The following is a 510,663-nucleotide window of genomic DNA, read 5'->3' as shown; positions in this document are numbered from 1 at the left end:
GCCAGTGCCCGTTCCAGAGCCGGGGGCAGAGCCAGTGCCCGTTCCAGAGCCGGGGGCAGAGCCAGTGCCCGTTCCAGAAACGGAGGCAGAGCCAAGGCCCGTTCCAGAGCCGGAGGCAGAGCCAATGCCCGTTCCAGAGCCGGAGGCAGAGCGAGTGCCCGTTCCAGAGCTGGAGCCAATGTCTGTTCCAGAGTCGGTGCCTGTTCCAGCGCCAGAGCCAGTGTTTGTTTCTGTGTTTGTTCTTGTGACTGTTACAGTTCTTGTGGCTGTTCCTGAGCCGATGTCTGTTCCTGAGGCGGTGTCTGCTGTTCCTGAGCCGGTGTCTGCTGTTCCTGAGGCGGTGTCTGCTGTTCCTGAGCCAGTATCTCCTGTTCCTGAGGCGGTGTCTGCTGTTCCTGAGGCGGTGTCTGCTGTTCCTGTGGCGGTGTCTGCTGTTCCTGAGGCGGTGTCTGCTGTTCCTGAGCCGGTGTCTGCTGTTCCTGAGCCGGTGTCTGCTGTTCCTTAGCCGGTGTCTGCTGTTCCCTGGCCGGTGTCTGCTGTTCCCTGGCCGCCCGAGGGGTCTTCACCGCCCTGGCCGCCCGAGGGGTCTTCACCGCCCTGGCAGCCCGAGGGGTCTTCACCGCCCTGGCCGCCCGATGGACTCTGTGTTTCGCCCTGGCCGCCCGATGGACTCTGTGTTTCGCCCTGGCTGCCCGATGGATTCTGTGTTTCGCCCTGGCCGCCCGATGGATTCTGTGTTTCTCCCTGGCCGCCCGATAGACTCTCTGTTTTGCCCTGGTCTGTCCCTCCCGTCCCGCCCTGGTCTGTCCCTCCCGTCCCGCCCTGGTCTGTCCCTCCCGTCCCGCCCTGGTCTGTCCCTCCCGTCCTGCCCTGGTCTGTCCCTCCCGTCCCGTCCCGGTCTGTCCCTCCCGTCCCGCGTCCCTCCCGTCCCGCCCTGGTCTGTCCCTCCCGTCCCGCCCTGGTCTGTCCCTCCCGTCCCGCCCTGGTCTGTCCCTCCCGTCCCGCCCTGGTCTGTCCCTCCCGTCCCGCCCTGGTCAGTCCCTCCCGTCCCGCCCTGGTGTTTCCTTCCGCTCCCGCCCCGGTTTTATGGAGCGTCTGGTAGTCGCTCCGTAGGGAGGGGGTAGTGTCACATGTCTGTCCTGTCTTGATTATGCACATGAGTGTTTTGTTATGTTGGGCCAGGTGCTCTTGTTATTGTCTGGTCCCTCCCCCTTGTTATCTGATTAGTGGTTTATTTGTCGCACCTGTTATCCTCATTACCCGCCTTGTTTGCCTTCCTATTTAGTCTAACTGTGTTTGCTGTCCTGTGCTCGTTCGTTGTATTTGTTACGTGTATTCGTCGTGTTGAGTTCTGTTCCTGCCCTGCCTTGTTTGTTCTGGATTTAGGTTGTACGTTGTAGTTTTCTTTTGTTTATTTTATGTTTTGGTCTTTATTAAATACTTCTACTCTGCACTTGAATCCACGGATTTATTCCACACCACGCACCGTGACAGAACTAACGAGCCATTATGTGGATTCAGCGGAGCGAACTTTTGTCCTGCAGAAAGGGAGAATGGGATTTCTCTTTTAAAATATTTCTCCCTGTGCGCTCAAAGGAATGAGGAGAGGAGGGCAGCAGAGTCTTCTCCACTGGTTTCTTCAGGAAGAAAATCATCGTCACTGGATCCGTCCAGTGTTGGTACTCCGTCGATGGTTTTAGCCAGCCCTGAGTCTGCGAATATCCGTCAAAAGGGACGGAGGATGAGGAGGAGGAGGAGACCTGCGCCTGTCCATTCGGAGACTGTTCACGTCATGTCTGCCAAGCGAGAGACTGTTCATGTCACGTGTGCCCAGCGAGAGACTGTTCACGTCACGTCTGCACAGCGAGAGACTGTTCACGTCCCGTCTGCCCAGTCAGAGACTGTTCACGTAAAGTCTGCCCAGTCAGAGACTGTTCACGTCCCGTCTGCCCAGTCAGACTCTGTTCACGTCCTGTCTGCCCAGTCAGAGACTGTTCACGTCCCGTCTGCCCAGTCAGACACTGTTCTCGTCCCGTTTGCCCAGTCAGAGACTGTTCACGTTCCGTCTGCCCAGTCAGAGACTGTTCACGTTCCGTCTGCCCAGTCAGAGACTGTTCACGTTCCACCTGCCCGTCAGAGACTGTTCACGTTCCGTCTGCCCAGTCAGAGACTCTTCACGTTCCGTCTGCCTTCATGGACCTGGACTATCTGGAGCGTCTGACTCGGATCCTGGACATGCCTGTGTCTGCTGTTCCAGAGCCGGAGCCAGTGTCTCCTGTTCCAGAGCCGGAGCCAGTGTCTGCTGTTCCAGAGCCGGAGGTAGAGCCAATGCCCGTTCCAGAGCTGGAGGCAGAGCCAATGCCCGTTCCAGAGCCGGAGGCAGAGCCAATGCCCGTTCCAGAGCCGGAGGCAGGGCCAATGCCCGTTCCAGAGCCGGAGGCAGGGCCAATGCCAGTTCCAGAGCCGGAGGCAGAGCCAGTGCCCGTTCCAGAACCGGAGGCAGAGCCAGTACCCGTTCCAGAGACGGAGGCAGAGCCAGTGCCGTCTGCCTTCATGGACCTGGACTATCTGGAGCGTCTGGCTCGGATCCTGGGCATTCCCGTGTTTGCTGTTCCAGAGCCGGAGCCATTATCTCCTGTTCCAGGGCCGGAGCCAGTGTCTGTTCCAGGGTCGGAGCCAGTGTCTGTTCCAGGGCCGGAGCCAGTGTCTGTTGCAGGGCTGGAGCCAGTTTCTGTTCCAGGGCCGGAGCCAGTGTCTGTTCCAGAGCCGGAGCCAGTGTCTGCTGTTCCAGAGCCGGAGGCAGAGCCAGTGCCCGTTCATGAGCCGGGGGCAGAGCCAGTGCCCGTTCCAGAGCCGGGGGCAGAGCCAGTGCCCGTTCCAGAGCTGGGGGCAGAGCCAGTGCCCGTTCCAGAGCCGGGTGCAGAGCCAGTGCCCGTTCCAGAGCCGGAGGCAGAGCCAAGGCCCGTTCCAGAGCCGGAGGCAGAGCCAATGCCCGTTCCAGAGCTGGAGGCAGAGCGAGTGCCCGTTTCAGAGCTGGAGGCAGAGCCAAGGCCCGTTCCAGAGCCGGAGGCAGAGTGAGTGCCCGTTCCAGAGCTGGAGGCAGAGCCGGTGTCTGCTGTTCCTGAGCCGGTGTCTGCTGTTCCTGAGCCGGTGTCTGCTGTTCCTGAGCCGGTGTCTGCTGTTCCTGAGCCGGTGTCTGCTGTTCCTGAGCCGGTGTCTGCTGTTCCTGAGGCGGTGTCTGCTGTTCCCTGGCCGGTGTCTGCTGTTCCCTGGCCGCCCGAGGGGTCTTCACCGCCCTGGCCGCCCGAGAGGTCTTCACCGCCCTGGCCGCCCGAGGGGTCTTTACCGCCCTGGCCGCCCGATGGACTCTGTGTTTCGCCCTGGCCGCCCGATGGACTCTGTGTTTCGCCCTGGCCGCCCGATGGATTCTGTGTTTCGCCCTGGTCGCCCGATGGATTCTGTGTTTCGCCCTGGCCGCCCGATGGATTCTGTGTTTCGCCCTGGCCGCCCGATAGACTCTCTGTTTTGCCCTGGTCTGTCCCTCCCGTCCCGCCCTGGTCTGTCCCTCCCGTCCCGCCCGTCCCGCCCTGGTCTGTCCCTCCCGGTCTGTCCCTCCTGTCCCGCCCTGGTCTGACCCTCCCGTCCCGCCCTGGTCTGTCCCTCCCGTCCCGCCCTGGTCCCTCCCGTCCCGCCCTGGTCTGTCCCTCCCGTCCCGCCCTGGTCTGTCCCTCCCGTCCCGCCCTGGTCTGTCCCTCCCGTCCCGCCCTGGTCAGTTCCTCCCGTCCCGCCCTGGTCAGTCCTTCCCGTCCCGCCCTGGTGTTTCCTTCCGCTCCCACCCCGGTTTTATGGAGCGTCTGGTAGTCGCTCCGTAGGGAGGGGGTAGTGTCACATGTCTGTCCTGTCTTGATTATGCACATGAGTGTTTTGTTATGTTGGGCCATGTGCTCTTGTTATTGTCTGGTCCCTCCCCCTTGTTATTTGCCTTCCTATTTAGTCTTGCTGTGTTTGCTGTCCTGTGCTCGTTCGTTGTATTTGTTACGTGTATTCATCGTGTTGAGTTCTGTTCCTGCCCTGCCTTGTTTGTTCTGGATTTAGTTTGTACGTTGTAGTTTTCTTTTGTTTATTTTATGTTTTGGTCTTTATTAAATACTTCTACTCTGCACTTGAATCCACGGATTTATTCCACACCACGCATCGTGACAGCAACATTACAATGCAATATGTAAAATGGCAATGCATTTCTGTATTTGAATTTAAATTTTCCATTACATTTGGTGCAAAATCAAAATGAATAATCAATTATATGATTTACATTTGCCATTTAAAATGTAAATTGAATACATATTTTAACATATTTTAATGCTTTATTAGATTTCAGAATTAGAAACACGCATCCAAACTTTAATTGAGGATAGTAGGTGTGCTAGAGCTTTAGATTCTACTTTGGATGCGCCTAGCATAGTGAACTCTTTACATGATTCGGTCCCGGCTGAATTATTGCCTGTGCAGCCAGGCAGATGGGTGACAGTGAGGGATCGCTCTAGTCACGGATCCAAAAACCACTCTTCAGTTCCGATTACCACAACAAATCGATTTGCCCCACTCAGTGAAACACCCACTGAGAATTCTGTTGATTGTGCCCTGGTAATTGGCGATTCTATTACACGGAACGTGAAAATAGGGACACCAGCCAACATAGTCACATGTTTGCCGGGAGCCAGAGCGCCTGACATCAAAGCAAATTTAAAAGTGCTGGCTAATGCTAATCGTAAATTCTCTAAGATTCTTATTCACGTCGGCACTAATGATGTTCGACTCCGCCAGTCGGAGATCACCAAAATTAATAATAAAGAGGTGTTTGAACTCGCAAGTACGATGTCAGGCACTGTAATTTGCTCTGGCCCCCTTCCTGTTCGAAGGAGTGATGAGATAGTTAGCAGATTGCCTGTCTAAGTGGTGTCCGCAAAATAATATAGAATTCATAGACAATTGGAAAAGTTTTTGGGGCAAACCTGACCTGTTGAAAAGAGATGGTATTCATCCCTCCTGGGATGGTGCTGCTCTTCTCTCTAGTAATTTGGCTCATAGTCTTAGAGACAAAACATGACAATCTGGGGCTCAGGTCAGGAAGCAGACAAACTGGCTAAACCGACCGTTTGCTAGCGGCCTCGCGTCACCAAGGTCAGATAAATCCCATCACATAGAGGCTCTTTCACCTAGATATAATCATATAGAGACTGTGTCTGTTCCCCGAATTTGGAAATCCAAAAAACGTCCAAACCGATCTAAGGTTAAAAATGTAATTGATATTCAACAAATAAAAAATAGATATAATGACAGATGAGCAAACGATAAAGCTTGGGTTGTTGAATATTCGATCCCTTACTTCAAAAGCACTCATAGTTAATGATATGATTTCAGATTATAACCTAGATGTGCTGTGTATGACAGAAACCTGGCTAAAACCAGACGATTACATTACTTTAAATGAGTCCACCCCTCATGATTACTGTTATAAACATGAACCTCGCCTGAAAGGCAAAGGGGGAGGTGTTGCTGTAATTTATAGTAATATTTTCAAAACCACTAAAAAATCTAGTTTAAAATATATTTATTTTGAAGTGTTGGTGCTTAATGTAAAAATATATAATGTAAACGATAAATCAAGTTTGAGAATTCTGCTGGCAACTGTCTACAGGCCACCAGGGCACCATCGAGATTTTATCAAAGAATTTGCTGACTTTCTATCAGAATTAGTATTGACTGCAGATAAAGTCCTAATTGTTGGTGATTTTAATATACATGTAGATAATGGAAAAGATGCAATGGGATTGGCATATAAAGACATTCTTAACACTATTGGAGTTAGACAACACGTGTCAGGACCTACTCATTGTCGTAATCATACTCTAGATCTAATATTATCACATGGAATCAATGTTGATGCTGTTGAAATTCTGCAGCAGAGCGACGACATCTCAGATCATTATCTAGTCTCATGTAAATTAGATTTAGCCAAGGCTGCAAAACCAACTCCGTGTTACAAGTATGTTAGACCTATCACTTCTGCCACTAAAGATTGCTTTATCAATAATCTTCCTAATCAGTTTCATCGTCTCAGCATCCCAGATAGCTCAGAAGAACTTGATATTGCAACAGAAACTTTTAAATCTCTCCTTTCCAGCACTTTAGATACAGTTGCTCCGTTGCGCTTAAAGAAGATTAAAGAAAATAGTCCAACACCGTGGTACAACGAGCACACCCGGGCCCTTAAGAGAGCAGCCAGAAAAATGGAGCGCAACTGGAAGAAAACAAAACTAGAGGTATTTCGGATTTCATGGAAGGAGAGCTCGATTGCTTACAGAGAGGCTTTAAAAGCTGCTAGATCTGCTTATTTTTCAACCCTATTAAAAGAAAATAAACATAATCCAAGGTATTTATTTGAAAAAGTGGCTACACTAACGAAAAAGAAAGCTTCAAGCCCAGAAGTTTCCAAGAAACACAGCAGTAATGACTTTATGAACTTCTTCACTTATAAGATTGATAATATTAGGGACAAAATTATAACTATGCAACCGTCTACTACAGCATCACATCAGGGAGTGCATTATAGTCTCCCCGAGGTAAAATTTGATTCATTTGTTGCCATAGGAGAGGAAGAATTTTGCAAACTCGTTAATTCATCTAAATCGACAACATGTATGTTAGACCCTATACCGACTAAACTACTGAAAGAGATGCTTCCAGAAGTCATAGATCCTCTTCTTAGCATCATTAATTCATCTTTGTCTCTAGGATACGTACCAAAAACCTTTAAGCTGGCTATGATTAAACCGCTTGTTAAAAAAACGCAACTTGATCCTACAGAATTAGTCAATTACAGGCCGATCTTGAATCTACCTTTTCTGTCAAAGATACTAGAAAAGGCAGTATCCTCACAACTGTGTTCCTTTCTTAAAAGAAATGGTATCTGCGAGGATTTCCAGTTAGGATTTAGACCGCACCATAGCACTGACACAGCTCTCATTAGAGTCACAAATGATTTGCTCTTATCATCCGATCGTGGTTGTATCTCTCTATTAGTGTTACTTGATCTTAGTGCTGCATTTGACACCATTGACCACAACATTCTCTTAAATAGACTAGAAAACTATGTTGGCATTAGTGGAATTGCATTAGCATGGTTTAAATCATATTTATCTGACCGATATCAGTTTGTAGCAGTAAATGAAGAGATGTCTTATCGATCACAAGTTCAGTATGGCGTACCACAAGGCTCAGTACTAGGCCCGTTGCTGTTCACTCTGTACATGCTACCTTTAGGAGATATCATTAGGAAACATGGAATTAGCTTTCACTGTTATGCTGATGATACTCAGCTCTATATTTCTTCCAAACCTAACGAAACTCACAAATTCACAAAATTATCAGAATGCATAGTTGATATCAAAAATTGGATGACTAGTAATTTCCTACTACTAAATTCTGAAAAAACAGAGATTCTAATTATTGGACAAAAAAACTTCCACACGTAATAACTTAGAATACCGTCTAACACTTGATGGCTGCTCTGTTAAGTCTTCGTCGTCAGTTAGGAACCTGGGTGTGCTCTTTGATACCAATCTTTCATTTGAAAGTCACGTGTCTAGTGTCTGTAAAACCGCATTTTTCCATCTTAAAATTATATCTAAATTACGTCATATGCTCTCATTGACAAATGCGGAACAACTAGTTCATGCGTTCATGACATCAAGGCTAGATTATTGTAATGCTCTACTGGGTGGTTGCCCTGCACGCTTAATAAACAAACTACAGCTAGTTCAAAACGCAGCCGCTAGAGTTCTTACCAGAACCAGGAAGTACGACCATATTAGCCCGGTTCTGTCAACACTGCATTGGCTCCCTATTAAACATCGTATACATTTTAAAATATTGCTGATTACTTACAAAGCACTAAATGGTTTAGCTCCCCAGTACTTGAGCGAGCTCTTAACGCATTATAGTCCTTCACGTCTATTGCGATCTCAAAACTCCGGCCAGTTGATAATACCTAGAATATCTAAATCGACTGCTGGCGGTAGATCCTTTTCCTATTTAGCACCAAAACTTTGGAACAATCTTCCTAACATTGTCCGGGAAGCAGACACAGTCTGTCAGTTCAAAGCTAGACTAAAAACACATCTCTTTGACCTAGCATTCACATAACACTCTATAGACTTCTATAATTCAATATTAGGCTGCTTAGATTAGGTCAGCCGGAACTGGGAACACTTCCCTCAAATCCTGATGTACTCGTTACATCATAAGAAGAATGGCACCTACGGTAATTTTAGTGTCTTTGTTTATCCCGAGGTTTTCCCGCAGCCTGCTGGATCCAGGCCGTTTCCAGATCTGACGAAGGACTTTCGCCTGGACCTGATGACAATGCAGTGCTGAAGTGCCAACTAGCCTCTCCCTATGGAGGATCCCTATACCACTCTACAGATAAAGCGTTGTGGAATTTTTCGGTTCGCGTACCTACCCAAAGTGATAAGATAAAATAAAAATTCTGCATCAAAATTTATAGACAAGTAGTTTGTTTAAGCATGGTTTGTAAGGAATTAAGGAAGGAATTGTAAGGAATTGTAAGGAATTGTAAGGAATTTGTAAGGAATTACAAACCTGCGCACATATATTCAAACGCACATAACTATAGAATCAATTCTTAATGCGCATGTGAACGCCATCAGCCTCTATCACAGGTTCACGTTTAAAGTTTGTTTAGAGAGAACGGTGTCGTCTTAGCGGCCCCTAATTTAATAACAAATGATCATTTAGACGGAAGTGAATCAATCAAAACTAACTTTAGCTGGAAAAAAAAATTTTCAAGAGCCACTATAAAACCAAACCAATCTCTGTTACCTTAAATTATATGTGTATCTCTGTAAAGCTGCTTTGAAACAATCTACATTGTTAAAAGCGCTATATAAATGAGGATGACTTGACTTGACTTTATAAGTTGCAAAATTAAAATGTATTACAGAAACTGTAGCAAAATTGATCGTTTTGATTATTTTTCTTAATTGCATTTACACTCACAGTTAAGAGACTTGCGTGAATGAATGTAGCAAAATTCAATGTGCAAATTGAAAATGCATTCCGAGCCGATCACGTCCCCGCCCCCTCCCGCCCCGTCAATCACTGCATCAAGGCGGGGTTTAGCAACAGGTAAACATAGGCATTATATGTTACATATTTTGAGTTGTTGGAAGGGAACATGGTGGCGGCAGAGCTGATACGAGCGTTAAATTTACTGGTAGATGTAGGGGAGCGTGAACAGAGAAATTGTAGTGTTTCCGAAGATTATTACGCGTCTGCAGGTGATAGAACAAGTGTGTTGTTGGAACGTCTGTGATAATTTTCTGCCTTGTCAGGCGTCAACACCCATTTGGTGTGAACATTATGCAGCGCTGTTGTTGTCTGATGCCGAAGATGGCCGCTAGGGTGGGCAAGATGGCTGCCAGGGTGCAGCCACATGGTTTGGCAGGTCCTGTTTGTTTGCAACAAAAGTACATCAAAAACCCTTGTATTTTGATGTTTGTCTGGTCTTCTCCTGTCCTTTTACCTCCTCTTGAGTTTAACATGTCCTAGGAAAATGGATAACTTAACTCTCTATCCAGCAAAGAGGAGTCAACATCCTTTGTATGCAAGAATTGGATTGTGGGCATGCTAGACCGCCCCCAGGTAAACTTGATCAAACAGCATCTAGATCATTCCCTGGGGTTGTGAATCTTTTGCTGATACTACTTCTGGCTGGTGATGTTGAGCAAAATCCTGGTCCTGTTTTAAGTCCTGTGACACAACTACAGCTTTTTTCTTGGCTAACACCACCTCTGCTACCTGAGCTACAGCAGCTCTTTGTGCTAACACCACCACAGCTACCTGGATTACAGCTGCTCCCTGGGTTAATACCACCTCTGCTACCTGGGTTACAGCAGATACCTGGGCTAATACCTTCTCTTCTACCTGGGTTGCAGCAGCTACCTGGGCTAATACCACCATTGCTACCTGGGTTACAGCAGTTCCCTGGGCAAATTCAACCTCTGCTACCTGGGTCACAGCAGCTACCTGGGCTGATACCATCACTGCTACCTGGACTACAGCAGTTCTCTGGGCTAATACAACCTCGGCTACCTGGGTTACAGCGCCCACCTGGGCTAATACCATCACTGCTACCTGGTTTTCAGCAGCTACCTGGGCTAATACCATCACTGCTACCTGGTTTTCAGCAGCTACCTGGGCTAATACCACCACTACAGGATTGTGTTACAACTAAGTCCAGTATGTCTCCACAACGCATCATATCCATGCGCACACAAAGGAACCCGGTATTTAAAAAACATAGATCATGTAAGTTATTTCAGACTCTTAATCAAGCCAGGACTATATGGGATCCACAGTTTAAAAATAAAGGGCTCTTAGGTGGCCATCTGAATATAAGCAGTATGGCGCCTAAGAGGGAACAATTAGAGCATCTTCTCATTAACTCAAATGTGGATTTCTTAGGACTTTCAGAAACTTGGCTTCAACCCTCTTCCCCACAAGCAATGGTATCATTACAGGGCTACACTGTCTTTAGAAAGGATGGGCATCAAGAGAAGGGAGGGGTTATAATGTGTATGAAGGACTCTTTAAAATGTACACAAATAATTTGGCATATCAATTGAATGTGTTGGAGTTAAAGCGTCACTTTCAACAGAAATGTAATTTACTATTCTATGTCTTTATCGTCCGCCGTCAGCAAAAGTAGATTTTTATGATCAATTTAAAGCACTTCTGGGTTGTTGTTAATAATGAGGTTATTCTAATGGGAGACTTAAATGTAAATTGGGACATCAAACGTGACAGAAAGAAACTGAAAGAAATTACAGATAATTTTGGATTAACACAAATGATCAGTGATCCCACTAGAATAACAAATCATTATAAAACTTTGATAGACCTGGGGCCTGTTTCAGAAAGGAGGTTAAGTGAAAACTCTGAGTATGTTAACCCTGAAATGAGGGAAACTCTGGGTTTTCTGTTTCAGAATGGGAGGTAAGTCAAACCTGAGAAAGCAGGGTAAGTCAAGCCCGTTTCTGAAAGAGAGGTAACTTATACTCAGAGTCAGTTACCATGGTAACTTACTCTGTGAACCTAACCTGGTCGGGAGCAGGTTTACTTCTGTAAACCCAGTTTATTTCGGTCTCCTCCCCTTTTTTAAAGAGGAAGCGGTGTTTAAACACCTCATTAATTTTTTCTGTACATTTATTCATTGCTGTTTTTTTCCCCAATTTTTTTAATAAGATGAAGTCTATATAACTTCTTAACTGGCAACTGAAAATACAGTAGATTAGAGTTACATCATGTAGCTATAAACAAATTCTACAGAATTAAACTGTGGCATTCACTGAAAATCACTGAACTGTGTTCATCTGTGCACCAGAAGTTGATGAACCTTCCTCCTACTGCTCTTCCACACTCTGGGGACGAGGGAGAGATAAGAATATCCGTTTATACTTAGATATAAACTTAGTTTCTATAGGCTACTCCAGATAAATAATGTGAAGAAATGTGAATGTGTAGATTGTTTGATGTGTAGAAACATAATATTAACATTTACTCTGTAGGCCTCTCTGTGGCAGCAGAAACTGTTTCTTAATCCCCCATCGTCCTGTGAAGATGAGCATTTGGTTGAGCACATTTTATAATACTGTTTGTCATAATTTCTGGTGTATTGAGTAGGCTACTTACAAATGTCTGGGGTTCTGTTGGGACAGGAGGCTCCAAAAGACAGATATTACCATCAGAATCTGTTGGGAGCAACAAAAAACCCAACCCAAAGTAAAATATATGGAAATATCAAAAACAGCCTATATAAAAAATAACACATATTGTTATTATCACTATCACATACACCTCTTACATTTTATGAAGGCACTTCAATCTTCGGGAGTGACTGGCTCTGATGAAGTCCCTCCAGGAATTCCCTCAGCCATTGGCCTTCCAGGCTTCAGGCTCAGGGCCATCTCCATATCCTCTGCATCTCCATCTCCATCTCCATCTCCTCTGCATCTGCATCTGCATCTGCATCTCCATCTCCTCTGCATCTGCATCTGCATCTCCATCTCCATCTCCTCTGCATCTGCATCTCCATCTCCTCTGCATCTCCATCTCCTCTGCATCTGCATCTCCATCTCCTCTGCATCTCCATCTCCATCTCATCTGCATCTCCATCTCCTCGGCATCTCCATCTGCATCTCCTCTACATCTCCATCTCCATCTCCTCTGCATCTGCATCTGCATCTGCATCTTCATCTCCTCTGCATCTGCATCTGCATCTGCATCTGCATCTCCATCTCCATCTCCTCTGCATCTGCATCTCCATCTCCACTGCATCTCCATCTCCTCTGCATCTCCATCTCCATCTCCATCTCCTTTGCATCTCCATCTCCATCTCCATCTCCTCTGCATCTGCATCTGCATCACCATCTCCTCTGCATCTGCATCTCCATCTCCATCTCCTCTGCATCTCCATCTCCATCTCCTCTGCATCTCCATCTCCTCTGCATCTCCATCTCCATCTGCATCTGCATCTCCATCTCCATCTCCTCTGCATCTGCATCTCCATCTCCATCTCCAACTCCTCTGCATCTCCATCTCCATCTCCTCTGCATCTCCATCTCCTCTGCATCTCCATCTCCATCTCCTCTGCATCTGCATCTCCATCTCCTCTGCATATGCATCTCCATCTCCATCTCCTCTGCATCTCCATCTCCATCTCCATCTCCTCTGCATCTGCATCTCCATCTCCATCTCCTTTGCATCTCCATCTCCATCTCCTCTGCATCTGCATCTCCATCTGCATATCCATCTCCATCTCCTCTGCATCCGCATCTCCATCTCCTCTGCATCTGCATCTCCATCTCCTCTGCATCTCCATCTCCATCTCCTCTGCATCTGCATCTGCATCTGCATCTCCATCTCCTCTGCATCTGCATCTCCATCTCCATCTCCTCTGCATCTCCATCTCCATCTCCTCTGCATCTCCATCTCCATCTCCTCTGCATCTCCATCTCCTCTGCATCTCCATCTCCATCTCCTCTGCATCTGCATCTGCATCCGCATCTCCATCTCCATCTCCATCTCCATCTCCATCTCCATCTCCTCTGCATCTGCATCTCCATCTCCATCTCCTCTGCATCTCCATCTCCATCTCCTCTGCATCTGCATCTCCATCTCCATCTCCATCTCCTCTGCATCTCCATCTCCATCTCCTCTGCATCTCCATCTCCTCTGCATATGCATCTCCATCTCCATCTCCTCTCCATCTCCATCTCCATCTCCTTTGCATCTCCATCTCCTCTGCATCTCCATCTCCTCTGCATATGCATCTCCATCTCCATCTCCTCTGCATCTGCATCTCCATCTCCATCTCCTTTGCATCTCCATCTCCATCTCCTCTGCATCTGCATCTCCATCTGCATATCCATCTCCATCTCCTCTGCATCTCCATCTCCATCTCCATCTCCTCTGCATCTCCATCTCCATCTCCATCTCCATCTCCTCTGCATCTCCATCTCCATCTCCTCTGCATCTCCATCTCCATCTCCTCTGCATCTCCTTCTCCTCTGCATCTCCATCTCCCCTGCATCTCCATCTCCTCTGCATCTCCATCTCCAACTCATCTGCATCTCCATCTCCATCTCCTCTGCATCTCCATCTCCTCTGCATCTCCATCTCCATCTCCTCTGCATCTCCATCTCCATCTCCTCTGCATCTGCATCTGCATCTCCATCTCCTCTGCATCTCCATCTCCTCTGCGTCTCCATCTCCTCTGCATCTCCATCTCCTCTGCATCTGCATCTCCTCTCCATCTCCTCTCCATCTCCATCTCCTCTGCATCTCCATCTCCAACTCATCTGCATCTCCATCTCCATCTCCTCTGCATCTCCATCTCCTCTGCATCTCCATCTCCATCTCCATCTCCTCTGCATCTCCATCTCCTCTGCATCTGCATCTGCATCTCCATCTCCTCTGCATCTCCATCTCCTCTGCGTCTCCATCTCCTCTGCATCTCCATCTCCTCTGCATCTGCATCTCCTCTGCATCTCCTCTCCATCTCCATCTCCTCTGCATCTTCATCTTCATCTCCATCTTTGCGAGCCTCTTCCTTCTTTCTGTTGGCTGAGTAGAAGTCAAATGAGAATGAACATTTAATTGTGTTAATTAGACCTATGTCAAAAATGCTGCTGCACTGCAAGACACTGGATGCTATTTAGTTATTTAATATGTCAAATGTTTGTAAAGTCAGGTAGCCTACATCCATGATATTCTCAAGCCTTACCTGACTGAATTATGTTTTTATATTTCATTTTTTCAGCTGCTATTTTCTTTTAATGCCTGCAGGATTGCACCTACATGAAAATTAAAATTAGGTTGAATAACATACTGTTCTTCCAGTTTCACCTCTGATATTATAACAGTTGGGTAAGTTACTCTAAAATAGTTATTAATTACTAACTACAAATGACATCTTCAACAGTGTAATTAGATTAATGTAATAATTACTATCTCTAGAAAGTATTGGTCTACTTATTACTAATTACTTTATAAATCCCATATCAACCTCAACCACTTGAACAATACAAAAAGAGACAATAAACTGCACTTTTAATGCTTTCAAATTAACAATATACAATTGCATGAATTATTCTTGAATTGACCAAAGTGTGTAGAGAGAGAAGGTTACATTAAAAATATACCTTTAAAATTTTTTATGTTAAATCCATTGTTGTTTTGTACAGAATTGTTCTATAGTCTATGCAGTATTTAATGCAATGACATCCTATTTTACTTTATATTACAGAAGAATTAAGAGTAATCCCTTTAATTAAATTACAGTATCTAGATTACTTGGTAATTACACCCAACACTGTATAACAGTAGCCTAATTAACTTACGCATTGACTCAAGCAACTATTTTCTCCCAAACTAACTCTCTCGATCGCCGCTGCTGCCCTGTTGCTTAAAAAGAAAATGTTTGAAAATGTTGAATGAAAAGAAAATGTTTGCGTACTGCTGATGAGAAATATGCAGACCTCTTTTTGTCTGGTGCTGTTACCATGGTGACTCATAATATCTGCGCTCCATTGATAATGGCTTTTTATAGTTGTGGTGCACGCGCTTAACTCCGAGTCAGTCAACTTAGAGTTGATTGAACTTACTCATTTCAGCTGTTCTGAAACCGAAAACTCAGAGTTTCCCATCTCAGGGTCAGTCAACTCAGAGTTCAAGTTTTAACTCAGAGTTGGTTGAACCTCCTTATTGAAACGGGCCCCTGGTGTTCTCTAACAAACCAGATAGAATAATAAAAACATACAATTTCTTGACTGGCTTGTCTGACCACAATGCCATATTCTTTTCTAGAAAGCTGACTAAAAAACGATTGAGAAGTGTCAGTAAAAACATTAATGTAAAACAAGCGTTTATTCCAAAGAGCCAAGAACAATGTTTAATTGCAGCTCTAAATACTTTTGATTGGTCTAGTATAGTATTATGTGATGACACTAATCAATGTTGTGATTTAATATTCTCTTCTATTAAAAGGGTTCTGTCTCAGTTTCAGAAAGTGGGTCATTTAAAGAAACGAGTTTATTCCTTGCCTTGGATCAATAGTGAATGTAAACAGCTTATGACACTCAGAGATAAATTACTAAAAAAATCATTACAATTTGGATTAACTACTGATCGATTACATTTTGTATCCGCAAGAAATTAAGTCACACAAACTTTGAGAATGGCAAAAGATAATTTCTTCATGTCTTTAATTAATTGTGCCAAAGGAAATTGCAAATTGATTTGGGAAAATATTAACAAACTCATTGGTAAAAGTAATCATATTGCTGATAAAGACTTTGAACTCAAATTTGCTAATGAATTGGTATCAGAGGCTCTAAACCTAGCAACTAAATTAAATGATTACTTTCAAAATACCATTGATGAGATCGCTCAATTGTTTTCTAGCTCTTGTGACTCTCAACAAAATATTGTCCACACTGACCCTTATATGGATGCCGTAACTCTAAATTCTAAGTTTAATATTCAAATAATTACAGAAAATGAACTTGATAACATAATCTCTAAATTGAAAAATTCAAAAGCAAGGGATGTGTTTGGATTTGATACCAATCTTTTGAAGCTTTTAAAATCTTGTATTTTGGTGCCTGTGACCCATTTTATTAATTTGTCAATCACGCAGGCAGTCATCCCCTTGAGTTGGAAGGTTGCAAATGTCATACCAATATATAAATCGGGTGATAAATTAGACCCTGCTAATTATCGACCTATTAGCATACTATCTTTTCTAAGATAGCAGAGAAATGGGTCGCCAACTCTATCATTGTACAGCTTAATGATTCCAATCCGGGTCTGCACTCTATGCAATTTGGATTTCGATCTCTTCACTCGACTGAAACGGCTGTTTGTGTTTTTGTCGAGAAGGTGAAGTTTTATTTAAAAAAAAAATTGTATGTTGCTGCTGTTTTTGTTGATTTTAACCGTGCGTTTGATACTGTGAATCACTTTAAGCTCTTGTCTAGACTGTTAACATTTGGCTTTAGTAATCAAACAGTTAAATGGATACAGTCTTATTTATCGGATATAAAACAATGTGTGCAAATAAAGAATTGTAAGTCACCCTATCTTCAATATACACAGGGTGTCCCACAGGGATCAATCTTAGGACCTCTGCTATTTTCACTGTATGTGAATAATTTGCCTAATGTGTGCAAAAATGTCGACACGATTATGTATATGCTGATGATACGGTAATTTTTACACATGCCAAAAGTGCTGATGATGCAGCCCATCAGCTTTCATTTGCTTTAAATGATTTGCAAAAATGGCTGATTGATTCATGCTTGTGTCTTAATGTTAAAAAGACTGTATCAATGTTTTTAGTAAACCTAAAACAACTGTGGCCACAGTAAAAGTTTGCTTGGGTGGACAAGAATTAATTAATGTTGAGGAATTTAGGTATCTGGCAGTACTGATAGACTCGAAATTATCTTTCAAAAAACATGTCAAAAAAATTGTGAAAACTGTAAATGTTAATTTACGGAACTTTAAACAGATTCGTACATCATTATCGGATACAGCAGCGATAACGTTCTTGCACTCTATGATACTGGCTCATATTGAGTACTGTATCACAAGTTGGTCTTATACGAGTCATGCTGCTATTGGGCTAATTGAAGTATGCTACAAAAGAGCATTGAAAATATTAGATAAGAAACCTTCGTCATATCATCATTGTAATATTCTAGATAAGTTTTAAAATGTTGCGAATTTCAAATTATTTAAATCAGCCTGTCTAATCTATAATGTTATACATGGTCTGGCGCCTCCACCATTGAGTGATTTTATTAAACAAAAGTCTATCAGTGCTGTCGGGTCTCGAGTGACTAGAGCCACTATGAGAGGTGACTGTGACTTGGCGTTTAGGCGGACCACCTTTTCACAGAATGCTCTATCATATCAGGGGGTGAGCTCCTGGAATAGTATTCCTCAGTCAGTGAGGGAAAGCACAAGTTTTCCTATTTTTAGGAGTTGTTTAAAAGTATGGTTGAGGGGCACACAAATATGTGAGCATGTTTAGTAATCATTAGTTATATATCAGATGTAAAATAGAGTTAGTGTTTTATAGAATTATTAGTGTGATATGGGTTGTGTAATAGGAGTTGGTATAGCATGGGTTGTGTAAAAGGGGTCAGTGTAATATGGCTTGTCCTAATATGTTGTGATCACTGTTACTGTCCTTGCTTCTCTGTATATAGCCTGTGCATAGTGTGTCTGTATGTATTTATGTGTAACATACCTACTTAGGGGTCTGTAGATGGAAATTAGCCTATGGATATAATCTGGCATATTTACATTTGTGAAAAATGTCCATTAATATGTATTGTCCCTTTTGTCTTTTTTCTACAAATAAAATATAAATAAAAATAAAATAAAAAAATGCTGGACTGTCTTAATGATGGTTTCGTTTTGTATTAAATATTCTCATTGTCTGATACACATATGCTTATCTTTATTCTTATTACTATTAACTATAATTACCCAATAATGTTGGAGATCCTACAGTTTTTCCTTACAAATGCATACTCCTATTACTCTGAGATCGCAGCATATGACGGGTCAAATTAATAACTACCGAAAAATGTGATCGCTCTTTATTTCTGCATAACTGACTGTAATGTTCAATAAAGTGACTCATGTGATGTATGACCATCTCCCATTTATATTGTATTAAGCATATTGATTAAATATTGATAAATATATAGCTAGCCTATACAGTATAGGGTCACGGAATCTGACGGGTCAAATTCATACCGAAATAGCCTATTTTGGAGGTAGGGGCTGGTGACGCAATCAGCTGTAATTAAATGTCTAATATCATAAAAACTGAAGCAGCACAAACAAAACTTTAACCGGCACAAACCAACACAAACGAACAAGCCTATTTTATTTGGAGCATGTGGGTGTCAGCACAGAAGGAAACAAACTGGTAAAGTTTGAAAACAGGATTTATTGACACAAGATGTGTAATAAACAGATGAGCTGGTGAATGGTTGACGAAGTAAGTTGTAGACGGGAAGGACTGAGTCTTAGGTGATTGAAACACTGAAAGAGTTCAATCAAATGTGCCATATTGTGCCGAGGCTTCGAAACAATCCGACACCCGTCTCCACGGTGACCCCTAGTGGTCAGAACAGTGTAAATGCAACAAAATCCCAGGCCAAACATGCATAAAAACACTGAAAGATGCATTTTTTACTGAAAGTAAAATCTTTCAAATGCAATTATCTAATCATCTAATAAGATTATCATGTGTAAACGTGTTATTTTATCAATTGTCAGGGTTAGGGTTATCAACTGTAGTCCAATCAGCAGCAACATGTACATAAAGCACACGGTATTAAAGTGAACTCGCACAATGGGTTCAAGGAAAGTAATTTACAAATGTGTTCGATACGCAACAACTGAGGATATATTAAAAGACATGTTTGTCGTAAGTTTTATTGTAAAAATATAGGATATCAACATAATGTTGGCATTTGGTATAGCAATAAACAATGGTAATTAAGTGCTTTTCCTAAAAATGAGAAAGAAAATGCAGGGTATTAAAACAGTATGAACTACAAATAAAGTCAGTATGTGAGGATAAATAGATGTGTTTTAGTCTGAATTAGGTAAGATGTGTGCTTCATTTCAGTTTCAGCAATCCCTTCACTCGATTGGGATGTTCTCTTGTGTTCTGGGCGGAAAGTGCAGTAACTGTAGACATCGGGCATATTTTGTAGTATTAAACATATATATATATCAGCCTCCGAAAATTCTTCACAAAGAACACTGTAGCAATGTTCAGGGAAGAAGGAGGCGGGAACCGGCGAACATTTAACCAACTTTATTTAAAATAAAATAAACAAACTAAAATACCGCCAGCAGCCCCTCGCGGACGACTGCTGGCTTACTCAAAATAAACATAACGGCCAGCAGCCCCTCGCGGACGACTGCTGGCTAAAATAAAACACAAATACAAAAACACAACTAAAATCAGGCCTGTTCCTCTCTCGATCATCAACGTCGTCGCTCCTCCTTTATGCTTCCGCTCCTCCGTGAGAGATGCGAGACCGGTGTGCTTCACAGGTGTTGCTCATTATCAATCGCACCACCGGCCTCGCGCCATTCTCTCACGTCCCTCGGCCGTCCTGTTCGCCACATACCCCCATCGCCCCTCACAGGCCGGGGGGTACCCACGAGCCTGTGCCTACTCCCCCCCCCGGCGGCGGCGATCCCTGGGGGGTATGGACCGACAAGCCGAGGGAAATGGAGACGGAAGCATGAGGAGCGACAGATCGAGAGAGGGGAGAGAGGAAAAAAAAAAAATGGTCCGGTTCCCACAACGCGCTGCCATCTGGTCCCCCACCAGCTGGGCGATCTCCTCCGCGGTGCCTGGCGGTGACGCTGGATGGCCCTCGGTGGACGGTTCAACGCTCCTCCGCCGCCCGGTGGACGGCGACGGCTCCTCGGGTGCCTTGGGCAGACGGTAGGAGTCCCCCGCTCCCTGCACCTCCCCTTCTCTGGTGGACGGCAGCAGGCTCCGGCCCACGGCGAGCGGCGGCGACTCCTCCTCTCCCTCCCGGATGGCAGCCGCCCCTCCAATACACAGGCGGCCGGCAGCGAGCTCGACCGTCCAACCGGCAACTCTCTCCAGCGCACCGCCTCGAGCGTCCATGGCCGCGAGTCCCCCGCTCCCTGCTCCTCCCCTTCTGGCGGATGGCAGCAGGCTCCGGCCCACGGCGAGCGGCGGCGACTCGCGCACCATGCTCGATGACACCGCGGATTCCCCACAGCGGCGAGGACTCTCTGACAGCGCGTTCCTCCCTCTTCCCGGGTTTCGGCACCAGTGTAGCAATGTTCAGGGAAGAAGGAGGCGGGAACCGGCGAACATTTAACCAACTTTATTTAAAATAAAATAAACAAACCAAAATACCGCCAGCAGCCCCTCGCGGACGACTGCTGGCTTACTCAAAATAAACCTAACGGCCAGCAGCCCCTTGCCGACGACTGCTGGCTAAAATAAAACACAAATACAAAAACACAACTAAAATCAGGCCTGTTCATCTCTCGATCATCAACGTCGTCGCTCCTCCTTTATGCTTCCGCTCCTCCGTGAGAGATGCGAGACCGGTGTGCTTCACAGGTGTTGCTCATTATCAATCGCACCACCGGCCTCGCGCCATTCTCTCACGTCCCTCGGCCGTCCTGTTCGCCACAAACACAAAGAATGGCCTTCTCAGCTGCCATAGTTGAAACTCTTGCATCATCAGAACAGTGTGTTCAACGCATCAACGTTTCTGTTTAAAAAACGTTGTGCAACATTTTGTCGAGGCTGAACGCAGCCCAGGTAAAACCTACAGACACTTGTTCAGTGGTTCTCAGTGACCCCTCATGATTCATGGGTTGACAGATCATCACTCCCAACAGTGAACCATTGAATTTTTTTTTTTTTTTTTTTTTTACCATTGAAATTTCTAAGTGTTTCGAAACAGTTATGACGTAACGAAGCCTCGATTACTGAAATCCCGTGACACTGGCAGTATGTAACACGCTTCGAAACATTGATTCGGAACAAAAGATTCGTAAAGGCTTCGAAGCTTCATGAAGCAGTGTTTTCTAATTGCCATCACTAGTAAAAAAATAAGATCGTGTAACTTTACTCACCATATCACACAAATAAATAGGGTAGCGTTTCCCAAAAGCATCATAGGCCTAAGTATATACCGGTATATGTGTGCGTGTGTGTGTGTGTGTGTGTGTGTGTGTGTGTGTGCCTATATCTATATTATAGGCTAGTGTGGTTTTGGTGGGATTAGGATATAGTGTTAAAACAAGGCCCTTAAAAATATAGTACAGTGATACAAAAATACAGTGGCAAAACTGAACAAGGAGAAGAAAAATATAATTAAAAGTTAATAGAAACAATATACAAAGTTATGTTATAGGACTTTTTTTTCTATGAAAAAATTGATTAAATGTAAACCATTTTGTAATTATTGTTATTAATAAATATTCATTTATTTAATTGAACATGAAACTACATTCAATAGTTATACAAATTCAACAAAACTCCTTGAAAGTAGGGCTTGTTTTATATATTGCATACTGTTACTTATACGTATGCTGCTATATGCACTGTACAATCCTTCTGCTGCAGGGAAACTGTCCTGTAGAGCTTAGCTCCAACCCCAGTTTAACACACTTGAACCAGCAAATCAAGGTCTTACTAGAAACTTCCAGGAAGGTGTGTGGAGGCAGGTGTGTGGAGGCAGGTGTGTGGAGGCAGGTGTATGGAGGCAGGTGTGTGGAGGCAGGTGTGTGGAGGCAGGTGTGTGGCGGCAACTGTGTGGAGGCAGGTGTGTGGAGGCAGGTGTGTAGAGGCAGGTGTGTGGCGGCAGGTGTGTGGAGGCAGGTGTGTGGCGGCAACTGTGTGGAGGCAGGTGTGTGGAGGCAGGTGTGTGGAGGCAGGTATGTGGCGGCAGGTGTGTGGAGGCAGGTGTGTGGAGGCAGGTGTGTGGAGGCAGGTGTGTGGAAGCAGGTGGAGGCAGGTGTGTGGAGGCAGGTGGAGGCAGGTGTGTGGAGGCAGGTGTGTAGAGGCAGGTGTGTGGAGGCAGGTGTATGGAGACAGGTGTATGGAGGTGTGTGGAGGCAGGTGTATGGAGGCAGGTGTATGGAGGTGTATGGAGGTGTATGGAGGCAGGTGTATGGAGGTGTGTGGTGGAAGGTGTATGGAGGCAGGTGTATGGAGGTGTGTGGAGGCAGGTGTGTGGAGGCAGGTGTATGGAGGTGTGTGGTGGAAGGTGTATGGAGGCAGGTGTATGGAGGTGTGTGGAGGCAGGTGTGTGGAGGCAGGTGTATGGAGGTGTGTGGAGGCAGGTGTATGGAGGTGTGTGGAGGTAAGTGTATGGAGGCGGGTGTATGGAGGTGTGTGGAGGCAGGTTGGACCTAAACTCTGCAGGACAGTGGCCCTCCAGGAGCAACTTTGGACACCCCTGCACTAGAGCAGTGGTTCTCAAAGTGGGGTCCGGGGTCCAGTCAGACCGGGGTCCGGGGTCCAGTCAGACCATCGGGGAAATTCTTGGCAGAGCGCTCCTGCTCTCTCTGTTTCTCTCCCCCACAAACGCGCGCGCATATCCAGAGAGAACAGTGAATCCGCGAATATACAGTAGCCTAGCCTAGTTGTAAAATCAAAGTCAAGAGGCTAGGTTTAAAATTTTCAGTTCTTTTTTTTTATCCGTCAGTTTATTTGAACTGTTTTAAATTAATATTGTTTAAGACGTTTAGTAGCTTGCCTATGTCATTTGTAATGGATGCCCGTTTCCGCCACTGAATACAAAAAAGAAAAGAAAAGGTAATTGTGACTTTAAAGTCAGAATTGTGAGATTAAAAAGTCTTTCATCTCTTTGATAGGCGGCATAGGCCTGCATGAGTAAAAATGTAATAGCCTTTTGCCTTTACACAAGAGCGTCATCTCCAGAGCTGCTATGAGTCACTTTGAGAACGTTTCAGCATTTAATTTGATACAAAAATAGGGGCGGTTCTAGGGTCAGTGAATATTCGGGGATTTAGCCCAAACTAAAATTGGGTATTTTTATTTAAATTAATGAATTGATTATAAAAGTGATTTAAGGGAATAAAGAAAAAGATAGGTTTATTGTATTAGTGAAATAATTACAGTTGTAAAATATTAAATCTTTATCTACTTACATTTTATCAGGCGTTCGTTCATGCTAACATGCTTCTGTGAACGGTGAGCCCCGCATTCTTTAATCATTTTGACATTGATGCGCTAGACCGCTGAACTTTTTGTCATCCAACAAACAGAGCGGTGCGTAAATGAGTAGCATTAGAGCAGAGCAGCATCAAGAATATCAAATACATTGCAGTGAATCTCTTATTTGCATCTTAAGGTTATTGCCAATTATAATGGCAGGTTTGCGAAAAGTGTAGAACTCGGTGAGCTCGCGCAAAACACATCTTCAGCACGCGCTTGTTTAAACACCTCTGATTGGCCGATGCGTTCAACAGACATGTCTGTAATTGGCTACAATGCTCAACGCTGCAAAAGCACGTTGTAAGTACCTTTAATGCAAAGGGAAAAATATAAACTGTAATATGCACTTTTCATGATTAGGTAATCACGGCAGCTGTAATCTTATTCACATTTGTTTTTCTGATTAATTGTTTTGCTCTATGAGAAAGACAAGGTAGCAAAATCTTTTATTCACTACAACCCACCAAAATAAAAGTTTGGTTTAACTTAATTACTAAGATGTGTTCTGCAACAGTGTTAATTCTGTTATGATTTGTTGATTGTTCTGCCATTGATATAAGGTGCAATTAGTTCATTCATTTAAAGCTGATGCACATAAAGTCACATTACATAATTTAAATGTTATTTTAAATGGAAGGTTCACCCAAAAAATTAAAAGTGTGTCACCATTTGCTCACCCTCAAGTTGTTCCAACCCTGAATGAGTTTCTTTCTCCTGCTGAACACAAAAGAAGATATTTTGAAGAATGTGGGTAACCAAACAGTTTCTGGTACTGTTTAAAAAAAACATATGTAAGTCAATGGGGTCCATCAACTGTTTGGTTACTGACATTCTTCAAAATATCTTCTTTTGTGTTCAGCAGGAGAAAGAAACTCATTCAGGTTTGGAACAATTTGAGGGTGAGTAAATGATGACAGAATTTTAATTTTGGGTGAACTATTATTTTAATGTAAAATATTAATATTTTAATTTTAATCTAGGGAATTTTAATGTTTGGTTTTATTAGAACAAGCCTGTGCTTGCTGTCTTGCTGTTGATTTTAAGAAAACTTTTAAGATAAATTACTTAGTGTAAATGCTTTTAAGTCCAAATGCAATTTGAATAAAAGACCCACTGTTTACAAGTATATAAATGGTATTAACATGATTTAAACTGACATGTGTTTCTGTTCTATAAAACAGGTCTTAAGTTTTTAGGGTGAAAAAGATTACAATGCAATTCATTCCAATGGCATTTAAGAGTACAAATAGTTTTAAGCATTTTAATCACAGACAGTTATTGTTATGAGAGGGGGTCCTTGGAAAATTTTCTCCGCTCTAAGGGGTCCCTGGTCCCAAAAAGTTTGAGAACCCCTGCACTAGAGTAATAAAATAATAAAACATTTTTTGCTAATTCTGATGCTCTATACTTCCTTCTCTTTGCAGATCCTTGGCATTGTCATCCCCATTTATATTCCCTGTGTATCACTTTTGCTATTTTACTTTATATTATTTTTGTTTTGCTGTGTTCATTGTTCTCTTACTCTTACTCTAGTCCTCCATCTATCTCACATATTTTTTGTTGTTGTTTACTTTATAACTCAAATGCTCTTTTAAGAGCCATTCCCCCCTGCAAAAATGCACACAGCTGTGTTAAGCAAGGGGGAGTGTGTGAGCAGTATTAGGACTTCAGTTACCACATAAAAAATTGTTTTCTATCCTATCCTAATCAATCTATCCATCTATCTCTGTCTGCCAACTATCTCTACCTATCTGTCATATCTATCCTTCTATCTGTGTCTGATAAACTGTATTGCCTTCAAAACTTTCAGCTTGAAAACTACTTTGATTTTCAAACTGAAAACCTTCAAACTTTAAGCTTTTAAAACTATTTAAAACTTTTAGGATAGGTTTTCTCAAGCCAATTTAAAGTTTGTCTTGACAATTTTTTTTTAGCTAGTTTATGTTGTTCATAAACAAAGTAAGTCTCTTAGGTACTTTACAGACAAAGCCAATAACACTCAAGCATATCTTGTCTAACATTTTCCTATGTTTAAAATGTATAAAAAATAAATTTCTTGTATGACTCTGTACTATGTTAATGCCTTTCTTCAAAATGAATCAATATTGTTTGTTCTGTATTTTATCTAAATTAGGTGTTGTGAACTGGAGTGCATTTTCCAGACAATATAGGGAAGAGTTCCGGGTGCCGTACTCGATGACTCTGTGCTTGCACTGCACTGATATACACAAGGACCGCCCACTGGGTGTGTAGGTGATGGCGGAAGAGGAGTTCTGCGTGGATTTTGTTCCGAGAAGGAGGTTGAGGGCTATTGCTCAGTTGATTGTTTTTTTCAGTGATGGAGGGGAATTTCAGGCTGAGTAGATTGTGTGTGTAAGTGTACGTGTGTGTAAGTGTACGTGTGTGTGAGTGTACGTGTGTGTGAGTGAGTGTGTGTGAGTGTGTGTAAGTGAGTGTGTGTGAGTGAGTGTACGTGAGTGTGTGTGTGAGTGTACGTAAATGTGTGTGAGTGTACGTGAGTGTGTGTGAGTACGTGAGTGTACGTGTGTGTGAGTGTACGTGTGTGTGAGTGCACGTAAGTGTGTGTGAGTGCACGTGTGTGTGTGAGTGCACGTGTGTGTGAGTGTGTGAGTGTGCGTGAGTGTATGTGAGTGTGTGTGAGTACGTGAGTGTACGTATGTGTGAGTGCACGTAAGTGTGTGTGAGTGTGCGTGAGTGTACGTGAGTGTACGTAAGTGTATGTGAGTGTGCGTGAGTGTGTGTGAGTGTACATACGTGTGTGTGTGTGAATGTACGTACATGTGTGCGAATGTACGTGAGTGTGCGTGAGTGTGTGTGAGTGTACATACGTGTGTGTGTGTGTGAATGTACGTACATGTGTGCGAATGTACGTGAGTGTACGTGAGTGTGTGTGAGTGTACATACGTGTGTGTGAGTGTACGTACGTGTGTGTGAGTGTACGTGTGTGTGTGTATGTGTGCGTGCGTACGTGTGTGTGTGTGTGTACGTACGTGTACGTGTGTGTGTGTGTGCAAGTACGTGTGAGTGTGTGTACGTACTTGCGTACGTGTACGTTTACGTACTTGCGTACGTACGTGTGTGTATGTGTCGTGATTATCTATATGTCTGCATATCTCTTTACACAATTATTCTTGTTTTGAAATAAAAGTTATCACTGATATGAGTTTGCTTTTTTGAGTTTGCATGCATTATATGGGATACAGAGATTGACCATGTACTTTATGTAGTTGGTTTAACTTCAAACTACTTTATTGGCATAAATGTTTTATAATAGCCTATATAATGCACAAAAATAAACAAGAACTATTACAGAGGAATGAATAAAATAAGAAATATATAAGGTGCAATTAATGTTTACAGTAATTTTGTAATTTACACAGTGAAGTGCAACAGAATCTGAAAAACTTTTAAAATACTACACAAATATTACACATTATACTCTGTAATTCCTTATAAGTTTACCTTAGATCAGACAGTTAAAACTATAGATATGCTCTACTCGTTTTTGCTTCTTTCGTTATTACTTTAGAGTTTTTTTTTAATACACCATTATCATTTTATCAAAGTATTATTTCAAATTTGCGCGATATAGCGCATGAGTTTTAAAGACCGCATTGTTTTCAACCGCATTTCCTGTTTACAGTGGCGTCGACGTCATTACTGGCCACTAACCAATGAGAAGCGTTATGGGCGGGGCTGCACCTGATATGCAGGCTGCAGCCAGGTGTACTTGTTTCAGACTGTCATATCACTAGTTTATATCGCCATCTAGTTGTGGTATCAAAGACGGCTAAGTGGAGTTATTTTTTAGCATTTGTAATATTTCTTGAATAAATATTCATTAAATTTGTTTTATTTTAAGACCACACTCCATGAAGCCACATTACAATGTGAAAAAAGAATTTCCTATATGTTTAAACATATTATTATTTATATAATAAAAAAAACTAGATTCCTGGAGGAAGGAGCCCGCGCTGTCATCTCGGTGGACAAACTGTATGTAAATGGGCACCTACATCGAGACCAGAACACTACCCCTTGGCTCTACTGAAATCAGATATGGATTCTATTCTTATTCTGTTTACATGAGAGAAATATGTTAATCTGACTCACTGGTTTACAGTAATACATAAGATCTGCTAATTGATCGTGATATTTATTCACAATAGTACTGTCAGTCTCTAGTTTGTCATTAACCATTTTCTAATGGTTTCTGTATTTTTTCCTTTTTCTATTTTCTTTTCTTGTACTATTTTCTTTTTATTTCTGCACACTATTCCCCGCTCTCACTCCCCAGGACACTTCATTAAGAATATACACATAGAAAAATATTGGTATTTGTATAAGATCCATACATATAGACATATTACACAGATAGAGTCACATAAATGTAAAGATACACACACAATTGAGCTTCTTTGGGCATCATTTGATTTTTTCAGGGTACCGATGTCGATAACAAATTTAGTGAAAGCCTATTTTGGAGATTTGCAATTTAGTTTCTCAACTCCAGAATTCAGCACTACATGGCAATGCTTACAGGTTTGAATAATGGCAGGATGCACCATTTCTCCACTGGCTTTTACCATGGCAATAGAAGTAATCATTAGGGCATCAAAATGGGTAGTAGGAGGAGAGCGCTTGGCTTCTGGGATGCGACTACCACCAATCAGAGCATACATGGATGACATGACAACCATGACTACAACAGTAGCCTGCACTAATCGGTTATTGGGGAAGTTAACAGATAATATTGAATGGGCACGAATGCAATTTAAGCCCTCTAAATCAAGGAGCATTTCAATAATTAAAGGCAAGGTAGTAGATAAAACATTCTTCATTATTGGTGAGGCAATACCAACAGTTTCTCAGAAGCCAGTGAAGAGTCTTGGGAGATGGTACGATGGGGATCTAAAGGACACAGTTCGAGTGGGAGAAGTTAAACGACAAGCAGTGGAAGGGTTGAAGAGCATAAACAGCTGTGCTCTACCAGGCAAACTGAAACTCTGGTGCTTTCAGTTTGGTCTACTGCCAAGGTTGCTGTGGCCACTGACTGTGTACGAGGTTTCTTGGACAACAGTGGATAAGCTGGAAGCGTTAATAAGTTCATACATCAGGAAATGGTTGGGAGTTCCACGCTGCCTCAGCAGAGTGGGACTTTATAGTAAAGGAGTATTGCAGCTGCCAGTCTCTGCTTTAACCGAGGAGTTTAAGTGTGCCAAGGTCAGACTGGAAATGACTTTAGCAGAATCACGCAACAGATGTGTAAGGGAGGCAGCCCCTGTGGTAAAAACTGGTAGAAAGTGGTCAGCAAAGAAATCTGTAGTAGAGGCAAAGGCTGGCCTTTGAATTGAGGATATCGTGGGACAGGTACAGCATGGAAGAGGGGGTTTTGGGCTGAGTTTAGCTCCTCCTAAATGGCACAAGGCAGGCCCAGCTCAAAGGAGGAAGCTGGTAGTCAACGAGGTGCGAAAGCAGGAGGAGAGGATGAGATGTATAAAGGCCATTTCCCAGGCCAAGCAGGGAGAGTGGATGAGATGGGAGAGTGTGGAACAACGAAAAATGGGCTGGCAAGACCTTTGGTCAATGGAAGAGAGTAGGATCAGTTTCCTTATTAGGTCAACATATGATGTTCTCCCATCACCGCAGAACCTAAACCTCTGGGTAGGAGAGGATCCCTCTTGTCCTTTGTGTTCATCACCTGCCACATTAAGGCACATTTTGACAGGATGTAAGGTGGCTCTTAGCCAGGGTTGGTTTACTCGGCGCCATGACCAAGTGTTGCGATGTTTGGCTTTAGCATTGGAAGGCAAGCGTAGTATGACCAATAAGTTGCTGCCTGTTCTAGCAAAACATTACACGCAGAAGACAATATTCCTCCGCCCAGGCGAGCAACCACCAAGAAAAGGTGCTAACACCAATTCTCGCCCAGGACAACTGGAAGCTGCTAGGGACTGGAGGATGCTGGCTGATCTTGATCAACGGCTTATTTTTCCAACTGAGATTGCCACCACTAACCTACGACCAGATATTGTTTTGTGGTCTGCATCAGCACGCATTGTTCAACTGATAGAGTTACTGTAAATACGTCAGTTGATATCATCTCTACAGTGCAGTTTCCGCACATTTTTTCTTCCAGTAATAATTCTAAACAGAGAGGTGTTGCTATTTTGATAACAGTTTTTTTTATTCGCTTTGGTACTATTTTCACAAGTAAGGTGTACATTTTCAAATCTCTTAGTACAAAAATCCAAACTGATCACACTTGTAACGCAGCTAGTCATTCTTTCAAAACATGATCCCATGTTTTCATTACAGTTATACACTTTTCAGTCCACATAATCATTGTTTCAAACACAAGGTTATTGTAATATGTAATGAGAACGTTTGGTTTAATCACAGAAACACAACAGTATGATCTTCTTTCAATTTAGTAAATTTAACAATCAGTTCCTTCAACAGCAAACAATGCAAGACACATGTTTCAAATCTCCCTTGTTGCTGAAATAATTACAGTATTACAGGCTACAGTTGCCACATTAGAAAATACACAAGCATTACCTAACATATGTAATTGAATCCATAATGTTTGTAATAGTATCTGCAGTGAGTTATCAAAATGATGAAGCATGACACAGCCATGATGTTCTGTGCTAGAACAGAGTCTGCTGGCAATATAGTAAATGATTTCACTCTATGCCATTTGACTGAATCTATACTGTAGTGGACCTTTATAGATGAAGGTTGTGTTACAGTAATGTGGCAGTCTCGACCATGGTGTGTATGCCATACATACTGTAATGTAAAATGCTATATTTGATGCCATCTGTCTCCCTTCTACTTATGCATCTCTAATCAATCTGATGTTTTACAGTCATTGACCGTTTCCTCTCCCTTATACTCTACTGTATTATACTTTACAGTGTTTCCACAAATGGCAAATTTCTCTGTATCTCTCTCACACACACACAGACAGACACACACACACACACACACATGCGTGTGCGCACACTTTGAACATAGTAGTGGTTATTATCTATAAATCATAAATCATTATCATATCGAAAATTGCAAACAAGTTCTATAGAAACTGTATATATAGACTCAATATCTATAGAAATCTATAGGTGTACCAAATGATTAATTGATTAACCTTTAAGATCAGTTGGATTAAATAATAGACAAATGTATTACAACCCCAAATCAGAAAAAGTTGGGACTTTTGTAAAATGCAATAAAATCAAGAATCTGTGATTTGTTCATTCTATTTAACCTTTTATTAACGGACAAAAGTACAAATAAATGTTTTCCAATGTTTTCACTGACCAACATAATTGTATTTTGTAAATATGAACAAATTTTGATTTTGATGGCTGCAACACACCCCAAAAAAGTTGGGACAGAGACATGTTTACCACTGTGTTGCTTCACCTTTCCTTGTAATTACACTTTTTAATCATTTGGGAGTTGAGGATACTAATTGTTGGAGTTTTGCTAGTGGAATATTTGCCCAATCTTGTCTGATACAAGACAGCCACTCAACAGTCTGTGGTCATCGTTGCCTGATTCTCCTTTTCATGATGGGTCATACATTATCCATAAGAGACATATCTGGACTGCAGTAAACAGGCAGGCACATCCCTTCTATGGTGCAGAGTGTCTAGAAACCACTCAGTTTTAGCATGTGCAGAATGAGGCCTGGCATTGTCTTGCTTCCCAGGAAAGATGTAATCTTGATGGCAGTTTATGTCTCTGTACAATCCAAATACATGCCTCCATGTCAATGGTATCTTCACAATAATGCAAGTTACCCATACCGTTTGCAATGATGCACCTCAATACCAGCACAGATGTTTGCTTTTGCACCTGTCGCTGGTGAAAGTCTGGTTGGTCCCTTTCATCTTTGGGACTGAGAACTCGATGTCCATTTTCTCCCAAAAACAAGCTGAAACATGGACTCATCTGACCACATCACACATTTCCACTGTCTTCTAGACCATCTGAGATGAGCTCAGGCCCAGAGAACTCGGCGGCATCTCCACATAGAACTGATGTAAAGCTTTCTCCTTGCGTAACAGAGATTCAAGTGGCATTTCTTGATGCAGAGTCAGACTGTGTTCAGTGAAAACGTTTTTCCAAATTACTCCTGAGCACATGTGGCTGTATTTAACGGATTAGCATGATGGTATCTTGTGCAATGCCATCTGAGGGCTCAAAGGTCACGCACATTGAACAGAGGTCTACTGCCTTGCCCTACACAGACTGAGATTTCTCTGGATTCCCTGAATCTTGTGACAATATTATGTATGGAAGATGATGAAAGGCATAAATGCTTTGCAATCTTGCATTGAGAAATGTGATTTTTTAATTGTTTGACAATTCTCTCATGATATTTGGCACAAAGTGATGAGCCATGACCCATCTTTGCTTACAGTTTTTTTTATTCGCTTTGGTACTATTTTCACAAGTAAGGTGTACATTTTCAAAACTCTTAGTACAAAAATCAAAACTGATCACACTTGTAACGCAGCTAGTCATTCTTTCAAAACCTGATATAATGCTTTTAGTCAGTTGCACATGTTTTCAGTCCACATAATCATTGTTTCAAACACAAGATTATTGTAATATGTAATGAGAACATTTGGTTTAATCACCGAAACACAACAGTATGATCTTCTTTCAGTTTAGTACTTTTAACAATCAGTTCATCCAACAGCAAACAATGCAAGATACATATTTCAAATCGGCCTTAGAAGTGCTAAAATTAATATGCTACAGTACTATAAAAGACAGATTACACAGTTTTCACATTAGGCAATACACTTACATTACCCAACATTTACATAATCTGTAATTTCCAAAATATCCATCCTATGTGTATATCAAGTGAAGGATCAATGAAGACATCCTCTACAATCATTTGAGCAAATTAGTTTTTATTTTTCAGATATAATTGTAACATAGGTATACTTTCTATAATGAAATGTAACGTAATGAGAACAAAACATAACATTTAGTGCACACATTACATTATTTTGGATCAAGCCTGTCTTGAGCATTTGGCAATAGATTCTCGTCCACATCACAATGAATGTTATCATTGTTCATGCACCTTGGGAAAAACCTTTTGGCGTGACGAATCCATGCTTGACATTGGTCTACACTGATGTCATCACATGCTTCATCCATGGCCTGAAGGAGGGTGGCACGCTCAAGGGGTCGGCGATCATAGACCTTCCACCTCCATGCTGAAAAAAATTCCTCAATAGGGTTGAGGAAAGGAGAGTATGGAGGCAGGTAGAGGGTCATGAATCGGGGATGGGCCTGAAACCATGCTTGAACTACCTCTGCATGGTGGAACCTGACATTGTCCCACACAATTACATAGGTGACCCTTTCACCTTGACAGGCCGGCTCAATTTCATTGAGAAACTCAATAAGATGTGCAGCATTATAGGAGCCAAGTAATGGCCTACGTCCTACGACACCATCTTCAGAGATAGCTGCGCACATGGAGATGTTTCCTCCACGTTGTCCAGGCACTTGGACTGTGGCCCGTTGGCCGATGATGTTCCGTCCACGGCGACGAGTTTTGGCCAGGTTAAAGCCCGCTTCATCAACAAAAATGTACTTGTGATGGTTCACATCAGCGTCAAGCACCATAACCCTCTAAAAAATATATTTTGGTTAGTTCTTTTTACAGTGTTGTTCCATATACATATGACATAAGTGATGCATCAAATAGTAACAGTAATACAATATATAGTGCTGTACCTGAACATACTCAGCCCTTAGTTGTTTCACCCGGTCATTGTTTCTCTCAAAAGGCACCAGGTAAATTTGTTTCATTGATACCTGGTGGCTCTTCAAAAGGCGGCCTACTGTTGGTAGGCTGATGGATGCCACATTGGCAAAGGTGTCATTGTTCTCCTCAATTGCCTGCTTTATTTCTGACAGCCGTATATCATTCCTGGCCCTCACCATTTCCACCACTGCCAACTCTTGCTGATCGGTCAGCACACGGCCGCGGCCACCACTATGGGGTTTTCTGTCAATTCCAAGCATAGAACAGAGTATACTGTCAATAAATCATACTGTACCAATACTGTAACATGTCTGATGAATTTACATGCATTACAATTTACTGTAAATGTAATACTGTAGTATACGTCCTCCACACTTACCGGTTTTCTTGGCGAAAAGTTCGGATGATAGAATTGACAGTTGATCTTTTTAGATTTGGATCAACTAATCTGGCAGCCTCTGCCATAGTAAGGCCTCGGTTCACCACATGATCAACGATGATGGCCCGGACGTCATTAGAGACAACAGTTCTGCCTCCCTCTCTCTGATGACCAACCCTTTGACGGGCTCCATGCCCACCTCTCTCACCTCTCTGACCTCTCTGCCCACCTCTCTCACCTCTCTGACCTCTTTGCCCACCTCTCTCACCTCTCTGACCTCTTTGCCCACCTCTCTCACCTCTCTGACCTCTTTGCCCACCTCTCTCACCTCTCTGACCTCTTTGCCCACCTCTCTCACCTCTCTGACCTCTTTGCCCACCTGTCTCACCTCTCTGCCCACCTCTCTGACCTCTCTGACCTCTCTGACCACCTCTCTGACGGATTCCTTGTCCACGAGCTCTTCCAATTCCTTGCGGTCTATCCTGCTCCATGTTGAAAGAAATTGCTAGTGTTTACACCCCCACTTTTATATACTGTAGTGACCAATTGTGGTTACCACGGTGTGAAATCAATTAGCAATAACGAGTATTCATCATGTGTGGTTACACGTAATTTATATGTTTGTACAAACACACATTTTATTTCTGTAGTTCTCAAAATCCATATACTGTATATTGCTGAAATGAAAATCTATAGGTGTACCAAATGATTCATTGATTAACCATTAAGATCAGTTGGATTAAATAATAGACAAATGTATTAAACTGAACAAAAAGAGATGCAAATCAAAAGTTTGATAATAAGAGCTTTATGACAGGCAGTTACTGTGAATGAAACAGTTATGTAGATGAAACACTTATTTTGTGTTGTGAAAAGGATACTTTGTGATTTTGTGAATTGTACTAACACAATTGAAAACATGATAAAATGTTTGAAAAAAGTGCACTTTTGATGATCTGTTGTGATATTAGCACTAAGAGTTTTGAAAATGCACACCTTACTTGTGAAAATAGTACCAAAGCGAATAAAAAAAACTGTAAAAAGACTGAGAAGCACTTTTACACCCAAACATGATACCCTCAACTATTACCAATTCACCTGCTCATTGTGGACGGTTTCAAAATAGTTTGATGATCTAATTTGGATAATCTTTTCACTTTTATTTGGTCTCTGTCCCAACTTTTTTGAGGTGTGTTGCAGCCATCAAAATCAAAATTTATTCATATTTACAAAATGCAATTATTTTGGTCAGTGAAAACATTGGAAAACTTTTCTTTGTACTTTTGTCAGTTAATAAAAGGTTAAATAGAATGAACAAATCACAGATTCTTGATTTTATTGCATTTTACAAAATGTCCCAACTTTTTCTGATTTGGGGTTGTAAACTGAACAAGAAGAGATGCAAATCAAAAGTTTGATAATAAGAGCTTTATGAAAGGCAGTTACTGTGAATGAAACAATGATGTAGATGAAAAACGTCCCGGGTTACGTATGTAACCCTAGTTCCCCGAAGGGACGGACGCTGCGTGAAATCGCAGTGGGAACGCCCTCAGCGTGACGCGTCTGAAGCATGAATGAAATCAGTCAATGGAGAGAATGAGCGTACGGCGAGTGACGTCATCGACCAGGAAGCTATAAATATCCCCTGAGTACACAACACGCCAGCTTAAAAGTTACTGAAGCAGCGACCCAAGGGGATGCCGAGAGTATGGCAGGACACGCAGCGTCCGTCCCTTCGGGGAACTAGGGTTACAAACGTAATCCGGGACGTTCCCCTTCAGGGACTACCGCTGCGTGAAATCGCAGTGGGAACGCAATACCCACATCCCCATACGACCAAATCCCCGTCGTGTGTCATTAGGAGACACAAACCGACGAGAGAACCTGAGCCCCGGGAGTGGAGCTAAGATCGAGGGAATAAAATCTAACGAAAGTGTGCGGTGAGGACCAGCCTGCCGCATCACAAACGTCCTGAAGAGAAGCTCCTGAAAGAAGAGCTGTAGAAGCAGCCATACTCCGGGTGGAATGAGCCCTTACAGCCAAAGTGAATGCTGATGGGCCGAACCATAAGCAAGTGGGATGGCCTCGACCACCCACTTGCTCATCCTTTTTCTAGATGCAGGACACCCTTTCTTAGGTGACCCAAACAGACGAACATTTGTTCCGATCTCCTCCACAGGGCAGCTCTGTGGACGTAAGCATCAAAACCCAAACTGGGCACAGCAAATTAATTTTCTCCTGGTCTGACGTCAGAAAAGGCGGAGGACAGAAAACCTGCAGAACTATAGGTCTAACTGAAACAGTTGGAACCTTAGGAACATAACCTGGTCTCGGAAAGAGAAAGGCCTTAACCAACCAGGAGCAAATTCCAGGCACGAGGGAGCCACCGAAAGTGCTTGAATATCTCCAATTCTTTTTAGAGATGAGATAGCGAGAAGAAGGATAGTCTTTAGAGTAAGAAACTTTTCCGAAACTTCCTCGATGGGCTCGAAAGGAGCAAGGGAGAGACCTTCTAAGATCCCAAGCTGGTACCCTTGTGCGAACTGCAGGCCTCAGCCTCAAGGTGACACGAAGAAAGCGAGACATAAGCGGGTGTTTCCCGAGGGAACCTCCACTTGAAGGGGTGTGGTAAGCAGCTAAGGCCGCCACATACACCTTCAGTGTGGAGTGGGATAACCCTGTGGAGAGACGGTCCTGCAGGAAATCCAGGACTGTACCAACCGGGCAGTTAACTGGGTCCTGCTGGCGCTCTCCACACCAAGAGGTGAAAAGTTTCCACCTCGCGGCATATAACTTCCTCGTGGAGGGAGCTCTGGATCGGAGGAAGGTCTCAACGACCTCAGCCGAGAGACCAGAATCTATGAGCTGGGCCCCCTCAGAGGCCAAGCCCACAGCCTCCATAGCTCTAGACGGGGGTGAAAGATCGACCCACTCGCCTGAGAGAGCAGATCTCTCCTGATCGGTATCTCTAGGGGAGAGCCGTTGAGGAGAGACACTAGGTCCGCAAACCATACCCGGGCCGACCAGAACGGGGCTATTAGCAGGAGACTGAGCCGTCCCGGCGAACCCTCTCCAGAACTCCTGGGAGCAGAGCGATCGGGGGAAAAGCGTACAAGCGTGAGCTGGATGGCTCAACCCCAGCGGGGCTGGATGGCTGAGAGAGAACCACAGCGGGCAGTGTGATGTTTCTCGAGAAGCAAATAGGTCTACCTCGGCAAGACCGAAATGTTTCCATAGGAGTTCCACCACCTCGGGGTGAAGACTCCATTCCCCGGGCCTCGGCCCCTGTCTTAACAGGATGTCTGCCCCCTGATTTAAATACCCCGGGAGATAAAAGCTCTCAGAGAAAGAATTTTCCCCTGGGACCATAGAAGGATCTGACGTGCCAGTTTGTAAAGCGGGCGAGAACGCAAACCCCCCTGATGGTTGATATAAGAAACCACCGATGTGTTGTCTGTCTGGACAAGAACATGGTGGCCCCTTAGGTCTGGGAGGAAGTGTTTCAGAGCCTGAATCACCGCCAACATCTCTAGGCAGTTTAAGTGCCACAGACGATGATGGTCCTCCCACAGACCCTGAGCCCACCCGTGAGAGAGGCATCTGTCATTAGCATAACGCGACGACAAGGAGCTCCTAACACAGGGCCTTGGGACAGAAACCAAGGATCTTTCCACATGATCAGGGCGTGATGACACCGTCGCAAACTCACAATCATGCGAAGCGGATTTCCCCTCGGGGAGAATCCCTTGGTCCTGAGCCACCACTGTAACAGTCTCATGTGCAAGAGGCCAAGAGGTATCACGTTGGACGCAGCTGCCATGAGACCTAGCAGTCTCTGGAACTGTTTTACAGTGGATGACTGGCCTAGCTTGACCTGATCTACTGCAGCGAGAATCAAAGCAATACGAGCAGGTGACAATCGTGCCTGCATCGTCGTTGAATCCCACACTACACCTAGAAAAGTGGTTCTCTGTAATGGAGAAAGAACACTCTTTTTGGCGTTGAGCCTCAGCCCCAGTCACTTGATATGAGCAAGAACGACATCTCGGTGCCGAACCGCCTGTTGTTCCGATTGAGCTAGAATCAAGCAATCGTCTATATAGTACAGAAAGCGGATGCCCTGTAACCTCAGCGGGGCTATAGCAGCATCCGTACACTTCGTGAATGTTCGGGGTGACAGTGCTAGGCCGAACGGAAGAATCCGATATTGGTACGCTTCGCCCCCGAAAGCGAACCTCAGGAACTTCCTGTGTTGAGGGAGGATAGATACATGGAAGTAAACGTCCTTTAGATCTATCATGACAAACCAGTCCTCGGATCTGATTTGAACATCCCCAGTGACAGACACAGCGCCCTGTAACGTACTGGCAGGGAACAGCTGGTCTGGGCACTCCACAACCCTCCTCGGAGGGGGCGAGCGTCCCTCGGGAAATCGCTCGCCAAGTCTCTCTACGCCCTGTGAAGGCAGGGTTAGTAGAGCAGACCACTGAGGGCATCGGAAAAGACAGGGCACCGTGTTCTTGTGCAGTGAACTCAGGTCTTTCACGATAGGGACCACCCTCAGAACCCTGACGTTCAGCACGTCAGGATTTTTTTTTTTTTTCGATGAAGTAGTATCCTAACTCCTTGCTGGGTGGGGGACCCATTCCGCCAGGAACTCTACTAAGGGAACCAGCCTCTCGAGGCTGGCCTCCGGATGAACATCCCGAGTGACAGACACAGCGCCCTGTAACATACTGGCAGGAAACAGCTGGTCTGAGCACTCCACAACCCTCCTTGGAGGGGGCGAGCGTCCCTCGGGAAATCGCTCGCCGAGTCTCTCTACGCCCTGTATAGGCAGGGTTAGTAGAACAGACCCCTGAGGGCATCGAGAAAGACAGGGCACCGTGTTTTTGTGCGGTGAACTCAAGTTTTTCCCGATGGGGACCACCCTCAGAGTCCTGACGTTCAGCCCGTCAGGACTTTTTCGACGCGGCCTTTCTGGCGACAATGACTGTCCTCAGATCAGTCCTGCCCCGAGAAGGCCGCGCCGGAGAGCACCCCGCCTCGTCCCTCCAGTTTCTCTGCAGGGGGGCACGAGACGTGACACTCCGCTTCTGCTGTGCTCTTTTTGAAGACGAACTCGACGAAAGACTTTGCTCTGGTTGAACATTCTGCGTGACAGACACAGTGCCCTGTAACGGCGCACCGGCAGGGAACGACTGGTCTGAACAGACTAGAACCCTCCTTAGAGGCGGCGAGCGTCCCTCGGGAAAGCACTCGCCAGACCCTTCTACGCCCTGTTTCGGCAGGGTTAGTAGGACGGGCCCCTGAGGGCGCCGGGAGAGACAGGGCACCCTTAAGGGAGGTGAACGCAAGTCTCTCTCGGCGGGGACCCCCCTCAGATTTCCTTTGAGCAGGTCGGCCTGAAAAGCCTGCATAAAAGTCATCGTATGCAGACATGCAGCCGCCTCCCGAGCCACCGAGTAAGCCTTCCCCACCAGCACAGAGGTATATATATTTATTTATTTATTTATTTTTTGGTGGAAGAGCCGGTGCTTTAAGTGAAGACGATGAAGTAGGAGAGAGATAGCTCGCAAGCGTCTCCTCCGCCTACAGTATCGTCACATAACCAGCAGATTTAGCACCAACAATGTTACCATAAGCATTGGACTGATTTGTGTAAATTCTGCTTGAAACCGGTCTAACCCAGGTCTTTGAAAACTCAACATGAAGATCTGGGAAGAACGGTAAGCACCGGCTAGAAGGTTGAGGTCGTGCAGACAGAAATCTATCATCTAGATTGCTTTTAATTCTAGAAACCTGTCTATCAGCTGGCCACTCGATACTGTTATTTTTTTTTTTTTTTTAGCTTTTCAACAGCCCGAGATAATACATCCATCAAACCTTCTTCATTTGCAGTATAATGTGATAAACTAGTTTTCTCTGATAATAAACTTTCGAGATCCAGCTCCTCAGAACTGGAAAATCTCAATTCAACATCATCATGTGCCTCCACCCGGGCAGAAGTAACCGCCGCAGCGCGTGCTTCCAGAGCCGGGTGAGAGGCACTAGATCTCGTCGGAGATAGCTGAGATAGGGCGGAGCCCGTCTCAACGTCGCCAGCGAGATCCATCTGCGAGCCCCAAGACAAGCGCCGCCGCTCTGCCTCAACAGAAGCGGGACCCGAGCCTCGGGGAGCTCGCAGCAAATCACTCTCCTCGAAGAGCGATCGCCGCGAGCGCAGAGTTCTCAAGGGAAAACGCTCGCAATGCTGACAATCGACTCCCTCGAGAGCCGACTGGGCATTGCTGCACTCCCAAACAAGCCACACTTAGCTCGTGTGAATCCCCACCCGTGATGTGCCCAGTACAGGGGGGAACACACTTCTTATACTGCTCGCTCATATTGGTTTTTTTATATAAAATATATATAGTGAAAACTCCTGACAAAACAGACAAACACAATCGACAGATTCAGACACACACAGAGCTGCTGAAGTAACTAAAAGCTGGCGTGTTGTGTACTCAGGGGATATTTATAGCTTCCTGGTCGATGACGTCACTCGCCGTACGCTCATTCTCTCCATTGACTGATTTCATTCATGCTTCAGACGCGTCACGCTGAGGGCGTTCCCACTGCGATTTCACGCAGCGGTAGTCCCTGAAGGGGAACTTATTTTGTGTTGTGAAAAGGATACTTTGTGATTTTGTGAATTGTACTAACACAAATGAAAACATGATGAAATGTTTGAAATAAGTGCATTTTTGATGATCTGTTGTGATATTAGCACTAAGAGTTTTGAAAATGTACATCTTACTTGTGAAATTGGTACCAAAGCAAATAAAAAAAACTGTAATAGAAAGGTCAAATTTACAGTATTCAACATCCAGATCCTGAAGGGAGATTTATAGTAGTTAATTTATCAGTTCAGAATATGAAACTGTGTTTAGCGCACTTATATGGTCCAAATGTTGATGACCCTTCCTTTTTTCATTCCTCCTTCACCTCACTGTCTGAGTATACAGATAGCGTATTGATTACTGGAGGGGACTTCCACATGGTAATGGACCCCACAGTTGACAGGCTTAGTAATGCAGGTAACTATCGAAACTGGCAATCTGTTAATACAGTTAAACAATACATGGAGGACCTGGGACTATGTGACGTCTGGCGTTCTTACCGCCCCAATCTTAAAGAATATACTATTTTTTCTTCAGTTCATCATTCATACTCTAGATTAGATTACTTCCTAGTTAGCAACTCTTTAGTGAGTGAGTTATGTGATAATCAAATTCACCCGATTACCGTGAGTGACCATGCCCCAGTTTCTCTCAACCTGAGGAATAAATCAATTACCTTAATAATTGAGTTATCTCAAAAGAGAATGGTCCAACTATTTAGAAAACAATGACACACCAGGAGTCTCAGCAGGTATCCTATGGGAAGCAGGGAAGGCAGTGATGAGAGGGAAAATAATTTCTTTTGCATCATATAAAAAAAAGAATTAGAATTAAGAATTAAATCACTAGAGGACATCTACAATACATCACTGGAAGAACAGACGCTTAAGCAAATAAGGAAAGCTAAACTTGAATTAAATGAAATAATCAATAAGAAAACACAGTTTATTGTACAATGGTTACACTTGGAGCAGTTCGAACATAGCAACAAATCTGGAAAATTTTTAGCTAACCAATTAAAAACTAACAAAGAAAAATCAACAATTAATTCAGTTAAAGACTCAGCAGGTAATATCATACATGAGCCCAATGCAATAAATGACAATTTTAGAAACTTCTATAGAACTCTATATTCATCCCAACTAGATCCATCAGATAGCGAAATTCTTGGACAACATAAACCTTCCAAAATTAAATTAAGAACAAGTCATGGCCTTAGATTCTCCCCTTACAGTGGCAGAGCTACATGAAGCCCTTAAACATATGTCTTGCAATAAAGCTCCCGGACCAGATGGCTTCGCAATAGAATTTTATAAAGAATTTTGGACAATTCTGGCACCAACTTTTTTCAAAATGGTCACACAAATTAAAGAAGAAAACTACTTAACATCAACCATGAACTCTGCAAACATTATCGTACTGTTAAAAACAGGCAAAGATCCCACATTACCATCTAGCTATCGCCCCATATTATTGATAAATGTTGACCTTAAAATAATCTGTAAAACCTTTGCAGGAAGGTTAGAGAAAATAGCTCTTATAATTCACCCTTATCAAACGGGTTTTATAAAAGGCAGACATTCCTCTACAAATATGCGTAGATGTATTAATTTAATAGATTATTCAAACATTAATAATTTAGAAACAATAATAGTATCTCTGGATGCGGAAAAAGCCTTTGACAGAGTTAATTGGAAATTTCTATTAGCTACTTTAAGGAAATTCGGCTTTGGACCAACCTTTGCTAACTGGATTAAGATCTTATATAAATCCCCTAATGCAAGAGTTAGGACAAATGATCAAACCTCTCCTAGCTTCAATCTGAAGAGAGGCACTAGGCAGGGATGCCCTCTTTCCCCATCGATTTTTGCCATCTTTATAGAACCTTTAGCAATGGCAATCAGGCAAAATCAGTATATTAAAGGTGTTTGGTCCTTAAAGATTGAACATAAGATAAGCCTTTATGCCGACGACGTTCTATTATTCCTTCAGAACTCACGTACATCTTTCTCTGAAACAATCTCATTAATCAATAAGTTTTCATCTTTTTCCAAATATTCTATTAACTGGTCAAAGAGCACAGTTCTACCAATCAACTGTAGGTTTCAAGGGCCATCCAGTATAGCATTACAATCAGGTAATATAAGATATCTTGGCATAAACATCTCTTCCAGATTGTCAGATTTATTAAAGTTAAATCACACTCAACTACTGAAGACCATAGAAGACGATCTTGCTCGGTGGAAATCTTTACCCATCTCACTCATGGGTAGAGTTGCCACCATAAAAATGATGATCTTGCCTAAAATCAATTACTTGTTTTCTATGGTTCCTACGAAACCTCCCTATACGTGGTTTAGATTACTAGAATCACACATTTCTCAATTTCTTTGGAAGAATAAACCCTCTCGAATCAGTCTGAAAACTCTACAGAAAACTAAAGACAGGGGTGGACTAGACTTCCCTAATTTCCATCACTACTTCTTAGCAAATAAGTTACAGTATATCTCTAAATGGCTTAAACCTAGTGCCTTAGATGAAACATGGATGGATATAGAGCAAGCACTATGCGAAAACATGGAAATTTCTAATCTACTGTATTTTAGCTCAAATACTAAGTCTCATAAGTGCTTTAAGAGCATTAACATCAGCACTTGTCTGACAGCCTGGTGGGAATTTCATAAAAAAAACAGACTCTTCAATGATTCCATGTAGGCTCACCCCTATATTGAATAATCCTGATATTACACTAAACAAAAATATGATTAATTTTAGTCAAGTCAAGTCAAGTTATCCTCATTTATATAGCGCTTTTAACAATGTAGATTGTTTCAAAGCAGCTTTACAGAGATAAACATATAATTTAAGGTAACAGAGATTGGTTTGGTTTTATAGTGGTTCTTGAAAAATGTTTTTCCAGCTAAAGTTAGTTTTGATTGATTCACTTCTGTCTAAATGATCATTTGTTATTAAATTAGTGCCGCTAAGACGACACCGTTCTCTCTAAACAGACTTTAAACGTGAACCTGTGATAGACGCTGATGGCGTTCACATGCGCATTAAGAATTGATTCTATAGTTATGTGCGTTTGAATATATGTGCGCAGGTTTGTAATTCCTTACAAACCATGCCTAAACAAACTACTTGTCTTGTCTATAAATTTTGATGCAGAATTTTGTCTTGTCTATAAATTTTGATGCAGAATTTTATTTTATCTTATCACTTTGGGTAGGTACGTGAACCGAAAAATTCCACAACGCTTTATCTGTAGAATGGTATAGGGATCCTCCATAGGGAGAGGCTAGTTGGCACTTCGGCACTGCATTGTCATCAGGTCCAGGCGAAAGTCCTTTGTCAGATCTGGAAACGGCCTGGATCCGGCAGGCTGCGGGAAAACCTCGGGATAAACAAAGACACTAAAATTAGCATAGATGCCATTCTTCTTATGATGTAACAAGTACATCAGGATTTAAGGGAAGTTTTCCCAGTTCCGGCCGACCTAATCTAAGCAGCCTAATATTGAATTATAGAAGTCTATAGAGTGTTATTGAATGCTAGGTCAAAGAGATGTGTTTTTAGTCTAGCTTTGAACTGACAGACTGTGTCTGCTTCCCGGACAATGTTAGATTTAGATATTCTAGGTATTATCAACTGGCCAGAACTTTGAGATCGCAATAGACGTGAAGGACTGTAATGTGTTAAGAGCTCGCTCAAGTACTGGGGAGCTAAACCATTTAGTGCTTTGTAAGTAATCAACAATATTTTAAAATGTATACGATGTTTAATAGGGAGCCAATGCAGTGTTGACAGAACCGGGCTAATATGGTCGTACTTCCTGGTTCTGGTAAGAACTCTAGCGGCTGCGTTTTGAACTAGCTGTAGTTTGTTTATTAAGCGTGCAGGGCAACCACCCAGTAGAGCATTACAATAATCTAGCCTTGATGTCATGAACATATGAACTAGTTGTTCCGCATTTGTCAATGAGAGCATATGACGTAATTTAGATATATTTTTACGTAAGATGGAAAAATGGAAAAACAAAGGAATTAAACATTTAGAGCATTTAATCCATAAATGTAACTTTTTACCATTTCAAATAATCACCTCACAATTTGGGATAAGTAATAACAGATATCTAGAATATCAACAACTCAAATATCAACAACTCAAATCAGTAATAAGTCAAAAATTCCCTCATAAGCAAATAAACCTGGAACTCCCACCTAGTGTTACAGAATTCAGGAGCCTTGGTACTCCAAAGCTACTATCGAAAATATATAGAGTCATTTCCAAAATAGACGATACAATCTCATTACCAATTGCAAAATGGGAGTCGGATCTATCACTGAATCCCACCAATCAGTTTTGGTCAGAAATAATATTAAACAACTTTAATATGACTGACAGTTTAAATCTACAATTCATACAATACAAAATCCTCCATAGAACTTATTACACAGGACAAAGGATGTTCAAGATGGGTTTTAATCAATCAAATATTTGCACGCAGTGCACAAGTAATACAGCAGACGATTACATGCATGCCTTGTGGCTTTGTACACCAGTCCAACGATTCTGGACTAAGGTTTGTGAGGACTTATCAATATGGCTTAAGTGTAATATACCTACTTGCCCAAAACTATGTATATTAGGGGATTTAAATGATATCAATATGGAGATCGACAAAGCACACATGGTCCTCACCACACTATCTGTTGCAAAGAAAACTATCCTTTTGAATTGGAAAACTAAAAATAATCTTAGTATTAAAGCTATGGTATACGATTTCAAAGATTTTTCATTATTAATATCCTTGTTTAGATGCTGGTTATGGTTATATAGTACAATCCTAACAATATGAAAAGAAAAAAGAATGAAAAAAATCCATTAACTCTATTGGCTGTACAGCCGCAGAGAAGTTGACCAATGTAAGCTGTCCGGCCGGACAGCTTACATTGGTCAACTGCTCTCATCCAATTACCAGCTCCACTTGAAACTCCGCCTGGCGCTCGCGTCTCCACCACACCCGCCCCCCTCCTGCGACATGAAATTACACGCGTAAGCAGCTGACAGTCTATGGTAGTTAGCTAAGTACCATATCAGCAATGGATAAAAAAAAAGACAGCAGCAAGCGTCCCCTGCTTGCCCCTACAGTAAAGTTAGGACGAAAGAGAAAGTCATTAGAGGAACGAGCAGAGATAAAAAAAATGTGAAGAACGCCAAACTTTGAGTAGGATAAATATAGGGTCCACCATTGACCGTTGGAGGAAGCTTCAGGAAGATCTGGGACTGAAGACCGACGCTTACACGGCTGACTTTTTGTTAAGCAGGTAAACATTTATTTATTTCTGGCATCCAAAAACCAGCCCACAGTTTGTTGAATTGTCAGATGGCCTGCTGTCAGCCCAAGCCAGATCATAGTCTGTGGACCAGTCTGGCATCCAACAAACAGCCTAAGTCAATTCATAATCTGTAGACCAGTCTGTTATCCAACAACTAGCCCAAGTCAGCTCACATTCTGTGGACCAGTCTGGCATCCAACAACCAGCCCAAGTCAGCACACAACTTATGGACCTGTCTGGCATTCAACAACCAGCCCAAACCAGCTCACAGTCTGTGGACCAGTCGGGCATTCAACAACCAGGCTAAGCCAGTTCACAATCTGTGGACTGGTCTGGCATCTAACAACTAGCCCAAGTAGGCTCATAATCTGTGGACTAATCCGACATCCAACAACCAGTCCAAGCCAGCTCACAATCTGTGGACCAGTCTCGCATCCAACAACCAACCTAAGTTAGCTCACGGTCTGTGGACCAGTCCTGCATTCAACAACCAGCCCATGACAGTTCACAATTGGTAGACCCGTCTGGCATCTAATAACCAGCCTAAGTTAGCTCACAGCCTGTGGACCAGTTTGGCATCCAATAACCATCTCAAGCCAGCTCACAGTCTGTGGACTAGTCTGGCATCCAACAACCAGCCCAAGTCAGCTCATAACCTGTAGACCAGTCTGGTATCCAATAAACAGCTCAAGTCAGCTCACAGTCTGTGGACCAGTCTGGCATCCAACAACCAGCCTAAATCAGCTCACAATTTGTGGACCAGCCTGGCATCCAACAGCCAGCGAAAGTCAGCTCATAGCTTGCGGACCAGTCTGGAATCCAACAACCAGCCCAAGCCAGCTCGCAACCTGTGGACCAGTCTGGCATTCAACAACCAGCTCAAGCCAGCTCACAGTATGTGGATCAGTCTGGCATCCAACAACCAGCCTAAGACAGCTCACAATCTGTGGACTAGTTCGGCATCCAACAACTAGCCCAAGTCAGCTCACAATCGGTGAACCAATCCGGCATTCAACAACCAGTACAAGCGAGCTCACAATCTGTGGACCAGTCTGGCATCTAACAACCAGGCCAAATCAGCGTATGGGTCTGTGGACCTGTCTAGCATTCAACAACCAGCCTAAGTCAGTTCACAATCTGTGGACTAGTCTGGCATCCAACAACCAGCCCAAGTCAGCTCGAGGTCTGTGGACCAGTCTGGCATTTAACAACCCGCTTATGCCAGCTCATAATCGGCAGACCAGTCTAGTATCCAACAACCAGCCCAAGTCAGCTCATAATCTGTGGTCCAGTCTGGCATCCAACAACTAGCCCAACCCAGCTTACAAGCTGTTGACCAGTCTGGCATTCAACAACCAGCTTAAGCCAGCTCACAGTTTGTGGACCAGATCTCAGTGGTCTGCGTTTAGCACAAACCTGTTACTAGTCTGTGGACAAGTCTAGTGACCTGCAGTCAGCATAAACCAGCTCCCAGTCTGTGTCCCAGCCCAGCAGTTTGCAGTCAGCACATTCCCGTTACCAGTCTGTGGACCAGCCCAGTGATCTGCAGTCAGCACAAACTTGTTACTAGTCTGTGTCCCGGCGTATCAGTCTGCAACTAACACAAGCCCGTCACCAGCCTGTAGAACAGTCGAGCAGCCTGCAGTCAGCATAATCCAGTTACCAGTCTGTGTTCCGGCCCAGCAGTCTGCAGTCAGCACAACCCCGTTATCAGTCTGTGGTCTAACCCAGTGGTCTACAGTTAGCACAAGCCTGTTATCAGTCTATGTCTAGGCAATCCCGATTCCAGGTCATGTTTAAGCCAGAGCAGCTGTTATGTGTATCAATTTGTGTATGGTACTTTAACTCCCCATGCCCTTATAAGGATCTAGGATCTTACCAAAACATGGTGAAAGGTTATGGTAGGACAACAGTTAAAGGTACTGATTATAAATGTAACCCGAATATAACATATTGTGTATGTACTTAAAAAAAGATATAACAGTTTCTGTAATATAAAAAATAAAACTATATGTTAAAACATTTAAATAAAATATACTTTCAGTACCCACTTAACATAATCCAATAACATAAAAAGCAAACATTCAAATCGCACAGTCTTGAAAGTCAACTTTTATTGTTTAACTGTGTTGAAAATTACAGTAACAATGGCAAACAGTTCCTACAGTATATCACACCTTTGATGCAAACATGAGGTCTATTGTGGAAAAAGTGATACAAATATATTTGATACATTGCACAACACATCTAGTGACATTTTCCCTTTAAATTGTATTTATTTTTTGCAATCATGTACTTATACAGTCAAGAATCATTATTTTTCAATACACCCATAAGCACACTTTCAATTTTTATAAATAAATGCACACGTTTCTGTCATTGAAAAACAACATATACCGTACTTGAAAATGATATCTCAATTTCTTCTCATTTGGCTTTGTTAGTGCGCACAAGTGCAGAATGAAAAAAAAACGTAGTGTGAACAAACAGCGAGCTATATTCTTACATTTTGTGGAGTGTGGTTTGAGTGTTGTGAGTCCTATAAATAAGTTATTGTTGAGTATCTGCAAATACAAAAACACAAGTGACAGAAAAATATGTATTGTTGCCCTATATTATTGAAATATTTGGCCTGTCTTCCCTGTATATCTTCCCTGTAACATGCCACAGTTTCCTTCAGAAACAATTCAACTCACAACAAAGTGAATAAATTAGTTGAAACCTGAGAAATTCATCAAAAAAAAAAAAAAAACCTAGTTCAATGTTTGAACACAAGAGCAAAAGTGAAAATCTGAATGTACAGCAACACAGAAAGGCAACAGCTCTCTGCTGGATCTTCAAGCACATTCACATCCATTCCAGAGATTAAGGCAACTGTGTATGAATACATCCCAGAACAAACAAAAATATCTCATACAATCTGTGATATAACTCCCCAACCACAGTGTATTTCTTGTCATTTACACTCGAAAACAATGCAATGCAATTTAACCAAATGCCCAGATAACATGCTCCATCCTATTTAAATTACCATTCTTTGAATTATAATTTAAATTAAAACCAACAATTACTCTGTACATGCCTAAGGAGGATCAGCCCTCTGTTTCAAATATTTTAAAATGATTTCCCTTTTTCAGAGAAGAGTCAACAAGAAGAAGAGATAGATCACTTGTCTTTAGCTTTGTTGTCAAGCTGGAAAAGCTCCAGGATTTCAAGCATCGCCTGTTTAATGTTACTTCCAAAGCGGTGAGAATCCTAAAAATAATAAGGAAAAGTGAAAGAGATTAATATATTATCACGATTAATCGCCCCTAACATAAAAGTTTGTTTATATAATATATAGGTGTATGTACAGTATGTATACTGTATGTACTGTATATATATATATATATATATACATATATATATATATATATATTATATAAACGCAAACTTTTACATAATATATGAAACAAACTTTTATGTTAGATGTGATTAATCGATTTGACAGCACTAATTATATTACAAATTATTAATGATTATATATATATGATTATATACTGTATTGTTATATTTGAGATAGAATAAAGTAAACTCACAGTCTCTGGGCTAGAGTATTTGCTGGATATGTGGAAGTTGATGAGGTCTTCTCCAAGAATAATGTATGATACACCATAACCATCATCAGCAACCTAAACAAAACATATTGGTCACATACTGCTAAAAGGAAATAAATGAAAATATGTAATAAACACTTTTTTCTTTATAAACCCTGAAAACATATTATTAAGTTCCGTAAAAGAGTCAAAAGCCTAAAATGCTGCCTAATATATATATATATATATATATATATATATATTACTGTTCAAAATGTTGGAGTCAGTAAGTTTTCTTAAAAATGAAATTAACAGTTTTATTCACCAAGTATGCATTAAATTGATCAAAAGTAACAGAAAAGACATTTTCACAAAAAAATTTAGCAGCACAAAATTTTAATAGATATTCAAATAGAAAACATTTCTTTTGAATTATAATAATATTTCAGAATATTACTGTTTTTACTGTATTTTGGATCAAATAAATGCAGCCTTGGTGGGCAGAAGAGGAATAAATGACATATACTAAAACGGAAAACAGATATGTTAAATTGTAATTACATTTCTCAATATTACTTTTTTTACTGTACTTTTGATCAAATTAATAAAAATTTGAGCAATCATACCAAAATCCTACCAACCCCAAAATTTTAAACAGTGATGTATACCAACAGTTGCATCATATCCAGGTAGGACACTTTGAACTTAAGCATGTCCCGATTTTGCCAAGTTCCTGGGTCAACATATTTTGTTGATTCTGGAACAACATTCCTGTCCGAAATTTTAGTCCTAACCATATCCATCCATAATCAGAGGGAAATAACAGCTGAATAACACTGATGTAGAAGCCCCTAACCTTGGTTTTAAGCCCGAACTTGACAAACCGTAACCTTGTCCCTCAAATCTGATTGGTTGATTGGAATGTTGTTCCAGGATGAACAAAGATGTTGATCCAGGAACATGTTCCACTTGGTGAAATCAGGTTCTGCTTGAACTTACAGGTCCAAATCCACCTCCGCTGGTGACATATTCTGGATGCCTCTTTAAATCAAACAGATCGACCTGTTGGAGAGGAGTCTGACTGGTGGACAACCTCCAGGGCTCGGACAACACCTGGAACAAACCCAACCCGTCACAAACTATACAGCTTTCAAAACTGAAACGTTTTTAAAAAAATCTATGAATTAGTAGGGGTGGAACGGTACACAAAAATAGAACGAAAAAGTACAAGTACATCCCATGTTTAAGACAACTTGGATGGTGCACTTATTCGACAGAAGCTCACTCTGTATACTTTGTTAAATTTATTTTTTATTTGAGATGGGTTTATTTTAGATATAAACGATATTGTTGATATTAAAACGGAAATGAAAATGCTTGTTAAGAATACGTGTATTTGCACCCCTATGAAATTGCACTTTGTTTAGTGACAGGTCTCAAACCTCTTTGAGGAAAGCTGAATCTTCACCGAGGTACTTGGACACTAAGTAGAGGCAGAAAAGATGGCGGTCGATGCCTTTTCCTGTCATGGCCAGTCTATATAAATCCTGGTGCTTTTCTGCTGCTGCTTTCAGCAGCTTCAACTTCTCTTCTCTCTGAGTAAATAAAAAAAACATGTTGAAATTAGCAAACACATTCACACTGAAACTAGCTAGCCATTTAAATCAACCCCACCGTTGTTTTTTCATTCATCATGGCTCGGACGAAATCGCAGGTCTGAGAGGTGCAGGAGCGCACGGTCTCAGTACGGCCCTCTCTGAACAGACGAGTCATGGATGCTTCGTACGTCAGGCAGAACTTGCCTTTATCCTGCAGGAGGAAAAATTTAACGTATTATATAGAAATCTGATGAGGAATCCAAAAAGATCTAAAGAATCTCATGGCGTGTTCACTCTTGTAATTCTCTTGGATCTTTTGGTCCGGACCAAAAACGTAAATGATACAATTCGTCCTGAGAACTCGTGAAGAGCTTATAAAATGTGTAAAGGAGACAAAACAGCGGTAGGAATTCCTTGGTCACACATAAACGAAGATCTGCTGCGAGGAGACGCACTTCCAACGCCTGTACCGAAGTGTGATGGACAACATTACTCCTATGATGAGAAAAAACAGGTATGCTTGAGCATTCAGTCCTTTTTAGGGTCGCATCTTGTCACACCACGTCCTATTTTTGGTTTGTTTACATGTTTTTGGTCCATGTTGCTTTCGTATTTCATTTGAACCTCACCGCACCAGAGTTAGTTTGAAAGTGGACCAGGGTTCGGATGGCAGCGTTCACACTTATTCAAATGAACCGCACTAACAGAGCAATCGCACCAGAGTTCATTTTATTTAGGGATGCGCCGATATGAAAATTTTGCCCAATACCGATAACCGATAATTATTTATATTTGAAAGCCGATAACCAATATGTTGGCCAATATATAAATCCGAATTTTTATATAATTTTGTAGAGCCTGATTACAAAACCAATAATTTTATGAAGCCAATATTGAGACTTAACTGTTTCACTTGAATTTTTTGAAGTGATTCCAATCATATTTGAAGCAATTCAAAACCATCTTGGCGAACAGTGTGCATCTGGAGCGTCTCAGCTGAAGGAAATAATCCATTATTTATCAGCTTTAATATATCAGCCAAATTCTCTTATCGGGCCGATAACAATAACATTAAAAATGAACATATATCAGCCGATACCGATATTGAGAGCGGTATATTGTGTATTCCAACCTGAGTTGCGTTTCCCGTATAATGACGTAACTCACTGCTTCACTGCCATAGTACGATGCATTGTGGAAGAAATCAACTAGCTAGTCACGACTGTTTCCTGAAACTGTATTGTCGCCAAATGGTCGTTCAACCACGTTGGTTTATGACATCGAGCACGTGGTGGAGTAATAACTCTTTTAATGAATCTGTTTGAGATCGAATCAATGCAACACTTTTGCTGTAAATTACGGACATTGCAATATTTCAAATTTTTCTCAATTGTTTTGATTTATTTCCAGATTCAATCATAGGCTTGTTCTTACGTACTAGAGCACGTTCCCACATGCACATTTTTCAAAAATGAAAAAAACTCTTTAAATCTCTTGACAAACTAAAAGATGTAAATTACATTTGTATGTATTCTAAATAAAAGATATAGATTGTACTGAAAGTCAGCTTGCTTATTTGGCTCAAGATAAGAATTTATTGAGTCCACATGTCATGAAAACAAGATACTATGACTCGTTAGACTACACTGATGTAAGACTGGAAAACTAGTTGAGGAACGAAATTAACATATTGAACTCCCCCCCGTGCACTATCGAGACGAAGGCCTTACCTCCCTCATCCTAATATACATTTCTCCCCCTCATTCTTCAGAGATTACCCAAACTCACCCAAGAATCTAAATGGTTTAATGTGAATGATTATCATTGAGTATTATACATGTTTAGTATCATTCGAAATGTCTCAGTGCGACTGGTACAAATGTCTCATTTCTAAATAAGTAAAACAAAAGGTAATAAAGTTCTTAAGAGTTTAGAAATATCTTTTACACAGAAGGGGGTGTCTTCCACGCAAATTGCCCTCTGCTCTCAGAAGGTGTAACAGTGTCCCACTGTTAGCAAATGGTTACCCCCAGTAAGCCTGGGACAGCAAGGTAAATTTCCTCTGTGAACACATATTTACATTTGAAATGAGGTCTGTCTAAAATAATGAAATGCAACGAGAGCTCATGATCTTTTTCTGTATCTGAGATCAGCCCGTGAGGTCGAGGTCGACTCTCTCGGCCTCACGCACTTCTAAAGTCGGGTAAACATTTTCCTCTTTGTTCTAGAGCATTTGATGTTTTGCATTGATTATCTTTGAATCGATTATGAAATTGTAATGATACATTTACCTGACATATTAAATTGTTATATTTGATTATTCTAATTGAATTTGACATTATTTTGATTCAAGAGTTTAAAAAGAATAGTAAAACATTCGCTCACATTTAATGATGCACAGATATCATTAAAACCTTTTCATGTATGGAGTCAGATGAAATAACGAGTAAATACATATGACAAAATGTATTGCATTTAACCAAAAATACTTTGCCGCGAGAAAAGACAGTAACACGCAGAGACCCTCAGTGCTGGTCGGATGCCGGACTTTGGGCCGATCGAAGCACGATTTTACACTGATAACGACAGAACTTGCGACCATAGTTGGCGAACGATGCTTTTGGGAAACGCACCCCTGCCAAGTGTGAACACACCCTCAGAGAATCTCACTTACTCTGAAGTGTGCCAGCTGGAGGGCGATCTGAATAAAGCCATCAGGGCTTGTCTTGCATTTCTTGATCAGGCCCTTGCCAAAGTCGCTGAAGGGGAATATGTGCATGTCCACGTCATCTGCCAGAGTTTGGGCCACTTTCAGAGACCTGTCGATCACTGTCTGGCACTGTGAAGGAAAGAGGTATTTCTATATTAAACTATGAATAGCAAGTAGAGCATGTCTAAAGTGCACAATAAACATCTTAACTGACCTCCTCTGGGATGTCCCACTGCAGTCTCTGGGGTCCCGGGAGGTTGGGGTGGGGGTTTCCTTTGCAGTGTCCATCCTCACTATAGCCCAGTCGCACTGGATCCGATGACAAGACATGCTACCACACACATACACGCAAAATATTTATAAACATTACATTACATGCACTAATGTTCAAACGTTTGGGTTCAGTAAGATTTTTTGGGGAAAGAAATGTATACTTTGTGTGAATGTGTAATACTTTTATTCAACAGGGATGCATTAAATTGATCAAAAGCAACAGTAAAGACATTTATAATGTTACAAAAGATTTCTATTTCAAATAAATACTGTTCTTGAGAAATGTTCTATTCATCAAAGAACCCTGAAAAAAAATCTAACACTTCATATATCTCAATATTTCAATGAATTGATTTCTTCACCTCCCACAAATGGCCAATGACGGGAGCATCGGCCCAGGAGTGTTCTGCATTCAATCCCATAGTGCCGTTCTTGAACACAATAAGGTTGAAAGACTTATCGAACCATCTGGAGAAAAAAGAACACACAATGAAGTGAAATAATAATTAAAACACTATTGTGTTTGGGGTTGGTAAGCTTTTTTATTTTTTTAAAAGAAGTCTCTTCTGCTGACTAAGCCTGCATTTATTTGATCAAAATACAGATAAACAGCAATATTGTGAAAATATTATAATATACAATAAACTTAATATTTCCTTAATATATTTTAAAATGTAATTTATTCCTGTGATCAAAGCTAAATCTTCAGCATCATTGCTCCAGTCTTCAGTGTCACATGATCATTCAGAAATCATTATAATATGCTGATTTACTGCTATTATTATCAATACGGAAAACAGTTGTGCTGCTTCATATTTTTGTGGAAATCGTGATTTCTTTAGGAATATTTGATAAACAGAAAGTTCAAAAGAACAGCATTTATTTAAAAATACAAATCTTTTGTAACATTATAAATGTGTTCACTGTCACTTTTGATTAATTAAATCCCTTTGCTGAATAAAAGTGTTAATTTCTTTCAAAATAAAATATCTTACTGACCCCAAACTTTTGAACAGTGTACATTAAATTAAAAATGAAATTATTTCTTGAAAGAAACATATTTTATTTTGAAATAAGTGTTTTTTATAATCTAATTGAATTATAATCAAGAGAGCTCTTAGTCACCTATCATAACACTTTCCATGGAGCAGAGATTTGCCGTAGCTGTCCAGCGATTGGACCGGATTGTCCGGCTCAAAGCGCTGTTCGCTGTCATCCAGAGTAACAAAGAAAGCGGCCTTCTCCACAGCATCCAGAGACAGCTTGTTCTTCCCACGACTGAAGAACTGTGTGCGGGCTTTGGCCCAGGGATCTCTGGGTAATGGGGAACAAAAGCATAGATATAATCACTTGGCTCATTGCATTGTTCTTTAAGTAGCTTTGATCACATTTCATTGAACAGAAAGAGAGGAAATACAGTTTCCTGAATGAAAGCTGAGATTTGTAGATTTAGCAGCCGCAGAAAGTTCTCTTTCCTTAATTAAAGAAGCTGTATTATGCCCTTTTACAAAGTCTTGATGTTGTTTTTTGGGGTCTTCTAGAAAAGGTTTGAATGTTCAAAAAACACTTTGACATTGTTGCAGTGTAACCGGTCCTACTCAAACCAGTCCGAGAGGGACTCGAACCAGGGTCTTCTGCACGCTAACAAGGTGCATATAAAGACCGCAACCGTCAATGTCAGTTGCTAGCGCACCTCTTGAGGCCAGGGGAGTGAGGCTGACACGCACAACTCTTACTGGCCTACATCCGTTACAGCATCACCTCTCATCCTTGTCTGTCAGTGATGCTCTGTTTACTTCCTGTCTCTACGAAGCCCATTCTTCCGTAAAGTCAAGTCACCTTCATTTATATATATTACAATATATATCGTTTCAAAGCAGCTTTACAGTGATAATAAGAAATTAAAGTAACAGAGGTTCCCTTTCGTTGTCACTCCGAGTTACGTCGGATGACGACGAATGGGGTTTCGCTTAGAAAGCCTATCAACTTCGAGTATTACAAAACGAGCCAATGGCAAAGAAATGCCATGGGTCTGCGGAATTTGCATGGCGTAACTCCGCCCCACCTCGTGGGTATAAAAGGAGGAAGCCGGCAGCAAGCAGATATGTTTTCGCTTCGGAGCCAAGTGTATTCTTCTCTCCACAAGCCATCTCTGAATTGTCAGCTTTACAAACGAGTACCTCGAGTGTTGGTGTGACGGCGATCTACGGCGAGAGCGTGCTTCCTGCTGATCTGTTGCAGTGGTCTGCCAGTCGGTGCGTTTCTCCCCGGGTGCTTCAACACTTGAGTTTTCTCTCACTAAAAGAGCTTACACGTGGCACGTCTTTTTAAAGATGTCTCGCCCGTGTACTTCTGGTTGCGGCAGATTGGTATCGGACTCTGATGGGCACGAGCGTTGCATAGTATGTTTGGGCATTGATCATGCTAGAGCAGCGCTCGTGGATGACTCATGTTCTCTCTGTGGGAACATGACCATCGCGTCATTACGGTCGAGACTCCGTGAACTCGCAAGAGTGAGAGTCCCCTCATCCACCCCCCGTCCTGCGGCTGGTGGCCAGGGTGATCTGAGGGTTACGGTCTGGAACAAGGCGCCGACTATGTGTCCGCGACCCCAGCCCCCCTCTTCAATGACGGTGCCCGCTAGTGAACTGCTGATTCCCGCGGGTCTACCCTCTGGTGGCCCGCGGGCTTCAGTTGAAGCTACAGAGGAAGATGCCATGTCTGTTGCAGCATCACTAGGCGGGTTTGACTCTTCTGGAAGTGAGGGCTCGTCACAGCTGCCACCTTCCGGTGTGCATACGGCTGTGCTCGAGTCTGATCCGGAGATGACGGCCATGCTTTCCCGGGCAGCCGCGAGCATCGGACTTGAGTGGAGGCCTCCACCCTGTCCTGAGCGCTCGCGGCTGGACGATTGGTTTTTGGGTAAGGCCGCCGACCCTCGTCCTCGGCAAACCCCAATACCTTTCTTCCCGGATGTGCATGATGAGATCTCGAAGTCCTGGAAGACCCCCCTGTCTTCTCGGGACCGCTCGCTGGTCTCATCCGCCTTTCCTCCCCTCGATGAGGCAGCTGCCCGTGGGTACACTGGGCTTCCCCCGGTTGAACGCTCTGTTGCCATGCAACTATGTCCGCAGAGTGCTTCTTCTCGGGGCGAGCCTAAGCACCCATCCAAAGCCTGTAGATTTTCGTCGACCCTGGTGGCGAAGTCTTACAGAGCGGCGGGACAGGCGGCTGCTTCACTGCATGCTATGGCCACTCTGCAGGTCTACCAGGCCCAGATGCTCAGAGACATGCACGAGGGTAGGACAAACCCAGGGCTCTTTGATGAGCTGCGCGCCGCGACCGACCTTGCTCTCCGGGCGACGAAGGTTACCGCGCGCTCCCTGGGTTTGGTGATGTCCACAGCTGTGGTCCAGGAGCGACATCTGTGGCTGAACCTGGCTGACATGCGGGACGCTGAGCGGACCCGTCTGCTTAACGCCCCCTTGTCCCAGGCCGGCCTCTTCGGCGGTGCAGTTGAAGACTTTGCCCAACAGTTTTCAACTGCCCAGAAACAGACCGAGGCCATCAAACACATTCTGCCCCGCCGGCCCGCTGCTGCCTCCACCTTGCCGGCCGGGCAGACGCCTCGACCTGTTTCCCGCCGAGGGCGCCCTCCTGCGGCTCCCGCCCCTCCCGCCCGGACCACGCAGCAGCCTCCACCCAGGGCCGGTCGCGGAGGAAGCCATAAGAAGGCGCCACAGCCCTCTCCTGCCCCGCCCCCCGCTAAACGCCGGGCCAAGCGGCGCTCCTGAGACGGGCTGCTCAGGGATGATGATTGTTTCTCAGGAGGTGGTAGCAGGACCACTCCTTCCCCCGGTGGAGGGCCGGGGGAGAATCTTTTGTTCTCCACTCCCCGCTGCTCACCCACGGGTGGGCAGCACCCTAATGTGGTTAAAGACAGAAACAATCCCCTCTTCCCTGAGCTCACAGAGTTCTCGGGCGACACAGAGCGCCGCCCACAAGCCGTGCTCTCCTCGCCCCCCTCTGTCCCAGAGGCGGTTGACACGGCGTGCCGTCCACGGACCGCTTCGCCCCTGTCCCCCTCTGTCGCCAGACCCCTGGCAGAGCAGGCCCCCGCGGGACGACCAGCCTGGTCCTCCCCTGGCCCCCTCTGCCAGGGTGCGGTTGCTAACTGTGTCCCCTCTCCGGGCCGCTATGCCGTCCATATCTGGGCCAGTTACTCCGCCTCGCTGCCCCTCCGGGGGGACGCCTGTGGCCCGCATGATCCCGTTGGTTCAGTTCCTGGGAGCCTGGCTAGAGCTTCCCCGTCTGTCCCACTGGATCGCGCGTACCGTCAGGCTCGGCTATGCGATTCAGTTCGCATGGTCTCCTCCCCGCTTCAGGGGAGTCCGCTCCACTTTGGTCGGTGGCAATGCCCCTATCATGAGAGCAGAGATTGCCACCCTGCTGGCGAAGGGTGCAATCGAGACTGTCCCTCCAGCCGAGATGAGGTCCGGCTTCTACAGCCCCTACTTCATTGTCCCCAAGAAAACCGGTGGGTTACGGCCAATCCTGGACTTGCGCGTGCTGAACCGCTCCCTTCATCGGATGCCGTTCAAGATGCTCACCGCCAAACGCGTTTTCGAATGCATACGGCCCCAGGATTGGTTTGCAGCGATCGACCTGAAGGACGCCTACTTTCATGTCTCCATTCTTCCTCGACACAGACCGTTCCTCCGGTTTGCTTTCGAGGGGCAGGCATACCAGTACGCGGTTCTCCCTTTCGGGCTAGCCCTGTCTCCTCGCATCTTCACGAAGGTCGTCGAGGCGGCCCTTGTTCCCCTTCGAGAGCAAGGGGTTCGCATCCTGAGTTATATCGACGACTGGTTGATTCTAGCTCACTCTCGAGATCAGGTTTGCGAACACAGGGACCTAGTGCTCCGGCACCTAGCCCGTCTGGGCCTTCGGGTCAACTGGGAGAAGAGCAAACTTTGCCCCGTGCAGAGGATCTCTTTTCTCGGTATTGACATCGACTCGGTCGCCATGTCCGCGCAGCTTACGAGCGAGCGCGCGCAGTCACTGCTGACTTGCCTAAGACAATTCGAGGGCAAGAGTGCGGTTCCACTGAAACTTTTTCAGAGGCTCCTGGGGCATATGGCATCTGCAGCCGCGGTCACGCCGCTCGGATTGCTTCATATGAGACCGCTTCAGCTTTGGCTTCGCGACCGAGTCCCGAGGTGGGCATGGCAACACGGCACGTTCCGAGTACCAGTTACTCCGACCTGCCGTCAGTTCTTCACCCCGTGGTCGAACCTCGATTTTCTCAGGGCCGGTGTCCCCCTGGCTCGAGCTTCCCGGCATGTTGTTGTCTCAACAGATGCCTCCACCACGGGCTGGGGCGCCATGTGCAATGGACATGCTGCTGCGGGCTCCTGGACAGGACCCCAGCGGCTGTGGCATGTCAATTGCCTCGAGTTGTTGGCAGTACGCCTTGCCCTGCACCGCTTCCGGGCGTTGCTCAGGGGTCAACACGTACTAGTCCGCTCAGACAATACCGCCACTGTAGCGTACATCAACCATCAAGGTGGTCTACGCTCCCGCCGTATGTCACAACTCGCTCGCCACCTCCTCCTATGGAGTCAGAAGCATCTGAGGTCGCTTCGAGCCATCTTCATTCCCGGAGCGCTGAACTGTGCAGCCGACGAGCTCTCACGGCTTCAGCCCCTCCCTGGAGAATGGCGACTCCATCCCCAGTCGGTTCAGCTGATTTGGGACCAGTTCGGGGACGCGCAGATAGATCTGTTTGCCTCTCACGACTCGACCCACTGCGCCCAGTTCTATTCCCTGACCGAGGGCACGCTCGGCACGGATGCTCTGGCGCACAGCTGGCCGCAGGGCCGCAAGTATGCGTTTCCCCCAGTGAGCCTTCTTGCGCACACTTTGCGCAAGGTCAGGGAGGACGAGGAGCAGGTCATTCTGGTTGCCCCTTACTGGCCCAACCGGACCTGGTTCCCCGAACTAGTACTCCTCGCGACAGCACCTCCCTGGCCGATCCCTCTGAGGAAGAACCTTCTTTCTCAGGGACGGGGCACCCTATGGCACCCTCGTCCCGATCTTTGGAACCTCCACGTGTGGCTCCTGGATGGGACGAGGCAGGTTTGAGTACCCTACCACCAGCGGTGGTGGCGACCATCACTTCCGCTAGAGCGTCGTCCACGAGACACGTCTATGCGTTGAAGTGGAACCTCTTCGTCAACTGGTGCTCTTCTCACCGAGAAGACCCCCGGAGATGCTCGATCAGTGTTTTGCTTTCCTTCCTTCAACAGGGGCTGGAGCGAAGGCTGTCTCCCTCCACCCTGAAGGTCTATGTTGCCGCCATTGCCGCACATCATGACCTCGTCGAAGGTAAGTCGGTAGGGAAGCACGACCTGATCATCAGGTTCCTGAGAGGAGCGAGGAGACTAAATCCTCCTCGTCCTCCTCTCGTTCCCTCTTGGGACCTCTCAGTGGTTCTAACTGCCCTGAAGAGTGCTCCCTTTGAGCCCCTGCAATCAGTTGAGCTTAAGTTCCTGTCGATGAAGACAGCGCTTCTGGTTGCACTGGCCTCCATCAAGAGGGTTGGGGACCTGCACGCATTCTCCGTTGACGAAGCGTGCCTGGAATTTGGGCCGGCTTACTCTCACGTGATCCTGAGACCCCGGCCTGGATATGTGCCCAAGGTTCCTACCACTCCCTTCCGGGACCAGGTGGTGAACCTGCAAGCGCTGCCCTCGGAGGAGGCAGACCCAGCCTTGGCACTGCTCTGTCCAGTACGCGCTCTCCGCGCCTATGTAGACAGAACGCAGTGTTTCAGGACCTCAGACCAGCTCTTTGTCTGTTATGGTGGGAAGCTGAAGGGAAAGGCTCTCTCCAAGCAAAGGTTGTCTCACTGGATAGTGGACACCATTGCCTTGGCTTACCAGCAGCAAGGTCGACCGTGCCCCCTTGGTGTGACTGCCCACTCCACCCGGAGTGTGGCGTCCTCTTGGGCTCTAGCGCATGGCGCCACGCTAACAGACATCTGCAGAGCTGCAGGCTGGGCGACACCTAACACATTCGCCAGATTCTATAATCTCCGAGTGGAGCCTGTGTCCTCTCGTGTACTCGCTTCAACCAGCTAGTACCGGACCCGCTCAGGTGTCTTCGCTTGCTCGCCATTCCACTCCACGGACTGGATACGTGCGATATTTTTCTCAGGTGAGCTTCTCCGAAAGCCCTGAGCTCCTCCAGCACTCCTGACGTCGGCGCCAGTGTCTATTGCCTGTGCGTCGGCTAGGTGCCTCCCGTGTGCATGGTCCCTCCTCTGAGCGACCCCCACATGTGTATTTCCACTGTAAGCCTCTCTGAGCGTGTGTCTTTCCCTTGGCAAGCCACCTTGCCACCCCTGGGGTTGAAATATTCCACCTGCGGCTGGACACCCCAGTGTTTCCCATATGCTTCCTTCGGGTCATATGTGTATTCTCTAAGTCCCCCCCCTCCGGGCTGGCATTAATTGCATACTTCCCCTAGCTTGGGATATGCTTCCCAGTGTACCTTGGTATTCCTGTGTTATATGGAGTCCTTTGTCCAGGCTGACAGGGATCTCGATTTACGCAGGGCACTGGAAGACAGCTGAGAAGGTGGCGTGATTAGACTGGTAACCCCATTCGTCGTCATCCGACGTAACTCGGAGTGACAACGAAAGGGAACGTCTACGGTTACGTATGTAACCCTCGTTCCCTGAGTAGGGAACGGAGACGTTACGTCTGCCTGCCACTTTCCGCTGTACCGCGGGGATCGCCTGAGCTCAGTCTTGGCTCCTCAGCGAAGAAACATATCTGCTTGCTGCCGGCTTCCTCCTTTTATACCCACGAGGTGGGGCGGAGTTACGCCATGCAAATTCCGCAGACCCATGGCATTTCTTTGCCATTGGCTCGTTTTGTAATACTCGAAGTTGATAGGCTTTCTAAGCGAAACCCCATTCGTCGTCATCCGACGTAACGTCTCCGTTCCCTACTCAGGGAACGAGGGTTACATACGTAACCGTAGACGTTTTTTTGGCTTTACAGCAGCTCTAGAATAAAGTTATTATCCAGCTAAAGTTAGTTTTGATAGATTCACTTGTAAAGTGCAATGAGCTCGGATTGGTCAGCTGGTGTATTGTGTGTAATTCAGGAGTTTTGAAGCCATCAGCTGATTGGTTGAATTCTACAGAATTTCTGCGAGATGTGTTTGTCGCGTTCTTTGATGGTCTGTCTGGAAAGAAAGATGTTGTGAAGCCAAACCCCCTCATGGAAGCAGAACGCCATCATGCTTACAACTGTGACAATGAGCACTTATCAGGATCAAGTAAACGCTGGATTTTCAAAAGTAAGTAAAGTTCATGGCATAGACTCTTTAAAATGCACCCATGATTTTTACACACCAGTCTGTTATTTTAGGAACATCGACGTTACATTTTCACACCCCTAAACAAGAACTGTGTTTGTTTCTGCTGTCAAGTCTGTAGATCTGTCAATGCGAGACAAAGGAATCACACTGTCAGTCCAAATCCTAAATCTAAAATGATTGATGTCCACATTGTGTATCACAACTGTTCAGATCCGATTTGTGTCCTATGCCGCTCTTTCGTTTTTAAGAATATCTGCATTGGTAGGTCACATAAACTACGCAAAATCCAATCAGAACGATCAGACTGAAACGGATTACCAGAAATAAAATGTGAACAGGATTTCTAACCACATATGGATCTAGCTCGAAACGGATTTGTAAAAATCACATTTTATGTGATTTGTTTACCGTTCAGACTTGCTAAATCAGAAGGGATTCCAATTGGATATGCACAAAAATCGGATTTAGACTGACAGAGTGAACATAGCTTAACACACTACTAACGCAACTCAACCTGGCCCCGCCCCTTTTTCTTGCATGATTTGGACAGGAATTATTTAAATGAAGAATGTTGTGATGTGTACGTTCCCAGAAGAAAACTCAACACTACAATCAAGGAGTTTCAGGGAGTTCAGAAACTGTGACACTGATATAGAGAATAGCTCCCTTTGGAGTGACTGTGTAACTTTGCAGACCATTTTCATGCTCCAACAGCAACATTACACACTAGAGAAAGTTGAAAGTGTAAAAAAGCATAATAGGTCCTCTTTAATGCAATCTCATTGATCATTTAAAATCTCTCTTGTTTTATAATTTTGCCAGGCTGCCAAAAGTTAAAATATTCTAAAAAATTAAATAAAATATATATTTTTTAAACGCCACCTGTCGCCCGCAGTCAAAGCGGCCAGCATCTCCTCTCCTGGCTGAGGCTCGGACTTGTCCATCAAGATCCTTTCCATCTGCTGCTCAATTTCTCGAGGCAACAGCAACCGTCCGTCGTAAAACATCCACACCTTGTAAAAGCGGCCCTTGTGGAACACGGCGATGTGTTTGCTCTCATTCACATGCTGAAGGACGTCTGATGAAGGATATGGACATGAAGGATGGAGGTGTACAAAAGTAACATTATTCTGTGACTCATTCAACAATTATTTGTGCATTTGAAATTGTGTCATATTTAGGCTGTATTTGTTATGGGTTAAATGATTTATGGTGGTGAAAACAATGATGAGAAAAGCAGGTGGAAAAAAGGCAAAGTACAGCAAAGGCCAAACGCTTGTTTTCTACACTGAACACATACACATTAAGACACGTATCACATGACTACTAACCAAATATAGAAATATGAAATATTGATTTGAGTGAAAAAAGATTTATGTAAGAAATCGGCTGCATGTGACAACAGTCAATTATACAGTTTAGCAGTCACGATGCAAAAATATTTGAATTAGGAAAAAAACGGAATAAAGCTTTTCCATGTAATAAAGAGCTTTTCCATGTAATAAAAATTATATTTTATTATATTATACACAATATATAATTATAATTTTAAATGATATATTTTTATGTAGTACAAGTTTGATGATACTTGATTATACTACATACAAATTATAAATGTTATGTAGTACTATGAAATAATTCATAGTAATAAATTAATAATAGTTTATTTAGTATTATTATTATTATGTGATCTGATGGAGGATATACATATGACATTTATTATTATTTGAATGTCTGCATTAACACTAAATGGACTCTGAATTATAGTTATTCTAAATTATTTATCTATATATATATATTTTAGTTTAGTAATAATTTATTATTAGATTTTAATAGTAATAATTAGCTACTAAATTTCATAGATTTCACACATTATATTTTATTATATTACATTACTATTATATTAATTTTCTAAATAATACAGTAGATCATAAGTGATCTGATGATAAATGATTATGTAAGTATATTAGTTACTAAACTATAATCAATTCAGCATTTAAAACCACTCACATGCTTGTGTCCCTCTTGAGTTTATGTTATAAATTAGTGGCAATAAAAATAACATATCTTTCACTGGATCCACTGCATGACGGGTGTAAAAACATGCTATTTCCTGTTCCTCATTCATCTTGGTTAATTATTAAATCACACAATAGTTTATCAAGTAATGAAAAACGTTAAGCACACAAAACAAATTCCGCGCCATCTGCTTCTTAACATCAGCTATATGGAGTTCAGTGTTTAAAGCAAACCCAAATCACAGTGTTGTGAACCAAACCGAATAGCGCATGCATTTTAGGCCCACAGCAGTCACTCACTAGCATCTAAAAAGCGGATTGATTGTCAAATAAAGGCGCCTGAAGCAGGCGAGAGGGAAGCTCTACCTCCTTCTACACCTGGAACTCGACTGGTGTTGAACATACGCTCGTACTGAGACGAGCACATGGGGATTGTGTTTAGAGCCATGAGCTGTGAAGCAGAAGGGAAGGTCAAACACTAACAGGAGGAACAAGGAAAAAACCCACAATACCACTATGGAAGCCTGGAGGGGAAAACAGAGTAATGGAAAACTGGAAACAAAAAGAAAAAAGTTTGAGGAGTGAAGTGAAGGATCATCAGGAGGAATGAATTCAACATGTTGACTTAGCCTCCAGATAACGGCACAGTACTGGCTACAGTCATACTATTAATAAGCAAATCATATCGTCTAAGAACAATTTCAAAACCTATATATTGTTCAGGCTGATAAAATGTATGATATATGCTATTTTAAGATTATTTGTTAGTGGTCACATGATATGTGTTTTCCAATGGTCCAGGCCAATTTTTACGGTGACTGATTGACAAAATAAATAAAAAAAAGTTTAAAGATTGCAAAATAAAAATTTCGTAAAATGCTGAAATTAAGACAACACTACCAATTAAAAATGTTTTATACAATATTATGGCTGTTACCTAACAAGATATTAATTGAATTATTTTATATATATATATATATATATATATATATATATATATATATATATATATATATATATATATACTGTGCCCTCCACTAATAATTGCACCCTTGGTAAATGTGAGCAAAGACGGCTGTAAAAATAAATCTCCATTGTTTATCCTTTTGATCTTTCATTCAAAAACTTAGTCAGATTCTATGATCAGATGAAACTAAAAAAAGAGCTTTTTGGCAGCAAACCCATCAGATGGGTTTGGTGCACACAGGGATAAAAAGTACGCCATGCCCATGGTTAAATATACTGCTGGATCTTTAATGTTGTGGGCCTATTTTTTTGCTGGAGGTCCTGGACTTCTTATTCAGATACATGTATTATGGATTCTAGCAAATACTAATAGATAGAAAAATCAAAACCCCTGTGGCCTCTGCTAGAAATCTTATAATGGGCCATGGTTGGATCTTACATCAGGACAACAATCTAAAACAAACATCAAAATCAACACAAAAATGTGTCACTGAGCACAAAATGAAGCTTCAGCCATGACCATCCCAGTCCCCAGACCTGAACCCTATAGAAAATGAGTTGAGTGAACTGAAGAAAAGAAGCACCAACATGGATCTGGGAATTTGAAGGATCTTGAGAGATTCTGTATGAAGGAATGGTCTCTGATCTCCTGTCAGGTGTTCTCCAAACTCATCAGGCATAATAAGAGAAAACCGATATCTTGGAAAAGGGACGTTGCAATAATTAGGTGCCAATAATTGTGGCCAATGTTAACTAGAGAAAAAACAAATATCAAAAGGATAAACGATGCAGATTTATTTCCAAAGCCCCCTTTGATCATATTTAACACGATTGCCAATAATTCTGGAGTTGACTGTATATATATATATATATATATATATATATATATATATATATATATATATATATTCAGAAAATAACATAAAATAATGACTTAGTACAGGTCCTTCTCAAAAAATTAGCATATTGTGATAAAGTTCATTATTTTCCATAATGTAATGATAAAAATTAAACTTTCATATATTTTAGAATCATTGCAAACCAACTGAAATATTTCAGGTCTTTTATTCTTTTAATACTGATGATTTTGGCATACAGCTCATGAAAACCCCAAATTCCTATCTAAAAAAATTAGCATATTATGAAAAGGGTCTCTAAACGAGCTATTAACCTAATCATCTGAATCAAGTAATTAACTCTAAACACCTGCAAAAGATTCATGAGGCTTTTAAAAACTCCCAGCCTGTTTCATTACTCAAAACCGCAATCATGGGTAAGACTGCCGACCTGACTGCTGTCCAGAAGGCCATCATTGACACCCTCAAGCAAGAGGGTAATTCCAGACCTTGGGGGACCTGTGGATGCAGGGGACTGAGTCTGGAGTAGAAACATCCAGAGCCACCGTGCACAGGCGTGTGCAGGAAATGGGCTACAGGTGCCGCATTCCCCAGGTCAAGCCACTTTTGAACCAGAAACAGCGGCAGAAGCGCCTGACCTGGGCTACAGAGAAGCAGCACTGGACTGTTGCTCAGTGGTCCAAAGTACTATTTTTCGGATGAAAGCAAATTTTGCATGTCATTCGGAAATCAAGGTGCCAGAGTCTGGAAGAAGACTGGGGAGAAGGAAATTCCAAAATGCCTGAAGTCCAGTGTCAAGTACCCACAGTCAGTGATGGTCTGGGGTGCCATGTCAGCTGCTGGTGTTGGTCCACTGTGTTTTATCAAGGGCAGGGTCAATGCAGCTAGCTATCAGGAGATTTTAGAGCACTTCATGCTTCCATCTGCTGAAAAGCTTTATGGAGATGAAGATTTCATTTTTCAGCACGACCTGGCACCTGCTCACAGTGCCAAAACCACTGGTAAATGGTTTACTGACCATGGTATTACTGTCCTCAATTGGCCTGCCAACTCTCCTGACCTGAACCGCATAGAGAATCTGTGGGATATTGTGAAGAGAAAGCTGAGAGACGCAAGACCCAACACTCTGGATGAGCTTAAGGCCGCTATCGAAGCATCCTGGGCCTCCATAACACCTCGCAGTGCCACAGGCTGATTGCCTCCATGCCGCACCGCATTGAAGCAGTCATTTCTGCAAAAGGATTCCCGACCAAGTATTGAGTGCATAACTGAACATAATTATTTGAAGGTTGACTTTTTTTTGTATTAAAAACACTTCTTTTATTGGTCGAATGAAATATGCTAATTTTTTGAGATAGGAATTTTGGGTTTTCATGAGCTGTATGCCAAAATCATCAGTATTAAAACAATAAAAGACCTGAAATATTTCAGTTGGTGTGCAACAAATCTAAAATATATGAAAGTTTAATTTTTATCATTACATTATGGAAAATAATGAACTTTATCACAATATGCTAATTTTTTGAGAAGGACCTGTATTATTTGAAATTGAATTATAATTGCAAAATGTATATAAAGAAATTGCATAAAATATAAAAATAATATATAATTTATAATATAAATAACAAATAATAATATAATATAAAATAATATATTTGTATTTATCATAATAGTTTATTATAACAAATTATAAATAATTATATTATAAAATAATATAAAAAATATGTTGAAAGAAATGGTACCAACATGCAAATAAAGAAAGTCATACAGGTTACGAATGATATGAGGGTGCACTGGACCACTGTTAGTCAATACGCACCACTATTCTAGTGTCTACTGTGCTGTTGTCCTGAGGCTGAGTCTGCATGTTGCTGGAGCTGAGCTTTGGGTCGTGCCGGACGAGCCCCTCCTCTTACCTGTCTCGAGCCCGGGAATGCGGGACGAGTTAAACATCCGCTCCCACTGTGCCGAGCAAAGCGGCACTCGATTCTCCAGCAAGTATAACTGTGCATGTGGTGTGTGAGTACACATAGCAAACGCAGCAACGTCCGGGTGTGAGGAACAAAACAGAAGATTGTTTATGAGGGGGGCTATTTCATAGTCATGCAGAAAGTGTAGAGAGGGTTAGAGAGAGAGAGAGAGAGAGAGAGAGAATGAGAGAGAGAGAGAGAGAGAGAGAGAGAAGGAGGGAGAGAGAGAGAGAGAGGGAGGGAGAGAGAAGGGAGAGAGAGAGAGAGAGAGAGAGAGAAGGGAGAGAGAGAGAGAGAGAGAGAGAGAGAGAGAGAGAGAGAGAGAGGGAGAGAGAGAGCGAGAGAGAGAGGGAGAGAGAGGCATGGTATGACATGACAAACAGCCTTTTTCCACATGGGTCTACTGATTTGGTCATTATACAGTACAAATGAAAACAAAACAAAATCAACAGTCACCAACATGCACTAAAACAATTTTGACATGAAGTAGGAGAGGCAAAAACAGTCTTATAAAACAATATATAGCACGACTGCAAATGTGATATTGATTTTACTCCGTTTGAATGAATCAAATTAAAGAATGACTCACTGGTTTACTTATTTAGACATTTACTGCCACCTATTGGCAGTTTTAGTTATTTATTTAGAGTATCATTTCATTTTTTTTTCATTTTTCCATATTAATTTAAAAAAAAAACATAATTCTTTCACCATTTACTCACCTTCATGGTCGTTGTAACCTAAACGTTTTTGTAATAAAACCTACGTTGAATCAAATAAAAATATTTTTTTGTAATGTCTTTTTGACTCTCATTTAACACAATAATGACTTTAAATTATCTTTTGGGGGTAATTTCTCAGCCAAATTTGATGTGTGTTTAATATGTGATTAATTAGGTTAATTCATTTTACAATATTACTGTTTTAAAGTATTTTTACCAAATAAACGCAGCCTTGGCAAGCATCAGAGATAAAAAAAAAACGAACAAACCCCAAACTTTTGAATGGTATCATCATTTCCTTCTGTGAAGTCAAAGACCTCGTGATCATTAAAGCTCAATTTAAAGAAGAAGCTAATGTTTCATCTGAAGTTCTGAGTAGTGCTTTACAGCCACTGACCCATACATTACCCTGACCCATGAAAAACATTAACAGTCCCAGAGAATGTACTATACTTCAGGGAATAGATCACCCAAAAGAGGCACTTTTAAAAAGACCAAAACCTTGCCCATTATTACTGATCAGTAAAACCAAATGTAAAACCTTTACATTCATACCAGAATAATGTGAATAAGATTTTTAAGCTTTTTGGATCTGTTTCACACAGAAAGCAATTGTATGACTTAAATAAATGTATGTTATAAAATGTAATTGTATGACTTGATAAATACATAAGTCATGAGTCATATTGACTAGTTTCATGGTGATTTTTTTTGTTATTTATGGACTATGAGTTGTATGGAAAACAGCGGCTTGGACATTCGACAAAATATCTGTGTTCCACAGAATAAAGAAAATCATGCAGGTGAAAATATAGTGAAATGTTTTACTTTTAGGGCAACTATTTCTTTAAATCTAAAATCTATTATGTAGGCACACCAAGGAAGTAAAAGAATCGCAGAGTCCACACCACAAATATAACAATAACGGCACAGAGTATACTATATTGTTGGAATTACTTTCAAAACAATGTTTTCTAGTTCATGAACGATACAAATAATGATAGCCAATTCTGCTTTAAAGAGCTTGAGCATTTAAAGCGGCAGATGACATAACTGCAGCACAGTTATTATAAACAGAACAATGTTGTGAGTTGGTGTGGACATTATCGTTATAGTCATCTTTATAGTTATCCTTCTTGGTGTGAACGGGGTTTTAAAGTTGATATTCTTCAAGCAGACACTTGTCTTTTTGAAAAATTGTGTGGTTTCCTATATCAGTGGTAAAACTGAGCCATTATCCTTGAACAGAACGATGGTAAAAAAATGATGTATTGATTTACTTTAAAATAGACAAATATGCTTGTTTAAGACTCTTTTGTGGACTCACTGGTTTGATCTGCGCTCTGTCCAGTTTTCTTCTGTACATCATGAGTGCGTGGATGGAATTACCAGCACGGGCCGCTTGGATGGAAGTCGGGATCACATAGAGGAAGTCCTGAAAAAGACAGAGAAAGTGACATTCACTCTGAGATGTTGCCATTGAACAGTGTTATGAATTACAATTATGAATGTATTACAGGAACAATCTCCCTTGAGCAACTTTTAAATTAGTTACAATCAACTTTCCAGTCACCATCTCTAAGCCTTAATCGCTACACTACACAAATTGGTGCCGTGACCCGGATGTTAGATTTTAAAACAGTTTGTGCTACAAGCTAATTTTTTTAATTCTTTCATATTTTAATGGATTATTCTTGAGTTTCATCATCTTGAATATGTTTTTGACTACTTGGCTATTTTATTTATTTCTAACAAAAAACAAATTAACCATTTGATACCAGCCTTACCATTGCATAGTAGTTGCTGTTGACCATGATTGGTCCTCGACCTCTGAGATAAATATACTCTTCCCACCAGTCACTGACCTGAGAGGATGAAGGTAGAACCAAATCTCAAATAAAGGTGCATTAAGGTTCATAATTTAAGAAGCTTCATGCTATTTTGAAAGAAAGATGTACTTGAAATACACTGATGAGCCAGAACATTATGACCAGTCACAGCAGGTGAAGTGAATATCATTGATCAATCTACCTAACAAGGCCACATATTAATGTCTGGGTAGATTAGATGGTAAGCAAACAATCAGTTATTGTAATCAACGTGTTAGATGCAAGAGAAATGGGCAGGAATAAAGATCTGAGCGATTTCGACAAGGGCCAAATTATGGCAAGGTGACTGTGTCAATTTTAATGATGGTTATGGGAGGAATGTGTCACAACAGACAGTGCATCGCACTCTAAATCTCAATCTAATTGAGCATCTGTGAGATGTGCTGGACCAACAAGTTCAATCCATGCAACCTACAGGACTTGAAGGATCTGCTGCTAACCTCTTAGTGCCAGAAACCACAGGATACCTTCAGGGGTCTCGCAGAGTCCATGCAATGCCAGGACCAACTGGCATATTAGACAGGCGGCCATATTGTTGTGGCTCATCATTTTAGGTTTAGGCATTTTTATAAACACATATAATAAGACTGCACATTTTTTGAATTGTTCCACAAATCCCTCAAGAAGAGTACCTTTGAATAATAGGCGCAGTGTGAACTTACGTAATTGGATGTCCACCAGGATTTGAGCTTCAAGTACCACTGCAGTTTGGGGCCCAAGTTCTTCTCAAAGTCCTTTGCTAACCCCTCCATACGTTTGTACTGTTCATCGTCCATCAGAGGACGAGCTGACTCAAGATACTGAAAAAAAATATATAGGTGTGAAGAAGTGAGGGTTCTTTAAAAAAATTGTTGAAATGGTTGAATTTTCAAATGGTTGTCACATTTGATCTATTAATGAATAAGATCATTTTAAGACACAACGAAAATGCTTGACTTACCCTTCTGACAGTGTCTTTTACAGGAGGCACTGGCAACCGCGGCAGTGAACTCTGGAAGCTGTAGAGCATTGGCTTTTGCCCAGAAAATAACTTCACCAATACCTGAGGTGATAATATTGAGTCACGAGTCAGACATGAGACAAGCATGAATACTTTCCAATGATAAAATCAGAAATATTCCAGTGATATCAGAAGAGCAATGACACAATGACTTGAAGAACACTTCTAAAGAAATATGCCATTACTGGAACAGTGCTGAAATTATGTTATAAAACAAATGCATTAAGACTTTGGACTCTAGCTGAATATACATTGGAACATTTTTACAAAGCTGGGTTGAAGTGTTAAACGATCGGGTCATATGAGTCATATGCAGTACAAAAATGGCTATTTTGTTAGGTAAATTATTCTTTTAAGTGAAATTCTCCATCAGGGGCCACACTCACCATCCAAATCTTTGTTTTCAGGGATAAAGATCCATGGCGATTGAACATCCAGCCATGCCAGGACAGCAAGGACTTAAGGATGTTCCTCATAACGAAAGTCACAGTAATCCACAATCCTGTTCCAACCAGCACACCACCAACAATACGCTGCCCTTCTTCTGTTACGTACTTACTGCAGGCAAACACAGCTATTAGGTGAGAAATAATCAGCAATGCCCTGTAATGCTATGCTAAAAATTACCATAGTTTCCACAAATATACTGAAGTTGCTGAAAAATGCTGCAGTAGTTTGGTTTTGCTTCCAGTACACTACTGTAAAATCATAATAAATACTGGATGTCATTTCATGACAGTGGTAGTAAATACAGTTAATATATTTGATTAAAATAATACTTTAATAAGAATTTCAGAGACATGGGATTGTTTGTTGTGTGACTGCTCATAAAGTAAGTGGGCAGACTGCGCATGATACAGTAATAAAAACTGTTCAGGTAGTTACTTGTATAACATTGTAATCTGTTTTGAAGATAATCGATTAAAAAAAACTACAAACAGAAACATTTGATGCTTGAACTTTTCATTAGCAATGGATCTTGAAAGTCTCCTGCTCTCAAGGTCATTAGTGCATTTCACTGCACATTACATGAATCATGGTCTATTAACCTTTCATGCTTTACAAAATGTTACCGTTGTAACCACAATATCTCCCAAAACAATAAAACACAACAAAAAAGTACTACAAAGCAAACAATCAAATGTTTGCATATGACTTTGAATGTCTGACAGATACAGTTATTATCAAAATTATTCTACCCCCATTGCAAATCAGGTTTATTGGCAAAATTTACAGACTTTCAGCTGGTTGCAATGAACAAATCAAACACAAAATAACTGAAATAGCTCAACACAACAAATGTTTCAAATGGTTTCCCCAAATTGAACTGAAAATTCAACTTTTAATGACTTCTGCAGTCTCAAAATGATTCACCCCCCCTGAATAGAATCCCTCACAACAGCACAAATCTGCAGAACAGGTGTTGTCTCAAGCACTCCTGATGCAACCAATCAAGGGCTTCATTAGTTGCACCAGGTGTGCTTGAGCTAGAACACATGAAATATCTGAACTTGCTCGGTTTGTTAAGTGCCACGATGAGGAAATGGGCTAAGATTCTCAGAAACGCTGCCAGAAGCTCGTGTCTGGTTATACATCTCGTTTGAAGCAGGTCATAACAACAGGTAGGATGTTCTACTAAGTACTAAAGATGCTTGCCATGAAGGGATTGAATCATTCTGAGACTGCAGAAGTCATTAAAAGTTGCATTTTCAGTTGAATTTGTGGAAACCACTAAAACATTTGTTGTGTTGAGCTATTTCAATTACTTTTGTTTGATTTGTTCATTGTGAACTTCTGAAAGTCTGTAAATTTTGCCAATAAAGCTGATTTGCAATGAGGTTGAATAATTTTGATTACAACTGTATATTTTCTCCCAATAACAAATTCCAAATACATTGTTAATAACTACAGAATAACAGATGACCGTTTATCAGTGGGTTACCTGATTGGTAGGTGTGTCGATAGTTTAGTGAATATCCCGAGGGAGGGGTCTATTTTTGCATATTTGGTGGTGGACATATAACCCACCAGAACAACCAGGAGCCCTGAAGGACTTCCTGGATAGACCCCAGTCATGACACCATTCTACAGAAACACAGAATAATGAAATATTACAAATGTAATATATTATAATATAATATAATATAATATAATATAATATAATATAATATAATATAATATAATATAATATAATATAATATAATATAATATAATATAATAGGTCCAAACACAATACTAGTCTCAGCTTACATGGACAATTATCATATACAGTATATCACAGTTCTAATACTACTTTAAAAAAACACAAACTATCCTCAAAAAATCAATTAAACTTTGAATTTTTCAAAGTGACATTCCGAGAGCTGATTAGATAGCACTTTTCGTGTACATTAACTCTTTAATCAATTCCAAAAGAAAGTCAGCTGTGAGGTCACCTTGAACCTGATGAACCTCTTCTTCCAGGAGTGAAGGCCTGACAGGTAGACCTGACGCAAGGCCTCGTGGCACAGATGCAGGTCGATGCCATCAGGAGTGACGGTGAACTGGAAGGCCACCGCCTGATGTGCTTCTGCCATGCTGACTGCACACTGTCACTTCCTCACTGAGTCAAAGAGCCTTTATAGACAAGAGACATAAATAAAGTTTTATTGGAGAGATTAGCTAAATGACTCACAGTTCATAAGAATTAACTGAAACTTTATAAATCATTATTATTAATGTGAAAAAAACAACTGCTCCATTGAACAATGATGGTATCAGATGGTAATATCAAAGACTTTAGATATACAAAGATGGTGAACTCATATTACTATGAATGGGAGAACCTACAACGCACAATATGGCGGAATAAGCCCCGCCTTCTACATAAAAGAGCCAATCGCTGATTGGTAAAGTCATTGTGCCAGTTTAAATCATGATTTAGAAATTAAATTTGTTGACAGTTGTTGTCAGACTTCATTGGTGATTTCAAATATGATATTTAATAGTAAGCTTGAACAGCTTTGTAGAACTTGATGTTTCCCCTTTCAAAGAGATAAGAGCTTGCATGACTGATTGCTGTCCGAGAGGCGTTTCAAAGATGGCCGCTGAGTTAAATGACTAGCCTCAAATGGACTTTGGTGTTTAAAAAATTGCTTCTATAGTGCATTTTTTTATCTAATACAAACATTGAGTTTTTCACTAATTCAGTAGAATTAAAAAATATATCATTATTATAGAAGGCACATGAACCAACATTGTAACATTATGTACCATAAAGCCACCTAATGTGAATTTCACAATATGTTGCTGTAATAAAACATTAGTTGTAATCTAATCACATTTGTATTACCGTTCAATGTGACCTCAAGCATTTAACTCCAGGACATAGAGCGGATTACAGAATTGGCTTACAGTTCATGACCTCTTTCACAAGTGTTTGTATTGTAAACATCACTCTGATGTAAATAAAGATGCAGGGATGTTTGACTTTTTGGAAGAAACATCATAAAATGAAAGATTAATGGGGTTATGAATTGAGAAATAGAATTGACCTTGATCTTTTGGGTGAGAGGCCTTTGTACCATTAAAAGATCCTGCAAATTTCATAGCTTAAAATGTCCTCCTCATTATAAACAAAGTATTTATGTAATCAAGCTCCAAGCTCGTTTTGATATTGGGTGACTCGCACACAAATATACATTTGCAAACCACAAGACATTGATGAACAGTTACATCATCACACCATAGGCCCCACCCACTGCCATTCAGTCACTTAAAGGGATAGTTCACCCAAAAATGAAAATGATCTCATAATTTACTAACCCTTAAGCCATCCTATGTGTATATGACTTTATTCTTTCCGCTAAACACAATCGGAGTTATATTAAAAAAATATCCTGGCTCTTGGGAGTGAATAGAGTTTTTGAAGCCCCAAAAAACGCATCGCTTCGCTTCAGAAGGCCTTTGATAAAAATAATGTTTTATTTTTTTGGGAACATCTATGGTGACAATCCTCCCTGGCAAAACAGGTTGTTATTACAAAACTTTAGAGAAGAAATTGAGGATTTCTGACAAATATACTATAGTGCCCAGTTGATTTTAGGTGGATTTGAACGATTGGAACACCCTTTTTTTGGATTGTTTTCCTTTTTTGGATTGTTTTCTTTTTGTATTTGTAGACAGTCCCAATACACTCATATATTTAATCTAAATTCAGATGAATGGAGGCACAGAAATCCTGATAACATAATATAATAATAAAGATATAATAAGATAATAAACATAGATCCTTACAATCTAGAACTGACTGTGTTGGTTAACTTCTGAGGAACTTGAAAATAAAATTCAGGAGAAAAACATTGTGCTTTCTTATCTTCAGTGACCATAAAATTATCCATTTAGTTATCAGTCTTGAAGATACAAGAACTCGAGGAAAGAAACAGAGTAAATTATATACATTTTAATTATAACCCATTAATTAATATAATTCTAAAGAAATTGAACTAAAATTGAACTGAAATATGGCTAAAGAGAGAAGCTAAAAAATATTTTAAAGCCTTAAATCTATTATTTACATATAATTTGTATTCTTTGAAACTCTGTGTACTTTTTTATAGACATTTATAGAATTTCTTGCTGCTTTCTCAATTCAATTCAAATGTTATGCTTTTTGTTTATCATAATATTTGATTTGATGTAATTGATATGTTATTGGCCTTGTATGTTCATTGTGTATGTTCAAAAATAACATTGGCTTTACCAATTATGTGAATTTTGGACGGGTCTATCTGTTTTTCCAACCAATGGCAGACAGGACTGTTTAAATATTGAATAAAACAATAATGAATATATCAAAAGTTCCATCTCATATAATGCCCATAAACTAATAAACTGTTCAGCAAAGTTATTTAAATGTGTATTGTAATGTACACATATTAATATAATAATAATAATAAATCAATATTATACATTATATATCACAGTGTTAAAGCGCAAATACACAGACTTTCTTGCTCAATCAATCACCACTCAAACCTGTCTTATCAACGGGTCATAAATCCAATAGTATTTCCATAAGGTCATTGTTAATTGTTTATAACAGAGATACTATCATCATATAACGCGAATCTAATAAAGAATACCATGAAGGTCATATTTTGTCAAGAGGGTGCTATGTTATGTATTAGCAAGTCATATGCAGTCCCCCAGCAGCGGTGATCACGTGATGCACTGGTGCAGATGGAAACTAGGGGAAAGGTCACGCGCGCGGTATGTTGATGGTACATGCTTCTGAACGCCATTATGGGTCACACACAGAGTATGATTTAATACGTTTGCATTATATATTCTGCCACAACGGGTACCGAGTTAGTACAACAGAAAGAGGAACTATGGCTATTTAAATATTTGTATATCTATTTTCTTAGTTCCTGCTCTATGATCGGACTATTCAATTAAAGGGACACTAAAATGTGAAAATGCATCAATTACTCAAACAAATCTTATTTCAAAACCCATATGACTTTGTATCTTCTGTCGGACACAAAATTGCATATTAGGCAGGATTTAGGGACTTTCCTTCCCTTCCATTCAATCTATTTCGCTTACAGTGAAAGTAAATGGTTTGTGTTCCTGGGTTTAGATCATGAGGGTGAGTAAATAATCATAGTATTTAAAATTTTGAATGAACTGTTCCTTATTAATAGGAATGACATGGGCTATGTGTTATTAATATATCTAGCCTACATTAAAAATTAGGCTGCGCGCAAAGATTTGTAGTTGTTCACACTTCACATTAGTAGGCTAAACTTATTTGTCCCAAAATCGAAATTATGAAGCAAGAGGAGCTATCGTCATCACGTTGACAAGTTCCGCTGATTATATTGTAATCAACAACAACAACAAAATCTAACGAATTCCAACGCAACAGTGGTTAACGCGCTTTGGCGAGATGCCCACACACACACACACACACACACACACACCCGGGCACACTGACCTCGTGCAACACTCACCAGGTGCTCTTGGGTGTCAGAATGTCAACACACATGCATCTATAAACAAGAAAACTAATCGCACACCATAAATGACACCCATGTATGCTTTATTCAAAGAAAAACTGTGTTGCTGTCCGGTATCACCTTGTGTTTTAAGTAGCACGTCAGTGTCATCATGCCGTAGAGGACAAGAATACACCAGTGCGCTGGTGCACTTTCACCTACTTAGCTCCACATTCAATCTCATGCTGCTGCTTAAATATATAGAGTTGATTTATTCGGGATTCTTACCTCTACGTCCTTTCCTGAAATATGGACGATGTGGATTACTGTTTCACTGTAGGAGACGCGCTGTTTTGCCGCCGCTTGCTTTTAGTGTAAGTATGTGAATGAATGTAATAAGGGTAATTTAGCAAACACGCCCCTCCACGTGACGTCACGCTGTGTAGAGCGCGGCCCGATGCGCGCGCGACTAGTGCACAAGCGACGCCCTGGAAGATGTAAATGTGACATCAAAGGATTCAACTCCTTGAATCAACCCCCTTCAACTTCTTGAATCAACCCCCTCTTCAACCCCCTACATATGTACAGGGATACGTAGACATTAGCAAAAAGAAATAGCAAACAGCCTGTCCCCATGGTAACGAAATCACTAGAGAAGCCAATTAACAGCATAGTTCAGGTGGGAGTGCACATTTGATGTTTACTGTACCTTCTTTTAGGAAGAAGGATATATATATATATATATCCTTATATATCCGCTATCCTATATATATATATATAGGCCTATATATAGATAGCGATGTATCCAATGTATAAGGATGACTTCGATTTCCCTTCCGAAAAATAAGTTTATTCAAGTGTGCTATTATAGGCTACTTCTTTACCCTAAAAATAAGATAGTATACTTTCAGTCTACTTTTAATAGCCTACTTCACAGACAAATACTTTATGTACTTTTTAAAAATATAGCCTACTTAAAATTGCACTTAAGTACACTGACAGAATTTTCCGTCTATCCATGTTTTCACTAATATACGCATTGTTGGGAAGGTTATTTCGAAATGTAATAGGTTACAGATTACAAGTTATTAAAATGTAATAAGGGTCATTCCGTGTCAAATCCACCAAATTTCTGAAACTTCCCAAGCTCAAATTTTGGATTTTGTTCAGATTTTCATGCGCTTCCATGTCCAATTGCCTTCCCAACAATGCGTATAATAGTGAAAAAGTGTCTGCTATCAGACTCGTTGAAGTGCAGTTTCTGTTCATGTGTGCTATGTGTGTTAACCACCCTACATACAGTTAGGGTGACTTAAAATGTGATATTGTCCGCACATCTCTTGCGTTTCGTTTGGTCACACACCACAAGGTGTCACTGACAAGGTTTCAGAACGGTGCTCACGGGTGCAAGTTGCTTTTCATCGGGACAGCGGCTTTGTCTGACACCCACTTCAGGTCTTGGAGTCTCTATTAATGATCTGATGACCAGAATCAAGTGTGTTTGAGGGAAACACCAAAACTCCAGAAACAAAACACTTTCACAAAACATAAAATAATTATTACATATGACCAATATTGCAAAGTCATCAATCACATTTAACATCTGGAAAATAAAATCTTTCTCTAATTCTTTAATAAAAGATTTTCTTTATAGAATTAAATAATAAATAGGTCAATGTTAAAACATTTATTTTAGTTTGTTTCAATTTAAAGATTGCAATGTCAATTTTAATTTTCCCCCTTGAACTTCTTAGACCAAATCTTCCATCTTTTTTTATATGTATCAATTATGAATAATTACATGTTGCCTGCAAAACCATGTTTTTCATGGTTTTGAAATTAAATATGAAATGTAAACTATTCAATTTTACACAAGTTGAAGGTAGTGTATAACATCATGTCTGATAACTTTTTTTAACTTGACAGTAGATCTCTGTGAAGCTCTGACAGGAATCTCTGCGGCTGTTCAGAGGAACTAATCAACTTTCAAATTATTTACAAAAGTACAATTATTTATTTTCACATCCTTCTGAAAGCAATAGCGTCATGCTAATGTTGCTGCTTCAAGCAAGAGGCAAAAGCGGATGATGGAGAGACCAGCCGACACACAGCTGAACAGATGACACTTATACATAAATAATATAAATATAATGTTATGTTATGTTCACTTAAAGACAATGTACAAGTATATACTTGCAGTATAAAATTAGAGTATACTTCAAAGTGTACTTTCATAAACTATAAAAATATGCTACAAGTATTTGACTAGTAAATTATCAGTAGCTATACGTTCACTTGCAGTACAAACTAAAAACTTAGTTGTAAACTACTTGTGAACTCAAAGTTTACTACTATAACACGAGAATAATTTATAGGCTACAATAAAAGTGGGCAAATAGTCCCAAGTATTGAAAACTACACTTACACGTATACTTCTAGTACATTGATAGTATACTTACTACATACAGTATACTTAAAATATATTTGAACTTTACTAAAGTAGCCTACTGCCTACTGAATACAATTAACTTGAAGTATATTTATTTTTTATAAGGGTTGACTTAAGTACACTTACCGCTTTACATGACTGCACACACTAATCATTCAGTTAGCATTTTAAATGCACATATCATGAAATACAAGCTAAATAGTTTATGAACTGCAAGTTCATTAGAAACAAGCATTATCTTGCAGATCTGAGAACTGTTACATTTTCAGGACGCAGAATTATAAATTAATAGTTGCTGGTCCTGCACAACAGGGCATTGCACTCTCTTATCTATAAAGTATTATATTATGCATTTGTAGGGCATTGATAAAGCATTATTTTGTAGTTATTACTTAATACGAAATAAAATAGTATTCGATACGAGTACGCTACACGGTACACACACTGCAACATGCGCTCTTCTGACGAACTGAGACAGTCGCAACCAATAAGGTTTCGGAATACAGAGGCGCTCCTCTGATTGGCCAGTGCACGTGACAAATAACAGCCAGTCGTCCAATGAGAGTTGAGGATGGTGCGACGTGCCATCGCACTTCTCCGTCTGCTAAAAGCGTGAGGACAGTCTGGAGCGTAACGTGGGGTAAGTCAAAGAATTTTTTTTTTAATCGCGAATAGAGCTGAAGCCCCGTGGTGTGGAAATAGTCTGTGTGGTTTTAAAGAGCTATAACGACTTCATCCCAAGACTTTATAAGGTTTGAAACTGAAGTGTTGAGAGATATGCATGCTGCACATGTGGGACATTTAACTGCCATTAACACATGCATGACAGCACAGTGACAGCAACTAGCAACTAGACATGCCGCTCCTCTGGTGCGTTGCTCAGACCTCTTCTTTTACCAAAGTTTTTCTTTAGGTTGTTTTCTAAAAAAAAAATTCTAACAAATAGACAGTTTACTTGAAATTGATACAATATAATTATCAGTTTATCGTAAGGAAAGAAAAATACACTTTAGGTGCTTTTAATAACTCATACGATATGTCTTTCTGTGATGTACACTTCGTGTTATGATTGACAGCTATGATTAACTGATCCACTTGTTTTGCAAACCACCCATATCATAATCATCCTCATCACCTACGTTAGTAATTCAAGCCATTCTTTTGTTAGTCATAATTTTACGTGATTACGGCATCTTACAAATACAGAAACAGAAAGGACATGTTACATTATTATTAATACTAATACTATTTTTACACCCACTGTAAACGTTTCTCTTTGAGCTTTGGTATGGGGTGTCTGAAATGCAACTTTATGCACAACTTCCAGCCTGCATGATATGTTTTTAAAGGTGAATTGTGTAATATTTCTGAGGATCTATTGACAGAAATGCAACATAAGAGCCATAACTATGTTTTCAGTGGTGTATTGACCTTGCATAATGAACCGTTATGTTTTTATTACCTTAGAATGATACATTTATATCTCCATAACCGCGGTACCCCCTTCTGTGGAGGTCGACATATTGTGTCGTCATGTTTCTACCGTAGCCGACAGCGAATAAACAGCGCTACAGAGTGTGTTTCGTCACTACCTTGAAAAAGAAGTTTTCAGTGGTGTATAAAGACTTTACTTAATGAACCGTTATATTTGTATTACCTTAGAATTGGCAGTTTCTATTAGGGCTGAACGATTATGGAAAATAATCTAATTGCGATTTTTTTTTTTTTAACCAATATTGCGATTGCGATTTAATATGCGATTACTTTTTAAGTTCTTTACCTTCTGTATTAGTCGACAAAGACAAGCAATAAATCATTGTACAGTAGGGATGGGAATCTTTAGGCAGCTCATGATCCGATCAAATTTTTTTCTTATTAATTAATCTTAATAACACTTCAAATATGTATTTAATTACATGTGTAAATATACATACTTAAAAAAAATATATATATATATATATATATATATATATTTAATTATAACACATTTAATTAAACCAATTACATGTTAAGAATTTTAAATAGGCTATGAACTAATATAGCTTCAAAATATAAGAGCTAGTAAATAAAGAGGAACAAAAAAAAAAAACATTACAAGCAATAAACAAAGAGTGCTTTCAGTATTTAAAAGTAGGCTGTCTGAACGTTTTCCATTCAAGAGCTGGAGTGATTTCCCCCCTATACGATAAGCTGCATTCACAATAATGCACATATCTCTTTTGAAATTGTAAATTTGGTTTGTCTTGTTGGTTTAAGATATAACTGACCGTGTTTAATTTCGCGTCATAAAAGCATTTTGAGATGCAAGTACATTTAACCAATGAGTCGCTCACAGCCGCATGCACGAGCACTCTTCACAACGTGCGCGTAAGTATTTTAAAATGAAAGCAGCTTTCTCAGTGATTTTTATATTTTTAATATATAAGCCAACTGCATTCCAAAAGACATAAATAATGCCTTTGTGGAGCATTTGTAAGGAAAATTCCGGCGGCCAAGACCGGGCACTGCAAGAGTAACATCAAAGCGGCAAAACCTGTGCAATGAAGCCCGCGACTGTCCTTGTAATTCGCGATATTATCGCAAATGCAATTAATCGTTCAGCCCTAGTTTCTATCTACATTCACCGCGGATCCCGTTACATTGAAATGCGCCGACATGTTTCTACAGTAGCCCTAAACGGACAAACGCTTTTCGTTACAGTGTTGCTCTTCGTGCAAGGAAGCAAGCTTAGTTCAACAAATAAAACACTGACACAATGATGAACAAGTAACAATAATATTTGCAATAACATATAGTTTTACTGAATAATTAAGTAAACATAATTTCTTAATTTATCCTTGTAAAGAAACCTCATTGCTGAACTGGCTACTCTCTGCTGTCTCAGACGACGACATGTTTTCCTGTCGGCCACCATATCTTTTGTTGGTTTCAATTCGTAAACTCACCAATAAATGCCACTAAAAATCCCACACTGCACCTTTAAAGGGATTGTTCACCCAAAAATTTAAATCCTGTCATTATTTACTCAACCTCATGTCGTTCCAAACTTCGGAACACAAATGAAGATATTTTTAATGAAATCTTAGCGATTGACAGCTAATAGCTAACTACCAACAACTAGCCTACCAACAATTAATAACTACCACCTAGAGATCGGAAAACTAATTTTCTGAAGAGACTCGATCGATTTATATGATGAACAGATTGAATTCAGGCTTTTATTCCCATAAACATTAATCAGCGAACATAAACAGAAGCTCAACCGAACCTGTATAACACACAAGAATGAACCTCATTAGTTCTTTCTGATGCTCAAACGTTGTGCGTAACATGAGAATGAACCTCATTGGTTCTTGCACGTCAAGCTAACTTCCTTGAGCCTCTGTTTACCACAACTGATTTGTGCGATGATGAATGTTTATATGTGAATAAAAGCCTAAATTCAATCTGTTGCTCATATAAAGCGATCGAGCCTCTTCAAAAAAATTTAGACTAAACCGCTCAGTTCATATTGGATTAGTTTTACGATCTCTTTATTAACTTTTTGAAGCATTAAAGTGGTAGTTGCGGTGACTGTCTATGGAGGAACAGAAAGCTCTCAGATTTCATCAAAAAGATCTTCAATTGTGTTTCGAAGATGAAAGAAAGTCTTACAGGTTTGGAAGGACATGAGATGTGAGAGGGTAAGAAATTAATGACAGAATTGTCATGTTTGGGTGTACTAGGCTATCCCTTTAAGATACTAGAGACGCTAGTAACTTCATATACCTGTTTGCTGCTCATCCATGGCTGTTTTTTTTATCTGCCTTTTTAATACAATTAATTTGTTTGACAGAAACTTCCCTTAGGGATAGTTCACCCAAAAAGTTAAATTCTGTCATTATTTTCTCATCCTCAAGTTGTTCCAAACCTGTATTAATTTCTGATGGACAAAAGAGAAGATATTTTGAAGAATATGTTGATGGACCCCATTGACTTCCATAGTATGGAATTTCGATGTGTTCATCAGAAGAAAGAAATGAATACAGGTTTGAAACAATTTGAGGGTGAGTAAATAATGACAGAATTTAACTTTTTGGGTGAAATATCCCTTTAATGAATGAGCCTTTAACTAGCCGAGTTCTTCTGTGCTCCAAATCACTCACAACTCTTTTGATAGTTTGATATTCTCTATTCAGTTATCACAAAATAGGCTATTGCACCATTTCATGCTTTTATCTTCAGAATGATCTTTCTTCTTACATATTGCATGAGAACTGTGACTTGCTTAATAATTTGTACAACCTTTTTAAGTAGTTTTTCCATTTACCTAAGTAGACCTTGCAAACTGCTCAACAAACCTCTCTGAGATTGATGCCCGTTATCCAGAATATATGAGGAATAAAACAAACAAATACTTTCTTTGAAAAACTAACATCTGAATGTTTATTGTACTGAAATCCTACTGATGTCACTTGCATAATAATTTGGAACACAGTATATGCCTTTTCGATGTGAGCATGTCACTTACTTGTCTTTATTTTTTTATAAATAGCTGAGGAGTGAAAATGGATAGAAAAAATGAAAAGAGTGAAGCCAAAGGTAGGTTTGTAGTGTTGTGTGTGTGTACAATTATAAAATATTAATTTATATAACCCGCATTGCATATCATGTTTATTGGCAACATTTACAGACTTTCAGCTGTTTGCAATGAACAAATCAAAAGAAATTGAAATTGCACAACAAATTTTTAGAGTGGTTTCCCCAAATTCAACTGAAAATTCAACTTTTAATGACTTCTGCAGTCTCAGAATTATACACCCCCCCCCCCCCCCCTGAACAGAATCCCTCACAACAGCACAATCTGCAGAACAGGTGTTGTCTCAAGCACTCCTGATGCAACCAATCAAGGGCTTCATTAGTTGCACCAGGTGTGCTTGAGCTAGAACACATGAAAAATCTGAACTGGCTCGGTTTGTTGAGTGTCATGTTTGACTGCATGTTAGAAATATGTTTACCGGTAAGTAAAAAAAATCGTCCAAAAAATTAAGAGAAGATACATTCGCTCTTCACGAACAAAGAAACAGGATACAAAAAGATAGCGAAGGATCTCAACGCTCCTATAGACACCGTTAGAAAAACCCTTGAGTTACTGCTAAAGACCTGCAGCAAGACTCAATGGCAAGGTTTCAGCTCGCACAGTATAGGTACATACTAAACGCATGCGATTTCTATGCCAGTACTCCAAGACATACACCAGTACTGACTCAAAAGCACAAGAAAAGTGCTCAAAATCATTTAAATAAGCCACCGAAGTTTGGGTATTCCGTTCTGTGGAGTGATGAAACAAAACTGAAACTTTTCAGCTCTATGGATCAGTGGTATGTCTGGATGAAGAAGAATGAAGCATATGCTGAAAAGAACACTGTCTACAGTTACGCATATGGTGCTCGATGATGCACTGGGGCGGCTTTACATCCTCTGGCACTTGAAACCTGCAGCGTGTGGATGGCAAGATGGAGTCATCGAAGTATCAGGAAATCCTAAAAGAAAACATCATGCCTTCAGTGAGGAAGCTGAAGCTTGGGCATCATTGGACCTTCCAACAGAACAATTATCCCAATCATACCTCAAATTCCACCAAGGCTTGGTTGCAGAAGAAGTCCTGGAAGATTTCTACAGTCGCATCACAGTCAGTCACCTGACTTGAACACCATAGAAAATCTCTGGTGGGATTTGAAGAAGGCGGTAGCAGCACGCAAACTCAAGAACATTACTGATCTGGAGGCCATTGCTCCTCTCGTTTGCAGCAGGTCATAACAGCAAAAGGATGTTCTGCTTAGTACTAAAGATGCTTTCCATGAAGGGGTTGAATAATTTTGAGACTGCCGAAGTCATTAAAAGTTGAATTTTCAGTCGAATTTAGAGACACTTTTTTTATCATTGCGAACGGCTGAAAGTCTATAAATCTTGCCAATTAACCTGATTTTCAATCGGGGTTGAATAATTTCGATTACAACTGTGTGTGTATATATATATATACACAGTTGTAATCGAAATTATTCAACCCCCACGAACGTACTATATATCTCGTTTAATGAATTTTCTTTCTTTCTGGGAAACATAAAAATGCATTTCCAAAACTAGGATCATTTTATTTTTATGTTTCCCAGAGATAAGCATATTTTTCATTAAATGCTAAGTTTTCTTTACCAAAAAAGTTATAAGAATTTACAATAATTTATTACCTTTTTTTAAGCAGTAATACCCTGAAATTATACAGCCATCTCCATGACCGCTGTACATTTCAGATAATTGCTTTCCTTTTTTTCGAGGGAAAGCAGGAAATAAACCTTCTCAATCCGACAAACCAGAGGACGTATTACAAGTAGAAAGGTATGAAGCAATTTTTATCCTCATCATTTTAGAAAGCAAAGATGATAAATAAAATCACAGATTTCTATTTGGTGGCTCAAATTCTGTATTTGATAAACCTAACATTTTGTTAAATTTCTTTTGTACAATATCTGGAAAGTTTACTAAACTTGTGTTTTGAAAACATCTATAAAGTTTCATAATCCTTTTTCATTTATTAGGTTCTGTAATGTTGTTTTAGTAAATGTCTGAATTTTTATAAACTTGTTTCATAAGTCTTGTGTTTTGTAAATATCTGTCATAAACTTCTTTCATTTTAGTTCTGTTACTTGTTGTTTTAGTAAACATCTGTAAAGTTTCGTAAACTTGTTTCATAGGCCCTGTTCACACCTGGTATTAAGATGTGTTTTCGTCGATCGGATCACAAGTTGACGACGCTAAATACTGATGTAAAGGGGGTCTAAAATGTTTCAAGCTTTTTAACTTTTAACCACTTCCAGACGTACACTTCAAGGTCAGAAGTTTTAGATCGGTAAGATTTTTAATGTTTTTAAAAGAAGTCTCTTCTGCTCACCAAGGCTGCATTTATTTAATCAAAGATAAACAAAAAAAAGTAATATTGTGAAATATTAGGACAATTTAAAATGACTGTTTTCTATTATAATCTATTTCAAAATGTAGTTTATTCCTCCGATGAAAGCTGAATTTTGAACATCATTACTCCAGTCTTCAGTGTCACATGATCCTTCAGAAATCATTCTAATATGATGATTTTATGCTCAAAAAACATTCATTATTATTTTCAATGTTGAAAACAGTTGTGTACCATTTTTTTAAAAATTCTTTGAATAGAAAAAACAGCATTTATTTAAAAAATAATCTTTTCTAACATTATAAATGTCTTTACTGTAACTTTTGATCAATTTAACTCATCCTTGATGAATAAAAGTATTTTATAATTTCTTTCCCCGAAAAATAAAATACAAATTCTTACTGACCCCAAACTTTAGAACGGTAGTGTTTAATGTTACAAAAGCTTTCCATTTCTGATAAATGTTGTTCTTTTGAACTTTCTAATCATCAAAGAATCCTGTAAAATGTAAAAAACTGTTTTCAACATTGATAATAATCATAAATGTTTCTTGAGCATTAAATCATCATATTAGAATAATTTCTGAAGGATCATGTGACACTGAAGACTGGAGTAATGATACTGAAATTCAGCTTTGATCACAGGAATAAATTTGACTTTACTATATTTTCACATAGAAAACGGCTGGTTTAAATTGTAATAATATTTCACAATATTACTTTTTTTGTGTATTTTTAATCAAATAATTGCATCCTTGGTGAGCAGAAGAGACTTCTTTTAAAAATATAAAACTTTAGACCGGTAGTGTAGTCGAAAACGCATTTGACCCGATTGCTTTCGTAGTGTAAACGTTCATGTGGTCGAATGTGTTCGAACAGCCACAAAAGACGCCTACTCTCCACTACTGACCCAATGCGTAAACATTATGGGAAGCGCTAGCCAGACGGGATTTAAACTTAACAAAGACGAAAAACGTATCTGTCAAATTTAGCTAACTTGTGTTTTGTAAACATAAAGTGTCATAAACTTGATTTTCATCTGTTCTTCAAGTTCTTTAACTTGTTTTAGTAAATGTCTGTAAAGTTTCTCAAACTTTTGATAATGATGTGTAAAACTGTTGCCTAACTTTTGGCTATCCAGAATACCGAATTTCAACCTCCTGCCCAAGACCGTAAAGAGAAGAGTGTATGCCCTAAAGCGGCTCCAGCTCCAGAGTGCAAACATAGAGGCGAAGTTCTACGAAGAGGTCCATGAGCTTGAGAGGAAGTATGCTGGGCTTTACCAGCCTCTGTTTGACAAGGTATGCAAATGAATCTCTGTAGTACCAGTATCTGTTTAAACACGCTCGGTGTAAGTTAGGTTGGAGCTGGTTTGTAGTCAATCATTTTATCCCTTAAAACTCATCTTTGATCACCAAAATGTCATATTTAAATTAGTGCTGTCAGTTAAACACGTTATTAACGGCTTTAACGCAAACCCATTTTAACAATTTTGTCAATTTTTTTATCGCGAGATTAACGCTCTTTTCGGCCTAGCAAACTTTGTCATTTTTTTCACATGCTGTTGCAACAACTAGTAACGTTAGAAAAACTACAACATCACACCGGATAGCTAGACCGGAAACAAAACAACAGGCACGGCGCACACACTTGTTCGGGCTTGCGCAGCGGTGTTGTGCCGAATTTCGACCCCCTGCCAAATTATTACCCCCCTCGTTGAAGTCAGTACCTTATTGCCTAAACCCCACCCCTAATCCTAACCCCTCCCCCACAACTAATCCTAAACCTGCCAATGCTAGGGGGGTGTTAATTTGGCGGGGGTCGAAATTTGTTACAACAAGTGCGTTGCGGGACTAGATTTGATGGCCGAGTGCGAGCGCGGGCGGTAATGCACTCACTCTGTGTGTGTGGGTACGGGAGGGTAAAACGATTCGCGGGACTCCCGCAAACTACAAATAACTATGAATAAAACATAAATACATTTGTATTCATATGTTGCAGAAAAGCAACAAGAACAACTAAAACAAAATAGAAACGATTTACAGGCCAGAGTTTCATTTTATAACATGTTTGCAGCGTTGAGCGATGTAGCCAATCACAGATATATGTGTTGATTTCTTAAACGCGAAGGCCAATCAGATGCATTTAAAATAGACTCCCCTCACCGCTCAAAACTGACTTTTTGTTCAGTGCTGAATTCTGTATGCTGGCAAATCCTCTAATTATAACAAACAAAGTGTATATATTATGAAAGATGCATTGTGCAGTCAGCTTCATTGATAATAACAGATGTGTGAGATTGCGATGAACTGATGTCAGCTTTTTAGGAATTATTAAGGGAGAGCACTTTGTGCGCATTCTGTCATGCCAAACCATGCACGCAGTAGCTGCTTGCTTTTATGTTATAACAGTGGTTTGTGTGTTAATGCTTTAATAACAAATAATTTATCAGGAGCATTTATGCTGATGCGTATGCTGGCGACACGTAGGCGAAAGTATTTCGAGGTAGCCTACAAAAAAAAAGTCTATTTGCGGGACAAAAATGTTGCGGGCGGGAGAAAGTAACATAGAAAGTAGTTGAGAAGGTCAGTTATAACGACCCACGTATTAAAAAAATGGTCGGGTTTAAATGGGGCTCGGGCTCATAATTACAGTTAATGTGTCGGGAAGGGTCAGGCTTGATTTTTTGGGCCCGATCTAAGCTCTACAATGGATGACTTCAGACAGAAGCACATGGATACCCCAGCTAAGAACAAACTTACTGCCGATCCACTTTTCCATGATGATAAGAGCATTGAAATTAGAAAAAGAAGATCTAGAATTTAGAATAGACATATAGAATAGATAAAAATGTGCGATTAATCGCGAGTTAACTATGGCATTAATGCGATTAATCGCGATTAAATATTTTAATCGTTTGACAGTACTGATTTAAATGTTTTTTCCTTGATTCAAAAATTATTCATGCTTTAAAATAGCTTGTATGTAACTTTCTGAGACTGTCTTTAATTCATTGCAGTTTTAAAGATAAAATACTAAGTAATGTTGTTGAATTATTCATTTGTAGATGGTTTGTCTTAAAGCATATTAAAAACATCACATAGATATATAAACAACATTGTGTATGGTCACAATATGAGTGTTTAAGTCAACAAATAGCCGACTGGTCTCATTCAAGCATGGCCATTTCCTTGGCTGGTGATGAGCTAATATTTCAACTTTTACCACGATGCATTTACAGGGAAGCCAGCCTTCCTGTTACAGGCCTGTCCAAAAAAATATTTTCAAGACCAACATGAAACAGAATTATAAAAATGTTCTTTGGACAGGCAAATATGCTTCAGTTTTGTCTTACTTGTTTGTGAATTGATTGCTATAAGTGTTGTGCCCTTGAAATGATGTTGTCACATAACACAATGCTTCTGTATTCAGAGACGGGAGATTGTGACTGGTGCTGTTGAACCCACAGATGAGGAATGCGAATGGCAAAGTGACAAGGAGGAAGAGGAGCTTGCTGTAAGTTAATACCTGTGAGAATCCTGAAACCACATCATGTCAATTGCAGATACACATTTTCTTGGCAAACGTTTCTATGGAAGCCCTGAGCTATTGAACTTCTCATTTAGAGATGTTGTGCTAATAGTCGATTTTATAAACCGATGTACACCCACAGGCAGATTTGCAGAAAAAAGCTGCTCTGGAGGAGAAGCAGGCAGATTCAGCCAGCGCAGTCGATCCGAAAGGAATCCCGGAGTTCTGGCTCTCCATCTTTAAACATGTGGATATGCTTGGAGAAATGCTGCAGGTGAACTTTCACATTACTTCTGCTTAATGTTTTCACCAAAGCTTTCGCAGGTGACATGGTTATATTGCATTCAGATTAACATTCGGACCTGTTTGAGGTTAATGAGTTACGGTTGATTGGTGTGAAAAATATTTTCTAAATTGGTTTTTAATGTGAATTTTAAATATAATTTAACAGTAATTTGGTGAAATAATAAAACATTCATTTATGCGCTGATATACTCACTGCAAAGTTTTTTGTTTTGTTTTCTTTGGCGGAACTGTTAGCAAACATCGACGCCAACGACACCCACACTGTTGAGAGCGACGGTTAGATTCATTTGTAAATATGAGCTGTGCGCTTTCCTTTCAATAACAAAATAAACACGCAACAAAAATGAGAGCGGTGAGAAAACAGCTGTTAAGAAAGCATCTGATCATAACTATGTAGATATGTTTGCACAAGCTCTGCAATTCGGCACTCCAGTAAAGTCACGTCACGTTTATTTATGCACCACTTTATACAAAAGCTTGCTTTAAATCAAGCAACTTTACAGTATTAAACATGAAAAAGCAGTGTCAGTGTCGCTTTCAGTTAGAATTACATCTTTATTTTCTACTTTAAAGTGACTTCATGTTCATGTTTTCACTCGTGGTCGTCTGACCTTGAGGGATTGAACAGAAGCACTAAACCAAAGAAGATTTCCATGTCAAAAAGGCGGAGCCTCAGAGCCACACCTACTTCACCACTGACCAATGGTAGTTTGCTCTGGCAAGCTAGTCCGAACTCCTGAAACGGACACCAAACAAACCAAGTTTTGGCCTGATTTTGTTTGAAATGACGTCACACCAGTTATTTATTCGATTTTTCTTTAAGTATGTTGGGGCCCTTAAGAGTGAATTTGCCACAGTTTAGGGCTTTTGTTATGCACAACATGAACTACTGGCCAATAATACTAATATTATCATTACACATTTTATCATAATAATAATAATAATACATATTTTAACTGTAGGGTCACTGTGGCCAGATTTTGTAGCTAGAGCTATACATTTTATAACAGATAAACATTGCATTTTATTGGAAATTTGTTTTTGTTTGTTTAAGTAAGCTCACTTAAGGACTTGTTTAGTTAGATTTTACCAGACGAAGTATTAGAATTTGTATAATATGTGCATTTAAAATATCTTGTGTAATTTTAAACTACTCCTATTTTTAGTTTAGTTTTTATTTTGTATTTACGCAACTCTTGTGTAACTTGTAACTTTGTTCTTGCCATGAAAATAGCCTCAGCTGCTGACATGTCATTAAAATGTCTAGTACTATTACTACAATAAGGGCATTGCACAAATCAGTGATGACTGCTTTGAACCTTTGCATAAAGGGTTGATGCGGTTGACACAGGATGTGGTTTTTGTGACAGGAAGCCCTTAGAGGATATGCAAGTTTGTATCGGTAAATGCACAATTCGCATGTAATCTGATTATGTTGTCATTTAATGTATAATGTTCTTGATTTCATTTAAATAATCAAGTGATCAGTAAGACTGTACAGAGTCTGTATCCTCAGAGTTCTGTCGTTTTTTTGCGTATTCTCTCAGCCATGTTTCTTCCATTCCACACAGTGATTTCCGAAGTTGAATCCATGCCGGCTTAGTCTAACCCTCCCGGGATCCTTTTTTGTTTCCTGTAGGAGCATGATGAGCCAATCCTGAAACACTTGCAGGACATCACTGTGAAATTTTCTGAGCCTGGACAGCCAATGGTTTGTCAAACCAGCTAAACTAGCCTCTTCTTACTTCTGAACAAATATATACAGGTATCAATTTTAATATTGTTCAATTGTTTGCCAAAAAACAGAGTTTCACGTTAGAGTTTCACTTCGAGCCCAACAGCTTCTTCAGTAACTCGGTCCTCACTAAAGTCTACAAGATGAAATCCGAGCCGGACGCTGCAGATCCATTCTCTTTCGAGGGGCCGGAGATCGTGGACTGTGAAGGGTAAGATGGAGAACTAGTTAGTGGTGCTTTCTATTAGAAATCCTAACCAAAATTCTTTAAGTATATACCCTACCAATCAAAGGTTTGAAATTAAGGTTTTTTATTAAAGAAATCTCTTGTGCTCACCAAGGCTGCATTTATTTGATCAAAATACAGTAAAACAATAATATTGTGCACTAAAGTTGTGTAGGCACGTTCTTCTTCTTCCGCTCTGGAAGTCTATGGCAGCCCATAAAACCGCTTATGGGAAAGTTGTAAAATTTGCCACACAGTTAGAGGACAGTCTGAACTGTCACCATAGCAAATTTATAGTCTCTAATCAAACCCTCTAGCGCCACCAACTGTTCAAATGTGTACTCATGTTTATGCTAATAACTTTTATACTGTAAGGGCTAGAAACCTCAAGACGATTTGATCCTTGACTGCTTCAGGTCCTGTGTGTAATGTGCTTGGCTCGAACCTTCCATACACTTGAAATGTATTGATCAGTTTTCACCACAACAGAAAGAGCTGCGTCCAACTCTGCGGTTTTAGTCGACCTGCAGATATAATGTATTCATACATGCTTTCGCGAATAGCTGCACACACAGGTAGGGTGACCAGATAAGATTGGCTGAAATTCGTGATGACGGGGGGAGGGGGGTACTATGGATACTTGACGTCATGAAGAATTCAGAAAAACCTACTTTTTCAAATCTCCCCTAGGCTGTTCCTCTGATATTCACGAAAATGTTACCAGATCATCTTCAGACCATGCCAACAAGTTATGGAATTCAAATTGATTTGTCAAACCATTCTTACGCACGAATTAATTCAACTAAGAGCACGTCAAAATGCCACTGTACATCACTGTATGTACTTTTTTTAAACACAAAAAATCGGAATTATTCCAAACTTTTCAGCGGTAGAGTAGAATTGATTTTGCATGAATGACACATCAATTTGTGGCTTGTTTGGGAGAGAATTACAATTTTTCACTTGGCATTTACATTTAATTCCGTTCTTTACATAAATCTGGACTACCAGTGTTTCTAAATGACATATTTTTCAAATTTTTTTTAGTTGTAAGATTGACTGGCAAAAAGGCAAAGATGTGACTGTCAAAATTGTTAAAAAGAAGCAGAAACACAGAGGAAGGGGGACCATTCGGACGGTCTCCAAAGAGATTCCACAAGATTCATTCTTCAACTTCTTCAACCCAGTTAAAGGTATGTTACACATTAACAATAAATTAGTAGATTTTGATACATTTTGGTTGATACATTTTAGTAGTTGTTTTTTTCCGTTTGAGGAATAGAGAATTGCCATTAACGGTACAACAAAAGATTAAGCCTCATCTTAGTTCCAGAAACAACCTAAACAGATCTCATAGTTTAGCATTACGAGAGTGAGTAATTTGGTCTTGTTGGTATGATTTAATTAGACCGAAATCTTGGGATTAAGATAATTGAGAGTATTTTCAAATGGATTTGCATCTTTTCTTGTTTAATGGCGTTTCATGAAAAGGCTCTTGAAATATACTTATGATCTATATCAGGTAGTGAATTGGTTTGGTTTATTGAATTGGTTTGTTGATTTTTCAAAATATGATTGGATGATCATAAGATTTTACAGTCCATTTTAGGGTTGCATCTTGTGACCTCACTTCCTGTTTATGGGTAGCTTAGATGTCTTTGGTCCATGTTGCGTTCATATTTCAGTGGAACCGCACCAGAGTTCGTTTGGAAGTGGTCCGAGACTCTATGAAAAGGTGCGTCTCGATCCGATTGTTTGGTGGAAGCATTCACACTAACAGAGCAATCGCACCAGAGTTAGTTTTAATCAAACCAAATTTGCCAAGTGTGAAAACACCCCCTAAGTGTTTGAGGTCTTAATGATCGGAGGATCATGATGATTGAGGACCGGAGGTGCGGCGCTTCGTGTGACATTACCATGAAACCAGACTTCATACACACCAATGGAAAATATTTACTCTAAATCGTTCCCTATCCCCTATATAGTGCACAACGTGCCATTGATCATGTAGAAAATTGTAAATGTGTGAACAAGGGACCGATTTTAGCCGCAGCTTCAGCATCTATGTATAATGTAAGGGGCGGGACTCTTCAGATTCTAGAGAGCATTTGATTGGACAGACCACCTGATGAGAAGCTGAATTGCAGAGTGATGTCATCAAAATCGCTGATCCATGTTGGCGGAAGTGAGAGACTGAGTTTTAATGCCTATATTTTCTAAATAAGAATTTTGTCATTGTTTTGAATCTGATGGATACCTTATAGATATCAGTAAGGCTAACATATTCATACTAAAAGCCAAAAAAACTTCAATTTTGGTTTCATGGGGTTAGAATTTCAAATTCTATTTTTGATGGCATACACATTAATTAGATGTACTTTTTAGAGGCTCTGGACAGCAGGGGGCATCACACAATTATGTTTGGCTAAATTGGTGGACCATCCACTGGTTGGCAAATGTTTCCATATGTTTGAACTATTTTGTATGTAATACAAACTTCCTCCAGATGGCGCTTGACAACTCAGCTTGTGCATCTTCATCAGTGGTCTGGACAAAAATACACCTCAATCAAATTTTTGGCCCCACTTTTTATTAGGTGTCTTGAACTACTCTGTACTAACCTTTAGATTAATAATTTGATACAGTGCACTTGTGTACATATATGTTTTTACATTGTGCGTATATTCAAGATATACCGTAGTATTAAGATATACCCTAACATAGTTACAGCTATAATTAATTTCTGTAATGACATCTTTAATTACACTGTTGACCTTCTTTTATACCTTAACTCACCCTTAAACCTACCCATACCACCAAACCTGTCCCTGACCTTACCCGTATCACACCTTAATGGCAGTGTTTGCTATTAAATGAACACAATAACTACATTGTCCTTTTTTTTACATAGTACATAGTAGTTAAAGACACCCAATTTAAAACAAACAAACAATTTGACCAAATTTTTACGTTTATAATTTGAAAATAACAGTTAAAGCAGGAATATTATTATTGACAAGTCAGAATACCTGATTAATTAGGGCCAACAACATCAGAATAATAATAATAATCAGGGTTTGAATTAACTTTCACTCACCAGCCAAGTTGGCCAGTCAAGTTACCAGCCATTGAGAACTTCTACTAGCCAAAACATATTATGATAAATAAACCAGATAATCAAAGTCACAAATTAGATTTAAGTTTATGTATTATTAAATCTGTGTTGCTTTCAGCTTTATGACAGTCAGTCACTGTTAGTGCATAGAATAATAAAATAAAATAAAAACAAAAATCTCTGTGACTTCTCTAATAATTGCCATGAGTTGCTAAAGACGCTTTGGCGCTTTATGCCCAAAAAAGTGTTGTTAATGAGTATGAATTAAAGTATTTGATAAAACAGCACAAAGCATATTTTTTCAAGCCACAAAAACAAACTTGTTACAGAAAAATACACAATACACATTACACAATACATATATGTGTCCTGTTTTAATGGAAAACTATGTGAGTGACGCTGTGGTCCGTCATGATTTTGAAATCATTAATATCAAGTTAATTAACATATAATCAATATCTTAATTTGTGTTCTGAAGATGAACAAAGGTTTTATGGGATTGAAATGACATGAGAGGGTGAGTAATTAATGATACAACTTTCATTTTTGGGTGACCTAACCCTTTAATAAAATAAGGGGTCAGTGACCTGCGATTGACTGATTTTAGAAAGTGTGCGGTCAAGGAAAACTCTTTTCCGTCAGCCTGTAAAAGTCATTCTCTAAAAAAAATATTTATATAAATGTAGGCCTAAATTTAAGATGTATATATTTGAACTGCATATGAAAATTGGATTACACCGGTTTAACAAACAAAAGTGATGCATATTTGTCAGCAATAAAAAAAAAAGCAATATTTCTCATGTCTCACACATTTTAATTAACTGAATATCGATTCTTCCACAGCTAGCAATATATGAACCATGTTCATACTTTATTATGAATAATAACAGCTCTATTATATTCTTAGCCATTTTAATAAATGCATTTCGGAAATGCTTTTAAACAATATAATTTTTGAGTGCAGAAATCGTACCTGTTTCTAACCTGTTTTACTTATGTATCACTGACAGTCAAATTTAGGGCAAAATGTCTGTGAAGGTTGTCCATAATACAAAGGAAAGCAGTCACTACTACAGGGCTTTTGTTTGTTTGAGGAGATTCTTCAGCTTTTAATAGCCAAACAGTCAAAAAGCCTTTCATCCCAGCCAAGGAATGTCAGTTGAATTTGTATCTTTAACCGCCATGACATTGTAGTGTTTCCTTCACCTCGAGCATCCTTCCAAAAATGCTTGAATGCTTTAGATTTTTAAGCGCGATGTTTCCCGTCAACCGCGACAGGTGAAGAATGCCGCCCGTCCTGCACACAGACTGTGGGAAAGTGACACGGTTACAGTCGATAACCGCGGCACCGGATGTGTGTGGTTTATCTGTTACTGAGGTGATTTCCTCAACATACCTATCTTAGGAGTGGCATTTACACTGAAATGGCTGTAACTGAATGATGTAATGCTTTCTGTGTTTCAAGTCATATGGAGCGCTTTATATAATACAGATTGTTTCGAGGCAGCTTTACAGTGATAACAGGAAAATGATGCATTTCGGCTGTTGAAGTCCGTTCAGCGTTGATTCAGCTCCGTTTTACAATTATTAAATTAATTCATTTAATCTATTAAGCAGTTCTGCAAAAAATGATGTCATCATCCAGATCAGTTCAGTTCTAGTTCAAAAGCATCAGTACAGTCAGATCAATAATATTGTTGAATATTAATTGTCCCCCGATGAAGTGAGTCTGAAGTGAAAGAGAGAAGTCTCCTTCAGGCCTGACTTTGATCGGGACCTTTTCAAAGTATGACTCGTGGCTGTATAGCTGAATCTCACAAAACCTGTCAAAACCTCACAAAAACATGTCTTGGTCATATTTCACTCTAAAACTGAAAGAAAACGAAGCCTGCTTTGGGACTGTTTTACATTGTTGCCTTATTTTCATGACAAATAACCATTTTCTTATTAACAATAATAAGCAATTTTTGCATTCTGGTATGAATGAAAATTGAAAATACATTTATATAAAATGGATTAGTACATCATGGTAGTACTGTACTGTTTTAATAAAAAAAAAATATATATATATATATTATATAATTACACAGATTAGTCTCCAATGCTCTCCAAAGGTGCATTTATTTAATCAAAAATACAATAAAAACTGTAATATTGTAAAATATAATTGCAATTTACACCCGTTTTCTATTTGAATATATTGTAAAATGTAATTTTATTCCTGAGATCATAGCAAAAATTTTACCATTACCTCCAGTCTTCAGTGTCACATGATTCGTCAGAAATCATTTTAATATGCTGATTTGATGCTCAGTTGTGTACAAATTTTTTTCAGGATTCTTTTATTAATAGAAATAATAAAGAAAACGGCATTTATCCGAAACAGAAAGCTTTTGTAACATAAATGTCTTTGTCGCTTTTGATCTATTGGATTGAGATCTGGTGACTGTGGCGTCCGTTTCAGTTAAGTGAACTCACTGTCATGTTCAAGAAACCAGTTTGAGTTATTTGAGCTTTTTGAAAAGGGGCGTTATCCTGCTGGAAGTAGCCATCAGAAGATGTACACTGGTTATAAAGGGATGGAGATGGTCAGCAACAGTACTCAGGTAGGCTGTGGCGTTTAAAATGATGCTCGATTGGTACCAAAGTGTGCCTAGAAAATATCCCACCATTACACCAGCATCAGCCTGAACCGTTGATATAAGACAGGATGGATCCATGCTTCCATGTTGTTTACGCAAAAATCACACTACAATCTGAATGTCACAACAGAAATTGAACGTTGTCAGAACAGGGAACGTTTTTCCAATCTTCTATTGTCTAATTTTGATGAGCCGTGTGAATTGCAGGCTCAGTTTTCTGCAGTTTTTGCTGACAGGAGCGAAGACAGTGCGTCTTCTGCTTCAAGATTTCGACATGTTGTGCGTTCAGAGATGCTCTTCGGCAGACCTCACGACTTGTAACGACTGGTTATTTGAGTTACTGTTATCTTTCTATCAGCTGGACCAGTCTGGTCATTTTCCTCTGACCTCGGGCTTAAACAATGTATTTTCTCCCACAGAACTGCAGATCACTGGATATTTATTTCGGACCATTCTCTGTAAACCCTAGAGATGGTTGTGTGTGAAAATCCCAGTAGATCAGCAGTTTCTGAAATACTAAGACCGTCCCGTCTGGCACCAACAACCATGCCACGCCCAGGCACTTAAATCACCTTTCTTCCCCATTATGATGCTCAGTTTGAACTTCAGTAGATTGTCTTGATCATGTCGGCTGACATTTGCATTAACAAGCAGTTGAACAGGTGTACCTGTGTGTATATGTATGTGTATGTGTGTGTGTGTGTCTGTGTATATATATATATATATATATATATATATATATGTGTGTATAACTGGGTATATATGTGTATATATGTATATGTGTGTGTGTATTTACACTGCCGTTCAAAACTTTGGGGTCGGTAAGATTTTTAATGTTTTTAAAAGGAGTCTCTTCTGCTCACCAAGGCTGCATTTATTTGGTTAAAAATACAAAACAAACCCAGTAATATTGTGAAATATTATTTCAATTTAAAACAGCTGTTTTCTATGTGAATATATAGTAAAGTTTAATATATTCCTGTGATCAAAGCTGAATTTTCAGCATCATTATTCCGGTCTTCAGTGTCACATGATCTTTCAGAAATCATTCTAATGGGGTCAGTAAGAATTTATATTTTATTTTTTGGGGGAAATAGATAAAATAAATCAATACTTTTATTCATCAAGGAGGAATTAAATTGATCAAAAGTGACAGTAAATACATTTATAATGTTACAAAACATTCTATTTAAAATAAATGCTGTTGTTTTAAACTTTCTGTTCATCAAAGAATCCTAAAAATAATGTAAATAACTGTTTTCAACTTTGATAATGAGTAATGTTTCTTGAGCATCAAATCATCATAATTTTAGTGATTTCTGAAGGATCATGTGACACTGAAGACCGGAATAATGATGCTGAAAATTCAGCTTTGATCACAGGAATATATTACACTTTACTATATATACACATAGAAAACAGCTGTTTTACATTGAAATAATATTTCACAATATTACTGGGTTTGTTTTGTATTTTTAACCAAATAAATGCAGCCTTGGTGAGCAGAAGAAACGTATTTTAAAAACTTTAAAAATCTTACCGACCCCAAACTTTTGAACACCAGAGTATATATGATCAAAAATACCATAAAATGTATTATGAAATATTATCACAATTTAAATAATCTGTTTACCATTTCTACTCCTGTTCTAGTATTAATACTTTTTTCCTTTCTTTTCTAGCGGCACCTGATGGAATGGTGAGTGAGACTTCCTTGCGTTCTCAGTGTTTTGTTGTGTTTGTAAACATGTGAATCATTGCATATTCAGTACACATCTTTTAGCTGCCTACACAAACACATAATGTAGCGCAAGTTTAGAAAACACGTCACGAACAGGAAACATTGAACGAGTTCTGGCGTCAGTTACGGTCAACTCTTCATATTGTAACGTACGTGAAGCTGCTTAAACACAAGTACAGTCATTCCACAATGATTTGTTAGTTAGCTTCTCTAAACTTAAGCATGTCACACACTGAACACATTTCATTAAAACGAAATAAAGAGATGCTGTTTTCAATCCTGTTATTGTTAAAAGTAAAAGAAACCTTTAAGTTTAAGTCACAAAAAGAAAGAAAAAAGTGTGTTATCTGCTCACTGTGCATGTGTTTGTGTCCAGGATGAAGACTTGGACTTCACTCTAGCTGCAGATTTTGAGACCGGGCACTTCTTCCGGGAGAGGGTCATTCCCAGAGCCGTGCTTTATTTCACAGGAGAGGCCTTAGAAGACGACGATAGTGTACGTCTACTCTGTTGGCTAATAATCGTGTGAAAAATGGGAATGATTATAGTAAAAATTAAAAATGCTGTATATCTTGATGTAAGTGTTTGCTCTGCTTTGGCTTAGAGGTTTATATAGTATTTCATTTTATTGGGATTTCTTTTAGAACTTTATTTTTGGCTTGGGTCCTGGGACTGGTCACCTTTTTAGTTTTATTCAGTTGATTTTGATCATTTTTAATCACAAATAAATAAACTTCAATGGCAATATTGAATTAAATATTCTTTTGATTTATAATATTTCTGTAATTCCATACTGTTTTGCAGTTTGAAGAGGAGGATCTTGAAGAGGGAGAGGAGGAGGTGAGAATCATTTGATTTACAGCCATATTTATTTTTGGGCAATTCAAAATTAAAAAGCAAAATGTTATTGTCATTCAGGACCTGGATGAGGAAGGTGAAGAAGAGGATGAGGGAGATTGTGACCCCACGGTGAGAATTTAAATCCTCTGTTTCCCAATTTATTTTTTTGCAATTGATTTAATTTGAGCAATGTAATTTGGGGTGAGATTTCGGTAGACCACTTAATATTTTAATGTTTTAATCAATTTCTGCAAGTTCTGCTAGGATATTAGGTTGTTTGAAATGGAATACTGGAAAATTAGCACATACTGTATGCTGCCATACTGTGTGTGTGTGTGTGTGTGTGTGTGTGTGTGTGTGTGTGTGTGTGTGTGTGTGTGTGTGTGTGTGTGTGTGTGTGTGTGTGTGTGTGTGTGTGTGTTCAGAAGCAACACCGGTTACATCACTTGCCCACCGCGGCACCGTCAATTTGATATATATATATTTTTATAGAGAACAGACACTATTAAACTGAACGCGTCTGCTTAATAAATCGAGAGTCGCAGCAGGAGTCAGGTTTCATTCATCATGAGAGTGAGCTGACTAACAAGGTGACTGCAGAATATTTGGTTTCAAAGCGAAATGTAAAAGCGCCTATTTAAGCGAGTTTGTCATTGCACTGTTTTGTTGTTGTGTTTTTCATTAAGAATAATAGGCTAATGAACTAACCATTCAAGCAATCCGCCCTGTATTGGCACTGATTTGAAAACGAAACTAAAATGTGCACGGCCACACGGCGCGGAGCGAGCAGAACAGAGCGAGCATTTTCAGTTCATTCCTATGGAAAAACGCAATGGAAAATATTCTCACCGTCACATCCCTAATATAAATAAATAAAAGTGGTTACACTTTACAATAAGGTTCATTAGTTAACATTAGTTAATGTATTAACTAACATGAACTAACCATGGGCAATACATTTGTTATTGTATTTGCTAATGTTAGTTCACAGTGGATCGACTAATTTGAACAAGATTTTAGTAACAAGATTTTTTAACAAGTATTAGTAAATGTCGAAATTAACATTAACAAAGATTAATAAATGCGGTATAAGTGCAGTTCATTATTAGTGCATGCTAACTAATGTTGAAAACTAATGAGCCTTATTATAATTTTTTACCATATATATATATATATATATATATATATATATATATATATACAGGTCCTTCTCAAAAAATTAGCATATTGTGATAATGTTCATTATTTTCCATAATGTAATGATAAAAATTAAACTTTCATATATTTTAGATTCATTGCACACCAACTGAAATATTCAGGTCTTTTATTGTTTTAATAATGATGATTTTGGCAAACAGCTCATGAAAACCCAAAAATTCCTATCTAAAAAAATTAGCATATTTCATCCGACCAATAAAAGAGGTGTTTTTAATACAAAAAAAAGTCAACCTTCAAATAATTATGTTCAGTTATGCACTCAATACTTGGTCGGGAATCCTTTTGCAGAAATGACTGCTTCAATGCGGCGTGGCATGGAGGCAATCAGCCTGTGGCACTGCTGAGGTGTTATGGAGGCCCAGGATGCTTCGATAGCGGCCTTAAGCTCATCCAGAGTGTTGGGTCTTGCGTCTCTCAACTTTCTCTTCACAATATCCCACAGATTCTCTATGGGGTTCAGGTCAGGAGAGTTGGCAGACCAATTGAGTACAGTAATACCATGGTCAGTAAACCATTTACCAGTGGTTTTGGGACTGTGAGCAGGTGCCAGGTCGTGCTGAAAAATGAAATCTTCATCTCCATAAAGCTTTTCAGCAGATGGAAGCATGAAGTGCTCCAAAATCTCCTGATAGCTAGCTGCATTGACCCTGCCCTTGATAAAACACAGTGGACCAACACCAGCAGCTGACATGGCACCCCAGACCATCACTGACTGTGGGTACTTGACACTGGACTTCAGGCATTTTGCTATTTCCTTCTCCCCAGTCTTCCTCCAGATCTGCCACCTTGATTTCCAAATGACAAGCAAAATTTGCTTTCATCCGAAAAAAGTACTTTGGACCACTGAGCAACAGTCCAGTGCTGCTTCTCTGTAGCCCAGGTCAGGCGCTTCTGCCGCTGTTTCTGGTTCAAAAGTGGCTTGACCTGGGGAATGCGGCACCTGTAGCCCATTTCCTGCACACGCCTGTGCACGGTGGCTCTGGATGTTTCTACTCCAGACTCAGTCCCCTGCATCCACAGGTCCCCCAAGGTCTGGAATCGGTCCTTCTCCACAATCTTCCTCAGGGTCCGGTCACCTCTTCTCGTTGTGCAGCGTTTTTTGCCAGACTTTTTCCTTCCCACAGACTTCCCACTGAGGTGCCTTGATACAGCACTCTGGGAACAGCCTATTTGTTCAGAAATTTCTTTCTGTGTCTTACCCTCTTGCTTGAGGATGTCAATGATGGCCTTCTGGACAGCAGTCAGGTCGGCAGTCTTACCCATGATTGCGGTTTTGAGTAATGAAACAGGCTGGGAGTTTTTAAAAGCCTCATGAATCTTTTGCAGGTGTTTAGAGTTAATTAGTTGATTCAGATGATTAGGTTAATAGTTCGTTTAGAGACCCTTTTCATGATATGCTAATTTTTTGAGATAGGAATTTTGGGTTTTCATGAGCTGTATGCCAAAATCATTAGTTTTAAAACAATAAAAGACCTGAAATATTTCAGTTGGTGTGCAATGAATCTAAAATATATGAAAGTTTAATTTGTATCATTACATTATGGAAAATAATGAACTTTATCACAATATGCTAATTTTTTGAGAGGGACCTGTATATTTATGGTTTGTATGTATATGTATATGTGTGTGTGTGTATGTCTATATATATATATATATATATATATATATATATATATATGAGAAACGTTATAAAATATGCAGCCAAAAACATAGTATGCTACACATGACTTACTGTTTATATGTGAAATCCAGATTTGAATGCAGAAATGTCTCAACTTTTAGCAATTTGAGAAATTTGCATTGTAGGATACATCGTAGTAGTGTTCTGTTCCAAACATAGCTGTCTCTGAATACTTAAATATGAAATCTATTGCTGATCTGTGTTTGATTGAAGTGGTCCGAATTGAAAGCATTAACTTATGGTGCTCATAATCAGTCGCATGCCTGACGTGTAAACCTGTGTGTGTGTTTGTTCCTCCACTTTCCTTTTACAGGCATAATTTATTTCTCACTTCATGCATTTCTAGGTAAGAGACACCAGAAGGGATGTGGTTCTCTTTCCTATCAATCTTTCCCATCTTCCCTTTATTTTTATTCTAGTCTCTCTCCTTTGCTTTCACTCTTATGTCACTTTCACATGAGAGGGTTGTGTGTGGATCAAAGGTTAACTGACTGTTAAGTTTGGTTTGAAAACAGCAATCTGGAATCCGGTTCATGTGAACCGCTGTCTGTAGCTGAGTAACTATGTTACTACTAGTAATTATGTACAATTACATGTGTCTTTGCTAATTTAAAATAGTAATACAAATAAATGTTATTTTCCTTTCATAAAACTTTCTGCCGTACAGATATCAGGTTTTGTTGATGTTAGACAATGATCAATAATTTTTAGTAAAGATGTGCAGCACAACTACTTTCACTAACGTTTAAATAGAAATTTTGTCACAGACTAGTCTAACAAAGATCAAAAAGCAGTCAAAAAACGGCCTGAATATGAATATCTATTTGAAGCAGCCTACTTAAATTTATGAATCAAACCATCAAATTTCATAATGAGTTCCGCAGAAAAATAGGTCATATATAGTCGATGTCGGGTGGAAACCTTGTATCTCCAAAAACACAACTTTTCGAAACATGGGAAAAACACTTTTTGTAATAGTTAAACACTGTTTTCAAACTTGATCTTGTGGCTTTATATGGTCAAACACTTGCATGTGTCATCATATTATTAACATTTTACCAAAATCAAGCTCAAATGGAGTTACAACCAGCGAACTTTGTAGAATATCGAACATGCATTTTTTGTCCATCATCAGAACGAGTAACAGAGGCAGTAAGTGCATCGCATTACGCTTTCATCAACTTCAAGGTTATAAAGTTTATTGTACCTATGTGGCTGCTAAGTTTTTCTGTTATTTGACCAAAATCTCATGTTATTAAAGATGAAGTTCTATGCACAGGCTATTTAAGACAGTACTGGCTATCACTCGACGACACATGCTAGACTAAGATACTCTTCTCCTCTCCTTAAACACATACAACATCAGCCTTTATAGTATAGAAACACTGTACTTATTCAAAGAACCAGTCCTTTATTTGCCCTTGCTTTTCAAACAAGCAAAAACGGTCCAAACTGTACAGCACTGTGTCGGTAACAATATTATAATATATAACAATATATAAACAATATTCCTCACATAAAAAAAAGTCCACACACCAAGTTAGCTTTGTTCTTTAAAACGGCAACTTCTTGTGCATCCGGGTTTGAACACACATTTCGTGTATGAAAAGAAGCTGTACACAAAAACGGTACCAAAAGCTTGATGTATACCGACAGCTATACAATATTTAAGGGTATTCTGTTCGTTAGGATTCCCCTTTAAATCGGTATATAACAAGTGCATACAAGATCAGAGGTAAAATTAAATGATTTTGTTTTATGCTCCAGATTGATTAGCAATAGAAACACAGTTTACTCGAATAGTCTCGCACATCCCTACTTTATAGTTGTACTTTGAAAGTATTTCGCACAATTTCTCTGTAAACGTAAGTTTAAAAGCAGATCAGACAGAGGGACAGGACAATCAAACTTGGAATTGGACAAACAAAAGTGTGAAAATGACATTTGTGAAGTTTTTCTTAAATTGAAGACTAAACTTCTCAATTCTAAATTAACCTTAAAAGTGAAGTACATAATTTTTTCACAGTAAAATACTTGGCATGACATATTAACCTCTGGCTTAATAGACTGGTGCAGGTATGACATCAGAACCTGGAAGACTAAATCACTGCTGGTTCCTCTGTGATTTTCCTTTGGGGTTTTATAATAGGTTTTTTCGATTTGCACTATATTGCCTGAAGTTTTGGGACGTCTGCATTTACATGCACATGAACTTTAATGACATCCTATTCTTAATCCCTAGGGTTTAATATGGAGTTGGCCCACCCTTTTCAGCTGTAACAGCTTCAACTCTTCAGGGAAGGCTTTTCACAAGGTTGAGGGAACGTTTATGGGAATTTTCGACCATTCTTCTAGAAGTGCATTTGTGAGGTCAGGCATGATGTTGGACAAGAAGGCTTGGCTCGCAGTCTCCGCTCTTATTCATCCCAAACGTGTTCTATCGGGTTGAGTTCTGGACTCTGTGCAGGCCAGTCAAGTTCCTCCACACCAAACTCATCATCCATGTCTTTATGGACCTTGTTTTGTGCACTGGTGCGCAGTCATGCTGAAACAGGATCATCCCCAATCTATTCCCACAAAGTTGAAATTGTCCAAAATATCTTGGTATGCTGAAGCATCAAGAGTTCCTTTCACTGGAACTAAGAGGCCAAGCCCAACCCCTGAAAAACAACCCCACACCATAATCCCCCCTCCACCAAACTTTACACTTGGCACAATGTATTCAGGAAAGTCCCATTCTCCTGGCAACCGGCAAACCCAGACTCGTCCATCGGATTGCCAGACAGAGAAGCGTGATTCATCTCCAGAGAACACGTCTCCACTGCTCTAGAGTCCAGTGACGGTGGCTTTACACCACTGATTTATACCAGACAGAGAAGCGTGATGTTCTGTTCATGCGCTAATCTGAAGGCCACACAAAGTTTGGAGGTCTGTAGCTATTGACTGCAGAAAGTTGGCAACTTCTGCGCACCTCAGCATGTGCTGACCCCGCTCTGTGATTTTACGTGGCCTACCACTTCTTGACTGAGTTGCTGTTGTTCCCAATTGCTTCCACTTTGTTATAATACCACTAACAGTTGACCGTGGAATATTTAGTATTGAGGAAATTTCATGAATGGACTTATTGCACTGGCGGCAACAGTACCACTCTTGAATTCACTGAGCTCCTGAGAGCGACCCGTTCTTTCACAAATGTTTGTAGAAGCAGTCAGCATGCCTAGGTGCTTGATTTTATACAACTGTGACCATGGAAGTGATTGGAACACTTAAATAATCATTTGGAGGGGTGTCCCAATACTTTAGGCAGTATAGTGTGTGTAATATAAAGCCTGTGGTGAACATAACTTGACTATACTTTGACGTTTTGTTCTACAACGTAAATAACACACATCCATAGCGAAAACACGAATTTTGAAGCAGTTATGTTCATTTTTGTAAACGTACGTTTTTAATAAGTAACTAAATAAGACAGCTTGGGGTGTGAGTGCGTGTAATTTACGCTGTTGAACAAAACGTCAGTGTATTAAGTTATGTTTACCACAGGCTTTATTTTACTCATAAATGGATAAAAACCCATTTTCAAACCCCATAGAAAAACCTCAAAGGAATCAGCGGCGAATTAGACTTTCAGGTTCTGACATCATACCTGAGCTAGTCTATAGCATGATTTGGGGGCGGGACTAACCAATGACAGACAGGGGTGGTGCCAAAACCTTTTTTGGAAACAATATTTCTGCAATTGTTTGATTCAACTTACTGGTGCAGAAATTTCATACTTCACCTTTACAAAACCAAGCATGTATTATGAATAAATTAAACTATTGAAATACTTCCTGTTCCCCAGTGCCTGAATTAATACTCTTAATCTTTTATCTCCGTCTTGTTCTTCCAGAAAGACCCTCCTCCTGCGGAGTGCAAACAGCAGTAAGACTCGTGAATGGACAGCCACGGCACAACTCGGCTGTCTGTCAGACAATTCGACGATGTGGATGCAGGCCTAATTTCCTCGTGGACTCGCCACACTAATGCAATAGGAAACCAAACACTGTTTAGGAAATGCATGTTTGTTTATTTCTCTACTGTGTACTTTTACAGAAATGACCTCAGTGTTCTCATTCATAAGTTCCAAAATTTAGCCCACAAAATGCGCAATGTATTAAAGAAGTACTACGTTTTTCTTTTGACTAAGAAACTTTTTCTATATTTGCAAAATGTTTGCCTAGAGCTGGTGTCTGAGGTGTAGCAAAGATGCCATGTGTTTTGAATTCCTAACGTCCATTTGCAACCTTAGCCATTTTTGCAACATTGCTGGTTTATGGACACTCCCCAGATGATATAAACTCCAAGGCATCGTCCAGTGTAGCATCACTCAGGGGTGTTTTTGCCAACAAAATGAGCCTGCTGTCTTCTGGAATTTGAATCCGATAACGCTGTTACAATGTAGTTTATTAAAGTGTTTTGATGTGAATCGTCCTGCTCATCGGTTGCTGGACGATGTGGTTTGAGGTTATAGAATTCTTATGATTAGTCTCCAGGGTTGGGCGTCATCGAATTCCCAATCCTTGCGTGACGTAACGCATATCCATGCCATGCACGTTGGCATGGGATTTCAACCATATTTTCTTTCGCCATGTGGTTGTGTGTCGAGTTGCTTGCATTCATGCACAGAATTGCATCAGTTACAGTATTGAGAATGTTAACATGCAGATCTTAAAGCTATTGCAGGTTTACCTTGCGTTTGAACTGTGTGAAAGCCATAGCCTTATCTGGAACAACTTTGGTTTGAAATGCATTGTTTCCATTTTGTACAAAATAGACAAAAATTCTATTAAATGGTGTGCGACGTGATGCCGCAAAGTCTTGGCCTTTTTCTTAAAAGATTATCAACACTTTGACAACCGCCTACTGTACAACACCTCAGGTTCATGGCTCCAGGTTTTGCATACAGGCAAACTGTTCATATTTCCTTCAGGAAAAGATGTTCTGGTTCTACATGATGTAACATACTTTCTACACCTCATTAAGCTCATTTTACACCATACACTACCAGTCAAAAGTTTTGGATCAGTAAGATTTCTATTGTTTTTAAAAAAGTCTCTTCTGCTCACCAAGGCTGCTTTTATTTGATTAAAAATACAAAAAAAATAATAAGATTGTGAAATATTTCAATTTAAAACAGCTGTTTTCTATGTGAATATATAGTAAAGTGTAGTTTATTCCTGTGATCAAAGCTGAATTATTACTCCAGTCTTCAGTGTCACATAATTATTCAGAAATCTATCAAAAATAAATCAATACTTTTATTCATCAAACATGAATTAAATTGATCAAAAGTTGCAGTAAAGTATGTTACAAAATATTATATTTAAAATAAATGCTGCTCTCTTGAACTTTCTATTCTTCAAAGAGCCCTGAAAAAATGTGCACAACTGTTTTCAACATTGATAATAATAATGAATGTTTTTTTAGCATCAGAGTAGCATATTAGAATGATATCTGAAGGATCATGTGACTCTGAAGACTGGAGTAATGATGCTGAAAATTCAGCTTTGGCATCAAGAATAAATTACATTTTAAAATATATTCAAATGGAAAACAGTTATTTTAAATTGTCATAATATTTAATAATATTATATTACTATTTAAACATTTTTTTAAATCAAATAAATGGAGCCTTGTTGAGCAGAAGAGACCTCTTTTAAAAACATTAAAAATCACACCGATCCAAAACTTTTGACTGTAGTGTATGTTGTCCTGTTTAAGAGAGTTTGAATGCTTGAAATATCCATTGAGGGCTATAATTACAATGTGAGCGCAATTAGGTGGAGATTATTGGGAAGCTGATCCCCCACTGAACCACATTCCATAAACTGTCAGCTATGTGTGGAATCTCAACACTGACAGCTCTAGTGCAGCGCTCATGAACTACTTCACCAATGTGAGGCGGCTTTGTGTCAAATACTTCCTGGCATTCTCCTAGTACTTTCTCAAGTGTGTAATCCGCTGGTTTAGATTCCATAAAGCGGGATCGGTTCTGTGCGGTATCATTCCCACTTTCGCACCTCATGCCCTGCTTTCTTTCGGCAGTTCTTAAGTTATCTTAAAACATTGTTATACTTCAGAGTGGAATGAGCAGCATTGGTCTCCATTTTTCACTGCTTTTTTTATCATCATGGCATGATTGGAATGACACAATTGTCATTTTTCAGTAAAAAAAATTCTCACGGTGTGTTATGCAAATATCGGCATGTCTGATTAAAAATGCACTAAAAATCAAAAAAATTAATGGTGCTTAAATGTATACAAATTAAATTATGTAAATCACTTTTGATGAAGAGTCAAGTCTTTTTAGGAGGCTACAAGCTGTTCCATGTACGGGTGGTCCACCCTCATGGTGGCGGCCATGTTGGGATCACATGACCAGCTGAATACTACTTTATTTTTAAAAGTCTTTAAAACTGTTATTTGTAAAAAAAACTTTTGATAGGTGTCAGTATAAAGTCTAAGACCACATCATGGGGGTAATGATATTTAATTGTTGTGTGGAGAAATATTTTGTGATTTTTGATGCATACGAACAACGAAAGCATATTTTATGGGTTGTTTGGGCTTAAATTAAAGGAAGTAGTAGTTTGCACTACACTAAGTTGACTTTTTCTCCCTTTTTATATCCATAAATGTATTATAACATACCAAACAACATCATATAAAGACCGAACAAAGAATCTGTTATCCAGTTTGCTCTGTTGACTTGGAGAAAGTTCAAACACCCCCATAGTTTTAAATGTCACATTCATGGCTTCGTCTCCCTCCCATTACACACATGTAAACACTCTTTCTTTCTCACCCTCCTAATTTTATCAAATTATAATGTCACTTTCACTGTACTGGAACTGTCCACTAAATAGGGTACAATTTAGGGTAAATATAAATAAAATATAATATAAAAATATAAATAAATAAAATAGGGTACTTAAATAGAATATAATATGTAAAATAATGTGATGTAATATTTCAGTACAAGGAGGTGCCTTCAGAAACTGGCGTTTATCCTATAAGTATAACATAACATTAATATATACATAATAAGTATAATATTTACATATTATTGCTGCCACTTTACATGATGTGTGCATTTTTTTGTAATAATTGTTTATCCAAATTTTTACTTCCTATGTGTCAACATTTTATGGAATGATACATTTTTAATAAGGTGGAAAATTATGCGGTAACTGGGTTGAATTTAATGCTGTTTCATGCTGTGATCATAAATACAAATGTTTATACAAATTATGTTATTTTCTGGGTGTTAGTTTTACAGAATCATGGGGAAAATGGTGCAGTAACAGATTGTAACACACTGTTATATTATTGTTGCCACTTTACATGCCATGTAAATTTTATGTTAGATTATTGTTCATCTAAATGATGTTTCTTTCTTCCTAGGTGTCGAATTTTTGTGGAATTATCTATTTTTAATAAGTGGAAATTAGACAGTAACCTGGGTTTAATTCAATACTGTTATATGATAAAGCCACTTCTCATCCTGGGTTTTAATATGTTACTTTCTGGATGTCTCAGTTTTATAGAATTAGTGTGAAAAAAATCATGCGGTAACAGTGTTGATTTTAACATTGTTATATTATTGTTGACACTTTTAGATGCAGTTCATTTTATGTAAGAAAATTGTTTATCCAAATTATGAAACTTCCTGGGTGTCACAATTTTACAGAATCATGCAGTAACAGGGTTGAGTTTTAAAATGGTTATGTGAAACTTTTTCATACTATGTTAGTTTTATGTTAATGATCTAACATTTAATACTTAACTCTAAACTGATTTGTGTTTTTTATTGCTTTAATGTAATGGAACTCCAAATTTGTACCTTATTCATGAAAAGTGGAATCCCTTGTTATCCCACAACGCCTTGTGTTTGTCTGAGTTTTATGTGTTTGTCCTCAGTGGATTAGCACCACTTAACACCACACATTCAAGAGCTTCAAGTTTGAAGTCCTAAATCCTTCCTTCATGTCACACTTTACAAGAACCCCTACGTTTCTTCCCCAGCTGCCCCCTGTAGTGATACTGCCTTTGCCTTATGGCTGCCCGGTTTGCTGGACCAGAGCCACTGAACCCCTTGTGTGAGGTCCTGTAATGTCCCACAGCGGAAACAACCGTCACTAAGCGCTTAACAGAGAGATTTTTTGTCTGTCTCGGATGGGAGACGCTAAATAAGTGCTTTATTGCGGCATCTAGATGTCTGATAATGCAAGCAGGCGCCATAACTCAAGCTGCACTTATAATTAACGGGAAATGACTGCAATACAAAACACAATGAAGTGCTATTAAGTATATATACCAGTCATTCAGTTTGTCTCCATCTGGTAGTTTACGTAAATCTTTATCCCAGCGTATTACCGCACACAGCTGCCGCGGATGACGCTGCTTTATCTCTGTTGACAGATGCCGTCACTGGGTATAAAAATACATTACTACTGTGTACAGTATGCTCCCGCAGATCTAAACACTACAAACATCCGTCTGATGCCACATTAATGCACAGGCTTACCTGGGTTTAAGCCCAGGGCCCCGGGCTCAGGGACCCATGGTGTTTGACATATTCAAATTGATTAATAGAATATATATTGTGTTGACTATAGAGGCAGTTTCAGGCTGTTTTTTTGTCCGTACAGAGAATTTCAACGTAGAGATGATAATAACCATTATTATTTATAGTTGTATTGATTAAGTCAAAAGGTTTTCTGTAACTGTTCAGTTCTACAAGTATGGGACACACACACACACACACAAACACACACTCACGTTGTATTTTTGTGTTTTCATGTTTTATGGGGACTTTCCATAGACATAATGATTTTTATACTGTACAAACTGTATATTCTATCACCTTACACTAACCCGACCCCTAAACCTACCCATCACACAAAACTTTCTGCATTTTTACATTTTCAAAAAACATCACTTAGTATGATTTATTAGCTGTTTTCCTCATGGGGACCAAAAAATGTCCCCACAAGGACAAGGATTTCGGATATTGGCATGCTTGTGGGGGCATGTGGGGACACACACACACTCAAAAGTCTTCAGAGTAAAAAGACCAGAAAAGTTATATAGAGATCCAACAAAATCACCCCAATTATTCTAGAAGGATAGTATTCTAGTGAAAACACCTGCATTTTTAATTTCACAATTTATATTGCAGAAAAACTAAGTACTGTATCTCAATGCTATGTGTTCGCTATAACTTTATGGGCAAAAACAGTTGAACCATTCTGCAAAATATGTATTTTGTGTTCTGCAGAAGAAGAAGAAAACCAAAGGTTTGGAATGACATGCTGCTGAGTAAATGATGACCGAACTCATTTGAATTAATCAATCTTATGTATATATTTTTCTTTTTGTTTTTTTGTTGTTTTTTTTGTTTGTTTATGGATTAGAAAGACATCATTAATTAGACTTACATAATAAACTAAACAGACCTGTACAGCTAATCTCAGATATACATGTTGAGTCAGTCGGTGATGTTAGCTTATTCATGAAAATGTCAGGGCTTATTATATGCTTATATTGAAACAATAGTTAAGTAGTTCTATTACTTGCTTGTCCTGCTCTGTATACAAAGCAGACAACAATACAATACGAGGAACAGGCCTTCTAAGCTTTATGAATTAAGGGTTTACCCTCACTAGTTCACAAGTCACTCCTACCTGGGAATAAAATAAAATTAGAAAAACACCATCAGCCATGAGATCTTTTTACTAATCAGTGTTTCTTTAACCATTCTGCAATGTCATTTCTGTTCCCTATGTATGCTAAATATGCGAAGCTTGTTTGATTGTAAAAAAGTAAAACAGAAAGATGACGTTTCCACAAGATAAAAAGGCACAGATATGCCACTTCATAAACATAATATGCAGTCAGTGTGAATTGTGTTATTATAACTGCCAGGTACAACTAATCTAATGGTCTTTTTTAATGCTAATGATCATTCCCTAATTTTATGCATGGTAGCCTATATTATAGTAACATTTTGTGCAGTATAAATAGTCATTTTGAGCAAGTCATTGAATCACTGATCCTTTTTTTTAATACCAGAAATAGTGTTATACATCATAAACGTTTTCCTCACATGTTTTGTTTTCTCCATTTTGTCATTGCTCAGCATAACTTTTAAGGACATTATGATTCATTCCAGTAGCCTAACTTTAATTGTGAATCCATTCACCAAAAAGATTTGTTCACGGATTTGTTCAGTAACTCTTTATTCATGTTAAATCGCACTGGCCTGTAGATGGCGATGAGTCTTTTTGAGCGATTCATTGAATCACTGAACGCAATCGGAACGCGTCGTTCACCAAATAAGTGTTCTTATTCCTTTTTTAAAAACACCCAAATAGTGTTTAAAGTTTAAAGTGATTTTTTGAAAATTAACTTTCATGTAGTTTGTAACATAGTTTTAAGTGAATGAAAACATCCTGCAAAGTTTTAATTCTGAAAGTGCACCGTTTATAAAGTTATTTCTTTCAAAAGTAAGAGTTGACTCTGAATCAATGAAATGAATCGTTTTTCAGACAAGTCATAAGCCGTTTCGTTGTGACCTCTGCCCGCCCACTTATTGTGCGCGCAGACTCCAGGGAAAACTTGAACCTCAAACACTGCAGCTGAGTCCTGTGGATACTTTATAGCATCATGTTGAGAAGACGCTGTGCTCTACATACAATGTGAAGGTAACGCCAGTTTTTTTCACTGCCCAAGGACGAGCATGTGAAGAATCAGTGGTTAAAATTAAATTCAAGATTTGTTTTAATAATAATAATTATTATTATTATTTGTCACATTTATATAGCGCTTTTCTGGGTACTCAGAGCGCTTCACATATGGAAGGGGGAATCTCCTTATCCACCACCAATGTGCAGCTCCACCTGGATGATGCGACGGCAGCCATATTGCGCCAGAACGCCCAACACACACCAGCTTACTGGTGGAGAGGAGACAGAGTGATGAAGCCATTCATGACAGGCGGATGATTAGGAGGCCATGATGGACAGAGGCCAAGGGGCAAATTTGGCCAGGATGCCGGGGTTACACCCCTACTCTTTCAAAGGACATCCTGAGATTTTTAATGACCACAGAGAGTCAGGACCTCGGTTTAACGTCTCATCCGAAGCCCGGTGCTCTTTGACCGTATAGTGTCCCCGACTATACTGCGGCGTTAGGACCGACACTGGCCACAGAGTGAGCGCCCCCTGCTGGCCTCACTAACACCTCTTCCAGCAGCAACATAGTTTTCTCAGGAGGTCTCCCATCCAGGTACTGACCAGGCTCAGCCCTGCTTAGCTTCAGTGGGCAACCAGTCTTGGGCTACAGGGTGATATGGCTGCTTTTACCAATGTTTATGTTACATCAGTCATTCAAACTAGAGCTCGGCTTAGGTATACACTGTTATTGATACAGTTTCCACATGTTCACCGCAATAAATTTTAAAAATACTCTGTAAATAAATTAGTACAAGTAAAATAATTGGTTTGTTGATGGACATGCACTTGTTAATGCTGATGGTTAGGAATTACAGTTGCAACATCTCATAACGTTCCTCAAACTGAGTAGTGTATCACTGAGAAACGTCCTGCTCGAGTCGTCCTTGCGACGGAGGTTCGGGTTGAATAACTAGTTCTACCAATGTTTCATCATCGGACGTGGTGTGGTAATTGATGTGGTAAAATCTACGCCTTTGTTCGCAACTGTGTTTAGTTCACGGTGTAGGAAGCCGTTTTTGTTTTTCAACACGCGCGCTGTACGTGGTAGACCAGTCAAAATAGACTGAGTTGTCTGGCCAATCAGAGCAGAGTAGCTCGCGGAAAGGAGGGATTTCGATAGATTGATTCATCTGACGAGTCGTTTGAGAATCATTGTTGTCAACATAAATCAACATAAATGTTTTTTCCTTCATACAGACGACAACATTGTCAAAACGATCCTCGTTCACAAGAATCCATGAGAACAGTTAAAAACACTGTATTATTCATCCCAGGCCAGTAGTTGGTGATGTCACTTTGTAGAGAACACTGCGCGCATGACGTCACCGTTTTCTCAAATTCACACCTATGTAGTTTACACAGAGATGATAACGGTATTGTTTTCTAAAACTTAAACTTCCAAAAATGCCTCCCAGAATGCCACAGTAATGATGAACGCATAAAAAGTTTTTCGTTTTCAGGTGAAACCGGTGTGTTGTAAACAGCGACTAAATACGGAAGTGGCTCGAAGATCTGTGGGCCTCTAGTCAGTTGACGTAGTGTGATTGCGTAGAGCTACGTCACACATAGGCTCACTATTGGCCGACGCTGGTCATGTGTGTGATGAGAGTGACGTATAACAACAGAGGCTTACCCTATTTTACTAGTGAACTGACTCGAGGCCCACAGAGAAGGAAATGAATAGTTGAAATAAAGTCGTTATTTTTGTTTGTTTTTTAGCACAAAAAGTATTCTCGTCGTTTGATAAATTTAGGATTGAGCCACTGTAGTCACTTGGACTATTTTAATGATGTCTTTAATAACTTTTCGGGGAACATGTGTCAATCCCTTTAGAAGCCTATGGACTAGTGTGGAGGAGTGATCCAGCTCTCAGATTTCATCAAAAATATCTAAATTCGTGTTCCGAAGATGAACGAAGGTCTTACGGGGTTGGAACAACATGAGGGTGTGTAAATACTGACAGAATTTTCATTTTTGGGTGAACTATCCCTTCAATTATACTTTTAAGTATATCTCAATCAAAAGATTGAGGCAAATATACTTAGACCTTTCTGTCAGTGTAAGTCAAGTATACTTAAGTGCAATTTTAAGTAGGCCATATTTCTGAGAAATACGTAAAGTATATTTTCTGAGAAGTAAATAAAAAGTAGACTGAAATTATACTTATTTTTAGTTCAAAAGAAGTATAATAATAGCACACTTGAATACATTTCTTTTTCGTAAGAGCTGACAGTGTTTATCAACCCCCCAAAAAAGACATCAATAATTGTGTCAATAACTAACAATGATTTTCAATGGAGTTCTTAAATAATTTAAAATATGAAAATGTCTCACATGCTGATCTAAACAAACGACATGTCCACTGTCGTTCACTCAGTTAGTAGATCCCTGTTCAGAACGAGATCCCTCATTCATTCAGTTCCTTCTCAAACCAGTGGTTCATTTAATAAAGATCTTACCAAAGATGTACAGATTTGTCAAAAGTGCAATTATCATTTATTCAGGCATTTTCCTGGATTGATATAGTCCCAGTGGTTTGTCTATGGTGAATTAGGTTTATATTAAAAGCTATCAGGCTTTGTTAAGGCACTTGGCTTCCTGACCCACATGTGTCAGCACTTCTCATCCCTGTGCATTGTTCCACAATAGTTTCTCATGCCTCTCCTGGACGTTTGCGCCATTTGTTCTTTTTCCCACGATATGGCAGCACTTGCTCTGGCTTATCTGAACAATGCTTCAAATAACTACTGGGACTCATCGCTGTGCGTTCTGGCCAAGAGTGCTACATAAGTTTATGAGTGAGGAAAGAGCTGAAGCTTTTTTTTCCCGTGAGAGATCAAGCTTGGAGATCAAGCTGCCAAAAATAGGTCTCCCAAACAATTGTAGAGGAGAGCTCTTGAGAGAGATAGGAGTTTGACAGGCGAGGAATCCTGCCGGAGAAGCGTCAGGTAACAGCTGCAGTGTTTTTGTGGCTCTGGCCTTTCACTGGTTTCATCATAAATAATGCCATCTCATAACGGTGTCCAATCCATTCAGCTTGGTTTCACTGGCATATTTTCCTCATTTTGGTTCTGCTAGGACAATTACTGCAATGATACTGCAGTACAGTGATGTATAAAATGTAATGATATATTTTGATATACAAAGGTGATTTGTCCTGATTTGAAGAACACCTTTTTGTGTTGGACTGAATTCTACACTATATTTTTGCAACAACAAGTGTCAAATATTCTGGAAACATCTGATGAAATTTATAAACATTTTATATTAAATTATTATATCACCTTCGCCAAGAGCATCGTTAATTTGTATTTTTGCACATTTAATAATTACAATATTGTATCCCTTGATTTTGGATCTTGCCTTTTGACTTTGTTTATATTAGCCTGAAAGGTTTTTAAAGATCTGTATTTATTAATATTTTGAATTAGCTTTTATTTGTATATATTCAGGTTTTTTTTCAGTTTAATATTGCTGTGCTTTTGTCTTTATATATATATATATATATATATATATATATATATATATATATATATTTTTTTTTAGCTTGAATTAATATTTATTTTAATTTTAGTCATTTTATTTACAACTTATTGTATTCCTGTTATTTGCCAAGTTTTTAAGTTTAAGTTTCAACTTTTTCAAGTTTTCAGATTTATTCAATTAACAGAAACCATTTTAAGTTTTCAGATATATTGAACAAACAGCACTGGACCAAAATGCATCTATTATTTATATGACATTTAATGTATATGTTTATTAATATGATGGATACAAATACATATTTCACTAAATATTAAATTATTTAAATATTTACAATTGTATTTTTTTATATTTAATTAATTTACATTATATTAAATTGACTAAAATATTTTAATTCTACTTATATCACATTGAAAATATAAAAATATGTTTATTTCTATTTCTCTCAAATATTGTTCACAAATCTGTCTAAATCTGTGTTAGTGAGCACTTCTCCTTTGCCGAGATAATCCATCCACCTCACAGGTGTGGCATATCAAGATGCTGATTAGACAGCATGATTATTGCACAGGTGTGCCTTAGGCTGGCCACAATAAAAGGCCACTCTAAAATGTGCAGTTTTATCACATAGCACAACGCCACAGATTTATCACAGCATCTTGATATGCCACACCTGTGAGGTGGATGGATTATCTTGGCAAAGAAGGACTTTGTGAAAAATATTTGAGAGAAATAGGCCTTTTGTGTGCATAGAAAAAGTTTTAGATCTTTTAGTTCAGCTCATGAAAAATGGGGGCAAAAACAAAAGTGTTACTTTATAATTTTGTTCAGTAAAGTATTATGGAGATATGCATATTGTGTCTGAGGCAAATTCTTGACTCAGAGCAACAACAACAAAAAGGTCACAAGAGCTTTGAGGTTTTTAAAATATATATAATTATTGACAAAAGCGTATCCACAAATAATGTTGAGTCAGAATTGTTTAAAAATGAATACGTGTCAATTTGACCCCCTTTATGCATTCTAGGGTTAAACTAGATTATTTTTTTACACTATACACAGTGACATACTTATTCAACAGTGGCTTGATTTATTGAATTAGAGCAACTTAAGAAGCTTTTGTGAAGTGAAGGTGGAGACTGATTACAGTATGAATCACATCATTGTGGTTATTCATAAACCGGACAGCCATGAACTTGAACAGACTTGATTGGTTAAACCAGATTAAAATCCAAATCAGTCAGTCTATGAGGCAACAAACTATAGTCCCTCTTTCATTTCTCTGGAAATTAATCAAAGAGGTGAAATGTGTTTCTTCTTCTAAACCAGTCTAAACTTCCTTTCTGAGATCCTAACCATCATCCCACTTATGTCCCAAAACCTTGATATGACTTCCCACAGATAATGAGGTCACTGCCTGGAATCAAAACACACCCACTGGAAACCATATTGGGTTCTAGAGGACAAAATGCCTTTCTTGGAATATGAGGTTAGACAATAAACCAGAACAAAAATGCAGCCGCTAGCCGCACGTTTTCCTCTGATCTTGTTATAATGGATCATACAAGAATATGATCAGATCCGAACGCGACCTATGGCCAGAGCTGGAATGAGGTGTGTAAAATCCCAGAACTCCTTGTTTGGCAGGAGTCCTCCCTCTGTTATCAGTGTGAGTCATCCGACAGACATGACACACACACACACACACATACACACCCTGGCAGTTTCCATAAAACATCCCACTTGGAGGAAATGAAAGGAGAGGGTAAGATGGTTCATCAAAGCATGCTTGATAGCACTGTCAGTCTATTAAGATTGGATTTTGGAACTGCTGATTTCAAAGATGAAATATAGCGCAAATGACTTAATATGGCATAAACACACTTCATCGAAATGAACAGTCACACTTTATATTACTTCATTAATAAGTTAGTCAACTCCTATATTTGAGGAATAGTTGTAAAATTACATAATGCATCTTACTAACCCTTAAAACCCTTATTATACAAACTATGCTCATATTATCCATATTTATAACCATCATGATATGCATCTATCCATAGTTATCTGTAGTTATGATTAAAAGACTTTACTATTTTAGAAAACTGAAATAACAAAAAATGGAAATATGCGAATCATGTATATTAAAATTATTTATATTAAATGTATTTGCCAGAAGTTTTTTGAAATGATAATTTTAGAGGTAATTTTCTCTTATTTATAATGCATATATCATATAGGCATACACGGATGATCCAAAATATTATGACCAATCACAAGTGAAGCGAATAGTGGAATATATATATTACAATATATATGCAATTTCGTCTTATATTTGACTTCTTTGTTTAAATTCTATCTCTGCAGTCTGGACCAACTTCATGAGGTGCATGCTGGGATACCTTTACAGTAATTAGGACTGCAGGGGTTCCTATGTACATTAGCCTATGCTGGACACTTGTTGGCTTTAAAGAATAAAAAAATAAAGTGATAAAATAAAGTAAAATTAAATAAAAATATGTATTATAATATTGAAAATAATTACCATAGAATTTCATTATTCATGATTCATTATTTAATCAAATATAATTGTTTATTATAATATTTAAAAATATATATTGACGTTTGATTCGTTTTGATTGATATAATAAGTTTGATTCAGATTCTACAGATATGGTTTTAATGGTCTCGTTGAGTTCTGACATGTTGAGTCCCCTGTCGCCCACGCGCTTTCATTGATACTCGAGCAACAGTTGACGTGACGTCATGTCATGTGGGCCGGGCTGCGGAGGCTTAAAAAAGGTCCCGTTCCCCCCCTCAAACCTACACAAGTCTGTCTGGATCTTACGCACGCATGAAGAAGCACACAGTCGGCCGGAGACTTCAGCGGAGATTATACGAAGCTCTTGGACATTCGTATTCTTGTCTTTTCGTCCATAACCCAAAGATCACTCAAAACGCCACCGAAATGACGGGCTCTGAGATCTCCCACGTCCTGAAGGAAGGCGAGCTGGAAAAGAGGAGCGATAATCTCCTCCAGTTCTGGAAGAGGAAGACGTGCGTTCTCACCACGGACAGCCTGAACATCTACACCGATAACCAGAAGAAGAACAGGAGCAAAGAGCTCAAGCTGCAGTCCATTAAGAAGGTGGACTGTGTGGAGCGCACTGGGAAGTTCGTCTACTTCACGATTGTGACTACAGACAATAAGGAGATTGACTTTAGGTGCTCGGGCGAGGAGAACTGCTGGAATGCCGTGATCACAATGGCTCTGATTGACTTTCAGAACAGAAAAGCCATTCAGGACTTTAAAACACGCCAGGAATCGGAGAACCCTTCTCTGGGACAGCAAGAGAGATGCGAGGCTAGAGCACCGTGAGATGTGGCCAATCCAACACATACATGGTGAGAAAGAAATGATGTTTATCTATGTATTTGTCTTAAAAATAAAGGTTCCAAAATTGGGGTTTCGCAGCAATGCCATTAAAGAACCTTTTTTGGTTATTTAGAACCTTTCAGTAAACAGTTCTTAACAGAACCATTTTTTTTTACTATCTAAAAAACCTTATTCTAAATAAACTTTTGTGGAATGGAAAGTTTCCATGGATGTTAAAGTTCCTTCATAATGCCAATAAAGAACCTTTATTTTTCAATTGTCTGACGTTAGTAGTCTATAATTGAGTTGGACAATTATTTGATCTGAATACAAGCTATCAATTGAATAGAGGCTTTATAGTTCAGTGATGTTGTGGTTTATATACAGTATTTAGGAAAACTTATTCTCCCCTTTGTTTCGTTTAGAGATACAGCAAACTGAATCTTGAAGTTTGGACCAAAGCATGTCTGAAAGGAGCCCATGTTCTCAGAATAAGGACTGTGGTTGAGCTGGTCTGTGAAGGTCTTCGGAAGAGTAAACCTGCAATGATTTCAACAAGAAAAACCCTCAAAAACCCTCAAGACTGAATCCTTGGACTTTCTTAACCGCCTCGATAAGGCTCTGGATATGTACGTGTAAATGCATCTTATTTATTTTTCCAAAGGAATGCTGCGAATACCAATGTTGTATTAAGTTATTTCATGATGTATTTATTTAAATAAATTTGCATAAAACTGAGCTTGTATTTGGACTTCATTTATAATTAATTTAAAATTGTATTTGTAGTTCTATTAGTTTGGTATTAGCCAACATGCAATAAAATAATTATGGTCACACTTTAAATTAGGTGTCTTTATTATACTTCAAAAAAATAAGTACAATGTAAAAACATTTATGTACATAATAAGCACTGTATCAAATGATTAATTTAAATGTTAGTACTATGTACTAACATTTAAAATAATAATTTGATACACATTTAGTTGAATGTACTTAATTTTATTTACCTCAGCTCGATTAAATTGAGTTGATTTGAGCATAACACATTTAGTAATCTCACCCTTGTTTAATGTTACTTCTAGTTAAAGACGCTTAATATAAAATGGGACTGCATGTATTACAACATAGTGTCGACCCAGATCCGGCCCACATCTGGAAGGTGTTGAATCCACATGTACCAGATGTGGGCCGGATCTGGGCCGACACTATGTACTACATTGCTAAAATCAAAAGTTACATCTGTTAATATTATTCAATGGACCTAAACTAGTAGTATTTTTCATTAACTAACTAACAAATTGACCTTATTGTAAAGTTTTATCATAACTCATTTATAATTTTCCATATCATAATGTGGTTGTGCACTAGTTTTGTAGTAGAGCACCATCATTTTAAAATGAATACGGCATTTTATCATTTACATGTTTTCAGAAGTTATTTTGTGGCTTTTGTCAGAAAACCAGGCGTTTCTTGAGGGAGTGGAAAGTCCCTTGTAGTGGAAGTGACTTGTTCATTCAGAAATGTGGCGTCAGTGATCATGCGTCAGACAAATAGCTCAATAGACCTACAGCATAGCAACACGCTTATGTTGTGCGCCGCACCCACTGAGAACTCCAAAAATTGTATAACATTTTACTTAAAAAATGTGTAAAAAAAAAGACAAAAGCCAATCCCTGTAATGCTTTATTGAGGCAATAACCTTCACATTTGCCCTTCTGAACAGGTGTAGGCGTATAGATTAGATTATAAAACGAGTGATCCACCCAAAGTACAATAAACTCTGCCGCCTTATCAAGCTAAGATCCAATAAGTCATGTAATGACAGGAAACCGCATGTTATCATTGCATGTTATAAATGTGTGTCAGTTCTTCAGTCAGCATTAAAACTCCTATACAAAGAAGGCAAAATGATATTTTCATAGTTTTTAGTTTGATATAATGCATTGAGGTGTCAGAATCGGTTTGGTTAAACAGACTCTGCTGTATCTGGTCCTTTGTTGAAGTTGAAGTGTCAGTGAGCAAGTGAGAAAGCCAAGCTCTCGGTGGTATTACGCAGCTTTACAGATTATTGAGCGCTCGGCTTTGAAGTTGTTTATGGATCAAAGGGACACACTGATCTAAGGAGCAGCATCCAGTCAAGAAATATGTCTCGCTCATTTGGCCCCTCAGCTATGGGCTCCTGACGGGCTCCTGAAGGCGTCGGTTCACTTTGTATTCTCTTCCGAGGGCCTGGAGGTCTGGATGTGTCCGGATATGGATGAAGACATTTATAACTCACTACCATAAACCCAGCATATGACAATGCTATTTAAAGTTCCCTATCATCTTATTGAGTTTTATTGTTTATGAGTCATTAAAAAAAAGAGATTTATACTCGGATTTCTTTCTCAGTCTTTTTGTTTCAAACAGCCAATAAATTGTGTTACTAAATCAGAATTGGGATTACTTAAAGGACTTGTTTTTATTATTAAATGTTTTATGCTGCTTTTTATGAAATAAATTCACATATTTCAGATAAGGATACATAACTTATAAACAAGGCCTATGTCACAATTACATTCACGATAGAGCTTGACCTCATGTCCATTATTGAATTTTTAATTTAGGGCACATATTTTCATTTCAATGTTTTATGTTTTTTGTTTTTTGTCATGTCATAAAACAAAACTGGATACATTTTGGGGTTATTTTTTATTATTATAAGCATTTCATGTAGCATAGGAAGTGTATTTATTAAAAAAGAATATTCAGGACACAATTTTTCATTTTTTATTATTTGTTAATTTATTTATTTATTTAGTTTAATAAAATAAAAAATGACACATTTTTCAGTTAAATGATTTTTATTAAGCATTTCATTTAGCATATTTTAGTCAAATTAGGAGTTGTATGAAGCATTTTATTACCTGTATTTAATAAAACATTTAGGACACAAATTTTCCTTTAAATGTTTTTATTATTTATCAAGCGCTTTTGTGATCTATTTATTAAAAATTTTGGGGAATTTTTTTCTTATTAATGTTTTCATTAATATTATTATTAAAAAAATATTCGGTACACAATTGTTTTTATTTACGTATTTTAAAAATACATTTATAAAACAATATTTTTATGAAATAATTAATTATGTGTTTATTTAATAAAACGCATTTAGGAAACAAATTTGAATTTCAATGTTTTTATTATTTCATGTTAATGTTTCAATAATTGTTATATTATTCTATTAAGATTGTTTTAATTATTAATTTTCATTTACATGTGTTTTTTTATTAATTTATTAAGCATTTAGTTTAATAAAGCAAAATTGGACAATTTCTTCTATTAAATATTTCTATTTCATTTAGCATATATTAGGAAAATTAGGATACAATTCTTATTCTTAAAGTATTTAATTATGTGTATCTATTAAAACATCTATGACTCACATTTCAATATATATATATATATATATATATATATATATATATATATATATATATATATATATATATATATATATATATATATGTGTGTATATATAAGCATTTTATTGAGTGAATTTAATAATAAAACATTTATAAATTATTAATTTATAAATTATAAATTATTAAATTATTAAGATTTTAATTAAGATTATTTAAATAAAAAACAGGACACAATTCCTTGAAATGGTTATATATAAATGTAATCCTTCTTGTAAGAGCTTCTGGTTGTATTGGTTTACACAGACACAATACAATCAACAGTATTTACTTTCTGTGTCTCAAACAAACACTAAAGTAGTGAGAGCCCATCACACTTCACAGTCATGCAGGAGGAACCGGAGAGTGTTGTATACTTAGGGCTGGGTTTACAACAGAACGTGTCTTTCGCCCCATATCTAAAAGATAAGCTGCACCCACAAAGTCACTTGTTTGATCTTAAAATTGACATACCTTTATGAATCACTAATGCCTTATGTATCATTTCTCTATAAACAAAAAGATGCACAGTCATTGCATAGTGCTCAATCATGTGACTGATTCTTGAGACAACTTTAACTGCCATTACTTTTGATGCCACCATTTTCACTTTCAACTTTTTCATTTCATTTGAACTTCCACTTATGTTTTACAAAATTATTATTCATTATCTTTATTCTATAGTTTAGACTTATACTCATATTCACTATTAAATTACAAAATAAAATAACAAAATAAAGTCCCAGAATGTTCTGAGAATATCAATAAATTGAGCACAAACACCTAGGGTAACAAAGAAAAATAATTAGTACTTTTTCCATTGACGAGCCCACTTGTATGACATCTTAATATGCGTGTCTGAATATCATATTTGATCTTTTTTTGGAATTTGCCCTCACAGTGAGGTAAGCCATCACCTGAGTCATACCTCACATTTTTTACCTGTGACCGCACAACGTAAAAAAAGAGCCAATCATTGACCCTGTGAAAGGACAGACTCCTAAAATGGCATTCAAATGTGCTGACAAATGGAGTCATTCATCTATTGTGGTTGTGAAATGTGTGTGTGTATAGAGGTATTTAGTTATAATGCACCATATCTGTTTTTTAAAGCAGCACCTCGATTCTATGTGGGCATACATATACATATAACCTGAATGTTTGGCTTCAGGCATTTGAAACATTTAAAGACACTCAGACTTTGACAAAGACTTTGACAAGTTCCTTCCTCTGAGATCAAATTTCAAAATCAGGTTTTAAAAAAAGCACAAAGTTAAATCAGTTGAAATGAAAGAATGGGATTCCTAAAGTCTTATATATACATAAATATCTATATAAAAGATTGTTACATATGACACATATATGTCACACCCTAACTGACTAAATAAAACACACAAATTCACAAATCCGATTTTATATTGAATTGTAAACCACAATTGTTCAAAAGTATCCAGATCCTTTAGGGTGACTCTATCCTGTCTGAAAATTTGGTCATTTTTAATAACGTCTGTTAGAAAACTACATAATAATGAATCATATTCTGCAGCTGTCTAGAAAGCCACAGAGAGAGAATGAAAGTAAAGCAAAATCTCTCTCTGAGGTGAAGTTAAATACATTTGTACTTTCACAGCCTATAGCTCAAGATTCCTGAGAAACGCATTAGAAACTCTGGGTGGAAAGTCCCTGGCACAAGCTTTTTTTTACCTCTTATTACTCATTCACATCTCCACCTACGGCCCGGTGTCCTGCTTTCTTTAAATTAAGTAATGCAAACCTTAAACGGGTCACCTTAAGGTGTTACCTAGTAACGGAAAACCTCTTATCAATTGCTTGGGACATAATAACACAAATAATCATGGTTAACATTTGATAACTGAGTCTTGTTCTCCCAGAAAACAATGCAATGATATTTGTGGAAAACGAGTCGGTTGTGCAGAGATTTGGTTATGTATTAGTTATTACCTGGGGCAGTAATTGTCTATTTCACACACTAATTCACATGTGGACTCACCCACACGCAGCCAGAAAGAAAGCCACGATCTCATTTCCTCTTCCGACACTTTGTCCTGTTACGAGGTTGGGAATTTGGTGCACCTGTGCGAGGAACAGCTGCGCCTTTTCTTTTGAATCCGTGATTTATGTTGCCAGTGTTTAACTTGGGCTCGGCAGGGCTGTAACAGGGAAAGCGTAGGAGGAATTTGCACATTAGGGGTCCAGCCGCAGAGGATGTGCTCCATTGTGTCCGTGATACAATAGCCCGTCTATTTATCTCTATTCTTTGACAGGATGGATCGAAAACGAATGAAGATATGGGCAGGTTGTTCAATTGAATTGAATCCTGGATCTGTAAATCAATATATATGATCTCAAGATCTATTAAATAGACAGACGTTTAGGATTATACGAGTATAGATGTCTCTTTTCCACATGGCTATCTGTGAAACTCCCCAAAGAGACTATAATGGGATTTTTGGCGAAGTTCGTTTGCTACAATCACTGTAGTTTGTAGACAATGCAATTCCTCCTATGGGAGAGTTTTTCAAGACCAGACTGTTATTTGATATACGAGTCTGCATGGGAAAGAGAAAAGGTATCCTTCCCATGGTCAATACTATAATCCAACCCGGAAAAATCAAGCATTTAAAAGTTCATATTCCACCCAGATTTAATGGAATCCAGGACATACACCAACACAATTGGAAGGCCTTTCTTTGGTGCACCTTAACGTGACTGAAAGGAATGAGAAAATAAAAAAAAAACTCTTGAGTATAGACACCACTGTCTGTATGGGCCTTAAGACCACATGACCTGCCCCGACAGTGTATACAGATATTCTGAATGTTCCGATCCAGTCTGACTTCTGACCTGTAATGCTGCCTGAATCATAATCATACACTGTTTATTTGTTGGCCAGAGGAGAACTGACCCCCCAAACGAGCCTGGTTTCTCCCAAGGTGTTTTCTCCATTCTGTCACTGATGGAGTTTTGGTTCCTTGCCACTGTCGCCTTTGGCTTGCTAGTGGGGGACATTTAATATTCAACAATATTATTGATCTGCCTGCATATGAGAACTGATCTGAGCTGGACAATGACATCACTGTTTTCTCCAGAGCGGCTATATATATAAATTAACTAAATTAAAGGGATGGTTCACCCAAAAATGAAAATTAGCCCATGATTTACTCACCCTGAAGTCATCCTAGTTGTATAGACCTTATGTAGCCCCGCCCACTTGACCCTTTTCCGGTCAAACACGAATGTCTTTCAACTTCCGCCTCTAACGCCACAGAAAGAGGAAGTGTAGACAGCGCTACAAAACAAAGCCAATTTGTCAGTAAAAGGGCAAGTAAACTAGCCTAGTCCCACAAGACTCTCGTACATTTCATTTGTACATTGAGTCTGGCACCGCTCCATTGACAAGCATTAACTTCCTTGTAGGCGGGTACTCTATTGAAGTCTAAACTATTGGATCTGCCCAGAGTCTTTCTGGATCTGCCATAACCAATCGCTAATGCTTGGTCGTGACGTATGTCATGTTAAACCCCGTGGGGAGGAGGGCCACAACATCATGGCCACCAACAAAACTAAGCAAAGATTGTTCTTGCTTTAACTTCTTGATATTCGGCAGCGTTGCCACAACGGACCGAATGGCTTCGCTCGCATCTTGTACTGTTCAGTTGTACTGAACTACAAATCAAAATAACGCACGACATCAACGTCATCGTTCTCAGCCACTCCCTCTGTTTGTTGATTGGCCCGGTAAAAAAATTGACAGGAGAAAACCAAAGACTACAGCACAATCCCAGACGTAGTACTGAAGGAAAATGAAAATTGAAAGTACGTAGGAGGGCGGAGCCAGGCTACAAGTAAACTTTCGTTATACATTATTTCGTTAGTTTGCGGTAATTGGCTGACTAATAATAATCAATTAGGGAGCACTATTTCTGTGCTGCGGCGGTCGGATGGTGTAAATGTATTGCATCCTTCAAGGATCGCAACCAGCAACTGGGAGGATGACATATGAAAGTGGCCAGAAATAATGTACGGGGATATATTCAATTATTTTGTGCTGTCCCTTGAAGTAGATGGTGCCGTTATGAAAAACTACAAGAGCACTGAAGCCTACCAGTACCTTCACAGTGCTAAAGTGGGTCGTGTGTTTCTTCACCAAGTATGTCTGAAAGACCTGGTATTTTTGAAGGCTGATGTTTAGCCTACTCAGTCCAGCAATCCAGCGCACTCGGCCTGGGTACTGGTGACAAACCTGGAGCAGCAGAGACAGCAGGGTGTTCTTGCATCGCTGGCCTGGGTCATCTCACCAAGTCATGTAGCCATGCAGCTTCAATTTTATGGAAGGTGAGGAAGTAGGATGTTACATTATCAAATAATTTTTCATAGTATACACTTATGTTTTTTATGTATCTAGCCAGAAAATATTATATTTTATATATATATATATATATATATATATATATATATATATATATATATATATATATATATATATATATATATATATATATATATATAAAGCTGTATTTGTGTGCAGCTTTTCAAGTTCATACCATTAGTATATCAGTACGTTCATATTAATAGAATAAAATGTAGCCTTATGGGTAATGTGGATTATACTAACATTTTATTTGCGAATCACAGAACTGGAGAATTGTGGCGAATCTGTAAGTATCTAGTCAAATCTCATTTTGGAGATTTGACTAGAGTCAAGGTTAGCTACAAATCTTGTCTACACCAAAGCATGATACATTCAGTATATTTTACTCAAATCTTACAAGTTTAAAAAATCAGCTCTTGTACTCATACAGCATAATCTGTAATATTTAATAATATCTACGTTTGTCACTTCACAATTTCTCCAGACATACAGTAATGGGCTGTATTTGTCACAGTAAGTCTAATCATATAACTTGGATCCAAAGTAAGTTTATTAGTATATTCATATATTATGCATTTTTTTTCTTAAATATGTAGATTTGCTGTATAGTATATTGATCCAATTGCTCCATTGTTGCTTGAAATAAATATCTTTATATATTTAATATTCTGACTGTAATTGTCTCTGTGTTTAGGTCGGTGTTTAATGCTGTGTCCCAGGGACTGACTGGTATAGCGTGCACTGATGAGCAATGCTACTGGGATGCTGGAACCCAGAGGAACCTTGCCCCAAAGCGGTTAGTGGACATCAGTTCTGCACACCATAGAGACACTGACCAATTTCAGCACATAGAAACAAGGTCACAATGACCTGCCTCCCACCCCTGCATTTCATTCCCATGTAAAGCTGAGGGAGAGCTTGAGCCACCTGAAGCTGCCTGTAGGAAGCCTGCTTTACAAATGTCGTAATGCTCAACCAAACGAAAAGCAATCCCAGCCAGATTTCCTCCCACACGGGATACCCGATGTTCCAGCCACCAGGCAGAATTGTTTGTTATTTTACAATACCTTCATTGTGCTTGACCTGACCAAATCTGCATCACTGAAGCGCATCACCAATGAGAAGAGTTCCTCACATATATGGCATGAAGCTCGTAAAATTCACATCACTGCTAGCCAAGAGGGTTCCAGTCAGAGCCAGTCCTGAGAAGTTCCTTAATGAGCATCTCTACGCAAGAGTGAAAGTGAGCTCAAAGCTTGCTACTCTGTCATTCACAGGGGCACTGTGGTCAGCACAGAAGAGCCATGGCTGTCGGCAAGCCCTGATGGAGTGTTGAACACTGAAGAACTGTTAAGGATCAAATGTCCAGTCTTGGGAAAATCTTTTGAATCTCTGGAAGACCTCTTCAGCAGCAAGACCTCAGATGTGAAGATAGTGGATGGGGAACTTCAACGACATGGTTATTACGTGCGGGTGCAGCTGGGCATGTTCTGTACTGGACTGTTTTTTTAATACCTTTTTAATGTTTGAATTTGAGCACTTTAAATGGATAGTTTCCCCAAAATTAAAACTTGTCATCAAGTTTTTCCAAACCTGTATGAGTTTCCTTCTTCTGCTGAACACAAAAAAATATCTTTTAAAGGGGTGGTAAAACACGATTTCACTTTTCTAACTTTAGTTAGTGTGAAATGTTGCTGTTTGAGCATAAACAACATCCGCAAAGTTACAGCGCTCAAAGTTAAAAGCAAACGGAGATATTTGCTTTTAAAGAAAACAATTTCTTAGGACTACAGCAAACAGCCGGTTTTGGACTACACGACATTCCTCCAGGGTTGCTGACATCAGTAACCTCAATAAACCCCTCCTCCGATAATACGAAATAAGGGGGGCGAGGCCATTTTACATTGCATTGGAGAAGAGTTATTGTGGTATAGGAGTGTGGTTGCGCCGCAATGGCGTTCGTAACGCTGTTATTTTCATCCGGATTGCAGGTCCACTTTGTTCAGCCTTCCTAGGGTTGCGGGAGTTAGGGAGTTAGGGAGTTAGGGATCAATGGTTAATTTTTACCCAAATCTCGCTCTCTGCTGCACATTTTACGGAGGAAAGCTTCCACAATCTTCGCGAGTTCAATGCAGGATTCACACAACGGCTTGTCCTGAAAGATGGAGCAGTTCCAACTTTAAGAACAGAAGCTGTTGTTTACAGGCCACAACCTGTAAGTATGATTTATTTTTTGTCGATGTGTTTTCCTGTAATAGTTCGTATTGTTAATTGTACGTTGTAGCAAGGAAGTAAACAAATGACAACTGTTGCGGCAAATTGTCCGCTGTCACGCCTCTCGTTACACAGAAATGAACGCCAGGAGAAGCTGGTTTCAATCAGCGTGGCACGCGCCTTGAGTTTAAAATAGTGCTTGCTGCTCATTTCATTGTGTACTGTGAGCAGCGTGGGCGCAGTGGAAACGTTGGGTCAAAGACTTTGTTTTTAAACTGTACGGGATTGCTTTGCATCTGAAGAGACTGCCGGTAAGAGGAAATTCGTCCCCGTGTTGCGCAATCTATGCACTAACACCTGCGTGTGGTGGCTTCATGTAAATGTGCATGTGATGGACTTGGGTTACCGAATTGTTTATAAGTGTTATTGTTATTTGTGATTAAGTTAGTGTTTAAATGCTGAGTCTAAACGTGCAGTAGTGGCAACGGTAATTTAAAAAAAGGTCTATTAAGAAATTCATATAGTCAATCTGTTTAAGTTAATTCTGTCTAAAATTCACTGTCTTAAAATATGCAATTTATTTGTTAAAATATTTATTATGGTAAAGAGAGTTCAATTCTCTTTTACTGATAATGCAAATCTGGTGAAAAAAGCTATTTCTTTTGAGGCTTATTTGCTATGGTGTAAAATAGTAATAGGAAATGGTATTGTGCTAATACTTACCAGATTAAACCAGAATAAACAGTGTGTGTACAGTGTGAAATTTTGGTGATTAAATGTATGTTTATTGCTATTTACTTGAGATTTGTTGTAAATATTTACACTGGTTTGTTGTGGTTTTAAAGGTTTTTCACCTACTGAAATTCTGCAATATATTGAGAGAAGGCAAATTACGTCTCATTCTTGTGAGTGGAATCCAGTGTTCAATTCAGAAGTAAGAAGCCCCTTTCAAGTGGGGGACCCGTGGCTCAAAACACTTGACAACAATGCTGTTTGGCTCTGCGAACCAGCTTGTTAAATGTTCATTCATACTTAACGTTATCCGACAAACAACATAGCGTTACAAACTTTTTGAAACAAAGCGAACTTGGAATTAGAGTAAATTATTCTTTGATTAGAGCTTTTATGTATTGTTTATCGCTTGTTTATCTACAAGCATGCTAAACATGGTTCTGCGTTTAAACATTGGCTTTACTACAGTAGCCAAAACAGTGTTCATTTGGGTTAATAGTTCTGTCGACAGATATTTGGCTACAATCGTTCTAAAAATAGATGCCATACAGTCAGAAACGATCACTATAGATCCCCTCTTTACTCAAAAAAATTCCTTTGAGGACTGTAGTATAATTTGTTAGAACGATTATATGAAATTCCTGTTTATGAAGCTTATTTTTTTGTAATACTATAATAATTACTACAATTAAATAACAGCGTATCTAAAAGGTAATGAGACAACAAAAAACAAACCTTTCTGAAACGTCATTTAACAGCCGTTCTTGAACAGGTTCTGCTCGATCATCTTCACTAACATTCTCTGGGTCCGATTCGAGCTCAAATTGGTATGGTTTTTTTTGACGCCATCGTTTATAATACACCAAAGCACAAACTAGGCTACCGGTAAAGGTACGGGGCGTGACGTTTCTGGAAAGCGTGCACTAGTCGGTTAGCGAATCACAACACACTGGGCCAGCTAACCAATCTGAGCCCATTGCGTAGTTTTGAGGGACTGGCTTCATAGAACCCGGAAACCATCAGACTGTTTTTACAAGGAGGGACAGAGCAGTGTAGAATAAAGGTAAAATATATGAAAAATAATTCAATTTTTAAAAAACGAAGCATGAACACATGTTACAGTGCACCCCACAAACACAATCAAGCCTTTTAAAAAATGTGTTTTACCACCCCTTTAAAGAAAGTTGATAACCAGACAGTGGATGGACCTCATTGACTTCCATAGTAGGAAAAAAAAATACTATGGAAGTCAATGGCGACTGTCAACTGTCTGTTTATCAACTTTCTTTAAAATATCTTCTTTTGTGTTCAGCAGAAGAAAGAAACTTATACAGGTTTGGAACAACTTGAGGGTGAGTAAATGACAATTTTCATTTTTGGGTGAACTGTCCCTTTAAATAGCTAGTTCTATTTTTAAAAAGCCATTTTATTGTGTATGTTGTTTAAATTGGTATATATTATAAACTTTGTTACAATTGAACATTAAATTGTACATTTCTTGTTAAGCCTATGTAAAAAACACAAGTAAACCCTTCCAAAGGCATTATCTAATTTAGTATTCTCAGCAAAACTGACTGCTTTGTTGACAACGTCAATCTATCTCAATCAGCATCTTTATGGATAATGTCACTTCGCAGGTTACACAGGGCAGCACAAAGTCTCAGAATTGTATCCATTTTTTGGAGTAAGATTGATTGGCACAACTTGTGATATAATTTGGAAGTGCTTTAGTCTGCTTAATATCCGCTCCACGTGGACTTGCACATTAGCAATCCTCCTTGTGCTGGTGGTGTCTTCTTCAGAAAGCTGTGCCCTCCTTTTAGTAAAGGTAGGTATTATGAGCTTCACCTTTCTTTCAGACAGTAGATCACGGATGGTGAAGCCTCGGTCAGCCATGACCTCATCTCCTGGCCACAGGTACTCCAGGAACCCTGAGTTGCATGTAATGAATTTGTCACTACATCTACCTCCATAAACTGGGGAGATGAACATTATTAGGCCACAGGGTGCAACTGCCACTATAGGTACTTGATAGGGTTCTGGGCATAGTAATGGAAAGCCGGAAGTTATTTTAGTCGATAAAGTTTTTAAGTTTTTTTCTTACAAGAACGCATCGCTTTGCTTCAGAAAGCCTTTATTAACCCCCCAGAGCCGTTTTGAGCACTTTTATCATGGATGGATGCACTTTGATGGACTTCCAAAGACATACACCCATTCACTCCCATTATAAAGCTTGGAAGAGCCAGGCCATTTTCTTAATATAACTCTAGTATTCGTCTGTATTCGTCTGAAATAATAATGTCATATACACCTAGGATGGCTTCAGGGTGAGCAAATCATGGGATAATTTTCATTTTTGGGTGAACTATCCCTTTAATAACTTTTTTAAAACAAAAATTAACCATCACTGAACTTACTTAAGCTGGACTATGACGCTATTTTCTTCTAGATCTGCTGTACAGGCGAAACAAACTCTTGCATTATTTTCCTGTTATCACTGTAAAGCTACTTTGAAACAATCTGTATTGTAAAAAGTGCCATATAAATAAAGATGACGACTTGAATACTGTCAAATTTTAAGTTCAAACACAAAATCACTCACTTATTTGCTCCTCATGTAGACAGACATGTTCTCACAACTCTAACTCAAAGATGAAAGAGTCTGCGCGTGCAAAACAGGTAGGTTACAGCTATAACTGAAAAGCATATAATTATAGTACTTGCAATCTAAATAATGTTCTACACAAATTCCACTTACCTATGTCTAGTGCAACATAGGCCCTCAAGCTCAACTGTCCTACAGTGGAGTTTAAATCCAACCCTTTCCTGAAGACCTTGACTGAATCCAGAATCTCCCCCTATATGAGGAGACAGACATGTAGTGGTGTCCGAAACTATAGTGGGTGTTACTGAGTACACTTAATCAATCCCACATTGCACTGCAATAACGAGTGTACAACCGATGTTCGCTCACTCCTTTTCATTCACAACTTCAAGTGAACAGTATTAGTTGACTAATGTAGGGAGTTAGGTATAACTTACTTAAAGGGTTAGTTCACCCACAAATGAAAATTCTGTCAGTATTTACTTACCCTCATGTTGTTCCAATCCCGTAAGACCTTCGTTCATCTTCAGAACATGAATTAAGATATTTTTGATGAAATCTGAGAGCTGGATCACTCCTCCATACTAGTCCATAGGCTTCTTCAGGGATTGAAACTTGCCAGCCCCGAAAAGTCATTATAGACATTGTTAAATTACTCCAAGTGACTACAGTGGCTCAATCTTAAGTTTATCAAACGACGAGAATACTTTTTAAGATAAACTTAAGATTGAGCAACTGTAGTCACTTGGACTATTTTAGCGATGTCTTTAATTACTTTTCGGGGAACAAGTTTCAATCCCTGAAGAAGCCTATGGAGGAGTATGGAGGAGTGATCCAGCTCTCAGATTTCATCAAAAATATCTTAATTCGTGTTCCGAAGATGAACGAAGGTCTTACAGGGTTGGAACAACATGAGGGTGAGTCAAAACTGACAGAATTTTCATTTTTGGGTGAACTAACCCTTTAAGCTGTAGCCTCTTGACTATGTAGCCTATTTTCTTCTAGAAACAAACTTTGTTGCATTATTTTCCTGTTATCTCTGTGAAGCTCCGTCCACTAGAGATGCGCGGTTGGAGGTTATAGCCGCGGACTCCGCGTATAAACCGTGGATCGGACGGATGACGTGACGAAAAAAAAAAATTCAATTAAATTCGGACGGGTTGCGGGCGGTTTCTAGTCTTGTGGCTGTCATCAGCAGCGCCTTGTATCAGCGGATGGCGGGCGGGAAAATTGGTCAAAAACGTTGGCGCATCTCTACCGTCCACACTAGCGACATCATTTACATTTATTCATTTAGCTGACGCTTTTATCCAAAGCAACTTACAATTGTTATATGTCAGAGGTCGCACACCTCTGGAGCAATTAGGGGTTAAGTGTCTTGCTCAGGGACACATTGTTGTCTCACAGTGGATTCGAACCCGGGTCTCTCACACCAAAGGCATGTGTCTTATCCACTGCGCCATCACCAACCCATCATAAAATTCATCATGCTGTTCTTCTGGCAGGATGATTTTATTTAGCAAAAATATCTCACCATTCACTGATGCAAAATGCAACTGCTCTCATGTTTTGCCGCAGGACAACAATTGCAAGTCAATTTTCTGTCATCTTTGCAGGACTCTTCAGGACTATGAAGAGTGTGCAAAGTAACATATATTTAGTAACAGTGTGAAAGTGAGTAGCTCATAACAGGCACAATAGCGGTATAAACATACATACCTATTGGTTAAATATGCAACACATGACTAAACATGCATCATCGTTTTCAAATACCTTAATTTTCACAGTCCACACTACAACTCGATAACACCGTTTTCAAATTGATCTACTTGGTTATGTTTTAAATATAAATCCTTTCACAGGTCAAAAAAACGCCGTCTCAGTGTGGACGGAAGGCCAAAACGGAGAGAAACATATGCGTTTTCATACAAAACCGTATTAGTGTGGACAAGGCCAGAGTAACCCAGAGAAACCCAGTGGATTCATTTTAGGAGGGTATAGTGTTGTCTTAAATGGAACAATTAACATTATATGCTGCAGAGATGCATTGACCATTTCCAGAAATTATAAATATTAAAATTGGGTATAAAAATAGCTAATCCTAATTTTAACCTAGAGTCACTAGACCACAGAGCTGGTTGTTAGAGAGAGATGCATTTGATTCCCTTGATTTTCTGCCTTTTTTCTCTACTAAACTGATGTTACTGGATTTAAAAAAAAAAAATAAAGACTGCGGGCTAATAAAGACCGCAGCCGCTAAGGTGCCTCTTGATGCCAATGGAGTGAGGTTTACACACGCTCTTACTGGCCTAAGTTACACAAGGATGCTAAAAACTGCAGCTTTTAGAGTCTGTCACTAGTGTTCCTCTTGGGGCCAGTGGAGTGAGGTTTTATCTCCACAGATCTTGTCTGGCCTCCTTTACTTTCACACCCATCTGGCTCACAGAATCAGTGCAAGAATCAGTTTCTGCTCCAACTAGCAACTGCCAGCATGCTAAAGACCACGCATCATTCTCTCACATCATTCGCTAGTACACCTCTTTAGGCCAGGGAAGTAATGTTTTACCTGCTTACCAGCTGGCCTCCGTTACATATACTTCAAGAATATACTCAAAGTGCACTTTCATCAAAATATATGTTGACAGATATGCCAATAGCGGTTCTAGAGGAGTCAACCATCTGGATGCTACGTTTGGATATTTCACCAGAGGCATGCATGATCTATTTGCTGACATGTTGACTCAAGTTGATCAATTCAAATCCTCAACCTCATTCGAAAGACAGTGTTAATAAGCCAAGAGAAGCATGGAGAGGATCCAGGAGAGGGTTGGGGATCAACTTCAACAGGCTGGGCAATGTCAGGGTCAGTCTTGCCTTTCTAACACCTCTCTGCTGCCATCCGCTCAGGTCTCAAGTCTTGGTAAAAGCATAAGATTGTATTACAAACACATCCAAGCTCAGTTCACCATCCCTGCCCCCAGCACATACATTTTTTGTACATACTACACCCCCACAGCTGTGCCCGAGACGGCAGAGTCTTGTTTATCGTGCCCAATGCAGCTGTCCATGACGGCAACTGTCAGCGGAGGATTAAACAGAAGACAAGAAGTAGCAGGGAGGAAAAAATGTGACGGAAGCAAGATAAAAGGGTGAATCTAGTTCCTCTCAATAAATAAATAAATAAAAAATCCCCATAATCATACAGGACATTACAGAGAGTGGAAAGGATCAGAAAGTACCATCAGCCAGGACTTGAACTTGGGTGGTTCAAAGGACATCCACACTTTGGGTGAGTTTGCTGTCCACAAGGCTATCAGCTTTGGCAGAAAAAGGTCTGAGATTGTGGCCAAAGGACAGAGGTTAGCATATCCAGTAATCTCAGTGGCAGCATTCAAGGAACAGTAGACAAAAAAACCCCGGATAACCAATAACATCTACCAAGATTCTGAAGTGCACATCCAGAGATGTTTCCCATGAAGCCATGGTAGAGGAGTTATTAAATCCATAAATGACAGTGAAGAGTGACAATTGTAAGTCTCATGACAATGTCAACATGGTGGATGTAGTATGTCTGCAAAGCAAATTCATCAAATCCAGCACAATATGTGAATTTGTGCTGAGTACTTGCTGATTTTTGCTTATGAAACCACATCATTTTTAGTCAATTACATGAGCCATAAATATCATGTGACTAATCACTCTGGCACTTCAGGAAAATTACATCATGACAACTGGCTTGATTGCCTAATGGCCCAACAAAAACACAGTCAGAACAGTCAGAACTACTATCCTGAGCTGGACCAACTATAATGCCATTTCGTGCTTAGGGCATCACGTTATTATATTCGTTATATATCACCTTATGATATATTTCTGTATTATGTTGTATAACCTCATTTCACTTGAATGTTGAGTTCACAGGCCTGTCCTGACATGCTGCATCTTTGGATACACTCAATCATACCTCTGTCCCACAACATTATATTTCCTGGTGCAGTGGGTTTAAAGCTAGGCTGTCAACAAAAGGGTTGAAGGTTCTTGCGAGATGCAATCCTTGAGCTCTCACCACTGTGCCCTTGTGTAGGCACTCAGGTTACTCCAGTTGGATTGTCCCTAAATAAGTGTGTTGTAAGTTGCTTTGAGTAAAAGTGTCTAGATGATAACTTCCTCCATTATACGATGGGATTTGGTTTTTCTGTTGGTATGCAAAGTGAAGTTTGCACATTTCAAACACAACTTTTCAATGTATACATTTTATTAGCTCATGCTTTCCCTGGGAATCAAACCCACAAACTTAGTGTTGCTAGCACCACATGCTACTGTTTGAGAAACAGGAACATGCTGAATGGGTTCCAGCCAGAACATTTTTAGCAGTCCTGATATATGGAGGCAGTATAATTACAGAAGCTTGTGGTAATATCCTTTTTGAGGTAGATTCAAGAATCTGAACATTATCAAGTGAAAGAGATGCCAGCAGACCTTTAGATCTGCTCTTTCAATGGTCACTTCTTTGAAGACTGGGGCATGTCCTTGGACTATGTAGAATACCTACGAGAGTAGTAACAGTGTTGAATTTCGTCCATTTGTAAATGATCCTGTCAACTTATCAAGGGCCAAGTGCTTAGAAACCCTTTCAAGTCCTCCACGGCTTCTTCTGAGGTCCTTTGATATCTCTTTCAGTATGGCACATTGCACCTGAATAGGCATCTATTTCAAATAGGTAATTTAATTGCATGCTTTTTTTCTATATATGACAGACCACTGTTATTTTAGTAACTGAGATAGTATATACTATATTTTATTAGTAGGTTGAATTAGTTTTTATTTTTATAATTTCTGTTTTCATTTTCATTTTCGCAATTGTTTTGTTTTGTTTTCTATTTTTTTAACATATTTAAATAAAATATTTAATTAAATAGTTCTAATATCAGTTTTAGTTATTTTAGTACATCAAGTTAAACTCAATGAAAATGAGAAATGTTTCCTTCGAAACTAGTTAAGATAAAATAAGTTATTAGCCTTATTTTATTTCAGTTAAAGTTTATTTTCATTTAAGTAACACATTTTTTTTTACCGTTCATTTACACGACAACGTTGTATGTAGGCTCTTTGAAACTTTCGAAAACGGGTTTCAAAGTGCAAGTTTTTGAAAACGATACAGTTATTGTCTCCATGTAAACTGCAAAAATGCACATTTCCAAAAACGGTGACATCATGCACATGCGTATTACGTGTTCAGTCTACAGGCTCGTAGTGTTTTCTATTCAAAGTGAGATCGCCATCTACTGGCCTGGCATGAATAATCAGCGTAATTTTCGTGGATCCGTGTGAACGTGGATAATTTTTTTTTACAATGGTGTCATCTGTACGAGAAAAATGCGAAGGAAAAACGTTTCTGCTTTTAGTACATCATTGTCATGTAAATGCACCCTTATTTTATTTATAATGTAACTACAACATATTTTAAATAGATTACAACACTCCAAGGTATCCCGTATCTTCTTCAATAAGATGTACTATTATCATAATTAATAAGACTACTTGAATTTTTATGATCCATGCATTCGCAAATCCTTCAAAAACACCACAAATGTTTTCTCAGAACTCTGTCGAAATGTGATTCACAACAATTGTTGAAACACACTTTCTTTCAAAATCCTTTTCAAGTACTTGTCAAAACAAACTGTCCTTTTACGTTGTGGGTGTGCTAATATGACTGTGTATCTTAGCACGAGCATGTATTTTTCCTTGCAGGCATTCACAGCAAGTCGCTTTGCAAGTCATTTGTTCTGCAACAAGACCTGACAAGCTCAATTCAGTCAGTCATGACCCACCCTTCTAATGGAGGATCAATTTTTCTTTCAGAACAGGTCACAGCAATCTGCCATGACGCCCTACCCGTGGTGTCATGGCAGAAGAAAACAAATGGGGCTCTGTTTATTATAACCGCTCATCTCATCTTCCGTTACTTTGAAAAATGGGCAGCTGACAAATTGGTTTCCAACATATTGCAATGAATTTGATTTTGAGGAACGCTGATAAATAAATATAATATATAAATAAATAAATAAATAAATACAAATGTATGCATGTATGTTTTGGGTACACCAAAATTTAACAAAGCTAACTCCAGTCCCCAATCCCAACTGAGCAAAGCAGACATTCCATTTCTGATCACTAATTTGATAAGAAAATGGATTTAATTCAAGATATACCTGTAAATACCATGAAAATATTCTTGCTTCTTAAGTAAATTTGTGTTGTTTTAAAAGTGTTTAGATTTTTGTACTAAAAAAAGACTAAAAAAATATTGATTGAGAAATACTGATTACTAAAAATATCCGCCATCTTCATCATGTTTGCCATGACATATTTATTTGTAGAGAAATGTATTTAGAGTTTACAAGGGGAAAACATTTGTTGTATTATAAGTTACAGGAACTATGTTACAGGTAGTATTTATTAATGACACTACCTACTTAGATACATATAATCAACTTTTGTCGTAAAATCAAAGTTTCATTTGAGGTACACTCAAATAATCAGAAAAAAATCAAAAAAAAATCAGAATGGACAATGTAATGTAAATTATGAACTCTGCCTTGCATTCTTTATTATACAACAGTTAGTTGTGGTCCTTGAATTTGATTGGTTAAGCGATGTTCCACGACTTTTAATATAATGGTTAGGCCTATTTCATTCCAGATTTTCAAGGTCATTTTGACAAACACAAAAGAATATACTTCTGTTTAACATGCAAATTTAATGTGCTAGTGTTGGTTGTTTATTATCTCAGTGTTGATTTAGTATTAATCCAGCATTGTATGTACTCAATTCTGTGTTGGTTTAATGTTGATTGAATCGGCATTGTTTCACTGTTGACTTATCATTGATTAAGCTTTGATTCAGTATTTATATTGTTGGTTTAATGGTGATTCAGTGTTTCCCTGAACATAAGCACAGATAATAAAACATATAATACCTGTGTAACATTGCACAAACAGCAAACTTTAATACTTAGGGATGTATCAATCCTAAATATGAAAATAGTAATAATGTTTTTCTTATGCCTAATTATACTACACGGAAACTACAGTATTGCTTATTCTACACTGTGGTTAACTGCGTCCTCCCTCAAAACATATTTTTTTTACTGCTCCTTTAGACTGAAATGAATGTGTCTGAAATTGTGATTCATAGCAGAGCTGAGCATGTCTGTCTGCAAACGATCTCTGCTTTGACCTATAGTGAACATGTCGAGGCATGACTCTGATGCCTCCCTGTGCTCTGTAATCTGAGATGGCTCAGGGGAAGCACAGGAGTGGTAATTACTGGGCAAACATCCGCAAGAACAACACAAACTTTGTCCTCCCAACACACCTAAGTCTACCATTAGTAGCCTGCCCTCTCACCTTATTAGCCATGGATGTGGTACAGTACATAAAAAAATAGTTGTAAAGTCTTGTAGTTTTTATAAAACTCTATTAAGCGGAAGACAAATACTGGTGAGAAATGGGGGAAATTACAAAATCAGCTTTAAACTCTCACATCACTTGCATAAGCACCATGACTCAACGTGTCAAAACGTGCAGTAACTGCTACAGTAGGTCACTACTCCAACAATGTAGTGGATTCTTTTATCGAGAGCAACTAACAGTGTGATTATTAAAAGTGCAGTTTAGTGATTCAATAGTTAGTTGTCCAACAATTAAGTAGTCCATGTTATATCAATGTTGTAGTCTGACTGAAATCCTAATGGCTGTTTGTTTTTTGCGAAGTTGAATCATCTATCCATCGTCCGAACCGCTCGTCCTGGGTTTTTGGTCACAGGGAGCTGGAACCCATACGAGCATCTTGGGAAAACACCATGGACAGATGGCCAATCCATCCCTCATGAAAGATACTCACCTATGTATGGACAATTCACCCATCTAGCATGTCTTCGGATTTAGACCAAACTAGAGAAAACCCACTGCAAGATGGGGAGAACATACAAACTCCACACAGAAAGGCCTCCTGCACCAGCCACAACTCAAACTGGGGACATTCTTGCTGTAAGGCAGCGATGCTACTCATTAAACCACTGAGCTGGACTAAGGCATCTAGTTAATTGTAACTTTATCCCGCATAAATGCACACCAGGCTTGTGCAAAATTCAGAATTTCAGAATTGGCCTCCATTCAATTCATGAATTGGAATTTGAATTGAATTGACTTCGCCCCACAGGAAGTTGAATTTGAATTTGAATTGGAATGACAGGAAGTGGAATTAAATTCATGGCAATTCAAAGAAATTCTACAGTCACACATAGGGTGACCACCATCAAACAAACCAAATGTGGGACGATGTGGGACATGTTACCAACACTAAAACATAACCTGAAACTATTATATAATGTCCATTTAACTTAATAAAAACATTTGTATTCTGCATTTCAGCTGATAAAAATACTTTGTTATTTAGTCCCTTCCAGACAACACAATTACATCACAATGTAACATAACATGTCTTTATTTTACTTGCCATTTAAATTCAACATCACTGAGCAAGGCAGCAGGCATCATGCAGATCACTATTTTTGAAACAGTTCTGACTAAGTCCAACTAAAATCCAACAAAATAAATAATGAACAAATAAAATATAAAACAACATGAAATTAGTTTATTGACAGCCTTATATATTAAGAATATATTACACCAAACACTTTCATATTTTTAGAAAGGATGTGAATTAAAACAACTACAGCAGGCAATACATTGATAAATTCTGTTAAATTAAAATTTTAATTAACGAATTATCCATTTGTTTTCTGACAGGGAACACATGGAACGAATCACCGCTCAACATTTTGATAGACAACCTACCAGTGACCGTGTTTACTCCTTTCTTTTCAACAATTGGATATGATTTTAAAAACAGCTGTTGTATTTGTAGGCTACTTCTGACGAAGCGCTGTTAAATATAGGCCTAGGTGAAAAACTGCAGCACAAAAAGAATAAATAAAATGCTTTCTTAAAAAGGCAAAAGAACGCATGCACATTTTCTTAATATGATCATTAAAAACAAACAGACTGATAAAAATGCGGGACATTTTCTCAATATGCGACGTGGGGGACAAGGGGTGAAAATGCTGTGCGGTACAACACAAAGTGTGACGGGTGCTCACCCTACTCACACAACAGAAAGAATGTTGAATCTCACATACATTCAGTGTTAGGAAGGTTACTTTGGAAATATAATTGCTTACTGTTATAAGTTACCCATAATAAATGTGGTTTGGATTATTTTATTTGGATTACTTTATCAATGTAAATCAATTTCCTTTTAATTTGATTAGTAACTAATTAAATTACACATTTTACCTCAGTAATACAACTAAATACAATTACATTCCTTTTGTAATTCAATAACATAATTTCATTACAGTTAACTCACTCCTCAACCCTGCATACATTCTGTTCTAATATATATATATATATATATATATATATATATATATATATATATATATATATATATATATATATATATATATATAAACAAATGTCCACCTAAATTTTTTTTTCTTCTAAAGGTTTACTAAAGTAATTCTGGGAGTCATGTTCTATCATGTTCTGAGTCATGTTCTATCATGTTCCACAAAATTACAATTACAACAAATCAAACTTAATTATTTGTTCTGTGACTAGAGCTTTTAACATTGATTGCTGGGGGAAAATATTTCCTGTTAATGTTATCTGTACAAGTAGTTCAAACTAATATAATTTATAGAATATGTAATGCAATCACATCTGACATATACTGTAAAGCTTCATTGTTAAACACTTCACTTAAAATATCTATATGAATTTCTTAGAATTTGTTTTGAATTGCAATTCTGCTTCCTTTAATTCAAATTCGAATTGTAATTCTAGATCCTGTTTTTGACATCAATTCAAATTCAAGAATTTGCACACTACACTACAGTGCCTTGGCTTTTTGAATTTCTTAAGACTGACTAGTTGTCCAGAAAACTGAAAAGTTATTTTTGAAATGATGTAGTTTGGAAAAACATTTCAAAGACACAAATGACTCAAACCATGTGGAAAATCAGGCAGGAGCCTTCTAGTTACCAGACTTACATGACACTATGCTACACTACCTTTTCATAGCATTTACCAAAGCTATCAACACTAAATAATGTCTTACTGACTGTCACAAGCAAGTCCCTTCACCAACTATCTTTGGATGAGACACTGTGTAGTTAATGTGTACATGCATAGAAACATGAAGAAGACAACACAGACCACCTTGTGGAAAGTAGCATTCCAGAGAAACAAATCTCCAAATGTATGACTACACTGGGCACATTACAGCTGAACAAAGACGCTTTGCAGGCCTTGGAGGCACGCCAAAAGCATCCAGAAACCGCTAACAAAGAAAGGTGTGACAGTAAGAACCCAAGAGGACCACCATCCCTCAGAGGGTCTAGACTTACATCCTGTAAGTACTGTCTGAACACCCACACCCGCTCTACAGTAAGTCATGTATGGTTTGCTTTCACCTAAAAGCATCTATTGAGGTTTGACCATTTGATAGACATATTGTCCTCAGGCATCAAATCTTATGTTCATGTTTTGTAGTCCCAGAAAACACATTACACAGCTGCAGGAGGATGGAATTCTTTTGTGCAGAGTCCAACACACGTGACCTAATTAGGCCCTGCCTTTACAAAGCGTTTCCGCCTTCCCCCGCATGTATCCAAGCACAAAGGTCCAGTGTATTCGCCCACTCGCAGATATGTAGCCTGTAGGCCTTGGCACTGTTGCAACTACTGTTGTCCCTCCTGCACTTGTCCATCAGTGTGATGGGTTGACAGCTCGATGAACTGAATGATCACCATGTAGACAATAAACAAACAGTTACCATGTAAACATTTATCAATTTACTCAATACAGTAAATTATCTTTATGTGTTTCTTTATTGGATACAGCATAAACTTGATTTTCACAAGGTTAAAGGCTCAGGGGAGGAGGAATTAACCGGCGAACGTCCAATGTAAAGTTTTAATTATAAAATAAAACAAAATGAAAGTAAAGCAGCTGCCCATCACGGACGACTGCCCCACACACATAAACAAAAACAACTTAAAGTCCAGGCTTGGTCCTGAGGGTTGTTTCATAAAAGCCGCTTAGAAAAGTGGGGATTAAAGTCCAAAACCTGACTTGAATGAGCCGAGCTAAACATCCGCGCTTAAATTGGTTCCATAACAGTAAGTTGAGGATCATGTGATCTTACTAATTTGCGTCAGGTTTAAATAGTCTAGATAATTGCGCGTGCACGCCATTGTTTAAAAGTCCTGAGAAGTCGAGCATGGGTCAATCGATTTACTGTGGGCTACCATGGCAACAATAGGAAAAGATAGAACAGCGATGTTCACAGCAACGGAACAGCGTTTGCTATTGGAAACATATGAAGAATTTAAAGATGTCATCACCAAAAAAGGCAATACAGCGGCAATAAATAAAGCAAGAGAGAAAGGTTGGCAGGAAATTGCTGATCGTCTCAATACGTAAGTAGCGGTGTAAACTATTTAAAATACTTTATCAACATTGAATGTGTGTCACAATACATTGCAAAGTTTGTGTGAATAACAGGGCTGCCAACTTTTGAGTTTAGCTTGGCGTGAGACTACTCCAACGGGGGGGGGGGGGGGGGGGGGGTGGACAAGGTCTCTCGTTCGCTTACCTCTGCCGTGCGCGCGGTTTGGAGCACAATATCTTTACTCTAGATTACGGGATATTTAACTAATTTGAGATAAACTCATCTTTCAGGCATTTTACCTACCGGGTTGACACTTAAGCGTGAGAAATCGGGGGTGTGGCGTGAGAGCGTGAGAATTGGGTCAATTGCGTGTGTCTCACGCTCAATGCGTGAGAGTTGGCAGCCCTGGAATAACAGTAACGTTAATTGCTTTCACGCAGCAGCAACTTAAGTGAAGGAAAAAGAACCTGGCAGCAGATGAAAATAAAATATAAAAATATAGTTCAGAATGGTAAGTAAATCTAATGGTATGTACATATGTAATCAATGCCAGCTTGAAGTTACAACTATTCAGGTTGTTTTTTTATTATTATTTTTAATTGCAGCGACCAAAAAGAAGACTGAGGTTGCTGGCACTGGGGGAGGGCCACCACCAGCCAGCTTCATTCCTGCAGAGGAGCTGGCTTTGGAAATTAATAAAGGGAGGCCCGTCCTTGAGGGAATAGAGGGGGGGGGCATCACCTAAAATCATATCACATAGTATAAGGAGTGAGTATATAAAAGGTGTGTGTGTGTGTGTTTTATTGTCATTATTCCTTCCTGACTAACTGATTTCCTCCTTCCTTAGGCATTGTAAGCCTAAGTACATCATAGCAGTAATGTCATGTAGAGGTACTTGTGCTACTGTAATGGTGCATTTTGGTACAAAAATATATATTTTTTTCTATCAAGATTCTGTATGCTTTATGGATCCACCAGACATCATGTTGCCTGTGAGTATGAGACCTTTTAAATCAGTCATGTAAGCTAATGAGTTTAACTGAGTTTAATCAGTGGTCACAGGGAGAAGGCCCATCAGTTGAGGAGGATAAGGAGACTGTGTCTGTATGTTCAAGGAGGCCTGAGGTACTCACAGGTTCCATGCTATACTGTATTGAATATTAAAAAGTGTACTTGTGTGATAAAATGATCATAATCTGATTTCAGGATGCTGACACTGTTCTAGAGCCCTCTCAGTCTGGGACCACATGTGACAAAGTGAGTATTAAGAAATGAAAACAATGTGACAAGAGTATTCAATGAAATAACTTAAATCTATGTTGCTACAGAACCCAGAAAACATAAAAGGAGTGTATAAACGCTACGTCCTTATACAAATGGAAGCGATTGATATCGACATCCAGTATAAAAAACTGAAGATGAGGAAGTTGGAGCTGGAAATTCAACAGCTACAGAAAAATGCAAGTAGAACTACCATTTAAAAAAAACAAAAAACAAAAAAAAAACATTACCTTTTTGATCACTTCCCACAACATTTATTTGTTTGTTTTCACCCCTAACAGGCAGATTCACTCTGAATAAAGACAAATTACATTAAATACTTTGACTTCTGTGTGTTTGTTCAACTAAGGAGAAAGTTGAGGGGCCAGTGGAAAATTTTAAAGGCTACACATGGTTTAGACCATATAAAGCAAAATAATTATTTGCATATGTGTTTCATATAAGTCTGCCTGTATCGTTTTCTTCCAATACTGCTTCATTGCCCCAGTCTTCCTCTTGAACCATCATTGGTTGCCTCTCTCTCCTCAGACAGATGTGCAATGTTATGGAGCACTACACAAGCAACTACAATGTCACATGCCCTAGGTGGAGTCCCTCTGAGGTGCTTCAGGCACTGAAACCTTGACTTTATCAGCCCAAATGCCATCTCAATACGACCTCTTGTGTGTGCATGGGCAATGTTGTAGCGGTGCTGTGCCTCTGTCAGGGGCTCCTGATAGGGAGTCAAGAGGTAAGGCAGGCATGGGTATCCCTTGTCTCCCAGCAAAACTCCTGAGAATTCTCCTGCATAGACAGAATGAATGAATATATATAGATATATAATGTAGTTTTTTATTCTTCTTTTTTTTAGGACTTTTTGCGATTAAGTGATTACTAGCATACCTCTTTCTAGTTGCTGGTAGAGAGATGAGGCTCCAAAGATTCTGGAGTCATGCACAGAGCCTGGCCATTTGGCCTCTACATTTGTGATGATGCAATCTGCATCACTTATCATCTAAAATAAATTAAACCTGTAGGTCACTACATTTTAATTGCAATGAACTAAACACTGGTGCTCAGCTTAGTACAGAACACTCAGTGCTAGAGCATAGCCTTCAATATCAACTCAGTGGGATCATACCTGTACATTAATGCTGTGTACTGATTTCCTATTCACAAAGTCCGCTTCATGTGGACCAGACGGACACTTAATACACACATGGGTGCAGTCCAATGCACCGATAACATTTGGGAAACCTAGGAAAATTATTTGTTTGTTTTAAATATGTCCCATGTAAAATCAACAGTCAATAAATATTTCCATGTTTTATAGATATTTGAACTTCATAGCTATTCCATGAAAGGCATGTTTAATGGTACGAATAGCTTTGTTGCCAGGGAATGTGATGAACACATTGAGTAGTCTTTTTAAAGAAAGGTACACAGTTAGTGCAGAGCGGCAAACTGATGCTTTGTTGATATTCTCTGCATCTCCAACTGTGTACAAAAATGTTCCACTGGCAAAAAAGCGAAACGCAATGCACAGTCTGTGGGACTGTGAGCGCTCTCATTAACCAAACTCACCAATTAAACACACAAGTTTTGAACATTTCTTAGTGTATTTATACCTTATAATTTCTTACATTTATTAGTAAAGTACATTTCCGTCTTTATTTTTTTTATTTTTTTTTTTTTTTATTAATAATGGTTAAGTAAAATAAAATGACATCGAAATACCAGCAGGTGATTATAAATGGTATGCTCGTTAAGCCTGTACTCAGACTTAGCCTGACAGTTAGCCTGCCCCGGACCAGGTTAATTTGCCAGCATAAGTTGCCGGGGTAACTAAGTTTGAACTTTTTTAAGTTTGATTTATGAAACCGAATCTACCAAAAATAAGCCTGACTAACCGAAATAAGCCTGGCTTATACTCTAATCTTGGTTTATGGAAAACCCTCTGGTCTTCTACTCCTCCTTTATTTAGCTCCTCGGTGAGACTCAAGACTGGTGTGGTCCACAGGTGACACTCATTAGCACTTGTTGCTTGCCACATACCCTTATCGCCCCTTGCAGGCCGGGGCGGTACCCACCCCACTGAGGTTGCAGCACCTGGGGGTAAGGACAGATGAGGCGAGAAAAGACGGAAGGATGAGAGACAGAAACGAGAGAGGAAAAAAATCTTGGTCCAGTTCCCAAAACACACTGCCGCTCGGTCCTCAACCAGCTGGACGAAAGTCTTCTGACGGTGGCACTGGATGCCCCAGCTGGACTGCCTTAGTCTCCCCCTGTCCCCTGAAGGCCGGTGACGGCTCGTCCTAGTCGGTGTTTCCAATGTTTAAAGTTCAGGGAAAAAGGAGGTGGGAAACGGCGAATGTTCAAGAAACTTTCATCCAAAAAAAAACAACAAAATGAAAGTAAAGCGGCAGCTCCTCACGACTGCCGCATATAAACATGATAAAACAACATAAAATAGTGTAACCGTTTCCCAAGGCCAAGGGTCAATAACCACATTCCGGGGGAGCCGACACCTAAGAGACCAATCAGGCGAGGCAACAGATAATATAAAATCTCTTTTTATTTATAAACAATAGCACTTAAAACACTATCAGATTGACTCCGGGCTCTTTACTTCACTCCAGGATGTCCCGCATAGGCCTCCGACGAGGGGAACTCTGGCCAGCAGGCGGTCAAGAGGGTCTGTGACGGCTGACAGTGAAAGGTAAGAAGCAGAGAATGGGTTTTTGGCTCGTAACGTTGGCACAGCCGTGCACTCCATTTCCTTGAAGGATGGCGGAGACAAAACACCGCCTCGGAGGACCAGATCTCTCCCGTCCACCGCAGGACAACATATTCGTAACAGTATCAAGCTTTCTCAGCTCCTCAAACAGTAACAGATCGAACGCAGCAGCCAGCAGTCTCTCCTTCAGAGCAATGGTTCACAAGGTCTCTCAGCTCGTAGAGCGGCAGCAGATCGAACGCAGCAGTCAGCAGACTCTCCTTCGGAGTAATGGTTCACAGGATCTCTCAGCTCGTAGAGCGGCAGAAAATCGAACGAAGCAGTCAGCAGACTTTCGGCTCTTTCTCAGGACAGACAGTGAGGGTGCAGCAGTCAGCAGACTCCCGGCTCCTTCTTAGGACAGACGGTGAGGGCGCAACAGTCAGCAGACTCTCCTTCAGAGTAATGGTTCACAGGATCTCTCAGCTCGTAGAGCGGCAGCAGATCGAACGCAACAGTCAGCAGACTCTCCTTCAGAGTAATGGTTCACAGGATCTCTCAGCTCGTAGAGCGGCAGCAGATCGGACGCAGCAGTCAGCAGACTCTCCTTCGGAGCAATGGTTCACAGGGTCTCTCAGCTCGTAGAGCGGCAGCAGATCGAACGCAGCAGTCAGCAGACTCTCCTTCGGAATAATGGTTCACAGGATCTCTCAGCTCGTAGAGCGGCAGCAGATCGAACGCAGCAGTCAGCAGACTCTCCTTCAGAGCAATGGTTCACAGGATCTCTCAGCTCGCAGAGCGGCAGCAGATCGGACGCAGCAGTCAGCAGACTCTCCTTCGGAGCAATGGTTCACAGGATCTCTCAGCTCGTAGAGCGGCAGCAGATTGGACGCAGCAGTCAGCAGACTCTCCTTCGGAGCAATGGTTCACAGGATCTCTCAGCTCGTAGAGCGGCAGCAGATCGCAGCAGTCAGCAGACTCTCCTTCGGAGCAATGGTTCACAGGATCTCTCAGCTCGTAGAGCGGCAGCAGATTGGATGCAGCAGTCAGCAGACTCTCCTTTGGAGCAGTGGTTCACAGGGTCTCTCAGCTCGTAGAGCGGCAGCAGATCAGACACAGCAGTCAGCAGACTTTCTATGCACACGGAATACAATCGTGAGTATGAAATCCAACAGCTACTAACCGGCTCTTTCTCCTCTCAGGACAGCCGGTGAGGGCGCAGCAGTCAGCTGACTCTCGGCTCTTCCTCCTCCCAGGACAGACGGTGAGGTCGCAGCAGTCTCTCTCAGCTCGTAGAGCGGCAGCAGATCAAACACAGCAGTAAGCAGGAAAAAGGGATTGTAAGACCAGGTGAGGTGGTTGGGCTTTTTCTGTTCTTTTAGAATGGATGACCACAAAGTAATATCCCATAAACTTAATTACGGTTCTTCTCACCCGCACACGAGGCCGAGCTTCTCCTTTCTCCAATATAACATCAGGTGGTTGGGCCCCTTGACACAACTTTACAATCAACGGATCAGATTAGATTTTTGATACTCCACTGGTTCTGCTTCCCCAAACAAAGATCATAGAATGATGGTAATGATTTGGTCTCCCACACTCGTGCATGCATCAATACTATAACTCTTTACATGTGCTCACTTCACACTTTCAGACACTGCAATGCCACATCACCTCTCATGAACAACAGGCCTTCACTCCATCTTTGCAGGGTCAGACAATCCATCGATGGCTTTCTACACGGGGGTATCAGGTTTCAAGAGCAATCCTAAAAGCCCAGTTCCTTCCTTGGTCTCTAAGACTCACAACGAGAGAGACAACACATGGGGTGCTTCTCATTTCTTATTTGTGCATCCTCGTTTCCTTTCCTCGCTTCCTTTCCTAGCGCCTCAGCTCCTCCCCCTGTAGGTTGTGAGGGAAGGACGCAAGGAAAGAAAGTGAGGACGGAGGAATCGAATGAAAGTTTTTTATATACATTGGAATACTTGATCACTCGAGCGTCACTTCATAGCGTCATCAGCAGAGCTCAACGGATCTGCCCTTATGTTGTTGAAGTTTGTTTATTTAAGAAATGCATAATGAATAATAATAAAACAAGATACCCTGTTGAAATATGTGAGATGTGTAGTTTATATAAACAGCAAGGGTAACGTATAAATTCAAATTATTGTGACCAATGTGAAGGGGGAGGAGAATGTATACGTGCGTCACGTTTAGTCAATAAAACACTTCCGCATAGGATACACCTGTGTATCCTCGCTCAGGACTCCTCTGAAAGCCTCCTCAATCCTCGATCCTTGTCTCCTCGCGGTGCAATTAGAGAATTGAGATGTCCTTCAAGATGGCTGTGCTTGATTGGTTTCCGGGTCATAGGATGGAGGACAGAGGAGCGAGGAGACGAGGAGGGATATTGAGAAGCACCCATGGTCCCAGCCAGCGCAAATCAGTATTTAGAATGTTCTTGGTAAATCTTCATAACATCCCCTTTCGTATGTTGATGCAAAAAAGTGTACTTAACATCTCTCCTTGGTGACAGCATGGATCTTCAGCGCTGCCCTTAATCACTCTGTTCTCTCAGTTACACATGTTGGGCACTCACCCGTCTTCAATGTGTAAACATCCCCACACTTGTATGCACTGCGGTTGCTGCTTTGTGCTGTCTGCTGTCAAGAACGCCAAGGGAACCCAACGTGGAAAACCCAAACACCAAACAAAACTCAAACCGTTATCTCTTCGAACTACGCCTTATATGTACCTCTTCCCGCATGTGCTCACCGATAACGGCCTGATTAGTGTCCACAGCTGGCGCTCGTCAACACTGGCGGCCATGACATGCCACCGGAACCGTCCCGGTGTTACACCGGAAGCTGCTCCCCCGTGCAACAAGTTCCTGTTTTAAGGTTCCTATTTGTCTCACCCGGTGACAAAAGTCTAGGCCTGGTCCTATCTCATCTATCTCATCTCGCTCCGTTCCCACGGCTCTCTGCCCCGCCCTGCTTGCCACATTGATGTTGCAATAACCTAAAACCAAGCAATCCTGATTGTGATGTTGTACTAAAATAGAACTTGTCTCCTCACCTACAGCTTTATTTGACGTTGTATTGCTTAAAAAGTATCAATCACTGAAGTATATCACTGACTCATATGCTCCCCAAATAACCACACCCAACTTCTGCCTGGAGGCTTTTTCTACATTCAGTTTCCATGAACATTTTACCTACATAGGTAGGTTGAGGAAGTAGTTCTCTTTTTTTTTTTAACCAGATAAGACAGCAGACCGCAAATAATGCACTTTTATTCCACAGGCCTGCATTTACTCAGGGAAGTGAAGGAAGGAAGGGGGTTTTCAGACACTACACACTCTTACCATGTCACAACAAGCCCTAGCACTGCCTGCTGTGACAACAAAAAGAAAACTCCAACCGCATAGTCCTTTGAACCAGAAAATGAACTTGAACTTTTTGCCCAAATCTTATGCACAAAACTCACCATCCCAAAGCAAGGGTTTGTGGGTAGTTCACGTGAATGCTAGGGTGTTTTGGTTGTTGCAAGGGCAGCTGCTAAGCTGTTATTAAGATTATGTGTGTTATTAGCATGTTACTAAGATGTTCTGAGTTTTGTACTATGTTGTAGTTTTTACTATGTTGTAGGTGAAAAATGATATGTGAGACAAGTAGCATGTTCGAATTTATGGTAAAGTTTAACAGTTGGCGAAAACTACCCAAATGACTGACTTACTACTTCCGGTGAGATTCTGACGTACACTTCCATTGGAGACTTTACTACGCATGAGGCCATGGGAGAGAAGCTGAATGGCAGTAAAGTGACACTGATGCTGGTAGGTCACAAGATAATGACAACATGCCAAATGTAGTACGTCCCGATGTCATTTATAATACACACATTCATATTAGATAGAATATGCTTTTCAATTAATGCAAAGTTTATTCCTCATCAAATGAAGTATCTAGTCAAAGAAGATGCGATTTTGGATGACCTTTTGTGATTTTTGTGATTGCTACTGCTAGCATGTTGCTAATGTGTTTTGACTGGTTGTTAGCATGTTGCTAATGTGTTTTGACTGGTTGTTAGCATGTTGCTGAAGTGTTTTGAGTGTCCACATTTAACCGCTCCAGACACATTGATGCATCTGCCATCTTAGAACGGTCTACATTTCAGATGCTGTTGTAACTCACATTTAAAATAAATTAGTTTTCCAAGATGGCACAACATTAAGCAGCCTCTGACTGTAAAAACCACAGATTTTAGATTCTTGAAGTGGGACGAGAATGTGTGGGTTTCTTTTTTTTATGTATTAATATTACAGGCTTTTAAACTACAGTAACTTTTTAATGTCGTGTTAGCTAATGCTGTCATCTTGTTGTATTGTGTTAGTTAGCTAAATCATCTGCTGAAGTCTATTGCAGATATAGATAATCATCCATGCATATAACAAGGTAGCAGACGCACAGTCAACTTGCTGTTGGCGGACCGGCTTTGACAGTCCCAAAACTTAACAATCTTTCTAAAACTAATCTAAATGCTTTACTTATTGTGAATGTTTCAAAGAAGACAAAGCAACATGTTGAAATGTAAAACTTTACTGTGGTGCTGTAATTGCAACAATCATAAACAAACAGTGAGCCATTCATTTCATTCAGGGAAGATAACTGTACTGTGAGTGCTGTGTAAAAAAAGGAAAAGTCAAATGAAAAATTATTTTTAAATTTCAATGGTTTGAACTATGGCTCAAGAGCACAAGCATCATTCAAGCACAAATTTCCTATATGAATCCTGCATTGGAAGCTTTGTACTTTGACCTTAACAGTTCCCCACTAAGGGGTCAATTTACAACACAATAAAAACCTTGAGTAGAGAAAGCAGTATGATGCTCTACTGGACTTGCTCCCAGAAAACCTGAATGAATGTGTTCTTAAAAACAGTATGATTACATATAAAACAAATCAAGTCAAATGATCAAATAAATACATTCTCAATTTCAAATGTTTCAAACAAATATATACACTTTCGATTCCCCAGTCACGCCTTCACTATCGAACATATCACACTTCATCGGAGCAACATCAATGAACTGGAACTTCCAAGAAGGCCTCACGTGTCTCTATTGGGACTGACCTAGCTAATGCCAAACAAACAGTCATGAATATGCATGTCTTAGGGTGTGTGTTCACACTTGGAATGTTTGGCTCGATTAAAACGAACCCTGGTGCGATTGCTCTGTTAGTGCGGTTCATTTGAATAAGTGTGAACGCTCCCATCCAAACCCTGGTGCACCAAACAAGCGGACTGAGACCACTGAAAAGAAAGGTCTTGGTTCCAAACAAACTTTGGTGTGGTTCGACTAGTCTGTATTGCGTTCATCTTTTAAAAACATGTAAACGAACCAAAAACAGGAAAATGCGACCTTAAAAAGGACAGAAAGCTCAAGCATATGCCAACCAATTAGGTTGTATCCCTATACCTTTAGGCTCGGTGTCAAAATGCCAATCTGAACACTAGTCCGGACCAAGGGAACCGAACTACAAGTGTGAACACACCCTCAGTCTTATGGATGATTGTTCGTTCTGTTACCATAGTGCTACCGTCAATTCTTCATCTAAATCTACACTACGCATTTGGTGTCGGAGCATTGTTTTCCATTGTGTAGTGTACAATCAAGTTTGTAAACATGTACTCTTCTTTGTATTGTTCTATACAGAAACACTGTTTTGGTAAAATAATAAAATGAGCTAATTTGTGTGGTTGAAAGCATAAGAAATTGCACTGGCGGACTTCACTGACTTTTCTTTTGTTAGTTTTTTTCCCATTTTTGGCATCAGTATTAAGGCCCGGTGTATAAATGGAAGAGGAGTTTGTCGGTAACACACACAGAAAAAAACCCATTCAACTGCATTCAAATGTGACACAAATAGATGACGAATATTGCCAAGAAATAGTGCGTAGGGAAGAGGGAACACATCAATTAACAAGAGTGGCAGTAGAGTATTTTACATCCACTCTTAAATGATTATCTGTCATATGAATTAAAACAAGAGTCTCTTTCTCTCTAATTGAAGTGCTTAGTGCTTGATGGTGGGCTACGGTTGGTAGCAACATCACGGTGGGGCATTCAAGGGGCTGTGTGACGGTGATAGTTTGGCTGTGTTTATTGCTAGGCAACGATTGCTAGGCGATGGGCGCTAGGTGACGGCATCTCAAGTGAAGACGTAGTTGATGAGTAGCTGAAAGAGCAACAGCATGCAGAGGATGAGACAGTGGCGTCCACTCAAGGACTTGCTCTCCTCTTCCGTCTTGTGTCGCGCTATCTGACGACCCAATGCACTCAGGTTTCTGAAGAAACAGGGATCAGTGTTAGAAATATACAGTACAGCACTGAATACAGTTTTTCAAAGGGTGTACTTGCCTCTGTATGTCTTGCTGTGTTTTCTGTATAGCTGCTACTGAGGCTTCTATGAGAGCGATGTCTTTCACTTCTTTAGTACATCTTCCACACTGGCTCAAAAAGCCTGATGAAGTCAAGATGAGACACATAAAACAATCTGAAGTCTTCAATTCTTTTTTCAAGCATTGCATTTTATTTGATAATAAATAGATATTTTTAAATAAATATAAATGTTTGCTTTATTATAAATATTTTTTTTAGTTTTTTTTTTAAACATTTTTTTTTATAATAAATTATTTGTTTTATATATTTTTTGTTTCATATTTATTTTTGTTTAATTTAATTACATATTCATAATTAAATATTTTTTATTTCTATATTTTTTAATAGTAAATATGTTTGTTTTATAATAATTTTTTTAAATAATTTATCTAATTATAATAATTGATTTATTTAGTTTTTTGTTTTGTAGTATTTATATATATATATATACACATATATTTTAATAGTACACAAAATAATAGTTTTATTTTAGAATATATTCTTTTATTTTATAATACTTTTTCATTTCATTATAAAAAAACATTTTATTTTTTATATTAATTTTGTTAATTTTATTTTGTAATAAAAATACATATATTTAGATAAATATTTTATATTTAAATAGAAAAAAATAATCTTTTTCCATTTTATTTTAATTTGATCTTGTATAAATCACTTAAATATAAAAGCGTTCTCAAGCTGTTTGGATTTAATCAGTTCTTTGTTTTACTTCATGTTCTTTTTCTTGTTTTTGTTTTTTGTTTGTTTCAAATAGTGTATAAATATTTTATTACATTTTATACAGGCATTTAAAAGTAGCATCCAAATTATATTTGTAAGTGCAACTAGTTTACTCTAATATACAGCAAAATAAGTCAATATTAGTCCTTTGTAATCCAATCAAATTTGGAAGTTGGAACTATATAGATATATTTGAAGTCTTTGTAATAGTCAATAGTCAGACTCACAAACGATTTGAATTGCCGCAAGAACCGTTTATTCTTAACTATCAGAATACAAACACCTCTGTTTGCTTATGGTGTGTGTAAGTCTGACGGGACGATGACTTGCCTTCGTTGTCGGATGACTCGTGGTTGGGTTCAGGTGTGGTGCTGCTGCTCTCGGTGTTCTGACTGCAGCTGGACGGCTGGCTGCTAGACTTCCTGTGTTTGCCTTTCACCCGCAACTGCAAACACACACACACACACACACACACACACCCTGAAGGGCCATCGGCTCACCTAAAGGAGCCCAGGAAGAATCCTTCTTCAGAAAACACTTGGGACTAACTCTCCTGTGTGACTCACCTTCTTCTGTCCAGCCCAGTTCTGGCTGTAGGAGAAACTGTTGCGTTGACGCTGGGATTTCTCTTTCGTCTGGATGATGCCTTCCTTCTCAAACTGTACCAGGCAGCGCTCCGGATCCCACGGCTTAGTGCTGAGAAAGTAATCGTAATGAGGAGATTATTAATTATGGAAATTCTGCCAAATTTGGGGATTTGTAACCAATGGAAATTAGGGTATCAATTCATTTAGCTTTAAATCCGATTATTTTTCTGTAGCGTTCACATTAATAAGTGGCTCATTGTGAACATACTCGGCATATTTGTAGTGCCACTCATTAGTGTCAGTATTGAGAGTGAAGAGACGCGGGTTCCAGGGTTTCTCGCTTCTCTCTCTGGCTTCCTGTCGCTGAGCTTCTTCCAGAACAAACTTCTCCTGGGTCGCACTGTTCTGGTCTTTATCGATGATCGCTCGGGTCACGTGCTGCCACAGCCTGCAGGGAAACACACCAGCCGTTTTACACTAGAAGCTTAATGTCTTATAAAAGCCATTATTGTTTAGTCACAATACATTTTTCACAGCGCTTTGATGTTGCATAACATAAACCAGAAATTTTAGGTTATTTTGATTAACACATATTCTTTTGTGATTTAGAGATCAAGATTCAGATCTAGGAACTGATTTGTAGTTTTTATCAACGGGTCAAGGTTTGGATGGTTAACATGAACCGTTAGCTTCTGATACAGTAACTACACCATCTGGGTAAAAAAAAAAAAAGCATTTTTCTCCATTGGCAGCCATGTAAATGACAACATTCTTGAAATTTCATTTCATTACTGTACATGTTTTACCTGAGCTTGAGTTTGTGGAAGGATATTAAAGTGAAACCGATTAATTGCTTTTATTTCTTAAGAAAAATCATAGAAACATAAAAATAATGCCTATTTATTTTTTAATAAATGTATAAATCATCATTTATTTCTATAAATTAAAAATGAACAAAAATAATTAAAATAAATCTATAAAAAACAATGGTGACACTTTATTTTAGTCCTTGGTACACGTTGCTTGTTACATGTAGTTACTGTAGTTATAACTATAAATTATGCATAATTACATGCTAATTAACTAACAAGTAGTCAATTATCATTACACAGTACTTAAATTACACTTTAACATGGATACCTTAAAATAAAGTTTAACCAAAACAATATATACACACAAAAAATGTACACGCACACACATATATATACATGTACACACACACATATATATATATATTAAAATAAACAAAAATATTTTATATAATATATTATAATATATAATTATTTATAATAATAGTAATTTTTTTGTATACAAATGATAATTATTAATATAAATTAATATACAAACAAAAAATTAAAAATAAATCAGCTTATACAATTGAGAAATATATAGTAAATTACAAATAAAATAGCATATAGACAATCCATTTTGCAGCACTTTCTTTCCCTCTTGTCTTTGTTTCTGAATGTGTTTGTGTACCTCTGAGACTCGAACGCCTCCTGCTGGTCCATCTGCACCACCTGTCTCTTCAGCCTCTGTCTGCGTATGTCCGGCCCGGGGTTCCACAGCACCTCCTGCTGGCCCGACTTCTTCTCCGTCAGGTGCACTTTACCATCCTGGGGGAAGATGTGGATTTAAACACGCATGTGAGATCATGTGCTGGCAGACATTGTGAGAAGTAATGGTGTAGCCTGTGCTCCTAAATTTTTGCCTAAATTTCACCGTAGGGATCAATAAAGTTCTGTCTTATCTTCTCTTATCTTTGAAGAGACACCTGGTGGATTACGTTAGCCACAATCCTTTCAATGCACATAGAGGATCTGGGTGTTTTTTATTGTACAGTTTTGTTCAATCAAGCTTTCCATCTTCCTGTAAGCTACTGATGAAAAAGGCCAAAAATATTTAATATTTAAAGGGGTCATGACATGATAAATCAAATTTGCCTTGGATCTATTTACATATAAGGGATGTTTGTACCATTTAAACATCCAGGAAGTTTCATAACTTAAAACGTTTATTTAATCAAGCTCCGAAAACGTCTCGTTTTGATATTGCAGGATTTGTGATGTCACACAGGCAAATACATTTGCACGACTGCCTCAAGAGCAAGACATTGACGAATAGTAGGGATGCTCCGATTGATCGGACGCTGATCATGATCGGCCGATATTGGCTAAAAATAGATTGATCGGCGAACCCCAAAAGCGCGATCAAAAAAGCCGATCACGTGACGTAAATTACTCGCGCGACTTTTTCCCACCCTGCATGCGTGGCGCACGGGCACACAACAGCAGAGTGGCGCTCTCCCAACGGATTGAAGCGCGCGTCCGAGTGAAGACCGTGCACCGCACGAGCCACAACAGAACGCGGTATCTGCGCCACTGATCGATGCGGCAACGAGCACTTTGATCACATGATAAAAAAAAAAAACATTTCAGCGCTAGATCGCCTCTTATTCAACAAATGAACAAAATGAATGCTCTGAGTTAACTGGAGATGTTTTTATTTATTTGTATTGGTACATTCGTGCCGCGAGATGTTTCAAAAGTGGTGGTGGTATTTTATTTTTTTTGATCTGACGTAGTTGGTTCCTCAACTACATCAGATTCAGACTATTTTATTTAATGCCATGTCAGCATTCAAAGCTATTTTCATGGCAAAAATTCAATTATAAAAATACAAATTTCATATAAATACAATAAAACAAAACAAAACAAGAAGTAATTTTATACAATATATATTTTTAAATGAACATATGATAAAAAATCCAAAACCTTATCAGGCATAATGTCATTAAATATGTCCTTTAATGAAGTAACTTCATAAAAGAGCATTCTGCTCAACTACATCAGACGTCCATAATAATAACAGAAAAAAAACTTGCCATAGTTTTGTCCTTTTATCAGTAGCCAGTTTTGGTGTAACAAGATGTACATTTCGTTGCCAATTAGTAAATGTAGTGGGTGTTTTAAAAGGCTACAATTTCCAAACATGCCTAAGTGTAATTTGATCCCCTCCCATTAGGCTGATCTGATGTGTGTTGGTCTGCCTGACCCCTCTTTGTTTGGAATAATTTAATGTTACTCTGCCTTATTTGGGAAAGCTGGCCTACAGTAGCCTTAAGACATCTCATTTTCTAAATAAGATTAAATAAACACATTTCGACAAATGGTGCAAACCCTGCTAGATTATAGATAAAAGATTCCCATTCCCCTGCTATTCTGTGATCGGCAGTGATCGGCAATCGGCAGATCATGATTTTGGTGATCGGTAATCGGCGATTGGCCCCAAAAATGCTGATCGGAGCATCTCTAACGAATAGTCACATCATGACATCATAGGCCCCGCCCACTGGCGTTCAGTTACTTAACGGCTGACATTTGCCTACACTGGATGTGAGCAAAAGTGAAAAAGAATCCATTGTAAATCACTGATGATGTCTACACTGGATACAGGATACAGATGAGTGTTCAGTTTGTGACACTCAACACGCTTGAGTCTGTCGACAATAGGACAAATGCAAGAATGGAAGAGGAATTAGAAGAGAAAGAACGTTCGCTTTGACACGTCCAGTTTCAACAGCTCATACAGACTTAGAAGGATCCCCGAATCCTATGCTGGAAACATAGTAATTTATTTTAACGGTGCCCTGGATCGTGTCCGAGGATTATATGCTTTGTAAACAAGGCACAGTTTAATGGAGAGATAGCAAAGAAGCTTTTGTTGAAAGATGAAGATCCAACTGTATTGGATCTCACAGCAGCGGCATCACAAACCGTAAGTGATTTGATAATGCTTTGTCTTAACATTTTAAGTGAACCTCAGGGAACATAAAAAAAAATAAATGCCATGCCATGAACCCTTTAAAATTCATTATTAAATTATAAAAAAAAAACAAATTGAGGAAATGTTGGTGATGTGGACTTTACTTTCATGTATCCAAAAATTCTCCTACCCAGTGGCCATCTACTGTAGCCAGAACGTCTTCCCCCACGCGTATCTTTCCAGAAATCTGGTTAACGTTGCAAGAGCTGCCAAGAAAAGGCTGGGACAGAGAGAAAGACAACAGTTGTAAGATTATGATTAAAAAAATAAATGAAGTGTCATTGGTGAGGTTTGGAACTCCAGAATACCTTCAATCTGAATTCAAGTTCAGTATAACATTGTGTTTTTTCACACTCAATTGTGATTTTCCCACCAAGCTCCAAAGTCATTGTACCATACAGAATACCTGTAAGAAATTCACAGTTTCTGTTTATTAATGTTTCATGAAAACATTAACAGCTTTCTCATTCTTTAGTCACCTCAATATTATTCCAAAAAATAACTCACCATTATTTTATTCCAAAACCATATTATAATATTTGATTAAATAATGATACAATTATTATTATCATTATTATTTTAGCTACGATTACAAAAAAATTAAAATAAATAAATAAATAAATATATATTTATATTAATTATTTATGGGTGTACTATTCCTTTAAGCCATAATTCAAAATTCAGCATGGTTTAATTATGAAATTTAGATTCAGATTGAAGTCCATCACCTTTACAGTGAGCGTATGGCATTGTGATGATGTACTCTTCATCTCGGGGCAAAAACAAGAGCCTGGCCTTTCCATCTAGTATCGCAGACAGTGAGTTCCCTTTAAGAAATGACACTGAGGTTATAACCAGTATCAAACAAGAGAAGCACAAAGGTTGTGCGTTGAAATCTCTGTATATCTGTATTTGAACTTCAGCATGAAATTTACATACCATAAAATTTGGATTTGGCCAGAATGCTTCCACTAATGCAGAATCCATCTTTCTTATTGCTGATGTAGAAGGCTGAAACAGGAGGGTGATGGGAAACCTGAAAGTACAGAAGTGAACTCCTTATCAGATGAGCTTATCGGTTTCCATAGCAAACAGAGATTGTAGTCATGTTTACAATATATGCACAGCAAGACAAATGTCCTAGCAACACTGTTCATTACATTAAGATTCACTAGAAAGTATCCAAATACTTGTTTTAATATCAGTATATTGTTTTAAAATGCCACTTGGATTGATACTGCATTTAGAGGGTTAGTTCACCCAAATATGAAAATTATGTCATTGATTACTCGTCCTCACGTCATTCCAAACCCGTAAGACTTCCGTTCATCTTTGGAACACAAGTGAATATTTTTTAATGAAATCTGAACGATTTCTGTCCCTCCATTGACAGTTCGCGCAACTACCATTTTGACGCTTTCAAAAAGTTCATATAAAGATCATAAAACAAATCCATATGAATTGAGTGGTTTAGTCCAAATTTTCTGAAGAGACTCGATCACTTTATATGTTGAACACATAAAAGGAAGCTCAATAACGCTTGCTTGACGTGCGAGAACCAATTAGATTAATTCTCGTGTTACGCAGCACGTTTGAGCTTCAGCAAGAACCAATGAGGTTCATTCTCGTGTTGGGCAGTACGATTGAGCATCAGCAAGAACCAATGAGGTTCATTCTCGTGTTACGCAGTACGTTTGAGCTTCAGCAAGAACCAATGAGGTTCATTCTCGTGTTGGGCAGTACGATTGAGCTTCAGCAAGAACCAATGAGGTTCATTCTCGTGTTACGCAGTACGTTTGAGCTTCAGCAAGAACCAATGAGGTTCATTCTCGTGTTGGGCAGTACGATTGAGCTTCAGCAAGAACCAATGAGGTTCATTCTCGTGTTACGCAGTACGTTTGAGCTTCAGCAAGAACCAATGAGGTTCATTCTCGTGTTACGCAGTACGATTGAGCTTCAGCAAGAACCAATGAGGTTCATTCTCGTGTTACGCAGTACGATTGAGCTTCTGAAAGAACCAATGGGGTTTGTTCTCGCACGTTAAACAAGTATATTTCCAATAAAACTTACTTGACAAAAAAAAACAAGTACATTTGAGCTTCTGTTTATGTTCGCTGACCAATGTTATTATGTGAATAAAGCTTAAATTCAATTTTTTTATCATATAAAGCGATCGAGTCTCTTCAGAAAATTTGGACTAAACTGCTCGATTCATATGGATTAGTTTTACGATCTCTTTATGAACTTTTTGAAGACTCAAAGTGGTAGTTGCATAGCTGTCAATAGAGGGACAGAAAGCTCCCAGATTTCATTAAAAATCTCTTAATTTGTGTTCTGAAGATGAACAAAAGTCTTACATTTTTGGAACAACATGAGGGCAAGGCAACATAATTGATGACAATTTTGGGTAAACAAACCCTTTAATGCACTGCCAAATATTTAAGTGTGACAGTCCAAACACAAACCACATAATTCTAGAGTGTCACCTGCTCTGCTATGTAAAATGTGCAGCTGTCTGTTTGTGGATGCAGCCAACAGCATCGAAACATTTCTCCTAGAATAGGGTTGTATGGTTTCTTCAGACCCTGAAAGACATACAAATGAACACCCGTAAGACTTAAAAAAAATTTAGCAAGGGCGCATTAAATTGACAGTAGGGACAATTATAATGTAACAAAGGTTTTCTATTTATAAAAAAAAGCATCAAGGTTTCCACAATAATATTAAGCAATGATTCAGCATTGATAATAATACAAATGTTTCTTGAGCAGCAAATTAGGATATTCAAATGATTTCTGAAGGATCATGTGACACTGAAGACTTGAGTAATGATGCAATGAATTATAAGTTACTATATTTTCCATCAAATTAATGCATCCTTAGTGAGCATAAGGCACTTTTTTCAAAAAACATATTTCAAATATTACCGACCGCAAACTTTTGAACGATATTTAGTTTTTTTCATCCAGCTATTTTTATGAGATATCCCAAAATGTGCATAAAATTCCATGTATGGAAGCCTGGTTACTGTGAACTGGTTTTTGATACTCAAATCTCAATCCAAAAACTAGCACTTCACCCAACTTGCCTTTGGTTTCTTGTAGAAGCCTGACAGATACCAGCGCAAGACCTGCTTCATCCTGCAGTATGGGCTCTCTTCCGTCACAGCCCTAAAACAAATATATATATGATGATTATCTCTTCTCCAACAAACCCCATGAAACTTGAAAATGAAATTGTTTTAGAAAACATGAAAATGTTTTATTAAAATGTAGCTGGCTGTTGTAGTGATGCTAATGAGGTGCTTACTGTGACAGCAGGTCAGCATGGTAATAGTAATCTGACAGCTTGTCCAGAAACGAACGCGGTTCCAGGATAAACGTTGGCAAAACCACTTTAGACAGGTCCATCCCTGGCCTCAGCTGTTTCAGGAGAGTCCAAATTAAACCCTTATTCTCATCTGACACTGTCTCGACCTGGGACGCCTCACCAGCCTGTGATATATATATATACACCTTGAATGCCATTTAAGTCATTTTGGATAAAAGCATCTGCTAAAAGCAAAATTGTAAAATGTTAATACAACTGTTAAAAAAAGATACCCATTGTTATCAGTAGTGGTTTTTGCTATATTTCAGCCGTTTCACTGAAAATGGGCCTCGCAACAAAAGATGAAAAATGCCACCAAATTTGATAAAAAGCCCTCAAAATTCAAGGTATGGGACAAAAAATGTCCCCGTATGAGTTCTTGATTTTAATATTTATAAGCAATAGGCTACCACACAAGGAAGAGTGCTGTTTTCCCGATTATAACTACGACTACAAACACGAACAATATTGATTTTGTTACAACAGTTCAATAAACAAGAGATTAATACTACGTGAACAATTAACCAATTAAAAAGGTATTTATACCTGTATGACATTACGCTGTAGCCACATTGGACCACATCAGCTGCGGGTGCCATCCTCTGGTCAGACGTGGGAATTTATTTGGCGCACGACTCTCACAGAGCATTATAAGTATTCTCTAGCTGTTGTTGAGGGTACATCGGTTGTACGCTCATCATTGCGGTGCATTGTGGGATTGAATGAGTGCACGCAATAACGTCCACTATGGTTTCAGACACCACTACAAATGGTTATTCCCTGAAATAATGCCCTATTTAAAGGTATTTTTAAGCTGAAAAATGTACTTTTAAGGGCAAATTTGAATTGGTTAACATACAATTTCTCTTTGTTTTGTCAAAAAACACAATCACTGCATAACCGAAACACAATTATCTTTGTTTGGCCTGAAAGAACTGCTTTGTCTAACCAGCACAGAGACTGTGATAAAGCCATATTAAGTTATCACCTCTCCCATCTCTTCATGGGCTTCTTCAACGAATGCTGTTGCCTGGAGGCACACGTCATCCGATTGGTCCATATCGCTTTCTTCAGTCAATCTGCCTCCATTTTCATTGGCTGCATTGTCTGAGTCTTCATGCGTCTCTCTCTCCGATTTGTCCGAGTTGGCGTCGTTCTCCATATGGTTTTCCAACATGGAGTCATTCAACCTTTAAAAAACACAAACAATTGACCATGTGAAATTTGTTTCGGTTGCAATTTGTATATTTTTATTTTGTATTTATTTTTAAACGCACTCTTTCATTTGTTCTTTTAATAATAATTGTCTATTCTGCTTCAGCCTTTGAAATTGATTTGTTATGTTCAGGTTCAAAGCCTGTCGAGATCAGTTGCCAAAGCAACAAGTCACATGACGATTATCTTCATGAGTTATTTGAAGGACAGGGCTGTCACCATGGTCACAAGAGGTTCATTATATGAGCTTAAATAAAAAATTCCTGTTTTGTCCCATTTAATGCTTCAGGCAAAACATCTCTATGGAGAAATATGAGGCATCTGACTAGTAAAAAGGTCTAACATTAGTAATCTGACCATTAGCAAAACGCATGACATAAAACAATCTCTTTGTGTACACCACACACAGAGATAAGAGAAAAACCAGCATATGTCCTGCGTCGCTGGCTGTCAGCAGGCTAGCAAGCCAAACAAGAAATGTGTCCTTACCTTGCTAAGGATATTTTATTCCTGAAACTCCAAAGATTGGTAAATCAAAAATACCAAACACAGAAACGGTCTCAGTTTACAGTCAAAACACAGAGATTCCCCACTATAGTTCCAGTTTCGACTGGTGTTTGCATAGGAAAGCTCCGCAGTAACGTGTTTTCCAAAGCTGTTTTTCCAGCCTCACAGCTTCTCTGATGCGTGTATGTGCTTGTACGAGTGTGTTTGTCTGTGCTGATGGTGGTGTTGAGTTTACATTCTCCTCATCTCTTCCTGCTCCTGTGCCTTTCACGTAAACCTTTAGGGCACAGTTGATTGGACGAGAGCTTCAAAGTGGCCAGAAAGAGGCAGGGTTTGGAATAAATGATTGCCAGCTCAAGCATGTCACTGGCAAACAATGTCTACTATTTCTCTCCCTCTCAGGTATGCAAACACTATTTAATTTAAACACACTTTGAATCTTATTTGATTATTTTGTGGAGAATGTAAATTAATTATTAATGTTTGGTGATATCTCATGTCATGGTTATAAGCTTGTGTTTCAGCTACTTATTTTGAATGATAGCATTATAGGATTTAAAATATTTGTATTTAAATTTAATGAATAAAGGTGTAAAAATAATATAATGAATAATAAAATTGTGTGTAGTGGAAATCAATCAATCTAATTTATAACACATACACATTTTTATATGATCACATCATTACTAATGATGTTTGCTATACCAGACAGACTTACCAACTGCATAGCAACACGCTAAAAACCAAATCAAAACCAGATCAGAAAACCAACAAACAAAAAACATCTTGGGTTACGACTGTAATCCTTACGACACTTAGGGAACGTCAGGAAAGCGTCCGAAGCACGTGTGACACTCATCCAATCATGATTGGTGCTGCATTATGACATCACTTGACGGAGTACACAGAAGCTACAAAGGGAAGCCGGAACATAAGTGTTAGCTTCTAATAGGTCGAAACAAGTCGTTCTCAGGCATTCAGGAGGTGTGGCAGAGGGACACAGTGTCTCGTCACCGTCGTACCGTTACCGTCATAACCTGAGACGTTCCCTTTCGAGGGAACTCATGCTGCGAAGACAACACTTTGGGGAATGAAATACCCACTGCGCCACAATGACTAGTGCCTGTCCTGGTGTGAAGCTTTTCTGGCACAACTCAGGATGCAAGGACTTGAGAACCCGCCGTGGAGGGCAGATCCAGGCTGTATACTTATTAAAGTGTGTGGGAAAGCCAAGCCAGCAGTTACAGACCTCTTGAAGGGAAACCCCTGATAGCAGAGCTTTGGAGGATGCCAGTTCTCTAGTCGACTTGGCTCTTATAAGGAGAGGCGAAGGCAGACTGCACGACTCATACACTGAAATAAATAGTCTACACAATCCACCTGCTAATGGTATGCTTAGAGGCAGGGGAACCCTTCTTAAGTGACCCATTACAAACAAGCAGCTGGTCCTTCCTCTAGCACGAGGACCTACGTACATGGGCCTCCAAGGCCTAGACAGGGCATATTAGATGTAGCTTTTCCTGATCAGCAGACACATGTGGTGGAGAATGAAAAGCCTGCAAGATAACAGACCGTGACACATTAGATGGCACCTTGGGCACGTAACCTGGCCTAGGGTGGAGAATGGCCTTTACTCTTCCAGGAGCGAACTCGAGATGGAGCAACAGATAGTGCCTGCAGGTCCCAAACTCTCTTGAGGACCATAATAGCAAGCAGGAAGCCGACTTTGAAAGAGAGAAACTTTTCCGACACCTCATCAGTAGATTCTAAGGGTGCCAGGGATAACCCTTCAAGAACCACTGCCAGGTCCAAAACAGGAACCCTGGGGCCTCATGTACAAAGACTTGCGTTGAATTCATACTAAAACATTGCGTACGGACAAAGCTGTAAATGTGCGTACGCACAAAAAAAATCAGATGTATGAATCTCTGCGTACGAAGGATCCCACGCATATTCTCTTTGTACATCCCAATTAACGTAAAAATGAGCGCACATGCACGAGCACAACACCCCACCCAGTCTCCTCCCTTAATTAAATACATTTAAATATGGTAATGAGTCCACTTTGGCAAAAGAAAGGAGTAAGAAAATGGCTAAAGCAAGCGGCAAGAAGTGAAACTTTACAGAAAGTGAATCGGAGGTGCTACTATCGGAGGTAGAAACGAGAAAAAAAAAATATTTGGAACTTTAATTGTCCTCCGGAATTAATAACAAAAGGAAAAATATGAGTGGGAGAGTTTGGCTGATGCCGTCAATGCGGTGGGATCTGAAAGTCGCACTGTAAATGGACTTAAAAAGAAATGGTCTGATATAAAGGTGGACATTAAATGGAGAACTGCTGCGCACCGACAAAGTGTGGGCAGAACAGGCAGTGGTAAAGGGGTCGATGAACTTACACCCTTTGAGCAGAGAGTTGCCTCAATTATGGGGGACACCTTACTCTCTGGAGTAGTATCTGCTGCTGTGGGAGACTCGGATTTACTACAGGACTGCCACGAAGGTAACCAATATTATCTGCACATTTATTGAATGGAAATGTTTCCGATTCACATATGCAAATTCTTCTTCAGATGGCGCCTTTATAGCAATGTGTGTGCAGTCGATCGCTCCGATTACATTAGGAAAACCGGCTATCGCTGCAAATTGCGTTTTAATGTTTGGCTGGTCAACTGCATCATATGGGAACCTTATACCTGGTAGGCATGCGGATGATCCCGACCCATACCGCTGGCATTGAGCGGCTCAAAGACGACTGGCTTATTCCTGAGCGGTCTGCCAGTTCCCTTTGGAAAGAACCAGTTGCCAGGAAAGCAAGTGTTGTCAGCACCTGCAAGGGAACGGGTATTGCGTGGCTCCTCGCTGTCTCTCTCTTTAGATTCGGACCCAACTCAGCACAGAGCTCCAAGAGTATAGCCCTTGGAAATCTGAAACGGCTGATAAGCCAGTCATCATCCTGGGCCAGAAAATCATTGTGGTCCCTAAAAACTCGTTCTCTTCGGATTCTGCCATTAGCAATGTCCTCTAATAAGGCCAAAGCTGCCATTGCCATAGACTAAGGGTTGTATCAATTTGCATATGCTTTTATATGTTCTTACTTAATTGCATAATTGATAGAATATTCCCATAAGGCTCGTGTGACAATATATGTAAATTATTTTATAAATTGCAAATTAATAGCAATGCTTCCCACAGGTGGTAGTGCGATAGACTTGTAGAACAATTCGCTGTGTAATGTTTGCAACTTAACTTCATTGCCTATAAGAGTCGCCAACGGACAAAAACTATGAGAAATGTACGTACGCCAGACATGAAATTGGCGTGGAGGAACGCACATTCTCACGTTAATTTCACTTTTAGTACATCCGATTGTACGCAAGATTGATACATGAGGCCCCTGGTGTGGACGACATGCTTACTACTTTTCTTTCTTATTACTTTGTGTAAAGATAAAGGATGGAGCAATATTTGTTTTACAAACGTTTATGTTACATCAGTCATCCAAGTTAGTGCTGGGCTAATCTATGCACCATTATTGATACAGTTCCCATTAGATATGGATATTCAATTAGAAATATACACATCTGTTTGTTGATGGACATACACTTGATAATGCTGATGGTGAGGAATTACAGTTGTAACATCTCATAATGTACAACAAAATGATTAGTCTATTACTGAGAAACGTCTTGCTCAAGTCGTCCTTGTGATGGAGGTTCAGGTTCAATAACTAGTTATTCCAATGTTTCATCATCGGACTCGTGCTCCGATTGATATGGTAAAACCGACGTCATCGTTACTGTCTTTACAGAGGGTACAATCACTGAACTTTAGGAAGCCTCCTGAGCTGAAGTTCAGTTATGGTAAAGGGCGTTTAGCTTCCAAAACACGAGCTGTATGCGGTAGACCAATCAAAACAGACTGGGCCATCTTGCTAATCAGAGCACAGTAGGTTCGCGGAAAGGAGGGATTAAGAGAGACTAATTCATCCGTTGAGTCGTTTGAGAATAACTAAAAAATGTGGGTGATGTGCAATGTATATTATGAGAAAAAAAATACCTTAGATGCATGTAAACCTATTGTAGGAGACCTCCAAAACAAAATTTTTACGCAACTTTTCTTACTCTTTTACTGTGTGTGTGTGTTTGAAATGTCATCTTAATATGTTCATAAGGCCACCAAGAGTGTATGATTTTTGCGTATGACAGGGGAATCATGGCGCCATCTGTGTCTGACGTGTTTAATTCGCTCACTTGACATGAATGTAATTTTATCTCTATTAGTGTTATGCGTCTTAAACGCATAGTTTATGCATGCGACAGTAAGATACAGTTGGGAAGAACTTTTGGATATCACCTGTTGGACTGTGACTTTCTATTACGTCTGGATCCAACCAACACCAGCCGGCAAGACACGGCAGCACCGGCTTCACGTAAGTGTCGTAGCCGATGATCAGTGCATCCAAGGTGAAGACGAGGTAGGAGAGGAGGGCTACATGCTACCCCTGCTACCTAGTTTGTTCCTAGCTAATGTCTGCTCACTCGAAAATAAGATGAACGAGCTGAGAACGAGAATTACAACCCAGTGTGAGATAAGGGAGTGTTGTGCTCTTACTGTCACGGAAACCTGGCTCTCGGACAAAGTGTCAGACTCGGCTCTCTTGCTCCACACACAAACCATTTGCTGCAGAGACCGCACATCGGCCTCTGGGAAGACCAGAGGAGGCGGTGTCTGTGTGTATGTTAACAACAGGTGGTGTGAGGATGTGAGCAATGTTCCCTCTAATATTTTTTTCTTGCTGAGCAAAACTTTTTTCTATTGGGCGGACATATTTCGCCACCTGAGCAAAAATATTCTTTATACCTGACCTTTACAGCATACGTAGAAACACAATGGTTTCAACATTCAGTCTTAACTTAACTTGAATGTGGCATTTCTATTTTATTTGACCCTTGATGTAACTTATTGGTATTAAAATCATATTTTTGAAAAACAAGCAGTTAATTAAGAAGTCACTAAATGAAGCACATTTTAGGTTACCTGATATTTTTTTCACAGTGCTGTTAACTGTACAGTCTTTACCAAGAAATCGTATGAAAGATAATTTACAAAATCTTCTGCAGGACAGTTCAATTCTTTACAATAATAGAATATCGTATTAAAGAAAAGTAAGCTGTTACACTGAGATGGTTTGGGAAAAACAAAGTGTTAGTACCGAATTGTACGGTCAATTAATTGTGTACAGGAAGCATTAAACCATCAAAATTAAATGATTGTTTATTTCTTATGAATTTCCAATATTTTCTTTAGCAGGGGGTTTCAAAGTTTTTAATGGCAATGAGCCCGTGAGATTCTTTATTTAGGCTTATAATATAATAAAATATAGGCCTAATATAATATAATATTAAAACAATTAATTGAAGTATTTGAAGTGATATAATATATCAGTTTAAATGCTTCAATTTGTTTACATATTATATTATTATAATATATAACAAACTGAAGCATTTAAATAGATCGAATGGCTAAATATTGTAAAGAAAAGTGAATATGTGAACTCTTTTATAGTAAGAGACTAGAACGGTAACAATTACACACCCACCCGCGTGCAAATTCAAAATAGGCTATCATTATAGGCTATCATTAGTTTAAATCTGTGTCCATCAACAGTTATTTCTACCACTTTAATCAAACCACTCTTCTTTAACACATTATGATGTGATTTTATTTCACATGTCTGCGTTTCTCGTTGCCTCTCGTATTGAGCTATTTGGTCCGCACGCAAGACTCACTGCCAATCACACGTGCTCACATCATTCTCTTTCTATGAAACCTGTAAACTGCATTCACCAGTTTTCACTCTATAGAGGTTGACTAGAGCCCTGAAATTATTTCTCACTTAAACTACAATAAAATGGATTTCCCCACACATTTCGCGTCAGTCCTCTCCGTGGCATTTTAATCTTTTCTGCGCGGCCGTGGCTTCAGACGTGCGCGGCCTCAGCATCAGAATTGTGTGGCCGCGCAAGCGCGCAGCTTAGAGGGAACATAGGATGTGAATGTTATTGGAAAGCATTGTTCTGTGGATATTTCATTTTTAATGGTAAAGTGCAGACCCTTTTATTTACCAACGGAGTTCAGCGCTGTGTTTCTGCTGGCTGTTGGCATTCCGCTGGATGCCGATCGCATGACCGCACTGGGGATTCTACACGACGTCATCAGCAGGCAGGAGACTATATACCCAGATGCTGTGTTCATTGTGTCTGGTGATTTTAACCATTGCGACCTCAGGAATGTTCTCCTTATGTACCATCAGAATGTGTGTATTCCGACAAGGGAGAATAACATTCTTGACCAAGTGTACAGCAATGTGAAAAATGCTTTAGGCTGTGCCCCGGTCCCACTTTGGACAGTCAGATCACATCTCAGTGTTTCTCTATCCAGCCTACAGACAACTCCTCCAGTACGTAAAACTGTTAAAGTGTGGAATGAAGAACCAGAGTTATTACTTCAGGACTGCTTTGAGAGTACAAATTGGGATGTGTTTAAAAAATTGCTGCTCTAAGAGGGGATGCCAATGTGGACTTGGAGTATGCTGCAGCTGTAACTGGTTACATCAGCACATGCACGGAGAAGACCATTCCCACAAAAATCTGTAAGATCTATCCCAATGACAATCCTTGGATCAACTGCAAGGTGCCATGTTACGTGCTCGCTTCACCGCATTCGCCTCAGATGACATTGAGGAATATAAAAAGGCCAGGTACAATCTACGAAAATCAATCAGAAAGGCCAAGAGACATTACAGTTTAAAGCTGGAGGGATATTACACCACAGCAGATTCCCGGCGCATGTGGCAAGGCTTACAGCACATCACGGCGTACCGGCAGAAGAGCCATGATTAACAATGCTACACTCCCAGATAAGCTTTAAGAGTTCTATGCTCGATTTGAGGCTCTAAACATCAGCCATCAGCCTAGGATTCTGGACTTAGAGGGCACATCGGACATTCCACTCACCATTGTTGGAACTGGTTGATGTGTTTATAGTCCCTCGCTCAGGCCTTGGTGCCTACCTGCTTTTAGGCCACCAGAATTGTCCACCACCACCCCTCCCAAAGAAAAAAAAAAACTGCGACCTGCCAGAATGATTATTGTCCAGTTGCACTTACACCAATGGTATAAAGTGTTTTGAAAGTATAAGAAAATCACATTAGGGGTGTGACGAGACACTTATCTCACGAGATAAGACACGAGATTGGGTTCACGAGAACGAGACAAGATTTTTTTCAGAAATCCTCAATGACAAAATTCATGACTGGAAAAATTTTCTCCAGTTGCATTTTGAAATGTTTTAACATTTAACTAATAATCTTCTAATCCATGTCATTTTAGGTCTACTTAATGAGTATGAATTATTAAATGCCTTGAAAGAAAACAATATGCAATATTTTACTTTTACTTTTAAATTCGTGATCGCGTAGCCTAGAAATCTAGACGCACCCTAGCGGTAGCAAAATGTATTTTGCAGCCAGTGTTGTGTAGCAACGTTGGCTTTGGAGCTGGAAAAACAAACTCTAGTCAGGCCAATCACATTGTGTATAGAGTTGGCGGGCTTAACATAATGACGGCATAGTTGTGACGGTTCCGCATGAATTCCCTGCTACTTGAAAACAAAGAAGATGACCACTGCTGCTCGCGAACAGCGGTCTTTTGAATCGGCTTTGGCCGTGACTTTGGAGGACTTGGAGTTAAGCTTTTCTTCGAGAAAAGAACAGCACTTGGAGTTAAGCTTTTCTTCGAGAAAAGAACAGCACTTAAGTCATTCTTAAAAAAGGAAGATGTGTTCGGAGTTTTGCCGACCAGATACGGCAAAAGTTTAATATATCAACTAGCTCTGCTAGTGGGAAAACGCATGGGACTCACTCAGCCACAACCGTTCGTTGCTCTGTTTGATTGTAGTATTTGATTGAAAAAGTCACTACTCATGGTGTTTATGGCTAGCTTCTAGCTTTCTGCGGCTTCTCTTTCAAGGTAGTGACGAAACGCGCTCTGTAACGCTGTTTGTTCGCTGTCTGCTATGGTAGAAACATGACGTCACAATATTTCGACGTTCATAGAAGGGGATTCCCGCGCCTTTGTAGATATAAATGCCTCATTCTAAGGTAATAAAAACATTACGGCTTATTAAGCAAGTTCTTTATACACCACTGAACACATAGTTATGGATGTCATATTGCATTTCTATTAATAGATACTCAAAATATTTACACATTGCACCTTTAATTTGCATATCGCCAAAATCGGTCCACTGAAGATTCTGTTAATACTGCTATCCACACAGCCCTCACACATTTGGAGGGTAAGAATACATGTGTGAGAATTCTATTTATTGATTACACCTCAGCATTTAACACCGTCATACGACTATGGCTCTCCAAAAAGCTCCTTACCCTCGGACTGACACCCTCCCTCTGTAACTGTAACTAAACTTCCTGACATACAAGCCGCAGTCAGTCAGAGAAGGAAACTGGACATCAGGCATCCGAACTGTGAGCACAGGGATCCCCCAAGGCTATGTCCTGAGTCCGCTGCTGTCAAACCAATACCAGGATTATAAAGTTTGCGGATGATACTACAGTCATCGGACTGATCACTGATGGAGAGGAAACATCATAGAGAGGTGGCAGGACTGAAGAAGAGAGGTGGCAGGACTATTGGCCTGGGGTCAAGAAAATAATCTCTCTTTAAATGTACAAAAGACCAAGGAGATTATTATTGATCATAGGAGGAGGAGGGAGGAGTAGCATACCCTAATTTACATTGGTGAGACAGAGACATAAATTCCTCAGAACCTACATCAGCGGGGATCTCACCTGGTCTCACAACACCCAGCAGCGACTGTACTCCTTAAGAAGGTTGAGGAAGTTTGGCATGGCAAGCGAAATCCTCAGCAACTTTTACAGATGTGTGAAAGTGTGATCACCAGTTCAATTACAGTGTGGTATGGAAGCTACACTTTTCAGGATAGGAAAGCACTCCAGCATGTGATAACAGCACAGTTCATATGTGGAGTAGCCTTCCTATAACGTCAGGATACTTACAGCAGGTCATCAGGAGGGCCCACAAAATCATCAGGGACATCCACATCCACAACACAATCTCTTCACACTGCTGCCGTCTGGGAGACGGTACATGAGTGTGAAATCAAGAACAAAAGACTCAAACAGTTATTATCCACAAGCCATTAGACTCCTGAACAACACATGAAACACCATCTCCCCATTCTCTTACTGACTGTTATCTGTAATCTAAAATTTAATCGAATCGAGGATTTGGGAGAATCGTGACACCCCTATTCAAAAGTATCACGATTCTCGGAAATAAAAAACGTCACGATTCCTAAATGTATTAGTATTGATAATTCTATGAATGACCACGTTCCAGATTTGTAAGAGACGTATTTCATGTTGGTGTGTGCAACGCACGCTTCCAGTGCCTCCCAATGGATGTCGGTGTTTTTTCTCCTCACGCACGCAGCAAAGTAACTGCAGCTGTCATGAGAAACACAACGAGATGACTGCATGTGCGAGCACAAGTGTTACTGTGGCCGCCGGTCAGTAGCGGAGTGACAATCGGGAGAGTCGGGACTTTCCCGGTGGGCCGGTAGTGTTTAGAGGCCGCGAGGGCCGGTCTGATAGTTAAACATCTGAGGTCTAAGGTGTTTTTGGGGTCCTTGAGATGTTTTGACATGCCATGACATTTGTGCATTTTTCAGTTGCTTATAAACATATTAATTGCAACGGTGTAATTACACTCTATTTAGCACAAACAGGGCTACCATAATATGTGAGCAAGATGTATGTACATGTTTGTATTTTTGAGAGAATATTGTTTATGCATGGTAATTGAAAAAACTGAAACTTAAAGTGTCTGAAATAAGGCCACAAAACACATACTAAATACGTGTCCACAAGACTTTTGACTAATGGGTGTTGTTGCCTAGAATTTTTGCTTCAAAATGATCTGAAAATCATCCTGCCTAATCATTTACACAAAACAATACATTGATTCAAATTTTATAAGGCACCTTTTGTTTGGAAAGGCAATATGCGTGGAGGTGTGTTCACACCTGAGAAGACAAAGGCCGGATAATGAGCCGCATAATCGAGCTGCATATTAATTAGCCTTTCACACAGCTGTGTCACTGGGTACCAAAGAATGCGACATCAGACAAAAGAAATATATATATATATATATATATATATATATATATATATATTACAATTAGAAATTGTAACCAATTACAAATAGGTTACAATTACAACAACAATTTTAACAATATTTCAAGTGTATTTTTTCTTTGTAAAAAGTATACATTTTATCATACGTATTAAAAAAGTTAAGGATTCATTGGTTTGAATATTGAAACAAACACTAAATAACATCTTAGTTGATAATTCAATATACCTACTTTATTTTTGACAAAACATCCCATGCTATAGTATATTTAACATATGAGCAGAAATTGGCCAACAAAAGCCTATTTAATTTGACAGTAGTCTTTTTTTACAGTCAAAATAATCTATCCAAAACTAATCACGAAATCTTGTCTAAACATTCATATTTTAGTCTGTAACATATCGTGTTTATGATATTATATTAGCATGTTAATTTGCAGTTTGTTGCTTATACAGACATTTTATTTCAACATATTTCAGTCTATTTTTACTCATCTTAGTAAGCTATAGCAATATAGTTTGGATGTGTTCATGTACATGTTTACTAATGTAGGTGCGAGAGTGAATGAACGGCACAGAGACGCGCTGTATAACTGTAGTAAACAACGCACGTGCATCTGTGCTGTTCATTCATCATTTAGTCTACACACATACATGCAATTCATATTTAAACAGTCTTTTTGTGGTTTACAGACCTCGCAATTAGAACAAAGCACTTAAGAATAAATGACTTACTACATCAGCTGGATCCGTTGCTCCTCGAAATGAAACTACCAGCACTTCTAGTACATTTTCCAGGGTTATTAGATACTATTATTCCTCACAGCGTAGGGATACGCTGTGTACACAGCGGTAGTAAGATACTTACTAAACTTGATCTGTTTTATAATCCAGCTGGTGGGCGTTGGCATGTTTGAATGGCTTGGCTTAGATCATTTGCGTTTGAATACCGCACGCTCTCCGTGGGCGTGGCACAATAATGCGTAATTGGGTATAATGAGCTGGAAAGAAAAAAGAGTGACATCTCTCTCTTTTCATACAGATTACATAAACTGAGAATATTTGTTTTTTTACATAAATTATTTAAGTTTATTACATTTAAAAGAAGAGAGTTCAAGCTTCATTATGGAAAAACACTTGTGCCTGTATGACAAGTATTCGCGGAATTAGTTAATTTTCGGTTTTAACTTCACTGACAGAGAAAAGGCAAAACTAGCATCATGTTTATTTTTCTTTATTTGACTAAAAGCACAATACTTTGTTTATATTGTGAGTATACACAAAAAAATACACACTTAACAGGATCGAATGATGTATAAAACTAACACATAAGATTAAAATCAACAGAGTATTTTGAGTCTCTTTTGCACTGATATGAAAAAAAGCGAGACTATCGCAGACCTCAGAGGGTTATACAATGCAAGTTCTTAGCAGCACCCCATCCGGCGGCCTGGTGTGTGGCCACTGCCCTCTGGTCAAACTGTGCAGAGTAGAGAGTCTCCGCAACGAATAGAGAGTCTCCCCAACGGCGATAGATAGAAGCGCGTGTCGAAGTGAAGACGGTGCGCGAGCCGCAAAAGACACTGTAACCATGCAACTGATAGCAGCGAAAAAAAGCGCTCAGCTTGATCTAAAAAAAACAACAGATTTTAGCGCTTTATCTCTTATTTAATAGCGAACTAAATGAATGCTCTGCTAGTTAACTGGAGATGTTTTATTTATTTTTGTATTAGGTGTACAACTTTCCCCCCAACATTTGCATAAAGTTAATAATTTGCAAGCTGCTAAAATAAAGCAAAACATCAGCTAAAATGATCTATAGGCTATATGATTATAATCAGAGCATGCTGCGCATGTTTGTCAGTGATTTATTTATAAAAGGTTATTACAGCAAGAGCACAGACCTACGCAAAGGAGGTGTATTTGTGAAACGCCTTGTAAGAAATGTGACATTTCTTATTGTGACAACACTAATAATATATATATATATATATATTATAGAATAACAAAAACTCACCCAAAAATTGCAGCTATTCTCCAAAAATCTGAACAATTTATACTTTCATGTAATTTAATTGCAGTGTATGAACAGTTTCGTGGCAAACTTACTTTTCATTAAACATAGTTAAAGCAAATAGTTTTGGTGCCAGAAACTGTTTGCAAATACCTGCACACACAATTCATACCTTTAAGTCATAGAGTCACATCATACCTGATGTAAACAATTTCGTACCAAAAGTGAGAATTTGTCATAAGCATCGTAATTAGAACGCCCACATCTGAGGCAGTAAGTGCATCGCATTACGTTTTCATCAACTTACAGGTTATAAAGTTTATTGTAACTATTTGAGTGCTATGTTTTTTCTGTATTTTGACCAAAATATCATGTTATAAAAGATGACATGCAACACACAGGCTATTTAAGACAGTACTGGCTTTGACTCGACGACAAATAAAATAAAATAAAAACCCTGTACATATTATATAACTTGTTTCAATTGAGTCCAATATAAATTAAAGCAAATAGTTTAGGTGGCAGAAATTGATTGCAAATAATTCATACATTGATTTCACAGTTGATGCAATTAGCTTTTGTGCCAAAAAAGTGTAATTTACTTGCACTGTACATAATATGAATAGTTTTGGAGCCAAAAATGATCTTTGAATATTAAATTCTTTTATGTCACTTTTCAAGTGACATGCTGAAAACATTATGGTGATGTAGAGAGTTCAGACTCACTGCAGGAGGTCCTGGTCTGTGAGAGCCGAGCACTGCAGCAGCTGCAATATGTGTGAGGATTCGGAGGAGCTGCTCAGATCTCCATCCTTGCAGCTCTTCGCCGTCATCTTCGACAAGCTGGAGCAGCTGAGAGTCAATTCCAGAGCGTCCATCCAACAGCGTCCTGGAGCAAACGACATTAGGCTGTAGCCCTCAGGTGAACTCCATATTGAGAAGGCAGTTTTACAGACGATAAATGCCTATGCTCACCGTCAGATTCAGATGCTGCCCTGAAGATCAGGTAATTACTAGGCAAGGGTTGTGTGATGGAACCAACGGATTCTCCTTTAGGACCCTACAAAAAAAAAAACACAGACAGCAATCAATCTCAACAATAAGGTCAAGAAAACATGTTCTTGAAGATGTTTTTGTCTAACCTTCATGGCCCATATGGACTTATCCAGCGGATGGTAGAGTTTAAAGCAGAATCCGTCCTTCTTTGAGGGTCTTTCGATGAGTTTGCAGGCGTTGAGAAGAATCGTTCCCACCCAGTGATCCAAACCGGGCGTCTTGTATATCAGGAGAATGCCAGGCTTCAGGATGCACCATAATTTCGTCCAGCTCTTCAATGTTCCCCGAATCTGATACATCCAAGAACCACATCTTAAAGCTGTTGCGAAATGATTCATTGTTAGAATGAAAACCAATTAGGTTTACAAACCTTTAGCCAGTTGGACATAATAACCACACTTGGATCCTTTAGTGCACTGAACAGTTCATTGGCGACCCTCTTCTTTTCCTGTCGGTAGTTCTTTTTCTGAACCTACAATATAAAAGGTTAAGGTTTAATGCATTGCTCAAACATCAGCTAGGGGGCGTAAGTGGGCGGAAAGACATGTAAAATGTCTAAAAACCTTGTTGAACACTAGAGTGCACCATATACACAATACAAAAGGGCAACAAACCAACAAAAGATATACAGCAGCTCCAAGCAGAAATGAGAGGAATCTAATTTTGAGCTACTATTAAGAAACAGGTAAGAAGTGTTTTTTTCTAAAATGTTTTAGTAATTAATAAAAAGTTTTGCTTTGTTTTCTATGAAATCTCTGTTGAACAATTTATCTGTAGATTCTTATAGACCTGATAGAGCTTTGGTATTTTGTGTGGTTGATTTTTATAGCGTTGCATTTAACACTTCATATTGTTAATTGTGTATACAAAACTTTTGAATTTGGCTTTATTTTTATATTTTCAGCTTTCATTTCAGTTTTGGTAGTAATATATTGTGTACTCTCTTCATTAGTTTTTCATTAGTTTTTTATTTAGCTTTAATTTAATTAATTTATTTTTATTTCAGTTTTAGTAATTTTAGTACTTAAATTTTGTTGCCATGCAAAATTATTTAACCTTTTCATCAAATACTTATAATGTATTTTATTTCAAGTAACAAAAATGGGTTTAATATATAGTTAACAATAACAACAGTGGACGAGTGGCTTATTAGATTTTTAAAGGATTCACCAAAAATATAAAATATTTTCATAAGGACGTTCAGAAAGGTCCTTATTTGAGGCAAATGTTTTCCTAGCGAGTTGTTTCTGTGAATTTTGAATTCTCTAGCTCAAACTGGGAAGTTAAGCTGGTGTTTTGAATATTTAATCGCTAGTTGTTAGCAACCATACATCCGTCCCAAAATGACACAAAATGCCCTAATCCTAGCCACATGCAAAGTTTGGTGCGATAACATTTGTAGCTGTTCAAACTTCAAAGTGAAAAGATGAAAAACAGGCCAGATGAAAAGCTGGATTCAATATTTTAATAAATAGCCTATTGTAGTATTTCCTCTGCTCATAGAGGAAGTGCCTATACGCAGATTATCTGCCGTCCTCCTGTTGACACCGCAACCAAGCTGCTGTTTTGAGAAACAGGGTCAGGAACTCAGCCTTGAGTGGGAAACACATCATACCTTCAGCGATTCTTTCCTTGCCAGCTTCTCCGTGGGCGAGGAAGACTCCTTCTCCAAACCAATAAACATTTTGGATTCCGACTGAGGCAAGGAAGAGATTGCAAAACAGATAATCCCATAAAACTTCATTTAAAATTCATGTAAAGTCCACATGAGATCAACATTTACCCTGTTTGCTTTCTTAATACATGTTCCTGAGCTTAATATGAACAATTCACCACTGCAGTTTTCCACAAAAAAAGTAGTCATTTTTCTCCACCTATAAAGTGACTTGAAAACATTTGACATTTTTTCCTCATTAATTATCCTTACATTACGGAAACAAAACGGGTTGCGAACGCCGTTTTTAATGCTCATTTTTCCACCATAATAATCATATTAAGTAAGTATAATCATTTAGATATTGTAATGCAAATGAAGCAACTTCCAGCTACAACTCTTTCACAGAAACTGCAAAAGGAGCCAGGCTAAATGCAGCAGGTCTGTTTGGTCAGCTGTGGGTGTCAGTTGAACCAAAATATGGAGAAGACAGCTTCCCTCTTAGGCTCAAATTAGCCTGTAAACCAGATGATTGAGTGTGGAGTCCAGAATAACACCAGTAATGTTATTTCACAGTTTTATATTCAGGGGTGTTACAAAAAATAAAACAATGCAAATATTACAAAATGTGACATTAAAAAGAGTATATAAATCACAAGTTTTTTTAAAAATAACACTGTCCCAACAGCGACACGAGCATGTAAAGTTGTAGCGGGAGTCCTTGTCTCTCTTGCCTCCCCTGACCCTATTGAGTTTTAACAGACCCCCTAAAGCAGTGGGTTTGGTGGGAGGTAACTGAGAATAAATGAGGGAAAGTCACATTAGAGGAGGCAATGGCTGTGCCCGAAATCGCCCCATATATCCTTAAATGTGCGGCAGGCAATTTCAGAGAGGCTAGCAATAGCAAGTTAGATTTCAAAGCATGCGAACCCACCCTTCCTTCAGAGTAGAGTCTGAAAAGCATCACGAGAGATGGTGTTAAATTACCTCATGTCTCACACCACATAACATTACAATAATAATGAACGTAATCAACTTACAGAGCTCTTACTTGTCCCACCTGACTGCTGCTGATTCATTTCACACTGATAGTGTTGACATAGGACCGCAAATCCGAGTCTGAGGACGTAAACCGCTCCGGATAGAACGTCACAGGTTTCCATCTCTTAATTATGGTTACGACATGGGGTGAACGGAGCAGCTCATTTTATAGTTCCTCCTGAACTAAAACAAGACGGCTGCTGTTTGTTTGTGGCACTCGGTGACTGACGTGTCTCCAACAATGCATAGCCTTACAGAACGAACTGATGACGTGTGATGTCTGCGCGAGCAGGTGCGCGGAGGTTTGCAATAGGTTGACGGGCAGGTAGGACATCCTATCATTGAATTCAGACCGAATGCAATGATTGGATGAACATTTTTTGGTCCTGAGACTTCCACAGAAAATAAGATATATGTTCATGTTTTAATATTTAGACTACTTCTATTATTGATTGCTATCAGGACGTTTCAACCAGTATAACAAGAAGTGTTTATGAAACAAATTGCCTACCCTACCTTTAAATTGGTCACTATTTTAGGGAACAGACATTATTAGTGGTGTCCAAAACGTTATCGAGTGCACTGATTCAGTCCAATAATTCACCGCAATGAGCGTACAATTAGTGTATATTCAATGACTAAAATACAGAATAAAGTCCTGTCTGACCAGAAGGCGGCGTCTCCAACCATTTATTTTGCAAACCATTGGTCCAATGTGGCTACATCATTAAATAAATGACAAAATATGCCAACTAAGTGGCAGCCCTACCAGGGAACTCAGTGTCCGAATTCACGCACTCGTTTTCATTCACTTCTTCAAGTGGACTATATTAGTTGAGTAATGTAGGGAATAGTGAATGAAGGAAGAGAGGGTGATTTCATACACAGCTAATGCCTCCATCACGCTATGATTGGTTTGTCTCTTGTTTTTGTGTGCATTTGTGAATCGGTCTGAATGAAAAAAATTATGGCATTAATGGGAAGAATATTTAAAAAGTAAGTAAACAACTCACCCACTTAGATATCACAGCTTTATGACATGTGAAAATCAAACTTAAAATGCTCTTAAAACATGATTTGTGAAAGATTGTTTAGTGAGCAATCAGCTTGGTAAAATCTTCATGTCTGTAACCAGTGTTTACATAGTTTGATAACTGATGATCCAGAAATAAGTTGACTATTAAAAGAATAGCTGGACATGAGTTCACAAATAAAATATATATTTTTAAATTATTACTGTCCTTAGTCATTTTTTTAATAAATGTAAAAATACAAAATAGAAGTGTATTTATTTTCTTTTCTTCTTCTTTTGATGTAACAATGTTTATTTTACCAGGAAAATGTGGCAACAAAGTGTAACTGGGACATTTGATATATCAAAAAAAACAAAAAACTTTGCCTCCTCATTTCAGCACATCACTGCACCATTATATATAAATAGTAAGTAATCAAAATATTATCAGAATATCCAAGTAATAGTTACAGTAGTTGCAGTTGAAATGCTAAATGCTTTTTTTTCAGGCGAATACAAATGGCGATGCATTTGTGTTATAGTTCAACGTCTCACATAGGTGAATGAATGACAGGCTTTTACTCTTTCCATTAAAACCACATGATGCAGACGAATGCGTTTTATATGTGCCCATTTTAGTTCTGATTTACTAAAAGCTTTTACTGCATGTAAAACGGTTTGAGCGAAATTAATAAGGAAGATTGTAATTGGTTGAGTTTTGACATGCATTAATTGCAGGTCATTTCGCTTCGCATTAGCAGAGGTCTATTGAATCCTTTAATCTTTTATTTAGCAGCATTCAGAAATAAACTCTAGTTAAAAGGTTAACTAGTAAGCGGGTTGAAATAACAGATATGTTATGGAAATCCTCTTTCTTCCAGCAAGTACAGTTAATTTTCTTTCCCATCTGCATTATTTTGCCGTCATATTCAATTGCAGGCAGTCAACAAAAAGATTAACGCACCGCGCTGCTGGGTGACCGGGCCGGGCTGACCTCGTCCCTCGGTAAGGGCAAACCGTTCCGCTCCGTTTCATTACCTGGAGAACACACGCATGCACACACACGCACGCACACACCCACACCAGCAAACAAACACCACATTAATATCAAGGGCAATCAATTATAAATCACCAGGACTATGAATAAACATGTAAATAACATTTTAGCAGTATATCAGGGGATATCAAAACATAGTCAGCTCAGTTAAATATTCAATGAAATAAAACATTTTACACTTTCTTTTTGTAGTACATGTCCCTTATTGTGCAGTTGTTTGTAGCATGTAGCTGTGTGGTTTCTATGATATTCTAAGTGTTTGTCAGGGCATTGCTATGGTGTTCCGAGTGGTTGCCAGGGATGGTTTGTAGCTAGGTTGTTCCCGAGCCGTTCTGACACTACCATAGGCTTCCATAGGAATTGAGGAATGCGGAATTAAAGGTTGTTTGGAGCAATAGCTCCAAACAATCAATAGTTCCAGCACTGAACCCCATTCATTTCAGTGAGCATATTTTGAGATTGTAATTCGTTGAATAATTAGTTGAAGCGCGTTACAGTTAGATAGTTAGACTAATCCAATTAGATAACGAGCACTGCAACAGCTACTAACCAGATGTTATCTGTCATATTTTAACAGTTTTTAGTCCCTCTGAGATCTTTCTCTCCAAGTAGGAGGTTGAAGGAGTTTCTATGGAGCCCATTCAAGGAATAACGTATAGCGCCTGGTCCGTTTAAAGGTGCCATGTGTAAGAATTGAGGTAAAAGTATCCAAAAAAATGAGCTACACGCATCAAAAGAATGAGAAGAAATAAGGGTGATGATGTCATTAAAAAAAATGACAAGTTATAGTGCTGCAGAGATATCAACCTGAATTAGCATGCTAAATTACTAGACACGCCCCGACAGGTGTCATAATACCAGTTTTGGCAATGGGAGGCGGTATGCGGGCAACATAACCACCAGCCAAACTGCAATACACGAATAACTCGCATGGCTTGTGGGCGTACTTGAACCTGATGTCAATCGTGTGGAAAGTACAGCCCACTACTGCATTTCAGTTCAGGGAAGAGAACGGAAGAATGCCTGAAGCCCTTGGCAAGAGACCCTTACCACCACCACCACAACCACCCGCTGCAGGGGGAAAAAACGCGCTCGGAATCACAAATAAAATCGGATAAAAAAAGCAGCAGAACCAGAATAAACATTGTCACTGCTTTCCATCGCTGAAGACAACTAATGGACATGAAAGAAATGAGGTTCGACTCCGAACTTGCAACATTTCTTTTGGATTGGTAAGTAAGATGCTGTTAGTAGTTCGCTAGAAGTTTGTTTTATATGTTTGTTTAGTTTTTTCTGGAAGTTATAACATAGAAATGTATCGAAGGCTGTTCGATAAAAGTGCTAATGTTAGCGATGGCTAACCATATCTGTTAGTGTTTGATAGTTAGCTCTACCCACAGATCCGATCCGGTTTTCATCGGTTATCTACCAGAGCCCGCCTCTACCAAGCTGATGATAAAATGTAACATTAGCTAAGAGGCTGAAATGTCTTGGATGATAATGAACCCCAAATGGACGCACAAAACGTAACGGAAAACATTGCAAGGTGTAATGAGACCGAATGTGTTTTGGTGACTAATGATAACTTAGCTAGAAGAGGTATTGCTAATGAAAATCAAACTTGATATATGCTGCTAAATTAGCATCAGGCGGGCAGCATACGTAACACTCTAAATAGATGTTGTCCCTAGTTTCACTTGTATATGTGCAGCTAAGAATACTTCATAATTGTTAACTAAACTACAACTACATCAGTTTTGACTATGTTAGGTAAAGTGATGGTGAAGTTATGCAGTGGCGATCGACTGGCCAGCTGATTTTGGGATCTGAGAGGCATAACATTTGTACCTGCTGTGTTGAACTGTGTAATTTTTTTTTTAGGTATGAAGGACCACTGTCACCCACTCCCATGAAAAAACGGCCAGTACTGACAGATCTCATTCTAACGAGCATCGGATCAAGTGATTCTGATAAGTGAGTGTGCCTGACTTGTTTCAGACTATGGGGCGGAGCATAGAGACTATGCCGTTTCTCGTTTATTACTCTAGAGTAGACCAACTCACTTTCTGGAGGTATACTGCCCCCATCTGGTATGGAAAGTGGAGTATGAATTGATTTTTTGGCGGACATTACACAAGGCACCTTTAAGGGCATGCCCGAAGCCCATCGTAGCCTATAGGCTACTTGTTCATGTTTTGCTCCATCTAGGATCGATCGCACAGAAAGCCTCCATGATCCTATGATTTACTCACCCTGAAGTCATCCTAGGTGTTTATGTCATTCTTCTTTCAGACGAATACAACTGGAGTTATATAAAAAAATGTCTCTTCCAAGCTTTATAATGGGAGTGAATGGGTACCATTTTTTGAAGTCCATACAAGTTCATCCATCCATCATAAAAGTGTTTTTTATTTATATCTTTGCTCTATTGTATTTGTTTGTGCTATTCCTTGTATTTTGATTTGTTATGTTCTTTACTTTAATTTGACAGTAGTCCATTTTTTTTCCTGAACACAGCACATACTGAACCGTACCAAAACCGTGACCCTAAAACTGTGATACAAACCGAACAGCGAGTGATTTTTAACTGTTAAATCCCTAATTTGTAGCATGTCATGCGATTCCTATAGTGTTTTAGGTGGTTGCCAGGGCATTGCATTGTGGAATATTAAGGAAGCTAAATGCACTATGAATGAGGTTTTGTGACGAAAAACCATACTGCTCTTGAATTCTTTAACACAACTGTTTACCATAACCGTGAGCTCATGCATGTCTCTTGTGCTCAAAGGATGTAATGCTTCCACACATTTAAAGGGTTAGTTTAAATGAAAATGATGTCATTAATGACTCCCCCTCATGTCGCTCCAAGCCCATAAGACCTCCGTTCATCTTCAGAACACAGTTTAAGATATTTTAGATTTAGTCCGAGAGCTTTCTGTCCCTCCATTGAAAATGTATGTACGGTATACTGTCCTTGTCCAGAAAGGAAATAAAGACATCATCAAAGTAGTCCATGTGACATCAGTGGGTTAGTTAGAATGTTTTGAAGCACCGGAAATACATTTTGGTCCAAAAATAACAAAAACTACGACTTTATTCAGCATTGTATTGTCTTCCGGTTCTGTTGGGGATCCGCGTTCACGAGTCCGCAGTGACGCTGATGACGTAAGACGCTGCTGACGTGTATCTGGTGCGTCCGTGTTTTCGGGTTCAAATAAATATGGCTGGGCAAAAAAATGCAAGTCTTCCTCTGTGTGGAAATCCTTAGACATGTTTGTGAAGATTGTTTTGTTTACAGCGTGCGTCTCCCTCAGACTGTAAACGAAGCTCGGGCGCACCAGACACACGTCAGCAGCGTCTTACGTCAGCGGCGTCACTGAACGCGGATCCACAACAGAACCGGAAGACAATACAATGCTGAATAAAGTCGTAGTTTTTGTTATTTTTGGACCAAAATGTATTTCCGGTGCTTCAAAACATTCTAACTAACCCACTGATGTCACATGGACTACCTTGATGATGTATTTATTTCCTTTCTGGACAAGAACAGTATACCGTACATACATTTTCAATGGAGGGACAGAAAGCTCTCGGACTAAATCTAAAATATCTTAAACTGTGTTCTGAAGATGAACGGAGGTCTTATGGGCTTGGAGCGACATGAGGGGGAGTCATTAATGACATCATTTTCATTTTTGGGTGAACTAACCCTTTAAGAATAGAATGGATACCTGGGCTGAGTGGGTACAGTTCATGGTCTCCTCCATAGGACAGGTTGCGGGTCAGTACACGCGGGTCGATCTGGGGAGGTGACGTGGCTGTGGGACAGAGAGAGAACCGTCTGCGGAACAAGTTCTCCTCCTTCATTGCGTCAGCCAGTCTGTCCACCTGCAGGACAAAGGAGGATTATCATTATAGTGTGTAGCAGCATAATGCACCGAAATACTAATGGATCATCACACACATACACACAAATTAATGTTAATGCTGCAGTGTTATGCAGCCCTTTTACTTAACAGAGGTAAAATATAATCAGCAAAGCAAAGCAAAGTGGGAGTGTGTGAGCAAATGTATGTGTCTGGATGAAACCGTTCCAGAAAGCTTATGCAACACAAAAATGGATGGAGAAGAGGAGCAGAGAGAATCTAAATACTTTAAGACGAAGTCTGTAAATGTGAGTTTGCAAATTTAACTGATTCTAGTGAGGAGAGTGCCATCTACAAGAAAATAATGGCAAGAAAACACAACTTTCTAATGAGTTGTCCAAGCAAATTACTCTTTATTCATGTAAAGAATCATAAAAAAAAACCTCAAAGTAACGAGTTTGAATCAATCCTTCGTAAAAAAACGTACTGAATCTATATTGAATCTCATAAACCTAACCCCATCCATCCATCCATGCGTGTATATAGATTTCAAAATCAACCACAACCAATTGCACAATGTTTTTTTTGTCATGTAAAGGCCACATTAGTGATAGGAGCCTATAGGCAGGTTCGCAACGCACGTACATTCTGCTCATTACACACTCAGGGACGCACAGCAGCACACAAACATGCCAAATATTACAAATAAAAGGATTAAATGTAAAAGATTATTATTGTGTAAGTAAAGGTATGGTGAATCCAGTTTGTCCTGTCAATGGTCTGTTTCCGCTTTAACCTCGCGCACGAGCAAAAGTGGATTCGGACACGCCCTAAGTGCACTTGCGCTGTGCTCTTTAGACCATGTGCTTAGCCCATTAAAATAGGCCACTAGAAACTTACATACCGTACCTTTAAATATTCACTAAATCACTACATTACCCACATGCATTCTTTAGATAATTAGGTTTGAAATCTAGGGCTGCGAAATGAAAGGTTTAAGGTTACATAAGATGACACTAATCAAAGTAGCAAGTCTAAACAGCACGGGCTTTTAGTTGCAGAGCATCTGAATCAAGTTCCCAGCGTCATTCCTTCTCATGTAAAGGAGCTAAAAATAGTATTTTTGCTGCAGTGTGGGTCTGACAGGGGGGTGTGGGAGCTGCCGTCTGTAAGGTGCACAGTTACAAACCCCGCTCTACCTCTCTTTCTCTCACTAGTGCTCTGCAGGGTAATGAACCCCACCCTGCATGTGGCCAGGCAGCCAGATGAACCAATCACAGCTCAGGGCAGGACGGGATGGTTTAAACTGGCTGTGGATCTGGCTGTGGTTCAGTTTTACTCTGTTTAAGACTATGAGCGGCAGAGAGACGAAAACACATCCTGAATAGACTAAAAAAATAGAACACCTGCAAAAAGAATGTACAAAAAGCCCTTTTATATACATGAACATGACAAAAGAGATCTCTTTAAAAGGTGAGGTGTGCAATCTTTTTACAATATTAAAGGAACAGTTCACTCAAAAATGAAAATCGTTTACTCGTCTCATATTCGTTTGACTTTCTTTCCTCCGTAGAACACAAGACAATAACATAAAATAGAAATGAATGACGACCAAGGCTGTCAAAAAAGGACAAAACAATCACAAAAAACATTCAGAATGGCTCCAAGTCGTATAGGGGTCAATGATGTTATTTTTGTACAATCTAATAATTTATTAAAATATACATTAAAAAAATGCAATTCACATATACTGTACAATGACTTAAGTGCAAAAGCTTCGATAATGAGCATGTTTTTAGATTTGGTGTTAAAATTAATTTTGATATTTTGCGGGGCATAAAGTGATAATTGTCCTTATTCCATAATAAAAAATGTTTTTTATAATAAATGTAATTTATTAAAAGAAACCTGGCACAATCTTGGGGGGGAACAAAGGACGTTTTTTTCTTTCTTGACTTCCGTGTGTCAAAGTCAAGAAGTCTCAAAATGTCAGATGATTTCACCTTTTAGGACAGTTAAGGCATGGTGAGATTATAGAAAATAATGATTAAAAGGCACAATATGTATTTTTTCGCCGCTAGAGGTAGTCTATTCAAAACAAAGGCATAGCTTGATGACACCTAGATTAAACGCACAATCATGGGAGTTGTTGTCTTCACCTCACAGCAGGTAAAAAAAGAATCTGATGAGACTCGGACAGAAATAATATTCTTGGATGAGATTATTAACGTTACTATAGTATGAAGCTGGAGCGATTGCTAATGAGAAGAGCTTTATTAAGAGTTTATTACACCGCTTCCGCTTCCGGTCAAGCGTATGTGGGGTAATGCTGCGCTCTTTTGTAATTTACATTTCTCTGTTGAAAATTATGTTATTACGTTACTAAGCTAGATCGATATAAGAATATCATATTAATAAATGCTGGATGGCTTTTGTTCCTAAACAAACAAAAGCTAGGATTGCATGCAATTGCATGCAATTAATTTTGCTAAAAAATTAATTTTTTAATTTGCTAAAAAATTAAAGCTAATGTTGCTAAATTGCATGCAATTAATTTTAAAACATATTGTATGACGGAGAAAATGATGCATTACTGTTACTAAAAATAAACATGTTACTAAAAATAAACATGTTATGTTAGGCACTTGACAAAATAGTGTGTTCTTTGGATTTAAACATTTTTGGAAACATCTAGGATAATGTAAGTACACAAAGCCAAAAAATACATAACACTATTCTAGTGGGTTTTGGATATTTGAATCCAAATATCTTACATATTGTGCCTTTAAGACTATTCATTTGAATGTTACACCACATTTTTCATTCAGTCAATCAATGTAGACTTTTCCTGAAAATGGTATATAAGTTTAAACCAACTTGCCTACAAAAAGGACAGGATTGTAATGTTAAATGAAAATGTCTTTGAGAGACAAAGACCTGGCTGATAGGCCAAAGGGCAATTCATGGTCTTATTAGGTGTTACAAAAGCTCATTTATTGATATGACAATTCCTACAGCGAAACGGACACGGCTAATAATGATTGTAATTCTAAATTTAACAAACTGCCACATTTAATTTTAGATTTAGGCGAACAAGTGCAGATCTAGTGGTGGTTTGCAATAAAAGTGCCGGGAAAATAATACGCTGCCATCATTCATACATAAACAGCCTAAAGTTTTACAGACGAGCCATTCATTTCTTGTGACATTCTTGGAGTCACTCTACATTTACAGAGAAAAACTGCAAAAAGGCTCATTGTGTGCGCGCCTGATTTGTGCAAACAGCCATTGTTTAGAGGTTTCCATTCCTAGCTGGCAGTCACCATAATTTGATGAGGGCTTTGACCCTGCATACCTTGCACTATGATCCACTCTAGCAATCTTTAAACTGAGATGAGTATATGAATGGTAAAAATCTGAACTGAACAACGAGAGCGATGCCAAGCCACCGTCAGCCCAGCCTACCGAGCGTCCGTCCTCCTGTGACCCGGCAACTTTTGGTTTAAGGTCTGGCACTCCACAGCAGCTTCAAAACACTCCCTACTGAGACGTCACAAGAAAACAACCCTTTATCCTGGCAGCTGACATCTTTAATCGCTTATGAACAAAGCCAGCAAAGAGACTAAATCCCGAGAGAGGCTGACACAGCTAGCGCTATGACAACTCAATGGATCTCAGTGTAAAAGTACCAGAGTGAAGTTAGACAACACTTTTGCCTAATACACTTTTTAGCTCAGATTCTTATCGCAATGTTCCTTTGCATAAAAACGCAAATGTGTGTACCAGTATGTAGTATCTATGTCTTGGCCTGTATAAAAGGTGTTTGAACTGGTTTTGAGGATGATAATCTTGCTGAGAATTCGTCTTTAGGGAGCATCATATGCTTAGCGTTAATGAAAGGTTGTGTGTAAAGGCCCTTATATAGAGATGGTTTGGTCATTTGGTCATTTGTTTTATGCAAATGACTAACCTTGAGCTTGCATTTGCTCATTTATGCTCCAAATTCATTAACATTAAAACGAGTTTTAGAACAAATTCATGTGCGTACGCATTTGTTGTGAATTCAGGCGGAACAATTTTCGTGAGAAGTTCTCCTGTGTGTGTAACCACACAATTATTAAGTGTATGATTAAAAATCTAGGCAAAAATAAATCAAAGCATGTGTTCAACACAGTTTCACTAAATGAGAATAAAATATTTAGGGCCAGATTTACTAAAAAGGGCAAATTAGCATGAGAGCGCAATTCCAAAAAAGCTCAGATGGGAGTGGAAAGCTACTGACGTCCCGCAAAGTAAAGAACACAGACGCAGTCAGATAATTTCATTATGACCAACGCAATCTACCAGGAGCAGCGCAAATTATCGTCTGGTTTAAAGGGTTAGTTCACCCAAAAATGAAAATTAAGTCATTAATTACTCACCCCCATGCTGTACCAACCCCGTAAGACCTTCGTTCATCTTCGAAACACAAATGAAGATATTTTTGATTAAATCTGAGAGGTGGATCACTGCTACATAGGCTGCCAGAGGGAATGAAACTTGACGGCCCAAAAAGTCATTAAAGAACATGTTTAAATATTCCATATGCCTACAGTGGCTCAACTATAAGTTTATCAAGCGACGAGAATACTTTTTTTCCGAAAAAAAAAAACATAAATAACGACTTTATTCGACTATTCCTTTTCTTCCTTGTGGGCCTGAGACGAGAGTTCAAGAGATTTCCACGACGCATGCGCGAGAACTGAACAAGAAGTATTAGAAGAAGAACGTCCTCTTCTCAGTTCTAGCGCATGCGTCGTGGAAATCTCTTGAACTCTCGTCTCAGGCCCACAAGGAAGAAAAGGAATAGTCGAATAAAGTCGTTATTTCTGGGGGTTTTTTCGGGAAAAAAGTAGTCTCGTCGCTTGATAAACTTATAGTTGAGCCACTGTAGGCACATGGAATATTTAAACATGTTCTTTAATGACTTTCTGGGCTGTCAAGTTTCATTCCCTCTGGCAGCCTATGTAGCAGTGATCCACCTCTCAGATTTAATCAAAAATATCTTCATTTGTGTTTCGAAGATGAACGAAGGTCTTACGGGGTTGGTACAGCATGGGGTGAGTAATTAATGACTTAATTTTCATTTTTGGGTGAACTAACCCTTTAAGACAAGCTTTTTAGGTGTGTTAAATAATGGCTCAAATACCAGTAAATTGACTAGTTGTAAATCCCCTATCCAGGCCTTTGTGCCACACACAAAGACATTTACGAAGTTTACATTTAACATTAGAAACAAGCTATTAGTAAAAAAGGGTCCTTAAGATATTTATTTATTTATATGCACCAACAAAAATGTGTTTTAATAAACAGCCATGCTTATCTTTATATGCATTTTACTAAAACATAAAATAACTATTTCTGAGTGATGACACAAATTAATTGCTGGTTTATTTCAATGAATTGAAACGCAATTATAAAGAACTCATTTACGGACACTCCGACAGATCAGTATCGGCCGATAATTACATTTTATGAGTCGATCGGTAGTAACTTAAGTTGGTCTATCTCACAAATTTTGATGACGTGAAAGTGTGATTTTTTTCCCCCAAACCAGTTCAGCGGAAATTCCACCCTGCATCGAATTTAATTGGTTAAGGTCACAGTGACGGGTTGGTTTAGGGATCAGTGTTTGGTGTAGACAATCAGTACAGTGATTTACATGACCAATGAAATCTTTAGAATCGGCTGCAGGGTGGGATTTACACGGAACTGGTTTTGGGGGGGGGGGTCACGTGAAATAAACCGTAAAAAGTCGCTGCCATCATGCCATATACCAACGAGCATGTAAACCAGGGGTGTCAAACTCAGTTCTTGGAGGGCCACAACCCTGCAGAGTTTAGCTTCAACCCTAATTAAACACACCTGATCCAGCTAATCAAGGTCTTCAGGATTACTGGAAACTTCCAGGCAGGTGTTTTTGGAGCTGGTTGGAGATAAACTCTGCAGGACAGTGGCCCTCCAGGAACTGAGTCTGAAACCCCTGATGTAAACAGTAGGCCTATACAGATTGGTTAACCATAGTACATCGCACATCTTTATTTAGAGCAGGTTGTCTCGATTCAAATGTCGTTATATCACGCCATTGAGATCACGAAGCAGTGTTTTCCAATGAAAGTTCAAGACCAATCAGACACTCTCTTACAGCTGGAGTGTGCTTGAATTGGATCGATCGCTCAGAATGACAAGTCTTGATTTACCGTGCGCCGTAAAGTAGGAGCGCACAGATGAAACGGCACGGGAAGATCATCACTCATCAACCAGGATCTTATTAATTGTTACTTATAATATGTAATTATATATATGTCAATGCTTAAGTGGCGTTTACACATGTAATTATTTCTTACGTTAAGTAAAACATTCCCTTGTTTGGAGATTTTTTTTTACTTTAGAGAAAAAAGGCTACCATGGTTTCAAAACGCCGTAACTTTTGATTTCTTTCAGATATCAATGCAAAATTTGGTCCAGATGCAGTTGACATGATTGTGAACAAGCTTAAACTTGGTTTTATGACCTGTCATATACACTTACTAATAGACATCATGTCAAGCACAAATATTAACAAAATAAATTAATAAATTGCATCAGCTTTTCTGGAGTTTTCTTAGCAGTGTTGTTACCTTCATGCATAATCAAAATCCATTTTCTTCGTAATTTGAGACCATGTACTTGATAACTTCCTTTGGCTTCAGGGTGTTAGGGGTTAAGCAAACTCATTTTAACCCCATGCTTTCGCCCATCCAATATCCATTAGCTTTGTGACGTGATCCTGTTTGACAACTGAGTGAACGTCTGTCTGTGGATCACTGGACCGCCCAGTGTACAGATGGACTTCACGCCTGCTGGGTTCAGATAATCTCCACCCTTACTGGGCTTTTAATCCAACTCCTAGCACTGGATTTAAGGCCTGGCCAAATGACCCATTTACTACTGTTGGCACCACAGCAGCAGACAGAGCATGGCATATCCCACGACACAAGGTCTCTGACATATATCGTGACCTCATTTTCACAAGCCGAAGCTTCCACTGAAGTGGAAAAAAACACACAGGACTGAATGAATCAAAGAATGGAGACTTTGAAATGTACAAATGGATTCAGTTAAATGGTGAATGGATTGACAAAGTCAACATGTAATCAAACTGATCCAATTCATATCCTCAATACACGTTCCTGGCCTTATTGTGCATGATTAATCGATGCACATAATAATAAAAAAAGTCTTGATGATCTTTTATCAAAATGTAATAGCTTGTTTTACCTCTTAACTTACTTTTAAGATGACTTTTCTACCTATTTTTGTTTCCCAATATCATGAATTATTATGCTTTTGGGGAGTCACACCAAATTCAATTTTACAACCTTATCCAACTTGACCTGTTATGAAAAATATCTGATATTTTGAGAGATTTTTTTGTCCTTGACACACAGTCATGTGAGTCTACAGTGGTCCTCTCTATGACATCCAGTGGTGGATGAATACACTAAAATACACTATAAATACTCCTTTTCAATTTTACTTGATTTTTTAATATACGCATTATTAAGAGTAAGAAGTACTGAATGCACTGAAAACATTATTTTATCAATTTTATATACTCCATTCTACAATTGTAACAATACTATAGAAAGGAGATTAGGTTTAAACCTATAGGTGTGGGAGCTTTATTCAAAGAGTGCAGGACAACTGGGCAAACAGGATACAGTCTTTAGAATAGCTCAAGTTTAACAGGAGATTCTCAAAAAGTCAACTCCGCATTCATTCATAATACCCGTCAAGGTCATTTCAGGAACCAGTGGGTGAAGACAAACCAAAACTCATGACAGGTAAGTATTTACTGGCAAGCATCACATTTCTTCAGAAGCAGGGATAAAGGTAGAAGATCTCAAATAAGGAATGAACCTCAAACAGAAATGCATACTTGTATTATTTTTGATGTTTTTTTTGTTTGTTTTTTAATAACTAAATCAAAAATGGCATCAATATACTAACTAATATAACATCCAATTAATTCCTGATTTTTTCGGTAATTGAACATCCTGTCCTTCAAATTACCATTGACTTCAATTTGGTCAAAAATAACATTGCCTTTTTGTTTGGTTAGCATGAGCGTAAACTATTCCAAACAACCAGGGCAAGGTGTTGGGTTTCTTGCAACAAGTTAAGAAAACGGAGTGTCTATTTACACCCAATGCAAAGAGGCCGACTTGTTGGCAGAGGCTATTTACATTAACCCCGCCCACCACTGTCTGAACCAGACAAAATGACAAAAAACCCCGCTGGTAACAGGATCAATAGTGTGGAGAGTAAGGCTGGTTACGTCAGCTGTTGACTCAACTGACCCGAGTTCGAATCAGTCTTTTTCCGAACTCATTCTTTTCCCTTTTCCCATTGCATATCAGCTTGGAGAGGAGTTTACTTAGAATAAAAATTCTGAAATATTCAAAAATATTCAAAAAGTGGAAACAAGTGCCTAATTGGTATTTAAAGGGCATCTTGCAGGTAAAAAAAAAAAAATCTAAATTAATAACCTTGTATGAAAAGGTAATGCAGGATTTAAAATGTTTTAAAACGACATAAGGGCACCAACTTAGTAGATAAGGTGAGCGTTTCTTTGACTGCTCGTAAAAAACGTGTTTTTTTCAGCATCGAGTCATTTTACGTCACGAGATGGAGTTGTGTGTGTGCTCTGCAGCTCAGTGCAGAGTAGGTTGATATTCAGTAAGAGCGGTTCTGAGTCAGTGTTTTCGGTAGTTTTTGTATTTTAATGTATCATTAATACATTATTAATACATTAATGCATCATGGTAAATTATTGTGTTTGTGGAGGTTGCAAAAACTCCTGCCTGTCAGGACATCGAGTCCACAGGTTTCCTAACAAAAAAAAAGGATGATGCTATCTATCTTTCGTGCCTGGGTAGCGTTCACTTTAGATCGGAGGATTATCATCCCGGCAATATTATGATGGAGTTCAACATGGGATGCCGAAGCAAGAACTGCCTCGCATTTCTTACACATGCATCTATGGAACAAAAACGTGTATCAGGAATAAAAATATCTCTCTGTCTCTCGATGAGAAACCGCTAAATTTAACGTTAGTTTGGACGGATATTAATGAGCATGACATACGCCTGATCAGCTACACATTTCCATGTTATACAATTTAAATAAGACAACATCTCTATTGCAAATGCAAACCCCTCCATCAATGCAACTTCATTGCCAAAGAGCTGCATGTACACACAAATCGGATCTGAACAGTTGCTATTAACTGATATACAATGGTAATAATCTTTACAATACTGTGAGCACAGTGTATATCGTTACCGAACGTGTATATATCTATAAGCTAACACTGGTCTCTCACCAAGACACCTGCCCTGTTCTCCACTGGTTCTCCTCACACACCTCAGTGTGCCTCCTCTGACCGTTGTTCTGTCTAACATTAATCCTGGCCTGTCGCTGCTCTCTCGGCAGCATACCAGAAGGGTGGCGATGGCGCAGTGGATAAGACGAATGCCTTTGGTGTGAGAGACCCAGGTTCGAATCCACTGTGAGACACCAATGTGTCCCTGAGCAAGATACTTAACCCCTAGTTGCTCAAGAGGCGTGCGACCTCTGAAATATAGCAATTGTAAGTCGCTTTGGATAAAAGCTTCAGCTAAATGAATAAATGTAACAGGCTCATAATTGTATGGCTGTGGTCCGTCATACGAGTAAGTATCAACAATTTCCTCAGCGTCCGAAATGTCATTGCGATCCATTGTTTTCATGTTGTTTGAATAGACCGCTCTCCCGCCCGTTACGTCACGCCATTTTCAGATGCGGAAGTAAAATTATCTCACAAAAACGACTCCAGAAGCCAATGTAGCATATTTATATGTATATTTTAAAGAAAATCTAGTTCCTACATTATTTTTCTATACATTGACTTGTTGGGTCCTCTAACCTGCAAGATGCCCTTTAATAGTGGGAATAGTGTTTAACAGGTCGGGTTAGGTTAGGTGTAGGGGTGGGGTATCTGTATTAAGTATAAATAGCATCTAACAACTATTTACACTTAGTGCAAAGAAAATACTGCTATTTGCATTTAGTGTAAAAAAACCTCTTTGTTGCTATTAGTGCAAATAGCAACTGCCTTAAAACAAATGTAAAAAAAATCCTAACCCATCATGATTTTAAACTGGTTAAACCGGCTTAAGACATACACCTGAAGGCGATACCTTCACATTAGCGTTGTTAAGTCTAAGTGAAGTTTGAACCTAAAGGTTCTCAAAGGATCTAACTGGAGATCAGGGTGGTATTTTTGGACCCTCACATGGGAAAACTCTAAAAACATTGGCTTCCCACCAAGTCTCTTTAAATAGACTGACAGCATGGCCCCTGCACTCTCAGCTCCATTAATTATGTGTTCTGCCTCGTGGGCGGCCATGACCAATAACAAGTTCACTCAGAACTAGCTTGTACCTTCATCCTGGGGGCTGACAGTGCTCACTCTGACTTTCTTGTCTGAGAAGCAGCAGTTACGTTCCCTGAGAGGCTTGATCAGGTGCTATTCAGGGACACAGTCACTAAAGGGACTGAGCAAATGTTGTTCTTGAAGGCCAGGGTAACCCCTGAATGCCACAGAAATATATTCTTAAAGGGATAGTTTACCCAAAAACTCACACTCAAGTTGTTCCAAACCTGTATGGTCAGATCAATCTTCAGATCAAGATCAATTTCAAATCTTTCTTCTGCTAAACACAAAACAAGATCTTTTGAAGAATGTAACCAAACAGTTAATGAGGCCCATTGGCTTCAATAGTATTTTTTTTTTTTTCATACTATGGAAGTCAATGGCCGGGGTTCATCAAAATATTCTTCAAAATGTCTTCTTTTGTGTTCAGCAGAAGAAATAAATGCATACAGGTTTGAAACATCTTGAGGGTGAGTAAATGATGACTGAAATTTTATTTCTGGGTGAACTATCCCTTTAAGAGTCCTGGAAACAAAGCCAGGTTTTAAAATTATTAAACACTTAAATTAATTATTAATTACTCGGCTTCATGTTGTTTCAAACCAGTAGCCTATGATTCTTTTTTTTTTTTGTTAACCCCTCCGATTTGATTTTCGAGTTTGTTAAAGTCTAAATACTGAATGAATCATTCAGGCTGGTTCTGTAAACCAGATCAAACGATTCATTGAACAGAACTGACTCAAAAGAATGAGACATCACAACTACTCAAGATTTTCAGTGAATAACGACTTAAATTTCTGTTTTTTCTCACACAGCTTCAGAAGACTAGAAATATAGTCATATGAACTACTTTTATGATACTATTTATGTCTTTTTTGAAGCTTGAAAGCTCCAGTCCCGATTCATTATAACTGCATGGACCAGTACATTCCTCAACATTTCTCTTTTTGTGATCCACAGAATGAAGTTTAGGGAAACAGTTTTGGATTGATATGAGGGAGAGTAAATGATGGCAAAATGCTCATTTTTGGGTGAACTATTCTTTTGAGAGTTTGAGAAAAAACAAACAACACAAGCTCTACAGTCTATATTGAATGCGGGTTCTGAAACTAGGACTATTGTGTCCACTAGAGAGGTAGAGCTTTAGTCTATTCGTTTTATTTATTCATTGGCGTGTTATGCATTAGAGCTCAGCTAATGGTGCCATGCTTGTACCTCAGCACTATTTTGAGCAGGTTGTGTCTTTCCATCATAACCCTATCACATCACACACTCCACTGAACACAGACTTTAATGTGTCTTATGTAGGTCAAAGCAAATGAAAGAGAACTAAAGATCTCACTCCCTCTTCCACCACCCCACATAGCCTAAATTCTGAGTTTTTTGAGGTTTCCGAAATTAAACCTCGTTTCTAATCCTTCCCGTTTACATTCCAATCAGCACTAATTGCAATCAAGGACAGTGCTAAACAATCAACATCTTATTACAAACGCCAGGATTATGGAGCCGAATACCCTTCAAATATCCAGTCCAATTCAGAGTGTTTTAGGGTACGTTTACACACCAACAATGTACCAAATACAGAAAAGTTATTCCTTCGCGTTTTTCGCGTTTGGATGACAACATTGTCAAAATGATTACGGTTCACATGAATTTGTGAAAACAACTAAAAACGTAGTATTATTCATGCCAGGCCAGTAGATGGCAATGCCACTTTGTAAAGAAACACTTCCTGCCTATAGACTGAGCATGTAATATGAATGCGCATGATGTCACCATTTTCACAAATTCGGGAATTTGTTGTGTACACGGAGAAGATAAATGGTATCGTTTTCAAAAAGTTGCACTTTGAAACCAGTTTTCAAAAGTTTGTGTTTTCAGACCCCCAAATTCAGTTGTTGTGTAACACACACTGCACATTTAAACATTTATAACAGCATAAATAAAAGATAAAACTACTACTTGCATGTTTTATAAATACTTACATACTACATTTAAATAACATATGACTCTTTCACATTAATATGACTTTTTTTATATTACAGTAATGAGAATTGTGCCTAATCGTTATCAAATAAAGTAATGAAACGATGCCTCAAACAATGTTAATAATAAAATAAAATAAAATCCTATTTCTTTCTTTTGGTTTTGGGATGAAATATGGCCTGGACATACGCATGCACATTTAGTACTGACACCAAATTCCAGATTTTCTTAGAGAAAAAGAACAGTCTTTTGCTGCATTAGATTAAAATGAAAATGTCACATGTTAAAGTGCTGATAGAATAATAGAGCAAATACTAGCTCAACTGTAGAAGCAGAGTTTGGATTACCTAAAATGTGATGATTTATAATCTGAACTGAAAGAGGACAAATGCTAATGGATGTGATCACTGATGGCTATCTTTAACATGATGGAAAAAGCATCAAGATTTTGACCTTTAGTGGCCTTTTCCCAGAGAGGCATATGTCTATTTCTGTCCTGATGTCCTCAGAGGTTATTGACTGAATAATGGTCAATAGAAAACCAGCTCTGGACTGCAATTAACACATAGTCATTTGGTTTCAGAGAATGCTAATGTAGCTTGAAGTGTTGATAGAACCAAATGCATGTATTGTGGGCGAACACTCAATTAAAACGCGAAAGGAGGAGGAATTATAAACTCTACACATTTAATAATCTACTCTAGTCATCATTGCGTGGTTTGACATTGTTTGAACCTGATCCAAACTCCCTTAAGGTCAAACGGATAGTTGCAGTCAGGGGTTTAATGATCTAACCAATGAGTTGCATCAGTCATTGTTGGCTTGAAAACTCAGAAGAAAGTTAGAAGCCAGAACTGCTTGATAGCAAAAATGCTGATAATGACATGGGGGTATTTTCCCCCACATTTCCTACTATAAAAACACATCACTAAAGTACAGTCATTAGAGTATTACAAATTGATAGTTCGCCTCAATAATAGCACACTATACCATTAACCGAGTCAACTCTGTAAAGGCCATCATTAACCAAGTCAACCCTGTAGAGGCCTTTTGGTGAGCTGCTAGTTATAAGGATTCAATTCGAGATTTTTACAATGCAGTTTGCTTAACAAATTGTCTAAGAATATCATTTGGGAAATCTGGGACATTAAAAAAGACCTTCATTAGGCTTGCTGTTATAGTCTGTGTTACGCAGTGTTCAGCCGCACACTGATTACATCACTGGTGGCACCTCCATTTAAAAATATTTATTTAAGTTAGAGAACAGACACTACAATTAAAAACTGAATGCGTCTGTGGAATTCAGGGTAAGCTGAACGAGAGTTGCAGCACAGATCAGTAGCAGGAGTCAGATTTCATTTATCATAAGAGTGAGGCGAGCTGACTGACAAGATGATGGCAGAATATTTGGTTTTAAAGCGAAATATAAAAGTGCCTATTTGGCAATATTCTGGATCTTAACTCTGTGCTACTGAGAAACCTGCAAACATTAATGAGTCTTATCAATAAGAGGTGCGTTTTACTATTTTGTTGTGTTTTTTCTTAAGAATAATAATGAACCCACCATTGCCGCCCCAAATTGCTGCTATTTCGTGGATTAACCAGTGGGAAAATTTCCTTACATAACACCCATAATACTTGTGTCATTACAAACCTGACTGGTTACATTTGCAGAAGACAGAAGAAAATATTTTAAACAATGTTCACAAAAATGTCCATACAATAAAAATACTTTAATTGCGTGGACATTTTTCAAATTATATTTTTGGGTGTGTGTTCCACAGAAGAAAGTCAAACAGGGTGAGTAAATGATCACCCATAAAATTCAGAAGGCAATAGCCCTGTCTACTAACCTAGCACACAGTTATTCTAAGTCTTTTAAAGTCAACTGCATGAAACCTTGACCATGTACTATAAAACTTTGTAAACATAACACAAATCACGCTTGCTCGGTCAATGATTAGCTGCCCCATTTACAAACCAGACCAAACAACCAAAACATACAGTCTCGGTTGACAGTAAATCCTGGAGGAATCGCTTTGGTGGAACCTGGATTCAAAATGTGTTCAAGTTTTAACTACGCTTGGATTGATTCAGCTTATTCATTGTTCCCGAAATTGTCTCCCCTTCTGAATTCCTTAAAAATGTGCTCACGAGCAAACAATAGCAGCAAAAAACGATTGGTGCGGTAAGCTTCATTTTTAAATGTGTCTAGATAAAATAATCTGCAGAGAAAATCAGAAGCATTCCTCATTCCTGTGAGCCTTATAAAAACACTGAGGGGAAATGCAGCTGCCGGCCCCCTCTTATTCCTCTGATAGACTGAAATTGCGTCTGGTGATATTTTCTCACTCAGCGAGCTCGAAAGCAGAATTGACCTCATGTCTCTCTGCAACTTTAAAAAAACAGTTTCCTGCTGCATAAACGCGAATGTGAAACTTGAGGGCAACTGACTTAAGAACAGAATTCATTTTATTCTCTTGGGGAGAGAGGCGTTTCTTACTTTTGTTGAAGTAGTTATTTCGCTATGAACCCAACTAAATATCACCATACTAGGCTTGTTGCAATAGTCTGTGTTACACGGTGTTCAGCAGCACAACGGTTACAGATTTCATTTATCACGAGACAAGATTGAGACGAGCTGACTGACAAGACCGATTTGGTTTCAAAGCTAAATGTAAAAGTGCCTATTTGGCAATATTTTGGATTTCAAACTTATGCTAATAAGGAACCTTTAAACATTAATGAGGCAATCTGTAAACTTTGCTTGATGAAGGTAGCATCCGGAAGTAACAAGTCGATTAACCGGTGGGAAAATCCTCACCGTCACATCCCTACACCGTACCTATAGAGACTTAAAAGGATTCCAGATTGATCTTGCAGAAAAACATTTTAAAATTACACAAAAGTAAATTTCTCTACTGCCGTATGTGACTTATACAACGACTTTCATGGGAGTTAAAAAGATTTCCGACTTTTTAAAGGAATTTTAAGCATCTGCTTTTTTTGCTTTTTTTTTTACTGAAAATGTAAAAATAATTGTCTATGTAACAATTCAAATTGGAATTTTAATGTCACATTTGGCTAAATGTTAGTTGTCTAAAATTGTTTTAAAAGAAAGCACTAAAATGATTTTGGGATATATATCTAAATCTATAATAGTTATTAATAAATGACACTACTTGCCATGTTTTATCAAAACTGACCACAATGGAAATCGCCAGAGCAGCGTACTGTTGCTATAGATAATATAGGTAAAAATACAGGTAAAGTTTCAGAATTAATCAAATAAATTCATTATGTTGTGTACGTGTATTACTAATGTTTTATTTTTTTTATATATTTTTCTATTTTCCACGTTCTGACATTATTTTATTAACCAAATTCTCAATGAATACATTTCAATTTGAATGCCATCATTTATGCCGACTTTAAGAAAAAACTTCACAGAGAGTGGATGATTTTCGTTACTCTATTACAATTTTTTTTTTATTAAATTAAATTTGATTTGCATTATAATAATGGCAATGACATTTTTGCATTAGAGTAATTAAAATTCACAGCAAATGTGATTAATTGTCCTAAAACTGGTTTAATTTTCTCATGCACAATATACAATTGCATCAAAATGATCTAAAGACCATTAGAACACACTTTTTATCTGGAATCATATAACAACTCAATATAATCAACCTAGTTCTTCAGGGTTCTTTGCTTTAATTTTTAATAGACAGACAAAAAAAAAGATATATTTAATAATATCAAATGTAAACAATTAGTTTGATTTTACTACAACAACAAAGTAGATAAAACTGAAACTTTGTAGACTATAGTTTAAGCCAGGTTGCCCATAACCGCAATAAGCGTTCTCTGCTGAAAAGATGGTTTGCGGGAAAGCACAGCTGACCTCTCCCTGTACATCAACTCCCCATGGGCCGTTACTATACTGCAGAGGTGCGCCCCTGGCCTGTTTGTTTATCCTCTTCGTTGGTTGCCAAGGTAAACATAAGCGGGAAGGGCTGATGAGCACAGAGGTGTGTGAAATCCGTCCCTCGCCCCCCTGCATGTGTTCAATGCCATATGAGATCCCTGTATGGAGTACCATTACTGTCAAAGAAAAGACTTTGGCTATAAGAGCTTTTTCCTTTCGTCCTCCTCACAATTCACCTCTTGTATGTTTATATTGTCTTTCTTCTCTAAGTGTTCTTCCGACATAAGGAGAGAACAGACTTGTTTACTCTTCATGAAGCACAGTCAGGCGTTAAGTACAGAATTGATTGGAGTGTTTATGTACCTTGGATGGAACATCTAGTGGGGCCAATTACAGCTCAGGACAGCCCAATCTCTGAGGAAGCGTTCTCCGCCACTGCACAGAGATCTGCGTTTCCAGATGGCATAATATGAAGGGAACGCTGTGATCCATTTAGTTTCTTTGAATCTGTGACCAATTTTGGATTACGTTCAGGCTCAATGTTCATTTTTTTGAAATATTTTTGACTAGGTTGTGTTTATAGACAACTAAAGCTTAAAGGCCAATTGAAGTGCCTTGAAACACGCAGCATTATTCAGTGTGTTGATGTAACTTCCACTGAAACAGGAAGATAGGGTGGAACATATCAAGCAACTTCTCCCCTTTTTTAAACTGCCAATAGCATTTTGTTTTTATCATAGCTCTCCCATACTAAAAGACATATTTAAATTTGGATATCATAAGGACTTTAATTCTGCTATCTAGCTAGCATGAAACACTAGCATGAAGCGTTTGTGTTAACATAATTACTTGCGTAAAACATGTTATGGGCATAAATGAATCCGGTGTGTTACAGAGAGACATTAAATATGCAGAGTGGGAGAACTGAGAACCACTGGTCTAGCGCATGAATTTTATGAGCTTAATATGTAATCCAACATCGACTTCTGATATCCCCTCCCTCTCTGCTACGTGCGGAAAGCTGCGACTGTTAAGTGCATTAAGTGTCTAGCATTCCACACATGTTTCCCCCCTCCCACTCCCACTAAGTGGGATATCCAGGTATTTGAAGTGCACTTTTTCTGGAATTTTCAGTGTGAACACACTACTCGCACTACTACATTATGTAAAAGAATGGTGCATAAGTTACGCATATTGAAACACACCTACAGCTTAAAAGGGGTGGTTGATTGCGATTTCACTTTTTTCATTTTAAATAGTGTGTAATGTTGCTGTTGGTGCATGAACAGTATCTGCAAAGTTGCTGTGCTGAAAGTTCAATGCAAGCAGAGGTATCGTCTTTTAAAAATCAGGAAGTTTAATGCCTACAAAAACGACTCGAATGGGACTACAACGAGATACTCCCGGGTTTTATACGTAACTAACCCATAATGAACCCTCCCTCGGGAATAGGGCTGAACGATTAATTGCATTTGCGATAATATCGCGATATGATGAAATGCGATTTTGTAACCGCAAAAGCTGCGATTACACTGGTCATGTGACACACGAGAGAAAAGCAGTCTGCAGATCAAGCATCAACTTGGCACGCTACAGATTAGGGGTGGGGAAAAAATCGATTCTTAGATGCATCGCGATGCGGACGTGGACGATTCTGAATCGATTCACAAATGTCAAAAATCGATTTTCAAAAAAAAAAAAAAATTTTTTTTTTAGATATATAGCCTATTTATAATGACGTAATATTGACGGAACGCAAAAGACGGAACTCTGAAGCGCGGAAGTGCAGTGCCCGGACCGTCTGTCTGTGGCGTGCGCACATAACAGAGACGCGATGGCTGAGCTCGAAATCCAAACACCTACCTCGTTAAAAGCTGACGTGTGGAAATATTTTGGCTTCTATGAAGTTGAAGGGGGAAAGGAGCTGGACAAGAGCCACACTAGTTGTAAGCTTTGTAGAATAAAACTAAAATATTTCGGCAACACGACAAATATGAGAAGCCATATGACACGTTTCCACCCAGAGGAGGAAAAACACTCGGCTGTACCAGAGCCGTTTCTCTCTATGGCTCTGGGCTGTACCGGTGTTCAGACGATTTCTGCTGCGTTGTCGAAAAATGCTACCCAAACGCGAATCGATCACAGATAATGTTGATTCATTCTCTATTGTTTCCATAATGGTGTAAATCTCACAATATTATAACATTGTTATTTCATTTTAATCAGGGTAAGTGTATGGGGAGCATATTTTGATATTTTAAATGAACTAGCAATTATCACATTTGATATAACAAGTAAAAATGATATTATTATATGAAATAAAATTATAATAAAATTCGAAGTTAAGAGTACAGTATAATGTACTGTTTTTATTTTTAAAACGGTGTGAAAAGTAAAAATGATCATCAAAAATTCATCTTTGACCTGTCAAAGTTTCCTACAAGTCTCCACAGCAAGGATGCATAGATTTATGGGCGTGGTAAGCAGAAGAAAAATGAGTCTGCACATGCACCAGTAAGTAGCACATCTCGTAGCATGGGTAGCATGAATCGTCAGAACACCTGTTGTTGTTATATTATTAATTTACTACAAGTATGCTGCTAGTTCAGGCACACATTTATTTTCCTGTTGGTTCTTTGCAATGTTAATAAAATATATTGTATGTTAATTCTTTATGGGTCATTACTTTGTACTTTTAAAGCAAAGTATTTATATTCACACACACACAAAAGATTCAGATAATCGATAATCGCTTTTGAATCGAATCGCAGGCCTCTGAATCGGAATCGAATCGTGAGGTGCCTAGAGATTCCCACCCCTACTACACATAGGTCTGGCATACAGGAAAGAACAGTTTATTTTCTTATGTATGTGATATTGTGTTATTTATTCTCTCTCCAACAATTCTAGATCGATTCAGAGAATTTCAGAATCGAGTCTGAGCTTAGTTTTTAAACACAGATGGGTGATGACTCTGCGCGTGCTTTAGAAACAACCGTATTCTGCTTGCTTCTAATCTCTCTCTCTCTCTCCCACTCTCTCTCACTCTCTCTCTCTCTCTCTCTCACACACATACACACACACACACAAACACAACACCGCTCGAACCTTCCGAAAAATAAGCTTTCATAAAGTTCGTGGTTTAAGCGAATTACAAGGACAGTCGCGGGTTTCATTGCACAGGTTTTGCCGCTTTGATGTTACTCTTGCAGTGCGCGGTCTTGGCCGCCGGAATTTTCCTTACAAATGCTCCACAAAGGCATTATTTATGTCTTTTGGAATGCAGTTGGCTTATATATTAAAAATATGAAAATCACTGAGAAAGCTGCTTTCATTTTAAAATACGCGCGCTTTGTGAAGAGTGCTCGTGCATGCGGCTGTGAGCGACTCATTGGTTAAATGTACTTGCATCTCAAAATGCTTTTGACGCGAAATTAATGTAAACACGGTCAGTTATATCTTAACCCAACAGGACAAACCAAATTTACAATTTCAAAAGAGATATGTGCATTATTGTGAATGCAGCTTATCGTATAGGGGGGAAATCACTCCAGCTCTTGAATGGAAAACGTTCAGACAGCCTACTTTTAAATACTGAAAGCACTCTTGGTTTATTGCTTGTAATGTTTTTTTTTTTGTTCCTCTTTATTTACTAGCTTTTATATTTTGAAGCTATATTAGTTTATAGCCCATTTAAAATTCTTAACATGTAATTGGTTTAATTAAATGTGTTTATATATATATATATTTAAAGTATGTATATTTACACATGGAATTATGTACATATTTTAAGTGTTATTAAGATTAATTAATAAGAAAAAATATAGATCGGATCATGAGCTGCCTAAAGATTCCCATCCCTACTGTACAATGATTTATTGCTTGTCTTTGTCGACTAATACAGAAGGTAAAGAACTTAAAGTAATTGCATATTAAATCGCAATCGCAATATTGGTTAAAAAAAAAATCGCAATTAGATTATTTTCCATAATCGTTCAGCCCTACTCGGGAATATGCAAAAAAGAGGGCATGGCCATATTTCTGCGGCTTTGTCGAAGAGGAAGAGTTATAGTAGAGAGCTGTAGCCATGCCGTCGAAAGTGTGTTATTTTCAGCCAGCTGTCAGGTCTTCTGTGTTCGGGCTTCCTACGGACTCTGTAGTTCGTCAACAATGGCTACAATTTATGTTTGATTATGTTCCACAAAATTACAATCGTAATTTAGCTCTCTGTGCTGCGCATTTTACGGAAGACAGCTTCCAGAATCTCCACGAATTCAATGCCGGATTCAACAACAAACTGTTACTAAAGCATGAAGCAGTTCCAACTTTAAAACCAGAGGCAGCAGTTGTTGGGGCACAACCAGTAAGTAAGACTTAATAATTTTAAATGTATTTGCATGTATAATTTTAGACGTAATGTTTTAGTTTTTATCAAGGACGTAAACAAATGCCAGCGCTGGCTTCAGTAGCCATTAGTTTTGCTATTTTGTGTGTCTATAGCCCCTTTCACACAGAGATTCCGGAGAATACACGGATAAAGTGACCCGGGATTTGACCTGGGTTAGTTTGATTTTGGTTCATTCACACTGCCAGTGGTTTTCCTGAATCAGAGAGTGCGTTCACACACAACACGTAAAAATCCCATAAAGACACATGACATCGATGTGACATGTAATGACTCAGCAGCGTCTACAGTTTGCTTATGAGCTGCGATTTCTCTCTGGAGAAACCACTCGTGCATTTTCTTCTCTGATTCGATCGTAAACTAGTGCATTACGTACCGTTTCACTAGCCTGCTTTCACTTCACTTCAGCGTCATCATTACGACACGGCATTGGTTACGGCTTTTTTTCACACAGCGCGCGTTCCGGGACTGATCCCGGCAATGTTACTAGGTCCCCAACCCGGGATCAATCCCGGCATCAATCCCGGGTCGTGTTTGCGTTCACACAGAAGGCGTTCTGGCAATTTCCTGGGATCAACGCGCTGTGTGAAAGGGGCTTATGACAAACACGTATAAACATTTTGGACCTGAATTTGTAATTATGTACTAATTTTGTACATAATTACATAATTCTAATGTATTTTCCATGTATACTTTATGATGTAATTTTTCGCTTTGATCAAGAATGTAAACCAATGCCAACGCTGTCTGTTTATAGTAGCCAGTTAGTTCTTTGCTATTTTGTGTGTATAAGACAAACGTGTATAAAGTTTAAAAAATTATATGTAATAGCAACAGCAAACTTCAGCTGCTGTTATCAGATGTTTTCACGTTCTGTTGGCATTTTAACACAGTTGCCACATACACAGTTGCCTACAACGAGTAAACTAAGTTTTGTGAATAGATAAACGGTTGTTCATTATATCGATAAAAGAATAACTTTAAAAAAACGGTATTACTCAGTCATTTATTCAGTTATATTGAATATTTAATCAGGAGAAAACCGTATCTCAAAAGCTAACAAGCAGCAGTAGCATTTTCAAATAACAGCGTATCGAAATTCTTATATAATAGTAGAATAGAATAATAATAATACAAAAATTTACCATTCAGAAACATTTTGTAAGAGCCGTGTTTGGGGAGGTTCTGCTTGACTCTCTTCATTGCCGCTTTCTAGGTCTGATTCTGGCTCAAGCTGATACGCAGTATTGACACCATTATTTACATTTGACCGGACCACATGCAGCTTTCGCCCGTAAAGGTAATGGGCGTGATGTTTCCGGACTACGTGCGCTACGCAGTTTAGCCAATTACAACACACCGGCCCAACTAACCAATCTGAGCCCATTGCTTGTTTCTGAGGGAGTGGTTTCATAGAATCAGGAAGTCAACCGGTCGTTCAAATGACAGAGGAGAAAGCGGCTTACAACAAAGGTGAAATTTCTGAAAAATAAGGCTTTAAAAAAAACAAAAAAAAACACGAAGACATGTTATATTGCACCCCATAAACACAATCATGGAAAGAAAAAAAAGCAGTAAACCACCCCTTTAAAACAGATGCACACACGACAAGCTGCTGTTAGCAAGAAAGACATGCTGCTTCTGTACAATATAATGTACATAAATGACCTGTAGCAGATCAATACAGGTGGAGCTGGGGAAGATGGAGGGTTTTTGAAAGCTCGCTGCACTACGTAGACAAATGGTTCCCAAGTATTTGAAGGTTGAGCGCACAAACTCATTGGCTACGGATACAGCAGGAACCAATCAGCTGTGCCCTGTAGAGAATGATGAGATTTCAAGCAGGTCAAGTTAAGGACCTATTAGTTTGTGCTATCTAGAGTTTCATGACAGAAATTTGTATTTGTGGGCATAAGTGTTAATGGACTAATGGTTAACGCACATGCTACAAAAGTACCTGTAGTATTTATTGGGTTTAATTTTCCCATTTCACAAGCTAAATTAACCCCTACACATTGTGATCTATGTGACTAGGTTCTATGTGCAGATATAGACCCTAAATGGCTAGCTAGCATGAAGCGTTATGTTTACTTGTGTAAAATATGCCGTGGGCGTACAATAAGAGTTATCTTAATGGATAATGGACTAGAGGTTAAAGCACATGTTAAATGTTATTATTGTAATAATAATTTATTAGGTCTAATTTAGCAATTTCACTTAAATTAACTTCCAGTCTTTGTAGTTATTGTGTCTAGGTTGTGCATGCAGATACAGAAGCTAAAACTAACATTGAAACATTTGTTTACATACTGACATAAATTATGTTGTGGAAATTACTGTAATGGACTAACAGGTAGCAGACACACTCTGAAATGCTGAGTTGCGGAGCTCATGGGTGGTAATGTATGATATTGAATTGGGCTTTTTCTATATTCTGTTTTCTTTTCCAGTTCCATCATTACCTGTTCTTTTTCCACTATATCTAAAATGTCCTAAATAGTTTCCCCATTTTTCTCGGCTCTTTGCTGTGTCATTCTGTAACAAGCCTCCCGTGAGTGTGTGCAGAATAGCACACACTCTTTTAACAGTCACACTGCAGTCTCAGAGGAGGAAAAGTAGGGCAGGATGTCTTCCACTGCTCCAAACACTGAACGTCAGGGCTGGGAGAACTTGAACAGCAGCCTGGAGCATCTGATGCCATATACACTTTATGAGGGAGGAAGAGAGAGATAATCTAGAAACTTCCTCTGTAATCATGGCTTTATAAATCAGGTTAAATAGATAAATGGACAATGAAAATATACAGGCAAGAGAAAAGAAACCCTCAGGCCAGACCATTGTTATTGGCAATGGCAACACTGTGCTAAATGATTTAGGGTGACTGCTAGATGACGACAAATGTAGCATGAACAATAACCTATTATGAGCAGATTTATTACATTTTGAGAGACATAAAACATTTACTATGGGGTACACAACACGTGTATCCATAGTATTTACTATAATCATGCACCAAGGGGCCAAGGTTTGACTAGTTAGCATTAGCAGTTAGCACCTGCTAGCACCGTTCTAGGCCCAAAAAGTATATTTCTCCATTGTCAATCATTTCTGTGCATAAGCAAAGATGGCAGATTCAAATCTCATAATTCTGGGGCTTAAAATGCATTGTAAAATTCAAATCAAACCATGGTTTGTAAATGAAGGAAAAGAAGGAAGTTTGGGTTTGTGTACGCACGTACACTTAGCTGTGCAAACATGCCATGAGCTACTTTACTCAATGGAAGACAAATACAGCATGACGGATATTAAACTCCTAAAGCCAGAGATTAGCAACTAAAGCTCACAACATAGAAGTGTTTATTACATTGTGCTTCTTTACAAATGCCTTTCTGAAAAGCACATATATAAAACATTGCAAAAATCAGCCAACCGCCCCCGGACAGATGAAAACAGCTGCTGCACTTTCTTTTTTTTAATATATCATGCTGGTATTGAGCTGAATTTGTTCTGAAAGGAAGCTGGAAAGATGAAAAGATGCGCCATATCAACAGATTTAGTAAGAGATGAATGAAGGATGACAGAGGCAGTAAACTATTATGTTTGGATTCTAAGTGTGGGAGAAAGTCGTATTCACATCTGCCCACTTAAAATGCATAAAACAGTAGGGTGACCTTTTGCTTCTTCAAAAACATTCCAGAGTAATGCAACATCTAGAGTAATGCACATTCAATATGAATATAAAACAGGCTATTTATTGTGACCATATGTTTGGATGCTAGACAGTAGATGACTATATAGCCTCAAGTAGTGTACTTCCCGTGGCCTGTAAATATTGGATCACTGATACACTTTGTAAATTATTGGTATAAGAGACTGACACATATTTAAACAAAAACATTCTCCATTATCCATTGCCAAGCAATACTCTTTGTATTTGCCTAACAAAGCAGACAGTGCGATCTTCACATATTGGATTAGGTGGAAGGTATTAAGCAGGATGCTTTTAAGGAAATAAGGCCGGCAGTTCCACAACAAACATCTTCACAGATCTTCAAACACCACTTGGATGTTGTCAAACACCGGAAAAGGAACCGAAAGGACATTCTATTACGCTACAATAACAGCACAAGAGTCCAAACTAAGCTAAACCTTGAGAGAGCCTTTTAGCATTAGCATTTTCCTAACATTTAAAAACTTTGAAGTAGGGATGCACAACATCAGCACTTGTTACCTTGTCAATAAGATAACCTGGTGATGCATCTGCGATATCTCACATGTGCGCAAGGAGTGCGAGAGTGCGACAATGCTTCACACGTGAGTAACACTGGGTTTGAGTGTCATTGAGTGTTCATTGCAACTAACTCTTGTTTGCATTTACTCTCGTGTATGTTCATTTTTTGTGTTTCCTTGACGTTCGTTCATCATCTTTTTTTTTTCGTGAAGCAATATTTTGTTGCGCTTCTGCTTTGATAAATAGACATCCACTCTGAATGCAAAAGTGTGTAACGAAGGTCAGCTAGCGAGAGTCGTGCAGGTTGAAGACTGATAGAGAATGCAGTGTTTACTGTTTAGCGTCCTTGTTAGTGCACTCGCCCTTCACATGCCAGCGATCGGGATTCGGACCGAATCAGAGCAGGGCGGTTAGGATTGGTGGGTGAACTTTGGAGGCGGAGAAATGAAGAGAGGGGTGTGTTTGTTTTGGGTTGATTTCAAATATCAACAATGTTCAGCAACGACTTTGATAAACAACATACTGCACCTTTAAAGAGTGCAAAAAATTTCTCGATTACAGGATAACAGGCGCACTACAAATGTTTAGCGAAGTTTTGTTCATGCATCAACAGTAGCACATACTAAAAGATTTTAGATTTAAAAATCCATATCATTACGATTAAAACTGTGAAATTAATATTGTTAATCCAGAGCTAGTATCCACACACGTGAAATGTTTAAATGTTGTAGCCTATCCAAGTTCTGTGCATGGAATAGACGCCGAACACGCCATCGGAGAACTGCTAATTAAATGTCTGTTACAGCCACTGATTTCAGCCCTCTAAAACCACTTTGGATCCACACCGAAAAAGCTCTTTCGTCCGGAAATTTTCAGTAGCTGAAATTTCGGTGCATCCCTATAGTATATTGCTTTAAGTTAACAAAACTTGGGACAAAAAATTTAAATTGAATGGATTTAAAATTTAGTCTTTGAAAAAAACAGATAAAATTACTGATGACTCATCCTGTACTCATGGGTGTGTCCAAATTTTTGTCCATCGCATGCTCTCTAGAATAACATTGTTCCTTACCTTTACACCACCTGACATTATGGTGCACCGCAGTACCAAAAGTCTCACTCGATAATACGAAATATACATACGGTGCATCTGTCACTATATTGGTCAAAAAATTTGTTCACATGCGCCAACTGTCAATACCTGATTGGCACACCAAGATTTTTGACCATAAATTTACATAACCCTGATGGGCCTGATCAGGGCTACGTCTCTCAAAAACATTTTAAGCCAAAGTAGATCAAAGACACCATTGGTGCAAATGGCTTATGATGCTTTTAGGGAACTCAGCCCATTTCAGCAGAAAAACTAGCTTTCAAAGTCACCACAAAATCAAATTGGACAATTAAAAAAAAAATGAATATTGCAGTTTTTTTAATAAATGATTTAACCATGCACATTATGCACTTTAATTCATGGGCGCTTGTAATTTTTAATCAAAGCAACATCTCTTCTCTTCTTTGATGACGCGTTTACTGGCACGACGGGACAACTTGTCACTCACATGAGATCCACCAATAGCAAACCACAATCATCCAATCAATTCCTGATGGACAAAATCAAGTCCCGCTAGGGCTGGATGATTAATCGAAAAATAATCGAAACCGAAATTCAGAGCCTATAACCGACGTAATTTTACCATGTCGGTTATTTCGGTTTTTTAATCCTATTAATATTTCTGCCCACTGTGTTTTAATGTACTTTCCCTTTAAAACATATTACCGCGTGTGTATTCACGTAACTCCGCCCCGTCCAGTCTGCGACATTGAAGCAACATGAGCCCCTTTCACACAGCGCGTTGATCCCGGGAAATTGCCAGAACAAACACCTTCTGTGTGAACGCAAACACGACCCGAGATTGATGCCAGGTTGGGGACATAGTATTAGTAACATTGGCGTGTTCAGTCCCGGAACGCACGCTGTGTGAACCAAAGCCATAATCAATGCCGTGTCGTAATGATGGCGCTAAGCCGGGATCGTTCGCCAGCGTGAAGCGGTTCGTAATGCGCTAGTTTATGATCGAATCAGAGAAAAAAAATGCACAAGCGTGGTTTCTCGAGAGAAATCGCAGCTCATAAGCAAACTACGGACACCGCTGGGACATGTCACGTGTCTTTGCGGGTTGTGTGTGTCTGTGTGAACGCACTCTCTTGATTCCGGAAATCACTGGCAGTGTGAATGAACCAAAGTCAAACGAACCCGAGTCAAATTCCGGGCCACTTTATCCGTGTATTTTCCGTAATCTCTGTGTGAAAGGGAACTCAAACACTGAGTCAACTCAGCAACTGGAGCCGCTTGTACCAAAGAAACACGCGAAAAAAGAGAGAGACTGACAAACGCCCAGCATCACGTCCCTCCGCGCCACAAAGCAGGTTTCGATAACACAAGCATTTACAAATGCTACACAGTATGAAAAGGATTAGTTTTTTTAGTTTTATACAAGTTATATTTTACTTTTAAGATGGCAATATTTACAATAATTAATTTTGTTTACAAAAATAACTATTTTCTACATTTTTAGGAAACTTTCTTTTGACATTAAAGCTTAATTACTTTTTTATAAGACGTTTTTATTTCAAGCATTGTATGCTTTGTTTGATTCAATTGTTTGAAATATTTAATAAGTAAGCATTAAAAGCTATCTGTGCGTTTCCTTATTTTAGAATCACAAAGATAGGATTATGCATTCTTTCATAAAAAAGTAACCGTGAACATATTTACAGTATAAGCCTTGCCAGTGACACATGAGAATCGTTCAATAATCGTAATTGAGGTAGTAACCTGTTCGATTAATCGCGATTATGATTTTAGCCAAAATCGTCCAGCCCTAAGTCCCGCCCTAATTTATTTTTTCTTATTCGAGAAACCGTTACACTTGGATATACAGGTCCCTCTCAAAAAATTTGCATATTGTGATAAAGTTCATTATTTTCTATAATGTAATGATAAAAATTAAACTTTCATATATTTTAAATTCATTGCACACCAACTGAAATATTTCAGGTCTTTTATTGTTTTAATACTGATGATTTTGGCATACAGCTCATGAAAACCCAAAATTCCTATATCAAAAAATTAGCATATCATGAAAAGGGTCTCTAAACGAGCTATTAACCTAATCATCTGAATCAACTAATTAACTCTAAACACCTGCAAAAGATTCATGAGGCTTTTAAAAACTCCCAGCCTGTTTCATTACTCAAAACCGCAATCATGGGTAAGACTGCCGACCTGACTGCTGTCCAGAAGGCCATCATTGACACCCTCAAGCCAGAGGGTAAGACACAGAAAGAAATTTCTGAACAAATAGGCTGTTCCCAGAGTGCTGTATCAAGGCACCTCAGTGGGAAGTCTGTGGGAAGGAAAAAGTGTGGCAAAAAACGCTGCACAACGAGAAGAGGTGACCGGACCCTGAGGAAGATTGTGGAGAAGGACCGATTCCAGACCTTGGGGGACCTGCGGAAGCAGTGGACTGAGTCTGGAGTAGAAACATCCAGAGCCACCGTTCACAGGCGTGTGCAGGAAATCGGCTACAGGTGCCGCATTCCCCAGGTCAAGCCACTTTTGAACCAGAAACAGCGGCAGAAGCGCCTGACCTGGGCTACAGAGAAGCAGCACTGGACTGTTGCTCAGTGGTCCAAAGTACTTTTTTCGGATGAAAGCAAATTTTGCATGTCATTCGGAAATCAAGGTGCCAGAGTCTGGAAGAAGACTGGGGAGAAGGAAATGCCAAAATGCCTGAAGTCCAGTGTCAAGTACCCAATTGTGCTCAATTGGCCTGCCAACTCTCCTGACCTGAACCCCATAGATAATCTGTGGGATATTGTGAAGAGAAAGTTGAGAGACGCAAGACCCAACACTCTGGATGAGCTTAAGGGCGCTATCGAAGCATCCTGGGCCTCCATAACACCTCAGGAGTGCCACAGGCTGATTGCCTCCATGCCACGCCGCATTGAAGCAGTCATTTCTGCAAAAGGATTCCCGACCAAGTATTGAGTGCATAACTGAACATAATTATTTGAAGATTGACTTTTTTAGTATTAAAAACACTTCTTTTATTGGTCGGATGAAATATGCTTTTTTTTTTAGATAGGAATTTTGGGTTTTCATGAGCTGTATGCCAAAATCATCAGTATTAAAACAATAAAAGACCTGAAAAATTTCAGTTGGTGTGCAATGAATCTAAAATATATGAAAGTTTAATTTTTATCATTACATTATGGAAAATAATGAACTTTATCACAATATGCTAATTTTTTGAGAAGGACCTGTACAACATCACAAAAGGGAAAAAAAGAAGATCGCAACTACCGTTTCATGCAGACTAATTAATAAGTGGATAATGCAAAGTTTTCTTTGCACGTGATGTTAAAACATAGTAACACACCTTCTGTAACCTGAAAAATAAAAATAAGCATCTAGTAATTGTTATCAGCCTTAATTTCTACATCAGTGCATCCCTTAATGCAACAGCAATGGTTTATATACGGTTAACAACATTTAAAAAAAATCATAGCCCACTCACATGTAAATGCACTTCTAGAAACAACTTGGCCATATTTCAAGGTTTCAAGCATGAGCCAAGCATGAGTAATCAGCAGTTGCTATTGGACCGAGGTACTTGTGGATGAGAGGCTAAATATGAAGAGTTTGGCAATACAGGAATGTAGCAGCTCCAAGCAAATTAACACAGAGCTCTGTTAAAAATGTTGCCATGATGCTAAAACAAAAGCGACAATCTTGTAACCTAAAAGTCAATCTGAAACAGCATTTCCAAACCTTTTTATCTTCACAACATGACATATTTCCAAGGGAAACAGGATATATTCAACAAAGAAACCATGTAGGTTGGGACTTTTTTTATTTATTATTTAAATTTGGTTTTGTTCGTTTCATCCACCATGAATTGAAGTGTTCATGGAGTACACAATTTAACTGCCATTGGTCGAAAAAACAAATAGCCGCCCCACCCCAAACTGACGCTATTGGCTGAGCCAATGTTGCACTCCAAAACACAAAGAAATGTTTTAGTACTACAAAGCCACAGTGTTTACTTTTTTTAAGGAGAATCGACTTTAAGTTTTAGTCTGTGCATATTAAGTTGTTGTTTTTTTTCTTTTTCTTTTTTTCTGTTAAAATACATCAACAGCTCTATCGCATTAGTTATCAGAAACCATTGTAAATAGCTCAGCTGAAAATACAGGAAGTGCAGGCTGGCCAGTCAATGACCCCTAAAAAAAGAACTCAGCTGTCTGGGATTCTCACAAATAGCGATCAGCGAGAAAATCGACACAGTTGGAACAGGAGGGTACGAATAAATTAAAAAAGAACAAACATGGGCTAGTAGGGCAGCTTGATTCTTGGTTTGCTCTCCCCTGCAATGTGCTGTATCTTATCTATTGATATATTTATCCAAATGAAAGAGAAACATCCGCAAACTCATATTAGGTGGTCGCCACACTATTTACACCCCACTGCTAGGGGGAATGGAATGATTTTGGCTGATGTCAGCAGGTTCATGGAAAAATGATGTATTAGAAACACACTTCTAAGGTGCAAAAAGAGTGATGCTATAAAAATAATATTCATATAATACATTTAATATAATGTTGTCAACAATAATATTAAGAATATAATCAATATACCATAATATAATAGTTTTGATTCATCATTTATTATTTTTCCCATTATTCTTTATTTATTGTTATTAAACTGATAGATGCTAGATGGTCAGTAAAGCATTCACCCTTCAGTAGTGAATTGTATTGCTTGATTATTCTTTTTCATTTAAAAATCTATTAAATATAATTGTATTATATAATATAAAATAATATTAAATATGTATAAATTGCCAAAATATTAAATGTAATTATATATGAAACTATCTCCTTTAAAAGCGCCTTGCTTTCAAAAAAGGCGCAGTATAAACAACTTTTAATACTATTACTGTTGCTGTTATTTTTAAAAGTTAAAATGTCTTAAATTGTTATTATCAATTTGAAGATTGTTAAACAATATTGATATTAAAATGCAATGTAATACAAAAACACATTATTTAGAATTCCATACTTTGGATGTCTGTCAGCAGTGTGGGTTTTTGCCAATAGGATTCTGTTCAATAATGTCTAAATAAGGGAGGGGACGGATGGACAATAGGCGACTTTATATGAAATAAAACAAACACTGCACAGAAGAAAAATATAACGGAATAATTCAGCACTGTAACGTTTAAAAGGATTCGAGCTGGTTAGGGATGGATGGATGGATGCCGGAGAGGACATCAATAATCATAGTCACATCCAAATGCAAATAATAAGTGATGCTCGTTTGTGGTTATTTATGCTAAACAGCCCATCATTCCATCATGATTCAAAGCATCAGCTGTAATACAGTCATGTTAGGTTATCATATTATAGCATATTTATCTTACCTCTGTTGCAGTCACAACTTCACCTCTCGAAGATAGAAACGTGGCAGGAGACCTAGTCGTATCCGAATGACTTCATCTCGGATCGAGAACAGGTCGGTTTGGGTTTGATTGGGTTCCTAACACTTCAACAACCGTCAATTATGTAGGCTATTAAATGGACTGGAACTGTGAGACGCTCGCGTTTGTCCCGAAACAAAGTAACGCTCGCGCCGTATGCCGTCTCAAAATGTGGAAAGGCCGCTCGAAACGCTGATTTCCAAACGCGATACAGTTGGAAGTTGAAAGTTAACCGCGCACACCTGCATCCTCAAGAGATATAGTACGGTGGAGAGATAAAATAGCGGTCCATAGTGTGCCATAACCGCTGGCGTACAGCTGTATTGTGGGAGCGCGGACGGAAGGAAATGCCTTTGGAGGAAAGGAGGCGCTTAACCAGCCAGAGTGCTGGATTTAACCTCATGAAGCCTGACGTCATTCACATTCGTGTTCTGTTTCACTTAATTGTTTAAGAGTTTTTAAGAAAAGCATATTCAGATCTGTCCATACAGATGTCCATACTCTGTCCATACAACTGTTCTATTGAGGTTGAGTCTATTAAACATTTTACCATGGCTCTTTTAGTCATAATATATAAAAGCATAAACTTAAGAAATTAAACATCAACAAATAAATAAAAAATAGGCATGAAAATACACCAAATTTTATAAGATTTTTGTTTTACAAAACAGTAAAGATGGGATGCAAAAGGATGCATGTTTCATTACTTTAATAAATTATTGCATGCATTTGACATTCAGACAACTTTATTTTGAATGATTACGGTATTGTGTTTTACGGTATTATGTATAGAGAAATATTTGGAATTGCAAGAAGCTTCATGGACAATATTTATGTATAACAATACAATATTTATGATTTTTCATTAAAAATCTATTAATTCATTTTCTCCTTTGTTTTGTTTTTTATTTAAACAGTAAAGTAAACATGGAGTATGGATACAATTTTACCTAATCTGATAAACTGAACAACTGTTATGAAGAGAGTTTAGGATGGATAGATTTTTTTTCTGGAACTAAATCAGTGGTTGATTTATCAGCATTAATACTCATTCACTGTAATTTGATATGAATTAACTCAAAAGGTATCAATATTTCTAGCATAATAATGCATAATTCAGGAAGTCAACAGGAAATGGTCAAGCTGAGTTTCCTGGTGACTGTAAAACCCACTGTGAACAAATGTCTGTTTGATATTTCTGAAAACCTTATTCATATGTGTAATGACAGGAAAAGTGCTTGGCTGCCCTCTAGTGACGGGCAATGAATATGCAAGAAACATGCACACAGCACTTTGTTAAAGGACCAAACATGTCAGTGATGTCTATGTGTAAAGAGATGTTTATTTAAAGTGCTCGAAAGGTGATAACAGTCTCAGTAAAATAAAAAAAAATAAAAACCATCCAAATCTATACAAAAGTCACAGAAAAAATGGCAAACAAAAAACAATAAAGATAAGAAATAAAGTTATAAATATATACACGCAAACTTCAATAATTAGTAAAGAAGTAAAGAAGGTAGTAAAGAATTTCTCACGGCACCACAACTGCATGCTCGCCTTGCCAGGTCAACCGACAACCTAACATTTGTTTTGGGCTCGTTATATATATATATTGTATACACACACACTATAAAATAAATATACAAAAATAGTCAAAAAATAAACAGAACAATAACTTAAAGGGTAACTAAACGCTAAAACAGTTAATGATCTGTAAGACTGGGGCTTTATTAATACTGTTCATTGATTCAAGTAAATTGTTTGACATTTGGATATAAAGTGTTTTAATTCTACAATATATGGTGTAAAAACGTCTGAGTGCTGCCCTCATCAGGTTGAACGGTGGCTACTGCAGTTGAATTTTCCTATTGGATGTTGTGGTACTGTGTGACGTAAGTAGGCACCAGCTCATCATGCCCTTGCCTACAGAGAGACGCGGGTCTCAACTCCACGTGCAGCTCGCGGGGGGTGGATGGCTGGTCTCTGGACGTGGAGTGGGGCTGACGTCAGGCCGATGGTGAACGGGGAATCGTTGTTCACCAGCACCCACTCCTCGAATGTGGCGAAATCCTTCTTTGCTGCTGGAAGGTGTGCCATAGATCACTTGCTCAGGCTGGTGGTGGTAAAGTGCACAGAGCGAGCTCTATCTTCCAGCGGACGGTCTCACTGCTCCAGGCACAGGAGATGGACAGCAGGCAGGTCCATGGAAGGAAAAAAACAACAACAAAAAGACCGGGGGAAGAAAAATGCAGCAAAACTTAATTGTTTGGTCCTAACGAGCTAATTAATAAGACAACAGGTGAACGGAATAATTAATCAATCAAGGGAACAAACTGGCACACACTAGGAAACTGGGTCACAGTGAAAACTAAGGGGACTTTCACACTGGCAGTTTAGTTCGGAACGGGGCACGGTTCGCATGAGAAATCGCTAATGTGAACGCTGTCATGGAACCCAGGTGCGCACTGGGGTATCGAACTCGAGACTGCCTGGAGGAGATGGTCTGAGTTCGGTTGCTCCCGAACCGTGATGCGATTCGCGTGTACAGGTCCTTCTCAAAAAATTAGCATATTGTGATAAAGTTAATTATTTTCCATAATGTAATGATAAAAATTAAACTTTCATATATTTTAGATTCATTGCACACCAACTGAAATATTTCAGGTCTTTTATTGTTTTAATACTGATGATTTTGGCATACAGCTCATGAAAACCCAAAATTCCTGTCTCAAAAAATTAGCATATCATGAAAAGGGTCTCTAAACGAGCTATTAACCTAATCATCTGAATCAACTAATTAATTATAAACACCTGCAAAAGATTCCTGAGGCTTTTAAAAACTCCCAGCCTGTTTCATTACTCAAAACCGCAATCATGGGTAAGACTGCCGACCTGACTGCTGTCCAGAAGGCCATCATTGACACCCTCAAGCAAGAGAGTAAGACACAGAAAGAAATTTCTGAATAAATAGGCTGTTCCCAGAGTGCTGTATCAAGGCACCTCAGTGGGAAGTCTGTGGGAAGGAAACAGTGTGGCAAAAAACGCTGCACAACGAGAAGAGGTGACCGGACCCTGAGGAAGATTGTGGAGAAGGACCGATTCCAGACCTTGGGGGACCTGTGGATGCAGGGGACTGAGTCTGGAGTAGAAACATCCAGAGCCACCGTGCACAGGCGTGTGCAGGAAATGGGCTACAGGTGCCGCATTCCCCAGGTCAAGCCACTTTTGAACCAGAAACAGCGGCAGAAGAACCTGACCTGGGCTACAGAGAAGCAGCACTGGACTGTTGCTCAGTGGTCCAAAGTACTTTTTTCGGATGAAAGCAAATTTTGCATGTCATTCGGAAATCAAGGTGCCAGAGTCTGGAGGAAGACTGGGGAGAAGGAAATGCCAAAATGCCTGAAGTCCAGTGTCAAGTACCCACAGTCAGTGATGGTCTGGGGTGCCATGTCAGCTGCTGGTGTTGGTCCACTGTGTTTTATCAAGGGCAGGGTCAATGCAGCTAGCTATCAGGAGATTTTGGAGCACTTCATGCTTCCATCTGCTGAAAAGCTTTATGGAGATGAAGATTTCATTTTTCAGCACGACCTGGCACCTGCTCACAGTGCCAAAACCACTGGTAAATGGTTTACTCACCATGGTATTACTGTGCTCAATTGGCCTGCCAACTCTCCTGACCTGAACCCCATAGAGAATCTGTGGGATATTGTGAAGAGAAAGTTGAGAGACGCAAGACCCAACACTCTGGATGAGCTTAAGGCCGCTATCGAAGCATCCTGGGCCTCCATAACACCTCAGCAGTGCCACAGGCTGATTGCCTCCATGCCACGCCGCATTGAAGCAGTCATTTCTGCAAAAGGATTCCCGACCAAGTATTGAGTGCATAACTGAACATAATTATTTGAAGGTTGACTTTTTTTGTATTAAAAACACTTCTTTTATTGGTCGGATGAAATATGCTAATTTTTTGAGACAGGAATTATGGGTTTTCATGAGCTGTATGCCAAAATCATCAGTATTAAAACAATAAAAGACCTGAAATATTTCAGTTGGTGTGCAATGAATCTAAAATATATGAAAGTTAAATTTTTATCATTACATTATGGAAAATAATGAACTTTATCACAATATGCTAATTTTTTGAGAAGGACCTGTATGTGAAAACAACATGGACTCGGATGCGCACTTGTTCAGGAAGTAAAGTATCCTGCGCATGCGTTTTAGCCGATTATGATGTATTTAGTTAAATAAAACACACGTAAGGGATGAAAATTTACCCTGGATACGAGGAAGAGTGAGTCTGCAGTGAATTCGCGCATAGTGCGTGCAATCAGGGCAACAAAGCAATGGAAATCCACTGTCTCCTCAAAAGAGTCCATTTGCAAGCAGCGGAAAGATAGACTATGTGAAACACACACACACACACAGTTAACCTGGGTTGTTTACTCAGCTATGAATAATAGCACCAAATTAATAAAGAAACACAATATATTGACCCACGTCGTGTTTTCTATCATGCGCCGTGCACGTTTGCAATTACGTAAGATGCACGCAAATGCACCAGAGTTCGATAGAATCAAGTTGAGTGTGAAACCAGACCAACGCTGCGGGGGGCGCCGGGAACAATCGCGCCCGGGCTCGGACCGCAGCAAACGAGCCCAGTGTAAAAGCCCCCTAAATCAAACAGAACATAACCGTTTCAGTGAGCTTTTGCTCAAGGTGGAGCTGACTGCTGTCACCAGCGCTAAATGTTACTCTTATTGTGATAATGAGTGCTATTCCGTTCCCTCAATCCAAACAGGAAGTTTTATGACTATTTTAAACAGGCCCTTTTTTTCTTTCTTTTTTTAACTTGTGGTAATATCAGTATTGGCTAATTTAGATAGTTGCCAATATGGAACCCATGGACATACCCATGTAGGGCCCCTACCTCAAGCCCATATCATATCACTCACACTCCACAAATGTATTACATTATATTATATATCTTATGTGAAATGGCAGGAAGAGTGCTTGGAATAAAGAGAAAAATGTTCTGCCAATTTTTTTTTTTTTAAATGTAAATGCAAGAAAAATGCAAAGAGCACTTCCATTCATTCCATCCAAGAATTTCCATTCACTTCCATCCAAAGAATCAATTCCATTCAATAATCACAGTACTTTTGATATTTTTAAAAATGCATTTATTTGTTATTTATTTTTTCTGGTCATTGTTTTCAGCATGTATCCGAATCATTATCTATTATCATTAGATAAAACCAAAAATAGGAAAAGGCACTTCCTATGTGCAAGGCTTCATAAATAACGTCATACACACAAATATGTTAAGGATATAAAAGCAAGAAACAAATGAAATAGTTTTTCTTGAAGGGACCAGTGGGAAATGTAAGTGGGCAAGAGATTCTAGTGCAACTATTGTTCAAAAACAAATACAAATGTTAAATAAAAATATTGCAAGTGTTGATAATAGAAAGGTATAAACAGTAAAAATGGATTAAACAATGCTTTCGAAAATATATTTAAGTAATATCACACAAGTAAGAGTGCGGGTATAAGTTTAATAACATTACAGTTGCGGGTGTAATCACTTTTCAACAAAGTGCAGTAGATAGATAGAGCATAATATAATATATAGTTACTTACATTTCAGACATAATTTGGATAGTTTGTATAGCTGTACTTCTATACTAAATATTAGCACTCTAGGAATGCTGCTGTCTAATCAAATTAGAAGTCTTAAACTACAGTAACTGTATAAAAACAAAACACAATGTAAAGTACAAATCTCAAGCAAATGCTCATATCAAACATAGCAGATTGAACTTTGTGCACACAGCTAAACCCTTAAAAAACATAATAATAATAATAATATCAAAAATGTCATATTTTCTTACTTTCTAAATATGTCTATAACAGCACAAACGCATTCACATTTTTTTGTGAACATTGTCAGGTTGGGAGTGCATCTAGTGGGGAAAAAGAAAAATCATTTTGTTACCGCTTTAAATGGTTATATGATGTAATATACTGTATATTGTACATTGAAGAGGTACACATTTAATAAAAAATGGGATCTCACAGATGCCTCTATGAGCAGATACAATCATGTCAGCTAAAATGTACAGGGGTTTGCAGGAAATATATCATGTAAAATTATTCAAAATAATCCTTTTGGACATGTCACAGTAAAAAAATAAAGATCTCTTAATTGAAATATAAATACAATTACTTGCACATTATTTGCTGTTTACTTCAAAATGAACATAGAACATGTTGCATTCTTTCCAGTGTAATCTCTTAAATATATTTCTTAAATTTTACCCAAAATTTTGGGGTATTGTGCAAGAAAATAAATTACAACTGAACTACTGTAAATGTAAAGTGTGAATTTCATTATTTTTAAAGCAAATTTAAAAATGCTCTTTTAAATATGCACCGAGGGCCATCTTTAGGCCGTACACAGTTACAGTTTTAAATATTTTACATTCTGATAGATATTTAGTGCTTCGTTGTTCTGGTAAATTAAGTCCACGTTGGTTCCGGTTCTTGATCGAATGATGTCATGCGCACACTGGTGGAGGTAAACATACTGCTCCTGTTGTAGAAAAACAGAAAGAAATAAAAAACATAGAATAGTTTAAAAGTATAAGTCTAATTTACTATAATTGAGAGTTTCTTTGTGGAAGTCAAATTCTATCAGCTCCAATTTTTACACTAATATATTCTGGGTGCAGTTAAGGTCAATCAACAACATTTGTTGCAAAATGTTCATTACTGGAGACATATCCTTACCCGATTTACCATTGTCATCTACATCTGTGTCACTTTTAGAAAATTATAAGCTTTGCATATCTGCTTTCAAATCCTCTAAAAACTGGCCACATATACTTCATTGTAAGTGCCTTACTGTTGCATCCATTTTTTAGTTTTTTCAAAGGAAAGAAGTCAGTTGAGGTTAAAATTATTTTGGTTTTGATAAACATTATGCCACAAATGTTGTTGACTGAGCTTTGAATTTTCCTCTACGGTCCTTTACCTCAGTCTGGACCATTAGAGCCCTGTGCATGCGCATATCATTAACAATTCCGTAGATGTCCACCGTGCTTTCTCTTTCAATCTGGAAAATCAGCTGGTCAATGGCAATGAAGGTCCCTGTTCTTCCCACACCAGCACTGAAAAATTCCGAAGGTCATATAATGAGATGAGGGTTTAATCAAACGAATGGCAAATTTTATTATTGATGTTCGCATTGCAATATAAATTCACGAATGTTTTGTTTATAGGAATCTCATTTACCTGCAATGCACCACAGTTGGAGAGTGGCGTGAGTACTGGTCCATGTGTTCCCTCACCAGGTGTCTGAAATCAATGAGGACTTCAGTGGTCTCTGGGACTCCGTGATCCGGCCACGCTGTGAAGTGGAACTGGCGTACGTAGCGAGTTTCTGCTGTTTTCACCTACAGTGATCAATCATATTATTGTGAATATTACTAATTTAAAAACAACAACAACAACAAAATTCACTCCTGTATGCTACTGAAAGTGGAAATGGAGATATCAGATTTCTTCACATTTTTGATTCTGAAGTCTCTTATGGTCCAGCTGTCCAGTGATATATCTGAGGTGGTCGTCACTGAGATGTTATGATAAAGATTAGTCTCAGATGGCCAGTACTTCTCACATTTCACCTGGAGAAAATGACACGGATTGCTGGTTTGCTTTACTCTGCATATACATTTTGACCACTCTTCAATGTGACTAATAATATTTCAATATTACATTTTTGAACTCACCCGTCCCTGCTCGTTACATCTGGTCAGCATCACTACGGTGTAGACGTTCTTTTCCCAGATCATTCTCCAGTATTCATTTACTGTGACGGGCAACGGACCCTGAGCAGCTATAAACTCTTTTCTTGAATTGTAGCCCTGACCAAAAATAAATCAATAAATATGATTAGCGAAAAATCTATATATATACACAACATATCGAGAAGTCATGTGACCTGCTGACAATTCCCTTTTGTATATCTACTCACTGGAATGTAGTTGGCATTGATGTAGTCATCAAACGGGTTGCCACACATTGATAATCTCACTCTTGAACAATCATCTGAAGAAGGAAAAAAAGATCCAATTAGTTTCCGTCAGTATTTATGTATTAAGAACTAATAATGATGCATCTGATTTAGTATAAATTCACACGGTATCTGTATATCTGTCATTTTCTGTTAAATTCCAAGGGCTCTTATTTTGATATATTTTTTTCATGTGATTTCCTGCGGTTTCTGATTGTTATCACCTGTGTCTAGTTTAGTTAAAGGAATAGTACACTTAAAATGAAAATTCTGTCATCATTTACTCATCCACAAGTTGTTTCAAACCCGTATGAATTTCTTTATTCTGCTGAACACAAAACAAGATATTTGAAGAATGTCGAATACCGTGACAGTTGATGTACCCAACTGACTTCCATAGTAGGAAAAAAATATGGTAACCCTTCCTTTTACAGTCCTGTTCCCCATGTACATACTATGTACTTATTATAGTAATTACAAAAACTGGTAATAACGAGGTACTAACCCTGAACCTACCCCTACACCTAACCTTAACCTATGTACTTACCTTATATTACCCAGTACTTTCTCAGGTAAGTACGCTGTAAGTACACGTAAGTTAATGTACAGTAAAAGGAAGTGTTTCCAAAAATACTATGGAAGTCAATGGGGTCCATCAACTGCCTGGTTACCGACATTCTTCAAAATATCTTGTTTTGTGTTCTTCTTTTGTGTTCCTTGCATACAATTAGATTCAAACATTAATTACTCAATCAAGAATCTGTAACAGTGGCAAACATCAACTGTTCACTTCTTTCTGAGACTTTTAGGAGTGGGAAAATTTGAGATTCATGATACTAAAATAAAGCTACATTTGCACCGCAGTTGAATGTGGGCCAAATATTTTCGAATGAAATTGAAATGTCTAAAACAAAACACTGAACGTTCAATTTTCAAATGAAATCTGAGCCACGTCCATATATGGAAATGAACTGAAAATGTGTCTGCTTTTCTGCAATGTGACATCCGTGTGAATAGTCCAGGTGCAATTCATGTAATTTTATAGTCATCTGATTTTTTCAAAATTCCTCATAATTCTGCACTATTGGAATTATTTGCAATAATGGAAATCTGCACAAAAAACAAGAATGAGATGCTTTCTGGTGGTATTTTCATTGTGCATTCCACAAAATTTCACCAGCTTTTAATACAATATGCAATAGTCAGTCAGACAGTCTACTCACAAGGTAAAACATTTGTGTAACGATTCTTTGCCTTGTTTTCAATAGACAGGGCGGCGTTCTTTGACTGCGCAGTTCCAACAGTTTTCAACTCCTGCAACAACACAGCATTTCTTTAAACCTAGACTTTGAAAACTCTATTATAATTCATAAATGAATCTATATGACAAGTCATCGAGCACAAATGTTTGATAATATATATACATATATATATTTGTTTATGTGTTTATATGTGTTTCCCATGTGTACCTCATACTCTTCAGCAAAACCACAGTTGGAATCTGCATGTTTCCGCTTAAAATACTCTTCATAATCTTCTATTCTTAAACCACTATTACTGTGTATGATAAAACAAAGAAATCATTGAGGACGAAAACCTACAAAAATTTAAAGAATAATTTTTTTCAACTTTAAAATTAATTACAAGTATGTGGGTTAATAATAAAAAGTTACTTCTATTTTATCTCTGGAAATAGAAAGTAAACAAATAATTCAGTTACACTTTTAAGTTTTGTCAAATAAATATTAATCTATAAAATATATAAAACAAAGTTACCTAATGTTGTGTACAGGGATGTCAGGGCATTTTTTTTTGGTTTGTCTGGAACAGAGAGTAATAGAGAAATGTTAATAAAATGAATCTGGATGGAGCTCTGTCCAATCTTCATTTCTCTGATGATACTGGTAACTCACCTTCTTAAATAGAAGAAGACAATGAGAGTGATAATCAAGAGAATACAGATCATTCCAAAAACTATGCCAACAATCTGACCAGCATCCAGACTGGATCCAGATCCAGATCCGGGATCTTGCTCTTTCTCATGATCTGGAAAAAAATAAATAAAAATGTTTCCAAAAAAGATATTGCAGTTTTAATGCCACTAATATTATTGTAACTGGTTCCATATAATTTCTGGGTCAGAGAGGAGTTCACTTTGTAATGTGTTTAAAAATGTAAAAGAAGAAAGCCATTATTGATTATATTAACATTATCAGATCATTTAATGATACTAGGTGACACGCTAGTATATACTAAGATGTAAATAGTTCAACCTTAAAAAAACATTATGTATTTTATTTATTTTGAAGTATGTTACATTGATAGTTAAAACACTATTCTAATGTTTAGTCTGTGAAGGAGCTTTGGATGATGATCAGATGTGTTCAAAGAGGAAGAGGACAGATATTTTAAAATTCTACATACTGGTCAATTGTGAGATGCAGAAAGGTTTTGATCCTGAAGCAGTGACACAAAATGTGTAATTGACTCCCGGTTTCAGATTAGTGATGTTATAGAAAGTGTTATTAGTATCTATTGAAGATTCCCTGTTCGCTGGACTCCATGTAACAGTAAAGACAGATGTATATCCAATTGGTTCATCCCATTTCAAAAACACAGATGATGTTGTTATTTCAGTCGCTGTGAGATTATACTTGGAGCGACTGGTGTTTCTGGGTGTTTCTCGCTCATATCTGCTTCGAGGTCTTGATTGTCGCATTTCTTTGTGGTTTAGAATCCAGTATTCCTGTAATTCTTTTGTCTTTTATGAATTTAATAAAGAACTCTGTCTCGCATTTTGTCCAAACATACCGTCCCTTCTACATTAAGTGACCTGTAAATGCGCAAAAGCAGTTTCCATTGAAGTTTTGCGAAATATTTCTTTTTCGAATTTTCCTTGAAAAACCACATGCGAGCGTAAAAACATTTTTGCGATAAATGGGAGTTTTTGCGAAATTGATGTGTTTCCATTGGTCGTATTTCAATTCGCAATTTCAATTTGCGCAATTTTAAGGGTAATGGAAACGCAGATAGTGAGAGTAAAATGTCGTTGTACAGTTTTCTGTCTAAAAGGGTAAATATGAGATGGTGTCAAGGCTGATGTCTCAGAAGAATGCTCACTAGCAGATTATGATACTAAAACCTTAATCTATGCGAATAAAATACAACCAAGAACATTTGTGAGACAGGATTCTCACATTCAAACAGGTAAACTACAACTAAGATGTCCTGACAGAAATCATTGATTATACTATCACTATCCGAACAGTTGATGCAACTAGTTGACATGCTTGGATACTGAGATGCAAATCAGCTTGCCTTAAATCACATTATCTATTGTTCTTATTTTGATGGAGGTTACATTGAAAGTCAAACTATCACTGAAATAATTACTCTAAAACAGGAGCCTTGTATGGAGATTTGGACATAGGAATAGCTCTAGTGCTTTCACAAATCAGCAGTGATGCAGAATATGTAACTGACTCCAGAAGTCCGATCAGACTGGTTGAACACAAAGTTTCTCAGGAGAAAGCAAAACATTTGCACGAGAGCGTGAAAGCATTGAAATATATTTTTGTCCCCTTTAAAGGCTCAATAGAATCCTAATTGTAGTTAAGATTTATTTAAAGGAAAGGCATCAGTCAATAATATGAATATACAACTAAATCAGATCCAAATCAGGAAACATGTAAGTAAAAACATATTAGTATATTTTGATGTAACCACTGTTTGTATGTCATAATTGTCTATATATATTAATTAAATCTCGTAGGTGCTGCTGTTTGACAATTATCATTATAAAACTTCATTAGTAATAAAAAAAGAATAAAATATAGCCTAGCTATATGTCAGTTGTCCATGAACAATACTCACTTGTAGAAGTTGTTTCAGTAGGTGTTTGAGAGTTAGTTGAAGAAATGGCATATGTTCATACAATTAACTTTTGTAGTACAATCCATGTTTTATTGTTAAAATAAAAACTTGTATTATATTACATTATAAACATTTTAACCGGTAGCTGCTGATGTTTGATACTCAGGATGTGATTTGAAATACTGAGGTATCTATTACTTCAAACAGTAAAAAAGAAGAACTTTCTAAGGAGGTTTTAAGACAACTCTACATGAATATTACTTTAGCATGAGCATATCAACTACTGATATATTTGTCGTATTAACATGTTTACTCAAATGTCTATAAATAAAAATACTCACCTTTAGTTGTTGATGTTTGAGAAGAGATTGTAGTGGCAGTGGTTGCTGGAATATTTTGATATAGAAATAAATATAAATACAGTTTTATTGAGCAATTATACATGTCATGCTTACAAGGATATATATATATATATATATATATATATATATATATATATATATATATATATATTGGCATTCTGTAATTCTGTATTACAATAATTACTATTAAAAGAACATGACAAACAGTGAATAATTTAGTTAAAACTGTTTGCTTTTACAATGACTTCTCCTTTGTTATTCCTGTTTCATGTTCCCTTTCGAGGGAACTCAAACTGCGTCAAATGACACTTTGGGGGAACGCCCCTCAGCCTCTGAAGCATGAATGAAACTAAGCCAATCCTGATTGGTGTTGCCTCATGACGTAACGTGTGACGGCACAAGCGGAAGCTACAAAACGACGCCGGCACACAACACAACAGAGTTAGCTTTCTGTTCTTCAGCAAGCGCTTTCTGTCTTTGTACGTCTTATTTGGTTTTGTCTGTCAGTTACGCAAGCATTATATATAAATGGCGAGTGCAAATTTCAGACGGTGTGTGTGTCCCCACGAAGCGTGCCGCACAAGCCCTGAAAAGTGAAGCCAAAGCGTCTCGATCGCCCGGTCCTAGTCCGGTAATAAACCCCGCCTCCCCATGTTATTCAACAGGACGTGAGACCAAATAAACAATTAAATTACACTTCACATATCTTTTTTCCAAAGATAGTTTCGGTCATTTACTGTAGTTTTTAACACGCTGATGTAATTTCAAGTGTTTGTTTTTAAAATAAGTTTGTTTTTAGTTAGTTATTTGATGCTATAAAAACGACGCTGTGGCTTACATGATTGACAGCTGTGATTGACAGGTTCTCTGAGCGAAGTAGTCACTGAAGCAACAACAAGTTTTTCTCGAAATCTTTGGAGGACTGAGGAGATTGGAGCTTTAAATGTGCTTTAAAAGGCGTGCCCTTGCGCTTGATTCGGCGAGAGTGAGGGCGGGACGTTGATTTCGTGGCTTTACTTCCTGCTCACTACTGCGCATGTCTGGTCCCGAAATCGCAACTGCGCAGACTCAAGTCCCAAGATGTCAGCGCCATATCGGGACAATGGCGGCTTCACTTCTTGCCAATGGAAGAGAGCGAAGGGGCGTCATCCATCTTTTTTTACAGTCTATGGTCCCCACCCGTGATGTAACGATTGTGCGTGCATTGTTTAGGAGTGCAGCACGGATTGTGAGGCTCTATCAATCCGTGTGCTGCGCTCCCGCCTGGCCATTTTCAAAGAGGATGGTCAGACTCGAAAGCTCATGAGACTGCTGAGGCATGTTCTCAGGATTCCCGTGCCAGTTCCGATGTTCTCCCACCTTGCGCAGAAGCCTGCTCTGCGGCTTCTTCCTAACGAGGGGAGAAGCCGATGCTCGAGCTGTCTGCTTCCAGCGGATCGATCTAAATATCGATAGTATCGATGCCAACACTGGAATTGGTATCAGATCGATACAATTGTAATTTAATCGATATTTTAATTTAAATATCTCTCCTCTACGTTCACTATACTTTGCTCGTGTCTTCTACCTCTACAATCCTGAGCAAACGCTGCTTTCACATCCATTTGCTCCTCCTCCCCCTCCTGCTGCTCTGCTGTGATTCGTTGTTGTGTCGTCACGTGACTCACTGTCTGACACAACGCGGTCAGGTCATATCGCGTCTTCAGCATTAGTTAGTGTGATTGCTCAAGAATAAGACATTACGAAGCTGAGAGCAACCTGACTAACTTTAATTCTGACATTTAGACCTGGGCTATATTCACTTATCCCGTGCGCCCCCCTCTAACATTAGATTACACTTGTGCAAATGTGGAAAGTCGTGAACCAACACTTAAAATTATTTAGGCCTACAGCCTAAAGGTGTGCTAATATAATGTCTATTGTCTAGCATGGCAAACACCTATATTGAGCTGTTGTCTAAGATAACAACTGGCTCGTCCATATGTTTGCATATAGGCTATCATGCATTCCAGATTGCTTCCATCTAGTCAAACATGTCCATCATTACCGCATTTATTGATAAGTTAGAAAATAAACATGAATGTTGTTGAGCAATCACACACATTTTGTTGTCAAAATGTAGAACTAGTATAGATCATATTCAGACATTCAAATAATATATACAGCCCATTGAAACGTGTCATCTATAAATATAGTATTTTTTGCTCATATGACCTGCTATATTTAGGCTACATTATTGACATAAATTATAAGAGACATTTTATTACTTCTCCTAGGTGTTTCCCAAAGAGCTGTGGATATTACTCTGAAGCTTACCAAAATGATCGCAAAGGACTTGCAACCTGTCTCTATAGTTGAGGATGAGGGTTTTAGGGGTTTTGTTCATACCCTCGATCCTCGCTACAAGATTCCAAGTAGGAAAAGTTTAACGGTGGGGAACATACCAGCATTGTATGAAGAGTGCCGCTTAAAAGTGAAAAAATCTCTGGATGGTACAAACAGTGCTGTAATTACAACAGACATGTAGACATCAAGAACCACAGAGGCTTACTTAACTGTCTCATGCCATATTATTGATGAAAACTGGCAAATGCAAGCATATGTCTTGGAGACCTATAGTTTTTCAGGACAACACACTGCTGACAACATTTGTTCAGAATTGAAAAGAATCACAGATGAATGGGGTATATCAGACAAAGTTCAGGCTGTAATCACAGATAATAATGCCAATATGGTTGCTGCTGTGCACAGAGCAGGGTGGAAACATTATCCATGCTTTGCACACACCTTAAATTTAGTGGTGAAAGACTCCATTAAGGCTCTCCCTGGTCTTCTGGACATCCAACACAGATGTAGTGCTATAGTAACCTTCTTTCACCACAGCACAAGAGCAGCAGAGAGGCTCAAAGAAATTCAAGAACAACAGAATTTTCCAGAGTATAAACTGATTCAATCAGTGGAAATGAGGTGGAATTCAGTGTTCAACATGTTTGAGAGACTGCATGAGCAGAAGGATGTGGTGACCACTGCGCTCTGTCTGCTTGGAAAGAGCTCCCTGTGCCTAAGCGAGGAAGATTGGTCATTGATAAGTCTCTCCATTGATGCCCTGAGACCATTTGAGGAAATCACCAGAGAAATATCATCTGAAAAACATGTTTCAGTGTCAAAGGTGATTCGCCTGGTATCACTCCTTTTGAAATCAGCTGCATCTAATGAACGCCAGGGTAACACACTAGCTGCTGAGCTGTCAGCACAATGTCAGCGTCGTTTCAGAGGTATTGAAACCTGTTATGGTCTTGCAGTCAGCACCTACCTGGACATAAGATTTAAAAACTTTGGGTTCCGCGATATGGCAAATGTTGAACCTGTGAAAGCGCGACTCATTACTGAAATGCAGTTGATCAACCAGACCTCGGCCCCATCAATGTCAGCCCCTCCTGAACCAAGCTCAAGCTCTGCCACCAGCTCTGCCTCATCAATGGCTCTTGCGACTATGTCATGCCCCCCTGCAGGGGCTGCTGCAAAAGGTGGGATATGGATGGACTTTGATTCTCTAGTACTGGCTTCCCAGCAGCCTCGCACAACTGGGACAGATTCCCTAATTGAAATGCGCCGCTACACAGAAGAGAAGCCAGTTCCAAAGGATCAAGAACCACTTCTTTGGTGGTAAAAGAATGAGGCAACATTCCCCTAACTCAGCAAGCTAGCAATGAAACACCTGGCAGTCATTGCCACATCAGTTCCATCAGAAATTATCTTCTCCAAGGCAGGACAGCTAGTGAGCGATAGAAGAAGTGCCATTAAAGGGAAAAATGTAAATATGTTGTTGTTTCTCAATAAAAACCTCTGACTTCAACAGGGGACAGGGCCCAGAAGGGGGGCTCAGGGAATGTAATTGAACAGGTTGTTCTTAGTTTGTTCTTCAGTAATAATTATGTGCACTTTATTTCACTTAATTTGCTTTTAAAACCAGAAAAAAGGTTTCTTTATATTGTTTATTTTTTTTTAAAGGCTGTAAAGCATTCATTCTACAGTGCCTAATAACTAATAATTGTGTGCACTTCAATACATTAATAAAAAAATATTGCCTAAAGAATTGATCATTCATTCACCTCAGAAATAATGACATACTGCTCTCCCCTACACAAAACTTTTTTTTTTAAGTAAAAAGTATCGTATCTGTCATGATTCGGCCTTCTTGTCCTTGATTTCCCCTAGTCTTGAGGCTGGATCATGACAGACCCATGTTTTGTATGCAAGCACATGGCCTTTTGTTTGGGCCATGTGCTTGTGTTGTCTCGTTACGTTACCCCGCCCCCTTGTTACCCTCGTCTTGTCATTATTGTCTAGTCAGTTTCACCTGTTCTTGTCATTAGTGTCTTGCTATATCATCCCCCTGTGTTTGCTGTCCTTTGTCGGTTCATTGTGATTTCTACCTGTGTTTTAACTTACCTGTGAGTACCTTGTGAGAGTTTTTTTCTGGTGAATTACTGATCCTGTTTCTGTTGTTAGTTTAGGGTCTAGTTTGTCAGTCCTAGTCTAGTCTAGTCTAGTCTTGTCATTTCTTTTGCTGTTCATGTTTTGCCCCCTTGTGGGTTTTGTTTTTCTCTGTTTTCTGTTTATAATAAACTTTGTGTCACTGCATCCTGTCTGCGCCTGGGTTTACCTTCCACCGTCATAACAGAATGAACCGACCAAGACTGAACCCAGCAGACAGAATGTCCTCCCAGCTCAAGCGACAGTCGGAGGTCCGTGAACAATGCTGGTTGTCGGCTCCCACCAACAGTAAGAGGGGTGAGCTTCCTTTCCCTCCCCAGGGTGAGTGGATCCTGAGAGACTACGCCTGACTGTGGGATCGTTTTTCTCGGGAGGAGCTGCAGGTTTTTTCCACGAGACCTACATCTACCGCGCTGCCTGTTATCTGGGAGGGTCGTGTCCTAGCTGTCGTTGCGCAAGGGAACCATGCCCACTCCACTTCGACTCCCGAGGCGTCATCTGCACCCGCAAGTCTCTGTGGTAAATGAGGGAGACGGTTTTCATGGGACTCTGCTTTGGAGTCCTCTTTGACTGAGCCTACCCAACCTGGGATGTCCTTCCCTGCACCTGTTACGGTCCCTGCTGAGCTTCCCCCACTGGTTACAAGTCCGGATATGGCCTCTGCCCCACGACCCAGAAGAAAGAAGAGGAGGGGTTCCCCCTGTCCTCCGTCGCTGTCTTCCCCAGGGCCCGTGTAGACTCCCCAACCCTTTGCAGCAGAGAGCGTTGTTCCGGAGTCTTCTACAGTGAAAGCTGTTCCTGAGTCTGCCGCCGTAAGCACTGTTTCTGAACCTGCCACAGAGAAAGCTATTCTGAAGTCTGCTGCTGAGAGAGCTGTTCCTGAGCCTGCAGCAGTGAAGGCTGTTCCCGAGTCTGCTGCCGTTAGTGCTGTCTCTGAGCGGCCGACGCAGCTGCAGAAGCACTCCTCCGGTCTGTATCAGCTCGTCAAGAGATGCCTTTCGTCGTTGCTGGTAAAACTTTGTCTGACTATCTGTCTTGTCTAGTCAACATTCTTGAGATTCCTGTCATGTCCTCAAGTCCTGTGCCCACAGCTGAGGAGAGCGCTGTTTCCAAGTCTCCCGCGGAGAGCGCTGTTTCCAAGTCTCCCGCGGAGAGCGCTGTTTCCAAGTCTCCCGCGGAGAGCGCTGTTTCCAAGTCTCCCGCGGAGAGCGCTGTTTCCAAGTCTCCCGCGGAGAGCGCTGTTTCCAAGTCTCCCGCGGAGAGCGCTGTTTCCAAGTCTCCCGCGGAGAGCGCTGTTTCCAAGTCTCCCGCGGAGAGCGCTGTTTCCAAGTCTCCCGCGGAGAGCGCTGTTTCCAAGTCTCCCGCGGAGAGCGCTGTTTCCAAGTCTCCCGCGGAGAGCGCTGTTTCGAGACCTGCTACAGAGAACTTTGTTTCTGAGTCGGCGATGGAGAGTGCTTGCTCCGGTTCTGCTTTGGAGAGCGAGGGCTCCGGTTCTGCTTTGGAGAGCGAGGGCTCCGGTTCTGCTTTGGAGAGCGAGGGCTCCGGTTCTGCTTTGGAGAGCGAGGGCTCCGGTTCTGCTTTGGAGAGCGAGGGCTCCGGTTCTGCTTTGGAGAGCGAGGGCTCCGGTTCTGCTTTGGAGAGCGAGGGCTCCGGTTCTGCTTTGGAGAGCGAGGGCTCCGGTTCTGCTTTGGAGAGCGAGGGCTCTGGTTCTGCTTTGGAGAGCGAGGGCTCCGGTTCTGCTTTGGAGAGCGAGGGCTCCGGTTCTGCTTTGGAGAGCGAGGGCTCCGGTTCTGCCTCGGAGAGCTGTCATGATTCAGCCTTCTTGTCTTTGATTTCCCCTAGTCTTGAGGCTGGATCATGACAGACCCATGTTTTGTGTGCAAGCACATGGCCTTTTGTTTGGTCCATGTGCTTGTGTTGTCTCGTTATGTTACCCCGCCCCCTTGTTACCCTCGTCTTGTCATTATTGTCTAGTCAGCTTCACCTGTTCTTGTCATTAGTGTCTACCTATATCATCCCCTTGTGTTTGCTGTCCTTTGTCGGTTCATTGTGATTTTTACCTGTGTGTTAACTTACCTGTGAGTACCTTGAGTTTTGTCCGGTGAATTACTGATCCTGTTGTTAGTTTAGGGTCTAGTTTGTCAGTCCTAGTCTAGTCATTTCTTTTGCTGTTCATGTTATTGCCCCCTCTTGGGTTTTGTTTTCTCTGTTTTCTGTTTATAATAAACTTTTGTGTCACTGCATCCTCTCTGCGCCTGGGTTCACCTTCCACCGTCATAACGGTATCAGTATCGGCAATACTGACCCTATATGTATTTGGTATCGGATCGATACCAAATTTTGCAGTATCGCCCACCACTACTTCCGAGGAAGTAGACGTGCTCAGCATCGAGGGCGGGGATTTCGGGGATGACTCGCCACCCCATGTCCCCGCATATGAGAAGCTGATAGAGGTTGTTTCTCGTGCAGTGGCCAATTTAAATCTTAGTTGGCCACATGAGAGGCAGGAAGCGCAGGTTAAAAGCAAGTTGGATGAGCGCTTCCTGCAGCACAGAGAACAACCTCGCCACCGGGGTTTGCCGTTCTTTCCCGATTTACACAATGACCTAGTGTCAGTAATCCTCATAACTCCACCCCTCTATCTTGACTAAAAATGAAAGCGTAAGTTCTACCAGAAAGACTCCATTGCACGTCACTAATTTATAATTCCACACTACCAATCACAGCTCGACATTGAATATAAAAGACTGATCCTACCGTTCCATGTTGTTGCCCGCAGGTGTCGTAGCAAAGTTTTCGATGCCAATTACGCTTCCATTCAGTTCGCAGAAACAGCGCGGCGTTCACTTACTCGCGTTTCGATACCAAACATAACACAAGTCACATCGTCGATTTTGATCTCCGCAACTTTCGCGATGCGCGAGTGCGACACACTTGTGTAAGAAACAGCTTGCGCTCCTCATCTGCTCACTCACCATTGTGAGAGACGAGACTTCAATCTTAAAGGAGCAGTACCTATTAAGGCTAACTTATTCAACTCATTTTACGCCCTTCTCTGAATTTGTTATTGTTTCGGTGATGCATTTATGGAGATGTTTTTTCAATAACTTCCCGAGCGCCGGAAAGATCTCGACTTATACCTAGATGATTGCAGACTTCAACTAATAAAAGGGGGCACACTATTTGATCTCAGCTCGTTTTCTGTAAATATAACACTGTAAATATAATATCTCTTATTCAATCATAAATCAACAGCAATTAATAGTTCAAATATATTTAAAAAAAAAAATATATATTATGTCTTCAATGCTTGAAGTTCGTGCGTCGTAACTTTGCAGATGTTGTTTGTGCTTTAACAGCAACATTTCAGAAAGTGAAATCCATTTAACCCCCTTTATTACTTCCCATCCTAAATGTTTTTTTCTCTTCCTATATACATATTCAGATTGTAGCCATGTTTTAACAGCGTGCATGATCATGCATCCAAGAAAAAGCGTTTTCTAACCGTGTTTTACAGGTTTATGCGATCAGGGGAATTCGCATACGTTTCAAAACATTTTAATTTGGCTCGTGGCTTGTCTATTTCCGATTTACGTCTTTCTCCCACCTTTTAAATGTATTTAAGTTTTCGAAAACCGATTCTTCTGGAGTCTCTGGCGTTATTACTATATCTAAAGTCTATAATTCGTATTGCCCTTATACCTCTATGGTCATATCTCAAAGCATGATCACACTTCAATACTCCCCCTTTTTTCATATAACAGAATGGTCTTCCAATGACAAAGCACTGGTTTTGAACGCATGTAGTTCCTCCTTAATTCTCCGGTCCTTCTCCACATATATACACTGGGCATTCCTTTCGTTCGGAGCCACAACAACAGTAGCTGTATGCGGCGTTCCCGACTCCCCTATCCAAATGCTCGGCAGATGGTCGTCCACAGCATACAAGACCTACATCAGATCCGACACGTATGTTCTACTAAATGCTCAACAAGCCCTCTCAACCGACATTCGAGGCAAAAATTTTCGCTAGCTACTGGTGGTGGTTAACAATCCATACATCTATCATACGTCTGCTTTTCGCTGCTAATCTGTTTAGTTACACGCAGTCAATCGCAGCTTTCTTTATTTCGTTCTTTACCATCAACTCATCCCATAATTGTTTAATGAAGAATAGCTTTGAAAATACCATAATAACAACGCTCCAAGGTTATTCGTATCCTTGCTTGCTATGTCTATTGTGACTTTCGTTTTTGATTGCTGCAATATTTTTAAGCCTATCACAGCTTCTGAAATTCTACGATTACTGCTATTTTATGACCAATCTTGGGCTATTTCATTAATGTTATCGAAGCTTTCGACTTGATTTCGTTCTCGACGCATGAATTCTGCCTATTGAGGCATAACTTGTGTGAGCTTTCACGATTGTAATCCAAAGCCAAATAAATCATGGCCGATCGCGGGCTTCGTTCATAAATGCATATCGTAGCTTTCCTGGTTGAATCATCTTAACGTTTTATCTCAGCCTATCGCGGCTCCTCGGAAAAGTCTCCCTGGCTTCAGCCTTTATCATAATAAATTTAAGGTCAATCATGGACCTATTTTACGAATACTGGTATCGTTTCATGGCTAAACGTAGCCTATTACATTAATGCAATCAAAGCTTTCGACTAATCTCAGTTCTGATGCATGAACTCAGCCAATCGAGGCATCAGCCTATCTAGGCTTCACTATTAAACAAGCTTTCATGATTGTGCTCTAAGCCAAATATTTCATGGTCGATCGCGGCCTTTGTTCATAAACGCATATCGTAGCTTTCCTGATTGTAACCATCCAATGTCATATCTCTGCCAATCGTGGCTCCTCTGAAAAGTTCAGCTTTTTATCATTATACATGTAAGGTCAATCACGGACCTATTTTACGATCACTGGTAATGTTTCATTGCTAAACGAAGCCTATTACATTAATTCTATCGAAGCCTTCGACTAATCTCAGTTCTGATGCATGAACTCGGCCATATCGAGGCATGGGCCTATCGAGGCATCGCTATCGAACAAGCTTTCATGATTGGAACCCTAATGACAAATATTTAATGGCCGATCGCTGCCTTTGTTCATAAATGTATATCGTAGCTTTCCTGATTGCATTCATCTAATGTCATATCTCTGCCTATCGTGGCTCCTCTGAAAAGTCGCCCTGTCTTCAGCTTTTTATCATTATATATGTAACGTCAATCATGGACCTATTTTACGATCACTGGTAATGTTTCATTGTTAAACGAAGCCTATTACATTAATGATATCGAAGCCTTCGACTAATCTCAGTTCTGATGCATGAACTCGGCCCTATTGAGGCATCGGCCTATTGAGGCATCGGCCTATCGAGTATGGAAGCTTATGTGTAGCAATATTCAATCTGAAATGCAATATGCAAAATGATAATGCAATATGTAAAATGGCAATGCATTTCTGTATTTAAATTTACATTTTTCATTACATTTGTGCAACGTTTGGTGCAAAATGAAAATGAAAATTCAATTATATAATTTACATTTGCCATTTCATACATATGTTTTAATATGTAAATTGAATACATATTTTAACGCTTTATAAGTTGCAAAATTAAAATGAAAATGTATTAAAGAAATTATTAGATCTGTTTAAAATGTTCAAGCAAAAACTGTAGCAAAATGATCATTTAAATGTTATTTTTCTTAATTGCATTTACACTCACAGTTAAGACACTTGCGATTGCATTTTCATTAAATGTCCCGCAATGAATGTAGCAAAATTCAATGTGCAAATTGAAAATGCATTCCGAGCCGATCACGCCTTTCGAAGGGAACTCAACAATACGTCAACGACGCTATGGGGAACGATATACCAACGCCGCCATGCTAAGGGGAGTGCATGCCAAGTGGCAGTGACAACTGTCAGAACCAGCAACTTCAAATGAAACGCTAGAACCACTCACCCTCAGGTCACACTGGGCTGTCAGTGACAGCATTCCCTACGGTCATAGCCCAAGCTACAGCCTCACAGAAAAACCTTCATAAACATGGTTAAATGAAAGGTCTACCTGGGCCGGCTCCGGGCCTGGAACCTCAGCTTCCAATTAGAAGGGGTCCCTTCTAGGAAATGTGGCTAGGGAACCCAAGGGAACCCCCGCCAGTCACTATTCAGGGGAACGTACTCACCCCGAAATGCCACCAGGACGGCCTGACCTGGCGCCAGTACATAGACACTTAGTCTGGCCAAATCCTGTCTGTCTGAAGACAGAGCCTCTGGACAAATGCCTTAAGTAAGGCATCCAACCCGAGGGACTGCGAAGCTGGCAGTGAACCACTCGGCCCGGATCTCAGAGACGGGATATCCCGGAGAGTATGACTCAGCATAGTGCTTTCCGACCCTTGCTAGCGAGGGGAGTTTCTCTACTCGATCCACGGATCAACCCAGTGTCTGTGTTTCAAAACACTGAGGAGGCCTGTGAAGGCCTAAGGGCTGATCTAACTGGGAGGCCTCACGAGAGGCCTACGACCGTCTGACCAGACTCAGGCAGCCGCATGCTCATAGAGACCCTCGTGAGGGGAGCACAAGGTCTGCCTGGTAGGCAAACCAGGCTGTAGGCAGAAAAAGGTTCCGGGAGGGAACCTTTAGCAGAGAATGAACACTTTAGCGAGCCAGGGCACAAGCTCGCCTTCAGCAGCTGCCTATTAAGGCTAGCTGAAACTGATAGCAAGAGACCACTAGCTTCATAAACCCAGCACCACTAGGGAGCGTTACAGGGAGGCCCGGAGAGGCCTACTACCTGATCCCTTAGGGAGGCACGTGAGGCCTACTACCTGATAACCACAGTACGTGGGAACTCACCTTCAGGGAGGCCCGGTGAGGCCTGCTACCTTACAACCACGGTATGTGGGGAGCTCACCTTCAGGGAGGCCTGGTGAGGCCTACCACCTGGTCACCACTATCTGTGGGAACTCACTGGTAGCTTTGAGCCCTGAGTCCGGGTGAAAGTATAAGGTGGCCTGCTAAGGCCAGCCAGCTGGGGACTCGCCTATCAGGGAGGCCTGGTCGGGCCTACTAGCTAATAGCAAGTCATATTCTGCCATAAGGTATGTCCCACAATGTTGGGACTCACCTCCGAGGAGGCCTGTTTAAGGCCTACTACCCATCAGTGAGTCAACTGCCCGAACCACCAAGGCCAACCACGTAAAGTGAGCTGGCCTACAGTGCCCTCTGGGGGGCTGTCCAATCAAGGAGGCCTGCTGAGGCCTACTACCTAATGGCGCAGCCTTCGTTGGCAGAAAAAACTGTTTACACAGCGCCTACAGCATCCTGGTGCCTAATCACATTGCCCATGGCAGTGTACTCCGCAAGAAAGCTAGTACCCTTAAAACAAGGGGAGTACAACATACGCCACTCTGCCTCAACGGAGGCCCCAGTTAGTCAGGGGCCTACCATCTATGCATGGGCGTCAGCTCAGGGCAATGCTCTGGCTTCAGGGGAGCGTACTTCGACCAAAGAAGAAGTGAAGCTTACTTCATACTCGACCCGAGCCATAGTGGTGCGAGGTGGGATAAAACAGAACTGGGAGTGAAGTGCTCAGACCTACCCTGTATCACAGGGGAATACTCACACCTCACCCTGAGGTTATCAGGGTGCGGGCCTGCCAGCGGCTCTAGGGGTGACAGAAATGTATCTGTGCCCAACCTAGGGGAGTGGGGCTTGAATGAAAGCCAACCACCTACAACCTAGCGCTCGAGCAGTAGCTCAGCGAGGTGAGTGAAGCCTAAACTGGCGGCCTAAATCCATAGGCCAGTTCTGCATGGCAGGGTCGGGCAGGAAACCCAGTCTTCTTCGTGAAGCGAAAGACGGCCTAACCCTGCTCAATAAAGACATATATACCACGGAGGCCTGTTTGAGGCCTACCATGTCCTTACAAACCATCCTCAGCACCACGCTGCATTACTCTAGTCACCCCAGAATGCAGAGAAGGGGGCGGGCCTTGGCCTAACGACTCCCACGGGAGGAGGCTGTTTATACAGGGATGCTAGAAACCAACATTCACACAGTGAAGGGTCAGAGGAAGAAATGCTAAAATTTTTAGCAGAGCGCCTCTAATATCCCTGGCACAGCCTAGGCCAGCTACAGAGGCGGCCCTGGTGAGGGCCAGCCTGCAAGCATAGATCAATCTGAGGGCTCGGAGGAGCCACAGCCTTACTAAAGAATATAGTCTGTATTATTCCATACAAAGGGCTGCAGAATCGCTCAGCCTAATGAAACCCAAACAGAGCTCAAGGGGCGAAATACTCAGGAAGAAGTCAACGGACCCGTGGGCCGGACATAAGATCTATCTGAAGCTCTAGCGTCAGTCAACACTCTAAGTAAAAAATTCTAAGAGAGAGACCAACTACTCTACCCTGAGGTGGCTAACAGCCCGAAGGCTAACATAGTTATCGTTCTGGCCACCTAACGTGGGCACTTCAGGGCCCTAATGATCCAGGAAACTTCTCTTACCTTATAACCTTGACATGACCCCATAGCTCTATACAGGGAACGAGGTCTGTAGAGAGATACATCTCGGAATTTTAATTCACAAAAAATTACTCTTAAAAGACCAGTCAGCTCACCTGCGGCGTGCGGAGTGAAGACTCGCCAGATAGTTCTTTATGACCCTGGGGTCCACCACTTTACATGCCTGAAAGAGGCGTTTCTACTAGCCAAGCCTAGGCGGGCCATTGGAACATCGTTCTTATCATAGGCCCAGCCCCAGGCCTGATGTAATGAACGTCTGGGGAGTCAGAAGAGAGGAGAGGGCTGGATTTCTTTTTAATGAAGCCCTCCGGGGAGATTATCCATCAGCGACACTGTGTGCGCTTGTGCTGGATAACCTCCCTCAGATCCCTCTTCTCGCGGGAGTCACGCCTCTTCTGCGCCCTGTTCCTCCACAGAGGGGGCGCACGAGAGGCGACACTGGCTCCCTGGCCCTGTCTACGGTCCTCGGACCGTGAAGGGCCAGGCCCTCCCGCCTGCCTGGGTGTGGAACCGGATCTCAGCGGTATGCAGGATCCTGCAGCAGGTCGGCCTGATATGCCTGCAGCACCGCCATAGTGTGCAGGGAAGCACCAGCCTGAACCGCTGTCGTGTATGCTCTGCCATTCAAACGTGCTGTTGACTTTAGCGGTTTGGATGGCAGGGTTGGAGCTCTCAGTGTCGACGCCTGCCCAGACACGAGATAGTTCGCAAACGACTCGTCAAATGGGCGGCATCGACACATACCCATGCTCTGCGATCCCCTCAACATCAGCGAAATTAACCCGCTGATGTCGGTGAATACGGGCAGAGTATGGGCTCTTCCATGCCCTCTCGATCTCCGTGTGAAGATCAGGAAGGAATGGAAGGCTCACCTGAGCTGGTGTGTATGGCAGGGGAGAAACCGATCGCCAAGCCTACCGCGAGCGGTCTCTTCTCTAGCGCGTCGCCATGGCAGCTACAGCCTGTTGGCGGCGCGCTCCACAACATCCACCAGGTCTGCATACACGGGGCAGGGTGGCTGAGAGGGTTCAGGATCTACCTGATTATAAACCTCCTCAGCCATCTCCTGCTCGTCCTGAAGAGCAGCAACTGCAGGAAACCATTGGTGCCTGCAGTTCGCCCTCGTCAGCCGTCGAATCATTTGAGAGGTTTACAGGACTCTCAAGATGACCGATGAGCTCTATCTGGAAGCCCATGATGCAAGTCGCCGCTCTGCCTCGGCACGAGCGGAACCACGCGGACCAGACGTTGAACCCCCTTCACTCGAGAAGAGGGCCAGACGAGAGCGGAGCGTTTTAAGAGAAAAACGCTTCTCAGTTCACACAGAGGATTCCCTCGAGAACCTCTCGTGCGCGCTCTTCTCCCAGGCAGGAAAAAACACACTCGTGTGCTGTACATTTCATTTTCTTACCGTTTCATTGAGTAGCGTTTTCAAACAGACAGTCCCTGAAGACGATGAGATGATTTGTCATGTTTGCAAGGCGCCCCTTTATACTTCCAGGTCGCACGTTAATCATTCATGCTAATGATTCACGGGCTGTCGCCGGTCAATATGATTGACGTGATTTGATAGTGATTTCAGACACCTGTCACGCCTGAGGCGTTCCCCCCATAGCGTCGTTGACGTATTGTTGAGTTCCCTTCGAAAGGGAACGTGGCGGCGGCAGACCTGATACGAGCGTACATTTACTGGCAGATGAAGAGGATCGTGAACAGAGAAATTGTAGTGTTTCCGAAGATTATTATGCGGCGTCTGCAGGTGATAGAACCAGTGCGTTGTTGGACCGTCTGGGAGAATGAGAACAAAACTTTTTGTTGGAAGAACAAAACTTTAACCGGCACAAACGAACGAGACTATTTTATTTGGAGGATGTGGGTGGCTGGGTGAACTCAGAATTACCTATAAATATTCTTTAAATATCTATTAAATATCTAAAAAATTGAAGCAGCACAAACAATAAAGCAAAGTAACAGCACAAATGAAGTAAAAACGATTGAGCCTATTTTGCCGACGTTTTGCATTGGGTGGGGGCGGGGCCAACTTCATGCAGTGATTGACAAGAGCGGGAGGGAGAGAGGGGGCGGGGCGGGGGCGTGATCGGCTCGGAATGCATTTTCAATTTGCACATTGAATTTTGCTACATTCATTGCGGGACATTTAATGAAAATGCAATCGCAAGTGTCTTAACTGTGAGTGTAAATGCAATTAAGAAAAATAACATTTAAATGATCATTTTGCTACAGTTTTTGCTTGAACATTTTAAACAGATCTAATAATTTCTTTAATACATTTTTATTTTAATTTTGCAACTTATAAAGCGTTAAAATATGTATTCAATTTACATATAAAAACATATGTATGAAATGGCAAATGTAAATTATATAGTTGAATTATCATTTTCATTTTGCACCAAACGTTGCACAAATGTAATGGAAAATGTAAATTTAAATACAGAAATGCATTGCCATTTTACATATTGCATTGTCATTTTACATATTGCATTATCATTTTGCATATTGCATTTCAAATTGAATATTGCTACACATAAGCTTCCATAATCGAGGCATCGCTATCGAACAAGCTTTCACGATTGGAACCCTAATGACAAATATTTCATCGCCGATCAGGGCCTTTGTTCATAAATGCATATCCTAGCTTTCCTGGTTGTAATCATCTTAATGTCATATCTCTGCCTATCATGGCTCCCTGGCTTCAGCCTTTATCATTATAAATATAAAGTCAATCATGGACCTATTTTTCGATTACTGGTATTGTTTCATGGCTAAACGTAGCCTATTACCAGTGTTGTGCAAGTTACTTCCAAACGGTAATACATTATATATTACTTGTTACTGTTATTTAAAAGTAATTCATTACCTTACAATATTACTGTCTCAGAATTGTAATGCGTTACATTACTCCTGTATTACTTTTGAGTTACTTTCACCAAAATAACTATACAGAAGTAGAACGTAACATTCAAAAATGACTAAAGCTGTAACGATATGCGATATGAAACTGAAATCGCGACACTCAGATCCACGAACCTGCAGAATGGCGACACACCCCTTCCAACTCACAGCGTTATCCATACGTCCAGATCCAATGTTACCACATCTTTAAATTACTATTAGTATTATTTGAAGTTAACTTAACATTATAAAATATGTAGACCTACACCACAAAACTAGTTGAGGATAAATTATTTAAAATTTGGGAATTCCAGCGTTATGGACATGACATTTGCAGACTTGCAGTCAAAACTTATATAATTATATAAATTCTCAGAAAATGCATTAATACCAAAATATTGAAACGTCTGTTTATCCATAGGCTCCTCCCAGAAAGGAGTCCAGACATTAGAAAAATATCAGTCTACACATGTGTTTTATATTTAATATTAGGGAAATCGACAGTCATGTGTGACAAAAAAAAATCTTTAACTTTTAGGAGGGAATGTTTTTTTTTGTTGTAATTCTGTGAATTACACTGCGCAAATCTAATGAAGAAGGGTTGGCTCTCCACAGAACATAAAATATTCATTTTATTTTATTTTTCGTGTTCGCATTTATGAGGAAAAATACAATGTTACAGACGTGACAGTTCTCCGTTACGGACGCGACCGCTCTGAAGCGGCATTAAAAGACTGCTTTAAAACTTTCACAGACACCTTACACAGAAGACACGAATTAAGCCTTTCTTTAAAGTGAATTTCGTATTGTATTAATTGTACGGACCTGAAAAATATATCTATATTGAAATGTCTACTTGTAAACAGAACAATTCAAAACGAAAGAAAACAGACTGCTCTCTGCTTATGAAATGAAATTTGCATTTCTCTCTGGTGCATTCACTAGCCTACTGCGAAGATCGCGAGTCAGCATCGTCAACTTCATCTTGACTTTATTAATAAACAATCAACATGACTCCTTGCTATATTTGACATATTCATAATCATTGCTTTTGCCAGTTCTTTGTGACAGCTTTTAGGTGCTTTATCGGCAGCGCCGCCGCCCTTACATGAACGTGTCACCACCGCATCAAAAACATGATTGCGTGATGAAAACATGAAAAATACCACATAAACATAGCCTAACTGTTTAGAAAGAAAACACAGAACGAATAGCCTAATGCGCATACGTCCATCTCGCGAATGTAGTCTTCTTCATGCCATCTTCACCATTAGCCGCTTTTCCTCTGGCCAGCGTGAGCACAGAGGCCGAAATCATACCTCACGGCACTCCTGTAAAAAATAAATCGCTATACAAATATATCAGACGCTGCCATTTAGTCTTTATTTACAAACTTGTGCACCACACGCGGCTATTGACTGACCACGAACAGGTAATTTAGCCTACTTGCATCTTTCATTCGTTAATGTCTGGCGGTCTTGCTGTTTTTTTTTTTTTGTTTGTTTTACAATTAAAACTAAAAGTCTGTTGTAACGCAAGCCTTACTGAACATGTAGCCTACCGAGTAAAATATTACTGAAAATTGATTAGTAATGCCTTACACTACTGTGTTACAGCAAAACGTAATATGTTACTGTAATGCATTACTTTTGTAACGCGTTACTCCCAACACTGCCTATTACATTAATGCTATCGAAGCTTTCGACTAATCTCGATTCTGATGCATGAACTCAGCCTACCGAGGCATCACTATTGAACAAGCTTTCATGATTGTACTCTAAGCCAAATTTTTTTTTCATGGCCGATCGCAGCCTTCGTTCATAAACTCAAATCGTAGCTTTCCCGATTGTAATCATCTCAATGTCTTATCTCTGCCTCTCGTGCCTCCTCGGAAAAGTCGACCTGGCAACTGCCCTCATCATTTATAAATACTGTATATGGTCAATCACGGACCTATTTTACAATCACTGTGATCGTTTCATGGTTATACGTAGCCTAGGCCTATTACAATTATGCTATCGAGCTTTCAACTAATCTCGGTTCCGATACATGAACTCAGCCTACCGAGACTTCACAATTGACCGAGCTTTCATGACCGTACGCTAAAGCCAAATATTTTGCGCATATCGTAGCTTCCCTGATAGCAGTTATGCCAATGTGTCATCTCTGCCATTTGTGGCTCCTCGGGAAGTCGCCTGGCGACAGCCTCATTATTTATAAATGTAAGGTCATTACGGACCTATTTTTTTTAAAAAAAGACTAGGGCTGGTGCATAGCCTATGCTATTTAACTTTGGTTTTATTTATTTTCTCCCTATATTCATACCCAGAATGTATGCATCTTAAAATCTTAGCCGATCGAGGCTTCATTTAAAATCTCCATCTCAAGTTTTGTGGGCAGACGTGGCATCTGTTCATATTCAGAAGATAAGAAGCTCAGCTCACAGAGTGACATTCCCTATTTCGATCTTTTAAGGCTTCCAATCAATTATCTTCATCTCAGTATATCTCGTAGGTTTAATCTTTCACATACAGTACCTCACCTTAAGATAAGCAATAAAGAAGTTGTCTAATTGTCTTCCCTATTTTATTAATTCTTCTGCATGCCTTTCAGAATCCTCATAGGTATGTACGGAATTCATCAGTAAATTCTTCGCTAGCTACTGGTGGTTAATGATTCATTTCATACGTTCGTTTTTCGCTGCTCTTTTAAGTTACATATGCAGTTAATCTCGGCTAGCCAGATATATTTCATTCTTCACTATTAACTCAGCCCTTAGCTGATTATTATAGATTAGCTTTGATGGGAAATACTATATAATGCTCAAAGTTATTCATATCCCTGTTTGCTATGTCTATCGTGATGGTCATTCACGATAGCTGCAATATGGCTAAGCCTATCGCGGCTTCCGAAACTCTACGTTCACTAGCATTTAAGGCTATCGTGGTCTTTTCAATAATGCTTATCACATTAATCTCGGTTCTGACGCATGAACTAAGCCTATCGAGGCATCAGCATGAACTTAGCCTATCGAGGCATCAGCATGAACTTAGCCTATCGAGGCGTCAGCCCATCGAGGCACCAGCCCATCGAGGCATTAGCCAATCGTGGCTTATTTCATAAACACATATTACATTTAATCTCGGTTCTGACGTATGGACTAAGCCTATCGAGGCATCAGCCTATCGAGGGATTAGCCTACCGTGGCCTTAGACAATCGTGTCTTATTTCATAAACGCATATTACATTCAATCTCGGTTCTGTCGCATGAACTAAGCCTATCGAGGCATCAGCCTATCGAGGCTTAATGTACAGTTTTAATGATTACTTTAAAGCCTACTATCATGGGCAGCCGAGGCTTTCGTATGTATGTACAGGTCCTTCTCAAAAAATTAGCATATTGTGATAAAGTTCATTATTTTCCATAATGTAATGATACAAATTAAACTTTCATATATTTTAGATTCATTGCACACCAACTGAAATATTTCAGGTCTTTTATTGTTTTAATACTGATGATTTTGGCATACAGCTCATGAAACCCCAAAATTCCTGTCTCAAAAAATTAGCATATCATGAAAAGGGTCTCTAAACGAGCTATTAACCTAATCATCTGAATCAACTAATTAACTCTAAACACCTGCAAAAGATTCCTGAGGCTTTTAAAAACTCCCAGCCTGTTTCATTACTCAAAACCGCAATCATGGGTAAGACTGCCGACCTGACTGCTGTCCAGAAGGCCATCATTGACACCCTCAAGCAAGAGGGTAAGACACAGAAAGAAATTTCTGAACAAATAGGCTGTTCCCAGAGTGCTGTATCAAGGCACCTCAGTGGAGAGTCTGTGGGAAGGAAAAAGTGTGGCAAAAAACGCTGCACAACGAGAAGAGGTGACCGGACCCTGAGGAAGATTGTGGAGAAGGACCGATTCCAGACCTTGGGGGACCTGCGGAAGCAGTGGACTGAGTCTGGAGTGGAAACATCCAGAGCCACCGTGCACAGGCGTGTGCAGGAAATGGGCTACAGGTGCCGCATTCCCCAGGTCAAGCCACTTTTGAACCAGAAACAGCGGCAGAAGCGCCTGACCTGGTCTACAGAGAAGCAGCACTGGACTGTTGCTCAGTTTTGCATGTCATTCGGAAATGTCAGTCAGGAGGAAGACTGGGGAGAAGGAAATGCCAAAATGCCTGAAGTCCTGTGTCAAGTACCCACAGTCAGTGATGGTCTGGGGTGCCATGTCAGCTGCTGGTGTTGGTCCACTGTGTTTTATCAAGGGCAGGGTCCATGCAGCTAGCTATCAGGAGATTTTGGAGCACTTCATGCTTCCATCTGCTGAAAAGCTTTATGGAGATGAAGATTTCATTTTTCAGCACGACCTGGCACCTGCTCACAGTGCCAAAACCACTGGTAAATGGTTTACTGACCATGGCATTACTGTGCTCAATTGGCCTGCCAACTCTCCTGACCTGAACCCCATAGAGAATCTGTGGGATATTGTGAAGAGAAAGTTGAGAGACGCAAGACCCAACACTCTGGATGAGCTTAAGGCCGCTATCCAAGCATCCTGGGCCTCCATAACACCTCAGCAGTGCCACAGGCTGATTGCCTCCATGCCACGCCGCATTGAAGCAGTCATTTCTGCAAAAGGATTCCCGACCAAGTATTGAGTGCATAACTGAACATAATTATTTGAAGGCTGACTTTTTTTTTTGTATTAAAAAACACTTATTTTTTTGGTCGGATGAAATATGCTAATTTTTTGAGACAGGAATTTTGTGTTTTCATGAGCTGTATGCCAAAATCATCAGTATTAAAACAATAAAAGACCTGAAATATTTCAGTTGGTGTGCAATGAATCTAAAATATATGAAAGTTTAATTTTTATCATTACATTATGGAAAATAATGAACTTTATCACAATATGCTAATTTTTTGAGAAGGACCTGTATCTTAACAACTCAGCCTATCAAGGCTTCGTTAAAATTCCCATTTCAAGTTTTGCGGCCAGACGCGGCTTCGTCCACGTTTAAAAATAAGCTCTGCCCATATAGAGTGACATTCCTACTCTCGATCTTGCTGAAGTCTCTTATAAGTTATCTTATCTCAGAACATATCGTAGTTTTAATCTTTTATACTTAGTACCTGACTTTAAGATAAGCAATTAAAATTCGTCTTATTGTCTTCCCTATTTATTAATCCTACTGTATGCTTTCAGAATCCTCATAGGTATGTATGGAATTCGTCACATTTTCCTCACTTTTTGGGGGTAGGCTCCGCCCCTGCCTCTAACATCAGGCAGGACCTATAAGCTAACCTTCAGACCCTGACGGAGGACAAGGCCTACGCCAAAGAACTCAGAGACGGAGCTTGTCGAGCATCTACCTTTATTTTTGTCTGTAAACTCCTTTCACAAAATAAATTCTTTTTTCGAGAATCCTTCTGAGTCTTTATGGTAGAACTGAGGTTCTGCAGCAGCGCAGACAGCAGCTGAACGAATTCGTTATGAGGATTAACAGTTTGAGGATCCAACAAGATTTAGTCACAAGGTATTTTTAATAACTTTCATTGTCTAAATATTTGTAAAACAGACAGATGTAAAGGGTGACCAAGAGAAAATAAAAATCTGGTTTAAATAAGTACAGCGTTTTCTTTAAGCAAGAAGCTCTATATTAAGCATCTGTAACAGTAGCAAACATCAACTGTTCAATTCTTTCTGAGATTTTTAGGAATGGGAAATTCTGAGATTCATGATACTAAAATAAATTTACATTTTCACTGCAGTTGAATGTGGGCCCAATATGTTTGAATGAAATTTAAATGACTAAAACAAAACACTGAACCTTCAATTATATGTCCACGTCCATATATGGAAATGAACTGAAAATGTATCTGCTTTTCGGAAATGTGACTACCGTCTGAATAGTCCATGTGCAATTCATGTAATTTTATATTTATCTGATTTTTTTTTCTCAACTCAAAATTCCTCATAATTCTGCAATATTGGAATTATTTGCAATAATGGAAATTGCACAAAAACAGAGACTTGCTTTCTAATGGTTTTTTCAGTGTGCATTCCACAAAATTATATGCGAAAAAAATACAACCATGAACATCTGTGAGACAGGCTTCTCACATTCAAACAGGTAAACTACAACTAAGATGTCCTAACAAAAATCATTGATTATACTATCACTATCAGAACAGTTGAAGAAATTAATTGACATGCTTGTATACTGAGATGCAAATCAGCTTGCCTTAAATCACATTATCTATTGTTCTTATTTTGATGGAGATTACATTGAAAGTCAAACTATTATTGAAATAATTATTTTGAAACAGGAGCCTTGTATGGAGATTTGGACATAGGAATAGCTCTAGTGCTTTCACAAATCAGCAGTGATGCAGAATATGTAACTGCCTCGAGAAGTCCACTCAGTGTTGTGACAGGAAGTGTTACTGGTTCCCTTTCAGTCGAGAACGTCAGACGTAGTCGACGTCGACTGAATAGGGATCATTCTTAGGGAGCCTGTCTTCTTCGTACTTCTATTTAATCAAGCCAATTCAACATTGGCGTGCGCGATTAAGCACTCCGCCCCGCAGCGCGGGTATAAACACGAAAGTGGACGCACGCACCAGTTGCCTTTCGCTACGGAGCTGATCGGATGTCTCTGAAGAGTACTATTGTTTAAACAAGAGTGTTGGTGTTCATGCGGGAAGACCTCCCAGTGTTGGTGTTTTCAGTGTGAGTGCAGCGGTGATCGCGAGCTTCTCAAGCTCTCAACTGCTGTTTTAACAGCATCACATTTCTATTTGTTTGTGTGTGTTTGACAGTTGGTTAGAGGGCGAGAAGTGAGTGATTCACGGTTTCAGTTCACTGATTCAGTGTTGCCGCGGTCATTCCCTGTGTGCTCCGGCACTGATGACGGTCCCTTTTCCTAAAAGAGCAACACGGGTGCATTTGCGTCTTAAAAGAGAAAAAGAAAAAAAAAAGATGTCATTCCACTCGTGTGTTTCTGGATGCATTCGTTCCCTATGTCTCTGAAACGGTCACAATTGTTGCATTACGTGTTTGGGTAACCATTCCCTGTGGGCTCCTCACTCCTCCCTTCCACCATAGCCGTTGGAGTCCCCCGTGGAGTGTGCTGGTTCTCAGCCCGCCACCCCCCTCACGGGCATGAGCGTCGCAGCGTGCGACCCTAGTGGTCCAGGAGCGCTAATGTTGACTCAGCCTGGTTGAGGTGGTGGATGCGGACAAGGTTCCTGGACTCCCCAATTTCCCAGATTGGGTTGTTCGGCGACGCGGTGGAGAGCTGCGCCCAGCAGCTCTCCGCCGCACCCGGGCGCAGACGGAGGCCACCCAACACTTCCGAAGGCGTCCCCTGCCTCTGCCTCCGTTTCTGCGGGGCACACTCAGCAGCCTCCACCCAGGCCCCGGCGTAGAGCCAGCAGCAGGCAGGCCGCCCGGTCTGTCTCAGGCACTGCCAAGCCAGGGAGCAAGTGTCAGACATAGTGTCCCTGAGACAGGCCACCCAGGGATGGGGGGATGAACTCTTCAGATGTTTACTGTTCCGCCACTGGCTCCCCTGAGTCCAGTGGTACCCGATTTGTCAAGAGAGCAAATTCCTCCGTCCCTGGGTCCCAAGAAGGTGAGGCCGGTGGTGTGCGACCCTGTAGGAAAGCCTTGCACCCCTCAGCCCCCTCTTGTTTACCAGCCGGCAGCATGGTGCATTCGAGGACCCGGTCATCCGCCTTCTCATGCATCTACTGTTGCCCCGTGGAGACAGGTAAGTGTTGCACCACACACCCAGACCCCGCTTCGGGCCACCCCCGGGCCTTCCGAGCCGGGTCCCTGTCCTCCACCTCGCTGCCTCACCTCTGGTACGTCTATAGTCTTCTGGGCCGGGTTCGTAGAAGTGGAAACAGCTTCCCAACCAGTCCGGACCAGACTGTGACCATCAGACTCGGCTATGCGATTCCTAATCGCTCGGTGCCCCCTTAAGTTCATTGATAATCATCACACTAGGTGTTGAGCAGATATGCTCCTGAAAGCTCAGTGATATTCATCTAGCCTCTACCTATGGAGGATCCCTATACCACTCTACAGATAAAGCGTTGTGGAATTTTTCGGTTCGCGTACCTACCCAAAGTGATAAGATAAAATAAAATTCTGCATCAAAATTTATAGACAAGACAAGTAGTTTGTTTAGGCATGGTTTGTAAGGAATTACAAACCTACGCAAATATATTCAAACGCACATAACTATAGAATCAATTCTTAATGCACATGAGAACGCCATCAGCGTCTATCACAGGTTCACGTTTAAAGTCTGTTTAGAGAGAACGGTGTCGTCTTAGCAGCCCCTAATTTAATAACAAATGATCATTTAGACGGAAGTGAATCAATCAAAACTAACTTTAGCTGGAAATTTTTTTTTTCAAGAACCACTATAAAACCAAACCAATCTCTGTTACCTTAAATTATATGTTTATCTCCTTAAAGCTGCTTTGAAACAATCTACATTGTTAAAAACGCTATATAAATGAGGATGACTTGACTTGACACCTAGTGTTGAGCAGTGCTCCTGTCTTGTGCGCGCGCATGCCGCTGTACTACTGACGAAGGACGCAATTTAGCAACTCTCCAGCCAATGTGAAGGCCAGTTTATGTCTGTTTATGAGTGTGTGTCTGGTCGGTGCTATATAGAAGTTAGAAAGGGTCCCACTGAAAGAATTTTCAGAGGCTCCTGGGGCATATGGCAGACGCAGCCGCACGGTTTCCTCCATTTGAAGACCACTTCAGCACTGTCTTAAGGTCGAGTCCAGAGGTGACCGTGGCAGAGCGGCATGCCCGGAGTGACAACAGATCGCCCTGCCCCTTGTTGGCCCAACCAGACCTAGTTCCCCTCGACAGCACTTCCTGACATTCCACTGAATTCATTCTCAGGCATGATGGCACCCACGTTCAGACCCCTGGAGAGTTCCAGGCTGGTCCTAAAAAATGGACGCGAGGTTCAGGTGGCTACTGCAGGACAATGTGGTAGTCACCATCACTTCTGCGAGAGCACCCCCTAAGGGGAAGTGTTGCTTACGCCTATTAGAAGTGGAACCTATTCGTTGAGTGAGTCTTCTCTCCGTGAGGAGATCCTGAAGGCGTTCGGTTATTTAAGTGCTCTCTTTCCTGCAAGATGGGTTGGAGTAGGGCTGTCTCCTCCACCCTCAAAATGATGTTGCCTCTATATTTTCTTTGACGCACATCATGATGCAGTAGCATGGGAAGCACGTCCTGACTGTCTCCTCCACCCTCAAAATGATGTTGCATCTGTATTTTCTTTGACGCACATCATGATGCAGTAGCATGGGAAGCACGTCCTGACCTTCAGGTTCCTGAGGAAGCAAGGGAATCCACAATGCCACCCACTTTATCCTCTTAGGCCTCATCTCTGGTGCTACTGCACTCCATAGACAGTGCTACTCTGGTGCTACTGCCCTGGCTTTCTCTGTCCGTCCGCTTCATTGCGGTTATACGTGCACAGAACGCAAGCCTTAGGACCTCAGACCAGCTCTTGTCTGTTTAGAAAATCAGCAGAAAGGGAAGGCTGTTTCCAAGCGAGGTTGGCCCACTGAATGGTGGCTGCCTTCATCTTGGTGAAAATCCCGAGATGCACGTGTCGACTTTGGTTGTGAGCTTCTCTTAAGTGAGTGTATGCTCTCACCTAGGCGTTGACACAGAGTGCTTTGCTAACAGATATACTTTAGAGTTGGGGGCTGGGTGACACCCATTGTCGAACCGCTGCTTCCCGTAGGCTCCCTTCTCATTCCCAAGCCAGTTTCACCGTGAGCCCAGTTCGAAGTGTCAGCTTGCGGCGCCATTTCCCTCCTATGGACTGGATATGTGCGCAATTTTTGCTCCAGTAGAGTTCCTTCTTAACAGAACACTGTTGAGTTCCTCCACACCCTCCGGCAACGGACGCGGCGGAGCGTCTGAAGCCAGGGCTACCACTCGTAACCATTGTGGAACCTGTGTTAGGCTGGGTCCATATGTTGCGATCCATACGGTGATCCCATATGTGTATTCTTCCACGGTACGGCTCCCTGCGGCGAGCTCGTGTCTTCCCTCGGCAGCCTGCTCTGCCGTCACTGTCCGGTTGAGTCTCCCCCCTGCCATAGGCTGGAGCCACCCCAGTGACATTCCATATGTTGTACTGCCCGGTCTTTCGCCCAGTTCGTATGTGTATTTTCCACATGTTACCTCCCTTCGGGCAAGATGTGGCTTACGCAGTGTCCCTTTCTTTCATGTACAGAGATCGCTTTCCCAGTGGTCCTGTAGGAACAACAGTGACTTCCCTGGCCTAAAGCCCAGTCCCTTCTCTGCCTTAAATTGCGGGGGGATCAGGAGGCTTCTGTCTAGGCACTGGAATGTGGCAGCACTAGTGGCGTTCTCAATAAATCCCCATTCAGTTGTCGTCGACTACTTCTCTACTGAAAGGGAACGTCCTGGTTGCGTATGCCTCCTTCAGGGAACGGAGGACGTAGTCCCATTGTCACTAATGCTGGACCACCGCTGACTCCGGGGGCCATTCGCTCCTCACCAAAAAAAGCAACTGGTGCGTGCCTCTACTTCCTTGTTTATACCCGCGCTGCGGGGCGGAGCGTGTAATCACGCAGGTCAATGTTGAATTGGCTTGATTAAATAGTAGTACGAAGAAGACAGGCTCCCTAAGTGTGATCCCTATTCAGTCAACGTCGACACGTCCTTGCATTCAACTAAATCAGATCCAAATCAGGAAACATGTAAGTAAAAACATATTAGTATATTTTGATGTAACCACTGGTTGTATGTCATAATTGTCTATCTATATTAATTAAATCTCGTAGGTGCTGCTGTTTGACAATTATCATTATAAAACTTCATTAGTAATAAAAAAAAGAATAAAATATAGGTATATGTGTTTACACATTTGTCCATGAACAATACTCACTTGCAGAAGTTGTTTCAGTAGGTGTTTGAGAGTTAGTTGAAGAAATGGTTGTAGTGACAGGGGATGCTGTGACATATGGACATATAATGAAATAAAAAGACAAATATTTACGAAATAGTACTTGCAAGATAACAATGGCATATGTTCATACAATTAACTTTTGTAGTACAATCCATGTTTTATTGTTAAAAGAAAAACTTGTATTATATTACATTATAAACATTTTAACTGGTAGGTGCTGATGGTTGATACTCAGGAAGTGACATGAAATAAGAACAATTATTATTACAATTTTCTTAATATTTGTTGACATGTTAACAAAGACCTTTTTGCATTCAATGAAATTCTGTATTTCAAAAATTATTATTACACAAATATATAAAAAGGGCATAAAATAGTACACATTTTTTATTTGAGCTGCTGATGGTTGATATTCAGGATGTGATTTGAAATACTGAGGTACCTATTACTTCAAACAGTAAAAAAGAAGAACTTTCTAAGGTGGTTTTAAGACAACTCTACATGAATATTACTTGAGCATATCAACTACTGATATATTTTTCTTATTAACATGCTTACTCAAATGTCTATGAATAAAAATACTCACTTGTGGTTGTTGATGTTTGAGAAGAGATTGTAGTGGCAGTGGTTGCTGGAATATTTTGATATAGAAATAAATATAAATACAGTTTTATCGAGCAATACATGTCATGCTTACAAAGATATATATATATATATATATATATATATATATATATATATATTTAAATACAATGGCATTCTGTATTACAATAATTACTATTAAAAGAACATGACAAACAGTAAATAATTTAGTTAAAACTGTTTGCTTTTCCAATTACGTATTCCTGTTTTCTGTTTTCCCTGTGTCTAGTTTGTTCCCTTGGTTATGTTTTGTGTTAACTTTCTCTTTATCCTGTGTGCTTTTAAGGATTCTGTTTGGTTCAGTTCATTGTCCTGTATTGTCTATGCTTGAAGCCTAGCTGTTAGATTTCTCCATCCAAATATTTAGCCAATGAAAGTTATTAAAAATAGCTTGTGACTAAATCTTGTTGGATCCTCAAACTGTCAGTAATCCTCATTACTCCACCCCTCTATCTTGACTAAAACTGAAGTTCTGCAGCAGCGCAGACAGCAGCTGAACGAATTCGTTACTCAAGTTTGAGGATCCAACAAGATTTAGTCACAAGCTATTTTTAATAACTTCCATTGGCTAAATATTTGTAAAACAGACAGACCAAGAGAACCAAGAGAAAAGAAAAATCTGGTTTAAATAAGTACAGCGTTTTCTTTACGCAAGAAACACTATGTCTATAAAGGCTCATATTTGATTTGAGTTCGGAGATATGTGGGGCCGGAGAGAGAGGGCTAGCATTTGCAATAGTTGTAGCCAAAAGCCTACACTTAAGTAGACTGCACAGAAGCATTTCATCTCTTATAAAATTAGATTTTGTCCATATGTATTTTACAACAGGAAAAACTGTGCGCCCATATAGCTACAACAAACTTTTTAACTGTTTGATGAAAATGTAAGGAGATTCTGCCATTTAATGATAGACAAAATGCACATTTGCACACATTCACTGGTCAAAAACCCCATAACTCTAGTTTGACACAAAGCAACTGTGTGATCCTCGTCACCTAGGTAAAATGTATTTCTAAGAAATGTTTTTTTTTATTTTTAATTTTTTTTTATGATTGTTGATACACCTAATTTATTAACATTTAATCAAATTATGGTCAAATGGTTAATTCATCACCCGGTCATCACCCGGGTGTTCGTAGCGCGTGTGAGACCTGAGGAGCACACGTTGCTGTCTGTGATTAAACTAAACTCATTTCAGCTTTGCCAATTTAAACATTCAAGAGATGCAAAAGAGAACTCGCGCGAAGAAGATTTGTGTGAGAGTGTGAGCCTAATATGCCTGCTGTCACTTTAAGACATAATGCACAAATTCAGTTCCCTGACTGCACGCATGCGTTGTCTTTCTCAAACGTATAAGTTCACTTAAGGCATAACAGACTATGTCTGCTATAGGATACTCATAAAGACGGACATGTTGACATCATTTATGTGTGAATTTGTCCATTCCAGCACAAGACTTGAAAGAGAACTCAATATTTGCGCGCTGTCTGAGACGTGTACGCACTTTGGATGAGTGCCACAGTAAGTTAGACTATTTGTTCTTATTTTTTGACAGTAGACCTTTTTTCCCTTAACATAGCACATACCGAACCATGAAAAAAAACGAACCATGAGCTATTTGAACGATGCACCCCTAATATATATATATATATATATATATATATATATATATATATATATATATACAGTATATATTATACATAAAAGGGGGAAGGGGGGGCCCTTTTTCAGTTTCAGCACAAGGCCCTCAAAAGGTCTGTGCACAGCCCTGCCTCCTTTACCCAGGATGATCGCTCCTTTGGGGACAACATCAGTGAGTCCCAAGACCTGGCGTATCAGACCCATTACCCTGACCGCTCACTGATCACCCTTTTTCTGACTGGACTTAATGACATGTTAAAACAACTATTCCCCCTTGACAAAACAATTTAAATTATGCCGATTAATTGCCAGTTTTAAGGCTTTGACTATGATGCTGATTAATTGCTTGATTTAGGGCTTTGCAATACAATTTTTGTGTTCTGCATTCATTAAATAATTGCAGAGGTGGACAAAGTACACAACTTATTTACTTGAGTGAAAGTACAGATACTACTGGTCAAATATTACTTTGTTACAAGTAAAAGTAGTATAGACCGATTCTTACTTAAGTAAAAGTACAGAAGTACTTGTTTTTAAAAGTACTTGAGTATCAAAAGTACAAAGTACATGTCAATGCATTGTTATATTATTGTTGCATTATTACAGGAACTTATGCCTCTGAAGCAACCTAGTGAATACACACTGACCAGTTTGTAGTTTTGTAGTGTGGAGCTTTTAGAATGTCACAAAACCTATAGAAATTAAACAACTGAATTTATAAAAAAGACAGCCATAATCATCTTCATTTTTTATTTATTTAACACTCCTACCAACCCAACAAAAGAAGTACACATCTATGTGTACCCATTCATGTACATTTGAATCAAGTGGTCTGTAAAAAATAAATAAAACCTAGCTATACAACCATAACTGTATAACTGGCCAACAGCAATACTGCTTTAACAAACAGCACAACATAAATGCTTATTTGCCATGAAAACAAAACTTTCAAACCATTACTCGTGACAACGATACTGTCTCTCACAGATCCCTAGTAAAGACAAATCATACTAATAGTTAAACTTCACGACACGTGAGCCGACAGGAGTGATTACCGATAGACTTGTCTCTCAACCGCAAAAAAAACAAACAATCATGTTTTAGAGATGGAAAAAATCATGCCCTGACAAGCATTACTACTTTCTACTCAAGGACGTTGACAGTAATGTAGTGGAGTAAAAAGTACGATATTTATCTTTCAAAAGTAGTGAAGTTCAAGTAAAAAGTTTCCCGAAAGAATAATACTCAAGTAAAGTACAGATACTCAAATAGTGTACTTAAGTACAGTACACAAGTAAATGTACTTCGTTACTGTCCACCTCTGAATAATTGTGATTAATTTAATAAATAAATTGGCAAACAAGACACACATGGAAACAAATCAAAACACTAATCGACAAGAAAAACTACAAAGGACTACAAAACATGGCGCAAAACAGGAAATAACAAAGTCCACACGAGACAGGAATCATGACAAATAAAAAAATAACTAATCACTATACAATATCTTATATAAGATATTATAAGATCATATAAGAGTTTTATTTCTGTCTTGACAAATTTTTTAATGTTTGGCATGGTAATGCATTATGTGCCAAAGGTTCCAACCTCTCCCTAAAGGTGGGGCCAGGTGGTGAGCCTGCAAGCGCTGCCCAGAGGAGGCAGACCCAGCCCTGGCTTTCTCTGTCCGTCCGCTTCATTGCGGTTATACTTGCACAGAATGCAAGCCATAGGACCTCAGACCAGCTCTTGTCTGTTTAGGAAATCAGCAGAAAGGGAAGGCTGTTTCCAAGCGAGGTTGGCCCACTGAATGGTGGCTGCCTTTATCTTGGTGAAAATCCCAAGATGCACGTGTCCACTTTGGTGGTGAGCTTCTCTTAAGTGAGTGTGTGCTTCCGCCTAGGCGTTGACACAGAGTGCTTCGCAAACAGATATTCTAGAGTTGGGGGCTGGGCGACACCCATAGTCGAACCGCTGCTTCCCTTAGGCTCCCTTCTCATGAAGCCAGTTTCACCGTGAGCCCAGTTCGAAGTGTCGGCTTGCTGCTTCATTCCCCTCCTATGGACTGGATACGTGCGAAATTCTTGCTCCAGTAGAGTTCCCTCTTAACCCAACACTGTTGAGTTCCTCCACACCCTCCGGCTACAGACGCGGCGGAGCATCCGAAGCCAGGCCTACCACTCGTAAGCATTGTGGAACCTGTGTTAGGCTGGGTCCATATGTTGCGGTCCATACGGTGATCCCATATGTGTATTCTTCCATGGTGTTCTTCCACAACAGTGACTTCCCAGGCCTGAAGTAGGGAACGGAGGACGTAGTCCCCTTGTCACTACTGCTGGACCATTGCTGGCTCCGGGGGCCAAAAAAGTAACTGTTGCGTGCCTCTACTTTTGGTTTATACACGCGCTGTGGGGTGGAGCCTGTAATCACGCACGTCAATGTTGAATCGGCTTGATTAAATAGAATTATGAAGAAGACAGGCTCCCTAAGCGTGATCTCTATTCAGTCGACGTCGACTACGTCCATGCATTCGCAACAGGGACGTTTCTTTGCATTTCCAATTGTATAATCATCAGTCCAATGAAGTTTAAAAAAAAGATCTATTTACAACTGGTTCGTGCCATGTCAGAAACACAGATGATGTTGTGATTTCAAACACTACCAGATTCCTGATCAAATTTGTACGGAGCCCCTAAAGCAGGCGTGTCAAACTCAGTTCCTGGAGGCCTGAGCGAACGCAAAGGTTCTCAGGGGAATGAAAAACTTTTGCGCGAGCGCGTGAAAGCATTGACAATTTTTTTCCCCCTTTAAGGGCTCAATAGAATTCTAAACATATTGTAGATAAGATTTATTTTAAGGAAAGGTATCAGTCAATAAAATGAATATCCAACTAAATCAGATCCAAATCAGCAAACATGTAAGTAAAAACATATTAGCATATTCTGATGTAACCACTGGTTGTATGTCATAATTGTCTATCTATATTAATTAAATATTGTAGGTGCTGCTGTTTTACAATATTCATTATAAAACTTCATTAGTAATAAAAAAAAAATATAGCTATATGTGTTTACACATTTGTCTATGAACAATACTCACTTGTAGAAGTTGTTTCAGTAGGTGTTTGAGAGTTATTTGAAGAAATGGTTGTAGTGACAGGGGATGCTGTGATATATGGACATATAATGAAATAAAAAGACAAACATTAATGAAATAGTACTTGCAAGATAACAATGGCATGTTCATACAATTAACTTCTGTAGTACAATCCATGTTTTATTGTTAAAAGAAAAACTTGTATTATATTACATTATAAACATTTTAACTTGTAGGTGCTGAGGTTTGATACTCAGGAAATGACATGAAATAAGAACAATTATTATTAAAATTTTCTTAATATTTGTTGACAAGTTAAGAAAGACCGTTTTGTATTCAATGAAATTATGTATTTCAAAAATTATTATTACACAGATATATAATATAGGCATAAAACAGCACACATTTTTTTTATTTTTGCTGCTGCTGGTTGATATTCAGGATGTGATTTGAAATACTGAGGTACCTATTACTTCAAACAGTAAAAAAGAAGAACTTTCTAAGGAGGTTTTAAGACAACTCTACATGAATATTACTTGAGCATATCAACTACTGATATATTTTTCCTATTAACATGTTTACTCAAATGTCTATGAATAAAAATACTCACTTGTGGTTGTTGATGTTTGAGAAGAGATTGTAGTGGCAGTGGTTGCTGGAATATTTTGATATAGAAATAAATATAAATACAGTTTTATTGAGCTATACATGTCATGCTTACAAGGATATATATATATATATATATATATATATATATATATATATATATATATATATATATATATATATATATATATATATATATTTAAATACAATGGCATTCTGTAATTCTGTATTACAATAATTACTATTAAAAGAACATGACAAACAGTAAATAATTTAGTTAAAACTGTTTGCTTTTCCAATGACTTATTCCTGTTTCCTGTTTTCCCTGTGACTAGTTTGTTCCCTTCCTTATGTTTTGTGTTCACCCGTGTCTTTTTAACTTTCTCTTTATCCTGTGTGCTTTAAAGGATTCTGTTTGGTTCAGTTCATTGTCCTGTATTGTCTATGCTTGAAGCCTAGCTGTTAGATTTCTCCATCCAAATATTTAGCCAATGAAAGTTATTAAAAATAGCTTGTGACTAAATCTTGTTCGATCCTCAAACTGTCAGTAATCCTCATAACTCCACCCCTCTATCTTGACTAAAACTGAAGTTCTGCAGCAGCGCAGACAGCAGCTGAACGAATTTGTTACTCAAGTTTGAGGATCCAACAAGATTTAGTCACAAGCTATTTTTAATAACTTCCATTGGCTAAATATTTGTAAAACAGACAGACAGGTGACCAAGAGAAAATAAAAATCTGGTTTAAAAAGTACAGTATATTGTGGCGAGCAGGACGAGGCCGGGGGACGTGAGAGACCGGCGCGAGGCCTGTGGCGTGAGTGTTAATGAATGGCACCTGTGAGACGCACCAGTCTCGCGTCTCTCACGGAGGAGCGGAAGCCTAAAAGGAGGCGCGACGACGTTGAAGATCGAGAGAGGAACAGGCCTGATTTTATGTAGTATTTTATTTCTGTTTTGGGTAATTTTTTGGGCTGAACCCTTTTTCAGTTTCAGCACATGCCCCTCAAAAGGTCTGTTCACAGCCCTGCCTCCTCACCCAGGATGATCGCTCCTTTGTGTAGGGCTGGGAAACAATTCCAAAAAGAATAGATTCCACGATTCCGAGGCGTTGGAAATTGAAATCGAAAATCCAAAGGTTGGAATTGATTCCATTAAGGGGAATCGGCTCCTCTTTAAGATTTTTTTTAACACAAAACCACGGCCTGTAGCCGATTTCATTTGTCAACACAATCACGTCACCTGTAAAGAAATAAAGTTAAGACTAAATAAATGGATCCAGTCGTGACAGAGTATGGTTTAGGGTAGAATGATTATTTCAGCATTGTGTAGGCAATCAGCACAATGACAGACCCAGTGAAATCTTTTCATTGTCGTCAGTTTGCTGTGCGGGGTTTGATCTTACTCGTTGTAGTTTAGGACAAGAAGAATAAATGTCATTTATTAAATCAATCGTTTTATGATACTGGATTTAATATGTGTACGACAAATAAATAAAAATCTATCTATCCACATACATAAGTGTATGTATACGTGTGTGTGTGTGTGTGTGTGTAGGTAGGTATGTATGTAAATATAATCTACCGCATATATGTATATGGTGAACATATTCCTAGTCTTTACACTGTGCTTAATGTCTACACCTGACGCAGGAAGCACGACGTGACTAATCCCTGAAGTAAATGCCTTGTTCTATTTATGACCAAGCAGCACTCGCAATACGTCTAATAGGAAGGACAAATTAATTTGCAACGGTCGCTTTGTCACAACCGGTGTTGAAAGTTTCTCACTGTGTGGCACGGTAAGACGCGAGAATGTTAGTCATGGTGTTGGTATTTAAAAAAAATAAATAAAAAAAAATCAAAAAAAAAAACATAGAAAAATCTAAAACAGCGAGGAATCGATTCTTTCGATTCCAGAAACAGAAATCGGAATCGATTTCAAAAAGTGAGAGTCCCTAGACCTGGCGTATCAGACAAATTGTCAAACAAGACACACATAGAAACAATCAAAAAACTAATCAACAAGAAAAACTAAAAAAAGGACTACAAAACATGGCGCAAAACAGGAAATAACATAAAAGTCCACACAGGAATCATTACAAATATAAATTACTAATCACTATAGAATAACTTACGGTATATAATATATTATAAGATAATATAAGAATTATATTTCTGTCATGACAGGTTTCGGAATGTTTGACATGGTAATGGGTATGGCGCGAGGAAACAAGGTTCCCTTTCAAGGGAACTCGAGCTGCGTCAAACGCTGTGGGAACCCCCCTGCGTTGTGCGTCATGAAGCACGTATGGAATCAGCCCAATGGAGAGATGGAACGTCATAGGCGGGTGACGTCATCGACCAGGAAACTATAAAGCACCCCATAAACACAAGCGCAACAGCTTTCTGTGCCTTCAGTCGCGCTCAGAGATGCTCACAAGTCTCTGAGCTAGAGTCCAAGTCAAGTCTCAAGTCTTTGAGCTAGAGTCCAAGTCAAGTCTCAAGTCTTTGAGCTAGAGTCCAAGTCAAGTCTCAAGTTTTTGAGCTAGAGTCCAAGTCAAGTCTCAAGTCTCTTGTGGTTATAATAAGTGTTACATCACGTACAGCGACCCATCCAGGCTGCTTAGAACACTGCATAGCTATAAGGAATTCAAAGCATGTAATATGTTATTATGACTCCTTTATCTATTAGCATACAGTATCAGTTTTGATTTTGGTATATAATCAGTGTAAACAGTCTATTGCAACATGACAAAAACACCAAGAATGCTTTACTTTTAAGTTAATATCTGTATTTTGCCATTTAGCTTGGACATACAGTACAGGACAGACCAAAAATTGAGGTTCTGAAGAAAAAGGACTCCCTTGTCTGTCGCTGAATTATAATGAAAGGCCTTAGTTCCTATTGTGCTGGCTCTGTGGGGCCATAAGACCAAATATAGAAAATGGTATACCTCACAGCACTAAAACTTACAAAGTCCTATTAAGTGCAAAACATCACAGTGTAGCTAAATGCAAAACACTATTGCAATCAAATGATGTGAGATATAGGCTAGGCTACTATCCACAAACATTTTATGATCACACTTCCTTATGATAGAGTTTGATTTCTGATTGTTCGGTCCACGGGGGTCTTACATGCTGTCTTACATGCGTTTCATGGGGCACACACGCTAGCACACACACGCAAAGTCTCTCGCTCTCTCCCTCTCTGCCATGCGCGCAAAATACAGTTTGGAGCGCAGTATGTGCAAGCTCTTGTTCGCTCGCTCTAGATTCCGGGAGATTTGAACTAATTTGCGGGCATCTGGGAGCCGCTTATAGAGGCCAAAGTATAATTCATAGTAATGTGAATAAGAATTAATGTTAAACAGGTAAATAATTTCATTTAGAAGTTCATGTAACGGTTAAAATTTTTAAATAATACTTAAAAGGTTAAAAGCATACTATAATTCATGTGCTTGTAGATTTGGTAAAAACAGTGTACTGCCTCTTTAAGAACAGGCCAACTCCGACTACATTACGTTGATTCTTATTATGTGACTCAGATATTGAGAGCTGTGGAAGCGAACGGTTTTCTTACCTGCTAACTGTTAACTTATAGCTATTTCCATTAAGAATCTTTTATTTTATTAGCAATCAAAGTAATTGTATTATTCAGCTCACATTTTCTTTTGTAAATCGGAAACCAAGGAATAAAAACCGGAGATTTTCATCTTTTATTTCAACAACGTTTCTGAAGTGGATTTATTGAACTGTGTAGCTGAGCTTACAATGGACACTGCAAATGGAACTAATTGCTTGGAATAATGTTAGATATTTATTAGTGTAAGCCATTGCACTTCTCAATATTTCAAACCTTTACACCGCTATCAATATGCGGGAGACTCGGGATGTCTGCAAAGCTTACGATGAATGGCACAGCAGCGGCCGGTGCAGTCGACATGTTTGTTTGTTGTCCTCTCATGTGTGGCCGTGCGGAGCCAATGCGTAGTATGTGTTACGTAGGCAGGTTATAAGTAACGGAGGGAGGGGAATAACAGCGAGCTCATCAGACGTTTCCTAAAAATAAACATTGTTCACGAGTCCCGCAGCTCGAGTCCGATTCGAGTCTAAAGTCTTTCGAGGACAAGTCTCAAGTCGAGTCTGAAGTCACTGTGTGTGCGACTTAAGTCGCACTCGAGTCCGAGTCTCAAACTCGAGTCCCCATCTCTGGTCGCGATATATGTGAATCAGTCCCTGTGTGAATATTGTCTGTCTTTACATACTCTGCACCACACAAACAATTTATATATATATATATATATATATATATATTAAGAGAGATATGGCGAACGAACAGCAGTTTAGGAAGTGTGTCCCTGCCTGCTCGCGTTATTTTACGAGTGGGGATACACACGTTTTTTGTGTTGTTTGTTTGGGAGTGCAGCATGCCCAGTCAGCTCTCGAGGGAGCTGATTGTGAGCATTGCGAGCGTCTGCCATTAAGGACGCTCCGCTCCCGCCGGGCGCTCTTCGAGGAGAGCGGTTCGATGCGCGCTCCCCGCGGTTCGGGTCCCGCTCTTACCGAAGCAGAGCGACGACGTGTATCGTGGGGATCCCAGATGGATCTCTCAGCGGGGTTGGAGACGGGCTCTGCCTTATCTCTCCCTTCACCTGTGAGATCCAGTGCCTCAGTCCCGTGTTCGGAAGCACGCGCTGCGGTTTCTTCCGCTCGGGCTGAGGCACCAGTTATAAATGAGGGAGATCACTTACATCACTTACACTCCCGAAAGTGATGAGCTAGTGGAGGTATTAACAAGAGCTGTAGAAAAACTCAGCATTGTATTACCAGTGACTAGACAGGAGTCTGTTTCTAAATCAAAATTAGATGAGAGATTTTTGCCGTCACGAATGCAACCTCCACGCAGGTGCTTGCCGTTTTTTCCCGATCTCCACACTGAGGTGTCGAAATCATGGAAAAAACCGGTGTCATATAGAGTGTTTAGTCCCCAGACTTCAACATATTCTAATATTGTGGGGGCAAAATCATATGGTTATTCGGCTATGCCTCGCGTGGAAGAGACGCTTGCGAGTTTTCTCTCCCTCGAGGCTGCGTCATCTGTTAAAGCACCGGCATTACCCACCAAGCCTCTTAGAAATATTTTGGTTTTTATGGGTAAAGCGTATTCGGCGGCGGGTCAGGCTGCGTCATGTCTGCATACTATGTCTATTATGCAGGCATACCAGGCTGACCTGCTGAGGGACGTGAGTGAGAGTGAGGTGGTCAGTGCTGACGTGGTTCGCGAACTGCATCAGGCTGCTGATTTATCCCTGCGCGCAACCAGAGAGTCGGCCAAGCTAGTGGGTCGATCTATGGCAGCTCTGGTGGCCGCAGAAAGACATCTGTGGTTAAATCAGACAAATATAAAAGAAAAAGAAAAAGCTTTCCTTTTTGACACTCCTCTCTCCCCACTGGGTTTATTTGGCGATGCTGTAAATTCTGTCATCGATAAATTCCAGGAGAAGGAAAAGCAAACAACAGCTTTTAAGAAATTTCTCCCTTTAAAAATTCATGTCCCTGGGGCTGCTGGGCGGGAGCAGCCCCGGCCGTCTGCGAGCTCATCATATAGGGCGCTGAAGCAGAGTGTCGTGTCTCGTGCTCCCCCTGCTGGACAGTGGGCTCAGCCGCGGCACTCTCAGCCGAAATCTCCCAGTAATAGAACTGATCTGAGGACAGTTATATTAGCTAAGAAGGCTTCGGCTAAGAAGAAGTCCTGGCGCCACGGCGCGCAGGACACTGAGGGTGGTCCCCACCGAGGCGGAAAGGTGTTCACCTCTTTCTGCGGTGCCCATTCTTCCTCGGTGCCCTCAGGGGCCCGTTATGCCAACCCCGCCTTCATGCCGGGGCGCAGACGGTCCCAGCGAGCGATTTTCCGAGGGACGCTCGCTCCCTCTAAGGAGGGTTTCAGAGCGGTTAGACCAGTTGTTCCCTGCCGGTGTGCCGTTACAGGGCGCTGCGTTTGCTGCTCAAGTTACACCAGAGGCCAGTCTCGAGAGACTGGTACCCTTAGTAGAATTTCTGGCAGAGTGGAAAAGCCTTCCAAAAATATCTCATTGGGTCCTGCAGACAATAGAAAGGGATTATGCTATCCAATTCAGGTGTCCTCCACCAAGATTCAGAGGGGTTCTGCCTACAGTGGTGGGCCCCGAGCAGGCTCTGGTTATGGAACAAGAGGTGAAAGCACTCCTTCAAAAGGAGGCTATAGAACGGGTTCCTCCTCCCAGTGTGGAGTCAGGCTATTACAGCCGATATTTCATCGTTCCAAAATAGGATGGGGGGTTGCGTCCAATTTTAGACCTGCGCCTATTGAATCGCTCGGTAGGGAAGCCAAAATTCAAGATGCTCACTATCAAGCAGATCGTGTCACAAATCAGATCCGAGGACTGGTCTGTCACGATAGATCTAAGGGATGCGTACTTCCACATTTCAATCCTTCCACAACACAGGAAGTTCCTGAGGTTCGCCTTCGGGGGCGAGGTGTACCACCACAGGGTTCTTCCGTTTGGCCTAGCTTTATCTCCCCGCACTTTCACGAAATGCATGGACGCAGCACTAGTGCCCCTGAGGCTTCAGGGTGTTCGTGTCCTGAATTACATCAACGATTGGTTGATTTTAGCTCAGACAGAGCAGATGGCGGTTCGAAATTGAGATGTCGTTCTCGTTCATATCAGGAAGTTGGGGTTGAGGCTGAACGCAAAGAAAAGTGTATTATCTCCTCAGAAGACCACTTTTCTGGGTGTCGTTTGTGTTTCGGTTTCGATGCAGGTGCGTCTCGCTCCGACCCGCATCGTTTCGATTCTCTCAGCTGTGAAACAAGTAAAGCTAGGCCAGCTACTTACTGTAAAACAGTTTTAGAGACTGTCGGGTCTGATGGCAGCAGCGTCCGACGTTATACCTTGCGGCCTGTTGTACATGAGATCGCTACAGTGGTGGCTCAGGACCAAGGGATTCTCCCCGAGGTAAAATCCGCTCCGCACGGTCAAAGTCACGCGGCGCTGCCTTCGTGCTCTGGTCATGTGGAAACAAACTTGGTTCCTATTCAAAGGGCCTGTGTTGGGGGCTCTTTGTCGTCGCGTAACGCTAACGACGGATGCTTCCCTCACAGGGTGGGGGGCGGTCACGAGTGGTCGTCCAGCCCAAGGGCTGTCGCAGGAGCATCATCTATCACGGCTTATAAATTGTCTAGAGATGTTGGCAGTGTTCCAGGCTCTGAAACACTTCCTAGCAGACCTGAGAGGTCATCATGTGTTAGTTCAGTCAGACAACACGTCGGTGGTCTCTTATATAAATCATCAGGGGGGCCTGCGGTTTCGCCGGGTTTACAAGTTGGCCCGTCAGATCCTCCTGTGGTCCCAAGGGAGGTACTATTTCTGAGAGCAATGTATCTTCCTGGATGTATTTAAATTATTGTATTTGATGTATTAAATATATGTATTTGAATGTGGTTGCAGACTCCCTGTCGAGACAGGGGCCGAGGCCGGGGGATTGGAGACTCCATCCCGAGGTGCTGGAGCTCCTTTGGTTGAGTTTCGGTCACGCCGAGGTGGACCTATTCGCTTCCAAGGAGACCACGCATTGTCATCTGTGGTTTTCCATCAGCCATCCAGCCCCTCTGGGGTTGGACGCTATGGTGCAGCCGTGGCAGAGGTCACGTCTGTTCGCCTTTCCCCCGATTGCTCTGCTACCTGGAGTTCTGGAGAGGGTTCGCCGGGACGGGGTCAGCCTACTATTAGTAGCCCCGTTCTGGCCGGTCCGAGTATGGTTTGCGGACCTGATTTCTGTCCTGGACGGCTCTCCCTTGGAGCTCCCGGTCAGGAGGGATCTACTCTCTCAGGCAGGCAGCATGATATTTCACCCCCGCCCAGTGTTGTGGGCTTGGCCTCTGAGGGGGCCTAGCTCATGAACTCTGGTCTTTCAACCAAGGTTGTTGAGACCATTCTTCACTCCAGAGCTCCATCCACGAGGAAGCTTTATGCCTTGAAGTGGAAACTCTTCACTTCTTGGTGTGGAGAGCACCTGCAGGACCCAGTTAACTGCCCAGTGGGTGCAGTGCTGGAATTCCTGCAGGAGCGCTTCTCCACAGGGCTATCCCCCTCCACACTAAAGGTGTATGTGGCGGCACTGGCTGCTTACCACGTCCCTTTCAGTGGAGTTTCTCTTGGGAGACACCCGCTTATAACTCGTTTCCTTCGTGGCACACTGAGGCTGAGGCCAGCAGTTCGTTCGAGGGTGCCGGCCTGGGATCTGGCCATATTATTAGAAGGTCTTTCCCTAGCTCCTCTTGAACCTATCGAAGAAGTTCCTGAGAAGTTTCTCACGTTTAAGACTATCTTTCTTCTTGCTATCTCCTCACTAAAGAGAATCGGAGATTTGCAGGCTCTGTCGGTTTCACCCTCGTGCCTGGAATTTTCGCCTGGCATGGTTAAGGCTTTTCTGCATCCTAGACCCGGTTACGTTCCCAAGGTCCCTACTAATGTTGTTAGACCTACAGTTCTGCAGGCCTTTTGTCCTCCTCCATTTCTGTCATCTGACCAGGAGAAACTTAATTTACTCTGCCCTGTTAGGGCGGTAGACGCCTACGTCCACAGAACTGCCCAGTGGAGGAAGTCAGAACAACTATTTGTGTGCTTTGGGCCACCCAAGAAGGGGTGTCCCGCGTCTAAACAGAGAATGAGCAAGTGGGTGGTCGAGGTTATCTCTCTTGCCTATGAGTCGGCTGGTCAGCCTTCACCTTTGGCTGTACGAGCCCACTCTACCAGGAGTATGGCAGCTTCTAAAGCCTTACTGTCAGGAGTTTCCCTCAGTGACGTTTGTGATGCGGCTGGATGGTCTTCACCGCATACTTTCATTAAGTTCTACGACCTTGACTTAAGTTCTACCCCTGGGGCACAGGTGCTCTCGTCCTCTGTGCGCTAGTTCTCACATGGTGGTCAGTTGGTCCTATGGCGAGGTGGGTATTAGCGTTCCCACAGCGTTTGACGCAGCTCGAGTTCCCTTGAAAGAGAACGTCTCGGTTACGTATGTAACCCTAGTTCCCTGATAGGGAACGAGACGCTGCGTCATTCCACCACACTCCCGGCATTCCCGCTAGCGCTTCCTTCAGGCCTATCAGAAGCTGTTGCGCTTGTGTTTATGGGGTGCTTTATAGTTTCCTGGTCGATGACGTCACCCGCCTATGACGTTCCATCTCTCCATTGGGCTGATTCCATACGTGCTTCATGATGCACAACGCAGGGGCGTTCCCACAGCGTTTGACGCAGCATCTCGTTCCCTATCAGGGAACTAGGGTTACATACGTAACCGAGACGTTTCTTCCACATGACTAAGGCACGTAGGCATCACCGCGTGACCTTGATCATGTGAAATGGATTTCTGGAGAAAATTCCCTTGGTTCTGAGCCAGCACTGCAGGGGTTTCATGTACAGGAGGCCAAAAGTTATTATGTTGCCATGTCTCTGAAACTGTTTCACAGTGAGTGACTGTCCTAGTTTTACCCCATTTACGGCTCAGCGAATCGATGCTATATGAGAAGGGGACAGTTGTGCCTGCATTGTTGTCAAATCCCCAACCACACCTAGAAAAGTGGTCCTCTGAGATGGAAGGAGCACACTCTTTTTGGCGTTGAGTCTCAGCCCCAACCGACATCTTGATGCCGAACTGCCATCTGCTCGGACTAAGCTAAAATCAACGTTGTCGATATAATTCAACACGTGGATTCCCTGGAGTCTCAGTAGAGCCAGAGCTGCATCCACGCATTTCGTGAAACTGCGGGGTGAAAAACCTAGGCTGAAGGGAAGAACACAATATTGGAAGACTTCGCCCCCGAAAGTGAAACTCAGGAACTTCCTGTGATGAGGATGGATGGCTACATGGAAGTACGCGTCCTTCAAGTTTATCGTGACAAACCAGTCCTCGGACTGAATCTGTGACACAATCTGAGTGTAAGCATCTTGAACTTGAGTTTCTGAACCCTGTGGTTTAGTTGGCGCAGGTCTAGAATAGGACGCAATTCTCCATCCTTCTTTGGAGCAATGAAGTAATGGCTGTAAAACCCTGACTCCCTCCTGGGAGGAACCTTTTTTATAGCCTCCTTTCGTAGAAGAGTCTAAACCAGTAGGGAATAACCGAACTGACTGTTCTACCCTCCTCGTAGGATCGTTGGGGTATGCTGACATGCTGACAACGGTGCCCTGAAGCGGCGAACCGGCAGGGAACAACCAAACTGGCAGCACTACGGCCCTCCTCGGAGGGTCGCCCCCTAGAAGGCACCGAGGAGAAACGGGCACCATGTAATGAGGTGGGAACTGTTTCTCCCTAGAGGGGACTGTCCTCAGAAGTCTGACGGCCTCGGCGTCAGCACTTCTTCTTGGTCAAAGCCTTCTTGGAGATAATGACAGTCCTCAGATCTTGTCTATCTTTAGATGGTTTCGAGTGCAACCGCTACCCAGACCCCCCTGAATGTGGAAGAGCTCTAGTGGCGACGCTTGCTTTTGCTGCACTCTGTGGGGACCATAGAGCGGTGAGGAAGAAACTTTTGAAAATGCCACAGCTTTTTTCTTCGCCTCTTGAAACCTCTTGACAACCGTATTGACAGAGTCGCCAAAGATGCCAGAAGGCGAGAGTGGAGCTTCCATAAGGACAGATCTATCTTTATCCTTCATATTAGACATATTCAACCACAGATGTCTCTCCGTGGCCACCAGGGCTGCCATAGACCGGCCAACTGATTTAGCCGTCTCTTTGGTGGCCCGAAGAGACAGATCTGTAGCGCGACACAATTCTCGAATCGGTCCGCGCTTACTTACTCACTTCAATCAAGGTACCTTAGCAGGTAAGCCTGATATACTTGCAATATAGACACAGAGTGCAAGCATGCTGCAACCTGACTTGCTGCCAAATACGCTTTACCCACCAGCTTTGATGTAGCTTTGAGAGGCTTGGGGGTGTAATGTTGGGGATTTTAGTGATGATGCAGACTCAGGAGAGAGATAGCTCGGAAGTGTCTCAAGGCAGAGGCATCGTCATATAACCATGTTGTTTCAACCCGTATAAATTACTATAATTAGATGTTTGTGTGGTGAAAACAAGATATGAGACCAGTTTCTTCCATGATTCCTCCACTGAGGTGCGGAGATCGGGAAAAAATGGCAGTCCCCAGTGAGGAGGCTTTGATCTGGATGGCAAAAAAACTTTCATCCAGCAGGCTTTTTTTTCGAACCTCCTGTTTCTCGGCTGGCCGATCAATGTCTAATTTAGCTACAACACGAGTAACAACCTCCAATACCTCCTCATAAGCAGGGGTATGAGGTGGCAAATCCTCAAAATTCCCTGCATCAATGCTTACAATATCAAGATCCTCAGAACTGGATAATTGTAACACTGGTACCTCGCCCCAGGGAGACAAGGCACTGGATCTGGCAGATAAAGGCAGAGATAGGGCTGGGCCCATCTCAAACCAGATATCAGATTCATTTGCGAACCGAAGCGTCCTCCTCGAAGAACGCCCAGCAGGAGCGGAGTGTCCTCATGGACAGCTTATCGCAATGCTCACAGTCAGCCCCCTCGAGAACTGACTGGGCATGCTCCACTCCCAAACAAGCCACACACAGTTCACGTTTGTCCCTACCCATAAGGAAACGAGGGCAAGAAACAGCACACTGCTTAAACTGCTGCTTGTTCGCCATATTATATATATAGTGATTGTGCAAAGACAAAATAACACCAAATAGACAGAGACAGTATCACAGAGAGCACTTGCTGAAGACACAGAAGCTAGCGCGGTCTGTTTCTGGGTATGCTTTATAGTTTCCTGGTCTGTGACGTCACCTGCCTATGACGTCTCGTCACATCATTGGACTGATTCTTCACATGCTTCATGACGCAATCACTCAGGGCCGTTCCCACAACATCTCGATGCAGCTTGAGTTCCCTTGAAAGGGAACAGGTAAGTCACGTATAAGTGGTATTCAATTTCATTCAGAAATTATACTGATGAATAAATACTATAATGTTGGCCCACTACAAACATAGCTATACGCTATTTTGGTTTCCCTCACTCCACAACAAATCCTTTAAATTTAACAGTACTAAGAACAGAACAAAAAATGGAAAAACATAAGTAATAAACAAGCCAAAACGAAATAATTTAAAGCGAAACTGAAAGTAACCAGTGTTGGGCTCAAGTAGCCTAACTCTCTAATTCGAATCCAAATGTTTCCATATTTGCGATGTATTTGGATGCTAAACTATTATTTATCATATGCTTTGTACTTCACTTCACTCACATTCCAATATCGACAGAAAAATAATCCTCTTTATATGCCCAAAAATGTGCGTGGAAACCCCACAGTGGAGCTGTGCTCCACAATTGTTAATTGACTATTTTATTTTGATAATGAACAGGCTTCGAATTTAAAGTTTGCAATGCTGGAATATGTTATAGGAAACGCGATAGGATACATAAAAACATACTCCATCATTTTGGTAATTCAGATAAGAGTAGGACATCGAAACTGCAAATTGTTAACTTTTTTTTTGTGTACACTCACAATAAAACAAGATTGTGCTTTTGTAAAATAAAGAAAACAAAAAGGATGTGCTTTTTGTCGTCTCGGTTTCCTTTCTGTCAACTTGTTTGTGAAGCACTGCGCCTCACAAAAATGAATCAAACTCAGCAGGATCCGGTCGCACAGTTTTTCTTTCGTTTTGTTAATCTGCTAATTATTTAATTCAAATATATTTTGTGTATATATTCCTTTTATATAGGGCTATAGACTATGTTTTTATTAAAACATTTTTTTTTGTTGTGATGTAACTCCATTTTCCTTAAATCATCTTGACGACCCATTTTTTAAGTGGGGTTTGAAAATTATTGGGTTACTTTACACGTAGTAAGAGCTTTTAGAATAATACAAAACCTATAGAAATGAAACAACTGAATTGACAAAAAGGACAGCCATAAAAATCTTCCTAACACTCCAACCACCCCCACAATAAAATTAAATTCTCCCACAATTCTGAAGGCCAGCTAAACAAAACAACATGTAATTTACTAGTGTTTCTGACAAAATAGTAATTGCTGTAGTCTATTTAAAAGTGTTTAACTGATTTGAATGAATTATTACGTTTTACTGATTCACTAACTCGCATATAAATACTCCAATTGTTTCATTACTGGATGAATCAGTAGCTTTAAATGAATCTCTTGAATGAATGATTCAATGACAAATATTTTTTTTAAACAGTTACTTGTTGCCATCTGGTGATGTAACAATGTAATTGCTCCAATAATTTTTGTCAAGTAAAAGTTCAACATTTAAACATATTTTGATCGTTGACATCAGTATATGCAAACTGTAAACTTTTATCCCAGTATTGCTGTGATAATTTTAATATTTTTAATGTCAAAACAGATCAGCACAAAACGATTATGCACATCGCAGGAGCAGAATGATGTGCTTAAGCCGCCTTTCCACTGCAAAAGACATTCGCATACGGGTGTTGCATTTCGCCTCCTAGAGGCAGTCGCACGGAACTTTGAAATTGGTAGTTAAGCAACTGTACCTTGGCTTATTCAGCATGGTAAAATAATTATAATGAATGTAATGAATGTATGAATATATCCACACAAAACAAATTACCATCAATAGATCTAATATAAGAATATAGTAAATTGTATAGAGCTAATCAACATAAATATTGATTTAATAATTATTTCTGCCATAATTATTAATAACTGCCATTTTACAGAAATAGTGTTTACAGAATAACATTGAATTGTTAAAATAATAGTAATTCTAGCTTTGCGCTCATAGTTGTGATTAGAATACCACATCAGATCTGGTCGGCCGGAAATCAGTTTGCGGCAGAAAATAAAATAAATTCAACGCATTCGAAGCCCAAGTCGGATTCAAAATTGCCACATATGGATATTATCGGAACTTTACACTTAGTTCCCGCCAACAGCTGTCCTTTTTCGTGTGCAGTGGAAAGGCGACTTTAAGCAACATGGAGTCACAGAAGGGGCGCGTAAGATGGCGCTGTGAGCACAGGTGTTGAGACAGCGCCCATCAACAAAGTTGATTTTAAGCAATAAAACAGACTTTTTGATTTTAGTCTGCGCCTTATTTGGATGTTATGTGCTATTCGGGCGTTACGGTTTGTTTACGTTTGAGAAAACTTCAACTGATAAGAAAAGGAAGAATTATGCGACGAAGAACAAGAAAGAAATTGTTGTTGACACGGAAGCATCGTCAGACATTTCTGCTTCTGCCTTCAACGTCCTTGTTGAAAGCTGTCACGATTGCTATGATCCTGGTCAGAAAATGGAATTTTCGGTGATGTCAGAAGTAGATTTCCCCTCGCTCCCTGATACTCCTGTGAAGCCTCCCTCAAAGAAAGGCCGAGGTGAGTCTGCTGACGACATTATTACTAAACTTTCTGAGCTCATCAAAACACGGTCTGATAGGCTGGAGTCGATGGTTACGGTCAACACTTGTCACATTGCCGGATTGACAGAAAAGCTGAACTGTGTGATGATGTGAATGAGGTGAAGACCAAGTTTCCCAAGTCGAGTCGGCACTGTTGAAAAAGGACAATCGGATCGGTGCATAATTGGAGTCACGCATCACTGAATTGGAGCAGTATTCCAGACGTTGGAATTTGAAATTACACGGCGTGTCAGAAAATATTGATGAGAAAAGTGTTAGGAAAGAAGTGGTTGGTATTTGTCAGAAATTACTATCAGAACACGTTGACCGTCTTCCGGATGTGATCGACACTGTGCATCGTGTTGGTCTGAAGAAAATTAATTCTGGCCGCATTGTAATCATCCAGTTCTCTTCGCGTCTACACAGAGCAGCAGTATGGGCGGCAGCCAAAAACTCTGCTTATCTACGGGAAAACGGTCTGCGTTTCAGAGAGGATCTTTGCAAGGCCGACAGAGATAGTAGAATGAAGTTGTGGTCATTAGTCGATGAGGCACGGAAAGCAGGAAAGTTTGCCTACTATGTAGCTGGTCGGGCCTTCGTGGTGAAAAAATAGATCTTTCCGCCAGGCTGAATTCTCTTGACTTTGAGATAAGGTATTCTGTTTATATGTTTGCTAAAAAAAAAAAAAAAAAGCTTTTCCTTTTCATCACCGCTAATTTTTTCCTTTACCTCGAGTTGAATTTAATACTGGTAATTTTTTGCAAAAGGTCATCTTTGACCAGGACCATATTTTCATTATGTCAAGAGTCGATAGCTAATGTTCATATTTTGTCCGGTTATACCTACGAAACGTCCTCGGGTTACGACTGTAACCCTTGTTCCCTGAGAAAGGGGAACGCCCTTAGCGTTACGCATCTGAAGTGTGAATGAAACTAATCCAATACTGATTGGTGTTGCATCATGACGTAACATCTGACGGCATACATGGAAGCTACAAAGGCACGCCGGCACACAACAGAGTTAGCTCATGCGATGAAGCAAGTCGCTCCCAGGCAGGGGAAGGCGTGGCGAAGGGACACACTTCTTGTTCCCTTTCTCAGGGAACAAGGGTTACAGTCGTAACCCGAGGACGTTCCTTTTCGAGGGAACTCGGACTGCGTCGAATGACACTTTGGGGAAACAAGTCCCCACTATGCCACAACGCGCCCTGCCTGTCCTAGTGTGAAGCTGCTCACAGGCACACTTAGGACGAGAGCAAGAGAGTGCCAGGCGTAGACGGGATGTCCAGACTGTAAAACCTAATAAAGGTGTTGGGGGTGGCCCATCCTGCTGCCTCGCAGACCTCTTTGATTGGGGCCCCCCGAGAGGGGGCTCTAGAGGACGCCATGCCTGTGGTTGAATGAGCCCTCACGGCCAAAGGTGAAGGCAGATTGCTCACCTGGTAGGCCAAGGAAATAGCACGGACAATCCAGTTGCTGATGATCTGTTTGGAGGCGGGAAGACCCTTCTTGGGCGACCCAAAACACACCAGCAACTGGTCTGACTTCCGCCATGAAGAGGACCTCTGAATGTAAATTTTTAGAGCTCTGACAGGGCAGAGCAGATGAACTCTCTCCTCATCCGCCGTCACGTGAGGTGGAGGATGAAAAGCCTGCAGAACCGTAGGCCATGCAGCATTAAATGGCACCTTAGGCAAATAGCCCGGCCTAGGATGTAGGATTGGCTTTAATGTCGCCTGGAGCAAACTCCAGGCACCCGTTAGATATAGAGAGCGCCTGGAGATCTCCTACCCTCCTCAGAGAAGTAATGGCCAACAGAAATACCACCTTCAGGGAAAGGTTCTTGGCCTCAGCCGACTCCAGTGGTTCGAAGGGGGCCTCGGCCAGCCCTTCGAGAACCACTGCCAGGTCCCATGTGGGAACCCTGGTACGGGCCGCAGGTCTCATCCTCCAAGCCCCACGGAGGAAACCTACGACCAACTGCTGTCTCCCAAGAGGCCCATCACACAGAGGAGCGTGGAAAGACGCAATGGCAGCCACGTACACCTTGAGTGTGGACGGGGTAAGACCAGCTGAAAAGCGATCTTGGAGGAACTCCAGAACTGAAGCCACTGGATCCACCTCACGCTCTCTACACCAATTGGTAAAGACATTCCACTTTAAGCCGTACAATTTCCTCGTGGAGGGAGCTCTAGAGCTTAGTAAGGTCTCCACTACACCAGCTGATAGGCTGGCCTCTAGGTACTATAGGTACAGCTTCCATAGCTCGGGTTGAGGGTGAAATATTGAGCCCTCTGCCTGTGTCAGCAGGTCCCTCCTGAGGGGAATCTCCCACGGAGGGCCGTCTAGGAGCGATACAATGTCTGAGAACCATACTCGGGCCGCCCACAACGGGGCTACCAGCAGTAGACTGATCCCGTCGCGACGGACCCTCTCTAAAACTCCCGGGAGCAGAGCGATCGGGGGAAATGCATACAGACGGAGCCTCGGCCACGTCTGCACCATGGCATCCAACCCCAGCGGGGCTGGATGAGTGAGGGAAAACCACAGTGGAAAGTGGGTTGTCTCTCGAGACGCGAATAGGTCCACTTCCACTGGGCCAAACCTCTGAGATATTGACTCCACCACCTCGGGGTGGAGTCTCCATTCCTCGGGCCTCAGCCCCTGTCTCGACAGGATGTCTGCTCCCTGATTTTGACTCCCTGGGATGTATGTTGCTCTTATAGATAACAGTTTCCCCTGGGACCACAGGAGGATTTGATGCGCTAGACTGCATAGAGGGCGAGACCTCAGCCCCCCCTGATGGTTTAAATAGGCCACTACCGATATATTGTCTGACCTCACAAGGACATGATGACCTTTGAGGTCCGGCAGGAACTTCCTCAGAGCTTGGAACACCGCCAACATCTCCAGGCAGTTTATGTGCCAGGAGGAATGATGGTCCTGCCATAGGCCTGTCGTAAAGCGGCCATCCATGACCGCGCCCCAGCCCCTGAGGGAGGCGTCTGTCGAAACGGCTTTCCGGCGACATGACGCTCCCAACACTGGACCTTGGGACAGAAACCAAGCTTTTTTCGTGGTTCTCTGGGCTGGTGTCAACATGCTCTTTTTCGTGTTGAGTCTCAACCCTAGGCTTTGGATGTGGGCGAGGACGACATCTCGATGCCGAACCGCCAGCTCTTGTGACTGGGCCAGAATCAACCAGTCGTCGATATAATTGAGTACCCTGATGCCCTGGAGCCTCAGGGGTGCTAGAGCTGCATCCATACATTTGGTAAATGTGAGTGGGGAGAGAGCTAGGCCGAACGGAAGAACCCGATATTGGTACGCTTCGCCCCCGAAAACGAACCTCAGGAACTTCCTGTGAGATGGAAGGATGGATATGTGGAAGTATGCGTCCTTTAGATCTATCATGACAAACCAATCCTCGGATTGAATTTGACTCACAATGATGGGAATAGTGAGCATCTTGAACCTGAATTTCCTCAGAGAACGATTCAAGTGTCTGAGATCTATTATTGGACGCAACGCCCCCCATCCTTTTTGGGAACTATAAAGTAGCGATTGTAAAACCCGGACTCCCTGTCTGGTGGAGGAATACCTTCTATAGCCTCCTTTACCGGCTGGAAGTTTACTTCTTGTTCCAATATCCGACCCTGAACTGGGTCGACTACAGTCCAGACCACCCTGTTGAACCTTGGTGGGCGGAAACCGAATGGAAGCCTGTACCCCTTTTGAATGGTGCACAGGGCCCAGGGAGAAATATTCGTGAGATTTTTCCATGCATCGAAATATTTTACCAAAGGAACCAGGCTCTCGAGCCTGGCTACGGGTATCAATCGGGATTCGTTCTCGGGCCCCTGAAGGGGATCTCCGACAGGGTTTCGACCGAAAACGATTCTCGATGGGCGGACGCGATTGCTGCCTGGCTGCAAGCCTGTGGGGCAGACAGAGCAGCGTGCGTTCACTGGAAACCGATGTGTCCCGAAGCGTACTTAAAGGTGGGATACAGACATCGACTTCCTGAGGGCTCTTTTGGTTTGCCTGTGGGGCAGACAGAGCAGCGTGCGTTCGCTGCTCATCATTTTAATTCCTCAGAATTAAATACAGCCATAAACACTGTATAAGTGAAACACGGTCTGAATGGTAGGCTGAATTAAAATATCTAACTTCCTTAAAGTCAGATAAAATTTCATAATTTTAATTTCTTAAAATTATATGCAGCCATAATTACCAGACATACTGTTTTGTGTTATAGGCTACAGTCTCGTAATCTACACTGCCTCGGCTAACGCGAGATTCGAGTTGTTATATATTTGGCTTTCATCCCTCAAGAAGAAAGTCGACAGGTGCGAGGCTGAAACATCCGACAGCCCACGGATATGCGCGTTGAGATATTTCTCAATGAACAACTGCCAGCTCTCTCAGGACTTTTTAAAAAGAATTTAAAACAATTTAAAACTGAAAGCCATTTTTTTATTTGCCAAACATAAAACAGATTTTTGTTTTCTTAAAGAAACTCACAGCATCTCTGAGAATGTGCCTTTTTGGAAATCCCAGTGGGGAAATTACATTTTTTGTTCTCCTGCTTCTCAACGCTCTGCGGGTGTCTGTACACTCAAGAACTTATTCGCTGGAAAACTTCCTTATACATACGTCGATACTAATGGACATTATGTGTGTCATGTTATTCAAATTCAAATTTTATTTTATTGTAATAAACATTTATGGGTACAATTCAAAGGCAGACAATTATGTTCTTTTAGATAGGATAGAAGAGAGAATTGTTCCTTGGTTAACCAAATTCCCTAATGCACATATACTCTTGGCTGGTGACATTATTATCACATTAGATAATGTGATTGATAGATGGCCTCCAGGATCTTGTTCTAATACAAATGCAAAGCTTAAAATGTTTAAATCTGATTGACGCTTGGAGAATTAAACATCCCCATAACAACTTTTACCTGGTGTAATAATTCAAGGTCTAAGCAATCGAGAATAGATTTATGGTTAGTTTCCCACGTGCTTGAAGACAATTTCAGTGCTGATATTCTATCTACCCCTTTAACTGATCATAAAGTAGCTGATCATAATACTGCTAAACTCAAAAGAGCCCAAGAAGAGGACATCATTTACATCATTAGTACTTGTGTCACGGGGTGGTTCAGGGAAGACAGAAGCTGACGATATAATCCAAAAACGAGTTTAATTCAAAAGAAAGGCAGACAGGCAAACAGGTGCGACAGCGTGTAAAACACAAACAATAACGGACACTGAACTGAAGACAGACAGGAACTTAAATACACAATAATGATTACCACAAACGACAGGCAGCTGTGAGGAAGGTGATCAGTGTCCATGGATACAGATTGGTGGCGGGAAACTCAGACAGGAGAACACACGTGGAAAATCAAAACAAACAGAAAGTCAAAAGAAGCCTAATGATGACATAACGCCCCTCTCCGGCAAGCGGAGGGGAGACCGGAGGAGGTTCTGGCGGTGGAAGACGTGATGAGGAAGTGCAGGAGAGAGGCTGGAGTGACAGGATGAGGTGCAGTGAGGGGATGACGACGATCCCCTGATGGCACGGATGGAGATGGCCTGGTGTCGCAGACCCAGAGCCGTCCAGTACCGACAGCCCACGGCAGAGTAGACGGAGGGAAGAGACCAGGTGGCGAAGAGGCTGATGGTAGCTGGGGGATGACCAACGGAGACTCGGCGGGAGGACCCATCGGCGCAGACGGAGAGCCGGTGGTCTCCAACATAGCGCTGGACTGGGAGACCCCGGCGACATCGCGGCGATGAGTGCTGGAGATGGAGCCAGAGTACCCGAGAGCAGAGGCGGAGTCAGAGTGAGGGAGGACAGAGGTGATGCCGAGGGGAAGGAGGAGCCCGCTGTAGCCGAAGGGGTGAAGGGATGGAGGGAACCACGATTGGTTGATTCTAGCTCAATCGGAGCATCAGGCGGCTCGGCATCGAGATGTCGTTCTCGCTCATATCAAGAAACTGGGGTTGAGGCTCAATGCCAAGAAAAGTGTGCTATCTCCACTACAGAGGACCACTTTTCTGGGTGTGATCTGGGATTCGACGACGATGCAGGCACGCCTGTCTCCTGCTCGTATCGCTTCGATTCTCACGGCCGTAAAACAAGCAAAGCTAGGTCAGTCACTCACTGTCAAACAGTTTCAGAGATTGTTAGGTCTGATGGCAGCAGCATCCAACGTTATTCCTTGCGGCCTGTTGTACATGAGACCGTTACAGTGGTAGCTGGACCAAGGGGTTCTCCCCGAGGGGAAACCCGTTCCGCATGATCAGGGTTACGCGACGTTGTCTTCGCGCCCTGGCCATGTGGAAAGAACCTTGGTTCCTTTCCCATGAGCCCGTGCTGGGAGCCCCCTGTCGTCGTGTAACGCTAACGATGGATGCCTCCCTCACGGGCTGGGGGGCGATCATGAGTGGTCCCAGGGGAAGCTTCTTTCATTGAGGGCGATTTATATCCCAGGGTATCTAAATCAGGGGGCAGACATCCTGTCGAGGCAGGGGCCGAGGCCCGGGGAATGGAGACTCCACCCCGAGGTGGTGGAGCTCCTATGGAATCATTTCGGTCGTGCCGAGGTAGACCTGTTTGCATCCAAGGAGCATTGTCCACTGTGGTTCACTCTAAGCCATCCAGCCCCTCTGGGGTTGGACGCTATGGTACAGGCGTGGCCGAGGTCACGTCTGTGCACATTTCCCCCGATTGCTCTACTCCCAGGAGTTCTGGAAAGGGTTCGCCGGGACGTGGTCAGTCAACTGTTAGTAGCCCCGTACTGGCCGGCCCGAGTATGGTTTTCGGACCTAATATCTCTCCTCGACGGCTCTCCTCTGGAGATTCCGATCAGGAGGGACCTTCTCTCTCAGGCGAGTGGGTCGATCCTTCACCCCCGCCTAGAACTATGGAAGCTATGGGCTTGGCCTCTGAGGGGGCCCATCTTATAGAATCTGGTCTCTCGACCGAGGTCGTTGAGTCCATCCTCCATTCCAGAGCTCCGGCCACTAGGAAATTATATGCTTTGAGGTGGAAACTTTTCTTCTCATGGTGTGGAGAGCACCGGTTGGACCCAGTTAACTGCCCAGTGGGTGCAGTGCTGGAATTCCTGCAGGAGCGTTTTTCCACAGGGTTATCCCCCTCCACAATTAAGGTGTATGTGGCGGCCTTATCTGCTTACCATGTCCCTTTGACTGGAGTCTCTCTGGGGAGACACCCACTTATATCTCGTTTCCTTCGTGGCACTTTGAGGCTGAGGCCAGCAGTTCGCACGAGGGTGCCGACTTGGGACCTGACCATCGTTATAGAAGGCCTCTGCCTTGCTCCTTTCGAGCCCATTGAAGAGGTTTCTGAGAAATTCATTACTCTCAAAACTATCTTTCTGCTTGCTATTTCTTCTTTAAAAAGAATTGGGGATATTCAAGCTCTCTCGGTGGCTCCCTCATGCTTGGAATTCTCACCTGGCATGGTAAAAGCTTTTCTCCATCCTAGACCGGGCTATGTTCCTAAGGTCCTAACTAATGTGGTTAGGCCAATTGTGCTGCAAGCCTTCTGTCCTCCTTTTCTGACGTCTGACCAGGAGAAGCTTAATCTGCTCTGCCCAGTTAGGGCTTTAGATGCTTATGTCCACAGAGCTGCCCCGTGGAGAAAGTCTGAACAGTTGTTTGTTTGCTTTGGACCACCCAAAAAGGGGTGTCCTGCGTCTAAGCAGAGAATGAGCAAGTGGGTGGTCGAGGCCATCTCTCTTGCTTACCAGTCGGCTCGTCAGCCTTCACCCTTGGCTGTACGAGCTCACTCTACTAGGAGTATGGCTGCCTCTAAGGCTCTTTTGTCAGGAGTCTCTCTTCAGGACGTTTGTGATGCGGCAGGCTAGTCCTCACCGCATACATTCGTCAGATTTTACCATCTTGACCTCAGCTCCACTCCAGGGGCTTCGTCCGTATGCGCGCCCTGACTTCACACGGCGGACACTTGCTCGTATGGCGACGTGGGTATTGGCGTTCCCACAGCGTTTCAAGCAGCTCGAGTTCCCTGATAGGGAACGTCTCTGGTTACGTATGTAACCCTAGTTCCCTGAAGGGAACGAGACGCTGCGTGTCTATGCCATACTCCCGGCATGCCCGAGATCACTTGCCTCAGTCTATCAGAAGCTGACGCGCTTGTGTTTTGGGGGTGCTTTATAGTTTCCTGGTTGATGACGTCACCCGCCTATGACGTTCCGTCTAGCCATTTGGATTGATTTCATACGTGCTTCATGACGCACTCACGCAGGGGCGTTCCCACAGTGTTTCACGCAGCGTCTTGTTCCCTTCAGGGAACTAGGGTTACATACGTAACCAGAGACGTTTTTTGAACTGAAATGTAATAATTGTTGATGGGGGGAATGCTGTGATATATGGACATTTAAAGAAATAAAAACGAACATTTACGAAATATTACTTACAATCTAACAATGGCATATGTTCATACAATTCATATTTGTCTTACAATCAAAGTATTATTGTTAGAAGAATAACTTATATTATGTTACATTATAAACATTTTAACTGGTAGGTGCTGATGTTTGATACTCAGGACGTGATTTGAAATACTGAAGTACCTATTACGTGTTACAGTAAAACAGGATACTTTCTAAGGATGTGTAAAGACAACTGTACATGAATATTTCTTGAGCATGAGGATGTCAATAAAATACTGATGTAATTTTCCTATTATCATTTTTACTCAAATGTCCATGAATAAACATACTCACTTGTAGAAGCTGATGTTTGATTAGTTGAAGAGATTGTAGTGGCAGTGGCTGCTGGAATATTTGAATATAGAAAGAATTAATACAGTTTCAATGTGTCATACTTGTTATGCTTACAAGGATATTTTTATTTAATACAATAACATTCTGCATTACAATAATTACTATTATAAGAACATGACAAACAGTAAATAATTTTGTCAAAACAGTTTATTTTTCCAATGACTTAGTTTGTTAGTTCCTGTTTTCCCTGTGTCTATTTTATTCCCGTGGTGACAGATTGTCTTCACCCGTGTCTTGTTTAGTTTCTCTTTATCCTGTGTGCCAGTAAACTGCGTTAATACAGTTTTTTCAACTGAAATGTCATAATTGTCTATCTATATTAATTACATCTCGTAGGTGCTGCTGTTTGATACAATTATCATAATAAAACTTAATTGGTAATGAAAATTAATAAAATAGAGCTATTAGTTTACACAGTTGTCCGTGAACAATACTCACTTATAGAAGTTGTTTCAGCAGATGTTTGAGAGACAGTTGAAGAATTGCTTGTAGTGACAGGGGATGCTGTGATTTTTGGACATGTAAAGAAATAAAAGCAAACATTTACAAAATATTACTTACAAGCTAACAATGGCATATGTTCATACAATTCATTTTTGTCTTACAATCAAAGTATTAATGTTAGAAGAATAACTTATAGTATGTTACATTATAAACATTTTAACTGGTAGGTGCTGATGTTTGATACTCAGGACGTGATATGAAATACCGAAGTACCTATTACGTGTAACAGTAAAACAGAATAACTTTCTAAGAATGTGTAAAGACAACTGTACATGAATATTACTTGAGCATGAGGATGTCAATAAAATACTGATGTAATGTTCCTATTATCCTGTTTACTCAAATGTCCATTAATAAACATACTCACTTGTAGAAGCTGATGTTTGATTAGTTGAAGAGATTGTAGTGGCAGTGGCTGCTGGAATATTTGTATATAGAAAGAATTAATGCAGTTTCAATGTGTAATACTTGTTATGCTTACAAGGGTATTTTTATTTAATACAATAACATTCTGCATTACAATAATTACTATTATAAGAACATGACAAACAGAAAATAATTTTGTCAAAACAGTTTATTTTTCCAATGACTTAGTTTGTTAGTTCCTGTTTTCCCTGTGTCTAGTTTATTCCCGTGGTGACAGATTGTCTTCATCTGTGTCTTGTTTAGTTTCTCTATATCCTGTGTGCCTGTAAACTGCGTTAATACAGTTTTTTCAACTGAAATGTCATAATTGTCTATCTATATTAATTACATCTCGTAGGTGCTGCTGTTTGACACAATTATCATAATACAACTTCATTGGTAATGAAAATTAATAAAATACAGCTATTAGTTTACACAGTTGTCCGTGAACAATACTCACTTGTAGAAGTTGTTTCAGCAGATGTTTGAGAGACAGTTGAAGAATTGCTTGTAGTGACAGGGGATGCTGTGATATATGGAAATGTAAAGAAATAAAAGCAAACATTTACGAAATATTACTTACAAGCTAACAATGGCATATGTTCATACAATTCATTTTTGTCTTACAATCAAAGTATTATTGTTAGAAGAATAACTGGTAACACTTTACGGTAAGGGTACATGAATTATCATGAATTCATGTATAAATTCATGCATGAATTCTGCATTCATTCATGCATTAATATCTCATGAATCATCAGGAACTAACACGAGTTCAACGTTTTTCATTCATGATTTCATGGATGAACAACACCTTAATTAAAAAACATTAACTAAGATGAGCACATCATCATGAATTATGATTTATTACGCATGATCATTATGTTTTCTTTGTTCTTTGTCTAGGTCAGTGACCTAGTCACCAATTTAGTTGAGGGGCCACACACATGATGAAGTCATTGGTAGATAATGCTTAGTTAATGATGACTACTGTATTGGACAGACCCCAAAATAGACCAATCGCAACTCATAGCACACAAATTCTGTTGACATTCAAATACAGTAGTCATCATTAACTAAGCATTATCTATCAATGACTTCATAATGTGTGTGGCCCCTCAACTAAAGTGGTGACTAGTCCTTTGAAACACTGATGAACAATGTGCTATTAATGGTGGCATAACTGTGAACAAAGAAAACATCACGATCATGCGAAATAAATCATAAATCATGATGATTTGCTCATCTTACTTAATGTTTTAATTAAGGTGTTGTTCATCCATGAAGTCATGAATGAAAAATGTTGAACTTGTGTTAGTTCCTGATGATTCATGAGATATTAATGCATGAATGAATGCAAAATTCATGCATGAATTTATGATAATTCATGTACCCTTACCTTAAAGTGTTACCGAATAACTTGTATTATGTACACATTATAACTGGTAGACGCTGATGTTTGATACTCAGGATGTGATTTGAAATACCGAAGTACCTATTATGTGTAACAGTAAAACGATACTCGGTTACTAACGTAACCTCGGTTCTCTCTAGAAGCGGGAACGAGTATTGCGTAAGCTAGCTTACGCTACGGGTAAAGTCATCTTTGCTTGAGATATTGAAGCCAAAAATTATCCTTAATTTTGTATTTATTGTCAACGCAGTGCAGCAGCCAGCAGACCTAGAGCAGGCCATCTTGCGTGCCCATTGGCTGCCCTGCGGCAACTGCTGCAGCCTACCACTGAGCCTCGCGCGTGACGTCACATCCAATGAGGGCGCTTCGCGCCCTTACACGTCATAGCCCGGCAAAATGGGGGTGGCTTAGCGTATAAAAGCCAGGCTCGTAGGCTGCGTCACTGGTTTCATTAGCTGAAGCAAAAAACGCTCGTGGAGCCTGCACGGTCAGGTTACTCAATACTTGTTCCCTCTTCTAGAGAGAACCGAGGTTACATTAGTAACCGAGTATCGTTCTCTTACGAGAGGTTGCTTACGCTACGGGAACCCATTGTCAACACCGTGCGCGCCCAGCCTCCACTTCTTGAGTCCCAGGGATTCCCGGGGAATATAGATAAGTGGGAACAGGTGGCCGGCAAAGCGGGCCAGCACATGTTATAAGCACAAACAGGGTATACAGAGCGGCGTTGCTGGTCCATATAACTATTCACCATATAGTTCAGCTCAACCAGGAGAGCTTCTTTATGTCATCATTTTACCTTCATAGTTTCACATGTGACGTCCCGATTGCTTGAACGGGGAACATTTGAGATAACTTTGTGATGCGCTAGCAACGCCGGGCGTTTATTAGTAAGCATGAGCACTCGTAAGCGGGAACGTAACTTACATTCATAGCCATGCGCGCGCCCTCGGATCTCGAATACGGTGGCTCGCTGACAGCAATGGCTGGCTGTATCACTTATGCCGTCCCGATTGCTTTGAATGGGGAACGTTTTGTGATAATATTGTGCGCGAGCGGAGCCTGGGGCGAAGCGTTTGTCAGTAAGCGTGAGCGCTCGTAAGCGGGCACGTAACTTACATTCATAGCCATGCGCGCACGCCCTCTTATCTCGGTAACGGCGGCTCGCTGACAGCTGTAACTACCTGTATCACTTGTGATGACCCGATTACTGGGAATGGGGAACATTACGTAGCGATATTTATCGTGAGCGGAGCCTGGGGCGAAGTGTTTTTCAGTAAGCGTGAGCGCTCGTGGGCGGGCACGTGACTTACATTCATAACATGGCCGCTGTGAGGCTGTTGCCGTGTAACAGAGCGGGGAGCGAGTAGATGTGAGCACAGATTTGTGGGCACATTCTCTACATATAACACTCGAGCGGCATTTGCCAGCTTTATGAGAGTGGGCTCTGTGAGTGTGAGAGACACGGGGGTAACGTGCTTGCGTGTAGGGGTGAACACTGAGATGTGGGCACATTGCTACACTTAGAGCACCACGGCATGAGCCGGATAACCAGAAGTTATACTCTTGAGATTTTGCAGGCGAGCGGGTTGCATTACCGGCTCGTTGGCTGCCGAATACATCGCTGCAGTAGCCTTTTCTAAGGGGACTGACAGGACGAGATGTTTCAATGGTGGTCCGGCCACGGCGGGACTCAACCATCTTTTGAGAGATTTGTCTGGGTCGCCGTAGCAATGGCGGTTGTGTGCAGGCGAGCGGGTTGTATTACAGGCTCGTTGGCTGCCGAATACGCCGCTGCAGTAGCTTTTGTAGCTTTCCTGGATCGAGGAGGAGGCGGAGTGATGAGAACTTGACCACTCCTCGCTGTCCGATGTCAGGATGGAACAGCTGTCACCTAGGTCTGTTCCTTCAGCTTTCATCCCCTGAGGCGGCGGCAGTGCGGGCCAAAGCCGGCAGGTGCACGTCCGGGAGGGGCGGAGAAGGAGAGAGAGAAGCTGGCGGGATGTAACGTAATCCGGCGAGCTCCGGGGTGACAGTATCCACAGCGAAGGCCTCGAGTCGAGCCCGCAGGGTCGACTGCGGAAGCGCTTCCCATGTTCCGGCCCAGGCAGAGAGCGCAGATCACATGGCGGTCTCTGGCGCTGGGCGGGGCTCAGCACGAGCCACAGGAAATGCGAGACATTTTTAGAATAACGGCTCGCGTTCTTTCTGAAAGTGAGTGTCGCAGCGGCGAACACAGAAAGCAATAGCATTAAAATGATATGGCGTAGCAGGCACGGAAGGCTGAAGGCGGCGAAGACGGCCGGCTTCCTCAGGCTCTTTCCTCTGCTTGCTGGTCGCTGGTTTCACCGGTGCCGGCGGCGCCGGCTTCTCTCAGAGTCCAGCGATGCGGAGAGCTTCGCTGAAGATGAGGAAATCAGTGACGCAGCCTACGAGCCTAGCTTTTATACGCTAAGCCACCCCCATTTTGGCAGACTATGACGCGTAAGGGCACGAAGCGCCCTCATTGGACATGACGTCACGCGCGAGGCTCAGTGGTAGGCTGCAGCAGTTGCCGCAGGGCAGCCAATGGGCACGCAAGATGGCCTGCTCTAGGTCTGCTGGCTGCTGCACTGCGTTGACAATAAATAAAAAATTAAGGATAATTTTTGGCTTCAATATCTCGAGCAAAGATGACTTTACCCGTAGCGTAAGCTAGCTTATGCAATACGAGAGAACCTCTTGTAAGAGAACAGAATAACTTTCTAAGGATGTGTAAAGACAACTGTACATGAATATTACTTGAGCATGAGGATGTCAATAAAATACTGATATAATTTTCCTATTATCATGTTTACTCAAATGTCCATGAATAAACATACTCACTTGTAGAACCTGATGTTTGATTAGTTGAAGAGATTGTTATGGCAGTGGCTGCTGGAATATTATAATATAGAAAGAATTAAAGGGTAACTAAACACTAAAACAACTTTTTTTATTTAATGATCTGAAAGAATGGAGCTTCCTAAATGCTGTTCATTGATTCCAGTAAAAAATTTTGACATTTGGGTTTAAAGTATTTTAATTCTACAATATATGGTTTAAAAACGTCTGAGTGCTGCCCTCTTCAGGTTGAACGGTGGCTACTGCAATTGAATTTTCCTATTGGATGTTTGCGGTGGTACGTGACGTAGCGGTTGCAGGTGACGTAGGCAGGTTCCATACAGAGAGATGCGTCTCAGGTGCACGCCCCCCTCCGCTGGGCTCTGCCCACTTTTCCAGCATTTTTCAAATATTACCAGTGGGTGGAGTCAGGCTCTGACCAGGGGTTTAGTTACCCTTTAATACAGTTTCAATGTGTAATACTTGTTATGCTTACACGGATATGTTTATTTAATACAATAACATTATGTATTACAATAATTGTAACGGCTATTTTATTCCCTTGGTGACAGATTGTCTTCACCCGTGTCTTGTTGAGTTTCTCTTTATCCTGTGTGCATTTAAACCCTCTGTTTAGTTCAGTTCAATGACCTGTATTGTCTACGTTTGATGCCTAACTGTAAGATTAACTCTTGCGCCAAATTTTGTTCTGTGTTGGTTTGTTTTCTTTGTTTTGTTTCATTAGAAAAGTGAAACGGCTGTTATTGGCTCCACCTCTCCCTTTCATCCTTCGCCTGCCTAAACCATAACGGAATACAGCGGCTAGAGAATATAAACACATCTTCCAGATATTTGCAGCCTCCTTCTCTCCCAGGATGATCGCTCCTTTGGGGACCACATTAGTGAGTCCCTAGACCTAACATATCAGACCCATTACCACGACCACTCACTGATCACCTTTTTTGGACTGGACTTAATAACATGTTGAAATAACTATTTCCCTGCCCATTTTTGATCCTGGAGGGAGGTTTTATAGATTTTGTAGAGTTATTTCTTGCCATGAGTGATTTCTCTTTCACTGTGGATGAGGTGCAGGAAGACTATGTTTACCACCTGCCTGCCCCGGACCCATAGACTGAGCCCAAGCCTGCTACAGACCCTGAGCCTGAGTATACAAGTCTGTCCTGGAGCAACAGCCAGCTGCCATGTACGGCCCAATATGACCACTAATTAAATTCGACATCCTGGAGCAGAGTCCCACCCATGTCCCCATAACGAGGTAGAATGTATCCCCTTCTATTCAATTTTGAATATTGGACATGCCAGTTCCTACTTGTTCCCAAGCCCTTCCTCCACCATTAACTTCTTTGTCTCAGCTGGTTCCGCCCAGCTCTCTAGCTCCTTAATTTCCGCTGGTTCTGCCCTGCTCCTTCACCTTCACCGGTTCCACCCAGTTCCCTGGCTCCTTCGTCTTGGCTTGTTCTCAACAACTCCCTGGCTCCACCCCTCTGCAGGCTCCATCCAGTTTACTGGCTCCTCCTCCTCTGCTGACTTCATTGGGTTCTCTGGCCTTACCCTCTCGGCTGGCTCCAACTGGGTCCGTGGATCCACACCCTTCGCTGGCTCCGCTCATTTGCCAGGCTTGCTTCATCTTCCTGAGACACCGGCTCTGCGTCTGGCTATGCCTCATCCCTCCACCCTTTTGGCTCCACCGGCTACTCCGTCCCTCTGGCTTCTCCTTTTTCCTCACTCCCACTGCCTCCAGCTCTTTCTTCCGAGCCCTCATCTCCATTTCAATTATCCCTTCGGTTCCGCCTTGGACCCCTGTGCCTGCAGTGTCAATTTGGTCCTTCATCCATCCATCTACCCCTTGGTATCCAGCCCACCTTACTCCAATTTGGTCTTCAATTCCCACGGCTACGCCCTGTTCAAAGTGTCACTGGTGTTGCAAGAGGCCTTCCTCATCTACTACTCTGTGGTTCCTGCCTCGACCAGCCACTCCTTGGTTTCTCTCTCCATGGACTCTTTCGCCTGGGTGTCTTGGCATTTCTGCCCACCCCAGTATGGATTATACCTCGCCCTCCCTAAGATCTTTTGTTTGGTGTGTGTCCTGAAGCACGTATGAAATCAGTCCAATGGAGAGACGGAACGTCATAGGCGGGTGATGTCATCGACCAGAAAAAAGGAGTTTTCTCACTAATTCAAAAATCTCTCTCTCTCTCTCTCTCTCTCTCTATATATATATATATATATATATATATATATATATATATTGAGAGACATGGCGAGCGAACAGCCATATAGAAAGTGTGTTCCTCCCTTCTCGGGCTATCTAACAGGCGGGGATACACACAATCTATGTGTTGTTCGTTTGGGAGAGGAGTATGCACAGTCAGCGATCAAGGGCGCTGACTGTGAGCACTGTTTTGTGCTTCCCTTGCGGACACTCCGATCCCGCCTGGCGTTTTTAATGAGGACGCCCAGGCTCGCGTTCCCCAAGGCTCAAGACTTCAGACTTTGGGTTCGTGAATGGATTTGTCAGTGGGTTTAGAGACGGGCTCTGCCTTATCTCTGACTTCACCTGACAGATTTAATGCCTCGTATCAGGGTTCGGAAGCACGAGCTGCGGTTTCTTCCAGCATGATACAGGCACTACAGCGATCCAGTTCCGAGGGACTGGATGTTGTTAGTGTTTATACTCGTGATACTGAGGATTCGGCACCTCAGTCTCATGCTTTTGAGGAGCTCGTTGAGGTTGTAACGAGAGCGGTCGAAACATTACATATCGATTGGCCGGCAGATAAGCAGGACGTTCGTTTAAAAAAGCAAATTAAACGAACGCGAACTGCGAACTGCGTCAAGCCACAGATTTGTCTCTCGGGGTCGTCAAGGAGACGGCTATTTCTATCGGCCGTTCTATGGCAGCCCTGGTGGCCACTGAGAGACATTTCTGGCTCAATTTGAGCAATATTAAAGAAAATGAGAAAATATTTTTATGGATTTTCCTATCTCTTGATCTGGCCTCTTCGACGAAGCAGTAAACACGGTCGTCGAGAGGGTTCAGGAATCAGCCATACAAGAAACGGCTGCCTTCCAAAAACTTCTCCCTCGCCAGACTCATGTCTCCGGGGTTGCTGAGCGGGAGCAGCCCCAAACTTTTAAAAACAGCTCCTCACACCGTGCCACACAAAAACAGAGCATTGCTTGACTTGTTCCCCCAGAAAAAGTCTGGGGACACGGAAAGCGTGCTCAACAGCAGCCTTCAAGGGATAAGACGGATCTGAGGACCGTCATTATTTCCAAAAAAGCTGCAAAGAAAAGGCCTGACGTCCGAGGGCGCAGGCCATCAAGGGCAGTTCCCCACCGAAGCAGAGCGGTTAACACCTCTTTTTACGGTGCCCGTCTCCCTTCGGTGCCCTCGGGGGACCGTTATGCTAACCCTGCCACCTCGTGTGTTACAGGGCGCAGCGGCCTCCGGCGAGTACATATCTCAGGTGCCACCCAGAAACGTAGTGACCCCCTCCGAGGAGGGCCCAAGAGCAGTCAGTTCAGTCGTTCCCTGCCGGTTCGCCGTTACATGGCGACGGGCTGATTGCCCAGCAAAAGCTAAATCTAGGAACCAGTCTCGAGAGGCTGGTACCTCTAGTAGAATTCTTGGCAGCGCGAAGCTACTGCCAACTATTTCTCGTTGGGTGCTGCAGACCAAAAGGGGCTTTCGTCCCACCGTGGTGAGCCCCGAACAGGTTCTGGTAATGGAACAAGAGGTGAAAATCCTGTTGGACATAGGGACCATAGAATATGTACCTCCCTCCAGCAGGGACATCGGGTTTTGCAGCCGGTATTTCATCATTCCAGAGAAGGATGGGGGGTTGCGTCCCATTTTGATTTTATTAGTTCTGTACGTTTCCGTCATGTAACTAAAGTTCAAAATGTTGAGACAAATCGTGCCACAGATTAGATCCGAGGACTGGTCTGTCACAAAAGATCTCAAGGACGCTTACTTCAATGTGTCTATCCTTCCACAACACAGGAAGTTCCTGAGGTGCGCTTTCGGGGGCGAAGCGTGCCAATATCGGGTACTTCCGTTCGGCCAAGCTCTCTCTCCCCGAACATTTACGAAATGTATGTATGCAGCTCTGGCTCTGGACTCCAGGGCCATCTGCATGGCGGCTCAGCATCTCAGCAACCTCGGCAAGAAACCGGGGTTGAGGCTCAAAGCCAAGAAAAGTGTGCTATCTCCGCTACAGAGGACCACTTTTCTGGGTGTAATCTGGGATTCGACGACGATGCAGGCACGCCTGTCTCCTGCTCGTATCGCTTCGATCCTCACGGCCGTCAAACAAGCAAAGCTAGGCCAGTCACTCACTATGAAACAGTTTCAGAGACTGTTAGGTCTGATGGCAGCAGCGTCCAATGTTATACCTTGCGGCCTGCTGTACATGAGACCGTTGCAGTGGTGGCTCAGGGCCAAGGGGTTCTCCCCGAGGGGAAACCCGGTCTGCATGATCAGGGTCTTCGTGCCCTGGCCATGTGGAAAGAACCTTGGTTCCTATCACATGGGCCCGTGCTGGGAACTCCCTGTTGTCGTGTAATGCTAACTACGGATGCCTCCCTCACGTGCTGGGGGGGCGATCATGAGTGGTCGCTCTGCTCAGGGTCTGTGGCGGGACCATCATCTCTCGTGGCACATAAATTGTCTAGAAATGTTGGCAGTGTTTCAGGCTCTGGAACACTTCCTCCCAGACCTGAGAGGCCATCATGTTCTTGTTCGGTCAGACAACACATCGGTGGTCTCCTACATAAATCACCAGGGAGGTCTGCGTTCGCGCCCGTTATACAAGCTGGCTCGCCAGATCCTTCTATGGTCCCAGGGGAAGCTTCTTTCATGGAGGGCAATTTATATCCCAGGGTATCTAAATCAGGGGCAGACATCCTGTCGAGGCAGGGGCCGAGGCCCAGGGAATGGAGACTCCGCCCCGAGGTTGTGGAGCTCCTATGGAAAAGTTTCGGTCATGCCGAGGTAGACCTGTTTGCTTCCAGAGAGACATCACACTGTCCACTGTGGTTCTCTCTAAGCCATCCAGCCCCTCTGGGGTTGGACGCTATGGTACAGGAGTGCCCGAGGTTGTTGAGACCATCCTCCACTCCAGAGCTCCTTCCACAAGGAAGTTATATGCCTTGAAGTGGAGACTTTTCACTACTTTGTGTGGAGAACACCAGCTGGACCCAGTTAACTGCCCAGTGGGTGCAGTGCTGGAGTTCCTGCAGGAGCGTTTCTCCTCAGGGCTATCCCCCTCCACACTAAAGGTGTACGTGGCGGAACTAGGTGCTTACCATGTCCCTTTCAGTGGAGTCTCTTTGGGGAGACACCCGCTTATAACTGACTTTCTTCGTGGTTCTCTGAGGCTGAGGCCAGCAGTTCGCACGAGGGTGCCGACCTGGGATCTGGCCATCGTACTAGAAGGTCTCTCCCTAGCTCCGTTCAAGCCCGTTGAAGAGGTTCCTGAGAAATTCTTCTCTCTAAAGACTATCTTTCTTCTCGCTATTTCGTCTCTTAAGAGAATTGGAGACATTCAAGCACTCTTGGTTGTGTGGAGAACATCAGCTGGACCCAGTTACCTGCCCAGTGGGTGCAGTGCTGGAGTTCCTGCAGGAGCGTTTCTCCTAAGGGCTATCCCCCTCCACACTAAAGGTGTACGTGGCGGTACTAGCTACTTACCATGTCCCTTTCAGTGGAGTCTCTTTGGGGAGACACCGGCTTATAACTGACTTTCTTCGTGGTTCTCTGAGGCAGCAGTTCGCACGAGGGTGCCGACCTGGGATCTGGCCATCGTACTAGAAGGTCTCTCCCTATCTCCGTTCGAGCCCGTTGAAGAGGTTCCTGAGAAATTCTTCTCTCTAAAGACTATCTTTCTTCTTGCTATTTCGTCTCTTAAGAGAATTGGAGACATTCAAGCACTCTCGGTTCCCCCCTCGTGCCTGGAATTCTCGCCTGGTATGGTGAAGGCCTTCCTCCAACCTAGGCTATGTTCCTAGGGTCCCTTCTAATGTTGCTAGACCTATAGTTCTGCAGGCTTTCTGTCCTCCTCCCTTTATGTCGTCAGACCAGGAGAAACTTAATTTACTCTGCCCAGTTAGGACTTTAGATGCTTATGTCCACAGAGTTGCCCTGTGGAGGAAGTCTGAACAGTTGTTCGTTTGCTTTGGGCCACCCAGGAAGGGGTGTCCTGCATCTAAACAGAGTACGAGCAAGTTGGTGGTTGAGGCCATTTCACTTGCTTACGATTCGGCTGGTCAGCCTTCACCCTTGGCTGTACGAGCTCACTCGACTTGGAGTATGGATGCTTCCAAAGGCTTATTGTCAGGAGTTTCTCTCCATGTTGTCTGTGATGCGGAAGGCTGGTCCTCACCGCACAGATTTGTTAGGTTTTATGACCTTGACCTCAGCTCCACTCCGGGGGCGCAGGTGCTCTCGTCCTCTGTGCACTCTGATTTCACATGACGGGGACTTGCTCTTATGGCGACGTGGGTATTAGCGTTCCCAAAGCGTTTGACGCAGCTCGAGTTCCCTTGAAAGGGAACGTCTTGGTTACGTATGTAACCCTAGTTCCCTGAATAGGGAACGAGACACTGCGTAGTTAGGCCATACTCCCTTCATGCCCATGATCGACTTGCTTCAGGCCTATCAGAAGCTGTCGCGGTTGTGATTTCGGGGTGCTTTATAGTTTCCTGGTCGATGACGTTACCCGCCTATGACGTCCCGTCTCTCCATTGGACTGATTTCATACGTGCTTCAGGACGCACATGCAGGGGCGTTCCCACACCGTTTGACGCAGCGTCTCGTTCCCTATTCAGGGAACTAGGGTTACATACGTAACCGAGACGTTTCTGATTATCCTGTGTCATGCTGTTTGCTTTTTAAGTCCTGTGTGTTGTTCAGTTCCTTGTCTAGTGTTTTTATTGTTATTATTATTAAAATGTACCACATTAGCACTAAAATGAACGAACTACTGAAATAAGTTTCCTATTAATGTGTTTACTCAGTTGTCCATGAATAAAAATACTCGCTTGAAAAGGATGATGTTTTTGAGTCAGTTGAAGAAGTCAGTTGAAGCTTGTAGTGGCTAAAATATTTAGATGTATGAATAGAAAACATAAATCAAGTTATATTAATTGACATGCTTAAAATTAAAATTTTCACTAAAATGAATAAACTACTGATATAATTTTCTTAATAACATGTTGACTAGATTGTCCATGAATAAGAATACTTGAAGAAGCTGATGTTTTAGACTCATTTGAAGAAGAGCTTATTGTTGCAGAGGGTGCTAAAATATTTAGATTTATGAATAGAAACATTATGCAAGTAATATTTGTTGACATACTTAAAATGACATTAATGGACATTTTAATAAAAGATGATATGACAGCATCTGTAAACTGCGTTAATACAGTTTTTTCAACTGAAATGTCATAATTGTCTATCTTTATTAATTACATCTCGTAGGTGCTGCTGTTTGACACAATTATCATAATACAAGTTCACTGGTAATAAAAATTAATAAAATACAGCTACTAGTTTACACAGTTGTCCGTGAACAATACTCACTTATAGAAGTTGTTTCAGCAGATGTTTGAGGGACAGTTGAAGAATTGCTTGTAGTGACAGGGGAAGCTGTGATATATGGACATGTAAAGAAATAAAAACAAACATTTACGAAATATTATTTACTGTAATGATGCAGCAGACACAAGGGGATCCATTCGCAGCATTTATTAGAGTAGTCAAACAGGCAGGAATCGACAACAGCAAAAAGGGCAACGGAGACACGTCATAGACAAACCAGATAACAAGCAAAGGGTCGAGGCAGGCAGACCGAATCAGAGTACAGTAAAACAGTCCAGGGTCAGGGCAGGCAGAGAAGGGTCAGCAACGATAAACAATCCAAAGGTCAAACACAGAAATCAAGCTCGGGAAAGAACGCTCAGAAATGATATCAAGGAAAGTCAAGACTTTGCACTGGTGTGGTGCCTGGAAGTGGTTTATATGTGTGTGTGTGAATGAGATGCAGGTGTGTGTAATCAGCACAGTGCAGGTGTATGGTGTTTGGTGTAATCAGTCCAGGCAGGTGCATGATGGGAAATGTAGTCCATGTTAACCCAGGAAGTGCGTGGCTAATTGTGACAGAGCCCCCGTTTAAAAGCGGCTTCCAGACGCTCAAAAAAAAACCAAAAAAAAAAAACATAAGAGTTCAGGAGGGAGGTGAAGCGGAGGTGGTCTTGGGGGAGGGATGGAGGGCCAGGTCCGTACAGGCGAACGGGACCAGGGCATTGCAATGGCAGACCTGGGTCGTGGAGCATGGGCGGACCTGGGTCGTGGAGCGTGGGCGGACCAGGCTGTGCAGGCGACCAGGGTGGAGCAGATTGTGCAGGCGACCAAGGCAAAGCAGGCGACCAGGGCGGAGAAGACTGTGCTGGCGGCCAGGGAGGAGCAGGCTGTGCAGGGGACCGAGGTGGATCAGACAGTTCAGGTGGCCAGGGTGGATAAGACAGTAAAGGGGACCAAGGTGGACCAGACAGTTCAGGTGGCCAGGGTGGGCCAGATAGTTCAGGTGGCCAAGGTTGGTCAGACAGTTCAGGGGAACAATATGGATCAGACAGTTCAAGTGGCCAAGGTGACTCGGCCTCCATGACCCCATCAGGGGACCTACTGCCCCTCACCAAAAATTTCCTTGGGGGCAGCTATGGGGTTATGTGCCGGAACAGACCCCGGCTCAGGAACAAACAGAACCGACACCGGCTCAGGAACAGACACCGGCTCAGGAACAGACACCAGCTCAGAAACAGACACCGGCTCAAGAACAGACACCGGCTCAGGAACAGACATGATGGCCATCTTGTCCGGAGACACTGGCTCGGCGGCGGCCATCTTGTCCGGAGACACTGGCTCGGCAGTGGCCATCTTGTCCAAAGACACTCGCTTGGCGGACGTGACGTGGACAGGCTCTGGCTCAGCGCACGTGACGTGGACAGCCTCTGGCTCGGCGGACGTGACGTGGACAGCCTCTGGCTTGGCGGATGTGATGTGGACCGCCTCTGGCTCGGTGGACGTGACGTGGACAGTGTCTGGCCCGGCGGATGTGACGTGAGCAGTGTTTGGCTTGGCTCGAGGTGGACGAGGCTCAGGCTGGAAGGTCTCGGCGGGACGAGACTCTGGCTGGATTGTCTCGGCGAGATGAGACCCTGGAATGATGGCCCTCTTGGCACCATGTGCAGACATCAGCGGGGAATCTGCCACGCTGCAAACCAGTCCTGGACGGCCATAGACCGATCCGGTGGCAGGCTTGATGGTTGGCATGACGTGAAGATTCTCAGGCTCAGGGGGTACTGTGAGCTTGCAGGGTTCTTCTGTATGCTTGCAGGTCTTCTGTATGCAGCAGACACAAGGGGATCCATTCGCATTATAGTAGTCAAAAAGGCAGGAATCAACAACAGCAAACAGGGCAACGGAGACAAGGCAGAGACAAACCAGATAACAAGCAAAGGGTCAAGGCAGGCAGAGAGAATCAGAGTACAGTAAAACAGTCCAGGGTAAGGGCAGGCAGAGAAGGGTCAGCAACGATAAACAATCCAAAGGTCAAACACAGAAATCAAACTCGGGAAATAACACTTAGAAATGATATCCAGGAAAGTCAAGACTTCGCACTGGTGTGGTGCGTGGAAGTGGTTTGTATGTGTGTGTGTGTGAATGAGATGCAGGTGTGTGTAATTAGCACAGTGCAGGTGTATGGTGTTTGGTGTAATCAGTCCACGGAGGTGTATGATGGGAAATGTAGTCCATGTTAACCCAGGAAGTGCGTGGCTCATTGTGACACTTACAAGCTAATAATGGCATATGTTCATACAATTCATTTTTGACTTACAATCAAAGTATTTTTGTTAGAAGAATAACTTATATTATGTTACATTATAAACATTTTAACTAGTAGGCGCTGATGTTTGATACTCAGGATGTGATCTGAAATACCGAAGTACCTATTACGTGTTACAGTAAAACAGAATAACTTTCTAAGGATGTGTAAAGACAACTGTACATGAATATTACTTGAGCATGAGGATGCCAATAAAATACTGACATAATTTTCTTATTATCATGTTTACTCAAATGTCCATGAATAAACATACTCACTTGTAGAAGCTGATGTTAGATTAGTTGAAGAGATTGTTGTGGCAGTGGCTGCTGGAATATTATAATATAGAAAGAATTAATACAGTTTCAATGTGTTATACTTGTTATACTTACAAGGATATTATTATTTAATACAATAACATTCTGTATTACAATAATTACTATTAAAAGAACATGACAAACAGTAAATCATTTTGTCAAAACAGTTTATTTTTTCAATGACTTAGTTTGATGGTTCCTGTTTTCCCTGGGTCTGTTTTATTCCCTTGGTGACAGATTGTCTTCACCCGTGTCTTGTTTAGTTCCTCTTTATCCTGTTTGCGTTTAAGCCCTCTGTTTGGTTCAGTTCAATGACCTTTATTGTCTATGGTTGATGCCTAACTGTTAGATTAACTCTTTCGCCAAATTTTGTTCCGTGTTGATTTGTTTTATTTGTTTTATTTCATTAGAAAAGTGAAACGGCCGTTATTGATTCCACCTCTCCCTTTCATCCGAATACAGCGGCTAGAGAATATAAACACATCTTCCAGATATTTGCAGCCTCCTTCTCTCCCAGGATGATCGCTCCTTTGGGGACCACTTTAGTGAGTCCCTAGACCTAACATATCAGACCCATTACCACGACCGCTCAGTTACCTTTTTTGGACTGGACTTAATAACAATAACTTAATAATAATGATTGCCACCTGCCTGCCACAGACCCATAGACTGAGCCCAAGCCTGCTACAGACCCTGAGCTTGAGCATAAAAGTCTGTCCTGGAGCTACAGCCAGCTGCCATGTACGGCCCAATATGAGGACTAATTAAATTGGACATCCTGGAGCCCCACCCATGTCCCCATAACGAGGTAGAATGCATCCACTTCTATTCAATTTTGAATATTGGATCCGCCAGTTCCTACTTGTTCCCAAGCACCTTCCTCCACCATTAACTTCTTTGTCTCAGCTGGTTCCGCCCGGCTCTCTGGCTCCTTAATTTCCGCTGGTTCTGCCCGGCTCCTTCATCTCCACTGGTTCCACCCAGCTCCCTGGCTCCTTCGTCTTGGCTTGCTCTACACATCTCCCTGTCTCCACCCCTCTGTAGGCTTCATCCAGTTTACTGGCTCCGCCTCCTCTGCTGACTTCATTGGGTTCTCTGGCTTTACCCCCTCTGCTGGCTCCAGCTGGGTCCGTGGATCCACACCCTTTACCTGGCTCTGCTCAGTTGCCGGGCTTGGCTCATCTTCCTGAGACACTGGTTCTGCCTCTGGCTATGCCTCATCCCTCCACCCTTTTGGCTCCACTGGCTACTCCATCCCTCCGGCTTCTCCTTTGTCCTCACTCCCACTGTCTCCAGCTCTTTCTTCCGAGCCCTCATCTCCGCCTCAATTCTCTGACCCTTCGGATTCGCCTTGGACCCCTGTGCCTGCGGTGTTAATTTGGTCCTTCATCCCTCCATCTGCCCCTTGGTACCCAGCCCACCTTACTCCGATTTGGTCTTCAGTTCCCACGGCTACACTCGGGAGCATTGCCCTGGGATGGGGCACACTGGTTCTCAGCTCGTCGCCCCAGTGCCTTTCTTTCCCGAAATGCACGGAGAGCTTACCAGGTTGTGGACATAATATCATAATTGTCTCTCTATATTAATTACATCTCTTAGGTGCTGCTGTTTGACACAATTATAATAATACAACTTCATTGATAATAAAAATTAATAAAATACAGCGATTAGTTTACACAGTTCCCTTTCAGTCGATAACGTCAGATGTAGTCGACGCCGACTGAAATGGGGATCACGCCAGGGAGCCTATCATCTTCAAGTACTATTGAACGAGCCAATGGAATTGGTATGCGTAATTCGCATCACACACTCCGCCCCCGAATTGCGGTTATAAATACGGAAGTGGATGCACGCACTAGTTGCCTTTCGCTTCGGAGCCGATCGTTTGATATCTCTGAAGAGTGCAGTTGTTTACAACGAGCAAGTGTGTCTGTGTTCTTCAGGAAGACTCTCCCAGTGCTGGTGGTTTCTACAGCGCGAGTGCAGCGGTGATCGCGAGCTTTGAGCTCTCAACTTCTGTTTTAACAGCAACAAATTCTAAATGTTTAAGTGTGTTGACGGCTGGTTAGAGGGCAGAAAAGTGAATACTTCACTGTTTCAGTTCACTGTTCAGTGTTGCCGCGGTCATTCCCCTGTGTGCTCCGGCACTGGTGACGGGTCCTATTTCCTGAAAGAGCAACACGGGTGCGTTTGCTTCTTTTTCAAGATGTCATTCCACCTGTGCGTTTCTGGATGCGGTCGTTCCCTTTTCCTCTCTGATGGTCACAATTGTTGCATCACGTGTTTGAGCTATATATTTATGAGTATATAAATATGTATATATATATATTTATATTTTCAGCACACTGAGGCAGCTTTTGTGGACGGCTCATGGTCACATTGCGGGAATATGACTGTCGCGGTGTTGAGATTGAGACTCGCCTTTGTCCGCAAAGCGCGAGTCCCAATTACCATGCTCCACCCCCGGGTGCCGTGTGGGATGGGTGATCGGAGGATAGTGATGGATGTCTCGCCCGGTAACCATTTCCTGTGGGCTCCTCACTCCTCCATCACACCGCAGCCGATGGAATTCCTGTTAAGCATGCTGGTCCCTCTGTAATGGACTGATCAACTGTTTCAATGGGGGTTCCCCCAGAGGATAAGATGTCGATAGCAGCATCGGAGGGTGAGCTGTCCTCTGGAAATGACAACTTGGCTGTTTTATCTCCCTCTGAGAGTGTAACATTGCCCAAGCCATATCCAGAAATGTCAGCTATGCTGAAACGGGCCGCCGAGGCTGCCGGGCTCGAATTGGAACCTCCACCGTGTCCCGTTCAGTCTCGGTTGGAGGATTGGTATCTCCGTGCGGGGCACGCTGGTTCTCAGCTCGCCACCCCAGTGCCTTTCTTTCCCGAAATGCACGGAGAGCTTACCAGGTTGTGGACGGCACCTTTCTCTGACAGACACTGCCTGAATAACTTTTCCCCCATACTACCCTTGAGGAAGGAGCGGTGAAGGGTTGCGAGGCTATCCCTCCAATGGAGCGGTCTGTCGATACAGGTGCACCTGTGTCTGGTGGCTGCTGCCATTTGGGGGGATCCTCGTCTCCCCCCTAAGGCCTGTGAGTTTTCGTCCGTTCCGACGGGCAGAGCTTACAAAGCCTGTGGGCAAGCCCTCTCCTCTTGCGTGCCATGGCGTTGCTTTAGGTCTGTCAGGCCAGGGCAACCATGGACATGCACTGAGGGTAGCCCAGACCGTGCGCTCTTAGGTGAGCACCACACTGCATCCGACCTCGCCCTCCGGGGCACGAGTGTTATTGTGTGCCCGATCGGTCTGGCGATGTCCACCTTAGTGGTCCAGGAGTGCCATCGTTGGCTCTGCCTGGTTGATATGGCGGATGCGGACAAGCTTCGGTTCCTGGTCTGCCCAATTTCCCAGGTTGGGCTGGTCGGCAACGCGGCGGAGAACTGCATCCAACAGTTCTCTGCCGCCCAAGCACACACGGAGTTCATCCGGCACATCCTGCCACGATGGGAAGCTGCTGCCTCCACTCTACCGCCGGTGGCAGTTCCTCCGCCTGCTCGTCGCAGAGGGCGTTCCCTGGCTGCTGCTCCCGCTGGGCCTCCGCAGCAGCCTCCACCCAGGCCTCAGCATGGAACCGGCCGCAGTAGGGACACCCAGCCCGCTCCAGGTGTTGCTAATCCACGTGGCAAGCAACAGCGAAAGCATTCCGGAGCGGGCCGCCCAGGGATGGATGAGGATGCTCTTGGAGTTGGTCACTCCCTCCCCCCGTGTGAGGGCCGGTTGGAGTCTTTGTTTGTGTGTGTGTGTCTGTTCCGCCGCTGGCTCCCCCCCAGAAAAAGTGGAGCAAGCGATAACCACACTTCAAAGAAAGAGCAAATTTATCCGTTTATGGGTCCAGAGTGGGCCAGTCTGGCGGTGTGACCCTGTATGGCCTTACACCCCTCAGCACCCCCCTGGTCGCCAGCAGGCAGCTTGGTGCATTCGTGGACCTGGCCATCCGCCTTCTAACGCGCCCCCTGCTGCTAGCGAAGACAGGTAAGTGTTGCACAGCACACTAACACCACACTCTCCACTCGTTCTACCCCTCAGCTATCAGATTTTTAAACAGATAGCCAGTGGACATAGATTAGTCTCATCTCATAGTAAAAATATTTGGACAAATATGTTGCAACAATTGCACATCTGTTATTATTGTTGCTATTTATCAAGGAGAGGCACTCAAACTGCACTTTAGAGTATTATTGTATTGCACAGTCAGTATTGTACATTTGCATACATAGATTTACTATATTTAATTCTACTCCTTGAGTCTAATTCTTATTCTATAGCATTTTTTATATGTGTGTGTGTGTGTGTGTGTGTGTGTGTGTGTGTGTGCGTTTGTTTCTTCTTTTTTTTAAGTACTTTGCACTAGTCCTGGCATTCATTGTGGACAGCAAAGAAAGAATTAAATTGTACAGGGGAAACTTGTTTTTCCTCACTGTGCATATGACAATAAACGCTTTGAATTTGAATTAACACCACACTCTCCGCTTTGCTGCCCCACCTCAGGCTCGGCTATCCCGCTCAAGTCAGTAATAATCATCACATTAGGTGTTGAGCAGACGTGCTCCTGAAAATCCAGTGATATTCATCACACCTAGTGTTGAGCAGTGCTCCTGACTTGTGCCCGCTTATCTTATCCTACTGGCGAAGGATTTGATATAGCCGCTCCTCCAGCCGGTATGAAGCCCAGTTGTAAACTCGTTCTTCATGCTACTAGGTGGTGGGTCGTGACCATCTTGGCCCAAGGTCTGCAGCTCCGACCTGAATGACATGTGCTTCAGATCTCTACCTTCTGCGCCGCAGGCCATCCTGTGTGTTGCACGTGAGGGTTGAAGTATCAGTACAGAGTCCTTCCCTTCAAGTGCTACAGAGCCCGTTGGGTCTTCAGGTCAACTGGGAGAGAGCAATCTCGCAAATGGGTTGAGTATCTATTTTCAGTTTTGGAGGTGGACTCGGTCCAACACGTCTCTCTAATAAGAGTGTGTTCAGCTGGTGTGTTAGAAGTCAGAAAGGGTCCCACTGAAAGCCCTTTCAGAGGCTCCTGGGGCATATGGTAGATGCAGCCATTTGGCTTCCTCCATATGATGACCGCTTTAGCGCTAGCTTCACGATCAAGTCACGAGGTGACCGTGGCAGAGCAGCTCACCCTGTGTGACTATAGTTCATCCCGGTCTGCTGCCAAACCCTCATCAACTGAGGGGCCATGTACAAAGGGCGTGTTTTAACGGGGACCTGGGCGACCCTCGACTACACGGGCATTTATGCCTCGAGTTGTTAGACATTGCTTCTGAGGACGCCTCGTTCCACTCTTTCCTGGCCTACTCAATCGTGCCGACGACGAGCCTCACGACAGTTATAGCCAGGGTGAGTGGAGACTCCATCCCCTAGGGTCCAGTTGGGTCATGACCACTCCGGGGCCGCTCAGTTGCCTCTCCGGTTCGTCTCCCTGCCAGTATTTCTGTCCGAGCGGACAACCCTTGGACAGACACTGGCTCTCAGCTGCCCCGGGCGCCTGCAGAAATGCGTTTCCCCAGTAAGCCTCCTAAAAGCGACTGCGACTCATGGTCGCCTTGCGCCTACTCAAGACAGGGAATTCATCACACTTCATGTTGAGCTGTAATGTTCATCGCACTCAGGTGTTGAGCAGCAGTGCTCCTGGAGCTCAGTGAATCCTTTCACACTCAGTGTTGAGCAGAAATTGTCCAGTAGCTCAGTGAAGTTCTTCGCACTCAAGTGTTGAGCAGAAATGCTCCTGTAGCTCAGTGAGTTTATCACATTCAGGTGTTGAGCAGAAATGCTCCTGAAGCTTAGTGAACTTATCACATTCAAGTGCTGAGCAGAAATGCTCCTGAAGCTCAGTGATCTTCACTTGTCGTGTTGAGCAGTGCTCCTGTCTTTTGCGCCCGTCGCTTGCACCTCGGTGCTAAGTCAGGTGGGAGCAGGTCTTCATAGTTGCCCCTTATTGGCCCAACCAGATGTTCCCATCGACAGCCTTCCTGACTTCCCCTGAACACATTTTCAGGGACGGGGCACGATGGCACCTGCATTCTACCCCTGGAGATTCCAGGTGGTTTTACACTGAATGGGGAGGTTCAGGTGGCTATCACAGGATCATGTGACAGTTACCATCACTTATGCAAGCACCCCCTGGAAAAGGTAGTGTGCTTGCGCTTTAGAAGTGGAACCTAGTCGTAGAGTGCGTCTTCTCTCCGTGAGGAGATCCTGAAAGCTTTCGATCATCTCAGTGCTCTCTTTCCTGCAAGATGGGTTGGAGTAGGCTGTTTTCCTTCACCCTCAAAATGATGTCGCCTCGGTTTTTTCGACGCTCATCATGATGTTGAAGCATGGGTAAATCCTTACGTTCCTCTTTATCCTCTTGGGCCTTATCTCTGGTGCAACTGCACTGCAGAGACCGCCCCTAAACCACTGCAGGCAGTGAGTTAAAAATTCTGTTAAATCAGTTCTCCTGCTCGCATGGTCTCTACCAGAGGGTAGTGACTTGCTTGCTTTCGGTCAACGTATTGTGCCTGGAGTTCGGGCCGGCTACTCTTACGAGCTGAGACCCCGGCCTGGATTGTGCCCAAGGTTCCTACCTCTCCCGTAATAGGATCAGGTGGTGAGCCTGCAAGCGCTGCCTGGAAGAGGCAGACCCAGCCCTGGCTTCTCTGTCAGTCCGCTTCATAGCGGTTAGACATGTACAGAACACAGCCTTAGACCTTTGACCAGCTCTTGTCTGTTAGGAATCAGCAGAGAGGGAAGGCTGTTTCCAAGCAAAGTGGCCCACTGATGTGGTTTCCTTATTTCGGTGAAAGATTCCGAGATGCTCATGTCATTCAAGCTCATGCTCATTCAAGATGAGCAAGATGGCGCCTGGTTACCTGTCGGCATGTTGTCGCTCTGGCCGATCAATGGCTCTTATTTATCATTTATTACTATGTATGTATTTTATTACATTTATTGACTGTTCTTGCATAGTATACAATCGGTATACTTTGCTCAGCATTCGGACAACAGTCATGGATCAAAGTATGCGGGACTCTGGAGGAGAATGGTATACCACTCCACAATCCACGTCGGTTATACCGGCAAATACGTGGCGCTTGGTTGTGCATCATAGAAGGAAACGCCATAGCAGCAGGAAGCGTGGGAAAAGAGCCGGTCTGCGCGTCCGAGCGAGAAGTGGTCTGGGTCCTGGAAATAATAACCAGAAATTCCATCTAGAGGATGTCGGATTGGAGTAAAGGAGCTCCTATCTACAGTATGTCTGCCCTGCCTTGCGTGTGCCGACGTCACGAATCGTCTTGTCTAGATCACATAGATGCGGTCTTTAGTCTTTAGTCACAGAGTTTTTAAACGTTATTGATTCATTTGATTTTTTACAATGTGTAACTGGCCCCACTCATCAGCATGGTCACACTCTTGATAACGTTTTTAACAAAAAATAATGTTTTTGATAAATTTCAATCTGGTTTTAGATCAGGTCATAGCACAGAATCAACTTTACTTAGGGTAGTTAATGACCTTTTGGTCAAGATTGAGTCTAGTAGCAATGTTGCTTTGGTTTTGCTAGATCTTAGCTCAGCATTTGATACAGTTGATCATTTAATCTTGGTTGAACGTTTAAGACAGTGTGTGGGAATCCAAGGCACTGCTCTAAGCTGGTTTGCCTCCAATCTTAGAAATAGGACCTTTTCTGTTAAAATTGGAAATTTTTCATCATCAACAGCTTCGATCACATGCGGCGTCCCTCAAGGTTCCGTTCTAGGAACAGTACTATTTTCAATGTATATGCTTCCCCTTGGTTCCATTTTTAAGAAATATAGCATTTCATATAATTTTTATGCTGATGACACCCAGATGTATCTACCCATAAAGCCTGGAGATGATACATCTGTAGAAACACTTTTTGAATGTCTAAAAGAGGTAAAATCCTGGATGCATAATAACTTTCTCCAGTTAAATAAGGATAAAACAGAAATAATTATATTTGGCCTTAATAACAGTGCAAATAATATAGCTGGAAAACTAGGACCTCTGTCATCCAATTTGAAGACACAGGTTAAGAATCTGGGTTTTATCTTTGACACAGAATTAAAATTTGATAGACAGAAAAATTCGGTGGTGAAGAATAGTTTCTTTCAATTGCTAAATATCGCTAAACTTAAATCTATCCTATCATTCAGTGACCTGGAGAAAATAATTCATGCTTTTATTTCTTCGCGTCTTGATTACAGTAATGTTCTGTATCTGGGTATAAGTCAGTCTTCTCTGTCACGTCTTCAGCGGGTACAAAATGCAGCAGCAAGGTTGCTGACAAACACAAAAAAGAGGGATCATATATCCCCTATTTTGGCCTCGTTACTGTCAGGATTCAGGCTCGGAGACAGAGTTAAGTGATAAACATAAATGTATCTTTATTTAACTCAAAGGTAAGTATGCAGGGTTTCGGGAGTTCAACGGTGATCTCGAAGAGGATATATGTGGCAGGAATGCATCCAGGTGAGTGAATCCTCTTCTTAAGGAATAACGTGGCGGGTAACACAGATCAATAACTTGAGTTTTTCTCTCTTTTCAGATCGTTCGTGGATAGGCGTGATTCAGGAAGGATTCCAGGTGAGTAGATCCTTTGAAGTGCACTTAACAATGAGCTCACCAGTTCAGTGATACTTTCCCTTTCTCTTGCAGCTCATCCAGTGGGAAACGGGACTCGTGGCGGATTCCAGGAAACGGAGAACATGAGTCATGGAGCGGATCCTGGGAACATCAGAACAAGGACAACAAGGTTAGTTTCTTTCAGGTAAGTATACTTTACGTCCGTTGCTGAAGGATGGCTCAGAGTGAGACAAGTGGTGACTGGTAAGGGTCGTTCCTGTTGGAGGCTTGACAATGACTGGGAGTGAATCGGGTGCTTTTGTGCTGGCTGGGAAGTGAGTGCTGAGTGGAAACAGGTGCAGGTGATCAGTAATCTGGGGACAGTGATCTTTGCGTGGTGACATGTGAGGGATCTGATTGGCTCCTGACAGTACCCCCCCCCCCCCCCCCCCCCCTCCAGAGTCCGCACCAGCGGACCTTGGACCTCGACGTCGTGGGGGTCTGCCTCTGGGTCGTGGTGCAGGTTTCTCGGGATGCTGAGCATGGAATTCTAGGAGCAGACTGGGATCAAGAACATCATTACGAGGTACTCAACTTCTCTCTTCTGGCCCATATCCCTCCCAATCAATGAGGTATTCTAACTGACCTCCCCGACGTCGAGAGTCCAAGATCTCCTTGATGAGGTAGATGGGCTCGGGTTCAACGGGTGGTATCGGGGGGTTTTCTTCGGGTTCGACCTCGTTGACTGACTGGGGAATCTGTGGATGATGGGGTTTCAGAAGTGAGACGTGAAACGTGGGATGGATACGGTATTCTGGGGGCAACCGGAGCTGGTAAGTGACTGGGTTGACTTGCTTGACAATTGGAAAGGGTCCGATGTACTTGGGATTTAATTTCTTACATGACTGGCGCAGTTTGATATCTCGAGTGGAAAGCCAGACTAGTTGCTCAGGTTGGTATTCTGGCCTGGATCTTCGGCGGGTGTCAGCGAACTGCTGTTGTCTATTCACAGCTTGTCGGATGTGCTGATGAGTTTTGTTCCAGACCTGTTCGCTCTCCTCAAACCATTTGTTAACCGCGGGCACTTCTGAAGGTTCACCGGACCATGGGAATAACGGAGGTTGGTAACCAAGGATACATTGGAATGGAGTCAATTGAGTGGATGCTTGTCGGAGGGAATTCTGTGCATATTCTGCCCAGATGAGGTACCTACTCCAGATGTTCTGGTTGGAGTGGCAGAATGTGCGCAAGAACCGACCTAGATCCTGGATCTTTCTCTCGGTTTGTCCATTGGTTTGTGGATGATACCCGGAAGACAGACTCACTGTCACATTCATGAGAGTGAAAAATGATTGCCAGACTCGGGAAATGAACTGTGGCCCTCGATCGGAGACAATGTCCTCTGGCAGACCGAAATTTCGAAAGACATGTTCCATGAGAAGCTCAGCAGTATCAAAGGCGGTTGGAAGTCCCTTTAATGGAATGAACTTGCATGCCTTCGCGAACCGATCGATGGCTACTAGGATGCAAGTATTTCCGTCAGAAATCGGAAGGTCAGTAACAAAGTCCACTCCGATGTGGGACCAAGGTCTATTTGGAATAGGCAAGGGGACCAGTTTCCCCACTGGCAGATTTCTTGGGACCTTGGAGATGGCACATGGGATGCAACCTTGAATGAACTGAGTGATATCTTGGCGCATGTGAGCCCACCAATACTTCTCCTGAAGTGTGGCTAAGGTCTTGGTTATACCTGGGTGTCCAGTGGCCACTGAAGAATGAGCTGAGGAAATCAAGGCGTTGCGAAATTCTTCAGGGACATGAATCTTCCCGGGAGGACATCCGGGAACTCTGGGTTGCTGATGAGCCAATTCTTGAAGCTGTTCGTTTATTTCCCACTGGATAGGATTTACGAATAACCTCTCGGGTAGAATGGTCTCAGGTTGATCAACAGGGCTCTCAGGGGCATGGATACGGGAAAGAGCGTCTGCACGGGTATTCTTGGATCCTGGACGATAGGCAATCTTGAAATGAAAGCGTGTAAAGAATAACGCCCATCGGGCCTGACGTGGATTTAACCGCTTGGCATCTCTCAGGTATTGGAGATTCTTATGATCGGTTAGGACTAGAAATGGGTGTTTGGCTCCCTCTAGCCAATGTCGCCATTCTTCCAAGGCAAGTTTTACTGCGAGAAGTTCTCGATTTCCAATATCGTAGTTTGCCTCTGCTGGAGAGAACTTTTTGGAGAAGAATGCACAAGGGAGTGGCTTTGAGGAGAACTCGGAACATTGGGACAGGATTCCTCCAACCCCGGTGGTGGAGGCATCGACTTCCACCATGAATGGTTTTTCAGGGTCTGGATGGTGAAGCAAAGGGGCACTGGTGAAGGCAGATTTCAGAGCATGAAAAGCTTTCTCAGCCTCGGGGTTCCACTGCAGGATCTTAGGTTTTCCTTTTAGCAAGGAGGTCAATGGAGAAGTGAGAAGACTGTACTGGTTGATAAATCTCCTATAGAAGTTGGCGAACCCGAGAAATCTCTGAAGCTCCTTCACGGACATGGGAGTTGGCCAGGACAGGACGGTCTCTGTCTTTTGTTGGTCCATCTCCACTCCTCGATCGCTGAGTATGTATCCCAGGAAGTCGATGGTGCTTTGATGAAAGGTACACTTCTCAGCTTTCAGGAACAGAGTGAATTCTCTGAGACGTTGTAGGACTAGAGACACATGTCTCTGGTGTTCGATTGGATTCTTGGAATAGATCAAGATGTCATCGATATAGACCAGAACAAACTTCCCTAGAAAGTCTCTGAGGATCTCATCCATGAAACTTTGGAAAACGGAAGGAGCGTTGACCAAACCATATGGCATGACAAGATATTCGTAGTGGCCAGCAGGGGTTATGAAAGCAGTCTTCCACTCATCTCCTCCTTTGATACGGATTAGATTGTACGCACTCCGTAAGTCAAGCTTGGTGAACATCTTTGCCTCTCTGAGTTGTTCGAGAGCAGCAGGTATGAGAGGCAAAGGGTAGCTAAACTTCACAGTGACTTGATTCAAGGCTCTGTAATCAATGCATGGTCTTAAACCACCGTCTTTCTTGGCCACGAAGAAGAAACTTGCGGCGGCAGAAGATGTGGAAGGTCGGATGTAACCCTGATCTAAAGCTTCGTGGATATATTTCTTCATGGATTCTTGCTCTGGAATGGACAAGGAGTAAATCCGACCCTTGGGGAGACGTGCATCAGGGATCAGGTCTATAGCACAATCCCATGGTCGATGAGGGGGTAACTTGGAAGCAGTGACAGGATTGAAGACGTCAGAGAACTTAGAATAACAGGCTGGGATATTAGTTGACAAGTTTTCCGTGGGACTCTCTATGGACGTGGAGTTAACTTTGAGCACTTGGGTCCTTGGGTTACTGGATGAACGGGATACTGGATCGTTGATCTCTGGACATTGACATCCCCATTGCAGGATTTTCCCAGACGTCCAATCAATGGTGGGCTGGTGATGGACGAGCCATGGCCGACCAAGGATGAGATCTGTTTGGCTGTTTAGCAACACAAATGGTTCAAACCACTCTTGGTGCGTCTCTCCCACACACAATTGAATAGGACCAATCTGGGTAGTAACGTTCGTTTTGTTAATTAACTCACCCGTTACAACGTAGATGGCGTAAGACTTGGGAGTGTTGATCTCTCGCAGACTGAGCCTCTTACAGAGTTCTCCAGAAATGAAGTTTCCCGCGGACCCTGAGTCGATGATAGCTGTTACAGAGATGTGTTTTTCTTGAATCTTTAATATCACAGGAATCGTGAGTGGTGCTGAGACAATGGGTTGATTAAAGACTGAGCTTACCATCATTTTCCCCGGTCGAATTGGGCAGTTAAGTCTGAAGTGACCCTTGGTACCACAGTACATACATAACTTCATCTCTCTTCGACGAACACGTTCAGCCTGAGAAATTTTTGAAGTGTCGACTTGCATCTCTTCAACTTGATTTTCTGGATTGAGATTCTTGGGATTCTGAAAAGACACAGGATGGTGATGAGACTGATCAGCGTAACAACTCAAAGATCGTTGATGGACTCGCTTGGCTTGCTGAATGAATTTCTCAATTCCTAAGCTGTCATCATAGATCGCCAATTGGAGGCGCAAAGCTGGGTTTAAACCTCGACGGAAAACAGAAATCAGAGCTCTCTCATTCCATCCACTATTTGATGCAAGTGTGCGAAATTCCACAGAATACTCAGTCAATGACTTCTTTCCTTGACGTAATTGTAGGAGCTGTTCTCCAAATGAGGAATCATCCGCGGGTCGTCCGAAAACTTCCTTAAAATGTTTGACAAACTCTTGAACTGACGAAACCACTGTGGATTCCTGCATCCATAACGCCTCTGCCCACGTCAGAGCTGCTCCAGAGAGTTGCTGAATGATAAATGCCACTTTCGATCTCTCATTGGGATAGAGCTGAACTTGCTGTTCCAGAGCTAGCGAACACAGGAGTAAAAATCCGTTGCAGTCCTCCGCCCGGCCAGATAAGGAGTTGCGCGACGGGGGAGTTGCAAAGCAGGTAATCGAAGAAGCGGCGCTCGCGGAAGTTCTCACTGGAGCAAACATGGGTTCTGTCGGAAGATCGGTGGTAGGTGTGGAGCTGGTAGCAACAGCGGGCTGTCCGGAATCCATCTCTAACCTCTTTCTGTTGTTAGGTCAAGCCTTCTGTCTGTAATAATCTGCTTCGTCCTCAGACTCCTCGGCTGGAGGCTTGTCCTCCTGGTTCCCAGGATCCTCCACTTCATCATCAGACACCTGTCCTTCCTGCTGCCCCTTTCTCTTGATTCCCTCCAAGCTCCTTTTCTTGTTCTGATCACGTTTTTCTTTTTTTAGAGCAACGTTCTGTTCTTGTTTTCATCGCCGCTCTGCTTTCTCTTTCAGATCGTTCGTGGATAGGCGTGATTCAGGAAGGATTCCAGGTGAGTAGATCCTTTGAAGTGCACTTGACAATCAGCTCACCAGTTCAGTGATACTTTCCCTTTCTCTTGCAGCTCATCCAGTGGGAAACGGGACTCGTGGCGGATTCCAGGAAACGGAGAACATGAGTCATGGAGCGGATCCTGGGAACATCAGAACAAGGACAACAAGGTTAGTTTCTTTCAGGTAAGTATACTTTACGTCCGTTGCTGAAGGATGGCTCAGAGTGAGACAAGTGGTGACTGGTAAGGGTCGTTCCTGTTGGAGGCTTGACAATGACTGGGAGTGAATCGGGTGCTTTTGTGCTGGCTGGGAAGTGAGTGCTGAGTGGAAACAGGTGCAGGTGATCAGTAATCTGGGGACAGTGATCTTTGCGTGGTGACATGTGAGGGATCTGATTGGCTCCTGACAGTTACACTGGCTACCAGTTCATTTTAGAATAAAGTACAAGGGCCTTTTATATACTTTTAAAGCTTTGCATGGACTGGCACCAAAATATGTTTCTGAACTTATACATTTGAGTTGCTCACAGTGATCCCTGAGATCACAAAATCAGCTGCTCCTTGAAGTTCCTCGGTCACGTCTAAAAACTAAAGGAGATCGTGCTTTCTCAGTCGCTGCTCCTAAGTTGTGGAATGGGTTACCAATGTTCATCCGATCCTCTACTACTGTAACCATGTTTAAATCTCAGCTTAAGACATATTTGTTTGATGAAGCCTTTGCTGACCGCTAGACTTTGATTTTATATCTATAGTAATTTAATACCTCTTCATTTTTACATTGTATTCTTCCTTGTATTTTATCAAATTCGTTTGAAATTGTACAGCACTTTGGTACACAGTGTGTTTTTTTAAGGTGCTTTATAAATAAACTTTGATTTGATTTGATTTGATGTCCACTTAGGTGTTGAGCTCATCTATAATGAGTGTTTTGCTCCACCTGGGTGTTGACAGAGTGCTTTTTATTGACAGATTTAGAGTTGGGGGCTGGGCGACACCTATTGAACCGACACATTCCATATGTCATCCTGCCCAGTCATCCGCCCAGTTCATATGTGTATCCTCCAAGTTACCTCCCTCCGTGTAGGATGTGGCTTCTGCAGCGTCCCTTCCTTCCAATGTTCGGGGAACACTTTCCCAGAGGTCCTATAGGAACAGCAGTGACTTCCCTGGCCTAAGCCCTGTCCTTCCCCGCCTTAAATTTGCGGGGGCCTCAGGTGGCTTTTGTCCAGGCACTGGAAAGTGGCAGCATTAGTGGCGTTTTCAAAGGAGGGAACGAAGGACGTAGTCCCCTTGCCACTACCGCTGACTCCGGGTTACGCTTGGCTCCTCAGCGAAAAAAAGCAACTAGTGCGTGCATCCACTTCCGTATTTATACCCGCGCCGTGGGGGCGGAGTGTGTGATGCGAATCACGCACGCCAATTCCATTGGCTTGTTCAATAGTACTCGAAGATGATAGGCTCCCTGGCGTGATCCCCATTTCAGTCGGCGTCGACTACGTCCTCCGTTCCCTCCTTCAGGGAACGGTGGGTTGCATACGCAACAAGGACGTTGTCCATGAACAATACTCACTTATAGAAGTTGCTTCAGCAGATGTTTGAGGGACAGTTGAAGAATTGCTTATAATGACAGGGGATGCTGTGATATATGGACATAGATAGAAATAAAAACAAACATTTACGAAATATTACTTACAAGCTAACAATGGCATATGTTCATACAATTCATTTTTGTCTTACAATCAAAGTATTATTGTTAGAAGAATAACTTTTTTATGATTTTGTTAAGAATAATTATGTTGCATTATAAACATTTTAACTGGGAGGCGCTGATGTTTGATACTCAGGATGTGATTTGAAATACCGAAGTACCTATTACGTGTAATAGTAAAACAGAATAACTTTCTAAGGATGTGTAAAGACAACTGTACATGAATATCACTTTAGCATTAGGATGTCAATAAAATACTGATATAATTTTCCTATTATCATGTTTACTCAAATGTCCATGAATAAACATACTCACTTGTAGAAGCTGATGTTTGATTAGTTGAAGAGATTGTTGTGGCAGTGGCTGCTGGAATGTTTGAATATAGAAAAAAAATAATACAATTTCAATGTGTAATACTTGTTATGCTTACAAGGATATTTTTATTTAATAAAATACCATTTTGTATTACAATAATGACTATTAAAAGAACATGACAAACAGTAAATCATTTTGTCAAAACAGTTTATTTTTCCAATGACTTAGTTTGTTAGTTCCTGTTTTCCCTTGGTCTATTTTATTCCCTTGGTGAAAGATTGTCTTCACCCGTGTCTTGTTTAGTTTCTCTTTATCCTGTGTGCGTTTAAGCCCTCTGTTTGGTTCAGTTCAATGACCTGTATTGTCTATGCTTGATGCCTAACTGTTGGATTAACTCTTGCACCAAATTTTGTTCCATGTTGGTTTGTTTTCTTTGATTTGTTTCATTAGAAAAGTGAAACGGCTGTTATTGGATCCACCTCTCCCTTTCATCCTTCGCCTGCCTAAAACACAGAATACAGCGGCTAGAGAATATAAACACATCTTCCAGATATTTGCAGCTTCCTTTTCTCCCAGGATGATCATTCCTTTGGCGACCACATTAGTGAGTCCCTAGACCTAACATATCAGACCCATTACCACGACCGCTCACTGATCACCTTTTTTGGACTGGACTAAATAACATGTTGAAATAGCTATTTCCCTGCCCATTTTTGATCCTGGCGGGAGGTTTTATAGATTTTGTAGAGTTAGTTCTTGCAAAGAGCTGTTACTCTTTCACTGTGGGTGAGGTGCAGGAAGACTATGATTACCACATGCCTGGTACGGACCCATAGACTGAGCCCAAGCCTGCTACAGACCCTGAGCCTGAGCATACAAGTCTGTCGTGGAGCTACAGCAAGCTGCCATGTACGTCCCAATATGAGCACTAATATGAGCACAAAAATGTATCCCCTTTTATTCAATTTCGAATATTGGACACGCCAGTTCCTGCTTGTTCCCAAGCCCTTCCTCTACCATTAACTTCTTTGTCTAAGCTGGTTCCGCCCGGCTCTCTGGCTCCTTAATTTCCGCTGGTTCTGCCCGGCTCCTTCATCTCCACTGGTTCCACCCAGCTCCCTAGCTCCTTCGTCTTGGCTGGATTTACACAGCTCCCTGGCTCCACCCCTCTGCAGGCTCCACCCAGTTTACTGGCTCCGCCTCCTCTGCGGACTTCATTGGGTTCTCTGGCTTTACCCCCTCTGCTGGCTCCAGCTGGGTCCGTGGATCCACACCCTTCACTGGCTCCGCTCATTTGCCCGGCTTGCCTCATCTTCCTGAAACACCGGCTCTGCCTCTGGCTATGCCTCATCCCACACTTTTGGCTCCACTGGCTACTCCGTCCCTTCGGCTTCTCCTTTGTCCTCACTCCCACTGCATCCAGCTCTTTCTTCCGAGCCCTCATCTCCGTCTCAATTCTCTGACCCTTCGGTTCCGCCTTGGACCCCCGTGCCTGCAGTCAATTTGGTCCTTCATCCCTCCATCTGCCCCTTGGAATCCAGCCCACCTTACTCCAATTTGGTCTTCAGTTCCCATAGCTATGCCCTGTTCAAAACCTGGGAGGGCACCGCCGTGGACCTTCAGGCCTCCGGAATCATCAGCAGAAGTGGATTCACTGCTGTCGCAAGAGGCCTTCCCCATCTACTCCTCTGTGGTTCCTTCCTCCACCAGCCACTCCTTGGTTTCTCTCTCCATGGACTCTTTCGGCTGGGTGTCTTGGCATTTCTGCCCACCCCAGTATGGATTATACCTCCTCCTCCCTCAGGGGTGGGGGGGTAATGTCACGCTCAGCTAGTTTGATCTTTTGGTTACCGATTGTGTTCACCTGTGTCTTGTTTAGTTTCTCATTATTCTGTGTGTATTTTAAGTCCTGTGTTTGGTTCAGTACATTGTCCTGTATAGTTATTGTAATAATTTTTATTATTTACCACATTAACACTAAAATAAGTTAACTACTAATCTAAATTTTCTATTAACATACTTACTCAATTATCCATAAATAAAAATTACTCTCTATAAAAAGCTGATGTTTGAGACTCAGTTCCATTCCAGTTTAAATATTGGACTCGGCGATTCTTACTTGTTCCTGAGCCCTTCCTCCTCCATTAACCTGTTAACAGTTGCCAGAGCGCAGGCGCACTGAAGCGTTTATTTTTTTGTTTAAATAGTTCAAAGTTACTATCAGATTAAAATTTATTACCTTGACAAACTATACATCATTAAAAAGACTCAAGTTTCAGTATTTGACCACTATTGTATTCTAAGAAACTTATAGTGACAGTTATGTCTTAATTTGTGTCAGGAGTTATGTAATCAAAAAATGAGTCGATACCTTTAATATGAATTATGAGCGTCAGTCGGTCTCATTCAGAAAAAAACTCCTGTGAGGTCGTCATGACAGCGCGTGACAAAACAACGTCCCGCAGGGCTTTTAGCTCAAAAATGTGCAGATTTGGAGAAATATTGAAAGATTCTCAGGAATAATATTTATTGAATTTATACCCAAAGTGGCTGTTGTAATTATTATGAGCGCTGTATACTCTGATGTACTGTGTTTTCCATCCATACTGGCAGCCTGAGGGCGCCGTGTGCACATGCAGTCCATATATAGAACACATGAAGAAGGGCCATAATCATGTGACATTCAGGAAGTCCTGACACAAAAACAAAGCTTCCAGAGATCGCTGTAACATGCAGATAAAGACGTTTTGAAGACAATAAACATGATTGCAATGATATTTGAGTTACCTGTGTTCTTCGACCCATGTCAGGTATTTTCGTAATAATAGGTGATATGTATAATGTAATGCTAATCGATATAGACTTTATCATTGTGCAGAATACTATAAAATAATATATTTTCTGTCCGATTTTTTATCTGAAGCCAAATCAGATCACAGAAGGTTATTTAAAACACGCTACTTGCGTTATAAAGTAAATTTGGAGAACAAACATGGTTTTAATCTCATAAATTATCGTGTATTGATGGTGTGCTAAGCTACCATGATACATAGCCCTCAGATGCACCTGCCACCTAGCTGTTATTTTTATGAATTTTTCTAAATAAGAATGCTCACTGAAATGTTTCTTTTTTCAAGAAGGACATTTGATACAGTTTCAAATGTGAAGTGAGAACTTGAAACAGTGTGAATAGCCAGTCGTTAGTAAGTATAATGAAGACAAAAGAAAAACACGTTTGGAGCCATAACCAGGCCGGAGAGGTGTGAATGTGTGCAGGGGAGACTGAGACTGAATAGGGCTCGTTTGCACCACAAAACAATAGAGACAATAGACTGAATAGATGCTTAGAACATGACAATAAACATCAGTTTGCATTTTAGAGTCTAATCAAAATAAAGTCATATGACATGATCTTCAGATTTTAAATATAACATGGTCAGACATGTGGCTTTAGCTGCAGTGCATCCATAGATTGATACAATGCCAACTTCAATATTATTTTTATGAAGATATTTCATAAAAAAATACATTTCTAATAACTTTACAAAACTTTGAAGCTATTTAAATTTAAATTAGATTTATAATTTTTTTTTCATTATGACAATAATTAATTCTACATTTACAATAAACTGCCAGGTGTCAGCTTTCAAATGAGACCATACTTCTGCTTTTAGTACAAAGGGTTCATGAACTGAATGTGTTTTAGTTTGGGTATGCCATTTCTGGGGATTTTTCAAAAGTGGGGCTGAAGCTTAACAGGTTAACTCCTTTGTCACCGCTTCTGCCACCCGGCTTCCTGGCTCCTTCATTTCCGCATGTTCTGCCTGGCTCCTTCGTCTCCATCGGTTCTACACAGCTCTGTGGCTCGTTCATCTTCGCTTGTTCTAGCCAGATCTCTGGCTCCGTCCCCTCTGCAGACTCAATTCAATTTTCTAACTCTGCCTCCTCTGCTGGCTTCACTGGGTTCTCTGGCTCCACCCCCTCCTCTGGCTCCATCCCTCCGACGACTCTTTGTCCTCACTCCCACTGGCTCTGTCTTCTGAGCCCTCCTCGCCGCCTCAGTCCTCTGACCCTCTGGTTCCACTTTAGACCCCCGTGCTTGGTGTCGATTTGGTCCTTTATCCCTCCATCTGTACCTTGGTATCAAGCCCACCAAATTCCACTTTTGTCTTCAGTTCCCATGGCTCTGCCCTGGTGAAAAACACAGAGGGAAACGCTGCCGACCTTCAGCCATCCAGCATCGTCAGGAGAAGTGGATTCACTGGTGTCGCAGAGGCCTCCTCCTCCTAATGCTTCATGGATCCTTCCTCTGTCAGCCACTCCTTGGTTTTTCTCTCCACCGGCCCCTCCATGGACTTTAGGTGTCTTGGCCCTCCTTCCCATCCCAGTATGGATTATACCTTCCCTTCCAACCACCTTGGGGGTGGGGGAGGTAATGTTAAGTCTAAGCTCAGTTAGTTTGTTCTCTTAGTTAATGATTGTGTTCACCCGTGTCTTGTTTAGTTTCTTATTAACCTGTATCATGCTGTGTGCTTTTAAAGTCCTGTGTATTGTTCAGTTCCTATTCTAGTGTTGTTGTTATTATTATTAAAATGTACCACATTAACACTAAAATAATGAACTACTGAAATAATTTTCCTATTAACATGTTTACTCAGTTGTCCTTGAATAAAAATACTCACTTGAAAAAGTTGAAGTTTGTGAGTCAGTTGAAGAAGAGCTTGTAGTGGCAGGGGGTGCTAAAATATTTAGATGTATGAATAGAAACATTATTCAAGTAATATTCGTTGACATACTTAAAATGACATTACTACATTAAATTAAATTCTGTCTTGTAAAAACAGCATCTGTAAACTGTTTTTTTTAACAGTTTTTCCGACTGAAATGTCATAATAGTATATATTAATTACATCTCGTAGGTGCGGCTGTTTGACAAATTTTCATAATAAAACTTCATTAGTAATACAAATCAATAAAATACAGCTGTAAGTGTTTACACAGTTCTCCATGAACAATACTCACTTGTAGAAGTTGTTTCAGTAGATGTTTGATGGTCAGTTGAAGAGATGCTTGTAATAATAAGGGATGCTGTGATATATAGACATATAATGAAATAAAAAAAAATATTTATGAAATATAACTTGCAAACTAACAATGGTATATGTTCATACAATAATTTATATATATATATATATATATATATATATATATAGATATAGATATATATATATGTGTGTGTGTGTGTGTGTGTTGACATGTTTACAAAGACATACTTTTGCATACAATGAAATTCTGCATTTCAAGAATTATCATCACACAAATGTGTGACTGTATATGAATATTACTTGACCATTAGCATGTGAATAAAATACTGATATAATTTTCTTATTATCATGCTTACTCAAATGTCCATGAACAAACGTACTCACTTGTAGGAGCTGAGGTTTGAGACTCAGTAGGAGAATACATTGTAGTGGCAGTGGCTGCTAGAATATTTTGATATAGAAATAAATAATATAGTTTCACTGTGCAATACTTGTCATGCTTACAAGATATTTATTACGATTACAATAACATTCTGTATAAAAATAACTACTATTAAAAGAACATGACAAATAGTAAATTTTATTAAAACAGTTTACTTTTCCAATGACTTGTTAGTTCATGTTTTCCCTGGGTTAGCTTTATTTCCTTGGTGACCGATTGTCTTCACCTGTGTCTTTAGTTTCTCGTTATCCTGTGTGCATTTAAGCCCTCTGTTTTGTTAAGTTCAATGACCTGTATTGTCTTTGTTTGATGCCTAACTATTTTATTATCTCTTGCACCAAATTTTGTTCTGTGTTGGTTTGTTTTCTTTGTTTTGTTTCGTTAGTAAAGTGAAACAGCTGTTATTGGATCCACCTCTACCTCTCTTCCATCGCCTGCCTAAACCATAACAGAATACAGGACCTAGTGAAGATAAATGAATCTTCTAGCAATTTGCTGCCACCTCCTCTCCCGTGATGATCGCTCCTTTGGGGACTACCAGGGCTGGACTGGGACAGAAAATCGGCCCTGGCATTTTGGCCCAGACTGGCCCACTAATATGATCATAAACACCACCCATCTTTGCACGCCCTTGAATATGTTCAACTCCTATTCATTAAAACCACTAATGGCATGTAATGAGTGAGTAGGAACGAGTGAGAGTTAAGAGATGAAATATGTACAAAATTGTAATTTATTAATACAATTGAACTATACTCCGCAGTGATGCATCAAAAAACAAGCTATAAGCTGCACTGGCATAGCTATACCAGTGTTTCCCACAGGATCTTTGGTAAAACTGTGGTGGGTGGACCTCTGTCCCTCTAGGGGGGTTTGGAGGCATGACAAGAAAATTGTGTGCATTTTAATGTTAAATTCATCAATCTGGTGCACTTTGAGAGTTAAAAATCAAAAGCTCCAACACATTTTTAGTGTGCAAATTAAACACAGAAAAAAAAACTCTTTTAGTATAAAACTATATTTACTATATTACACTACTACATAATAATAGTTATAATTAATCTCAAGATAGTAGCCTAATAGCCATATATTGTAAAACAAATGCACTGAAAAATAAAGAAAACTTTCATAATTAGTTTTGTACTAATTTATAAACTTGAAAGAGATAAGCACATGATCTTTTATTTTGACGGAAACTGCATCAAGCTTTTATTTTGGCGGAAAACATGGATACAAACGCGTCTCATTAAACTTCTAGTAAATTGCTGTAATCGTCAACAATGCAGATGTGGAAATAATGCGTACCTAGGTAATGGGTTCCTACACTCATAGCCAAAGTGTTTTAAAAAGTAGTTCTGCTTACCACAGACTCTACACTTTCTCATCTCTCTCCTGATCCTCCTCACTATCCTCCTCATCAGCCACTGGAGCTGATGAAGGTCCTGCTGCTGCAGAAAACACATATACTTTGACACATTTTACAGCGTCTGCTTGAAGAGCCTATATCTATTTTTCACGCTATTTCTCTGCACATTCCTTGCGTTTCTTCTCCATCTCTCAGACTATAGACAGATACACAGTACACTTGACACTGCACGCTCACTCAAAGCACAAAGGGGGAGGTGTTTCAAGATGTGATTGGGCCAGCCCAGTGTCAATCAAGAAAACAACCAATGGGCCGCTGATCTACGTGTTTCATGGGCCGGTCTGTCATTGGAAAAAAATATGAATTTTTTTTTTGACCAATGCATTACATCGACACTAACCCAGCGCCATCAATTAAACAAAACAAAACGAATGGGCTGCCGATGTACGAGTTTTATGGGCCGTACATTTTTTTACAAAATAAAAATAAAAATAAAAATATGAGATGTATCGGCCCAAAAAGCACGTCGGCCCACCGGGCATTTGCCCGGTATGCCAGATTACCAGTCCAGCCCTGGGGACTACATCAGTTAGTCCCTAGACCTGGCTTATCAGACCCATTACCAGGACCAATCACTGATCACCTTTTTTGGACTGGACTTAATGACATGTTAAAACAACTGTATAGCCTATACATTATATACATTGTATAGCAACTCTTGGGGCGCTGCTCAGCAGGCGACCTGGGCAACTGGTAGCTGCATAATTGAGTTAGAAAGTGAGTTTAATGGCCTATCTCGAACGACTAAAATTGTTCGAGTGGAAGATGACTGCACTCATGCATGTCCTTTGGTTGGGAATCGTTTTGTTTTCCCTCGCTACAAGTCAAACAACTTTTGAGGCACACGGTCACGAACAGGATGCCATTTACTAGACCAGGGAGGCGCTTATGGCATTGCGCTTCGCCGGTACGCGTTTTGAAATATCCGCTGTATTGCCTCATCTTCCCGAAGAGGTGCGGAGACAACCGCAACAGCAGATATTTGCTTTGCCGCGAACTAGAGGCACAGTTCGGCGTAGAGGTAAATGGGGAGGTGTACGACAGCGTCTGAGGAGGAGAGGAAATCGTCCAGCATTGCCATCAATGATCCTGTTCAATGATCGTTGACTACGAAACAAAATGGACAACTTCGGATTAACTCAATTTTCCGTTATGAATATCGGGACGCATGCATCATGGCTGTGACAGAGATGTGGCTCCAGCCTGACGTTCCCGATGTCTACGTTGAGGTGGACAGGTTCAAACTGGTGCGTGCGGACAGAGATCTGATCAGGTCAGGTAAGTCCTGTGGAGGTGGGGTCTGTGTTTATATTAATGATCGGTGGTGTGGCAGCATTACTGTGAGGGAGACTATTTGTGACAAGAGATGTGGAACTGCTGTGCATTAGTCTGCGACCATTTTATTTGCCACGTGAGTTTGGCAATGTTGTCATCTGCGTTGTTCACGTGCCACTGGATGGAAATGCAGGAAGAGCTGCAAAACAGGTGTATGAGTGCGTGCAACAGCAGCTCCAACGTACTCCTAATGCTCCTCTGTTTGTTTTGGGTGATATGAATCACTTTTGTCTTGAAAGATTTCTTCCTGGGTTTCAGCAATATGTCAAATGTAATACAAGGAACATGAATATCTTAGACAAGTGTTATGGGAATATATCAAATGCATATACTGTGAAAGCTAAACCACCATTAGCTAACTCAGACCATAATACTTTGCAGCTTATTCCTGTCTACCGTACCTTGCTGAAATCAGTTAAGCCTGTGAACAAGGTGGTGAGACTTTGGTCTTCAGAAAAAGTGGAAACATTGAAAGGTTGTTCTCTTGCGAGAGTATCTCTCGTACTGCCTAATATCTTACACTATGGGGAAAACCTCTTTTCCACGAGATATTGAAGCCAAAAATTATCCTTAATTTTGAATTGTTGTAAAACGCTGTGTGGCAGCATGCAGACATAGGCAAGACAGCTCGTGCGCCTATTGGCTGCCCTGCGGCAACAGCAGCAGCCTATCGAGAGAGGCCCTGCGTGACACCATATCCAATGGGGGCATTTCGCGCCCATTTCGTCACGTCCCGCCAGAAAGGGCGTGGCCTCATCCTATAAATATAGCTCGATGGGCTGATACAAACTGATTTTCATCTCTTCAGCGAAGCTCACGCATCGCTGGATCCAGAGTGAGAAGCCGCACCATTGACACAAGCCTTCTGCGGGACGAGCCCTTGAACCTGAAGCCGCTGGCCTTCACCTTGCCGCCTTCAGTCGCCGTACCTGCTACGCTTTCCGGGGTCAATATCCATTTACTCTGCTCAGAGTGTGTGTTCGCCGTCGCGACTCACACTCTCTCTCTCTTTATCTAAAAGATAAAGTCCTGTGGCTTGTGCCGAGCCGCACTCGGCGACGGGGACCGCCATTTCTTCTGCGTTTCCCGCCTGGGTAAGGATCATGCAGCTTTCGCGCTCGCCGACGGCGGCTGCCATCATTGCGAGCTATTGCCATGGTGACTCTGAGGACTCGCCTGGCATTTTTTCTCCGAGTCTGCACTCCGGCCCCCTGTAGTGCCGCGCCGTAAAGCGCCGTACTCAGTGGGTCCCCGAGCCTTCTCCAGCCCGTGAAAGCTCACCGGTTCGCTCGCTAGCTTCACCGGCTTTACAATGGAGTCGCTCACTGACGGACAACGGCGACCGCGCGCTGCCGCCTCCGCCATTATGAAGACGAGATAGCTGCATCTGTAGAGAAGGCCAGCTGCTCTATCCTGGCGTCGGACATTGAGGATTGGGTGAGCTCTGTGGACCTCCCCACTTCTGCCCGCGAGTCGCCAGGGAAATGGGCCAGCATCAAAACCGCAGCTAGCTTTCTTTACGTTATAAGAAAGCTACCCCTTCCCCGCCCCCCGTGGGCGTGCGTCACCGGCGAAATGAGGAAAGAGTGCGTTTTAGTCCCACCGAGGCCGGACCAATCTCCATTTCTCAAACATTTCTCAGCTCTTCTTAGTTTGAGCAGCTGAAAATGTCAACATTGCAGCAATGAGCCTGTTGTATAACACGCACACCTGCAAACAAACACAGACACACACAAAACTGTGATGACGCTCTCTTATCTGCTCGACGCCCCCCCGTGGGCGTGCGTCACCGGCAAAATGAGGAAAGAGTGTGTTTTAGTTCCGCCGAGGCCGGACCAATCTCCATTACTCAAATATTTATCAGCTCCTCTTAGTTTGAGCGGCTGAAAATGTCAATATTGCACCAATAAGCCTGTTGAATAACACGCACGCCAGCAAACAAAACTGTGATGACACTCTTTTATCTGCTCGAGCTAATTTAAGCCTTTGTCGTTTCCCCCTGTGGCTCAGTGGCGAAACCCAAAGCCTTTGCACGGGACACCCATGTTCGATCCCAGCTCTCGTAGCAGATAAAAGTTACACCGAACTTTTCGCTTGTTCAGTTCCAAGAAAATGCGACTCTTCCAGTGTACTTTGCAGTAAACAAGCCGGTACCATGGCCCGCTTGCCTGCACACAAATGCCGTTTCCATGGCGACCCAGAAAAATCATATAAGCAGTGTATTTTCTGGTATTCCGGCCACAGCTGATGGTGTGGCCGGAGTGTAATGAGTGTAATAAAAATGTTATGAGTGTAATAAAAATGCCCACAGCCCAGTGATCATTTCTACACACAAACACAGTGCAGGGCTCGCACAAATGAGATCGATTCATGTCAATTGTGCATTAAATGTAGTGAATGTGCCCACAACCCAGTGCCGACAAACACTACACACTGCATGTGCCACGTTTTATGTAAAACGAAACCAACACACATACAGTCAGCTAAGGCCCACGGTGTTTAAGCCTCTGTGGCCAGACTCCACCGAAACTACTCGCTCGTTCAGTTCCAAACAATGTGACTGTTCCAGTTTATTTCGCAGTAAACAAGCCGGCACCACAGCCGCTTGCCTGCACACAAACGCCATTTTTACGGCGACCCAGATAAATCCCAAAAAGAGTGTATTTTCTGGTATTCCGGCCACGGCCGATGGTGTTATGAGTGTTGTAAGAATGCCCTCGTCTCAGTGCCCATTCCCACACACAGACACAGCCCGCCACAGTTCAGGGCTAGCACAAATAAAATCGACTCATGTCGATTGTGCAAAAAAAAAAAAAAAAAATAAATAAATAATGTAGTGAATGTGCCCACGACACAGTGCCTACACGATGCGTGTCCACGGTTTCTGTTAAAACGAAACCAACACACATTCAGTCAGCACAAGCCGACGGTGTTCTCAGTGCAGTGAGTGTGACCACTGTCCCGCGCCCACATTCCCTCACAGACACGTTCAACCCCACAGGGTTTGTCCCGCTCGCTCTCTCTCCACAAACTGTCATAGAGAAGTCGAGCGTGGTCAGACTGCCGGCTGTGATCAGCGCGCCCCCCGCCTCGCACACTGCAAACACAGTGTTTATTTCTCAGCACACCGGAGCTCTCCGGCCGCCGTTATGCTGCGGCCAGAGCCCAGATTTCATTCTACCTCTAGCTATTCACGCAGATGCGTGGGCGAAGCTTCCCGGGGAATCAGAATGGGTGCTGAACACTATAAAAGAGGCAATTCGCTGCAGTGCGAACGTCCCCGCCGTTGCACGGCGCGAGTCGAAACGACGGTAAAAAACTGAAATCTCATCTACTTCGAGCCAAGATAGCGAAACTACTGAGCAAAGGGGCCATAGAACCTTTATCTCAGGCTCAGAGCGAAGGGGGTCTACACAGCAGATATTTTCTGGTACCGAAAAAAGACTTGGGTCTCAGACCCATTCTAGATCTGCGACAGCTGAACAAAGCGCTCGCGAAGCGCCAGTTCAGAATGATTACAACCAGGAATGTCCTCGCGCATGTTCGCCAGGAGGACTGGTTTATGTCAATAGATCTGAAAGACGCCTATTTCCAAATACAAATAGCGTCATATCACAGGCAATTCTTGAGATTCGCCTTCGAGGGCCAGGCATACCAATGCAAAGTTCTGCCGTTCGGCCTGTCCCTGGCACCCCGTACATTTACAAAGTGCATGGACGCGGCTCTCGCAACCCTGAGACTCCGGGGCATGCCAGTTTTGAACTACTTGGACGATTGGCTGATTCTAGCTCGGTCACACTCAGAGCTCATAGAACCCAGGACCACATTACTCGAGCATCTCAAGAATCTGGGTCTCACAGTCAATTGGGGGAAGAGTTCGCTGTCTCCCAGTCAGAAAATTTATTTTCTGGGAACAGTGCTGGACTCGCTATCCATGACAGCGCATCTGTCACCGGAGCGCGGACTGGACATTCAGAATGCCTCGAAATCCTTCCGCCGCGGCTCGATAGTCCCGCTCAAAAGGTTTCAGAAATATGCTGGGCCTCATGGCCTCAGCAGCTTCAGTACTCTAGCTGGGTCTGCTTCGCATGCGCCCACTGCAGCTGTGGCTGAGAGCGCAAGTTCCGCCCCGGGCATGGACCGCTGGTCGGTTTCGCCTCAGGGTCGATCTAAAATGCGTCTCAGCTTTGGAACCTTGGAAAGTAACCGACTGGTATCAGTCAGGTGTGAGTCTGGTGACTCCCTCGAGTGTGAAGGTGGTGTCCACGGACGCCTCCACCTCGGGACGGGGAGCGCTGCTTAAGGGCAGCTTGTTCTTTGGCCAGTGGTCAGAACGGGAAAAAAGCTCTTACACATAAACTGTCTGGAAATGATGGCAGTCGACAACGCGCTACGGCGCTTCTGTCCCCAGATAAAGGGTCACCACGTCTTGGTCCGGTCGGACAACATGTCAGTGGTGGCATACATAAATCACCAGGGCGGCATCAGGTCCCGAAACCTTTACAGGCTGACGGAACGCCTCCTGGTCTGGGCTCAGCACAACCTGCTTTCACTGAGAGCGGCTCATGTGCCTGGTCACCTGAACCTGGGACCAGACAGACTGTCCAGAAACAATGTCCCAGCAGGGGAATGGTCGCTGCACCCGCAGACGATCCGACTGCTGTGGGAGACATTCGGTAGAGCGCGGGTGGACCTGTTCGCGTCCCACTAAAACGCTCACTGTCCGAACTTTTTCACCAAAAGCAAGGATGCGCTGGCCCACGTCTGGCCCCTCTGCCCCCTCTATGTTTTTCCCCCTGTCTCCCTCCTGCCTCAAGTGTTGGAACGAATCAGGGAAAACGGATGCCCAGTGCTGCATGTGGCTTCGCTCTGGACAAACCAGACTTGGTTCCCAGTCCTGTTGCAGCTGACCAGCACTGCCCCGTGGCCAATACCATTGAGGAAAGACCTCCTCTCTCAGGCCAAGGGCTCGATTTGGCATCCTAGCCCGGAACTATGGTCCCTACATGCATGGGCCATCAACGGGTACCCGCTAACCTCCCGGAGGGAGTGTTAAACACGATCACGCAGGCGAGGGCCCCGTCTACTAGACGGCTCTATTCCTCGAAATGGTCTGTGTTCTCTGCCTGGTGTCAAGTTCAGGGGTCATGGAAGTACTCTCCTTCCTTCAAGAGCTGCTGGATAAGGGCAGAACCTCATCCACGCTCAAAGTGTACGTGGCGGCCATAGCAACGTTTGCAAAACCTATGTCTGGCCAATCACTGGGGAAAAACAACCTAGTCGTGCGATTCCTCAGGGGAGCTCGGAGGCTGAACCCTCCCAGACCCCCTTCAGTCCTGTGTGGGACCTTTCTACGGTTTTGGAAGCCATGAAAGGTGCCCCATTCAAGCCAATCCATTTGTCAGACATGAAGCATCTGTCTTTCAAAATGGTGTTTCTTATGGCTCTCGCTTCAGTGAAGCGCATTGGGGACAAACAAGCGCTTTCAGTAAGCGCGTCATGTATGGAGTTTGGGCCTAATGACTCAAAAGTCATACTCAAACCAAGGCACGGGTACCTGCCCAAATCCCTCAACACACCGTTCAGGGCCCAGGTTAATTCCCTGTGCGCCCTCCCGGTTCATGATGATGAGGAGGATGCGAGTCTCCTTTGCCCTGTCAGGGCACTGAGAGCTTATGTGTCCCGCTCCTCTGTCTTCAGACAGACCGAGCAGCTCTTCGTTTTGTTTGGCGGACGCTCCAAGGGACTGGCCGTATCAAAACAGAGCCTATCCAGATGGATAGTCAAAGCCATAGCGCTGGCTTACACTTCTAAGGGCCTGCAGTGTCCTTTGGGTGTCAGAGTGCACTCCACGAGAGGCATGGCCTCGTCGTGGGCGTGGTATAGTGGGATTACCCTGCAAGTTATCTTTTCGGCGGCGGGCTGGCCCTCGCCGTCTACATTTATAAGGTTTTATAACCTAGAGGTTCCCGCCTTACAACCCAAGCTTCTGTCGGTCTAGAATTCAGTGCTATCTGCCCCGCTGTGCTGGCCCAGATGCTGAGTTTTGCTTGTGCATCGCTCACTGATCGATAGAACAGCTCCATGGGTGTTGAATAACCCATACTATTACCCAGTTCAGGCTGAACACGTTCACCCTGTCTGCGTGAAACAATGTTAACATAACTAGCTCCTGTAGGATGCTATTTCATGGGGAATGATGCTTGCAGCCTCTCTTCTCCGACTCTCTGTGAGTCTATGTTGATTGTGCACTATACGTGCCCCGGGCTACTGCCCTTGGGACTTTGGTGTTGGATCCCAGTACGCACGGCGTGTTACACTGTGTTCCCCATAGCGTAAGATATTACGCAGTACGAGAGATACTCTCGTAAGAGAACGTACTCGGTTACTAACGTAACCTCGGTTCTCTCTAGAGAGGGAACGAGTACTGCGTATCTTGTCGTGTTTACAACACGCTCTGGTTCGCTTTGGCGATGAAAACCAGTTTGTATCAGCCCATCGAGCTATATTTATAGGATGAGGCCACGCCCTTTCTGGCAGGACATGACGAAATGGGCGCGAAATGCCCCGATTCGACAGGTGTCACGCAGGGCCTCTCTCGATAGGCTGCTGCTGTTGCCGCAGGGCAGCCAATAGGCGCACGAGCCGTCTTGCCTATGTCTGCATGCTGCCGCACAGCGTTTTACATTAATTCAAAATTAAGGATAATTTATGGCTTCAATATCTCGTGGAAAAGAGGTTTTCCCCATAGCATAAGATATTACGCAGTACTCGTTCCCTCTCTAGAGAGAACCGAGGTTACGTTAGTAACCGAGAACGTTTTCTCTGTACTGACTGGGAGGTATGATCCAGATATTGACAGACATAATGAATGAAATAATGCTTTAACCTGCGTTGTGATGAAGTGCTTGGAAAGGATTATGGTGTGGAAGCTTAAGGAAGAGGTTAAGGACCATCTTGATCCTTATCAGTTTGCCCTACAAATCAATAGGGGCATTGATGATGCTATCCTTACTGTGGTGCATCATGTCTTAAAACATCTAGAGGATCCCAAGGCTTATGCCAGGGTGTTATTTCTTGATCTGAGCTCTGCTTTTAATACCGTGCAGCCACACCTTATGCTCTTAAAACTAAATGGTATGGGTGTTAATCCATACAGCATTAAATGGTTTCATTAATTTCTTCCTGGTAGGACTCAACAAGTTAAAATCAAGTAGACTCTGTCTGAGTGCAGGTCCATTAGTGTTGGGGTCCCTCAGGGGTGTGTATGTTCACCACTCTTATTTACACTGTACACCAATAGGTGTCACCATCCAAGAAATATTGTCGTAAAATTCTCTGATGATATTGCTATTCTTGGTCTTCTGTATAAAGATAAGGACATTCAACATTATGCCACAGAGATCGCTAACTTTGTTACATGGAGTAAAGAACATTGTCTTGTAATTAATGTTAAAAGACAGAGGAAATGATTTTTGATTCCAAAAAGATAAACAATGAGCCCATCAGACAGGTTGTTTCATACAAATATTTAGGTCTGCTTATTGATAATAAACTTCCATGGGGGGTGCATGTGGATAATCTGTGTCGAAGGGTGCAAAAAAATTTTTACTTTTTACGAAGGCTGAGAATTTTTGGAGTTTCTCAGAGGGTCATGTTGATGTTTTATCGTGCCTGTATTGAGTCCATCTTACTGTATGGTTTAGCAGCCTGGTTCGGTAATTTGACAGTTACTCTTAGATCTCAGCTGAACCGTTTGGTGCATACAGCAATGAAAGTGGTTGGTCTGGGGGTTTACCCCAATATTCAGTCTATATTTAACAAAATTATTTTTAAACGGGCGAGGAAAATGACTTTGGACCCTTCTCATGTGTTTTATCCAGAATTCGAACACCTTCCATCTGGTCGGCGTTTTCATACCCCAAGGTTTAGATCCAACCGCTATAAAAACTCTTTTGTTCCTTTGGCTACAAAGTTGTTAAACTCTGGTGCAAAGGACACAACTGTGTGATTGTTTTGGTATTGATGTGAGTATCTTGTTATGAAGCTTTTACCTGTATTGCCCAAAACAAATTTCCCTTTAAGGGACAAATAAAGTTAAGTAAGTAAGTAACTATTTCCGCTGACCAGTTTTGTTCCTTGAGGGAGGTTTTATGGATTTTGTAGAGTTAGTTCTTGCAAAGAGGGGTTCCTCTTTCACTGTGGGTGAGGTGCAGGAAGACTATGATTACCATGTGCCTGCCACAGACCCACAGCCTGAGCCCACGCCTGCTAAAGAACCTGAGCCTGAGCATACAAGTCTGTCCTGGAGCTACAGCCAGCTGCCATGTCCGTCCCAGTAGGAGTACTAATTCAATTGGACATACTGGATCAGAGACCCACCCATGTCCCCATAAGAAGGTATAATGAATCCCCTTTTATTCCAGTTGGAATACTGGACTAGCCAGTTCCAACTTGTTCCCAAGCCCATCCTCCATTAACTCCTTTGTCTCTGCTTGTTCTCCCCCTCTACAGGCTCCATCTAGTTTTCTGGCTCCAGCTGGGTCCGTGGTTCCGCACCTTCTACTGGATACGCTCATTTGCCCGGCCTGATTCATCTTCCTGAGACACCGGCTCTGCCTCTGGCTATGCCCCATCCCTCCACCCTTTTTGCTCCACTGGCTATTTCATCCCTGCGGCTCCTCCTTTGTCCTAACTCCCACTGCCTCCTGCTCTGTCTTCCGAGCTCTCATCTCCGCCTCAGTCCTCTGACCCTTCGGTTCCGCCTTGGACCCCCGTGCCTGTGACATCAATTTGGTCCTTCATCCCTACATCTGCTAGCCTGGGAAAACCCAGACGAACTTCCGGCAAATTTAGATTTGCTTTGCAAGTTAGTCTGGTGAAGAGCCCATTCAAACTCATTTCCAATCTTTCCAAATCGAGGCACCAATCACATACGTTGAGGCGGGCTTTACAAGATGACGATCAATCTGATTGGTTTTAAGGTCTTTCCAATTGCGCACAAAAGCATTTGAGCGACGTCCGTTGGTGACACCCTTTTATGGAAATGAGCCGTCAATTAACCTTCCCCAGACCCTAACTCAGTTACGACTGAGAAGGGTCGGGTTTTAACCAGGCTATCCATCTGCCCCTTGGTATCCAGTCCAACTGACTCCACTTTGATCTTCACTTTACTTCTCCAATTACTTAGTTTGTTAGTTCATGTTTTCCCTGGGTCTAATGTATTCCCTTGGTAACCAATTGTCTTCACCCGTTTCTTGTTTAGTTTATCTTTATCCTCTGTGTGTTTAAGCCCTCTGTTTGATTCAGTTCAATGACCTGTATTGTCTATGCTTGATGCCTAGTTGTTAGATTTTCTTTGGCGCCAAAATTTGTTCTGGGTTGGTTTGTTTTCTTAGTCAAGTAAGTGAAACAGCTGTTATTGGATCCACCTCTCCCTCTCTTCCGTTGCCTGCCTAAACCATAACACAATACAGGACCTAGAGAAGATAAATGCATCTTCCAGCCCTTCGTCATCTTCTCCTCTTCACTTGGGTTGGGATAGTTTGGGCTTTTTACGATACCTGTGCCAAATCGATACTAAAACGGTACCGGCGCCTAAATGCTGCCTGAACCGATACTTAAAAAAAGAGAAAACCTACCTGCCCCAACCCCCCCCCCCCCCCCCAATCACTTGCACGTTAATAAATGAATGAAATTACTTTCAGTTGGCGCGAGATTCCTGACTGCATTCAAAACAAAGCAAACAGATGAAAACTGATAAACTGTTTTGATAAAGGTAACTACATGATGCTTTTTTGATTGTAGGCTACTGTAAATGCTTATGTTAGAGCAAAGCAGAATAAAGATGTGTAGCTTTTTTTCTCTCTTCCGCCAGTGAGATACTATCCTGTCAGAGAGACTGTGTGCATGTTCCTTAGCTTTGTTTATAATAAAGCTGTGGTCAGAGTCGGTCTTGCAATTTTTTTGTATAGGCCTATTTAACCCTTATTTAATCAAATTTCTTAAGAGTTGCACGTCTTGCAACAATGTGTAATGGTTTATGTGTTTATTGTATGGGTTGCATCACTTCATGGTAATAGCTAACAGAAAAGGCAGTAGCAATAATAAATATAGGATATCTGATATCCGAAAAAAAGTCCCCATACCTAGTGCCCACCCATTGAAAATAAATGCCCTCCTGCTCAGCGCAGTATGAAGCTGGCTCTGAACCTAAGCCACCTAACCCAACTGCAATAATTTAATACTAAATAACAGTTACTATTATTATTACTTCTACAGGGGTGATAGTAGAAAAAAATCCTGAGCCTGAACTTTTTTCCCTGGGACAGATGCGTAAGGGCGAGTTTATCCTCCGCTAATTTCTGACACAAAGTGATGAGCGGTTGTTCTTCTAGTCTTCTTATATTGTTGTCATATATTTTTGTCATTATTTTTTGAGAATGCAAGACACACACAAACACATGCCTATCTTCATAATTCTTGAATTCTAAAGTTTTTTGAATTCGACCCAAATCCTAAATTTCACTTGCACTGCACTGCAATGTATTTTTTTCATGATTAATATTGCATTGCAAAATAATGTGTGCTGGTCAACTAGTCTAAAATTAAGAAACACCTAGAAAACAGTAAAAAAAAAAAAAACATTTGTAAATTTAAGATAGTTCTATATCCAAATATGATAGCCTACTTGATAAAAAGAAAAGAAAAAAGGGCTTTTATTTGTGCCGTGCTGTCTTTGCATTTTAACATTGCACATTGTAAACAGGACACGCATTAGCTGAATAAACGTTGGCCAATACAAACATAGCCTACTTATAGAAAATAGTTGACAATGAATACACAGGAGTCCTGTCACAGGACCAATAAATAGCAAAACCAGAGCCGTTCGGCTCTGAGCAAACAAAACAGTTCGTCAATTTTCATTTTACAATTATCATCTCTCTCTGTGCGCTTGGTCTGTGTTTGTGGGAGAGAGAGCTCGCGCAGCACTGATACAACGGTTTCTTATCCACAAGTAACACGCTAGTTTTCATACAAAATTATTATGTAACATAATTAGGTACTTTAGTTTTTGTAACACAATAACGTAACACATGCAGGCTACGTTTCTCAACACTGAGAATGAATAAATAAACGCCTGTTTGCAGACTCGCGCTTATAAGTAAAGTAATCCACAAATCACAGCACTTTCATAATCAGTAAGCAATAGCGATTTTAATTTTATTTAGATTTATTGTTCATCAATACTTAAGCTTTTTATAATGTGCATGGCTGTATGATGTCTTCATCTTATCTGAGTGAGATGAATGACAGAGTATTTTAAGATAACCCATGCGATTCTGATCACTCCGTGTGATAATAGAATCCAGATTAAGTTAACTCAATACAATACTTCAACTTTCCACATCCACCCCAGCCCGTTTACCTTCAGGAGTCAGAAATACCGTGACTACTGTAGCCTACTGTCCTCGCTCATGAACTCCATCAGAGGCGGCCGCGGGAGTGGAAGCGGGATCGAGCGGACTTCTTTATTGCTGTCGATTTTCAGTCTCTTTTTAGTGATAGCATCCTTACGCAACTTTTAATCATACCCGCTTGCTATTTGGGGAATGAACCCAGCGCTATGATTGGTCGAACTCCGCTTCTTTTGCTGTTGCTTTTTTTTTTTTTTTCAGACACGTCTGTAACGTTACGCCGTAAATCCGGCGTGGCGCCGTAGCGCTATCAGGCCTGCTTCTAAAAACAGGCATTAGTAGAGGAATGCAAGCAACCACAGTAACCATGATATATATTTTTTAAGAAGGCTATGCTCTTTTTGTTTTGCACTTCGTGCATGTGTATTGAATGCTAAATAAGTTAATAATGATAACAAGACTGTTTATCATTGTGATTTGTGCAGAGACTCCGTGGATTTGCATTTAACAAGACTAAACAGACAGTGAATGAGAGAGAGATTGACTTAGCGCGTACAATTACCTACGTCTGTTCTTCAGGTCAAGTCATATATTCAGGTCAAGTCTCAGCTGAGCCTTGTAAAGTGGCGCTCAAAGTTTAAATAATTTCAACACCTTGTTTCATTACATCAATCTTTTAATGAATCTGACTCAATTTTGGACAACATGGTTAACGACTTTGGAATGGAATCGGATATGAGTACGGAGAGTACTTCACAAAAGACTAGTTCAGGTTCTGCAGTTAGCAAAGTCATTAAACTCCAAGCTTGTGTCTGTGGCTGGAGCAAGGTTACAACGGTCAGGGGTTTGAAGATTCATCAAGGGAAAATTAAATGCTTGAGGAAGAAGGGACAAGGGCCTCGCATTGATCAGTACTTCTTACGAAGTCAGTCAAGGCAGTCGAATGAAATCCAGAGACAGGAAGCAAACCACAGTTCGCAGGATATCAGCACCCCTGTCATAGAGGAGAGGAAGGTTTGCACAGTTAGTGATGAACATTGATTCTTGTCAACCCGGTCAGACTAACCAGCATAAGAGAGAAACGAACCTCAGCTGGCATAGGCCTGGAGTTAGATGGCCAAGAGCTTGTGAGAAAACTGCATGGGACACGTTAAACACAGATCTATGCTTTGCATTGGACTGCTACAATTGAAAAGAAGCTGGATAAATTTGGGGACATCATTTACGCATATGGAAGTGAGAGGTTTGGTGTGGAAAAAAGGAAGGAAAAATTGCAAACTATTCCGGGAATGTCTAGACGGCAGCAGAAAATTGAAGGGTGAGTTAGAGAAAGGAGACAGCTGTGAAAGCAATGGAAAAGAGCAGAACAAACTCAGAAGGAGGGACTCAATCTCTTACAAAGGGCCATAAAAGATAAGCTTGCAACAGTACGCAGAGCTGAACGCCTACGGAAACGCTACAAAAAGAAGGAGCGTGCGAGGGCTATTTTCTATAAAGATCCATTCAAGTTTGTAAAAAAGTTATTCACCAGTGGGAATAATGGCACCTTAAAAGCATCTAGGGTTGAGCTAACGAGATATTTGGAGGAAACGCATACAGATGCAAAAAGGCATGAGCCTATGTCAATTCGGTCAGACATCCCACCTATCAATCCACCAGAAAACCAAATTGAGGTCTGTGCGCCTAAGTTGAAAGAGATAGAGCAGGTTGTGAGAAAGGCAAGGGCTTCATCATCTCCAGGGCCTAATGGAGTTCCGTACAGAGTGTACAAGAGTGCTTCAGGAGTTCTACGAATTCTATGGAAATTGCTAAAAGTGGCATGGGAAGAGCAGGTTGTACCTAGAGCATGGCGCCGAGCAGGTGGAGTCTTTATACCCAAAGAAAAAGATGCTACAAGCATCAGTCAGTTCCGTCCTATTTCTCCAGCAAGGTAAGATTTTCATCAGCATTATTGCTCAGAGATTGTCAACCTACCTATTATAGAATGGCTTCATTGACACTTCAGTTGAAAAAGCGGGCATTCCAGGGTTCTTAGGATGCTTAGAACACATCAATGTTATCTGGCAACGAATTCAATCAGCTAAAAAGGAGAGGAAGGAGCTCCATGTGACATTCCTGGATTTGGCTAATGCATATGGTTCAGTGTCACATGAGCTTCTTTGAGCAGCATTTGATTTTTTCAGGGTACCGATGTCGATAACAAATTTAGTGAAAGCCTTTTTTGGAGATTTGCAATTTAGTTTCTCAACTCCAGAATTCAGCACTACATGGCAATGCTTACAGGTTTGAATAATGGCAGGATGCACCATTTCTCCACTGGCTTTCACCATGGCAATGGAAGTAATCATTAGGGCATCAAAATGGGTAGTAGGAAGTAGCTTGGCTTCTGGGATGCGACTACCACCAATCAGAGCATACATGGATGACTTGACAACCATGACTACAACGGTAGCCTGCACTAATCGGTTATTGGGTAAGTTAACCGATAACATTGAATGGGCACGAATGCAATTTAGGCCCTCTAAATCAAGGAGCATCTCGATAATAAAGGCAAGGTAGTAGATAAAACATTCTTCATTAATGGTGAGGCAATACCAACAGTTTCTGAGTAGCCAGTGAAGAGTCTTGGGATATGGTACGATGGGGATCTAAAGGACACAGTATGAGTGGGAGAAGTTAGACGACAAGCAGTGGAAGGGTTGAAGAGCATAAACAGCTGCGCTCTACCAGGCAAACTAAAACTCTGGTGCTTTCAGTTTGGTCTACTGCCGAGGTTGCTGTGGCCACTGACTGTGTACGAGGTTTCTTTGACAACAGTGGATAAGCTGGAAGCGTTAATAAGTTCATGTATCAGGAAATGGTTGGGAGTTACACACTGCCTCAGCAGAGTGGGACTTTATAGTAAAGGAATATTGCAGCTGCCAGTCTCTGCTTTAACTGAGGAGTTTAAGTGCGCCAAGGTCAGACTGGAAATGACCTTAGTAGAGTCACGTGACAAATGTGTAAGGGAGGCAGGACCTGTGTTAAAAACTGGTAGAAAGTGGTCAGCAAAGAAATTTGTGGAAGAGGCAAAGGCTGCCCTTCAAATTGGTGATATTGTGGGACAGGTACAGCATGGAAGAGGGGGTTTTGGGCTCAGTTTAGCTCCTCCTAAATGGCACATGTCAGCCCTAGCCAAAAGGAGGAAGCTGGTAGTCAACGAGGTGCGAAAACAGGAGGAGAGGATGAGGTGTACAAAGGCCATTTCCCAGGCCAAGCAGGGAGAGTGGATGGGATGGGAGAGTGTGGAACAACGCAAGATGGGCTGGCAAGACCTTTGGTCAATGGAAGAGAGTAGGATTAGTTTCCTTATCATGTCAACATATGATGTTCTCCCATCACCACAGAACCTAAACCTCTGGGTAGGAGAGGATCCCTCTTGTCCTTTGTGTTCATCACCTGCCACATTAAGGCACATTTTGACAGGATGTAAGGTGGCTCTTAGCCAGGGTCGGTTTACTTGGCGCCATGACCAAGTACTGCGATGTTTGGCTTCAGCATTGGAAGATAAGCGTAACATGACCAATATGTTGCCACCTGTTCTAGCAAAACTTTACACACAGAAGATGATATTCCTCCGCCCAGGCGAGCAACCATCAAGAAAAGGTGCTAAAACCAATTCTCGTCCAGGACAACTAGAAGCTGCTAGGGAATGGAAAATGCTGGCTGATCTTGATCAACGGCTGAGATTGCCACCACTAACCTCCGACCAGATATTGTTTTGTGGTCTGGATCAGCACACATTGTTCAACTGATAGAGTTAACAGTGCCATGGGAGGATGCTGTAGATGAGGTATATGAGAGGAAGAAACTGCGGTATGCTCAGCTGGCCACTGAAGCAGAACAGCGAGGATGGAGAGTCCGGGTTTATCCAGTGAAAGTCAGTTGTCGAGGATTTGTGGCACCCTCTACAACCCGGTTCCTCAGAGACGTCGGATTCAGTGGCCAAGAGTTGCGTCGCACAGTAAATAACTTATCTGAAGCAGCAGAAAGGAGCAGCAACTGGCAGTGGTTGAGACGGAAAGATTCTGGCTGGCTGTGTACAGGCTACCACGCTACGGTTTCGAGGAAGTTTGAAAACTCGAAGAGTCTGTTTGTTTATTTGTATAGTTTGCATTGTAATATTATGTTCCTGTGTATTTTGCGTGAATGAGGATTGGTGTTTGGACAGATATTGTGTTTTGCGGTAGTATGCCATGAGGAACCGTTGCCACTGAACCTGCTTTAATAACGGCAGTGGGGCTCGACAGCCTTAATCAAACGGGTAGGCGGGTATGGTCGGGTTGCGGAGAGATTGTGAGAGATTGTGATTAGGTCACATGTGAATTATGAGCAACCTCAGCAGCAGGAGGGAGGTCAGTAAGCTGGACTGAGTTGAGTGGGGGACGGAGGGGGGTGACTCTGGGACGCTAGAGTCACTGTCGAGCCCTCTTGAGGTGTCGTGGGCTAGTCGACGAAACACTGAGGATGGAAGGTGCCCACTTGAAAACCCTAGAGATGTTCCCTACTCAGCTCAATTCAGAGGGTTGTTATGGGGGGACCGCACTGTGGTTGCAGCTGTTGTGTGTGCTGACGCGCAAAATATTAACACCAGACAGAAGGAGATTCACATCACCATATTGAAAGAAGCATAAATGGATGGAGAAGCATAGGTTACTGTAAAGCTACATCTTAGTTGGTGCTTATCTTGGCGAAAGCCAAGTACAAATCAGCATGAAGTTTTAACATCTACTCTTGAGTAATGGAAACCATGCGTTTTTGGAAGTGTTAGTTGAATTAACAGTTTAATGACTCACTCAAAGACAGTCCCTTTACGCCACCTCGACAGCTCAGGCATTTAAGTGAAATGGTGATAAGGCACCGGAATCTCCGTTCTGATTCGGTCCTGGACAGACTGGCCATATACAGTAGGTACCTTTGCCATATTGACACTGGATTTTGGTCCACAACCCTACTCCTTGGCCGAGTATGATTGCTCTTTTTTATGACTACATCAGGTAGTTCTTAGACCTGACGTATCAGACCCAATACCTCAACCTCTCACTGATCACCTTTTTCGGACTGGACTTAATGACATGTTAAAACAACTATTTTCTCTGCCTATTTTTGGTCCTTGAGGGATGTTTTTATAGGTTTTGTAGAGTTAGTGCTTGCAAGAGTGGTTCCTCCTTCACTGTGAGTGAGGTGGAGGAAGGCTGGGAATCTTTCGCCTGGGTTTCTTGGCCTAGCCTAGAAATCTAGACGCACACTAGCGACAGCAAATGTAATTTGCAGCCAGGGTCGTCTGCGAGCTGAAAAAAACAAACTCTAGTCAGGCCAATCACATTCTGTATATAATCGGTGGGCGGGCTTAACATAATGATGGCAGAGTTGCAATGGTTCTGCATGAATTCCCTGCTACTTGAAAACAAAGAAGATGGCTGCTGCTGGCGAACAGCTGCCTTTTAAATCGGCTTTGGCCGAGACTCTGGAAGACTTGGAGTTAAGCTTTTCTTTGAGAATAGAACAAAGATTGGCGATAAAGTCCGTCGCTCTGACTACGTCCCCTTCTTCGTTGCTCTGGTTGGTTGTAGGGCTATCCTATTGCATGTAGAGGGAATTTGAAAGACAACCGTTTATCCCGCCCCTCGGATTGACCCCTGCCAGTGGTGTGCTCCCAGACCCAACATCTTGATGTGGGTCTGGCTTGTCAGGCTAGTCATGGCCCTCCTGCCCACCCCAGTATGGATTATACCTTCATTTACCTAGTTTCTCATTATCCTGTGTGTATTTTAAGTCATGTGTTTGGTTCAGTTCATTGTCCAATATTATTATTGTAAGTATTATTATAATAATTTACCACTTTAACACTAACATGAATTACACAATTGTCCATGAATAAACATACTCACTTGAAAAAGCTGATGTTTGAGATTCAGTTGAAGCAGAGCTTGTTGTGGCAAGGGGTGCTAAAATATTTAAATGTATGAATAGAAACATAATGCAAGCAATATTCATTGACATGCTTAAAAGGACATTTCTGCATGAAATGAAATGAAATTTGGTATAGCAAAAATGATATGACAGCATCTGTAAACTGCGTAAATACAGTTTCCCTACTGAAAAGTCATAATTGTCTATCTATATTAATTACATTTCGTAGGTGCTGCTGTTTGACACAATTATGATAATACAACTTCATTGGCAATAAAAAATAATAAAATACAGCTATAAGTGTTTACACAGTTGTCCATGAACAATACTCACTTGTAGAAGTTGTTTCAGTAGATGTTTGGGAGTCAGTTGAAGAAATGCTTGTAGTGTCAGGGGATGCTGTGATATATGGACATATAAAGAAATAAAAAATTAGAAGATAAATGCATCTTCCAGCCCTTCGCCATCTTCTCCTTCTGAATAGGGTTGGGATAGTTTGGGTTTTTTATGATACCTGTGCCAAATCAATACTTTTAAAACGGTACCAGTGCCTAAATGCTGCCTGAACCGATACTTAAAAAAAGAGCCACAAAATGCAGATGGATGACATTAAAGAGCTGCTTATTATTGTAAAAAAGGCTTTAAATTGGACAATATATTAAAAGTTTAAAGTATACTTAAATATATAAATATAAGTAAATACAAAACACAACAAATTTACACAACAATTTCACAATAAAACCTAAGCCAATTAACCTAACTACAATAATTTAACACTAAATAACAGTTACTATTATTATTACTTCTAAAAACAGGCATTAGTAGAGGAATGCAAGCAACCGCAGTAACCACGATTCTTTTTGTTTTGCACTTCATGCATGTGTATTGAATACTAAATAAGTTAATAATGATAACAAGACTGTTTATCATTGTGATTTGTACAGAGGCTCCGTGGATTTGCATTTAACAAGCCTAAAAAGACAGTGAATGAGAGAGAGATTGACTTAGCGCGTACAATTACCTGCGTCTGTTCTTCAGGTAAAGTCATATATTCAGGTCAAGTCTCAGCTGAGTCTTGTAAAGTGGCGCTCAAAGTTTAAATAATTTCAACACCTTGTTTCATTACACCGATCTTTTAATGAATCTGCGTTTTTGAAAGTGTTAGTTGAATTAACAGTTTATTGACTCACTCAAAGACAGTCCCTTGCCGCCACCTCGACAGCTCAGGCATTTAAGTGAAACGGTGATAAGGCACCAAAATCTCCGTTCTGAATCGGTCCTGGACAAACTGGTCATATAGGTACAGGTGCCATATTGGCACTGGATTTTGGTCCACAACCCTACTCCTCGACCAGGATGATTGCTCTTTTTATGACTACATCAGTGAGTTCCTAGACCTGGCGTATCAGACCCATTACCTCGACCTCTCACTGATCACCTTTTTCAGACTGGACTTAATGACATGTTAAAACAACTATTTTCTCTGCCTATTTTGGGTACTTGAGGGATGTTTTATAGATTTTGTAGAGTTAGTGCTTGCAAAGAGTGGTTCCTCCTTCACTGTGGGTGAGGTGGAGGAAGACAATGATTACCACCTGCCCGCCAAAGACCCATAGACTGAGCCTATCTCCTTATATTCCATTGGAATACAGGACTTGCAGGTTTCTACTTTTTCCCAAGCCCTTCCTCCTCCATTAACTCCTTCGTCTCCGCTGGTTCCACCCGGCTCCATGGCTCCTTCATTTCCGCTGGTTCTGACCAGCTTGCCTCATCTTCCTAAGACACTGGCTCCACCACTGCCTCATCCCTCCACCCCTTCAGCTCCCCCGGCTCCTCCATCCCTCCGGCTCCTCCTTTGTCCTCACTCACACTGCCTCTAGCTCTGTCTTCCAAGCCCTCATCTCCGCCTCAGTCCTCTGACCCTCCGCTTCCACCTTGGACCCCCATGCCCACCTGACTCCACATTGGTCATCAGTTCCCATGGCTCCACCCTGGTTAAAACAGGGGAGGGCACCGCCGTGGACCTTCAGCCCTCCAGCATCATTAGCAGAAGTGGATTAACTGTTGTCGCAAAGGCCTCCTCCGCCTACTCCTCCGTTGTTCATTTCTCCACCAGCCACTTCTCAGTTTTTCTCACCACAGGTCCTTCCCTGGGAATCTTTTGCCTGGGTGTCTAGACGCCTAGAAATCTAAACGCACCCTAGCGGCAGCAAATGTAATTTGCAGCCAGGGTCGTCTGCGAGCTGGAAAAACCAAACTCTAGTCAGGCCAATCACATTGTGTACAGAGTCAGTGGGCAGGCTTAACATAATGACAGCAGAGTTGCAATGGTTCCGTGTGAAATCCCTCCTACTTGAAAACAAAGAAGATGGCTGCTGCTGCCGAAGAGCGGTCTTTCAAAACGGCTTTGGCTGCGACTATGGAAGACTTGGAGTTAAGCTTTTCTTTGAGACAAGAACAAAGATTGGCGATAAAGTCCGTCGCCCTGACTACGTCCCCTTCTCCGTTGCTCTGGTTGGTTGTAGCGCTATCCTATTGCGTGCAGAGGGAATTTGAAAGACAACCGTTTATCCCGCCCCTCGGATTGACCCCTGCCAGTGGTGTGTTCCCAGACCCAACATCTTGATGTGGGTCTGGCTTGTCATGGCCCTCCTGCCCACCCCAGTATGGATTATACCTTCATTTATGTAGTTTATCATTATCCTGTTTGTATTTAAAATCATGAGTTTGGTTCAGTTCATTGTCCAGTATTATTATTGTAATTATTATTATAATTTACAACTTTAACATTAACATGAATTACACAATTGTTCATGAATAAAAATACTTACTTGAAAAAGTTGAAGTTTGTGAGTCAGTTGAAGAAGAGCTTGTAGTTGCAGGGGGTTCTAAAATATTTAGATGTATGAATAGAAACATTATGCAAGTAATATTCGTTGACATACTTAAAATGACATTACTACATTAAATTAAATTCTGTCTTGTAAAAACAGCATCTGTAAACTGCGTTAACAGTTTTCCGACTGAAATGTCATAATAGTCCATTATATCTCGTATGTGCTGCTGTTGTACACAATTATCATAACAAAACTTAATTAGTAATACAAATCAATAAAATACAGCTATAAGTGTTTATACAGTTCTCCATGAACGTCCTGGTTGCGTATGCAACCCACCGTTCCCTGAAGGAGGGAACGGAGGACGTAGTTGGGATCTCGCTAGAGAGCCTGTCTTCTTCGAGTACTATTGAACGAGCCAATGTAATTGGCGTGCGTGATTCGCATCACACACTCCGCCCCCGCGGCGCGGGTATGAATACGGAAGTGGATGCACGCACTAGTTGCTTTTCGCTGAGGAGCCGAGAGTAACCCGGGGTCAGCGGTGGTCCAGCGGTAGTGGCAAGGGGACTACGTCCTCCGTTCCCTCCTTCAGGGAACGGTGGGTTGCATACGCAACCAGGACGTTCCCTTTCAGTCGATAACGTCAGATTTAGTCGACGGTCGACTGAATTGGGATCACCCTTTGAACACGCCACTAACGCTGCCACCTTCCAGTGCCTAAACCAAAGCCTCCTGATGCCCCCGCAAACTTAAGGCGGGGAAGGACAGGGCTTAGGCCAGGGAAGTCACTGCTGTTCCTACAGGACCACTGGGAAAGCGTTCCCCGTACATTGGAAGGAAGGGACGCTGCGGAAGCCACGTCCAACCCAGAGGGAGGTAACGTGGAAAATACACATATGAACTGGGCGGAAACCGGGCAGTCTAACATATGGAATGACACTGGGGTGGCTCCAGCCTAAGACGGGGGGAGACACACCGGACAGTGACGGCAGAGAGACTCTGCCGAGGGAAGACACGGGCTCACCGCAGGGAGCCGTATCGTGGAAGAATACACATATGGGGTCGCCGAAGGGACCGCAACATATGGACCCAGCCTAACACAGGTTCCACACTGCTTACGAGTGGTAGGCCTAACACCAGACGTTCCGCAAGTCCGACGTCGGAGGGGTGTGGAGGAACTCAACAGGGTTCAATTTTAAGGGAACTCAACTGGAGTAGAAAGGCGCACGTATCCAGTCCGTAGGAGGGGAATGGCGCAGCAAGCCGACACTTGAACCGGGCTCACGGTGAAACTGGCTTCATGAGAAGGGAGCCCACGGGAAGCAGCGGTTCAACTAGGTGTCGTCCAGCCCCCAACTCTAGAATCTGTTTAGCAAAGCATATCGTCAACGCCCAGGCGGAGCACTTTACACTCATCATAGAGGAGCTCGACACCTAAGTGGACATGTTGCATCTCGGATTTTCACCGAAATGAAGGCAAGCACTAAGTGCAACTTTGCATGGAAACAGCCTTCCCTCTCTGCTGAATTCCTACAGATATTTGTAGAGCTGGTCTGAGGTCTATGACTTGCATTCTGTACACGTCCAAGCGAACGGGCAGAGAAGCCAGGGCTGGATCTGCCTCCTCCAGGGCAGTGCTTGCAGGCTCACCACCTGCTCCTATTACGGGAGAGGTAGGAACCTTGGGCACAATCCGAGCCGGGGTCTCAGCTTGTGAGAGTTAGCCGGCCCAGACTCCAGGCACAATACGTTGACCGAAAGCGAGCAAGTCCCTACCCTCTAGTAGAGACCACGCGAGCAGGAGAACTGATATAACAGATTTTTTAACTCACTGCCTGCAGTGGCTCAGGGGCGGTCTCTGCAGTGCAGTCGCACCAGGGACAAGGCCCAAGAGGATAAAGAGGGACACAAGGATTTACAAGACCTTGCTCCTCAGGAACTTGACGATCAGAACGTGCTTCTGCATACTTCTGCAACACGATGAGCGTCGTTTAAACACCGAGGCAACATCATTTTGAGGGTGAAGGAAAACAGCCTACTGCAACCCATTTTGCAGGAAAGAGAGCACTGAAGTGATCGAAAGCTTTCAGGATCTCCTCTGGAGAGAAGACGCACTCAACGACTAGGTTCCACTTCTAAAGGCGTAAGCACGCTACCCAATTCTAGGGGGTGCTCGCAGAAGTGATGGTAACTATCACATGTTCTTGTGATAGCCACCTGAACCTCCGTGTTCAGATGTAAGACCGCCCGGAATCTCCGGGGGAAGAACCCGTGTGCCATCGTGCCCCGTCCCCGAAAGAGTTTTCAGGGGAAGTCAGGAAGGCTGTTGATGGGAACCAGGTCTAGTTGGGCCAATAAGGGGCAACTATGAAGACCTGTTCCTCTCCTGACTTGGCACGTAGGTGCAAGCGACGGGCGCAAAAGACAGGAGCATTGCTCAACACAACATGAGAAGATCACTGGGCTTCAGGAGCATTTTCTGCTCAGCACTTGGGTGTGACAAGTTCACTGAGCTTCAGGAGCATTCCTGCTCAACAGCTGAGTGTGATAAACTCACCGAGCTTCAGGAGCATTTCTGCTCAACACTTGAGTGCGAAGAACTTCACTGAGCGACAGGAGCATTTCTGCTCAGCACTTGAGTGTGACAAGTTCACTGAGCTTCAGGAGCATTCCTGCTCAACACCTGAGTGTGATAAACTCACTGAGCTTCGGGAGCATTTCTGCTCAACACTTGAGTGCGAAGAACTTCACTGAGCACCAGCTTGGCATGGCGACCATGAGTCGCAGTCACTTTTATTTTTTATATATTTTTTTTTCAAGGGTAGTCCGCTCGGTTTACACAAACACTGGCGGAAAGATGAAACCGGGGGGGGCAACTGAGCGGCCCCGGAATGGTCATGACCCAGCTGGACCCAGGGGATGGAGTCTCCACTTGCCCTGGCTATAACTGTCGTGAGGCTCGATGGCGGCACGATTGAGTAAAGCGGGAAGAGTGGAACAAAGCGTCCTCAGAAGCTTCTGACTCCAAGGAGGAGGTGACGGGTGAGTTGTGACAGCAGCGGTCGCAATGTCTAACAACTCAAGGCACGAATGCCCGTGTAGTCGGGGGTCGCCCAGGCCCCTGTTAAAACACGCCCTTGTACATGGCCCCTCTGTTGAAGAGGGTTTGGCAGCAGACCGGGATGAACTATAGTCACACAGGGTGAGCTGCTCTGCCACGGTCACCTAGGGACTCGATCATGAAGCTAGCGCTGAAGCGGTCACATATGGAGGAAGCCAATGGCTGCAACTACCATATACCCCAGGAGCCTCTGAAAGTTCTTCCAGTGGGACCCTTTCTCACTTCAAACACCAGCTGAACACATTCTCATTGGAGAAGCGTGTTAGACCGAGTCCATCTCCAAAACTGAAAAAGAGATACTAAGCCCTGCTGGCGACCAAGGGGGAGCTGAGGGGTGTAAGGCTATACAGGGTCACACCCGCCAGACTGGCCCTCTTGGGACCCAGGAACAGATGAAATTGCTCTCTCTTTGAAGTGTGGGTACCGCTTGCTCCGCTTTTTTTTTTTTTTTTTTTTAGGGAGCCAGCGGCGGAACAGACACAAACACAAACAAAGGCTCCACCCGGCCCTCACCCGGGGGGAGGGAGTGATCGTGCCACTCCAAGAGCATCTCATCCATTCCTGGGCGGCCCGCTCCGGAATGCTTTCGCTGTCGCTTGCCACCTGGCTTGGCAGCGCCTGGAGCGGGCTGGGCGTCTCTACTGCGGCCGGCTCCATGCTGAGGCCTGGGTGGAGGCTGCTGCGGAGGGCCAGCAGGAGCGGCGGCCGGGGAACGCCCACGGCGACGAGCAGGCGGAGGAGCTGCCACCGGCGGCGGGTGGAGGCAGCAGCTGGCCACCGGGGCAGGATGTGCCGGATGACCTCCGTCTGCGCTTGAGCGGCAGAGAACTGTTTGATGCAGTTCTCCACCGCGTCGCCGACCAGCCCAACCTGGGAAATTGGGGAGACCAGGAACCGAACCTTGTCCGCATCCGCCATACCAACCAGGCTGAGCCAACGAAGGCGCTACTGGACCACCAAGGTGGACATCGCCAGACCGATCACGCACGCTACGACACCCGTACCCCGGAGGGTGAGGTCGGATGCAGTGCGGTGCTCACCTATGAGCGCACGGTCTGGATTACCCTCGTGCATGCCATGGGTGCCCTAGCCTGCAGCAACGCCATGGCACGCAAGAGGAAGGGGCTTGCCCACAGGCTTTGTAAGCTCTGCCCGTCGGAACAGACGAAAACTCACAGGCCTTAGGGGGGAGACGAGGATCCCCCCAAAAGGCAGCGGCCGCCGGACACAGGTGCACCTGTGTCGACAGACCGCTCCAATGGAGGGACACCTCGCAACCCTTCACCGTTCCTCCATCAAGGGTAATGAGGGGGAAAAGCTATTCAGGCAGTTTCTGGCAGAGAAAGATGCTGTTCACCACCTGATAAGCTCTCCATGCATTTCGGGAAAGAAAGGCACTGGGGCGGCGAACTGAGAACCAGCGCGGCCCGCCCCAAGATACCAAACTCCAGATTCCAACCGAGACTGAACGGGACACGGTGGAGGTTCCACTCGAGCCCGGCAGCCTCGGCGGCCCGTTTCAGCATAGCTGATAATTCTGGATCCGGCTCGGGCAACATTGAACTCCCGGAGGGAGACAATGCAGCCGAGTCATCATCTCTAGAAGTCAGCTCACCCTCCGATGCTGCAATCGGCGTCCTGTCCTCCAGGGGAGCCCCGAGTGAAACCGCTGGCCCACCCATTACAGATGGACCAGCAGACAACACAGGAGGCTCCAGTGGTTGCAGTGGAAGGGAGGAGTGAGGAGCCCACAGGGAATGGTTACCGGGCGGGACATCCAACACTATCCTCCGGTCACCCATCCCACACAGCACCCGAGGGTGGGGCATGGTAATGGGGACTCGCTCTCCGCGAACGAAGGCGAGTCTCGCCCTCAACACTGCGACTGTCATGTTCCCACAGTGAAAACATGAGCTGTCCACAAAAGCTGTCTCAGCGTGCTGTAAGCCAAACACGTGACACAACAGTTGTGACCATCAGAGAAAGACAGGGAACGACCGCACCCAGAAACGCACGGGCGGAATGACATCTTGAAAAAGACGCAAACGCACCCGTGTTGCTCTTTCAGAAAATAGGACCGTCACCAGTGCCGGAGCACACAGGGGAATGACCGCGGCAACACTGAACAGAGAACTGAAACAGTGAAGCACTCACTTTTCCGCCCTCTAACCAGCCATCAACACACACAAACATTTAGAAATTTGTTGCTGTTAAAACAGCAGTTGAGAGATCAAAGCTCGCGATCACCGCTGCACTCGCGCTGTAGAACACCAGCACTGGGAGAGTCTTCCTAAAGAACACCGACACACTCGCTCGTTGTAGACAACAGCACTCTCAAAGACATCAAACGATCGGCTCCGAAGCGAAAGGCAACTAGTGCGTGCATCCACTTCCGTATTTATACCCGCGCCGCGGGGGCGGAGTGTGTGATGCGAATCACGCACGCCAATTACATTGGCTCGTTCAATAGTACTCGAAGAAGACAGGCTCTCTAGCGAGATCCCAATTCAGTCGACCGTCGACTACGTCTGACGTTATCGACTGAAAGGGAACAATACTTACTTGTAGAAGTTGTTTCAGTAGATGTTTGAGGGTCAGTTGAAGAGATGCTTGTAGTGATAAGGGATGCTGTGATATATAGACATATAATGAAATAAAAACAATTATTTATGAAATATTACTTACAAACTAACAATGGTATATGTTCATACAATATTTTTTTGTTTTACAATCAATGTATTAATGTTTGAAGAATAACATATATATCATTATAAAAGTTTTAACTGATAGGCACTGATGTTTGATACTCAGGAAGTGACATGAAATAAGTACAATTATATTATATATATATACAATTTCATTGTATGCAAAAGAATCGTTGTAAACATGTCAACAAATATATATATATATATATATATATATATATGTATATATTATTTTTATTTTTTATTTTTTTTTGTTGACATGTTTACAAAGAATCTTTTGCATACAATGAAATTCTGCATTTCAAGAATTATTGCTCAGGCATTTAAGTGAAATGGTGATAAGGCACCGGAATCTCCGTTCTGATTCAGTCCTGGACAGACTGGTCATATACAGTAGGTACCGTTGCCATATTGACACTGGATTTTGGTCCACAACCCTACTCCTTGGCCGAGTATGATTGCTCTTTTTTATGACTACATCAGGTAGTTCTTAGACCTGGCGTATCAGACCCAATACCTCAACCTCTCACTGATCACCTTTTTCGGACTGGATTTAATGACATGTTGAAACAACTATTTTCTCTGCCTATTTTTGGTCCTTGAGGGATGTTTTTATAGGTTTTGTAGAGTTAGTGCTTGCAAAGAGTGGTTCCTCCTTCACTGTGAGTGAGGTGGAGGAAGGCTGGGAATCTTTCGCCTGGGTTTCTTGGCCTAGCCTAGAAATCTAGACGCACACTAGCGGCAGCAAATGTAATTTGCAGCCAGGGTCGTCTGCGAGCTGAAAAAAACAAACTCTAGTCAGGCCAATCACATTCTGTATATAATCGGTGGGCGGGCTTAACATAATGACGGCAGAGTTGCAATGGTTCTGCATGAATTCCCTGCTACTTGAAAACAAAGAAGATGGCTGCTGCTGGCGAACAGCGGCCTTTTAAATCGGCTTTGGCCGAGACTCTGGAAGACTTGGAGTTAAGCTTTTCTTTGAGAAAAGAACAAAGATTGGCGATAAAGTCCGTCGCTCTGACTACGTCCCCTTCTTCGTTGCTCTGGTTGGTTGTAGGGCTATCCTATTGCATGTAGAGGGAATTTGAAAGACAACCGTTTATCCCGCCCCTCGGATTGACCCCTGCCAGTGGTGTGCTCCCAGACCAAAACATCTTGATGTGGGTCTGACTTGTCAGGCTAGTCATGGCCCTCCTGCCCACCCCAGTATGGATTATACCTTCATTTACCTAGTTTCTCATTATCCTGTGTGTATTTTAAGTCATGTGTTTGGTTCAGTTCAATGTCCAATATTATTATTGTAAGTATTATTATAATTTACCACTTTAACACTAACATGAATTACACAATTGTCCATGAATAAACATACTCACTTGAAAAAGCTGATGTTAGAGATTCAGTTGAAGCAGAGCTTGTTGTGGCAAGGGGTGCTAAAATATTTAAATGTATGAATAGAAACATAATGCAAGCAATATTCATTGACATGCTTAAAAGGACATTTCTGCATGAAATGAAATGAAATTTGGTATAGCAAAAATGATATGACAGCATCTGTAAACTGCGTAAATACAGTTTCCCTACTGAAAAGTCATAATTGTCTATCTATATTAATTACATTTCGTAGGTGCTGCTGTTTGACACAATTATGATAATACAACTTCATTGGCAATAAAAAATAATAAAATACAGCTATAAGTGTTTACACAGTTGTCCATGAACAATACTCACTTGTAGAAGTTGTTTCAGTAGATGTTTGGGAGTCAGTTGAAGAAATGCTTGTAGTGTCAGGGGATGCTGTGATATATGGATATATAAAGAAATAAAAAATTAGAAGATAAATGCATCTTCCAGCCCTTCGCCATCTTCTCCTTCTGAATAGGGTTGGGATAGTTTGGGTTTTTTATGATACCTGTGCCAAATCAATACTTTTAAAACGGTACCAGTGCCTAAATGCTGCCTGAACCGATACTTAAAAAAAGAGCCACAAAATGCAGATGGATGACATTAAAGAGCTGCTTATTATTGTAAAAAAGGCTTTAAATTGGACAATATATTAAAAGTTTAAAGTATACTTAAATATATAAATATAAGTAAATACAAAACACAACAAATTTACACAACAATTTCACAATAAAACCTAAGCCAATTAACCTAACTACAATAATTTAACACTAAATAACAGTTACTATTATTATTACTTCTAAAAACAGGCATTAGTAGAGGAATGCAAGCAACCGCAGTAACCACGATTCTTTTTGTTTTGCACTTCATGCATGTGTATTGAATACTAAATAAGTTAATAATGATAACAAGACTGTTTATCATTGTGATTTGTACAGAAGCTCCGTGGATTTGCATTTAACAAGCCTAAAAAGACAGTGAATGAGAGAGAGATTGACTTAGCGCGTACAATTACCTGCGTCTGTTCTTCAGGTCAAGTCATATATTCAGGTCAAGTCTCAGCTGAGTCTTGTAAAGTGGCGCTCAAAGTTTAAATAATTTCAACACCTTGTTTCATTACACCGATCTTTTAATGAATCTGCGTTTTTGAAAGTGTTAGTTGAATTAACAGTTTATTGACTCACTCAAAGACAGTCCCTTGCCGCCACCTCGACAGCTCAGGCATTTAAGTGAAACAGTGATAAGGCACCAAAATCTCCGTTCTGAATCGGTCCTGGACAAACTGGTCATATAGGTACAGGTGCCATATTGGCACTGGATTTTGGTCCACAACCCTACTCCTCGACCAGGACGATTGCTCTTTTTATGACTACATCAGTGAGTTCCTAGACCTGGCGTATCAGACCCATTACCTCGACCTCTCACTGATCACCTTTTTCAGACTGGACTTAATGACATGTTAAAACAACTATCTAGGGTGTCTAGACGCCTAGAAATCTAAACGCACCCTAGCGGCAGCAAATGTAATTTGCAGCCAGGGTCGTCTGCGAGCTGGAAAAACCAAACTCTAGTCAGGCCAATCACATTGTGTACAGAGTCAGTGGGCAGGCTTAACATAATGACAGCAGAGTTGCAATGGTTCCGTGTGAAATCCCTGCTACTTGAAAACAAAGAAGATGGCTGCTGCTGCCGAAGAGCGGTCTTTCAAATCGGCTTTGGCTGCGACTCTGGAAGACTTGGAGTTAAGCTTTTCTTTGAGACAAGAACAAAGATTGGCACTAAAGTCCGTCGCCCTGACTACGTCCCCTTCTCCGTTGCTCTGGTTGGTTGTAGCGCTATCCTATTGCGTGCAGAGGGAATTTGAAAGACAACCGTTTATCCCGCCCCTCGGATTGACCCCTGCCAGTGGTGTGTTCCCAGACCCGACATCTTGATGTGGGTCTGGCTTGTCATGGCCCTCCTGCCCACCCCAGTATGGATTATACCTTCATTTATGTAGTTTATCATTATCCTGTTTGTATTTAAAATCATGAGTTTGGTTCAGTTCATTGTCCAGTATTATTATTGTAATTATTATTATAATTTACAACTTTAACATTAACATGAATTACACAATTGTTCATGAATAAAAATACTTACTTGAAAAAGTTGAAGTTTGTGAGTCAGTTGAAGAAGAGCTTGTAGTTGCAGGGGGTGCTAAAATATTTAGATGTATGAATAGAAACATTATGCAAGTAATATTCGTTGACATACTTAAAATGACATTACTACATTAAATTAAATTCTGTCTTGTGTAGGGTCTGGACCAATCAGACACACACTAATTATTCATATTCACTATATTTAATGAATATAAAGGTCTATGAAACTCTCCCCCAAAACTAACCTCACAAATGAAGTTACTTTGTCAGCCGGGTGTCCGGTTACATAACACTTTAAGACTGATAACAGACTTTACGACCTCAAACGAATGTGGCCACATGCGCCACATGCTTAAGAGAGAGAGACCATCTTTAATTAAATAAACTTTGCGGTGTTACTCTGATCTATGAAGGAACATGCCTCACAGAAAATGTGATGATTTACTGTCTCGTGTACTATTAGGTATAACAACATGGTATGTTTGATTGGGTTGTATGTGGTTGAACGACCACCCAACGGTCAATATAACCTCACCTGTATCATGCTTCCTAGCAAATTAATCCTCATTTAATGACACACACTTTGATGTACATCACCTTCTCTTAGAATGCAATGTGAATTTGTTATGTCTATTTGAGCTTGAATGAACAGTCTAAGCATGCTGGGGACAAAGACCATAAATCAACTAAGAGCCGCTTCCCCTCACGGACATGTCACCTTACTCATAGGTCCATTCAAACCTTAGGGGTTGGTTCTTTTCTCAGGGTATATCAGAGGCAGGCAACAGTGACCGCCCTCTCTTAGTTTTTTCATCCAGCCGCAACACTGTTCTGGTGAGACTGGGGAGCCCCCTCCCCCTCCACGGGGGCCCCAAGGGCCCAGCAGGCCTCGATTCCAACCAGAGGTGGGCTCAGGCAGGAGAGAGAAGACTCTCTCACAAAGAACCAAGGACAATCTCAGGAGTTTTGGAACAAAGACTCCAACCAACAACGACTCCAATCACCCATCCTTTTGACTTCCTCACTTCCAATCATGCGTTCCTGGAGAAAGAGAACGCTCAACCAACTTCCACTTGACGCTGCCGGAACCATCAACGACTTCAATTTTCAACAACTTCAAGAATTGTTCCCATTACAAATGCAAGTATTCAATTCAATGAAATGTGAAAATGAAATTCTGATGGTTCTTCTCATAGACCCTCTTCCGGTTTCCAATTTCATCCTATCACTAACCTATTTATGTATTCATGTGTGTATGTTGTTTAGTTTATTTATATTCATATAAATATCTATATTAAGTTAATAAAACTTGTACATAATATGTATTTGGTTCTGTTTTGTTTGCAATACAAGTCACTTTACGATCACGGTTTTTGCTACTGGCTCAAAGTACTGTACAGGCGAAGAAATAATTATTCTTCGGTGGCCATGGAAGATACCCTTTATTAGAATAAATTAATAATCAAAATAGTTCGTTGGAAGAACTGATTAATTGATTGTAATATTAATTCAGCCACATCAAGTTAATCCAATTAACTGACCCAAATATTTATAATTAATAATAACAAGATATTATTGATTATTAATATTTCCAAAAAGCTGAGTTCCTTACATAATGGTGGAGAATGCAGGCATCGTATTAAACATTGTATGCAAGCAGACAGTAATCAATCATATGTTGTCCCATAAGTTTTATTAACATCTCATACATGCACGTACAAGTTTCTGAGTAAATCAGCAAAACTATAGCTTGAATATGCCTTCCTACGAATGGCAGAAAGTTCACAAATGCTATAATGCATATTTAAATCGTACGATAAGAAACTACTGATATTAGCGAAGAAAGCCTAATTTCAGATATAAATCGAGCATAAGCCTTCTCTGACGAAGAAATCTCAGATTAGCCGCGCGCATAAATGGTACCAGAGCTAATTAACCTGATATGGACGAAGAAATCTCCATTTTCAGCATTTTTGAATGTGATCTGAGCGATGTTCCTCAATCACCGATTAAGGCCTTATTATGCGTTACGTCATTGTATTCATATTAAACCGCTGAAGCGCTCATATGAAACAATCGCGTCGAATTAGTGGTATAAATTCTAGCTTAGCTAACTAGTAATTTGCCATTGTCTGTGAAAGAACGGTGCTGTTTTGATTTGTTAAAAAGAGTCACTCACACGCAACGTCGTGTCTAAGCGAGAGACTCAGTGCAAACTGTCAGCACAGCTCGATCGCTGCTCCGAACGATCTGTGTTGTTGGTTGGCATTGCGTCCGGAACGCGAGCAGGCGTTCCTATCTAGTTTTTCTGACAACAGCACCAATCTCACAGACCCTCGTGTAAACAAGCGACGGTTGTAGCCAATAGCTCCCTCAATCCTAACTTACACGCATGACTTACAAGTAAAACCCTCTACCTCGAGTGATAGTTTTAGCACCGCCTAAAAACTTAGACACGTTAGAGCGTAAAGTGTAACCTTAAACCAAAGACTATAGATTTTGCGTGATTTGAACTGAGTGATTTGAACAGGAGTAATGAGAGTCAAAGCTCTTCGAGGCTTTGAATCAAAGGAGTCAACTGAGTCACAAATTACTCTTTGTTTGAAGCGCCCTCGCTGGCGACCCCTGCTGGTCAAAACAGTGGAAGTGTAGCGGAAACTCAAATCAACGGAACACCTTTTACAAACCAATCGCAAAGGTTTTATCAAAAGGTGTAATCAGGTAATGGCAATCTAAAAAAGCTACCTAATATCGTTTAATATGAGGTGTCTTTCAAGGCATAATATCTTAGTAAACCGTAGGGCTCGTTTTATGAAAGCTTGACTTGAAAGTCAATCAGACCCTTTATCAAATGCGTCATTAAATGTGTACGAATCTATAAAGTGATACGAGATCACATAGAGACCAGATACACAATGGTTCACGAACCGTTGAAATTTAAAACAATTTCGAAACAGCTATGACGCGTAACGAAGCCCAGTTTAATAAAATCACGTGACCTTAGCAGTGATACACTCCGAATGATTTGAGACGAATGATTCACCCTGGTGTCAGAGCTTCACGAAGCACGTCTCATAAGAGGGTTAAACCACCCTCTTCTCTCTCTCTTTCTCTCTCTCGACCCCTTCCTCTTGGTTTCACTTTCAGATTGTGTTTCTTATTTGTTTTTATTGGTTTTTATTTGTGTTTCTTTTATTTTTACTTAAATCTACCCCTATTTTATTTTGTGTATTTACACCTGTTGAGCCTGAATAGTCCTATTCAGTTAAATTGAATTTAATTAAATTGGGAATTTAATTAAATCAATTTGCTTAGTCAAGTTCCCCTCTAGTTACCAGAGCTATGAGAACACACAATGTTTACATACATTTTTTTTTTTTCAATTTAGTTATTTACGTTTGTTTCAGCCTGAATTCTTATATTCAGCTAAAGAAAAAAAGAAGGGCTTAACTAAATTTGAAATTTAATTAAATTACTTGATACGCTTCCCTTTCCTTTTAGTTTTCTTAGAGCAATAAGGACGTTCTAACTTTACCTTTACCTTATTTTAGATCACTAGTCACTATCCTCATCTTCTCTCTCTCTATAGGATTACAATATCTAGCGACTGTTGTTTCCATAGCGAGTTACACAGGTCATTAATATCCTACTTCCTGTCTGTGTTTTACCCATCCTCACTCCTTAGCACCAAGCTAAGTACATGAAGTACGGCTAAACACAAACGCACAGTAGGCCCCAGACAGAACTGGAAACACTTCCCATTGTTTCTTCTTCTTCTTTTGGACCTTGAGATGTCTGATGTGTCCCTGGTAGCTTAGTCTAACAGCAGCATAACCCATAAGTGACTCCTGTTTACCTATGTCTCCTAGCTAAACCTAAATAGGTAAAACACTCCTTTCTTCCTCTTCTTTTCTGGTTTCATCCCATTGTTTTATTTTGGTTTTGCTCTATCTGTTACTCTCGTAGCACAACATGTGAGAAGAACCATCAGCATTTTTGAGTAATAGGTTATGACATGTAAGAGCCCAGTCATCAGTCGATGCTGCTTAAAGCACGTCAACTAAGATACTCAAAACTTTTTTTTTTTGTTGTGTGTGCTCACCAACACTAAATTTTAGCTGCTCCACATAGCCATTCTCCCACACAGATAGCTCACCACCTCTGTAGAAACTTGCATTTGCCTTTGCCATTTCTCTCTCGTGTTCCCACAAGTGTTCCAGTAGGCCTCAGACACCCAGCCCTGCCACCAGGACCACCTGAAGACCCGGCAGAGCAGTGTCATGGACATCCTTCAGCCTGAAGCAGGCAACGACCTGCCACGTCAGAGGAAGGAACAGTTAGGCAACAATAAAAGCAGACGTCTGACACCCAGCCTGAGCCACCAAGAGCTGACCAGCATTATCTTCTCCTTGGCCATGCTCCCGCAGGCCTCAAACAGGAGGTAAATGAACTAACGCTGCCAGCCACAGGACTCCACAGAGAACGAACCCTGCTCAACGGGAGAAGGCACAGGACAGATGCAAGGACCCTGACAGAGCAGAGCAACTGAAAGAGATCATCAGTTTTCAGGCGGACGACAGCTCTGAGCACCTGCAAACCGACGGGTAAAGAACTGTTTCACTCAAAGAACTTAAAGAAATGGTTGAACTCAAAGAGAGCTAAAGCCATCAATGTGCAGCGGAAGTCCGAACACTGACTTAGCGATGCTGTAACATTATTGACGCACTCCATGTGGTCCAAAGAGAGCTGCAACAGTCCAACCCACTGCAAATGGACCACACAAGAAAGATGGACCCTGCTGACCTTCACATTAGCAGCGTAAGCTTCCCCAGCCCTGCACAAAAGGGGGGAGGAGCCAAAGCCCTCGGCTTAACACTTCACCAGACAGTGCCCTGAGAGCCCCTGCAGCTGCAGGAGGAAAAGGTAAATCAGACAAACCCTGAAATGGCACATGAAGTGACACTCAACAATCTCAAGTGAAAGGTCAGAAACATCCCTGCCAATCTACGAGACATTGATTTTCACCTGCAGTCTCCAACCGGTATGGCACACCGAGACAGACTCCATCTGATCTGGACACATCCAGCCCAGCTGGGCCCTGCCCAAACACCAAGCAGGACAGACCTAGAAGGCCCTGTGCTACCACCACCAACTCCGAACGAGTTGTCTGTGGAACTTACAACGAACCTGTGACGGAGGAGGACACCAGCTTCAAGAAACTTTTCCTCCAAAACCAGTTAGTAACCATATTTTCACCTGCCCCCACGCAATGCCCACTCAACGATGTGTGACCTGATGCGGAAGGCCTCTAACACAGAAGGCCTCCCCAGAAAGGGTTCCTAAGACCCCATTGATCCTGAAATGCAAAACCAGAAGCCACACAGCATGAACACAATGCAAGACTCTGCTAAAAAGTCCCTGGTCAGCATAGGACATAAAACTTTTAAAGTAGATGAAAATGGGTGCTCAAAGAGCAGCAAGACTCTGCATTAGTAAAAATAGAATTTTACTGATATAAAGAAAATCTTGAATGGACGTGTAAGCCTCACCTGCCAACAGACTATGCACAACTCTTTTGAAACAAACATTTGCTACATGCTGGTTGAATTGGCACTGCTACATTAGTTTCCATGACAATGAAGGGTTACAGGAAACACTAGCTCCAAATAGGGCATACCTTGACGCCATGTTGTAGGAAAACCACCTGAGTTTTAAACTACTGTTAACCTACAGGCGTGCATTTGACCATTGCGGTCCAACTGGAACACAACATGCGATACGCATTTTGATCACTGGTTGCTGGCTTGTCTAAATGCAGATAAAACGATAGCGGGAATTGACATCTCTACTGTAAGTGAAAGAGTCTTAGATTTCCAACTGGTATCAGTAAGTTCAGCATTAAAGCGTAAGTCTGTTTGACAAAGGAATCTCATCTCAGCAGCTTGTAAACTGTACCGATATCTATCCTGCTTTGGTTAAAGAAATCCAAATTGCAGTATTGCTAAACCTGTTTCTGAAAAAGAAAGCTCAGGACAGTGTTATATATACGTAGACCTGGGTGATGCTCCCCTTTCTACAATGTAAAGGCCTTACAAATTATTGTTAGATTGATGTAATTCACCTAAATTTTTAGCTGCATCCACAAGCAGAGAGCTACCTAGCGATCAAAACTGTTCACTCGCTGAAAAGTCAGCATTTATGCATGAGAGGGACGTAACTATATAGGCTTAGACAAGCTTTGACTTACAGCAAATCTATTTCCTTACTTTGTAAACGAATAGAATAAGTTGTGTAAAGTAAAGAGAAGAGTTCCATGAGTAAAATTAGCAAATGCCAAAACACATTAGCATTTTACTGAATGTAACATCAAGTTCTTGAAAGACTTAAAGTATAGGCGCCCCCTTTTAACCCGTTTAAACATGCATAACTCAGTAAAATGTGTAGACATTCTTCAGGTACTGTTGAATTGTTCTGACATGCACTGGTTCCCATGACAACGACTTGTCACAGGAAGTGCTAACTCGTGACGTCATTTTGTAATCAAACCAGCCTAGGTGGCTAAGCTAACTTAACCTAGCGTCCATCCAGCTTAGGCTAAGCTAAGCTAACCTAGCATCCATCCAGCTTAGGCTAAGCTACATAATAACTTCTACAGTTAGCGGTTAGCATCATTTACTTGAAGCCTTAATTACAGCTTTTATGTATACAGTGCAAAGTATTCTAAAATACTTTCTTTAACCCCATTTAGGGTTTCTAATTTTTCTCTTTCCTTACTTTCAATTCTTCTCAGCTGAATTTCACCTTCACTAGTTTAGGCATAGTCCTTGCTGAGCGCTGTAGGCTAAATTTGCAGATGCCCTGGCAATTAAACCCAAGTTTAATTACATGTAAGCTGTGTAGCTAGAGAAGAATTATTATAGTTATGAGAATTTTCATCAGCATATTGACTAAACCTTTGGAGGGACACACACGGTGTGGTCTTAAACACGCAACAGCTGTGACCCACTAGGGAGTGTTGGTCCAGGCAAATCTAAAGGTTAGTCACTAGTGCTATTGATTATTCTCAATTTCAGATCATTACCGCTGTTTTGATTACTTACTTTATTTTTTTATTTTATTCTTTTATTTCCACTTTGATAATAATAGCAGTCAGCTATTCCCTTGTCTATTCGGTCAACTATATGATTTAATTCCATTTCCTCTCTTGTTCGAATGTGGTTCTATTTCCCATTGGGCCCAGAAAGGAAACAGAGACACCTTTATTTGTGATTGTGTTTATTTTCAACAAGTGCACTCATTTTTGTGACCCTGCGACACAAGTAATTTCAACAATTACTAGGGCATAACTATAGTCCTGAGGATTGATAATAAGCATAATTTGAATAGGAAAGCTGTCCCTTTTCCTCCTATCCTTCACTTCGTCAAGCCGCAGTGAACCACCATTTAAGTCCAGAGAAATAATTTAGTCATAAGAACCATCTTAAGTCATTTATTTCATCTCGGCTATGCCCTTTCCAGGAAATACTCTAGGAACCACACAAGTCTTAGCCTCCTAACATCCACAGCTAAGATGATAAAGATACAAGAGACACATCACTAGCTAGATACACATGAAACACCTAACTTTATGCTACATATCTAGCGAACCCATTAAACAGTGGTTCTGAACTTTTAGGGTCATGAATTAGTCTCTCACCACAAGTGTGCCAAAATGTCACAGAGCCTCTGCTTAACCTGACCCCAACCTTCCAGCTTACCAAAGACTATGACAAACCAATGGACACTATGAGAAACCACCTCTAACCCCTCATACCACCCACGAACGCCGTCTGCACCCACCGACAACCGGTGCCCCAGACAACTGAAATCAACAAGCCTATGCTGCGTGCACAGGACAACACTCTGTGTTATGCACCTGATGACATCGCTGCGCCAAAGCTTGTGGTGCCACAGTGCAAAAGGGGGGTTCATGCCAGTGTATGCCCATGACGCAGCATGTGCTGCACACCGCAGCACCAGAACACCGAAGCAATTGGCATACCGGCGTCCTCGAAGCGGAAAGACTGTCCTAGCCAACAAAGGACGACAGTCGCTGAGATCTTTCCTCCCTTTCTCTCTCCCTCTCCCCTTTGTCTGTTCCAGGATGCTGCTGTGGTTAGTCTTCCTGTGCCTCCAGCCAACCAGAGGACAGCCGCAGTCGGTCATCTCACCAGGTCCGGTATCAGGCAGCGTCCCGAAGGAACAACCGGGACTCCTTATCACCAACTGCAGGACCCACACCCAGAGAGTGTATGTTCGACTCCACTCCCTCGCCCACGCTGAGGCCAATGTCGAACACATGCTCAACCAACTTGAAAAAAAAAAATGTCACACAAGCAGAGCCAGATGGACACAACCGCCACTGCCGTCGGAACTCTGTTAACATTGGCATGTCCAGTGTCAACGCACTGAACCTAGCCACCGTGAGACAACGTGTGGCTGAAATTCAAACTGAAATCCCACAGCTAAAAGGGCAACTCACAACACAGAGTGCCTCCCTGCCGTCCATCGGCAAGACATCGAAGGGAACTGTGGTAATTCTCAACACCCACAGCGTTCGGCTGAACCAGACAGTGAACTCCATGAAACAGCTGTTTACTGTCTTCCAGAATGACTTTACTCAAACTCAGCTGGTCTGCAGTCTCTGATCCAAGACACACGCTGCCCTGCTGAGGCCAAACCTGAATCAAAGCTGGAAACCTCATCCTTCTTCAAGAACCACAATTTCACCCTAACTCCAGAATGACAGGTGATACCCAGTCAAGGCACCTTCTGCCCCAACACCTGCTGCAGAGACCTGTACTGGGCTACTGTCCACATCAACCGCCGTGGAACGACCACCACTCCAGAAGACGCGAGCAACCAGAGGCCACCATGGCCTTCCAGCCTTCTATGACAAAGGTGTGTCTGATCTGTCGGCACTTTCAACTTCGATCATGGTTGTCCTTGAGGGGGACAACAACGGTCGAAAGGGGGGGATGTAGGGTCTGGACTAATCAGACACACACTAATTATTCATTTTCACTATATTTAATGAATATAAAGGTCTATGAAACTCTCCCCCAAAACTAACCTCACAAATGAAGTTACTTTGTCAGCCGGGTGTCCGGTTACAGAACACTTTAAGACTGATAACAGACTTTACGACCTCAAAGGAATGTGGCCACATGCGCCACATGCTTAAGAGAGAGAGACCATCTTTAATTAAATAAACTTTGCGGTGTTACTCTGATCTATGAAGGAAAATGCCTCACAGAAACTGTGATGATTTACTGTCTCGTGTACTATTAGGTATAACAACATGGTATGTTTGATTGGGGTGTATGTGGTTGAACGACCACCCAACGGTCAATATAACCTCACCTGTATCATGCTTCCTAGCAAATTAATCCTCATTTAATGACACACACTTTGATGTACATCACCTTCTCTTAGAATGCAATGTGAATTTGTTATGTCTATTTGAGCTTGAATGAACAGTCTAAGCATGCTGGGGACAAAGACCATAAATCAACTAAGAGCCGCTTCCCCTCTCGGACATGTCACCTTACTCATAGGTCCATTCAAACCTTAGGGGTTGGTTCTTTTCTCAGGGTATATCAGAGGCAGGCAACAGTGACCACCCTCTCTTAGTTTTTTCATCCAGCCGCAACACTGTTCTGGTGAGACTGGGGAGCGCCCTCCCCCTCCACGGGGGCCCCAAGGGCCCAGCAGGCCTCGATTCCAACCAGAGGTGGGCTCAGGCAGGAGAGAGAAGACTCTCTCACAAAGAACCAAGGACAATCTCAGGAGTTTTGGAACAAAGACTCCAACCAACAACGACTCCAATCACCCATCCTTTTGACTTCCTCACTTCCAATCATGCGTTCCTGGAGAAAGAGAACGCTCAACCAACTTCCACTTGACGCTGCCGGAACCATCAACGACTTCAATTTTCAACAACTTCAAGAATTGTTCCCATTACAAATGCAAGTATTCAATTCAATGAAATGTGAAAATGAAATTCTGATGGTTCTTCTCATAGACCCTCTTCCGGTTTCCAATTTCATCCTATCACTAACCTATTTATGTATTCATGTGTGTATGTTGTTTAGTTTATTTATATTTTATTAAATGTCTATATTAAGTTAATAAAACTTGTACATAATATGTATTTGGTTCTGTTTTGTTTGCAATACAAGTCACTTTACGATCACGGTTTTTGCTACTGGCTCAAAGTACTGTACAGGCGAAGAAATAATTATTCTTCGGTGGCCATGGAAGATACCCTTTATTAGAATAAATTAATAATCAAAATAGTTCGTTGGAAGAACTGATTAATTGATTGTAATATTAATTCAGCCACATCAAGTTAATCCAATTAACTGACCCAAATATTTATAATTAATAATAACAAGATATTATTGATTATTAATATTTCCAAAAAGCTGAGTTCCTTACACTTGTAAAAACAGCATCTGTAAACTGCGTTAACAGTTTTCCGACTGAAATGTCATAATAGTCCATTATATCTCGTATGTGCTGCTGTTGTACACAATTATCATAACAAAACTTAATTAGTAATACAAATCAATAAAATACAGCTATAAGTGTTTATACAGTTCTCCATGAACAATACTTACTTGTAGAAGTTGTTTCAGTAGATGTTTGATGGTCAGTTGAAGAGATGCTTGTAGTGATAAGGGATGCTGTGATATATAGACATATAATGACATAAAAACAATTATTTATGAAATATTACTTACAAACTAACAATGGTATATGTTCATACAATATTTTTTTGTATTACAATCAATGTATTAATGTTTGAAGAATAACATATATATCATTATAAAAGTTTTAACTGATAGGCACTGATGTTTGATACTCAGGAAGTGACATGAAATAAGTACAATTATATTATATATATGTACAATTTCATTGTATGCAAAAGAATCTTTGTAAACATGTCAACAAATATATATATATATATATATATTTTTTTTTTTTTTTTTTGACATGTTTACAAAGAATCTTTTGCATACAATGAAATTCTGCATTTCAAGAATTATTGCTCAGGCATTTAAGTGAAATGGTGATAAGGCACCGGAATCTCCGTTCTGATTCGGTCCTGGACAGACTGGTCATATACAGTAGGTACCGTTGCCATATTGACACTGGATTTTGGTCCACAACCCTACTCCTTGGCCGAGTATGATTGCTCTTTTTTATGACTACATCAGGTAGTTCTTAGACCTGGCGTATCAGACCCAATACCTCAACCTCTCACTGATCACCTTTTTCGGACTGGACTTAATGACATGTTAAAACAACTATTTTCTCTGCCTATTTTTGGTCCTTGAGGGATGTTTTTATAGGTTTTGTAGAGTTAGTGCTTGCAAAGAGTGGTTCCTCCTTCACTGTGAGTGAGGTGGAGGAAGGCTGGGAATCTTTCGCCTGGGTTTCTTGGCCTAGCCTAGAAATCTAGACGCACACTAGCGGCAGCAAATGTAATTTGCAGCTAGGGTCGTCTGCGAGCTGAAAAAAACAAACTCTAGTCAGGCCAATCACATTCTGTATATAATCGGTGGGCGGGCTTAACATAATGACGGCAGAGTTGCAATGGTTCTGCATGAATTCCCTGCTACTTGAAAACAAAGAAGATGGCTGCTGCTGGCGAACAGCGGCCTTTTAAATCGGCTTTGGCCGAGACTCTGGAAGACTTGGAGTTAAGCTTTTCTTTGAGAAAAGAACAAAGATTGGCGATAAAGTCCGTCGCTCTGACTACGTCCCCTTCTTCGTTGCTCTGGTTGGTTGTAGGGCTATCCTATTGCATGTAGAGGGAATTTGAAAGACAACCGTTTATCCCGCCCCTCGGATTGACCCCTGCCAGTGGTGTGCTCCCAGACCCAACATCTTGATGTGGGTCTGACTTGTCAGGCTAGTCATGGCCCTCCTGCCCACCCCAGTATGGATTATACCTTCATTTACCTAGTTTCTCATTATCCTGTGTGTATTTTAAGTCATGTGTTTGGTTCAGTTCATTGTCCAATATTATTATTGTAAGTATTATTATAATTTACCACTTTAACACTAACATGAATTACACAATTGTCCATGAATAAACATACTCACTTGAAAAAGCTGATGTTAGAGATTCAGTTGAAGCAGAGCTTGTTGTGGCAAGGGGTGCTAAAATATTTAAATGTATGAATAGAAACATAATGCAAGCAATATTCATTGACATGCTTAAAAGGACATTTCTGCATGAAATGAAATGAAATTTGGTATAGCAAAAATGATATGACAGCATCTGTAAACTGCGTAAATACAGTTTCCCTACTGAAAAGTCATAATTGTCTATCTATATTAATTACATTTCGTAGGTGCTGCTGTTTGACACAATTATGATAATACAACTTCATTGGCAATAAAAAATAATAAAATACAGCTATAAGTGTTTACACAGTTGTCTATGAACAATACTCACTTGTAGAAGTTGTTTCAGTAGATGTTTGGGAGTCAGTTGAAGAAATGCTTGTAGTGTCAGGGGATGCTGTGATATATGGACATATAAAGAAATAAAAAATTAGAAGATAAATGCATCTTCCAGCCCTTCGCCATCTTCTCCTTCTGAATAGGGTTGGGATAGTTTGGGTTTTTTATGATACCTGTGCCAAATCAATACTTTTAAAACGGTACCAGTGCCTAAATGCTGCCTGAACCGATACTTAAAAAAAGAGCCACAAAATGCAGATGGATGACATTAAAGAGCTGCTTATTATTGTAAAAAAGGCTTTAAATTGGACAATATATTAAAAGTTTAAAGTATACTTAAATATATAAATATAAGTAAATACAAAACACAACAAATTTACACAACAATTTCACAATAAAACCTAAGCCAATTAACCTAACTACAATAATTTAACACTAAATTACAGTTACTATTATTATTACTTCTAAAAACAGGCATTAGTAGAGGAATGCAAGCAACCGCAGTAACCACGATCCTTTTTGTTTTGCACATCATGCATGTGTGTTGAATACTAAATAAGTTAATAATGATAACAAGACTGTTTATCATTGTGATTTGTACAGAGGCTCCATGGATTTGCATTTAACAAGCCTAAAAAGACAGTGAATGAGAGAGAGATTGACTTAGCGCGTACAATTACCTGCGTCTGTTCTTCAGGTCAAGTCATATATTCAGGTCAAGTCTCAGCTGAGTCTTGTAAAGTGGCGCTCAAAGTTTAAATAATTTCAACACCTTGTTTCATTACACCGATCTTTTAATGAATCTGCGTTTTTGAAAGTGTTAGTTGAATTAACAGTTTATTGACTCACTCAAAGACAGTCCCTTGCCGCCACCTCGACAGCTCAGGCATTTAAGTGAAACGGTGATAAGGCACCAAAATCTCCGTTCTGAATCGGTCCTGGACAAACTGGTCATATAGATACAGGTGCCATATTGGCACTGGATTTTGGTCCACAACCCTACTCCTCGACCAGGATGATTGCTCTTTTTATGACTACATCAGTGAGTTCCTAGACCTGGCGTATCAGACCCATTACCTCGACCTCTCACTGATCACCTTTTTCAGACTGGACTTAATGACATGTTAAAACAACTATTTTCTCTGCCTATTTTGGGTACTTGAGGGATGTTTTATAGATTTTGTAGAGTTAGTGCTTGCAAAGAGTGGTTCCTCCTTCACTGTGGGTGAGGTGGAGGAAGACAATGATTACCACCTGCCCGCCAAAGACCCATAGACTGAGCCTATCTCCTTATATTCCATTGGAATACAGGACTTGCAGGTTTCTACTTTTTCCCAAGCCCTTCCTCCTCCATTAACTCCTTCGTCTCCGCTGGTTCCACCCGGCTCCATGGCTCCTTCATTTCCGCTGGTTCTGACCAGCTTGCCTCATCTTCCTAAGACACTGGCTCCACCACTGCCTCATTCCTCCACCCCTTCAGCTCCCCCGGCTCCTCCATCCCTCCGGCTCCTCCTTTGTCCTCACTCACACTGCCTCTAGCTCTGTCTTCCAAGCCCTCATCTCCGCCTCAGTCCTCTGACCCTCCGTTTCCACCTTGGACCCCCATGCCCACCTGACTCCACATTGGTCATCAGTTCCCATGGCTCCACCCTGGTTAAAACAGGGGAGGGCACCGCCGTGGACCTTCAGCCCTCCAGCATCATTAGCAGAAGTGGATTAACTGTTGTCGCAAAGGCCTCCTCCGCCTACTCCTCCGTTGTTCATTTCTCCACCAGCCACTTCTCAGTTTTTCTCACCACAGGTCCTTCCCTGGGAATCTTTTGCCTGGGTGTCTAGACGCCTAGAAATCTAAACGCACCCTAGCGGCAGCAAATGTAATTTGCAGCCAGGGTCGTCTGCGAGCTGGAAAAACCAAACTCTAGTCAGGCCAATAACATTGTGTACAGAGTCAGTGGGCAGGCTTAACATAATGACAGCAGAGTTGCAATGGTTCCGTGTGAAATCCCTCCTACTTGAAAACAAAGAAGATGGCTGCTGCTGCCGAAGAGCGGTCTTTCAAATCGGCTTTGGCTGCGACTATGGAAGACTTGGAGTTAAGCTTTTCTTTGAGACAAGAACAAAGATTGGCGATAAAGTCCGTCGCCCTGACTACGTCCCCTTCTCAGTTGCTCTGGTTGGTTGTAGCGCTATCCTATTGCGTGCAGAGGGAATTTGAAAGACAACCGTTTATCCCGCCCCTCGGATTGACCCCTGCCAGTGGTGTGTTCCCAGACCCAACATCTTGATGTGGGTCTGGCTTGTCATGGCCCTCCTGCCCACCCCAGTATGGATTATACCTTCATTTATGTAGTTTATCATTATCCTGTTTGTATTTAAAATCATGAGTTTGGTTCAGTTCATTGTCCAGTATTATTATTGTAATTATTATTATAATTTACAACTTTAACATTAACATGAATTACACAATTGTTCATGAATAAAAACACTTACTTGAAAAAGTTGAAGTTTGTGAGTCAGTTGAAGAAGAGCTTGTAGTTGCAGGGGGTTCTAAAATATTTAGATGTATGAATAGAAACATTATGCAAGTAATATTCGTTGACATACTTAAAATGACATTACTACATTAAATTAAATTCTGTCTTGTAAAAACAGCATCTGTAAACTGCGTTAACAGTTTTCCGACTGAAATGTCATAATAGTCCATTATATCTCGTATGTGCTGCTGTTGTACACAATTATCATAACAAAACTTAATTAGTAATACAAATCAATAAAATACAGCTATAAGTGTTTATACAGTTCTCCATGAACGTCCTGGTTGCGTATGCAACCCACCGTTCCCTGAAGGAGGGAACGGAGGACGTAGTCGACGGTCGACTGAATTGGGATCTCGCTAGAGAGCCTGTCTTCTTCGAGTACTATTGAACGAGCCAATGTAATTGGCGTGCGTGATTCGCATCACACACTCCGCCCCCGCGGCGCGGGTATGAATACGGAAGTGGATGCACGCACTAGTTGCTTTTCGCTGAGGAGCCGAGAGTAACCCGGGGTCAGCGGTGGTCCAGCGGTAGTGGCAAGGGGACTACGTCCTCCGTTCCCTCCTTCAGGGAACGGTGGGTTGCATACGCAACCAGGACGTTCCCTTTCAGTCGATAACGTCAGATTTAGTCGACGGTCGACTGAATTGGGATCACCCTTTGAACACGCCACTAACGCTGCCACCTTCCAGTGCCTAAACCAAAGCCTCCTGATGCCCCCGCAAACTTAAGGCGGGGAAGGACAGGGCTTAGGCCAGGGAAGTCACTGCTGTTCCTACAGGACCACTGGGAAAGCGTTCCCCGTACATTGGAAGGAAGGGACGCTGCGGAAGCCACGTCCAACCCAGAGGGAGGTAACGTGGAAAATACACATATGAACTGGGCGGAAACCGGGCAGTCTAACATATGGAATGACACTGGGGTGGCTCCAGCCTAAGACGGGGGGAGACACACCGGACAGTGACGGCAGAGAGACTCTGCCGAGGGAAGACACGGGCTCACCGCAGGGAGCCGTATCGTGGAAGAATACACATATGGGGTCGCCGAAGGGACCGCAACATATGGACCCAGCCTAACACAGGTTCCACACTGCTTACGAGTGGTAGGCCTAACACCAGACGTTCCGCAAGTCCGACGTCGGAGGGGTGTGGAGGAACTCAACAGGGTTCAATTTTAAGGGAACTCAACTGGAGTAGAAAGGCGCACGTATCCAGTCCGTAGGAGGGGAATGGCGCAGCAAGCCGACACTTGAACCGGGCTCACGGTGAAACTGGCTTCATGAGAAGGGAGCCCACGGGAAGCAGCGGTTCAACTAGGTGTCGTCCAGCCCCCAACTCTAGAATCTGTTTAGCAAAGCATATCGTCAACGCCCAGGCGGAGCACTTTACACTCATCATAGAGGAGCTCGACACCTAAGTGGACATGTTGCATCTCGGATTTTCACCGAAATGAAGGCAAGCACTAAGTGCAACTTTGCATGGAAACAGCCTTCCCTCTCTGCTGAATTCCTACAGATATTTGTAGAGCTGGTCTGAGGTCTATGACTTGCATTCTGTACACGTCCAAGCGAACGGGCAGAGAAGCCAGGGCTGGATCTGCCTCCTCCAGGGCAGTGCTTGCAGGCTCACCACCTGCTCCTATTACGGGAGAGGTAGGAACCTTGGGCACAATCCGAGCCGGGGTCTCAGCTTGTGAGAGTTAGCCGGCCCAGACTCCAGGCACAATACGTTGACCGAAAGCGAGCAAGTCCCTCCCCTCTAGTAGAGACCACGCGAGCAGGAGAACTGATATAACAGATTTTTTAACTCACTGCCTGCAGTGGCTCAGGGGCGGTCTCTGCAGTGCAGTCGCACCAGGGACAAGGCCCAAGAGGATAAAGAGGGACACAAGGATTTACAAGACCTTGCTCCTCAGGAACTTGACGATCAGAACGTGCTTCTGCATACTTCTGCAACACGATGAGCGTCGTTTAAACACCGAGGCAACATCATTTTGAGGGTGAAGGAAAACAGCCTACTGCAACCCATTTTGCAGGAAAGAGAGCACTGAAGTGATCGAAAGCTTTCAGGATCTCCTCTGGAGAGAAGACGCACTCAACGACTAGGTTCCACTTCTAAAGGCGTAAGCACGCTACCCAATTCTAGGGGGTGCTCGCAGAAGTGATGGTAACTATCACATGTTCTTGTGATAGCCACCTGAACCTCCGTGTTCAGATGTAAGACCGCCCGGAATCTCCGGGGGAAGAACCCGTGTGCCATCGTGCCCCGTCCCCGAAAGAGTTTTCAGGGGAAGTCAGGAAGGCTGTTGATGGGAACCAGGTCTAGTTGGGCCAATAAGGGGCAACTATGAAGACCTGTTCCTCTCCTGACTTGGCACGTAGGTGCAAGCGACGGGCGCAAAAGACAGGAGCATTGCTCAACACAACATGAGAAGATCACTGGGCTTCAGGAGCATTTTCTGCTCAGCACTTGGGTGTGACAAGTTCACTGAGCTTCAGGAGCATTCCTGCTCAACAGCTGAGTGTGATAAACTCACCGAGCTTCAGGAGCATTTCTGCTCAACACTTGAGTGCGAAGAACTTCACTGAGCGACAGGAGCATTTCTGCTCAGCACTTGAGTGTGACAAGTTCACTGAGCTTCAGGAGCATTCCTGCTCAACACCTGAGTGTGATAAACTCACTGAGCTTCGGGAGCATTTCTGCTCAACACTTGAGTGCGAAGAACTTCACTGAGCACCAGCTTGGCATGGCGACCATGAGTCGCAGTCACTTTTATTTTTTATATATTTTTTTTTCAAGGGTAGTCCGCTCGGTTTACACAAACACTGGCGGAAAGATGAAACCGGGGGGGGCAACTGAGCGGCCCCGGAATGGTCATGACCCAGCTGGACCCAGGGGATGGAGTCTCCACTTGCCCTGGCTATAACTGTCGTGAGGCTCGATGGCGGCACGATTGAGTAAAGCGGGAAGAGTGGAACAAAGCGTCCTCAGAAGCTTCTGACTCCAAGGAGGAGGTGACGGGTGAGTTGTGACAGCAGCGGTCGCAATGTCTAACAACTCAAGGCACGAATGCCCGTGTAGTCGGGGGTCGCCCAGGCCCCTGTTAAAACACGCCCTTGTACATGGCCCCTCTGTTGAAGAGGGTTTGGCAGCAGACCGGGATGAACTATAGTCACACAGGGTGAGCTGCTCTGCCACGGTCACCTAGGGACTCGATCATGAAGCTAGCGCTGAAGCGGTCACATATGGAGGAAGCCAATGGCTGCAACTACCATATACCCCAGGAGCCTCTGAAAGTTCTTCCAGTGGGACCCTTTCTCACTTCAAACACCAGCTGAACACATTCTCATTGGAGAAGCGTGTTAGACCGAGTCCATCTCCAAAACTGAAAAAGAGATACTAAGCCCTGCTGGCGACCAAGGGGGAGCTGAGGGGTGTAAGGCTATACAGGGTCACACCCGCCAGACTGGCCCTCTTGGGACCCAGGAACAGATGAAATTGCTCTCTCTTTGAAGTGTGGGTACCGCTTGCTCCGCTTTTTTTTTTTTTTTTTTTTTAGGGAGCCAGCGGCGGAACAGACACAAACACAAACAAAGGCTCCACCCGGCCCTCACCCGGGGGGAGGGAGTGATCGTGCCACTCCAAGAGCATCTCATCCATTCCTGGGCGGCCCGCTCCGGAATGCTTTCGCTGTCGCTTGCCACCTGGCTTGGCAGCGCCTGGAGCGGGCTGGGCGTCTCTACTGCGGCCGGCTCCATGCTGAGGCCTGGGTGGAGGCTGCTGCGGAGGGCCAGCAGGAGCGGCGGCCGGGGAACGCCCACGGCGACGAGCAGGCGGAGGAGCTGCCACCGGCGGCGGGTGGAGGCAGCAGCTGGCCACCGGGGCAGGATGTGCCGGATGACCTCCGTCTGCGCTTGAGCGGCAGAGAACTGTTTGATGCAGTTCTCCACCGCGTCGCCGACCAGCCCAACCTGGGAAATTGGGGAGACCAGGAACCGAACCTTGTCCACATCCGCCATACCAACCAGGCTGAACCAACGAAGGCGCTACTGGACCACCAAGGTGGACATCGCCAGACCGATCACGCACGCTACGACACCCGTACCCCGGAGGGTGAGGTCGGATGCAGTGCGGTGCTCACCTATGAGCGCACGGTCTGGATTACCCTCGTGCATGCCATGGGTGCCCTAGCCTGCAGCAACGCCATGGCACGCAAGAGGAAGGGGCTTGCCCACAGGCTTTGTAAGCTCTGCCCGTCGGAACAGACGAAAACTCACAGGCCTTAGGGGGGAGACGAGGATCCCCCCAAAAGGCAGCGGCCGCCGGACACAGGTGCACCTGTGTCGACAGACCGCTCCAATGGAGGGACACCTCGCAACCCTTCACCGTTCCTCCATCAAGGGTAATGAGGGGGAAAAGCTATTCAGGCAGTTTCTGGCAGAGAAAGATGCTGTTCACCACCTGATAAGCTCTCCATGCATTTCGGGAAAGAAAGGCACTGGGGCGGCGAACTGAGAACCAGCGCGGCCCGCCCCAAGATACCAAACTCCAGATTCCAACCGAGACTGAACGGGACACGGTGGAGGTTCCACTCGAGCCCGGCAGCCTCGGCGGCCCGTTTCAGCATAGCTGATAATTCTGGATCCGGCTCGGGCAACATTGAACTCCCGGAGGGAGACAATGCAGCCGAGTCATCATCTCTAGAAGTCAGCTCACCCTCCGATGCTGCAATCGGCGTCCTGTCCTCCAGGGGAGCCCCGAGTGAAACCGCTGGCCCACCCATTACAGATGGACCAGCAGACAACACAGGAGGTTCCAGTGGTTGCAGTGGAAGGGAGGAGTGAGGAGCCCACAGGGAATGGTTACCGGGCGGGACATCCAACACTATCCTCCGGTCACCCATCCCACACAGCACCCGAGGGTGGGGCATGGTAATGGGGACTCGCTCTCCGCGAACGAAGGCGAGTCTCGCCCTCAACACTGCGACAGTCATGTTCCCACAGTGAAAACATGAGCTGTCCACAAAAGCTGTCTCAGCGTGCTGTAAGCCAAACACGTGACACAACAGTTGTGACCATCAGAGAGAGACAGGGAACGACCGCACCCAGAAACGCACGGGCGGAATGACATCTTGAAAAAGACGCAAACGCACCCGTGTTGCTCTTTCAGAAAATAGGACCGTCACCAGTGCCGGAGCACACAGGGGAATGACCGCGGCAACACTGAACAGAGAACTGAAACAGTGAAGCACTCACTTTTCCGCCCTCTAACCAGCCATCAACACACACAAACATTTAGAAATTTGTTGCTGTTAAAACAGCAGTTGAGAGATCAAAGCTCGCGATCACCGCTGCACTCGCGCTGTAGAACACCAGCACTGGGAGAGTCTTCCTAAAGAACACCGACACACTCGCTCGTTGTAGACAACAGCACTCTCAAAGACATCAAACGATCGGCTCCGAAGCGAAAGGCAACTAGTGCGTGCATCCACTTCCGTATTTATACCCGCGCCGCGGGGGCGGAGTGTGTGATGCGAATCACGCACGCCAATTACATTGGCTCGTTCAATAGTACTCGAAGAAGACAGGCTCTCTAGCGAGATCCCAATTCAGTCGACCGTCGACTACGTCTGACGTTATCGACTGAAAGGGAACAATACTTACTTGTAGAAGTTGTTTCAGTAGATGTTTGAGGGTCAGTTGAAGAGATGCTTGTAGTGATAAGGGATGCTGTGATATATAGACATATGATGAAATAAAAACAATTATTTATGAAATATTACTTACAAACTAACAATGGTATATGTTCATACAATATTTTTTTGTATTACAATCAATGTATTAATGTTTGAAGAATAACATATATATCATTATAAAAGTTTTAACTGATAGGCACTGATGTTTGATACTCAGGAAGTGACATGAAATAAGTACAATTATATTATATATATATACAATTTCATTGTATGCAAAATAATCGTTGTAAACATGTCAACAAATATATATATATATATATATATATATATATATATATATATATATGTATATATATATATATATTATTTTTATTTTTTATTTTTTTTTGTTGACATGTTTACAAAGAATCTTTTGCATACAATGAAATTCTGCATTTCAAGAATTATTGCTCAGGCATTTAAGTGAAATGGTGATAAGGCACCGGAATCTCCGTTCTGATTCAGTCCTGGACAGACTGGTCATATACAGTAGGTACCGTTGCCATATTGACACTGGATTTTGGTCCACAACCCTACTCCTTGGCCGAGTATGATTGCTCTTTTTTATGACTACATCAGGTAGTTCTTAGACCTGGCGTATCAGACCCAATACCTCAACCTCTCACTGATCACCTTTTTCGGACTGGACTTAATGACATGTTAAAACAACTATTTTCTCTGCCTATTTTTGGTCCTTGAGGGATGTTTTTATAGGTTTTGTAGAGTTAGTGCTTGCAAAGAGTGGTTCCTCCTTCACTGTGAGTGAGGTGGAGGAAGGCTGGGAATCTTTCGCCTGGGTTTCTTGGCCTAGCCTAGAAATCTAGACGCACACTAGCGGCAGCAAATGTAATTTGCAGCCAGGGTCGTCTGCGAGCTGAAAAAAACAAACTCTAGTCAGGCCAATCACATTATGTATATAATCGGTGGGCGGGCTTAACATAATGACGGCAGAGTTGCAATGGTTCTGCATGAATTCCCTGCTACTTGAAAACAAAGAAGATGGCTGCTGCTGGCGAACAGCGGCCTTTTAAATCGGCTTTGGCCGAGACTCTGGAAGACTTGGAGTTAAGCTTTTCTTTGAGAAAAGAACAAAGATTGGCGATAAAGTCCGTCGCTCTGACTACGTCCCCTTCTTCGTTGCTCTGGTTGGTTGTAGGGCTATCCTATTGCATGTAGAGGGAATTTGAAAGACAACCGTTTATCCCGCCCCTCGGATTGACCCCTGCCAGTGGTGTGCTCCCAGACCAAAACATCTTGATGTGGGTCTGACTTGTCAGGCTAGTCATGGCCCTCCTGCCCACCCCAGTATGGATTATACCTTCATTTACCTAGTTTCTCATTATCCTGTGTGTATTTTAAGTCATGTGTTTGGTTCAGTTCAATGTCCAATATTATTATTGTAAGTATTATTATAATTTACCACTTTAACACTAACATGAATTACACAATTGTCCATGAATAAACATACTCACTTGAAAAAGCTGATGTTAGAGATTCAGTTGAAGCAGAGCTTGTTGTGGCAAGGGGTGCTAAAATATTTAAATGTATGAATAGAAACATAATGCAAGCAATATTCATTGACATGCTTAAAAGGACATTTCTGCATGAAATGAAATGAAATTTGGTATAGCAAAAATGATATGACAGCATCTGTAAACTGCGTAAATACAGTTTCCCTACTGAAAAGTCATAATTGTCTATCTATATTAATTACATTTCGTAGGTGCTGCTGTTTGACACAATTATGATAATACAACTTCATTGGCAATAAAAAATAATAAAATACAGCTATAAGTGTTTACACAGTTGTCCATGAACAATACTCACTTGTAGAAGTTGTTTCAGTAGATGTTTGGGAGTCAGTTGAAGAAATGCTTGTAGTGTCAGGGGATGCTGTGATATATGGATATATAAAGAAATAAAAAATTAGAAGATAAATGCATCTTCCAGCCCTTCGCCATCTTCTCCTTCTGAATAGGGTTGGGATAGTTTGGGTTTTTTATGATACCTGTGCCAAATCAATACTTTTAAAACGGTACCAGTGCCTAAATGCTGCCTGAACCGATACTTAAAAAAAGAGCCACAAAATGCAGATGGATGACATTAAAGAGCTGCTTATTATTGTAAAAAAGGCTTTAAATTGGACAATATATTAAAAGTTTAAAGTATACTTAAATATATAAATATAAGTAAATACAAAACACAACAAATTTACACAACAATTTCACAATAAAACCTAAGCCAATTAACCTAACTACAATAATTTAACACTAAATAACAGTTACTATTATTATTACTTCTAAAAACAGGCATTAGTAGAGGAATGCAAGCAACCGCAGTAACCACGATTCTTTTTGTTTTGCACTTCATGCATGTGTATTGAATACTAAATAAGTTAATAATGATAACAAGACTGTTTATCATTGTGATTTGTACAGAAGCTCCGTGGATTTGCATTTAACAAGCCTAAAAAGACAGTGAATGAGAGAGAGATTGACTTAGCGCGTACAATTACCTGCGTCTGTTCTTCAGGTCAAGTCATATATTCAGGTCAAGTCTCAGCTGAGTCTTGTAAAGTGGCGCTCAAAGTTTAAATAATTTCAACACCTTGTTTCATTACACCGATCTTTTAATGAATCTGCGTTTTTGAAAGTGTTAGTTGAATTAACAGTTTATTGACTCACTCAAAGCCAGTCCCTTGCCGCCACCTCGACAGCTCAGGCATTTAAGTGAAACGGTGATAAGGCACCAAAATCTCCGTTCTGAATCGGTCCTGGACAAACTGGTCATATAGGTACAGGTGCCATATTGGCACTGGATTTTGGTCCACAACCCTACTCCTCGACCAGGACGATTGCTCTTTTTATGACTACATCAGTGAGTTCCTAGACCTGGCGTATCAGACCCATTACCTCGACCTCTCACTGATCACCTTTTTCAGACTGGACTTAATGACATGTTAAAACAACTATCTAGGGTGTCTAGACGCCTAGAAATCTAAACGCACCCTAGCGGCAGCAAATGTAATTTGCAGCCAGGGTCGTCTGCGAGCTGGAAAAACCAAACTCTAGTCAGGCCAATCACATTGTGTACAGAGTCAGTGGGCAGGCTTAACATAATGACAGCAGAGTTGCAATGGTTCCGTGTGAAATCCCTGCTACTTGAAAACAAAGAAGATGGCTGCTGCTGCTGCCGAAGAGCGGTCTTTCAAATCGGCTTTGGCTGCGACTCTGGAAGACTTGGAGTTAAGCTTTTCTTTGAGACAAGAACAAAGATTGGCACTAAAGTCCGTCGCCCTGACTACGTCCCCTTCTCCGTTGCTCTGGTTGGTTGTAGCGCTATCCTATTGCGTGCAGAGGGAATTTGAAAGACAACCGTTTATCCCGCCCCTCGGATTGACCCCTGCCAGTGGTGTGTTCCCAGACCCGACATCTTGATGTGGGTCTGGCTTGTCATGGCCCTCCTGCCCACCTCAGTATGGATTATACCTTCATTTATGTAGTTTATCATTATCCTGTTTGTATTTAAAATCATGAGTTTGGTTCAGTTCATTGTCCAGTATTATTATTGTAATTATTATTATAATTTACAACTTTAACATTAACATGAATTACACAATTGTTCATGAATAAAAATACTTACTTGAAAAAGTTGAAGTTTGTGAGTCAGTTGAAGAAGAGCTTGTAGTTGCAGGGGGTGCTAAAATATTTAGATGTATGAATAGAAACATTATGCAAGTAATATTCGTTGACATACTTAAAATGACATTACTACATTAAATTAAATTCTGTCTTGTGTAGGGTCTGGACCAATCAGACACACACTAATTATTCATATTCACTATATTTAATGAATATAAAGGTCTATGAAACTCTCCCCCAAAACTAACCTCACAAATGAAGTTACTTTGTCAGCCGGGTGTCCGGTTACAGAACACTTTAAGACTGATAACAGACTTTACGACCTCAAACGAATGTGGCCACATGCGCCACATGCTTAAGAGAGAGAGACCATCTTTAATTAAATAAACTTTGCGGTGTTACTCTGATCTATGAAGGAACATGCCTCACAGAAAATGTGATGATTTACTGTCTCGTGTACTATTAGGTATAACAACATGGTATGTTTGATTGGGTTGTATGTGGTTGAACGACCACCCAACGGTCAATATAACCTCACCTGTATCATGCTTCCTAGCAAATTAATCCTCATTTAATGACACACACTTTGATGTACATCACCTTCTCTTAGAATGCAATGTGAATTTGTTATGTCTATTTGAGCTTGAATGAACAGTCTAAGCATGCTGGGGACAAAGACCATAAATCAACTAAGAGCCGCTTCCCCTCTCGGACATGTCACCTTACTCATAGGTCCATTCAAACCTTAGGGGTTGGTTCTTTTCTCAGGGTATATCAGAGGCAGGCAACAGTGACCGCCCTCTCTTAGTTTTTTCATCCAGCCGCAACACTGTTCTGGTGAGACTGGGGAGCCCCCTCCCCCTCCACGGGGGCCCCAAGGGCCCAGCAGGCCTCGATTCCAACCAGAGGTGGGCTCAGGCAGGAGAGAGAAGACTCTCTCACAAAGAACCAAGGACAATCTCAGGAGTTTTGGAACAAAGACTCCAACCAACAACGACTCCAATCACCCATCCTTTTGACTTCCTCACTTCCAATCATGCGTTCCTGGAGAAAGAGAACGCTCAACCAACTTCCACTTGACGCTGCCGGAACCATCAACGACTTCAATTTTCAACAACTTCAAGAATTGTTCCCATTACAAATGCAAGTATTCAATTCAATGAAATGTGAAAATGAAATTCTGATGGTTCTTCTCATAGACCCTCTTCCGGTTTCCAATTTCATCCTATCACTAACCTATTTATGTATTCATGTGTGTATGTTGTTTAGTTTATTTATATTCATATAAATATCTATATTAAGTTAATAAAACTTGTACATAATATGTATTTGGTTCTGTTTTGTTTGCAATACAAGTCACTTTACGATCACGGTTTTTGCTACTGGCTCAAAGTACTGTACAGGCGAAGAAATAATTATTCTTCGTTGGCCATGGAAGATACCCTTTATTAGAATAAATTAATAATCAAAATAGTTCGTTGGAAGAACTGATTAATTGATTGTAATATTAATTCAGCCACATCAAGTTAATCCAATTAACTGACCCAAATATTTATAATTAATAATAACAAGATATTATTGATTATTAATATTTCCAAAAAGCTGAGTTCCTTACATAATGGTGGAGAATGCAGGCATCGTATTAAACATTGTATGCAAGCAGACAGTAATCAATCATATGTTGTCCCATAAGTTTTATTAACATCTCATACATGCACGTACAAGTTTCTGAGTAAATCAGCAAAACTATAGCTTGAATATGCCTTCCTACGAATGGCAGAAAGTTCACAAATGCTATAATGCATATTTAAATCGTACGATAAGAAACTCCTGATATTAGCGAAGAAAGCCTAATTTCAGATATAAATCGAGCATAAGCCTTCTCTGACGAAGAAATCTCAGATTAGCCGCGCGCATAAATGGTACCAGAGCTAATTAACCTGATATGGACGAAGAAATCTCCATTTTCAGCATTTTTGAATGTGATCTGAGCGATGTTCCTCAATCACCGATTAAGGCCTTATTATGCGTTACGTCATTGTATTCATATTGACCGCTGAAGCGCTCATATGAAACAATCGCGTCGAATTAGTGGTATAAATTCTAGCTTAGCTAACTAGTAATTTGCCATTGTCTGTGAAAGAACGGTGCTGTTTTGATTTGTTAAAAAGAGTCACTCACACGCAACGTCGTGTCTAAGCGAGAGACTCAGTGCAAACTGTCAGCACAGCTCGATCGCTGCTCCGAACGATCTGTGTTGTTGGTTGGCATTGCGTCCGGAACGCGAGCAGGCGTTCCTATCTAGTTTTTCTGACAACAGCACCAATCTCACAGACCCTCGTGTAAACAAGCGACGGTTGTAGCCAATAGCTCCCTCAATCCTAACTTACACGCATGACTTACAAGTAAAACCCTCTACCTCGAGTGATAGTTTTAGCACCGCCTAAAAACTTAGACACGTTAGAGCGTAAAGTGTAACCTTAAACCAAAGACTATAGATTTTGCGTGATTTGAACTGAGTGATTTGAACAGGAGTAATGAGAGTCAAAGCTCTTCGAGGCTTTGAATCAAAGGAGTCAACTGAGTCACAAATTACTCTTTGTTTGAAGCGCCCTCGCTGGCGACCCCTGCTGGTCAAAACAGTGGAAGTGTAGCGGAAACTCAAATCAACGGAACACCTTTTACAAACCAATCGCAAAGGTTTTATCAAAAGGTGTAATCAGGTAATGGCAATCTAAAAAAGCTACCTAATATCGTTTAATATGAGGTGTCTTTCAAGGCATAATATCTTAGTAAACCGTAGGGCTCGTTTTATGAAAGCTTGACTTGAAAGTCAATCAGACCCTTTATCAAATGCGTCATTAAATGTGTACGAATCTATAAAGTGATACGAGATCACATAGAGACCAGATACACAATGGTTCACGAACCGTTGAAATTTAAAACAATTTCGAAACAGCTATGACGCGTAACGAAGCCCAGTTTAATAAAATCACGTGACCTTAGCAGTGATACACTCCGAATGATTTGAGACGAATGATTCACCCTGGTGTCAGAGCTTCACGAAGCACGTCTCATAAGAGGGTTAAACCACCCTCTTCTCTCTCTCTTTCTCTCTCTCGACCCCTTCCTCTTGGTTTCACTTTCAGATTGTGTTTCTTATTTGTTTTTATTGGTTTTTATTTGTGTTTCTTTTATTTTTACTTAAATCTACCCCTATTTTATTTTGTGTATTTACACCTGTTGAGCCTGAATAGTCCTATTCAGTTAAATTGAATTTAATTAAATTGGGAATTTAATTAAATCAATTTGCTTAGTCAAGTTCCCCTCTAGTTACCAGAGCTATGAGAACACACAATGTTTACATACATTTTTTTTTTTTCAATTTAGTTATTTACGTTTGTTTCAGCCTGAATTCTTATATTCAGCTAAAGAAAAAAAGAAGGGCTTAACTAAATTTGAAATTTAATTAAATTACTTGATACGCTTCCCTTTCCTTTTAGTTTTCTTAGAGCAATAAGGACGTTCTAACTTTACCTTTACCTTATTTTAGATCACTAGTCACTATCCTCATCTTCTCTCTCTCTATAGGATTACAATATCTAGCGACTGTTGTTTCCATAGCGAGTTACACAGGTCATTAATATCCTACTTCCTGTCTGTGTTTTACCCATCCTCACTCCTTAGCACCAAGCTAAGTACATGAAGTACGGCTAAACACAAACGCACAGTAGGCCCCAGACAGAACTGGAAACACTTCCCATTGTTTCTTCTTCTTCTTTTGGACCTTGAGATGTCTGATGTGTCCCTGGTAGCTTAGTCTAACAGCAGCATAACCCATAAGTGACTCCTGTTTACCTATGTCTCCTAGCTAAACCTAAATAGGTAAAACACTCCTTTCTTCCTCTTCTTTTCTGGTTTCATCCCATTGTTTTATTTTGGTTTTGCTCTATCTGTTACTCTCGTAGCACAACATGTGAGAAGAACCATCAGCATTTTTGAGTAATAGGTTATGACATGTAAGAGCCCAGTCATCAGTCGATGCTGCTTAAAGCACGTCAACTAAGATACTCAAAACTTTTTTTTTTTGTTGTGTGTGCTCACCAACACTAAATTTTAGCTGCTCCACATAGCCATTCTCCCACACAGATAGCTCACCACCTCTGTAGAAACTTGCATTTGCCTTTGCCATTTCTCTCTCGTGTTCCCACAAGTGTTCCAGTAGGCCTCAGACACCCAGCCCTGCCACCAGGACCACCTGAAGACCCGGCAGAGCAGTGTCATGGACATCCTTCAGCCTGAAGCAGGCAACGACCTGCCACGTCAGAGGAAGGAACAGTTAGGCAACAATAAAAGCAGACGTCTGACACCCAGCCTGAGCCACCAAGAGCTGACCAGCATTATCTTCTCCTTGGCCATGCTCCCGCAGGCCTCAAACAGGAGGTAAATGAACTAACGCTGCCAGCCACAGGACTCCACAGAGAACGAACCCTGCTCAACGGGAGAAGGCACAGGACAGATGCAAGGACCCTGACAGAGCAGAGCAACTGAAAGAGATCATCAGTTTTCAGGCGGACGACAGCTCTGAGCACCTGCAAACCGACGGGTAAAGAACTGTTTCACTCAAAGAACTTAAAGAAATGGTTGAACTCAAAGAGAGCTAAAGCCATCAATGTGCAGCGGAAGTCCGAACACTGACTTAGCGATGCTGTAACATTATTGACGCACTCCATGTGGTCCAAAGAGAGCTGCAACAGTCCAACCCACTGCAAATGGACCACACAAGAAAGATGGACCCTGCTGACCTTCACATTAGCAGCGTAAGCTTCCCCAGCCCTGCACAAAAGGGGGGAGGAGCCAAAGCCCTCGGCTTAACACTTCACCAGACAGTGCCCTGAGAGCCCCTGCAGCTGCAGGAGGAAAAGGTAAATCAGACAAACCCTGAAATGGCACATGAAGTGACACTCAACAATCTCAAGTGAAAGGTCAGAAACATCCCTGCCAATCTACGAGACATTGATTTTCACCTGCAGTCTCCAACCGGTATGGCACACCGAGACAGACTCCATCTGATCTGGACACATCCAGCCCAGCTGGGCCCTGCCCAAACACCAAGCAGGACAGACCTAGAAGGCCCTGTGCTACCACCACCAACTCCGAACGAGTTGTCTGTGGAACTTACAACGAACCTGTGACGGAGGAGGACACCAGCTTCAAGAAACTTTTCCTCCAAAACCAGTTAGTAACCATATTTTCACCTGCCCCCACGCAATGCCCACTCAACGATGTGTGACCTGATGCGGAAGGCCTCTAACACAGAAGGCCTCCCCAGAAAGGGTTCCTAAGACCCCATTGATCCTGAAATGCAAAACCAGAAGCCACACAGCATGAACACAATGCAAGACTCTGCTAAAAAGTCCCTGGTCAGCATAGGACATAAAACTTTTAAAGTAGATGAAAATGGGTGCTCAAAGAGCAGCAAGACTCTGCATTAGTAAAAATAGAATTTTACTGATATAAAGAAAATCTTGAATGGACGTGTAAGCCTCACCTGCCAACAGACTATGCACAACTCTTTTGAAACAAACATTTGCTACATGCTGGTTGAATTGGCACTGCTACATTAGTTTCCATGACAATGAAGGGTTACAGGAAACACTAGCTCCAAATAGGGCATACCTTGACGCCATGTTGTAGGAAAACCACCTGAGTTTTAAACTACTGTTAACCTACAGGCGTGCATTTGACCATTGCGGTCCAACTGGAACACAACATGCGATACGCATTTTGATCACTGGTTGCTGGCTTGTCTAAATGCAGATAAAACGATAGCGGGAATTGACATCTCTACTGTAAGTGAAAGAGTCTTAGATTTCCAACTGGTATCAGTAAGTTCAGCATTAAAGCGTAAGTCTGTTTGACAAAGGAATCTCATCTCAGCAGCTTGTAAACTGTACCGATATCTATCCTGCTTTGGTTAAAGAAATCCAAATTGCAGTATTGCTAAACCTGTTTCTGAAAAAGAAAGCTCAGGACAGTGTTATATATACGTAGACCTGGGTGATGCTCCCCTTTCTACAATGTAAAGGCCTTACAAATTATTGTTAGATTGATGTAATTCACCTAAATTTTTAGCTGCATCCACAAGCAGAGAGCTACCTAGCGATCAAAACTGTTCACTCGCTGAAAAGTCAGCATTTATGCATGAGAGGGACGTAACTATATAGGCTTAGACAAGCTTTGACTTACAGCAAATCTATTTCCTTACTTTGTAAACGAATAGAATAAGTTGTGTAAAGTAAAGAGAAGAGTTCCATGAGTAAAATTAGCAAATGCCAAAACACATTAGCATTTTACTGAATGTAACATCAAGTTCTTGAAAGACTTAAAGTATAGGCGCCCCCTTTTAACCCGTTTAAACATGCATAACTCAGTAAAATGTGTAGACATTCTTCAGGTACTGTTGAATTGTTCTGACATGCACTGGTTCCCATGACAACGACTTGTCACAGGAAGTGCTAACTCGTGACGTCATTTTGTAATCAAACCAGCCTAGGTGGCTAAGCTAACTTAACCTAGCGTCCATCCAGCTTAGGCTAAGCTAAGCTAACCTAGCATCCATCCAGCTTAGGCTAAGCTACATAATAACTTCTACAGTTAGCGGTTAGCATCATTTACTTGAAGCCTTAATTACAGCTTTTATGTATACAGTGCAAAGTATTCTAAAATACTTTCTTTAACCCCATTTAGGGTTTCTAATTTTTCTCTTTCCTTACTTTCAATTCTTCTCAGCTGAATTTCACCTTCACTAGTTTAGGCATAGTCCTTGCTGAGCGCTGTAGGCTAAATTTGCAGATGCCCTGGCAATTAAACCCAAGTTTAATTACATGTAAGCTGTGTAGCTAGAGAAGAATTATTATAGTTATGAGAATTTTCATCAGCATATTGACTAAACCTTTGGAGGGACACACACGGTGTGGTCTTAAACACGCAACAGCTGTGACCCACTAGGGAGTGTTGGTCCAGGCAAATCTAAAGGTTAGTCACTAGTGCTATTGATTATTCTCAATTTCAGATCATTACCGCTGTTTTGATTACTTACTTTATTTTTTTATTTTATTCTTTTATTTCCACTTTGATAATAATAGCAGTCAGCTATTCCCTTGTCTATTCGGTCAACTATATGATTTAATTCCATTTCCTCTCTTGTTCGAATGTGGTTCTATTTCCCATTGGGCCCAGAAAGGAAACAGAGACACCTTTATTTGTGATTGTGTTTATTTTCAACAAGTGCACTCATTTTTGTGACCCTGCGACACAAGTAATTTCAACAATTACTAGGGCATAACTATAGTCCTGAGGATTGATAATAAGCATAATTTGAATAGGAAAGCTGTCCCTTTTCCTCCTATCCTTCACTTCGTCAAGCCGCAGTGAACCACCATTTAAGTCCAGAGAAATAATTTAGTCATAAGAACCATCTTAAGTCATTTATTTCATCTCGGCTATGCCCTTTCCAGGAAATACTCTAGGAACCACACAAGTCTTAGCCTCCTAACATCCACAGCTAAGATGATAAAGATACAAGAGACACATCACTAGCTAGATACACATGAAACACCTAACTTTATGCTACATATCTAGCGAACCCATTAAACAGTGGTTCTGAACTTTTAGGGTCATGAATTAGTCTCTCACCACAAGTGTGCCAAAATGTCACAGAGCCTCTGCTTAACCTGACCCCAACCTTCCAGCTTACCAAAGACTATGACAAACCAATGGACACTATGAGAAACCACCTCTAACCCCTCATACCACCCACGAACGCCGTCTGCACCCACCGACAACCGGTGCCCCAGACAACTGAAATCAACAAGCCTATGCTGCGTGCACAGGACAACACTCTGTGTTATGCACCTGATGACATCGCTGCGCCAAAGCTTGTGGTGCCACAGTGCAAAAGGGGGGTTCATGCCAGTGTATGCCCATGACGCAGCATGTGCTGCACACCGCAGCACCAGAACACCGAAGCAATTGGCATACCGGCGTCCTCGAAGCGGAAAGACTGTCCTAGCCAACAAAGGACGACAGTCGCTGAGATCTTTCCTCCCTTTCTCTCTCCCTCTCCCCTTTGTCTGTTCCAGGATGCTGCTGTGGTTAGTCTTCCTGTGCCTCCAGCCAACCAGAGGACAGCCGCAGTCGGTCATCTCACCAGGTCCGGTATCAGGCAGCGTCCCGAAGGAACAACCGGGACTCCTTATCACCAACTGCAGGACCCACACCCAGAGAGTGTATGTTCGACTCCACTCCCTCGCCCACGCTGAGGCCAATGTCGAACACATGCTCAACCAACTTGAAAAAAAAAAATGTCACACAAGCAGAGCCAGATGGACACAACCGCCACTGCCGTCGGAACTCTGTTAACATTGGCATGTCCAGTGTCAACGCACTGAACCTAGCCACCGTGAGACAACGTGTGGCTGAAATTCAAACTGAAATCCCACAGCTAAAAGGGCAACTCACAACACAGAGTGCCTCCCTGCCGTCCATCGGCAAGACATCGAAGGGAACTGTGGTAATTCTCAACACCCACAGCGTTCGGCTGAACCAGACAGTGAACTCCATGAAACAGCTGTTTACTGTCTTCCAGAATGACTTTACTCAAACTCAGCTGGTCTGCAGTCTCTGATCCAAGACACACGCTGCCCTGCTGAGGCCAAACCTGAATCAAAGCTGGAAACCTCATCCTTCTTCAAGAACCACAATTTCACCCTAACTCCAGAATGACAGGTGATACCCAGTCAAGGCACCTTCTGCCCCAACACCTGCTGCAGAGACCTGTACTGGGCTACTGTCCACATCAACCGCCGTGGAACGACCACCACTCCAGAAGACGCGAGCAACCAGAGGCCACCATGGCCTTCCAGCCTTCTATGACAAAGGTGTGTCTGATCTGTCGGCACTTTCAACTTCGATCATGGTTGTCCTTGAGGGGGACAACAACGGTCGAAAGGGGGGGATGTAGGGTCTGGACTAATCAGACACACACTAATTATTCATTTTCACTATATTTAATGAATATAAAGGTCTATGAAACTCTCCCCCAAAACTAACCTCACAAATGAAGTTACTTTGTCAGCCGGGTGTCCGGTTACAGAACACTTTAAGACTGATAACAGACTTTACGACCTCAAAGGAATGTGGCCACATGCGCCACATGCTTAAGAGAGAGAGACCATCTTTAATTAAATAAACTTTGCGGTGTTACTCTGATCTATGAAGGAAAATGCCTCACAGAAACTGTGATGATTTACTGTCTCGTGTACTATTAGGTATAACAACATGGTATGTTTGATTGGGGTGTATGTGGTTGAACGACCACCCAACGGTCAATATAACCTCACCTGTATCATGCTTCCTAGCAAATTAATCCTCATTTAATGACACACACTTTGATGTACATCACCTTCTCTTAGAATGCAATGTGAATTTGTTATGTCTATTTGAGCTTGAATGAACAGTCTAAGCATGCTGGGGACAAAGACCATAAATCAACTAAGAGCCGCTTCCCCTCTCGGACATGTCACCTTACTCATAGGTCCATTCAAACCTTAGGGGTTGGTTCTTTTCTCAGGGTATATCAGAGGCAGGCAACAGTGACCACCCTCTCTTAGTTTTTTCATCCAGCCGCAACACTGTTCTGGTGAGACTGGGGAGCGCCCTCCCCCTCCACGGGGGCCCCAAGGGCCCAGCAGGCCTCGATTCCAACCAGAGGTGGGCTCAGGCAGGAGAGAGAAGACTCTCTCACAAAGAACCAAGGACAATCTCAGGAGTTTTGGAACAAAGACTCCAACCAACAACGACTCCAATCACCCATCCTTTTGACTTCCTCACTTCCAATCATGCGTTCCTGGAGAAAGAGAACGCTCAACCAACTTCCACTTGACGCTGCCGGAACCATCAACGACTTCAATTTTCAACAACTTCAAGAATTGTTCCCATTACAAATGCAAGTATTCAATTCAATGAAATGTGAAAATGAAATTCTGATGGTTCTTCTCATAGACCCTCTTCCGGTTTCCAATTTCATCCTATCACTAACCTATTTATGTATTCATGTGTGTATGTTGTTTAGTTTATTTATATTCATATAAATATCTATATTAAGTTAATAAAACTTGTACATAATATGTATTTGGTTCTGTTTTGTTTGCAATACAAGTCACTTTACGATCACGGTTTTTGCTACTGGCTCAAAGTACTGTACAGGCGAAGAAATAATTATTCTTCGGTGGCCATGGAAGATACCCTTTATTAGAATAAATTAATAATCAAAATAGTTCGTTGGAAGAACTGATTAATTGATTGTAATATTAATTCAGCCACATCAAGTTAATCCAATTAACTGACCCAAATATTTATAATTAATAATAACAAGATATTATTGATTATTAATATTTCCAAAAAGCTGAGTTCCTTACACTTGTAAAAACAGCATCTGTAAACTGCGTTAACAGTTTTCCGACTGAAATGTCATAATAGTCCATTATATCTCGTATGTGCTGCTGTTGTACACAATTATCATAACAAAAATTAATTAGTAATACAAATCAATAAAATACAGCTATAAGTGTTTATACAGTTCTCCATGAACAATACTTACTTGTAGAAGTTGTTTCAGTAGATGTTTGATGGTCAGTTGAAGAGATGCTTGTAGTGATAAGGGATGCTGTGATATATAGACATATAATGACATAAAAACAATTATTTATGAAATATTACTTACAAACTAACAATGGTATATGTTCATACAATATTTTTTTGTATTACAATCAATGTATTAATGTTTGAAGAATAACATATATATCATTATAAAAGTTTTAACTGATAGGCACTGATGTTTGATACTCAGGAAGTGACATGAAATAAGTACAATTATATTATATATATGTACAATTTCATTGTATGCAAAAGAATCTTTGTAAACATGTCAACAAATATATATATATATATATATATATATATTTTTTTTTTTTTTTTTTTTTTTTTGACATGTTTACAAAGAATCTTTTGCATACAATGAAATTCTGCATTTCAAGAATTATTGCTCAGGCATTTAAGTGAAATGGTGATAAGGCACCGGAATCTCCGTTCTGATTCGGTCCTGGACAGACTGGTCATATACAGTAGGTACCGTTGCCATATTGACACTGGATTTTGGTCCACAACCCTACTCCTTGGCCGAGTATGATTGCTCTTTTTTATGACTACATCAGGTAGTTCTTAGACCTGGCGTATCAGACCCAATACCTCAACCTCTCACTGATCACCTTTTTCGGACTGGACTTAATGACATGTTAAAACAACTATTTTCTCTGCCTATTTTTGGTCCTTGAGGGATGTTTTTATAGGTTTTGTAGAGTTAGTGCTTGCAAAGAGTGGTTCCTCCTTCACTGTGAGTGAGGTGGAGGAAGGCTGGGAATCTTTCGCCTGGGTTTCTTGGCCTAGCCTAGAAATCTAGACGCACACTAGCGGCAGCAAATGTAATTTGCAGCCAGGGTCGTCTGCGAGCTGAAAAAAACAAACTCTAGTCAGGCCAATCACATTCTGTATATAATCGGTGGGCGGGCTTAACATAATGACGGCAGAGTTGCAATGGTTCTGCATGAATTCCCTGCTACTTGAAAACAAAGAAGATGGCTGCTGCTGGCGAACAGCGGCCTTTTAAATCGGCTTTGGCCGAGACTCTGGAAGACTTGGAGTTAAGCTTTTCTTTGAGAAAAGAACAAAGATTGGCGATAAAGTCCGTCGCTCTGACTACGTCCCCTTCTTCGTTGCTCTGGTTGGTTGTAGGGCTATCCTATTGCATGTAGAGGGAATTTGAAAGACAACCGTTTATCCCGCCCCTCGGATTGACCCCTGCCAGTGGTGTGCTCCCAGACCCAACATCTTGATGTGGGTCTGACTTGTCAGGCTAGTCATGGCCCTCCTGCCCACCCCAGTATGGATTATACCTTCATTTACCTAGTTTCTCATTATCCTGTGTGTATTTTAAGTCATGTGTTTGGTTCAGTTCATTGTCCAATATTATTATTGTAAGTATTATTATAATTTACCACTTTAACACTAACATGAATTACACAATTGTCCATGAATAAACATACTCACTTGAAAAAGCTGATGTTAGAGATTCAGTTGAAGCAGAGCTTGTTGTGGCAAGGGGTGCTAAAATATTTAAATGTATGAATAGAAACATAATGCAAGCAATATTCATTGACATGCTTAAAAGGACATTTCTGCATGAAATGAAATGAAATTTGGTATAGCAAAAATGATATGACAGCATCTGTAAACTGCGTAAATACAGTTTCCCTACTGAAAAGTCATAATTGTCTATCTATATTAATTACATTTCGTAGGTGCTGCTGTTTGACACAATTATGATAATACAACTTCATTGGCAATAAAAAATAATAAAATACAGCTATAAGTGTTTACACAGTTGTCTATGAACAATACTCACTTGTAGAAGTTGTTTCAGTAGATGTTTGGGAGTCAGTTGAAGAAATGCTTGTAGTGTCAGGGGATGCTGTGATATATGGACATATAAAGAAATAAAAAATTAGAAGATAAATGCATCTTCCAGCCCTTCGCCATCTTCTCCTTCTGAATAGGGTTGGGATAGTTTGGGTTTTTTATGATACCTGTGCCAAATCAATACTTTTAAAACGGTACCAGTGCCTAAATATTGCCTGAACCGATACTTAAAAAAAGAGCCACAAAATGCAGATGGATGACATTAAAGAGCTGCTTATTATTGTAAAAAAGGCTTTAAATTGGACAATATATTAAAAGTTTAAAGTATACTTAAATATATAAATATAAGTAAATACAAAACACAACAAATTTACACAACAATTTCACAATAAAACCTAAGCCAATTAACCTAACTACAATAATTTAACACTAAATTACAGTTACTATTATTATTACTTCTAAAAACAGGCATTAGTAGAGGAATGCAAGCAACCGCAGTAACCACGATTCTTTTTGTTTTGCACTTCAGTCATGTGTATTGAATACTAAATAAGTTAATAATGATAACAAGACTGTTTATCATTGTGATTTGTACAGAGGCTCCATGGATTTGCATTTAACAAGCCTAAAAAGACAGTGAATGAGAGAGAGATTGACTTAGCGCGTACAATTACCTGCGTCTGTTCTTCAGGTCAAGTCATATATTCAGGTCAAGTCTCAGCTGAGTCTTGTAAAGTGGCGCTCAAAGTTTAAATAATTTCAACACCTTGTTTCATTACACCGATCTTTTAATGAATCTGCGTTTTTGAAAGTGTTAGTTGAATTAACAGTTTATTGACTCACTCAAAGACAGTCCCTTGCCGCCACCTCGACAGCTCAGGCAATTAAGTGAAACGGTGATAAGGCACCAAAATCTCCGTTCTGAATCGGTCCTGGACAAACTGGTCATATAGATACAGGTGCCATATTGGCACTGGATTTTGGTCCACAACCCTACTCCTCGACCAGGATGATTGCTCTTTTTATGACTACATCAGTGAGTTCCTAGACCTGGCGTATCAGACCCATTACCTCGACCTCTCACTGATCACCTTTTTCAGACTGGACTTAATGACATGTTAAAACAACTATCTAGGGTGTCTAGACGCCTAGAAATCTAAACGCACCCTAGCGGCAGCAAATGTAATTTGCAGCCAGGGTCGTCTGCGAGCTGGAAAAACCAAACTCTAGTCAGGCCAATCACATTGTGTACAGAGTCAGTGGGCAGGCTTAACATAATGACAGCAGAGTTGCAATGGTTCCGTGTGAAATCCCTTCTACTTGAAAACAAAGAAGATGGCTGCTGCTGCCGAAGAGCGGTCTTTCAAATCGGCTTTGGCTGCGACTCTGGAAGACTTGGAGTTAAGCTTTTCTTTGAGACAAGAACAAAGATTGGCACTAAAGTCCGTCGCCCTGACTACGTCCCCTTCTCTGTTGCTCTGGTTGGTTGTAGCGCTATCCTATTGCGTGCAGAGGGAATTTGAAAGACAACCGTTTATCCCGCCCCTCGGATTGACCCCTGCCAGTGGTGTGTTCCCAGACCCGACATCTTGATGTGGGTCTGGCTTGTCATGGCCCTCCTGCCCACCCCAGTATGGATTATACCTTCATTTATGTAGTTTATCATTATCCTGTTTGTATTTAAAATCATGAGTTTGGTTCAGTTCATTGTCCAGTATTATTATTGTAATTATTATTATAATTTACAACTTTAACATTAACATTAATTACACAATTGTTCATGAATAAAAATACTTACTTGAAAAAGTTGAAGTTTGTGAGTCAGTTGAAGAAGAGCTTGTAGTTGCAGGGGGTTCTAAAATATTTAGATGTATGAATAGAAACATTATGCAAGTAATATTCGTTGACATACTTAAAATGACATTACTACATTAAATTAAATTCTGTCTTGTAAAAACAGCATCTGTAAACTGCGTTAACAGTTTTCCGACTGAAATGTCATAATAGTCCATTATATCTCGTATGTGCTGCTGTTGTACACAATTATCATAACAAAACTTAATTAGTAATACAAATCAATAAAATACAGCTATAAGTGTTTATACAGTTCTCCATGAACAATACTTACTTGTAGAAGTTGTTTCAGTAGATGTTTGATGGTCAGTTGAAGAGATGCTTGTATTGATAAGGGATGCTGTGATATATAGACATATAATGAAATAAAAACAATTATTTATGAAATATTACTTACAAACTAACAATGGTATATGTTCATACAATATTTTTTTGTATTACAATCAATGTATTAATGTTTGAAGAATAACATATATATCATTATAAAAGTTTTAACTGATAGGCACTGATGTTTGATACTCAGGAAGTGACATGAAATAAGTACAATTATATTATATATATACAATTTCATTGTATGCAAAAGAATCTTTGTAAACATGTCAACAAATATATATATATATATATATATATATATATATATATATATATATATATATATATATATATATGTATATATATATATATATATATATATATATATTATTTTTTTTATTTTTTTTATTTTTTTTTGACATGTTTACAAAGAATCTTTTGCATACAATGAAATTCTGCATTTCAAGAATTATTGCTCAGGCATTTAAGTGAAATGGTGATAAGGCACCGGAATCTCCGTTCTGATTCAGTCCTGGACAGACTGGTCATATACAGTAGGTACCGTTGCCATATTGACACTGGATTTTGGTCCACAACCCTACTCCTTGGCCGAGTATGATTGCTCTTTTTTATGACTACATCAGGTAGTTCTTAGACCTGGCGTATCAGACCCAATACCTCAACCTCTCACTGATCACCTTTTTCGGACTGGACTTAATGACATGTTAAAACAACTATTTTCTCTGCCTATTTTTGGTCCTTGAGGGATGTTTTTATAGGTTTTGTAGAGTTAGTGCTTGCAAAGAGTGGTTCCTCCTTCACTGTGAGTGAGGTGGAGGAAGGCTGGGAATCTTTCGCCTGGGTTTTTTGGCCTAGGCTAGAAATCTAGACGCACACTAGCGGCAGCAAATGTAATTTGCAGCCAGGGTCGTCTGCGAGCTGAAAAAAACAAACTCTAGTCAGGCCAATCACATTCTGAATTTAATCGGTGGGCGGGCTTAACATAATAACGGCAGAGTTGCAATGGTTCTGCATGAATTCCCTGCTACTTGAAAACAAAGAAGATGGCTGCTGCTGGCGAACAGCGGCCTTTTAAATCGGCTTTGGCCGAGACTCTGGAAGACTTGGAGTTAAGCTTTTCTTTGAGAAAAGAACAAAGATTGGCGATAAGGTCCGTCGCTCTGACTACGTCCCCTTCTTCGTTGCTCTGGTTGGTTGTAGGGCTATCCTATTGCATGTAGAGGGTATTTGAAAGACAACCGTTTATCCCGCCCCTCGGATTGACCCCTGCCAGTGGTGTGCTCCCAGACCAAAACATCTTGATGTGGGTCTGACTTGTCAGGCTAGTCATGGCCCTCCTGCCCACCCCAGTATGGATTATACCTTCATTTACCTAGTTTCTCATTATCCTGTGTGTATTTTAAGTCATGTGTTTGGTTCAGTTCATTGTCCAATATTATTATTGTAAGTATTATTATAATTTACCACTTTAACACTAACATGAATTACACAATTGTCCATGAATAAACATACTCACTTGAAAAAGCTGATGTTAGAGATTCAGTTGAAGCAGAGCTTGTTGTGGCAAGGGGTGCTAAAATATTTAAATGTATGAATAGAAACATAATGCAAGCAATATTCATTGACATGCTTAAAAGGACATTTCTGCATGAAATGAAATGAAATTTGGTATAGCAAAAATGATATGACAGCATCTGTAAACTGCGTAAATACAGTTTCCCTACTGAAAAGTCATAATTGTCTATCTATATTAATTACATTTCGTAGGTGCTGCTGTTTGACACAATTATGATAATACAACTTCTGTTACGTGTGGGTTTTGTTGTGTCTTGTATATCACGTGATTCCTTGTTTGTCATGTGACCCTGCCATGTGTCTTGTCTTTTGTTGTTGTTGTTCAGTGTCCACAGGTGTTCCTCGTCCATGTTTATTAGTCTCCCCAGTTGTTTCTTATTAACCACGCCCTCTAGTTTAGCTTGTTTGTCTGTGTATTTAAACCCCTGTGTTTCAGTTGTTGGCTGTCGGTTGTTGTTTTATGTTACTCCTGTTGTGTTCTGAGTTCCCTGGATTCCCTGTTTTGTATTTGTTTAATTAAATGTGCTTGCGATTGGATTCACTCTCCGTTTCATTCCTGACTGGTTGTAACAGAACAACCGACCAACATGAATCCAGCAGCACAGATTGTGTGTCTCCATCAGGGAGATCGGCCCATAGAGGAATACGTGAAAACTTTTATTGAACTGGCAAACGCAACGTCTATGGATTCTCAGTGCCTCATGATATTTTTTAGAGGCGGACTATCTGAGCCACTCAGTTATTTCATGCCCTTGCATGATCCTCATGGAACTTTAGAGGAGTATCTTGACCTGGCCCTTGTGTTGAGCGGCTCAACTTTTACTGTGGGTTTGGTGGAGGAGGAGCTCCGCAACCCCACAGTACCTGAGCCAGAGACCGTCCAGCCAGAGACCGTCCAGCCAGAGACCGTCCAGCCAGAGACCGTCCAGCCAGAGACCGTCCAGCCAGAGACCGTCCAGCCAGAGACCGTCCAGCCAGAGACCGTCCAGCCAGAGACCGTCCAGCCAGAGACCGTCCAGCCAGAGACCGTCCAGCCAGAGACCGTCCAGCCAGAGCTTCACGTCAGCCACGTCCAGCCAGAGCCTCACGTCAGCCACGTCCAGCCAGAGCCTCACGTCAGCCACGTCCAGCCAGAGCCTCACGTCAGCCACGTCCAGCCAGAGCCTCACGTCAGCCACGTCCAGCCAGAGCCTCACGTCAGCCACGTCCAGCCAGAGCCTCACGTCAGCCACGTCCAGCCAGAGCCTCACGTCAGCCACGTCCAGCCAGAGCCTCACGTCAGCCACGTCCAGCCAGAGCCTCACGTCAGCCACGTCCAGCCAGAGCCTCACGTCAGCCACGTCCAGCCAGAGCTTCACGTCAGCCACGTCCAGCCAGAGCTTCACGTCAGCCACGTCCAGCCAGAGCTTCACGTCAGCCACGTCCAGCCAGAGCTTCACGTCAGCCACGTCCAGCCAGAGCCTCACGTCAGCCACGTCCAGCCAGAGCCTCACGTCAGCCACGTCCAGCCAGAGCCTCACGTCAGCCACGTCCAGCCAGAGCCTCACGTCAGCCACGTCCAGCCAGAGCCTCACGTCAGCCACGTCCAGCCAGAGCCTCACGTCAGCCACGTCCAGCCAGAGCCTCACGTCAGCCACGTCCAGCCAGAGCCTCACGTCAGCCACGTCCAGCCAGAGCCTCACGTCAGCCACGTCCAGCCAGAGCCTCACGTCAGCCACGTCCAGCCAGAGCCTCACGTCAGCCACGTCCAGCCAGAGCCTCACGTCAGCCACGTCCAGCCAGAGCCTCACGTCAGCCACGTCCAGCCAGAGCCTCACGTCAGCCACGTCCAGCCAGAGCCTCACGTCAGCCACGTCCAGCCAGAGCCTCACGTCAGCCACGTCCAGCCAGAGCCTCACGTCAGCCACGTCCAGCCAGAGCCTCACGTCAGCCACGTCCAGCCAGAGCCTCACGTCAGCCACGTCCAGCCAGAGCCTCACGTCAGCCACGTCCAGCCAGAGCCTCACGTCAGCCACGTCCAGCCAGAGCTTCACGTCAGCCACGTCCAGCCAGAGCTTCACGTCAGCCACGTCCAGCCAGAGCTTCACGTCAGCCACGTCCAGCCAGAGCTTCACGTCAGCCACGTCCAGCCAGAGCTTCACGTCAGCCACGTCCAGCCAGAGCTTCACGTCAGCCACGTCCAGCCAGAGCTTCACGTCAGCCACGTCCAGCCAGAGCTTCACGTCAGCCACGTCCAGCCTGAGCTTCACGTCAGCCACGTCCAGCCAGAGCCAGTCTTCGAGCAAGAGCCAGAGCTTCACGTCAGCCACGTCCAGCCAGAGCCAGTCTTCGAGCAAGAGCTAGAGCTTCACGTCAGCCACGTCCAGCCAGAGCCAGTCTTCGAGCAAGAGCCAGAGCCAGTCTTCGAGCAAGAGCCAGAGCCAGTCTTCGAGCAAGAGCCTGAGCCCATCTCCTGTTCGCCAGAACCGGAGCCAATCACCTGCACGCCAGAGACTGAACACGCCGCACTTGAGTCTGCTCTGGAGGACACAGCGCTCATCGTGGTGTCCATGGCTGTTTTGTGTGTGTGGGCAGCACACACATCAGCGACAGCCCATGAACCCAGCCCAGAGTTACCTTCGCCACTGGTCCCGTCCAGCCCAGAGTGTCCTTCGCCGCTGGTCCCGTCCAGCCCAGAGTTTCCATCCCCACTGGTCCTGCCCAGCACAAAGCCCTCTTCCCTGCTGATCATGCTCAGCCCAGAGCCCGTTGATCCTGCGCCAGAGCCCGCTGAACCAGAGACTGTCCACGTCACGTCTGCCGATCCAGAGGCTGTTCAAGTCACGTCTGCCGAGTCACGTCTGCCACGTCTGCCACGTCTGCTGTTCCCAGAGGCTGTTCAAGTCACGTCTGCCGATCCAGAGGCTGTTCAAGTCACGTCTGCCGATCCAGAGACTGTTCAAGTCACGTCTGCCGATCCAGAGACTGTTCAAGTCACGTCTGCCGATCCAGAGGCTGTTCAAGTCACGTCTGCCGATCCAGAGGCTGTTCAAGTCACGTCTGCCGATCCAGAGGCTGTTCAAGTCACGTCTGCCGATCCAGAGGCTGTTCAAGTCACGTCTGCCGATCCAGAGGCTGTTCAAGTCACGTCTGCCGATCCAGAGGCTGTTCAAGTCACGTCTGCCGATCCAGAGGCTGTTCAAGTCACGTCTGCCGATCCAGAGGCTGTTCAAGTCACGTCTGCCGATCCAGAGGCTGTTCAAGTCACGTCTGCCGATCCAGAGGCTGTTCAAGTCACGTCTGCCGATCCAGAGGCTGTTCAAGTCACGTCTGCCGATCCAGAGGCTGTTCAAGTCACGTCTGCCGATCCAGAGGCTGTTCAAGTCACGTCTGCCGATCCAGAGACTGATCAAGTCACGTCTGCCGATCCAGAGACTGATCAAGTCACGTCTGCCGATCCAGAGACTGATCAAGTCACGTCTACCGATCCAGAGACTTTTCATGTCACTTCCTCCGAGCCAGTGTCTACGGACAAGATGGCCGCCTCCGAGTCAGAGTCTGTTCCTGTTCCCGAGCCTGTGTTGTCTGTTCCCGAGCCAGTGAGTGTGTTGTCTGTTCCCGAGCCAGTGTGTGTGTTGTCTGTTCCCGAGCCAGTGTGTGTGTTGTCTGTTCCCGAACCAGTGTGTTTGTTGTCTGTTCCCGAGCCAGTGTGTGTGTTGTCTGTTCCCGAGCCAGTGTATGTGTTGTCTGTTCCCGAGCCAGAGCCAGTGTGTGTGTTGTCCGTTCCCGAGCCAGTGTGTGTGTTGTCCGTTCCCGAGCCAGTGTGTGTGTTGTCTATTCCTGAGCCCGAGCCAGTTTGTGTGTTGTCTGTTCCCGAGCCAGTTTGTATGTTGTCTGTTCCCGAGCCAGTGTGTGTGTTGTCTGTTCCCGAGCCAGTGTGTGTGTTGTCTGTTCCCGAACCAGTGAGTGTGTTGTCTGTTCCCGAACCAGTGTGTGTGTTGTCTGTTCCCGAACCAGTGAGTGTGTTGTCTGTTCCCGAGCCAGAGTCTGTGTTGTCTGTTCCTGAGCCAGAGTCAGTGTGTGTGTGTTGTCTGCTGTTCCTGAGCCGGTGTCTGCTGTTCCTGAGCCGGTGTCTGCGCCGCCCTGGCGGCCCGAGGGGTCTTCACCACCCTGGCCGCCCGAAGGGTCGTCGCCGCCCTGGCCGCCCGAAGGACTGTCTTCTCCGCCCTGGCCGCCCGATGGACTGTCTTCTCCGCCCTGGCCGCCCGATGGACTGTCTTCTCCTCCGTGGCCGCCCGATGGACTGTCTTCTTCGCCCTGGCCGCCCGATGGACTGTCTTCTCCTCCGTGGCCGCCCGATGGACTGTCTTCTTCGCCCTGGCCGCCGATGGACTGTCTTCTTCGCCCTGGCCGCCCGAACGACTGTCTTCTCCGCCGTGGCCATCCGAGGGCTCATCTCTGCCCTGGTCCCCTGCGCAACCTTCTCTGCCCTGGTCCTGTTCCCCTGCTAGGACTTGGCCCTCCTACCCTTCCCCAAGACCACCTCCGCTTCACCACCCTCCTGAACTTTAGTGTTTTTGTTTCAAGGGGCGTCGGGAGCCGCCCATAGGGGGTGGGCTATGTTACGTGTGGGTTTTGTTGTGTCTTGTATATCACGTGATTCCTTGTTTGTCATGAGACCCTGCCATGTGTCTTGTCTTTTGTTGTTGTTGTTCAGTGTCCACAGGTGTTCCTCGTCCATGTTTATTAGTCTTCCCAGGTGTTTCTTATTAACCACGCCCTCTTGTTTGTCTGTGTATTTAAACCCCTGTGTTTCAGTTGTTGGCTGTCGGTTGTTGTTTTATGTTACTCCTGTCGTGTTCTGAGTTCCCTGGATTCCCTGTTTTGTATTTGTTTAATTAAATGTGCTTGCGATTGGATTCACTCTCCGTTTCATTCCTGACTGGTTGTAACAACTTCATTGGCAATAAAAAATAATAAAATACCGCTATAAGTGTTTACACAGTTGTCTATGAACAATACTCACTTGTAGAAGTTGTTTCAGTAGATGTTTGGGAGTCAGTTGAAGAAATGCTTGTAGTGTCAGGGGATGCTGTGATATATGGACATATAAAGAAATAAAAAATTAGAAGATAAATGCATCTTCCAGCCCTTCGCCATCTTCTCCTTCTGAATAGGGTTGGGATAGTTTGGGTTTTTTATGATACCTGTGCCAAATCAATACTTTTAAATCGGTACCAGTGCCTAAATGCTGCCTGAACCGATACTTAAAAAAAGAGCCACAAAATGCAGTTGGATGACATTAAAGAGCTGCTTATTATTGTAAAAAAGGCTTTAAATTGGACAATATATTAAAAGTTTAAAGTATACTTAAATATATAAATATAAGTAAATACAAAACACAACAAATTTACACAACAATTTCACAATAAAACCTAAGCCAATTAACCTAACTACAATAATTTAACACTAAATAACAGTTACTATTATTATTACTTCTAAAAACAGGCATTAGTAGAGGAATGCAAGCAACCGCAGTAACCACGATTCTTTTTGTTTTGCACTTCATGCATGTGTATTGAATACTAAATAAGTTAATAATGATAACAAGACTGTTTATCATTGTGATTTGTACAGAGGCTCCGTGGATTTGCATTTAACAAGCCTAAAAAGACAGTGAATGAGAGAGAGATTGACTTAGCGCGTACAATTACCTGCGTCTGTTCTTCAGGTCAAGTCATATATTCAGGTCAAGTCTCAGCTGAGTCTTGTAAAGTGGCGCTCAAAGTTTAAATAATTTCAACACCTTGTTTCATTACACCGATCTTTTAATGAATCTGCGTTTTTGAAAGTGTTAGTTGAATTAACAGTTTATTGACTCACTCAAAGACAGTCCCTTGCCGCCACCTCGACAGCTCAGGCATTTAAGTGAAACGGTGATAAGGCACCAAAATCTCCGTTCTGAATCGGTCCTGGACAAACTGGTCATATAGATACAGGTGCCATATTGGCACTGGATTTTGGTCCACAACCCTACTCCTCGACCAGGATGATTGCTCTTTTTATGACTACATCAGTGAGTTCCTAGACCTGGCGTATCAGACCCATTACCTCGACCTCTCACTGATCACCTTTTTCAGACTGGACTTAATGACATGTTAAAACAACTATCTAGGGTGTCTAGACGCCTAGAAATCTAAACGCACCCTAGCGGCAGCAAATGTAATTTGCAGCCAGGGTCGTCTGCGAGCTGGAAAAACCAAACTCTAGTCAGGCCAATCACATTGTGTACAGAGTCAGTGGGCAGGCTTAACATAATGACAGCAGAGTTGCAATGGTTCCGTGTGAAATCCCTGCTACTTGAAAACAAAGAAGATGGCTGCTGCTGCCGAACAGCGGTCTTTCAAATCGGCTTTGGCTGCGACTCTGGAAGACTTGGAGTTAAGCTTTTCTTTGAGACAAGAACAAAGATTGGCACTAAAGTCCGTCGCCCTGACTACGTCCCCTTCTCCGTTGCTCTGGTTGGTTGTAGCGCTATCCTATTGCGTGCAGAGGGAATGTGAAAGACAACCGTTTATCCCGCCCCTCGGATTGACCCCTGCCAGTGGTGTGTTCCCAGACCCAACATCTTGATGTGGGTCTGGCTTGTCATGGCCCTCCTGCCCACCCCAGTATGGATTATACCTTCATTTATGTAGTTTATCATTATCCTGTTTGTATTTAAAATCATGAGTTTGGTTCAGTTCATTGTCCAGTATTATTATTGTAATTATTATTATAATTTACAACTTTAACATTAACATGAATTACACAATTGTTCATGAATAAAAATACTTACTTGAAAAAGTTGAAGTTTGTGAGTCAGTTGAAGAAGAGCTTGTAGTTGCAGGGGGTGCTAAAATATTTAGATGTATGAATAGAAACATTATGCAAGTAATATTCGTTGACATACTTAAAATGACATTACTACATTAAATTAAATTCTGTCTTGTAAAAACAGCATCTGTAAACTGCGTTAACAGTTTTCCGACTGAAATGTCATAATAGTCCATTATATCTCGTATGTGCTGCTGTTGTACACAATTATCATAACAAAACTTAATTAGTAATACAAATCAATAAAATACAGCTGTAAGTGTTTATACAGTTCTCCATGAACAATACTTACTTGTAGAAGTTGTTTCAGTAGATGTTTGAGGGTCAGTTGAAGAGATGCTTGTAGTGATAAGGGATGCTGTGATATATAGACATATAATGAAATAAAAACAATTATTTATGAAATATTACTTACAAACTAACAATGGTATATGTTCATACAATATTTTTTTGTATTACAATCAATGTATTAATGTTTGAAGAATAACATATATATCATTATAAAAGTTTTAACTGATAGGCACTGATGTTTGATACTCAGGAAGTGACATGAAATAAGTACAATTATATTATATATATATATACAATTTCATTGTATGCAAAAGAATCTTTGTAAACATGTCAACAAATATATATATATATATATTTTTTTTGTTGTTGACATGTTTACAAAGAATCTTTTGCATACAATGAAATTCTGCATTTCAAGAATTATCATCACACAAATATATAATATAGGCATATAACAGTACACATTTTTATTTTAGGTGCTGATGTTTGATACTCAGGATGTGATTTGAAATACAGAAGTAACTACAGTATTAAGTGTAACAGTAAAACAGAAGAACTTTCTAAGAAAGTGTTAAGACAACTGTATATGAATATTACTTCACCATGATCATGTGAATAAACTACTGATATCATTTTCCTATTATCATGCTTACTCAAATGTCCATGAACAAACATACTCACTTGTAGGAGCTGATGTTTGAGACTCAGTTGAAGAATACATTGTAGTGGCAGTGGCTGCTAGAATATTTTGATATAGAAATAAATAATATAGTTTCACTGTGCAATGCTTGTCATGCTTACAAGTATATATATATATATATTTATTTTGATACAATAACATTCTGTATTAAAATAATTACTATTAAACGAATATGACAAATAGTACATTTTGTTAAAACAGTTTACTTTTCCAATGACTTGTTAGTTCATGTTTTCCCTGGGTTAGCTTTATTTCCTTGGTGACCGATTGCCTTCACCTGTGTCTTTAGTTTCTCGTTATCCTGTGTGCATTTAAGCCCTCTGTTTTGTTCAGTTCAATGACCTGTATTGTCTATGCTTGACTCCTGACTGGGGTTGGGTATAGTTTGAGTTTTTTACAATACCAGTGCCAAATCCATACTTTTAAAACGGTACCGGTGCCTAAATGCTGCCTGAACCGATACTTTAAAAAAGAGCCACAAAATGCCAAATTCTTTAAATTGGACAATATATTAAACGTTTAAAGTATATTTAAATATATAAATATAAGTAAGTATAAAACACAACAAATTTACACAACAATTTCACAATAAAACCTAAGCCACCTAACCCAACTACAATAATTTAACACTAAATAACAGTTCCCTTTCGTTGTCACTCCGAGTTACGTCGGATGACGATTAATGGGATTCGCTTAGAAAGCCTATCAACTTCGAGTATTACAAAACGAGCCAATGGCAAAGAAATGCCATGGGTCTGCGGAATTTGCAATGGCGTATCTCCGCCCTACCTCGTCGGTATAAAAGGAAGATGCTGGCAACATGCAGATATGTTTTTCGCTTCGGAGCCAAGTTAATCCTTCGTTCCACAAGCCATCTCTGAACTGTCAGCTTTACAGACGAGCGAGATTCTCTGGTGTTGGTGTGACGGCGATCTCCCGGCAAGCATGCACTTCCTGCTTATCTGTGCAGTGGTTTGCCAGTGAGTTTGTTTCTCCCACGGGCTCTTCAACACTCTCAGAGTTTCTTTTCTCTCACAAAAGAGATTGCACGTGGCACGTCTTTTTAAAGATGCATCGCCGGTGAACTTCTGGTTGCGGTAGACTGGTGGCCGACTTTGATGGGCACGAGCGCTGCATAGTGTGTTTGGGCATTGACCACGCTAGAGCAGCGCTCGTGGATGACTCATGTTCTCACTGTGGGAACATGACCATCGCAACATTACGATCAAGACTCAGTGATCTCGCAAGAGTGAGGGTCCCCTCATCCACACCCCGATCTAGCGCCTCCACGAGAGGTTCTACTTCGGCTGGTGGCCAGGGTGATCTGAGGGTGACGGTTTGGAACAAAGCACCGACTATCCGTCCGTGCCCAGCCGCACCCTCTCCAATGTTGCAACCCGCGAGTGTTCAGGGGATTTCCTTTGGCGCTCCAGAGGAGGACACTATGTCTATCGCAGCATCACAAGATGGGTCTAATTCTTCTGGAAGTGAAGATTTGTCACAGCTGCCACCTTCCGGTGTGCATACGGCTGTGCTCGAGTCCGATCCGGAGATGACGGCCATGCTTTCCCGGGCCGCCGTGAGCATCGGTTTAGAGTGGACCCCTCCACCCTGTCCCGAAGGCTAGCGGTTGGATGATTGCTACTTGGGTAAGGCCGCGGACCCCCGTCCGCGTCAAACCCGAATACCTTTCCTCCAGGACGTGCATGATGAGATCTCGAAGTCCTGGAAGACCCCCATGTCTTCCCGTGACCGCTCGTTGATCTCATCCGCCTTTCCTCCCCTCGATGAGGCGGCTGCCCGTGGGTACACTGGGCTCCCCCCGGTTGAACTATCTGTTGGGATGCAACTATGTCCTCAGAGCGCTTCTTCTCGTGGTGAGCCTAAGCACCCATCCAAAGCCTGTAGATATTCGTCTACGCTAGTGGCGAAGTCTTACAGAGCGGCGGGACAGGCAGCCACCTCTTTGCATGCCATGGCCATTCTGCAGGTCTACCAGGCCCAGATGCTCAGGGAAATGCACGAGGGTAGAACAGACCCAGGGCTCTTCAATGAGCTGCGCACCGCCACCGACCTTGCTCTCCGAGCGGCGAAGATGACCGCACGCTCCCTGGGTTTGGTGATGTCCACAGCCATGGTCCAGGAGAGACATCTCTGGCTGAACCTCGCTGATATGCGGGATGCCGAGCGGTTCCGCCTGCTCGACACCCCCATATCACAGGCCGGCCTTTTCGGCGGTGCAGTCGAGGACTTTGCCCAACAGTTCCTCTTGGGCTCTAGCGCATGGCGCCTCACTGACAGACATCTGCAGAGCTGCAGGCTGGGCGACACCGAACACATTCGCCAGATTCTACAATCTCCGAGTGGAGCCAGTGTCCTCTCTTGTACTCGCTTCAACCAGATAGTACTGGACCCGCTCAGGTGTCTTTGCTTACTCGCCATTTCTCTCCACGGACTGGATACGTGCGATATTCTCCTCAGGTGAGCTTCCTCGAAAGCCCTGAGTTCCTCCAGCACTCCTGACGTCGGCGCCAGTGTCTATTGCCTGCGCGTCGGCTAGGTGCCTCCCGTGTGCATGGTCCGTCCCCTGAGCGACCCCCACATGTGTATTTCAACTCTGTAAGCCTCTCTGAGCATGTGTCTTTACCTTGGCAAGCCACCTTGCCACCCCTGGGGTTGAAATATACCAACTGCGGCTGGACACCCCAGTGTTCTCCATATGCATCCTTCAGGTCATATGTGTATTCTCTAAGTCCCCCCCTCTGGTTTGGCAATAATTGCATTTCCCCTTAACCTTGGGACATGCTCCCCAGTGTACCTTGGTATTCCTGTTCTAGAGGGGAGTCCTTCGCCCGTGCCAGTCTCACGACAGGGATCTCAGATTTACGCAGGGCACTGGAAGCAGCCGAGAAGGTGGCGTGATTAGACTGGTAACCCCATTCGTAGTCATCCGACGTAACTCGGAGTGACAACGAAAGGGAACGTCTCGGTTACGTATGTATTTTACGAGACATTACGTCTGCCTGCCACTTTCCGCTGTACCGCGGGGATCGCCTGAAGCTCAGTCTTGGCTCCTCATCGAAGAAACATATCTGCATGTTGCCAGCGTCTTCCTTTTATACCCACGAGGTAGGGCGGAGATACGCTATGCAAATTCCGCAGACCCATGGCATTTCTTTGCCATTGGCTCGTTTTGTAATACTCAAAGTTGATAGGCTTTCTAAGCGAAACCCCATTCGTCGTCATCCGACGGAACATCGGAGTGACAACGAAAGGGAACAACAATTTTCTATGCCTATTTTTGGTCCTTGAGGGATGTTTTATAAATTTTGTAGAGTTAGTGCTTGCAAAGAGTGGTTCCTCCTTCACTGTGGGTGAGGTGGAGGAAGACTGGGAATCTTTCGCCTGGGTGTCTTGGCCTAGCCTAGAAATCTAGACACACACTAGCGGTAGCAAATGTAATTTGCAGCCAGGGTCGTCTTCGAGCTGGAAAAACCAAACTCTAATCAGGCCAATCACATCGTGTATAGAGTCGTGGGCGGGCTTAACATAATGACAACAGAGTTGCAATGGTTCTGCATGAATTCCCTGCTACTTGAAAACAAAGAAGATGGCTGCTGCTGCCGAACAGCCGGCTTTCAAATCGGCTATGGCCGCGACTCTGGAAGACTTGGAGTTAAGCTTTTCTTTGAGAAAAGAACAAAGATTGGCACTAAAGGCCGTCGCTCTGACTACGTGCCCTTCTTCGTTGCTCTGGTTGGTTGTAGCGCTATCCTATTGCGTGCAGAGGGAATTTGAAAGACAACCGTTTATCCCGCCCCTTGGATTGACCCCTGCCAGTGGTGTGTTCCCAGACCCAACATCTTGATGTCTGGCTTGTCAAGCTAGTCATGGCCCTCCTGCCCACCCCAGTATGGATTATACCTTAATTTACCTAGTTTATCATTATCCTGTGTGTATTTAAAATCATGTGTTTGGTTCAGTTCATTGTCCAGTATTATTATTGTAAGTATTATTATAATTTACCAATGTAACACTAACATGAATTACAACAATTACTAACAATTGTTCAGGAATAAAAATACTCACTTGAAAAAGCTGATGTTTGAGACTCAGTTGAAGAAGAGCTTGTTGTGGCAAGGGGTGCTAAAATGTATGTAAATGTATGAATAGAAACATAATGCAAGCAATATTCATTGACATGCTTAAAAGGACATTTCTGCATGAAATGAAATTTGGTATTGCAAAAAATATATGACACCATCTGTAAAATGTGTAAATACAGTTTTCCCAACTGAAATGTCATAATTGTCTATCTGATTTCCATTACACGAGAGTAGATGTTAAAACTTCATGCTGATTTGTACTCGGCTTTCGCCAAGATAAGCACCAACTAAGACGTAGCTTTACAGTAACCTATGCTTCTCCATCCATTTACGCTTCTTTCCATCTGGTGACGTGAATCTCCTTCTGTCTGGTGTTAATAGTGTATTTGCGCGTCAGCACACACAACGGCTGCAACCACAGTGCGGTCCCCCCATAACAACCCTCTGGATTGAGCGGAGTAGGGAACATCTCTAGAGTCTTCAAGTGGGCACCTTCCGTCCTCAGTGTTTCGTCGACTAGCCCACGACACCTCAAGAGGGCTCGACAGTGACTCTGGCGTCCCAGAGTCACCCCCCTCCGTCCCCCACTCAACTCAGCCCAGCTTACTGACCTCTACTTCCCTCTTGCTGCTGAGACCTAACCACAATCTCACAATCTCTCCGCAACCCAACCATACGCGCCAACCCGTTTGACTAAGGCTGTCGAGCCCCACTGGTGCGTTAATATGCAGTTTCAGTGGCAACGGTTCCGTATGGCATACCACCTACCGCAAAACACAATATCTGCCCAACCACCCGTCATTCACGCAATATACACAGAAACGTAATGACTGTAAATACTATACAACCTCTACAAATAAACCAACAGTGCTGCTGAGACATAACCACAATCTCACAATCTCTCCGCAACCCAACCATACGCGCCAACCCGTTTGACTAAGGCTGTCGAGCCCCACTGGTGCGTTAATATGCAGTTTCAGTGGCAACGGTTCCGTATGGCATACCACCTACCGCAAATCACAATATCTGCCCAACCACCCGTCATTCACGCAATATACAGAGGAACGTAATGACTGTAAATACTATACAACCTCTACAAATAAACCAACAGTGCTGCTGAGACCTAACCACAATCTCACAATCTCTCCGCAACCCAACCATACGCGCCAACCCGTTTGACTAAGGCTGTCGAGCCCCACTGGTGCGTTAATATGCAGTTTCAGTGGCAACGGTTCCGTATGGCATACCACCTACCGCAAAACACAATATCTGCCCAACTTCCCGTCATTCACGCAATATACACAGGAACGTAATGACTGTAAATACTATACAACCTATACAAATAAACCAACACCCTTCAAGTTTTCAAGAATTCTACGAAACCGTAGCATGGCGGCCTGTACTCAGCCAGCTAGAATCTTTCCGTCTCAACCACAGCCAGTTGCTGCTCCTTTCTGCTGCTTCAGATAAGTTCTTTACTGTGCGACGCAACTCTTGACCACTGAATCCGACGTCTCTGAGGAACCGGGTTGTAGAGTGTGCCACAAAACCTCGACAACCCACTTCCACTGGATAAACCTGGACTCTCCATCCTCGCTGTTCTGCTTCAGTGGCCAGATGAGCATACCACAATTTCTTCCTCTCATATGCCTCATCTACCGCATCCTCCCATGGCACTGTTAACTCTATCAGTTGAACAATGCGTGCTGATCCGGACCACAAAACAATATCTAGGTTAGTGGTGGCAATCTCAGGTGGAAAAATAAGCCGTTGATCAAGATCAGCCAGCATCTTTCAGTCATCAAGTGTCAATGAAGCCATTCTTTAATAGGTAGGTTGACAATCACTGAGCAATAATGCTGAAGAAAATTTTGCCTTCGACGTTTAATAGTGAAATAGGGCGAAACTGACTGATGCTTGTAGCATCTTTTTCTTTGGGTATAAAGACTCCCCCTGCTCGGCGCCATGATCTAGGTACAACCTGCCACTTTTCCCAAGCCACTTTTATCAATTTCCACAGAATCCTTAGAACTCCTGAAGCACTCTTGTACACTCTGTACGGAACTTCATTAGGCCCTGGAGATGATGAAGCCCTTGCCTTTCTCACAACCTGCTCTATCTCTTTCCACTTAGGTGCACAGACCTCCATTTGGTATTCTGGTGGATTGACAGGTGGGATGTCTGACGGAATTGACATAGGCTCATGCCTTTTTGCATCTGTATGCGTTTCCTCCAAATATCTCTCTAGCTCAACCCTAGATGCTTTTAAAGTGCCATTCTTCTCACTGGTGAATAACTTCTTTATGAATTTGAATGGATCTTTATAGAAATTAGCCCTCGCACGTTCCTTCTTTTGTAGCGTTTCCGTAGGCGCTCAGCTCTGCGTAATGTTGCAAGCTTATCTTTTATGGCCCTTTGTAAGAGATTGAGTCCCTCCTTCTGACTTTGTTCCGCTCTTTTCCATTGCTTCCTCAGCTGTCTCCTTTCTCTAACTAACCCTTCAATTTTCTGCTGCCGTCTAGACACTCCAGGAGTAGTTTGTACTTTTTCCTTCCTTTTTTCCACACCAAACCTCTCACTTCCATATGCGTAAATGATGTCCCCAAATGATGTCCCCTAACTGGTTTTCAACTGTACCAGTTAATCTTTCCAATGCAAAGCATAGATCTGTGTTTACCGTGTCCCATGCAGTTTTCTCACTAGCTCTTGGCCATCTAACTCCAGGCCTGTGCCAGTTGAGGTTCTTTTCTCTCTTATGCTGGTTAGTCTGACCGGGTTCACAAGAATCAATGTGTTCATCACTAACTGTGCAAACCCTCATCTCCTCTATGACAGGGGTGCTGATATCCTGCGAACTGTGGTTTGCTTCCTGTCGCTGGATTTCATTCGACTGACTTGACTGACTCCGTAAGAAGGACTGATCAATGCGAGGCCCTTGTCCCTTCTCCCTCAAGCATTTCATTTTCCCTTGATGAATCTTCAAACCCCTGACCGTTGTCGCCTTGCTCCAGCCACAGACACAAGCTTGGAGTTCAATGGCTTTGCTAACTGCTGAACCTGAACTAGTCTTTTGTGAAGTACTCTCCATACTCATATCCGTTTCCATTCCAAAGTCGTTAACCATGTTGTCCACCATTGAGTCATCTTCCGCCCCCGCTCTCGCAGACTCTAGGGGTATTTTCCTCTTTAATTTTTCAGAAGCCTTGGGCGGGTGTCTCCAGCATCCTGTAAACACAGAGCTGGATACTGCCGAAAAGGGTAGCTAACCCTTACCAGCCCCATTGGGTCTCTTTCCTCCTGTCAGCTGTCTCTCCAGGCTGTCACAAGGTCTTTCCCTTGTTGCCAGCAGCACTATTCACCGCAGTCACTGGACGTATCCAGATCTTCATGATTTCCATTACACGAGAGTAGATGTTAATTATATTAATTACATCTCGTAGGTGCTGGTGTTTGACACAATTATCATAATACAACTTCATTGGTAATAAAAATTAATAAAATACAGCTATAAGTGTTTACACAGTTGTCCATGAACAATACTTACTTGTAGAAGTTGTTTCAGTAGATGTTTGGGAGTCAGTTGGAGAAATGCTTGTAGTGTCAGGGGATGCTGTGATATATGGACATATAAAGAAATAAAAAATTAGAAGATAAATGCATCTTCCAGCCCCTCGCCATCTTCTCCTTCTGAATAGAGTTGGGGTAGTTTGGGTTTTTTACGATACCTGTGCCAAATCAATACTTTTAAAACGGTACCGGCGCCTAAATTCTGCCTGAACCGATACTTTAAAAAAAAAGCCACAAAATGCAGATGGATGATATTAAAGAGCTGCTTTTTATTGGAAAAAATTCTTTAAATTGGACAATATATTAAAAGTTTAAAGTATACTTAACTATAATAATATAAGTAAATACAAAACACAACAAATTTACATAACAATTTCACAATAAAACCTAAGCCACCTAACCCAACTACAATTAGTTAATTAGTTAACACTAAATAACAGTTACTATTATTATTACTTCTAACAACAGGCATTAGTAGGGGAATGCAAGCAACCACAGTAACCACGATATACATATATTTATATATATATATATATTTATAAGACTATGCTCTTTTTGTTTTGCACTTCGTGCATGCATATTGAATGCTAAATAAGTTAATAATGATAACAAGACTGTTTATCCTTGTGATTTGTACAGAGGCTCCGTGGATTTGCATTTAACAAGCCTAAACAGATAGTGAATGAGAGAGAGATTGACTTAGCGCGTACTATTACCTGCGTCTGTTCTTCAGGTCAAGTCATATATTCATAAAAATAAAATAATGATAATAAGTTTGCTATGCCCAAGAAAAGGGAAATCTCTGTCGTATCATCCTTTAAATTTAAGGTATTTCCCATGAATTGCGTCAGTGGTGTTCAGTGCATTAAATTAATACAATTGATCTCTATGAAGTGAAGCATTGGTTTCAGAGTTGCTCATATGCGGTCTATTGATGCTCAGCTGAGCCTTGTAAAGTGGCGCTCAAAGTTTAAATAATTTCAACACCTTGTTTCATTACATCGATCTTTTAATGAATCTGCGTTTTTGGAAGTCTTAGTTGAATTAACAGTTTAATGACTCATCAAAGACAGTCCCTTGCCACCACCTCGACAGCTCAGGCATTTAAGTGAAACAGTGATAAGGCACCGAAATTTCCGTTCTGAATCGGTCCTGGACAAACTGGTCATATAGGTACAGGTGCCATATTGGCACTGGATTTTGGTCCACAACCCTACTCCTCGACCAGGATGATTGCTCTTTTTTATGACTACATCAGTGAGTTCCTAGACCTGGCGTATCAGACCCATTACCTCGACCTCTCACTGATCACCTTTTTCGGACTGGACTTAATGACGTTAAAACAACTATTTTCTCTGCCTATTTTTGGTCCTTGAGGGTCCTGTTTTATAGATGTTGTAGAGTTAGTGCTTGCAAAGAGTGGTTCCTCCTACACTGTGAGTGAGGTGGAGGAAGACTGAGAATCTTTCGCTTGGGTGTCTTGGCCTAGCCTAGAAATCTAGACGCACACTAGCGGCAGCAAATGTAATTTGCAGCCAGGGTCGTCTGCGAGCTGGAAAAACCAAACTCTAGTCAGGCCAATCACATCGTGTATAGAGTCGGTGGGCGGGCTTAACATAATGACAGCAGTGTTGCAATGGTTCTGTGTGAATTCCCTGCTACTTGAAAAGAAAGAAGATGGCTGCTGCTGCCGAACAGCGGTCTTTCAAATCAGCTTTGGCCGCGACTCTGGAAGACTTGGAGTTAAGCTTTTCTTTGAGAAAAGAACAAAGATTGGCACTAAAGATTGGCACTAAAGGCCGTCGCTCTGACTACGTCCCCTTCTTCGTTGCTCTGGTTGGTTGTAGCGCTATCCTATTGCGTGCAGAGGGAATTTGGTGTGGGTCTGGCTTGTTAGGCTAGTAATGGCCCTCCTGCCCACCCCAGTATGGATTATACCTTCATTTACCTAGTTTATCATTATCCTGTGTGTATTTAAAATCATGTGTTTGGTTCAGTTCATTGTCCAGTATTATTATTGTAAGTATTATTATAATTTACCACTGTAACACTAACATGAATTACACAACTGTTCATGAATAAAAATACTCACTTGAAAAAGCTGATGTTTGAGACTCAGTTGAAGAAGAGCTTGTTGTGGCAAGGGGTGCTAAAATATTTAAATGCATGAATAGAAACATAATGCAAGAAATATTCATTGACATGCTTAAAAGGACATTTCTGCATGAAATGAAATGAAATTTGGTATTGCAAAAATTATATGACAGCATCTGTAAAATGCGTAAATACAGTTCCCTTTCGAGGGAACTCAACACTGCGTCGAGAATCGACACTTTGGGGACGCTCCCTTAGCGTGCGCCTCTGAAGTAAGAATGAAACTAATCCAATCCTGATTGGTGTCGTGACGTAACATGTGACGGCATAACCAGATGCATAAAAGTGACGCTGACACACAAACACATCAGCTTTCGCTCTTCAGCAAGCGCTCTCTGTGAAACTGTCTGTCTTATTTTGTGTTGTTTGTCTGTGCAAAGCTCTATATTATGGCGAGTGAACAATACACTAAGTGTGTGCACCTCTGCCCAATATTATATATATGCCACGGGTGGGGACACGCATCAGCTATGTGTGTGTGTATTGTTTAGGGGCGCAGCACGCACTGTCAGCTCTCGAGAGGGCTGCCTGTGCACACTGTGAAGCACTTCCTATTAGAGTGCAGCGCTCCCACTTGGCTATATTATTTCCTGATGATGGCCAGGCTCGCGATCCCCGCGATTCGGGTCCCGCGTCCGTTGAGGCGGCGCGACGGCTTAGATCGTGGAGATCGCAGAAGGATCTCGCGGATGAGAACGAGACTGCTGAGGCACCTTTTCTCTCATCATCCGCAGATTCTATGACACTCGTTCACGACGCAGAAGCCGGCGATGCGGCTTCTTCTGCCCGTGACGAGTGTCCAGTGCTCGAGCTATCTGTTTATAGGGAAGTAGATGTGCTCAGCATCGGGAACCAGCAACATGAGTCACTCTCGCCGGCTTATGTTTCTGCTTATGTAGAGCTCGTGGAGGTTGTGATGCGTGATGTGGCCAGACTAAATAAATAAATAAATAAATATATATATATATATATATATATATATATATATATATATATATATATATATATAAAATATATCAGCTGGCCACAAAATAAGCAGGATGATCCCTGTCAAAATGAACTATACGAGAGATTCCTGCAGCACCGTTCACAACCTCAGAGCCGGGGCTCACTGTTTTTCCCAGATCTTTATAAAATACATATATATATATATATATATATATATATATATATATATATGTAGATCCTGGGAAAAACCCCACTCTTTACGTATCTCACCACACTCGCAGGTTTATGTTTCTGCTTATGTAGAGCTCGTGGAGGTTGTGATGCGTTCTGTGGCCAGACTAAATAAATATATTTATTTATAAATGCCTGCACTCTATAACGATTTTGCAAGCGTACCAGGCCGATCTTCTTAAAGATCTAAATGAGGCAAATATTCCTGTTGGCCGCTCCGCTGTTGGCCTGTTTTCCAACGCTGTCACTACAGTCATTGAAAGGTTTCAGGAAGCAAAAAAAAACAAAAAAAACAGTCGACGGCATTCCAATGGTATTTCCCTCGCCACTCTAAATCAAAGCTCCTCCCATCGGCAAGAGCAAAAAGAGAGCGTTGCCTCTAGAGCCCCTCCTGCGGGAGCTTGGCAACAGAGGAAGCACTCTCAACCGAAGTCCTCCAGCCAGAAGGGTGACCTGAGGGCCGTCCTTCAGGCGAAAAAAGGCTTCGGGAAGGAGGTCCTTAAGGTCCTTCTGAACCAACCCCCCCCCACCTAACCCCCCCGCCCCCCACCGCTGTTGAACAATCGAGGTTGTTCTAGCAGCAGGTGCCCTCGGGGACGAATATGTTGTCCCGCCGTCCTTGACGCTTCGGGCGACATTGATTTCCAGCGAACGCACACCGTGGTGTTCGCCCCAAAAGCTTGCAACAGGGCACCGACTATGGTCAAAAAAACTGTATCGACGTTTTCCTGCCGGTCCTCCGCTTCAGGAAGTCGAGAATAGTGCTCGAAAAACACCCGAGGCCAGTCTCGAGGGGCTGGTTCCCTTAGTAGATTTTGTAGAAGAATGGCAACGCCTTCCGAATATATCTATATGGGTCCTGTATATTATAAAATATTATAAAATATGGGTACAGATTGTAGTTCGGTCACCGACCTCCCTAGTTTGCTGGGGTGGTACCGACTGCAGTGGTTCCAGAACAGGCTTGGGTTATGGAACAAGAGGTACAGACTCTACTGGAATTAAGGGGCAATACAATGTGTTCCCCTACCAGACAAGGAGTCCTGGTTTTACAGCCGGTACTTTATAGTTCCAAAGAAGGATGGCGACTGAGGCCAATTTTAGATCTAGGGCTTTTGAATCGTTCTTTGAGGAGATTCAGGTTCAAAATGCTTACTATTCCCATTATCGTGAACCAAATCAGATCCGAGGACTGGTTTGTCACGATGGATCTAAAAGACGCTTATTTTCATGTCTCCATCCTTCCATGTCACAGGAGGTTCCTGAGGTCGCTTTCGGGGGCGAAGCATACCAATATCGGGTTCTTCCGTTCGGCCTAGCACTCTCTCCCCGCATGTTCACAAAGTGTATGGATGCGGCTCTGGCTCCACTGAGGCTTCAGGGCATCCGTATATACTGAATTAAATCGACGACTGACTCATATTGGCCCAGTCTCGAGAAATGGCAGTTCGGCATCGAGATGTCGTCCTTGGCCACATTCAGAACCGGAGTTTGAGGCTCAACAATAAGAAAAATGTGTTGGACCCAGCTCAGAAGACTACATTTACATTTAATCATTTAGCTGATGCTTTTATCCAAAGCGACTTGCAATTGCTATATGTCAGAGGACGCACGCCTCTGGAGCAACTATGGGTTAAGTGTCTTGCACGTATGGGTTAAGTGTCGGGCACGTATGTCTCCCGCTCGTATCGAATCCATCCTGGCCATGGTGTCCGGGATAAAGCTAGGCCAGGCCATCACTGTAAAGCAATTTCAAAGACTGCTGGGCCTCATAACAGTGGCATCCAACATAATTCCTTTGGGCCTGTTTCACATGAGGCCCCTTCAGTGGTGGCTCAAAGCCAAGGGTTTTTTCCCCAAGGGAAATCCGTTCCGTATAATAAAGGTTACGCGCAGATGCCTTCGTTCCCTATTAATATGGAAGAAACCTTGGTTCTTGTCCCAAGGGCCAGTGTAAGGGTCGTCATGTCGCCGGGGAACTGTTTCGACAGACGCTTCCCTCGCTGGCTGGGGGACGGCCGCTTTGCCAGGGGTCTGTGGCAGGACCATCATCATTCTTGGCATATAAATTGCCTAGAGATGTTGGCTGTGTTCAGGGCTCTGAGGAGCTTCTTCACAGACATCAAAGGTTACCACCTCTCAGTGGTAGCTTATCTAAACCGACAAAGGACACTCAGATCGTGCCCTCTATCCAGATTGGCGCATCAGATCATTTTATGGTCCCAAGGGAAAATATTATCTATAAGAGCAATATATGTCCCGGGGGTTCTGAATCAGGGAGCAGACATCCTGTCGAGGCAGGGGCTGAGGCCCAGGGAATGGAGACTCCATCCAGAGGTGGTGGAGTTCATATGGCGAGGTTTGGACCAGTGGAAGTGGATCTGTTTGCGTCTCGAGGGACGTCCGTCCCACTGTCCACTTTGGTTCTCCCTCACTCATCCAGCCCCGCTGGGGTTGGATGCCATGGTACAGGCCTGGCCGAGGCTTCGCCTGTACACTTCTTCCCCCGATCGCTCTGCTCCCGGGAGTCCTGGAGAGGGTCCGTCAGGAGGGCATCAGTCTTCTTCTGATAGCCCTGTTTTGGCCAGCCTGAGTATGGTTTTCAGACTTAATTTCACTCCTGATAGCTCCGCCATGGCAGATTCCTCTGAGGAGGGGTCTGTTGTCTCAGGCGGAGGGCACTATATTCCATCCTCATCCACAGCTGTGGAAATTGTGGACCTGGCCTCTGAGGGGGCTCAGTACCTAGATGTTGGTCTATCATCTGGGGTGGTCGAAACCATACTTATCTCTAGCGCTCCGTCTACTAGGAGATTATATGGCCTCAAGTGGAATATTTTTCTACTTGGTGTAGAGAACTTGAGTTAGGCCCAGTTAACTGCCCAATGGCTTCAGTTCTGGAGTTTCTTCAAGATCGTTCTCTGCGAATCTCTCCCCTTCCACACGTAGGGTGTACGTGGCTGCCATTGCGGCGTTCTTTGCACCACTAAATGTTGGGCCTTTAGGGAGGCACCAACTGGTCATACTATTTCTCCATGGTATTGGAGGATGAGACCGACAGTCAGGTCCAGGGTTCCTTCCTGGGACCTGGCGGTGGTTCTCGAAGGGCTATCCCTGGCTCCCTTCGAATACCTACAGTCGACTCCGCCTAGGACCTCACGTTCAAGATAGCCTTTCTCTTAGCTATTTCTTTAAAGAGACTGGGAGATCTCCAAGCCCTGGCATTATCGCCAGCTTGCTTGGGGTGTGCCCCCGGCGGAGTTAAGGCCATCCTGCTTCGAGACCCAGCTATGTGCCTTAAGTGTAATTTATCATGGCTAGGTCCATGGTCCTGCAAGTATTTCATCCTCCACCTCATGTGTCGGCAGAAAAGGAGAGGTTCCTTGCACTGCCCGTCAGAGTTCCGAGTATTACCTTGAGAGGTCCTCTTCTTGGAGGAGGTCGGACCTACTGTAGTGTGTTTTGGATCACCTATTAGGGGCTCCCGGCTATACAAACCATAAGTAGGCCTACAAGGTGCGGAATTTGACTTCACCATTGGCCGTTAGGGCTAATTCTACTAGAGGATTGGCGTCCTCTAGGGCCCTCCTTTCGGGAGTTCCCATCAAGGAGATCTATGAGGCAGCCGGTTGGGCTACCCCACACACTTTTGTTAGGTTCTATAGTCTGCACCTCCCTAGTACGGATGGCACACATGTGCTCTCGTCCTAGCTGAGTGCCTGAATCAGTTTCACTCTGGGGCAGGCCTGTTTTCGGTGCGTAGCCTAGTGGGCATTCGTTCCCCAAAGTGTCGATTGTCGACGCAGTGTTGAGTTCCCTCGAAAGGGAGCGTCTCGGGTTATGACTATAACCCTTGTTCCCTGAGAAGGGAACGAGACACTGCGTCGTCCTGCCACGCCCCTCGAGGCCTTGAGCGTCTTGCTTCACTGCGGAGCTGATGTGTGTGTGTGTCAGCGTCACTTTTATGCATCCGGTTATGCCTCCACATGTTACGTCACGACTCAACACCAATCAAGATTGGATTAGTTTCATTCTTACTTTAGAGGCGCACGCTGAGGGAGCGCCCCCAAAGTGTCGATTCTCGAAGCAGTGTCTCGTTCCCTTCTCAGGGAACAAGGGTTATAGTCATAACCCAAGACGTTTTCCCAACTGAAATGTCACAATTGTCTATCTATATTAATTACATCTCGTAGGTGCTGCTGTTTGACACAATTATCATACTACAACTTCATTGGTAATAAAAAATTAATAAAATACAGCTATAAGTGTTTACACAGTTGTCCATGAACAATACTTACTTGTAGAAGTTGTTTCAGTAGATGTTTGGGAGTCAGTTGAAGAAATGGTTGTAGTGTCAGGGGATGCTGTGATATATGGACATATAAAGAAATAAAAAATCAGAAGATAAATGCATCTTCCAGCCCTTCGCCATCTTCTCCTTCTGAATAGGGTTGGGATAGTTTGGGTTTTTTACTATACCTGTGCCAAATCAATACTTTTAAAACGGTACCGGCGCCTAAATGCTGCCTGAACCAATACTTAAAAAAAGAGCCACAAAATGCAGATGGATGACATTAAAGAGCTGCTTTTTATTGAAACAAAATTCTTTAAATTGGACAATATATTAAAAGTTTAAAGTATACTTAAATATATAAATATAAGTAAATACAAAACACAACAAATTTACACAACAATTTCACAATAAAACCTAAGCCACCTAACCCAACTACAATAAGTTAACACTAAATAACAGTTACTATTATTATTACTTCTAACAACAGGCATTAGTAGAGGAATGCAAGCAACCACAGTAACCACGGTATATATATATATATATATATATATATATATATATATATATATATATATATATATATATATATTATATTTTATAAGGCTATGCTCTATTTGTTTTGCACTTCGTGCATGCGTATTGAATGCTAAATAAGTTAATAATGATAACAAGACTGTTTATCCTTGTGATTTGTACAGAGGCTCCGTGGATTTGCATTTAACAAGCCTAAACAGACAGTGAATGAGAGAGAGATTGACTTAGCGCGTACTATTACCTACATCTAGAGATGCTCCGATCAGCATTATTGGGGCCGATCACCGATTACCGATCACCAAAATCATGATCTGCCGATTGCCGATCACTGCCGATCACAGAATAGCAGGGGAATGGGAATCTTTTTATCTATAATCTAGCAGAGTTTGCACCATTTGTAGAAATGTTTATTTAATTGTATTTAGAAAATGAGATGTCTTAAGGCTACTGTAGGCCAGCTTTCCCAAATAAGGCAGAGTAACATTAAATTATTCCAAACAAAGAGGGGTCAGGCAGACCAACACACATCAGATCAGCCTAATGGGAGGGGATCAAGTTACACTTAGGCATATTTGGAAATAGTAGCCTCTTAAAACACCCACTACATTTACTAATTGGCAACAAAATGTACAACTTGTTACACCAAAACTGGCTACTGATAAAAGGACAAAACTATGGCAAGTTTTTTTCTGTTATTATTATGGACGTCTGATGTAGTTGAGCAGAATGCTCTTTTATGAAGTTACTTAATAACACATATTTAATGAGATTATGCCTGAAAAGGTTTTGGATTTTTTTATCATATGTTCATTTAAAAATATATATTGTATAAAATTACATCTTGTTTTGTTTTGTTTTATTGTATTTATATGATATTTGTATTTTTATAATTGAATTTTTGCCAAGAAAATAGCTTTGAATGCTGACATGGCATTAAATAAAATAATCTGAATCTGATGTAGTTGAGGAACCAACTACGTCAGATAAAAAAAAAAAAAATACCACCACCACTTTTGAAACATCTCGCGGCACGAATGTACCAATACAAATAAATAAAAACATCTCCAGTTAACTCAGAGCATTCATTTTGTTCATTTGTTGAATAAGAGGCGATCTAGCGCTGAAATGTTTTTTTTTTATCATGTGATCAAAGTGCTCGTTGCCGCATCGATCAGTGGCGCAGATACCGCGTTCTGTTGTGGCTCGTGCGGTGCACGGTCTTCACTCGGACGCGCGCTTCAATCTGTTGGGAGACTCCCTATTCGTTCCGGTGAAGGAGAACTCATGTTGCCACTGCCAAGCTCCACTCTGCTGTCGTGTGCCTGTGCGCAAGTCGCGCGAGTAATTTACGTCACGTGATCGGCTTTTTTGGTTCGCCGATCAATCTATTTTTAGCCAATATCGGCCGATCATGATCGGCGTCCGATCAATCGGAGCATCCCTACCTACGTCTGTTCTTCAGGTCTAGTCATATATTTATAAAAAAATTAATAATGATAATAAGTTTGCCATGTCCAAGAAAACGGAAATCTCTGTCGTATCATCCTTGAACATTTAAGGTATTTCCCATGAATTGCGCCAGTGGTGTTCACTGCATTAAATCAATACAATTGATCTCTATAAAGTGAAGCATCGGTTTCAGCGTTGCCCATATGCGGTGCATTGATGCTCAGCTGAGCCTTGTAAAGTGGCGCTCAAAGTTTAAATAATTTCAACACCTTGTTTCATTACATCGATCTTTTAATGAATCTGCGTTTTTGCAAGTGTTAGTTGAATTAACAGTTTAATGACTCACTCAAAGACAGTCCCTTGCCGCCACCTCGACAGCTCAGGCATTTAAATGAAACAGTGATAAGGCACCGAAATCTCCGTTCTGATTCGGTCCTGGACAAACTGGTCATATAGGCACAGGTGCCATATTGGCACTGGATTTTGGTCCACAACCCTACTCCTCGACCAGGATGATTGCTCTTTTTTATGACTACATCAGTGAGTTCCTAGACCTGGCGTATCAGACCCATTACCTCGACCTCTCACTGATCACCTTTTTCGGACTGGACTTAATGACGTAAAACAACTATTTTCTCTGCCTATTTTTGGTCCTTGGGGGTCCTGTTTTATCGTTTTTTTAGAGTTAGAGCTTGCAAAGAGTGGTTCCTCCTTCACTGTGAGTGAGGTGGAGGAAGACTGGGAATCTTTGCGCTTGGGTGTCTTGGCCTAGCCTAGAAATCTAGATGCACACTAGCGGCAGCAAATGTAATTTGCAGCCAGGGTCGTCTGCGAGCTGGAAAAACCAAACTCTAGTCAGGCCAATCACATCGTGTATAGAGTCGGTGGGCGGGCTTAACATAATGACAGCAGAGTTGCAAAGGTTCTGCGTGAATTCCCTGCTACTTGAAAACAAAGAAGATGGCTGCTGCTGCCGAACAGCGGTCTTTCAAATCGGCGTTGGCCGCAACTCTGGAAGACTTGGAGTTAAGCTTTTCTTTGAGAAAAGAACAAAGATTGGCACTAAAGGCCGTCGCTCTGACTACCTCCCCTTCTTCGTTGCTCTGGTTGGTTGTAGCGCTATCCTATTGCGTGCAGAGGGAATTTGATGTGGATCTGGCTTGTCAGGCTAGTCATGGACCTCCTGCCCACCCCAGTATGGATTTTACCTTCATTTACCTAGTTTATCATTATCCTGTGAGCATTTAAAATCATGTGTTTGGTTCAGTTCATTGTCCAGTATTATTATTGTAAGTATTATTATAATTTACCACTGTAACACTAACATGAATTACACAATTGTTCATGAATAAAAATACTCACTTGAAAAAGCTGATGTTTGAGACTCAGTTGAAGTAGAGCTTGTTGTGGCAAGGGGGGCTAAAATATTTAAATGTATGAATAGAAACATAATGCAAGCAAGGTATGCATTGACATGCTTAAAAGGAAATTTCTGCATGAAATCAAATGAAATTTGGTATTGCAAAAATTATATGACAGCTTCTGTAAAATGCGTAAATACAGTTCCCTTTCGAGGGAACTCGGACTGCGTCGAATGACACTTTGGGGGGAACGCCCCTCAGCGTAGCGTCTCTGAAGCATGAATGAAACCAAGCCAATCTCTGATTGGTGTTGCGTCATGACGTAATGAGTGACGGCATACAAGCGGGAGCTATAAAGGACGCCGACACACATGAGATGTCAGCTTTCTGTTCTAAAGCAAGACTTGTCTGTTTGACTTGTCTGTTTTATTTGGTGTTGTCTGTCACAAGCATTTCAAATATATATATATATATATATATATATATATATATTTTGGTGAGCCAAGCTAGTTTAACGCGGTGTGTGCATCCCTGCCCTCGTTATATCACGGGTGGGGACACACATCGTTTGTGCACTCATTGTTTGGGAGTGCAGCACGCGCGGGCAGCTGCGAAAAACTTCCAATCCGTGTGCTCCCGACTGGCCATTTTTAACGAGGATGGTCAGGCTCGCGAGCCTCGTGGTGCGGGACCCGCGTTTGCTGAGGCAGCGCGGCAACGCTCTTCATGGGGCTCGCAAATGGATCTGACAGGGGATCTCGAGACTGCCGAGGCACATTCTCGGGATTCATCTGTCAGTTCTGATGTTCTCCCACCTCGCGCGGAAGCCCGCCCCGCGGCTTCATCCACGCGAGTGGAGGACCCGATGTTTGAGCTGTCTGCTTCCGAGGAAGTAGACGTGCTCAGTATCAAGGGCGGAGATTTTGGGGATGACTCGCCACCCCATGTCCCCGCATATGAGGAGCTGGTAGAGGTTGTCTCTCGTGCTGTGGCCCGTCTTAATATCAGTTGGCCACATGAGAGGCAGGAAAGCGCTTGTGAAAAGCAAATTAGACGAACGCTTCCCGCAGCACAGAGAGCAACCTCAACACCAGGGCTTGCCTTTCTTTCGCGATTTACACAACAGGTTGTGTAAATCGTGGAATAAACCACATTCCTCGCGCGTGTCCAACCCCCCTGTCCTTAATTATAGAAATATTTTGGGGGCGCGAGAGAAAGGTTATGGGACGATGCCAAAGGTGGAACAACCATTAGCCACCTATTTATCACCTGAATCGGCATCGTCCCTAAAAGCCCCGGTGCCCCCCACTAAGCCGTGTAGGGATACATCTTCCTTGGTGGGCAGGGCTTATATGGCTACGGGTACTAGTTTCATTCATGCTTCAGAGACGCTACGCTGAGGGGCGTTCCCCCCAAAGTGTCATTCGACGCAGTCCTCGTTCCTTTTCTCAGGGAACAAGGGTTACAGTCGTAACCCGAGGACGTTTTCCCAACTGAAATGTCATAATTGTCTATCTATATTAATTACATCTCGTAGGTGCTGCTGTTTGACACAATTATCATAATACAACTTCATTGGTAATAAAAATTAATAAAATACAGCTATAAGTGTTTACACAGTTCTCCATGAACAATACTTACTTGTAGAAGTTGTTTCAGTAGATGTTTGGGAGTCAGTTGAAGAAATGCTTGTAGTGTCAGGGGATGCTGTGATATATGGACATATAAAGAAATAAAAAATTAGAAGATAAATGCATCTTCCAGCCCTTCGCCATCTTCTCCTACTGAATAGGGTTGGGATAGTTTGGGTTTTTTACGATACCGGTGCCAAATCAATACTTTTAAAACGGTACCGGCGCCTAAATGCTGCCTGAACCGATACTTAAAAAAAGAGCCACAAAATGCAGATGGATGACATTAAAGAGCTGCTTTTTATTGAAACAATTCTTTAAATTGGACAATATATTAAAAGTTTAAAGTATACTTAAATATATAAATATAAGTAAATACAAAACACAACAAATTTACACAACAATTTTACAATAAAACCTAAGCCACCTAACCCAACTACAATAAGTTAACACTAAATAACAGTTACTATTATTATTACTTCTAACAACAGGTATTAGTAGAGGAATGCAAGCAACCACAGTAACCACGATATATATATATATATATATATATATATATATATATATATATATATATATATATATATTTTATAAGGCAATGCTCTTTTTGTTTTGCACTTTGTGCATGCGTATTGAATGCTAAATAAGTTAATAATGATAACAAGACTGTTTATCCTTGTGATTTGTACAGAGGCTCCGTGGATTTGCATTTAACAAGCCTAAACAGACAGTGAATGAGAGAGAGATTGACTTAACGCGTACTATTACCTGCGTCTGTTCTTCAGGTCAAGTCATATATTCATAATAATAGAATAATGATAATAAGTTTGCCATGTCCAAGAAAAGGGAAATCTCTGTCGTATCATCCTTTAACATTTAAGGTATTTCCCATGAATTGCGTCAGTGGTGTTCAGTGCATTAAATCAATACAATTGATCTCTATAAAGTGAAGCATCGGTTTCAGCGTTGCCCATATGCGGTGCATTGATGCTCAGCTGAGCCTTGTAAAGTGGCGCTCAAAGTTTAAATAATTTCAACACCTTGTTTCATTACATCGATCATTTAATGAATCTGCGTTTTTGCAAGTGTTAGTTGAATTAACAGTTTAATGACTCACTCAAAGACAGTCCCTTGCCGCCACCTCGACAGCTCAGGCATTGAAGTGAAACAGTGATAAGCCACCGAAATTTCCGTTCTGATTCGGTCCTGGACAAACTGGTCATATAGGTACAGGTGCCACATTGGCACTGGATTTTGGTCCACAACCCTACTCCTCGACCAGGATGATTGCTCTTTTTTATGACTACATCAGTGAGTTCCTAGACCTGGCGTATCAGACCCATTACCTCGACCTCTCACTGATCACCTTTTTCGGGACTGGACTTAATGACGTTAAAACAACTATTTTCTCTGCCTATTTTTGGTCCTTGAGGGTCCTGTTTTATAGATTTTGTAGAGTTAGTGCTTGCAAAGAGTGGTTCCTCCTTCACTGTCAGTGAGGTGGAGGAAGACTGGGAATCTTTCGCTTGGGTGTCTTGGCCTAGCCTAGAAATCTAGACGCACATTAGCGGCAGCAAATGTAATTTGCAGCCAGGGTCGTCTGCGAGCTGGAAAAAACAAACTCTAGTCAGGTCAATCACATCGTGTATAGAGTCGATGGGCTGGCTTAACATAATGACAACAGAGTTGCAATGGTTCTGCGTGAATTCCCTGCTACTTGAAAACAAAGAAGATGGCTGCTGCTGCCGAACAGCGGTCTTTCAAAGCGGCTTTGGCCGCGACTCTGGAAGACTTGGAGTTAAGCTTTTCTTTGAGAAAAGAACAAAGATTGGCACTAAAGGCCGTCGCTCTGACTACGTCCCCTTCTTCGTTGCTCTGGTTGGTTGTAGCGCTATCCTATTGCGTGCAGAGGGAATTTGATGTGGGTCTGGCTTGTCAGGCTAGTCATGGCCCTCCTGCCCACCCCAGTATGGATTATACATTCATTTACCTAGTTTGTCATTATCCTGTGTGTATTTAAAATCATGTGTTTGGTTCAGTTCATTGTCCAGTATTATTATTGTAAGTATTATTATAATTTACCAATGTAACACTAACATAAATTACACAATTGTTCATGAATAAAAATACTCACTTGAAAAAGCTGATGTTTGAGACTCAGTTGAAGAAGAGCTGGTTGTGGCAAGGGGTGCTAAAATATTTAAATGTATGAATAGAAACATAATGCAAGCAATATTCATTGACATGCTTAAAAGGACATTTCTGCATGAAATGCAATGAAATGAAATTTGGTATTGCAAAAATTATATGACAGCATCTGTAAAATGCGTAAATACAGTTTTCCCAACTGAAATGTCATAATGGTCTATCTATATTAATTACATCTCGTAGGTGCTGCTGTTTGACACAATTATCATAATACAACTTCATTGGTAATAAAAAATAATAAAATACAGCTATAAGAGTGTACACAGTTGTCCATGAACAATACTTACTTGTAAAAGTTGTTTCAGTAGATGTTTGGGAGTCAGTTGAAGAAATGCTTGTAGTGTCAGGGGATGCTGTGATATATGGACATATAAAGAAATAAAAAAATTAGGCATTAGTAGAGGAATGCAAGACTTGTCTGTCTTATTTGGTGTTGTCTGTCACAAGCATTTCAAATATATATATATATATATTTTGGTGAGCCAAGCTAGTTTAACGCGGTGTGTGCATCCCTGCCCTCGTTATATCACGGGTGGGGACACACATCGTTTGTGCACTCATTGTTTGGGAGTGCAGCACGCGCGGGCAACTGCGACAAAACTTCCAATCCGTGTGCTGCGCTCCCGACTGGCCATTTTTAACGAGGATGGTCAGGCTCGCGAGCCTCGTGGTGCGGGACCCGCGTTTGCTGAGGCAGCGCGGCAACGCTCTTCATGGGGCTCGCAAATGGATCTGACAGGGGATCTCGAGACTGCCGAGGCACATTCTCGGGATTCATCTGTCAGTTCTGATGTTCTCCCACCTCGCGCGGAAGCCCGCCCCGCGGCTTCATCCACGCGAGTGGAGGACCCGATGTTTGAGCTGTCTGCTTCCGAGGAAGTAGACGTGCTCAGCATTGAGGGCGGAGATTTTGGGGATGACTCGCCACCCCATGTCCCCGCATATGAGGAGCTGGTAGAGGTTGTCTCTCGTGCTGTGGCCCGTCTTAATATCAGTTGGCCACATGAGAGGCAGGAAAGCGCTCGTGAAAAGAAAATTAGACGAACGCTTCTCGCAGCACAGAGAGCAACCTCAACACCAGGGCTTGCCTTTCTTTCCCGATTTACACAACGAGTAGTGTAAATCGTGGAATAACCACATTCCTCGCGCGTGTCCAACCCCCCCAGTCCTTAATTATAGTAATATTCTGGGGGCGTGAGAGAAAGGTTATGGGACCATGCCAAAGGTGGAACAACCATTAGCCATCTATTTATCACCTGAATCGGCATCGTCCCTAAAAGCCCCGGTGCTGCCCACTAAGCCGTGTAGGGATACATCTTCCTTGGTGGGCAGGGCTTATATGGCTACGGGTACTAGTTTCATTCAGGCTTCAGAGACGCTACGCTGAGGGGTGTTCCCCCCAAAGTGTCATTCGACGCAGTCCTCGTTCCCTTTCTCAGGGAACAAGGGTTACAGTCGTAATCCAAGGACGTTTTCCCAACTGAAATGTCATAATTGTCTATCTATATTAATTACATCTCGTAGGTGCTGCTGTTTGACACAATTATCATAATACAACTTCATTGGTTATAAAAATTAATAAAATACAGCTATAAGTGTTTAAACAGTTGTCCATGAACAATACTTACTTGTAGAAGTTGTTTCAGTAGATGTTTGGGAGTCAGTTGAAGAAATGCTTGTAGTGTCAGGGGATGCTGTGATATATGGACATATAAAGAAATAAAAAATTAGAAGATAAATGCATCTTCCAGCCCTTCGCCATCTTCTCCTACTGAATAGGGTTGGGATAGTTTGGGTTTTTTACGATACCGGTGCCAAATCAATACTTTTAAAACGGTACCGGCGCCTAAATGCTGCCTGAACCGATACTTAAAAAAAGAGCCACAAAATGCAGATGGATGACATTAAAGAGCTGCTTTTTATTGAAAAAAATCTTTAAATTGGACAATATATTAAAAGTTTAAAGTATACTTAAATATATAAATATAAGTAAATACAAAACACAACAAATTTACACAACAATTTCACAATAAAACATAAGCCACCTAACCCAACTACAATAAGTTAACACTAAATAACAGTTACTATTATTATTACTTCTAACAACAGGTATTAGTAGAGGAATGCAAGCAACCACAGTAACCACGATATATATATATATATATATATATATATTTTATAAGGCTATGCTCTTTTTGTTTTGCACTTTGTGCATGCGTGTTGAATGCTAAATAAGTTAATAATGATAACAAGACTGTTTATCATTGTGATTTGTACAGAGGCTCCGTGGATTTGCATTTAACAAGCCTAAACAGACAGTGAATGAGAGAGAGATTGACTTAACGCGTACTATTACCTGCGTCTGTTCTTCAGGTCAAGTCATATATTCACAAAAATAAAATAATGATAATAAGTTTGCCATGTCCAAGAAAAGGGAAATCTCTGTCGTATCATCCTTTAACATTTAAAGGGATACTTCAGGATTTAGCATTAAGCTTTGCATCAGTAGAAAACCAGTAGTATTTTTGAATTACCGTGCTTCCCCCCCTCATATCCCCCTGATATGAGAGATTTATGTATTTTTAGTCTGGGAAAAATCCTCCGATGACGCAAAAATCATCATTTTGCGTCATCGGAGGATTTTTGGGCCAGAGGCTTAAAACTACAGCCAGTACTAGTAGCTAGTTCCGCATGTTTTCACCAAGCCCATATGGGGCGGGATCTCACTCACAGAAAGTAAAGATAGTGTCAGCCATCTTTCTGTTGAAGCTAAGCTAACAGGCTCTTGCTCTGTGTAGAAAGTTTGTATAGTAGTCTAATCACGATTTACGAGTTTTGAAGTTGAAATAGCAGAAGGGGATTTCGAAGATCTGTTGCGCGAATCTGATGCTCGCGGCTACCTGTACGAGCCGCAATACAGCGACGAACAGTTTCGGGAGATGGAGGAACAAGAGGCGGCCGGAGCAGCTGCTGCAGCAGGGGAGCAAGACCTGACTCAAGCCCGGCCAGACTCCAGCTGGGGCGGACTGGTGGTGTCAGTGCTCTCGCTGTGCGCCTATGGAAACAGATAGAGAGTCCTATTGCTGTCGCGAATTTCAGTGATGTCATTTTCTTCTGGACGAAATTGGAAACGCCAGCCAAAGCCCGCAGGGACAAATGGACGGCTTAGTGTAAAGTGAGTATTTGGTTTGTTTTTCTTTTTTTTACTAAGACGTAATGAACAGAGTTTGGACTTTTGGAGTTTGGACTCTCGGCATTATCACAATGTTCTTCACGCGTAGTCAGCTGAGCTGTTGTTGTTATATTTACTATGCTAGCATACTGTATGTGCAAATAGTTCGCATTGCTAACGTTGTGCTTAACGTTACTGTTTTGTAGAAAATATCGCCGACGCCTAACAGCCTACCGTCACTTTATGGAATGGGTCCTGCAAGGCGAGGGACATAGTAAAGGCAATCGTCTTGTTTTGTCCACCTGTGTTGTCCAGGATATAAGACGGACATATCCAGCCTCCTGACGGGCAATATTGTGAATAAGGAAACAGCTGAAGCTCTGGAAGAGCTTTGAGTGTAAAAGTGTTAATATTCTTTATATTTTTAATTAAAAGTTATAACTCACATTGGTTGTGGTTCTTTTTATAAACCTTTACTGTTACTAGAGTATGTATTAGCCTAGAGAATGTGTGGAATTTTTTTTCGGATACTGCCGCCTGTAACCGGTAGGCGTGGTTAGGGAGCAAAGCAAGTGCATTCTGGGAGTTGTTGTCTTTCAGCCACATACATTTTCTGCCTTTTCTCACTCTAGAATGCTTCAATTTCAAAAATAATTTCACATTTCTACTATATAAATGATCACTATTAAATACACATTCATCTTCCCAGAGCTGAAGTATCCTTTTAAGGTATTTCCCATGAATTGCGTCAGTGGTGTTCAGTGCATTAAATCAATATAATTGATCTCAATAAAGTGAAGCATCGGTTTCAGCGTTGCCCATATGCGGTGCATTGATGCTCAGCTGAGCCTTGTAAAGTGGCGCTCAAAGTTTAAATAATTTCAACACCTTGTTTCATTACATCGATCTTTTAATGAATCTGCGTTTTTGGAAGTGTTAGTTGAATTAACAGTTTAATGACTCACTCAAAGACAGTCCCTTGCCGCCACCTCGACAGCTCAGGCATTTAAGTGAAACAGTGATAAGCCACCGAAATTTCCGTTCTGATTCGGTCCTGGACAAACTGGTCATATAGGTACAGGTGCTACATTGGCACTGGATTTTGGTCCACAACCCTACTCGACCAGGATGATTGCTCTTTTTTATGACTACATCAGTGAGTTCCTAGAACTGGCGTATCAGACCCATTACCTCGACCTCTCACTGATCACCTTTTTCGGACTGGACTATATGACGTAAAACAACTATTTTCTATGCCTATTTTTGGTCCTTGAGGGTCCTATTTTATAGATTTTGTAGAGTTAGTGCTTGCAAAGAGTGGTTCCTCCTTCACTGTGAGTGAGGTGGAGGAAGACTGGGAATCTTTCGCCTGGGTGTCTTGGCCTAGCCTAGAAATCTAGACGCACACTAGCGGCAGCAAATGTAATTTGCAGCCAGGGTCGTCTGCGAGCTGGAAAAACCAAACTCTAGTCAGGTCAATCACATCGTGTATAGCATACATATTTATGGCTTAACATAATGACAACAGAGTTGCAATGGTTCTGCGTGAATTCCCTGCTACTTGAAAACAAAGAAGATGGCTGCTGCTGCCGAACAGCGGTCTTTCAAATCGGCTTTGGCCGCGACTCTGGAAGACTTGGAGTTAAGCTTTTCTTTGAGAAAAGAACAAAGATTGGCACTAAAGGCCGTCGCTCTGACTACGTCCCCTTCTTCGTTGCTCTGGTTGGTTGTAGCGCTATCCTATTGCGTGCAGAGGGAATTTGATGTGGGTCTGGCTTGTCAGGCTAGTCATGGCCCTCCTGCCCACCCCAGTATGGATTATACATTCATTTACCTAGTTTATCATTATCCTGTGTGTATTTAAAATCATGTGTTTGGTTCAGTTCATTGTCCAGTATTATTATTGTAAGTATTATTATAATTTACCAATGTAACACTAACATGAATTACACAATTGTTCATGAATAAAAATACTCACTTGAAAAAGCTGATGTTTGAGACTCGGTTGAAGAAGAGCTGGTTGTGGCAAGGGGTGCTAAAATATTTAAATGTATGAATAGAAACATAATGCAAGCAATATTCATTGACATGCTTAAAAGGACATTTCTGCATGAAATGAAATGAAATTTGGTATAGCAAAAATTATATGACAGCATCTGTAAAACGCGTAAATACAGTTCCCTTTCAAGGGAACTCGAGCTGCGTCAAACGCTGTGGGAACGCCCCTGTGTTGTGCGTCATGAAGCACGTATGGAATCAGCCCAATGGAGAGATGGAACGTCATAGGCGGGTGACGTCATCGACCAGGAAACTATAAAGCACCCCATAAACACAAGCGCAACAGCTTTCTGTGCCTTCAGTCGCGCTATATGTGAATCTGTCCCTGTGTGAATATTGTCTGTCTTTACATACTCTGCACCACACAAACAATTTATATATATATATATATATATATATTAAGAGAGATGGCGAACGAACAGCAGTTTAGGAAGTGTGTCCCTCCCTGCTCGCGTTATTTTACGAGTGGGGATACACACGTTCTTTGTGTTGTTTGTTTGGGAGTGCAGCATGCCCAGTCAGCTCTCGAGGAGAGCGGTTCGGTGCGCGCTCCCCGCGGTTCGGGTCCCGCTCTTGCCGAGGCAGAGTGACGACGCGTATCGCGGGGATCGCAGATGGATCTCTCAGCGGGGTTAGAGACGGGCTCTGCCTTATCTCTCCCTTCACCTGTGAGATCCAGTGCCTCAGTCCCTTGTTCGGAAGCACGCGCTGCGGTTTCTTCCGCTCGGGCTGAGGCACCAGTTATAAATGAGGGAGATGTGGAGGATTCGCCACCTTACTCTCCCGAAAGTGATGAGCTAGTGGAGGTATTAACAAGAGCTGTAGAAAAACTCAGCATTGTATGGCCAGTGACTAGACAGGAGTCTGTTTCTAAATCAAAATTAGATGAGAGATTTTTGCCGTCACGAGTGCAACCTCCACGCCGGTGCTTGCCGTTTTTTCCCGATCTCCACACTGAGGTGTCGAAATCGTGGAAAAAAACGGTGTCATATAGAGTGTTTAGTCCCCAGACTTCAACATATTCTAATATTGTGGGGGCAAAATCATATGGTTATTCGACTATGCCTCGCGTGGAAGAGACGCTTGCGAGTTTTCTCTCCCTCGAGGCTGCGTCATCTGTTAAGGCACCGGCATTACCCACCAAGCCTCTTAGAAATATTTCGGTTTTTGTGGGTAAAGCGTATTCGGCGGCGGGTCAGGCTGCGTCATGTCTGCATACTATGTCTATTATGCAGGGATACCAGGCTGACCTGCTGAGGGACGTGAGTGAGAGTGAGGAGGTCAGTGCTGACGTGGTTCGCGAACTGCGTCAGGCTGCTGATTTATCCCTGCGCGCAACCAGAGAGTCGGCCAAGCTAGTGGGTCGATCTATGGCAGCTCTGGTGGCCGCAGGAAGACATCTGTGGTTAAATCAGACAAATATAAAAGAAAAAGAAAAACCTTTCCTTTTAGACACTCCTCTCTCCCCCAGGGTTTATTTGGCGATGCTGTAAATTCTGTCATCGATAAATTCCAGGAGAAGGAAAAGCAAACAACAGCTTTTAAGAAATTTCTCCCTTTAAAAATGCATGTCCCTGGGGCTGCTGGGCAGGAGCAGCCCCGGCCATCTGCGAGCTCATCATATAGGGCGCAGAAGCAGAGTGTCGCATCTCGTTCTCCCCCTGCTGGACAGTGGGCTCAGCCGCGGCACTCTCAGCCGAAATCTCCCAGTAATAGAACTGATCTGAGGACAGTTATATTAGCTAAGAAGGCTTCGGCTAAGAAGAAGTCCTGGCGCCACGGCGCGCAGGACATTGAGGGTGGTCCCCACCGAGGCGGAAAGGTGTTTTCCGGGGCACAGACGGTCCCAGCGAGCGATTTCCCGAGGGACGCTCGCTCCCTCTGAGGAGGGTTTCAGAGCGGTTAGACCAGTTGTTCCCTGCCGGTGTGCCATTACAGGGCGCTGCGTTTGCTGTTCAAGTTACACCAGAGGCCAGTCACAAATCAGATCCGAGGACTGGTCTGTCACGATTGATCTAAGGGACGCGTACTTCCACATTTCCATCCTTCCACAACACAGGAAGTTCCTGAGATTCGCCTTCGGGGGCGAGGTGTACCAGCACAGGGTTCTTCCGTTTGGCCTAGCTTTATCTCCCTGCACTTTCACGAAATGCATGGACGCAGCACTAGTGCCCCTGAGAATTCAGGGTGTTCGTGTCCTCAATTACATCAACGATTGGTTGATTTTAGCTCAGACAGAGCAGATGGCGGTTCGACATTGAGATGTCGTTCTCATTCATATCAGGAAGTTGGGGTTGAGGCTGAACGCAAAGAAAAGTGTATTATCTCCTCAAAAGACCACTTTTCTGGGTGTCGTTTGGGTTTGGGTTTCGATGCAGGCACGACTCGCTCCGACCCGCATCGTTTCGATTCTCTCAGCTGTGAAACAAGTAAAGCTAGGCCAGCTACTTACTGTAAAACAGTTTTAGAGACTGTCGGGTCTGATGGCAGCAGCGTCCGACGTTATACCTTGCGGCCTGTTGTACATGAGATCGCTACAGTGGTGGCTCAGGACCAAGGGATTCTCCCCGAGGGAAAATCCGCTCCGCACGGTCAAAGTCACGCGGCGCTGCCTTCGTGCTCTGGTCATGTGGAAACAAACTTGGTTCCTATTCAAAGGGCCTGTGTTGGGGGCTCTTTGTCGTCGCGTAACGCTAACGACGGATGCTTCCCTCACAGGGTGGGGGGCGGTCACGAGTGGTCGTCCAGCCCAAGGGCTGTCGCAGGACCATCATCTATCACGGCTTATAAATTGTCTAGAGATGTTGGCGGTGTTCCAGGCTCTGAAACACTTCCTAGCAGACCTGAGAGGTCATCATGTGTTAGTTCAGTCAGACAACACGTCGGTGGTCTCTTATATAAATCATCAGGGGGGCCTGCGGTTTCGCCGGTTTTACAAGTTGGTCCGTCAGATCCTCCTGTGGTCCCAATGGAGGTTACTATTTCTGAGAGCAATGTATCTTCCTGGGTATTTGAATGTGGTAGCAGACTCCCTTTCGAGACAGGGGCCGAGGCCGGGGGATTGGAGACTCCATCCCGAGGTGGTGGAGCTCCTTTGGTTGAGTTTCGGTCGCGCCGAGGTGGAAGACCTGTGGTTTTCCATCAGCCATCCAGCCCCTCTGGGGTTGGACGCTATGGTGCAGCCGTGGCCAAGGTCACGTCTGTTCGCCTTTCCCCCGATTGCTCTGCTACCTGGAGTTCTGGAGAGGGTTCGCCGGGACGGGGTCAGCCTACTATTAGTAGCCCCGTTCTGGCCGGCCCGAGTATGGTTTGCGGACCTGATTTCTCTCCTGGACGGCTCTCCCTTGGAGCTCCCGGTCAGGAGGGATCTACTCTCTCAGGCGGGCAGCATGATATTTCACCCCCGCCCAGTATTGTGGGCTTGGCCTCTGAGGGGGCCCAGCTCATGAACTCTGGTCTCTCAACCGAGGTTGTTGAGACCATTCTTCACTCCAGAGCTCCATCCACGAGGAAGCTTTATGCCTTGAAGTGGAAACTCTTCACTTCTTGGTCTAGAGCACCTGCAGGACCCAGTTAACTGCCCAGTGGGTGCAGTGCTGGAATTCCTGCAGGAGCACTTCTCCACAGGGCTATCCCCCTCCACACTAAAGGTGTATGTGGCGGCACTGGCTGCTTACCACGTCCCTTTCAGTGGAGTTTCTCTTGGGAGACACCCGCTTATAACTCGTTTCCTTCGTGGCACACTGAGGCTGAGGCCAGCAGTTCGTACGAGGGTGCCGGCCTGGGATCTGGCCATCGTATTAGAAGGTCTTTCCCTAGCTCCTCTTGAACCTATCGAAGAAGTTCCTGAGAAGTTTCTCACGTTTAAGACTATCTTTCTTCTTGCTATCTCCTCACTAAAGAGAATCGGAGATTTGCAGGCTCTGTCGGTTTCACCCTCGTGCCTGGAATTTTCGCCTGGCATGGTTAAGGATTTTCTGCATCCTAGACCAGGTTACGTTCCCAAGGTCCCTACTAATGTTATTAGACCTACAGTTCTGCAGGCCTTTTGTCCTCCTCCTTTTCTGTCGTCTGACCAGGAGAAACTTAATTTACTCTGCCCTGTTAGGGCGTTAGACGCCTATGTCCACAGAACTGCCCTGTGGAGTAAGTCAGAACAACTATTTGTGTGCTTTGGGCCACCCAAGAAGGGGTGTCCCGCGTCTAAACAGAGAATGAGCAAGTGGGTGGTCGAGGCTATCTCACTTGCCTATGAGTCGGCTGGTCAGCCTTCACCTTTGGCTGTACGAGCCCACTCTACCAGGAGTATGGCGGCTTCTAAAGCCTTACTGTCAGGAGTTTCCCTCTGTGACGTTTGTGATGCGGCTGGATGGTCTTCACCGCATACTTTCATTAAGTTCTACGACCTAGACTTAAGTTCTACCCCTAGGGCACAGGTGCTCTCGTCCTCTGTGCGCTAGTTCTCACATGGCGGTCACTTGGTCCTATGGCGACGTGGGTATTAGCGTTCCCACAGCGTTTGACGCAGCTCGAGTTCCCTTGAAAGGGAAAATCTCGGTTACGTATGTAACCCTAGTTCCCTGATGGGGAACGAGACGCTGCGTCATTCCACCATACTCCCGGCATTCCCGCTAGCGCTTCCTTCAGGCCTATCAGAAGCTGTTGCGCTTGTGTTTATGGGGTGCTTTATAATTTCCTGGTCGATGACGTCACCCGCCTATGACGTTCCATCTCTCCATTGGGCTGATTCCATACGTGCTTCATGACGCACAACGCAGGGGCGTTCCCACAGCGTTTGACGCAGCGTCTCGTTCCCCATCAGGGAACTAGGGTTACATACGTAGCCGAGACGTTTTCCCAACTGAAATGTCATAATGGTCTATCTATATTAATTACATCTCGTAGGTGCTGCTGTTTGACACAATTATCATAATACAACTTCATTGGTAATAAAAAATAATAAAATACAGCTATAAGAGTTTAGACAGTTGTCCATGAACAATACTTACTTGTAGAAGTTGTTTCAGTAGATGTTTGGGAGTCAGTTGAAGAAATGCTTGTAGTGTCAGGGGATGCTGTGATATATGGTCATATAAAGAAATAAAAAAATTAGGTATTAGTAGAGGAATGCAAGCAACCACAGTAACCACGATATATATATATATATATATATATATATATATATATATATATATATATATATATATATATATATATATATTTTATAAGGCTATGCTCTTTTTGTTTTGCACTTTGTGCATGCGTATTGAATGCTAAATAAGTTAATAATGATAACAAGACTGTTTATCATTGTGATTTGTACAGAGGCTCCGTGGATTTGCATTTAACAAGCCTAAACAGACAGTGAATGAAAGAGAGATTGACTTAGCGCGTACTATTACCTGCGTCTGTTCTTCAGGTCAAGTCATATATTCATAAAAATAAAATAATGATAATAAGTTTGCCATGTCCAAGAAAAGGGAAATCTCTGTCGTATCATCCTTTAACATTTAAGGTATTTCCCATGAATTGCGTCAGTGGTGTTCAGTGCATTAAATCAATACAATCCATCTCTATAAAGTGAAGCATCGGTTTCAGCGTTGCCCATATGCGGTGCATTGATGCTCAGCTGAGCCTTGTAAAGTGGCGCTCAAAGTTTAAATAATTTCAACACCTTGTTTCATTACATCGACCTTTTAAAGAATCTGCATTTTTGGAAGTGTTAGTTGAATTAACAGTTTAATGACTCACTCAAAGACAGTCCCTTGCCGCCACCTCGACAGCTCAGGCATTGAAGTGAAACAGTGATAAGCCACCGAAATTTCCGTTCTGATTCGGTCCTGGACAAACTGGTCATATAGGTACAGGTGCCATATTGGCACTGGATTTTGGTCCACAACCCTACTCCTCGACCAGGATGATTGTTTTTTTTTATGACTACATCAGTGAGTTCCTAGACCTGGCGTATCAGACCCATTACCTCGACCTCTCACTGATCACCTTTTTCGGACTGGACTTAATGTTGTTAAAACAACTATTTTCTCTGCCTATTTTTGGTCCTTGAGGGTCCTGTTTTATAGTTTTTTTAGAGTTAGTGCTTGCAAAGAGTGGTTCCTCCTTCACTGTGAGTGAGGTGGAGGAAGACTGGGAATCTGTCGCTTGGGTGCCTTGGCCTAGCCTAGAAATCTAGATGCACACTAGCGGCAGCAAATGTAATTTGCAGCCAGGGTCGTCTGCGAGCTGGAAAAAACAAACTCTAGTCAGGCCAATCACATCGTGTATAGAGTCGGTGAGCGGGCTTAACATAATGACAGCAGAGTTGCAATGGTTCTGCGGGAATTCCCTGCTACTTGAAAACAAAGAAGATGGCTGCTGCTGCCGAACAGCGGTCTTTCAAAAGGTCTTTGGCCGCGACTCTGGAAGACTTGGAGTTAAGCTTTTCTTTGAGAAAAGAACAAAGATTGGCACTAAAGGCCGTCGCTCTGACTACCTCCCCTTCTTCGTTGCTCTGGTTGGTTGTAGCGCTATCCTATTGCATGCAGAGGGAATTTGATGTGGATCTCACTTGTCAGGCTAGTCATGGCCCTCCTGCCCACCCCAGTATGGATTATACCTTCATTTACCTAGTTTATCATTATCCTGTGTGTATTTAAAATCATGTGTTTGGTTCAGTTCATTGTCCAGTATTATTATTGTAAGTATTATTATAATTTACCACTGTAACACTAACATGAATTACACAATTGTTCATGAATAAAAATACTCACTTGAAAAAGCTGATGTTTGAGACTCAGTTGAAGAAGAGCTTGTTGTGGTAAGGGGAGCTAAAATATTTAAATGTATGAATAGAAACATAATGCAAGCAATATTCATTGACATGCTTAAAAGGACATTTCTGCATGAAATGAAATGAAATTTGGTATTGCAAAAATTATATGACAGCATCTGTAAAATGCGTAAATACAGTTCCCTTTCGAGGGAACTCGGACTGCGTCGAATGACACTTTGGGGGGAACGCCCCTCAGCAAAGCTGAGGCAGCGTGGCAACGCTCTTCATGGGGCTCGCAAATGGATCTGACAGGTGATCTCGAGACTGCAGAGGCACATTCTCGGGATTCCTCTGTCAGTTCTGATGTTCTCCCACCTCGCGCGGAAGCCCGCCCGGCGTTTTCTTCCGCGCGAGTGGAGGACCCGATGTTTGAGCTGTCTGCTTCCGAGGAAGTAGACGTGCTCAGCATTGAGGGCGGAGATTTTGGGGATTACTCGCCACCCCATGTCCCCGCATATGAGGAGCTGGTAGAGGTTGTCTCTCGTGCTGTGGCCCGTCTTAATATCAGTTGGCCACATGAGAGGCACGAAGCGCTAGTGAAAAGCAAATTAGACGAACGCTTCCCGCAGCACAGAGAGCCACCTCAACACCAGGGCTTGCCTTTCTTTCCCGATTTACACAACGAGTTGTTTAAATTGTGGAATAAACCACATTCCTCGCGCGTGTCCAACCCCCCTGTCCTTAATTATAGTAATATTTTGGGGGCGGGAGAGAAAGGTTATGGGACGATGCCAAAGGTTGAACAACCAGTAGCCACCTATTTATCACCTGAATCGGCATCGTCCCCAAAAAGCCCCGGTGCTGCCCACTAAGCCATGTAGGGATACATCTTCCTTGGTGGGCAGGGCTTATATGGCTGCGGGTCAGGCTGGTGCTTGTTTACACACTATGGCAGTGTTACAAGCTTACCAGGCCGACCTTCTTAAGGATATTGATGAGGGCGAGGGACCAACTCCAGAAGATGTAGTGGAGTTGAAGAAGGCTGCAGATTTATCTCTCCGAGTCACCAAGGAGATGGCCCGTGCCATCGGCCACTCCATGGCAGCTATGGTGGTCTCGGAGAGACATTTATGGTTAAATCTGTCGGGGATCAAGGAAAAGGACAGGGCTTTTCTCCTTGATGCCCCGATTTCACCTTCTGGCCTGTTCGGCGACGCCGTAAATACAGTCGTCGACAGGTTTCAGGAGGTGTAAAAGCAATCTGCAGCCTTCAAGCAGTACCTCCCTCGCCGCTCCAAATCCAAGAAGCCTGCCCCCAGTGGGCAGCCGCAGCCAGCTACCAGCTCCTCCGCCTATAGACAGGCGCAGAAAGAGAGCTTTGCATCTAGAGCCCCTCCTCAAGGAGCCTGGGGGCATAGACGACCCTCTCAGGCGAAGCCTCAGCAGCAGCAGGGCGACCTGAGGGCCGTCCTGCAGGCTAAAAAGGCTTCGTCCAAGAGGTCCTAGCCAGTCTAGGTCCTCTGCGGGCAGCCCCACCCGTGGCGGAGCGATCGAGGTCGCCTCCTCCGCGGAGCCCACAGGAAATCGATGTCGACTTCCCACCGCCAAGTGCGCTCGGGACGCATCGGTTTCCAGCGAACGCGCGCTGCACTGTCCGCCGCACAGGCTTGCGGCCAGGCAGCAATCACGTCCGCCCATCAAGAATCGTTTTCAGTTGAACCCTGCCGGGGATCCGCTTCAGGGGGTCGAGAACGAATTTCGATTGGTACCCGAAGCCAGGCTCTAGAGCCTGGATCCTTTGGTAAAATATTTCGATGCATGGAAAAATCTCACGAATATTTCGCCTTGGGCCCTGCGCACTATTCAAGAGGGATACAGGCTGCAGTTCGGTTTACGCCCACCAAGATTCAACGGGGTGGTCTGGACTGCAGTCGACCCAGTGCAGGGAAGTAAACTCCCTGCTGGTAAAGGAGGCTATAGAACGTATTCCTCCACCGGACAGGGAGTCCGGGTTTTAGAGCCGCTACTTTATAATGCCCAAAAAGTATGGGGGGTTGCGTCCAATAATAGATCTCAGACCCTTGAATTTTTCTCTGAGGAGATTCAGGTTCAAGATGCTCACTATTCCCACAATCGTGAGTCAAATTCAATCCGAGGATTGGTTTGTCACAATAGATCTAAAGGACGCATACTTCCACATTTCCATCCTTCCATCTCACAGGAAGTTCCTGAGGTTCGCTTTCGGGGGCGAAGCGCACCAATATCGGGTTCTTCCGTTCGGCCTAGCTCTCTCCCCACGCACATTTACCAAATGTATGGATGCAGCTCTAGCACCGCTGAGGCTCCAGGGCATCAGGGTGCTCAATTATATCGATGACTGGCTGATTCTGGCCCAGTCACAAGAGCTGGCGGTTCGGCATCGAGATGTCGTCCTCGCCCACATTCAAAGCCTGGGGTTGAGACTCAACATGAAAAAGAGTGTGTTGACACCAGCCCAGAGAACCACGTTCCTGCGAGTGGTGTGGGACTCGGTCACGATGGGGGCACGATTTTCTCCTGCACGAATCGAGTCCATTCTGGCCACAGTGTCCAGGATAAAGCTAGGCCAAGCCATTACTGTGAAACATTTTCAAAGAGTGTTGGGGCTCATGGCAGCAGCGTCCAACATTATTCCATTTGCCCTGCTGCACATGAGGGTCCTCCAGTGGTGGTTGAAAACCAAGGGGATCTCCCCGAGGGGGGACCCGTTCCGCATGATCAGGGTTACGCGCAGATGCCTTCGTTCTCTATCTATGTGGAAAAAAGCTTGGTTTCTGTCCCAAGGTCCAGTGTTGGGAGCGTCATGTCGCCGGAAAACCATTTCGACAGACGCCTCCCTCACGGGCTGGGGCGCGGTCATGGACGGCCGCTTTAGGACAGGCCTATGGCAGGACCATCATTCCTCCTGGCACATAAACTGCCTGGAGATGTTGGCGGTGCTCCGAGCTCTGAGGAGCTTCCTGCCAGACCTCAAAGGTCATCATGTCCTTGTGAGGTCAGACGATATGTCGGTTGTGGCCTATATAAACCATCAGGGGGGGCTGAGGTCTCGCCCTCTATGCAGACTGGCGCATCAGATCCTCCTGTGGTCCCAGGGGAAGCTGTTATCTCTAAGAGCAACATACATCCCAGGGAGTCAAAATCAGGGAGCAGACATCCTGTCGAGACAGGAGCTGAGGCCAGGGGAATGGAGACTCCACCCCGAGGTTCGGCCCAATGGAAGTGGACCTATTCGCGTCTCGAGAGACAACCCACTGTCCACTGTGGTTTTCCCTCACTCATCCACCCCCGCCGGGGTTGGATGCCATGGTGCAGACGTGGCCGAGGCTCCGTCTGTATGCATTTCCCCCGATCGCTCTGCTCCCGGGAGTTCTAGAGAGGGTCCGTCACGACGGGATCAGTCTACTGCTGGTAGGCCCGTTATGGCCGGCCCGAGTATGGTTCTCAGACATTGTATTGCTCCTAGACGGCCCTCCGTGGGAGATTCCCTCAGGAGGGACCTGCTGACACAGGCAGAGGTTCAATATTTCACCCTCGGCCCGAGCTATGGAAGCTGTGGGTCTGGCCCCTGAGGGGGCACAGTACCTAGAGGCCGGTCTATCAGCTGGAGTAGTGGAGACCATACTCAGCTCTAGAGCTTCCTCCACGAGGAAATTGTACGGCTTAAAATGAAATGTCTTTACCAATTGGTGAAGAGGGCGTGAGGTGGATCCAGTTAACTGCCCAGTGGCTTCAGTTCTGGAGTTCCTCCAAGATCGCTTTTCAGCTGGTCTTACCCCGTCCACACTCAAGGTGTACGTGGCTGCCATTGCGGCTTTCCACGCTCCTCTGGGTGATGGGCCTCTGTGGAGACAGCAGTTGGTCGTTCGTTTCCTCCATGGGGCTTGGAGGATGAGACCTGCAGCTCGTTCCAGGGTTCCCACATGGGACCTGACAGTGGTTCTCGAAGGGCTGGCCGAGGCCCCCTTCGAACCATTGGAGTCGGCTGAGGCTAAGAACCTTTCCCTGAAGGTGTTTTTTCTGTTGGCCATTACTTCTCTGAGGAGGGTAGGAGATCTCCAGGCGCTCTCTATATCTAACGGGTGCCTGGAGTTTGCTCCAGGCGACATTAAAACCATCCTACATCCTAGGCCGGGCTACTTGCCTAAGGTGCCATCTAATGCGCCACGGCCTACAATCTGCCTTCACCTTTGGCCGTGAGGGCTCATTCAACCAGAGGCATGGCGTCCTCTCGGGGGCCCCAATCCAAGAGGTCTGCGATGCAGCAGGATGGGCCACCCCACACCTTTATTAGGTTTTACAGACTGGACATCCCGTCTACGCCTGGCACTCTCGTGCTCTCGTCCTAAGTGTGCCTGTGAGCAGCTTCACACTAGGACAGGCAGGGCGCGTTGTGGCATAGTGGGTACTCGTTCCCCCAAAGTGTCATTCGACGCAGTCCGAGTTCCCTCGAAAGGGAACGTCCTCGGGTTACGACTGTAACCCTTGTTCCCTGAGAAAGGGAACGAGGACTGCGTCCTTTCGCCACGCCTTCCCCTGCCTGGGAGCGACTTGCTTCATCACAGAAGCTGACATCTCATGTGTGCCGGCGTCCTTTATAGCTTCCGCTTGTATGCCGTCACTCATTACGTCATGACGCAACACCAATCAGAGATTGGCTTAGTTTCATTTATTCTTCAGAGACGCTATGCTGAGGGGCGTTCCCCCCAAAGTGTCATTCGACGCTGTCCTCGTTCCCTTTCTCAGGGAACAAGGGTTACAGTCGTAACCCGAGGACGTTTTCCCAACTGAAATGTCATAATTGTCTATCTATATTAATTACATCTCGTAGGTGCTGCTGTTTGACACAATTATCATAATACAACTTCATTGGTAATAAAACTTAATAAAATACAGCTATAAGTGTTTACACAGTTGTCCATGAACAATACTTACTTGTAGAAGTTGTTTCAGTAGATGTTTGGGAGTCAGTTGAAGAAATGTTTGTAGTGTCAGGGGATACTGTGATATATGGACATATAAAGAAATAAAATATTAGAAGATAAATGCATCTTCCAGCCCTTCGCCATCTTCTCCTGAATAGGGTTGGGATAGTTTGGGTTTTTTACGATACCTGGGCCAAATCAATACTTTTAAAACAGTACCGGTGCCTAAATGCTGCCTGAACCGATACTTTAAAAAAGAGCCACAAAATGCAGATGGATGACATTAAAGAGCTGCTTTTTATTGAAAAAAATTCTTTAAATTGGACAATATATTAAAAGTTTAAAGTATACTTAAATATATAAATATAAGTAAATACAAAACACAACAAATTTACACAAAAATTTCACAATAAAATCTAAGCCACCTAACCCAACTACAATAAGTTAACACTAAATAACAGTTACTATTATTATTACTTCTAACAACAGCTATTAGTAGAGGAATGCAAGCAACCACAGTAACCACGATATATTTATATATATATATATATTTTTTTTTTTTTTTATAAGGCTATGCTCTTTTTGTTTTGCACATTGTGCATGCGTCTTGAATGCTAAATAAGTTAATAATGATAACAAGACTGTTTATCATTGTGATTTGTACAGAGGCTCCGTGGATTTGCATTTAACAAGCCTAAACAGACAGTGAATGAGAGAGAGATTGACTTAGCGCGTACTATTACCTGCGTCTGTTCTTCAGGTCAAGTCATATATTCATAAAAATAAAATAATGATAAGTTTGCCATGTCCAAGAAAAGGGAAATCTCTGTCGTATCATCCTTTAACATTTAAGGTATTTCCCATGAATTGCGTCAGTGGTGTTCAGTGCATTAAATCAATACAATTCATCTCTATAAAGTGAAGTATCGGTTTCAGCGTTGACCATATGCGGTGCATTGATGCTCAGCTGAGCCTTGTAAAGTGGCGCTCAAAGTTTAAATAATTTCAACACCTTGTTTCATTACATCGACCTTTTAATGAATCTGCGTTTTTGGAAGTGTTAGTTGAATTAACTGTTTAATGACTCACTCAAAGACAGTCCCTTGCCACCACCTCGACAGCTCAGGCATTTAAGTGAAACAGTGATAAGGCACCGAAATCTCCGTTCTGATTCGGTCCTGGACAAACTGGTCATATAGGTACAGGTGCCACATTGGCACTGGATTTTGGTCCACAACCCTACTCCTTGACCAGGATGATTGCTCTTTTTTATGACTACATCAGTGAGTTCCTAGATCTGGCCTATCAGACCCATTACCTCGACCTCTCACTGATCACCTTTTTCGGACTGTACTTAATGACGTAAAACAACTATTTTCTCTGCCTATTTTTGGTCCTTGAGGGTCCTGTTTTATAGATTTTGTAGAGTTAGTGCTTGCAAAGAGTGGTACTTCCCCGAAGACTGGGGTCTTGGTCTTGGCCTAGCCTAGAAATCTAGACGCACACTAGCGGCAGCAAATGTAATTTGCAGCCAGGGTCGTCTGCGAGCTGGAAAAACCAAACTCTAGTCAGGCCAATCACATCGTGTATAGAGTCGGTTGGCGGGCTTAACATAATGACAGCAGAGTTGCAATGGTTCTGCGTGAATTCCCTGCTACTTGAAAACAAAGAAGATGGCTGCTGCTGCCGAACAGCAGTCTTTCAAATCGGCTTTGGCCGCGACTCTGGAAGACTTGGAGTTAAGCTTTTCTTTGAGGAAAGAACAAAGATTGGCACTAAAGGCCGTCGCTCTGACTAATTCCCCTTCTTCGTTGCTCTGGTTGGTTGTAGCGCTATCCTATTGCGTGCAGAGGGAATTTGATGTGGGTCTGGCTTGTCAGGCTAGTCATGGCCCTCCTGCCCACCCCAGTATGGATTATACCTTCATTTACCTAGTTTATCATTATCCTGTGTGTATTTAAAATCATGTGTTTGGTTCAGTTCATTTTCCAGTATTATTATTGTAAGTATTATTATAATTTACCACTGTAACACTAACATGAATTACACAATTGTTCATGAATAAAAATACTCACTTAAAAAAGCTGATGTTTGAGACTCAGTTGAAGAAGAGCTTGTTGTGGCAAGGGGTGCTAAAATATTTAAATGTATGAATAGAAAAATAATGCAAGCAATATTCATTGACATGCTTAAAAGGACATTTCTGCATGAAATGAAATGAAATTTGGTATAGCAAAAATGATATGACAGCATCTGTAAACTGCGTAAATACAGTTTCCCTACTGAAAAGTCATAATTGTCTATCTATATTAATTACATTTCGTAGGTGCTGCTGTTTGACACAATTATGATAATACAACTTCTGTTACGTGTGGGTTTTGTTGTGTCTTGTATATCACGTGATTCCTTGTTTGTCATGTGACCCTGCCATGTGTCTTGTCTTTTGTTGTTGTTGTTCAGTGTCCACAGGTGTTCCTCGTCCATGTTTATTAGTCTCCCCAGTTGTTTCTTATTAACCACGCCCTCTAGTTTAGCTTGTTTGTCTGTGTATTTAAACCCCTGTGTTTCAGTTGTTGGCTGTCGGTTGTTGTTTTATGTTACTCCTGTTGTGTTCTGAGTTCCCTGGATTCCCTGTTTTGTATTTGTTTAATTAAATGTGCTTGCGATTGGATTCACTCTCCGTTTCATTCCTGACTGGTTGTAACAGAACAACCGACCAACATGAATCCAGCAGCACAGATTGTGTGTCTCCATCAGGGAGATCGGCCCATAGAGGAATACGTGAAAACTTTTATTGAACTGGCAAACGCAACGTCTATGGATTCTCAGTGCCTCATGATATTTTTTAGAGGCGGACTATCTGAGCCACTCAGTTATTTCATGCCCTTGCATGATCCTCATGGAACTTTAGAGGAGTATCTTGACCTGGCCCTTGTGTTGAGCGGCTCAACTTTTACTGTGGGTTTGGTGGAGGAGGAGCTCCGCAACCCCACAGTACCTGAGCCAGAGACCGTCCAGCCAGAGACCGTCCAGCCAGAGACCGTCCAGCCAGAGACCGTCCAGCCAGAGACCGTCCAGCCAGAGACCGTCCAGCCAGAGACCGTCCAGCCAGAGACCGTCCAGCCAGAGACCGTCCAGCCAGAGACCGTCCAGCCAGAGACCGTCCAGCCAGAGACCGTCCAGCCAGAGCTTCACGTCAGCCACGTCCAGCCAGAGCCTCACGTCAGCCACGTCCAGCCAGAGCCTCACGTCAGCCACGTCCAGCCAGAGCCTCACGTCAGCCACGTCCAGCCAGAGCCTCACGTCAGCCACGTCCAGCCAGAGCCTCACGTCAGCCACGTCCAGCCAGAGCCTCACGTCAGCCACGTCCAGCCAGAGCCTCACGTCAGCCACGTCCAGCCAGAGCCTCACGTCAGCCACGTCCAGCCAGAGCCTCACGTCAGCCACGTCCAGCCAGAGCCTCACGTCAGCCACGTCCAGCCAGAGCCTCACGTCAGCCACGTCCAGCCAGAGCCTCACGTCAGCCACGTCCAGCCAGAGCCTCACGTCAGCCACGTCCAGCCAGAGCCTCACGTCAGCCACGTCCAGCCAGAGCCTCACGTCAGCCACGTCCAGCCAGAGCCTCACGTCAGCCACGTCCAGCCAGAGCCTCACGTCAGCCACGTCCAGCCAGAGCCTCACGTCAGCCACGTCCAGCCAGAGCCTCACGTCAGCCACGTCCAGCCAGAGCCTCACGTCAGCCACGTCCAGCCAGAGCCTCACGTCAGCCACGTCCAGCCAGAGCCTCACGTCAGCCACGTCCAGCCAGAGCCTCACGTCAGCCACGTCCAGCCAGAGCCTCACGTCAGCCACGTCCAGCCAGAGCCTCACGTCAGCCACGTCCAGCCAGAGCCTCACGTCAGCCACGTCCAGCCAGAGCTTCACGTCAGCCACGTCCAGCCAGAGCTTCACGTCAGCCACGTCCAGCCAGAGCTTCACGTCAGCCACGTCCAGCCAGAGCTTCACGTCAGCCACGTCCAGCCAGAGCTTCACGTCAGCCACGTCCAGCCAGAGCTTCACGTCAGCCACGTCCAGCCAGAGCTTCACGTCAGCCACGTCCAGCCAGAGCTTCACGTCAGCCACGTCCAGCCTGAGCTTCACGTCAGCCACGTCCAGCCAGAGCCAGTCTTCGAGCAAGAGCCAGAGCTTCACGTCAGCCACGTCCAGCCAGAGCCAGTCTTCGAGCAAGAGCTAGAGCTTCACGTCAGCCACGTCCAGCCAGAGCCAGTCTTCGAGCAAGAGCCAGAGCCAGTCTTCGAGCAAGAGCCAGAGCCAGTCTTCGAGCAAGAGCCTGAGCCCATCTCCTGTTCGCCAGAACCGGAGCCAATCACCTGCACGCCAGAGACTGAACACGCCGCACTTGAGTCTGCTCTGGAGGACACAGCGCTCATCGTGGTGTCCATGGCTGTTTTGTGTGTGTGGGCAGCACACACATCAGCGACAGCCCATGAACCCAGCCCAGAGTTACCTTCGCCACTGGTCCCGTCCAGCCCAGAGTGTCCTTCGCCGCTGGTCCCGTCCAGCCCAGAGTTTCCATCCCCACTGGTCCTGCCCAGCACAAAGCCCTCTTCCCTGCTGATCATGCTCAGCCCAGAGCCCGTTGATCCTGCGCCAGAGCCCGCTGAACCAGAGACTGTCCACGTCACGTCTGCCGATCCAGAGGCTGTTCAAGTCACGTCTGCCGAGTCACGTCTGCCACGTCTGCCACGTCTGCTGTTCCCAGAGGCTGTTCAAGTCACGTCTGCCGATCCAGAGGCTGTTCAAGTCACGTCTGCCGATCCAGAGACTGTTCAAGTCACGTCTGCCGATCCAGAGACTGTTCAAGTCACGTCTGCCGATCCAGAGGCTGTTCAAGTCACGTCTGCCGATCCAGAGGCTGTTCAAGTCACGTCTGCCGATCCAGAGGCTGTTCAAGTCACGTCTGCCGATCCAGAGGCTGTTCAAGTCACGTCTGCCGATCCAGAGGCTGTTCAAGTCACGTCTGCCGATCCAGAGGCTGTTCAAGTCACGTCTGCCGATCCAGAGGCTGTTCAAGTCACGTCTGCCGATCCAGAGGCTGTTCAAGTCACGTCTGCCGATCCAGAGGCTGTTCAAGTCACGTCTGCCGATCCAGAGGCTGTTCAAGTCACGTCTGCCGATCCAGAGGCTGTTCAAGTCACGTCTGCCGATCCAGAGGCTGTTCAAGTCACGTCTGCCGATCCAGAGGCTGTTCAAGTCACGTCTGCCGATCCAGAGGCTGTTCAAGTCACGTCTGCCGATCCAGAGACTGATCAAGTCACGTCTGCCGATCCAGAGACTGATCAAGTCACGTCTGCCGATCCAGAGACTGATCAAGTCACGTCTACCGATCCAGAGACTTTTCATGTCACTTCCTCCGAGCCAGTGTCTACGGACAAGATGGCCGCCTCCGAGTCAGAGTCTGTTCCTGTTCCCGAGCCTGTGTTGTCTGTTCCCGAGCCAGTGAGTGTGTTGTCTGTTCCCGAGCCAGTGTGTGTGTTGTCTGTTCCCGAGCCAGTGTGTGTGTTGTCTGTTCCCGAACCAGTGTGTTTGTTGTCTGTTCCCGAGCCAGTGTGTGTGTTGTCTGTTCCCGAGCCAGTGTATGTGTTGTCTGTTCCCGAGCCAGAGCCAGTGTGTGTGTTGTCCGTTCCCGAGCCAGTGTGTGTGTTGTCCGTTCCCGAGCCAGTGTGTGTGTTGTCTATTCCTGAGCCCGAGCCAGTTTGTGTGTTGTCTGTTCCCGAGCCAGTTTGTATGTTGTCTGTTCCCGAGCCAGTGTGTGTGTTGTCTGTTCCCGAGCCAGTGTGTGTGTTGTCTGTTCCCGAACCAGTGAGTGTGTTGTCTGTTCCCGAACCAGTGTGTGTGTTGTCTGTTCCCGAACCAGTGAGTGTGTTGTCTGTTCCCGAGCCAGAGTCTGTGTTGTCTGTTCCTGAGCCAGAGTCAGTGTGTGTGTGTTGTCTGCTGTTCCTGAGCCGGTGTCTGCTGTTCCTGAGCCGGTGTCTGCGCCGCCCTGGCGGCCCGAGGGGTCTTCACCACCCTGGCCGCCCGAAGGGTCGTCGCCGCCCTGGCCGCCCGAAGGACTGTCTTCTCCGCCCTGGCCGCCCGATGGACTGTCTTCTCCGCCCTGGCCGCCCGATGGACTGTCTTCTCCTCCGTGGCCGCCCGATGGACTGTCTTCTTCGCCCTGGCCGCCCGATGGACTGTCTTCTCCTCCGTGGCCGCCCGATGGACTGTCTTCTTCGCCCTGGCCGCCGATGGACTGTCTTCTTCGCCCTGGCCGCCCGAACGACTGTCTTCTCCGCCGTGGCCATCCGAGGGCTCATCTCTGCCCTGGTCCCCTGCGCAACCTTCTCTGCCCTGGTCCTGTTCCCCTGCTAGGACTTGGCCCTCCTACCCTTCCCCAAGACCACCTCCGCTTCACCACCCTCCTGAACTTTAGTGTTTTTGTTTCAAGGGGCGTCGGGAGCCGCCCATAGGGGGTGGGCTATGTTACGTGTGGGTTTTGTTGTGTCTTGTATATCACGTGATTCCTTGTTTGTCATGAGACCCTGCCATGTGTCTTGTCTTTTGTTGTTGTTGTTCAGTGTCCACAGGTGTTCCTCGTCCATGTTTATTAGTCTTCCCAGGTGTTTCTTATTAACCACGCCCTCTTGTTTGTCTGTGTATTTAAACCCCTGTGTTTCAGTTGTTGGCTGTCGGTTGTTGTTTTATGTTACTCCTGTCGTGTTCTGAGTTCCCTGGATTCCCTGTTTTGTATTTGTTTAATTAAATGTGCTTGCGATTGGATTCACTCTCCGTTTCATTCCTGACTGGTTGTAACAACTTCATTGGCAATAAAAAATAATAAAATACCGCTATAAGTGTTTACACAGTTGTCTATGAACAATACTCACTTGTAGAAGTTGTTTCAGTAGATGTTTGGGAGTCAGTTGAAGAAATGCTTGTAGTGTCAGGGGATGCTGTGATATATGGACATATAAAGAAATAAAAAATTAGAAGATAAATGCATCTTCCAGCCCTTCGCCATCTTCTCCTTCTGAATAGGGTTGGGATAGTTTGGGTTTTTTATGATACCTGTGCCAAATCAATACTTTTAAATCGGTACCAGTGCCTAAATGCTGCCTGAACCGATACTTAAAAAAAGAGCCACAAAATGCAGTTGGATGACATTAAAGAGCTGCTTATTATTGTAAAAAAGGCTTTAAATTGGACAATATATTAAAAGTTTAAAGTATACTTAAATATATAAATATAAGTAAATACAAAACACAACAAATTTACACAACAATTTCACAATAAAACCTAAGCCAATTAACCTAACTACAATAATTTAACACTAAATAACAGTTACTATTATTATTACTTCTAAAAACAGGCATTAGTAGAGGAATGCAAGCAACCGCAGTAACCACGATTCTTTTTGTTTTGCACTTCATGCATGTGTATTGAATACTAAATAAGTTAATAATGATAACAAGACTGTTTATCATTGTGATTTGTACAGAGGCTCCGTGGATTTGCATTTAACAAGCCTAAAAAGACAGTGAATGAGAGAGAGATTGACTTAGCGCGTACAATTACCTGCGTCTGTTCTTCAGGTCAAGTCATATATTCAGGTCAAGTCTCAGCTGAGTCTTGTAAAGTGGCGCTCAAAGTTTAAATAATTTCAACACCTTGTTTCATTACACCGATCTTTTAATGAATCTGCGTTTTTGAAAGTGTTAGTTGAATTAACAGTTTATTGACTCACTCAAAGACAGTCCCTTGCCGCCACCTCGACAGCTCAGGCATTTAAGTGAAACGGTGATAAGGCACCAAAATCTCCGTTCTGAATCGGTCCTGGACAAACTGGTCATATAGATACAGGTGCCATATTGGCACTGGATTTTGGTCCACAACCCTACTCCTCGACCAGGATGATTGCTCTTTTTATGACTACATCAGTGAGTTCCTAGACCTGGCGTATCAGACCCATTACCTCGACCTCTCACTGATCACCTTTTTCAGACTGGACTTAATGACATGTTAAAACAACTATCTAGGGTGTCTAGACGCCTAGAAATCTAAACGCACCCTAGCGGCAGCAAATGTAATTTGCAGCCAGGGTCGTCTGCGAGCTGGAAAAACCAAACTCTAGTCAGGCCAATCACATTGTGTACAGAGTCAGTGGGCAGGCTTAACATAATGACAGCAGAGTTGCAATGGTTCCGTGTGAAATCCCTGCTACTTGAAAACAAAGAAGATGGCTGCTGCTGCCGAACAGCGGTCTTTCAAATCGGCTTTGGCTGCGACTCTGGAAGACTTGGAGTTAAGCTTTTCTTTGAGACAAGAACAAAGATTGGCACTAAAGTCCGTCGCCCTGACTACGTCCCCTTCTCCGTTGCTCTGGTTGGTTGTAGCGCTATCCTATTGCGTGCAGAGGGAATGTGAAAGACAACCGTTTATCCCGCCCCTCGGATTGACCCCTGCCAGTGGTGTGTTCCCAGACCCAACATCTTGATGTGGGTCTGGCTTGTCATGGCCCTCCTGCCCACCCCAGTATGGATTATACCTTCATTTATGTAGTTTATCATTATCCTGTTTGTATTTAAAATCATGAGTTTGGTTCAGTTCATTGTCCAGTATTATTATTGTAATTATTATTATAATTTACAACTTTAACATTAACATGAATTACACAATTGTTCATGAATAAAAATACTTACTTGAAAAAGTTGAAGTTTGTGAGTCAGTTGAAGAAGAGCTTGTAGTTGCAGGGGGTGCTAAAATATTTAGATGTATGAATAGAAACATTATGCAAGTAATATTCGTTGACATACTTAAAATGACATTACTACATTAAATTAAATTCTGTCTTGTAAAAACAGCATCTGTAAACTGCGTTAACAGTTTTCCGACTGAAATGTCATAATAGTCCATTATATCTCGTATGTGCTGCTGTTGTACACAATTATCATAACAAAACTTAATTAGTAATACAAATCAATAAAATACAGCTGTAAGTGTTTATACAGTTCTCCATGAACAATACTTACTTGTAGAAGTTGTTTCAGTAGATGTTTGAGGGTCAGTTGAAGAGATGCTTGTAGTGATAAGGGATGCTGTGATATATAGACATATAATGAAATAAAAACAATTATTTATGAAATATTACTTACAAACTAACAATGGTATATGTTCATACAATATTTTTTTGTATTACAATCAATGTATTAATGTTTGAAGAATAACATATATATCATTATAAAAGTTTTAACTGATAGGCACTGATGTTTGATACTCAGGAAGTGACATGAAATAAGTACAATTATATTATATATATATATACAATTTCATTGTATGCAAAAGAATCTTTGTAAACATGTCAACAAATATATATATATATATATTTTTTTTGTTGTTGACATGTTTACAAAGAATCTTTTGCATACAATGAAATTCTGCATTTCAAGAATTATCATCACACAAATATATAATATAGGCATATAACAGTACACATTTTTATTTTAGGTGCTGATGTTTGATACTCAGGATGTGATTTGAAATACAGAAGTAACTACAGTATTAAGTGTAACAGTAAAACAGAAGAACTTTCTAAGAAAGTGTTAAGACAACTGTATATGAATATTACTTCACCATGATCATGTGAATAAACTACTGATATCATTTTCCTATTATCATGCTTACTCAAATGTCCATGAACAAACATACTCACTTGTAGGAGCTGATGTTTGAGACTCAGTTGAAGAATACATTGTAGTGGCAGTGGCTGCTAGAATATTTTGATATAGAAATAAATAATATAGTTTCACTGTGCAATGCTTGTCATGCTTACAAGTATATATATATATATATTTATTTTGATACAATAACATTCTGTATTAAAATAATTACTATTAAACGAATATGACAAATAGTACATTTTGTTAAAACAGTTTACTTTTCCAATGACTTGTTAGTTCATGTTTTCCCTGGGTTAGCTTTATTTCCTTGGTGACCGATTGCCTTCACCTGTGTCTTTAGTTTCTCGTTATCCTGTGTGCATTTAAGCCCTCTGTTTTGTTCAGTTCAATGACCTGTATTGTCTATGCTTGACTCCTGACTGGGGTTGGGTATAGTTTGAGTTTTTTACAATACCAGTGCCAAATCCATACTTTTAAAACGGTACCGGTGCCTAAATGCTGCCTGAACCGATACTTTAAAAAAGAGCCACAAAATGCCAAATTCTTTAAATTGGACAATATATTAAACGTTTAAAGTATATTTAAATATATAAATATAAGTAAGTATAAAACACAACAAATTTACACAACAATTTCACAATAAAACCTAAGCCACCTAACCCAACTACAATAATTTAACACTAAATAACAGTTCCCTTTCGTTGTCACTCCGAGTTACGTCGGATGACGATTAATGGGATTCGCTTAGAAAGCCTATCAACTTCGAGTATTACAAAACGAGCCAATGGCAAAGAAATGCCATGGGTCTGCGGAATTTGCAATGGCGTATCTCCGCCCTACCTCGTCGGTATAAAAGGAAGATGCTGGCAACATGCAGATATGTTTTTCGCTTCGGAGCCAAGTTAATCCTTCGTTCCACAAGCCATCTCTGAACTGTCAGCTTTACAGACGAGCGAGATTCTCTGGTGTTGGTGTGACGGCGATCTCCCGGCAAGCATGCACTTCCTGCTTATCTGTGCAGTGGTTTGCCAGTGAGTTTGTTTCTCCCACGGGCTCTTCAACACTCTCAGAGTTTCTTTTCTCTCACAAAAGAGATTGCACGTGGCACGTCTTTTTAAAGATGCATCGCCGGTGAACTTCTGGTTGCGGTAGACTGGTGGCCGACTTTGATGGGCACGAGCGCTGCATAGTGTGTTTGGGCATTGACCACGCTAGAGCAGCGCTCGTGGATGACTCATGTTCTCACTGTGGGAACATGACCATCGCAACATTACGATCAAGACTCAGTGATCTCGCAAGAGTGAGGGTCCCCTCATCCACACCCCGATCTAGCGCCTCCACGAGAGGTTCTACTTCGGCTGGTGGCCAGGGTGATCTGAGGGTGACGGTTTGGAACAAAGCACCGACTATCCGTCCGTGCCCAGCCGCACCCTCTCCAATGTTGCAACCCGCGAGTGTTCAGGGGATTTCCTTTGGCGCTCCAGAGGAGGACACTATGTCTATCGCAGCATCACAAGATGGGTCTAATTCTTCTGGAAGTGAAGATTTGTCACAGCTGCCACCTTCCGGTGTGCATACGGCTGTGCTCGAGTCCGATCCGGAGATGACGGCCATGCTTTCCCGGGCCGCCGTGAGCATCGGTTTAGAGTGGACCCCTCCACCCTGTCCCGAAGGCTAGCGGTTGGATGATTGCTACTTGGGTAAGGCCGCGGACCCCCGTCCGCGTCAAACCCGAATACCTTTCCTCCAGGACGTGCATGATGAGATCTCGAAGTCCTGGAAGACCCCCATGTCTTCCCGTGACCGCTCGTTGATCTCATCCGCCTTTCCTCCCCTCGATGAGGCGGCTGCCCGTGGGTACACTGGGCTCCCCCCGGTTGAACTATCTGTTGGGATGCAACTATGTCCTCAGAGCGCTTCTTCTCGTGGTGAGCCTAAGCACCCATCCAAAGCCTGTAGATATTCGTCTACGCTAGTGGCGAAGTCTTACAGAGCGGCGGGACAGGCAGCCACCTCTTTGCATGCCATGGCCATTCTGCAGGTCTACCAGGCCCAGATGCTCAGGGAAATGCACGAGGGTAGAACAGACCCAGGGCTCTTCAATGAGCTGCGCACCGCCACCGACCTTGCTCTCCGAGCGGCGAAGATGACCGCACGCTCCCTGGGTTTGGTGATGTCCACAGCCATGGTCCAGGAGAGACATCTCTGGCTGAACCTCGCTGATATGCGGGATGCCGAGCGGTTCCGCCTGCTCGACACCCCCATATCACAGGCCGGCCTTTTCGGCGGTGCAGTCGAGGACTTTGCCCAACAGTTCCTCTTGGGCTCTAGCGCATGGCGCCTCACTGACAGACATCTGCAGAGCTGCAGGCTGGGCGACACCGAACACATTCGCCAGATTCTACAATCTCCGAGTGGAGCCAGTGTCCTCTCTTGTACTCGCTTCAACCAGATAGTACTGGACCCGCTCAGGTGTCTTTGCTTACTCGCCATTTCTCTCCACGGACTGGATACGTGCGATATTCTCCTCAGGTGAGCTTCCTCGAAAGCCCTGAGTTCCTCCAGCACTCCTGACGTCGGCGCCAGTGTCTATTGCCTGCGCGTCGGCTAGGTGCCTCCCGTGTGCATGGTCCGTCCCCTGAGCGACCCCCACATGTGTATTTCAACTCTGTAAGCCTCTCTGAGCATGTGTCTTTACCTTGGCAAGCCACCTTGCCACCCCTGGGGTTGAAATATACCAACTGCGGCTGGACACCCCAGTGTTCTCCATATGCATCCTTCAGGTCATATGTGTATTCTCTAAGTCCCCCCCTCTGGTTTGGCAATAATTGCATTTCCCCTTAACCTTGGGACATGCTCCCCAGTGTACCTTGGTATTCCTGTTCTAGAGGGGAGTCCTTCGCCCGTGCCAGTCTCACGACAGGGATCTCAGATTTACGCAGGGCACTGGAAGCAGCCGAGAAGGTGGCGTGATTAGACTGGTAACCCCATTCGTAGTCATCCGACGTAACTCGGAGTGACAACGAAAGGGAACGTCTCGGTTACGTATGTATTTTACGAGACATTACGTCTGCCTGCCACTTTCCGCTGTACCGCGGGGATCGCCTGAAGCTCAGTCTTGGCTCCTCATCGAAGAAACATATCTGCATGTTGCCAGCGTCTTCCTTTTATACCCACGAGGTAGGGCGGAGATACGCTATGCAAATTCCGCAGACCCATGGCATTTCTTTGCCATTGGCTCGTTTTGTAATACTCAAAGTTGATAGGCTTTCTAAGCGAAACCCCATTCGTCGTCATCCGACGGAACATCGGAGTGACAACGAAAGGGAACAACAATTTTCTATGCCTATTTTTGGTCCTTGAGGGATGTTTTATAAATTTTGTAGAGTTAGTGCTTGCAAAGAGTGGTTCCTCCTTCACTGTGGGTGAGGTGGAGGAAGACTGGGAATCTTTCGCCTGGGTGTCTTGGCCTAGCCTAGAAATCTAGACACACACTAGCGGTAGCAAATGTAATTTGCAGCCAGGGTCGTCTTCGAGCTGGAAAAACCAAACTCTAATCAGGCCAATCACATCGTGTATAGAGTCGTGGGCGGGCTTAACATAATGACAACAGAGTTGCAATGGTTCTGCATGAATTCCCTGCTACTTGAAAACAAAGAAGATGGCTGCTGCTGCCGAACAGCCGGCTTTCAAATCGGCTATGGCCGCGACTCTGGAAGACTTGGAGTTAAGCTTTTCTTTGAGAAAAGAACAAAGATTGGCACTAAAGGCCGTCGCTCTGACTACGTGCCCTTCTTCGTTGCTCTGGTTGGTTGTAGCGCTATCCTATTGCGTGCAGAGGGAATTTGAAAGACAACCGTTTATCCCGCCCCTTGGATTGACCCCTGCCAGTGGTGTGTTCCCAGACCCAACATCTTGATGTCTGGCTTGTCAAGCTAGTCATGGCCCTCCTGCCCACCCCAGTATGGATTATACCTTAATTTACCTAGTTTATCATTATCCTGTGTGTATTTAAAATCATGTGTTTGGTTCAGTTCATTGTCCAGTATTATTATTGTAAGTATTATTATAATTTACCAATGTAACACTAACATGAATTACAACAATTACTAACAATTGTTCAGGAATAAAAATACTCACTTGAAAAAGCTGATGTTTGAGACTCAGTTGAAGAAGAGCTTGTTGTGGCAAGGGGTGCTAAAATGTATGTAAATGTATGAATAGAAACATAATGCAAGCAATATTCATTGACATGCTTAAAAGGACATTTCTGCATGAAATGAAATTTGGTATTGCAAAAAATATATGACACCATCTGTAAAATGTGTAAATACAGTTTTCCCAACTGAAATGTCATAATTGTCTATCTGATTTCCATTACACGAGAGTAGATGTTAAAACTTCATGCTGATTTGTACTCGGCTTTCGCCAAGATAAGCACCAACTAAGACGTAGCTTTACAGTAACCTATGCTTCTCCATCCATTTACGCTTCTTTCCATCTGGTGACGTGAATCTCCTTCTGTCTGGTGTTAATAGTGTATTTGCGCGTCAGCACACACAACGGCTGCAACCACAGTGCGGTCCCCCCATAACAACCCTCTGGATTGAGCGGAGTAGGGAACATCTCTAGAGTCTTCAAGTGGGCACCTTCCGTCCTCAGTGTTTCGTCGACTAGCCCACGACACCTCAAGAGGGCTCGACAGTGACTCTGGCGTCCCAGAGTCACCCCCCTCCGTCCCCCACTCAACTCAGCCCAGCTTACTGACCTCTACTTCCCTCTTGCTGCTGAGACCTAACCACAATCTCACAATCTCTCCGCAACCCAACCATACGCGCCAACCCGTTTGACTAAGGCTGTCGAGCCCCACTGGTGCGTTAATATGCAGTTTCAGTGGCAACGGTTCCGTATGGCATACCACCTACCGCAAAACACAATATCTGCCCAACCACCCGTCATTCACGCAATATACACAGAAACGTAATGACTGTAAATACTATACAACCTCTACAAATAAACCAACAGTGCTGCTGAGACATAACCACAATCTCACAATCTCTCCGCAACCCAACCATACGCGCCAACCCGTTTGACTAAGGCTGTCGAGCCCCACTGGTGCGTTAATATGCAGTTTCAGTGGCAACGGTTCCGTATGGCATACCACCTACCGCAAATCACAATATCTGCCCAACCACCCGTCATTCACGCAATATACAGAGGAACGTAATGACTGTAAATACTATACAACCTCTACAAATAAACCAACAGTGCTGCTGAGACCTAACCACAATCTCACAATCTCTCCGCAACCCAACCATACGCGCCAACCCGTTTGACTAAGGCTGTCGAGCCCCACTGGTGCGTTAATATGCAGTTTCAGTGGCAACGGTTCCGTATGGCATACCACCTACCGCAAAACACAATATCTGCCCAACTTCCCGTCATTCACGCAATATACACAGGAACGTAATGACTGTAAATACTATACAACCTATACAAATAAACCAACACCCTTCAAGTTTTCAAGAATTCTACGAAACCGTAGCATGGCGGCCTGTACTCAGCCAGCTAGAATCTTTCCGTCTCAACCACAGCCAGTTGCTGCTCCTTTCTGCTGCTTCAGATAAGTTCTTTACTGTGCGACGCAACTCTTGACCACTGAATCCGACGTCTCTGAGGAACCGGGTTGTAGAGTGTGCCACAAAACCTCGACAACCCACTTCCACTGGATAAACCTGGACTCTCCATCCTCGCTGTTCTGCTTCAGTGGCCAGATGAGCATACCACAATTTCTTCCTCTCATATGCCTCATCTACCGCATCCTCCCATGGCACTGTTAACTCTATCAGTTGAACAATGCGTGCTGATCCGGACCACAAAACAATATCTAGGTTAGTGGTGGCAATCTCAGGTGGAAAAATAAGCCGTTGATCAAGATCAGCCAGCATCTTTCAGTCATCAAGTGTCAATGAAGCCATTCTTTAATAGGTAGGTTGACAATCACTGAGCAATAATGCTGAAGAAAATTTTGCCTTCGACGTTTAATAGTGAAATAGGGCGAAACTGACTGATGCTTGTAGCATCTTTTTCTTTGGGTATAAAGACTCCCCCTGCTCGGCGCCATGATCTAGGTACAACCTGCCACTTTTCCCAAGCCACTTTTATCAATTTCCACAGAATCCTTAGAACTCCTGAAGCACTCTTGTACACTCTGTACGGAACTTCATTAGGCCCTGGAGATGATGAAGCCCTTGCCTTTCTCACAACCTGCTCTATCTCTTTCCACTTAGGTGCACAGACCTCCATTTGGTATTCTGGTGGATTGACAGGTGGGATGTCTGACGGAATTGACATAGGCTCATGCCTTTTTGCATCTGTATGCGTTTCCTCCAAATATCTCTCTAGCTCAACCCTAGATGCTTTTAAAGTGCCATTCTTCTCACTGGTGAATAACTTCTTTATGAATTTGAATGGATCTTTATAGAAATTAGCCCTCGCACGTTCCTTCTTTTGTAGCGTTTCCGTAGGCGCTCAGCTCTGCGTAATGTTGCAAGCTTATCTTTTATGGCCCTTTGTAAGAGATTGAGTCCCTCCTTCTGACTTTGTTCCGCTCTTTTCCATTGCTTCCTCAGCTGTCTCCTTTCTCTAACTAACCCTTCAATTTTCTGCTGCCGTCTAGACACTCCAGGAGTAGTTTGTACTTTTTCCTTCCTTTTTTCCACACCAAACCTCTCACTTCCATATGCGTAAATGATGTCCCCAAATGATGTCCCCTAACTGGTTTTCAACTGTACCAGTTAATCTTTCCAATGCAAAGCATAGATCTGTGTTTACCGTGTCCCATGCAGTTTTCTCACTAGCTCTTGGCCATCTAACTCCAGGCCTGTGCCAGTTGAGGTTCTTTTCTCTCTTATGCTGGTTAGTCTGACCGGGTTCACAAGAATCAATGTGTTCATCACTAACTGTGCAAACCCTCATCTCCTCTATGACAGGGGTGCTGATATCCTGCGAACTGTGGTTTGCTTCCTGTCGCTGGATTTCATTCGACTGACTTGACTGACTCCGTAAGAAGGACTGATCAATGCGAGGCCCTTGTCCCTTCTCCCTCAAGCATTTCATTTTCCCTTGATGAATCTTCAAACCCCTGACCGTTGTCGCCTTGCTCCAGCCACAGACACAAGCTTGGAGTTCAATGGCTTTGCTAACTGCTGAACCTGAACTAGTCTTTTGTGAAGTACTCTCCATACTCATATCCGTTTCCATTCCAAAGTCGTTAACCATGTTGTCCACCATTGAGTCATCTTCCGCCCCCGCTCTCGCAGACTCTAGGGGTATTTTCCTCTTTAATTTTTCAGAAGCCTTGGGCGGGTGTCTCCAGCATCCTGTAAACACAGAGCTGGATACTGCCGAAAAGGGTAGCTAACCCTTACCAGCCCCATTGGGTCTCTTTCCTCCTGTCAGCTGTCTCTCCAGGCTGTCACAAGGTCTTTCCCTTGTTGCCAGCAGCACTATTCACCGCAGTCACTGGACGTATCCAGATCTTCATGATTTCCATTACACGAGAGTAGATGTTAATTATATTAATTACATCTCGTAGGTGCTGCTGTTTGACACAATTATCATAATACAACTTCATTGGTAATAAAAATTAATAAAATACAGCTATAAGTGTTTACACAGTTGTCCATGAACAATACTTACTTGTAGAAGTTGTTTCAGTAGATGTTTGGGAGTCAGTTGGAGAAATGCTTGTAGTGTCAGGGGATGCTGTGATATATGGACATATAAAGAAATAAAAAATTAGAAGATAAATGCATCTTCCAGCCCCTCGCCATCTTCTCCTTCTGAATAGAGTTGGGGTAGTTTGGGTTTTTTACGATACCTGTGCCAAATCAATACTTTTAAAACGGTACCGGCGCCTAAATTCTGCCTGAACCGATACTTTAAAAAAAAAGCCACAAAATGCAGATGGATGATATTAAAGAGCTGCTTTTTATTGGAAAAAATTCTTTAAATTGGACAATATATTAAAAGTTTAAAGTATACTTAACTATAATAATATAAGTAAATACAAAACACAACAAATTTACATAACAATTTCACAATAAAACCTAAGCCACCTAACCCAACTACAATTAGTTAATTAGTTAACACTAAATAACAGTTACTATTATTATTACTTCTAACAACAGGCATTAGTAGGGGAATGCAAGCAACCACAGTAACCACGATATACATATATTTATATATATATATATATTTATAAGACTATGCTCTTTTTGTTTTGCACTTCGTGCATGCATATTGAATGCTAAATAAGTTAATAATGATAACAAGACTGTTTATCCTTGTGATTTGTACAGAGGCTCCGTGGATTTGCATTTAACAAGCCTAAACAGATAGTGAATGAGAGAGAGATTGACTTAGCGCGTACTATTACCTGCGTCTGTTCTTCAGGTCAAGTCATATATTCATAAAAATAAAATAATGATAATAAGTTTGCCATGCCCAAGAAAAGGGAAATCTCTGTCGTATCATCCTTTAAATTTAAGGTATTTCCCATGAATTGCGTCAGTGGTGTTCAGTGCATTAAATTAATACAATTGATCTCTATGAAGTGAAGCATTGGTTTCAGAGTTGCTCATATGCGGTCTATTGATGCTCAGCTGAGCCTTGTAAAGTGGCGCTCAAAGTTTAAATAATTTCAACACCTTGTTTCATTACATCGATCTTTTAATGAATCTGCGTTTTTGGAAGTCTTAGTTGAATTAACAGTTTAATGACTCATCAAAGACAGTCCCTTGCCACCACCTCGACAGCTCAGGCATTTAAGTGAAACAGTGATAAGGCACCGAAATTTCCGTTCTGAATCGGTCCTGGACAAACTGGTCATATAGGTACAGGTGCCATATTGGCACTGGATTTTGGTCCACAACCCTACTCCTCGACCAGGATGATTGCTCTTTTTTATGACTACATCAGTGAGTTCCTAGACCTGGCGTATCAGACCCATTACCTCGACCTCTCACTGATCACCTTTTTCGGACTGGACTTAATGACGTTAAAACAACTATTTTCTCTGCCTATTTTTGGTCCTTGAGGGTCCTGTTTTATAGATGTTGTAGAGTTAGTGCTTGCAAAGAGTGGTTCCTCCTACACTGTGAGTGAGGTGGAGGAAGACTGAGAATCTTTCGCTTGGGTGTCTTGGCCTAGCCTAGAAATCTAGACGCACACTAGCGGCAGCAAATGTAATTTGCAGCCAGGGTCGTCTGCGAGCTGGAAAAACCAAACTCTAGTCAGGCCAATCACATCGTGTATAGAGTCGGTGGGCGGGCTTAACATAATGACAGCAGTGTTGCAATGGTTCTGTGTGAATTCCCTGCTACTTGAAAAGAAAGAAGATGGCTGCTGCTGCCGAACAGCGGTCTTTCAAATCAGCTTTGGCCGCGACTCTGGAAGACTTGGAGTTAAGCTTTTCTTTGAGAAAAGAACAAAGATTGGCACTAAAGATTGGCACTAAAGGCCGTCGCTCTGACTACGTCCCCTTCTTCGTTGCTCTGGTTGGTTGTAGCGCTATCCTATTGCGTGCAGAGGGAATTTGGTGTGGGTCTGGCTTGTTAGGCTAGTAATGGCCCTCCTGCCCACCCCAGTATGGATTATACCTTCATTTACCTAGTTTATCATTATCCTGTGTGTATTTAAAATCATGTGTTTGGTTCAGTTCATTGTCCAGTATTATTATTGTAAGTATTATTATAATTTACCACTGTAACACTAACATGAATTACACAACTGTTCATGAATAAAAATACTCACTTGAAAAAGCTGATGTTTGAGACTCAGTTGAAGAAGAGCTTGTTGTGGCAAGGGGTGCTAAAATATTTAAATGCATGAATAGAAACATAATGCAAGAAATATTCATTGACATGCTTAAAAGGACATTTCTGCATGAAATGAAATGAAATTTGGTATTGCAAAAATTATATGACAGCATCTGTAAAATGCGTAAATACAGTTCCCTTTCGAGGGAACTCAACACTGCGTCGAGAATCGACACTTTGGGGACGCTCCCTTAGCGTGCGCCTCTGAAGTAAGAATGAAACTAATCCAATCCTGATTGGTGTCGTGACGTAACATGTGACGGCATAACCAGATGCATAAAAGTGACGCTGACACACAAACACATCAGCTTTCGCTCTTCAGCAAGCGCTCTCTGTGAAACTGTCTGTCTTATTTTGTGTTGTTTGTCTGTGCAAAGCTCTATATTATGGCGAGTGAACAATACACTAAGTGTGTGCACCTCTGCCCAATATTATATATATGCCACGGGTGGGGACACGCATCAGCTATGTGTGTGTGTATTGTTTAGGGGCGCAGCACGCACTGTCAGCTCTCGAGAGGGCTGCCTGTGCACACTGTGAAGCACTTCCTATTAGAGTGCAGCGCTCCCACTTGGCTATATTATTTCCTGATGATGGCCAGGCTCGCGATCCCCGCGATTCGGGTCCCGCGTCCGTTGAGGCGGCGCGACGGCTTAGATCGTGGAGATCGCAGAAGGATCTCGCGGATGAGAACGAGACTGCTGAGGCACCTTTTCTCTCATCATCCGCAGATTCTATGACACTCGTTCACGACGCAGAAGCCGGCGATGCGGCTTCTTCTGCCCGTGACGAGTGTCCAGTGCTCGAGCTATCTGTTTATAGGGAAGTAGATGTGCTCAGCATCGGGAACCAGCAACATGAGTCACTCTCGCCGGCTTATGTTTCTGCTTATGTAGAGCTCGTGGAGGTTGTGATGCGTGATGTGGCCAGACTAAATAAATAAATAAATAAATATATATATATATATATATATATATATATATATATATATATATATATATAAAATATATCAGCTGGCCACAAAATAAGCAGGATGATCCCTGTCAAAATGAACTATACGAGAGATTCCTGCAGCACCGTTCACAACCTCAGAGCCGGGGCTCACTGTTTTTCCCAGATCTTTATAAAATACATATATATATATATATATATATATATATATATATATGTAGATCCTGGGAAAAACCCCACTCTTTACGTATCTCACCACACTCGCAGGTTTATGTTTCTGCTTATGTAGAGCTCGTGGAGGTTGTGATGCGTTCTGTGGCCAGACTAAATAAATATATTTATTTATAAATGCCTGCACTCTATAACGATTTTGCAAGCGTACCAGGCCGATCTTCTTAAAGATCTAAATGAGGCAAATATTCCTGTTGGCCGCTCCGCTGTTGGCCTGTTTTCCAACGCTGTCACTACAGTCATTGAAAGGTTTCAGGAAGCAAAAAAAAACAAAAAAAACAGTCGACGGCATTCCAATGGTATTTCCCTCGCCACTCTAAATCAAAGCTCCTCCCATCGGCAAGAGCAAAAAGAGAGCGTTGCCTCTAGAGCCCCTCCTGCGGGAGCTTGGCAACAGAGGAAGCACTCTCAACCGAAGTCCTCCAGCCAGAAGGGTGACCTGAGGGCCGTCCTTCAGGCGAAAAAAGGCTTCGGGAAGGAGGTCCTTAAGGTCCTTCTGAACCAACCCCCCCCCACCTAACCCCCCCCGCCCCCCACCGCTGTTGAACAATCGAGGTTGTTCTAGCAGCAGGTGCCCTCGGGGACGAATATGTTGTCCCGCCGTCCTTGACGCTTCGGGCGACATTGATTTCCAGCGAACGCACACCGTGGTGTTCGCCCCAAAAGCTTGCAACAGGGCACCGACTATGGTCAAAAAAACTGTATCGACGTTTTCCTGCCGGTCCTCCGCTTCAGGAAGTCGAGAATAGTGCTCGAAAAACACCCGAGGCCAGTCTCGAGGGGCTGGTTCCCTTAGTAGATTTTGTAGAAGAATGGCAACGCCTTCCGAATATATCTATATGGGTCCTGTATATTATAAAATATTATAAAATATGGGTACAGATTGTAGTTCGGTCACCGACCTCCCTAGTTTGCTGGGGTGGTACCGACTGCAGTGGTTCCAGAACAGGCTTGGGTTATGGAACAAGAGGTACAGACTCTACTGGAATTAAGGGGCAATACAATGTGTTCCCCTACCAGACAAGGAGTCCTGGTTTTACAGCCGGTACTTTATAGTTCCAAAGAAGGATGGCGACTGAGGCCAATTTTAGATCTAGGGCTTTTGAATCGTTCTTTGAGGAGATTCAGGTTCAAAATGCTTACTATTCCCATTATCGTGAACCAAATCAGATCCGAGGACTGGTTTGTCACGATGGATCTAAAAGACGCTTATTTTCATGTCTCCATCCTTCCATGTCACAGGAGGTTCCTGAGGTCGCTTTCGGGGGCGAAGCATACCAATATCGGGTTCTTCCGTTCGGCCTAGCACTCTCTCCCCGCATGTTCACAAAGTGTATGGATGCGGCTCTGGCTCCACTGAGGCTTCAGGGCATCCGTATATACTGAATTAAATCGACGACTGACTCATATTGGCCCAGTCTCGAGAAATGGCAGTTCGGCATCGAGATGTCGTCCTTGGCCACATTCAGAACCGGAGTTTGAGGCTCAACAATAAGAAAAATGTGTTGGACCCAGCTCAGAAGACTACATTTACATTTAATCATTTAGCTGATGCTTTTATCCAAAGCGACTTGCAATTGCTATATGTCAGAGGACGCACGCCTCTGGAGCAACTATGGGTTAAGTGTCTTGCACGTATGGGTTAAGTGTCGGGCACGTATGTCTCCCGCTCGTATCGAATCCATCCTGGCCATGGTGTCCGGGATAAAGCTAGGCCAGGCCATCACTGTAAAGCAATTTCAAAGACTGCTGGGCCTCATAACAGTGGCATCCAACATAATTCCTTTGGGCCTGTTTCACATGAGGCCCCTTCAGTGGTGGCTCAAAGCCAAGGGTTTTTTCCCCAAGGGAAATCCGTTCCGTATAATAAAGGTTACGCGCAGATGCCTTCGTTCCCTATTAATATGGAAGAAACCTTGGTTCTTGTCCCAAGGGCCAGTGTAAGGGTCGTCATGTCGCCGGGGAACTGTTTCGACAGACGCTTCCCTCGCTGGCTGGGGGACGGCCGCTTTGCCAGGGGTCTGTGGCAGGACCATCATCATTCTTGGCATATAAATTGCCTAGAGATGTTGGCTGTGTTCAGGGCTCTGAGGAGCTTCTTCACAGACATCAAAGGTTACCACCTCTCAGTGGTAGCTTATCTAAACCGACAAAGGACACTCAGATCGTGCCCTCTATCCAGATTGGCGCATCAGATCATTTTATGGTCCCAAGGGAAAATATTATCTATAAGAGCAATATATGTCCCGGGGGTTCTGAATCAGGGAGCAGACATCCTGTCGAGGCAGGGGCTGAGGCCCAGGGAATGGAGACTCCATCCAGAGGTGGTGGAGTTCATATGGCGAGGTTTGGACCAGTGGAAGTGGATCTGTTTGCGTCTCGAGGGACGTCCGTCCCACTGTCCACTTTGGTTCTCCCTCACTCATCCAGCCCCGCTGGGGTTGGATGCCATGGTACAGGCCTGGCCGAGGCTTCGCCTGTACACTTCTTCCCCCGATCGCTCTGCTCCCGGGAGTCCTGGAGAGGGTCCGTCAGGAGGGCATCAGTCTTCTTCTGATAGCCCTGTTTTGGCCAGCCTGAGTATGGTTTTCAGACTTAATTTCACTCCTGATAGCTCCGCCATGGCAGATTCCTCTGAGGAGGGGTCTGTTGTCTCAGGCGGAGGGCACTATATTCCATCCTCATCCACAGCTGTGGAAATTGTGGACCTGGCCTCTGAGGGGGCTCAGTACCTAGATGTTGGTCTATCATCTGGGGTGGTCGAAACCATACTTATCTCTAGGGCTCCGTCTACTAGGAGATTATATGGCCTCAAGTGGAATATTTTTCTACTTGGTGTAGAGAACTTGAGTTAGGCCCAGTTAACTGCCCAATGGCTTCAGTTCTGGAGTTTCTTCAAGATCGTTCTCTGCGAATCTCTCCCCTTCCACACGTAGGGTGTACGTGGCTGCCATTGCGGCGTTCTTTGCACCACTAAATGTTGGGCCTTTAGGGAGGCACCAACTGGTCATACTATTTCTCCATGGTATTGGAGGATGAGACCGACAGTCAGGTCCAGGGTTCCTTCCTGGGACCTGGCGGTGGTTCTCGAAGGGCTATCCCTGGCTCCCTTCGAATACCTACAGTCGACTCCGCCTAGGACCTCACGTTCAAGATAGCCTTTCTCTTAGCTATTTCTTTAAAGAGACTGGGAGATCTCCAAGCCCTGGCATTATCGCCAGCTTGCTTGGGGTGTGCCCCCGGCGGAGTTAAGGCCATCCTGCTTCGAGACCCAGCTATGTGCCTTAAGTGTAATTTATCATGGCTAGGTCCATGGTCCTGCAAGTATTTCATCCTCCACCTCATGTGTCGGCAGAAAAGGAGAGGTTCCTTGCACTGCCCGTCAGAGTTCCGAGTATTACCTTGAGAGGTCCTCTTCTTGGAGGAGGTCGGACCTACTGTAGTGTGTTTTGGATCACCTATTAGGGGCTCCCGGCTATACAAACCATAAGTAGGCCTACAAGGTGCGGAATTTGACTTCACCATTGGCCGTTAGGGCTAATTCTACTAGAGGATTGGCGTCCTCTAGGGCCCTCCTTTCGGGAGTTCCCATCAAGGAGATCTATGAGGCAGCCGGTTGGGCTACCCCACACACTTTTGTTAGGTTCTATAGTCTGCACCTCCCTAGTACGGATGGCACACATGTGCTCTCGTCCTAGCTGAGTGCCTGAATCAGTTTCACTCTGGGGCAGGCCTGTTTTCGGTGCGTAGCCTAGTGGGCATTCGTTCCCCAAAGTGTCGATTGTCGACGCAGTGTTGAGTTCCCTCGAAAGGGAGCGTCTCGGGTTATGACTATAACCCTTGTTCCCTGAGAAGGGAACGAGACACTGCGTCGTCCTGCCACGCCCCTCGAGGCCTTGAGCGTCTTGCTTCACTGCGGAGCTGATGTGTGTGTGTGTCAGCGTCACTTTTATGCATCCGGTTATGCCTCCACATGTTACGTCACGACTCAACACCAATCAAGATTGGATTAGTTTCATTCTTACTTTAGAGGCGCACGCTGAGGGAGCGCCCCCAAAGTGTCGATTCTCGAAGCAGTGTCTCGTTCCCTTCTCAGGGAACAAGGGTTATAGTCATAACCCAAGACGTTTTCCCAACTGAAATGTCACAATTGTCTATCTATATTAATTACATCTCGTAGGTGCTGCTGTTTGACACAATTATCATACTACAACTTCATTGGTAATAAAAAATTAATAAAATACAGCTATAAGTGTTTACACAGTTGTCCATGAACAATACTTACTTGTAGAAGTTGTTTCAGTAGATGTTTGGGAGTCAGTTGAAGAAATGGTTGTAGTGTCAGGGGATGCTGTGATATATGGACATATAAAGAAATAAAAAATCAGAAGATAAATGCATCTTCCAGCCCTTCGCCATCTTCTCCTTCTGAATAGGGTTGGGATAGTTTGGGTTTTTTACTATACCTGTGCCAAATCAATACTTTTAAAACGGTACCGGCGCCTAAATGCTGCCTGAACCAATACTTAAAAAAAGAGCCACAAAATGCAGATGGATGACATTAAAGAGCTGCTTTTTATTGAAACAAAATTCTTTAAATTGGACAATATATTAAAAGTTTAAAGTATACTTAAATATATAAATATAAGTAAATACAAAACACAACAAATTTACACAACAATTTCACAATAAAACCTAAGCCACCTAACCCAACTACAATAAGTTAACACTAAATAACAGTTACTATTATTATTACTTCTAACAACAGGCATTAGTAGAGGAATGCAAGCAACCACAGTAACCACGGTATATATATATATATATATATATATATATATATATATATATATATATATATATATATATATATTTATATTTTATAAGGCTATGCTCTATTTGTTTTGCACTTCGTGCATGCGTATTGAATGCTAAATAAGTTAATAATGATAACAAGACTGTTTATCCTTGTGATTTGTACAGAGGCTCCGTGGATTTGCATTTAACAAGCCTAAACAGACAGTGAATGAGAGAGAGATTGACTTAGCGCGTACTATTACCTACATCTAGAGATGCTCCGATCAGCATTATTGGGGCCGATCACCGATTACCGATCACCAAAATCATGATCTGCCGATTGCCGATCACTGCCGATCACAGAATAGCAGGGGAATGGGAATCTTTTTATCTATAATCTAGCAGAGTTTGCACCATTTGTAGAAATGTTTATTTAATTGTATTTAGAAAATGAGATGTCTTAAGGCTACTGTAGGCCAGCTTTCCCAAATAAGGCAGAGTAACATTAAATTATTCCAAACAAAGAGGGGTCAGGCAGACCAACACACATCAGATCAGCCTAATGGGAGGGGATCAAGTTACACTTAGGCATATTTGGAAATAGTAGCCTCTTAAAACACCCACTACATTTACTAATTGGCAACAAAATGTACAACTTGTTACACCAAAACTGGCTACTGATAAAAGGACAAAACTATGGCAAGTTTTTTTCTGTTATTATTATGGACGTCTGATGTAGTTGAGCAGAATGCTCTTTTATGAAGTTACTTAATAACACATATTTAATGAGATTATGCCTGAAAAGGTTTTGGATTTTTTTATCATATGTTCATTTAAAAATATATATTGTATAAAATTACATCTTGTTTTGTTTTGTTTTATTGTATTTATATGATATTTGTATTTTTATAATTGAATTTTTGCCAAGAAAATAGCTTTGAATGCTGACATGGCATTAAATAAAATAATCTGAATCTGATGTAGTTGAGGAACCAACTACGTCAGATAAAAAAAAAAAAAATACCACCACCACTTTTGAAACATCTCGCGGCACGAATGTACCAATACAAATAAATAAAAACATCTCCAGTTAACTCAGAGCATTCATTTTGTTCATTTGTTGAATAAGAGGCGATCTAGCGCTGAAATGTTTTTTTTTTATCATGTGATCAAAGTGCTCGTTGCCGCATCGATCAGTGGCGCAGATACCGCGTTCTGTTGTGGCTCGTGCGGTGCACGGTCTTCACTCGGACGCGCGCTTCAATCTGTTGGGAGACTCCCTATTCGTTCCGGTGAAGGAGAACTCATGTTGCCACTGCCAAGCTCCACTCTGCTGTCGTGTGCCTGTGCGCAAGTCGCGCGAGTAATTTACGTCACGTGATCGGCTTTTTTGGTTCGCCGATCAATCTATTTTTAGCCAATATCGGCCGATCATGATCGGCGTCCGATCAATCGGAGCATCCCTACCTACGTCTGTTCTTCAGGTCTAGTCATATATTTATAAAAAAATTAATAATGATAATAAGTTTGCCATGTCCAAGAAAACGGAAATCTCTGTCGTATCATCCTTGAACATTTAAGGTATTTCCCATGAATTGCGCCAGTGGTGTTCACTGCATTAAATCAATACAATTGATCTCTATAAAGTGAAGCATCGGTTTCAGCGTTGCCCATATGCGGTGCATTGATGCTCAGCTGAGCCTTGTAAAGTGGCGCTCAAAGTTTAAATAATTTCAACACCTTGTTTCATTACATCGATCTTTTAATGAATCTGCGTTTTTGCAAGTGTTAGTTGAATTAACAGTTTAATGACTCACTCAAAGACAGTCCCTTGCCGCCACCTCGACAGCTCAGGCATTTAAATGAAACAGTGATAAGGCACCGAAATCTCCGTTCTGATTCGGTCCTGGACAAACTGGTCATATAGGCACAGGTGCCATATTGGCACTGGATTTTGGTCCACAACCCTACTCCTCGACCAGGATGATTGCTCTTTTTTATGACTACATCAGTGAGTTCCTAGACCTGGCGTATCAGACCCATTACCTCGACCTCTCACTGATCACCTTTTTCGGACTGGACTTAATGACGTAAAACAACTATTTTCTCTGCCTATTTTTGGTCCTTGGGGGTCCTGTTTTATCGTTTTTTTAGAGTTAGAGCTTGCAAAGAGTGGTTCCTCCTTCACTGTGAGTGAGGTGGAGGAAGACTGGGAATCTTTGCGCTTGGGTGTCTTGGCCTAGCCTAGAAATCTAGATGCACACTAGCGGCAGCAAATGTAATTTGCAGCCAGGGTCGTCTGCGAGCTGGAAAAACCAAACTCTAGTCAGGCCAATCACATCGTGTATAGAGTCGGTGGGCGGGCTTAACATAATGACAGCAGAGTTGCAAAGGTTCTGCGTGAATTCCCTGCTACTTGAAAACAAAGAAGATGGCTGCTGCTGCCGAACAGCGGTCTTTCAAATCGGCGTTGGCCGCAACTCTGGAAGACTTGGAGTTAAGCTTTTCTTTGAGAAAAGAACAAAGATTGGCACTAAAGGCCGTCGCTCTGACTACCTCCCCTTCTTCGTTGCTCTGGTTGGTTGTAGCGCTATCCTATTGCGTGCAGAGGGAATTTGATGTGGATCTGGCTTGTCAGGCTAGTCATGGACCTCCTGCCCACCCCAGTATGGATTTTACCTTCATTTACCTAGTTTATCATTATCCTGTGAGCATTTAAAATCATGTGTTTGGTTCAGTTCATTGTCCAGTATTATTATTGTAAGTATTATTATAATTTACCACTGTAACACTAACATGAATTACACAATTGTTCATGAATAAAAATACTCACTTGAAAAAGCTGATGTTTGAGACTCAGTTGAAGTAGAGCTTGTTGTGGCAAGGGGGGCTAAAATATTTAAATGTATGAATAGAAACATAATGCAAGCAATATTCATTGACATGCTTAAAAGGAAATTTCTGCATGAAATCAAATGAAATTTGGTATTGCAAAAATTATATGACAGCTTCTGTAAAATGCGTAAATACAGTTCCCTTTCGAGGGAACTCGGACTGCGTCGAATGACACTTTGGGGGGAACGCCCCTCAGCGTAGCGTCTCTGAAGCATGAATGAAACCAAGCCAATCTCTGATTGGTGTTGCGTCATGACGTAATGAGTGACGGCATACAAGCGGGAGCTATAAAGGACGCCGACACACATGAGATGTCAGCTTTCTGTTCTAAAGCAAGACTTGTCTGTTTGACTTGTCTGTTTTATTTGGTGTTGTCTGTCACAAGCATTTCAAATATATATATATATATATATATATATATATATATTTTGGTGAGCCAAGCTAGTTTAACGCGGTGTGTGCATCCCTGCCCTCGTTATATCACGGGTGGGGACACACATCGTTTGTGCACTCATTGTTTGGGAGTGCAGCACGCGCGGGCAGCTGCGAAAAACTTCCAATCCGTGTGCTCCCGACTGGCCATTTTTAACGAGGATGGTCAGGCTCGCGAGCCTCGTGGTGCGGGACCCGCGTTTGCTGAGGCAGCGCGGCAACGCTCTTCATGGGGCTCGCAAATGGATCTGACAGGGGATCTCGAGACTGCCGAGGCACATTCTCGGGATTCATCTGTCAGTTCTGATGTTCTCCCACCTCGCGCGGAAGCCCGCCCCGCGGCTTCATCCACGCGAGTGGAGGACCCGATGTTTGAGCTGTCTGCTTCCGAGGAAGTAGACGTGCTCAGTATCAAGGGCGGAGATTTTGGGGATGACTCGCCACCCCATGTCCCCGCATATGAGGAGCTGGTAGAGGTTGTCTCTCGTGCTGTGGCCCGTCTTAATATCAGTTGGCCACATGAGAGGCAGGAAAGCGCTTGTGAAAAGCAAATTAGACGAACGCTTCCCGCAGCACAGAGAGCAACCTCAACACCAGGGCTTGCCTTTCTTTCGCGATTTACACAACAGGTTGTGTAAATCGTGGAATAAACCACATTCCTCGCGCGTGTCCAACCCCCCTGTCCTTAATTATAGAAATATTTTGGGGGCGCGAGAGAAAGGTTATGGGACGATGCCAAAGGTGGAACAACCATTAGCCACCTATTTATCACCTGAATCGGCATCGTCCCTAAAAGCCCCGGTGCCCCCCACTAAGCCGTGTAGGGATACATCTTCCTTGGTGGGCAGGGCTTATATGGCTACGGGTACTAGTTTCATTCATGCTTCAGAGACGCTACGCTGAGGGGCGTTCCCCCCAAAGTGTCATTCGACGCAGTCCTCGTTCCTTTTCTCAGGGAACAAGGGTTACAGTCGTAACCCGAGGACGTTTTCCCAACTGAAATGTCATAATTGTCTATCTATATTAATTACATCTCGTAGGTGCTGCTGTTTGACACAATTATCATAATACAACTTCATTGGTAATAAAAATTAATAAAATACAGCTATAAGTGTTTACACAGTTCTCCATGAACAATACTTACTTGTAGAAGTTGTTTCAGTAGATGTTTGGGAGTCAGTTGAAGAAATGCTTGTAGTGTCAGGGGATGCTGTGATATATGGACATATAAAGAAATAAAAAATTAGAAGATAAATGCATCTTCCAGCCCTTCGCCATCTTCTCCTACTGAATAGGGTTGGGATAGTTTGGGTTTTTTACGATACCGGTGCCAAATCAATACTTTTAAAACGGTACCGGCGCCTAAATGCTGCCTGAACCGATACTTAAAAAAAGAGCCACAAAATGCAGATGGATGACATTAAAGAGCTGCTTTTTATTGAAACAATTCTTTAAATTGGACAATATATTAAAAGTTTAAAGTATACTTAAATATATAAATATAAGTAAATACAAAACACAACAAATTTACACAACAATTTTACAATAAAACCTAAGCCACCTAACCCAACTACAATAAGTTAACACTAAATAACAGTTACTATTATTATTACTTCTAACAACAGGTATTAGTAGAGGAATGCAAGCAACCACAGTAACCACGATATATATATATATATATATATATATATATATATATATATATATATATATTTTATAAGGCAATGCTCTTTTTGTTTTGCACTTTGTGCATGCGTATTGAATGCTAAATAAGTTAATAATGATAACAAGACTGTTTATCCTTGTGATTTGTACAGAGGCTCCGTGGATTTGCATTTAACAAGCCTAAACAGACAGTGAATGAGAGAGAGATTGACTTAACGCGTACTATTACCTGCGTCTGTTCTTCAGGTCAAGTCATATATTCATAATAATAGAATAATGATAATAAGTTTGCCATGTCCAAGAAAAGGGAAATCTCTGTCGTATCATCCTTTAACATTTAAGGTATTTCCCATGAATTGCGTCAGTGGTGTTCAGTGCATTAAATCAATACAATTGATCTCTATAAAGTGAAGCATCGGTTTCAGCGTTGCCCATATGCGGTGCATTGATGCTCAGCTGAGCCTTGTAAAGTGGCGCTCAAAGTTTAAATAATTTCAACACCTTGTTTCATTACATCGATCATTTAATGAATCTGCGTTTTTGCAAGTGTTAGTTGAATTAACAGTTTAATGACTCACTCAAAGACAGTCCCTTGCCGCCACCTCGACAGCTCAGGCATTGAAGTGAAACAGTGATAAGCCACCGAAATTTCCGTTCTGATTCGGTCCTGGACAAACTGGTCATATAGGTACAGGTGCCACATTGGCACTGGATTTTGGTCCACAACCCTACTCCTCGACCAGGATGATTGCTCTTTTTTATGACTACATCAGTGAGTTCCTAGACCTGGCGTATCAGACCCATTACCTCGACCTCTCACTGATCACCTTTTTCGGGACTGGACTTAATGACGTTAAAACAACTATTTTCTCTGCCTATTTTTGGTCCTTGAGGGTCCTGTTTTATAGATTTTGTAGAGTTAGTGCTTGCAAAGAGTGGTTCCTCCTTCACTGTCAGTGAGGTGGAGGAAGACTGGGAATCTTTCGCTTGGGTGTCTTGGCCTAGCCTAGAAATCTAGACGCACATTAGCGGCAGCAAATGTAATTTGCAGCCAGGGTCGTCTGCGAGCTGGAAAAAACAAACTCTAGTCAGGTCAATCACATCGTGTATAGAGTCGATGGGCTGGCTTAACATAATGACAACAGAGTTGCAATGGTTCTGCGTGAATTCCCTGCTACTTGAAAACAAAGAAGATGGCTGCTGCTGCCGAACAGCGGTCTTTCAAAGCGGCTTTGGCCGCGACTCTGGAAGACTTGGAGTTAAGCTTTTCTTTGAGAAAAGAACAAAGATTGGCACTAAAGGCCGTCGCTCTGACTACGTCCCCTTCTTCGTTGCTCTGGTTGGTTGTAGCGCTATCCTATTGCGTGCAGAGGGAATTTGATGTGGGTCTGGCTTGTCAGGCTAGTCATGGCCCTCCTGCCCACCCCAGTATGGATTATACATTCATTTACCTAGTTTGTCATTATCCTGTGTGTATTTAAAATCATGTGTTTGGTTCAGTTCATTGTCCAGTATTATTATTGTAAGTATTATTATAATTTACCAATGTAACACTAACATAAATTACACAATTGTTCATGAATAAAAATACTCACTTGAAAAAGCTGATGTTTGAGACTCAGTTGAAGAAGAGCTGGTTGTGGCAAGGGGTGCTAAAATATTTAAATGTATGAATAGAAACATAATGCAAGCAATATTCATTGACATGCTTAAAAGGACATTTCTGCATGAAATGCAATGAAATGAAATTTGGTATTGCAAAAATTATATGACAGCATCTGTAAAATGCGTAAATACAGTTTTCCCAACTGAAATGTCATAATGGTCTATCTATATTAATTACATCTCGTAGGTGCTGCTGTTTGACACAATTATCATAATACAACTTCATTGGTAATAAAAAATAATAAAATACAGCTATAAGAGTGTACACAGTTGTCCATGAACAATACTTACTTGTAAAAGTTGTTTCAGTAGATGTTTGGGAGTCAGTTGAAGAAATGCTTGTAGTGTCAGGGGATGCTGTGATATATGGACATATAAAGAAATAAAAAAATTAGGCATTAGTAGAGGAATGCAAGACTTGTCTGTCTTATTTGGTGTTGTCTGTCACAAGCATTTCAAATATATATATATATATATTTTGGTGAGCCAAGCTAGTTTAACGCGGTGTGTGCATCCCTGCCCTCGTTATATCACGGGTGGGGACACACATCGTTTGTGCACTCATTGTTTGGGAGTGCAGCACGCGCGGGCAACTGCGACAAAACTTCCAATCCGTGTGCTGCGCTCCCGACTGGCCATTTTTAACGAGGATGGTCAGGCTCGCGAGCCTCGTGGTGCGGGACCCGCGTTTGCTGAGGCAGCGCGGCAACGCTCTTCATGGGGCTCGCAAATGGATCTGACAGGGGATCTCGAGACTGCCGAGGCACATTCTCGGGATTCATCTGTCAGTTCTGATGTTCTCCCACCTCGCGCGGAAGCCCGCCCCGCGGCTTCATCCACGCGAGTGGAGGACCCGATGTTTGAGCTGTCTGCTTCCGAGGAAGTAGACGTGCTCAGCATTGAGGGCGGAGATTTTGGGGATGACTCGCCACCCCATGTCCCCGCATATGAGGAGCTGGTAGAGGTTGTCTCTCGTGCTGTGGCCCGTCTTAATATCAGTTGGCCACATGAGAGGCAGGAAAGCGCTCGTGAAAAGAAAATTAGACGAACGCTTCTCGCAGCACAGAGAGCAACCTCAACACCAGGGCTTGCCTTTCTTTCCCGATTTACACAACGAGTAGTGTAAATCGTGGAATAACCACATTCCTCGCGCGTGTCCAACCCCCCCAGTCCTTAATTATAGTAATATTCTGGGGGCGTGAGAGAAAGGTTATGGGACCATGCCAAAGGTGGAACAACCATTAGCCATCTATTTATCACCTGAATCGGCATCGTCCCTAAAAGCCCCGGTGCTGCCCACTAAGCCGTGTAGGGATACATCTTCCTTGGTGGGCAGGGCTTATATGGCTACGGGTACTAGTTTCATTCAGGCTTCAGAGACGCTACGCTGAGGGGTGTTCCCCCCAAAGTGTCATTCGACGCAGTCCTCGTTCCCTTTCTCAGGGAACAAGGGTTACAGTCGTAATCCAAGGACGTTTTCCCAACTGAAATGTCATAATTGTCTATCTATATTAATTACATCTCGTAGGTGCTGCTGTTTGACACAATTATCATAATACAACTTCATTGGTTATAAAAATTAATAAAATACAGCTATAAGTGTTTAAACAGTTGTCCATGAACAATACTTACTTGTAGAAGTTGTTTCAGTAGATGTTTGGGAGTCAGTTGAAGAAATGCTTGTAGTGTCAGGGGATGCTGTGATATATGGACATATAAAGAAATAAAAAATTAGAAGATAAATGCATCTTCCAGCCCTTCGCCATCTTCTCCTACTGAATAGGGTTGGGATAGTTTGGGTTTTTTACGATACCGGTGCCAAATCAATACTTTTAAAACGGTACCGGCGCCTAAATGCTGCCTGAACCGATACTTAAAAAAAGAGCCACAAAATGCAGATGGATGACATTAAAGAGCTGCTTTTTATTGAAAAAAATCTTTAAATTGGACAATATATTAAAAGTTTAAAGTATACTTAAATATATAAATATAAGTAAATACAAAACACAACAAATTTACACAACAATTTCACAATAAAACATAAGCCACCTAACCCAACTACAATAAGTTAACACTAAATAACAGTTACTATTATTATTACTTCTAACAACAGGTATTAGTAGAGGAATGCAAGCAACCACAGTAACCACGATATATATATATATATATATATATATATTTTATAAGGCTATGCTCTTTTTGTTTTGCACTTTGTGCATGCGTGTTGAATGCTAAATAAGTTAATAATGATAACAAGACTGTTTATCATTGTGATTTGTACAGAGGCTCCGTGGATTTGCATTTAACAAGCCTAAACAGACAGTGAATGAGAGAGAGATTGACTTAACGCGTACTATTACCTGCGTCTGTTCTTCAGGTCAAGTCATATATTCACAAAAATAAAATAATGATAATAAGTTTGCCATGTCCAAGAAAAGGGAAATCTCTGTCGTATCATCCTTTAACATTTAAAGGGATACTTCAGGATTTAGCATTAAGCTTTGCATCAGTAGAAAACCAGTAGTATTTTTGAATTACCGTGCTTCCCCCCCTCATATCCCCCTGATATGAGAGATTTATGTATTTTTAGTCTGGGAAAAATCCTCCGATGACGCAAAAATCATCATTTTGCGTCATCGGAGGATTTTTGGGCCAGAGGCTTAAAACTACAGCCAGTACTAGTAGCTAGTTCCGCATGTTTTCACCAAGCCCATATGGGGCGGGATCTCACTCACAGAAAGTAAAGATAGTGTCAGCCATCTTTCTGTTGAAGCTAAGCTAACAGGCTCTTGCTCTGTGTAGAAAGTTTGTATAGTAGTCTAATCACGATTTACGAGTTTTGAAGTTGAAATAGCAGAAGGGGATTTCGAAGATCTGTTGCGCGAATCTGATGCTCGCGGCTACCTGTACGAGCCGCAATACAGCGACGAACAGTTTCGGGAGATGGAGGAACAAGAGGCGGCCGGAGCAGCTGCTGCAGCAGGGGAGCAAGACCTGACTCAAGCCCGGCCAGACTCCAGCTGGGGCGGACTGGTGGTGTCAGTGCTCTCGCTGTGCGCCTATGGAAACAGATAGAGAGTCCTATTGCTGTCGCGAATTTCAGTGATGTCATTTTCTTCTGGACGAAATTGGAAACGCCAGCCAAAGCCCGCAGGGACAAATGGACGGCTTAGTGTAAAGTGAGTATTTGGTTTGTTTTTCTTTTTTTTACTAAGACGTAATGAACAGAGTTTGGACTTTTGGAGTTTGGACTCTCGGCATTATCACAATGTTCTTCACGCGTAGTCAGCTGAGCTGTTGTTGTTATATTTACTATGCTAGCATACTGTATGTGCAAATAGTTCGCATTGCTAACGTTGTGCTTAACGTTACTGTTTTGTAGAAAATATCGCCGACGCCTAACAGCCTACCGTCACTTTATGGAATGGGTCCTGCAAGGCGAGGGACATAGTAAAGGCAATCGTCTTGTTTTGTCCACCTGTGTTGTCCAGGATATAAGACGGACATATCCAGCCTCCTGACGGGCAATATTGTGAATAAGGAAACAGCTGAAGCTCTGGAAGAGCTTTGAGTGTAAAAGTGTTAATATTCTTTATATTTTTAATTAAAAGTTATAACTCACATTGGTTGTGGTTCTTTTTATAAACCTTTACTGTTACTAGAGTATGTATTAGCCTAGAGAATGTGTGGAATTTTTTTTCGGATACTGCCGCCTGTAACCGGTAGGCGTGGTTAGGGAGCAAAGCAAGTGCATTCTGGGAGTTGTTGTCTTTCAGCCACATACATTTTCTGCCTTTTCTCACTCTAGAATGCTTCAATTTCAAAAATAATTTCACATTTCTACTATATAAATGATCACTATTAAATACACATTCATCTTCCCAGAGCTGAAGTATCCTTTTAAGGTATTTCCCATGAATTGCGTCAGTGGTGTTCAGTGCATTAAATCAATATAATTGATCTCAATAAAGTGAAGCATCGGTTTCAGCGTTGCCCATATGCGGTGCATTGATGCTCAGCTGAGCCTTGTAAAGTGGCGCTCAAAGTTTAAATAATTTCAACACCTTGTTTCATTACATCGATCTTTTAATGAATCTGCGTTTTTGGAAGTGTTAGTTGAATTAACAGTTTAATGACTCACTCAAAGACAGTCCCTTGCCGCCACCTCGACAGCTCAGGCATTTAAGTGAAACAGTGATAAGCCACCGAAATTTCCGTTCTGATTCGGTCCTGGACAAACTGGTCATATAGGTACAGGTGCTACATTGGCACTGGATTTTGGTCCACAACCCTACTCGACCAGGATGATTGCTCTTTTTTATGACTACATCAGTGAGTTCCTAGAACTGGCGTATCAGACCCATTACCTCGACCTCTCACTGATCACCTTTTTCGGACTGGACTATATGACGTAAAACAACTATTTTCTATGCCTATTTTTGGTCCTTGAGGGTCCTATTTTATAGATTTTGTAGAGTTAGTGCTTGCAAAGAGTGGTTCCTCCTTCACTGTGAGTGAGGTGGAGGAAGACTGGGAATCTTTCGCCTGGGTGTCTTGGCCTAGCCTAGAAATCTAGACGCACACTAGCGGCAGCAAATGTAATTTGCAGCCAGGGTCGTCTGCGAGCTGGAAAAACCAAACTCTAGTCAGGTCAATCACATCGTGTATAGCATACATATTTATGGCTTAACATAATGACAACAGAGTTGCAATGGTTCTGCGTGAATTCCCTGCTACTTGAAAACAAAGAAGATGGCTGCTGCTGCCGAACAGCGGTCTTTCAAATCGGCTTTGGCCGCGACTCTGGAAGACTTGGAGTTAAGCTTTTCTTTGAGAAAAGAACAAAGATTGGCACTAAAGGCCGTCGCTCTGACTACGTCCCCTTCTTCGTTGCTCTGGTTGGTTGTAGCGCTATCCTATTGCGTGCAGAGGGAATTTGATGTGGGTCTGGCTTGTCAGGCTAGTCATGGCCCTCCTGCCCACCCCAGTATGGATTATACATTCATTTACCTAGTTTATCATTATCCTGTGTGTATTTAAAATCATGTGTTTGGTTCAGTTCATTGTCCAGTATTATTATTGTAAGTATTATTATAATTTACCAATGTAACACTAACATGAATTACACAATTGTTCATGAATAAAAATACTCACTTGAAAAAGCTGATGTTTGAGACTCGGTTGAAGAAGAGCTGGTTGTGGCAAGGGGTGCTAAAATATTTAAATGTATGAATAGAAACATAATGCAAGCAATATTCATTGACATGCTTAAAAGGACATTTCTGCATGAAATGAAATGAAATTTGGTATAGCAAAAATTATATGACAGCATCTGTAAAACGCGTAAATACAGTTCCCTTTCAAGGGAACTCGAGCTGCGTCAAACGCTGTGGGAACGCCCCTGTGTTGTGCGTCATGAAGCACGTATGGAATCAGCCCAATGGAGAGATGGAACGTCATAGGCGGGTGACGTCATCGACCAGGAAACTATAAAGCACCCCATAAACACAAGCGCAACAGCTTTCTGTGCCTTCAGTCGCGCTATATGTGAATCTGTCCCTGTGTGAATATTGTCTGTCTTTACATACTCTGCACCACACAAACAATTATATATATATATATATATATATATATATATATATATATTAAGAGAGATGGCGAACGAACAGCAGTTTAGGAAGTGTGTCCCTCCCTGCTCGCGTTATTTTACGAGTGGGGATACACACGTTCTTTGTGTTGTTTGTTTGGGAGTGCAGCATGCCCAGTCAGCTCTCGAGGAGAGCGGTTCGGTGCGCGCTCCCCGCGGTTCGGGTCCCGCTCTTGCCGAGGCAGAGTGACGACGCGTATCGCGGGGATCGCAGATGGATCTCTCAGCGGGGTTAGAGACGGGCTCTGCCTTATCTCTCCCTTCACCTGTGAGATCCAGTGCCTCAGTCCCTTGTTCGGAAGCACGCGCTGCGGTTTCTTCCGCTCGGGCTGAGGCACCAGTTATAAATGAGGGAGATGTGGAGGATTCGCCACCTTACTCTCCCGAAAGTGATGAGCTAGTGGAGGTATTAACAAGAGCTGTAGAAAAACTCAGCATTGTATGGCCAGTGACTAGACAGGAGTCTGTTTCTAAATCAAAATTAGATGAGAGATTTTTGCCGTCACGAGTGCAACCTCCACGCCGGTGCTTGCCGTTTTTTCCCGATCTCCACACTGAGGTGTCGAAATCGTGGAAAAAAACGGTGTCATATAGAGTGTTTAGTCCCCAGACTTCAACATATTCTAATATTGTGGGGGCAAAATCATATGGTTATTCGACTATGCCTCGCGTGGAAGAGACGCTTGCGAGTTTTCTCTCCCTCGAGGCTGCGTCATCTGTTAAGGCACCGGCATTACCCACCAAGCCTCTTAGAAATATTTCGGTTTTTGTGGGTAAAGCGTATTCGGCGGCGGGTCAGGCTGCGTCATGTCTGCATACTATGTCTATTATGCAGGGATACCAGGCTGACCTGCTGAGGGACGTGAGTGAGAGTGAGGAGGTCAGTGCTGACGTGGTTCGCGAACTGCGTCAGGCTGCTGATTTATCCCTGCGCGCAACCAGAGAGTCGGCCAAGCTAGTGGGTCGATCTATGGCAGCTCTGGTGGCCGCAGGAAGACATCTGTGGTTAAATCAGACAAATATAAAAGAAAAAGAAAAACCTTTCCTTTTAGACACTCCTCTCTCCCCCAGGGTTTATTTGGCGATGCTGTAAATTCTGTCATCGATAAATTCCAGGAGAAGGAAAAGCAAACAACAGCTTTTAAGAAATTTCTCCCTTTAAAAATGCATGTCCCTGGGGCTGCTGGGCAGGAGCAGCCCCGGCCATCTGCGAGCTCATCATATAGGGCGCAGAAGCAGAGTGTCGCATCTCGTTCTCCCCCTGCTGGACAGTGGGCTCAGCCGCGGCACTCTCAGCCGAAATCTCCCAGTAATAGAACTGATCTGAGGACAGTTATATTAGCTAAGAAGGCTTCGGCTAAGAAGAAGTCCTGGCGCCACGGCGCGCAGGACATTGAGGGTGGTCCCCACCGAGGCGGAAAGGTGTTTTCCGGGGCACAGACGGTCCCAGCGAGCGATTTCCCGAGGGACGCTCGCTCCCTCTGAGGAGGGTTTCAGAGCGGTTAGACCAGTTGTTCCCTGCCGGTGTGCCATTACAGGGCGCTGCGTTTGCTGTTCAAGTTACACCAGAGGCCAGTCACAAATCAGATCCGAGGACTGGTCTGTCACGATTGATCTAAGGGACGCGTACTTCCACATTTCCATCCTTCCACAACACAGGAAGTTCCTGAGATTCGCCTTCGGGGGCGAGGTGTACCAGCACAGGGTTCTTCCGTTTGGCCTAGCTTTATCTCCCTGCACTTTCACGAAATGCATGGACGCAGCACTAGTGCCCCTGAGAATTCAGGGTGTTCGTGTCCTCAATTACATCAACGATTGGTTGATTTTAGCTCAGACAGAGCAGATGGCGGTTCGACATTGAGATGTCGTTCTCATTCATATCAGGAAGTTGGGGTTGAGGCTGAACGCAAAGAAAAGTGTATTATCTCCTCAAAAGACCACTTTTCTGGGTGTCGTTTGGGTTTGGGTTTCGATGCAGGCACGACTCGCTCCGACCCGCATCGTTTCGATTCTCTCAGCTGTGAAACAAGTAAAGCTAGGCCAGCTACTTACTGTAAAACAGTTTTAGAGACTGTCGGGTCTGATGGCAGCAGCGTCCGACGTTATACCTTGCGGCCTGTTGTACATGAGATCGCTACAGTGGTGGCTCAGGACCAAGGGATTCTCCCCGAGGGAAAATCCGCTCCGCACGGTCAAAGTCACGCGGCGCTGCCTTCGTGCTCTGGTCATGTGGAAACAAACTTGGTTCCTATTCAAAGGGCCTGTGTTGGGGGCTCTTTGTCGTCGCGTAACGCTAACGACGGATGCTTCCCTCACAGGGTGGGGGGCGGTCACGAGTGGTCGTCCAGCCCAAGGGCTGTCGCAGGACCATCATCTATCACGGCTTATAAATTGTCTAGAGATGTTGGCGGTGTTCCAGGCTCTGAAACACTTCCTAGCAGACCTGAGAGGTCATCATGTGTTAGTTCAGTCAGACAACACGTCGGTGGTCTCTTATATAAATCATCAGGGGGGCCTGCGGTTTCGCCGGTTTTACAAGTTGGTCCGTCAGATCCTCCTGTGGTCCCAATGGAGGTTACTATTTCTGAGAGCAATGTATCTTCCTGGGTATTTGAATGTGGTAGCAGACTCCCTTTCGAGACAGGGGCCGAGGCCGGGGGATTGGAGACTCCATCCCGAGGTGGTGGAGCTCCTTTGGTTGAGTTTCGGTCGCGCCGAGGTGGAAGACCTGTGGTTTTCCATCAGCCATCCAGCCCCTCTGGGGTTGGACGCTATGGTGCAGCCGTGGCCAAGGTCACGTCTGTTCGCCTTTCCCCCGATTGCTCTGCTACCTGGAGTTCTGGAGAGGGTTCGCCGGGACGGGGTCAGCCTACTATTAGTAGCCCCGTTCTGGCCGGCCCGAGTATGGTTTGCGGACCTGATTTCTCTCCTGGACGGCTCTCCCTTGGAGCTCCCGGTCAGGAGGGATCTACTCTCTCAGGCGGGCAGCATGATATTTCACCCCCGCCCAGTATTGTGGGCTTGGCCTCTGAGGGGGCCCAGCTCATGAACTCTGGTCTCTCAACCGAGGTTGTTGAGACCATTCTTCACTCCAGAGCTCCATCCACGAGGAAGCTTTATGCCTTGAAGTGGAAACTCTTCACTTCTTGGTCTAGAGCACCTGCAGGACCCAGTTAACTGCCCAGTGGGTGCAGTGCTGGAATTCCTGCAGGAGCACTTCTCCACAGGGCTATCCCCCTCCACACTAAAGGTGTATGTGGCGGCACTGGCTGCTTACCACGTCCCTTTCAGTGGAGTTTCTCTTGGGAGACACCCGCTTATAACTCGTTTCCTTCGTGGCACACTGAGGCTGAGGCCAGCAGTTCGTACGAGGGTGCCGGCCTGGGATCTGGCCATCGTATTAGAAGGTCTTTCCCTAGCTCCTCTTGAACCTATCGAAGAAGTTCCTGAGAAGTTTCTCACGTTTAAGACTATCTTTCTTCTTGCTATCTCCTCACTAAAGAGAATCGGAGATTTGCAGGCTCTGTCGGTTTCACCCTCGTGCCTGGAATTTTCGCCTGGCATGGTTAAGGATTTTCTGCATCCTAGACCAGGTTACGTTCCCAAGGTCCCTACTAATGTTATTAGACCTACAGTTCTGCAGGCCTTTTGTCCTCCTCCTTTTCTGTCGTCTGACCAGGAGAAACTTAATTTACTCTGCCCTGTTAGGGCGTTAGACGCCTATGTCCACAGAACTGCCCTGTGGAGTAAGTCAGAACAACTATTTGTGTGCTTTGGGCCACCCAAGAAGGGGTGTCCCGCGTCTAAACAGAGAATGAGCAAGTGGGTGGTCGAGGCTATCTCACTTGCCTATGAGTCGGCTGGTCAGCCTTCACCTTTGGCTGTACGAGCCCACTCTACCAGGAGTATGGCGGCTTCTAAAGCCTTACTGTCAGGAGTTTCCCTCTGTGACGTTTGTGATGCGGCTGGATGGTCTTCACCGCATACTTTCATTAAGTTCTACGACCTAGACTTAAGTTCTACCCCTAGGGCACAGGTGCTCTCGTCCTCTGTGCGCTAGTTCTCACATGGCGGTCACTTGGTCCTATGGCGACGTGGGTATTAGCGTTCCCACAGCGTTTGACGCAGCTCGAGTTCCCTTGAAAGGGAAAATCTCGGTTACGTATGTAACCCTAGTTCCCTGATGGGGAACGAGACGCTGCGTCATTCCACCATACTCCCGGCATTCCCGCTAGCGCTTCCTTCAGGCCTATCAGAAGCTGTTGCGCTTGTGTTTATGGGGTGCTTTATAATTTCCTGGTCGATGACGTCACCCGCCTATGACGTTCCATCTCTCCATTGGGCTGATTCCATACGTGCTTCATGACGCACAACGCAGGGGCGTTCCCACAGCGTTTGACGCAGCGTCTCGTTCCCCATCAGGGAACTAGGGTTACATACGTAGCCGAGACGTTTTCCCAACTGAAATGTCATAATGGTCTATCTATATTAATTACATCTCGTAGGTGCTGCTGTTTGACACAATTATCATAATACAACTTCATTGGTAATAAAAAATAATAAAATACAGCTATAAGAGTTTAGACAGTTGTCCATGAACAATACTTACTTGTAGAAGTTGTTTCAGTAGATGTTTGGGAGTCAGTTGAAGAAATGCTTGTAGTGTCAGGGGATGCTGTGATATATGGTCATATAAAGAAATAAAAAAATTAGGTATTAGTAGAGGAATGCAAGCAACCACAGTAACCACGATATATATATATATATATATATATATATATATATATATATATATATATATATATATATATATATATTTATAAGGCTATGCTCTTTTTGTTTTGCACTTTGTGCATGCGTATTGAATGCTAAATAAGTTAATAATGATAACAAGACTGTTTATCATTGTGATTTGTACAGAGGCTCCGTGGATTTGCATTTAACAAGCCTAAACAGACAGTGAATGAAAGAGAGATTGACTTAGCGCGTACTATTACCTGCGTCTGTTCTTCAGGTCAAGTCATATATTCATAAAAATAAAATAATGATAATAAGTTTGCCATGTCCAAGAAAAGGGAAATCTCTGTCGTATCATCCTTTAACATTTAAGGTATTTCCCATGAATTGCGTCAGTGGTGTTCAGTGCATTAAATCAATACAATCCATCTCTATAAAGTGAAGCATCGGTTTCAGCGTTGCCCATATGCGGTGCATTGATGCTCAGCTGAGCCTTGTAAAGTGGCGCTCAAAGTTTAAATAATTTCAACACCTTGTTTCATTACATCGACCTTTTAAAGAATCTGCATTTTTGGAAGTGTTAGTTGAATTAACAGTTTAATGACTCACTCAAAGACAGTCCCTTGCCGCCACCTCGACAGCTCAGGCATTGAAGTGAAACAGTGATAAGCCACCGAAATTTCCGTTCTGATTCGGTCCTGGACAAACTGGTCATATAGGTACAGGTGCCATATTGGCACTGGATTTTGGTCCACAACCCTACTCCTCGACCAGGATGATTGTTTTTTTTTATGACTACATCAGTGAGTTCCTAGACCTGGCGTATCAGACCCATTACCTCGACCTCTCACTGATCACCTTTTTCGGACTGGACTTAATGTTGTTAAAACAACTATTTTCTCTGCCTATTTTTGGTCCTTGAGGGTCCTGTTTTATAGTTTTTTTAGAGTTAGTGCTTGCAAAGAGTGGTTCCTCCTTCACTGTGAGTGAGGTGGAGGAAGACTGGGAATCTGTCGCTTGGGTGCCTTGGCCTAGCCTAGAAATCTAGATGCACACTAGCGGCAGCAAATGTAATTTGCAGCCAGGGTCGTCTGCGAGCTGGAAAAAACAAACTCTAGTCAGGCCAATCACATCGTGTATAGAGTCGGTGAGCGGGCTTAACATAATGACAGCAGAGTTGCAATGGTTCTGCGGGAATTCCCTGCTACTTGAAAACAAAGAAGATGGCTGCTGCTGCCGAACAGCGGTCTTTCAAAAGGTCTTTGGCCGCGACTCTGGAAGACTTGGAGTTAAGCTTTTCTTTGAGAAAAGAACAAAGATTGGCACTAAAGGCCGTCGCTCTGACTACCTCCCCTTCTTCGTTGCTCTGGTTGGTTGTAGCGCTATCCTATTGCATGCAGAGGAAATTTGATGTGGATCTCACTTGTCAGGCTAGTCATGGCCCTCCTGCCCACCCCAGTATGGATTATACCTTCATTTACCTAGTTTATCATTATCCTGTGTGTATTTAAAATCATGTGTTTGGTTCAGTTCATTGTCCAGTATTATTATTGTAAGTATTATTATAATTTACCACTGTAACACTAACATGAATTACACAATTGTTCATGAATAAAAATACTCACTTGAAAAAGCTGATGTTTGAGACTCAGTTGAAGAAGAGCTTGTTGTGGTAAGGGGAGCTAAAATATTTAAATGTATGAATAGAAACATAATGCAAGCAATATTCATTGACATGCTTAAAAGGACATTTCTGCATGAAATGAAATGAAATTTGGTATTGCAAAAATTATATGACAGCATCTGTAAAATGCGTAAATACAGTTCCCTTTCGAGGGAACTCGGACTGCGTCGAATGACACTTTGGGGGGAACGCCCCTCAGCAAAGCTGAGGCAGCGTGGCAACGCTCTTCATGGGGCTCGCAAATGGATCTGACAGGTGATCTCGAGACTGCAGAGGCACATTCTCGGGATTCCTCTGTCAGTTCTGATGTTCTCCCACCTCGCGCGGAAGCCCGCCCGGCGTTTTCTTCCGCGCGAGTGGAGGACCCGATGTTTGAGCTGTCTGCTTCCGAGGAAGTAGACGTGCTCAGCATTGAGGGCGGAGATTTTGGGGATTACTCGCCACCCCATGTCCCCGCATATGAGGAGCTGGTAGAGGTTGTCTCTCGTGCTGTGGCCCGTCTTAATATCAGTTGGCCACATGAGAGGCACGAAGCGCTAGTGAAAAGCAAATTAGACGAACGCTTCCCGCAGCACAGAGAGCCACCTCAACACCAGGGCTTGCCTTTCTTTCCCGATTTACACAACGAGTTGTTTAAATTGTGGAATAAACCACATTCCTCGCGCGTGTCCAACCCCCCTGTCCTTAATTATAGTAATATTTTGGGGGCGGGAGAGAAAGGTTATGGGACGATGCCAAAGGTTGAACAACCAGTAGCCACCTATTTATCACCTGAATCGGCATCGTCCCCAAAAAGCCCCGGTGCTGCCCACTAAGCCATGTAGGGATACATCTTCCTTGGTGGGCAGGGCTTATATGGCTGCGGGTCAGGCTGGTGCTTGTTTACACACTATGGCAGTGTTACAAGCTTACCAGGCCGACCTTCTTAAGGATATTGATGAGGGCGAGGGACCAACTCCAGAAGATGTAGTGGAGTTGAAGAAGGCTGCAGATTTATCTCTCCGAGTCACCAAGGAGATGGCCCGTGCCATCGGCCACTCCATGGCAGCTATGGTGGTCTCGGAGAGACATTTATGGTTAAATCTGTCGGGGATCAAGGAAAAGGACAGGGCTTTTCTCCTTGATGCCCCGATTTCACCTTCTGGCCTGTTCGGCGACGCCGTAAATACAGTCGTCGACAGGTTTCAGGAGGTGTAAAAGCAATCTGCAGCCTTCAAGCAGTACCTCCCTCGCCGCTCCAAATCCAAGAAGCCTGCCCCCAGTGGGCAGCCGCAGCCAGCTACCAGCTCCTCCGCCTATAGACAGGCGCAGAAAGAGAGCTTTGCATCTAGAGCCCCTCCTCAAGGAGCCTGGGGGCATAGACGACCCTCTCAGGCGAAGCCTCAGCAGCAGCAGGGCGACCTGAGGGCCGTCCTGCAGGCTAAAAAGGCTTCGTCCAAGAGGTCCTAGCCAGTCTAGGTCCTCTGCGGGCAGCCCCACCCGTGGCGGAGCGATCGAGGTCGCCTCCTCCGCGGAGCCCACAGGAAATCGATGTCGACTTCCCACCGCCAAGTGCGCTCGGGACGCATCGGTTTCCAGCGAACGCGCGCTGCACTGTCCGCCGCACAGGCTTGCGGCCAGGCAGCAATCACGTCCGCCCATCAAGAATCGTTTTCAGTTGAACCCTGCCGGGGATCCGCTTCAGGGGGTCGAGAACGAATTTCGATTGGTACCCGAAGCCAGGCTCTAGAGCCTGGATCCTTTGGTAAAATATTTCGATGCATGGAAAAATCTCACGAATATTTCGCCTTGGGCCCTGCGCACTATTCAAGAGGGATACAGGCTGCAGTTCGGTTTACGCCCACCAAGATTCAACGGGGTGGTCTGGACTGCAGTCGACCCAGTGCAGGGAAGTAAACTCCCTGCTGGTAAAGGAGGCTATAGAACGTATTCCTCCACCGGACAGGGAGTCCGGGTTTTAGAGCCGCTACTTTATAATGCCCAAAAAGTATGGGGGGTTGCGTCCAATAATAGATCTCAGACCCTTGAATTTTTCTCTGAGGAGATTCAGGTTCAAGATGCTCACTATTCCCACAATCGTGAGTCAAATTCAATCCGAGGATTGGTTTGTCACAATAGATCTAAAGGACGCATACTTCCACATTTCCATCCTTCCATCTCACAGGAAGTTCCTGAGGTTCGCTTTCGGGGGCGAAGCGCACCAATATCGGGTTCTTCCGTTCGGCCTAGCTCTCTCCCCACGCACATTTACCAAATGTATGGATGCAGCTCTAGCACCGCTGAGGCTCCAGGGCATCAGGGTGCTCAATTATATCGATGACTGGCTGATTCTGGCCCAGTCACAAGAGCTGGCGGTTCGGCATCGAGATGTCGTCCTCGCCCACATTCAAAGCCTGGGGTTGAGACTCAACATGAAAAAGAGTGTGTTGACACCAGCCCAGAGAACCACGTTCCTGCGAGTGGTGTGGGACTCGGTCACGATGGGGGCACGATTTTCTCCTGCACGAATCGAGTCCATTCTGGCCACAGTGTCCAGGATAAAGCTAGGCCAAGCCATTACTGTGAAACATTTTCAAAGAGTGTTGGGGCTCATGGCAGCAGCGTCCAACATTATTCCATTTGCCCTGCTGCACATGAGGGTCCTCCAGTGGTGGTTGAAAACCAAGGGGATCTCCCCGAGGGGGGACCCGTTCCGCATGATCAGGGTTACGCGCAGATGCCTTCGTTCTCTATCTATGTGGAAAAAAGCTTGGTTTCTGTCCCAAGGTCCAGTGTTGGGAGCGTCATGTCGCCGGAAAACCATTTCGACAGACGCCTCCCTCACGGGCTGGGGCGCGGTCATGGACGGCCGCTTTAGGACAGGCCTATGGCAGGACCATCATTCCTCCTGGCACATAAACTGCCTGGAGATGTTGGCGGTGCTCCGAGCTCTGAGGAGCTTCCTGCCAGACCTCAAAGGTCATCATGTCCTTGTGAGGTCAGACGATATGTCGGTTGTGGCCTATATAAACCATCAGGGGGGGCTGAGGTCTCGCCCTCTATGCAGACTGGCGCATCAGATCCTCCTGTGGTCCCAGGGGAAGCTGTTATCTCTAAGAGCAACATACATCCCAGGGAGTCAAAATCAGGGAGCAGACATCCTGTCGAGACAGGAGCTGAGGCCAGGGGAATGGAGACTCCACCCCGAGGTTCGGCCCAATGGAAGTGGACCTATTCGCGTCTCGAGAGACAACCCACTGTCCACTGTGGTTTTCCCTCACTCATCCACCCCCGCCGGGGTTGGATGCCATGGTGCAGACGTGGCCGAGGCTCCGTCTGTATGCATTTCCCCCGATCGCTCTGCTCCCGGGAGTTCTAGAGAGGGTCCGTCACGACGGGATCAGTCTACTGCTGGTAGGCCCGTTATGGCCGGCCCGAGTATGGTTCTCAGACATTGTATTGCTCCTAGACGGCCCTCCGTGGGAGATTCCCTCAGGAGGGACCTGCTGACACAGGCAGAGGGTTCAATATTTCACCCTCGGCCCGAGCTATGGAAGCTGTGGGTCTGGCCCCTGAGGGGGCACAGTACCTAGAGGCCGGTCTATCAGCTGGAGTAGTGGAGACCATACTCAGCTCTAGAGCTTCCTCCACGAGGAAATTGTACGGCTTAAAATGAAATGTCTTTACCAATTGGTGAAGAGGGCGTGAGGTGGATCCAGTTAACTGCCCAGTGGCTTCAGTTCTGGAGTTCCTCCAAGATCGCTTTTCAGCTGGTCTTACCCCGTCCACACTCAAGGTGTACGTGGCTGCCATTGCGGCTTTCCACGCTCCTCTGGGTGATGGGCCTCTGTGGAGACAGCAGTTGGTCGTTCGTTTCCTCCATGGGGCTTGGAGGATGAGACCTGCAGCTCGTTCCAGGGTTCCCACATGGGACCTGACAGTGGTTCTCGAAGGGCTGGCCGAGGCCCCCTTCGAACCATTGGAGTCGGCTGAGGCTAAGAACCTTTCCCTGAAGGTGTTTTTTCTGTTGGCCATTACTTCTCTGAGGAGGGTAGGAGATCTCCAGGCGCTCTCTATATCTAACGGGTGCCTGGAGTTTGCTCCAGGCGACATTAAAACCATCCTACATCCTAGGCCGGGCTACTTGCCTAAGGTGCCATCTAATGCGCCACGGCCTACAATCTGCCTTCACCTTTGGCCGTGAGGGCTCATTCAACCAGAGGCATGGCGTCCTCTCGGGGGCCCCAATCCAAGAGGTCTGCGATGCAGCAGGATGGGCCACCCCACACCTTTATTAGGTTTTACAGACTGGACATCCCGTCTACGCCTGGCACTCTCGTGCTCTCGTCCTAAGTGTGCCTGTGAGCAGCTTCACACTAGGACAGGCAGGGCGCGTTGTGGCATAGTGGGTACTCGTTCCCCCAAAGTGTCATTCGACGCAGTCCGAGTTCCCTCGAAAGGGAACGTCCTCGGGTTACGACTGTAACCCTTGTTCCCTGAGAAAGGGAACGAGGACTGCGTCCTTTCGCCACGCCTTCCCCTGCCTGGGAGCGACTTGCTTCATCACAGAAGCTGACATCTCATGTGTGCCGGCGTCCTTTATAGCTTCCGCTTGTATGCCGTCACTCATTACGTCATGACGCAACACCAATCAGAGATTGGCTTAGTTTCATTTATTCTTCAGAGACGCTATGCTGAGGGGCGTTCCCCCCAAAGTGTCATTCGACGCTGTCCTCGTTCCCTTTCTCAGGGAACAAGGGTTACAGTCGTAACCCGAGGACGTTTTCCCAACTGAAATGTCATAATTGTCTATCTATATTAATTACATCTCGTAGGTGCTGCTGTTTGACACAATTATCATAATACAACTTCATTGGTAATAAAACTTAATAAAATACAGCTATAAGTGTTTACACAGTTGTCCATGAACAATACTTACTTGTAGAAGTTGTTTCAGTAGATGTTTGGGAGTCAGTTGAAGAAATGTTTGTAGTGTCAGGGGATACTGTGATATATGGACATATAAAGAAATAAAATATTAGAAGATAAATGCATCTTCCAGCCCTTCGCCATCTTCTCCTGAATAGGGTTGGGATAGTTTGGGTTTTTTACGATACCTGGGCCAAATCAATACTTTTAAAACAGTACCGGTGCCTAAATGCTGCCTGAACCGATACTTTAAAAAAGAGCCACAAAATGCAGATGGATGACATTAAAGAGCTGCTTTTTATTGAAAAAAATTCTTTAAATTGGACAATATATTAAAAGTTTAAAGTATACTTAAATATATAAATATAAGTAAATACAAAACACAACAAATTTACACAAAAATTTCACAATAAAATCTAAGCCACCTAACCCAACTACAATAAGTTAACACTAAATAACAGTTACTATTATTATTACTTCTAACAACAGCTATTAGTAGAGGAATGCAAGCAACCACAGTAACCACGATATATTTATATATATATATATATATTTTTTTTTTTTTATAAGGCTATGCTCTTTTTGTTTTGCACATTGTGCATGCGTCTTGAATGCTAAATAAGTTAATAATGATAACAAGACTGTTTATCATTGTGATTTGTACAGAGGCTCCGTGGATTTGCATTTAACAAGCCTAAACAGACAGTGAATGAGAGAGAGATTGACTTAGCGCGTACTATTACCTGCGTCTGTTCTTCAGGTCAAGTCATATATTCATAAAAATAAAATAATGATAAGTTTGCCATGTCCAAGAAAAGGGAAATCTCTGTCGTATCATCCTTTAACATTTAAGGTATTTCCCATGAATTGCGTCAGTGGTGTTCAGTGCATTAAATCAATACAATTCATCTCTATAAAGTGAAGTATCGGTTTCAGCGTTGACCATATGCGGTGCATTGATGCTCAGCTGAGCCTTGTAAAGTGGCGCTCAAAGTTTAAATAATTTCAACACCTTGTTTCATTACATCGACCTTTTAATGAATCTGCGTTTTTGGAAGTGTTAGTTGAATTAACTGTTTAATGACTCACTCAAAGACAGTCCCTTGCCACCACCTCGACAGCTCAGGCATTTAAGTGAAACAGTGATAAGGCACCGAAATCTCCGTTCTGATTCGGTCCTGGACAAACTGGTCATATAGGTACAGGTGCCACATTGGCACTGGATTTTGGTCCACAACCCTACTCCTTGACCAGGATGATTGCTCTTTTTTATGACTACATCAGTGAGTTCCTAGATCTGGCCTATCAGACCCATTACCTCGACCTCTCACTGATCACCTTTTTCGGACTGTACTTAATGACGTAAAACAACTATTTTCTCTGCCTATTTTTGGTCCTTGAGGGTCCTGTTTTATAGATTTTGTAGAGTTAGTGCTTGCAAAGAGTGGTACTTCCCCGAAGACTGGGGTCTTGGTCTTGGCCTAGCCTAGAAATCTAGACGCACACTAGCGGCAGCAAATGTAATTTGCAGCCAGGGTCGTCTGCGAGCTGGAAAAACCAAACTCTAGTCAGGCCAATCACATCGTGTATAGAGTCGGTTGGCGGGCTTAACATAATGACAGCAGAGTTGCAATGGTTCTGCGTGAATTCCCTGCTACTTGAAAACAAAGAAGATGGCTGCTGCTGCCGAACAGCAGTCTTTCAAATCGGCTTTGGCCGCGACTCTGGAAGACTTGGAGTTAAGCTTTTCTTTGAGGAAAGAACAAAGATTGGCACTAAAGGCCGTCGCTCTGACTAATTCCCCTTCTTCGTTGCTCTGGTTGGTTGTAGCGCTATCCTATTGCGTGCAGAGGGAATTTGATGTGGGTCTGGCTTGTCAGGCTAGTCATGGCCCTCCTGCCCACCCCAGTATGGATTATACCTTCATTTACCTAGTTTATCATTATCCTGTGTGTATTTAAAATCATGTGTTTGGTTCAGTTCATTTTCCAGTATTATTATTGTAAGTATTATTATAATTTACCACTGTAACACTAACATGAATTACACAATTGTTCATGAATAAAAATACTCACTTAAAAAAGCTGATGTTTGAGACTCAGTTGAAGAAGAGCTTGTTGTGGCAAGGGGTGCTAAAATATTTAAATGTATGAATAGAAAAATAATGCAAGCAATATTCATTGACATGCTTAAAAGGACATTTCTGCATGAAATGAAATGAAATTTGGTATTGCAAAAATTATATGACAGCATATGTAAAATGCGTAAATACAGTTCCCCTTCAGGGACTACCACTGCGTGTAATCGCAGTGGGAACGCCCTCCAGCGTAACGCGTCTGAAGCATGAATGAAATCAGTCAATGGAGAGATGGAGCGTCATAGCGAGTGACGTCATCGACCAGGAAGCTATAAATATCCCCTGAGCCCACAATACGCCAGATTTTGTTACTTCAGCAAGCTCTTTGCTCAAGTGTGACTGAAATCTAGCGATTGTGTTTGTCTGTTTAGACAGGAGTTTCTCAATATATATATATATATATATATATATATATATATATATATATATATAAAAACCAATATGAGTGTCAAAGTGACGAGCAAGCAATATAGAATCAGAATCAGAATCAGAATCAGAAAGAGCTTTATTGCCAAGTGTGCTTGCACACACAAGGAATTTGTTTTGGTACTGGGGCTTCCAGTGGACATATACAAATACAACATGAAACATAATACTACAAATTATAAGAATAAAAAATAAAAATATAAATATATGAGAATAAAACTATCACAGTTGGGTTTAGTCAGAATAGACATTTTCAGATTTACAGATTATGAACCTATTTACAGTGTTTTGAATATTATAAATAAATAAATCTACATATAAGTATCACCTGAGTTGTGGGATATTGCACTAAACAGTGGGAGTATTGCACTTACAGGCATATGCCTTGGGAGGAGTGTTAACTGTTCAGGAGGGAAATGGCCTGTGGGAAGAAACTGTTCCTGTGCCGAGATGTTCTTGTGGCCAGTGATCTGAGTCTCCGTCTTGACGGTAACAGTTCAAACAGGTGGTGTCCAGGGTGAGTGGAGTCTGTGATGATTTTACCTGCTCTCTTCCTCACTCTGGAAGAGTACAGGTCCTGGAGGTTTGGCAGGGGGGCACCAATAATCCTCTCCGCAGTCCGGACTGTCCGTTGTAGTCTCCTGATGTCTGATTTGGTAGCTGAACCAAACCAGACAGTGATGGAAGCGCACAAGACAGACTCAATGACAGCTGAGTAGAACTGAATCAGCAGATCCTGTGGCAGGTTGAACTTCCTCAGCTGGCGAAGGAAGTACAGTCTCTGCTGGGCCTTTTTCACAGTGGAGTCAATGTGATTGTCCCACTTCAGGTCCTGAGAGATGATAGTGCCCAGGAACCTGAATGACTCCACTGTTTCCACAGTGCTGTTCATGATGGTGAGTGGGAGGAGTGCTGAGCTGTTCCTCCTGAAGTCCACGATCATCTCCACTGTTTTGAGCGTGTTCTGCTCAAGGTTGTTTGCACCAGGCAGCCAGCTGTTCAACCTCCAGTCTGTAAGCAGACTCGTCACCGTTTCGGATGAGACCGATGACAGTGGTGTCGTCTGCAAATTTCAGGAGCTTGACAGTGGGGTCTTTAGAAGTGCAGTCATTAGTGTACAGGGAGAAGAGCAGTGGGGAGAGAACGCACCCTTGGGGAGCACCAGTGCTGATTGTGAGTGTCTTGGATGTGTGTTTCCCCAGTCTCACTCGCTGCTGCCGGTCCGTCAGGAAGCTGGTGATCCACTGACAGATCGAGGATGGTATGGAGAGCTGGGTCAGTTTGGCTGTGAGAAGACCAGGCATGATGGTATTGAAGGCCGAACTGAAGTCCACAAAGAGGATCCTTGCATAAGTCCCTGGTCTGTCGAGATGTTGCAGGATATAATGCAGTCCCATGTTGACTGCATCATCCACAGACCTGTTTGCTCTGTAAGCAAACTGAAAGGGATCCAGCAGGGGTCCAGTGATGTCCTTCAGGTGGGCCAGCACCAGTCTTTCAAACGACTTCATGACCACAGACGTGAGAGCGACAGGTCTGTAGTCATTAAGTCCAGTGATTTTGGGTTTTTTGGGGACAGGAATGATAGTGGAGCGTTTGAAGCAGCAGGGAACTTCACACTGCTCCAATGATCTGTTGAAGATCTGCGTGAAGACCGGGGCCAGTTGGTCAGCGCAGGCTTTTAAACAAGCAGATGAGATGCCGTCTGGGCCTGAGGCTTTCCTAGTCTTCTGTTTTTTGAAGACTCGGCTCACGTCCTCCACACAGACCTTAAGCTCAGGTTGGATGGCAGGAGGGGGGAGTGATAATTGGAGAACAGGAGGTGATGCTGAATGTGTGAAGTGCAGATCAGACCGGGTGTGTGGTGTGAATGAGGGCTTTTCAAACCGGCAGTAAAATGAATTTAAATCGTCAGCCAGGTGTTGATTGTCCACAGATCGAGGGGATGGTGACTTGTAGTTGGTAATGTTCCTCAGGCCATTCCAGACTGATGATGGGTCGTTGGATGAAAACTGTTTTTTCAGTTTATCAGAGTAGTTCCTTTTAGCAACTCTGATCTCCTTTGTCAATCTGTTTCTGGCCTGGTTATACAAGATTTTATCCCCACTTCTGTAAGCATCCTCTTTGGCATGACGAAGGTGTTTGAGTTTCCCAGTAAACCATGGTTTATCATTAGTGAATGATAAGAATGTCCTGGTAGGAATGCATGTATCCTCACAGAAACTTATATATGATGTTACAGTATCTGTGAGCTCATCCAGATCATTGGTAGCAGCTTCAAAAACAGTCCAATCAGTGCAATCAAAGCAGGCCTGTAGATTCTGCTCTGCTTCATTAGTCCATCTTTTCACAGTCCTTATTCCAGGTTTAGCTGATTTCAGTTTCTGCCTGTAGGTCGGTATGAGATGAACCAAACAGTGATCAGAGAGCCCCAAAGCTGCCCGTGGGACGGAGTGATATGCATTTCTTATTGTGGTGTAACAGTGGTCCAGTATATTACTGTCTCTGGTGGGACATGTAACGTGCTGTCTGTATTTTGGTAGTTCACGGGAAAGATTTGCTTTGTTAAAATCCCCAAGAATGATTAAAAGAGAGTCTGGGTACCTTTGTTCCGTTTCAGATATTTGTTCAGCCAGCTGTTGTAGCGCCGCGCTCGCGCACGCGTCTGGAGGGATGTAAATATTCACGAGAATGAAAGAGGAAAATTCCCGAGGCGAGTAGAAGGGTTTACAGTTTATGAAATGTGCCTCTAAATTAGGAGAGCACATCTTCTTCAGTGTTGTTACATCTGAACACCAACTTTCGTTAATGTAGAAACACAATCCACCACCTCTCGTTTTCCCCGTTAGCTCCGCGATGCGATCCGCTCGGAACAGCTGGAAGCCCGGCAGATGTATTGCGTTGTCCGGTATGGCTTCACTCAGCCAGGTTTCAGTGAAGCACAAAGCAGCAGAGTTTAAAAAATCCTTGTTAGTGTGGGTGAGGAGAAGAAGTTCATCCGTTTTGTTAGGAAGGGATCGGAGATTCGCGAGATGAATGCTGGGGAGTGCAGTGCGCAGGCCGCGCTCGCGGAGTTTAACCAGCGCGCCGGCTCGCTTCCCGCGTTTGCGTCTGAACGCGCGTTTGAACAACAACGCTGCCCCTCCGACGAGAATGTCCAGCAAAACGTCCGAATAATCAAAAACTGTAGAAAAGGTTTCTGGTGTGTGTTTCCTAATGTCCAGTAGTTCGTCTTTGGTGAAACTGATAGGAAAATAATGACTAAACGCAGAACAAACGAACAAAAACAACACAATAGCTGGAGAGCTCCACACCGAGGCAGCCATCCGCGGCGCCATCTTGGACTGTAGAAAGTGTGTTTCCCCCTGTACACGATACATCACGGGTGGGGATACACATCAGCTGTGTGTTGCTTGTTTGGGATTGCAGCATGCCCAGTCGGCTCTCGAGGGGGTCGATTGTGAGCATTGCGAGCGTTTTCCCTTGAGAACTCGCGGCGATCGCTCTTCGAGGAGAGTGGTTTGCTGCGAGCTCCCCGAGGCTCGGGTCCCGCTTCTGTTGAGGCAGAGCGACGACGCTTGTCTTGGGGCTCGCAGATGGATCTCACTGGCGACGTTGAGACGGGCTCCACCCTATCTCAGCTATCTCCAGCGAGATCTAGTGCCTCTCACCCGGCTCTGGAAGCACGCGCTGCGGCGGTTACTTCTGCCCGGGTCGAGGCACATGATGTCGAAATTAGATTATCCAGTTCTGAGGAGCTCGATGTCGAAAGTTTTGCATCAGAAGAAACTGACTCGTCACTCCAGCATACTGCTGAAGAGGGCCTGATAGATGTGTTATCTCGGGCTGTTGAAAAGCTCAGCATCGAGTGGCCAACTGATAGGCAGGAGTCTAGAAATAAAAGCAAATTAGATGATAGACTTCTGTCTGCACGTCCTCAGCCTTCTCGCCGGTGCTTGCTATTCTTCCCAGATCTTCACTCTGAGGTTTCAAAGACCTGGGTTAGACCTGTTTCAAATATAATTTATACTAACCAGTCTAATGCTTATGGAAACATTTTTGGTGCAAAAGCTTCAGGGTACGTGACCATGCCGAAGGCAGAGGAGACGCTCGCTAGCTATCTCTCTCCTGCTTCGTCATCTTCACTTAAAGCACCGGCTCTGCCCTCTAAGCCACTAAAAAAAAATATGTATACTTCTGTGTTAGTGGGGAAGGCTTACTCGGCGGCGGGTCAGGCGCCTGCATGTCTACACACTATGGCCATTATGCAGGCTTATCAGGTTGACCTGCTTAAAGATGCTTGTGAGGGGGGTGAAATTTCTGTGGATATGATTAATGAGCTCAGGCAGACTGCTGATCTCACTCTCCGGGCCACCAAGGAGACCGCTAAATCTATCGGCCGGTCTATGGCAGCCATGGTGGCCACAGAGAGACACTTGTGGTTGAGTCAGACCTCTATGAAGGAGAAAGATAAGACTCTCCTTTTAAATGCTCCAGTTTCGCCTGCGGGCCTCTTCGGTGACGCTCTTCACTCTGTCACGGAGAGGTTCCAGGAAGAGAAGAAACAGGCGGCTGCTTTTCAGAAATGTATGCCCATTAAAGTGCGTGTCGCTGGGGCTGCTGAGCGAGGGCAGTCCCAGCCGCCGAGTACTTCAAAAAGAGCGCAGCAGAAATGGAGTGTCGCGTCTCGTGCCCCCCCGCAGAGAAACTGGAGGGACGAGGCGGGGCGCTCTCCGGTGCGACCTTCTCGGGGTAGGGCTGATCTGAGGACAGTCATTATCGCAAAGAAGGCCACGTCGAAAAAATCCTGACGTGCTGAACGTCAGGACTCTGAGGGTGGTCCCCATCGTGGAAGACTTGAGTTCACTGCACAAAAACACGGTGCCCTGTCTTTCCCGATGCCCTCAGGGGTCTGCTCTACTAACCCTGCCTATACAGGGCGTAGAGAGACTCGGCGAGCGATTTCCCGAGGGACGCTTGCTCCCTCCGAGGAGGGTTGTGGAGTGCCCAGACCAGCTGTTCCCTGCCAGTACGTTACAGGGCGCTGTGTCCTCGAGAGGCTGGTTCCCTTAGTAGAGTTCCTAGCGAAAGGAGCTATAGAGCGGGTTCCTCCACCCAGCAGGGAGTTAGGATACTACAGCCTGTACTTCATCTTTCCGAAAAAAGATGGAGGGCTGCGTCCCTTTCTAGATCTGCGTCTCTTAAATACAAGCAGATCGTGTCAAATCAGATCCGAGGACTGGTTCGTCACGATAGATCTAAAGGACGCTTACTTCCACGTATCTATCCTCCCTCAACACAGGAAGTTCCTGAGGTTCGCTTTCGGGGGCGAAGCTTACCAATATCGGGTTCTTCCGTTCGGCCTAGCACTGTCACCCCGCACGTTCACGAAGTGTATTGATGCGGCTATAGCCCCGCTGAGGCTGCAGGGCATCCGTATTCTGAACTATATAGACGATTGGTTAATTCTAGCTCAATCAGAACAACAGGCGGTTCGGCATCGAGATGTCGTTCTTGCTCACATCAAGAGGTTGGGGTTGAGGCGCAACGTCAAGAAGAGTGTTCTTTCTCCATTACAAAGAACCACTTTTCTCGGTGCAGTGTGGGATTCGACGACGATGCAGGCACAGTTGTCACCTGCTCGTGTTGCTTCGATTCTCGCCGCAGTAGATCAGGTCAAGCTAGGCCAGTCATCCACTGTAAAACAGTTCCAGAGACTGTTAGGTCTCATGGCAGCTGCGTCCAACGTGATACCTTTTGGCCTCCTGCACATGAGACCGTTAAAGTGGTGGCTCAGAACCAGGGGATTCTCCCCGAGGGGAAATCCGCTTCGCATGATCATGAGTTCGCGACGGTGTCATCGCGCCATGGTTATGTGGAAAGATCCTCGGTTTCTGTCCCAAGGCTCTATGTTGGGAGCTCCTTGTCGTCGCGTTATGCTAACGACAGATGCCTCTCTCACGGGGTGGGGGCCGACCAGCTCAGGATCTGTGGGAGGACCATCACCGTCTATGGCACATAAATTGTCTAGAGATGTTGGCAGTGTTTCAGGCACTGAAACATTTCCTCCCAGACCTAAGGGGCCACCATGTTCTTGTCCGGTCAGACAACACATCGGTGGTCTCTTATATCAACCATCAGGGGGGTCTGCGTTCTCGCCCACTTTACAAACTGGCACGTCAGATCCTTCTATGGTCCCAGGGGAAAATTCTTTCTCTGAGAGCTATTTATCTCCCGGGGTATTTAAATCAGGGGGCAGACATCCTGTCGAGGCAGGGGCCGAGGCCCGGGGAATGGAGTCTTCACCCCGAGGTGGTGGAGCTCCTATGGGAGCATTTCGGTCGTGCCGAGGTAGACCTATTTGCTTCCCGAGAGACATCACACTGTCCACTGTGGTTCTCTCTCAGCCTGCCAGCCCCACTGGGGTTGGACGCGATTGTACATCTGTGGCCGAGGTCACGTTTGTACGCTTTTCCCCCGATCGCTCTGCTCCCGGGAGTTCTGGAGAGGGTTCGCCGGGACGGGCTCAGTCTTCTGTTAATAGCCCCGTTCTGGCCGGCCCGAGTATGGTTTGCGGACCTAGTGTCTCTCCTCGACGGCTCTCCCCTGGAGATACCGATCAGGAGAGATCTACTCTCTCAGGCGAGTGGGTCGATCCTTCACCCCCGCCCAGAACTATGGAGGCTGTGGGCTTGGCCTCTGTGGGGGCCCAGCTCATAGATTCTGGTCTCTCGACTAAGGTCATTGAGACCATCCTCCAATCCAGAGCTCCCGCCACGAGGAAATATATATGCCGCGAGGTGGAAACTTTTCACCTCTTGGTGTGGAGAGCGCCAGCAGGACCCAGTTAACTGCCCGGTTGGTACAGTGCTGGATTTCCTGCAGGACCGTCTCTCCACAGGGTTATCCCACTCCACACTGAAGGTGTGCTTACCACGCCCCTTCGAGCGGAGGTTCTCTCGGGAGACACCCACTTATATCTCGCTTCCTTCGTGGCGCCTTGAAGCTGAGGCCTGCAGTTCGCACGAGGGTACCAGCTTGGGATCTGGCCATCGTCTTAGAAGGTCTCTCCCTAGCTCCTTTCGAGCCCATCGAGGAAGTTTCGGAAAAGTTTCTTACGCTAAAGACTATCCTTCTTCTCGCTATCTCATCTCTAAAAAGAATTGGAGATATTCAAGCACTTTCGGTGGCTCCCTCGTGCCTGGAATTTGCTCCTGGTATGGTTAAGGCCTTTCTCTGTCTGAGACCAGGTTATGTTCCTAAGGTGCCAACTACTATTGTTAGACCTTTAGTTCTGCAGGCTTTCTGTCCTCCGCCTTTTCTGACGTCAGACCAGAAGAGACCTAATTTGCTGTGCCCCGTTAGGGCTTTAGATGCTTATGTCCACAGAGCTGCCCTGTTGAGGAGATCGGAAACTGTTTGTCTGTTTTGGGTCACCTAAGAAAGAGTGTCCGGCATCTAGCAAAGGTTGAGCAAGTGGGTGGTCGAGGCCATCTCGCTTGCTTACGGTTCGGCCCATCAGCCTTCACCTTTGGCTGTAAGGGCTCATTCCACCAGGAGTATGGCTGCCTCTACAGCTCTTCTTTCAGGAGCTTCTCTTCAGGACGTTTGTGATGCGGCAGGCTGGTCCTCACCGCACAATTACGTTAGATTTTATTCCCTTGATCTTAGCTCCACTCCCGGGGCTCAGGTTCTCTCGTCGGTTTGTGTCTCCTAATGACACACGACGGGGATTTGGTCATATAGGGATGTGGGTATTGCGTTCCCACTGCGATTACATGCAGCGGTAGTCCCTGAAGGGGAACGTCCCGGGTTACGTATGTAACCCTAGTTCCCCGAAGGGACGGACGCTGCGTGTCCTGCCATACTCCCGGCATCGCCTTGAGTCGCTTGCTTCAGTAACTTTAAGCTGGCGTATTGTGGGCTCAGGGGATATTTATAGCTTCCTGGTCGATGACGTCACTCGCTATGACGCTCCATCTCTCCATTGACTGATTTCATTCATGCTTCAGACGCGTTACGCTGGAGGGCGTTCCCACTGCGATTTCACGCAGCGTCCGTCCCTTCGGGGAACTAGGGTTACATACGTAACCCGGGACGTTTTCCCAACTGAAATGTCATAATGGTCTATCTATATTAATTACATCTCGTAGGTGCTGCTGTTTGACACAATTATCATAATACAACTTCATTGGTAATAAAACTTAATAAAATACAGCTATAAGTGTTTACACAGTTATCCATGAACAATACTTACTTGTAGAAGTTGTTTCAGTAGATGTTTGGGAGTCAGTTGAAGAAATGCTTGTAGTGTCAGGGGATGCTGTGATATATGGACATATAAAGAAATAAAAAATTAGAAGATAAATGCATCTTCCAGCCCTTAGCCATCTTCTCCTACTGAACAGGGTTGGGATAGTTTGGGTTTTTTACGATACCTGTGCCAAATCAATACTTTTAAAACGGTACCGGCGCCTAAATGCTGCCTGACCCGATACTTAAAAAAAGAGCCACAAAATGCAGTTGGATGACATTAAAGAGCTGCTTTTTATTGAAAAAAATTCTTTAAATTGGACAATATATTAAAAGTTTAAAGTATACTTAAATATATGAATATAAGTAAATACAAAACACAACAAATTTACACAACAATTTCACAATAAAACCTAAGCCACCTAACCCAACTACAATAAGTTAACACTAAATAACAGTTACTATTATTATAACTTCTAACAACAGGTATTAGTAGAGGAATGCAAGCAACCACAGTAACCACGATATATATATATATATTTTTATAAGGCTATGCTCTTTTTGTTTTGTACTTTGTGCATGCGTATTGAATGCTAAATAAGTTAATAATGATAACAAGACTGTTTATCCTTGTGATTTGTACAGAGGCTCCGTGGATTTGCATTTAACAAGCCTAAACAGACAGTGAATGAGAGAGAGATTGACTTAACGCGTACTATTACCTGCGTCTGTTCTTCAGGTCAAGTCATATATTCATAAAAATAAAATAATGATAATAAGTTTGCCATGTCCAAGAAAAGGGAAATCTCTGTCGTATCATCATTTAACATTTAAGGTATTGCCCATGAATTGTGTCAGTGGTGTTCAGTGCATTAAATCAATTCAATTGATCTCTATAAAGTGAAGCTTCGGTTTCAGAGTTGCCCATATGCGGTGCATTGATGCTCAGCTGAGCCTTGTAAAGTGGCGCTCAAAGTTTAAATAATTTCAACACCTTGTTTCATTACATCGATCGTTTAATGAATCTGCGTTTTTGGAAGTGTTAGTTGAATTAACTGTTTAATGACTCACTCAAAGACAGTCCCTTGCCGCCACCTCGACAGCTCAGGCATTTAAGTGAAACAGTGATAAGCCACCGAAATTTCCGTTCTGATTCGGTCCTGGACAAACTGGTCATATAGGCACAGGTGCCATATTGGCACTGGATTTTGGTCCACAACCCTACTCCTCGACCAGGATGATTGCTCTTTTTTATGACTACATCAGTGAGTTCCTAGACCTGGCGTATCAGACCCATTACCTCGACCTCTCACTGATCACCTTTTTCGGACTGGATTTAATGACGTTAAAACAACTATTTTCTCTACCTATTTTTGCTCCTTGAGGGTCCTGTTTTATAGATTTTGTAGAGTTAGTGCTTGCAAAGAGTGGTTCCTCCTTCACTGTGAGTGAGGTGGAGGAAGACTGGGAATCTTTCTCTTGGGTGTCTTGGGCTAGCCTAGAAATCTAGACGCACACTAGCGGCAGCAAATGTAATTTGCAGCCAGGGTCGTCTGCGAGCTGGAATAACCAAACTCTAGTCAGGCCAATCACATCGTGTATAGAGTCGGTGGGCGGGCTTAACATAATGACAGCAGAGTTGCAATGGTTCTGCGTGAATTCCCTGCTACTTGAAAACAAATAAGAGGGCTGCTGCTGCCGAACAGCAGTCTTTCAAATCGGCTTTGGCCGCGACTCTGGAAGAAGTCTTTCTTTGTGGAAGTCTTTCTTTCTTAAGCTTTTCTTTGAGAAAAGAACAAAGATTGGCACTAAAGGCCGTCGCTCTGACTACGTCCCCTTCTTTGTTGCTCTGGTTGGTTGTAGCGCTATCCTATTGCGTGTAGAGGGAATTTGAAAGACAACCGTTTATTGGTTTATTTTATTAACCTCGGATTGACCCCTCCCAGTGGTGTGTTCCCAGACCCAACATCTCCTATGTGGGTCTGGCTTGTCAGGCTAGTCATGGCCCTCCTGCCCACCCCAGTATGTATTATACTGTGTGTATTTAAAATCAAGTGTTTGGTTCAGTTCATTGTCCAATATTATTATTGTAAGTATTATTATAATTTACCACTTTAACACTAACATGAATTACACAATTGTCCATGAATAAAAATACTCACTTGAAAAAGCTGATGTTTGATACTCAGTTGACGAAGAGCTTGTTGTGGCAAGGGGTGCTAAAATATTTAAATGTATGAATAGAAACATAATGCAAGCAATATTCTTTGACATGCTTAAAAGAACATTTCTGCATGAAATGAAATGAAATCGTCTCGGGTTACGACTGTAACCCTCGTTCCCTGAGAAGGGAACGAGACGCTGCGTCGAGAATCGACACATTGGGGAACGCCTCCAGCGTGACGCATCTGAAGCCTGTATGGAACTAGTCTAATCTTGATTGGTGTTGCGTCATGACGTCATCCGTGACGTCGTATGTGACGGTGAGCGGAAGCTATAAAAGGGAACCGGATCATAACAATGTCAGCTTTTGATTGGTCGAAGCAAGTCGCTCTCAGGAGCGCTAGGGAACGAGGGTTACAGTCATAACCCGAGACGTTCCCTTTCGAGGGAACTCGCGCTGCGTCGAGAATTGACAGATTGGGGAACGAAATGCCCACTGCGCCACACTGAGAGAGTACGCCCTGATGTGAAGCAATCTGGCACACTTAGGACGAGAGAACTTGTGAACCCGGAGTAGAGGGCAGATCTAGACTGTAGTGTCTAATGAAGGTGTGAGGGGAGGCCCAGCCCGCGGCATCGCAGACCTCCTGAAGAGAAACTCCTGACAGCAAAGCTTTAGAGGAAGCCCCTCCTCTAGTTGAGTGAGCTTTTACTAGCAGAGGCGAAGGCAAGCTGTGCGCCTCGTAAGCTAAAGATATAGCCTCTACTATCCATCTGCTGATAGTCTGCTTGGAAACAGGGGAACCCCTCTTAGGTGACCCAAAACATACAAGTAACTGGTCCGCCTTCCTCCAGCCTGAGGTTCTATGAACATAGACCTCAAGGGCTCGGACCGGGCACAATAAATGCTGTCTAGCTTGCTCATCCGACACATGCGGTGGAGGATGAAAAGCCTGAAGAATTATAGTCTGTACTACATTTGACGGCACCTTAGCACATAGCCAGGTCTAGGGTGGAGAATGGCCTTTACTCTACCGGGAGCGAACTCAAGGCAAGAAGGAGCAACCGATAAGGCCTGCAAGTCCCCAACTCTTTTGAGGGACGTAATGGCAAGCAGGAAGGCTACTTTAAAGGACATACATTTCTCAGACACCTCATCCAATGGTTCGAAGGGTGCCAGGGATAACCCCTCGAGGACCACTGTCAGGTCCCAAGTGGGAACCCTGGACTGGATGACAGGCCTCATCCTCCTAGCTCCATGAAGAAAACGTATAATAAGTGGGTGTCTCCCCAAGGTGCCCACCCCTAGAGGCGTGTGGAAGGCAGCTATGGCCGCCACATAGACCTTAAGCATGGACGGGGAGAGTCCGTTAGAGAAGCGACTCTGGAGGAACTCCAGCACTGAAGCCACTGGGCAGTTAACTGGGTCCAACTGAAGTTCTCTACACCATAAGTTAAACACATTCCATTGTAATGCATATTGTTTCCTCGTGGAGGGGGCTCTAGAGTTTAGAATGGTCTCAACAACCTCGGTTGAGAGACCAACATTTATGACCTGCTCCCCCTCAGGGGCCAGACCCACAGTTTCCAAAATTCCGCCCGAGGGTGAAATATTGTGCCCCTGGCCTGAGAAAGAAGGTCTCTCCTGATCGGAATTTGCCACGGAGGGCCTGCTAGAAGGACCATGATGTCCGAAAACCATACTCGGGCCGGCCAGTACGGGGCTACTAGGAGTAAGCTGATCCCGTAACGCCAGACCCTCTCTAGAACCCCTGGGAGCAGAGCGATCGGGGGAAATTTGAACAGACGTAGCCTCGGCCACGTCTGCACCATCACATCCAGCCCCAGGGGAGCTGGATGCGAGAGAGAGAACCAGAGTGGACAGTGAGTGTTCTCGAGTGAGGCAAATAGGTCCACTTCCGCTTGTCCAAACTGCTTCCATATTAGCTCCACCGACTCAGGGTGGTCCGAGGCATAGTGCCATAGCCCCTCTCTCTCGACCCCATTATTGAAGCATATATATTTATATTGGGACAGTCAAGAGGAGAAGGTCTTGTTCTACGATCTCGACACCTCGGTGTGGAGATCGTTAAAGAACGGGAGGCTCCGGCGCGAAGGCTGTGACCGGGCTTGCAGGAAGCGCTCATCAAGCTTGCTTTTTACTGTCGCTTCCTGCTTTTCTGGTGGCCAATCGATATTTAATTTGGCCACAGCCCTAGACACAACCTCCAGCAGCTCCTCAGATGCAGTGGAATGTGATGGCAGATCTCCACATTCTCCT

General features: G+C 42.4%; 6 protein-coding genes and 1 long non-coding RNA gene across 11 annotated transcripts; 3 read left to right on the top strand and 4 right to left on the bottom strand.

Moving 5' to 3' along the window:
* Positions 1-47,721: 47,721 nt before the first annotated feature.
* cpt1ab (carnitine palmitoyltransferase 1Ab (liver)) lies at positions 47,722-78,143 on the bottom strand. 2 transcript variants are annotated; one of them, XM_077211338.1, is made up of 19 exons: positions 77,864-78,143; positions 74,030-74,210; positions 73,537-73,679; positions 71,981-72,152; positions 71,535-71,636; positions 71,257-71,394; positions 70,493-70,570; positions 70,033-70,140; positions 64,557-64,641; positions 63,055-63,250; positions 54,907-55,095; positions 54,144-54,249; positions 53,723-53,839; positions 53,473-53,637; positions 50,875-51,009; positions 50,643-50,795; positions 50,200-50,313; positions 49,204-49,296; positions 47,722-48,880 (listed from the first exon to the last, which is right to left on the bottom strand). In XM_077211338.1, exons 2-19 carry the CDS (start codon positions 74,168-74,170, stop codon positions 48,791-48,793), a joined length of 2,325 nt encoding a protein of 774 aa, XP_077067453.1. In that variant the 5' UTR covers positions 74,171-74,210; positions 77,864-78,143; the 3' UTR covers positions 47,722-48,790. The 2 variants fall into 2 exon arrangements, with proteins under 2 accessions (XP_077067453.1, XP_077067452.1); XM_077211337.1 differs by lacking the exon at positions 64,557-64,641 and adding an exon at positions 67,930-68,017 and having other exon boundaries at positions 77,864-78,019.
* A 2,434-nt stretch (positions 78,144-80,577) lies between these two features.
* On the top strand, positions 80,578-108,852 carry nap1l4a (nucleosome assembly protein 1-like 4a). Of its 4 annotated transcripts, none has more exons than XM_077211391.1 (15): positions 80,578-80,664; positions 84,559-84,605; positions 86,339-86,399; positions 88,111-88,270; positions 90,402-90,485; positions 90,643-90,774; positions 92,446-92,517; positions 92,613-92,752; positions 93,815-93,960; positions 100,207-100,223; positions 100,642-100,761; positions 101,070-101,105; positions 101,184-101,234; positions 104,318-104,350; positions 107,897-108,852. In XM_077211391.1, the coding sequence occupies exons 2-14, from the start codon at positions 84,572-84,574 to the stop codon at positions 104,321-104,323; spliced, it is 1,059 nt and encodes a 352-aa protein (XP_077067506.1). In that variant the 5' UTR covers positions 80,578-80,664; positions 84,559-84,571; the 3' UTR covers positions 104,324-104,350; positions 107,897-108,852. The 4 variants fall into 4 exon arrangements, with proteins under 4 accessions (XP_077067506.1, XP_077067504.1, XP_077067507.1 ...); XM_077211392.1 differs by having other exon boundaries at positions 80,645-80,776; XM_077211389.1 differs by lacking the exon at positions 104,318-104,350.
* Positions 108,853-121,073: 12,221 nt separating this feature from the next.
* On the top strand, positions 121,074-122,379 carry phlda2 (pleckstrin homology-like domain, family A, member 2). Its single transcript, XM_077211286.1, has 2 exons — positions 121,074-121,670; positions 122,067-122,379. Exon 1 carries the CDS (start codon positions 121,120-121,122, stop codon positions 121,642-121,644), a length of 525 nt encoding a protein of 174 aa, XP_077067401.1. The 5' UTR covers positions 121,074-121,119; the 3' UTR covers positions 121,645-121,670; positions 122,067-122,379.
* A 25,125-nt stretch (positions 122,380-147,504) lies between these two features.
* Positions 147,505-147,903, top strand: LOC143720463 (uncharacterized). The gene is made up of 3 exons (XR_013196570.1): positions 147,505-147,673; positions 147,755-147,805; positions 147,877-147,903. It is a non-coding gene; the product is annotated as an uncharacterized LOC143720463 (long non-coding RNA).
* Positions 147,904-155,109: 7,206 nt separating this feature from the next.
* Positions 155,110-221,178, bottom strand: osbpl5 (oxysterol binding protein-like 5). Its single transcript, XM_077211336.1, has 22 exons — positions 220,690-221,178; positions 189,016-189,172; positions 185,192-185,265; positions 182,136-182,216; positions 180,891-180,992; positions 180,607-180,810; positions 180,440-180,524; positions 180,191-180,353; positions 166,480-166,681; positions 165,432-165,616; positions 165,211-165,292; positions 164,609-164,707; positions 163,062-163,158; positions 162,851-162,949; positions 162,431-162,528; positions 162,253-162,342; positions 159,777-159,913; positions 158,566-158,745; positions 158,277-158,406; positions 158,041-158,155; positions 156,949-157,051; positions 155,110-156,875 (listed from the first exon to the last, which is right to left on the bottom strand). The coding sequence occupies exons 2-22, from the start codon at positions 189,149-189,151 to the stop codon at positions 156,740-156,742; spliced, it is 2,598 nt and encodes an 865-aa protein (XP_077067451.1). The 5' UTR covers positions 189,152-189,172; positions 220,690-221,178; the 3' UTR covers positions 155,110-156,739.
* Positions 221,179-225,914: 4,736 nt separating this feature from the next.
* ptprjb.2 (protein tyrosine phosphatase receptor type Jb, tandem duplicate 2) lies at positions 225,915-230,847 on the bottom strand. Its single transcript, XM_077211396.1, has 11 exons — positions 230,737-230,847; positions 230,600-230,644; positions 230,293-230,380; positions 230,047-230,137; positions 228,785-228,858; positions 228,540-228,674; positions 228,318-228,434; positions 228,043-228,203; positions 227,783-227,918; positions 227,231-227,341; positions 225,915-226,712 (listed from the first exon to the last, which is right to left on the bottom strand). Exons 1-11 carry the CDS (start codon positions 230,787-230,789, stop codon positions 226,674-226,676), a joined length of 1,050 nt encoding a protein of 349 aa, XP_077067511.1. The 5' UTR covers positions 230,790-230,847; the 3' UTR covers positions 225,915-226,673.
* Positions 230,848-232,931: 2,084 nt separating this feature from the next.
* Positions 232,932-456,094, bottom strand: LOC143721285 (uncharacterized). Its single transcript, XM_077211572.1, has 12 exons — positions 455,946-456,094; positions 455,266-455,331; positions 454,936-454,992; positions 406,733-406,789; positions 320,352-320,402; positions 290,676-290,741; positions 265,997-266,041; positions 265,390-265,455; positions 260,593-260,637; positions 259,986-260,051; positions 233,038-233,082; positions 232,932-232,942 (listed from the first exon to the last, which is right to left on the bottom strand). Exons 1-12 carry the CDS (start codon positions 455,983-455,985, stop codon positions 232,932-232,934), a joined length of 615 nt encoding a protein of 204 aa, XP_077067687.1. The 5' UTR covers positions 455,986-456,094.
* Positions 456,095-510,663: the final 54,569 nt, after the last annotated feature.

This window comes from Siphateles boraxobius, unplaced genomic scaffold, assembly GCF_051911475.1.
Source record: "Siphateles boraxobius isolate OS27281-9 unplaced genomic scaffold, OSU_SipBor_1 65, whole genome shotgun sequence".
In the NCBI taxonomy this organism is placed as follows: Eukaryota; Metazoa; Chordata; class Actinopteri; order Cypriniformes; family Leuciscidae; genus Siphateles; species Siphateles boraxobius.
The sequence above is the reverse complement of the archived record's forward strand: the minus strand, read 5'-3'. Positions and strand labels throughout refer to the sequence as shown.

Bases quoted from the DNA above. Each gene is read 5' to 3' on its own strand.
- LOC143721285 (XM_077211572.1), bottom strand. From the start codon at position 455,985: ATGTATTCTTCAACTGAGTCTCAAACATCAGCTCCTACAA. The intron at 320,403-406,732 runs GTGAGTATGTTT...CAAACATTCCAG, and splicing joins TCAAACATCAGCTCCTACAA to CAGCCACTGCCACAACAATC. The intron at 290,742-320,351 runs GTGAGTATGTTT...CATATATCACAG, and splicing joins TCAAACATCAGCTTCTACAA to CATCCCCTGTCACTACAAGC.
- cpt1ab (XM_077211337.1), bottom strand. From the start codon at position 74,170: ATGGCAGAAGCACATCAGGCGGTGGCCTTCCAGTTCACCGTCACTCCT. The intron at 71,637-71,980 runs GTGAGTGTGGCC...TTATCACCTCAG, and splicing joins TGAAAACAAAGATTTGGATG to GTATTGGTGAAGTTATTTTC. The intron at 63,251-67,929 runs GTAAGAGGAGGG...ATCCTTCATCAG, and splicing joins CATTCCCGGGCTCGAGACAG to ACGTCCTTCAGCATGTGAAT.
- osbpl5 (XM_077211336.1), bottom strand. From the start codon at position 189,151: ATGAAGGAGGAGAACTTGTTCCGCAGACGGTTCTCTCTCTGTCCCACA. The intron at 165,617-166,479 runs GTGATAACTTAA...TATATATCACAG, and splicing joins CCCATGAAGAGATGGGAGAG to GCTGGTGAGGCGTCCCAGGT. The intron at 156,876-156,948 runs GCAAGTACACCC...CTGTTTCTTCAG, and splicing joins ACACAGCAAGACATACAGAG to AAACCTGAGTGCATTGGGTC.
- ptprjb.2 (XM_077211396.1), bottom strand. From the start codon at position 230,789: ATGATCTGTATTCTCTTGATTATCACTCTCATTGTCTTCTTCTATTTA. The intron at 228,859-230,046 runs GTGAGTAGACTG...TTCCTTCTTCAG, and splicing joins TTACACAAATGTTTTACCTT to ATGATTGTTCAAGAGTGAGA. The intron at 226,713-227,230 runs GTAAAATATTTA...TTTCCCCACTAG, and splicing joins CACTAAATATCTATCAGAAT to ATGCACTCCCAACCTGACAA.
- phlda2 (XM_077211286.1), top strand. From the start codon at position 121,120: ATGAAGAAGCACACAGTCGGCCGGAGACTTCAGCGGAGATTATACGAA.
- nap1l4a (XM_077211389.1), top strand. From the start codon at position 84,572: ATGGATAGAAAAAATGAAAAGAGTGAAGCCAAAG. The intron at 84,606-86,338 runs GTAGGTTTGTAG...CTTTTTTTCGAG, and splicing joins TGAAAAGAGTGAAGCCAAAG to GGAAAGCAGGAAATAAACCT. The intron at 90,775-92,445 runs GTGAACTTTCAC...TGTTTCCTGTAG, and splicing joins TGCTTGGAGAAATGCTGCAG to GAGCATGATGAGCCAATCCT.